The following is a 576,716-nucleotide window of genomic DNA, read 5'->3' on the forward strand; positions in this document are numbered from 1 at the left end:
TGCATTGATAAGGTGCTTGCCCACAATGTTTAAACATCTCGCATCTTCAAGAAGCAAGGAAGCACCTATCGTTGATCCATTTGAGATCTGACGATGGATAGAAACATGTAGTCCATTGACAACCCATGTCAGTACCTTGACCAATGAAGTTCCTTTCATATTCTAACTTGATTGACAACTCATCCACCTTGTCTATGGTGGCCCACTGAAGAAGTTGGACCCATGAATCCACATGGTGCAACAACGCTTGCCCACTCTGGTTAAAGTTTGAACATTTTCATGAAGTGGTGAATTGCACATCATTGATCTATAGAAGATTGACGATAAAAAAAATATCATAACTTTGTAATTATTTCTTTTAAAATTATGGGCCCACAAGTCCATATGTCACAATGATGCTTGCCTACTTTACGTAAAGGTCATTCACTTTGAGGAAGCGAGAAAGTGCCTACCATAGATCTGTGCAAGATTTGATGGTGCGGAAAATTGTAGTAGTGCCAAAAGAAACTTAAAGAAATATGGAAATATTATAGGGTTTTATATCATTTATTGCATATTTCAATGGTATTTAAATATTTGGGAAGTGATCATTTATCTTTTAAATTCAAATGTGGTGATTTTGGTAGGAAGGCAAATTTAGTCAACACATACCATTGCATACATTAGAGTGCCAACTGCTAATGAAAATGAGATGTTAGAAAATTTATCTACCTCTTCCTATGCCTTTGGGAACATTTAATTAGTCAATTTGAAATGATTAGCCAAAGGTGTAATGACTGCTTTTGCATCCTGCATATTAAATCTTTTCAACACCTTCTTTATATACTCACTTTGGGACAAATTCAAGGTTCTAATTTTCTCATCCTCCATAATCCTCATACGAAGAATTTTCTTAGAAGCACCCAAATTGTTCATAAAAAATGCTTTTGCTAATTTCTATTTAAGTTAATTTATATGTTGCAAATTTGACCTAGCAACAAGCATGTCATCAATATAAAATAATAGGATAATGTAACTCCCATTATCCAATCTCTTAAAATATACAAAGTGATTAGAATGACATCTATGGTACCCTTGTTTAGCCATGAAACTATCAAATTTTAAATACCATTATCGAGGTGCCTAGTTTAGTCCATACAAACTTTTCCTTAAGCTATACACCAAATTCTCCTTACCCTTGACCTCATATCCCTCTAGTTGTTGCATGTGAATTTCTTCCTCCAGATCTCCATGGAGAAAAGCTATCTTGACATCTAGTTGTTCAAGATGTAAATCATCTACAACTAAAAGACTTATTATAGTTCTAATTGAAGTATCTTTTTATAATAGGGGATGATATTTCATCAAAATCTATACCCTTTTTCCGTGCAAAACCCTTTACCACAAGTCTAGCATTATACCTTTTCTTTCCTCAATCTTCCTCCTTCAACCCATAAACCCATTTGTTAAGAAAGGCTCCTTTTAATTTAGGTAAAGGGACAAGGTCCAAAGTTTTATTCTTCGAAAAGGAGTCCATCTCCTCTTTCATGCCCAAATTCCATTGTTGTTTGGCATCTACTTGCATTGCTTCTTCATATTCTCCTGGCTCACCAGAATTAGTCAATAAAATGGAATTTACAGAAGCATAAAACCTTTTAGGATGTCTTCTTGACCTTGTAGAATATTTAATAGTTACACGAGTTTGTGCCTTAACCTATTCTTGCTGAGCATTAGGTACCAGTGGCCTTTTAGTGTTAAGAGTCTCATCCAACACCATATATTCTTTTTTGAGCCATTCATGCTTCTTTTCTTGCAACTATTCTTTATACATGACCTTCTCATTGAATATAACATCTCTAATTTTGATTATTTTTAGATTTTCAAAATCCCATAAGTGATAACCATATGCATCTACTTCATATCCAATGAAGATAAATTTTAGAGATTTAGCATCAAGCTTGGTTCTATTTTCTTTATCAACATGGACAAAAGCTTCACAACTAAAACTTTTTAGAAATGAATAATTTACCATTTTTCCAATCCATGCTTCCTCTGTAATACCACCATCCAAAGGGGCTAAAGCTTCTATTTTTATCAAATAAAAAACAATGTTTACAATATCTTCCTAGAAATGAAGAGGTAGGCCAACATGCAATCTCATGCTCCTTATATGTTCCATGATTGTCCTATTTATTCTTTCTGACACCCCCCTTTTCTTGTGGGGTTCCTGGAATTGTCTTCTATCTTTGAATTCCATTAATAGAATAATAATCTTTAGAGGTTGTTCTGCAATAGTCACCTCCATTATTAGATTTGAGACACTTCAACTTCTTTCCTATTTCGTTCTCCTCCAAAGCTTTCCATTTCTTAAATATTTCAAAAACATCAAATTTCTATTTCAAGAAATATACCCATGTTTACTTGGTTGAATCATCTATAAAAATAACATAATAATGAGAGCCAACAAGAGATGATTCTTGAGTTGGTCCCCATACATATGAATGCACTAGCTCTAACTTCTCACTCTTTTTTGTTTGCCATAAACACAATTTTCATAGAACTCTAAATGAATATTTTTTAGTCCTAGAATTATATTTTTAGAGTGAAGGATTTTCATCCCTTTCTCACTAATGTGCCCAAGCCTATGATGCCACATTTTTTAATCTATTCTTGCAACATCTATAGTAGATTTATTTGCATTAACATTACTAGTAGCAACAAAGGTAGAATAAGTGTTGACAATACATAGATATAGTTGATCTGCCTCACAATAGGTGTATTATAGTCATGCTTAGGAATAATATATTCAAACTAATGACTATTTTTCCTACTATGAGGTGCATTTAATCTTGTCAACCCAGGGACATATACTTGAAATGGTTGGCACAGTATGTGCACTAGGTCTCTTAATGAGTCACTAAGCTTATGTTGTAGGAAAGTAAAATGCAAGGAAAAGAACTTACACTATTTTTGTAGGAAACTAATACATTTAACTCTATGAATAGTAGAAATGAAAGGATAAAAAACATTCGAACTTGGTTAGTCCACTATAACTCTTCTCACATATGTTGTAGGAACATTCACAAAGTGCAATGCTACAGGAAGGAACTTACAACTTCTAATTATGAAACTAAGAATGCTTGGAAATAAATCTAGTATAGCTTAATCTAATCCACCTTCCAAGTGGGCCACCTTGGTTGGCTTTGTTAAACTACTAACACAAGATAGAAGCCAGAAATTGTTTCATTAGATTTCAAAAATTCATTACATAACATAGAATTGTAAAAACACAACTGTAAAAGTTAATAGTCTGTTCTCTTAAACTATTTCTTCTAACTGGTTCAAAAAATTAGCACACTTTGGTTGATTCTTGTATATATAGGAAATCAACATTTATTCCATAACAGAAAAGTAAATGACCTAGCTTTAAATTTGTAAGAGAGAAAATAGGAGGATAACAACTAAAGGCAGGAAGAGAGAATAATGGCTAAAGGTGGGAATAATAAAGCCTGAACATTTGCCCACCAAAGAATAAATGCAAAGAAGGTAATAAGTCTTCATAGCTTCTCCTTTCACATTGTCTTGTCTTCTAGAACCATTACAACTTCATCCACTGTGGCTACTCTTTAGTGTTCTCTTCTCCTTGAATGTTGTTGGCGCTTAACTTTTGAATTCCTCCAATCATCTTTCAGTCTTCATTAACAGGTTAGTTTCAATACAAAGACACATTTGCAAATAAAATTTTATCAAAGTAAATTCAAATATAAGAGCACACATTTTGATAACTATATGAAATACTACATACTATATATAATACTGGCAAAAGATGACATAGTTCCTATCCATAGATTTATCATAGGTTTGGTAAAAATAGGTCCAAAAATGTTTTGACAAAGATAAAACAGAGTATCAACAAAGTATCTTAAAACTATCATAAAATAAAGGCAAATTTTGGTCTCATCATCTGCCTCCTGCTAAACTAATGCTTGTCCTCAATCATTGGACATCCTTGTCAATGACATGAATTTTCCAATCTCTATCCTTTCTTTTCTGTTGCTCTTGAAAGTGTAGTAAAATCCTCTGGTTCTCTCCCACACTTCCCTTCTCTAATCTTCCTAAAGCTTGTCGAGTCTATTAACATTAATGTCATACAAAGGCCATAGGACCATTGGAGGTTGCATGGTTAAGGGATACCACAACTCTGGTCTGACCTGCTTCCCTAACTCTAAATAATTTGGAACCCTATTAAGTGCTGCTTCCAAGTTAATGGGACTATGTTGTTCTAAATTTTTAAGAGATTTAGGTACTATGGCCCATCCACTCCTTACACTAGTCATAGCTCTCTAAAAAGAAAAGTAGGGAAAATTTTCATAGTTAGCATAAACTTTAGCTCTGGTAGCAAAGATCGTATCCCTTACTTCTAGATTCTTCTTTCCATAGGTTAATAGGAACCAATCCTTAAGGACTTCATTTTGTTTTCTACTCTCTACTCTTAAAGGAAAAGGTTCTATCCTTTCCTCATCCCTGTAATTATTTAGCTACTTGTCATAATTCACTTCATTGGACATCTAGGACATGAGGGCTATTAAGTGTATATCTCCTATGTAAAGAAAGGGATTCCATTGAGTCTCTAAAGGAATAAAAAAATTATGAACATATAATTCACAAAGTAAATTCTATTGCCAAGGTGGCAGAGTTTGATATAGTCCATAAAATTATTGTGCTGATTTGAACTCTACATTAACATTCTTAAGAGTTAACATTAATTGAAACAAAAGAAATTCCTCTTTCGAATAGAGAGCATAAACACTTGGTGGTGGTCTAAAAGCAAGGGCCTAATCAACTAGCTTGAGGGCATGGTCCATTCATTTCTTTTGGCTTGCTAACTATTCCTTTAAATCTCCAATTTCTTGACCTTGAGATACTATAACCTTATTCATCTTTTTCTTGTTTTCTTTCCACAAGGCTTCAGCAAACATTTGTTGTCCATACAATTGAAAAAGGAGTTTCTACAGTGTGATAAAACCACTATCTTCTTCATGATCTCTTTTCCTTATCCTCTATTCCTACCATAAATGTTCTACAACACCTATAATCCATGTTGAATTATGGGGAATAGGAGCAGTGTTTGGATCAACATATTTAGGAACTGGCTCATCCCTATAGCTAGAAGTACCTAGTAGGTCTGCTAGGGTATCATCTAATTTTTCTTTGATTTCATCCCTACATTCCTTAGTAGGATTTTTAGGAATATTTGCAATCTCAGGATAGGGAGGAGAGTGATCAGAAATAATTTGCACAAGGGATTCCCTGGTGGATGTTTTAGACAATGTAGAATCTTTGGAAACTTTCCCACTCATCCTAGGGCTTCTTATTACATGGGTTTCCTTTTGTATCATGAAATTTTTCCTACTTTTCCCTTTAGGTGTCTCAGCTATAGGAGTAGTTTCTGCAAGACTTTTCTTTGTTCTCTTTTGTCTTACAATTGCAGGGTTTGACTCTTCCTTTTCCTAAACATAGATCTCTTCCTATGATTTTTGTTTCGTCTTAGCTTTGCTAGTAGTAGGTTTTAGAGTCTCTTGCATAGGTTTTAGAGTCTCTTTTTTCCTTTGCTTCTAAATTAGTTGAGTATGTTCCAAAGAAATTTTATGCATTTCATCCAAAAAGTTAAGATGCAAAAGACATTCTCTTTGTGCTATAGGAAGTTCAATATCCAATGCCAATTTTTTCCTTATAGTTTTATGTTCAAATTCAATTGGAAACATTGCTACCTTACCATATAGGAGTTCAAATGGTGTGAATCCTATAGTAGTCTTCTAGGTTGTTCTATAAGCCCAAACAACTTCTTGTAATCTGCAAGTCCAATCCCTACAGTGCAAATGGACTATTTTTTTTAAGATGTTTTCTAGTTCATGATTTGTGACCTCTGCTTGTCCATTAACTTGAGGGTAATAAGGATTGATTTTTGGTGCCAAATATTATATTATTTCATCAAATTTGAGATCAGATTAGGGGTGAATTATGCACCTTGGTTAGTGACTAGCTCCTTGGGTACACCATAGTAAGTAAAGATCTCTTCGTAAAGAAATTCAACAACTTTTTCATCACAAGCATGCTTCATACCTCAACTTCAACCCATTTTGTAAGGTAATCAGTGCACACAAGAATATAGGTTTTCCCATTAGATGGAGGATCAATTGGTCCAATGAAGTCCATTCCCCATTTATCAAATGGTGCTAATACCATTTGAGGATTAAGAGGCATTTCATCTATTATTGTTGGCCAGCCCATCCTTTGACACTTGTATCTCCTTGTATAGTTGACTATGTTGGTGTTTTTGAAAAACTACTAAGCAAAAAAGTGCTCAATACCAAAATGACATCACTGACACAATCTAAAGACTAGCCAATTCCTATTAACAATTGTATGTGCAAACCATTTGGACCCAACTTCAACAAAACTAGGGGTGACTTTCTACTCTTTAGGCTCTAAAAAACTAGGGTGGGTATACCCAGGGATGATTTTAGATTGGGAAATTCTATATGAGAATTATTTTAGTTTAATTCTGATTCTCATCTCAAATCCTCAAATACATGCATAATTCATGACAATTTGATAAACACATCCCATATAACAAATTTGGCCGAAATTCTTCTATAGGTCTACACGTGTTATGAGAAATAGTAGCTAATTAAAGCTAAAACATTCCATGTAGACAAGTACTAGCCAACTTTGAAGATTTGTAGGAAATAAAAGTAAAATTGATTATAATTCTACATTTGAAAACCATTTATGACATATTTCTCTTCCATCTAAATCAATTTGACCAATGCCTAATCCATTGGGGTTCAGAGTCTATAGCTAATCCGAAGATCTAATTTCTTGCCTTACAAAAGATTTATTAGCAATTCTTATAAAAATTCATCATTCAAAAAATCATTTCTACTAATGTAGCAACCTTATCAAATTCATCAAAGCTTTTACTTAATCCATTGAACTAATAGCACTGATGAATAGATATATAACCTAACTAGATTGCATTCAATTGCACAAGCTTTTACTCATACAATATCAAGATAACCAAGTAATCAAAAGGAGACAAAATTTAGAAAGAGTTGATATGGGAAAAGCTCATAATTTTTATTCCTTTTCCTTGAAAATTGTATACATTTGTAGTAAACTCAGAATGACCTTAAGAAGAAACATTAGAGATCATTCTATATTCATGTATTCTCAAGAACTAACAAAGAAAATACATCACAAACTTGATCAAATATTGGACCGAGAACAAACCAAGTATATCACCTAGAAACAATAGAAATCATACCTTTTCTCTAGCCCTAGAATCTCACTTATATAGTGTGATATGAAACAAGCTTTAGGAAAAGAGAAAATGATAGGTGTCCTTTACAAGAAATATATACATACACCTATCACAAAATGACAAAAATGTGGGTAATAAAAGACATCCAAATCAAAACATTCTTTTTGGTGGGTCAGCTTCTGTCACATCTTCTAATGTTTCTGAGTTGGCTATTATTCTAATCCCTCTTTGTATGCAACTGCCAAAATAGCCAATGATGAAGTTTGTTCTGATGATGGCACACTAACCTCTACCTATGGATTTTCCCCATCTTTATCCTGTATGGTGGGAGTAACTTCTACCTTTTTCTCTTCTTTAGTTGTATTAGCATCCTATGGTCTTGGGCCTGCAACTAAAAGTGATTGATTATTCTTGTCTTCTTCTTCCAGTTGGGCCTGAGTAGTGATGATGTCAATGATTTGGATCTCCTCACCCTACACCTCATCACTATCAGTTTCGTCTTCATCAAACTATTCACCAAGAGCTATTTCTGCCATCCACTTGTCAAACAATGTGTCATCTGGCCAATTGAATTGCAAAATATCTCTCTATCTTTTTAACACATACTCAACTTCATTATTAATAGAAACAATTTCTTGTTTTAAGAAATCAAAGAATATTTAGGCCTTCGCCATTTCTTCCATTGTGGTAGCCCACCATGCATGCCCTATTTCATTTATAATTCTATTCATCCTTAAACAAAAAAAGTCATCAAGTTCCTTCACCCATTCATCTTTGTTTTTCAAATTATTGCTTTTATCTAGGGCATGAGGAAACAAATTGAATTTTTGGCTCTTGTATTTGTTTAAGTAGCCTATTATTCTTCTCTATAAATGAATCCTTATATTATCAAAATCAGCAAGATCAAAAACAATGTCAAAGGTTTTTTTCAATTTGATCATAAGAACCCCTTATGATAGAGAAACACAAAAATGTTATTGCTTTCTCCCTTCTTACCCATTTATTCATAATAGGCTTTAGAGCTTCATCATTGGCTTTCAACTCCTCCTAGATATTGATCACCTTGGCCAACTGATCATGGATTAGTGGCCATTCAACTTTGTCCCCCAAATATGTGAGAGCTTTTCTTAGTTTATCTTCATATTTTGACTCTAGCTCTACATGTAAAGCCCACAGTTTACCCTTTTCTTCTTCAAAATCCTTAGCAGTGTGGCACTGTCGCCTTTGGGGTGTATCTGGTATTTCTATGAGGGGGGTGGATTTGAAGGGTTCAACTAGAGGGTGGGGGTATGTTATTCTTGGCTTAGTGGACAACCCTGTTAGCTTGTCTTCAAGCTCAATTCTCCTTTTTACCTCCTTATTATAGGCCTCAAGAATTGTTTCATATTTATTCTATAATTCAAACATAGCCTGCTCCTCCTTCTTAGTAGTGGCCAAAAGAAACTTGGAAGAATCCACATTCTAGTGTGTTGCCTGCAGATGTGAGGTATTAGCAACTCTTCTCGCAATTATGCTTCCCATCAATCTAGACTCATCTGGTTGTGATGATGGGGCTCTAGATCCTCTTCTCAATGACAAGATGACATAGGTAGCTTCTTCTCAATGACAAGCTAACATATGTAGCTTGATCTTCAATGAATGTAGTGCATTGAAAGTCCCCTGTATTTTGATCTTGCAAGGTCAGTTTATTTGAAATAGAACTAAAAACTAAGGCATTAGCAATATCCTAATTTGGTAACAATAAAATGGTAGATGCCTTCACCATTTTCCTTCCATCCTTAGGGCTTATATTCTAAAATTCTTTCATCATTTCTTCTTTTTTTTGGTTCTGGATGGCAGATTCATCCATTTTTGGATGCTCTATTTTAACCCTTTTACATTTCTCCTCAAAAATATTCATGTTTTCACTCCATGCAAACTACTAAAAAGCCCTAGATTTCACAAAATTCTCATCAACCAAAAATTGATGACTTTCCTATTCTAACACAAGGTTCAATTCCCTACCTCTATAGTTAGCTATTGTTAGTTCTAGACTTGGGAGGGGAGGTTCTAGAGGGTTACCTTCATCCAATTCTACTTAAGAAATAAAAATGACTCCCTATGATCCCATCTGCTCAATTTTCTCACCTATGAGTTGTTCTTTTCCAATCCTCAAAGGAGATTGAGTGGGAGAATATTCCTCAACTTGAGGCCTCTCTTCTCTCATTACCTTTTGCCTCTTGGGACTAGGCTCATCAGGTCTCTCCTCTAGGGTTGTACTGGTGGGTTCCATTATTTATTTTCCCTTATCTATAAGAGCCCTTTTATTTTGAATTATAGTGTAACCAAGCTTCTTCTATACAATTATTTGACTAGCTCCTATATTAGGAGTGAAAGCCAACCTCCTCATGATGTCTCTGGCCTTATCAGGATAAGAATCAATAAAAAATTGTTTCTTCTCATTCATATCTTCCATTACTTTAGGAAAGTTACTCTTGAGCTTATTTATTCTGTCAGCCTCTATATTAGCATTATCTAAAGGACTATATTTCTGATTAAAACAATGAATGAATTCTAGGACTCAGGAGTAAGCTCTCAATTTTTCTTTTTTAGTTTCTTGTTCATATAATGAGAATTTTTTTCTTATAATGTCCTCTGGATAATATGAATCATGTTTGACCTGTCCCAACTTAATCCTATGCCTCAAGGTCTGATTGAAAAATCCATCAAAATCACAAAAATGGGGATGGGAGACAACCATCACATACTGATCCAAAATTTTATGCAAAAAGAGCCAACCTCCTTTGGTAATCACAAACTGATGGGCCACTATGCAGGTAGGGAAAGTTGACCCTAGTTGCCTCTTCAACAAAAACATTTTTTCTACTCCTCCTAGCTGCCACAAAACTTCAGCCATTCCTATCTTGAAAGGTACTTGGTAAGACAAGACATGGGGACTCCTTTTAAAACCATAAATTTTGAAAATCGTAGAAACAAAGGGATGATATCTCCGAAATTATGTGAAACTTTCAAATTATGGGGGCTATCCATAGGCCTGATGAGACTCATTAGTACCTTGGAGATTTTGGGATTATCACTCAATATGAGACATCTCAATTTAGAAGCAAAATACCTATCAAATCTAACAAAACTAGCATTATTTGCATCTTAGGTGATATCTGTGCTCCATAACTAGACTAGCAGTACTTCCCCATTTTCCTCTTTTTTCAATTTCATCTCATTACAAAAATATGTCACCCCCTTGAACAAGAACATATGCACTAATAGAGAATAGTGGCCAAAAGTTTTCTCCACTTTGCCTTTCAATTTTCCAACTAAACCAATGTGAATTTCTTCAGCCAAAAAGGAGGAAAAATCAAAGATAAAATATACACTGAAAGAAGCAATTATAACCATCATATACATAAGGCCAATGGGCATGAAATCTTTCTCATCTTCACCAAAACACAACACAGGGTCCTATATATCTCTACAGCCCGAGAAGTGAAAAGACTCTTCTTGAAAGGTTTTTTAGAGGTTGTAGTAATTAGTGGTAGAGTTCCTATAGTACCAATATGTGCCCTTAGTGCACCTCCCCTAATTACATCTCTCTTTTCTTTGTATTCATTCTCTAATTCTGGCAAATTGATTGGCACATGGTAACTTGACAATGGTTGTAGGTGAAAAACCTCTCTAATTTTTTTAGTGCTAATTGAGACCAAAGGCACACCATCATTTCTTCTCATAACCCTAATAGCTTGGTCATAATTCTTGGCAATGGCTTCTAAAAAATCATAATCTATGAAAACACTTGGAACTACTAGCTTTCCCAAATCAAAATTTTAGATATTAGCATGTGGGGCAAACAACTTCCTTTCTAAAAATCACTTTTAAAAAATAACAAGGCCAATTTGAGTAGTTATTGCATCCCTAACTCAGTTCCCCTTGTCATATAAGCCATCAACAATTTTCAGCCTAAGGTTTAAGGAAATTAACCTTTTAACTTGTGCAGGCTCTGTAGTGGATTTTGGGAGTAATTCTAACAAATCATCGTGGACATTCCTATCCATATAATTAAATTGCCCAGAGAATTATTTCTTATGAGGCATCTTGATCATAATAATAGGAACTTGAATGTCACAGAGGTTATATATAAGTACTTACTTGACTTTCCAAAATTATTTATTTTTGAACTTCTATAGTTGCTCTCAAACAGATGAGGAATCGCTTCACGTCTTTACCAGGCTTAACACAATATGATCAATGGGTTCTTGTGCTAAAAAAACATGAAATCTTTATTTTTGTGGGATTGGAATTAATGAAAATCCCCTATATTATACTTTATTCTCCCATATATGAAGCTTTCATTCATCATAAATGTGTAGAATAGAAAAATAGAGTAGCATCAGACTTCCTTTTAAATTTGCACTATTGATCCTTGAAAAATCCTACGATCTAGGAATGAAAACTAGGCTGACTCAATGTTCTTCTTAGCACATTGGCAGTCAAACCTATAAATGGCCTCCATTTTTACCTTTCCTTCAATTTTGGCATTTCAAACTAGGCCCACGGATGACCAAGGACACATGTCATCAACTCGCTAACTCACTATACATAACTTTTGAGCACCTTTCCATAGCGAACTAACGATAACCACTAATTTTGCTTTGATCATGTGGCAGATATTTGAAACAACTTTTAAGAAAACAATAGTGGGTCCCTTGCTCGCTAACTCACTATACATAATCTTTGCAAATCTCTTCATAGCTAGTTAGCAAGTATCATTGATCCATGCTTGATCTGACAGTCAGAATTATTTGTATGTTTTATAAATGGGGAGTGGGTCTAGGTACTATTGTCGCTGAGCTGGCTCAACACTCTGGCACACATATGCATTTTTTAATCTCTTAATGAGATCACATGTTCTTGGCCTTTTTTGCATTCATGACTTTTAGGTGGGTTGCCACATCGCTACCAAAAAAAATACTAACTACCCAACCAGCAATATAGTGAGGTTTGATGAATCTAGATTTTTCAGCTTATAGATCCTTAGTAGGATGCCACCATGTAATTTGATCTGCACAATTCAGCTTTATCATGTCACTCATTCAGGGCCCACCTTCAAGGATTCTTTGTTACATCACCACTTTTTGACTAGTCACTACATTGCTACCAATGAAATTACCAACTATCCAAATAGTGATACAACGACCTCCTAGTAGACATCAAAACCAACACTGGAAAATAAAACTCTGAGTTACACAACTTGCATAGAAATAAAAGCAAAGCTTGCACAATATTTTCCTTGGGATCCTCAAAATCATTCCTTGTTATAAAAGAACACCATCTTTTGTCATGACCGGGCCTTCACTATGTTGCTACTGGAAAATTGATATTTTTTTGGTTACCAATATAGTGACCTTCGATAGATTCTCAATTTTGGTGATGAAGAACAGACACACATTGAATGCAAATTTACCAATTAATAATGGTGTTAGAAAAGGTAGTTGTGCATATTTATAAGTCTGCATGGAATTTTTTGCAGTCACATCAACCTTTAAAAGAGCACCACCTTTTGCAAAATCTAGACATTCACTATGTCACCACCGACAAGTTGTATGGATTTTCCAATAGCGACTTAGTGAATTGCCAGAGAGACTTGGACTCTGGTGACACCATTTTTGTTTTTTTTCCGTATGCATTTCTTTTGAAAATTGACAAGCCTGGGACATAACACGTGGTCATAATGTCACAATTCTCGGTGTCAAAATTCATTTTTTCAGTATCACAACATAGTTATATGATGGATAAAACCTCTTTCAAAAGGGTTGAACCACGACCTCAAAATGGGTGGGAAAATAATATTTTCTTATCCCTTTTTTTAAAAAACTTTCACACCAAGGAATTTTTAAATGGAATGAGACATAAGGTTTTAACGAAAATTTTTACAAGCTAAGAAAATGGAAGATTTAGCTAGAAACCCTATTCACCATTAATGGATTCCAATCTAGATTTTTATACCTGGACAAAGGAATTTTATCACACAAAAATTTAGACTAATAGTAGCTCTGTTCGGGGACATTGAAAACTTTGGATTCAAGTGAGGGCTCAAAATTTTTGGGGGAAGCAGACCAACCATTACTAAGAGAACCACACACAGAGGAAAGCTATGCACATGAAACTATAAAAAGATAAAAGGATTTAGACATATGTACAAGAAAGCCCTAAACTACTATTCATGGAGAAAATAAGCATTTTCGAGAAAAATAGCTCTTCAAGAACTGCCCATGAAATAACAATTCAAGAATGTTGCTTGATAGATCTTTGATAATATAAGAATCTTCTCCCCATGTGTTTTCAATCAGATAGGGACCTAACCATATGGGATTAAACTTACCATGTTTTCCTTTATCGTCTATCCTAGCATTCCACATAAAGACCAAATCTCCACTTTCAAATTTCTTATTCACTATCCTCTTATCATAGAGTGCTTTAACTTGTAGTTGTAACTTTTGGTTTCTGATTGATGCTTCTTTCCTGGTCTCAGTTAGCCCAACTAGTTCATCAAATCTTTCCTACATATCATCAATGATATCCTCATCATACATTTGAATATAGTTATACTATTAGAATTAATAATCTTTCCTTGGTTGTATTTATTTATTTATTGGGATAAACCAAGGTATCCCTTATGTATTATTTATTTGTCCTCTAGTCCACATGTAAAGGACATATCATTCTTGTCCTATTGTCCACTTGTGAGGACAACTCTTTTTTGTATTTCCTTTAATAAGAAAAATAGATATTCCTCCTTAATAGGAACTTGACACTTTGCACACATCTTTTATAAATGTGGCATTCATAGAAATGGGAGTTACACATGCAAAGACATGCAACTCCTTTCTCAACTCTTTAAAAGAGGTGCTTCTCTCTCTCATTTTCATCTAGTCTCCATTATTCACATCAAGTTTTTGATGCTATTATAAATGAGCTATTTTTCTGTATTTCTTCTCTCTCTCTCTCTTTCTTATTCTTAGGCTTTTGCCTCATTTATAATACTCACAAGGGGTTTTCTTTTCTTTCCCCTTATCAAATTCTTGTCTCTTGTGTTTCTTATCTTTGGTATTGCTCCATTGATCTTGTATCATTTGTATGGTAAAACTCTTCTTGATCTCTTGGATTAAATATATTATTTCATGCTATTTCATTTTATTATATTTTATCATTTCAATCACTTTTTTTAACATGGTATCAGAGCTTTCTAATCCTTGTTTTGAGCTTTTGTGAAGGTTACCATATTGGAGAACTTTGTTGAGAGGAGAAGTGAAGAAAAAAAATTCATTCCTATTTTTTTAAAGTTTTTTTTATTATATCTAACTCTATTTTTGTTGCAGGCTTTCTAAGTTTTTGAAATTCAAGTTTTTTTTCTATTTTTGTTTTAGAAAAGAAAATACAACAGTTCGTAATTTTCTTATATCTCATAATCTATGATCTGAGTTTGGTTGAAATTTTAACAGCATTTAGAAAACATAAAAATGAAAAAAAAAATTAAATTTCATTTGTATTAGAATAGTATTGTAAAAGTTATTGTACTATATGTGCAGTATTATTTGTTTTTCAATTTTTAAGATAGCAATTCATGTTTTTATGATATCTCTTAATCCGTGATCTGGATTTGGCTGAAATTTGAATAGCATTTAGAAAACATAAAAATGAAAAAACCATTTAAATTTGATTAAAAATAGAGTTAAATTAAAAAATTGATCGCTCTCTGTGTGTAACACATTTTTTCAATTTTTCAAATTTTTATTTTTCCTATTTCTTCAATCTGACCAATGGTTTTGTAGGGAACATTTTAATTTTTAATTTTGACTTTCTAAATCTCTTAATAATTATTTAACATTCTTGTGACTAATAAGTCTCACTTTTTTATTTCAAATCTATTATTTAAATTTTAAACGTAATTTTTAAATCATGTCGACTTTAATTTTAGAAATCAAGTTAAATAACTCAAACTATCATGCTTGGAAAACTCATCTTTCATTTATATTCCATTTTAAGCATATTTTAGATGTTGCTACTGACCCTTCTGTAGTTCCTAGTACCTCAGCTACACAAGATGAAAAAAATTCATGGAATACTAAAAAGAGGAAGCCCTTGGCCTCATTGGTATATCTCTTAACCCAGATTTATATGTTCTAATTTCTCATTGTACTAATGCCCATGAAGCTTGGCATATTTTAAAGCAAACGTATGACAGGCCATCTGAATCATGCAAGATTCAATTGCAAGACAATTTGGAAGACTTAAGGTATATTTATTTCAAATTCATGGATGAATTTTTACTTAAATTTGATTATATTAAAAGTCAACTAATTGGATTAGGTGTTACTCTCACTAATATTAAATTAATTACAATTATTTTAAAGAAATGTCTTCCTAGACAATTTCAACAATTTATTACTAATGTTCATTCTCAACTTGTTATTCCTACTTTGTTTACTCAATTAACTTATAGTATTTTTCAAAATTTTTTACGTCAAGAGGAAGCTAAGTTGTTACAATTTGGTACTCTTAGATCTAATGAACATGCTTTTGCATCTAAAAGTCAAAATCAGAATTTCAAATTTTCTAATATTGATTTTCCCAATACTTATAATAATAATAATCACAATAATCATCCAAACACTCATCGTAATAATACTCATCAATCTAATTAAAAACTCCACTATACTTATTATGGGAAAGATGGTCATGTAACTAATAATTGTTTTAAAAAACAAAAAGATAAGCAACTTATCAATAACAATAATCAAAACTCTCATCCATCTCGTCATGCTTTTATTGTTAGTTATAATGTTCTTAAAAATTTAGAATGGATTATTGATACTGGTGCATCTCAACATGTTACTTTTCATAAAGAAGTGTTTGATTATTTAAAACTTGATCCTTCTAATATTCCAATTCAATTAGCTGATAATCATAGTTGCAAAGTTGAAGGATTTGGTAATGTTAGTATTCCAAATCTAAAATTACATGATGTCCTTTATGTTCCTAAGTTGAAATACAATCTTCTTTCTGTTATAAAATTATGTCAAAATTACAATGTTGAGTTTCATAGGGACATGTGCTCTGTTATTGATCCTAACACTAATAAAGTTGTTGCTAATGCTAAGTTAGGCCATGATAACTTATTTAAATTTTTTGGGTTCACCTCCTCTAGACACTCTTTGCACAAAGATATTAATTTTAATATGGAGCATGAAAGGCTTGCTCATTTGAAAAATGAGCATATCTCATCTAATATGGTTGAAAATTTACCTCCTATTGCTTCATCTAAGATGACATGTACAAAGTGCATGAGTGAAAACATGCAAAATACCAAAGGTTATCAAGCTTATAATCCTATTACTAACAAAGTGCACATAGCACGAAATGTTTGTCTTACAAGAAATGGTGTTCATGATTCTTCTAATGCTCAAAATGAACAAGTTCATGGAAGCAAAATTGTGTTAGTGGAGGACCAACCTCCTTCTCTAAAACCTACTCCTCATATATCTACCTTTATTCCTCCTATTCTTTCTTACAATGGTAATGGTAATGATGCATTTATAGATCATGATAATAACGCTAATATTGATAATGGTAATAATGCTAATGTTGAAACAAATGATGCATTCATACATCATGACTCTTCCTTTAGTGATAAATTTGTTAACAGAAAAAATAAATGGTTTCAAAAAGTACTTAGTAAAAGAGATCAATTTTTAGAATGGGTGGACTTCAACCTAGGAGGATTAATTACTGCAAATATTGTTTGATGTTAATAATTCTCTTTCATCATCTTTAGCATTTCTCTTTAGTGTGTTGCCTAGAAATTATATTCTATATATGATCTTAATTCTATTTGCATGTTTCATAGCATGATAGTTTAGGTATATTTATTCATGTGTATATATGGGGGCTCACATATATATCTTGATAAATATACAAATTATTATGTCTCTTGTGACTTATCAAATATGAGTGCATTCTTTATTTCACATAAATAAATTTATTTTATTTATTTTTCTTATTCGTTGGGATTATGAGTTATTCTACACTATTGCCTTCAACATTTATTTTGTTCTATTTATTGGCACATTAGTGCAGTTTATGCTTTTTTAGCATCATTTTATTGGCATATTGGCACTTTATGGTTAATACCATTTATTATTGGAGTTTCCCTCCAATTTTAGTTAATTTGACTCATCTTGAAGGCATTTTACTCTTATTTGAAGGTAGTCAATTGTTAATACTCATACTCCTCCCCTTTGATATCTTTGAAAACATGCCATATAATGTTATGTATACTTCTTTGCTTAAATCATGAGTCATGCAGGTTATGGATTGATCACCCATTAACTTGCAGTACAATGACTTATAAGTGGATTGTCTATATCCACGTGATTGAAGCATTGTTGATGTTGGATTCATTAGCTAGCTTTTTCTATGGTCTTTTCTTGAAATTTTTGATAACATATTTGTTCTTTGCAAAATAAGATTTATCTTGATTTCTTTGTGGTGCCAAGTTACACTTATATTTACTCTATGAGAATTTACTTATACATAAAAAGATTCTAACTTGAATATAAGATGAAATTATCCTTGAGGATAGTTGCTTTTTTTCTTGTTTTTATATTTTAGGTAATCCATCAAGGCACATACAAGATATCATTATTTGTTGTACAGATCCTATGCCACATGTATCCACTTGAAGATGTAACACAATTGAAGAATCATCAACTTCTCTTGGCTCTCCAATGATGTACCCATGCTAATAAGAGACATCTTGCACAATGAAGATATTTCAAAAAATCAAATTACAATTTGATTTTGACAACATCTCTCCAAGTAAAGATTAAAGGGGGGTGTTAGAATTAATAATCTTTCCTTGGTTGTATTTATTTATTTATTGGGATAAACCAAGGTATCCCTTATGTATTATTTATTTGTCCTCTAGTCCACATGTAAAAGACATATCATTCTTGTCCTATTGTCCACTTGTGAGGACAACTCTTTTTTGTATTTTCTTTAATAAGGAAAATAGATATTCCTCCTTAAGAGGAACTTGACACTTTGCACACACCTTTTATAAATGTGGCATTCATAGAAATGGGAGTTACACATGCAAAGACATGCAACTCCTTTCTCATCTCTTTAAAAGAGGTGCTTCTCTCTCTCATTTTCATCTAGTCTCCATTATTCACATCAAGTTTTTGATGCTATTGTAAATGAGCTATTTTGTTGTATTTCTTCTCTCTCTCTCTTTCTCATTCTTAGGCTTTTGCCTCATTCATAATACTCACAAGGGGTTTTCTTTTCTTTCCCCTTATCAAATTCTTGTCTCTTGTGTTGCTTATCTTTGGTATTGCTCCATTGATCTTGTATCATTTATATGGTAAAACTCTTCTTGCTCTCTTGGATTAAATCTATTATTTCATGCTATTTCATTTTATTATATTTTATCATTTCAATCACTTTTTCTAACATATACAAACCTACTAGGTTGTTCTGAGGAATTCTTTCTTGAATTCCATACTCCATATCAAATGGAGCTACACCAATGGCTTTCTTCACAGTTACCCTATCAGCCCTTATTGCTAACTGTAACTTGGAATCCCATGCTTTCTTGTTATCACCCAAGGTTCTCTTTATAAAATTTAATAGGCTCTTATTTATGGAGTTAGCTTGTCAATTTCTTTGTGGATGATAAGGATAAGATGATGATCTTGTTATTCCATATTTATCAAACAATTTGATGAATTCTTCAGACCTAAAGCACATTGCATTGTCTGTTACAATTTTCTGAGGACAACCAAATTTGAAAATAATATTATTGAGTAGGAAATTGTTTACAACTTTACTTGTTGCATTTCTTATGGGGATAGCCTCTACCCACTTTTTAAAGTGGTTAGTAGCCACTAGAATCTAAGAATAGCTAGTGCTAGACTTGAGGGAAATCTCTCCTATGAAATCCATACCCTATTGTTGAAAGGGTGCTTGGACCTCCACTGGATTCAATGGAGTATTACCTGAGAACTTCAGTTTTCCAACAAACCTCTCACAAAGGTCACATTTCTTAATCATAATTTGAGCATCCTTGAAAAGAGAGGGCCACCAAAATCCAACCCTCATGACTTTATGTGTATTAGTCTTGGCCATATAGTGTCCTCCACACACTCTAGCATGCATTTCCTTTAAGACCTCTTTTTCCTTTTCTTGATCAATACACTTTAGCAAAACTCCCTCAAAATTTCTCCACCATAACTTGCCTTGGACAATTATGTATCTGATGGCTTGTAATTTAGTACTCCTCTTTTAATTTTTACACAAATGGGGAGGAGCTTCCATGTGTTGTAGGTAATCTATAACATTAGTGTATCAATCACAATGATCCATGTCACATAAGTTAAATCTGAGGTCATCAACTACCACATTTATCTAACTGGCATGAGTTTAGCCAAACCTTGACCTCTTACCAACTTAGTTATCTGTATTTTAATATTAAATTCTTGGACCCTATTGATCCATCTACACCTTCTGCCTGATACTTCCTATTAAAAAAATATATCCTTCACAACTGCACTGGGTACAAAGGCAATGAAAATAGCACCTACTAGGTAGCATCTAAAAGCATTTATAGCCTTTACTAAAGCATATTCCTTTTTTTCATTTATCTCATATTTTAGTTTAGCAGGCTGCAATGACTTAAAAAATTAATGGGTTGTTCATATCCTTCTTCATTTTTTTGCAACAAGACTATGGCTATAGTGTGAAAGGATGCAAAAGAAGAAATATGCATAGGCTTTGTATAATCTGAGGTTCTAAGTGTATATGAGCAATGTTAGTATGCTAATAGAAACCAAATTTAAATAAAGCTTCTACAAACTAAACAAAATTCATAAACTTCAAGATAGACTAAGATGAGCTCTCAATTGAGAATATGAGCCATTAATGGGCTCTCTCAATGAGAAGCTCTCTTGTTGAGTAGCTTTGTCTAAGTAGTTAGGATGTATACTCAAGATTTATGCTTCAAAAGGGGTTGCAAATGGAGTTGGAATTTGGGTGTGAGTGTATGGTTTTGATGTAAAATGACTTCTTAAAATGGCATTATGACTTTACTTCATGGATTACATTGTTTTTCAAAGGGGAAGGATCCAATTTATAGGCAAGAGGCTTGAGGGATTGAGGGCTAAGATGCAAGGATGGGGAAAAGCTCATGGAGGGCTCAGATTGCATGAGAGGATAGCACATGGATTGTGCTTCCTTACAACCAATCAGGGAGTGACACATGTCACAAGGTGAGAGGATGGATGAAAGGGGAAGGATGAGTCAACAAAGGAGGCTCAAGGGATAAAATCTTCATAAAGACCCTCATAATGGCTTGTAAGAGCAATGAAAGGGCTTTAGAAGAGTCATTTATGGCCTAGTGGGCTTCATAAAGTTTTATGGTTGGGATATTTTGAGGGAGATGAGAGGAATTTTGACTTGGGCTTGATTAGGAAGGTTTTAAGCTTGCTTAGGCTTGTGCAAATGATTAGAGGATGGATTAGGATGGTTTAGGATTAGCTTAGGGATAAGCAAGTGGATGGAATTTAATGAGGGTGGGTGAAGGAGGAGATATTTGTTAACTTTGGCTTAGGTTAGTAAGTTTTAACCCATGTTTAGGGAATGTGACAAGGTTAAGAGGGGATTAGGATTAGGTTTAAAGACATCTTTTAGAAGAGTCTAGACTTTGGATGAGGATAAAGACTTTCTAGAATAGTCTAGAACTTCCTAGGATGAGGATAAATTAGATTTTTAGGAAATAAATAAAGTTTTATTTATTTCAAGGGTTTGGGTTGAGGAGATATTTATTAAAACTTTTTTAATAAACATGAGGATTAATATTTAATCTTAATTAAATATTTTGAGTTGGGATTAGGAGTACGAAATGATGGGATTAACCTTTAATCAAAATTAAAGAAGGATTAGAAGATTTTGGAAGAGGTTAGTGGTCTTAAGAAAATTGGCCAAGCTTTGGGCAAAAAATAATTTTTTTATTTATTTTGGGTTTTTTGGTCAATTTAGTAATTAAATAATTAATAAATAAGAAAATAATGTTTAAATAAGATTTAAACATTTTTGAGAGGGATTCTTTAATTAAATATTTTTAATTAAGATAAAGGGATTTAATGGCATAAAAATAAATTAATTAATTAAATAATTAATTAATTAATAAATGATGATGTCATCAGGGACTCTTTTCAAAAAATAAAAATAGTTTATTTTTTAAAGAATTTTTAGGTGTCTACATTTTGCCCCTCTTTGATGTGATGCCACAAGTGGCATGGCATCAAAGATAAGAAAATAAGATGCCCAATGCTAGAGCAGAAGAGGAGAGAATGGACTGTGAGATGCCCCCGCAAGAAGGTGGTGGGGAGAGAAAGCGAGGCTTGACAACTTCTTGAAATGTACAAGAATCTTGGTAGGTGGGAGGATGAAGAGTGGCTTAAGAGAAGAGGTTTAGTTAGCTCAAACTCTCACTATGGGAGAATGATAAAGGAGAATCAGAGGCACAAGAGGAAGCAAGCTTAAGATCTCAAGGATTGTAGAGGATGAAGGAGCAGAGCACTATAAAAAGGAATCGAGGATAGGGAGATGGATGATGAGATGACAAAGCTGATGCAACAAGATATTAAAGAGTCAGATTGGTAGAAGATGGGTTTCGAAGATCCCTAAGACTAGGATTGTGGAGCTCGAAAGATGAGGCTTGGTGGATTGATTGGATTGGTGGATCTCTAAGACTAGGATTGTGGATCCCTAAAGCTAAAAGTACAGATTGATTCAAAGAGATACTGATGCATAAGCTAGGGTAGGAGAGATAGATGCTGGATATGGATGGGGGATGATGGAGATGAAGGGAAACCATTGAAGCTATTTTGAGTAGGGGGATACTTCAAAAAGAAGTACCACCATATAGTTGAGCACTAGATTTTCTATAGGACTGTTGGTTAATTGCCAAAGTTACCAAGAACATCAAGGCCATGTCACCAACCATCCAAAGGACTGACAGACTGACTCAAAACAAGCACACAAGGATTGCCCCAGCATCACACATGAAACCCAGAGGAAACAGTGTGGAACCGACACTAGGTAACCCACAAGCAAAAAAGAAACAAATGAAAGACTTGATCAAAACTGTACACTCAGAGTGCCCCATTCATAGCATACCATGATATGGAAGATCATAGAAACCTTGAGGAGGGAACAAAAATATTGCTTGGAAAAGATACTTCAAGACCCAAAAGGGAAGATTCCAAATCAAAAGAAAGTGAAAATCCAAAAGAGAACCATTTGCCAATGAGATGGGTAGGATGAGGTACTAACAGACCAAGATCAAACATGAGGAAAGCTATATCCTACAAGGATCTATTGGAGAGCACCTAAGCTGATGGATCTGGGTGAGTGATGCATCTGGTAAGCTAAACTAAGAAGGATAACACTTTGGTGACAAGAGATCTAGCTAAAGGATGTATTGGAATAGCTAACCAAGATGTGCGATGTGTGCAAGATTCTGATCAAGGAGGAACTGACACAAAAGCTGGATAGATACAATGGTACTAAGCTAAAGAGGATGTACAAGCTGACAAACCAAGATATGTTACAAATGTACAAGGTTGTTCATGTTTGGGTTTTTTGAGATGGAAATGTTGGTGAAGGGTGGGATGTCTACAATAGTTGATAAGTGGATAGGTAGATGGTTTGCGAAAAGCTTAAGTGAAAATGGGATTCTTTGTGTACATGTGATAGGATACAAACTAGGATATAAGCTTTGGACAAGATTTGGATATACAAGCTATGGTACAAGATTTACAATGTATAATAGAAGCTCCATTAGATTTTGGATATTTGGTTGGAACACCAAAGGAACAAGCAGGTGTGTTATGGGATGGTGGGTGGATGGATGAGGGATAGGATAGTGATAGATAATGGATTAGTCTTAGTACACAAGGTGCCTAAATTACCAAGTTTTCACCAAGGTACCTATCCAAGGTGCTTGAATTGCCAAGTTTTCACCGTTGGACACTTATTTCTCTTTACTATTTTTTTTTGTATTTTTCAAAAGCTGGGTATACCAAGGATCTTCAAGCATAGAACTTCTTGAGATGAATGATGTTAGTAGGATCATTCAAGAGTTCTCCTTCTGGTGTAGATAGCTGATAGGCTCCGGAGCCAAAGGATGCAGTGACAACATAAGGACCAAGACATGTAGGTTCAAACTTGCCTTTGTTTTCTCAATCTGCTTAGACTTTCATGTTTTCTTTGAGGACCATGTCGCCCTACTGAAAGTGTCATGGAAGCACCTTCTTGTTGAAATTCCTTTTGAGATGAGTTTGATAGACTGTGAGATGATCATAGGCTTGTTGTCGCTTCTCATCTAAGAGATCTAGCTGGGTGAGCCGAGCTACTCTGTATTCTTCATCTGATATTTGCCCTTGCAAAGATATGCGCAAGGAGGGAAGTTCAACCTCAATGGGTAGTATATCTTCAGCACCATAGACTAGGGAGTATGGAGTTGTGCCTGTGGATGTATAGAAGGAGGTTTGATAGGCCCATAGGGCTAGATTTTTTTGTAGGTACCAATCGCAGCCAGAATCATTGACAACTTTCTTTAGGATTTTAAGGAGGGTTTTGTTAGTTGCCTCCGCCTGGCCATTACCTTGTGGGAAATATGGGCTAGAAAAGCAATGATGGATGCAGAGGGAAGTGCATAATTCTTCCATGTTGAGATTTTCAAAGTTACCTCCGTGGTCGGTGAAGATGGTGGATGGGATGTCAAAGCGGAAAATAATGTGGTAACAGATAAACTTAGAGACCAGAACTCCTGTAGATGAGACTAGGGGGATTGCTTCCACCCATTTAGTGAAATATTTTTTAGCTATTATTATCCATTTATGTCCATCAAATGAGAGGGGTGTGATAGTTTCAACTAGATCAAGGCCCCAACAAGCGAAAGGCCAAGGTGGTGCAATAGGCTATAGATCCTATGTTGGAGCATGCATAAGATTTGTGTGCCACTGAAATGGGAGACACTTTCTAACAAAGTCACAAGAGTCTTCTTTAATGGTAGGCCAATAGTAGCCTAATCTAAGGATTTTTTATGCTAGGATAATACCACTCGTGTGGGCACCACAAAGTTCGGAGTGTACTTCTTTTAACACCATCATGACCTTGTTTTGGTCTAAACATCGAGAGAGAGTATCGTGATAACCTCGATGATATAGGGCATTGGCTATGATAACATAGAGGGATGATTTTTAGATTAGGTTCTAGCATTGGGTACGTGTGAGGTGAGGTGATATGATACCACTGTTAAGGTAAGCGTGAATCTCATGGTACCAAGGGGATTGGGGACCAACCAAGATACAAACACGATTTGAATCCTCATTCGCATAAGTGGGTGTGAGGAGCTGCTCGACTAAAAACTCATATTGTGTAGCTGTGTGGGGAATTTCCAAGAGTGAGCCGATAGTAGCTATAGCATCTACTACTTTGTTCTATACTCGAGGCACTTGTGTAAATTGAAGCTTTATAAAATGTTGGGTTAGTTGATCAACTAGCTCTTTGTAGGGTAATAGCTTTTCATCTTTGGTTTGATATTCATTTAGGGCTTGCTTGATGATGAGTTGAGAATTGCCAAAGATTTGTAACTTAGTGATGTTCCATTCTGTAGCCTTAACCCTAACAATAACCCTAAATCTAATCCTAATTGAAACCTTATCCCTCACCCTAATTTTAGTCCTAACTCTAACTCTAACTCTAACCCTAACCACATGGGGACTTGGTTTGGATTGAAGGGTTCCATGTTTTTTATGTGACCAAAAGGGAATAGAGTATACTCTAGCCTCTTCTCCTTACCCAAAAACAACAAACAAGATTCTTTGAAACACTAATTCGAAGTCACCTCACCTAATATTTAGTGATATTCATTCCGTCCATCATTAGTCCCATCATTGTTGTTGGGCTTGAAGGCAGTGAATCAAAACATCTTGTGGATCTATATTGATAGTATAGATCAAAGATCTTTGTCTAGCATTTAATAGATGATAGCCAGTGTTGTTGACAAGAACATTAGAGAGATACTCAAAACTATGAGGGAACTCTATGATGCATGCAAGGGAAATCTAGAAGTTTGGCTACTGGGATAGCAGATATTAATGGAGAAGCTAGTCAACGTGAAAGAAAGGTAAATAATTTGGTCATGGGTGTTTCTTGAATTTGGTAAACACTTTGTTTACTGAATAAGAAAAAGGAGAGAACATGGAATTTTTGATTATTGGTTGTATGAGTCAACATTATTATTGGGCACAATTTAGTTTAAAAATCAAGGTTAAGAAGGTTTGTATAAGGTAGGAGAGGGATGGTATAAAATTTGTATGAGAAGAAGAGTATTTTTCAATCCTATTCCATTATTGTTAGTTGTAATTAAAGAAGTCCCACTCAAGATGATCTAAACCTATTACAATGAGTTTAGATAAGAAATAATGAGTTTTAATTGTCAATGAGTTGTATAAATTCTGCTATGAGGGCCTCATATTCAGCTATATTGTTGGTGCTAGGGAATTGTAGCTTGAAGGCTTTTGGAATGTAATCTCCTTGAGGTGTGACCAAAAATATTCCTACCCCTGATCCATGAGATGTGTATGGGCCATCAAAATAAAGATTCCATGGGGGTTGTTCTTCAATTAGACTGATATGCTCATCTGAAAATTTTGTGATCAACGGATAAGCATCTATTAGAGGTGCATCAGCTAGGTGATCTGCTATAGCTTGCCCTGTGATTTCCTTTCTATCCACATACTGGATGTCAAATTCTCTAAGGAGCATAACCCATTTGGCCAAACGGCCTGTTAGTGCTATTTTGGAGAGCATATACTTGAGAGGGTCGATCTTGGAGACTAGTTGGATGGTATGACTTAGCATGTAGTGGCAAAGCTTTTGAGTTGAGAAAACAACTGCCATACAGGCTTTTTCCATAGAAGTGTAATTGAATTCATAACCAACTAGGGTTCTACTAACATAGTAGATGGATCTTTCTCTGCCATAGTCATCAAGATATGCTAGAAGTGCACCTAGAGTAGTAGGCATTGCTGATATGTACAAGATCAAGGGATGACTAGGAACTGGTGGAACCAACATAGGGGGATTGGTGAGATACTTCTTGAGTTGATCGAAGCTGCGCTAACATAAAGGATCCCACTTGAAGTTCTCATCCTTCTTTAGTAAATGTGAAAATGGTGTACACTTATTTGCAAGCTCAGAGATGAAGCGCCCGATGGATTGAAGCTTTCCCTGAAGAGAGCGAAGCTATCACAGTGTCTGAGGAGGAGGCATGTCTAAGATAGCCTTGACCTTCTTGGGGTCGATCTCTATACCTCATTTAGAAACTATAAAGCCTAGAAGCTTGCCAGATGTGACCCCAAAGACACATTTCTTGGGATTCAGCATGAGATGATATTTGGCTAACCTATCAAAGACTTTCTCCAGGTCAACAACATGATCCATGAAGGTATGAGACTTGATCAAGATATCATCCACATAATCCTCCAAAATTCTATGGATGAGATCATGAAAAATGGCTATCATAGCTCTTTGATAGGTAGCCCCAGCATTCTTTAGGCCAAAAGGCATCATGTTGTAGCAAAAGGTTCCCCAAGGGGTAGTGAATGATGTCTTATGCTGATCCTCTTCTGAAATCTTGATTTGATTATACCCAGAAAATCCATCCATGAGGGACAAAATTTCATGTCTAGCTATAAGATCTACAATCATATCTATGTTGGGCAAGGGAAAATCATCTTTTGGACAAGCTTTGTTAAGATCTCTAAAATCAGTGTAGATTCTGATGTCACCGAAAGGTTTAGTGATGGGGACCATGTTGGAGATCCACTCTGAGTAGTCAATAGGTCGAATAACTTTAGCAGCTAACATTCTTTCTAATTCATCTTTGACTAGTAATGCCACCTTGGGGTGCATTTTTTTAAGCTTTTGTCTGACGGGCTTGATCTTTGGATCAGCTGCAAGATGATGAACTACAAGCTTTGGATCAAGTCCTGGCATGTCTTGATATGACCATGCAAATCAACCAATGTTCTCTCTTAAGACCTCAAAGAGGAGGTCAACTTGGTCTTGTGATAGGGATGCAACAATGTGAACAATTCTAGGGATCTCTAAAGAACGAATGTTGACTTCTCTAGTATCCTCAATTAGAATAGAAGACACCTCTGGTCGATTAGCTTGAGGAGGAAATGCTAAATCCTCATGTTCTTCTTGTGGCTATGGATGTTCTTGCTGAGGGGTTCTCTTCACTGCCTTATCTAGTCTCGAATTTACCTCAGTTCCAGTTTTGGGTGTATCAGAACTAGGTTGGGGAATTTCTCCAAAATACCCCTTGGGATCTAGCTTGTAGATATAGGTAGAATCTAGCTTTGTTTTCTTATGAGGAGTTTAAGCTCCCATGAATCTCAGAAGTACTTCCTCTGATGTGAACTCATTAATGTGTATGATGTTTGGTTGATCCCAATCTATGAGTTGTGGATGGGTGAGTGGTAGGTCAATGAAATGGATGGATAGTTCTTGTAGAACAAAGTCTCCTAGGGAGATTTGGTCTAGGATATCGTCGTAGGCTCTCTTTTCAACTTCCTCAAGAATGTCTTCAATTTTGACAAGGTCACGATGAATGTTCGAAAAAGCATGACCGTCTGTATTGGTGCCCCCAGTTGTGGGTATGCCAAAGCCAAGACCTGACTTCAATTCCCACTTGTGTACGTCAATGGGGCACTGCATGCCTCTTTCTTCTGGTCCTAGACCACCACCTTGATAGTTCCATTTTTCAGTGATGAATTTATGTTCTTGGGGATACTTCTGGCTGAAGTGATCGAGGCATGCTTGATTTCTTTGAGGTGCATCCTTATGTAACCAATTGTTGATATCCGAAGTGAGTTCCTCATGAAGAGGGATTTTTGAGGATACAAAGGTTGTTCAGCCAAACTATTTGTATCAAGGAGGTGGAATCTCCTTAGCTTTGTGATATATCAGTCATCCATGGGCATGTGGATCAAGTGGGAGTGCCCCAACAAAAAATGCATCTGACAGATTATACTCTCCACAGCCTTTGTTATTGATCTTCACGGTCGACAGGGTGGAGGCGAGGATGGTTTCTGGGTCATTATAAGTGTGGAATGAGCTAGCGATCGATGTGCTGATATCAATTCTAGGGAAGTGGTTTGTATATGAAGCTTCAAGTGCATTGCAGTAAGAAAAGGGCTCTGGATCGGCATGGATGGTTACCTCAGTGCCTTGATGTGGAAATTTGATGCACTGATGGTAAGTGGATGGAACGGCTTTCATGGCATGAATCCATGGGTGACCAAGGAGGATGTTAAATGGTAGGTTTAGATCAATAACATGGTAGAGTGTCTCTTGGATGACTGGCCCAACCTTGATTGGTAGCAAAATAGTTCCTTCTATGGTTCTTTCCAAGTTGTCATAAGCTTTGATGGTGATAACCTCACAGATGATATCTGCCTTAGTATACCCATCTTGTTTTATGAATTTTAGGGTGCAAATATTCAAGGCTGATCCATTATCTATCATTACTCTTTTCACAGAAAAATTGGATACCATGATGGCTATGTGAAGCGGAAGGGTGTGATCTGGCTTGACCATGGGTATGTCGGTGGGTTTGAAAGATAGAGCACATGAGGAGGATAGGTGTCCAACAAGATTATGAAAATCAGTAGCATTGATATCTGAAGGGACACAAGATTCTATAAGAGCACTGTCAAAGATGTTCTTGTACATAGGACTAGTGTGAAGAAGGTCTAAAATGGAGATTTGGGCTAGCATGTTCCCAAGGTGTTCCAAGATATTGTACTGGCTTTTTGATGGAGCTAATGGTGCTGGTGAAACTAGTGGGTCTGTGATGTTAAATCATGCTCTTCGAGTGGTGACTACACACTCATTGTTTGTTCCTTTAATATTGATAACATTGACAGAAGGCTCTTTCTTAGATATACAACCTATGAGGCTACCATAGTCTATATAGGATGAAGTGTGGTCATTGTTCTTCCCATGCTGTTGGTTTGGCTGGCGATTGTTGGTGTTGTTGTTGTTGGCTTGGATAGGTGCTTTTCCAGGATTTTGGTTGTTGTGAGGAGGAAAAGCATTTTGATATATCTATAAGCCTGCATTGAGAGAGGTTTGGGTACCAATGGTGATTTCTTTGCAATCAATGAGGTCTTGCACATAATTTTTCAATTTCATGCATCTGAGGGTAGTGTGACCTTTTACCCTATGAAATTTGCAGTACTCATTGTCTTTGTACCATGCAGCTTTGGATTGGCTTGGGTCAATTTGCTGGGTAGGAGGAAATTTGATGAGGTTTTCCTTGACTAATTTCTCAAAAATGACATCCAAAGGTTCACCAAGTGGTGTATAGTTTCTAGGTGCAGGTTGGAATCTGGGATTTTGTCCTGCAACTACATTGATGGCATTAGCTTGATTGCTAGACCCTTGATAGTTAGGTCTTAGATTTTGGTTTTGATAGCTTTGGTTATTCTGCTATTGGTAGTTGATAGCTTGCTGATTGTTTGGTTGATATGGTGGGTTGGACTGGTTTTGAGAAGGACCAACAATATTCACATGTCTGGTGCCAGTGACGCCATCTGTTGCAACATGCTTGTTTTTGTTCCAATACCTAGACTTGTCATTGGAATGTGATTGATTTTGGTTGGCTTCCTTGTAAATCTTGACCACACCATCTTTAATGAGTCCTTGCTCAAGGATCATTCCTTTTTCTTTGATATCTTTGTAGGTCTGCAAACAGTTCATGGTCATGTGGTGAGCCAAGCTAGGATGGGCATTATCAAAAAACATTTTCACCAAATGGCACTCTGGCAAGGTGCAAGATATGTGGGTGGTAAGGGTTTGCCATCTCTATAGATATTCGAGAAGGCTTTCTCCACCTTTTTTCTTAGTGTGGACAAGATCAACTACTGATAGCTCTGTTTCAACAAGATGGGCATATTGGGCTACAAAGGCCTCAGACAATTCAGAAAAATTTTTAATTGTGCCATAGGGGATTCTATAAAACCATTGAAGACCTGGTCTAGCCAAGCTTTTGGGAAAGAGACGCAAGAGGAAGATGTCATCGTATGCAACTTCTTGGTAGTGCATGTAAATTTCTTTGATATGTGTGACAGGGTCTCCTTTTTCTCTGAATTTGTCAAACTTGGGTGTCTCAAAATGCTTGGGAAATGGTGTCATGGTAATGGCTCTGTCAAATGGGTAAGGAAACACATTCTCAAACTTGAAGTTTTTTGGATCATTTCCCTCTTGGATGTTCTTCAAAGCTGTCTTCATGGCTTCCCATTCTGAATTAATGGGTGATGGTTGGGGTGCCCCCAATGTAGGAGTGCCCTAAGGTAGGTATGTGGTTAATGGGGCAATGGAATATGGATGACTTTGAGGTATGGGCTGGTATGGATTGTACATGGCTTGGGAAACTGAATGGTGGATGATGGGTTGTTGAGGTGGAGGTGGCACATATTGTTGCATGTGTTGTGAGGCTTGCTATTGATATTGGATTTGAGGTTGGGATTGAGGAACATAAGCTGGATGTGGGACAAATAGATTTCTTTGTAGAGGTAAGGTATAAGATGGTTGTGAAGCTTAGGGAAAGGATCAGGGAGCTTGTGGAACTTGACTTTGGATTTGAGGAGTTTGACCAATATATGTGGGTTGTGCCCCTATTTGGGAAGGTTTCTGCATGGAAAAAGAGGCCAAGTAATTGGTAATTGGTGGTTGGTGGTGGTGGATTTCCTCCTAGAAGTGGCATAGAAAAATAGTTGGTAATAGGAGGTAATGAATTGGTTGGTGGTGGAGGTGGTGGGAATTGAAAGCTTGGGAATGGAATTGATGGGGTTTGATAGCTTGGTGGCTAGACTTGAAAGCTTGGTAAGGTGCTGGCAGGAGCTTGGGTCACTTGAGAGCTTGGCAGAACATTGGTAGTAGCTTGTGGGGTGTGATAGCTTTGTGGAGTGAAGGTAGTAGCTTGTAGATTTGTGGCTGATGGCACTGAGCTCCAAGGACCTAGTGGAAATGATGGAATTATGTTCTAAGTAGAGGTAAATAGGTTGGGGGTGATAAAAGGTTGATTACTTGGCCCCATGGGTGGCATCCCAGTTGTATATTGTTGCGGTTGGCCAAAGATGCTAGCACTGATTTAGGAGATGGGTGGATTTGGAAGGTTGGGTTGGGGGGCAACATCATCAATAGTGAAGGGAGTGAATGATGAGCTATTTTGGGTGAAGGGTGTTTGGGATGAAGTGGTATGGACCAATGGTGGAGTGGTGGTGGCTGGATTGGCTTGTGGAAGGGAGATTTCAACTTGAGTGGAGGCTGGTATGTTTGGGTCTGTTGGATCATATGGGGTGGGTTGAGGCTCTTCTTTTGGCACATATTGAGGATGATTCAAATCATATGAGCCTATGGGTGGTGGGAGTTGCTCAAACAAGGGGTGAGATAGATCTGATAAGGGGGGAGGTCTTCCAAATTCAAAGGCTCCAATGTTGTCCCTTCGAAAGTTAGCCATGATTGTTTCCTTATTTTTGTCTATAATGGTGTTCACCAATACTGCATTTCCTAGTTGGTTCATGAAAGCTTCAATGTTAGTAAGTGATGGTATGGTGTTCTCTGGGAGAAACAAGTCATGCAAGAAGATGTGGAGAAACAAGGGGGTCTAATCATAGAAGTCATGCCTAGTTGGTAAGGCATAAGCATTGTTAACTCCTGGATGTTGGTTAAGTTGGATGGTGAGATCTAACCAAGTGTCTTGAAGGGCTTCGTCAACAGCTTTGTCCTTTGCTTTGTGTAGTTTGGCAATTCAAGGGCTTGGTGTTAGTTCCTTTCTCTTGGCTGAAAGTTCTTGGTATGCCTGAGATGGCTTGAGTTTAACTTTGTGAAATTTTTGTTTGGGTTTGGGTTGTTCTGACATGAATTTTTGAATCTGCTTGGCTTTGAGAGATCTCGATTGTTTTTCTTCAACTTGCTCAACTTCTGGAATAGGCAGTGACTATGCTAAGTGTGCCCTAAGCTAGGATTGACCAAGTTTGGCAAACATTCATTCAAAAAAATAAAAAATCAAGCAATAGATAGGAACAACCAGATAGAAGTTTTGGATTCTCAGAATGTGATACTTGCACCAAGGAGTGTGTATGTTTACAAATGTTTCGATTAGTCACTTCAAACACATTAACATCCTAGATGGTTGTCTACAAGGCTGAAAGTTGGTTTAGCTAGGGAGTCCTTGATATATCCAAGGTACGTGAGGCCCAAATCTGTAGATGAAACCAAAAAAATGTCACACTGCTGAGAGGAGCGGTAACCCACTTCTCCTCTTTCACTTCTCAATGGTATAAAGTTCCTTGAGGCTTAGCTCGAGTGACAAAATCTTGATTCTAAGAGAAGTGTCTTTGGATTCACCTCCTGATCTTTATACTCCACTGGAATGCTAGAGTTGAGGTTGTCCCAAGGGGTGATGAAATCCCCAAGTAGGCCTCCTAAAATAAAAACAAGGTTTTGGATCCTAATCTTATGCACCCAAGATGGCCTCGAAAGATGACAAGGGGAGAGAAGACTTGGATGACCTTGGTCTAAAAAACACGCTTGTTCCTTTTCCAACTGACTCTTATTTGTGCTGATCTAGACTTTGCAAGCACTCATGTTTAAGATGCAAATGTTCAATTCCAACTTTGAAATGTGCTAACAAAGAAAAATCGATTGAATAATGTGAACAAGAAGAAGAGTTAGGGTCAACAAGAAAGTAAACCCGTGCGCTCGGAGGCCCTCCACGTCAAGTATTGATTAATTTCTTTTAAGGTATTCAAGAATTGGTGTGATTTTGTTTTAAGCCCAAAACAAAGATGTGTGAAATTTGATTTCAAGCACACGCCTGGAGGCCCCCCACATCAAGATTTGTTCAAATTTTAATGCCCAAATGAAGTGTTAGCAAGCCTAATGTGCATTCAAGGAATTTTCTATGTTAGAAAAACTAAGAAAAACACAAGTGAAGTTTGATCTTTGTGAAGCACTTAACACCCTCTTAGGTGGACCCATCCCCATGGATGGTGCTGAGATTGCAACCAATGGTTAAATTGATGGGTGATTAAAGAGGGTGAGTCCAACTACAAACTCACTTAAAGAATCTTTATTTGGTTTTTATAATTTAGAAAGTTCCTAGAATGTAGATTCTTTTTATGCCCCAAAAGATGAAGTGTGAGATATTGTAATGATTAATTGAACTTTTGCATTCCAGATTGGATTTTTTGTTTTAATCATGCATTCATAAAAAATTAAAAAAAACTTAATTTTAATCCATGGCACTCAAGAGTGATTTTAGCAACATGCATTCAAAGACAAGTGATTTAAACATTCAAGTTTTTTTTTCTTTGAGCATTCAAGATTGATATTTTGTGTGTTGTTTTAAGAACTTTGAAGAGCTTTGTTTTAACCTTAGATCATTCAAGATTGTTTTGGACTCAAAAGTGAAAATGACTCTTTGGACTTTGCTTTTCATTCAAGATTTTGTGTTCTAGTTTGCATGTTTTAAGCTCATAAATGATATTCCTAGATTTTTTTGATGCATGAAAAACCTAAGAAACATTCAAGATTTTGCAACAAGACATTTGTTTGGAATAAATAACAAAGCTTTTAGGACAATTTTGGAAACTATTTAGGACTCTTAGTTTTCATGAGATTTTTAAAAAAAATTTAAAATATTTGCAAATGAGGTTCATTTTATCCTTGATTGATGCTTTGAGTTTGATTTAGATTTTAGTGTGCACTTAGTGTTGGTTTTGAACCTTTTGAAATGGAAACTTGAAGTTCTTTTTAAATTTCCAAAAATGAAGTGTTCCTAACTTTGCATGAATGCATCTAAAACCTTGATGTTGCAAGGATGCAAATGATTGGATTGGTTTAGTTTCACTTGTTAAAAGATTTTTTCTTTTTTGCAAATTTTTAATTTTTTAATGGATTTAAGTATGATGTCATCAGGGACTTTTTTCAGAAAATAAAAATATTTTATTTTCTAAAAGATTTTTAGGTGTCTACACTAAGGACTGGGGCATTTTTATTGTAGTTTTAATATCCTAGAATGCTTGTGAAGGGTCACCATTCCAATCTATAGTAGCTCCCTTCTTGAGCATCTTTGAGATAGGTCTACTAATTTCAGCAAAATTGGTAACAAATCTTCTAAGAAAATTAACTTGGCCAAAGAAGGATTGAATTCCTTTTATATTCTTTGGCTTGGGGACTTTATCAATAGCTACTACTCTCCCAGGATCTATTTTCACTCCATCTTTAGACACTATGTGTCCTAGTAATTTTCCTTATGTCACCCCAAATGTACATTTCTTTGGGTTGAAGGATACTCCATATTCCAGAGCTTTGATAAAAAATTTCTCCAAATGCCTACAGTGATCCTCAGCCTTCTTGGAATAGGCTATAAGATCATCCTGGTATACAACCATAAATTTTTTGATATAATCATGAAATTCCACATCCATAGCTCTTTGGAAAGTATCTCATGCGTTAATCAAGCCAAATGGAATCCTTACATATACATAGGTTCCCCATGGGGTTGTGAAGGCTATATTAAATTGTTCATTCTCCTAAAATAGAACTTGATTGTACCTAGAAAAACCATCCATCATGGACATTAGCTCAAAAATGGTTACTTGCTGCAACATGGATTCCATATTTGGTAGTCCATAATTATCCTTCAAGGATGCAATGTTCAAATTCTCCAAGTAGAATGTCTAATTAGTTTGATTATCCCCCCATCCCTTAATTTCATCAATTCTTCTTGCATTTTGGGAGCTAGGGTAAGGTTTACTGGTCTTTGTTTCTATTTGAAAGGTTTTACATTATCCTTTAGTGGTATGACATGTTGGAAAAAATCTTCTCTATAAGCCCTAAGGTCATCATATGACCATGCAAAAATATGTCTATACTTCCTAAGCAAGTCAATTAATGGTTTTCTAATTTGAACAGGTAGATTTTGGCCAATATAAGCCTTTTTTGGAGCCTCATCAGTACCAAGGTTTATCTCTTCTAATTCTAGAGGCTTAGGATCCTTAACTCCTAGTTTGATTATATCCTGGTTATCAAAAATACTTTCCAAGACCACTAACCCCTTTGGCACCTTGTTAGTTTTCAATTGCATAATCTCCTGGCCAAAAATGGTTTCCATACCATCTATAGTTTCAATTAAATCACTACAATCCATTTCTTGACCCTGGTATCTATCTTCATTTAACAAAAAATTTATAATGTCCTTGTAATCTTTGAAGACTTGCCAATTTTCAATGTTATTAGGTATTGAAGGTCTATTTTATACCTCAATTTGAGAGATTCATGCAAATGATATCTCCTTAGGTTTGATTGCTACATTTGCCAATAAATCAACCATCTTATTTTGAGTCCTATCTCTCCATGAGATACCAAATGCATCAAAAGATTCTATCTAGTCCCAAACAACATTTCTATATTGCTTTAACTTCCTGTTCTTGGATGCATAGGTTTCTTTTATCTAGGAGATAACTAGTTTAGAATCCCCTATGACATCCAATTTCTTAATTCCATGATGTGTAGCAACTTTCAATCCTAGCAACAAGGCCTCATACTATGCTACGTTATTTGTGCAAGAAAAATTCAAAGTTAATGAGTATCTGAAAGTATTTTTCTCGGGGGAAACAAAACTACCCCTGCCCTAGCAACCTCTTTAGAACTAGCCCCATCAAAAAACATTGTCCATAATATTGGTGAGTTCATGCAACATTCAACTTCATGTTCAATTATAGTAGGAAAATTCTCAACTTCTTGAATAATCAATTCAGCTCTGAAGGCATTCACACTAGTATCTAAGAAAAGAGTGGCATCTTTGTCAATTTCTTCCCCTAAAATATAACTAACCCTTGGCTCTCTATTTACCTTGATAGCTTTATCCCCAATGTGGAAAGTAGCATAGGTTAAGTCACATTGTAGACTACCCCCCATAGCAACACTCCATTTTTGAGAAAGCAACATTCCATAGTGTGGAGGTATATCCACTACAAGGACTAATGTGGTTAACTCTACTTTGAGCTATGTAGCTGATTTAAATGGTAAAGCATTTATGGTACCTATGATTGGGACTTCCCTAGCATCCATTCCTCTACATCTACCATGCTTGGTGTCCACTTTCAACCCTAAGGCTTCCATTACTTTGAAAGGCATTATGGTGTTAGAAGCTCCTGAGCCTATCATGCAATTTTTTAGGGTCTTCCCTTTTATGATCAAACTGAGAAAAAATGGGTCAATATCTTCTATAAATGCCATTGAGGAATCATCTAAAAACATTTGGGGAATCTGGGATATGATACCACTATCCTCTACTACTAATGGGGTTTGTTGGACAACAATTTGTTCTACAATAGTATTATTGTTTCCTATCCCTCTCAACCATGATAAAGCCTTGCTTTTATGCTCTTCAATTCTAAGAAGTTCAAACAAAGGTACTTTTACAGTTATCTAAGACAACATGGATATCATATCAATAGGTTCAACAATAGTGGGTTTTACAAGACTACCTAGAGTTGAAGTCTTTTGAACAACAAGCACCACTATTTGCTTGATAGTATCAGGTCCTAATTTCTTTGGTTGCACAACTATTTTTTTCGTTTCATTTGTTTGAAACTAAACCTTCTTTGTTGGTTCCCACTTCTTAACCTTGTTTTCTTTGATCTTAGGTACATCTATATTGACTTTCTTATTTTCATCATTCATCTTATGGGTAATATCTTTGATGAATACACTGGATGGCTTTCCTACATTATTATTTACTATTCTATTTCTCAAATTGTAGTTACTATGGATGTGGGAAATCATTTCTACTGTGATTCTGTCAATCTCCTCTTTGGAGGGCATTCTTAAGCTTTTGTGACCTAAATCAGAAGATGTAACACATACCTTATCTACATCATAACCTTCATCATGTGAAAGCACTTGCCGATGATGTAAATGGTAAGCAATTCTATGACTAGTAATATCATTTTTAGGTTCTTTAGAATCAGAATTTGTGAAATCATCACACATGCTTACCATATTGAAACTTATATCATCATGGCTTTTCTCTTCATTTTCTTCTTCAGGTTGTGTGCCCTAATCTTAGGAAAATGATTGAACAACATCACAATAATTAGAAGAATGAGATGATTGACATACAATACACCATGGTACATCATCATTCATATTTACAGTGTTCCTTTGCAGGGGATCTAGGGTACCCTTATCCTTCACATTTTGTGTCTAGTTGGGAACTAGCTTACCATCTTTCCACTGGGTGGTGTAAGGGTAATTTTGCATTCAAGGTTGCCTATTGAAACTATTTTTATTCACATGGTTTTTCTTAACAACATTTAGCTTATTGAAACTAGTGAGACTCACCTTCTTTATTGATTCCAAAACTTGGCCTATAGTAGGTTCTTCTGGCTTCTTTCCTAAAGGAGTTTTATCACCCTCCCTTTTGTTATTGTTCTTGGGATTGAAAAGCTTTGGATCATCCCTCCTACCTAGTTTTCCAGATGCCTTCCTATTATTCTCTATATTTACTAAAACTTTATAAGCATCCCTTAAAGTTTTGGGATCCTTATCCCTCAATTGATAAGCCATTTTTCTATCAAAAGCATTGAAATATGTTGCGAGACAAACATCCTCATTCAACCTCATAACTTGAAACAGTCTGTACATACCTTTCTAGAATCTTACATTGAAGTCAAATGTGGACTCATTTGTGTTTTACTTGATGTTATAGAATTCATTCAACATGAACCCAACATTGGTATTATCTCCATACTATTCTTTAAATAATTTTTCCAAGTCACTCCATGAGGTGATACTGTCATCAGGTAGCCTTCCGAACCAATCCCTCACATCCTCAGTTAGTGAATGCACAAACAATTTCATTACCATATCTTCATGTTCAACTTCATAATCATTTAACATATTAATGAAAATTCCCAAATGTTCTTCACCAATAACAACATTATTCCAAGAAAACTTAACTACTTTGTCTCTTAAATCAAATGATATGGGATGTAGAGCACCAGGGATACCAGCAAATGATATTTTTCTATAATTTTATAGGTATACAGGTTTCTTTTGTCTTGGCTTAAAGGAACTACATTTTGAGTTTCTTGATGGTGGAAAAATGGGATTTGGCGCTAATTGTGGAAGATGAGGTAGGGGTAGATTGGGATATTCCCTAAGTTGAGATCTTTGGACCACTAGTCGGTGCAAGATTTGCAGATGGGATAGACAAATTTGGCCACGAAGCCAATGCTGAATTAAATTTTATGAATTGGATTTTTCTCCTAGTTTCCACAGCTTGAGCTTCATTCTCAACCTTCTCAAGTTCTTTTGCAAGATCTTCCTTCTCCTTTCTAGCCTTCTCTAGATCTAGATCTAATTTTGACATGGAGGGTTGTATGGGTTTTCTTGGTAGAGCTTGAGGTTAATTTATTTGGATTCCTATAGCTTTTCCTTTCCCTTTATCTATAGCTTTTGTAGTGGGTTCTATAGGGTCCACTTGAATAGGCTTATGGGCTTGGACTTGAGCAATAACTAGTTCTTGCCTTTGATTCAGGCATTTTTCATGTTCTTGAACTTTAGCTCTCAGATTGTCTAGATCTCCAAATACATCGGTATGGAGGGTTGTGGTATTTTCTTCTAACTTTTTATTCTACTCCTTCAAGGTAGCCATCCTTCTTAGTAGAGCATCCCTTTCTATTATGGCATCCAAGGTGGCTTGCTCCTTCTCCTTTTAAAGATGAATGTGTTTAGCTTCTTCTTTAGCAATCCATTTCTTTAGAACTCCTATCTTAGATTGCACTTCTTTAGAGTCTACAAAAGTAGCCTCTAAATCAGTAGGATCATCTAGATCTATAAGATTGGACTCCACATATGGGGCTACTCTAGGATTAAAAGGATCATTAAATGAACTTCTAAATCCTAGCCTATGGTTCATATCTACTATGAGATCTGGCTTTGATGAAGCAATTCCTACCATGGACACATCTTTGTCCTAAAAAAATCTCTCATCTGGTAATGGGGTACTAAAAATGTCTCCTAACAGTCTTGTAGTTTCAAATTTAGATATGAGTGAAGAAGACTCTCTCCCTAATACTAGTTGATACTGGGAATTGATAGATACACTACCTCTGGGTTTCCAGGTGGGATTTGGATCTATCCTTTTCTTATTTTGGTTCTTCCTACCACCTTGGGGTAAATCAATATACATTGTTACATCAGGATTGGCTCTCATATAAGCTCTTGTGTTCTTTCTCTTGTCAGCCATATTTTCCTTTTGTTAAAATAAGCACTAGCTTCAAAAATTTGACTGAGTCGCCACCCTATTCTTGGGAAAATACACAATGACAATTATTCCTAACTCCAAGGAAATAATACACAAATAGAAAAAAAAATATCTGACACAGATAGACCAATCACTGAGATCACAATACTGCAACTCTTTGCTCATTAGATAAGACATTTGGATAGGTTGGATACATTAGTGTGTCACTATGGTACTTGGGCTATTCTCTCTTTAAATTCTCAAGGTTTGTCGCTAAAATATCCTTTTATAACCATGGGAAATACTTAGATAACCTAACACACACATATACAATAGAACCAAAGAAATTATAGTACTTTTCACAGATGTGTTGGAAAACTCCCCAATAGAGTCACCATTTTGTTGGTGTTTTTGAAAAACTACTAAGCAACAAAATACTCAATACCAAAATGACATCACTCACACAATCTAAAGGCTAGCCAATTCCTATTAACAATTGTATGTGCAAACCATTTGGACCCAACTTCAACAAAACCAAGGGTGGTAATGTACTCTTTAGGCTCTACAAAACCAGGGTGGGTATACCCAGGGATCATTCTAGACTGGGAAACATTGTATGAGGATTATTTTAGTTTTATTTTGATTCTCATCTCAAATCCTCAAATACATGCATAATTCATGAAAATTTGATAAACACATCCCATATAAAAGATCTAGCCAAAATTCTTCTATAGGTCTACACGTGTTCTGAGCAATAGTGGCTAATTGAAGCTAAAACATTCCATGTAGACAAGTACTAGCCAACTTTAAAAATTTGTAGGAAATAAAAGTAAAATTTATTATAATTCTACATTTGAAAACCATTTATGACATATTTCTCTTCTAGCTAAGCCTAATCCATTGGGGTTCAGAGTTTATAGAGAATCCTTAGATCTTATTTGTTGCCTTACAAAAAATACTATTAGCAATTCTTATCAGAACTCATCATTCAAAAAATTATTTCTACTACTGTAGCAACCTTATCAAATTCATCAAAGCTTTTACTTAATCCATTGAACTAATAGTAGTGATGAAAAGATATACAACCTAACTGGATTGCATTCAATTGTACAAGCTTTTACTCATACAATATCAAGATAACCAAGTAATCAAAAGGAGACAAAATTCAAAAAGAACTGATATGGGGACAATCATAATTTGTATTCATTTTCCTTGAAAATTGTATACATTTGCAGTAAACACAGAATGACCTTAAGAAGAAACACAAAGATCATTCTATATTCATGTATTCTCAAGAGCTAAAAAAGAAAATACATCACAAATTTGATCAAAAATTGGTCTGAGAACAAACTAAGTATATCACCTAGAAACAACAGAAATCAAACCTTTTCTCTAGCCCTAGAATCTTACTTATATAGTGTGAGATGCAACAAGCTTCAGGCTATGAGAAAATGATAGATATCCTTTACAAGAAATGTTTACATACACCTATCACAAAATGACAAAAATGTGGGTAACAGAAGATATCCAAATAAAAACATTCTTTTTGGTGAGTCATCTTCTGTCACATCTTCTAATGATGCTAAGTTGGCTATTATTCTGATCCCTATTTATATGAAACTACCAAATTAGCCAATGATGAAGTTTGTTCATGTACATTAACCTCCACCTATGGGTTTTCACCGTGTTTATCTTGTATGGTGGGAGTAACTTCTACCTTTTTCTCTTCTTCAGTTGTATCAACATCCTATGGTCTCAAGCCTGCAACTAAAAGTGACTGATTATTCTTGTCTTCTTCTTCCAGTTGGGCTTGAGTAGTGATGGTGTCAATGATTTGGATCTCCTCACCCTACACCTAATCACTATAAGTTTCATCTTTATCAAACTATTCACCAGGAGCTATTTCTGCCATCCAACTGTCAAACAATGTGTCATCTAGCCAATTGAATTGCTAAATATCTATCTTTTCAACACATACTTAGCTTCATTATTAATAGCAAAAAATAATTTTTTTAAAGAATCAAAGAATATTTGGGCCTTCACCATTTCTTCCATTGTGGTAGCCCACCATACATGCCCTATTTAATTTATAATTCTATTCATCCTTAAACAAAAACAATCATCAAGTTCCTTCACCCATTCATCTTTGTTTTTCGAATTATTTCTTTTATCTAGGGCATGAGGAAACAAACTAAATTTTTGGCTCTTGTATTTGTTCAAGTAGCCTATTATTATTCTCTATAAATGAATCCTTTTATTGTCAAAATCAACAAGATTAGAAAAAATGTCAAAGGTTTTTTCAATTTGATCATAAGAACCCCTTATGACAGAGAAACACAAAAATGTCATTGCTTTCTACCTTCTTACCCATTTATTCATAATAGGCTTTAGAGCCTCATCATTGGCTTTCAACTCCTCCTAGATACTGATCACCCTAGCCAACTGATCATGGATTAGTGGCCATTCAATTTTTTCCCCCAAATATGTGAGAGCTTTTCTTAGTTTATCTTCATATTTTGACTCTAGCTCTACATGTAAGGCCCACAGTTTACCCTTTTCTTCTTCAAAATCCTTAGTAGTGTAGTACTATGGCCTTTGGGGTGTATCTAGTATTTCTATGAGGGGGGTGGATTTGAAGGGTTCAACTAGAGGATGGGGGTATGTTATTTTTGGCTTAGTGGACTTCCCCATTAGCTTGTCTTCAAGCTCAATTCTCCTTTTTACCTCCTTATTATAGGCCTCAAGAATTGTTTCATATTTATTCTATAATTCAAACATAGCCTATTCCTCCTTCTTAGTAGTGGCCAAAAGAAACTTAGAAGAATCCACATTCCAATGTGCTGCCTACACATGTGAGGTATCAACAACTATTCTCACAATTATTCTTCCCCTCAATCAAGACTCATTTGGTTGTGATGATGGGGCTCTAGATCCTCTTCTCAATGACCAGCTGATCAATGCAGCTTGATCTTCAATGAATGGAGTTCCTTGAAAGTCCCCTTGATTTTTATCCTGCAAGGTCAATTTATTTGAAATAGAACTAAAAACTAAGGCATTAGAAATATCCCAATTTGGTAACAATAAAATGTTAGATGCCTTCACCATTTGCCTTCCATCCTTAGGGCTTATATTTTGAAATTCTTTCATCATTTCTACTCTTGTTTGGTTTTGGATGGTAGCTTCATCCATTTTCTGGATGCTCTGTTTTCACCCTTTTACATTTCTCCTCAAAAATATTCATTTTTGCCCTCCATGCAGACTGATGAAAAGCCCTAGATTTCACAAAACTCTCATCAACCAAAAATTGATGACTTTCTTGTTCTAACACAAGGTCCAATTCTTTTCCTCTATAGTTAGCTAATGTTAGGTCTAGACTTGGGAGGGGAGGTTTTGGAGGGTTTCCTTCATCCAATTCCACTTGAGTAATAAAAATGCCTTCTTGTGATCCCATTTGCTCAATTTGCTCACCTGTGAGTTGTTCTTCTCCATTCCTCAACTTGAGGCATCTCTTCTCTCATTATCTTCTACCTTTAGGGACTAGGCTCATCAGGTCTCTCCTCTAGGGCTATACTAGTGGATCCCATTATTTGTTTGCCCTTATCTACAGGAGCCCTTTTATTTTGAATTATAGTTTAACCAGGCTTGTTCTATACAATCATTTGACCAGCTCCTATATTAGGAGTGAAAGCCAACCTCCTCATGACTTTTTTGGCCTTATCAGGATAAGAATCAATAAAAATTTATTTCTTCTCATTCATAGTTTCCATTATTTTAGGAAAGTTACTCATGAGCTTATTTATTCTGTCAACCTCTGTATTAGCATTATCTAAAGGACTATATTTCTGATCAAAACAATGAATGAATTCTAGGACCCAAGAGTAAACTCTCCATTTTTCTTTTTTAGTTTCTTGTTCCTGTAATGAGAATTCATTCCTTATAATTTCCTCTAGATAATATGACTCATGTTTGACCTATCCCAGCTTAATCCTATGCCTCAAGGTCTGATTGAAAAATCCCTCAGAATCACAAAAAAGGGGATGGGAGACAGCCATCACATACTGATCCAAAATTTTATGCAAAAAGAGCCAACCCCCTTTGGTAATCACAAATTGATGGGCCACTATGCAGTTAGCAAAAATTGAACCTAGTTTCCTCTTCAATAGAAACATTTCTTCTACTCCTTCTAGTTGCCACAAAACTTCAGCCATTCCTACCTTGAAAGGTACTTGGTAAGGCAAGACACAAGGACTCCCTTTAAAACCATAAATTCTGAAAATAGTAGAAACAAAGTAAGGGATGATATCTCCCCAATTATGTGAAACTTTCAAATTATGAGGGCTATCCATAGGCCTCATGAGACTCATTAGTATCTTGGGGATTTTGGGATTGTCACTCAATATGAGGGATCTCAATTTAGAAGCAAAATACCTATCAAATCTAACAAAACTGGCATTAGTTGCATCCCAAGTCATATCTGTGCTCCACAATTGGACTTGCAGTATTTCCCCATTTTCATCTCTATTCAATTCCATCTCATTGCCAAAATATGTCACCCCCTTGAACAAGAACATATACATTAATAGAGAATAGTGACCAAAAGTTTTCTCCACTTTTCCTTTTGCAATTCCAACTAAACCAATGTGAATTTCTTCAGCCAAAAAGGAGGCAAAATCAAAGATAACATCTACACAAAAAGAAGAAATTTCAACCATCATATACATAAGGCCAATGGGCATGAAATCATGCTCATCTTCACCAAAAACATGGCAAAGGGTCCTGTATATTTCTACAGCCCGAGAAGTGAAAAGACTCTTCTTGAAAGGTTCTCTAGAGGCTACAATAATTATTGGCAAAGTTCCTATAGTACCAATGTGTGCCCTTAGTGTACCTCCCCTAATTACATCTCTCTTTGCTTTTGTATTCATTCTCTAATTTTGGAAAATTGATTGGCACATGGTAATCTAACAATGGTTCTAGGTTAAAAAACTCTCTAATTTCTTCAGGGCTATTTGAGACCATAGGGACACCATCATTTCTTCTCATAACCCTAATAGCTTGATCATAATTCTTGGCAATGGCTTCTAGAAAATCATAATCCATGAAAACACTTAGAACTACTAGCTTTCCCAAATCAAAATTCTAGATATTAGCATGAGGGGCAAACAACTTCCTTTTGGAAAACCACTTGTTAAACAAAACAAGGCCAGTTTGAGTAGTTATTACATCCCTAACCCAGTTCCCCTTGTCATATAAGCCATCAAAAATTTTCAGCCTAGGGTTTAAGGAAATTAACCTTTTAACTTGTGTAGGCTCTGTAGTGGATTCTGGGAGTAATTCTAACAAATCATCATGGGCATTCCTATCCATATAATTAACTTGCTCAAAGAATGCTTTCTTAGGAGGCATCTTGATTGTAATAATAGGAACTAAAATTTCATAGATGTTATATATGAGTACTTACTTGACTTGCCAAACTTGTTCTTCTTTGAACTTTTTGCAGTTGCTCTCGAATAGATGAGGAATCACTTCACATCTTTAGTAGGCTTAACATAATATGATCAACAGGTTCTTCTGCTCAGAAAACATGAAATCTTTGTTTGTGTGGGACTAGAATTAATGAAAATCCCCTGTATTAGACTCTTTTTCTCCCACACATGAAGCTTTCATTCATCATAAATGTACATAATAGAAAAATAGAGTAGCATCACACTTCCTTTTAAATTTGCACCGTTGATCCTTGAAAAATCTTACGATCTAGGAATGAAAACTAGGCTGACTCAATGTTCTTCTTAGCATGTTGGCAGTCAAACCAATAAGCTGCCTCCATGTATACCTTTCCTTCAATGTTTATATTTCAAATTGGGCCCACAGATGACCAAGGACACATGTCATCAACTCACTAACTCGCTATACATAACTTTTGAGCACCTTTCCATAGCGAGCTAGTGATAACCATTGATTTTGGTTTGATCATGTGGTAGATATTTGAAACAACCTTTAAGAGAACAAGGTGCATCTCTCACTTGCTATCTCGCTATACATAATCTTTGGACATCTCTTCATAGTTAGTTAAAAAGTATCATTGATCCATGCTTGATCTAACAATTAGAATTCTTTGTATGTTTTATACATGGGGAGTGGGTCCAGGTACTATTGTTGCTAAGCTGGCTCAACACACTGGCACACATATGTAATTTTTTATCTCTTAATGACATCACATGTTCTTGGCCTTGCTGTGTTGGTGACTTTCAGGCAAGTTGCTACATCGGTACCAAAAAAAAATACTAACTAGCTTGCTAGCAATATAGAGAGTTTTAATGAATCCAAATTTTTTGGCTTATAGATGCTCAGTAGTATGCCATCATGTAATTTGATCTGCACAATTCAGCTTTATCATGTCACTTGTTCAGGTTCTACCTTTGAAGATATTTTGTTATATCACCACTTTCTAAACAGTCGCTACATCGCTACAGGCAAAATTACCAACTATCTAGCTAGCAATATAGTGACCTCCCAATAAACATCAAAATTGACACTGGGAAATAAAACTCCGAGTGACACAACTTGCATAGAAATAAAAGCAAATCTTGCACAATATTTTCCTCGATATCTTCAAAATCATTCCTTGTTATAAAAGAGTGTCATCTTTTGTCATGACCGGGCCTTTGCTATGTCACTACTAGAAAATTGGCAATTCTGGCTAGTGATATAGTGACTTTGATAGATTCTCAATTTTGGTGACGAAGAACAAACACACATTGATTGCAAATTTACCAATTAATACTGGTGTCAAAAAAGGTAGTTGTGCATATTTATAACCTTGCATGGAATTTTTCGTAGTCACATCAACCTTTAAAAGAGCATCGCCTTTTGCAAAATCTAAGCATTCGCTATGTCACCACCGACAAGTCTCATGGATTTTTTGATAGTGACTTAGCAAATTGTTGGAGAGACTTGGACTCTATTGATACCATTTTCAGGTTTATTTCACATGCATTTCTTCTAAAAACTGACAAGCCTGGGACATAACATGTGGTCATAATGTCACAATTCTTGGTGCCAGACTTCATTTTTTCAGTATCACAACATAGTTATACGATGGTCACTACCTTGCTAGGTGTAACATTTGAACATCTTGCTATAATGAGTATGTGACAACCATAGATTCGAATAAGATCTGTCGGTGGGATAAAACCTCTTTCAAAAGGGCTGAACCATGACCTCAAAAATGGGTAGGAAAAGAATATTCACTTATCCCTTTTTTTTTTAAACTTTCACACCAGGGAATTTTTTAATGGAATGAGACATAGGGTTTTAACAAAAATTTTTATAGGCTAACAAAATGGAAGATTTAGCTAGAAATCCTATTCACCATTAATGGGTTCCAATCTAGATTTTTATACCTGGACAAAGGAATTTTATCACATGAAAATTCAGACCAATAGACTACATCCTTGTGAAGTGTAGGCCAATAATAACCAGTTGTCAATATTTTGAAAGCTATTTTTTTTGTTGCAAAGTGTCCTCTGCATGGTTCATTATGAAATGCATGTAGAATGCCATATGTCTCATCTTCTCTCACACATGTTCTCATAACTTGATTAGGTCTAGTGTAAAACAAGAGGTTATCTATCTAGGAGAAACAAAAAAATTTCTCTACAAGCAGCATCTTTTCCTTGTAAGAAAAATGTGCTGGTATTTTATTGGTTGCAATGTAGTTAGCAATGTTTGCATACCATAGAGTTTGACTGGCAATATGAAACAAATATTCATCCAAAAATGTATCATCTACCAAAGTAGTGTCAGTATCATCATGATGGATTCTTGGTAAATAATTAGCTATAACATTGGCTTTTCAAGGCTTATCAATAATTGTTATATCAAATTCTTGCAACAATACTAACCATCTTGCTAACCTACCTATTACAACAAGTTTTTTTATGAGATATTTAATTGTTGCATGATTAGTATGAACAAATATGGAATAGCCAGTTATGTAATGCCAAAAATTTTTGAGGGCATAAACTACTACTAGCAATTCTTTTTCAGTCACAGTGTAGTTTAGCTCTGGGCCATGAAGGCTCTTACTGATTTAATAGATTGCATTTTCAAGATTTTGAGATTGTTGTGCTAAGATTGCACCTACGGCATAATCAGAGGCATCTATATATATATATATATATATATATATATATATATATATATATATGAAAAGGTAAATTCCAATTAGGGCCTTCTAAGACTAGGGCTATAGTGAAAAGTTTCTTAAGCTGTAGGAAGGCTTCATCACATTTGGATGCCCAACTAAATTCAAATTCTTTTGTGAGTAACTTATACAAAGGATTAGCTATTTTTCTGAAATCTTTTATGAAATGTTTGTAATATCTAGCATGACCTAGAAAAGATTGTACATATTTTCACTTTTTAGGTATGGGCAATGTTTGAATTACCTCTATCTTAGCTGGATCCACTTGTATTCCTCTAGTGGATATGAAATGATCAAGTACTACACCTTCCTACATAAGCATAAAACACTTTTCACTGTTAAGTGCCAAATTATGTTCTTGACATCTGACCAAAACTTTTTCAAGATTCACCATTGCTTCCTCAAAAGTGACTCCAAATGTTGTGAAGTCATACATCTAGATTTCCATAAAATCATGTGATATATTAACAAAGATGCTAATAACTACTCTTTGAAATATTGCAGGAGCATTACATAGACCAAATGGTAAAATAGAGTATGCAAAAGTACCCCATGGACACATAAATGTGGATTTGTCTTGATCTTTAGGAGCAATACTGATTTGATTATAACCACTATACTCATCTAGAAAAGAGAAATACTTCTTTCCAACTAGTGTGTCCAAAACTTGATCTATGAATGGTAAAGGAAAGTGATCCTTTTTGGTAGCTTTGTTCAACTCTCTGTAATCTACAAAAATTCTCAATTTTTCTCCCTTTTTATGCACTATAACCAGGGGTGACACCCATCTACTATCAGCTATAGGATAAATAAAACCAACATCAAGTAATTTTTGCAATTCAATTTTAACTATCTCTCTAAGGCTTGGATTTATCCTTCTTTGGGGTTGACGGAGTGGTAGATAGCCTTCATTGATGTATATCCTATGAGTGCACAATGTAGGACTCAACCCTTTCATATCACTATAATCTCATGCAAAGGCCTTTTCATGCCTTCGAAGCAATTATTTTAATTGTTCCATCTATGTGAGTGTTAAATTAGGATTAACATGGAGATTATGACCTTTAGTTAGTTCAACAGTAGTGGTGGACTCTATCATAGCAGCTTCAAAAATTGGGCTTGTTTCTAATTCACAAGGCAAAAATGGATAAAGAATTTTAGGTTCTTTAAGAAAAGTAAAATTCCTATCACACTCTATGTGATTAATTCTGACACAAAACTTTTAGATACATCTTTTTCTACCACACAACTGTTAGTGAGGATACTCTGAAGTACTGAATCTTCCTCTTGCAATTTTAGAAAAGACTATCTATGCAACATCATAAGTTGTACCATAGAGTTTAACTCTTCTTCTTCATCTCCTAAATCTGGCCAAATAGATGTGCTCAAATCTGGTAAAGGTTGGTTTGGAGGATATAAATCAAATTTCTTTGTTGCTTGGCCATTTGATATGGTCATATTCCCTGATCTGCAACTTATGTTTGCATCAACTATGGCTAACAATGGTCTACCTAAGATGATAGGGTAACTAGATAGATTAACTTTGGGGGATGAAATCATGAAGTTTGTAGGGTATTCCAAAGAGTATAAGGTTACAACTATGTTTTCAATCATCCCATCAGGGGTAACAATAGAATTATCTATAAGTTGTAGAATTGTTGGTGTAGCCCTTAGTCCTTCTATTTGTAACTCTTCTTCATGGTATCCTTGGTTGCAACATTTATAGCAGCTCCAAGATCTATTAAAGCATTTTTAACAAACTAACCATTTATACTAACATTCACTACAGGACTTCTTAAATTAGAATATTTTGGTGTAGTCAATTTTTCTAGCATGATGTCAGCCAATTGTCCCACAACATGGACTATGGTGGGGTCCTTTTTCTTCCTTCCAAGCTTCTTCAAGTAAGCTTCTCTAATAGCTTTTCCATAAAATAGAACATCCTTAATGGCTTGAAATAGAGGCATTTGGACATGCATGTTTTTCAACTGATCAACAATATTAAAAGGTTGTTCCTCTATTTGTTCATGTTTCTTTTGTATCACCTTTTTTGGAAAAGGAGGTTCTACTTCTGGTTGAGTTGGGGTTGACATAGTAACATTGGTTAGGTCAATAGTTTTACCAACTGAGGTTTCTGATGCTGCAAGAAAATCTAGTATTTTAGTTATAAGAGGTAGTTTAGGCATTGGTAAAGTTGTACTAGATCTTAGATGTATATTAGCAACATTTAGGGTGTAAGCAGGATGCTACTGAGCATCAACATTGTATATGGGTTGTTGTGGTTATTGGCTATTTTGATTTGGCTAAGGTTGTGCTTGTAATTTTTGATGATATCTTGTTTGAAATCTGACAATAGGTTAGATATCTCAAGCTTCGAAATGCCTTGAGTGATTCCTTTGGTGACTGTGGAATAAAATCCTTGACTTTTCTTCATAGTCGACCTTGAATAGTTCTGATAGATCTTCTTTAGATCATCCTAAGAAGCTTGATATACATCACCACTAGCCATTAGGTCCAATGCTTCTAAATAGTCATCATTCACACCTCTTAGAGAAACTAGCTTTTGTGAATCTTTGGACAATGTGTGCCAAGGGTTCTTCTACAGTGTAGATGAGAAATGTGAAACATAATCTTCCAGTGTTTCTTCCTCCTTCTATGTTATCCTAAATATATCATCCCCTCTTGAACTAGATGCTTTGCAATACTCTTTATATTTATCTAGAAATAGAGCTTGAATCTCATCCCAACTTCCTGTTGCATTGGTTCCTAAGCCCATGAACCAATGTAGAGTTGATTCTTTCAATGTTGCTAGAAACAATTTAAATTTATGGACATCAATGTTGTAGTCAAAACTATGAAAAAGGATATCAAATTCAAACAAGAAAGTATCAGGGTCTTCAGTTGCAAGGCAATAGAACTTTGGAAGAGCAGTGGGAGGTATGTTCTTAAGATTAGCATTGGTTAGAAGACTTGGAAGAGGAAATGTTAAAGTAGGTTGTGCCACGACTGGAGGTATCAAATTATGTGTTTGCTACTAAAAAGGGACATTGGGTACTAGATGATTAACAACTAATGGATTCAGAGCAGTGTTATCAAGAAAACTAGCCAATACTTCAGTGAAGGGTTGAAGACTGCTTATCTCTATTGGTTCAGCTCTTGATGGTGATGCTATGGTAAAATAGGGCTTGCATCTTCAAAATGTAACTCAACTTCTTCTTCTTCAATTTCTTCATTAAAATTAACAAACTCCTATGGAAGAAATATTCCATGTTTACCTCATCATCTTCCTCTCCAATGCATGCAATTAAACTTTTCACACTGGTAAAAAAGAAAAACTTTATCTAATAACTATGACTCAAAAATGCTCCTAGCTTGACACCATCCCTGGCAATGGTGCAAAAAATTATCCGCCTCACAATAGGTGTATTATACTCATGCTGTAGGTCATTCTTAGGAATAATATATTCAAACTAAGGAATATTTTTCATACTATGAGGTGCATTTAATCTTGTCAACCCAGGGGCATATACTTGAAATGGTCGGTACAGTATGTGCACTAGGTCTCTTAATGAGTCACTAAGCTTATGCTACAAGAAAGTAAAATGCAAGGAAAATAACTTACACTAATTTAGTAGGAAACTAATGCATTTAACTCTATGAATACTAGAAATGAAAGGATAACAAACATTCCAACTTGGTTCATCCACAATAACTATTCTCACATATGCTGCAGGAACATTCACAAAGTGCGATGCTACAGGAAGGAACTTAAAAATTTTAATTATGAAACTAAGAATGCTTGGAAATAAATCTATTATATCCTAGTCTAATCCACCTTCCAAGTGGGTCCCCTTGGTTGACTTCACTAAACTACTAACACAATATAGAAGCCAAAAACTATTTCATTAGATTTTAGAAATTTATTACATAACACAGAACTGTAAAAACACAATTGTAAAAGTTAATAGTCTATTCTCTTAAACTATTTCTTCTAATTGGTTCAAAAACTTAACACACTTGGGTTGATTCCTATATATATAGGAAATACACATTTATTCCATAACAAAAAATTAAATGTCCTAGCCTTAAATCTGCAAGAGAGAAAATAGGAGGATAACAACTGAAGGCAGGAAGAGAGAATAATGGCTAAAGGTGGGAATAATAAAGTCTGAACATTTACTCACCAAAGAATAGATGCAGAGAAGTTAATAAGTCTTCATAGCTTCTCCTTTCTCACTATTGTGTCTTCTAGAACTATTGCAACTTTCATCCGCCATGACTGCTCCTTAGCATTCTCTTCTCCTTGAATGCTATTGGCAATTAACTTTTGAATTCTTCCAATCATCTTTCAGTCTTCATTAATAGGTTAGTTTCAATAAAAAGACACATTTGCAAATAAAAATTTATCAAATTAAATTCAAATATAGGAATGCACATTTTGATAACTATATGAAATACTGCATACTATATATAATATTAGCAAAAGATGACATAGTTCCTACCCATAGGTTTATCATAGGTTTGGTAAATATAGGTCCACAAATGTTTTGACAAAGATAAAAAAGAGTATCAATAAAGTATCTTAAAACTATTATAAAATAAAGGCAAATTTTGGTCTCATCAATACTGTGCCTACCTTTTCACTTTTAGCTACTAGTAATGAACCTTTTATGACCTTCCAGATATTGTCTAAAAACATGACTACGCATCCTTTACTACCTAGTTTTCCAACAAAAATTTAATTTCTTATTAAATTATGGACACACCTTACCTTCTATAGTATCCATTCATTTCTATTTGGCAACTTGATCTTTATTTTTCCTTTCCCAGTAATGGGATAGGGCTCATCATCACTACCTCCCCAAAATCACCTTGAAGATAACCTTGAAAATAATTTCTATGGGTTGTAGCATGGAATGAAGCCCCATAGTCTATTACTCAAGAATCATTAACATTATCTAAACATAAGGTTAAAGCATCTTGTAAAGTATTACTTACAACATTAGTTTCCTTACTATCATCTTAATTTTTATCTCCTTGCTTGTTTTTTTGAGACTAACAATCTTTCTTTAGGGTACCAAGATTTCCATAGTACCAACAATCTTTCTTTCCTTTAGGTTGAGAATGTCCTTTCTTTGAATTCCCTTATGACTTGTCATGTGAAGGCCCTTTTCCTTTTTCCCTTCATCTTTCTCTACTCTCTACATTTAAAGTAGAACCTAATGAGATCAAAGTTTCACCTGTGTTTTTTCATCGCATTTCCTCACTTAGGATAACACCAACAACTTCATCAAATTTCAAAGTATTTGAACTAGATAAAGAGTTGCTTACAACCATAACCAAGATATTCCAGCTTTCTAGAAAATAATATAAGATTAAGAGAACCCTAACCTCTTCATCAAATGAATTTTTTATGGATGAGAAATGAATGGTAACTGTGTTAAATTCATTTAAATGATTCATTATAGATCCTCAGTCACCCATTTTCATATTAAATAAATGCGTCATAAGAAATACCTTATTCAAAGTTGAGGTTCTCTTGTATAATGTAGCCAATCTCTCCATCAACTCTACTATCATTTTTTCCTTTGATATGTTGAATGTCATAGATGGTGCAAGGCATAGTCGAATAGATCCCAATGCCTTCCTATCCAAGATCTCCCAATATTCATCTATGACGGTTCCCTATTTCTTGGCCTTTCCTTGTAATGGATTTTACAGATCCATTTGATATAGGTAATCTTCCATCTTCATTTTTCATAACTAGAAATTTAGGCCACTGAATTTTTCAATGTTGAATCTAGAATCCTCCATGGCTCCCACTCAGTTAAAAAAGTCTTGTCAATCTACAACAACAAACCTTGCTCAGATCCAATTGTTAGGGTTTGATTGGTCTAGAACAATATAAGAATGAACAATTATATGCAAAAATAATAGAAGAAAAAAAAAAGGACATAGATAACACACATATTTTACATGGTTCACCCAAAACCTAGGCTATGTCCACCTACACAACCTTCAACCTTTGTATTATCCAGAAAACATGTTCACCAGCATTACAATGCATTATGCATCTTAGCCACTTATAACATCAACCCCCACTACATGATTAGTTGCCAAAATATCAATAGAATTAGCTAAAAAGGTTGAGGAACAAGAAGCTATCAAAAAGAGAATAAAGAAGTGAAGGGGGTATTAGTAGAATTAGAAAATAAGTTAGAACACATGAAAAATGTGGTTGAGAAGAAAGAAATGAAAGAATAAGAAGAGGAAGAAAAAGTCTTAGGTGATGATGAGGATGAGTTATCTAAAATTGAGAAGCCATTCATTAAATATTTGAAGGATTTGGGAGGAAAATCCACTGAGTTACCTATATTTACAAGAAAGATGGCTATTGAAGCAATTTTGGAATGGATTGAATCTTTAGAGAATTACTTTGAATGTAGATAGTGAGTCAAGTTGGCTAAGTCTATGATGAAGGGATCAACCCTTACATGGTGGAATTTTCTACAAGAAGAAAGAGCATAGGATGACAAGAAGAAAAAATTTTCATTGAAGAAGATGGTGTCTATGGTAAAAGAGACTTATCTCGTAAAGATTATGAAGTACATTTACACCAGAAAAGGTAGAATCTTAGACAAAGAGATATGTATATCTACACTTATACAAAGGAATTCCAAAAACTAAGTTTAAGATCAAAATTGGAAAAACCTAAGAGTGTCAAGGTAGCAAGATACTTAAACGGTATGAGAATTAACATACAAGAGGAGTTGCAATTATTGAGTCCCAACACAATAGCTAAGTTTTACCAACTAGCTTTGAAATTAGAGGAGAAAATTAAGAGAAGATAAGAGAATAGAAATAGAAGTAGAGGAAGAAAATCATTCAGAGGAAGAGGTACATTTAGAGGAAGAAGTCCAAATTTTTAGCCACAACTAGAGACATAATGAAATGACCAGGTTTGATAATTTTAGACGAAGAATTAGAGGTAGAAGACCAAATTATAGAGGAAAATCACTAGGAAGAACAAATGGAACAATAATATGTTATAATTGTAACCAAGAAGGTCACATGATACACAAATGTCTAGCAGAGGTAACCTCTAGTACTCATGGAGAAAGGAGAATACACCATGCAAAAGAAGCTAATTCACAAAATGATTTAAACATTTATAGTTATCTAGAGAGAGGAGAAGCCCTTATGATGAGAAGAAAACTTTTAAAGATGCCTATAAAAGTAGAACCACCATAGAAGAAATCTATTTTTAGAACTACTTATAAGTTTGGAGGAAAATTTTCCAAGGTATTGGTTGACTCTGGTTCCACAAAAAATTTCATAGCTCTTGAAATAGTGGAGAAGTTAAAATTACCAAGAACACCTCATCCATATCTTTACAAAGTGTCTTGGCTGAATAAAGGACAACAAACTATAGTGAAAGAACAAGCATGGGTTGAATTTAGGATTAGAACATAAAAAGATAGATTGTTGTTTGACATTGTTAATATGGATGCATTCCACTTACTTTTTGGCATGCCATGGCAGTATGATCTCAAGGCACAACGTGCTAGAGTAAAGAGAACATACACCATTACAAAGAATGGAAAGGTGATTGAACTAATACCTCTAACTAAATTAAGCCAAGAAGAAATGAAATCTATAGAAGCTAAGGTCATGGTAATGGGTAAGAAAGAATTCCTAAAGGAAGTTAAGCGAAAGAAGTTTCCACTCTTTGCATTGATTCCTGTACTTAGAGATAAATTATAGAAGGATGCTGAAAATTAGATTGAGGAAGAAAAATCAGAAATGGAAATTCAAACTTGAAGGTGGAAGTGGTAGAAAGGAAGACATAAAATGTAGTGGAAGAAGTTAAACTAATTCTAGACAAGTATAAGGAAATCATAGCTAATGGAATACTGAGAAGTCTCCCACCTATGTGAGAAGTTAGTCATTGCATTGATCTCATACCATGTTCAACATTACCAACAAGGTCGCATACAAGATAACATCACAACATAATTAAGAAATGGAAAGGAAAATTGAAGAATTACTTGAAGTGGGTTTGATTGGAAAGAGTCTAAGTCCATGTGTAGTATCTACAAACCTACCACCTAAGAAAGAGGGAACATGGATGATTTACATAGATTCAAGAGCACTGAACAAAATCACCATAAGGTATAGATTTCCAATGTCTAGGATAGAAGATTTACTTGATTGTTTGGGTAAAGCAAGAAATTCTTAAAAAAATGATTTAAAAATGGATACCATCAAATAAGAATTAGGTCAAGAGATGAATGGAAAACAAAATTCAAAACAAATGAGGGATCATACGAATGGAATGTAATGCCATTTGGACTTTCTAACACTCCTAGTACATTTATGAGACTCAAGATTGAAGTTCTCAAAGATTTTGTAGGAAATTTGGTGATAGTATATGTAGATGACATTTTACTTTTTAGCAACACGAAAGAGGAGCATTTGAAACATGCGAAATTGGTGTTAAGGCATCTACAAGAAGAAAAGTTGATGATTAATTTGGAGAAATGAAGTTTCATGCAAGAAGAGTTGACATACCTTTGATTTGTAATCTCAAAAAAAACATTCCTAATGGTTCAAGATAAGGTAAGTGCAATTATTTTGTGGCTAATTCCTAAGACTATGGCAATAGTTAGAATTTTTCATGGTTTAGCCACTTTCCATAGAAAGTTTTTTAGAAATTTTAAAGGTGTATGAACCCCTTGAAGTAGATTTAGTTGAGTGATTTATTTCCTCCTAAGTTTTCCATGGTGAGGTTCTGCATCATCCTAGGCCTAGTTTGTCCCATTTTACTCTTTATAGTTAAACTCAAGCCATTTTGTCCTTTGATAAACACCATTTATAAGACCTATTTTGTTATCCAAAGGATCTATGTTGTCTAACCTAGGGTAAAAGGTATACTTATTGTAGTCACTACCTTAACCTATGGCTACAATAAACCTATTGAGAATACCTTATGTCAGACCAACCCTAAACTAAGCTCAAAAAGGTCAAACTTCCACAAACAATAGTTTATAGAGAGATAGAAGAAGAAAGAAAAATGTATACACCAAATCCTAGACTCACCAAGTTAGATCAGACTGAGAAGGAAGGTGTTAAAGTTTCTCTACAAATTGAGTGGGATAACAAAATTCATAACTTAACCCTACAACATGGAGTCAATCCAAGCCTTATCAACTATACTAGCTATACCCATTTTGATTAGGATCTTCTTCTTCCACATAGACTTCACACTTATCATATCATAAATTAGGTATCTATCATAGATTCAGGTCTCCATATATGTCTTTATCCTACTTAGGCATTTTATAGATCCATCATCTTTAGGTCATGTTTTAGGAATCTTACCCCATCCAAATCAAATATCATAGATCAAAATCCTACATCCTCTTCATCATAATTAAGCATTTGGTGTCACTTTGTTGAGAACTATCTATCCTCATCCTACATCCATCACACTATCTTAGTTATCCCTCAAACTAAGCATTGTTGAGGGTAAACTATATTTGTCTTGTGTTTCCCTCATCACGTTGAGAAAAAGGTTGGCCTCAACACTTGATCATCATCTGTCTTCCAAAAGGTCACAAGTCTACCTTAGAGTTGGTGTCACCATCATATATCAAGCATACACATAGGTAAAAATACCCTCTCTCTTATTTTTACATCACATCACTCATCCTTAGGCTTCCTACATATCATATCATTAGACATAAGGTCCTTCCTACACATCTACCTTACATTTTTGTGCATCCTAGAAAATCTTTATATCACAGTTATTTTTTCTCTAGATCATTTTCACAAAATTATTCACCCATCTATCATTGCATCCATATAATACCATCTCACACTTCATCCTTAGGAACATCATCATTTAATGCCACCTACCACATATCTTGCCAAGAACAAAAGGAAGAAGAAAGAAATGGATACTAAGATTAGTGGTAGTTCAGCTAGTGCACAATCATACATTATCCACCACCATAGAATACAAAGGAATCCAGCCCTTCACTAGACATGGAGGCCTTTATGAATCAACCTGGACACACAACTATTGTTAATGCAATCATAGATTAGAATAGGGAAACCATCATGGCGAAGTTCTTTAGAGATAACATTGGTATCTTCAACTTTGGAAGACCACCAACTTTCATCATAACTAATCCTAGAAATCCTTTGTTTAGAGAACTATCATCACTTATTAGTCCATTAGATCCTAATGACCCCTTTTTAATACCAAATACAGGATATCAGTCAATAGAACTAGAACCCATGATTCCAAATATGTCATCAACCCAACTTGGTGCTCTAATCCCACATATCAATAAAACCATCATAGCACAATCTTTAGTCCACACCATATCCTACCATACCACCACTACACCTTGTTAGAATTAAACCTTAGACATAAATAAAAATTACATGCAAATATAAATAATAATAGAAAATAATAGATCACATAGAAGAGAACACAAGACACCAAGATTTAACATGGTTCACCCAAACCCTGGGCTATGTCCACCAAATAACAAGTCCAATATTATTATGATCCAATGATTATAACCTAATTAAAATTTGTAATCCCTTATAGCTCAATACCACTGTAAGAAGCAATTTTTGGATCACACCTTATAAAAGATACCTAACCCTAACCCCTTTTATACAAGTATTTATGTCACCACAATATAAAAATATCTCACTTGGGGACTGATCAAGCTCTACAATAAACAAAAATATCCCACTTGAAGACTGTTCTTGTTGCTATGCCACTACTCCATGAGGTTCCCACTAGAACAAACCACCCTAGACTCAACTATTCTTTTATTTTGTTTATTCTAGAAGACCAACTAAAGCTAAAGAGGAATTCAACTTCTCCCTTATCACTACCTTGGTAAACATATCTATTGGATTATCATTTGTATGTATCTTGTCTAGCTTTAACTATCTATCATGCAAAATTGATTGAATAAAATGGTACCACAACTGTATGTGTTTTGTCTTTGAATGCAAAAAGAATTCTTGGCAAGATGAATGAAACTCTAGCTATTTGTAAACAAATAATTATCCCTCTAAGGGTGTCCCAATTATTCCATAAAAAATTGAAGTCATATCATCTCCTTGGCTACCTCTATAGTAGTAACATACTCTTCCTTTTAGTGGATAAAACATTACCCTTCAACAACCTAGAAACCTAGCTCACTATTGCCCCACCAACAGTAAATACATAACCTATAATACTCTTCCTACTATCAATATCCCTTGCCAAATAAGAGTTAAAATATCCCTATAAATCAATAGTAGAGCCCCAAAAATTTAGACACTTATTGGATGTTCCTCTCAAATATTTGAGAATTCATTTTACAACATTCCAATGCTCAAGCTCTAGATGAATCATATACCTAATAATGACTCCCACTAGATGTGCAATATCTGGCCTTATACATACCATAGGATACATCAAGCTTCCTAAAACTAAAACATAAGGTACCTTGGACATCTTATCCTCCTCTTCTTGTATCTATGGACAAATCTCCATAGTCAACTTCAAATGGCTAGGCAAAGGTTTGCTGACAACTTTAGAATTCTCCATAGAGAAATGTTGCAACATCTTTGCAATATAATCAGCCTGAGATAATCTCAATTTCCTATTCTTCCTATGTCTATAAATCTTCATACGAAGGATTTTTTTTGCTGTCCCAAAATCCTTCATAGAAAACACATGTGCTAATTGGCATTTCATCCCCTTAATGTGATCCATGTTAGACCTAGCTATAAGCATATTATTAATATGTAAACATAAAATAATGTAGCTATCATCATCCAACCTCTTAAAATAAAAAAAATGATCTAAATGATACCTACTATATCGATGCTCATGCATAAAGCTATCAAATTTTAGATACCATTGTCAAGGTGCTTGCTTCAAGCCATATAAACTTCTATTCAATCTGCACACTAAGTTCTCCTTACCTTTGACCTCAAAACCCTATAGCTATGCCACACATATCTCTTCATCCAAATCACCATGAGGAAAGGCCATTTTAACATCAAGCTGACCCAAATGGAAATCTTTAGTAGCCACAATACTTAAAAAAATATAGATAGAAGTCATTTTAACAATAGGAGAGAATATCTCATCAAAATCAATGCCCTTTTTTTGTGTAAATCCATTTACAACCAATTTGGCTTTAAATATTTTCTTATCTCCATCCTCTTCTTTCAACCTATAAACCCATTTATTTTTGTAATGCTCATTTACCTACATGAAACTTGCATAAATCTCAATTCTTATATTTCAACAAGGAGTCCATTTCGTCTACCATTACAAACTCCCATTGAACCTTAGTATCCACCTTCATAGCTTCATCATAACATTTTGGTTCACCAACATTAGTAAGTAAAATAGAATACAAAGAAGGAGAAAATATTTCTAAAGGTTTACTTAGCTTTTTTGACCATCAAACATTCACTGGTGTGTGTGGTATTTGTTGTTGTGACTTTTGCACATCATGAGGAATTTCTGGAACATCATCTTTTGGAGTATCATCGAGTACCACAAAATCATCTTCTTTCTTCTCATGTTGCTACAACAAATATTTTTACAATACTTTCTCATTGAATATGATATCACCACTTCTAAAAATTTTATGATTTACAAAATCCCAAAGCCTATAACCAAATTGTTCAATGTCATATCTAACAAATACACATTTCTTTGATTTAGCTTCTAGCTCGGTTCTTTTTTCAAAATCTATATGAGAAAATGCTTCATAGTTGAAGGTCTTGAGAAAAGAATAAATCACCTTCTTACCAGTCCATGCTTCCTTTGGAATACCACAAACCAATGGAGTAGAGGGACCTCTATTAATAAAATATATAGTAGTATTAACAACCTTTGCACACATTTTTAAGGGAAACCCAACACGTAACCTCATGCTAGTTGCATGCTCCATTATAGTCCTATTCATGCATTCAGCCACTCGATTTTCCTGTGGAGGCCCTGGAATAGTTTTCTATCTATGAATACCATTAGTGGAGCAATAATATTCAAATTCATTATGCAATACTCACTACCATTATAAAATTTGAGACATTTTAATTTCTTACTAGTCTCATTTTCAACCAACCATTTTTGTTTCTTAAAAGTTTGAAATACATTAGATTTCTATCTAAAGAAATAAATCCATAGATTTCTAGTTGCATCATCAATAAATGTAACATAATAATGAGATCCACCAAAGGAAGATACTTGAGCTGGTCCCCATACATATGTATGCACAAGCTCTAATTTCTCACTTTTATTTTCCTTCCTAGTCTTCACAAAACTTATTCTCTTTTATTTTCCACACACAAAAATTTCAAAAAAATCCATATTAACAAATTTTAGACCTCATAAAAATTCCTTTGAATGAAATAATTTTATACCTTTCTCACTCATGTGCCCAAGTCTATTGTGCCACAATGCTATATCAGAATCTATAGCAACTATTTGTTCTCCCTAGTCAACTACAACAACTATTCTTGAACATTCATTTTCCTCTGAAAAAATTAAAGTATAAAGAATAGTATGACCTATACAAAGATATAAGGTTCCTATTTTTGCACCTTTTCCTACTACAAGGGAACCTTTTGGAACCTTCCAATTCTTATCATTAAAAGTAACTACACAACCTTCATCTCTGAGTTTCCCTATTGAAATTAAATTTGTACTCAGCCTTGGAATATATCTTACCTCATGTAGTAGCCAATGATTCCCATTTTGAAACCTAATCTTAACTTTTCCCTTTCCAATAAACTAATAGGGTCCATTATCCCCCAAATAAACAAGCCCAAAATCCCCTTGGACATAATCAATGTAATAACCTCTATGAGGTGTAGCATGAAATAAAGCACCAGAATCTAAAACCCATATCAACACTTTCTAAAGATAGAAGCAAAGCATCCTCTTTAGATTTTTTACTTATCACATTTTCCTCCTTAATCCCTTCTATTTTATCTCATTCATTTCTCTTTCAAGTCCAACAAACTTTCTTCTTATTCCTTGGTTTCCCATAGTACCAACAATCTCTCACTTCTCTAGATTGAGACCTCTTCCCCATTGACTTTACCCTTGATTTCCAATGATTTCTAGAATTATTTCCTCTCTGAATTAGTTTTCCTCTAGTTTGTGGATTCAAAGCACTTCCTGACATAGATCCACATGAGGTTTTCCTATGAGTTTCCTCACTCAAAATAACACAGATCACATCATCATAGTTGAGGGTATTAGATCTAGAAATGGAATTACTCATAGCCATTACCAAGCAATTCCAGCTTTCAAGAAAAGAACACAAAATCAAGAGGGCCCTAATTTCTTCATCAAAATTAATACCCATAGAAGATAATTGACTAGTAACATTATTAAACTCATTTAAATGATCTTCAAAAAATTCACCTTCTACCATTTTCATATTAAATAAATGCTTCATGAGAAATACTTTATTTGAAGTGAAGGGCTTTTCATATAATTTTACAAGGACTTCCATTAGCTTCAACATCATCTTTTCTTTTGTAATGTTAAATGTCACTGATGGTCTTAGGAATATTCAAATTTTTCAAAGTACCTTTATATCTAAAAGATCCTAGTCCTCATTTGTCATAGTTCCTGAATTCTTGGTTTCTCCTTCCAACAACTTCCATAAATCCTTCAGATAAAGATAGTCCTCCATTTGCATTTTCTATAACTAAAAGTTATACCCATTAAACTTGTCAACCTTTATCTTAACCTCATCTACCATCGCTCCTACTCAACCATGAGACTCCAACTCAATCATAAGACTTTCTTGCAAAGGATAACTGAAAAAAAACTTCACTATGATACCACTTGTTAGGATTAAACCTCAAAGAAAATAACAATTACATGAAAAAATAAACAATATCAAAAAATAAAAGATCATATAGAAGAGAACACAATACACCAAGATTTAATGTGGCTCACCCAAACCTTGGGCTACATCCACCAAACAAAAAGTCTAATATTATTACAATCTTGATTATAATCCACAATCCCTTATAGCTCAATACTGCCGCAAGAAGCAATTTTTGCATCAAACCTTATAAAAAGCTACCTAATCCTAAGCCCTTTTATACAAGTATTCTTTCCACTTTAGGGTTACAACATGGTGGCCCAAAATTATTAATAAATTATTCACAATAAAATAGGCCTCAAGAAAATAAGGCCCAATTTTTTTTCGAGATGATGCCCTAAACCCCAAAGAATTATGAAGTATGTTTAATACTTCCTTGATCAATCACCACAATATAACACACCTTTCACATCTATAAACACCATCATCTTCACTAGTCCATCAACCTCTATCCCATTTAATATCACTACACGTCCACTTCTACTTCATATGCATCTACTAGCACTAGAGACTACCCCTCTCAACAACATAGCCAATCAACATCTCATAATACCATAAGAATCCCATCTTTAGGGTCTATAAGTCCACCTTTTATCCCATACACTACTACTAGTAACCCATTTTCTACTAGTCATAACACTACCACATATTTTCCACTAGGTCCTTGGAATTTCATGCAATCACAAGGTCTACCTACTAACCTTTTCACTAGAAATCTATTAATTCCTTATTTACAACCACTGCCACCATTTTCTATTAACCCTACACCCACCATCATGTATTATTTTTCTATGCCATCTTTAGGAAGAAACCAAACCATACCATGACAATTAGTACCAGTGCTAGGTGCACTTCCTTAAACTAACTATTTGGATCCATATAGCTCCTAGTGGCCACCTTGACTAAGCACCCAATCCCAAACTACAACACCACTCTATCCACCACTTCCACCCTTCCAAAAAATCTCACTATAGTCATCACACATTTAAACTTCCATAAAACATCCTCTAGCTAGACATTAGTCCCATACCTATCCTCTACTACAACAACCACCCTATCAAAACTACATCCAACAAGTACAACAATATGTCCAACCACCATTCCAACAACCCATCACTCATATCCAAGTAGTGGTGGAATCCATATTTAATCCACCACAATATATGAACCAAAGCCACCTACCTTCACCTGCATAATCAAATACATACCCTCCATTGGGGGCACTAGGATTGGGGGCACCAATCATAACTCCTACTAGCCCTAAATGGGAAGAGATTAAAAGTAGCTTAAAAGCACTCAAGGATGGAACATAGTGTAAGACCTTCAAGTTTGAAAATTACTATCCATATCCATTTGATAAGACTTTAACAATGACGCCTTTTCCAAAACACTATGAACATCCAAAATTTGATAAATTTAGGGGGAAAGGCAATATGGTCACCCATTTCAAAGAGTTTTATATGCATTGCCAAGAGGTGATTTATAATGATTTATTTCTCATGCACATTTTCCCAAAAAGTCTAGGAGGCGCTGCTCTTGATTGGTTCTATTGCATACCCCAGGGTACAATTAGTACCTTTGTTGATTTTTCTAAAGCCTTTTTAATCTAGTATGCTCATTTAGTTGAGACTAAGTTATCTATAGTTGATCTGGTTCATTGCAAACAAAAAGGATGGTAAAGCCTCGTAGATTACTTATAGTGATGAAAAACTCTCACAACTTGGATCTCATGCACCATACATGAATGCCACCTTGTCAAGATATTCATTAACAATGCACATCCTAGTCTTGCACACCACATGGTTATGAACTTCTTGTAAATATACAAAGACATCAAGAAAAATGGGATGTTCCTAGAGAAAGGGCTCATTAAGGATGGTGCCATCAAAATTTACAAAGACAATGCCCAAGACTGAGGGTAATACAATGACAAACTATGATACTAGAACAAAAATAAAAACATAATCACTAATGATGCCACTAATTTCATCATGTTAAAGGTTACCCCACCCTCAAGTGCATGCAACTCAAAGATTATGTGCAAGATCTAATTGATCAAAAGGAAATCACAGTGGGGGCACAAACTTCCCTAAATGAAATATTATTGATATATCAAAATGTATTTCCTCCACATAACATAAATTTAGGGAAATATTTTGCAAATGATACTACCACTAACAACACCAAAAAACCAAACAAGGTGATAACTATAAAAAAATCAGAAAACTATACCTTGGTCTACTTGGACTATGGAAATTTGATCGGTTGCATATCTCAGATAGAGTCTTCTATAAATGTCATCAATATCAAAGGCCCAAAAAATGAATATGCAATTACCACAAGAAGAGCTCAAATCAACATTGTTGGACCATCTTTAACTACCCCATCAAGACCACCTCCATTAGGACCGCTCCCATTATGTCCACAGTATAACATCTTGAAATACCTTGGAAATATGCTAGCTCAAATCTCTATTTTAGATCTCTTGTGCACAAGCCCACTTTACCAAGAGATCCTTGACAAAACTCTTCATGAGTCACACATTCCTACTGATATCAATGCCATATAATTTCATAACCTAGTAGGCCATCTATCCACATCATGCACTTTGTCCTTTAAAATTTTGGACATCCCCACTATTGAGCTAGATCATATACTTCCACTTCACATAACTATCATGGTTTCTAATTTTGTTTTCAAAAGGGTCATAATAGATAATGATTTTCCTTGAACCTCTGTACATTAAAATTCATCAAAAAAGTAGGATACACCAAGGCAAAGATCGTAAATGAAGTCATCACTATCAAGGTATATGATAATTTAGAGTGGACCAGTAAAAGAACTATCCTGCTACCTATCAAAGTTGGCCCTATCACTCAAGAAACAATCTATGATGTGGTTGATCTTAACCTGCCATATAAAATCCTTCTCAAATGACCATGGATTCATGCCATGAAGGCCATTTCCTCCACATATCATCAGTACATTAAATTTATACATAATGACACTAAGATAACCATCCACACTAATCCCAAACCCTTTTCATATTGCAAAATGGTAGATGCCTCATATAATAACCATTGCCTTAGAATCAAGATTGGCAACACCATGGTTAGCTCATCTAGTACATGCCACAATCTAGATACCATAATAGCTTCCACTCTTTCTGTGGTTAAGATGAACTACCAAGGTTGTGGAGAATACAGTCTTTTAGATGCCTTTGTTGTTGGTGCTCTACCATTTAATCCACATACTTGTAGGTTTTCAACTTATCAGGGGCTAAAGCTAGACATGAATCCTTAGATCAAACAACTTAGACCAATCACATTTGTTGCAAATGGGACCTTGAATGAAGAGGAAAGAAACCTTGATATTAGTACATGGATATATAGAGAACTACCTCAAAAAGGTAAAGAGCTCCTTGATTACTTCAAACAAAAATACCCACACTTGCATCACCTTGCTACTAAACAATGAGATTATCAAGGAGGTAAACTAGGCTATGAAGAGTCCGACATTAGACATTCTATAGAGGCATATAAAGAAGAGAAAAATAAATATCTTGGCTATGGACTCTCCATAACTAGGGGCACCACAAAAGATGGTCATGCATTTTTAAACATTCAAAAAAATCTTGTCAAGGTTGAAGACATCCCTAAGGAAGTTGAAAAGAAAGCCCATGAAAATATTTTCCTTGACAAACTTATCTTAGAACCCTTTGTGCTCTATGAACTTTCCATTATTCTCATAGAATTTCCGCTCACTCATCTCAATCTCATTGATTGGGATCAACCAAGTGTTATTTGTGTCGATGAATTCTGAATGGAGAATGCACTCCTAAGATTCATGGGAGCTAAAACACCACATAAGAAACAACCTCCACAGTTAGTTAATGTCTACAAGCTGGATCCAAAAGGTTAATTGAGGGAGGAGGAAATCTCTAATCACATAAATGATCAAAAGATAGACAACAAAAAGCAAAAAAGAAAAGCAAAAGTATCCCCTAGTGAAAACTCTTATGGAGCACCATTAGATCACTCAAAAAATGAAATAAAAATAAATGACATATTCAATGGTGAAAAAAATTATGAGGCACCTAAGGATGGAGATTTCATCCTTCCCCTGCAAGATCATAGGCTTGTAGTGTCATCAATCCTAACAAAAGAAACTAGACTAGTCAATATTAGTCTAACAGAGACACCAAAAATCACATACATTGCAGCATCTCTACCACTAGAACAAGTAGACCTTCTGATTGAGGTGCTTTGGAAAAATATAGGATGGTTCACATGGTCATATGAAGAAATTTTTCAGTTAGACACTAAGTTAGTGGTACACCACTTGGCTATAGATCCAAAAGCTACACCAGTCCAAGAAAAAACTCCATATGATACATCCCAAAGTTGTCCTACTAGTCAAAGTAGAGTTAGAAGAACTACTAGATGCAAAGATCATTCATCCAATTGACTAATTAGATTGGATCTATAACATGGTATCTATCACAAAGCCTTCTAGTGATATTAGGATTTGTACAGTCTTCAGAGACCTAAACAAGGCTTGTCCAAATGATGATTTCCATTAGCAAATATAGACATGAATGTTGATCTCATTGTAGGCCATGATGGTTTCTCAGGGTACAATCAGATAATAGTAGAAGTAGATCAGCATAAAACAACATTTACTACTCCTTAGGGAACATTTTGTTATAACATGATGCCATTTAGGTTGAAAATTATCAGGGTAACCTATCAGTGAGCCATGACGGTCATCTTTCATGACCTCATTCAAAAAATTCTTGAGGATTATGTGGATGATATTTTATTCAAATCTCTGAATACCCTTGATCACTTATCTCACCTAAGGGAAGTGTTTGATCGATTGGCCAAGTATTGTCTCGTGCTCAGCCCTAAGAGATGTGTCTTTGAAATCACATCTGGAAAGATTCTAGGGTTTATTGTATCAAGCCATGGTATTGAGATCAACCCTAAAAATGTTAGGGTCATCATGGATATGTCTCATCCCAAGACACTTGGACAACTTTGATCTCTTCAAGGGAAGCTATAATTAGTCAAAAGATTCATCTCACAATTAGCAAAAAAGTGTCAACCATTTACATACTTGGTCAAGAAAGATCAAAATTTTAGATGGGATCCTATTTTCCAATGTAGCTTTGAACTGATCAAGCAATACTTGGCTAATCTATCTATCCTAGTTTCACTAGTTACTGGAAAACCACTCATATTGCACATCACAACTACCCCAAAAAAACTAGGTACGCTTCACACATAGCTTGATGACAAAGGAAAAGAGAGGGCTATTTAATGCACTCTAGTTGGCTATGAGCTTAATTATATACCCATGGAAAATCCTTACATAGTTATGGTCGTTGCCACTTAGAATCTTTTTCACTACATGCTAAATCATATTGTGCAACTTATATCCAAGATTGGTCCTTTGAAATATATGTTATCATGCATAGTACTCACAAGACACCTAGCTAAATGGGTCATGCTTCTTAGTGAATTTGACATCCAATATGTTGACAAAAAAGCCATTAAAGGTCAAGTTACAATAGACCACCTGGCCAATGCACCCTTGGTTGCTAATCAACCACTCATTATAGAGTTCTTGGATGAACATCTCTACGTAATAGAGGAAAAACCAGCATGGAAGCTATACTTTAATGGATCTTACACATCCCGTGGTTTTAGAGTTGGCATACTATTGGTTTCTCCTCAAGGTGACTACATTCCTACTACATTCCTAAGTCTTTCAAACTCTACTTCATCTCAAAGTATGGAGCTCTTATTGCAAGGATCAAAATAGCAGTTGAGTGGAAAATTAGAGAGCTCTAGGTATTTGGAGGTTCATAGCTAATTATCAAGAAAGTCCTTGATGAGTATCAAACCAAGGATAATAAACTTCATCCTTACAAAAAATTAGTAGATTAGCTAAAGCAACACTTTACTCAGATCCAATTTTCACAAGTTCCCAAATTGTAAAACAAGGTTGTAGATGCCATGGATACTATTGGTTCACTTTTGGAGATCCTTTGGGAAGCTACACAATATGAATTCTTAGTCTAGTAGCTACCTAAGATGACATACGAGAATGATGAATCAACACAGATATGCATCTTGGTTGGTCCCCAATCCCCATGGTACCACAAAATTCACACTTACCTACTAAATGGTATCATATCTCTCCAAATCACAAGAGTCAAATGCCAAAACCTCATTCACAGAGCATCTTGCTACACTATTGTAACCAACACCATATATCATCATGGTTATCATGAAAATCTCTCTCAATGTTTAGACCAAAATAAGGTTGCAATGACTCTCAAATAGGTACATGCTAGACTTTGTAGTTCCCACATGAGCGATATAGTCCTAGCTAAGAAAATAATTAGAGATAGATATTATTGGCCTACTCTAAAGCATGATGCTTGGGACTTTATTAGATGGCATCTACCTTGTCAACAACATGCAAATTTGACACAAGCTCTAGCTCAATATCTTCAACCCATTGCACTGCCATGGCCACTTACATGCTAGGGGTTTGAACTTGTTGGTGTTATAGTACCTCTCTCTTTAGAAGGACACAAGTGGATAATCACAATGACTAAATATTTGACTAAGTGGGTAGAAGTAGTCCCACTTTTAACTACCATGGGAGTTCAAGTTTTCAAATTTGTCTCATATCATATTATATGTTACTTTGGCATACTAGCTACCATTTTCACCAACCATGGAGGTAACTTTCAAAACTTCAATATGGAAGAGTTGTGTACTTCCCTTCATATCCATCACCATTTTTCCTACCCCTACTTTCCATAAGGTAATGGTCAAGCTGAGGCAACTAATATAATATTACTCAAAATCCTAAAGAAAGTTGTCAATGATTTTGATCATGATTGCAAATCAACCCCACCCTATGGGCCTACCACACTTCATTTCGTACATCCACAAGCATAAACCGATACTCCCTAGTCTATGGTGTCAAAGTAGTACTTCCTATTAAAGTTGAAATTCCATCCTTGCACATTTATTTGTGAGGACAACTATCAAATGAGTATTAGCGAGTAGCTAGAATCACCCAACTAGATCTACTTGATGATAAAAGAAAATAAGCCTATGACCATCTAATAGTATATCATAATCTCCTCAAGAAAAAATTCAACAAAAAGGTTCATCCATGGTATTTTCAAGAGGGTGACATGGTTCTTAATGAAAATATGAAAGTTTAGGTTGAACAAGAAAAGAAGGATGAGTTTGAGCCCACATGACTTGGTTTGTATGTTGTGACAACATCTTTTGGCTCTAGAGCTTATCAACTATCAACACTTTAGGGTGAAACACTAAATGATCCCACAAAAATCATTCACCTCAAGAAATTCTATGACTAAGATCCTTAGTTTATCCTATTAATCCTATTGAAAAAACAAAAAAAGGTAAAAAAGGAAAAAAAAAATTTAAAAAGTGAAAGAAAAACAAGCATCCAATGGTGAAAACTTTGCAATTCAAGCACCTTGGATAGGTAACTTGGTGAAAACCTAGCAAATAGGTGCCATGTGTACTTAAAATTTTCATTATCTATTAGTGAACTACACCTCTCATACCATCCTCCATGTCTCATTACCCATCTTCCCATTTCCCCAAGGTATTCCACAAGTCCATTACCACACTATCGTTATCAAAGCATATTATCCCCATCCTTGAGCTTGGAAATCTAGTCAAAAAAATATGTTATTTCATGGTTAGAAAATATATCATACCCATGTATCTTACCACATGTATCATATTAGTTTTATTTTAACTTCTATACCATATTCATGTACCATAACACTTGTAACTCTAGCAATAGTGTAGTATATCAGATCATTCACACTACATCCTCATCCTGAGCTTTTTTCCATTGTCAATATATCACTAGCCTTTTACTCTAAACTTTTTTATAGAAATGCTTACACATATCTTTTCCTATTTGTTGTATATCCCTTATCCTAATCCTCCCTACTCTAGATCATTCTTTGAAGCCTACAACAAAATCCCTTGTCATTAAAGACTTTTTCTAAGAAAGGTTATAGTTTCCAAACTCATCATAAAGCTTTGTATAGTACCAAACAATCCTTGTAGGATGCATCCTTCCTCATGTCTAACCTTGGTTTGTTAGTATCCAGTCCTACCAATCTCTTTGGCAAAAGGTTAATTTTTCATTGATTTATTTGTTTTTCTTGATATTGGATTTCACTTTTTGGGTCTTGAAGTATCTTTTTCAAGAAATTTGGTTGTTCCCTCCTCAAGATTGTCATGATCTTTTATATCATAGTGCACTGCAAATGGGGAAATTAGAGAGAAATATTTTGGTCAAGTCTTTTTCTACTTTTGAGTCAGTTAGATGTGACCCTTGCATGTTCCAAACATGCGATCATTTTAGATCACATGATGCAATTGGTAAATTTTGTTTTCTTGTGGACTACTTAGTATCATTTCCACTCTGATTGCTTTGGGATTCATGTGTGATACTGGGGCAATCCTTGAGTGTTTGTTTGAGTTAGTCCTATGTAATATTGAGGTAAAGGCCTTGATGTTCTTAGTAACCTTGGCATATACCCAATATTCCTATATCATATTAAGTTCTTAAACTACATGGCGGTACTTATTTATAAAGCACCCCACCCTCAAGCTTTAAGCATCATTCCTTCATCCCATTACCTTGTTCCATCAAAAGAAAATCTCATTCATCTCCTTTTTATTACATATGTATTATCAAATCCTTCATTTTCTTACCACACATATCTATCCCACCTACCTAACTAATTTATATTCCTTAAAGCACCGTCGATCTTCTATCATCCTATCCACATTCCACTCCATCCCCTCGGATCCAATCTAACAACCTATCCCCTTTTCCCTTCTTTATGATCCTCTAAACCATCACATCTCCTAGATCTCCTATCCCACAAGTATTATGTTCAAAGTTGTGCACATTCCCCCCCCCCCACCAACCAAGGCTATGGTTGATCAGTGATATGCTACAAATCCTATCCACACATACGTTTCCCTATCATTCTACTTGCAATTCATCTCAAGTCCACTCATCTCTCACCACATTACCATGATCTTTTTCATTTTTTTAGTCATCCTTTGCATTGGTATAATTCTTTAAGTCCCTAGTTGCTTATCATTTCCATCATCATAATATTTTGTGGTCCATTTTAAGATCCATTTTCATTATCATAGTTTTAGATCCATTTTCATCATCATAGTTTTAGATCCATTTTTCTTTTCATAGTTTTGATCCATTTTTTTTTATCATAGATTTAGTTGTTCAATTCTATTATCATAGTTTTAGCTTCATTCTTATCCTTTTCCATGATCATACACTCTTAGGTTCATATTTATTCTTTCTCATTATCATAGTTTTAGATTCATTGTTATCCTTTTCCTTATCACAATTTTAGCTTCTTTTTTATCCTTTTCCATTATCATAGCTTTAGGTTCTTTTTTATCCTTTCCCATTATCATAATATTAGGTTTGTTTCCATTATCATAATTTTAGGTTCATTCCCATTATCATAGCTTTAGATTCATTTTTTATCCTTTTATTTTTATCATAATTTTAGACTCATGTTTTGTCCTTTTCCATTATCATAGTTTTAGGTTCATCAAAGTTTTAGGTTCATTTTTATCATTTTCCATTGTCATAGCTTTAGACTAATTTTTTATTCTTTACTCATTATCATAAATTTTGACTTATGTTTTATCCTTTTCCATTATCATAGTTTTAGGTTCATGTTTTATCCTTTTCCTATATCATAGTTTTAAGTTCATTTTTATCCTTTTCCATTATCATAGTTTTAGGTTCTTTTCTTCCATTATCATAATTTTAGGTTCATTTTTTTCCCTTTTCCATCATCATAGTTTGTCTATTCATTTTATGTCATCATTTGCATCATCATAGTCTAGGTTCATTTTTCTCATCCTTTTTCATCATTCTAGTATTGTAGGTTCATTTTAATTTTATCCATTTTACATCATCACAATCATTTCATTAGTTAGATTCATTTTATCATACATCTCATATAGAAAGAATCACATCCTGCATCACAAAATATCAATAGCATCATACATATAATTTTTAGAATATCTTGTTGGAAAGAATACTTCTGAGAGTGGGGGGGTGAATCAAAAGCATTGTGCTTTAACCTTTAAAATTTCTTAACTAAAAGTAAATTGCTTGCATATAAACTTTAAGCAATCATAAGAAACAAATATGCATCACCACATAACACTTAAGATTTGGTAACCCATAAACCCTCTAGAAATAAGAAGGTAAAACTAGGGTGGGGATGATACCCACAAAATCACTACAGCAATAATTTTTAACCACTTCTGATGGTCTGCCCTATTAAAGGCCTGCCTTGTGAAAGGCTCTACACTGTATCAATAGTGACCTATTTAAAGGATTTCAAACACTTTACATGAAGTGTTACCCTATTAAAGGATTTAATCACCTATTGAAAGGATTTACAAAATAGCTTCTAAGCTAACCTATCATCATAGGATTTACTTTCTAATACAATGGCTAAAGAGTATTAGGTATGATAAACTTGATGGCTTACAATCCTTCGATTGCTGAATACAAGCACTTGATCTGCTCTTTTGTGATCTTGATCCTTTTTGAGATTTGATACTTCTTTTTCTATGAAAATAGTTTTCTTTACTCACCTTTATCATTTTCCTCTCTCTCTCTATCCAATCTTGATCTATTTTCATCTTCCTTATAAAGACAACCGAAGACTTAGGGTTAGGTATGGATCTACGATCCATATTTAATCTTTGATATTTTCTTATTCCTTGCACATCGCTTATTTGTTGCATGCCTTCTCCATTTTTCTTATTGGTTGCATGTAGATTGCATAGGAAATGTAAATGATTTGATCTTATCACTTAGATCCTTTGAGATTTATCTTATGTCGGCTATGAAAATGTTTTACATCTGAGTTTGTGAAGTTTCAAACTAATATGTTGATTCTGTGTTACTTGGCACTTACTGCTTCCTAATTCTTGGCACCTTCTATAACTCAGCTTCTGTACATACTCCTATCTTGCTTGGCATCCTTTAAGATTTGGCACCTGAATGATGCTTGGTACTTGGATCATGCTCGGCACTTGTACTCACTCGACACCTGATCTTCACTCGACACTTGATCTTCACTCAACACCTAAAAGCTAGTCGGCACTTGAAGATCACTCAGCACCTGATGTCTTTTCTGACTCAACTCATGTTGTGGCTCATCATACATGATGTACTCGGCTCCAATGTAGAATGTGATTAAGTGTGTTGGCACTCAATTGTCAAAAACCATTATGAGGTTAACAATCTCCCCCTTTGACATGAGTGAAAAAAAACACTTAACTAACCTTATGATTACATGTACTAAACTTACTTGGTATATACAGAGTTTGAAAAAATAAAAAAACCTTACTCAAAATTGCAAAATGTAAAAAATTTGTGTAACTCCCCCTAAGTTGATTGTGCCAGTATCTGTGCTATCTTGTGTTGTGTATTATGCTCCTTCATTAACTCATTATTTCCCCCTGTGTATAATATCTATATCTCCCCTTTATATCTTTTCTCCCCCTTTTTAACGCTTATTTCAAAGGGTCCTAAATAGTAATGCCATGTTTGGCCAAAAATGTCTTGTTTACCTCAAGGAGTATTTGGAGAGCTACATCCCAATTATTTAAGGCAATATCCAATGACTTTTGTTTGATTGCAAGCTCTACTGTGAGATCAACAAGTCCTTCATGTGTAGAAATATTGGGATCCTTATTCAAGATTTTTTCTACATACAATTGCTCCTTGTGCAATACTTCTAAGTGAGGAGTTATGGAGGCTTGAATTTGCATCAGCTTTTCTTTGATAGTGGCATCTTCTACTGATAATATAGCTAATTCCCTCTGAGTGTGTAAGGTATGAGCAAATTTTGTTGCACTCTATGTAGGATCAGAGGGTAGTTGCATGCTAGAGAGTTTTAATTTACTCTCAAGATTCAAAATTTTCTGATTTATTTCATGTCTAAACCTGGAAAAATCACACAATTTACTATAAAGGGAAAATATGTTCCCTAATACACTTTTTACATTTTTTAATTTCTTGGCTAGGTCAACCTATCCCAAAATTATGTTATTAGATATTTTCTAGTTGACTTTTCCTAAAAACTTCTTTTCTGACCATTCCAATAGTTTTGCATTAGTATCATGGTCTTCATTATTTACTTGATCAACTATATTGGATAATTGCTCAAGTATTGGCCTGTTTGCATCTAGAGGTTAAAGACTAAAAGCACCCATGCATATATCTTTTATTTCATTCATTGCTTGCTTATACTTGTAGTCTCTTCTCATTGCCTCTTGTCTCCTCCTCTTATCCAATGCACTCTATATTTCATTCATCTTTTCCTCATTGAGAGCGCTTGAATCATAATAGGGTATTTTGATTTTTTCATCAAGCTCAGGAATACCATAATTGATGGTCCTGGCTACCCTTGTAGAACTTGAACTTGGAGTATTGATATGTAAAGTTATCTTTTCAGTACTCTGCTCATGACTGGATTTGGTGGGAGTTGCTATTTTTGGTAATGCTACCAAGGTTTGTATTGCAGACTCCTCTTTATTTTGGGTTTCTTCCTTCTCCTCTTCTTCTTGCTTGTCTTCTTGTTGTTGTGTTTCTACTACTGGGGGTGTACTCACTATCTGAGTTATTGTCCCTGTGATAACCTCTATTGTTTCACTTAGCTCCTGATGAGTTTGAGTGCCTAATCTTGGTCGTGATGGAGGTGGTAGAAATGTAAGTCCAGTAGTTTGAGTGATTTTAGATGGTTTTTGTGATGACACCTTGACCTCTTTAAGTTCATCTACTGACTTTTGAAGACTATCCACATTGACCAATATGGGATTTGTACATAATTGTTCTTGTAGATTTGTTTGGTCAAGGATCTTGGTAAGATCCACTATAGTTAGTGGATTGATGTTTTGACAAGCGATGTCAACAACATCCTTAATCTTTATGGTTTCTGCAGGTGTGGTAGGTGAGTAAGGTGAGCTAGGAGGTGAAGGATGTGTGTCTTGCACACTTTGATGTTCACCAATTCCTTTTTCTTCATCTTTCCTTTCCTCCTCTCTTTCTTTCTTATTTTTGTCTTCTTCAACCTTTTTCTCTTCTTTAGTTTTCTCTTCTCTCCTCTTCCTTCTTTCTTCCGATTTGGTAGCAGCTTCTTCTTTGTATATTTCTTTAAGAACATCTTCAAATGTTTTGTATAAGTTTTTCCATACTCTTCTTGTTCTCTGCACAACTTCTTCAATTTTGTTTTGCAGGATGGAGAATGCCCTATATTTGGGTGTAAACCTTTTATTATTCCTTTTGACTGCTTGAGTTACCTATTCTTTTGTTAAATTAGGTAGTAAGTTTGCTAGGGTTGATTCCCTCATTTCTTTCTCCATCATTAGGCAGAAATGTCATCTGTCTTCTACAATTTTAGACAATTCCTTTGGCAATTTTCCATCTAGTTAAAGAGGTGTATACTTGAACTATGTCATAAATGCATAAACTAATTCTTCTATGCTATTTTGTTCCTCTTTACTAAACTTATTGAAATCAAGCTTTTTAATTTCATTTAGGTCTCCATTCCTAATCTTCTTACATAATATATCAATTGAATATTTAGGAGGACTTACCTTTTCAGTTTGATCTTCTTCATTAGTATCAAGTCGAGCCACATATCTTTTCCTTTTTTTTGGCTCTTCTTGTGACTTTTTGTTTTTCTTCTTTGTGGCTTTTTCTTTAGCCTTTTCGGTAGAGTGTTAGGAACCTGTGTGTTCCTTCTGTTTATTTTGTTAGAGTAGAGTTGTTGGACGCATATGCTTTGTAAGTCGTCCCGTGAGTTTATTTTATTATCCCACATGCATAGGTAGTATTACTTTTCTAGATCGTACCCAGTATATAAGAATAGGTTGAGGCCCTTGATGGGTACGGACGAATTTATTGTATTGAGCTTGCTCAAAGGAGGTTACCCCCTCGAAGTGGCCTGCGATCAGTAGATTTATTCTGAGTTCTGCTATCACTTTGTATTCTGTTATTTCGAGCATTCTCACGATATTGCTATAAGGAGGTTCTTCTCATCTGGTATCAGAGCACTCTCTTGGGCTCGCTGGGTGGAAATTACATCAAATTTTTTTCTGTCGTGGCCTTCAGGTTCCTCTCACTTCTAATATCTCTTGTTATTGCAATAACTCTTTTCTGTTTTTTAGTCGTAGCTTCCTTGTTTGCTTTCTGTTTCTGCTCATACTTCCGCAGAACGTCTGCAATATCATTTTGCATACTTCCTTCCTTGGCGACCCAACCCCAAATTTTACATATCAAAGCCCTAAAACCCTCATTTATCTAATTTTAGGGTTTGCCCTATCTTTTTCACCTCTCATCCAATCGCCACCAAACTGAGCCACAAGATTCAATTCCTCATTTTGCTCCCTTATCCCTCTTGGACTGTTCGCCTCATTTCGCCTCCCTACCCTTGAAACCCTCATTTTTCTTTTTCCCTTGTCCCCAGATAGTCTCCCACCACCCGTCGAACACCCATTTCCTATATGAGTTTTACCCAAATCCAAGTTTGCCGTAACTAAAAAAGTTTTTGTTTCTCATCTTCTACCCATTTCAAAAAAAAAAAAAAAAAAAAAAAAAAAAAAAAAAAAAAAAAAAAAAACCTTGTTTTATGGTTGTTACGCGTACAGGAGCAAAAATCATGGAAGAGGAAATTGCATCCCTCAAAACCAAACTTCAAGATCTGGATGACAAAATTCTGGGTCTTAACTTTCAGCAGTCAGCCATGAGCCGAAACCATTCAGGAGATACTGGGTCCTCTTCTGGCAATTTCCGTGGACCAAAGCTTGATTTTCCACGCTTCGATGGTTCTGATCCGACTGGATGGATCTATAGGGCAGAGCAGTATTTCAGCTTGCATAATACTTTGGATAACCACAAAGTCTCCCTTGCATCTTTTCATTTGGAACATGAAGCTCTTCAATGGTTCCGTTGGTACATCAAGGCTAATGTAGGCCCAACGTGGAGCGAATTGTGCACCCTCATTTTGGAGCACTTTGGCCCTAGTTCCTTTGATGATTTCACAGGAGCACTCACTAAACTGCGTCAAACAGGCACTGTAAGAGAATACCAGACAGAGTTTGAAAAATTAGCTAATCACACAGAGGGCTTGTCTGATGAATTCTTCCGTAGTTGTTTTGTCAGTGGTCTGAAGGATGCACTTCGCTCAGAAGTCAAAATGTTTCGACCTACTACAATGATGGAAGCCCTTGGGTTGGCTAAGTTAGCGGAAGACAAGATTAGTGCTCTACAACGCTCTAGATCTAATTTTGTTCCATTCAGAAATACAGGTTCTCACAACCCTCCAGTCATACCAGCTCCCAGAACTACTCCGATCAAGCACTTGTCTGAAACAGAGATGCGAGTTAGGCGAGACAAAGGGCTTTGTTATAATTGTGATGAGAAATGGTCTCGGGGCCATAGATGTGTTCAGCAAAAGCTCTATCTCTTGGATGTGGATTCTCCACCGGAACTGGAAGAATATGTAGATGCTCAGGAAATAGTGGATGCTGAGGTTGAGCCTCACCAGCCTGAACCTCCTTCCCCAGAAGCTCCACCAGAGATATCTGTCCATGCTTTGGCAGGAGTCACTACTCCACAAACCATGTGGGTCCAGGGTTTCTTCAAGAAGATCCCTCTTACTATACTCATTGATTCTGGTAGCACTCATAACTTCATTGATCCACGCATAGCCAAACAGGCTGATTGCTTTATCCATCCCTGCTCTAGCTTTGAAGTCATGATTGCCAATGGGGGCATTTTACCTTGTAAAGGGAAATGTCGCAATGTGCGTCTCTCTATTGGAGATTATAACATGCGCTCTGACATGTTTGCCTTACCCTTAGGTGGCTGTGATGTGGTTTTGGGTGCCCAATGGTTACGCACTCTTGGCCCCATTCTCTGGGATTTTGCTGAACTTTGGATGCAGTTTTCAGCCGAGGGGCACCAACACACTTTGAAAGGCTTACAACCAGGGTCTCTCAGCATCATCAGTTCACACCATATGGAAAAACTTCTTAAGAAGAATTCACATGGTGTCATCGCTCAGCTCCATTCCATTCAGATGCAGCCATCAGCAGTCTCTAGCACTCCTGCCGATCTCCAACACATTTTGGACAAGTATTCTGGTATATTTGCTGAACCTGTGGGATTACCTCCTTCTCGTCCAGAGGACCACCGTATTCAGCTCCTTCCTGGCAGTGTTCCGCCCAACATCAGGCCCTACCGCTACCCATTTCATCAGAAGACCGAAATCGAGATACTTGTCCGTGACTTACTGAAGCAAGGTATTATTCGCCCTAGTACTAGTTCCTTTTCTTCTCCAGTTCTGCTTGTTCGCAAAAAAGATGGGTCATGGCGACTCTGCATTGATTTCCGAGCACTTAATCATCTCACTATAAAGGACAAGTTTCCCATTCCAGTTGTTGATGAACTTCTTGATGAACTTCATGGGGCTCATTTTTTCTCCAAGTTAGATCTTCGTTCTGGGTATCATCAAATTCGGGTTAATGAGGAGGATATACCTAAAACTGCCTTCCGCACACATGATGGTCACTATGAATTTTTAGTCATGCCCTTTGGCCTCACGAATGCTCCTTCAACATTTCAGGCAGTGATGAATAACATATTTCGACCATACCTCCAGAAATTCATTCTGGTCTTCTTTGATGATATCCTCATATATAGCAAAACTTGGGCTGAGCATCTCCATCATCTGGAGCTTGTCTTGCAACTTCTCTCTGATCATCAACTCTGTGCAAAACTATCTAAATGTGTGTTTGGCCAGGAGGAAGTGGAGTATCTCGGGCATATTGTTGCACACCATGGAGTGCGGGTGGATCCTACAAAAATAGATGCCATGAAAACTTGGCCACATCCTAAAACTCTCAAGAGCCTTCGGGGTTTTTTGGGGTTGACTGGCTACTACCGCAAGTTTGTCAAAGATTACGGGAAAATTGCAGCACCATTGACAGCTCTGTTAAAAAAGGATGCCTTCTCCTGGACCCCTGTTGCTGAGACTGCATTTGAACAACTGAAACAGGCTATGTGCAGTACACCTGTTCTCGCGATGCCAGATTTTTCCAAACCCTTCACTATTGAGAGTGATGCTTGCGGCAATGGATTGGGTGCTGTTCTCCTGCAAGATGACCATCCTATTGCGTTCACTAGCAAAGCCCTCTCTGGTAAGAATCTAGCCCTCTCTACTTATGAAAAAGAAATGATGGCTATTTTGCATGCTGTACAGAAGTGGCGGCCATACCTCTTAGGGAGTCATTTTTGCATCAGAACCGATCACCAAAGTCTGAAATACTTCCTGGAACAACGAGTATCCTCTCCTACACAACAGAAATGGGTCAGCAAACTCATGGGGTATGATTATGAGATCACCTACAAGAAGGGTAAGGAGAATATTGTGGCAGATGCTCTTTCTCGCACATTTGATAATCAAGCTTCCCTTTCCGCTATTTCTAAGCCCATTCCCAATTGGTTAGCATCTGTTCAGCAGGGCTATGATAGTGACTCTTCTTTATCTCAAATCATTCACCAGCTAGCCAATAATCCTTCTGCTATACCACATTACTCTTGGGATGGTGCTTCTCTTCGATACAAGGGTCGGCTAGTGCTTCCTCAGAACCCAGCTCTACATCAGGCTATTTTTTATGAACTCCATGCTTCTCCTTCAGCAGGGCACTCAGGCTTCCTCAAAACTTATGAGCGAGCAAGGAGAAACTTCTTTTGGAAAGGAATGAAATAGACGATTCAACAGATGGTGGCTGAATGTGATACTTGCCAACGCCACAAGGGTGAAACGACCCTCCTTCCTGGCTTGCTCAAACCATTGCCCATCCCTACACGGATTTGGACTGATATTTCTATGGATTTCATTGAAGGGCTTCCTAAATCTGGTGGCAAGACAGTGATCTTGGTTGTGGTTGATCGTCTCTCGAAATATAGTCATTTTTGTGCCCTCAGCCACCCCTATACTGCCTCCTCTGTTGCACAAATCTTCATGGACCAGATATTTCGTCTTCATGGACTCCCTTCTTCCATTGTCTCTGATCGTGATGCAACTTTTACCAGTCATTTTTGGACTGAATTGTTTTAGAAAACTGGCACCAAACTGAAGATGAGTTCGGGCTATCACCCACAAACTGATGGTCAAACAGAAATTGTCAATAAATGCTTGGAAACTTATCTTCGTTGCTTCACTTCCGAACAGCAACATCAGTGGGCCAAGTGGCTCCCTTTAGTTGAATGGTGGTACAATACCTCTTACCACACTGCCTCTAAAATGACTCCCTATGAAGCAGTCTATGGTCAGGCACCTCCAGTGCTCCTTCCCTACACTCCCAACAGCTCACCAGTCCAGGCAGTTGACATAGTTCTCCGCAGCAGGGATCAGATTCTTCGTACCTTACAGGATAATCTTCACATGGCCCGTAATCGGATGAAACAACAAGCAGATCAACACCATTCTGAGCGCTCATTTCAAGTTGGGGATATGGTTTTTCTTCGTCTACAGCCATACAAACAATCCTCCCTAAAGCTGAAAGGGCGTCATAAGCTGGCCCCAAAATTTTATGGGCCTTATCAGGTTCTGCAGAAGATTGGTTCAGTTGCTTATAAACTGGAACTTCCTCCATCTTCCCGCATTCATCCAGTTTTTCATGTTTCTTGTCTAAAGAAAGTTCTGGGTACCACTGTCAGAGCACAAACTACTCTCCCTGAAATGGATACGGAAGGATCCATTATCCTGGAGCTGGTAGCAATCATTGACCAGCGCACTCGCCAGCTTCTCTCTCGCTCCATCTCTGAGGTCTTGATTCAGTGGCATGGCATGCAACCAGAGGATGCTACCTGGGAACCCCTTCTTCAGATTCAACAACAATTTCCACACCTTAAGCTTTGAGGACAAAGCTTTTTTCTAAGGGAGAGGGGATGTTAGGAACCTGTGTGTTCCTTCTGTTTATTTTGTTAGAGTAGAGTTGTTGGACGCATATGCTTTGTAAGTCGTCCCGTGAGTTTATTTTATTATCCCACATGCATAGGTAGTATTACTTTTCTAGATCGTACCCAGTATATAAGAATAGGTTGAGGCCCTTGATGGGTACGGACGAATTTATTGTATTGAGCTTGCTCAAAGGAGGTTACCCCCTCGAAGTGGCCTGCGATCAGTAGATTTATTCTGAGTTCTGCTATCACTTTGTATTCTGTTATTTCGAGCATTCTCACGATATTGCTATAAGGAGGTTCTTCTCATAGAGGCCCTTTTTGTAGCTCTGGTTGTTGGCTTCTTTTGTGTTTGCACGATAGCTTTCTTTGGTGAGGGCTGAGAGGTGGGAGAGGTCTTTTTTTTCCTTTTAATGACTTTGCCTCTAATAGGTTCTTCCTTGGTTTTTGTTTCCTCGACACTCTCATCTTTCTCTTCACCTTGTTTTTGAGTCAATTTAGGTGGCTCTTCTTCTGGCTCACCTTCTTCTTCTCCTTCACTAATCTCTTCTTCTTCATCTGCTGCACTTGATTCTCCAACACCAAATTTCTTCTTTATTTTCTTTACTTGCTTGTCCTTTTTCTTTACTGCTAAGGCTGTCTTGAGTTCTATTACAACTCTTGATTTTACAGTGTCATATGTCCCAAATGCCTTGGTAGATTTGTCCATTTCTTTTGCAAGTAAAGCTGTGATGGCTGCAAAAGCTTGGTCAACATCAAGCTCATATCCTAATGGTCTTAGCCATCTTGTTCTAGGAAGGACTTCTTGTATGTAGGTGTAATCAATATCAACAAGAAAACATATATCATTTATATGCTTTTCTACCAGTGAGACTGGTATTCTCATTCTATTCTTCATTGCATTTTTGAAATCCTTAAAATAGATAGACATTTGATCATCAAAGCTATCTCCCATTTGTGCAATGAAATCATTAATTTGATCAACAATGGTCTTATTTTGGCTCCAATTGACTTTGCCAAATGAAGGGAATTCCTTCATTACATAGAAGAACATGCAAACCAACACTGAACCAAATTTGCACTGTGCTCCTTGGGATTTTCTAATAGCTCCAAGATTTTCATTAATCTATTGCAACAGGAGTTTTGCAAGATCATAAGTGTGGTCTTTCTTTACAATTTTGTATGCGACATCAACTGCTATGCAGGGTACACTATTTAACCTACTAGATTGGTAGAACTTATGTGATATGATCCTTACAACAAAATCTAAAAGAGGATCAGTAACAATATCTATGGTCATTCCTCTATTTTTCCACTTTGCACCTGTGTTTTCCTCAATTATTTCCTTCTTTTCGCTCCTCAATGTTTTTGGCCAATCTAGGGTTGGAAAACTAGTAACCCTATGAACCATTTTCTTAGTAATCTTAACTTGCCCCTATTCTAACCAGAATGATCCATCATTGATTTTGTTGAGTATAATGCGTATCCACTCATTTTTTAATACGACTGGGAAAACTAGGGTTTTGGTTAAACCCTTCTTTTCTATGATAGAAAACTCATCTTTCAAAATACCATTTTCGCAGAGTTTGTCATAGGCATTGAAGATTTCCAAATCTCCTATTGCTCCTATTTTACAGTTGTAACATTTTTGCACATCCTAAACCATAACGACTTTTTCAAGAATGACAGATAGGGCACCAGTGGGATCATTTTTGTATGCAACCTCTGGTGTAGTGCCTGCCCCTAGTTCACATTTTTTTATCGTTGCTGAACTCTTTTAGAACTAGTTTTATGTTGTTGGTTAGCAGCATTCTTTTGAGGTTATCAGATATTGTGCTATGGATTCAGTTTATTATGTGATGAGATTACTTAGACTCTACATTTCATGTATGTATGATGATTATTTTTAGTGTTCACAATTATTGATGATGATTATTACATTGCTTTCAATTATTAATGATGATTAGTAAGATGATTTATTATCATATGTTCTTTCTTATGGATACTTACCCCATACTTGCATGTGTATAGTGTGCGTGTTTGCCTTGCGTGTTTGCTTTTGTATGGTGTGTCTCATGTGGTTAAAGAAGGGAGTCGTAGTCACCTGCTAGTCGAGATCTACACTATGCACCACTTCCTACCATTGTCTGTTTAGTTTAGTATATATTGTGTATGTACATGCATGGTTTTTATGTAGGTTGCAGGTACCGGGTATCAACTTCCCTGAATTGTCAGGATGAGCGTACCCTATCACATTATCTCAATGATAAGAGAGGGGAGATAAATTCTCAAGTCCAAATCCCAACCCTTTGAGCCATTTGTCCTAATTGGAAAATTAGGACAAGTATCTGAGTTGAATACCCACCGAATGTGTCGGATGACATATTTCATGATTTTTAACCCTTTAGATTTATTTTTTATGATTTGTTCTATGATGAGTTTTCATATTTTATCTTGGAGGTCTATGGTGAATTTTTCATTAATTAAGTCTTAATAAATAGATTTAATTAATAAATTATTTATTTGAGAAAATTAATAAAATATCATGATTTTTGATATTTTGATTGTAATTAATTAAATGAGAATTATTTGGGGAAAAGGAATTAAATAAAAGAAAACTAGAAATTAAAATTAATAATAATTATAAAATAATAATAAAGTAATAAATAAAATAGTAATAATAAAAGTTATAAAACTTAAAATGGAAGTTATAAAATTTAAATAGAGATTATTCAAAAAGTAAATTGGAGTTATAAGCTTGCATGGGAATTAACATGTGTCAACAACATGGGGTTTAGTGCATCAATTAAGCACAAGGTGTCTACAACTCTATGACTCATCAAAAAGGTTGGAAAAGACCCATGCTTAGTTGGTGACACCTTTCAGCAGTTTCAAGAAGCATTCTAAAGGTTTCTTGAGAGCTTTTGATATTCAAGCATTCATAGAAGCTTAAATGAAAAGCTTAATGAAAGCTACAAGCTTAATAGAAGCCACGAGCTACAAGCTAAAATAGAAGCTTCAAAGCTTACATGCAGGAGAGAAGATTCATATGCTCATATATTTTCTACTTGCTTCTATGCTCCTTCTAGTAGTTCTAATCACTTGGAGGATTCAATCGGCTTGGATTCTTGGAAGAATTGCGAATGTTGGAGAAGGAAGGGATTTTTTATGGACTTCTGAGGCATGGCAAAGTAGCATCAGTGTCCAGGTGCACTAGTGATATTCTCATATTCCCTTTGCACTCTTTCTCTTCCTGTCTGAAATGTCCCTTTTCTGATTTTTTATGATATTTCCAACCTTTAATTAGATCTTTAAGATCAAACAACTAATATCACAAAGATCCTCCAAATTTCTCAAGAAACCCCAAATCGGGTATGCCAGAAATGGTGCCAAAAGCTTCACAGCTTCACCTATTATTAATAAATCTGAAAATGGAAATTTTTATAGAAATTTCAGCAGCATAACAGCCTAAAAAATGAAATTTCCAGATCTATATAGCCTTTACACAACAGCTCACAAATGTAGGATAAAAACTATGCTCATCGAGCTCCTGAAATTAACACAAAAATGCCCGAAAACACCACAAAAACACTAATAAACTATCTCAAAAGTTTAATCACATCCCAATACATATATTCAGCTCTATTTTAACAGCTCAAAGTTTGAAATACAGCAGCAACCAAAATTGAAATGAAATGCTCAACTGAAAACACCAAACTCATGCAAAAAACACACCCAAAAACCCACAAATCTACACTGTTTGGCACAAAGGCAAACTCTGTATGAGCATGCACATGGAATGGCTTCAAACTCCCATCCTTAGCCTTCTTGGAAACCCGCAAACTCTCATTCTTGGGTCTCCCTGGAAACCTGCAAACTCCCGTTCTTGGGTCTCCTTCTCCACTAGTTTGGCAGCCTCTGAAGAATAACAAAGAATGAGCCAAAAATCAAGTTCCAGAATCAGCCCAAAATGCCTCCAAACCCCTTAAAAGAGGGCATAAATGTAACTCACATCCAAGAGAGGTTAATGAAACATATTTTAATAATAATTTTCATTTATTAGTCCAACGGTTTCCAAAGATTAACCCCCTTTTTCTGAAACTTCACTTTCTTGGGCCTGCCTGCCTTAGCAAAGATTATTATTTTTTAATTATTTGAAAAGGGGACATGACAAGTCCTCCCCTCCCAAACATTGCTTTTCCTCAAGCAATGGCTGAACAATAAACCAATCAATCCACCTAGATCCCAAATGTAGTCATGAACTATACTACTACCAATTAACACAGGCTCCTGTAATATCCTCTGCAATATGACCAAGAGGAATCCATAATCAAACTGACAATTATAGCTCAACCAAACTCCAAAATCACAACTTCCATAGTCAGAAACCCATGAGACACAAACTCTTAGAACATCAAAATCCAAGTAAAGTGGACTACCAACACACTAAATACCATCAATGCATTCCACTAGCCTATACAAAATGTACAATCCAACTCTGCAACAATGATGAATGCTCCCAAATGAAACTGTACCAAGTATGGAGAATCCACACACTATACAACACCTATAGTCAACACAACTCTGTAGATCACCAAACACTATCTCATAACCATAACTACCATGCACCCCTGATGGTGAAAAGCCATCACAAGATAAATAGCAAGAATTGGAACCCAAACCAAATTTTCCTGCCATCAACTCCTCAACACAAGGATCAAATACTAACTGATGTACATACCTTGCAATATAAAGTTGATAAAAAACACCAACCTTAGTCAACAACTCACCATGAACAAGTGATACAACCCACTGTGACTGATCACCAGCTAAGTCAGGAGATGTCATAGCCAAAGGAGTAGAATCAATAACAACACCTGCTAAAGCATCACTCTGAAACTCCTGCTCTAAGTCATGTATTATCAATCTGTCAATTGTAGAACCTATCACCATGTCATGCCCATCAAAACTCTCATCCTGAGACATCAAACTATCCCATAACTGATGACAAGCACTAGGAACCAAAGTACATCTTTGTATCATCATCTCATCAACATGGTCATCAAAGGTAAATGGATGAGCGTACCTCATAGTGTAATGCCGATAGAATGCGCCAATCTCAGTTAGTGGCTGAGACTGTAATCCAAATGAAACTAACTGCAATTGATCATTAACCATGTCAGAACTCACTACTACCTCCGAAGATATCACCAAGGGAGTAGTATTACTAGCAGGAACCATGCCAATTGCCAACTCACCAACATCACACATGATCTTTGATACATCTCTAGTCTTCGTGCCATCAGTACTAGAGGCCACCACCATGTTAGGCACAAACAATCTGCTACAACACCCAACTCAACTGAACCTGACTCTAGTGGGAATGAACCTGATATGCCAATGTTAGTATCAAAGATGTATGCATCCCCATCTCCACTGTCTCTAAAAATCTTGGCCATGGACATCCTCGGATCACCAAACACCACAGCTTGTGACTGTATAGAATCAGGTAAAGAATGTAGTCGCTCTAACTCCATGGTCACCTTAGCCAAATGAAACTGTGACTCCTTGAAAGCCAACTGTGTACTCTCAAGAATCTCAGAAGTCACCTCAAGTTGCTCAGTAAGCTCACTCACCTCATCTTCCTTGGCCAACAATGCATCATATGCTGTACTACCCCACTCCATAAGATAATCTCTCTTAGCTACCAACTGCATATAATTCTATCTCAAAATCCGAATAGCCTCCCATAAAGAGTGGAACTTTGTCAAGGAAAGATAACTTCCTCCCTGCTCATCACTAGTAGGAGAACACCATCCATAAACTGCTAACAACTAACGAGCAGCATCGAAATGCTGGGAAGTGATAGCAATGTCTTAGTCACTAACTCTCAACTGATTAGACACATGATGGCACTGGCTTGACTGTCTCCTACAAACCTCCTCTGATGCACTGTCTAAAGGAGTATCCTCAAAGTTACTAATCTCTAGAGTATTACCATCCATATCCTGTGAATCAAATCTAAAGCTCATATCAACATACAGAGTATCAAAAACATTAGCATTGCTATCCAACTCCTCTATACCCAAGGAAACTAAGTCTTCAAAACTACCCACTGCATCCTCCTGGATGTCATCAATGCCAATATGATCCTGGGACTCATCTATACACACTACCAAATATGAAATATCATCAACACATTCTAGCAAGTATGGTTGACTAGATATATGAACAAAGCCCAACATTGGTGTATAAAAACTAATACCAACATCAGACAAGATACTGGCACAAGAAAAGACAACACCATGTAATCTGCTAATCAAATCCATGATAGCACCCAAACAAACACTGCTAACAAAAAGTGTTAAAGATCTCCAGTCAACTAAATCCCAAATGCCAATATAACAATCTCGAGTCCATATCCGTAAACTAGAATCAACTGGTAACTCAAGAAAACTCCTCACCTGAGTAATATGACCAATACCAACTAACTCCACATAACTGTCATGATGAGATAATGAAGTCACAATACTATCTTTGTTCACCTTTAGCTAGCTGGACAAATCATGTGAAGTACTACCAGCCTCAACCTCATGTGATGAAGCATCTAACTATGCCTGGTACTTTTTCTTAGCAAAGTCACGAATGCTCAATGTCTGCTCATCTCTACCAGGTATCTCACCATCCTGCACAACAACATCCTCATAATCATCATCTGAACCCACTACACTATAGTCACTACCTGTTGTAACTATACCATCCTAAATACCTGTGGCATCACCCTTTGATGACCTGTAAACAATTGTCTCAATTTGAGTATCAAGTTGATCGTTACTATCAATCTGTGTAATATCCTTTGCCACCACCTCCTATGGCAGAGTAGAATCTGAGACCTCTACCTAGCTATCAGCTAGTTTCTCAAACTCCTCATGCAAGTTCTTGGGAATTGTGTCATCTGTCCTGTGAGAAAATCTACCAAATAGAAATCCAGTCAACTTAGCCACCTTAGCTGGGTCATATAACGTGTCATTCATTATACGGTGGTGCTCAACCAACTGTTTAGACATGTCATGGCTTATTTTCATAAGTTTATCTCGAATGTCCAAATAACCATCCTTTCTACTGTTTTGACTCTGGCTATCAATTGTCCAAGATCGTTTCCTTTGAGACTTTGTACTATACCTGTCCATTCTGGATAAAGTAGAGTGTAACCCCAATAGGATATAACTTCTTCAAACACCAAGAACTAACATGCAAATCATTAGAAGTAGCATGCAAGCATATATTTGTACATTCAACTGATTAGAAGCAACATGCAACCACCAAATTATGACATGGAAGATCTAGGTAGTTGTCAAAACTGACATGCAAACTTCTACAACCACCAAATTCACCAAGAACTAACATGAAAATGATTAGAAGTAGCATGAAACCATATATTTTGACATGCAAATGATTAGAAGCAACATGCAACTACCAATTTATGACATGCAAGATCTGGGTAGTTGTCAAAACTGACATGCAAGATCTGGGTACTTGTCAAAACTGAAATGCAAACTTCTACAACCACCAAATTCACCAAGAACTAACATGAAAATGATTAGAAGTAGCATGAAACCATAAATTTTGACATGCAGCTGATTAGAAGCAACATTCAATCATAAATTATGACATGCAAGATCTGGGTAGTTGTCAAAACTAACATCCAAGATCTGGGTAGTTGTCAAAACTGACATGCAAGCTTCTACAAACCCTCAGGCTGGCAACATCATGGGTCTGATACCACTAAAATGTCCCTTTTCTGATTTTTTATGATATTTCTAACCTTTAATCAGATCTTTAAGATCAAACAACTAATATCACAAAGATCCTCCAAATTTCTCAAGAAACCCCAAATCGGGTATGCCAGAAATGGTGCCAAAAGCTTCACAGCTTCACCTATTATTAATAAATCTGAAAATGGACATTTTTATAGAAATTTCAGCAGCATAACAGCCTACAAAATGACATTTCCAGATCTATATGACCTTTACACAACAGCTCACAAATGTAGGACAAAAACTATGCTCATCGGGCTCCCAAAATTAACAAAAAAATGCCCGGAAACACCACAAAAATACTAATAAACTATCTCATAAGTTTAATCACATCCCAATACATATATTCAGCTCTATTTTAATAGCTTAAAATCTGAAATATAGCAGCAACCAAAACTGATATGAAATGCTCAACTGAAAACACCAAACTCATGCAAAAAACACACCCAAAAACCCACAAATCTACACTGTTCGGCACAAAGGCAAACTCTGTATGAGCATGCACATGGAATGGCTTCAAACTCCCATCCTTAGCCTTCCTGGAAACTTGCAAACTCCCATTCTTGGGTCTCCCTAGAAACCTGCAAACTCCCGTTCTTGGGTCTCCTTCTCCACAAGTTTGGTAGCCTCTAAAGAATAACAAAGAATGAGCCAAAAATCAAGTTCCAGAATCAGCCCAAAATGCCTCCAAACCCCTTAAAAGAGGGCATAACTGTAACTCATGTCCAAGAGAGGTTAATGAAACATATTTTGATAATAATTTTCATTTATTAGTCCAACGGTTTCCAAAGATTAACCCCCTTTTCTGAAACTTCACTTTCTTGGGCTTGCCTGCCTTAGCAAAGATTATTATTTTTTAATTATTTAAAAAGGGGACATGACACTGTCTTCATCATATTTGTTTTATGTGTCTGAATACTCTCTGTGATTGAATCTACTATTTGAAACTGGAATCTAGATATTTTATTTGGATGAGAAGAAAATAATAGAAAAACCCTAGTTCCAAATGAGAAAGAAATTAAATTTTAATCAGGTTTGGGTTCAAATTTATATTAAATTAGAAAGACAAGATTTGGAATTAAAATAGAAATTTTATGGTAAAAATTTGAATGATTAGATGTAATCTGTCTATCAATTATATTTTTAGATGCATATGAACAAACCCTTTTATGGTTAAATTTAGAGAACAATTATTTTAATAGGAAATTCTTAATTCATCACAAATTGTCCTGTCGCTGCCCCTTGGATAGACTCGAACTCAGTCATTCATAACTTTTTATCGGGATCGAATTTATTCGATCGCTCTAGTCAGAATTGGCGCAACTTGGCTCTCTCCAACATATTTAAATTTCAGCTTGATCTAAAGGTTCATTAGGGAGATATGACCGTCGTACTGGGACTATTTTATTTAGGGACAGATATTTCTCCATTTTCCATAACCAAGAGTTCTTTATGCTTGAACTTCACAAAAATAATATATATATCAAAGCATGAAATGAATTAAAGATATTATTGCAATCTTCCCTTATTAGAATCTTATTAATATGCATTAGTTTTATATGGTCTATTATCTAATCTAATTAAATCAAATTTAATTAAGATTAGTTAATAGTAGAAGAAGTGTAATTAATTATTAGTCAATCTAAGTAAATGGATTAAAAGAAAAGAGATTTTAATATGGTTTATATAGTGGACTTTTTATAATGTATATTGAATACTATTAAACAATTTTAGAGTTGTTTAATGAAGATGATAAAGCTAAGAATTTGAAAATTATTAATGTTAAAATCTACAATGAGTCTTATTGGTTTGTGATAGGGATCTCTTTCAAACAACATTTATATAGACAAAATATTATTAGAACAATTAGAAAATGAAGTCTAATGGTTGATTTTAATATTGATTAAATAATTGTAAGATGATAATTTATATTATGTTGATTTAAATTTAGAAACTCTAAATGATATTGGATTAAGATTGAATTATTACGTTATTGGTTAATACGTTTGAATACCTTAATGGTATTAAGAGTTAGCTAATGAAAATCTACGTAAAAGTTCTCTAGATTGATTATTTATAGTTGTGATAAGTTTATTATTTATTAATGTTTGTTGGGTCTAACAAACTATTAATAAATAATAGTATAAATAGTTTAAATAGTTATCAACTAATACGAATAGACTTACTCTAAAAGAGATTAGTTAATGGTTGAAGTACTGTAAAAGATATTAATCAAATTGAATTGGTTAATAATTTGGAAGATTATCAGTTAACTAAATCAACATGCATAGGGAAAACTTATTTGAGATAATAATACTTGGTATTGAAGATTTATTATAACTTGTTATTATTAAAATATAAATGAGAACATTGTTGCAGAATGATGTATGTGATCACTAAAGATTTATTAATAAGATTTCCAATATAGCTTGTTATTAAATATTAACAAATTATTATTGAACTATGAATATAAATATTTGTGTACTAAATTATAGATGACTTTTAACTTACAAAATTATAGTTAGTTATTAGTCAACTGATATTAATTAGAATGTTGCGTTGGATATGTAATTATTAATTAAATTAATTAGAGTTAATTAGATTTAATTAATAATAAAGTTATGTAATAGTGTTTTAATTGATATGCTAATATCGATTCTTCTAGCAAAGTTGTGAAGTATTTACATCAAAGTTGATAAGTCTTATCCTAATAACTTGAATAAGGACTTTAGTTATTTTAATGGTTATTAATGATGACTTTAATTTTACAACAATTGAATTAAGAGGCTTAAATTTTAATAATATTTAATTAAGTCTTAATTAAGATTATTAGATGTTAATAGGTCATGGATGGTGTACCTATGTTAATGGATTGAGATAAATAAAGTTATGATCTCTTATTCGAAAAATGATAATTGGCCCTCTTATAATATAACGAATAATGATCCTAAAAATGTTGAAAGGTTAATCAATTAGAATATGGATCATGGTTAAATATAAAAGACAATTTAATTAAGGTCAATGATGATCAGTTTAGTAAATAATTATCCTTAAGTTATTCTTAGAATGTAATTCTTAATAATGGAAGGGTAATGCTATCAGGGAACAAATGGGTTGATTTGTAGGTCAAATGATAACTTTATACACTTGAAGTATACTTGCAAACAGAAAATTGGAAACTCCTACAAATTATTCCACTATGTGAATTTAGTAAACCAAAATATGTGTTTGCATCGTGTATTCTATATGCTTCTTGTTTTGGGTTTTGGGTTGACTAGTGTTGACTAGTCTTAGGTTGTTACCAGAGGCTCAGGGGTTATGAGATATGATGGCATGTTGATCTTATTTAGTCTCGATCTTTATAAGCCCAACCATGGTAATGTGATCGTATGCTCTATGAAATGTTTGTATTTACTAATTGTTATTGTTCATCAGTCTTCATGTGTGAAGCTGAGAGGTATGTGTATGAGACACTTGAGCTAATCATTTTTTAGTCATCGATCAGTTATCCTTGGATTATTTTCTAGTCGCCATGATGGGACTGAAATATGGATTTATTTCTTGATGATGTCATGTTGTGACATGTTTTGACTCAACCATTTTGGAGTCTTCAATCAGTATGATTTTGAGGTATTCCTGGTTGCTTATTGAGAACCAATGGATATTGTGATTTATTTTGAGATATATTTTGGTTATTGAGAACCAATGGATACTTATGATTATCAGTGATGCTTTCTGTTGCCAATAGAGAACTGTTGTGGTCATGATTTTTTATGGATGCTTTTCGGATGCTCATGGAGATTTGATGATTCTTATCTTGGAGGTTTGATGATTTTTATTATGAATATTTGATGCTTTTATGCATATTTGATGATTTTATTATGGATTATCTTTTGTGATTTTGAAATTTATGATTCCATGAGCTTAGGGTAGGTAATCTACTTATAGTGTCAGCTAGTGGCTTACAATGGGGGCCAAGGCCCTAAGTGGCTGCTAGGGTAACTCATTGTAAGTTTGGTTAATAAGTGATAACATTTACACACTAAATGGGGATTAAATGAACCTAAAAAGATAATTTTTTTGGTTCTCGCCCATGCCTTGAGCGCTTGTACAGGCTAGGATGGGAGTAGTGAGAATGCATGGTTGTGACCTTGCATTCTGTAGTATGCCTTGTCAGTATGAGAGGATACTAGTGGCTGCATGAGATCAGTATGGACCCATGGAGTTTAGCTAACTACTAGGGTAACTTGTACGTGATAATTGCAATGACACTTTTCCGCTTGCATAGTAGGTTTCCTACATGTCATTGTGTGCCTCTAGGAATTAGATGTCGATTTTGTGTATGTTTGATGGAGACACAACCCAACAACAGAATAGACATAATAGAAAGGGGGAATTATATTAAATGAGAAAATAAGCTAGTACAAACAGTGCAGAGAAGAAAAACTTCAAAACATGCCCTACGGGCTTACAATAGCATAAATCTAGAGAATATTTCTCCTTTTAGCACCTCCTCTCAAGCTCCAATCCGAACTGCCTTTTACAATGCCAAAAATCTCCTTAAATAGACCCCAGAGGGTTAAGGACTAGGAGTACATTCTAGAAAGTGCTAGTAGGCATCCACCGACAAAATAGAAGGTTCTAGAAGCCGCGTTAGAAGTCAGTGCAAATCTAGAAGAATCCAAAAACGGTAGCCAAACTTCTGGGAGGCATAACTTTTGAACCGTAGCTCTGATTGACAAACCATTTACATTTTCAGAAAGCTCTCGAAGCACTCTATAGCCCTATGGACCAGCTTCACTCGTCCCCCATTTTTCAACCCTTTTTGAGGTCATTTAATGCCCCAAACCTGACTTTGGGGCCTTTTGACCTAATTCTTTTTCTGGAATGCTCTAAATCTCAATTACATTCATCTGGCCAAGTCGCACCTTCTAGGTCACCAAAATGATGGTCAAATTGCATGCTCCTATTTTTTCAAGATTTTCAAATGCACTGATAGTTGAACAATGAGAGTTGGAACCTTTATTTGAGCCAAATGGGTATCCAAAAATGTAAAGACATAAAATAGAAACTAAGTCTAAGTATATTTTTTTGGGTGACACAAGATTGCCCTTATACCTCTGGATGCTTTTGCATCAGACACCCAAGGTAGATTGAAAAGTGACCCTGTCACTTTATGGATGATAGAGGAAATTCCAAATGGGAAACCTCAGCTACTGAAATCCAAGTTGAGTCTTCGATTGGTCGTCCTTTCAATTTGACCAAATACTCTTCATACTACCTATTTTTGGTACTCCTACCCACACGATGATCTAGAATGTCTTCTATCTCCTCCTTCTTAGAAGCAGGAATTGGGCATGGCTCTAAAACCAGCTCCTCATCTGCACCATCATCATGATACTCTATTAAATCTGCAATGTTGAAAATGGGAGAAATGTGAATACCATCTGGCAGCTCCACCTCATATGCATTTCCTGAGTTATGTTTCTTCAAAACTTTGCAAGGGCCAAATTTCTTCATTTTCAGCTTGTTGTAAGTACCAACTGGAAATCTTTCTTTTCGTAAGTGCACCATGACAAGATCCCCTACTTGGAATTCCTTATGTCTTCTCCTTTGATCAGCCCTAGCTTTAAACTCTTGATTCATCTTGATAATGTGTGCTTGAACCTCCTCATGTAGACGCTTGATGTGTTCAGCAAATTCCTCAGCTTCAGCACTTGTTCTCTCCCCTTGTTCTATCTTCCTCAATTCTGGTGCAGTCCTTGGGCTATTTCCATATACAATTTGAAATGGTGATTTTCTAGTACTCCTATTTATAGAGTTATTATAAGCAAACTCTGCCTGTGGTAGAATCAAATCCCATCCCTTGGGCTTATCTCCAACTAAACATCTTAGTAAATTGCCCAGACTTCTATTTACCACTTCTGTTTGGCCATCAGTCTGTGGGTGATGCGTGGAACTGAATTTCAAGTCTATTCTTAACTTCTTCCACAATGTCCTCCAGAAATACCCCACAAATTTAGTAGCTCGGTCAGAAACTATACTCCTTGGAAGACCATGTAGTCTTACCACCTCTTTGAAAAACAAGTCTGCAATATGGATAGCATCATGAGTTTTGTGGCATGGAATGAAATGTGCCATTTTGGAGAACCTATCAACCACCACGAATACTGAGTCATTACCCCTTTGTGTCCTTGGCAATCCAAGAACAAAATCCATACTTATGTCCTTCCATGGCCTTGATGGAACAAGCAATGGCTGATATAGGCCAATATTTTGAATAAACCCCTTGCTAACTTGGCAAACTTGGCAACTCTGTACAAACTTCTTCACATCCTGTGTAATTTGAGGCCAAAAATAATGTTCTCTAAGAATGGCAATGGTCTTATCCTGACCAAAATGTCCTGCCATCCCTCCACTGTGTTTCTCCTTAATCAGATTTTCCCTCATGGAACTCCTTGGAATGCACAATTGACTACCTTTGAACAACATGCCATCCTGAATCAAATAGTCTAACCACTTGATTCTATCTACAGCAACAGGTTCTTTACAAGCTTTCCACGCTTCAGCAAAATCAGGATCCTCGGGGTACAAATTCTTGAGTTCATCAAACCCAACTACTTCAACCTGCATTATTGTAAGCAACAACTGTCTCCTACTAAATGCATCTGCAACCCTGTTAGATTTTCCACTTCTATACTTCAAAAAAAATGTATAACTTTGCAAGAATTCTACCCACTTCATATGCCTCTGATTCAATTTACCTTGGCTATTTAGGTACTGTAATGCCTGATGATCAGTATACAAAACAAATTCCTTTGGTAATAAATAATGCCTCCATTTTTTTAAGGCCTGAACTATTGCATAGAACTCTTGATCATAAACAGAATACTTCTTCTTTGCATCATTCAATTTTTCACTAAAATATGCAATAGGCTTACCTTGTTGGCTTAATACAGCCCCAATAGCGCTACCACTAGCATCAAAATCCACCTGGAATACTTTTCTAGAATCTGGAATTGCCAACACAGGCTGTTCAGTCACCTTCTTCTTCAGCAATTCAAAACTTCTCATAGCTGCAGCAGTCCATTTGAACTCTTTTCTATCCCCTCTTATTGTATCAGTTAGAGGTGCACATATGCCACTGAAATTCTTAATAAACTTCCTGTAAAAACTAACCAGACCATGAAATGATCTTACCTCAGTAGCAAACCTTGGAGTAGGCCATTCCAAGATGGCTTTTACCTTCTCTGGATCCATTTTGAGACCTTTAGGTGATATAACAAATCCCAACAAGACTAACTCCCTTTTTGCAAAGACACACTTCTTTAGATTAATTAACAGTTTCTCTTCCCTTAGCCTTTCAAGGACACTACGAATATGCAGTAAATGTTCTTCCAAAGTCTTGCTGAAAATTAAAATATCATCCAAATAGACAATAACAAATTTTCCCAAGAACTTCTTAAGTACCTCATTCATGAGCCGCATGAAGGTGCTTAGGGCGTTCGTTAATCCAAAGGGAATGACTAACCACTCATAAAGACCCTCCTTGGTCTTGAAGGTTGTTTTCCACTCATCTCCTTCTCGAATCCATATCTGATGATAGCCACTCTTCAGATCTATCTTTGTGAAGTACTGAGCTCCACTCAAGTAGTCCATAAGATCATCCATCCTTGGTAAAGGAAATCGGTACTTGATGGTTATCCTATTTATAGCTCAAGAATCTATACACATCCTCCACTCTCCATCCTTCTTTGGTGCAAGTACTGCAGGTACTGCACATGGACTCAGGCTCTCTCGAATCAAGCCCTTCCTCAATAGCTCTTGAACCTGCCTATTTAGCTCCTCTATTTTAGTAGGAGTCATCCTGTGAGCAGCCTTGTTAGGAAAACTAGCTCCTGGAATCAGATCTATTTGATGACTGATTTTCCTTACTGGTGGCAATCCATCTGGAACATTATCAGAGATAATATCTCCAAATTCTCCTAGTAAATCTAAAACTTCAAATGGTATTTCACTACTACCCTCTTTATCTTTCCTAGGAATCAAAGCATAGCACATACGCTGATGTTTCATGCCATCTAAAAACTTCCTTCCTTCAACAAGACAAATCCTAGCACTGCTACATACCTTTTCACCTTCCTTTTTCATGGGCTTCAATTTGTGGCAAACTCCATCCTTTGTCAGAGAGTATGTGTTTGCATGTCCATCATGTATTGCATGTCTATCAAACTGCCATGGTCTACCCAACAATAGAGGGCAAACATCCATCGAAATAACATCACAGAGAACTTCATCATGGTAACTCCCAATTTTGAATTTTACTAAACATTGTTCACTTACCAGGACCTTATGATCATCTTTAACCCAAGAAATTCGATAGGGCTGGGGATGTTTCTCCCTCTTGAGCTTCAGCTTAGAGACCATCTCTTCTGATACCAGGTTATCAGTGCTACCACCATCAATGATCACATCACAACATTTATCCTCACACTTGCATCTGGTACAGAAAAAACTCCTCTGTTGCCCTGGTTCATTCTCACCCACTTAGTAGGACTCTTTCATTTACCAAGGCCTCTCCTCTTTCTGCATCCTTTGAATGTGATGATTGTGCATCCTCATCCACATGAGCAACCCTAGCTTGGCCCTCGGCTCTCCTATCTGTCCTTCCTTGTCATTGAGGGCATTCAAAGGCATGATGACCTTCTTCATTGCAATGGAAACAGGTACCACGAAAGCCTCCTCTTCCTTTCCCACGTCCTCTACCTCTTCCTCTTTGATTTCTAAAGTCTTGATCACCGGAGTGGTTGAAACCCTCATTCCTCTGGTTCCTGCTAGTACCCTCATCTTCATTTTTCTTTTGAGTTTCATTGCGGCCTCCAGATGATCTACCACTTCTCCTTCCTCCTTGACCGCGCCCTCTTTGTCTTCCTTCAAACCTTTTACTCAGCTTCTCTTCATCTCGTAGGGCAAACTGGTATGCTTCTTCAATGCTGGTCATTCTTACCAGACTTAATTCCTCCTGGATGCTAGGTCGTAACCCACTGATATAACGAGCAACCTTCTCCTTATTTGCTTCTACATGCCCCGCTCTAATCAGGAGTCGGTAAAACTCCTCTGTATATTCTTGGACTGATCTTCCTGCTTGCTTTAACCCATGCATCTTCTTAAATAGATCAAGCTCGTAGTCCACAGGAATGAACTGCTTCTTCAATTTTTCCACCATGTGATCCCATCTTGTGATCTTCTCCTTTCCTCTTCTAAGTCTTTCCAGTTGAATCTCTTGCCACCAGATTTTGGCATGGCCTTTCAGTTTGGCCTTTGCAAACTTAACCCTATCTAGGTCCGTTATATCCTCATACTCAAAGTATTCTTCTAGTTCATTGATCCAATCGATCAACTCATCTGGTTTCAAATTTCCCAAAAATATACCCACTTCAATTGTAGGTCTTTTCCCAAACCTAGTAATGGCCCTAAAAATCCTTTCCTCTATAGGATTCAGAACTTCCCCGTCAACTTCCATTACTTCCTCTTCATTGTCATCCTCACTATTGTCATCTGCGGCAATATTTGCTCCTCTACGAAGCTCCTCTTGCAATGCTTGTACTTGTCTCTGGAGGGCTCTAACCTCCTTAGGATCAATAGCTCTGGCCCTTCCACCATGCTCTCTTCATGGAGGCATCTTCTAACTCAAACCCACAACCACACAATCCTGGTGTAAACTGCCTCACAGTCGGCGCTCTGTCTACACACTCAGGAAAACCCGCTCTGATACCACTTGATGGAGACACAACCCAACAACAGAATAGACACAATAGAAAGGGGGAATTATATTAAATGAGAAAATAAGCTAGTATAAATAGTTCAGAGAAAAAAAACTTCAAAACATGCCCTACGGGCTTACAATAGCATAAATCTGGAGAATATTTCTCCTTTTAGCACCTCCTCTCAAGCTCCAATCCGAACTGCCTTTTACAATGCCAAAAATCTCTTTAAATAGACCCCGAAGGGTTAAGGACTAGGAGTACATTCTAGAAAGTGCTAGAAGGCATCCACTGACAAAATAGAAGGTTCTAGAAGCCGCGTTAGAAGTCGGTGCAAATCTAGAAGAATCCAAAAATGGTAGCCGAACTTTCGGGAGGCATAACTTTTGAACCGTAGCTCTGATTGACAAACCGTTTACATTTTCAAAAAGCTCTTGAAGCACTCTATAGCCCTATGGACCAGCTTCACTCGTCCCCCATTTTTCAACCCTTTTTGAGGTCATTTAATGCCCCAAACCTGACTTTGAAGCATTCTTAGGAGGTCTCCAGAACCCAAAAAACTGCAATAACTTTCAAACCGTGGGGCCTTTTGACCTGATTCTTTTTTTGGAATGCTCTAAATCTCAATTACATTCATCTGGCCAAGTCGCACCTTCTAGGTCACCAAAATGATGGTCAAATTGCATGCTCCTATTTTTTCGGGATTTTCAAATGCACTGATACTTGAACTATGAGAGTTGGAACCTTTATTTGAGCCAAATGGGTATCCAAAAATGTAAAGACATAAAACAAAAACTAAGTCTAAGTACATTTTTTTGGGTGACACAAGATTGCCCTTATACCTCTGGATGCTCCTGCATCGGTGTTGGAACCTTTGAGTTAGTATACTTTTAGGATTCCTGAAATTTTTATGCTATGTGTATTGATATCCTATTTGGGAGTTGAGATTATGTCCTCAGCATGGTGGGAGTGGACCACTTAGGTTTCACGCTGTCAGGTGGTAGTGTATTTTCACTCTTATCATTTGAGATCCGTCTGAGACACCGTGACTGGAGTATCCTTGGTTGGTATTTATCCTTCATTATGTTCTTGGAGCATTATGATAGATAATATACCTTATGATGGATGTATTTAATAGTATGTTTCTTATATTGATGATTTTCTTTACTTTGCATATGTTAGTTGATGATTTATTATGCTTTACTTTGCATGTTAGTAGGATGTTTTAGGAGTGACATTCCTACTATGTTAATATCGATGATCTCTTTGGTGCTTTGAAATGTTATGCACGGAGGGATGGCTAGGATCCACCATAGTCTAATGATGCTATTTACAGTTGGGAGGAACCGTGCACTTAGTTATTTATGTTTGTGATATACGGTTATCTTTTGTGATGGATGTTTATATCTTTTGTGATGATGTATCATGTATGATATGTGGTTTCATTTATGTTATTGCATCATGGATTAATATTAGATGATGATGATGTACTTTATTTACTTGGATGTTTATTCTTTTAAGCTTTTCATACCCTGTGATATGTACAGTGGATGATTGAGCTAAACTAAAATATAATTACAAAAGGGCACTTGTATATTTTTTAAGTACATTGGATGTATCATTGTTATTTCATAAGGATGAGATGTTAGATGAATAGTTAATTTAGATGTGATACAATGTTAAGGGATCTTTAAATAATGTAGCCTATTATGTATATATGTTATGTTTATTTTTATTTGAATTGTTGCTATTGCTTCTGCAAATGTTATGAATGGTTTTATCTTTCATGTTTAAAAAAAAATTGTTTGGAAAACTTAATAAAATCTTTGGATCCTTTGGCAGGGCATTACATCTGGTACTGGTCTAAACTCAGGTTGCTTAACTTCGTTGTTGAGAAGTTGAATTTCATGACTTATTTTCTCTTGGGTGGATGTTGATTTGCTGTAAATCACTAGTTGAAAGCTTGAAAATTTCTCAGACGTGCTCAAAATAATCACTCTTCATTTGAATGACTCAGGAATGAATCGAATTTAAATTTTAAACAATAGAGGAAACTTTTGCATTTAATGCATTTTAGTACCTACACCTATCACTCGGCTTCCAAATGTTCTTCAAATTGGCATCCATTCGGTAGCTATACTTACTCAGCATCTACTTACTTTGTTGATAACTCAGCATCCAAAGCAGTTTCACTTGGCATCCAAAGATGACTCGGCATCATTGTTCGAGTTTAGTCTTAACATCTTATCTTATGCTTAATTTTTCTTTTCAATGCTTTTTTGTCTTGGGACTGATGTATGATATAACTCTGTATATTAGTCCCATACATCTCCCTTATGTTTAGTTTGATGAAGTGTGATCACTTGACCTATTAGGTGAAGTGATCCCTTTACTTGATATACTGCAATCATCTTTCTTCTTCCAAGTCTTGTTCATTTGTCCTCTTATGACATCAATCTTTTCCTTTCCTTTGTTGGCATCAGTATTTGGTGCTTTGGACCTTGTTGGATAGTTTTTGTTGGTATGACTAGTTTTCAAGCAATTGAAACATGTAGTTTGACTCAATCATCTTTTATAGTTTCCCTTAAAATGTGTTCTCATGAAATTTTGGGGTGTATGTCCATATTCCTAGAAATAGTGACAATTGTACCTGGTGTTATAATCCCAATAGTAGTAACTTTCATTCCCTTTTGCTAGTTGATATGATGTCCACATGGGCATTGATCTCCATTCAAATGCCCTATGTCCATATTTCTTGCAGTTATGACAATATCCATCAAATCTTTGTGTTCTTGGGATTTTGAATCTATAGTCTTGTGTCATATGTCCTTACATTTTGCACTTGTGACAGTAACTCTTGCTTTTATGTGTGTTATACTAATTGATTCTTCTACTCCTACAAATATTAGCAGTATGTCCCTTTTTATTACAGAAATGACAAGTGGGTTTAGTCTCCTTACCTTTGTCACTTCTTTTCTCAATACTCTTTGATGATTCTCCAACTTCAGTGCTATTGTATCCAAAGCTTGATGTATGATGTGTTGATCTTGGGAATTTTAGTAACTGTTCAAAGTTCTTTATGGCTTCGCTTGACTTGTTGAGATTTTTTTCTATCTTCTTTTCTTCGTTTAGTTCATTCTGTAATTGTTCATTCTACACCCTCAGAGTAGAGATCTCAATATCTTTCATATTAAGTTCATGATGAAGGTTCATTATTTGAGTAAGTGTATCCATCTGCATGTTTGAGATCCTTATTAATTCAGTACTCTTTTCTTCCAGTCTATTTGCAAGATTTCTTTTGTCATCTTCCATCATGACTTTGTCCTCAACTGCTCTTTTCTTTTGTTTAGTGATTTCACGTAATATTATGGCCTGTGATTCATGTTCCATCTTGAGAGATATTATCTCATTTTCTTGATCTTTTTTTTTCTCCATCAGTTCTGCTATTGCTGCATCAAATTCTTTAGTGTCTCCATTGGTAAACACTTGTTTGGTATCAATCTCCTTGTAGTGTATGTCATTTTCAGCTATGGCTATCTCCTTTCTTCTTTTTAAAGATTTTCTTAATTCCACTCTAGCTTCCTCTACCTTTTCTAGAGCAAGATGCACATCTATTACCTAGTTTTTAACGATCTTTCCAAGTTTGAAGACTTCCATCCTTATATCTTTTCCTCCAAGCTATTAGGCTTCTCTTTGAGAGAAACTATGGCTCTGATACCAATTGTTAGAATATCTTATTAGAAAGAATACTTCTGAGAGGGGGGGGGGGTGAATCAGAAGTATTGTGCTTTGACCTTTAAAACTTCTTAACTGAAAGTAAATTGCATGCATATAAACTTTAAGCAATCATAAGAAAAAAATATGCATCACCACATAACACTTAAGATTTGGTAACCTAGAAACCCTCTAGAAATAAGAAGGTAAAATTGGGGTGGGGATGATACCCAAAAAATCACTATAGTAATAATTTTTAACCACTTCTGATGGTCTTCCCTGTTAAAGGCCTTCCCTATCAAAGGCTCTACACTATATCAATAGTGACCTATTTAAAGGATTTCAAACACTTTACATGAAGTGTTACCATTTAAAGGATTTAATCACCTATTGAAAGGATTTACAAAATAACTACTAAGCTAAACTATCATCATAGGATTTACTTTCTAATACAATGGCTAAGGAGTATTAGGTATGATAAACCTAATGGTTTACAATCCTTCAATTGCTTAATACAAGAACTTGATCTACTCTTCTATGATCTTAATCCTTTTTGAGATCTAATACTTGTTTTCTGTGAAAATAGTTTTCTTTACACACCTTTATCATTCGCCTCTCTCTCTATCTGATCTTGATCTAATTTTTTCTTCCTTATAAATACAATTGAAGACTTAGGGTTAGGTATGGATCTATAATCCATATTTAATCTCTAATATTTGCTTATTCCTTGCACATCACTTATTTGTTGCATGCCTTCTCCATTTTTGTTATTGGCTGCATGTAGATTGCATAGGAAATATAAATGATTTGATCTTATCACTTAGATCCTTTGAGATTTGTCTTATGTTGACTATGAAAATGTTTTACTTCTGAGTTTGTGTAGTTTCAAACTCATATGTTGATTCTGTGTTACTCGACACTTATTGCTTCCTGATGCTCGACACCTTCTGTAACTCGGCTTCTGTACATACTCCTATCTTGCTCGGCATCATTTAAGATTTGGCACCTAAATGATGCTCGGTACTTGGATCATGCTTAACACTTGTACTCACTTGACACCTGATCTTCACCCAGCACTTGAAAGCTGCTTGGCACCTGAAGATCACTCAGCACCTGATGTCTTTTCTGACTCAGCTCATGTTGTGGCTTGGCATACATGATGTACTCAGCTCCAATGTAGAATGTGATTAAGTGTGTTGGCACTCAATTTTCAAAAACCATTATGAGGTTAACAATAATAGGTCATATATAAGACATCCCATTCTACATTGGAAAGTGTCAGTAACATCATGCATATCATACATCTTATATAGAAAGCATCACATCCTGCATCACAAATCATTGGTATAATCACTTGTATCATATATCTCACAAACCCACCATGACATTCTACATAACATATGCAAGTCCATCTCATACATCTATCCACATGCTTCCCATTAAAAAACTAAATAATATAGTAAAAAAATCATATGACACATGACTCAGTACATACATACTTGTAATGTACCATTTTGGACATTTATTTATTTGCTTCTTATTTCTATAGGTTTTCATAATAATCCACATGATATCTTCTCAAAAGTTGATATTCGATATATATAGATGGTATTTCATAGAGACATGCCCTTTCAATAATGTTAATTATATTATATTAATAATAATTATATTATAACATATATTATTTTAAATATATCAATTATATAAATTTTATTACTATATTATAATTCTTTATATTAATAGTGTTTCTATATTAAATCATATCTTAATCATTATAATATCATTATATTAGATTATAATTCCATATTGCTATTATAATGTGATGATATTATATAATATTACTTATAAAAGATTATTAATTTAATATTATTATTAATTTTATTATTTACATTACATGTCAGAATGGGGACATCATAGTCCTCCCCTCTCAAATTTGATTTCCCTCAAGCAAAACCTTTCACACGCAAGCTTTGACATAGACACAAAACATATTTGCATTCAAAAGACCAGAGAGATTTATGAAATATATATGAATGAAAAAACAAAGCATACATGATGGAGATAGATGAAAACACGAAGTAGACATTATGTAGATAGATGAAGACATGAAGCAAACACGATGTATACAGATGAAGACACACACTATGCAATTTCTTGATTTTGAACCTGCAACCACAAAACACCATTAGTACATGTTTATATATAAATTCTCCTTTTTAAGAATTCCTTATATCAATCCCCTAATAAGGTATTTATAATATCAATTTAGAGAAATTTGATCTTATAGTGATTTTTCAATCGAAGTATAGTTCATTATAATATTATCTCATCATTTTCTGAGTATGGAAGGAGAAACTATTATATAGTGCCTTGTTATCCAATCACAGGCCTCACTATTCTCCCTCATTATTGTTATCTCTCTCTGATCATCATTCCCAAGATGGTGCCCTTGTATGATGTACCCTAGGATATACACTCCACTGTAGGCCTTACCTAGTACTCGTAGGCTTTACCCAGTACCTCCAAGTGGTGTCACCTAGCCCATTCCACCATAGGACTTATCTCATCTTTGGAGAATTATGATCTTATGAAAGTTAATTTTTATTAATTATTATCCTGACCATCATTCTCAAGATGGTACCCTTGTATGATGTACCCTAATATATTTGCTCCACTGTAGGCCTTACCCATTACCTGTAGGCTTTAGCCAGTACCTCTGAGTGGTGTCACCCAACCCATTCCACTACAGGCCTTATCTCATCATTGGAGAATTATGATCTTGGATAATTTAATTGGTTTTACTTAACAATATTCTTTGATCATTATCTATCAACTTAAAAATCAATTCCATTTCATTATAACTATTTGATTAGTAGGTATTAGCATATTCAATATCCATCATAATAACAAAATTTGTCAATCATAAGAAGGACAATAAAAAATATTTCATAATAAAATATAGGAAGAAAATATATAACTTTCCTTATTACCTTTATGTTTTGAAGTCATTATTTAGGAGAATGAAGTAATCTTCATATCGGCTTAAGGGTCTTCCTCTAGTTTAAACTTGAAAATAATTTGATTCTTAGATAAGAATCCCAAAATAAAAGGATTTTAGTAATTTCATCTTAAAATTCAGAATAAATCAAAGATGAACTTATCTTGATTGAAATATGCAATATTTGGTAGACTCTTCAATTTTATTCCTTTTGAGTCTATATCTCTTAATGGAAAGACTAGCATCACCTTCCCTAGCCCATAGAAATAGAAATACTTCCAATATTGCTAAATCTTCAATGATTCTTCCCTAAGAATCTTAAGTAAACCTTTACACATGATCACTGTATGTACTCAATATATTTGACTAATAATTTAGATTGATCAAAGTATTTAGATTATGTTGCGGATATCTCCTTTCTTCAATAATTTATAAGTGCCATTTATACTTCTATCTAATAAGACATCCTTTTGAATAGATATGGCCATTTTCCTCCATTAGTCTCCAACTCTCATACACATGATCTTCATCACTCTTTTCATTTTTATTCCAATTTTTTATGAGTATACTTCCTTTGCTTAATTTTAATAATCATTTCTAATACTAATATAACTATAAGTGATTATCATTAACGTCCAAATCTATTGTCTTGGGTGGTGATCAAGTTGTAAATCAATTATAATATAGTGTGAATCAGCTCATATTCCATCTAATTAAACCATCAATGCATTATTGTTACATAATTATATTAAACTTATTCTTTGATGTCTTTCTTGCTGCTAGACCATAGCGGATGTAAGATTTGTATTTGCAAATAATAATTTTTTTCTTTTCTTCCTTCCATACACAAATAGCTGTCTTTCTATATATTAATAAGCATAGTAGATATGGAGATGGTTTGTAGATCCATCATGTAGAGGAGGGTTTATAATTTTTTATTCCATGTGTATGCTTTTTACCTTTCATACCTTCATTCACAGTGGTCTCATTCTCCTTATCAATTTGTAATGTTCAACACATTGAATCCTCTTATATGCTATTAGTAATAGAGTTTGAGTATGGTTAAACTTTATATATATATTGGTGGGTGGAGTCATTAAAGTGTTCAATTTATTCATTTGAAACTCCAATTCAAAGAGGGTCAAAATAAAAGCAACACTATTTTATTTTAATATCTTTTTATTCTTTATATCTCCCAGCCTTTGTCTTGATATTGTTGTAGTCTTTGATTGTATGTTGATTATAGTCAACTTTGACATTAAAAGATAAATGCAATCGATGTTATCTCCATTCTTTCTGAATGGACTTCTGTTGTGGTTGTTGTCCATTTGAGAGCTCAATAATGAATGAGCGACAAAGTCATTTTAGATTTTGATGGTAGTTTAGAGTCCATGTGGAATGTCTAATATCGAGAAAAAATGAGTTGGCATAATCCACCCTCTAAGGACATCACTATGCAGATTATGTGGGTGGTGAAAACTAACAAAAAGTGACATTATTATAATTACAGCTTGTTTGATGAATGTTTGAAGATGACTCCAATTTGGCCATCACATATGACATGTAATTGCAAATTTATTCTCCCATTTTCTTTGCCGCTAACTGGGTTTGGTTGTATTTTGTCACCCCTGGATGTATGGTTTAATTGCTGACTATATTTTCTCCATGTGAATTTATTGTTTATTATATCTTTCCCATGCTCGATCAAAAATTATCCTCCATGTGTCTATTGTTTTCCAATATAAATACTTTTATCATTATTACCTAGTATCTCGTGTGTTTTCCTCTGATTGCACTTAACCTTTTCTTTTTGATCTGCGTATGTGATTTGTGACTAGGCTACCTCTATGTTCTCATCATATTATTTTTGTTGTGTGTTATATCTATAATGAAGGATTTTGATTGATAAAATTTCAATCAATATTTTCAATCTTTTTTTTTCACATGCAAGTCCCTTAATCTTCAATGTGTGATCCATACTCTTTCCAATAGGCTATTATGTATTTGGTTTCTCTTTGTATATATGTTATTCTCTATTTTTTTTCCTATGTTGATTCTCCTCCATCTCTATTTTCCAAGTATTTCTCTCTTTGCTTGCTCATCACTCTAGTTGTTCTCTTTACTTATCTCATTCTAAATAGGGTTTCATTTTTCTTACCTTTCTTGAGCATTGAATACTGTAATGCCAAGAAATATCTCTCTCATATACGCTTTTTTTAGTATCAAGAAAGCTCTCTAATCCGGCTTGTAGATGTCATGTTTGACAAATGATATTGTTTCCACTTGTAACTCATGGGAATATTGATTTTAATAGCCTTATCAACCAATAGGTATATTTTCTCTAGGCATCATTTCAATGTTGTTCCTTCCATTTGCTATCTCAATTTCAAATTCCTACATATCAAAATTGTGAGACTTATGTCTGTAATATTAAGATCTCATACAAATGAATATCATTCTCTTATTATTTTCCTAAATTATCTAGACTCCCCAGATTGTTATTTTATTTGAATATGATTTCTTATCCTTCTTTTTATGTGTGAAACACTCTCCTAAATCTAGACTCTACATTCTTGAATCTTGATTATGAAGTCTCTTGTTTATTTTATATCCTTTGCTAATGTTGATTTGTATTTATATCAGGTGGGCCGTATTATGTAAAGAGCAATGAATCTCTATTTGAATGCATTAACTAATTTATTTCTCCAATATCTGGAATAATCTATCTCTGAAGTATTTGTATCCACTATCTTCTGCAATCATTCAACATAATACTTTTTCTTCTGACTCCCTTTGTACTTTATGGTTTTCCACTCTCATTTATGTTTTTCCCTATTCTCCACTATCATATGTTTGCATTCAATTTTTTTTTACAAGATGGCAAGGTCATGCTATGATACCACTTGTAGTGTCCCATTTTGGACATTTATTTATTCGCTTCTTATTTCTATAGATTTTCATAATAATCCATATGATATCTTCTCAGAAATTGATATTCAATATATATAGATGGTATTTCATAGAGACATGCCCTTTCAATAATGTTAATTATATTATATTAATAATAATAATATAATTATATTAATTATATATTTATATATTAATAAGCTTTGATTATATTAATTAATATCATAAGATATATTATATCAATAATAATTATATTATAACATTTATGATTTTAAATATATCAACAATATAAATTTTATTACTATATTATAATTTGTTATATTAATAGTATTTCTATATTAAATAATATCTTAATCATTATAATATCATTATATTAGATTATAATTCCATATTGTTATTATAATGTGATGATATTATATAATATTACTTATAAAATATTATTACTTTAATATTATTATTAATTTTATTATTTACATTACATGTCAAAATGGGGACATCACTATATATATATATATATATATATATATCATCCTCAAAGAATAAAGATTGCATTGTTAGAGTAATTAGATATTTCCTAATTAACTCAAGTTGCTTAAGCTAAACTTTAGATATGTAATAATTAATATCTTTATTAATTATTATGATACAACCTAGATTTATTTCTCTTCCTATAATTAATAATTAAATACCCTAAACAGTTTTATGTTACCTTTTTAGGTTTCAACCTCCTTTATAAGGATGATCTCTCATTATATTTTCAACATATATCTTTTCTTTATCTGAGAATACAATTTTTATGTTTTTAGACCAAACCCTTGCCTCTGGTCTTTTTCTTCTCTATGACAGGTTTTCTACATGTAGGTATTCAAGGGCTTGTGGATTTGATTTGCATAATTTCTCAAATCCTACATGGTATCAAAGCCAAATCTGTTGTAGCTTGTTTAGTATTTGGAGAAAGAGGAGGCAAGGGTTTCGTCTAAAAATATGAAAATTGTATTCTTGGATAAAGAAGAGATATATGTTGAAAATACAATGAGAGATCATCCTTATAAAGGAGATCAAAACCCAAAAAGGTAACATAAAACTCTTTAGGGTATTTAATAATTACAAGATAATTATTAAATATAGGAAGAGAAATAAATCAAGGTTGAATCATAATAATTAATAAAGATATTGATTATTAGATACCTAATGTTTAGCTTAAGCAACTAGAGTTAATTAAGAAATATCTAATTACTCTAACACCCCCTCTTAAGATAAACTTAGGGAGTAGCTAAAACCTAGAAACTACTACTAAAAGTAGATTTGGGTCCTAACAAACAAGACCTGATGAGGTACCCAAGCACAACCAAATCTCTATAAACCAGAGAAATAAAGAAAACCCAATGGGAAAAACCCTACTCCAAAAAGAGATAGAATAAACATGTTGAAAAAAAATGAAGGAAGGAAGGCCTCAACAAGATGCACCACCCATCCCTAAAAGAATAGAAAGTCCATTGGAGTAAACTGCAATGTCCATATAGTACAAATATCCATACAAATATGTTAGGTCTATGCACATAAACATACATCCAAAATACTGTACATCATCACAAAATATAACATATCACTACTCCTCCTCATCCTCATCCATGAGACTCATAAGAGTCCCTCTTTGCACCCTGCACCACTAGTGGTGGTGACCTAATCCACCCTCCTCCTACCTAACCACCCATCTTACCTCTGGCTATGCCTGGACCTATGACTTTGTCCTATATGCTAAGATCCACTAGTCCTTTCTGAGACCCCAATGCTCCATCCACTTTCCCTCCACCTTGCATGCATGTATGTATGCCAACTGCACTTGACTATGTCAATCACCTATAGTTCTCAATTTGATCTACTGGTATCACTATATGATACCTCCCTCTATAAAATCTCACTCTCTCTCAAAGGTCCTTCACATCCCCCTTAGCCATCTTAGCTCCTCAAAACCACCTCGCACCACTAGCTATGCTCTCAAAGTCACCATCTCCACCCTTAGCTATCCTAGCTCCTCTGACACCCCTCCCCCCACTACCATCTGTGTCTGCATGGTCACCACCTCCACCACCAACTGGTCTCTCTCCTCTTGTACCATGTCTAATCTCCCCTATAGCCTCTCCCTCTTCCTCTCTATCACATCTATTCTCCCCTCTAACCACCCTGCCTCCATTCGTAATGTCCCCATCTTGACCTCTACTCAGTCTACCTATCTTTGAGCCACATTATGCTCCTATCAAAATTGATCCCTCTCTATCCTAAGTTGGCCGCTTTCCTCTTGAGTATTCCTCAATAGCTAGCTAGTAGCCTCATGTACTTGTTGTAGGGATGCATATCTCTTTGCTGATCCATCATCTCTTGCCCCTGATGACGATCCTTCCCCTCCTCCACCCAATGGTCTTTTTCCCCCCTCTACTCTCTCTCCTTGTGGCCTCCTCACCTCCTCCTATTGGCCCTCTCCTCTCCTCCTCTGCCTTTGTGGTGCCTCCCCCTAGGCCATAGAATCTACTCACTATATCAAGCCCCTAACCTCATATCTCCCCCATCTTGCCTCTTAGGCAATCTCCCTTGCCACTATTGCTTCTCTCATCACCTATGCCCAACCTACTATCCTTGGGCACTAAAAACCATCCTTGTACTCCTTTGTGGAGTAAACATCTGCTACCCCACCAAACCAATTCCAATCCTATGGAACTAGGTCTCTCCATGCTTGCAAAAATCCTTCCCTCTATAAAGATGGCCCATATAGGGCAATAGACTCTCTTGTAACCCTCTGGTACCAAATGGGCTCTCTTAGTACAACTTGTGACCACCAAAACTACCATAGCACCCTATCTAGATAGTATTGTTCAACAATGTACTCTCATTGACCAAAAATGAAGAAACAAGAAATGGTATAAGACAGTTGTTGCCTCTACTCAACCCATAGCTTGAGACCCATATATGGCCTCCATATGACTGCCTGACTCTTGTCCAACTAGATTCACTAGTAGTCAAACTGCTCTATATGGTGATAGGTGAGAGGATCACCCCAGCTATAAACCACAAGCTCCTTTGGCTACTCGTCCCTCTTCTTGATCATCCTAAAAACCACAATGTGCTCTCAAGCCCACACCTGTAATAGAATGGAGAAACCCATGCTCCTCCCCTAGTAGCGCCTTTCACCCTAGTTTACTATCTGATAAAGATTCTTGTGCAGCTTCACCATCATCAATGAGCTCTATATTGTTGGGTCTCCATCATCCATGATCTACATGATTGTCAGCATCAATGCCAAAGTAACACTTATACTGCTTGTATTTGGGGCAATATACCTTGATATTAGCCCACATACATAGAAGTATATCCACCACTCCACAAATACCCAATTCAAATGATCATCTAATGTAAACGAACCCATCTAGATATGAAAATCAACTTTGGGCCCCACCAGTCATCGTACAGCCACCTCTCCTATGATCTTCCTAATTGCCATCACTAACATACCTCATAATGGTAAATGAAAGATCTTGTACACATCCTCCAAAGTCACCATCATCTTGCTTGTCAAAAAATGAAATGTTCTAGTCTCACTATGTCAGTGCTTGTATAATGTTGTCACCATAGCCATATACGTCCATTTATGTAATAATCTAGCCAGATATCCCAAGCCAATGGCATCAATCCTCACCTAGTCTATGGGTCTAAACTTCTTCCTAGTGTGAAGTACTGCAACACATCATTGCATCAAGCAAATAGATACCCATGTTAGTCCTCAATTCCTTTTACCAAAAATTTCTACCTATCTTTCATCACCATCCCTTTTCCCACCCACTTAGTTCCTTTCTTTTTCCTTGTATTCTCACAAGTGGTTTTGTGTTCCTATGAACCATCTTTGTCCTAGTCTTCCCACTGTTACATTTATTAGTGGGATCATTCCTTACATTTTCTAATCCTACCCAATCCTAATCTGTGTTCCCACTACCCAACCTATATCCTCAAATTACTTCAACTACAAATTACCATGAGACATGTCCTATCCTTTTCCTATGCTAGTCAATCTTTCCTTGTTCTCATTGATTCTTTCCTAAATCTCCCTATTCTATGAGACTATGATCCCACTATCAAGAACACATTCCTATGTTCTAGATCACCATCCCATAGAATATTCCAACCAAAATTGTGTTCTCATGATAATTGCTAGCCAAACTTGCATTCTCACAAAAGTAGCTTCTAATCCCCTTTTTTAACCCTTCCCTCTAGATTTTTTTGTGGGATCACGGTCTCATTGATCCTAATTGCAATCTTTCCAGACCCATTCTTGTAGGAACACACTTTCTAAAATTTAGGAACACTGTAAAAGAAAATGACAAAATGACAAGGGAAAATTTTAGTTCCTACCAAACACTCTGATATTTTTTGTGCCTGTACTTGCCATACCACATCTTCCTGATGCTCTATTTTTCCCTATGCAACCATCACATTACCCAAATTAGAGCTCAAAAAAGCTATATGTGACCATAGGTATGAGAGAAAATAATCCTTTCTAGCCCTCTTAGACCCCCTTATAACCCCCTTGTGGTTCCCTATTTCCCTCTATGACCCCTCCAATGACCCCCATTTCCTCCAACCTTGTTAGTTTTGTAATTTAATTGCCATTTTAACACTCTTTTAATCCTTCGACATCCTCTTTCTCACCTAGGCTTATCGTAACTTTTCAAGAATTTATCGAGCCTCATTTTCTCTCCCTGTCACCTCCTTGAGGAGCATTACATATTCCATTTTCTTCTCTTCTACTTAAGACTAGGGTGACAATGTTTCTTTAAAAGTCTTTTTTTCATCATTTATATTTGAACTCCTTTGAAATAGTGTTGTCCAAATAGTATGTCAAAGAGGGGCAAAATCTTGACACCTATATCTAATTACATCACTATGTAATCTAATTTACTAACCTTCTAGGACATTGTTGATTAAATATTTTATATTTAAATAATAAATTCTCATCCCCTAGTTAATTAATTAATTAAATTAACTATAATCCAATTGATAAAATCAAACAATAACCCAAAATCAGTTTATCAATCAAATCCCCACTCTTCTATTAAATTAAATAAATGAAAAAATATATTTAATTTAATCACACTTACCCCTTTTATTAAATAAATCTTTTAATAAATACAATCCAAATACCTAAGCATCCTAAAACCCTATTAGTACCCTAAGCTAACTCATTGACCCATACTAGCCTCACTTAGCCAACTAACTAACCTACCTCATTAAGCCTCAACTCACTTGCCTCTTAATCCCCTCCTAAGTCAAGCCTAATCCCCCTCCTAAATATGTGCACAACTTTAAGCAAGGGTTAAGACTTTTTAACCCAAGCCAAAGTTAAAAGTCTCCCTAATCCTCTCGCATTCCTATCCAAGAGCATTAATGACTCTTACATGTTATAAATGTTCTTAAATGCCTCTTGCATCCTTCTTCCACACAACCCTTCCCTCATAATTCTAGTTGACCCCCCAACTTTGAGCACCCAATCACCTTGTGACACTTGTCACAAGGCTAGAGATTTGAAGAAGCACAATCCATGGGCTCCCACTTTGTTGCATCCTAGCCCTTCCCCATCCTTTCTCCATTCTCACATCCTGACCATCTTTCTCATCATCACTTAGCCTAGAAATTGAGCCATGCCCCTCTCACAAATCATTCAACTTTTGTGCAAATGTATATTGCCCCATTAACTAGTACAACATAGCCATTTACACCTTTACCATGTTAAAATCCTTCCACACCTCCATTGTTGAAACCCTCATCCATCTCCATGCTTGATCACTTAGCACTTGAAGCTTGAGAACATGTGAACACACATCCTCAATCACTCAACATATCAATAAAATCAAGGTCACACTTGGGGAGCTTAAAATTATTGGTTTTCCTACCTCAATGACATTTCCTTCATCTTATCATAATTATAGCTAATTTACTTAGTTTGTGAATGTTAGTCTAATTAGTAATGTTCTTTGCACACTAATTTAATAGATCTAGAGGTACTATGGAAAACTGGGGAATAAGAAGAAAGATTGTTGGACTCAAAAGAACAATGAAGGAAACAAACAAGAAGAGATCAAGGAGACAAATGTGGTAAGTAAAAATATAAAGAGGATTCTTTGCTTCTTTCTTTAGAATGTGGTTTCAAAAGGTTCCCTTATAGTAGAAAAATGTGTGAAAGTAGGCTACTTATATCTTTGTATAGGTCATATTGTTCCTTCTACTTTAATTGTTTTAGAGAAAATGAATGTCTAGGAATAGTTATTGTAGTTGAGAAGTGATAACAAATAATTGGTGTAGATTCTAAAACAACACTATGACATAACAAACTTGGCCATATCAGTGATAAAGGTATGAAATTACTTCATTCAAAAAAAGTTTTACCAGGTCTAAAATGTGTGGATTTCTGTGAAAGTTGTGTGTATGGAAGAAAAGAGAGAGTTAGTTTTGTGAAGAGTGGGAATGGAAAAGAAAAATTATAAATTAGAGCTTGTGCATATAGATGTATAGGGACTAGCTTAGGTATCTTCCCATGGTGTCTCTCATTATTATGTTACATTTATTGATGATGTAACAAGAAAATTATGGGTTTATTTCATTAGACAAAAATATGATGTATTTATAACTTTTAAGAAATGGAAATTCTTGGTTAAGAATAGGACTAGTAAAAAGTTAAAATATCTCAGATCTGATAATGGTGGTGAGTATTGTACTAACAAATTTGAAGATCATTGTTCCACTAATGGTATTTGTAGACAAAAAACTATTCCAAGGACTCCATAGGAAAATGAAATGGTCGGATGGATGAACATGATAATAATGGAGCGTACAAGGAGCATGAGGTTGCATGCTGGACTACCCTTAAATATGTGGGCTAAGGCTATCAATATTGTTGTATATTTTATCAATAGAGGTCCCTCTACTCCTTTGGGTTGTGATATTCTAGAGGAAGCAAGATCGGTAAGAAAGTGAGTTATTATTTCTTAGAATGTTTAATTGTGAAGCTTTTGCACATATAGATTATGAAAATAGAACCAAGCTGGAAGATAAGACAAAGAAATGTATATTTGTTTGATATGGCATTGATTAATTTTGTTATAGGCTTTGGGATTTTCAAAATTTTAAAATTATAAGAAGCATGATGTCATATTCAATGAGAAAGCACTGTTTAAAGATCTATTGTAGTAGCATGAGAAGAAAGAAAATGATTATGTAGTTCTTGATGATACTCCAAAAGATGATGTTCTACTAGTCCCTCATGCTCTGCAACAACCACAACAGCAAATGCCACACACCACAATGAATGTTAGAGGTTCAACAAGGCCAAGTAGACCAACGAAAATATTTTCTCCCTCTTTGTAATATATTGTATTAATAGATTTTGGTGAACCTCAATGTTATGATGAAGATGTGCAGGTTGATACAAAGATTTAGTGGGAGTCTATAATGAAAGAAGAAATGGGCTCCTTGTTTAAAAATTAGACTCGGGATTTATGCAAATTATCTATAGGTAAAATGGCTTTACAGAATAAATGGGTTTATAGTTTGAAATAAGAGGATGGAGGTAAGAAGATATTTAAAGCCAATTTAGTTGTAAAGGGATTTTCATAGAAAAAGGGCATTAATTTTGATGAGATGTTTTCTCCAGTTGTTAAAATGACTTTTATTCACACTATTTTAAGTATTGTAGCTACTGAAGATTTGTATTTGCACCATATTGACATTAAAACAACTTTTGTTCATGGTGATTTAAATGACATAGCCACAGGGATTTGAGGTCAAAGATAAAGAGAATTTAGTGTGCAAATTGAAGAAAAGTTTATATGGCATTAAGAAAGGACCTTGACAATGGTATTTTAAATTTGATAGTTTTAGGAATCAACATGGTTATACTCATTGTCACTATGACCATTGTGTTTATTTTAAGAAGTTAGATGGTGACAACTATATTATTTTATGTTTATATGTTGATGATATGCTTGTAACTGGGTCCAACATAGATCACATTAAGGGTTTAAAAAAAATGTAGCACATTCATTTTCTATGAAGGATTCGGGGGTAGAAAATAAAATCCTTATTATGAAAATTTACAAAGATAGGCAGCACAAAAAAATGATATTATATCAAGCTGATGATATTGCGTAGGTGTTGCAACATTTCTCTATGGATAATGTTGAAGTTGTCAACACAGCTTTACCTAGTCATTTAAAATTGACTAAGGAGATGTGACCAAAGACATTAGCAAGAGAGGATAAAATTTTCAAGGTACCTTCTGCTTCAATTATAGGGAGCTTAATGTATGCCATGATATGTACTAGGCCTAATATTGGACATGCAGTGGGAGTTGTTAGCTGGTATATGTGTAATCTTGGAACTAAGCATTGACATACAATCAAATGGGTTCTTAGATATTTGAGATGCACATCCAATAAGTGTTTAAATTTTGGGGGCCCTACTACTGATTTACAAGTTTATGTTTAATCATATTTGGTAGGCGATATTTATAATAGGTAGAGTACTACAAGTTATGTTTTTACTATTGGTACGATAGCAGTCAGTTAGATTTCACAATTGTAGAAGGTTAATGCTTTATCCACTATAGAGGTAGAGTATGTTTCTACTACAAAGGAATCCAAGGAGATGATATGGATTTAACTATTCATGGAAGAATTGGGACAACTACCTAGGGATAGTTATTGGTTTTTAGATAGTCAGAGTGTTATTCATATCACAAAGAATCATGCTCTACATTCAAAGATAAAGCACATACAATTGCAACACCATTTCATTCAATCATTTTTGGATGATGGGCAGTTAAAGATAGAGATGATACATACATATGATAATCCAACATATATGTATACCTAGGTAGTGAGGAGGGAGAAGTTGAACTCTTCAATTTTATTTGGTCATCTAAATTGAACAAAATAAAAGAACACAACATAGTCTAGGGTGGTTTGATATTATAGTGGGAGCTATAGGTTTAAAAATCCTATGATTAGTCTCCAAGTGGGAGGTTTTTGTTGTGGAGTCAAATTAGTCTCCAAGTGGAAGATTGTTGTGATGTAGAGCCTAATCAAACTCAAAGGTTAATTTCTCTTACTCTATTTGTTATATTATTTACTAATATTGGGTATATTTGTATGTAATTGTTATTTCTATCCATGGTTTATCCTAATAGATTCTCATCATATGAATTTGAATCAGTGTGCTCGTCCGTAGTAATAGAACATGTCTTCTTTCCTTTGTTCTTGTAGTCATTATTCTTTTGGTATTTGTTCTCCTTCTTGTCATCCTTGTCACTCCTATTCTTGTTAGGACATTTAGCAATAATATGACCAACTTCATTGCATTTAAAATATATCAGAGATAGTTTACCTATGAATCTTCCTTTACCTCTCAATAGTCTATTTTCCAAAAATGCTTCAATATCATCCATCTCTTTATCATCTAGACCTAAATCACTCTCATCATTACTACTCTTCTCTTTCTTTGAACTTCCAATAGTTGGTGATGTCTTAAAAGAATTCTTAATCTTAGGTACACTATTATGAAAGTTAATTCAAATGAAATCAATCTACTGACCAAGGCATCAAGAGTAAGATCATTACCAATCATAGCTTTGAATTCCTAAATAGTAGATACTCTTATAGCATGAATAAGCAATAAAGTTATGAGAACTTTACTTATAACTTCTTTATTACTGATGACTCCTCCAGTAGCTTTGATGATACTCACAACTTCTTTGATTTTGTTACTATACTACATAATGTTTTCTCCTTCTTTCATCTCCATCTCATCATATTTACCTCTTTGAATTTCTAGTTTGGACCTCAATACATTTTAATCTACACCATACACATGTATCACCTTGTCCCACATCTCTTTAGTAGTAGCATAGTTCTTGATATACTCAAACTCAACATCATTCATCACATAAGAAATCTCAATCATTAGGATATTATGTTCATTCTTTTGGTTCATATCTTCCACTATTATAGGAGGGTTTGGAGGGGTTTACTAATTATGTAGATAATATAAGGCATTGTCTCCAATCCCTGAAAGGTGCAACTTCATTCTACTTGTCCATGAAGAGAGGTTATCCTTGTTCAACTTTAGTCCCTCTCTCTTATACATTTTTGGATCTTTAGCTTAAATCCATTCAAATATTTTCTTCAACCACTCAACTTTTGATACTAATTGTTAGATAATTGAGAAGGGGTAGGGTGAATCAATTAAAACTAGCTATCCTATAGCCCTTAAAACACTTTTTACTAACTCAAACACTTTACACTTCATATCATTAACTTGATAACTAGATCTAGCATCATAATATAAAATAATATAAACTTTTCATCAAACTGTCAATTTAATCTACTGCGTATCAAAGTAAAGTTCTAGCTTATACCGAGTTGCTACAATAAAAAGTAAATATGAAATAAAGATGCAACACAATAAGCATCCACACAATTTTGAAACAAGTATGTTTAGGGAAAAGCCACCTAAGAAATGAAAACCCAAAAATTTTACTCTTCTAAAATGAGCTCTATTAGGAGCCAACCTTGTTAAAGATTACATACACATTGTTAATGCGACCTTGTTAGAAGATTTTCACCAAAGATCATCTAGATCTTATCACTCCTTGAAACTTCTCAAGAGTGGACCTCTATAAAGGACATACAAAATATTCAATAGAATGTCACCATATAGGATTTCAATAATACTTTTAGGTCCACTTGATTAAGAGATCTTTCGTTACAATGATTAGAAATCATAATGAAATGATCTGTTAGGTTTTAGCACTGCCTTGCTTATTTAGAGCTTTGTGTCACTCAATCTCTTTCCTTTTTCAATCCTTTTGATCCCTTTATGGTTGATTCATACACTTCACACATCAACTTAGCAGTTCTCTTGCTTGATCTTCACAATGCTATTACGCTTGACTATCCTTTTGGCTATCACTTTCTTCTTCAACTTGATCAACAACAATAAACATTATGTTCATCCCTTAAGTAGAAATTATTCTTCTAGGTTTTTTCACTTAATTATAGTCATCAAATCTTCATGAAGTTTAGATTCATTGAATCTAGATGCTTAGGAAATATACTTCCTCCTTGAATTGTGTTCTCCAATTAAAATTGTTAAATCTCCTTCATAAGAACTTCTTTAAATTTGTCCCACTGTTGATCTCATAACTAACTTCATCCTTATCTTCAAAAATTCATGAAAAATATTTATTTTTATCAAATGTCAACCTCAGATTAAATATTTTCTAAATATTTTCCTCCTTTACATGCTCAGTTAACATTACATCTTTCTTGGTCAACACTAGACTTAGTTAACATTGTAATTACTTGTTTAACATTATACATTCTTCACTTGTTCATCAAGTCATCAGTGATAACTATAGTAGCTCAATCAATACTATGCTTCTTCATTCATGGACCAAATTATATTTCTTATACATGATCTCAAAACTTAATCAAATCATGTAAAATAATCAAACCAACATTATACTATTAGAGTCTAACCCATTCAAGTTCCCATTGTATACCATACACTTATCAACACTTATATATCATTATACTTTCCTTAAATCCTCTTCACCATTCAAACAATATGGTAGTCTACTAAATTAATGTAATATCTAACCAATTAAGGCTTGATACCAATGGCAACATAATAATTGATATGAATCTTTCACATACATTAACATCATTATCAGTTTAGGCTAAAAAAAATTTGGTGAGTGGATAGATCATTATGCTTAGATAAATTAATACCCTTGAATGATTTATTAGAACAATGAATACAAAAGGCTCTACCAAGGGCCTCTAAAATTAGAATGAAAATAGAGGGAGATAATGGATCCCCTTGCCTCAAGCCTTTAGAGGGGGAGAAGAAACCCTTTGGAGGGCCATTAATCATGACTAAGAATTTTGGTGTAGAGATTCATTCAAATATTAAATTAATCCAAGACTTGGAAAAATCGAAGGTTTGTAAGCATTTACATAACAACCTCAAATTAACCTTATCACACACTTTACTTATATCTTATTTAATTAACATTACTGACTTTCTATTCTCTTGAAGAGTGTGTATTGCTTCTTGTGTAATGATCATTCTACCATATATCAATCTCCCTAGAATAAATAATGTCTATTAATCACTTATTAAAAGTGGAAAAAGGTTTTATAGGTGATTTGTTAGAGTTTTAGTTAATAACTTATATATTGTGTTACAAAGAATAATTGGTCAACAAACCTTGAAGCTTTAAATGGAATATTTCTTAGGGATTAAAGATAGGAAGGTGTTATTAACCTCTTGAAAGAGACCCCCAAAAATCCTCACTCCCTCCAAGGGTTTGAGCTTTTATCCGCTAAAAATTAATAGCATTTTTGGAAGAAGCATGTCAAAAAGCCATCTGGTCTAGAAGATTTATCTGGATTCATTTGAAATAAATAAATAGTGATCTCTTCCTTAGAGAATTTACTTGAAAACATTTTATTTTGTTCTTCAGATAACAATATGGGGATGTTTTTGAGAAACTCAGTTTGATTAAAAAGTGATGATTCTTCATTAAGAGTGTATTCAAAGGAGGAATCTTCCTTTGTGGCAATATCAGGTAGGCTACCCACTAGGTTTTCTCCACTAATTTTTATTTTAGACTCCTTATTTATCGATCTTTTTAGTTTTGTGGTATTGTGCAAAAAAATGGTATTTTAGTCCCCTTTCTTAAACCAAATTTCCCCTAATTTTTGGAGCCAAGAGCTTTCCTCTCTTGCTAGGATATCTTCTAGTTTCAATTTAAGATATTTTTCCTATAGATAGAGTTTCTTATCCATCCCTCTTTGCATTACCTCCAAATTAACCTTAGCTAATTCTTCCCATGTTTCCAATTTAAGATTAAAAAAAAAAAATCCTAATTGATTTTTATTCCAATGAATTAGATTATTTTTAATAATTTTAAGTTTTTGAACAACTTTATACTTTTTTTAAAAATCTTGATACATCAATAGTAGCCCACCAATGTTATAGTAAAGGAAGTAATGATTCTTCTTTAAGACACATCTTCTCAAATTTAAAAGGGTTTCTACAAGGTGTCCCATATAGTTTCATCCTAAGAAGGAAAGGGTAATGACCAAATCCTAAGAACATGAGAGTTTCAACATCCATATGGGAGACTAGATTAGGGATGTTTCCAAAGGAACATAATATATCAATTTTTTTTGCAATTTGAATAAGGTCCTTCCTTCTATTATTCCAGGTAAAAGAATTGTCCTTGGAGACCACTTCTAACAAGGTAGAATGGGTGATCCAATTATTAAAGTCCAAAGGTTCTTGAGATATTTTGGATAGACGACCTCTTTTTGCTGAAATCAAAGAAATTGCATTGAAGTATCCTCTATAGAAAAAAAATGCCAATTTTGAAGATGGTAGTCAATATCCATCCCAAAATCTATTTTCTAAAAACTAGGCATAGGCCCATATAAATTGATGATATTGAATTGCAAGGATTAACACAAACTAGTTATATGGACCCCCATCCAATTCTTTTCCATGCATAAGGGTGGTATTTTAATATTTTAGGCTTCCAAATCTTAGCTAAACCTCTAGAAGTAGTCCTAGTTAAGCTTCCAATGATTTCTTTGAACCTTGGTTTTCTTTTGAAATTTGATAATTCTTCCCAACGTAGTCTAGTTTTCTTAATCATTACAATATCTAGCTTATAATTATTAGGACAACACTTTAGTAAGAAATGCTTGCTAGGGGTGTTGGGCCCCCTAACATTCTAGGTTACAAACTTTATACCTCCTTGGGAATGAACTTCTCCTTCCCTACATCAAAAAGATTAGTTGATTTGGTTTTCTCCTCTACCTCAACATCTTGGGATTTTAGCTCATTCAAGGATTTCCTTCCTCTCTTTTTGATTTTTTTGCTCAAGTTAGGGGAGGTTAATGATGCAGGACCATCTAGTAGTGTAAGGGTAATCCTTTATCACCCAAAAATATGCTTTGTTAGTTTCTATTTAAAGTGTTTATATTTCTAGATACCCATTTGGGTCAAATAGAGATTTTAACTCTCATAGTTCCACTATTGGTTTTTTGGGTTAGAGTTTTTTAGCACCTTGGGATACATGCCAATGTAGAAAATAGGTTTTTTTGTAATTAAGACATAATTATGATGAGTTAAATGGTGTAAGTAAAAATAAAAGCAACCACAATACCCAATGCAAAACTTAAGCAACTTTTTACAAATGCACCACATAGTCAAAATCTAGTTTCCAAAAAATAGTTCCCATCCACATTGACTAAATTCAAGTGGAGAGAATCCATAGCCTTTAGCCAACTATGTCACTACTTGGATTTCTAATGTTGCACTTAGTCCGTTCATATTCAAACAGATATAATAAGTGGAGTGAAAAAAAAATCTTCATTTTCACAACTCAATTATATATTTTAAATCATACATCGTAATATTTTTATTTATGTTATTTATTTTTTATCAAATGATTTATTAAATAATTAGTAGGTGTACATCATGACTTTTAAAAATGTCTATGGTCAATGCTAACTTAAATTGCATATTCCACTTTAAAATTTGATATACTTCAGAAAGTGTTGCTCTAATTTCTAAATGATGTGAATTGAGACCAATCAATACTTGAGCCTTTGCCAAATAAGTTTCACCTATGATTCATGCCTTCCTAACACATTGAATGCAAATATACATATTCTCCTTTTCAATACAACAAAAAAGGTTGAAAGATCAATGTATAATTAATAAATAAAATTTACCTTTCTAGGTATATAAATTTCCACAATCCACAATTTAAATGTTATGCTCCTGGGTAGATTGTGTATGAGTCTTTAAGTATCAAGAATTATAACACTACTTACCTAAGAAAAAATGAAAATGAAAGTGTCTTTAAACAATTCACTAAACTAAAAAAATGTCAGGGTGACCCATTTAGAGTAGTTGCTAAATCACTTCATTAGTGAAGCTTGACTCCCACCAAGATGCAAATCTTAGTAGCCCATTGTGCTATGTCACTACTCAAATTTTTAATATTTATTTTAATCCTTTCATATTTATAAAAGATATATTATGTGGTGTGAAAATAATTATCTTTATTTTTCTATTGATTTTCCTAGAGATGTAAATGTACTAACACTATTTGCATTTTTCTAGGTTTTTCCCAATTACATTCTCAAGGCATATATATATGATATTTAAGATTAATAATGTGATAATAACTCTTATATATATATATATATATATATATATATTCATATTCAATAAGTTTTATCCAAAAGAAGCTACAAAACATTGAACACTTCCTCTCAACTCTAGAGGATAAACAAGCATATTACCTCAAAGTAATATAAGGATATCTTGGATAAAAAGATATTCAAAATTTTGATATCACATTTTATATAATAAGTATTAGTCTTTGAGAATATCAACATATAATATTCACCAAGTACTCAATAAAGTTTGATATCACATCTAATATCAACAGTATTGGCCTCCTAAAATATCAACATTTGATATTCACCAAGCACTCAAATAAGGTGTGATATCATGAGTATTGGTCTCCCATAATATCATATCATATTCACTAATTAATCAAATAAGGTTTGATCATGAGTATTAGTCTTCTGGAGTATCAATAGTATTGGCCTCCTGGAGTATCAACAGTATTGACCTGCTAGAGTATCAATGATATTCACAAAGTATCCTTTGAGTAATGGCTTCCTAGAATATTGAGATGAAAGACATATACCATATACTCAATTTGTTTGATCTCATAATACAAGTTATTGTAAGATCATCACCTTTCAATAACTTCTACAAATACAAGTGACATCATTTGGAAGTCATCACTTCCTCATGATATACATAGGGGTAGGCCCATCAAAATCACATAGTCACAAGGTATATTCATGAATTATGGTCCTCTTGACTACTACAATTTACTAGAGAATCCATTTCAATAAGGCTTACCCCCTCTAAATCAATATGACTGAAATCACCAAAAATTGACTAAAACATATTCTCTATATGCTCCTCTTTCAAGGTTGCCTCTATTGAAATGCCAGTCACCCTCTAAATCTCATTCTCCCTTATTTTCCTACAATAGCAGTCTTAGAGGAAAAGATCAAGGTACATAATTCATATGGTAATATTGAAATAGAAAAAAGAATAATTATAAATAATAATAAATATTATTCTAATAAAATATAGAAATATAGAAATATATATATTTTTGAACACATGTACACATATTGAATCTTCAATATATATTTTGCTTTATATTTTCAACATATTATTTCCTTATTAATTTAACCTAAAATCATCATAAAAAATGGAAATAATATTGGGCATAACAAAAAAATACTTATCTCTCCTTTAAAATATATTATATGGATAGAGTCCCAATTATATTTTGATATTTTCTCAAACCTCACTAGATATGAGGGCCCACAACTACTACTCTTGGAAACTTTGTAAATTCCACCTTTGACCTCTCTCTTTCATGTCTCCATACAAAATTACTTTATTTGCATTAATAGGCACAAGGGGTACTAACCCTTTACACTCCACATGTATCAAAAGAATGATGGCTTTAATGCTTCAATTTCTTTATATTTAGTGTTTCCATAAGTGTGCCTCAAACATGCATGTAAAGAAGCCCCCAAACCCTATGCTATGATAGTTGTGCTTACTCATAATATCTTCCTTGTTGAGGTCACTATATATGTATATATATAAAGTATGTAATATTGGGGCCCTCTAAGTCTGATTATACTTCTTACATTGTAGAATACGTAAATGTACATTCCCTCATGGTGGTTTTTAATAGTTTGGAATGTATACAACATTTATTATTTGTTCCTTTATGATCCACCAATATCTCAAGAACCTGAACAAGATGGGGACTCTATTGTCACTTTTGTGTCAATTTTTTTCTACCCCTGAGTCTTTCTTCTTATCCTTTGTAATTGGTCTTGTTGAAATTTTATAAAATGAATACCATTATAAATTTCAGTCATCCTTCTATGTTGACCTTAATATGTATCATATTCTTCCCTATTATTTCTTTATACATTATCATTCCTTACTCAATCTATTATCCATTTATATTTTTTCAAACTTGTCACTAGAGTATGGTTAATCCTTAGTGGAGTACATAGGTCTCAATGTAATATCCTGTAATGACCATCCTTGTATATGTTTTTTTTACAATAGAAAAATTGATCCATGATATTCAATTATATTGGAAAAGGTATCTCGATAGCTAATTTTTTCATCTATATATTGATGAACATATATTTCTTTACAAACTAAGAGATTAAAATAAGTCTACTAATATCTCCATTGTATTCATATGGTAATATATGAAGGAGAGATTGCACATTGAATGTTATCTCATATGTATCACTCTCTGTCACCACACCAATAACATTGTAGTAAATAGTTTCCAATATTAATATAATGACTCCTAATAAAATTGATGATATAATATGGGTTCTCAAAGGATCTCCCTTTCACAACTTATTTGAACATGATTACTAAGGCCGAGAAAGTCCCTCTCTAGGATCTGATTGAGTAGTTTCACTTAAAAATCAAAAATTGAGAAGAATATGTTTTCATTCTTATTTTTACAATGAATTTGTATAGGTGCATATACATCTTCTAGATCCTATAGTCAAGCTATATGCCTTACGCATACAACTACATTATCTATAGGACAAGAAAGAATCATAAATTAGTTTGGGAAAGAATAAAAAATCAAGATAGGAAAAATCAATCCAATGATGCAACACTCCCCCTCAAGTTAGTGCATAGATGTCACCCATGCCCAAATTGCCCAAAAACATTGATAACACTTGAATTGAAACTACTTTTGTGAGAATATCAACTAACTGATTCTTTGATCAAATCATAGGCAACTCCAAAATATTCTCATCCAACTTTCCTTTAATGAAGAATCTGTCTACCTCCACATGCTTTGTATGGTCATGTTGAACCAGATTATGAGCAATATCACAAGCTAATTTATTGTCACAATATAGTTGAATTGGATGCCTAGGTGAACAACCCAAATCTCTTAGGAGAAGTCTTAGACACAATGTTTCACATACTCCAAGTGCTATACCTATAAATTCTACCTCTGTACTTGATCGTGAAACAACATTATATTTTTTGCTTCTCCATGTAATGATATTACCTCCTACAAAGATGAAGTAACCTGAAGTAGAATACCTATCATCTATTGCTCCAACCCATTCATCATCACTATATGCATCTACACTTTGATAATCCTCTTTTTTAGTTAATAAAATTCCTTATCTAGGAGAACACTTTAGATACCTCAAAATGTACATAACCGCATTCATTTGTTGCTCTCCAAGATTATATATAAACTAGCTAAGAATACTTAATGCATAGGCAAGGTCTAACCTTGTGTGTGCTAAGTAAATCAATCTTCCTATGAGTCTTTGGTATCTTCCTTTATCAACTTGTACCTGATTAGAATCAATACATAACTTCAATCCCTCTTCCACTGGTGTATCAGTTGGTTGACATACTGACATACCAGTTTCCTATAACAAGTCTAAGGTATACTTTCTTTGAGATAGAAAGATCCCTTTACTAGATCGAGATACTTTGAAAGGAAATATTTCAAGGGCCCAAGATCTTTCATTTTAAATTATTTGGACAAGTAACCCAATAGAGCCCTATGTTCTTTATGATCATTTCCTATAACCACCATGTCATCCACATACACAATAAGTGTAGTGATCTTACCCTACCATTTCTTTAGGAATAAAGTGTGGTCTGAATTGCTTTGATATGAACTTAAAAATCATAAATTGACAAGAATATTTTACAATGGCTTTTTCTAAGTTCACAAACTTCACACTGGAAACTAGAAACATCAAACTTTTCAAATAAACTAGGAAATAATTTCTTTAGGTAACCAAAGGAAGCATGCCCCAGATGTTGATGCGATAACTAGATTTTAGATTTTTACTTCTTACCCCTCAGAGCAATCCACTATTAGAGCTTGACACGGCTTGTCCAAACTCCTTTTTCCACCAGTCTTGCCTTAAAGAATTCAATTGTACCATCTAATTTGTACTTCATAGTATAAACCCACTAACATCCAACTAGTTTCTTTCCTGGTGGATGGTCAACAAGTTCCTAGGTTTTATTTTCTTGCAATAATTTCATCTCCTCATTCATAGCACCTTTCCACCTTGGGTCAGCTAAGGCTTCCTACACATTGTTAGGAATATATAAAGTAGATAATTGATTTAAAAATGATTGATTTGGTTCTAAAAAATGATAATTAGAAACGTAATGACTCATGGGATATTTAACTTTACTAGAAAGTTTAGGTTCATATGTGGGTTTAGGGATACCTCTATGAGATGTTGTGGTAGATATTTTCTAGATTGTTTAGGAACATCCTAAGTAAGTGATTGGTTTAGTGTATGAGTTACCCATGATGTGAGGGACTCAGAAGGAGGTGGATCCATAGCTTTAGTTTTTAAGTGTTCATCACTACTTTGATATAAAGATATACCGTACACATCAAACTCACCCACTTCTTGATTAATGAGTTCCCCTTCTTCAAAGATATCCAAGTTACCCACATCTTTAGAGATGTGAACATCCACATCTTTAGAGATTGATCATCATAGTCTAGAGTCTGAATTTCCTTTTGGTACTACCTCTAAAGTTCAAACTCAGAGGAAAAATACATCAAGTCATTAGGTTCGAGGATGATAACATTGGTACCCCTTTTGATTAGCAACATATCCTAGAAAGACATATCACAATTCTCAAGGAGATAACTTGTTGCACTGACTCTTATGGAGGTATATGAATGCTATACAACCAAAGATGCGAGGAGGTAAATTTGGGATAGCTAGAGCTACCTCAATAAGAGCCTGAGATGGTGTCTAGAAATCAATAATGTTGGAGGGTACCTAGTTGATCAAATATGTTGTAGAGGTAAGTGCTTTACCCCAATAGGACAATGACATATGGGCTTCTATAAATGAAGCACAAACAACCTCCAACAAGTGATGATTTTTCCTCTCAACTGTAGACACCTAAATCTGATTACATAAATAGGTAGTCATATTTAGTCTTCTCCTAGGACATTATTGATTAAGTATTTACTATTCAACTAATTAATCATCATCCCCTAATTAATTAATTAATTTAATTAACTAGAGTCTAATTGATAAAATCAAATGATCATCCAAAATCAATTTATCAATTAAATCCCTATTTCTCTATTAAATTAAATGAATTCTCAAATCTATTCAATTTAATTTCATACCCCCATTTTATTGAATAAATCATTTAATAAAATATCTAAACCTCTAAAACATCCCTAAACCCAACCTTTACCCCTAATCCAACCCATTCAACCATACTAACCTCACTTACCCCCTAAGCCCCCTTCTAAGCTAATCCTAATCCCCCTCCTAAACATGTGCACAACTTTAAACAAGGGTTAAGACTTGCTAACCCAAGCCAAAGTTAACATCCTCAAAATATCTCTCACATCCTCAAAATATCTCTTCCACCTCACTTGATGACTCTTACATCCCTCATACAAGTTTCACCTCCCTTTTGATGCTAAACAAGCACAATCCATGTGTGTTCTTTTGAATGCATCTTGACCCTCCTTCACCATCTTATCATCCTTGCATCTTGACCATCCATCTCTCTACCCCTTGGCCTATAAATGAAACCCTCTCCCTTCACAAATATCATCCACTATTCATGCAATGTTATAATGCTATTTTGAGAGCTTGAAAACTAACAAAATACCATTGTAATGCTAAAATCCCTCCATACCTCCATTGTTTGAAACCCTCATCCATATGCACATTTTGTAAAACCCCCCTTCCATTGGAAGCTTGAGCACAATGTGAGCATACATCTACTCTTATCAGGGAAAAATCCACTTCTTCAAGGGTTATGCCATGAGGAGCCTACAATTCTTGGTTTGCTTCCTTTCTTGGTGATAACCTTCATCTTATCATAAGTGTTGGCTAGTTTAGTATTGTTAATGCTTTCATTTAATAGTTAGTTTTCATGTTGCACTACTAAATTAGGTTATACATTTTGGCACACCTAGTGGGACCCCACATTTGGGTCAATCTAATCATGTTTTTGAGTTTTTTGTGATAAACTAACCAAAATAATGTTTTATGCTTGTGTGTGTGCACAAAAGGTTTGCTAATATTTTTGAAAGTACATAGGTATCTAATTGAAAATCATGCTTCAAGCCATATAATTGGTTTTCATTTTCAAACACTTGAAAAATCACTTTGTTCACGATCTCGCCACCATGAGAACGTTGTCCCATGATTGTAGGATTGCAGTCATAAACCAGTGGGAATGCAAACCTACGAGTATGGGATCACAACAAAAACCTGTGGGAACACTTGTCCAAAAATAGTTGAGCCCAAAAAACTAATTTTATCCTTTCACCTTCAATCTCGCTGACCCATTTGTCTACAAGAATGCTCTCCCAAGCACTCGTAGGATCACTATTTTGCGGGATTGCTCTGTAACTTTTTAACCTGTGGCCTAGTTTTCTTCTTTTTCACCAGTATTTGTACAACAATCTCATTGTTCTTGTGTTGTATGATCTCTGTTTAAACCTATGGGATCAATATTTAAACCTGCAAGATTGTTGGTTAAACCTATGGGATCATTATCCTACACTCGTGGGATTGCTGTTAAACCCATAGGATCAAATTTTGACTTTTGGTGGTTATGTAGGATAGGGGTAATTCTAAGCATTTTTACACCTGTAAAAATGAACAAAAAAAGTTAAAATTATTTTTCTCATAGTTAAGATTTGATTTTGGGAATTTTTGTGTGACTAATCAATTTGATTTTTTGTCACATTGCATATTAAAGCATCTTCAAAGACTAACCATGTGTTTAGTAGATTTTTCTTATAATGAACTTGCATGTTTAAACATATCTTTCATTTAATGAATATTTCTCAAATTACTCTTGAATGCCATGGACTAAAATCAACCTTTTATTGGAATGCATAATTAAAACAACAAACACAATCTTGAATGTTGAGGATCAAATAATCATTGATATACCTCAAACTTCAACTTTGGGGCTTAAAAAGAAATCACTCAATCTTGAATGCATAAATGAATTGACTCATTAACTTGTTCCTTATTAAATTTATCATGCTAATGACACTCAAATTTATTATGCTGATGAACTCTTGATTTCCATTATGCTGACAATGTTGTCAAGTTGGAATGAACATTGTATGCCATAATCACGAGTGTCTTCAATCATAGATTACAAAATTGAAATCATCAATTGGAAACAAATGAGTGTCTTTTAAACCCAAGATCACTTATATGGTCTTTTTTTACACTTTTTAGGAGGCATGCTTGGGGATTTCATCACCCCTTGGGATGACCTCAACTCTAGCATTCTAGTAGAGTACAAATATCAATAGGTGAATCGAAAGACACCTATCTTGGAAGCATAATCTTGTCACTCTTGGCTAAGCCCAAAAGAACTTTATACCTTTGGGAAGTGAAGGTGGAGATTTGGGTTACCATCTCCTCCTAGGTGAGTGGCATTATTTTCTTTCATCTATAGCTTTGGGCCTCAAGTACCTTGCATATATCGAGGACACCCCTAGCTAAGCTTGTATATCCTAGTAATACCTTACAGGTTTATTGATGTGTTTGATTTGCTTAAGTGTTCAAAATCCTCCCCATGTTTCAAAAATAATCAATACCTTTTGCTAAAGAGATCACTTATATGCCATTCGCAAGTTTTGTTAGCAAGTCCATTCACAAAAACCCTAAGTCCAGTTTGTTCCACTTTATCCCTTGGTAAATCATTCAACCCATATGAAATGCATACTTAGCATAGTCACAACCTCATCAAAGATTCATCCACAACTTCCAAGCATTGCCATCATAATCACATCCTTTCCTACATCATTCTAGTCTTCCATCAAGTCTTTGTTATCCTGAGATAGCTAAAGTCTTCCTAGTCATCTCCCCACCCTATTTCCATATGCTTTGGAGTCGATCTTTCCTTTCATCATGAGCTTAATCTAAATCCAAATCTGAGCTTCCCAACTTATCCTAAATCTCCATTTTCATATTCATCCATATACATCTGTCATCCCCATCCAACTCATTATTAAAACATAATGTCCCAATCCTATTATGATGAGTTTGGTCATCCCACATTTTCTCCCACTCCATCCTATTCCAATGAAGATGAAGATCTTGTTGATTATGATGGGTATATTGAAAGCCTTAGCGATATTACTCCCAACATCCTCCCAAATCCAAACATTCCTCCAAACTACTCTGTCATTCCTCCAAATATACCCACTAGTACTCCTTATGATACCTTTGATAAAGGAAATCCATTATTATCCTCATACTTGCCTCCTCCTTATATTGTACCCACATATTACTCTTATACATTCATTATATATCCATCTTCCTCCACCTTCCTTTATCATTCTCCACCATTCCAAAACAATTCTAGTAGCTACATCCCTTGTCCAAATCCACCATCCCAATCTCCTTCAAACCATTTTCCAAATCCTCCAACCAATCCTAGTTATACAACACATCACCCCAATTCCCTTACTCCCCCCAGTCCAACAAACACATCTCCAAGGAATTTTACAAGGAAACCCAAAGAAAATCCATCTCCTACACCCATCATTCCTCTTACATCATCCAATTGCTACCATCCCTATATAATCCACCCCACTTCTCAAAACCCTTACATCTCCTACCTCCCATCCATCAAATCCCTTCAAATCTCATCTACATCTTGTCCTCTCGGCACTACCCAAATCCCATGTAATAAACCTGCCAAGTCCATCCCCATCAACCCATCCCCATTGCAGAACCTCCTACCCATCCATCTACCTCACTTAAAGAAACCATCCATACTTCTCCTATCATACCATCCACTCCCATCTATTCCTATCAAAATCTTGTCCAAAATTATGTTGAAATATCCCACAACACAAAATATGATCCCACAATCCCACTTATTCCCCTACATGATCCACTTTTACCATCCCCTCCATATCTAAATCTTACCATCATACCTACCCCATTTCAAGATCCCTTTCCATCAACCCATCCCTATCAAGATCCCATCTTTCCATATCCTATACTTCATGATCATACATCTCTTATAATCCATGATGATATATCCATAGAATAAGAAGTGACTATCATATCCAAAGCTTCAACTCCTTTAGCTAGTAATGGACTCACATCTTGTGTTCCAAATAATGAACATCATATTGAAGAAGGAAATAAAAATCTATCTCTAGATGTTGGTATCCCTTCTACCCCCACATGGTTCCAAGTCATTCCATCTTCACCCCCAATTTCCCATCCATTTTGTTCTACATCTATTTTGGGCCCTTATCCTACTACTTATCTCCAACTCTCCATTTTGGGTCCTTATCTACCTAATATGAATCCTTTATCTTCTCCATCTATTTTGGGACCTAATCCTTCCCTATTTCCATTTTTTTTAGGCCCATATCCTTTATTCCCTCCATCCATTTTGGGCAATTATATGCATCCATATCCTATCTTCCAATCCATTATTCTATACCCTCAAATCTGCAAGCTAGATCATCAAAGGAACTCATCCTTGAATCTCTTCCAACTTTCAACCTCTATTACTCCATCCATAATCCCTCCATATCTCCCATGCTCTTGTTCCCATCCCATGGCTAATAGAAGCATATTGGATGCCAAAATAAAAAAGCATAAATCCACAAAAATCTAAGTTTTGACATGGCCATTCTAAAATACATGTTCCAAAAGAAAAAAATTTAATCTCAATCAAAGAAAAAGTCAAGAGACCACAAAGGTCCAAGCTGTAAAAGTCAAAAATCATATGGATACCCAAGATGCTCTTAAAAGAAATGCATCTCAAAGAAAAATATCAATTGGCATCCATTCATGCTACTCAAAAAGCCTCATCCATTCATCCTCAATCCAAATCTCCATACATACATCCTTCGTCCCACCAATCCCCTCTTAGTCCATATTCTTCTTCTCCTATATTCCCAATCTTCCATCTTCTAACTTTACTGTTAGTCCTTATATTTGTCTTTCTTCATTTTCTCCTTAACCTCATTCAATACCATATTTCTTGCTACTTTATCACCTTTCAATGTGTGTGCCAATGATGATCTTTCCAAATTCCTCATCCATTTATCCACGAGTCTTATGTCTTTCCATCCCTTATCTACCAACTCCCACCAACCATTCAACTCATTTAATCCAATCCTTTTCCATCCATTCTACCAACATCTATGAGTCAAAAAACCAAAAAATAAAAAATAAAATCAAAAATAAATAAATAAATAAATAAAATAATCATCCATTGGTGAAAACTTGGCAATTCAAGTGCCTTGGACAAGTACCATGATGAAAACTTGGCAAACAAGCATCATGTGTAATCCCTTTATCCAAATGCTCTACACACTTGGGGACACCTTCCATCACCCACCGTACCCATCTCATCCCACTATACCAAACACATATTATCCATTTTACCCACCATCCTCCTTCAAATCTTGATAAAAATAAAGTCCACCACTAGATATATGCTTTTGGTCATCCTTTTGACATCCATTTCCCATCAAACATTTGTATCCACCTATCCTTTATCCAACCATTCTTTCATCCATATAATCCCTTAATCAACCTCATCCACCCATCCTACTTACCCTCTACCTCATTCAACTTTCCTATCCTAGCTCCCATCTATCTCTCTTATCCTCTTATCCTCCAACCTCCCATCCTATCACATCCCTCATAAAAAATCCTCTTGAATAGCATATTATAATTGGGGGCACTATATTCCTTGGAGATCATGTTGTGTCCATCCTTCCATCCCCCTAATTCTAGCCATATCTTCATCTTTTCATCCCCAAACTTGTCATACCTTTTTCTCCTATCCTTGTACTCCTCCGCATCTCTCCATCTTTTCATCACTTGGTACATCCCTTGTCATTGGTGTCTAGCTCTAGGCTATCCCCTTATACTCTAGTGTCATCCATTCATATCCTAATGCTCCTTGAACTCTGAACCATTCCATTGCACATCCTTTTAGCTCATCCAATCATCATCTCAATCACTTACCCATCCTTGTTGCCAGCCTTGGTCACACCCCAATCATCATCATTGGGATATATCCTTCCCACTCCTTGAGCTTTTCATCCCTCTATCTCCTTATCCTAAACTTTCATCTACTATCACCACATCTTGCACTTTTTTATCCACTATCTTCCCATCCTATGCTTTTCATCCCTATTGTCTCCTTATCCTAAACTTTCCCTCTATCTCCTCATCGTAATCTTTTTATCTGCTATCTCTTCATATTTATATTTCTCGTCACTATCCTATCATGTTGAGATTTTATACAATAATCCCTTATAAATCCTTTGATATGTTAGTTATATATTCCTTATGCATTAGTCCTTAGCTTGGTACCATCGTGTATCTCTCATCTCTTCATGTTAGTTCATGCTTGATTGTACCTTGTAGGTGCTTTAGTGAATCCTCATATGAGATCCCTTGTCATCAAAATGTTGTCCTAAAAAGTTTTGATTGCCTCACTCATCCTAGTCCTTGATATTATTAATAGATCCTTGTAGGATGCATTTGTCCTCTCATTTAATCTTGGTCTATCAGTATCGAGTCCTACTGATCTCTTTGGTAAAAGGTTACTTTTTCATGGATTTACATTTTCTTTTGATTTATTTTCTTTCCGAGATTTCATGTTTGGTTCTTAAAGTATCTCTTCCAAGAAATTTGGGTCGTTCCCTCCTCAAGGTCACCATGATCTTTTATATCATGGTGTGTTGTGAATGGTGCAACTCAAGAGTAAGGTCTTGATTAAGTTTTTTTGTCTTCTTTTTTGCTTGTGATTTAGTCTGATATGACCCTTGCATAGTCCAAACATGTGATCACTTGTGGTTACGTGGTACACTTGGGAAATATCCTTTGCTTGTGGCTTACCTGGCATCATTTCCACTCTGATTCTTCTGGGATTCATGTGTGATGCTAGGGAAAACCTTACGTGTTTGCTTTGCATCAATCCTTTGTTAAAAGGCTTTGATGTTCATTGTAAACTTGGCATATCTCCAATATTCCTATATCAAAATAAGTTCTCAGCTATATGGTGGTGGTCCCCTTTGGAACATCCCCATGCCCAAGCTTCAATGGATTACTTCACATTCCCATCCTATCAAAACATCACATCCTATCCAAGAATCCCATCTCATCCTATCAAAAAAATCCCATCTTATCCAAGCATCCCATCCTATCAAAACATCTCATCCTATCCAGAAACATCCCATCCTATCCAAGCATCTCATCCTATCCAAGTATCCCATCCAATCAATCCTACCATCATGATCTAGCCAATCTATTAATCATATAGTAATGATAGCTCCTACATCAATCATAATCATAGCTTCTACATCAATCATAACCTTAGTCATCACCAATCCTAATCCTAGAATCATAATCTCCCCAACCTTACTATCTTCTAAATCTCTTCCCTAGGCTCAATTTCAAACAACCAATCACCCTCCCCCCTCCCCCTTAACCCATGTTCTTAACCATCACTTATCCTTGTGCACAAGGTTTTCCTTTGTATCATTCTCCCCTAGTGAGAGTATGCACTTCCTCAAACCCCTTCTCTTAGCCACTCTCAGTCCTCTTGCTCACCCTCATTTCTTGTACTTTTCAAGAAGTTGTTAGGCATCGCCTTCTCTCCTTGCCACCTTCTTGAGGGGGCATCATGTAGTCCATTCTCTCCTCTTCTATCCAAGATTAGGGCAACCATGTTGCTTGAAAAGTCTTCTGTGCATCATTTATATTTGAACTTCTTTGAAATAGTGTTGTTTCAACACTATGTCAAAGAAGGGCAAACTATAGACACCTAAATTTAATTACATAAATATGTAGTCATATTTAGTCTTCTCCTAGGACATTATTGATTAAGTATTTACTATTTAATTAATTAATTATCATACCCTAGTTAGTTAATTAATTTAATTATCTATAGTTCAATTGATAAAATCAATTGATCACCCAAAATCAATTTATCAATTAAATCCCTATTCCTTTATTAAATTAAATGAACTCTCAAATCTATTTAATTTAATTCCATACCCCCATTTTATTGAATAAATCATTTAATAAAATATCTAAACCCCTAAAACATCCCTAAATCCAACCTTTACCCCTAATCCAACCCATTTACCCATACTAACCTCACTTACCCCCTAACCCCCCTTCTAAGCTAATTCTAATCCCCCTCCTAAACATGTGCACAAATTTAAAAAAGGGTTAAGACTTGCTAACCCAAGCCAAAGTTAACATCCTCAAAATATCACTTCCACCTCACTTGATGACTCTTACATCCCTCATACAAGTGTCACCTCCCTTTTGATGTTAAACAAGCACAATCCATGTGCTTTCTTTTGAGTGCATCTTGACCCTCCTTCACCATCTTATCATCCTTGCATCCTAACCATCCATCTCTCTACCCCTTGGCCTATAAATGAAACCCTCTCCCTTCACAAATATCATCCACTATTCATGCGATATTATAATGCTATTTTGAGAGCTTGAAAACTACCAAAATACTATCATAATATTGAAATCCCTCCATACCTCTATTTTTTGAAACCCTCATCCATACACACATTTGGTAAAACCCCCCATCCTTTGGAAGCTTGAGCACAACATGAGCATACATCCCCTTTTATCAAGGACAAATCCACTTCATCAAGGGTTATGCCACGAGGAGCCTACAATTCTTGGTTTGCTTTCTTTCTTGGTGATAACCTTTGTCCTATCATAAGTGTTGGCTTCTTTATTATTTTTAATGCTTTGATTTAATAGTTAGTATTCATGTTGCACTACTAAATTAGGTGATACATCAGCCACCCTATTCTACTGAGGTGTATTGGAATAAGTAGTTTGATGAATAGTTTCATGTGCTTCTAGATACTACTAAAGTTTAGAACTCAAATATTTGCCTCTATGGTTATTATTGAGAACCTAAACTCGTGCACTATACTATGCACAAACCATGTTATAATTTTTTTGAAATAACAAGTTCACTTCACCTTTAGACTTCATTAAGCACACCCAAGCCATCCTAGTATAATCATCAATAAAAGTAACATACCAACATGATCCACCCAAGGTTGAAACCTTGGGTGGACCCCAAACATCAAAATGTATGAGCATAAAAGGATCTAGACTTTTATTCAAAGTTAATGGGAAAGAAAAATGATGGCTTTTTGCAAGTTCATAAACATCACAATAGAAACTAGAAACATTAAATTTTTCAAATAAATGAGGAAATACTTTCTTCAGGTAACCAAAGGAAGCATACCCAAGATGTCAATGCCATAACTAGATTTCAAATTTCTACTTCTCCCCCTTAGAGCCATCCACTATTAAAGCTTGATGTAGGTTGTCCAAATTCCTTAACACTAAGTCCAAGTAATACACTTCCCTCACCTAACACCACAACCAATCGTTTTCCTCATTTGGATGTCCTTAAACACACAAAAATTAGGCCAAAAAATTACAACACAAAGTAAAGTAGTCGTGATTTGGGAAGTTGCCAACAAATTATAATAGAAAGATGGAACAACTAAAATAGATTCTAGATTCAAAGTATTAGTGAGAGGTAAGGATCCTTATCTAATAACTAGGGCTAAAGAGCCATTGGTACTAGAAACAATTTTTTGTGAGGATGGTTTAATGGATGAGACCTATCTAGAATCAAACATCATATGATCCATAGCACTGGAATCAATTATCCATGCACTATTAGAAATAAGTATAGACATATCTAAAAACTTACCACCATTACCTGCCACTATTGCTAATTCCTAGATCTATCTAGCAACATCATCCTCTATCTTTGTTTCAACAAATGCAACATTGGAGGTCTTCTTAGAATTCTTCTTCAATGAATTGTGGCTATGATCCCACAATTTTGCATGACCCACAAGTTCAAAGTAGTGATTTTTGGTATGAACAACTTGATTGCAATGAGTACATTTGTAGGTGGATTTATTAGCACCATTAGTGATCTTAGGTAGGCTTTGAGAAGGCTAGTTCTAATTAGATCAATTTCAAGTCACCATGGATGAAGCTTCAGTCTTTTCTAGTTCTCCAATCATCGTTGTGTGTCGAATAGATTCACAAAAAACCAATACATAACATGCTTCTAATTCAAGGATATGATCCTTTCTAAAAATTTCACCACAAACTTGTTTGAAGTCACCATCTAATCCAACAAGAAAAATATTCACCTTTTATCACTGAACTGATTTTAGATAAGATTCAACATCATTCTCACTTTCCATGATCACCTTATCATGATGATCCAAATCACCAAAAACCTTGGTTAAGTCTCCATAATACATAGAGAGTATTCTACCATTTTTTTTGGTAGAGAAAGCCCTTTAGTTCAAGAAAAACACCTATAATTCATTTGCTCCATAATTAAAAGCCTTAGAAAGAGATTTCAAAATATCTTGAGCAGTGGTAAGTGAATGTATCGCTTCATAATTTTTGGGGATATAGATATCAATAGACATCTCTTGACCTTTTGATTGTCTACATACCATACATACCACTTCTCATATCCATCATCCTTCTCAGTAGGTGGCTTTGAGTTATCACGAATGAAAGAGAGTTTATCCTTCTCAAAAATATGCATCTCCAAGATTTGAGACCACAAATCATAGTTTATTTCATCCATTGCAATCCCTAAATTGAATGATGAACCTTCAAATTGAATAATAATGGGTGCAGATTTGGTCTAAAATACTTGTGAATTTGAATCAGTCATGGGTCAATAAAGGGGTACAAATGATTCAAGTTTTGGATCTCTACTACCAACTTAAAAATCAGAAATTGAGAAGAATATTTTTCATGAATATTTTTACAATGAATCTGTATAGGTACATATACATCTTCTAGATCCTACAATCAAGCTATGTGCCTTACTCATATAGTTACATTGTCTATAGGATAGGAAATAATTAGAAATTAGTTTAGGAAACAATCATAAATCAGTTTAGGAAAGAAACAAAAATGAAGATAGGAAAGAATCAATCTAATATCACAACAATTTCTAATCTCCACCATCATAAAGATTAAAAATCAAAATCTTGATTTTGTTAGAGGCTACTGAGAAATATCCATTAAATAATCCATTACCCAGAAGATCATAGATTGCAATAGCAATGACCTACACCTATATCATATCAAATGAGGGTAATAGAAAATGATGAGTAGTGATGATGTATGGATTATTACCAATGGATTTTCTAGTCTACTAGAATCTTTCGATGCTACTTCTTTTGTCAATTATGTAATTGAATGCATTTGCACTTGTCTAGGAAAATATGATTAAGATTCTTCACTGTTTAGTGGTCATGCAAAAAATGAAGTTCTTATGGTTAGGAAATAGAGATCAAATTTACACATTGCATCAATATCTTTTCCAAATCCACTCATTGATTCTAGGCTAATCTAAATACTCTCATGGCATGATCATCCATACTAGGTTGTCATTGTGCATGAAGATCATCCATCTTTGTAGATATCACTAGTCACTAAGAAATAATTTGGGGAGACTACGAGGGAATATCTGAAAAATTAAAATTACCCTCACTAGTGAAAATTTGATAATCATCCACATTGTATTTAATTCTTATATCTTTTCATCTTCAATGCACATGTAGATCTTCTACTCTGATACCATATTAATTTTCTTGGAGGATGTAAATGTGCTAACAATGTTTCTAATTTTTGGTGTTTTTCCAAATTACATTCTCAAGGCATATGTATATGACATTTAAGAGGCATATCTCCATAGATGCATGTCTCTTCAACTCTGAGTAGTTATCATATGTTTAGTTAGATTAAGAATGTGATAATAACTCATATATATATATACATATATATATATATATACATATATATGTATACATGTACATGTACATGTATACATATACATGTACATGTATATATATATATATATACATATACATGTATATACATACATATATATATACATACATATGTATATATATACATACATATATATATATATACATATATATGTATGTATATATATATATGTATGAATGTATATATGTATGTATAGATATATTTATGTATATATATGTATATATGTATATGTATGTATGTATATATATGTATGTATATATATATATATGTATATATGTATATGTATATGTATATGTATATATATATGTGTATATGTAGGTATGTGTATATATATATGTATATATACACATCTACATATACATATATATATACATATACATATACATATATGTACATATACATATATATATATGTACATATACATATATATATATGTACATATACATATATATATATGTACATATACATATATATATATATATATATATATATATATATATATATATATATATGTATATATATATGATGCAGGAGCATCTAGAGGTATAAGGGCAATCCCGTGTCATCCAAAAATTGTACTTAGATTTAATTTCTGTTTCATGTGTTTTCATTTTTGGATACCCATTTGGATCAAATAAAGGTTTCAACTCTTACAGTTCCACTATCAGTGTTCTAGGATAGAGTATTTGAACACCTTGGGATACGTGTAAATGCCAAAAAAATAGGAGTATGTAATTGAGCCATCATTTTGGTGAACTAGAAGGTGTAAATTGGTTAGATGAATGTAATTATAATTTAGATCATTCCAGAAAAAGAATAGGTGAAAAGGCCTCACGGTTTGAAAGTTATTGCAGTTTTTTAGTTTTTGGAGACCTCCTAAGAATGCTTCAAAGTCAATTTAGGGGCATTAAATGACCTCAAATATGGATAAAAAATGGGAGATGAGTGACACTTGTCCATAGGGCTATAGAGAAATTTGAGAGCTTTCCAAAAATGTAAACAGTTTGTCAATCAGAGCTACAATTCAAAAGTTATGCCTCCTGAAAGTTTGGTTACCGTTTCTGGATTCTTCCAATTTTGTGCCGACTTCTAATGTGACTTCTAGAGCCTTCTATTTGATCATTGGATGCCTACTAGCACTTTCTAGAATGTATTCCTAATCCTTAACCCTTTGGGGTCTATTTAAGGATATTTCTAGCATTGTAAAAGGTAATTCAGAGTGGAGTTTGAGAAGAGGTACTGGGAGAAGGATTTATCTCTACATTTATACTATTATAAGCCCTTAGGGCATGTTTTGGAGTCTATTTCTTTGCACTAAGTGTACTAGCATATTTTTTCAGTTAATGAAATTTTCCTTTTCATGTTGTGTCCATTTTGTACTTGGGTTGTGTCCCCATTAAGTGGTATCAGAGCCAAGTTTTCCTAAGTGTATAGACAAAGCGCTGACTTTGAGGTAGTTTGCACCAGGACTGTGTGGTTGTGGGTTTGAGTTAAGAAGATGCCTCCATGAAGAGAGTGTGGTGGGAGGGCTGGAGCTATTAATTTTGAGGAGGTTAGAGCCCTACAAAGGTAGGTACAAGCATTGCAGGCAGAGCTCCATAGAGGAACAAATGTTACTGTAGGTGACAAAAGTGAGGATGACAATGAAGAAGAAGAAATTGGACTAGAAGGGGAATTTTATGGGGAAGTTCTAAATCAGGTAGAGGAAAGGCTTTTTAGGGCCATTACTGAGTTTGGAAAAATACCTACAATTGATGTGGGTGCATTTTCAAGAAATCTGAAACCAGATGAGTTGATCGACTAGATCAATGAACTAGAAGAGTACTTTGAGTATGAGGATATCAGGGATCCAGATAGGGTTAAGTTTGCAAAGGCCAAACTAAAGGGCCATGCCAAAATTTGGTGGCAAGAGGTTCAATTGGAAAGAAAGAGAAGAGGAAAGGAGAAGATCACAAGGTGGAATCGTATGGTGGACAAATTGAAGAAGCAATTCATTCATGTTGATTATGAGCTTGATTTGTTTAAGAAGATGCATGGGTTAAAGCAAGCATGAAAATCTATCCAAGAATATACAGAGGAGTTTTACCAAATCTTGACTAGAGCAGGGCATGTAGAAGCAAATAAGGAGAAGGTTGCTCATTATATTAGTGAGTTGTGACCTAGCATCCAAGAGGAATTAAGTCTGGTAAGAATGACCAACATTGAAGAGGCATACCAATTTTCCCTACGAGTTGAAAAGAAGCTAAATAAGAGGTTTGAAGGGAGACAAAGAGGGCATGGTCAAGGAGAAAGGGGTAGTGGTAGGTCATTTGGAGGCCGAAATGAAACCCAAAAGAAAAATGAAGATGTGGGTACTAGCAAGAACTAGAGGAATGAGGGTTTCAATTGCTCCCGTGATCAAGACTTTGGAAATTAGAGAGGAAGAGGTAGAGGAAATGGACAAGGAAGAGGACCCTTTCATGGTACATATTTCCATTGTAATGAAGAAAGTCATCGTGCCTTTGAATGCCCTCAACGACAAGGAAGGACATATAGGAGAGTTGAGGATCAAGCTAGGGTTTCTCATGTGGATGAGGATGCACAATCATCACATTTAGAGGATGTAGAAAAAGGAGAGACTTTAGTAAATGAAAGGGTCCTACTAAGTGGTGAGATTAAACCAGGACAAAGGAGGAGTTTATTCCGTACCAGGTGCAAGTGTGAGGATAAATGTTGTGATGTGATCGTTGATGGTGGTAGCACTAATAACTTGGTATCAAAAGAGATGGTCTCTAAGCTGAAGCTCAAGACGGAGAAACACCCCCAACCCTATCAGATTGCTTGGGTGAAGGATGATCATAAGGTCCTGGTAAGTGAACAATGTTTAGTGAAGTTCAAAATTGGGAGTTACCATGATGAAGTTCTTTGTGATGTCATTCCAATGGATGTTTGCCATCTATTTTTGGGTAGACCATGGTAGTTTGATGGGCATGCAATACATGATGGTCATGCAAACACATACTTTGTAACAAAGGATGAGTTTTCCACAAACTGAAGCCCATGAAAAAGGAAGGCAAAAAGGTGTGTAGCAATGCTAGGATTTGTCTTGTTGATGGAAGAAAGTTTTTAGATGGCATGAAACATCAGTGTATGTGCTATGCTTTGATTCTTAGGAAAGATAAAGAAGGTAGTAGTGAAATACCACTTGAAGTTTTAGATTTGTTGGGTGATTTTAGAGATATCATCTTTGATAATGTTCCAGAAGGATTGCCACCGGTAAGGCAAATTAGTCATTAGATAGATTTAATCCCAGGAGCTAGTTTGCCTAACAAGGTTGCTCATACAATGACTCCTCCTGAAATTGAGGAGCTAAATAGACAGGTCCAGGAGTTATTGAGGAAGGGCTTAATTTTGGAGAGTTTGAGTCCATGTGTAGTACCTGCAGTACTGGCACCAATGAAGGATGGAGAGTGGAGGATGTGTATAGACTCTCGAGCTATAAATAGGATAACCATCAAGTATCGGTTTCCTTTGCCAAGAATGGATGATCTTATGGACTATTTGAGTGGAGCTCAGTACTTCACAAAGATAGATCTAAAGAGTGGCTATCATCAGATATAGCTATGAGAAGGAGATGAGTGGAAAATAGCCTTCAAGACCAAGGAGGGTCTTTATGAGTGGTTAGTCATGCCCTTTGGATTAACGAATGCACCAAGGACCTTCATGCAGCTTATGAATAAGGTACTTAAGAAGTTCTTGGGAAAATTTGTTATTGTCTATTTGGATGATATTTTAATTTTTAGCAAGACTTTGGAAGAACATTTATTTCATATTCATAGTGTCCTTGAAAGGTTAAGGGAAGGGAAACTATTAATTAATTTGAAGAAGTGTATCTTTGCAAAATGGGAATTAGTCTACTTGGGGTTTGTTATATCACTTGAAGATCTCAAAATGGATACAGAGAAGGTAAAAGCCATCTTGGAATGGCCTACTCCAAGGTCTACTACTGAGGTAAGATCATTTCATAGTCTGGTTAGTTTTTACATGAAGTTCATTAAGAATTCTAGTGGCATATGTGCACCCCTGACTAACACAATAAGAGGGGATGGAAAAGAGTTCAAATGGACTACGGTAGCTACGAGAAGTTTTGAATTGCTGAAGAAGAAGGTGACTGAACAACCTGTGTTGCACTTCCAAATTTTAGAAAGCTGTTCCAGGTGGATTGTGATGCTAGTGGTAATGCTATTGGGGCTGTATTGAGCAAAGAAGGTAAGCCTATTGCATATTTTAGTGTAAAATTGAATGATGCAAAAAATAAGTATTCTGTTTATGATCAAGAGATCTATGCAATAGTTCAGGCCTTAAAGAAATAGAGGCATTATTTATTGCCAAAGGAATTTGTTTTGTATACTAATCATCAGGCATTATAGTACCTAAATAGCCAAGGTAAATTGAATCAGAGGCATATAAAGTGGGTAGAGTTCTTACAGAGCTATACATTTGTGTTGAAACATAGAAGTGGAAAATCTAACAGGGTTGTAGATGCATTAAGTAGGAAGAAGTTGTTGCTTACAGTAATGCAAGTTAAAGTAGTTGGGTTTGATGAACTCAAGAATCTATAGCCTGAGGATCCTAATTTTTCTGAAGCTTGGAGAGCTTGTAAAGAGCCTGTTGCTGTAGACAAAACTAAGTGGTTAGACTATTTGATTCAGGATGGTATGTTATTCAAGGGCAGTCAATTATGCATTCCAAGGAGTTCCATGAGGGAAAATCTGATTAAAGAGAAACATAGTGGAGGGATGGAAGGACATTTTGGTCAAGATAAGACCATTTCCATTCTTAGAGAACATTATTTTTGGCCTCATATTTCACAGGATGTGAAGAAGTTTGTACAAATTTGTCAGATTTGTCAAGTTGCCAAGGGATTTAGTCACAATATTGGACTATATCAGCCATTGTCTTTTCCATCAAAGCCATGGGAGGACATAAGTATGGATTTTGTTCTTGGATTGCCAAAGACACAAAGGGGTAATGACTCAATATTTGTGGTGGTTGATAGGTTCTCCAAAATGACACATTTCATTCCATGCCACAAAATTCATAATGTTGTTCATATTGCAGACTTGTTTTTCAGAGAGGTGGTGAGACTACATGGTCTCCCAAGGAGTATAGTTTCTGACAAAGATACTAAATTTTTTGGTATTTTTGGAGAACATTATGGAAGAAGTTGAGAATAGACTTGAAATTCAGTTCCACACATCACCCGCAAACTGACGGCTAAACAAAAGTCTAGGCAATTTGCTAAGATGTTTAGTTGGGGATAAGCCCAAGGGGTGGGATTTGATTCTACCACAAGTAGAGTTTGCTTACAATAACTCTGTAAATAGGAGTACTAGAAAATAACCATTCCAAATTGTATATGGAAGTAGCCCAAGGACTACAATAGAATTGAGAAAGATAGAGAAAGGGGAGAAGACAAGTACTGAAGCTGAATTATTTGCTAAACATATCAAGTGTCTACATCAGGAGGTCTAGGCACACATTACCAAGATGAACCAATAGTATAAAGCTAAGGTTGATGAAAGGAGAAGACATAAAGAGTTCCAAGTAGGGGATCTAGTCATGGTACACTTAAGAAAAGAAAGATTTCTAGTTGGTACTTACAACAAGCTAAAAATGAAGAAATTTGGCCCCTGCAAAATTCTGAAGAAACGTGACTCAAGAAATGCATATGAGGTGGAGTTTCTAGATGGAATTCACATTTCTCCTATTTTCAACATTGCAGACTTGATAGAGTATCATGATGATGGTGTAGAAGAGGAGTTGTTAGAGCCATGTCTAATTCCTACTTCTAAGGAGGAGATAGAAGACATTCTAGATCATCGTGTGGACAAGGGTACCAAAAAAAGGCAGTATGAAGAGTATCTAGTCAAGTGGAAAGGACAGTCGATCGAGGACTCAACTTGGATATCAGCAGCTGAGGTTTCCCATTTGGGATTTCCTCTACCATTCATAAAGTGATAGGGTCACTTTTCAATCTACCCTGGGTGTCTGATGCAGGAGCATCCAGAGGTATAAGGGCAATCCTGTGTCATCCAAAAAATGTACTTAGACTTAGTTTCTATTTCTTGTGTTTTCATTTATGGATACCCATTTGGGTCAAATAAAGGTTCCAACTCTCATAGTTCCACTATCAGTGTTCTAGGATAGAGTATTTGAACACCTTGGGATATGTGTAAATGCCAAAAAAATAGGAGTATGTAATTGAGCCATCGTTTTGGTGAACTAGAAGGTGTAAACTGGTCAGATGAATGTAATTATAATTTAGAACATTCCAAAAAAAGAAGCAGGTCAAAAGGCCCCACGGTTTGAAAGTTATTGCAATTTTTTGATTTTTGGAGACCTCCTAAGAATGCTTCAAAGTTAGGTTTGTAGACACCTAAAAATCCTTTAGAAAATAAAGTATTTTTATATTTTGAAAAAAATTCTAATGACATCATCATTTATTAATTAATTAATTATTTTATTTATTTATTTATTTTAATGCCATTAAATCCTTTATCTTAACTAAAAATATTTAATTAAGAAATCCCTCCCAAAAATGTTTAAATCTTATTTAAACATTATTTCCTTATTTATTAATTATTTAATTAATAAATTGACCAAAAATCCCAAAATAAATAATTTATTTATTTTTTGCCCAAAACTTGGCCAATTTCCTTAAGACCACTAACCTCTTCCAAAATCTTCTAATCCTTCTTTAATTTTGATTAAAGGCTAATCCCATCATTTCCTAATCATAATCCCAACTCAAAATATTTAATTAAGATTAAATATTATTCCTCATGTTTATTAAAAATATTTTAATAAATATCTCCTTAACTCAAACCCTTGAAATAAATAAAACTTTATTTATTTCCTAAAAAACTTTATTTATCCTCATCCTAGAAGCCTAGACTATTCTAGAAGATGTCAATCCCTATCTTAATCCCCCCTCTAACCTTGTCACATTCCCTAAAAAAGGTTAGCCAACTCCTAAGCTAATCCTAATCCCTCTTCTAATCATGTGCACAACTTAAGCAAGGGTTAAGACTTGCTAACCCAAGCCAAAGTCAATAATCTTATCCTCCTCCCAACCACCTCTATTTGTAACCCAAGCCAAAGTCAAGAATCTCATCCTCCTCCCAACCATCTTTATTTATAACCCAACCATCTCTATTTGACCCAACCATTGCCATTTATGGCTCAACCTCCCTCATTACTCCTTTGACCAACCCATATCCTACCCTCTCACATCCAATCACCTTGTGACATGTGTCACCTCCTAATTGGTTTTAAATAAATGTGCTCCCCTTTGAGTGCATCCTATCCCTCCCTCACCATCTTGCCATCCTTGCATCCTGACCATTCATCCTTCCACCCCTTGGCCTATAAATAGAAGCCTCTCCCTTCACTAAAATTATTCACTTTTGAAGAAAACTTATAATGCTATTTTGAGAGACTAAAAACTACCAAAATACTATTATAATGCTAAAATCCCTCCATACCTTCATTGCTGAATCATTCATCCACACTCATATTTGATTATCACTCATCCATTAGGAGCTTGAGCATATCGTGAGCATACATCCACTATCCATCAGGGACATAGCTTCATCATCATGAGAAGCACTTGAGGAGTTTACCATCTTTGGTCTACTTTCCTCAATTTTGTCTTCTTTGGTCCTATCTTAAGTGTTTACTTGTTTTTAGTATTGAGAATGCTTTTTATAGGTTAGTGTTCATTTTACTCTACTAAAATAGGTGATACAAGGTTAGGGGCATTAAATGACCTCAAACAGGGCTGAAAAATGGAGACGAGTGATGCTAGTCCATAGGGCTATAGAGCACTTTGAGAGCTTTCCAAAAATGTAAAAGGTTTGTCAATTGGAGCTACGGTTCAAAAGTTATACCTCTCGAAAGTTCAGTTACCATTTCTAGATTCTTCTAATTTTGCGTCGACTTCTAATGCGACTTCTAGAGCCTTCTATTTGGTCGGTGGATGCCTACTAGCACTTTCTAGAATGTATTCCTAATCCTTAACCCTCTAGGGTCTATTTAAGGACATTTTTGGCATTGTAAAAGGGAGTTCAGAGTGGAGTTTGAGAAGAGGTACTGGGAGAAGGATTTATCTCCAGATTTATACTATTGTAAGCCCTTAAGGCATGTTTTGGAGTTTTTTTCTTTGCACTAAGTGTACTAGCATATTTTCATAGTTAATGAAATTTTCCCTTTCTTGTTGTGTCCATTCTGTACTTGGGTTGTGTCCCCATCAATATATCCAATAAGTTTTATCCAAAAGAATTTACAAATAATTAACATTTTCACAGTTAAATTATTGTGATAATTTTATTTTTTTATTTTTTATTTTTAAATCTAATTTTATTGGTTAGTAGGAAAAAAACTATTTAAAAAAAAATTACAATATACATGGTAATATATTTTCAACAATAAATATAACTTCACTATTTCTTAATTTCATTCTATTTTAAAAACATATTTATTAGTTAACTAAATATTTATATATTTTTTAGATTTCTTATATTACTTAAAATCATTTAAAATTAGTTGAATAAGAATATAAATCATATTACTTTAATGTAAAATCATTAGTAGGCATAGCTTTGTAAAATTTCTATGGTCAATGCTAACCTAGATTACATATTTCACTTCTAAATTTGATAGACTTTAGAAAGTGAAGCTCTATCGTCTAAAATTAGGGGAATTGAGACCCCTCAATACTTCACCCTTAGCCAAATATCTTCAACCTATGGCTCATGCCTTAGTAATATATTGGATGCAGTATACATATTCTCTTTCACAATACAAAAAATCTAGTTTAAAGATCAATCTATAATTAATTAATAAAATATGCCTTTCTAGGTATATATATATTGTTGGTCCCAACCATAGGTCAATATACTAAAAAGAGGGGCTGGGAGGAGGGGGGGGGGGGGGGGGGGGGCGGGCGGGGAGTGGTGGGTGGGGGCGGTGGGGGGTGAATCAATATACTCACTATTTTGAACTTTTTAACTTCAGATCATACTCCTCACTTATCTTATGTGCTAGTGCTAGCTAAAACTTAACCGATAAGGGTTAAGCAAAAACACATCACATGAAAATAAAAACTACATAACTTGGTGAAGGGTGCTCCCCTTAATACCATAGACACATAAATAAATAAATAAATAATAGTAATTAGAGATAACAAAATGTAGGCTTCTTATTATCTCCACAAATGTGGAACTATAGAAATTTTAAATACAATATGTAAACCCACATAGACACCTTCATTACAAATAATTTTGAACATAGAGCTACGAACTATCTCCTAGAGTTGTCCTAGAAAATGTTAAATAGACATCTTTACACCACCTGGGAAGTTTCTAGACATCAAACCCTAACCTTTAAGACTGACTAACTCTAAAATTACATATAGAGTCAGCCTGATGCACCTTTGACATTTATTTTGGAAATTTTGGTCAGGCTGATTTTGGAAGGCCATAACTTTTGTAGACATCAAACCCTAACTTTTGACGTACAAGTCTCAACTTGTGCAAGCTCCAATCAATTCAATTTTAGAGCCCATCTTGGGCCTCTAAGGTCTTCAATGGCGAGCTTAATTTTTTTATACCAATCTTGCACACCAAAAACATGCAAAAAATCCATGAATACTCATGATATGGTATTGATCCTCAATTAGTTGGATGATATATCCAAGACGAATAGCCACCTCTAAAATTAGGATATTCCACACTCATATGACCAACTTAATAAGTAGCAAGCCTTTATCAACAATTAATCTACACTGAGACAACCCTTATTCAATAAAAAAAGGGAAATATTTTTGTGTGATGTGAGGTTTCTCTTGCACCATGGATGCTCCTACATTGGACACCTAGGGTAATTTCAAAAGTGACCTTGTCACATCTCAAGTTTTTAGAGAAAAACCAAGGTGGTTAACCTCCCCTCTTGCTTGCCATGATGAATCTTCTACTAGCCTCCCTTTTCATTTTACCAAGTACTCTTCATAAGTTCTATTCCTTGTACTTTTTCTAACATGATTGTTCAATATCTCATCAATCTCCTTTTTAGATGAACTAGTTGCTAGAACAATCCATTGTGCTTTTGAAACTTCATCACCATTACCTTCTTCATAATACACTATCAAATATGAAATTTTAAATACTCATGAAATTTTTAGTTCAATAGGTAACCCCACTTCATACGCATTTCTAAAATCATTTTTTCACTATCTTGCATGATCAAAAATTCTTCATTTTCAACTTATTATATGTACCCACTAGAAAATGCCCATTTCTCAAATGAACCATGACTTCATCTCCAATTTGAAATTCCTTATACCTTCTTTTCACATCTACCTTATTTTTATACTATGTATTCATTTTTGAAATGTGCTTCCTCGCCTTCACATGGATATTCTTCAAATGTTCAACAAAATCTTTTGCTTCAACACTATTTATCTCTCATTTATCCAACCACCTCAATTCAGAATTTTTTTTGGGTTTTTTCCCATATATAATCTAGAATGGTGTTATTGATAATCCTATATATAGAATTATTGTATGAAAATTATATCTATGGTAAAATTAGATCCCATCCCTTTGTTTTATCTCCAATAAAGCATCTGAACAAATTCCCCAAACTCTAATTCACAACTTTGGTTTGTCCATCAGTCTGTGGATGATGTGATGAACTGAACTTCAAATCTATCTTCAATTTCTTCCACAAAATTTTCCAAATATATGTAACAAACTTGGTATCTCAATTTGAAACTATACTCTTTGGTAGAACTTATAGTGTCACCACTTCTTTGAAAAAAACTTCACCACATGAATGACATCATTGGTCTTCTTATATGGAATGAAATTTTCCATTATTGAAAATCTATCAACCATGACAAATCAAGAATCATTCCTTTGGTGTCCTTGGTAAACCAAGAAAAAAATCCATGTTGACACCCTGTAATAACTTCTCTATAATAGGTAATGGTTGATAGAACACAATATTCTACTTTACTCATTTTTCTATCTAACATACTCTACAACTCTACACAAACTTATTCCCATCTTGCTATAATTGTGGCCAATAATAATTCTTAGCAACCAAAGAAACAGTCTTATCTCTCCCAAAATGTCAAGCCAATCCTCCACCATGCTTCTCCTTGATGATATTATCTCTCTTAGAACTTTTAGGAATGCACAATTGACATCCTTTAAACAACATGCCATCTTGGATTATAAAATCTAACTACTTTGTCCTGTCAAGTATAATAGGTTTTGTACAAGCCTTCTAAGCTTCAGAAAAATCAAGATCCTTTGGATACAAATTTTTGAGATCCTTGAACCAACCACCTCAATCTACATCTATGTTAGTAAAAACTATCTTCTACTAAGAGCATCTACAACTCTGTTAGAATTCCCACTTCTCTATTTCAAAAAAAAATGTATAGCTCTACAAAAAATCAACCCACTTCAAATACCTTTGGTTGAAAACAAACTCCTTAGGAAGAAGATAGCATCTCCACTTCTTCAATGCCTAAACTATAGAATAGAATTCTTGATCATAAATAAAATATTTTCTTTTAACATCATTCAAAATTTCATTAATATAAGTAATACGTCTACCTTCCTAGCTCAAAAAAACTCCTATTGTAGTACCACTAGCATCACAATCTACTTGAAACACCTTGTTAAAATATAGAAGTGCTAAAATATGCTTCTCTATAACTTTATATTTGAATAGATTATAACCCTTATCTACTCCTATAGTCCACTTAAAGTATTTCTTATCTCCTCTCATTGTTTTAGTCAAAGGTCCTCAAAAACTACTAAAACATCTGATAGATTTTGCATAAAAACTAGCTATTCCATGAAAAGATTTTACCTCAGTCACACTCCTTGGATTAGGCCATTCAAGGATAACCTTAACTTTCTTATTGTCCATTTTTAGACCTTCTACTAAAACTAAAAATCCCAGCTACACCAACTCCTTCTTCATAAAACTATACTTCTTTAGATTTAATATAAACTTTTCTTCCCTCAACTATCTAACACCTTATGTATATGCATCACATGCTCCTCTAATGTATTTCTAATGATCAAAAGAACATCTATGTGAACAATGACAAACATACCTTGAAACTCCTTTAGTACCTCATTCATGAGCCTCATGAAAGTACTTGGTTCATTGGTTAACCCAAAATGCAAAAAATCATGAACCTATTTATTCAACTCTTCACTTTCTACTAGTGTCATTCTGTGTGTTGCCTAATTTGGAGAACTAGATCCTAGGATCAAGTTTGTCTAGTGATTGATATTCTTCACTAGGAGTAATCCATTAGCTACATTATTTGACACAGTATCAACAAGCTCTCCCAACAAATCTACAACTTCTATAGACACCTCCTCTATTTCTTCTTTACCACCTGTTGGGATTACAATGAAACACATATGCTCACACTTCATACCTTTGAGAAAATCCATTCCATCCACAAAACATATTTTGCCAGCACTACATACTAGGGTAAACTTTAAGAAATTCCCCTCTGGAAAAATATATAAATTATTGGCAAATCTTTCATTATTTTGAAAAACCAAATAATTTTTATCGGTGAATATTTCAATTTTCTATTGGAGATTATTTTGGAATCATATTTTTTGAGTAGAAAATATTAGAAAATCTCAATAATAATAGGAAGTTCACTAATCTTAATGGAATATTAAAAATCAAAATTGAACATATTTTATCTCATGGAAATTATTAGGATAATTACATTATATTTTAAATCAATAGTGAAAACTAAATATTGGAAATATATCCCTAAAGTAACTAATGATTATGATAATTATTGGTGAATTAATTTTAATTTTTTTGATAATATATAATATTAAGGTGAATTAAGTCTAATCATATATCAAATATTGTGGTGAATCTTTGAGTTTAATTTTTTTAATAAAATAAATCATTGAGAAATATTAAATATTTTACAACTAAATTTAATTAAAATGTGGCAATTTAGGTTGCATTAAATCTTAAATTATTAGCCAAATTACTACCAAAATTCTTCTAAAATTTGCAAAATTTTGATTATTCACCACTAAAAAATACCCTACTACATACATTTTCTTCTTTGTCCTTCAACAAATTCAACTTATGTTTCACTCCATCTTTTGTTAGAGTGTATGTATTTTCTCACCCATCATGTACAACATGCCTAACAAACTTCCATGGCCTACCCAACAACATATGTCATATTTCCATAGGTATGATACAAAAAATCACTTCATCCTAGTAGCTTCCAATCTTGAACTTCACTAGGCACTATTCATTGACCATGGCCTTATGGTCATCTTGCACGTAGATAATACAATATGGACATGGGTGTTTCTACCTCTTGAGATTTAACTTTGTGACCATATTTTAAATGCTTCCACCATCAATGATGACATCACAAAACTTATCTTCAAATTTGTACCTTGTGTGAAACAAACGCTTTCATTCTCTCCACTCACTAAGACTCTTTTATTAACTAGGACTTATCCTCTTTCAACATCTTCAAAATGGGATAATTTGACATCTTCTTCAATATGCACTAATTTTTCCTAGCCTTCTGTTCTTTGATCTATCCTTCTTTGGCATTGGGAACATTCAAATTCTCTACACTATTATTCTATGTAGTGAAAGCATTTTCCATAGAAGCCTCCTCTTCTGTATCCTTGCCCTCTTCCTATTCCTCTCTAATATTTATTATTTTGATCATGGAAATTATTGGAGTTGCTTCCCCTCTAATTCTTATTGCTACTTCTAGCCTCATCCTTGTTATTTGAACATAATTTTGGCCTTCATAAGATCGTCCACTGCTACCTCTTCCACTATTCTTGTTAATCAAACTTCTTGTTGAATTTTTCCTCCACTCTTAGGGAAAATAGTATGCCTTTTCAATACTATTCATTTAGACCAAAATCACCTCCTCCTAAATGCTTGGCCTCAACACATTAATATATTTGGTGACTTTATCCTTATTATCTTCTGTATGGTTAGTTCTAATGAGAACTCGATAGATCTCCTTAATATCCTCATAGGTAAATCTTCCTACTTGCTTCAACATTTCCATTTTCTTTAATAGGTCAAGCTCATAATCCACAAGAATGAGTTGTCACTTCAATTTATCTATCATTTGATACCATCTATTTCTTTTTCCCTTCCCTCTTCTATTTCACTCTAGTTGAATCTCTTACCATAAGATTTTAGCATGTCCCTCCAGTTTCACCTTTTCAAACTTGACCCTATTAGGATTCTCAATATCATTATGCTAAAAGTATTCCTCCAATTTATTGATCCAATTGATCAACTCCTCTAGGTTAATATTTCCTTAAAATGTAGGAACCTCAAACTTAGGTCTTTTTCCAATCTTGGAGATGCCCTTGAAAAGTCTTTCTTTTTTTTGGTTTGGAACCACCTCTTCTTCACCATTTTCTTCTTCTTTTCCTTCAGCCCACTTTCATATCTTATTGTAATATTAATCCCTTTGTGCATCTATTCTTCCAATGCTTTCATTTGTCTCTAGAGGGCTCTAAAACCCTCAACTATAACATCTACAATTCTCCAACCACACCATCTTCGTGGAGGAATTTTCAAACTTTCATTGAAACCCTAGTGCAAGCTGCCTCACAATTGATGATACTTCTACACACTCAACCAAAACCATGGTCTTGGTACAATTTCCTCATAGTTAATTTTTTTTATATGTTATAAATAGAAAATACTGAGGGGGGGGTGTGAATTAGTATTATACAAACTTTTTCCCACAACTGAATATTGTTAATTACTTTGTAACTTGTATATGAAAGTAAACCAACAATGTAGAATATTAAATATAACCATGAACATAGAGAACTCATAAAACCATTATTTTTTAACTAGAGAAATCGTATCCAAGGAAAAACCTCAGTGGGGATGATACCCACTAGATGATTCACTAAACAATAGGATCCTATTAGGAGTCGATGAAGTACATATAGTGTCTCAAGTTCTTGTTAGAGGAATAGGCCTTACTAGAAGCCTAAACCTTGTTAAGAGTTCTACAACCTTGTTAGGAGTTGGTAGAACAAATGCAATGTATGCAAGAAGAGCCCACTACCCTAACATGCAATTATACAATTCAATTCTTTACAAGAATAGGTATATACACAATACTTTCTATTTGATGTACTTCACACTTACTCTGATCAAATATCAGATGTAGTTCGCATATCGTCAATCAAAAATATCACATAGATCATCATATATTGCACATATCTTTCACTTGTATCTCACACTTATCTTTGTAAGATAAGATCTTTAATTATACCTCACATCTTCATAATTCTTTCTCAGTGGGCCTTCATGTCTTCATACACTTGAAATAATATAAAATAACTTATGGAATAATATCCACATAGTTGACTCATCATGACATAGTAATTATTTTATCACCAAAATAATTCCTCATTTCATATAGTCCAATTCTCTACTATGCTCTATTTTGCTCTATTAAATACTCATACTGATATTTTAACCATATCTCACCCTGTACTGTCTATATATACCTATGTACTAGTACGCATCATCATAACACTATCATAGAGATTTTATTACCTAGACATGAGCTAACTCTAAATGAGTCATACGCACACATCACATCTTCTCTGTACTATTCTAAACTTTCTAACACTTAGACAATTTTCTATCTCTAAATGCATAAATGAAATGTTGAATACATGTTGCCATAAATGAAATCCATCAATATATCTATCTGACCATATTGCCAATAATATCCCCATTTGGAATTGATGGCAACATTTTGGAAAATTGACTAAGTCCCAAAATGATTTCATACATAGTAAAAAAAAAAAAGAGTAACTACACAAAATTGCCTTCAAAACACACCAATGTTATTCATGTTTTGATGGATCATCACATTTCTTATATCTCGTTTACATTGATACATGAGTACATAAGTGTACTACTCCTTACACATACAATATACAACTATACAATTTTCCTACTATATAATACTCCCCATTTGACATCAATGGAAAATGGGTCAAAAAAAATTGTATCAACAAAAATTGGATGGTTAATTACTGATCAACTTGATATGTTGGAAAAGAAATCTGCATATACAAGTTTTAGTCTTTCCACTTCCCTCTTCTAGTTCTCCTTTACTAAACCTAAAATACTAATTAGTGCACATAGTGCATAAGATGCCACTTCAACTACACTAAAGTCAATATAGGAAAATTTATCATAGGAATTCTTGGCTACAAGACATTCCTCCAATTGCCTCTGCAGATTGCTAATCTTTGCCAACAAAATTTATCTAAGACTAGAGTATCTCTTAGGTTCCTTCTCCTGATCAAATTCCAAGATTCTAATCACATCATGTATCTTCTCAACTTCTACTTTATAGTCCTCAATACTGGTCTCTGAGAGATATAGCTTAATAGTGAGTGTTTCAAGTTCACTCGAGTTTCCATTTATTTGACTATCAAAATTAGTTAGGTACTTGTATGAGAATGCACATTGTCCATACAATCCCTTACCTTTATCATTGTGCTTTCTTAGTTCTTGATGCTTCTATCAAGTTCTTTCAAATCATTTCTCACATTAGTGCATATTGTATCAAACAATGATGCATCATGCTTTGTGCCTGTCGGCTGGTCAACTTAATACCTTAGTAACAAAGGATTGTGCATCCTTTCATAGTGATTCTATTGTCAGATAAAATAATATGTTTTACCTAAAATAGTATATTGAATTCATTTATTTTGTTAATCTAGGACTGTAAACTTGAGATGGTGATTGCAAAGTACATGCTCTAATTCTTCTTTAAGTCATTACAACTAAAGAAAAGACAATGCTGAAGGAAATCTATGCTAGAAACTAAAACAACAACTTAACTTAAAGATTAAGGTAATGCTACAAATGGTAAAATTATCTATGCACCTATGCTACAGTAACAAATCACCAATTCTTTTATTAAAGGTTGTAGGAGCAAAAAAATTCTTACTTAAAAATAGAATGAAAATGAAATCTATTCTAATAGAAGAGTTCGCTGACCAAGTGGCCCCCCTTGGATGAGTGAACAGAAAAGAAAATGAAGATAAGAGAAATAAATTTGAATGGTGCATTCTATTCATTCATGATAAAAAATTACACTTGATTAAAAAAAATAACACACTCTATTTCTATGAAAATCAACTTATTCTATTTTTCTTCTATAACTATGCTCAAAGCTACATCAATCATTATTTAAAGGAGACTACAACTACTTCCTAACACTATCATCACTCCATTAATGAGGATCAATTAAAGACTCATAAATTTTAAAACAAAAACATTATTAACCACAAATAAATCCTTTAGGAATATAGAAACTTTTGGAAGCTACATTCATGCATCATAACAACAGAAAGCAATAAATGTTTTACTCCACTTGCGAAGGTTTAGAAATCTGGTTGGCTTTGACTTTAGTGCTAAGGTTTTGATCTTTGAATATCCATGGCAAGTACCTATAAAGCAATCAATGCACACACAATTTCAACATAAATATATTTATTTTCATCATCACCATTAGAGAAAATATGTAAAGTTCAAACTACCACTCTTGCAGATCCTACGGCTACAAGAGGAAAACTACCCAAAACATAGCATAGATGGGAAAAAATTTATTAACATGTAATACTACTTCATTATATCATTTTTTCCCATATATTCAAGAAAATATAGCATATTTAGACTATCCATACTTCCACTTCATGTCTTAACATATATATAACATATACATAAAAACATAAGCTCATCTTCTTAAAACCATAAAGTCGTGACTATTTTTGCAAGAAAAATGTTTGAAAATAAGACAAAAATATCTTTAAATGATGGCCTTTTAGAGGCCTATCATTTCCCCCAACTGAGCCATTTTTGGTCCCCAACAATCATGAAGTTTTTGATTCTAGCCCGAACTCTCCAATCACTAGTTGTCCTCTCCCCTATTTCATTCTCAACATAGTCAAAGTATCCATAATTTATCTGGAGACTTCTCCATCACCAAAATTCTACTATCATGTCATGATCCTCTGTGTTTTCGTTTACTGCTAGTAGTGGCCACGGGAGAATGAGAGTTTGAGACCTTAATGGGAGCTAGTATTTGCACTGACTCATTCCCAAATTGATATGCCATGGAATTCTAATAGTAGAACGAGTTAAATTTTGATGAGATTGGGGTTCTCTTATCTTTAGGTCATGTGGCATCAGTGTCCACCTCTATCTTGAAGCAACAATTGTTTTCTCAACATCTTGAGATGAGTGCTACTCCCAATCTGCAAAGGCTTGTTCTCTAACCAAGCATACTTTATTAGCTCCACTAGGGTTACCTATAATAGAAATCTAATCTAAAAATGTTCGTCTAGATTTTTGAACTTCTAGTCTCATGAGAAGAGGAGTTGTCATTTCATTTTCCCTATAAGTTGCAACTTGATGTTCCTTACTTATCTCATTCTGCATCCAAGATATTACTTCTCTCAACTACACATCTCCTATATAAAGGAGTGAGTTCAACTCTATGTCATTAGGCACTACAAAATTATGTAGGTATAATTCACACAATAAATTCTTCAAAGGAATTGGAACAAACTAGAATGTGTCATAAAACTCATGTGGAGTTGCAATGGAGGCATTAAATCCTTCCATAATTATTGTCAATTTGAAATTTACAAGCTCTTCTTTGAGAAATAATGCATACACCAGTGTTGTGATCCACATTCCATCAGTTTAGGAATCAATCTTGTGACATGTTCAATCCTCCTTTTTTAAATTTCATTTTGGTCTAATCCCTACTTCAGCTGATAGCTTTGTTCATTAATAACATGTTTCAATTTTTCTCTTTCCACCTTCCATTGTGCTCTTTCCCATAAAAATTGTTGGAAAAAATTGATCCCTATAGACAAGGGTGATGAATTGGTGGTGACAATAGTTCTTCATTAAAAATGTCTATTCAATCAGATGTTGGATGAGCAATTTTTTTGGCACTTTTTGGTGTGAAGTATTCTCCTTTCCTTATAACAAGTGTTGTCACCACATTCTCTTCTTTACTGGATTCATCTGTTGCTTTAGCTAATGTATCTAGTCATCCCTAATTTTTTTTTTCTATTACTTTTGTAATAGTTTCTTGCTTAAATTCTAGGTAGTCCTCATAATTAAAGTCTTTTGAATTCTCACCAATATATTGCGTAATAGGACTTTTTAAAAACTCCTTAGATGATTCAGGTTCGTCAAACTCCTTATCACTATCAACAAGTACATAATTAATACTAAGGTCAACTTCAAGTTGTGGACCCTAGTTAATGCACTTATTATCACTGGCTATATTTTGTTCTAATTTTCCCTCTGAAGAGGAATCCTTCACAAACTCAAAACACTCTAGGTTAACCATTGGAACAAAGGTTTTGGTAACCCTGTTTCCTTCAGAAAGCCTTGTACTTTTTTAAGTAGAAGGTGTATATAGGCATGGAGGATTATTTATTTTCCTCTTACTTGTAGTCATTTCTACCAAAGGTGATTCAAAAGGTTTTTTTGAAGCTTCCTCCTCTTGTGAGTGCAGGGTTTCATTAATATTACTTTCATCATTAGGTTGTTGTTATAATTTTTCTTCTTCTGATTCCACAATTTTAACTTTGCCTTCCTTAATGGTAGACCTAGTTTTTATAGTCTATGGGGTCTTGCGGGTGTAGACACCTAAATTTGATTACACCACTTTAGTAATCCTATTTAGTTATCTCTAAAGGCATCATTAATTAAATTTTTATTTAATTAATCCTTTGCCATCCCTAGTTGATTAATTTAATTAATCATCTATAGTCCTAATTGATAAATGAAATAATCTATTATTCATCAATTAAATCCTATTCTTCTATCTAATTCCAAAAATTGCCATTTATTAAATAAATCTATTTGATAAATAAAATCCTCAAATCTAAAAACCCCTAACTTATCCCTAATCCTCCATTTAGCCTAATCCACCCCATCCACCCATGCTAACCAAGCTTAGCCACTAACTCACCCACCCTCATTAATGCCATCCACTTTCACATCTCTAACATCCTTAATCTAATCCTAAACCCAAGCCTAATCCACCCCCTAATGTTGTCACATTCCCTAAACAAGTTTATGACTTTCCTAAACCAAATCAAAGTCTCCCCTCAAAAAAACCAACCACCAAGTCATGAGTGCTCTTAAAAAACATAAAAGACTCTTACAAGCCCACTCATGACTCTTACATCCATCTTCCACACTCTTCCCTCTTCCACACTCATTCCTCTTACATCTCTCTTACATACTCATCCCCACTCATCATGCCTTTAACCAACCCTTTACCCTACCCTCTCACACTCATCCTCCTTGTGACAAGTGTCACCTTCCCATTGGTGCTAAACAAGCACAATCTATGTGCTCTCCTTTGAGTGCATCCTAGCCCTCCTTAAGCCTTCATCTCTCCTTGCATCTTATCCCTCCATCCCTCAAGCCCTTAGCCTATAAATTGGATCCCCTCCCAAGCCATTTCAACAACAATCTTTGAGCTAAAGTTACCATGCTACTTTGAGAACTAAAGTCATCAATCTTAACCTTATAATGCCAAATTGAGAGCTCACAAAGCTACCAATTTTCTATTATCCATCTCCACCATTGAAGAAACTTTGAGCAATTGAGCATACATCCACATCAAAGGACACATCTACAAAATCAAGGAAGCATGGAGTGTTTTCTCTTTTGAGGTTTGCATTCTTGGTTGCTTTCTTTGCCTAAGCTTATATGTGAATTTAGTTTTAGTTTGTGAATTTTTCTCTTATTGCTAATGTTCCTTGAAAACTAAAATCTTGTTCTACATGGGGCACTAACAACTTTTCAATTTTTGTTTTTCCTTTTTTTCTAGAAATAGAGATGTCAACTTTATAAATCCTCCTCCTAGTTAGTCTAGAATTAGAGGGAGAGGCTTTAGGAACATTTTCAATCCTACAAATAACCTTACAAAAACTATTGAATTTCCTTTCACTTATCTAATGCCCTAGCCCCTAGGGCCAACCAATCTAGGCTCTACCTCATTTAAGTACAAAAACTCTTCCCATGTCCCAATCGATTGTTTGTTTGATTCCCTTTCCACCACTAATTTTATCAAACAATTATGGGAAACAAATTGATCCTTTACTGATTATACTAAATAGGCTTGCTTCTTAACAATATTAAAAATGAAATTGGGAAGATTTACCTATCTATAGTCATGCAACAGATGATCCAAAATCTTGAAATGTAGGGTATGCAGGTATTTGTAACAACCCTCATAAGTGAAGTATTGAACGATAAATGATGGCTGGATAAACTCCAAGGGAAGAGATAATATGGAGGTTCCCTACTTGTTGTCAATGTCCAATGAAGGATCAAGATGCAACCCAAACTATGCCCTAGCCGTATGTAAATCAAAATCCTTTACCATATTTTCTCCTTCCTGGGGTAACCTAGTTACTTGGATCACCACATATTCTATAAATTCAATTCATAGCCCCTTAACCATTGTAAAGCCATCCTTCAAGGTGATCAATAATTGAAGAGCAACCTCTTCACCAAATCCCTTTAGACTGAGGCAGTAATCTAACCATCCTCTTCTCTTGAACATCTCACAACTAGCCGCATCATGCAATAAAACCCTGTGATCAACCAACTCATATATCTAAATACCTACAACCATTCTTATGCATAATAGAATTTTGGAAAAATTGGGGTATTCTTAGATATGAACAATGGAAAAGAAACAAAATTTGTAGTGTTGTGGCACCAGATGTTACATATAGAGAAAACAATGTACAATTACTACAAGCTTCTTAAAGATTTTTAATGCATGAAATCTCATGATATCCTTCCTTACATCAAGTCTCTTTTTTTTTTTTCTCATGTACAAGTCCACCATCCTAAACACATTGCTAATTTATCAATAAAATTTAAGCTTACCTTTTAATTTCCTTAATTTCCTTGATGACACAATCATGGAAGGATAGGTCATCAACATGTGATTAGGCCGTGGTTTTACTTGTCTTTTTTCCTGGCCTTTTCTCAGAACTCTACTATTTGGCTGGGCTTTATGCTTATTATCAGCCTCTAAACTTATACTTTTTTGGCCAGGCTTTCATGCTTATTATCAGCCCTATATGTTTTAACTTTTGGGTTTTAGGATCCCTATAAAACTTGTTTATCTAATCAGAAACATGTGATGAAAATCATCTCATAAGACAATAACTTTAAAGTTTACATGTGATTGGAAAATTTGAAAGATGAATATTCCCTCCCCCCACCTCCCTCCCCCCAACTAAGGGAATGGGTCCTACTAGGCCAAAATATGCAAGAGTAATAAATTCAAAAAATATAAATTTCTAATAAAGAATGAGTAAAATAAAATATATGCAAGGTTATGTGGCATGTACCTAGCAAGTGCTATAAGAAAAGTGTTCTGGAAAAGATCATCCGAAGTGATGGAGTGATTGGATGGAAAGATGATGAAGGGAAAGGGTGTGATGAAGTGTATGGTAGAGAAATTACTTTCGTCAAACTAGATGAAGGGAAAGGGTGTGATGACACAATCATGGAAGGATAGGTCATCAACATGTGATTAGGTCGTGGTTTTACTTGTCTTTTTTCCTAGCCTTTTCTCAGAACTCTACTTTTTGGCTGGGCTTTATGCTTATTATCAGCCTCTGAACTTATACTTTTTTGGATAGGCTTTCATGCTTATTATCAGCCCTATATGTTTTAACTTTTGGGTTTTAGGATCCCTATAAAACTTGTTTATTTAATCAAAAACATGTGATGAAAATCATCTCATAAGACAATAACTTTAAAGTTTACATGTGATTGGAAAATTTGAAAGATGAATATTCCCTCCCCCCACCTCCCTCCCCCCAACTAAGGGAATGGGTCCTACTAGGCCAAAATATGCAAGAGTAATAAATTCAAAAAATATAAATTTCTAATAATGAATGAGTAAAATAAAATATATGCAAGGTTATGTGGCATGTACCTAGCAAGTGCTATAAGAAAAGTGTTCTAGAAAAGATCATCTCAAGTGATGGAGTGATTGGATGGAAATATGATGAAGGGAAAGGGTGTGATGAAGTGTATGGTAGAGAAATTAATTTCAAGAAGAAAGTGTTTATTATCATTTTTTTGAATGGAAACAAGATTTAGTAGTAGTCAAGGTAGAAGACCCAGACTGCTTGGCTGTAGGAATGAGTATATCTTTGTTGTGCTGAAACTATTGCAGGAACTCCTCACAACTAACTAGTTTGTTTATAGCTTGAGGTGATGCCCATTGAAAAGTAACTTGAATTTAACATGGTTAAGGGAGGAATTATAAAATAGGGCCAAAGACACACCTATCTATCCAAACCACCATGCAAGAGTTAACACAACAAAAGCACAACTTCACTAATACTCACTATTTTGAACTTTTTAACTTCAGATCATACTCCTCACTTATCTTATGTGCTAGTGCTAGCTAAAATTTAATCGATAAGGGTTAAGCAAAAACACATCACATGAAAATAAAAACTACATAACTTGGTGAAGGGTGCTCCCCTTAATACCATAGACACATAAATAAATAAATAAATAATAGTAATTAGAGAGAAAAAAATGTAGGCTTCTTATTATCTCCTCGAATGTGGAACTATAGAAATTTTAAATACAATATGTAAACCCACACAGACACCTTCATTACAAATAATTTCCAACATAGAGCTATGAACTATCACCTAGAGTTGTCCTAGACAATGTACATGCATTCCTTAAATAGACATCTTAACACCACTTGGGAAGTTTCTAGACATCAAACCCTAACCATTGAGACTGACTAACTCTAAAATTACATATAGAGTCAGCCTGATGCACCTTTGACATTTATTTTGCAAATTTTGGTCAGGCTGATTTTGGAAGGCCATAACTTTTGTAGACATCAAACCCTAACTTTTGACGTACAAGTCTCAACTTGTGCAAGCTCCAATCAATGCCATTTTAGAGCCCATCTTGGGCCTCTAAGGTCTTCAATGGCGAGCTTAATTTTTTTATCTCAATCTTGCACACCAAAAACATGAAAAAAATCCATGAATACTCATGATATGGTATTGAGCCTCAATCAGTTGGATGATATATCCAAGACGAATAGCCACCTCTAAAATTAGGATATTCCACACTCATATGACCAACTTAATAAGTAGCAAGCCTTTATAAACAATTAATCTACACTGAGACAACCCTTATTCAAGAAAAAAAGGGAAATATTTTTGGGTGATGTGAGGTTTCTCTTACACCATGGATGCTCCTACATTGGACACCTAGGGTAATTTCAGAAGTGACCTCATCACATCTCAAGTTTTTAGAGAAAAACCAAGGTGGTTAACCTCCCCTCTTGCTTGCCATGATGAATCTTCTACTAGCCTCCCTTTTCATTTGACCAAGTACTCTTCATAACTTCTATTCCTTGTACTTTTTCTAACATGATTGTTGAATATCTCATCAATCTCCTTTTTAGATGAACTAGTTGCTAGAATAATCCATTGTGCTTTTGAAACTTCATCACCATTACCTTCTTCATAATACTCTATCAAATATGAAATTTTAAATACTCATGAAATATTTAGTTCAATAGGCAACCCCACTTCATACGCATTTCTAAAATCATTTTTTCACTATCTTGAATGATCCAAAATTCTTCATTTTCAACTTATTATATGTACCCACTAGAAAATGCCCATTTCTCAAATGAACCATGACTTCATCTCCAATTTGAAATTCCTTATACCTTCTTTTCACATCTACCTTATCATTATACTATGTATTCATTTTTGAAATGTGCTTCCTCGCCTTCACATGGATATTCTTCAAATGTTCAACAAAATCTTTTGCTTCAACACTATTTATCTCTCATTTATCCAACCACCTCAATTCAGAATTTTTTTTGGGTATTTTCCCATATATAATCTAGAATGGTGTTATTGATAATCCTATATATAGAATTATTGTATGAAAATTATATCTATGGTAAAATTAGATCCCATCCCTTTGTTTTATCTCCAATCAAGCATCTGAACAAATTCCCCAAACTCTGATTCACAACTTTGGTTTGTCTATCAGTCTGTGGATGATGTGATGAACTGAACTTCAAATCTATCTTCAATTTCTTCCACAAAATTTTCCAAATATATGCAACAAACTTGGTATCTCAATCTGAAACAAACTCTTTGGTATAACTTATAGTCTCACCACTTCTTTGAAAAAAACTTCACCACATGAATGACATCATTTGTCTTCTTATATGGAATGAAATTTTCCATTATTGAAAATCTATCAACCATGACAAATAAAGAATCATTCCTTTGGTGTCCTTGGTAAACCAAGAACAAAATCCATGTTGACACCCTCCCATAACTTCTCTATAATAGGTAATGGTTGATAGAACATAATATTATGCTTTACTCATTTTTCTATCTAACATACTCTACAACTCTACACTAACTTATTCCCATCTTGCTATAATTGTGGCCAATAATAATTCTTAGCAACCAAAGAAATAGTCTTATCTCTCCCAAAATGTCAAGCCAATCCTCCACCATGCTTCTCCTTGATGATATTATCTCTCTTAGAACTTCTAGGAATGCACAATTGACATCCTTTAAACAACATGCCATCTTGGATTATAAAATCTAACTACTTTGTCCTGTCAAGTATAATAGGTTTTGTACAAGCCTTCTAAGCTTCAGAAAAATCAAGATCCTTTGGATACAAATTTTTGAGATCCTTGAACCCAACCACCTCAATCTACATCTATGTTAGTAAAAATTATCTTCTACTAAGAGCATCTACAACTCTGTTAGAATTCCCACTTCTCTATTTCAAAAAAAAATGTATAACTCTACAAAAAATCAACCCACTTCAAATACCTTTGGTTCAAAAAAAACTCCTTAGGAAGAAGATAGCATCTCCACTTCTTCAATGCCTAAATGATAGAATAGAATTCTTGATCAGAAATAAAATATTTTCTTTTAACATCATTCAAAATTTCACTAATATAAGTACTACGTCTACCTTCCTAGCTCAAAAAAACTCCTATTGTAGTACCACTAGCATCGCAATCTACTTGAAATACCTTGTTAAAATATAGAAGTGCTAAAACATGCTTCTCTGTAACTTTATATTTGAATAGATTATAACCCTTATCTACTCCTATAGTCCACTTAAAGTATTTCTTATCTCCTCTCATTGTTTTAGTCAAAGGTCCTCAAAAACTACTAAAACATCTGATAGATTTTCAATAAAAACTAGCTATTCCATGAAAAGATTTTACCTCAGTCACACTCCTTGGAGTAGGCCATTCAAGGATAACCTTCACTTTCTTATTGTCCATTTTTAGACCTTCTACTAAAACTAAAAATCCTAGCTACACCAACTCCTTCTTCATAAAACTATACTTCTTTAGATTTAATATAAACTTTTCTTCCCTCAACTATCTAACACCTTATGTATATGCATCACATGCTCCTCTAATGTATTTCTAATGATCAAAAGAACATCTAGGTGAACAATGACAAACATACCTTGAAACTCCTTCATTAGCTCATTCATGAGCCTCATGAAAGTACTTGGTTCATTGGTTAACCCAAAATGCAAAAAATCATGAACCTATTTGTTCAACTCTTCACTTTCTGCTCGTGTCATTTTGTCTGTTGCCTTATTTGGAGAACTAGATCCTAGGATCAAGTTTTTCTAGTGATTGATCTTCTTCACTAGGAGTAATCCATTAGTTACATTATTTGACACAGTATCAAGAAACTCTCCCAACAAATCTACAACTTCTATAGACACCTCCTCTATTTCTTCTTTACCACCTGTTGGGATTACAATGAAACACATATGCTCAAACTTCATACCTTTGAGAAAATCCATTCCATCCACAAAACATATTCTGCCAGCACTACATACTAGGGTAAACTTTAAGAAATTCCCCTCTAGAAAAATATATAAATTATTGGCAAATCTTTCATTATTTTGAAAAACCAAATAATTTTTATCGGTGAATATTTCAATTTTCTATTAGAGATTATTTTGGAATCATAATTTTTGAGTAGAAAATATTGGCAAATCTCAATAATAATAGGAAGTTCACTAATCTTCATGGAATATTAAAAATCAAAATTGAACATATTTTATCTCATGGAAATTATTAGGATAATTACATTATATTTTAAATCAATAGTGAAAGGTAAATATTGGAAATATATCCCTCAAGTAACTAATGATTATGATAATTATTGGTGAATTAATTTCAATTTCTTTGATAATATATAATATTAAGGTGAATTAAGTCTAATCATATATAAAATATTGTGGTGAATCTTTGAGTTTAATTTTTTTAATAAAATAAATCAACGAGAAATTTTAAATATTTTACAACTAAATTTAATTAAAATGTGGCAATTTAGGTTGCATTAAATCTTAAATTATTAGCCAAATTACTACCAAAAATTTTCTAAAATTTGCAAAATTTTGATTATTCGCCACTAAAAAATACCATACTACATACATTTTCTTCTTTCTTCTTCATCAAATTCAACTTATGTTTCACTCCATCTATTGTTAGAGTGTATGTATTTCCTCTTCTGTATCCTTGCCCTCTTCCTATTCCTCTCTGATCTTTATTATTTTGATCATGGAAATTATTGGAGTTGCTTCCCCTCTAATTCTTATTGCTACTTCTAGCCTCATCCTTGTTATTTGAACATAATTTTTTCCTTCATAAGATCGTCCACTGCTACCTCTTCCACTATTCTTGTTAATCAAACTTCTTGTTGAATTTTTCCTCCACTCTTAGGGAAAATAGTATGCCTTTTCAATACTATTCATTTAGACCAAACTCACCTCCTCCTAAATGCTTGGCCTCAACACATTAATATATTAGGTGACTTTATCCTTACTATCTTCTGTATGGTTAGTTCTGATGAGAACTCGATATATCTCCTTAATATCCTCCTAGGTAAATCTTCCTACTTGCTTCAACCTTTCCATTTTCTTTAATAGGTCAAGCTCATAATCCACAAGAATGAGTTGTCACTTCAATTTATCTATCATTTGATACCATCTAGTGCTTTTTCCCTTCCCTCTTCTATTTCACTCTAGTTGAATCTCTTACCATAAGATTTTAGCATGTCCCTCCAGTTTCACCTTTTCAAAATTGACCCTGTTAGGATTCTCAATATCATTATGCTAAAAGTATTCCTCCAATTTATTGATCCAATTTATCAACTCCTCTAGGTTAATATTTCCTTAAAATGTAGGAACCTCAAACTTAGGTCTTTTTCCAATCTTGGAGATGCCCTTGAAAAGTCTTTCTTTTTTTTGGTTTGGAACCACCTCTTCTTCACCATTTTCTTCTTCTTTGCCTTCAACCCACGTTCATATCTTATTGTAATTTTAATCCCTTTGTGCATCTATTCTTCCAATGCTTTCATTTGTCTCTAGAGGGCTCTAAAACCATCAACTGTAACATCCACAATTCTCCAACCACACCATCTTCATGGAGGAATTTTCAAACTTTCATTGATACCCTAGTGCAAGCTGCCTCACAATTGATGATACTTCTACACACTCAACCAAAACCATGGTCTTGGTACAATTTCCTCATAGTTAATGTTTTATTTTATGTTATAAATAGAAAATACTAAGGGGGGGTGTGAATTAGTATTATACAAACTTTTTCCCACAACTGAATATTGTTAATTACTTTGTAACTTGTATATGAAAGTAAACCAACAATGTTGAATATTAAATATAACCATGAACATAGAGAACTCATAAAACCATTATTTTTTAACTAGAGAAATCGTATCCAAGGAAAAACCTCGGTGGGGATGATACCCACTAGATGATTCACTAAACAATAGGATCCAATTAGGAGTCGATGAAGTACATATAGTGTCTCGAGTTCTTGTTAGAGGAATAGGCCTTACTAGAAGCCTAAACCTTGTTAAGAGTTCTACAACCCTATTAGGAGTTGGTAGAACAAATGCAATGTATGCAAGAAGAGCCCACTACCCTAACATGCAATTATACAATTCAATTCATTACAAGAATAGGTATATACACAATACTTTCTATTTGATGTACTTCACACTTACTCTGATCAAATATTAGTTGTAGTTGGCATATCGTCAATCAAAAATATCACATAGATCATCATATATTGCACATATCTTTCACTTGTATCTCACACTTATCTTTGTAAGATAAGATCTTTAATTATACCTCACATCTTCATAATTCTTTCTCAGTCGGCCTTCATGTCTTCATACACTTGAAATAATATAAAATAACCTATGGAATAATATCCACATAGTTGACTCATCATGAATTAGTAATTATTTTATCACCAAAATAATTCCTCAAGTCATATAGTCCAATTCTCTACTATGCTCTGTTTTGCTCTATTAAATACTCATACTGATATTTTAACCATATCTCGCACCATACTGTCTGTATATACCTATGTACTAGTACACATCATCATAAAACTATCATAGACATTTTCTTACCTAGACATTTTCTTATCTATCTGACCATATTGCCAATAATATCCCCATTTGGAATTGATCACAACATTTTGGAAAATTGACTAAGTCCCAAAATGATTTCATACATAGTAAAAGAAAAAAAAGAGTAACTACACAAAATTGCCTTCAAAACACACCAATTTTATTCATGTTTTGATGGATCATCACATTTCTTATATCTCGTTTACATTGATACATGAGTACATAAGTGTACTCCCCCTTACACATACAATATAAAACTATACAATTTTCCTACTACATAATACTCCCCATTTGACATCAATGGAAAATGGGTCAAAAAAAAATTGTATCAACAAAAATTGCGTGGTTAATTACTGATCAACTTGATATGTTGGAAAAGAAATCTGCGTATACAAGTTTTAGTCTTTCCACTTCCCTCTTCTAGTTCTCCTTTACTAAATCTAAAATACTAATTAGTGCACATAGTGCATAAGATGCCACTTCAACTGCACTCAAGTCAATATAGGAAAATTTATCATAGGAATTCTTGGCTACAAGACATTCCTCCAATTGCCTCTGCAAATTGCTAATCTTTGCCAACAAAATTTATCTAAGACTAGAGTATCTTTTAGGTTCCTTCTCCTTATCAAATTCCAAGATTCTAATTACATAATTTATCTTCTCAACTTCTACTTTATAGTCCTCAATACTGGTCTCTGAGAGATATAGCTTAGTAGTGAGTGTTTCAAGTTCAGTCGAGTTTCCATTTATTTGACTATCAAAATTAGTTTGGTACTTGTATGAGAATGCACATTGTCCATAAAATCTCTTACCTTTATCATTGTGCTTTCTTAGTTCTTGATGCTTCTATCAAGTTCTTTCAAATGATTTCTCACATTAGTGCATACTGTATCAAACAATGATGCATCATGCTTTGCGCCTGTCAGCTGGTCAACTTAATACCTTAGTAACAAAGGATTGTGCATCCCTTCATAGTGATTCTATTGTCAGATAAAATCATATGTTTTACCTAAAATAGTAGATTGACTTCATTTATTTTGTTAATCTAGGAGTGTAAACTTGAGATGGTGACTACAAAGTATATGCTCTAATTCTTCTTTAAGTCATTACAACTAAAGCAAAGAAACTGCTGAAGGATATCTATGCTAGAAACTAAAACAACAACTTAACTTAAAGATTGAGGTAATGCTACAAATGGTAAACTTATCTATGCACCTATGCTACAGTAACAAATCACTAATTCTTTTATTAATGGTTGTAGGAGCAAAAAAATTCTTACTTAAAAATAAAAAGGAAATGAAATCTACTCTAATAGAAGAGTTCGCTCACCAAGTGGCCCCCCTTGGATGAGTGAACAGAAAAGAAAATGAAGATAAGAGAAATAAATTTGAATGGTGCATTCTATTCATTCATGATGAAAAATTACACTTGATTAAAAACAATAACACACTCTATTTCTATGAAAATCAACTTATTCTATTCTTCTTCTATAACTATGCTCAAAGCTACATCAATCATTATTTAAAGGAGACTACAACTACTTCCTAACTCTATGATCACTCCATTAATGAGGATCAGTTAAAACTTCATAAAGTTTAAAACAAAAACATTATTAACCACAAATAAATCCTTTAGGAATATAGAAACTTTTGGAAGCTACATTCATGCATCATAACAAAAGAAAGCAATAAATGTTTTACTCCACTTGCGAAGATTTAGAGATCTGGTTGGCTTTGACTTTAGTGCTAAGGTTTTGATCTTTGAATATCCATGGCAAGTACCTATAAAACAATCAATTCACACACAATTTCCACATAAATATATTTATTTTCATCATCACCACTAGAGAAAATATGTAAAGTTCAAACTACCACTCTTGCAGATCCTATGGCTACAAGAGGAAAACTACCCAAAACATAGCATAGATGGAAAAAAATTTATCAACATGTAATACTACTTCATTATATCATTTTTTCCCATAGATTCAAGAAAATATAGCATAGTTAGACTATCCATACTTCCACTTCATGTCTTAACATATATATAACATATACATAAAAACATAAGCTCATCTTCTTAAAACCATAAAGTCATGACTATTTTTGCAAGAAAAATGTTTGAAAATAAGACAAAAATATCTTTAAATGATGGCCTTTTAGAGGCCTATAATTTCCCCCAACTGAGCCATTTTTGGTCCCCAACAATCATGAAGTTTCTGATTCTAGCCTAAACTCTCCAATCACTAGTTGTCCTCTCCCCTATTTCATTCTCAACATAGTCAAAGTATCCATAATTTATCTTGAGACTTCTCCATCACCAAACTTTTACTATCATATCATGATCCTCTGTGTTGTCGTTTACTGCTAGTAGTGGCCACAGGAGAATGAGAGGTTGAGACCTTAATGGGAGCTAGTATTTGCACTGACTCCTTCCCAAATCAATATACCATGGAATTCTAATAGTAGAATGAGTTAAATTTTGATGGGATTGGGGTTCTCTTATCTTTAGGTCATGTGGCATCAGTGTCCACCTCTATCTTGAAGTAACAATTGTTTTCTCAACATCTTGAGATGAGTGCTACTCCCAATCTACAAAGGCTTGTTCTCTAACCAAGCATACTTTATTAGCTCCACTAGGGTTACCTATAATAGAAATCCAATCTAAAAATGTTCGTCTAGATTTTTGAACTTCTAGTCTCATGAGAAGAGGAGTTTTCGTTTCATTTTCCCTATAAGTTGCAACTTGATGTTCCTTACTTATCTCATTTTGCATCCAAGATATTAATTCTCTCAACTACACATCTCCTATATAAAGGAGTGAGTTCAACTCTATGTAATTAGGCACTACAAAATTATGTAGGTATAATTCACAGAATAAATTCTTCAAAGGAATTGGAACAAACTAGAATGTGTCATAAAACTCATTTGGAGTTGCAATAGAGGCATTAAATCCTTCCATAATTATTGTCAATTTGAAATTTACAAGCTCTTCTTTGAGAAATAATGCATACACCAGTGTTGTGATCTACATTCCATCATTTTAGGAATCAATCTTGTGACATGTTCAATCCTCCTTTTTTAAATTTCATTTTGGTCTGAGCTCTACTTCAGCTGATAGCTTTGTTCATTAATAACATGTTTCAATTTTTCTCTTTCCACCTTCCATTATGCTCTTTCCCATAAAAAATGTTGGAACAAATTGATCCCTATAGACAAGGGTGTAGACGAATTGGTGGTGACAATAGTTCTTCATTAAAAATGTCTATTCAATCAGATGTTGGATGAGGAATTTTTTTGGCACTTTTTGGTGTGGAGTATTCTCCTTTCCTTATAACAAGTGTTGTCACCACATTCTCTTCTTTACTGGATTCATCTATTGCTTTAGCTAATGTATCTAGTCCATCCTAATTTTTTTTTTCTATTACTTTTGTAATAGTTTCTTGCTTAAATTCTAGGTAGTCCTCAGAAGGAAAGTCTTTTGAATTCTCACCAATATATTGCGTAATAGGACTTTTTAAAAACTCCTTAGATGATTCAGGTTCGTCAAACTCCTTATCACTATCAACAAGTACATAATTAATACTAAGGTCAACTTCAAGTTGTGGACCCTAGTTAATGCACTTATTATCACTGGCTATATTTTGTTGTAATTTTCCCTCTGAAGAGGAATCCTTCACAAACTCAAAACACTCTAGGTTAACCATTGGAACAAAGGTTTTGGTAACCCTATTTCCTTCAGAAAGCCTTGTACTTTTTTAAGTAGAAGGTGTATATAGGCATAGAGGATTATTTCTTTTCCTCTTACTTGCAGTCATTTCTACCCAAGGTGCTTCAAAAGGTTTTTTTGAAGCTTCCTCCTCTTGTGAGTGTAGGGTTTCATTAATATTACTTTCATCATTAGGTTTTTGTTCTAATTTTTCTTCTTCTTATTCCACAATTTTAACTTTGCCTTCCTTAATGGTAGACCTAGTTTTTATAGTCTATGGGGTCTTGGGGGTGTAGACACCTAAATTTTATTACACCACTTTAGTAATCCTATTTAGTTATCTCTAAAGGCATCATTAATTAAATTTTTATTTAATTAATCCTTTGCCATCCCTAGTTGATTAATTTGATAAATCATCTATAGTCCTAATTGATAAATCAAATAACCTATTATTTATCAATTAAATCCTATTCTTCTATCTAATTCTAAAAATCCCCATTTATTAAATAAATCTATTTGATAAATAAAATCCTCAAATCTAAAAATCCCTAACTTATCCCTAATCCTCCATTTAGCCTAATCCACCCCATCCACCCATACTAACCAAGCTTAGCCACTAACTCACCCACCCTCATTAATGCCATCCACTTGCACATCTCTAACATCCTTAATCTAATCCTAAACCCAAGCCTAATCCACACCCTAATGTTGTCACATTCCCTAAACAAGTTTAAGACTTTCCTAAACCAAATCAAAGTCTCCCCTCAAAAAAACCAACCACCAAGTCATGAGTGCTCTTACAAAACATAAAAGACTCTTACAAGCCCACTCATGACTCTTACATCCATCGTCCATACTCTTCCCTCTTCCACACTCATTCCTCTTACATCTCTCTTACATACTCAACCCCACTCATCATGCCTTTAACCAACCCTTTACCCTACCCTCTCATACTCATCCTCCTTGTGAAAAGTGTCACCTTCCCATTGGTGCTAAACAAGCACAATCCATGTGCTCTCCTTTGAGTGCATCCTAGCCCTCCTTAAGCCTTCATCTCTCCTTCCATCTTAGCCCTCCATCCCTCAAGCCCTTAGCCTATAAATTGGATCCCCTCCCAAGCCATTTCAAAAGCAATCTTTGAGCTAAAGTTACCATGCTATTTTGATAACCAAAGTCATCAATCTTAACCTTATAATGCCAAATTGAGAGCTCACAAAGCTACCAATTTGCTATTATCCATCTCCACCATTGAAGAAACTTTGAGCAATTGAGCATACATCCACATCAAAGGAAACATCTACAAAATCAAGGAAGCATGGAGTGTTTTCTCTTTTGAGGTTTGCATTTCTTGTTTGCTTTCTTTGTCTAAGCTTATATGTGAATTTAGTTTTAGTTTGTGAATGTTTCTCTTATTGCTAATGTTCCTTGCACACTAAAATCTTGTTCTACAGGGGGCACTAACAACTTTTCTGTTTTTGTTTTTCCTTTTTTTCTAGAAATAGAGATGTCAACTTTATAAATCCTCCTCCTAGTTAGTCTAGAATTAGAGGGAGAGGCTTTAGGAAAATTTTCAATCCTAGGAATAACCTTACAAAAACTATTGAATTTCCTTTCACTTCATCTGATGCCCTAGCCCCTACGGCCAACCAATCTAGGCTCTACCTCATTTAACTGCAAAAACTCTTCCCATGTCCCAATTGATTGTTTGTTTGATTCCCTTTCCACAACTAATTTTATCAAATAATTATGGGAAACAAACTGATCATTTCCTGATTATACTAAATAAGCTTGCTTCTTAACAATATTAAAAATGAAATTGGGAAGATTTACCTATCTATAGTCATGCAACAGATGATCCAAAATCTTGAAATGTAGGGTATGCAGGTATTTGTAACAACCCTCATAAGTGAAGTATTGAATGATAAATGATGGCTGGATAAACTCCAAGGGAAAAGATAATATGGAGGTTCCCTACTTCTTGTCAATGTCCAATGAAGGATCAAGACACAACCCAAACTATGCCCTAGCTGTATGTAAATCAAAATCCTTTACCAGATTTTCTCCTTCTTGGGGTAACCTAGTTACTTGGATCACCACATCTTCTATAAATTCAATTCATAGCCCCTTAACCATTATAAAGCCATCCTTCAAGGTGATCAAAAATTGAAGAGAAACCTCTTCACCAAATCCCTTTAGACTGAGGCAGTAATCTAACCATCCTCTTCTCTTGAACATCTCACAACTAGTCGCATCACACAATAAAACCTTGTGCTCAACCAACTCATATATCTAAATACCTCCAACCATTCTTATGCATAATAGAATTTTGGAAGAATTGGGGTATTCTTAGATATCAACAATGGAAAAGCAACAAAATTTGTAGTGTTATGGCACCAGATGTTACATATAGAGAAAACAATGTAAAATTACTACAAGCTTCTTAAAGATTTTTAATGCATGAAATCTCATGATATCCTTCCTTACATCAAGTCTCTTTTTTTTTTCTCATGTACAAGTCCACCATCCTAAACACATTGCTAATTTATCAATAAAATTTAAGCTTAGCTTTTAATTTCCTTAATTTCCTTGATGACACAATCATGGAAGGATAAGTCATCAACATGTGATTAGGCCATAGTTTTACTTGTCTTTTACTCAGTACAAATAGGTTGACTCAACACATGAATGATGACTTGATCAACACTACTTTACTATAGTAACTTGGCATCCACTATAACTATAGTAACTCAAGATCCACTAGAGTACAATAACTTGACATCCACTAAAGCTATAGTAACTCAACATCCACTGGAGCCATAGTACCTCAACATCCACTGATCAACTCAGTAATAATAAAAAATTAGAAACTGCTAGAACTTGGATCCAACATGAAAATTGAACAAAGATGAGAAAGATAACAAGGGAACCTAGGATGCTCCTAAATCATTTAGATGTCACAACCTGAGCTAAATCCAACTATGATTGAGAAATCCATTGATGTAGGAGCATCCAATGGTGTAAGGGAAATCCTATATCACCAAAAAATATGCTTAGTTTTAGTTTATATTTAAAGTTTTTAAATTTTTGGATACCCATTTGGGTCAAATAAAGGTTCCAACTCTCATAGTTCCACTATAGGTTTTCTTGGTTAGAGTCTTTGAGCACCGTGGAATACTTGCCAATATAAAAAATGGGTTGTTTCTTAATTGAGCCATAATTATGATAAAATAAAAGGTGTAAGTGGGAGGTATGATTTTAATTTTAATTTAAATTACTCCAAAAAAAGAATGAGGTCAAAATGATTTATGGTTTGAAAGTTATTGTTGTTTAAAGTTGGTTGGAGATGTCTTAAGAGCACTTCAAAGTCAAATTTGAGGCACTAAATAGTCTTGTATGCACCTAAAAAATGGGGGATGATAAAATTTGGTCCATAGCCTATAGAGTGCTTGGAGAGCTTTCTAGAAATTTAAATGGTTTGTCACTTGGAGTCCCAAATCAAAAGTTATGCCTCTTGAAAGTTGGACTACCATTTCTGGATTCTTCTAATTTTACACTGAATTCTAACATGATTTCTAGAACCTTTTATTTTGGTGGTGGATGCCAAATGGTATATTCTAGAATGTATTCCTAACCCTAAACCTAATTGGGGTTTATTTAAGAACATTTCTAGCATTGTAAAAGTAGTTCTTGGTGGAGTTTGGGAGAAGGTATTGGAGGAGGATTTTCTCCAGATTTAGGCAACATTGTAAGCCCATAGGGCATATCTTAGAGTCTATTTTCAGTGTACTAAATGTAATAGGAAATCAATTCTAATAATAATATTTCACTTTTTCTGTTGTTAGAGCCATCTAGAGACAAGTCTAGGCATTATAGGAAGAGATCTATAGAGAGATGAATGTTGCTATAGGTTACAAAAGTGAGGAAGAAAATGAAGAAGAAAATATTTGGTAGGAAGGGGAAGGAGATAGAGAAATCCTAAACTAGGAAGGGGATAAATTTTTTAGGGCCATTTCCAAGCTTGGAAAAAGACCTAAAATTGATGTCAACATGTTTTCAAGAAATCAAAATCTAGATGAGTTGATCGATTAGATCAATGAGCTAGAGGAATATTTTGAGTATGAAGATATTGGGGACCCTAATAGGGTTAATTTTGTAAAGGAAAAAATGATAGGCCGTGCCAAAATCAAGTGGCAAGAGATTTAGCTAGAAAGAAATAGAAGAGGAAAGGAGAATATCACAAGATGGGATTGCATGGTAGACAAACTAAAGAAGCAGTTCATTCCTGTTGATTATGAAGTTGATTTGTTCAAGAAGATGCATAGTTTAAAGATGGCAGGAAAATATTTCTAAAAATACATAGAGGAGTTTTATCAATTCCTTATTAGGGTGGGGCATGTGAAAAAAAACAAGGAGAAGGTTTCTCATTACCATAGCGGGTTAAGACCTAGCATTCAAGAGGAGTTAAGTTTGTTTATAACTAGCATTAAAGAAGCATACCAATTTTTCTTGTGAGTTGAGGAGAAGCTAAAAAAAAAAATTTATGGAGGGAAAAGAGGGAATAATCAAGGAGGAAGGGTTAGTGGTAGGTCTTTTGGAGGCTAAAATGAGAACCAGAAGAAAAATGAAGATGTGGGTACTAGCCAAAACTAGAGAAATGAGGGTTCTAATCACTTCTATGATCAAATCTTTGGAGATCAAAGAGAAAGAGGTAGAGGACATGGACCAGGTTCAAGAAGAGAAGGCTTCCATGGTACCTATTTTCATTGTAATGAAGAAGGTCATCATGCCTTTGAATGTCCTCAATGTCAAGGAAGGATAGATAGGAGAGATGATGGTCAAGAAAGGGATGCACATGTGGATGATGATGCACAATTATCACAATCAGAGGATGTAGAAAGAGGAGAGGTTCTAGTTGTTGAAAGCATCTTAATGAGCTGTGAGAATAAACCTAGACAAAGGAGGAGTTTTTTTTGTCTAGGTGCAACTGTGAGGGTAAATGTTGTGATGTGATTATTAATGGTGGAAGTGCTGACAACTCAGTGTCAGAGGAGATGATCTCAAAGATAAAGCTCAAGAGGGAGAAACACCCTAGCCCTATCAAATTTCTTGGGTGTAGGATGATCATAAGGTCTTGGTTAGTGAGAAATATTTGGTAAAGTTCAAAATTAGGAGTTACCATGATGAGGCTCTCTATGGCATCATCCCAATGGATGCCTACCATTTATTATTGGGAAGGTTGTGGTAGTTTTATAGGCATGTTATACATGATGGTCATGCAAATACATACTCTCTGACAAAGGATGGAGTTTTCCACAAATTTAAGCCCATGATAAATGAGGTTGAAAAGGTATGTAGTAGAGCTAGGGTATGTCTTGTTGATGGAAGTAATTTCTGGATGGCATGAAACATCAATAGGTGTGTTATGCTTTAATTCCTAGGAAAGATAAGGAAGGTAGTAGTGAGATTCCACTTGAAGTTTTAGTTCTATAAAGTGAGTATGGATATGTCATCTCTGATAATGTTCTAGAAGGGTTGCCACCAGCAAGGCAAATTAGTCATCAAATAGATATAGTCCCTGGAGCTAGTTTTCCTAACAAGGCTTCTCATAGGATGACTCCTACTGAGACTGAGGAGCTAAATAGACAATTTTAGGAGAAATTGAGGAAAGGTTTGATTTGAGAGAGCCTAATTCCATGTGTAGTAAATACAGTGCTAGCAAAAAAGAAGGATGGAGATTGGAGAATGTGTACAAACTCCCAGGCTATAAATAGAATAACCATCAAGTATCAGTTTCCTTTCCCAAGAATGGATGATCTTATGGATTGTTTGAGTGGACCTTAGTACTTCACAAAGGTAGATCTCAATAGTGGCTATCACTAGATACAAATACAAGAGGGAGATGAGTGGAAGACTACATTCAAGACCAAGGAGGGTCTATATGAGTGGTTAGCCATGCAGCTCATGAATGAGGTACTAAATAAATTTTTGGGAAAATTTTTTATTGTCTATCTGGATGATATTTTGATTTTTAGTAAATCTTTTGATGAGAATTTATTACATATTCATAGTATCCTTGAAAGATTGAGGGACAATAAATTGTTGATTAATTTGAAGAAGTGTAGCTTTGTCAAAAAGGATTTAGTCTATTTGGGGTTTTTTGTATCAATCGAGGGTCTCAAAATGGAGCTAGAGAAGGTGAAGGTCATCTTGGAATGACCTACTCCAAGATTTGCCACTAAGGTGAGGTAATTCCATCATCTGGCTAGTTTTTATAGGAAGTTCATTAGGAATTTTAGTAGCATATGTGTATCCCCAACTGAAACAATGAGGGGGGATAGATAAGAGTTCAAGTAGACTACAAGAGCTGCAAGGAGTTTCAAATTGCTGAAGTAGAAGGTGATAGAGCAACTTGTGTTGGCACTTCCTGATTTCAACAACGTATTCCATGTGGATTGTGATGCTAGTGGCAATGTTATTAGGGCTATACTGAGCCAAGAAGGTAAATGTATTACATACTTTAGTGAAAAATTAAATGATGCAAAGAAGAAGTACTCTATTTATGATCAGGAGTTCTATGCAATAGCTTAGGCCTTAAAGAAATGGAGGAATTATTTGTTTTCAAAAGAATTTGTCTTGTATACTGATCACCATGCATTGCAATACATAAATAGACAAGGTAAATTTAATCAAAGACATTTGCAATTGGTAGAGTTCATACAAAGGTATAAATTTCTATTAAAACATAAAAGTGGAAGGTCTAATAGGGTTGTAGATGTCAGAATGAAAAAAGGGACCTAATGAAAGTAGTCAAAAGTTGGCATTGGAATGATGGTTTTTTCGATGTCTTGCTACCTCGCTATCAGAAAAAGTCTACATCTCACTGTTAGCGAAGTAGCGAGGTGCCACAAAATCAAAGGCACAGTGGCATCGAAATTTATCATTTTTCAGGTGACATGATCAGTAATAACAATTGTTGTCAGAAGTAGTTGGCAGGAGCAATAGAAATTTGATAGGTCTTGGTATTTTATGGTACTAAGATTTATTAAAATTGCCAGAGCTCACTACCTCGCTATAAAAAAATTCTAGCATCTCACCGTTAGCAAAGTAGTGAGGCACGTAAAATCAACTACTGGTGGGACTTCTAGTAATGTGGATGATGACTAGGACTGAAGTAAAGTCTTGTTGGGTACCAGCAATGCAAAATCTCCTATGTCATCAATACTCTAGACCCATGCCCCACTAATCAAGTGTACAAGAGATCCTGATCATCAGAGCAAAGAAAAATCAATAGTCCTTGCTATCTCACTTTGGAAAGTTGCAAGTTGTTTAAACTAAGTGACATAGCAAGTATGGGGCCAACCACCTTTCAAGAAACTTCATGTAGTTTCTCCACCTTTGATTTAGTCTCAGATCAATGGACATCATTGTCTCACCATGAAGAGTTGCTAGGGCAATACGTATAGCAAGGTAGTGAAGGAGGGCCCACCACTATCTTTCTAAGCAGTATAGTAACATATCATCTGCAAGATCAAGATCAGATCGATGGTTGTCATTGCTTTGTTATGGCAAGATGCTCATTCTTTATGTATAGCAAAGTAGCAACTTGCTGACACGTGTCCTTAGTCACTGATGGGTCTAGACATAAGCACCATCAAGGAAAAAGCTATCTATATGGGTAATTTTCATTAGATTGATTAACCAACTTGTCAAGTGCAACACCTAGTTGTCTTTCTCCATATCCCATGATCATAGGATTTTTAAAGATTGATGACATAGATTTAAATTCAAAATATGGTGCCACTCTATGTATTAATTAGACATGAAAGCTTTTCATGTGAGGAAAAATAGAGTATAATATAAATTATTTCATTAGTTTCACCTTATGTGTGCAAAGATTTTGAGATATTCCTGAGTAGAAGCAATTATTGAAGAAAATCGTTCTAAAGTTTGGCAAACTTGAGAAGTAGTTTGTTCACAAAAAAAATCTATAGGAATACAGAGGAAAAAAAGAATGAAATTCAAGTAAGTAAATATACTATAATATCTATAGGTGTTTCATTTCTACAAAGCATAATCAAAGATGCCTCCAAAGAAGGGATTTTCAGGTCCAGTAAATTATTTGGATAGAAATGTACATGATGACTTACTTGAGTTTCTGCCTAACTCTACTATAGAAATAGTGCATGTTAAAAGGTTGACCTCATTAAACCCTAGGTTGAGAATAGCTGATGGATTGTATGACAAGGGTAATTGGGTCTAAGATGCTCAAACCTCGCAAATTGGTTTAAATTTGTTCAAGAAGTGGTTTGCAGAAAGGAAATTGTATGCCCCACATGCCAATATATGGAATCTTGACCTGGGAAAGCTAGTTGTTCCTAGTGTGTTTATGGATTATGACCTCCTTGACACCATGGTGAAGAGTTATGATCAAGCCACTAGGGTAGTGATAAGAGTAGATGGTGAAATTTTAATCACCATCAGTCCAAAAGAGATTAGGGAAGTTTTCCATATGGGACCTCTCACTAGGTATCATGTGCCCATTGATTTGACAGAATTAGAAAAAGAATATATGTCAAAGAAGGATGTAGTTAGACAAGGTGCACTGAAGGCCCACATTGGCAGAATTGGAACCCTACCAGAAATAACATCCTCCTCTAAAGAACCTTTCAAGAAATCATGCTTTAATGCCAAGGCAATAGAAATATATAGGACCCTATGCAGAGTTTTTGGAGAGGATGAAGAAGACTTTATCCCTATGAGTTTTATGTATATGATCACTCAAATCTCCTCATTCTTTGTAGAAATAATTTTTAATTTTTCTTCCTACCTAGCTAATGAGATTCACAGTGGATTGGTGGGGATTGCAAAGGGCAAGGTGGAGAAGGTTTGGGGCCAATACTCCTTGTTAATGCATATGTTTTTATTTAAAGGTGTTACATACTTTGGTAAAGAAATCATTCTGAAGAGAGAACAAGAGGGAGAAGCACTGCTAGTTCAATTATGGAGTGTAGTTATGACTGGGCAGGTAGAAAATACTAATTTTGTTTGATTTTATAGGCACTTTGCCTCCAAACTAAGATGCCTCATATTGAGTGACAATCCCAAAATTCCTAAGGCACTAATGCATCTTATTAGGCCTATGGACAAACCCCATAGTCTAAAAGTTTCACATAATTGGGGAGATATCATCCCTTATTTAGTTTCAACTATCATTAGATTTTATGGATTCAAAGGGACACCCCATGTACTACCTTACCAAGTGCCCTTAAAGGTAGGAGTGGCTAAATTTTTGTGGCAGTTGGGAGGAGTGGAAGAAGCCTTTTTGCACAAAAGGGGAACAAGATCAATTTTTCCCACTTGCATAGTAGCCCACCGGTTTGCAATAACCAAGGAAGGGTGGGTCTTCCTCTACAAATTTTTGGATCAGTATAAAGTGGCAGTATCTCACTCTCATTTGTAGTGCTTGCCCCTAGGTCGCATTTTTGGTTATCATTGTCGAACTCTTTTAGTGCTAGTTTTATGTTGATGGTTAGTAGCATTGTGTTGAGACTATATAATATTGTGTTATGGATTTAGTTGATATGTGATGATATTACTTAGACTCTACATTTCATGTATGCATGATGATTATTAAATTATTTTTTAGTTATTGATTAGTTAGATGGTTTATTATCACATGTGTTTTATTATGGATACTTACCCCATACTTGCATGTGTATGGTGTGTGTGTTTGTTCTTGGATGACATTTCTGATGTGGTTAAGAAAGGGAGTTGTAGCCACCTCCACTTCTTGCCATTGTCTATTTAGCTTAGTATATATTATGCTTGTACATGTGTGGGTTTTATGTAGGTTGCAGGTACCGGGTATTGACTTCCCTGAATTGCCAGGATGAGTGTACCCTATCACATTATCTCAATGATAAGAGAGGGGAGATAAATTCTCAAGTCCAAATCTCAACCCTTTAAGCCATTTTTCCTAATTGGAAATTAAGACAAGTATTTGAGTTGAGTACCCTCTGAATGCGTTAGATGACATAATTCGTGATATTAACCCTTTTGGTTTGATTTTGTATGTGTTTTGTTGTAGTGGGTTTTTTGTATTTTATTTTATGACTCTTTAGTGTATTTTCTATTAATTAAGCCTAATTGAAAGATTTAATTAATGGTTTAATTTAATGGAAAATTAATATGGTATTTTAATATTTATTTTATTTAATTAATTAGGAAATTAATTAAATAAAATAATTAAATTTGAAAATAAAAGTTATAATTTTAAAAGTTGGAATGTGATAATATTTATTTAAATTAATAAATATTTTAGCAATTAAATTTCGCAAATAAATGTGAAAGTGAAAAGATTATAAGTTGCATGATGTGTGCATGTGATTAAAATATAAATATATTAAGATAAAACAAGTGGAGATATTAAAGTGAGTGCATAAGATTTAAAATTAATAAATTAAATTGAAAAGAGTAAAGTGAATATTAAATAAATTAATGTGCATTATTTTCATATTTAGGAGTTTGCAAATTCTCGAGAGTTGTCATGTAGACAACATAGAAGCTTGCACTCTAAGTATGCACATGTTGTCTACACTTAGCAGTTAGCATATTATTTGAGCACACGGTGTCTACAACCTTCTAGAGACCTCATCATGTCTATCTTCTTATCATGGAAGTTATGTGCTTAGTTGTCATGCTTATCTCCTAGTTCTTTCTAGACACATTCTAGATGCATCTTAGAGGCCTTTAAATAGAGGCTCTCCAAGTGTGTTTGGACAAGTGGAGATGCATTCGAAAAGCTCTTATGCTTCAACATGCTCATATGCTTCTACAAGCACTCTTAGTCATGTGGGGCAGTTGGTTTAGATCTTGGAGGAATTGCAAATGTTGGAGAAGGAAGGGATTCTCTATGGGCTTCTGAGAGATGGAAAATTAGCATCAGTGTCCAGGTGCACTCGTGATTTTTGCATATTTCATTTACACTCTTTCTCTTCTTGTCTTCATCATGTCTATTATATGTGTTTGAATATACTCCATGAATGAATCTTTAATCTTGAAATTGGAATCTAGATATGTATGTTAATTGGTTGAGAAGAAAACAATAGAAAACCCTAGTTCCAATTAGGAAAGAAATTAGTTTTAAATCGGGTTTGAGTTCGAATTGTAATAGAATCAAAGATTTGGCTAGACAAGAGTTTGTATTTTAAAAAAGAATTCTAAATTAAAATTTATAGTTAAACCTATTAGAAAAATTAATGGGTAAATTTAGAGAACAAAAGTGTTATAGAAAATTCTTAAAATTGGAAACCCTTTTTAAAAATTGTGTATTGATAGAAATGTACCTATTTATATCCACACACACACACACACACACACACACACATATGTATATAAATATATATGTATGTATGTATGTATGTATGTATGTATGTTAATATTAATAAAATTTTATTTAAGTATTGAAATAGTGGAGATCGAATTTAATGGAAAAGAACTTATAATGTGTTAAAAAAATTATCAAATTATAAATTTAAAGATATAAGTTATTCAAATGTGTACCTTAGTAGATTTTAGAAAAGAATCTTCTCGCTTGATAATATTCATTGAGCTAATAATCTAGTAATGAATAATTTAAATAATCACAAATTATTTGATAATTAAGTTATGCGATAGAATCTTAATTGAAATGATTATCAATAATACAAGGTTGTTAAGGAAATATTAGTATTCATTGAAAAGAGTGACGAATGTGGTCATTATAGATTTATTAATAAGATTTTCAATATAACTTGTTATTGAATATTAACAAGTCATTATTAAACTATTAATATTAGAGAATTGGATTATGGTTGGCCTTTAACTTGCAAATTATGGCTAGTTATTAATTGGGTCATTGATATGGATATGTAATTATTAATTAAATTAATTAATTAGAGTTGATTAAATTTAATTAATAATTAAGTTATGTAATAGAGTTTTAGTTGATATGATTCTTTTAAAGAATTTGTAAAGAAGTTGATAAGTCTTATTCTAATGACTTGAATAATGACTTTAGATATTGTAATGGTTATTAGTGATGATTTAATTATTATAACGATTAAATTAAGAGACCTAAATTTTAGTAATATTCAGTTTAATTTTAATTAAGGATTGTTAGAATGATAAAGAGTCATACCTATGTTCATTATTAATTGATTTAATTAAGATTAATTAATAAAGCAAATAATATTAATTAAGGGGCAATGAAGATTAGTTTAATGAGTAAATATTTATCCTTCAGTTATTCTCATAATGTAATTTTAAATTATGGAAGGATGATGTTATCGAGGGAACAAATGGGTTGACTTGTAGGTCAAATGATTAATCTTATATACTTGAAGTATACTTGCAAATAGAAAACTGAAACCCCCATACGCAATTCAACTATGCAAATTTTAGCAAACCAAAAACATGTGCTTGCGTTGTGTTTTCTCTATGCTTCTTGTTTGAGGTTTGGGTGGTCCTAGAGTGTTGACCAGTTAGGATGTCTACCAGAGGCTTTGGAGTTCATGAGATGTGATGGCATGTTGATCTTATTTGGTCTCGATTCTTTTTAAAACCCAACCATGGTAATGTGATGGTATGATCTATGGGATATTTGTATTTACTGATTGTTATTGCTCATCAGTCTTCTTGAGTGAAGTTGAGTTATATGTATCTGAGACACTTCACTTAACCAGTTTTGAGTCATCGATCAGTTATCCTTGGATTACTTTCCAGTCACCATGATGGGACTGAAATGTTGATTTATTTCTTGATGATGTCATGTTGTGACATGTTTTGACTCAACCATTTTGGAGTCTTCAATTAGTATTATTTTAAAATATATTTTGGTTATTGAGAACCAATGGATAATTTTGATTATAAGTGATACATTCAGTTGCAAATAGAGAACTATTGTGGTCATGATTATCTATGGGTTCTTTTCAGTTGCTCATGGAGATTTGATGCTTTTATTATGAATATTTGATGTTCTTATTATGGATTATCTTTTGGTATTTCTTTCCAATCACTTGTATAGGACTGGGGTGATTATGAGATTTATGATTCCATGAGCTTAGGGTAGGTTATCTGCTTGTAGTGTCAGGAAGTGGCTTACAATGGAGGTCGGGGCCTTAAGTGGCTACCAGGGTAACTCATTGTAAGTTATTTTAATAAGTGAAAACATTATCACCTAATACTAACTAAATGAACCTAATAAGATAATTGTTTTTTTCTCACCCATGCCTTGAGTGCTAGTACAGACTAGGATGGGAGTAGAGAGAACGCTTGGTTGTGACCTTGCATTCCATAGTATGCCTTGTCAGTATGAGAGGATACTAATGGCCGCATAAGGATCAAGAGGGACCCTAGAGTCCTAAGCTAACTACCAGCATAACTTCTACATGATTTATGCAATGACACTTGCCCACTTATAGAGTAGGTTTTCTACATGTCATTGTGTGCCTTTGGGATTAGATGTCAATTTTGTGATTGGAACCTTTGAGTTAGTATACTTTTAGGATTCCTGGACTTAGAGAGTATTTATGCTTTTTGATTGTTAACCTATTTGGGACTTGAGATTATCTCCTCAACACTGTGGGAGTGGACCACTTAGGTTCCACACGGTTGGGTGGTAGTGTTTTTTTGCTCTTATCATTTGAGATCCATTTGAGACATCGTAGCTGATGCATTCTTGGAGTATGCTGGTGGATATGTATCCTTTCATTGATGATTAGCATATGTTATCTTATGCTTTTATTTGCATGTTAGATTACTCTTTATATATGATGTAGTATGTTTAGGTGTGACATTCCTACTATGTTAATACCGATGATCTCTTCAGTAAATTTTGGAATGTTATGCATGGAGGGATGGCTAGACCCACGATGGTCTAATGATGCTATTTATGGTTGGGAGGAACTGTGCACTTAGTTTATTATATTTGATCTTTTATGATGGATTCCTATATCTTCTATGATGATGTATCATGTATGACATGTGATTATCTTTACTTTGTTGCATTATGGATTAAAATACGATGATGTACCTTATTTCACATATGTATATTCTTTTAAGCCTTTCATACCTTGTGACATGTATAGTGGATGATTGAGCGTTTAGAAATGTAATGTATAAACATTGGACTTATCATTATTATTTCATGTGGTTGTTGTATTAGATGGATTCAATAATGTTAATTGATTTACATGTAATTCAACGTTAAGGGATCCTTAAAGAATATAACCTGTTATGTTTGCTTTTAGATGGACATTGCTATTTCTTCCATTATTATGTATAAGTTGTAAATGGGTTTACTTTCATGTTTTAAAAAAAAAAAATGCTACCAAACTTAATGAAACTTTAGGTTAATTCTTTGGATCCCTTGACAGGGCATTATATCATTTTTGTGATGCAGAAGATTTCTTTAATTCTGCTCTTAGGCATAGAATCAAGCTTCATCTAGTTCAAGATGAATTTTATTTCCCTGAAGATGTAATAAGGAATGAATACTCTCTGCAAGAGCAAGAAACAAAGAAAGAAAAATGAAGAGTCTATTCAAAAGTTTTGGATTTCATTAACTATTTCAATAAAGATTACAAACCTCTTAGTAATGCTATGACTATAGCAGATAGAATAAATAAGCTTATGAGTACATTCCCCAAAATAATGGAGGTAACGGATGAGAAAAACCAACATTTCATTGATTATTTTCTAGATAAAGCCAGGGAAATGATGAGAAGATTGGGTTTCACTCCCAATATAGGGGCAGGGCCATTGGTTGTGCAAAGGAGGATAGGATATACCATCATTCAGGATTAAAGGCCTATTGTAAATAAAGGAAAGCATATAGTTGAATCTATTAGTGCTATTTTTTATGAAAGGCCACTTGAATCCTCTCCTAAGAGAAGAAAGATAATAAGGGAAGAGAAACCACATGATGAAAGTTACTCACCTTCCCAAACCCCTATGAGAATTGAGGAGGATCAACTCACTGATGAGCAAATTGAACAAATTGGATTAGAAGGGGGAGTCTTTGTTACCCAGGAAAAGATTGATGAAGAGAACCCCCAAGAGCCTCCCATGACAAGTTTTGAGTTAACTATAATAAATTTCAGGGGAAGGGAATTAGACCCTATTTTAGAACAAGCCAGTCATCAATTTTTGTCTAATGACAGTTTTGTAAAATCTAGGGCTTTCCATCAATTTTCTTGGAGGGAAAACATGCAAAATTTTGAGGAAAGATGTAAAAATATGAAATTAGAGCATCCAAAAATGGATGAAGCCTCCATTTAGGATCAAATAAAGGAACAAATGATACAAGAATTCCAGAATGTAACCCCTGAAGAGGGGAGATAGATGGTAAAGGCTGCAAATATTTTATTATTGCCCAATTGGGACATTGTTGATGCCTTGATTTTTAATTCTGTATCAAATAATTTGGGATTGAAAAATCTAGATAAAAGGGAATTCTTTGGAATTGCATTCAGTAATGACCAAGCTGCTCTTGTTATGTGCTCATTAAGAAGAGGATCTAGGGCTACTCCATCACAACCTGATGATCAGGACTAACAGGGAGTATCATTGTGAGGAGAGTTGCTAATACTTCACATGTAAGGGCAACCCACATGAATGTGGATTATTCTCAATTTTCCTTGGCTATTGTAGAAAGGGAAGAAAAGGAAATGACTAAGTTGCAGAGTAAGTATGAAATAGTGGTGGATGCCTACAATAAAGAGGTAAAAAAGAGAATTGAGCTTGAGAACAAGCTATTGGTGTATACACTAATCTAATATGCTAGAAATACTAATTCAATGAAAGCATTTACACATTAAACTAACATAACATATAAGAGAGATAAAGAGAAGACAAACTCAAATGAGAATGTGAGCCATGGATAGGCTCTCTCAATGACATTGTTCTCTTGTTTTTGGGATGTGTCTGTTTATGGATTGGGGATGTATACTCAAGTGCTCAAAATGGCTTCAATGTAGATGAGTAATGGCAAATTGGTAGCTTTGTGAGCTCTCAATTTGGCATTATAAGGGTATGGATATGGATTTTGGCTCTCAAAAGGGCATGATAACTTTACTCAAATGGTTGTGATTGAATGGCTTGGGATGGGATTCAATTTATAGGCTAAGGGTTTGAGGGATGGAGGGCTAAGATGCAAGGAGATATGAAGGCTTAAGGAGGGCTAGGATGCACTCAAAGGAGAGCACATGGATTGTGCTTGTTTAGCACCAATGGGAAGGTGACACTTGTCACAAGGGGGATGAGTGTGAGAGGGTAGGGTAAAGGGTTGGTTAAAGGCATGATGAGTGGGGTTGAGTATGTAAGAGAGATGTAAGAGGAATGAGTGTGGAAGAGGGAAGAGTGTGGAAGATGGATGTAAGAGTCATGAGTGGGCTTGTAAGAGTCTTTTATGGTTTGTAAGAGCACTCGTGACTTGGTGGTTGGAATTTTTGAGGGGATACTTTGGTTTGGTTTAGGAAAGTCTAAAACTTTCTTAGGGAATGTGACAACATTAGGGGGTGGATTAGGCTTGGGTTTAGGATTAGATTAGGGATGTTAGAGATGTGCAAGTGGATGCCATTAATGAGGGTGGGTGAGTTAGTGGCTAAGTTTAGTCAGTATGGGTGGATGGGGTGGATTACGCAAAAAAAGGGGTTAGGGATAAGTTGGGGGTTTTTAGATTTGAGGATTTTATTTATCAAATAAATTTATTTAATAAATGGTGATTTTTGGAATTAGATAGAAGAATAGGATTTAATTGATAAATAATAGGTTATTTGATTTATCAATTAGGACTATAGATGATTAATTAAATTAATTAGCTAGGGGATGGAAAAGGATTAATTAAAAAGGAATTTAATTAATGATGTCTTTAGAGATAACTAAATAGGATTACTAAAGCGATGTAATCAAATTTAGGTGTTTACAATTGGGAAGATCCACTAGGCCAAGAATAACATACCCTCGCCCCCCAGTTGAACCCTTCAAATCCACCCCCCCATAGAAATACCAGATACACCCCAAAAGCCAAAATACTACACTACTAAGGATTTTGAAGAAGAAAAAGGCAAACTATGGGATGTACATGTAGAATTGGAATCCAAATATGAAAATAAACTAAGAAAAGCTCTCGCATATTTGGTGGACAAAGTTGAATGGCCACTAATTTATGATCATTTGGCTAGGGTGATTAGTGTTTGGGAGGATTTGAAAGCTAATGATGAGGCTCTAATGCCTATTGTGAATAAATGGGTAAGAAGGGAAAAAGAAATAACATTTTTGTGTTTCTCTGTTATAGATGATTCTTTTGATCAAATTCAAAAAAATATTTGATATTGTTTCTGATCTTGCTGACTTTGATAATAAAAGGATTCATTTACAAAAAATAGTAGTAGACTACTTGAAAAACTACAAGAGCCAGAAATTCAGTTTATTTCCTCATGCCCTAGATAAAAAGAATAATTTGAAAACAAAAGAAGAAGGGGTAAAGGAACTTGATAATTTTTTCTATTTAAGAATGAATCAAGTCATTAATGAATCATGACATGCATGGTGGGCTACCACAACAAAAGAAATGGTGAAGGCCCAAATATTCTTTGATTCTTTAAAACCAGAATTCATTACTTTTATTGATGAAGCTAAATATGTGCTGAAAAGACAGAGGGATATTTTACAATTCAATTGGCTAGATGATACATTATTTGACAAATGGATGGCAGAAATGGCTCCTGATGAACAATTTAATGAAGATGAAACTGACAACGATGAGGTGCAAGGTGAAGAAATCAAAATCGTTGACATTATCACTACACAAGCCCAACTCTAGAAAAAGAAGACAAAAATAAACAATCACCTTCAGTTGCAGGCCTAGGCCCACATGATGTTGATATGACTAAAGAAGTGAAAAAGCTAGATATTGTTCCTACCATATAGGATAAAGGTGGTGAAGACCCACAAGTGGAGGTTGGCGTACCATCATCAGAACAAACTTCATTGTTCGTTAATTTGGTTGTTGCATACGAAGAAGGATCAGAATAGTAGCCAACTCAACAACATTAAAGCATGTGACAGAAGCTGACCCACCAAAAGAATGTTTTGACTTAGACATCTTCTGTTACCAACATTTTTTTGTCATTTTGTTATAGGTGTATGTAAATATTCCTTGTAACAGACACCTATCATTTTCTCTTAGCCTGAAGCTTGTTGCATCTCACACTATATAAGTGAGATTCCAGGGCTAGAGAAAGGGTCTAAATTCTATTTGTCTAAGTGATACTTAGTCTATTTTGGTCCATTATTTTAGCCAAAATTCTTGGTGTATTTTCTCTATCAGATCTTGAGAATACATGAATATAGAATGATCTGTGTTTCTTCTGAAGGTCATTCTGAGTCTATTGTAAATTGTATACAATTTTCAAGGAAAATGAATACAAATAATGAACTGCCCCCATATCAGTTCTTTCTGAATCTTGTCTCCTTTTAATTACTTGGTTATCTTGATATTGTATAAGTAAAGGCTTGTGCAATTGAATGCAATCCAGTTAGGTTGTATATCTATTTATACTATTGTTAATTCAATTGATTAAGTAAAAGCTTTGATGAATGTGATAAGGTTGTTGTAGTAATGGAAAGGGTTTTGTATGATTAATTCTGATAAGAATTGCTAATAAAAATTGTTGTAAGGCAAAAAATTAGATCTAAGAATTTTCTATAGACTCTGAACCCCAATGGATTAGGCACTAATCAAATTTGATCCAACTAAACAAGAAAAGTATCACAAATGGTTGTCAAAATATAGCATTAAATAAATTTTTACTTATATTTCTTAAAGATTTTCAAATTTGGCCTATACTTGTCTACTTGGAATGTTTTAGCTTTAGTTAGCCATTATTGTTGAGAACATCTACAGACCTATAGAAGATTTTTAGCCATAGCTGCTATATCGGATGTGTTTATCAAATTATCAAGAATTGTACATGTATTGGAGAATTCGAGATGAGAATCAGAATGAAACTAAAATCATTCTCCTACAGTTTTCCTAGTCTTTTATCATCCCTGGGTATACCCACCCTAATTTTGCAGAGCCAGAAGAGTAGAAAACCACCTGCGATTTTGTTGAGGTTGGGCCCAAATGGTGTTACACATACAATTGCTAACAAGATTTGGCTAGTCTTTAGATGGTGTGAGTATTGTCATCTTGGTATTAAGCATTTTATTGCTTAGTAGCTTTAAAACACCAACAAAATGGTGACTCTACTGGGGAGATAAGATGGCAATCCATTTTGTTGATAGGATAAGAGTCTCTACTATTCATTGAAAATTTCAATCCTATTTTTAGTTGGGTTTTTTCCATTTGAGTCACCAAAAAAATGGTGACTCTACTGGAGAGATAAGATGGCAATCCATTTTGTTGAAAGGACTAGAATCTCTAGTGTTCATTGAAAATTTCAGTCCTATTTTCAGTTGGGTTTTGCCCATCCAAGTCACCAACAAAATGCCGACTCTGCTAAGGAGTTGTCCAACACATCTAAGAAAAGTACTACAGTTTCTTTGGTCCTACTATGTACGTGTGTGTCAAGTTATCTAAGTTTTTCCCATGGTTATAAGGGACTATTTAGTGACAAACCTTGAGAATTTAAAGAAGGACTAGCCCAAGTACCACATCTACACACTGACGTATCTAGCTTATCCAAGTGTATTATCTAACAAGCAAGAGTTGTAGCCTGAGGATCCCAGTGATTGGTTTATTTACATCCAATTTTTCTAGTTCTATTTGTGTGTTTTTCCTTTGAGTCAAAAATAATTGTCATTATGTATTTTCCCAAGAATAGGGTGGCAACTCAGTCAAGGTTTTGAAGATAGTGCTTATTTTAGCAAAAGGTGAATATGGCTGACAAGAGAAACAACACAAGAGCTTATATGAGAGCCAATCCTGATGAACAAGTGTATACTAATTTACCTCAAGGTGGTAAGAAGAACCAAAATAAGAAAAGGATAGATCCAAATCCTACATAGAAGCCTAGAGGTAATGCATCTCTCAATTCCCAGTATCAACCAGTATTGGGGAGAGAGTCTTCTTCACTCAGTTCTGAATCTAAAACTACAAGACTTTTAGGAGGCATTTTTAGTACCCCATTACTAGACAAGAGAGTTTTTTAGGACAAAGATGTGTCCATGATAGGAATTGCTTCATCAAGGCAAGATCCCATAGCAGACATGAACTACAAGCTAGGATTTAGGAGTTCATTTCATGATCCTTTTAATCACAGGACAACCCCATATGTGAAGCCCAATCTTAAAGATCTAGATGATCCTATTGATTCAGCAGATACTTCTGCAGATCCTAAAGAAGTGTATTCTGAGATAGGAGTTCTGAAAAAATAGATTGCTGAAGAAGAAGCTAAACACATTCATCTTGAAAAGGAAAAGGAGCAAGCCACCTTGGATGCCATAATAGAAAGGGATACTCTGCTAAGAAGGATGGTTGCCTTAAAGGAGCTATATAAAAAGTTAGAAGAAAATACTACAACTCTCCATACTGATGTATTTGGAGATGTAGACAATTTGAGAGCTAAAGTTGAAGAACAAGAAAAATGCCTAAATCAAAGGCAAGAACCAGTTATTACTCAAGTCCAAGCCTATAAACCTATTCAAGTGGACCCTGTAGAACCCACTGCAAAAGCTCCAGATAAAGGGAAAGGAAAAGCTATAGGAATCCAAATAAATGAACCTCAAGCTCTTCCAAACAAACCCATACAACCCTTGATGTCAAAATTAGATCTAGATCTAGAGAAGGCTAGAAAGGAGAAGGAAGATCTTGCAAAAGAACTTGAAAATGTTGAGAATGAAGCTCAAGCCACAGAAACTAAGAGAAAAATCCAATTCATAAAATCGAATTCTGCATTGGCTTCATGGCCAAATTAGTCTATCCCATTTACAACTCCTGCACCAGCTAGTGGTCCAATAATCTCAACTCAGAGAATATCTCAATCTGCCCTTGCCTCATATTCCACCATTAGTACCCAAATCCCCTTTGTCCAACCTTAACAATCCCAAGTTGCTCCTCTAAGCCAAGCTAACATAGCAAGTACCTCAAATGTTCCTAGTTTCTAGAAGAAACTTGTATATCTAGAAAAGTATAGACAAATATCATTTGCTAGTATTCTTGGTGCTCCACATCCCATATCGTTTGATTTAAGAGACAAAGTGGTTAAGTTCTCTGAGAATAATGATGTTACTAGTGAAGAACATTTGAGAATTTTATTGATATTTTAAATGATTATGAAGTTGAACATGAAGATATGGTAATGAAATTGTTTGTTCATTCCCTAACTGAGGATGCGAGGGATCGGTTTAGGAGATTGCCTAACGATAGTATCACCTCGTGGAGTGACTTGGAGAAATTGTTCAAAGAGCAATATGGAGACAACATTAATGTAGGATTCATGTTGAATGAATTCAATAATATCAAGAAAAATACAAATGATTCCACATTTGACTTCAATGTAAGATTCCAAAAAGGTATGTATAGACTATTTCAAGTTATGAGGTTAAATGAGGATGTCTGTCTCACGACATATTTCAATGCTTTTGATAGAAAAATGGCTTATCAATTGAGGGATAAGGATCCCAAAACTTTAAGGGATGCCTATAAAATTGCAGCAAATATAGAGAATAATAGGAAGGCATCTAGCAAACTGGGTAGGAGGGATGATCAAATTTTTTTTAATCCCAAGAACAATAACAAAAGGGAGGGTGATAAAACTCCTATAGGAAAGAATCCAAAAGAACCTAATATAAGCTAGGTTTTGGAATTACTAAAGAAGATGAATCCCACTACTTTCAATAAGCCAACTGTTACTAAGATAACTCCTATGAATAATAGCAATTTCAATAGGCAACCTAGAATGCAAAATTACCCTTACACCACCTAGTGGAAAGATGGTAAGCTAGTCCCCAAACAGACACAAAATATGAAGGATAAGGGTACCCTAGATCCCCTACAAAGGAATACTGTAAATATGAATGATGATGTACCATGGTGCATTATATGTCAATTGCCTCATTCTATTGATTATTGTGTTGTTTCTCAGTCATTTGCCCAAGATCAAGGTGTGCAGCCTGAAGAAGGAAGTGAAGAGAAAAGCCATGATGATATAAGATTCAATATGGTGAGCATGTGTGATGACTGTATAGATTTTGATTATAAGGAACCTAAAAATGATGTTACCAGTGAGAATTGCTTATCATTTACATTATCAAAAAGTGCTTTCAGATGATGAAGGTTATGATACAGATAAGTTATGTGTTACATCTTCTAATGTAGGTCACACAAGCTTAAGAATGCCCTCCAAAGAGGAGATTTATAGAATCATAGTAGAAATGATTTCCCAGGTCCATAGTAACTACAATCTAAGAAATAGAATAGTAAACAATGATACAGGAAAGCTATCCAATGTATTCATCAAAGATATCACCCATAAGATGAATGATCAAAATAAGAAGGTCAATGTAGATGTTCCTAAGATCAATGACAACAAGGGTAAGAAGTGGGAGCCAAAAAAGAAGGTTCAATTTCAAATAAATGAAATAGAAAAAGTAGTTGTGCAACCAAAGAAATCAGAACTTGATACTATCAAGCAAACAGTGGTCACTGTTGTTCAAAAGACTTCAACTCCAGGTACTCTTGTAAAACCCACTATTATTGAACCTGTTGATATGATATCTATGTTGTCCCAAATAAGCATAAAAGAACCTTTGTCTAAACTTATTAGAATTGAAGAACATAAGAGCAAGGCTCTATCATGGTTGGGAGGGATAGGAAATAATAATATTGTTGTAGGAAAAATTGTTGCCCAATAAACCCCATTAGTAGTAGAGGAAAGTGATATCATATCCTAGATTCCCCATATGTTTTTAGATGATTCCTCAATGGCATTCATAGAAGATATTGACCCTTTTTTCCTTAGTTTAGGAACTGATATGCTAAAAATAAAATGCAACATAAACAGGCAGAGACAATAGTTCAAAAGGCGAAAATGTCAAAATTCGAAGATGTTGATCTACGGAGATGATAGAGAAAGAAGCAGAGACGACAGGTTAGTTTTGCGGTGTAGAAAATAGGATACAAGCGAAGATGCTAATTTGTAGAGACACCAATCTGTGAAGATGATAGTTTAGGTTGGCAGTGGCAGAGACAATAGTTTAGGTTGTAGAGATGACAGAATAACTTGCAGAGACGCTGATCTGCAGAGACGACAGTCTAGTGGCAGCGCCGATAGCAAAAAACTAGGTGGAGATGCTAAAACTCACAAACAATAGTTTGAGTTGGTGGAGACGATGGTTGAGCTTTCACAGATGATGTTCTACAGAGACGACAGGCGAAGACGCCAATCTGTAGAGATGAAAGGCAAAGATGCCAATCTGCGGAGATGACACTGCACACAGTGAACCGACGGGTGTGGGTTTGTTCCAAAAAATTTTGTTTTCTTGGTTATTTTTGGATTTTAAAGGGTATTTCATTCTCTCTAGTGTGTCCTTCAACCTGCAAAAACAAGAAAAAATACCTTGCACCCACTGAAACAACAACAAACCACTAGATTGTTAGTTTGTAAAAGCAAATTGAAGATTGAAATGGATGAAAAAAATGACCCATAGCAAGGTCCCACTGGGCGTGCCAAAATGTATACACTAATCTAATATGCTAGAAATACTAATTCAATGAAAACATTTACACATTAAACTAAAATAACATATAAGAGAGACAAAGAGAAGACAAACTCAAATGAGAATGTGAGCCATGAATAGGCTCTCTCAATGAGATTGTTCTCTTATTTTTGGGACGTGTCTATTTATGGATTGGGGATGTATGCTCAAGTGCTCAAAATGGCTTCAATGGAGATGAGTAATGGAAAATTGGTAGCTTTGTGAGCTCTCAATTTGGCATTATAAGGGTATGGATATGGATTTTGGGTCTCAAAAAGGCATGATAACTTTACTCAAATGGTTGTGATTGAATGGCTTGGGATGGGATTCAATTTAAAGGCTAAGGGTTTGAGGGATGGAGGGCTAAGATGCAAGGAGAGATGAAGGCTTAAGGAGGGCTAGGATGCACTCAAAGGAGACCACATAGAGTGTGCTTGTTTAGCACCAATGAGAAGGTGACACCTATCACAAGGAGGATGAGTGTGAGAGGGTAGGGTAAAGGATGTGTTAAAGGCATGATGAGTGGGGTTGAGTATGTAAGAGAGATGTAAGAGGAATGAGTGTGGAAGAGGGAAGAGTGTGGAAGATGGATGTAAGAGTCATGAGTGGGCTTGTAAGAGGCTTTCATGGTTTGTAAGAGCACTCATGACTTGGTGGTTGGGATTTTTGAGGGGAGACTTTGGTTTGGTTTAGGAAAGTCTTAAACTTGCTTAGGGAATGTGACAATATTAGGGGGTGGATTAGGCTTGGATTTAAGATTAGATTAGGGATGTTAGAGATGTGCAAGTGGATGGCATTAATGGGGTGGGTGAGTTAGTGGCTAAGTTTAGTTAGTATGAGTGGATGGTGTGGATTAGGCAAAAAAAGGGGTTAGGGATAAGTTAGGGGTTTTTAGATTTGAGGATTTTATTTATCAAATAGATTTATTTAATAAATGAGGATTTTTGGAAATAGATAGAAGAATAGGATTTAATTGATAAATAATAGGTTATTTGATTTATCAATTAGGACTATAGATGATTAATTAAATTAATTAGTTAGGGGATGGAAAAATATTAATTAAATAAGAATTTAATTAATGATGCCTTTAGAGATAACTAAATAGGATTACTAAAGTGGTGTAATCAAATTTAGGTGTCTACAATTGGGAAGATCCACTAGGCCAAGAATAACATACCCTCGCCCCCCAATTGAACCCTTCAAATCCATCGCCTTCAAAGAAATACTAGATACACCCCAAAAGCCACAATACTACACTGCTAAGGATTTTGAAGAAGATAAAGGAAAACTATGGGATTTACATGTAGAATTGGAATCCAAATATGAAAATAAACTAAGAAAAGCTCTCACATATTTGGTGGACAAAGGTGAATGGCCACTAATTTATGATCAAATGGCCAGGCTGATCAGTGTCTGGGAGGATTTGAAAGCTAATGATGAGCCTCTAATGCCTATTGTGAATAAATGGGTAAGAAGGGAGAAAGAAATAACATTTTTGTGTTTCTCTATTATAGATGATTCTTTTGATAAAATTAAAAAAAACATTTGATATTGTTTTTGATCTTGCTGACTTTGATAATAAAAGGATTCATTTACAAAAAATAGTAGTAGGCTACTTGAAAAATTACAAGAGCCAGAAATTCAGTTTGTTTCCTCATGCCCTAGATAAAAAGAATAATTTGAAAAGCAAAGAAGAATGGGCAAAGGAACTTGATAATTTTTTCTATTTAAGAATGAATCATGTCATTAATGAATTAGGGCATGCATGGTGGGCTACCACAACAAAAGAAATGGTGAAGGCCCAAATATTCTTTGGTTCTTTAAAACAAGAATTCATTACCTTTAATAATGAAGCTGAATATGTGCTGAAAAGACAAAGGAATATTTTACAATTCAATTGGCCAGATGATACATTATTTGACAAGTGGATAGTAGAAATGACTCCTGATGAACAATTTAATGAAGATGAAACTGATAGTGATGAGGTGCAAGGTGAAGAAATCAAAATCATTGACACTATCACTACACAAGCCCAACTCTAGAACAAGAAGAAAAAAATAAACAATCACCTTCAGTTCCAAGCCTAGGCCCACATGATGTTGATATGATTGAAGAAGTGAAAAAGCTAGATATTGTTCCTACGATATAGGATAAAGGTGGTAAAGATCCACAAGTGGAGGTTGGCATACCATCATCAGAACAAACTTCATCGTTGGTTAATTTGGTTGTTGCATATGAAGAAGGATCAGAATAGTAGCCAACTCAGCAACATTAAAGCACGTGACAGAAGCTGACCCACCAAAAGAATGTTTTGACTTAGACATCTTCTGTTACCAATATTTTTTTGTCATTTTGTTATAGGTGTATGTAAATATTCCTTGTAAGAGACACCTATCATTTTTTCTTAGCCTGAAGCTTGTTGCATCTTACACTATATAAGTGAGATTCCAGGGCTAGAGAAAGGGTCTAAATTCTATTTGTCTAAGTGATACTTAGTCTATTTTTGGTCCATTATTTTGAGCAAAATTTGTGGTGTATTTTCTCTATCAGATCTTGAGAATACATGAATATAGAACGATCTGTGTTTCTTCTAAAGCTCATTCTGAGTCTATTGTAAATTGTATACAATTTTAAAGGAAAATGACTACAAATTATGAACTGTCCCCATATCAGTTCTTTCTAAATCTTGTCTCCTTTTAATTACTTGGTTATCTTGATATTGTATAAGTAAAGGCTTGGGCAATTGAATGCAATCCAATTAGGTTGTATATATGTTTATCACTGTTGTTAATTCAATGGATTAAGTAAAAGCTTTGATGAATGTGATAAGGTTGTTGTAGTAATGGAAAGGGTTTTGAATGATGAATTCTGATAAGAATTGCTAATAAAATTTGTTGTAAGGCAACAAATTAGATCTAAAAATTTTCTATAGACTCTGAACCTCAATGGATTAAGCACTAATCAAATTTGATCCAGCTGAAAGAGAAAAGTATCACAAATGGTTGTCAAAATGCAACATTAAATCAATTTTTGCTTTTATTTCTTAAAGATTTTCAAAGTTTTCCTGTACTTGTCTACTTGGAATGTTTTAACTTTAGTTAGCCATCACTGTTGAGAAAATCTATAGACCTATAGAAGATTTTTTTCCATAGCTGTTATATGGGATGTGTTTATCAAATTATCAAGAATTGTACATGCATTGGAGAATTTGAGATGAGAATCAAAATGAAACTAAAATATTTCTCATACAGTTTTCCCAATCTTTTATTATCCCTGGGTATACCCACCCTAATTTTGCAGAACCAGATTAGTAGAAAACCACTTATGGTTTTGTTGAGGTTGGGCCCAAATGGTGTTACACATACAATTGCTAGCAAGATTTGGCTAGTCTTTAGATGGTGTGAGTATTGTCATCTTGGTATTAAGCATTTTGTTGCTTAGTAGCTTTAAAACACCAACAAAATGGTGACTCTACTGGGGAGATAATGTGGCAATCTATTTTGTTGAAAGGATAAGAGTCTCTAGTGCTCATTGAAAATTTCAATCCTATTTTCAGTTGGGTTTTTCTCATCTGAGTCACCAACAAAATGGTGACTCTACTGGAGAGATAAGATGGCAATCCATTTTGTTGAAAGGAATAGAATCTCTAGTGTTCAGTGAAAATTTCAGTCCTATTTTCAGTTCGGTTTTGCCCATCCGAATCACCAACAAAATGTTGATTCTGCTAAGGAGTTGACCAACACATCTAAGAAAAGTACTACAGTTTCTTTGGTCCTACTATGTATGTGTGTGTGTCAGGTTATCTAAGTTTTTCCCATGGTTATAAGGGACTATTTAGTGACAAACCTTGAGAATTTAAAGAAAGACAAGCCCAAGTACCACAACTACACACTGACGTATCCAGCTTATCCAAGTGTCTTATCTAACAAGCAAGAGTTTTAGCCTAAGGATCCCACTGATTGGTTTATTTACATCCAATTTTTCTAGTTCTATTTGTGTGTTTCTCCTTTGAGTCAAAAATAATTTTCATTATGTATTTTCCCAAGAATAGGGTGGCGACTCAGTCAAGGTTTTGAAGCTAGTGCTTATTTTAGCAAAAGGTGAATATGGCTGACAAGAGAAACAACACAAGAGCTTATATGAGAGACAATCCTGATGTACCAATGTATACTGATTTACCTTTAGGTGGTAAGAAGAACCAAAATAAGAAAAGGACAGATCCAAATCCTACCTAGAAGCCTAGAGGTAATGCATCTCTCAATTCCCAGTATCAACTAGTATTGGGGAGAGAGTCTTCTTCACTTAGTTTTGAATCTAAAACTACAAGACTCTTAGGAGGAATTTTTAGTACCCCATTACTAAGCAAGAGAGTTTTTTAGGACAAAGATGTGTCCACAATAGGAATTGCTTCATCAAGGCCAGATCCCATAGCAAACATGAACTACAAGCTAGGATTTAGGGGTTCATTTGATGATCCTTTTAATCACAGGACAGCCCCATATGTGGAGCCCAATCTTATAGATCTAGGTGATCTTACTGATTCAGAGGATACTTTTGCAGATCCTAAAGAAGTGTATTCTGAGATAGGAGTTCTAAAAAAATAGATTGCTGAAGAAGAAGCTAAACACATTCATCTTGAAAAGGAAAAGGAGCAAGCCACCTTGGATGCCATAATAGAAAGGGATACTCTGCTGAGAAGGATGGCTGCCTTAAAGGAGCTATATAAAAAATTAGAAGAAAATACCACAACTCTCCATACTGATGTATTTGGAGATGTAGACAATTTGAGAGCTAAAGTTCAAGAACAAGAAAAATGCCTAAATCAAAGGTAGGAACCAGTTATTACTCAAGTCCAGGCCTATAAACCTATTCAAGTGGACCCCATAGAACCCATTGCAAAAGCTCCAGATAAAGGGAAAGGAAAAGCTATAGGAATCCAAATAAATGAACCTTAAGCTCTTCCAAACAAACTCATACAACCCTCCATGTCAAAATTAGATCTAGATCTTGTGAAGGCTAGAAAAGAGAAGGAAGATCTTGCAAAAGAACTTGAAAAGGTTGAGAATGAAGCTCAAGCCATAGAAACTAAGAGAAAAATCCAATTCATAAAATCTGATTCTGCATTGGTTTCATGGCCAAATTTTTCTATCCCATCTGCAACTCCTGCACTAGCTAGTGGTCCAATAATCTCAACTCAGGGAATATCCCAATCTGCCCCTACCTCATCTTCCACCATTAGTACCCAAGTCCCCTTTGTCCAACCTCAACAATCCCAAGTTACTCCTCTAAGCCAAGCTAACATAGAAAGTACCTCAAATGTTCCTAGTTTCTAGAAGAAACCTATATATCTAGAAAAGTATAGACAAATGTCATTTGCTAGTATTCCTGGTGCTCGACATACCATATCATTTGATTTAAGAGACAAAGTGGTTAAGTTCTCTGAGAATAATGATGTTACTAGTGAAGAACATTTGAGAATTTTTATTGATATTTTAAATGATTATGAAGTTGAACATGAAGATATGGTAATGAAATTGTTTGTTCATTCCCTAACTGAGGATGCGAGGGATCAGTTTAGGAGATTGCCTGATGATAGTATCACTTCATGGACTGACTTGGAGAAATTTTTCAAAGAGAAATATGGAGACAACATTAATGTAGGATTCATGTTGAATGAATTCAATAATATCAAGAAAAATACAAATGATTCCACATTTGACATCAATGTAAGTTTCCAAAATGGTATATAGACTATTTCAAGTTATGAGGTTAAATGAGGATGTCTGTCTCACAACATATTTCAATGCTTTTGATATAAAAATGGCTTATCAATTGAGGGATAAGGATCCCAAAAGTTTAAGGGATACCTATAAATTGCAGAAAATATAGAGAATAATAGGAAGGCATCTAGCAAACTGGGTAGGAGGGATGATCAAAAGCTTTTTAACCCCAAGAACAATAACAAAAGGGAGGGTGATAAAACTCATATAGGAAAGAATCCAGAAGAACCTAATATAGGCTAGGTTTTGGAATTACTAAACAAGATGAATCCCACTACTTTCAATAAGCCAAATGTTACTGAGAGAACTCCTATGAATAATAGAAATTTCAATAGGCAACCTAGAATGCAAAATTACCCTTACACCACCTAGTGGAAAGATGGTAAGCCAATCCCCAAACAAACACAAAATATGAAGGATAAGGGTATCCCAGATCCCCTACAAAGGAATACTGTAAATATGAATGATGATGTACCATGGTGCATTGTATGTCAATCACCTCATTCTACTAATTATTGTGTTGTTGCTCAGTCATTTGCCCAAGATCAAGGTGTGTAGCCTGAAGAAGGAAGTAAAGAGAAAAGCCATGATGATATAAGTTGCAATATGGTGAGCATGTGTGATGACTGTATAGATTTTGATTTTGTGGAACCTGAAAATGATGTTACCAGTTACAGAATTGCTTATCATTTACATCATCAATAAGTGCTTTCAGATGATGAAGGTTATGATACAGATAAGGTATGTGTTACATCTTCTAATGTAGGTCACACAAGCTTAAGAATGCCCTCCAAAGAGGAGATTTATAGAATCATAGTAGAAATGATTTCCCATGTCCATAGTAACTACAATCTAAGAAATAGAATAGTAAATAATGATACAGGAAAGCGATCCATTCTATTCATCAAAGATATCACCCATAAGATGAATGATCAAAATAAGAAGGTCAATGTAGATGTTCCTAAGATCAATGAAAACAAGGGTAAGAAGTGGGAACCAAAAAAGAAGGTTCAATTTCAAATAAATGAAATAGCAAAAGTAGTTGTGCAACCAAAGAAATTAGAACCTAATACTATCAAGCAAATAGTGGTGACTGCTGTTCAAAAGACTTCAACTCCAGGTACTCTTGTAAAACCCACTATTGTTGAACCTTTTGATATGATATCTATGTTGTCCCAAATAACTGTAAAAGTAACTTTGTCTAAACTTCTTAGAATTGAAGAACATAAGAGCAAGGCTCTATCATGGTTCGGAGGGATAGGAAATAATAATATTGTTGTAGAAAAAACTATTGCCCAATAAACCCCATTAGTAGTAGAGATAAGTGATATCATATCCTAGATTCCCCATATGTTTTTAGATGATTCCTCAATGGCATTCATAGAAGATATTGACCCTTTTTTCCTTAGTCTGATCATACAAGTGAAAACCCTAAAAAAATTTATGATAGAGTCAGGGGCTTCTAACACCATAATGCCTTTCAAAGTAATGGAAGCTTTAGGGTTAAAAGTGGACATCAAGCATGGAAGATGCAGAGGACTGGATGCTAGGGAAGTCCCAGTCATAGGCACCATAAATGCTTTACCATTCAAGTTAGCTACATATCTTAAAGTTGAGTTAACCATATATGTCCTTGTAGTGGATATACCTCCATATTATGGAATGTTACTCTCCAAAAAAAAGAGTGTTGCTATGAGGGGAAGCTTGTAGTGTGACTTGACCTATGCTACTTTCCACATAGGGGATAAATTGATCAAGGTAAATAGAGAGCCTAGGGTTAGTCACATTTTAGGGAAAAAAATTGATAGAGACTCCACTTGTTTCTTAGATACTGGTGTAAATGCCTTCATAGCTGAATTGATTATTCAAGAAGTTGAAAATTTGCCTGCTATCATTGAACATGAAGTTGAATGTTGCAAAAATTCACAAGTATTATGGATAATTTTTTTTGATGGGGTAAGTTCAAAAGAAGGTTCTGGGGTAGGGGTAGTTTTTGTCTCCCCTGAAAAAAATACTTTCAGATATTCATTCAATTTGAAGTTTTCTTGCACAAATAATATTGCAGAATATGAAGCCTTGTTGCTAGGATTGAAAGTTGCCTCACATCATGGGATTAATAAATTACATGTCATAGGGGATTCTAAATTAGTTTATCTCCCAAATAAAAGAAACGTATGCATCCAAGAATAGGAGATTAAAGTAGTATAGAAATGCAGTTTGGGATTAGATAGAATCTTTTGATGCATTTGGTATCTCATAGAGAGATAGGACTCAAAATAAGATGGCTAATTTTTTAGTGAATGTAGCAATCAGGCCTAAGGAGATATCATTTAGAGGGATATCTCAAATTGAGGTACAAAATAGACCTTCTATACCTGATAACATTAAAAATTGGCAAGTCTTTGAAGATGACAAAGACATTATAAACTTTTTGTTAAATGAAGACAAGTACCATTGTTAGGAAATGGATTGCAATGATTTAATTGAAACCATAGATAGTAAGGAAACCATTTTTGGCTAGGAGATTATGCAATTGAAAACCAATAAGGTGCCTAAGGGCTTAATGGTTTTGGAAAGTGTTTCTGATAACCAGGATAGAGTGAAACTAGGAGTTAAGGACCCTAAGCCTTAGGAATTAGAAGAGATAAACTTGGGTACTGGTGAAGCTCCCAAAAAAGTTTATATTGGCCAAAACTTGCATGCTAAAATTAGAAAAACATTGATTGACTTGCTTAGGAAGTATAGACATGCTTTTGCATGGTCATGTGATGACCTTAAGGCTTACAAGGAAGATTTATTCCAGCATGTCATACCATTAAAAGATGATGTAAAACCTTTCAGACAAAAGAAAAGACTAGTAAACCCTACCCTAGCTCCCAAATGCAAGAAGAGTTGATGAAACTAAGGGATGGGGGAATAATCAAACCAATTAGGCATTCCACCTGGGTTTCAAATTTGGTACCTGTTAGAAAGAAGAATGGAGATATAAGATTATGCATGGATTTTAGGAATTTGAACATTGCATCTTTGAAGGACAATTATGGATTACCCAATATGGAATCCATGTTGCAGCAAGTGGCTAGGTCTGAGCTAATATCAATGATGGATAGTTTCTCTAGGTACAATAAAGTTTTGGTAAAGGAAAGTGAACAATTCAAGATAGCCTTCACAACCCCATGGGGAACACATGTATATGTAAGGATGCCATTTGGCCTGATTAATGCAGGAGCTACTTTCCAAAGAGCCATGGATGTGGCATTTCATGATTATATTGAAAAATTTATGATTGTATACTAGGATGATCTTACAACATATTCTAAGAAGGCTAAGGATCACTGTAGGCATTTGGAGAAAATCTTTATCAAAGCTCTGGACTATGGAGTATTCTTGAACCCAAAGAAATGCACATTTGGGGTGACAGAAGGAAAATTACTTGGACATATAGTGTCCAAGGATGGGGTGAAAATAGACCCTGAGAGATTAGTAGCTATTGATAAAGTCCCCAAGCCAAAGAATGTAAAAGGAATTCAATCCTTCTTTGGCCAAGTTAATTTTCTTAGAAGGTTTGTTACCAATTTTGTTGAAATCAGTAGACCTATCTCAAAGATTCTCAAGAAGAGAGCTGCTATAGATTGGAATGGTGAGCCTTCACAAGCATTCTAGGATATTAAAATTGCAATAAAAAATGCTCCAGTACTGAGAACTCTAGATTATTCAAAACCCATGCATATTTTTTATTTTGCATCCTTCCACACTATAGCTACAGTCTTGTTGCAGAAAAATGAAGAAGGATATGAACAACCCATTGCCTTTCTTAGTAAGTCACTACAGCCTGCTGAATTGAAATATGAGATAAATGAAAAATAGGCATATGCTTTAGTAAAGGCTATAAAGGCTTTTAGATGCTACCTAGTAGGTGCTGCTATCTTTGCTTTTGTAACTAGTGCTACAGTGAAAGATATATTTTCTCAACAAGAAGTATCAGGCAGAAGGTGTAGATGGATCAACAGGATTCAAGAATTTAATATTGAAATGTAGATAACTAAGTTGGTAAGAGTTCAAGGTTTGGCTAAACTCATGGTTGAATCTAATTTAGATGCCAGTCAGATAAATTTGGTAGTTGATGACCTCAGACCTGACTTATGTGATATGGATCATTGTGATTGGTACACCAATGTCATTTATTACTTACAACACTTGGAAGCTCCTCCCCATTTTCCATAAAATGAAAAGAGGAGTACTAAATTACAAGCCATTAGATACATAATTTTCCAAGGTAGTTTGTGGTGGAGAAATTTTGAGGGAGTGCTACTAAAGTGTATTGATCAAGAAAAGGCAAGAGAAGTCTTGAATGAAATGCATATTGGAGTGTGTGGAGGACACTATATGGCCAAGACCACTGCACATAAAGTGATGAGGGTTGGATTTTGGCGGCCTTCCCCTTTCAAGGATGCTCAGAATATGATTAGGAAATGTGACCCTTGTCAGAGGTTTGCAAAAAAATTGAGGTTCTCAGGTAATACTCCATTGAAGCTAGTAGAGGTTCAAGCACCCTTTCAATAGTGTGGAATGGATTTCATAGGAGATATTTCTCCCAAGTCTATCACTAGCTACTGACTACTTTACAAAGTGGGTAGAGGTTATTCTTGTACATATTTGTAAATCCTTTTGTCTGTGTGTAGTTTCCTGTGCATAGTTTTCCTGTGTGCGTTGTTCTCTTAGTAAGTGGTTGATCTGTTGGGAGTATGTGTGTGGTCTACTTCTCTCAAAAATTTTGATCCCTCTTTTGAATCCAGAGAATTCAATGTCTTCAGATAGAGCCACTATTGGTTTGAATTTTTGTATGGTAGAAATCCTTTGCCTAGATATAGAAATTTCAGATTGTCTCCATAAATTGATAAATGGGTTTCTAGCTAAGTCATTCTTTTGTTAGCCTTTGAAAATTTTTTGAGAACCCTATGTTTCAGCCCATTCATAATTTTTTGAGCACAAAATGTTTGAATTTTCAAATAAGATGAATATTCTATGGTCTTTTATCCTCCATGCCCCCGAGCTACTTTTCCTCTCAGATTCCCCTACCGTCCAATCTAATTAGATCAACCATTGTCATTTCCTCACTATGAAAATATGGGCACTCTTTATGTATAATGAGGTAGCAAGTGCCAAAAAGTTGTAAAATGGGACCATGAAATGAAACACAACAATCAAAGATTTATTTTCTTGCCAATCATTCAGTCATAGACACCTGGCAAGTTTTGTCAGAATGTAAAAAGGGACCCAATGGAAGTAGTTAGAAGTTAGCACTAGAATGATGGTTTTTCTGATGTCTCAATACCTCGCTATTAGAAAAAGTCTACATCTCACCATTATTAAAGTAGTGAGGTGCTACAAAATCAAAGGCACGGTGGCATAAAAATTTATCAATAACCATGATTTGTCTAGGTGACATGATTAGTAATAACTGTTGTTGTTAGAAGCAGTTGGTAGGAGCAATAACAATTTGATGGGTCCTAGTATTTTATGATGCCAAGATTTATTAAAATTGCCAAAGCTCACTACCTTGCTATCAAAAAATTCTAGCATCTTGCTATTAGCGAAGTAGTGAGGCGTTGTAAAATCAACCACCGGTGGGACTTCTAGTAACATGGATGATGACTAGGACTAAAGTAAAGTCTTGTTGGGTCCTAGCAGTGTAGAATCTCCTATGTCATCAATACTCTGGACACATGCCCCACTGATCAAGTGTACAAGAGATCCTGATCATCAGAGCAAAGAAAAATCAACAATCCTTGCTATCTTTCTTTCGAAAGTTACAAGTTGTTTAAGCTAAGTGACATAGTGAGTATGGGGTCCACCACCTTTCAGGAAACTTCATGTAATTTCTCCACCTTTGATTTAATCTTAGATCAATGGCCATTGTTGTCTCGACATGAAGAATTGCTAGGGCAATACATATAGCGAGGTAGCGAAGGAGGGCACACCACTATCTTTCTAAGCAGTACAGTAACATATCATCTGCAAGATCAAGATAGATCGATGGTTGTCACTGCTTTTCTATGGAAAGATGCTTGTTCTTTATGTATAATGAAGTAGTGACCTATTGACACATGTCCTTAGTCACTAGTGGGTCCAGACAGAAGTGCCATCAAGGAAAAAGCTATGTACGTGGGTAATTTTCATTGGATCGATTGACTAACTTGTCAAGTGCAACACCTAGTTTTCTTTCTCCATATCCCATGATCGTAGGATTTTTAAAGATCGACGATGTAGATTTAAATGCAGAATATGTTGCCACTCTATGTATTAATTAGACATGAAAGCTTCTCATGTGAGGGAAAAAAGTATAATATAGAAGATTTCATTAGTTTCACCTTATGTGAGCAAAGATTTTGAGCTATTCCTGAGTAGAAGCAATTACTAAAGAAAATCATGTTGAAGTTTGGCAAACTTGTGAAGTAGTTTGTTCATAGAAAAAATCTGCAGGAATATAGAGGAAAATGAGGATGGAATTCAAGTAAGTAAATTTGTTGTAATCTCTGTAGGTGTTTCATTTCTACAAAGTATAATCAAAGATGCCTCCAAAGAAGGGATTTTTAGGTCAAGTAAATTATTTGGATAGAAATGTACATGATGACTTGCTTGAGTTGCTACCTTAGTCTACTATAGAAATAGTGCAAGTTAAAAGGTTGACCTCATTAAACCCTAGGTCAAGAATAGCTGATGGATTGTATGACAAGGGTAATTGGGTCCAGGATGTTCAAACCTCACAATCTAGTTTAATTTTTTTCAAGAAGTGGTTTGCAAAAAGGAAATTGTATGCCCCACATGCCAATATATGGAACTTTGACCTGGGAAAGTTAGTTGTTCCCATTGTGTTTATGGATTATGACCTCGTTGAGGCCATGGTGAAGAGTTATGATCAAGCCACTAGGGTAATGAGAAGAGTAGATTATGAAATTTTAATCACTATCAGTCCAGAAGAGATTAGGGAAGTTTTCCGTTTGTGACCTCTCACTAGGTATCATGTGCCCATTGATTTGACAGAATTAGAAAAAGAATATATGTCAAAGAAGGATGTAGTTAGACAAGGTGCACTAAAGGCACACATTGGTAGAATTGGACACCTACCAGCAATAACATCCTCCTCTAAAGAACCTTTCAAAAAATCATGCTTCAATGCCAGGGCAGTAGAAATATATAAGACCCTGTGTAGAGTTTTTGGAGAGGATGAAGAAGACTCTTTCCCTGTGAGTTTTATGGATATGATCACTCAAATCTCCTCATTCAGTGTAGAAATAATTTTTTATTTTGCTTCCTACTTGGCTTATGAGATTCATAGTGGATTGGTGGGGATTGCAAAGGGCAAGGTGGAGAAGGTTTGGGGCCAATACTCCTTGTTAATGCATATGTTTTTGTTTAAAGGTGTTACATACTTTGGTAAAGAAATGGTTCTGAATAGAGAACAAGAGGGAGAAGCATTACCAGTTAAATTATGGAGTGCAGATATGACTGGGAAGGAAGAAAATGCTAGTTTTGTTAGATTTGATAGGCACTTTGCCTCCAAACTGAGATGCCTCATATTGAGGGACAATCTCAGAATTCCCAAGACACTAATGCATCTTGTTAGGCCTATGGAAAAACTCCATAGTCTGAAAGTTTCACATAATTGGGGAGATATCATCCCTTATTCAGTTTCAACTGTCATCAAAGTTTATGGATTCAAAGGGACACCCCATGTACTACCTTACCAAGTGCCCTTAAAGGTAGGAGTGACTGAATTTTTGTGACAGTTGGGAGGAGTGGAAGAAGCCTTTTTGCACAAAAGGGGAACAAGATCATTTTTTCCCACTTGCACAGTAGCCCACCAGTTTGTAATAACCAAGGATGGGTGGGTCTTCCTCTACAAATTTTTGGATTAGTATAAAATGGCAGTATCTCACTCTCATTTTTGTGATGCAAAAGATTTCTTTAATTCTATTCTTAGGCATAGAATCAAGCTTCGTCCAGTTCAACATGAATTTTATTTCCCTAAAGGTGTAATAAGGAATGAATACTCTTTGTAGGAGCAAGAAACAAAGAAAGAAAAATGGAGATTCTATTCAAAAGTTTTATATTACATTAACTATTTTGATAAAGATTATAGCCCTCTTAGTAATGCTATGACTTCTGCAAATAGAATAAATAAGATTATGAGTATATTCCCCAAAATAATGGAGGTAATGAATGAGAAAAAGAAACATTTGATTGATTCTTTTCCAGATAAAGCCAGGGAAATGATGAGGAGATTGGGTTTCAATCCCAATATAGGGGCAGACCCACTAGTTGTGCAAAGGAGGATAGGATATACTGTCATTCAAGATTAAAGGACTATTGTGAATAAAAAAATAGATAGTTGAATCTATTAGTGCTATTTTTGAAGAAAGGCCACCTGAATCCTCTCCTAAGAGAAAAAAGATAATAAGGGAAGAGAAACCACATGATGAGAGTTACTCACCTTCCAAAACCCCTATGAGAATTGAGGAGGAGCAACTCACTAATGAGAAAATTGAACAAATTGGATCACAAGGGGTAGTCTTTGTTACCTAGGCAAAGATTGATGAAGGGAACCCCCAGGAGCCTCTCGTGCAAAGTTTTGAGTTAACTATAGCAGATTTCAAGGGAAGGGAATTAGACCTTGTTTTAGAAAAAACCAGTCATCAATTTTTTTCTGATGATAGTTTTGTAAAATCTAGGGCTTTCCATCAGTTTGCTTGGAGGGTAAACATGCACAATTTTGAGGAAAGATGTAAAAATATGAAAGTAGAGCATCCAGAAATGGATGAAGGCTCCATTTAGGATCAAATAAAGGAAAAAATGATACAAGAATTCTAGAATGTAACCATTGAAGAGGGGAGATGGATGGTAAAGGTTGCAAATATTTTATTATTACCCAATTGGGACATTGCTGATGCCCTGATTTTTAATTCTATGTCAAATAATTTGGGATTGCAAGATCCAGATAAAAGGGAATTCTTGGGAATTGCATTTAGTAATGACCAAGCTACTCTTGTTATGTGGTCATTAAGAAGAGGATCTAGGGCTACTCCATCACAACCTAATGATCAGGACTAACAGGGAGTATCATTGTGAGGAGAGTTGTTGATACTTCACATGTACAGGCAACCCACATGAATGTGGATTATTCTCAATTTTCCTTGGCTTCTATAGAAAGGGAAGACAAGGAAATGATTGAGTTGTAGAGCAAGTATGAAATAGTGGTGGATGCCTACAATAAAGAGGTAAAAAAGAGAATTGAGCTTGAGAACAAGCTATTGGGAAGATCCACTAGACCAATAATAACATACTCTCGCCCTCACATTGATCCCTTCAAATCCAACCCCCTCATAGAAATACCAGATACACCCCAAAAGCCACAATACTACATTTCTGAGGATTTTGAAGAAGGAAAAGGAAAACTGTGGGCTTTACATGTAGAATTGGAATCCAAATATGAAAATAAACTAAGAAAAGCTCTCACATATTTAGGGGCCAAAGTTGAATGGCTGCTAATTTATGATTAGTTGGCCAAGGTGATTAGTGTCTAGGAGGATTTGAAAGCTAATGATGAGGCTCTAATGCCTATTGTGAATAAATGGGTGAGAAGGGAGAAAGAAATAAATTTTTTGTGTTTCTCTATTATAGATGATTCTTTTGATCAAATTGAATAAACATTTGATATTGTTTCTGATCTTGCTGACTTTGATAATAAAAGGATTCATTTACAAAAAAATAGTAGTAGGCTAGTTGAAAAACTACAAGAGCTAGAAATTTAGATTGTTTCCTTCATGCCCTAGATAAAAAGAATAATTTGAAAAGCAAAGATGAATGGGAAAAGGGACTTGATGATTTATTCTATTTAAGAATTAATCAAGTCATTAATGAATCAGGGCATACATGGTGGGCTACCATAATAGAAGAAATGGTGAAGGCCCAAATATTCTTTGATTCTTTAAAACAAGAATTCATTACCATTAATAATGAAGCTGAATATGTGATAAAAAGATAGAGGGATATTTTGCAATTCAATTGGCCATATGATACATTATTTGACAAGTGGATGGCATAAATGGCTCCTGGTGAACAATTTAATGAAGATGAAACTAACAATGATGAGGTGCAAGGTGAAGAAATCCAAATCATTAACACTGTCACTACACAAGCCCAACTCGAACAAGAAGAAAAAAATAAACAATCACCTTCAATTGCAGGCTTGGGTCCACATGATGTTGATACGAGTAAAGTAGTGAAAAAGGTAGATGTTGTTCCTACCATATTAGATAAAGGTAGTGAAGATCCATAGGTGGAGGTTGGTGTGCCATCATTAGAAAAAACTTCATCATTGGTTAATTTGGCTGTTGCATACAAAGAAGGATCAGAATAGTAGTCAACTTAGCAACATTAAAGCATGTGATAGAAGCTGAACCACCAAAAGAATGTTTCTACTTTGACATCTTTTGTTACCAACATTTTTTTGTCATTTTTTGATAGGTGTATGTAAATATTCCTTCTAAGAGACAACTGTCATTTTCTCTTAGCCTAAAGCTTGTTGCATCTCACACTAAATAAGTGAGATTCTAGGGCTAGAGAAAGGGTCCAAATTCTAATTGTCTAAGTGATACTTAGTCTATTTTTGGTCCATTATTTTGTGCAAAACTAGTGGTCTATTTTCTCTATTAGATCTTGAGAATATATGAATATAGAATGATCTGTGTTTCTTCTGAAGGTCATTCTGAGTCTACTGTAAATTGTATACAATTTTCAAGGAAAATGAATACAAATTATGAACTGTCCCCATATCAATTCTTTCTAAATCTTGTCTCCTTTTAATTACTTGGTTATCTTGATATTGTATAAGTAAAGGCTTGTGCAATTGAATGCAATCTAGTTAGGTTCTATATCTATTTATCACTGCTGTTAATTCAATGGATTAAGTAAAAGCTTTGATGAATGTGATAAGGTTGTTGTAGTAATGGAAAGGGTTTTGAATGATGAATTCTGATAAGAATTGTTGATAAAATTTGTTGTAAGGCAACAAATTAGATCTAAGAATTTTCTATAGACTCTGAACCCTAATGGATTAGGCACTGGTCAAATTTGATCCAGTTGAAAGAGAAAAGTATCACAAATGGTTGTCAAAATGCAGCATCAAATCAATTTTTACTTATATTTCTTAAAGATTTTCAAAGTTGGTCTGTACTTGTCTGCATGGAATGTTTTAGCTTTAGTGAGCCATTATTGTTGAGAACATCTACAAACCTATAGAATATTTTTGGCCATATCTATTATATGGGATGTGTTTATCAAATTATCAAGAATTGTACATGTATTGGAGAATTTGAAATGAGAATCAGAATGAAACTAAAATAATTCTCATATAGTTTTCCCAATCTTGTATCATCCCTGGGTATACCCACCTTGGTTTTACAGAGCTAGAAGAGTAGAAAATCACCCGTGGTTTTGTTGAAGTTGGGCCCAAATGGTGTTACACATATAATTTCTAATAAGATTTGGCTAGTCTTTATATGGTGTGAGTATTTTTATCTTGGTATTAATCATTTTGTTGCTTAGTAGTTTTAAAACACCAAAACAATAGATGGGATTTGATTCAACCACAAGCATAATTTTCTTACAATAATTCTAAAAATAGGAGTATTGGTAGATCACCATTCCAAATTGTGTATGCAAGTAGTCCAAGGACTGCACTAGAGCTAAGGATGATGGAGCTAGGGGAGAGGACAAGTGTTGAGGTAGAAGAATTTGTTGAACATATCAAGAACTTACATGAGGAGGTACATGCACATATTACCAAAATGAACCAATGGTATAAGACTAGGGTAGATCAAAAGAGGAGACATAAGGAGTTCTAATTTGGGGACTTGGTTATGGTATACTTGAGGAAAAAATCATTTCTAGTGGATACCTACAACAAGTTGAAGATGAAGAAATTTGGCCCTTGCAAAATTTTGAAGAAACATGATTTATAAAATGCATATGAGGTGGAGTTTCCAGATGGGATTCAAATTTCTCCTATTTTCAATATTGTAGACTTAAAAGAATACCATGATGGTGGTGCATATGAGGAGTTGATGCTGGAGCCATGTCCAATTCCTACTTCTATGAAGGAAGAGATTGTGAAAATTCTATATATTCATGTGGGGGAGTACTAGAAATAGGTAGTATGAAGAATACTTGATGAAGTGGAAAGGATTACCAATAGAAGTTTCAACTTGGATATCCACAATGAAGGCTACCCATTTGGGTTTTCCTCTACAACTATAAAGTGACAGGGTCATTTTTCAAACTACCTTGGGTGTCTAATGCAAGAGCATCCAGTGGTGTAAAGGAAATCCTCTATCACCCAAAAATATTCTTATTTTTTTTATTGCTACATACCCATTTGCGTCAAATAAAGGTTCCAACTCTCATAATTCCATTATTGGTTTTCTAGGTTAGAGTTTTTGAGCACCTTGGGATATGTCAATGTAAAAAATGGGTTATTTTGTCATTGAGACATAATTATGATGGGTTAGATGGTGTACATTGGTGATATGATTATAATTTTAATTTAAAGCACTTTTGAAAAAGAATCAGGTCAAAAGGCTTTACGGTTTGAAAGTTATTGCAGTTTTAAGTTGCTTGTAGACCTCCTAAGAGTGCTTCAAAGTCATATTTGAGGCAATAAATGGTCTTTTATAGGCCCAAAAAATGGTGGATGAGAAAATATGGTCCATAGGCCTTTAGGGAACTTAGAGACCTTTCCAAAAATGTAAATGGTTCATCAATCAGAGCCTCGGATCAAAAGTTATGCCTCCTAGAAGTTGGACTACCATTTATAGATTCTTCTAATTTTACACTGACTTCTAATGTGATTTCTAGAACTTTCTTCTTTGGTGTTGGATACCAAATGGTATATTCTAGAATGTGTTCCTAAATCTAAACCTAATTGGGGTTTATTAAAGAACATTTCTAGCATTGTAAAGGCAATTCTTGGTGGAGTTTGGGAGAAGGTAGTGGAGGAGGATTTTCTCTAGATTTAGGCAACATTGTAAGCCCATAGGGCATGCCTTAGAGTCTATTTTTAGTGTACTAAACATAATAGAAGGTCACTTCTTATAATAATATTTCCCTTTTCTTGTCATGTTCATTTTGGTCTTGGATTGTGCCATCATCATCCATGAAGCATCTTCAATAGGAATTTTCTCCCACATCATCAAATATTCATAGTAATATTTTCCTCTTGTGCTCTTGAAAACTCTTTGATCTAATATCTATTCAACCTCTTCAATATGCTTCTTAAGATAATCTTTTGATACAAAAACTTCATCATCTGACTTATGATTCTTATACAAATTAGCAACATTGAATATAGGAGATATATCCATGTCATCGGGTAACTCAACTTCATAAGCATTACCATTGTCAAAATTCTTCATCTTCAACTTATTGTATGTTCCAATAGGAAATCTTTCTTTCTTCAAATGAACCATCAACTCATCATGAACTCCAAAATTATGACATCTTCTAGACTTATCAACATTCTCCTTATACTTTTGATTACTTTGGTCCAACCTCAACTTCACTTCCTTATGCAAAGACTCCATAAAATTAGAAAATTCTTCCCCTTCATCACTTCTCTTTACTTCACCAACAATATCTCTCAAATTTGATATACTTCTAGGCTGCACTCTAGTAGAAATCTCAAAAGGTGTTTTCCCTATACTCCTATTCATAGAATTATTATATGAAAATTTATCTTGTGCCAACATTACTTCCCAATTACTTGGCTTATCTCCAACTAAACATCTCAAAAAATTACCCAAGCTTCTATTCACAACATCAGTCTATCCACCTATTTGTGGATGGAATGTAGAACTAAACTTCAACTCAGTACATCTTCTTCCACAAAGTCTTCCAAAAATAACCAAAAAACTTATTGTCTTTGTCAAAAATAATAATTCTTGGTAATCTGTGCAACTCATAATTTCTTTAAAGAAAAGCTCAACAACATACTTAGCATCTGATGCCTTCTTACATGGTATAAAATGACCCATCTTAGAAAATCTCTCCATTAAAAAAAATATCTAGAATCATACCCCTTTACTATCTTAGGTAATCTAAGACCAAAATCCATACTAATGTGACTTCAAGGCTTCTTAGGAATAGTAATAGGTGTATACAAACCAATATTTCAACTTACTCCTTTTGCAACTTGACAATCTCCACAACTCTTCACAAATTCTAAACATCTTTATACATTTGTGGCCAATAATATTTATCCTTCAGAAAACTCAATGTCTTATCAATTCCAAAATGTCTAGCCAATCCACCACTATGATTTTCCTTAGTCAAAATCAAGCTTATAAAACTTCTAGGAATATACAAGTAAATACCTTTGAACAACATACTTTCTTGAATAAAATTTTGAACATATTTACTTATGTAATCTATTAGATTTGGTGCTCTAAACTCTCTCCACCCTTCAAAAAAATTAGGGCCAGTATCATGTAACTCTTTCACGTCATAAAAACCAAGAACTTAAACCTTCATCTCAGTCAATAAAGAATATCATCTACTCAATGAATCAACAACTGTGTTAGTAACTCCACTCTTATTCTTAATGATAAATGTAAAACTTTGCAAGTACTCAACCCACTTCATATATCTCAAATTCAATTTGTGTTGACTTCCTAAGTATTGTAAAAATTTATGATTAGTATACAACACAAACTCCTTAGGAATCAAATAATGTCTCCACTTCTTCAATGCTTGAAAAATAGAATTAAACTCTTGATCATACACATAATACTTCCTTTTAGCATCACTCAACTTTTCACTAAAAAAATAATCAAATTTATCTTCTTGACTTAATATAGCTCCTATTGCGCTACCACTTGCATCATATTCAACTTGAAACACCTTATTGAATTCAGGTAAAGCCAATATAGGTAACTCAACAACCTTTTTTTCAAAGTCTCAAAACACTTATCAGCTCCATGTGTCCACTTAAATGCCTTTTTATCTACTCTCATTGTCTCAATCAAAACATTACAAATAGAACTGAAATTCCTTATAAAAATTTTGCAAAAACTATCCAAACCATCAAATGATCTTACCTTACCCACATTCTTAGGTGTTGGACATTCCAAAATTTCCTTAACCTTCTTAGGATCCATTCACAAAAAATCAGCTAAAATCACAAATCTGAAATACACAATCTCCTCTTGCATAAAAGAACACTTTTTCAAATCAATCACCAGCTTCTCCTCCTTCAATCTTTGTAATACTTATCTGACATGCTCAAGATGGTATTCCTTAGTCTTACTAAATATTAGAATATCATCCAAATAAATAATTACAAACTTAACCAAAAACCTTTTCAAAACATCATTCATCAACCTAATGAAAGTACTAGGTGCATTAGTCAAACCAAAAGGCATAACCAACCATTCATACAAACCATCTTTTGTAGAGTGTTTTTCAGTGGTGAATATTCATAATTTTGTGAATTTTTAAAATTATTTGTTAGTAATTTGGCTAATAATTTAAGGTTTAAGGTTTAATGCAACCTAAATCACCACATTTTTATTAGATTTAGTTATAAAATATTTAAAATCGCTCAATAATTTAATTTATTAAAAATTTAAACTCAAAGATTCACCACAATATTTGATACATGATTAGATTTGATTCAACTAAATATTATGTATTATCAAAGAAATTAAAATTAATTCACCAATAATTATCATAATTATTAGTTACCTTAGGGATATATTACCAATATTTATTTTTCACTATTGATTTAAAATATAATATAATTATCCTCATAATTTCCATGAGATAAAACATGTTCAATTTTGATTTGTAATATTACATGATGATTAGCAAACTTCTTATTATTATTGAGATTCACCAATATTTTCTACTAAAAAATTATGCCTCCAAAATAATTGCCAATGTTAATAATATTTAAAATTGAAAAAATGAGAGATTCACTAATAAAAATAATTTGATTTTTCAAAATAATGAAAGATTCACCAATAAGTTATATCTTTTTCTTCAGGGGGTTTTCTTAAAGTTTACCCTGATTTTTTGTCTTGAAAGCAGTCTTCCATTCATCACCTTCTCTGATTCTGATTTGGTGATAACCACTCTTCAAATCAATCTTGGTAAAATAATTTTCCCCACTCAAACAAATTCATTATATCATCAATCCTTGGCATAGGAAACCTATATTTCACTATGATCTTGTTAATAGCTCTGGAATTAGTACACATTCTCCATTCTCCATTCTTTTTAGATGCTAATAAAATAGGTACAACATGTGGACTCAAACTTTCTTTGCTCAAATGTTCATGCAACAATTCATGCACTTTTCTATTATGCTTTTCATTCTCTATAGGGATTGATCTATATGGTGCTTTGTTCAAAAAAATAGCTCCATGAATCAAATCCATATCATGACTTATACTTCTCATTGGAGACAAACCATCAGGTATGTCTTCTACAACAATATCCTTGTATTTATTTATCAAATTTTCAATTTCTATTGGTACTCAACTTCTATCAGTTTTTCCTACTCGGTCATCCCTATTTTCTATCACTTGGCTACTATTGGTACAACTCAACTTCCTAGGAATTATAGAAAAACAGACTTGATTCTTCTTCATTTCCTTTTCAAATTACTTTCCATTAACCTTACATATTCTTATAGTAGTACAATTAACCTCATTTGGAATTTCAATGAATGGAAACAATATTTTCTTTCTCCCATTCACCCAAAGAGTATATTGATTCAATTTTTCATCATGTACAACATATCTATCATATTTACAAAGTCTACCCAAGAAAATATGACAATAATCCATAGGCATAATATCACACAAAAATTCATCAAAGTAATTTCCAATCTTGAACATCACAAGGCATTGCTCACTTACCAATATCTTATGCTCATCTTTGATCCATGAAACATGATAAGGTTTAGGATGCTTCTGTGTTGCATAAAAATGTAATCAAAAAAATAAACATTAAGCAATTAATGCATCTTCCTACATTATCATGCAAAACCTCAAAATATGAAAGAAGACATGGACATAAACTGTCAGGCCTCACCCCAGACTGTCATGGCATAGATGATACATCTGTATTGTGATACTTCTAGTTCAAAATTATGGTACACTTTTGAGACTATAAGGTTTATCATGCTAATATATGCATTTCAATGGCCCACACTTTAGGACCTAATTTATGAGATTAATGATTTCCATTTCATGTTCTAAATCATTTCAATTAGAAAATTTAAATTTTGAAGAAATGGTAAGGCTACTTTCTTTGTAGATATTCGAAATTTGGATATTTAAAAAAACTTAGAAGGAACATGTCTTATTTCAGTAGTGTTTATAATTATAAAATATACTAAGGACCCAATTTTACATGTATGTAATGATCAAACATATTTTGAAACTATATTCTCCACTTAGGTTTATGTGTGTGTGTGTCTTATGAAGAGTTATCCTAGTTGATTTATCTCCGAATAAATGTTTTGGGAAATGGCAATTGAACCCATACTATGATGATGAGATGCCATAATTTAAATGATATTTTAGGTACTCTACAGTTATTTCTGGAAACATATGAGTTCATGAGGGAGTTTCCTTAGAAAGGTGTTGATTTATACCATTATGGAAGCTATGAATTAATAATATAAAGATGGTAACCAAATGCTAAAATTTTCCTAGATAGTGTTTACTTGGATGAATATGCATATGGTTTCTTGGGAAAAAAAAATAGAATCACTACAAATTGCATATGGAAATTTCATTAGACGAAGAAGTGTTTGCAAGATAAGAATATTGGATGGTAATAAAATGCTAATGTTTATTATTCAAAGTATATTGGAAACATAGGATGTAGTTCTTTCACTTGATGATGGAATTTGAACATATGTTGACATCATTATGTTACATCCTAGCTAGTTGAGTGTTTCTATGAGTTATACTCCTAACTCTATTATGCTTACCTCTCTATGATGATTGAATATTTTAAGTAATTTTGTGAGGGATAATTGATCTAAGAGGATAACATGTGGTGCAAGGCCCCACTTTGATTCCATAATAGCACTTTACACACTTTTATATCAGGCTCTATTATTTGATAAATCATATTGATGACTAATGAATTTGACTACTATGATAGGAATGGATATTGTAGGATGTAATATTTTTACATGTTGATTTATGATTTAAATGCAGACAAATAATAATTTGTTAATTATGACTTAATGTAATATGAAGATAAATTTTAATCTGATCATGATGATTTAATGTGATATGTAGATAGATGTTAATTTGATGGCTTATGTTATGCAGATTTGTTATTCTAACATCTTGGATGATTTAAATGGGAATAAACAGGAAAATTTACTTGAATTATGGTTATCACTATATGCATATACGTTATACATGTTATATGACTCCTTGGATTACTGATGCTTGAGTTTATTGTGCAGGAAGTGGAACCATGGAAATTCTTGGGGGAAACAAGTTCCAAACCCTGTGAACACAGTTAACCAAGGCGAACCTTTGGAAGGTTCAAAAGCCTCATTGTGAAAGTAATTTTCTTCGTAATTGTATGGTTTCTTTCTTGCTTGTGAATATGTTTAATCATAACCTGAGTGCAATAAGGGCATGGCAAGGAAAATGTAATGTATTTTTATGTGTGTCACTTGACACTTGTACAGTCTATGTGTTGATGACATGTCACCTATAGTGTTGATCTCAAGGTTACTCAATCTTGGTCCTCTCCCTTCTTTTCAAATTAATGCTTAAGTACACCCATTTGGGAGAGAGTGTTAGGATGGGTCATGATCATAGAAAATTCGAATTTGGATTTGCCTAGGGCTTCAAAGGGTCATTAGGTGGTCCCAAAGTGCCTTTTATGTTGAAATAAGCTAACCCTATGATAGTATATCAAGTTAGGGACCTAATTTTGATCATGTGAGTGCCTAGACAACCTAGGGGGCCCCTTTACCCATGCATTCTTCCACCATTTCGAAAATGGACTTGTCACATGTGTTTCCTTCCATGTTCCCACTAAGTCAAAAATAGAAAAGTTAGAGGAGACAAGTTTGTAAGAAGTAGTGGTTTAGTGTTTTTGCTAAAATAAGTTAGTGGGGAGGCTTTATTAGAGGGTTTTGGCCAAACTAGTGGGGTGTTCACCCACTCTCTAATTTTAGAGACAACTAAGTTTTGGGGGGGAATCAAGGGAACTCTACTACAACTATCCTTACCCTAGCTTGGACCAAGGTTGGTGGCTCAAACATGTTCTTTTATTCCTTTTCTTTAGTATGGATAAGAAAATCTGCAAGTGTGAAAAGTTATCAATGGAGTATGCATTGCATTGTTAATCTTTTGTTATGAGCTTGTCATTGTGTTTGGAAGAAGTGAATGTGTTTTGTGCTTTTGGAGATCCTTTCTTGGTTTTGTTTTGTTGTTCTTCATTTGTTTTGTTGTTTTTTTTCTAGTTGAATGTGAGTGTTGATTGTGATTATGGGTGTGAAGGCTTCACTCACCCTTGGGAGGGCAGAGAAGCCTTGGGTGAAGGGCACAAGTTGGGCTTGACATTATAGGTGAGAAAGAAATCTTTTTGCTTTTACCTCATGATGAGGTTTGTTATTGTCATGGAGCATGGGCTCCATCATGGCCATGAATCTTTTTGTTGGGAGGTATAAGGAGGTTTGGTGGATGAGGAGAAGATGGTTGTCTTGAAGGCCTTGAGAGGCGATGCAGTGGAAATATGTTGTTTATGTTGTGGTGGACTTGAGAGGAAAAATGCGTTGGCAATATGATATTTATGTTGTTCGAATTTCTCCTCCTTGAAGAGCTCACCTTCACCCAACTTTTTATGATTCCAATGGTGAATCATTGTGCCAGCCATGGAAGGGTGTTGATTGTGTTTGGTGTTGTGTATTCATGCAAAAAATTTTGATGTATGTGTGTAACCTATTTGGTCATTGTTTCCCTTGCTCGGTGGGTGGTCTCCTTGAGGCCTAGGTTGGGAGGTGAGCCTCCATGGTTCCTATTTGTGTGTGTTATGTGTAGGTCTTGTGAAGATACATGCCACAAAGTATTAGGTTTCTCCCTTGTCAAGAGGAGAAGATCCCAACAGTGTAAAGAAGGTTCAATGTTCAAGATTTCTCAATGTGCTCAATGTTCATGTTTCAAGATGTTCAAGTTTTCAATGTGATGTAAAGAAATTGTATCACTGTTACCATGTGAATATGTAGAGGGAAGAATTGGAGAAGTTCAACATATATGTTACTTGTAGAGGAATAATCATTTAAGTTTTTTTAATGTGTTATGAAAGCAATGGTATGAATTGTAGAATATATTGGTATTATTGTTACCATTAGGAATTGTGGAAGGAAGGGTTGATAGGTGGTATACATCTGATTTTTAGTAATGAAAACTTTCATGTCAAATTTGATGTATTATGAAAGAAAAATATGCATGTTATTGTTTCTCCTTGGAATACTCGTAAATGATTGGTAGATACATGTAAATTTCATCAATATTATGAGAAAGGATACATTGAGAAGAGATGGTTATTTTCATATAAAGATTTATATGTTGTATTGAAAGAATCTTAAACTGTGCATCCACAAGTAGAAAGGAAATCACCATATTTGATAGTTCCTTGCATAGGTATCATCATTTAGTCATTCGGGTTTCAAATACCAACTAGTTGTTAGGAGAAATTTCTACTCTATCGAACTAATGTGTTCATTTGCAAATTCATGAATAGAATTCAAGTATCACAACAAACAGTGGTGTGAGAAAAATAAATATTCTGACCAAGACTTGAAAAGGCTTGCTGTAGATGTCAATTTTCCTCTCTGGAAATTATATGGGAAAGGTAAATAAAATCTTCCCCCTAATACAGAGATTAAAATAATCAAGAAATATTCCCTAAAATCAAGTGCATCAATATTAGAGGACCCAACTACCTAAATGACATGTTTTATTATAACAAATACTTGATCTTATTAATTGCAATAGGGGCTCATGTAGGTCACATGACTCAAGTCACTATCACTCCAAAACAATAAAACTTTAATAAAATATTAACAGTTACTTATCAACTTGCTATACCTAGGCAACCCTACTTCATGATCAAACATAATAAAGTCTCCATGCACAAACAAAATGTGGTAGAGGGCCCCACTAGGTGGCTATGTGTGGGGAAGAGGAAAGATACTCTTGTCTGCCTTGGGGATCATGATTTATATTTTCCCTTAGGTGCTAGCAATTGTCAAATAAATTTAATCCAAACAAAAAAAAAATCTGAATTTCCACACTCACGCCTAGGAAGGAGAGAGAGAGCTAAGCGTTGGAGGGAAAAGTGGGGAAGAATTAAGTAAAAAAAGGGTATGAATATGTCTGTTCAAGTCAGAATTACCTAGGGTAGGCATCCATTCCTTGGGAGAGTAAAAAGGTAGTCTTAAAATATTTTTAAATCTCCCCACTCATCCTCTTAATCTAGCTCACGCATTGTGAAGGCAAGTGGCTGCTTGGAGTATGGGCCAAGTCAATTTTGCACATGCCATAAAAGTAGAGATATGCTACTCTCCATGGCACCTAGGAAAAAGGTAAGCCAAGTAATGGGAAGCATGGTTAGGCTATGAGTTAGAAATCAGCGCTAGGGATAGGAGTTTAGTGTAGGAATATTGTTGAGTGAAAAAAAAAAAAGATTTAGTAATAAGTTAGTTCTCACACATAGGCTAGTCATTATTAGTTTGGGAATATTGCATATTGAGGTAGAAAGTAGTTATGTTGGTTAAGGGGATAGTGTTTGATAATGATTAAGTAGATAGTGTGTTTTCTTTTTAAAGGAAATAAAAAGATTGTTAATGATTAATGAAATAAAATTTAAAAGTAAAATAAGTAAGGAGTATTTTTTTAACTTGTTAGTAATTCAAGTGATCTAGATAGTAGATTGGGTTTTGTGTTTTGGTTAATGGAAAGTATGGTTAACTATAGTAACACGTGATATATGGAAATATATTACTATTTATATATTTAAACTAAATAAAATTTTAGTTAAAGTCATTCAGATATAAAGATATTGAAAATTATTGTACACATGTATATTCGTGATGAAACACATGTTGCAATCAATTTACCCCACATGCTACAATCAATGATCTCGATAAATTATAGCTAATGTTTAATGGGGAACCTATGTATCAGTTTAACTTAGACCTGATGTGGCCAACAAGTGGTGATCTCAATCCTTACTAGAGTACGTAGGGACTGGTCAAGAAGGTAACCCTAAGTTTGTCAGTGCTAGCATTACCTTGTTAGTTAAGGCATGAGAAGAAATAATTCTCGTTATACTTCTTTAAGGGTTATATCTAGATTGGGTATTAGAATTAATGCACTGAGTCATACCAAAATTTAGGAGGGAGATCCATACGGATAATCAATTTGGCCCTTAGGTTACTCGAACCTATTAATAAGATGGTTAGAATTCCTAGTGGTCAAGGGTTGTAAGGGTTATTTGAACAATTATTTTATTTAAGGATAAGTATGTATACATATACAATGGTAATAATTAAAGTGGTTGGTAGCTTGGTGAAGCCCTCCTAGAAATATTATCAAATTATTAAATAAGCATATAACTAAACATTTTAATTAAGTATAATGGCTATAGTGGATAATAGAATTGAAATTTTCTTGCATGGACTTGCATTCAATTTTGTGTGCCTTTCATTAAATCATGATGGCATGATCTCTAAATATTATTAAAACTTTGGTAAATAGTATTTCAGTTCAGTATTTGAGTGGTGAATAATGATCAACAATTTAAATACAAAAAAATAAAAAATTAGTTGTATTTTTGCCCTATAAACTAGGCATGACATAAACATAACATGAAACAAAAAAAGAGTATAAACTATCAAAATAACACTATGAAAACCTCATGAAACCATCAAGTGGAGATGATTTCATCACTCATGGGATGTGGTTTCTCACAAATCCAGCAGCATAACAATGAGGTAGATGGTGCTTGTGAAAATGAGGAGAGGACTCTCCTTTTATAGGAAAATGGATGCAACGGATGGCTAAGATTGAATGCAAGATTGATGGCTAGGATCTCTTAGGATCAATGAGGTGTCCATGAGGTGGAGGCCAAGTAGACTCCATGTGGATTAGGGTTTTGACCATTCAAAGGGGGAAAGATGCTCACACATGTGTAAGCAACCTTTGATGTGACATGTCAATGACAGTTGTAAGAGGTGTGTAAGATCATGTTTCCTCACACATGTGTGAGACACCTTTGAAAGTGATGGGTCAATGACATGTGTAAGAGGGTTGGAGGCTCAAAGTTTCTCACACATGTGTGAGACACTTTGGTTCACATGTGAAGGGGGACAAGGTTGTAAGAGATGTAAGAGTCACATTTGATTAGGATTGTGCAAATGATTAGTGATGTGATTAGATGGGAAACTAGGTTTAATTAGTGGATAAGTAGATTGACCTAGGTTAGAAGGATAGGTTAGGTTACGAAAGTGAGGTTAGGTGAGGGTTAAAGTTAGGAGCCATGTGCTCAAATAGGATTAAATTTAATATTTAATTCCAAGTGGGATTAGGCAAGGATTAGTTAAGTAAACAAAGTACTTAATTAAAGGGGATGGGTTAGGATTTAAATAAACCTTAGTTTTTTTAAATCAAGAAAATGTGAACATAATTAAATAAATGTAAAATTTATTTAATTAAAGGCAAGGGAATTAAATAAATAATGAATATTTATTTAATTGGCTAGGAATAGGTTTTGGAAAAATTTTGGTGTCTACATTTTGCCCCTCTTTGATATAGCATTTGTAATGTTATATCAAAGAAGAATAAAATATAGTGGCTGAAAGGATAAGACTGGTAGCATGATGCCCCAATCCTAAAAGGATGAGGAAGGATGACAAATATGGAAAGGTATGCCCCCTCAAGAGGAAATTTGGGTTAGGAGAACATGGATGTTCTCTCAAAATGGAAAGGAAGAGAGAAAAAGTTATGCTGCAATGGTGTGAACAACCTAAGTTTGATATTGTACTTAACACTATGCACCAAGGTATGAGGAACCAAGATGAAAATGTGTCTAGTACATGATAAAAAGGGGTCTAATACAACCATATGCCTTATGAAACCATGATATGGAAGACCATGATTCCTGGGACAATAGGATGCAAAGACCATGATACATGCAAAAAATGCTAATGCATACAAGTAATCAAGCAATCATGCATGAAAAACCAAAAGAAAAGCAAAAATTTGCCCCTAGTCAAGCTGAAAATCCATTAATGGATTGATTGATGATGACTGATTAAGGATGGAAAAGCTAATGCTAAGCGTAATGCACATCCAAGGATTGGGAAGGATTCATCCCATGATAATGATGTTTAAATATGGTCAATGGATTAGCAGTTGATTGGGTCAAATTGATGAATTGATTAAGGATTGATGGACAAGATTACAAGATTAGATTGATTGAATTAGTATTGATTGGATAGTTGATATTTTTTTTGATTTTTTGATTTTATGGCGGATAGAAGAATGAACATGGATGAGAGTGGAAAAATAATGTTGATAGGATGAAAAATGATGAGAGTAGAATTGATTTGATGTGAAAGAATGAGAAGAATTGAAAATTGATTGAAGTATGAATTTGATTGAATTGAGTGGAAGAACTAGATCTGAATGTGATATGAATGAATAGAATGGATAGAAATGAATTGATTAGACAAATGTGTGAGAGAATGGATAAAATGAATGGACTGAAGGAATGTGAGATAAAATGAATAGAATTGAACCAATGACAAGGGAGGGTCAAGGTATGGCAAATAGAGGAAAAACAATGTAATGTTGGTGGAAGGAATGGTGAAAGGGTATGAGGGGCCAAATGATATAGTGGTGAAAAAAAATGTGGGGCAAGGATCATGTTTTGAAGGAGTCCAAATGCTCGATACCAAGGATAGGAAAATGGAAGGAAATGTGGTGGGAAAGGATGCATGAAAATGGAAAGATGGTGCGAAAGCTAGCGTATGGAGGAAGAGGAGGCATGTCTTCTGCCAAAGCATGTATTAACCTTATGGTATTGTGCATCTAGCATGGATCACGAGCATGGGTATGAAAGTGGAATGAAGAAGGGATATGCGAGGGAGGGTATGAAAAAGGGATAATGATATGAAGGGTATGGATGAAATGTTGGGATATGAAATGGATGAAAGGTATGGGATAACCAATATCAAGGACATATGAAAGAGGGATGGAAAGTATGTAGGAGTATGGATGGAAAATGGATGAAATGAACATGATAGGGCCTATGGGATACAAGATATGGATAACATGTCAAGATCAAAGATGTGAAAGTGGATGGAAATATGTAGGATAATGGATGGACATGGAAAGTGCATATGGATGGAGGAAAGGAAAGTGAAAGGCAAGATCAAAGATGGAAAAGGATGATGAATGGTAGATGGAAGTATGGAAGATATGTATGGAAGTTTGGTATGGATGGAGCTTGCCCCCAGTGTAGAGTGCAAGTGGACGAGGAAAAGTGGATAGATGGAAGGATAAGTGGAAGTGGAAGGAAATGGATACATGATAGGAAAATGAAGGGAGGATTCAAGCATCTATTATATATGGATGGTATCCCTTGATTTCTTTTTCTTTTTTATTTTTTATTTTCAAGGAATTTGTATTATGTTCTCATAGATGTTGATAGGGTAGTGAAAAGAAAGATGAAGTGGATTGGGGAATGGAGGACAATGACTTATGAATGGGTGGGAGGAAGACATGGTTGATGAATGCTAGGTTGGAAGACTTGTGAAGGAAGTGAAAATATCATAATTGGCACACACCTTGAAGGGTGATAGAAACGAGGAAATTGTGGGGGATAGGTAGGAGAAAGTTTGAATTTTGGGATATAGGGACCCAAAATAGGTGAAGGAGACGATGGGTTTGGGATGGTGGATTTGGGTATCTCAAGACCCAAAATGGATGTTGAAGCCTTTGGATTAGCATAATTAGATGCCATTTTGAATCTTTCTTTGAGATTCATTGCTACATGAAGTAGCTTTGGTATCCACAAAATTTTTGCATTTTTGATTTTCAGCCTTTATGGCTTTTTGATTGTGCTTTGGATCAGGATTTTCTTTTCTTGAACATGTTGTTTAGAGGGGACATGTTGATCCTTGGGCTTTTGTGGATTTTTGCCATTACTTTCTTTTTCTTTGGCATCCAATTTGCTGCCATTGGCTATGGTATGGGTGCATGAAGGTAAATGAGATGGAGAGCTTATGGATTGTGAATGTTGGAAGGAAGTCAAGGATGTGTGCCTTTGTTGATCTTTATGAGGAACATGAGGGGATGATGTGGCAGACATGGATATGGTGGATGGGTGTATGTAAGGACCTAAAATGGAAGGAAGGGATTAAGGGTTTGGTGGTGGAATATATGGACCTAGAATGGATGGAAGGGAGTAAGGAAGGGGAATATGGATATAAGGTCCCAAAATGGACTTGGAAGATGAATGATGGAAAGCTTTAGGTTTGGATGGAGGAATTGTGGGGTTGGAAGAAGTGGAAGATGTACCAACATCTTGAGATATTATTCCTTTAATGGGATACTTATTATTTTTAATATAAGATGCAAGTCCAGGTATATGGGGTTCATGTGTGGATGAGGTAGGTGTGATAGGATCATGTGGAGGATTATGATTATGAAGGGGATTATGAGGCCTAATAGGATCATGAGATGTAGTGGGAGCATGAAAGGCAAATGCAAGGGTGCTTTGATCTTGACTTAGAAGAGGATCATGAAGTGGAATGCATGGATGATGAGATGGAATGATTTGATCTTGACATGGAGGAATATTAGTGGATGGAGTGGAAGGAGAATCTGCATGAAGTGGAGGATTGACGGAGGCTAACTCGTGAGATGGAGTAGAATCGGTAATGTGCGCGGTACATGGAATGTCTTGACCTTGGTTAGGAAAGGAATCATGAGATGGACTAGGGGGGATAAATGGATAATGAGGAATAAGGGAACAATGAGATGGAAAAATGCTCAGATCTAGAGGAGAAGAAACATCTATAATGTCATGCTTTGGAGGAAGGTCATGAGATGGAATTGGGTGTATGACTATGGGTGATTGGCTTTCTTCATTTTGTATTTTACACTTAGCAAAGAATGATGAGAAATACCCCTTATGAGGTGGGGATGATGTGGATTTTGGAGGATGAGGAGCATGTGAAGGTTGAACTATGGTTAAGGGATTACATGGAGGGTTGGGGTTGGATGGGACATGAGGACTAGGATCTTCAAAACATGGGGCAAGAGGACACATGGCATGGAAGGTGGCCTCTTGCTGTTGGCTTGCCAAGAGATAATTCTTTAGTTGCTCCATATTCATGGCAAGGGTATTTGTGTTTGAGGAAGTGTGTGGGCTAGGAATGGAATTGTATGGAGTTGAAGGATAATGAGGTGGATTTCACTTGTCAAAGGTAGAAGAATAATGAACATGAGATGGATGAGAGTTGGATATGAAATGTTGAGGATGAATTTGATATGTAGGTTGAATGGGAGGTACAACTCCATATTGTTGTTGAAGATTGTCGACCATATGATTAAGCAAATTTGGATCCATAGATGTTAGAAGAAGAGAGATGGATGATGAAGGAAATATGAACTTAGGACTAGGAGCAAGTTTGGACTTTGCGTTGACTTGATTTGATTTGAATTGAACTGGACTTGATATGGATTTGATTTTATTTGAATTGGATTGGATGAGGGTTTGATTTGATTTGGTAAAAACCCTATTAGATTGTGAACAAGTGAATGTGAAATTTGAATTAAAGTCCAATGTTCATGACAACACTCCTATGTCCAAAGTAGAATGATTTTATGAAGATTAAATTAGAAGAATGTTTGAATAGATGGAGAAAGATTGATTGATTTTGAATTGAAGATGTAAATGGATTAAATTAGAAATTGATTAGAAAGGATTGAATTTGACTAGGGATTGGATTAGAAGAATGATGACGTGAAGGATTGAATTATGAATGCATTATGAGATTGGTAGAGGAAATTGAAGCTAGATGATGATGAATCGTTACTAGGATGAAGATTAGGAAGTAGATTGACTGATTAGGAAGACAAAGAAATGATGTGGACAAAGAGCGATGATCAAGGAATGGTTTGAATGATGAAGACAAGAGATGTATAATGGTGAATACTTGGATGGAAAGAAGATGTGACATGGAAGTGATGTGGACAACTTGACTAAGAAGACCTAGACCAAGACATGTTTTTTTTTTGTTTTGTTTTTTTTTTTTTTTTTTGAAATTTGTTTTGAATTTTTTTGGATTTTTGAAGTTTTATGACTTTTTTGGGTTTTTATGTTTTATGATGTTTTTGGATTTTTAGGTTTAAGATGAAAAATATATACAATGAAATATGTACAAGGCAAGTGTGTTTCAAACACTCAAGAACGTCAAACACACCAACAAATCTATAAAGTTTTGACTAGGATGTACAAGGATCAAGTAGAGGGCATCCTCGATATATGCAAGGTACGTGAGGCCCAAATCTATAGATGAAAGAAAATACTGCCACACAGTTGGGGGGAGACAGTAACCCAAATCTCCTCCTTCACTTCCCAAAGGTATAAAGTTCTTTGGGGCTTAGCCAAGAGTGACAATATTTTACTTCCAAGAGAGGTGTCTTTCGATTCACCTCCCAATTTTTATACTCTGCCAGAACACTAGAGTTGAGGTCATCCCAAGGGGTGATGAAATCGCCAAGAAAGCCTCCTAAAAATGAAAAACAAGACCACTTATTTCTTGTGCACCCAAGATCACCCGAAGGTGTGAGGGGATAGAATACGTAAGTGGCCTTGAGGTTCAAAAAGACACGCATTCGTTCCCAATGAAACTTTAGGTTTTGTAATCTACTTGAAGACACTTGTGATTATATCATACAATGTTCTTTCCAACTTGAAATCATGGTCAACATAAATGAAAAATGTGGATTCATCAAAAAGAAAGTAAATCGGGCATGTGCATAAGCAAAATGTTGAAAATGAAATTAATTTCCCTTAAGGCATTCAAGATTGTGTGAGTTCATTTTAAGCACCAATTCCAAATTTTTGCTAGCCTAAGCATACATGTCCATTCCCTTAAGGCATTCAAGATTGAATTTGATTGTTTGGGCATGTAACCATGCATTCAAAGACGAGTGTTTAAGCATACAAGTTCATTCCCAAAACAAAACTAAAGCAAAAATCTGCAAGAAATATGATTAGTGATAAGATATCCTTGCAAAAACATAAGTTAGTGCATCAAAAATATAGAGCAAACATGAAACAACCCTGCAATGAAAAGGTTAGTACAAAGTTTGGTCTTTGACAAGAAAAATAGAGATATAAAAAGAATAAAAAACTCATGAAACTAACATCAATGTGACGGGCTCGGAATCAGCTTTCTGACAATATTTTTTTTTTTGAAAATGGAGTTCGTATGCTCAAGTTATGAGCAAAAAAGTGAAGGTTGCTCTTTATGGTCTAAAAGGGCATGTGGACTGTTGATGCAGTGCTGACATCAGTGACCTGCGAGCAAAAAATTGATGGTCAGGGACATGTCAAGCAAATTTTTTTTTATTTTTGAACGTTTTTATAAAAAATAAAATAAAAAAAATGAAACTTTCTTCTTTTTTTTAAAATGTGTTTTTCCCTTTTGAGTTTTTAAAATGAAAAAGAATATCAAAAATTTAAATCAAGGAGAAGTGTGGAGGGTGTATGGTGAAGGAGGGTGGGGTTATGGCCACAAGTGGTGCGATTGATAGTGAGTGGAGGGAGGAGGGTTGCAGGCTAGCGGAGGCAGCCGAAGGAGGTGGAGCGGTGGCGGAGATTGCAGGGGTTTGAGGGTAGCTAGCTAGGGAACAAAGGCGATAGTGGGGCAGCGGAGATTGCAGGGGTAGCGACACCCACGGCAGATAGGTGCAGGGAGTGGCAGATGCCAGTAGAGGATAGGGGTAGCATGGGTGGAAGATGAGTGTTAGCGTGGGAAGAGAGGAGAGGAGGTTGCAGCCATGTGAAGGAGTTGCTTAGCCACGGAGGTGCAAGTAGTGGCTGACGGACGGCACAGGGGTTTGTAGAAGAAGGTATGCTGGAAGAGGCAGTGATGCCATGAGTAGTGAGGGTGTTAGGAGGTTAGAGGAGAAAGGGCCGTGGGTGGAAGGGAGGCCGCAGGAATGTCAGGTGTACAGGCTAAGCGGTGGTCGACGTCGAGTGGGGTGGAGAAGTGACACTGAGCGGGGCCGATGCCAAGCAGTGGGCAAGTTAGGGTTGTAAGAAGAGGTGGCAATGGATTACAGGTTGCAGAGAAGTGGTGGTGGAAGTGGTCGTAGCCCTATCGTGGGTGGCGAGAAGGGGGGGTGGCCGCCACAGCAGTTGCGTCGCTCACGGGTGCTGCCTGTGGGTGGCGCGGCAGTTGGCCTGCGGCCAAACCAAAAAAGAACAGTTAGACCATTTTTTTATTTTTATTTTTAAAAGTCTTCCCTCCTATCAATATGTAAATAAAAATGATTTTTTTTTAAATTTTATTTTGATTTTTGAATATGTATAAAAATGATAACAAAACCCCCTCACCTCTTTTTAAATTTTAATTAATTTTTTTGTTTTAAATTTGATTTTTGATTTTTAATTAAAATAACCTCCTATTTTATTTTTATTTTTTCTTTTAATTTAATAAATACAAATGATTTTAAATATTTTTGAAAAATAAAAACGCGCAACTACAATAAAATAAAATAACCCCTACTTTTTTTTTTCTTTTTCTTTTCTTTTTTCAAATAATTTATGTATTAACAAAAAGGGGAGTATTTCTTTTTTCTTTTTAAATTTTCCCAATAACAAAGAGGATATTCAATGCATATGTACCCTAAAACTTGAAAACAAAATAATAAGCAAGATATAAAGTGTTTTATGTCAAAAAATTCCCTTACATCCTCCAAATGCAATGATGGGTTGCTTGACTTGATTAGATGCTCCTTATGAAACTTGACCTCCAAATGCAAGTCTTCAACCTATAAGCTTGAACACTCACAAAACACTAAAAAATGGATTAGATGGTTAGTTTGAACCCATGAAGTGGGTTCCACTGGGCATGCCAAAATGTGTTTCATAAAAATGTAATCAAAGGAATAAACACTAAGTAATTAATGCATCTTCCTACATTATCATGCAAAACCTCAAAATATGAAAGAAGACATGGACATAAACATAACATGAAACTGAAAAAGAGTATAAACTATCAAAATACCACTATGCAAACCTCATGTAACCATCAAGTGGAGATGATTTCATCACTCATGGGATGTGGTTGCTCACAAATCCAATAGCATAAAAATGAGGTAGATGGTGCTTGTGCAAATGAGGAGAGGGCTCTCCTTTTATAGGAAAATGGATGCAACGGATTGCTAAGATTGAATGCAAGATGGATGGCTAGGATCTCTCAGGACCAATGAGGTGTCCATGAGGTGGAGGCCAAGTAGACTCCATGTGGATTAGGGTTTTGACCATTCAAAGGGGGAAAGATGCTCACACATGTGTGAGAAACCTTTGATGTGACATGTCAATGACAGGTGTAAGAGGTGTGTAAGATCATGTTTCCTCACACATGTGTGAGACACCTTTTAAAGTGATGGGTCAATGACATGTGTAAGAGGGTTGGATGTTCAAGGTTTCTCACAGATGTGTGAGACACCTTGGTTCACATGTGAAGGGGGACAAGGTTGTAAGAGATGTAAGAGTCACATGTCACATATGACTAGGGTTTGCTAATCCTTTGATTAGGATTGTGCAAATTATTAGTGATGTGATTAGATGGGAAACTAGGTTTAATTAGTGGATAAGTAGATTGACCTAAGTTAGAAGGATAGGTTAGGTTAGGAAAGTGAAGTTAGGTGAGGGTTAAAGTTAGGAGCCATGTGCACAAATAGGATTAAATTTAATATTTAATTCCAAGTGGGATTAGGTAAGGATTAATTAAGTAAACAAAGTACTTAATTAAAGGGGATGGGTTAGGATTTAAATAAACCTTAATTTTTTTAAATCAAGAAAATGTGAACATAATTAAATAAATGTAAAATTTATTTAATTAAAGGTAAGGGAATTAAATAAATAATGAATATTTATTTAATTGGCTAGGAACAAGTTTTGGACAAATTTTGGTGTCTATAGCTTCTGCCTCTACAAGTGCAGCTTTATAACGAACTCTTTTGATGAAAAATTTGTAGAACTTCTATTGTCAATGACCCCCTTGCAACATTTTCTAGCCATCTTACATCCAGTCTTGAAAAGACTTCTCCTTAAAATAGGTTCCTCATCACTTCCCTTATTACATAAGGTTCTTCTCACCATTAGATATTATCTAGCCTTAGGTACACTTGGTGAACCCTCACCATCTCATTGAATCACAATATGTTGGTTATCTTGCTCACTTTTAGAGGATCTACATTCAAAAGATCTATGTCCCTCTTTACCACATCTAAAACAATTACCATGAAAACCACCTCTAGAATAAGTATTACCTCTTCCTTGGTAAGAATTAGTACCTCCTCAATAAGAAATACCTCCTTTCATTAAGTCTTGCCTTTGTCATCATTCTTCCATTCATATTTTCACTTATCTTGTATAGAATTATCAAATCTACCACCTTCACCATAAGATTTTCCTCTACCTCTCTGGACCTCTACCTCTTTGTTTGTGTTCATGCTTCTTTGTCAAGATCTCCTCAACTTTCAACGCATATTGATATGCTTCCTTTACACTTTCCAATTTCAAATAACTTATCTCATCTTGAATTCCTAATCTTAATCCATTTAGATACCTTGCAATTTTCTCAACATCATCATTCACATGTCCAGATCTAATGTCCAACCTATAGAATTTCTCCATATACTCCTTTACACTCATCTCTCTTTACCTCAAATTTTTCATATTTCTCAACAAGCTATCTTGGTGATTTTTGAAATTCTTTAGAATAACTAGTGGGGGGGGAGGGTGTGAATTAGTTATCTAAGGTCCAAATGTATAAATAAAACTTTTCACAGATTAATGATCCCATCAAACATTTATCATCATGCATGCATCCATAAGATTATTCAATCACTTAAAACTTGTAGGTTATAGTAAAATCAATTTGCAAAAATGTAAACGTGAAACATCATAGATTCAACAACACACTTGACACAATGATTTAGGTGGGAACTTAATTTGGGAAAAACCACCAATAACATGCTACTCTTTTTCACTCTTATGAAATGATTCCTTGTGAAAGGCCAACCCTATTAAAGGTTATAATATACACTATTAAATGTGACCCTATTAAAGAATTTCAATCATCCTATTAGGAGTGAGCCTTGTTAAAGGAATTTAGACCATTCACTTGGAATGTAATCTAGTTAAAATATTTTAAAATGACTCTTAGGTCAACCTTAATCCAAAGAATTTACCATAGAATGATATAATTGTTAGAGACTAATAGTAAGGTTTGATCTAATAACAACTTACAACTACATTTACAAATTATAGATCTTGGTTTTCACACATTTGATCTCTGATAGCTTTTTCACCCTTCAATCATTCATATCCTTAAGCCTTCTTGTTTAACATGTCAATGCAGACTCTTCACTTAGGTTACTTGATGAAGTAATACCCTTCACTCCTTGTCCTCCTTAGGTTCTCATAGATGACAACCCTTGCTTCTATCCAACCATCCCTATAAATAGAGAATTAAGATCTTTTTCATTCATTCTCATCATCCAATTTAGGGTTAGGATAGATTAGGTAAGATTTAATGAATCTACCCCTCATTCCATATCACTACTAGAAACTTCTCCTTCAATCCTATTTGAATTCACCTAAAAAATGGTATACCATGAATTCTATGCCACCAACTCATCAATCTTATCTTCCACCTGATTCACATAATCCAACAAAAAAAACTTGTCAACTCAAATCCATTGAATTCAAAATCTTTCTAATAATAATGGCATTCAACATTAACTTGCTTCTGATGCTTGGCACATATTGCATTGCTTAAAACCCTCTATAAAATCACTTAGCATGAACTTAAGTTTACTAATGATCAACATCAACTAAACTTTACTCAACATCAATTCTTTTGCTTGACATACACTAAAATGAGTTTTCTGTTGGCTCCAATTGATTTTATGCTCAGCTTGCACTAACTTTTCTTGGCACCTACTATCCATTTGGTCAAGCTTGGAAGAAAAACTTTATTTAACTTGTTCGTCTAAACTTGCTTAGTGTAACAAACCTTTGTAACCTTAAGTAGATTATCAATGTACTATAATATCATTGTCTTAGCTAATTCTTGTACTCCTTTGTATATCATAACTCAACCTTTCCCTTAGGTGCTATTCTTACATCTTTTTGATCAAATACTCTTATTAATCAAATATTTAATAGTACTTAAATCATATAAGTAGTTGTCTTACTAGAAAAATAGCAAGTCTGATGTCAATGAAAAAAATATATTGAAACACATTTTTCATACTTGTACCAATCTATTTTCAACAATCTCCTCCTTCAATAGTAATTTGCATGAAGGAATTTTTTCTTCATTTTGTTTACCATCTTTGGCCAAGTCTTGGTCTTCTTCTTTCCTCTCCTTTGTCTATAAATTTGAAAATGCTTCCACCATAGTGAGGCATAACCTTTAACCTAGTAACTAAAATTTTCACCATCCTATTATCAGGAGTATTTTCATACTCAAAGAGCTTCTCCATATCAAAGATCCAATCTAGCACAACATCAATATCAAATTTTTCATCATAAGGAACAACTTCTACAATAGCTTTGAATTTTAACCTTGCTTCATCTTAGTCTTATTCAAGTTTTAGATTAGGGTTTGGTGCTACTACTTCATCATCACTTACATCATCAAGATGTGCTCTCTCCTCTGAGCTATCTCTACAAAATCTAATTTGACTACAATTTGTCTCAATGTATCTAATATTACATTATCAACATTTCCTCTACCTCAAACCATCTTTACAAATTAGGTTCTTACAAGATCATAACCCTCTACAAGCTATAGGTCAAATCTATAGATTTTCAACCCTATAACAAAATTTATTTAGGGTTCTACATGATCCAAACTTCACAAGGATGAACCATTTTTTTTCTACCACCTAGTGCAGGGAGAAATGATGAACTAGGGCCAAATGTACACCTAGCTATCCAACCCACCATGCAAGAGTTAACACAACAGAAACACAATACAAAGAACAAAACCAAAGAGGAAGAAGAGAAATCACTTTTATTGATTTATCAAATAATCAGCATACATGCCCAAATATAAGGCCTTCTAGGTTATGACCAGACACAAAATATATTCAAATCCATGATCTAAATTCAAATTTGGATTTCTAGACACATATGCTTCCAACTTTTGAAATCCTTTAAGTTTTTCCTAAAACTCAATCCTAGACCTCCTTGAATACTTGTGTAGCCATAGGTTGGCATTAAACCTTACAATAAATATATGAATAACCACAAGTCAGATCACATCAAATATTAACTACCAATATCCAAAATAAATATGCACAAGGTTGGCCCAAACTGGAACCAAGCACAAAAAACTTGGTCAAAGAAGGACCAAGAAAAATGCTAACACTTGGCATTTCTTAGAACATATAGGAACACTTAGTGTCAATAGGTCACTCAAGGATCACTTGGTCAACACTAAACTTCTATAGTAACTTGGCATCCCTTAGAGCTATAGTAAATTGACATCCAATAGAGCTACAGTAACTTGGCATCCACTAGAGCTATAGTAACTCGACATCCATTAGAGCTATAGTAACTCGATATCCACTAGAGCTATAGTAACTCAATATCCACTAATAAGCCCAACAAAAATAGAAAATTGTAAACCACTAGCACGCAATTCCAAAATGTAGAATGAAAAAAGATAAAATAGGATAAAAAGGTCCAACCTATGATGCTTTTGGATCAAAATAGGATCAATAGCAAACAACTGGACCACTCCATTTAGAAATACAATGAAAATTTCATATGGTCCTAACCAACGAGTTTGTACTTTATTAGATTGTGTTGATACTTGGAATAAAATAGAAAGGCCCAGTCTCCTACAAATAATATTTTATCTTTGATAAACTTATCATACCACTATTTCTATTGGTGCTAGATGAGTTCTGTGTTATTCAATATACATTTGCGCCATTCATCAAGGCTATTTAAACTCAAATTTTAGTCTTGTTGTGAAATAGTATGTTCCATACCAAGCTCCAGAGGAGTCCTTAATTTCTTATATTCAAACTCCACAAGAATTATAGATGACCTACCATAGACGAGCTCAAAAGGAGTGAAACCTATTGAAGATTTCTAGGTGGTTCTATAAGCCCAAAGATCTTCAAGAAGGTGTGTAGCCCAATCCTTCCTATGAAGTGCAACTATTTTGGTGAGAATGGTTTCCAACTCCATCTTGGTAACTTCTATTTGGACATTAGCTTGTGGATAGTAAGGTGATGATTTACCATGTCATATAGTATATTCCTCCATGAGAACAACTATCAAATTAGATGTAAACTGAGCTCCTTGATCAAATTTCAACTCCCTAGGGACTTCAAACAACATAAAGATGGATTTATACAAGAACTTGGAAATATTGTTATCCCTTGGGTGTTTCATGGGTTTGGCCTCTACCCAATTAGTTACATAATCAGTGCATACTAGAATATAAGATTTTCCTTGTGAAGAGGGTTCAATGGATCTAAAAAATTCAATCCCATATTCATCAAAGGGTGCAACAACTACTTGAGGTTTGAAGGGAATTTAATTTAATTTAGTGAGTCTTCCCATACATTGACACTTATCACATTTCTTTTTGTATCTAGTTGAATCCTTGTGTAAACTTGGTCAAAGTACCTAATTGTCAATATTTAAAAGTCTATCTATTTGGCTACAAAATGACCTCCATAGGGCTCATCATGGCATGCCCTCAAGATATCATGTGTTTCATCTTCCCTTATGCACTAATACATTACTTGATCAAGACCAACATAAAATATAAATCTAGTAATCTAAGAATAGTTAAAGCTCTTTTCAACTAGCAACTTTATCTCTTTGGAAGAGAAGTGAACTGACATATTTTCTCTTAGTTAGGTAGTTTTCAATATCTACATACCATAGATTTTGTGCTAAAAATAGGAAATAGTGTTCATCTATAAAATCATCATCAATGGGTACAAGACCATTCGAGACATGCAATCGAGAGAGAGAGTCAGCTACCACATTGGCCTTGTCACATTTATCTACTATGGTGATGTCAAAATCCTACATAAATAATAACCAATGAGCCAATCTTCCTAATATTGTAGGCTTATTCATTAAATACTTTATAGAAGAGTGGGCAGTATGAACAAATATTTTATATCTAGTAATATGGTGCCTAAATTTATTCAGTGCATAGATTATTTTAAGTCGCTTCTTTTCAATGACTATGTAGTTAAAATCTATGCCTTGCAAATTTTTATTGATGAAATAAATAACATGTTCAACTGAGTCTACCTTTTTTCCTAGCACTATACCTATAGCATATTATGAGGCATCTATATGGATTTGGAAAGGTAGTTCCCAATTGGCCCTTTCAAAACTAGTGTTGTGGCGAGAACTTCTTTAAGCTATAGCAAAGATGTAGCACATGTAGAGTCTCAAGCAAATATGTAATTATTTTTTAACAAGTTATAAGGGGTTATTGCAAGTTGACTAAAATTCTTGATAAATATTCTATAATATCCAATGTGTCCTAGGAAACTTCATATGTCCTTCTGCTTCTTTGGTGTAGGCAAGGTACTAATGACCTCAATCTTTTCTAGATATACTTGGATGCCTTTTTATAAAATGAAATGACCTAGTACTGCTCCTTCCTCCATCATCATAAAACATTTTTCACTATTTAGGGAAAGGTTATAGTCTTGGCATCTCTTGAGTACCTTCACTAAGTTGGCTTTTGCCTCCTCAAAAGTAGTCCCATTTATAGTAAAATCATCCATGTAGATCTCTATACAGTTAGCATATATATCAGCAAAGATACTTATGACAACTCATTATAATATGGTTGGGGCATTGAACAAGCCAAAGGGTAAAATTGAGTAGGCAAACATTCTTCATGGGCAAGTGAATTTTTTTTTTCTTGATCCTCTACAATTATTTGTATCTAGTTGTAACAAATAAAACCATCGAAAAAAGAAAAATATTTCTTGCCAGCTAGGTTACCAAAAACTTGATCTATAAATGGTAAGAGGAAGTGGTCTTTCTTAGTGGTTGAATTTAGCTTCCTATAATCTAGAAAAACTCTCCATTTTCCTCCCTTCTTTGGTACTATAGCTAGGAGTGAGACCCATTGGCTATTAGATATGGGATAGATAAAACTAGGAGTTAATAGCTTTTGGAGCTCATTTTTTACTATATCCCTCAAAATAGGGTTAACTCTCCTCTAAGGTTGTTGAAAAGGTTTGAAGTCAAGAATGATGTAGTTCTTGTGGGTGCAAAGCATAGGATCTAATCCTTTCATGTCCATGTAGTCCCAAGAAAATTCTTTTTGATTTTTCTATAGTAACTCCAACATAATTTTCTAATGGGGAGGTGATAAAGCATTGTTTACATTCAAATCTCTTTCTAGACCAACTTCCATCTTAATAATCTTATCTATCATGAATAACTAGAGAATAGAGAAGAATCTAAGGTAATAATGAGTGAAGGAATTGGGAATCTTTTGAATACTGGGTTGTGTTCAAAGCTGGCAATATGATTTGTAATATGTAATTAGCTTGAGGACACACTTGAGACTCTAGTGCATATTCATTCATGATAATGGATGAAATTATCTCATCTTCTTCTCGAGAGGCTACAAATGACTCTCCACCTATCATCATTAACTGATTGATGAAATTGACCTTTGGATCATCATCACCTAGGTCTAGCCAAATTATTTGGTCATCTAGCAACATTTGTTGAGTATGGGAGTATAAAGTCAAGTCACCCTAAAATTAATGGATATCTACCCATGTTATCCTTTAGAGAGAGGACAAAAAAGTCTACTAGATAATCCCAAGAGTTTAAGGTGACTATGACATCTTCTATTATCCCATCTAACTTGATAGTAGAACTATCAACAAGTTGAAGTATGATTGGTATTTCTCTAAGCCAATGATATGAAATTGAGTCAAAAACTCCTTTTTCATGACATTTATAGATGCTCCTAATTCAACTAAAGAATTTTGAACTTGCATGATCCCATGAATGGTGACAATAACCATAGGACTCCCAAGGTCATAATATTTAGGTACAAGTAATTTCTCTAACATTAAATAAGACAATTATCCTAAGACATGACTAGTTTTTATATCCTTCTTCTTTCTTCCTAGCTCTTTGGTACATGCTTCCTTGATAGCATCAAGTAATGGTATTTTTATTGTCATTTGCTTCACCTAATTAAGAAAATCAATTACTACATGGTTTTTAGTAGGTTGGCCTTGTTCCATTAACCTATGAGGAAACATAGGTTCTTTGGCTATAGGGGAGGTATGTTGATTTGACACATTTGCTTGTTCATTTGGGGAATCTTCAACTTTAGTTATTATAAGATTTTGGGGTGAAGGAAGAATAGTGCCTAACCTTAAGTGGATATCTTTCAAGGAAAATCATAGCTTTGTTGTTGTGCTGGCTATTTGGTATTGTTGAGGTTAGGATTAGGCTAAACTAGCAGTTAAGTTTGCTTGGGAGGAGTATTAGTAGCTGCAAGAGGCATTAGAGCCTACTACAAAGGTGGTGGTATTAAAGCTTGGTGACTAGATTGGGTATTCCAATTTTGGGTTTGCTACCAACCCTACTGAGGTTTTTGCTAATTATTGTTTCCACTAAAACTAGTATTTTGAGAATTTTGCCATTGATTGTTACTATTATAATTTTTTAAGAGGATCTTGTGGCATACCTTGTCTTTGGTCCATGACCTTCATTGAGAAATGTAGAGAACCTCTCCATTTTCATCAATAAATTTAAACTTAGTAGGCATTGGTTGTGTCTCCAAGCTTGCAACAAACTTGTATCTATAATTCATTTTCTTTTGCTTATAATGTGGACAATATTCGGCTAACATGGCATCAACTTCATCTTTCTTCCTTCTTTCCTGAATGGTATCTAGTTGAGTGGATACATTATTAATGATGTCTTGTTTGAAGTCTAACAACAAATTGGATAGTTCCATCTTTGATACTCCTGAACTACCGTTAGACTTATTTGGTAGGTCTCTAAGTCCCCTACCTTTCTTCATAGTGAACCTAGAATAATTTAGACATATACTTTGTATATCAGTTTAGTTTTTTTGAGTGATATCTACTCCTACCATAAGATCTAGAGCTTTAATACTTCCATCATTTACACCTCTTAGAAAAAGATGTTTATTTGATTCATTGTTCAATTGATGTTGTGTGTTATGCCGTAGTTTGAACATGAACTGTGAAACTTTGTCTTCCAAGGTTTCATCCTCCTAAAAATATTGTCCCCTTTCAAATCTTATTCCCTCTAGTATTCTTTATACTTTGTAATAAATAAGTTGTTCATTGTAGGCCAATCTGCTATAGCATTGGCATCCAATCTCATGAATAAGGTTTAGCAATCCGGTTGGCTTTGAATTTAGTAGTGAGGTGTTGATGTTTGAATATCCCTAACAAGTACCTATAAAAAAATCAATGTGCACAAAACTTCCACATAAATATATTTATTTTCATCATCAATATTGAAGAAAAAGTGTATATTTCAAATTATCACTCTTACAAATCCTATGGATACACGAGGAAAACTAACCAAAATATAACATAGATGGGGAAACATTTATTAGCATGTAATACTACTTCATTATATCATTTCAATCCATAGATACAAGAAAACATAGCATATTTAGACTATCCATACTTCTACTTCATGTCTTAACATATATATAACATATACACAAAAACATAAGTTCATCTACTTAAAACCATAAAGTCATGATTTTTTTTGCAAGATAACTATTTGAAAACAAGATAAAAAGATATTAAAATGATTGCATTTAGGAATCCCATCACCTATTCTTGCGCTTAAGCTACTTTTGCTAGAGTTGTGAATACATCATCAAAGGTTTTCACCAACTACAAGTCTTGATTTTCTATAGTTGAGGTAACTATCTTCTACATTCCATCCAAGAATTTAGTTAATTTCTTCTCCAAATAATTTATTGATTTTCTCTTTTCAAACAACTTTCTTAGTGAGCTCATCAATCCTTGCTAATCTTCATCATCAGATGGCACTAATACCATTTTCACTTCTGTTGCTAGTACTAGAGTGATTGTAAGAGTAACTACTTTATGTTCTTCCTTCTTCTTCTCTTCCTCATCTCTCTTCTTCTCTTGTTCGAAACTTTTTTCTTTTTTCTTTGCATCTTCTTCAACTTTCTCCGTTTCTTCTTTTATTCTCTTTTCTTATTCTTCCTTTTTCTTTTATTTCTATATCCTCTTTTCCTCTACTAACCTTTTTGTTTCTTTCTTCTTCTCTACTCGATCATCATTTGAACTAGATTAAGTTGTAATATTGCCAACAATAGTTTGGTCATAAACTGCAAATGAGTTTTATTTTGCATCTACAGTTATGTACAAACTATCCACTTGCATGGATTCAGTACCCATAACAATACGTGGTGGTGAAAGTACCTATTGTGTCTCCACTTCTTCCTTTTCACTAGAAGGTTTACTTTCTTGTATGTAGTCTAGGCTATCAAGATTTGACTGTGCACTCACCTTTGGCACTATGATCATGTACTTTACAATTACTTCCTCTTTTTCTTTCCTTACATCCTCATAATTGCCTCCCAACAGAAGAATTGCTCTTGTTTTATTCCTTAGCAAGGGCTCAATACCCTTCAATATTCTTTCTGTGTCCTCCTTAGAGTCAACCTCACACAATTTATTTATCATAGAGATCCTCATATTTAGATGTTCTTCCAATACTGTCTTTTTCCTATTTATAATCCTATTATACAAATCTTTTGGTATCCAATTTTGAACGTTATCAATCTTCTTATACCTCAAAATCATATTTTTACTATGACATTTCCTAACTTCCTTCTATCCATATTTTTGTACAAGTTATAATACTTATTCAATTGTACAAAATTGGCATCATTAATAATTTGCATATTCAAGTTTTCTACCTTTGGTTCCAATGCTCTTTTTCTAATTGTAGTTCTGCCTTCTTATGCATCTTGCACTACTGGCCTATCTCCACCTCCATCCTCATAACTCTCTAGATCACTTACATCATTTTCCTTCTCTTTCTTGGCCCACTGGTGGTCTTCTTGACCCTTTTCTTTGGTGAAGGTGCAAGTTCTTGCTTCACCTTGATTAATCTCTCAGATTTTCTCTACTCTATAGGTGCTTCCACCTCTAGTTGCTTCCTTTGTTGTTTTCTTCTTTTCTTTATAGGTTGCACTTGCACAGCTACCACATAAGGTGCAATGAGGCCTTACACACATGGTTGTGCCACTATCACACCTTTTGAAGGTCCTACTTTAACAATAGGAGTTGCTGTAATCACTTCAAATTGTCTTCTTTCTCTCATCTCCATCACAATGCCTTTTACCTCATTGAACTCTTATCTTGTCATTCCTAATTCCTTAAGGATAGAGTGAATACATTTCTCTACTTTCTTTTTTCTCTCCTTGCTATGTAGTTCTAACTAAACTACTCTCATTTCCTTCTCATAAGTTCCCCATCTAGGGAACTTTGTGTCCTTTTCTAACTAGAGTATGATCTATGCATACCTTTCTATGAGCTTTGCACACATATCATATCCCATAGGTTCAATAAACTTTACCCTTGGTACCACAACTTCCATATAAGTGTTATTTGTTTCTACCATGAAGCATATTTCATCCTTATAATTCTCCACCATGGAGGGAGGTATCCTATACCTTTGTTTCATTTTTTTTTTGAAATTTCTTCATCATCCTATCAATTATATTACCTCTAACATTTCCCAACTTTGATCTATAGCATTGAGTCACCATCTTCATTACAGACTCGTTGCTATCCCAATTTTTCATACCAAGAAACTTCTTTGTAGCATAAAAAAAAAATGAGTTAGTAGGGAATCAAATCTAAAAATTGCACTCCTTGATTTCTTCACCTTTTCAATTTTATCCAATAATTTCAATCTAATAATCTCACAAAGATAAACTCTACCTTGTATTACCATTACATAAGATGCATGTAAAAATCTAGCTAGTACTGAGTTAACCCTTGATCCATGACTGAATTTGTACCTTAATATCTTACTTAGTATCTTTACTCCTTTGTATTGAATGGAATCTACCTTCATGTTTATTCTATCAAAAATTGTGTTTAGATTTTTCTCCACCATATTCTTGACATTCTTCTCATTAATAGGATTGCAACCTTCATTACTCAAACCTATGACTTTATGAATTAGGTAATTGTCAATAACAATCTTTGCATCACCTGACCACAACATATCATCATGTACCCTACTCAAAATAATTTGGGTCTAGTCATGATTGTCAAATTCCATATAAAATATATACTTCACTAGATTTAATCCATCTAGGTGCAAATACTCAAAATTCAAGGACAAGTCATTGTTACATATTTTACCTAAATCATTATGAATATCATCATCACCAATACTTTCTATCTTTTAGTGGATATAACTTTTGATATCCTCAACATGTAACACATTTTATGGGACTTGTAAAAATGCACCCATTGGGTCATCTAATAGTGACACAAATAGATGTTTCTTGAAAACATACCATAGTCTATCACTCACACCATACACATTCTAACTAGCCATTGAATTACAACTATAATGATTGAATAACTAGATTCAAAATTTGTAAAATACCTTAAAAATGTGATTTAGGGATTCTACAACATTTTGCTTCAATACCTTCACCTCACACTTAAATTTTCTATCAAATTGCTCTTCAATTCACTTGAGAAACTTCACAAGAACAAATGGTACATATAATATTTCTTGCAATCCTTAAATCATTTCAAATTGCACTACACATTAAATGCATATCTACTATAGATTCAAATAATTTCTCTATTTACCAATAAGCTTGATTTATCAATTTCTTCTCACTGCTATCATTTCAAGACTTGTGGACTTGACCATAGCCTTCTATCTATGTCCTTAACCTTCTATTAATTGTGCAAGTTCCAACTCTCTTTTTAACATCAGTTCTAACCAACTAATGCACTACCTTTGCAAAAACTACTTAATTCTAGTAAGATGAGTCACAAACAATTTGCAACTTTAATGTCTTATCAGATGGATCTAAATATTGTTCATCCAAAACTATATAAGAGCTTTCTAGATCTTTAGCTATCACAAATGCTTCTTTGAATTCATCAACATGTTCCTTAAATTTCTTCCTTCTGACTATTGTCACTACCATTATCATTCCTTCTATCATTTCAGTTGTTTTTCCTCTTGTCCATTCTACAATATCTCACTATGTTTGAAGTTATTACAAAACTAACATATAGTTTCATTTATTCTTTGATTAGTTCCATTTTGATTCTCAAGTGCTTTGCAATTCCTTGTGATGTTTCTAGGATTATTACACTTGTAACACACAAACTGGTTCTTCTCTCATTAGATTTCTCTCCATCATTGGATCTATTGTGTGATCTTCCTCTTCAATTATCTATAGGGTTAGTATTCCTAAACATTCTACTATTTTCATTGTTACCATCAAACTTAGGTTTCCTACATTCTACTACTTATGTCCATAACCATGACAATTATAGCAATAGAAATTAGTAATAGGTTTAAAAGACTTACCTATGCAATCTCTTTTCATGTGTCCAAATTCATTACATATGAAGCATCTACCTCTGAACTTATGTCTTGCTTCCTTGGTTGGTTCATCTTGCTTAGTTTTATCAAATTTCCCTATTTTCTTAGGCTCATTATGTTTTTCTAACAAACAAATTAATTTTATGTCCTTTGATATTTTGGTAGATGTGCTTGATTCTACCTTACTTAGATTAGATTCCTTATGGGATTCAATAACTAGATCTTGTTCTCTTCTAATTTTAGCTTTCTTTGTTGATTTCTCTCTAATCAGATATCCAAGTCCTGTCTTGTCATAAGATCTCTGGTGAAATATCTGTTGATCTATCTTATCACTACTAGAGTAAATTTTCTCTAACTGTTGCTTAGCTTGTCTCAATTCTCCTTTCACAATCACATTGTACTTTTTAAATTCTACATTCTCAATCTTGATAGTGTATAGTTCAAATGTTACTTGAATTAACTAGGATCTAAGATTTGCATTCTTAGTTTTTAGTTTAGGTTCATTCTTGCAACCATTTTTCTTAAGACTCAACTTAAGTTCAACAATTTTCAAATCATGTTTGAAAATCTTATTTTCTTTCTAGAGGTTTTCTACTTCATCATTGTCACTAATCTGCACAAATGATTCCTTGATAGATTTCAAATCATCAATCTTATCTTCTAATTTTCCAATAAACACTTTCACATCTTCATACCTATCCTTCAAGTAATCTCTTTCTTTAGTAAGAAGGTCAATCTTCTCAAAAGCTTCTTGAAGGCTTTTCTTCAACTACTCCATGTCTATAGGGATCTTAATCAAGTTGTTAAACTTCTTCTGAGTAACTGAGCTCTGATACTAATTTTTCTTCAACTATTCCATATCTACAAGGATCTTACTCAAGATATTAAACTTCTTCTAAGTAACTAGCCTCTGATAACAATATTATAAATAGATAATACTGGGGGGGTGAATCAGTATTATACCAACTTTTTCCCATAACTGAATATTGTTAATTACTTTATAATGTGTATATGAAAGTAAACCAACAATGTTGAATAGTAAATATAACCATGCACATAGAGAACTCATAGAACCATTATTTGTTAACTAGGGAAACCTTGGCTAAGAAAAAATCCTTGTGGGGATGAGACCCACATTAGGATTCACTAAACAATAGGATCTTGTTAAGGATATTGACCCTTTTAGGGGTTTGTGAAGCACCTATACCATCTCAAGTCCTTGTTAGAAGCCTCAACCCTATTAGGAGTTTCTACAACCCTTTTACGAGTTGGTAGAACAAATACAACGTATACAAGAAGATCCCACTACCATTACATGCAATTATAACTTTCACTTCTTCACAAGAATAGATATACATGTTTGTACAAGAGTCATGGGTGTCATGTATTCTCATTGACTTTCTCTAGTTAGAAGTAATTTGAATTCTTTTGAGTGTTCCTTGATCCTTTCTTCTATCACCATTAAATACAATTTTGAGTGAGTTCTTACCCTCTACATGACTAGGAAATCTTGGGTTGCTTGCTTCATGCTTAGCATAATGACATGATTGAATCAACTCACTATTCTATCTGTTGATCCTTTCACTTTACTTCCTTTTTCTTATGCAAACTTCATTTAACAAGCTTTGTGTAAGTGGATCACCCTTGTCATTACCTCTAATAAAATTTCACATCTTCTCTTTGACTACCCTTGTAATTTAGAGTTGCACATTAGTGTACCTTATTGGTTGTGCCTCCCTATTAGTCATGATTCATTTGTCTATGTTTCCAACAATGACATCACCTTTGATGACTATGTCTACCAGTCAATATTTAAGATGCTTAGGAAAAAAATCTCCCCCTTTGATATTGGTGGTAACACTTAGTCATTTTTGGAACTCTCTTCTTTGTGTGTGCATGCTTTTCTTTCCTACTTTCATTGTCTCCCCTTAAGATAGTGCAATATCATGATTTCATCAACTGCAACTCCTTTTCTTCTTCTCTTAACTTCTCCCCCTTTGAAATCAATGCAAAAGGAAACCATTTTTTCATGCCTATTACATTCATGACCACTCCCCTTATGGAGTAGTCCCTTTTTCTCATCAATCCACCTTTAGTTTTATTTATTTCTTGATCATGTATTGATGTCTTCTTGACTGAGCTTAGTTCAGGCTGGAAAGGGGTAAGACTCCTAACCTTTCTTTTAGATACTAAAAAATATCCTTCTAGAGAGACTTTGTGAAGATATCAACCAATTTCTCCTTGGTTGGTACATATTGCACATTTTCTCTCAAAAAATGGTAGTTGATGGATATGTTCTTAGTCATTAAGTGCATAACCAATTTTTTGGATATATTGATAACACTAGTGTTATCGCAGTTGACTACAACCACTTCCTCTATTTTCTCTTGAATTCCTTCAATTAGTTGTTTGATCAAAACAAGTTGAGAACAATTTATTGTTTCAGCAACATATTCTACTTCATAAGTTGATTACAATGTGTAATTCTATTTCTTGCTAGTCTAGGTAACTAGTCTTCCTCCAAGAAAGAATGCACCTCCAGTTGTGCTCTTCCTATTATTATGTTTCCCACCAAATCAAAATTTATAAAGATACTAAGTTCAAATTTACTTTTTCAAGGATACCATTGACCAAATTTCATAGAACCCTTTAGATAACTGAGGACTCAATTCACTGCTATCAGGTGTAATACTTTTAGGTTGGCTGAGATTTAGCCACTAAACCAACTTCTTATGCTATGTTTGGTTTTCTATACACCAAATATTGTAATTTACCAATCATAGACCAATAAAATTTCTTGTTTACATAATGACATTCATCTTCCTTTGATATCTTACAACTATTTTCCATTGGAGTGTTGACTAGTCTTGCTTCCTCCATAGTGAATATTTTTAGTATTTTCACTTACATACTTAGTCAACCCTATGAAGACTCCTCCCTTTAGCTAAGATACTTCCTCCTCCAAAACTCCTTTCAAGATTGTAGACTTTATGTTAATATGATATACCTTGAAGTTCTTGCAAGATGCAAATGCTAGGAGTATCCTAACTCCATATATTCTGACCACTAGTGTAAAGGTTTCTCCATAGTCCATGCCTTCTTCTTATGCATACTCCTTGCAAAAAAACTCTAACCTTGTTTTTGACCAATTCTCCATATTTTTTCATTTTTTTTTGGAACACCCACTTTGTGCCAATGATGTTCTTGTCATCAAGTAAGGTGACCAAGGTCTATGTATCATTTTTTACTATCTAATCAATTTCTTCCTCCATGGATTTTCTCAAGTCTTGATCCTTTAGAGGCTCTTTTTTGTCCTTAGTCTCCATGTGTGAGAGTATATAAACTATCTCTCTCACCTTTCTCATAGTCATCACTCCAACATCCTTATCCCTAATGAACTAGTCTTCTAAGTAGTATCTTCTCAATTACTTGGAAAGAACTAGTTCTCCTTTGGATGTTTCTTCTCTCTTCTCTTCAGGTCTAGCTTCTTCTTCTTCTTGAGATGGTATAATTTCTTTTACAAGTTTCACCTCAATTGGTGCTCTCTCTACTATATCACTTAGTAGAATTTACTCAAATTGTTTATAATTTTTTGGCTTCTTTCTTTTGTCTTACTCATTCTTCTCTGAGAACTCATCCACCTTCACATTGGAATATTCTACATTATTTTTTGGCTGCAAGATTCAAGCACTGGTATGCTTTTCTATTTACAGAGTACCTCAAAAAGGTAACCTCATCACTTCTAGGCTCAAAATTATCTTGGGATTCATCCCTCTTAGTATAACACTTACTTTTGAATACCTTGAAGTAATTGACTGATGGTGTATGAAAAAGCCATAGTTCAGAGGGAGTCTTCTTTGTCACCTTCTTTATGTGTACCCTATTTGAGGTGTATTGAGTTGTGCTTACAAATTCACCATCATAGATCTATGCCACATCATTTTGGATCATCAATGTTCTAGTAGAGTATGATAGTTTTTTTTCTTCTTTTAGTGGCATTGCTTTCCTAAGGTGTCCTGGGAGATGAAATTGGCCTTCTAATTCCATGTTCCTCATAGTAGCTTTAAAATTATTGTGAGGTGAACTCACCTCCCCAGTCTAATCTCAAGCACTTAATTTCTCTACTAGTCTCTCTTTCCACCTTTAGTTTGTACACTTTGAACATGTGGAAGGCTTCTGACTTATATTTCAAATAAATAGTCCACATCATTCCAGAAATATCATCAATAAAAAACATAAAGTATCTATCACTAGATACACTATTTTTCCTCATAGGACCACACATGTTATGATGTGATAGACTTACTAGAGAAACTTGGACTTTCCAACTTTCCTAGTTGATAATATTTACACATCACATTATTAGGTTTAGTAATAGGGGGTAGACCTCTTACATAGTTATTCCTTCCTAATTTGATAATACTTTAAAAATTTACACGACACAACCTCCTATACTATAAAAAACTTTTTAGATTTCTATCTACCATACAAGTATCACCAAAAATATTGAGGTAAAAGAGATTACCTCTTCTTTTCTCTCCTACAACCAATAACTTTTCTATAGCCCTTGTCCATTAGTTGAGTCTCACTCAACAAGTTATCCTATCACTTTATCCTATCACCTGACATGTAGTGTGAGCAACTACTATATATTATCTAGTTCTTGTGGATATTGGTATTGGTTATCAGGGATCTTTCTATCTATTCTTTTGTAATCTCAATAAAAGACACTTCATCATCATCATCTTCCTCATCATTGTTTGATTTTTCATCACTTACACCTCTTCAGTGATGTAGCACCACTACTCATTTTCTTTTGACCACTTCTTGCTGGTACCCTTCCAGTCATTATTTTCTCTCAAGTTTCTGGTCTCTTTTTTGACATGTTTTGGAAATCTAACAACATAATGTCCTACCTTTTTGCAGTTAAAGATTTTTTAGGGAAGCTTACCCTTCTATTTCCTTTTTCCCTTGATCATTATTTTGCAAACAAAGTCTCCAACTCTTCTTGTTAGAATTATTTAGAATATATGATCTCCAATTTGTTCTTGTATTTGGATGTACTTGGTTCTCCTCTTTCTCTTAGTACTACAACTGGTGAAACTAATGCTTTGAATGTAGGTTCAACCTTTGGTGGTTGATTTTTGTCAAAGTTTCTAGTTCAAATTTAGTGAAATTTCCTATCAAGGCATCTAGTGATATGTCTATTTTTCTATGGTTCTCATCTCTTAAATGGATGAAACCCTTATGTTGTAATTAGGCAGTAGGGTTCTTAGCACCTTTCTCACACACTCATAATATGATATTACTCTATGACATGCTATGATGTCTACCATAATGTCCTTTACTCACCTTCCATAGGCTTTGATCCCTTCACCTTACTTCATTCTCATGTCATCAAACTTTCCTCTTAGGCTCTCAACTTTAGCCATTATGACATGCTTGTCTCCACCATGGGCTACTTTTAGCTTCTCCCATATTTCCTATGTTATCTCTAGTTTCTCTACATATTTATATTCAAGAGAAGGATAGGGTGCTTGTTGGAGCATCCATTGTGGTTTTGTGTATCTCCTTATCCTTCAACTAATCTATGTTGAGCTGACCAACCGGTTCAATATATTTGATGTCTACATGGGTCTAGTAAGAATATCCAAGAGTCTTAAAATGCAAACACATATTTCTATGCTATGAGCTATAATTCTCCCTAAAGAACTTTAGAGCATCCATTTTGAACATCTTGATATTTTTGTCAAGATATTAAACTCTTCTCTCCTAAGAACCTAGACTTTAAAACCAATTATTGGTCCCAACCATAGGTCAATATACTAGTGGTGGGGGGAATCAATATACTCACTTATCTCAACTTTTTACTTTAGATCACACTCCTCAGTTATCTATAGGTTATTGCTAGCCACAACTCAATTGGTGAGTGTTAAGAAATAGAAATCACATGAAAGTACAAATTACATAACATAGTATTTATCTCATGGAGACACAAATAGGGTAAAGACCATGGTGTATGAGTCAATCCTCACAAGTTTGCAGTCTTCTGAAGTGTGCCTGATCAAGAGGTTATTCATATTAAAAGATTATAATGAAACTATAAGGTGCCACCATGTTAGGGGATTTTGGTGAGACCTATTAAAGTATTTCTCTATTAGGATTATCTTGTTTAGAGAAATTTAGAATTCAAGTTAATGTCTCACCCTATTAAGGGATCTATATATGAAGAACTATGATCTACCATCTCTCGGCTCTGCAACTTTAATCTTTGATCACTTGTGTGCTTCCCTTTCTTTTCTCTTGCACATGATACTCTTTGCACTATTACTCTCCTCTTCTCAATTTTGGATAAAATTTTTTAATTGTGTGTTGTCCTTGATGTTACAAAAATATCATATCAATTGATAGTTAGTGCTTACCGAGCTCACTTGGTTAGCAAGATAGTTTTTCTTGTCTATCGAGCATTCTTGAGTTTATTCGGCAAACATAGTGTCTACTAAGCTCACTCAGGCATTGAAGGAAATTTAGTTAGAAAATAGTGTTAATCGAGCTCACTTGGTTAACTAAGGAAATTTGGATAGAGTTAGTGCTAATTGAGTTTTCTCGGTTACCAAAGGATTTTTGCAAGTTCATAGTGTTAACTGAGTTTCTATTCGTTAGCACAAGAAATCATCACAAAACCAATGTTTACCAAGTAGGGTTGGCTAATGAAGGTTTTTGTTCTTTTGGCATATGAAGATTAATTATTTAAAGTATTGGTTCTAGCCAACTATGGCAATGAATATTGATCACTCTAATTTTTATTGAGTCGACTTGACAATTTGGATGATATAAATTAAATGTCAAGTTGTGATTTTCAGATGTGTGTAAGTGTGTTGATTGAATTGAAAGAAAAAGAGTGGAAGTAAACTTGAAGGATAAGCAGATATCCTTGTTGAGAAAAAAAGTAATATTTGATTAGGAAGGATCAAATTTAAGCAGGACAAAGATCTAGATTCAGCAATTCAGTTGCATCACAATCAGGTCATTTCATTGTTACTCTCTAACCATTGTAGTAGTGATTTAAAATCTCTTAACCGAGTTGGTTTAACAACCAATTGTAAATCCTCTAACAAGGTGAAAATTCCATTGAATTGTTTTAAGACCTCTTACAAGGACACTCCTAATAGGGTGATTAAATCCTCTAACAAGGTCACACATAATAGTTTGTTTTATAACCTTTAACTAGGTTGGATCCTAACAGAGCTCACTCCAGAAGAGTCAAAAACAGTAACTAGTTACATTGGTGGTTTTTCCCATATTGGGTTTCCATGTTAAATTCTTGTGTCTCATGTGTTTATTTTGTTTCTCTTATGTTTGCAAGATAATATTTTATAGTATTATAAGATCTGCTAAAGTAACACACACTCTACATTTATCAAGTTACAAAAATTTATGTTTGTTTATCGAGCATCAACAACAATTAGCTTTATTAGTCTAAATTTTATTGTTGACATCTAAGGGATCTGGGATTTATTTTAGTTACTCCTATATTTCTAATAATTAGTATCAGAGCTTTTGGTGCTTGCAGGAAGGTTTCCAAGACCTAAGCAAAACATTAGGATGTCTTACAAGAGAGAAATCCCTAAGCTAAATAGAGACAACTATTTAGCATGGCAGGGACTTATGAGACTTCATCTGACTACCATCAGTGATTCAGGCTGCAAATACCTTCATGAAGAATAGAAAACTCTTGTTGGTACATTATCTATTGGAGATCTTTCTAAGAAAAAGAACCATAACATCATGATGATTGACGTTGCATCTACTCTTAGCTATGAAGAATTTGATGAGGTCAAAGACTATTAAACTACTTTTGATATGTGGAACAAGCTCAAGGACATCTATGGTGGTGATGAAAATGTAAGGAGAGCCAAAGAAAAAATCCTTAGAGGACAATTTGATCAAATGAGGATGAGAGAAGATGAAAATGTTCCCAAATATGTGGAAAGGATCAAAGCCAATGTTAGTACAATTAGAGCATCCAAAGGAGAGATTAAAGAAGAAAATATTGTAAGTAAAATTCTTAGAACTTTTCTTCTCATCTATGCAATCAGAGTATCCACCATTCAAGAAGTGAGATGTGATTCAAATGGAAAGTTAGGTTTGGACACCCTAGTAGGAATATTGACAACTTTTGAGCTAGACAACTTTGATAATAATGTTCCAACTTCCAAAAATATTGAGTCTACATTTGAGGCCATTCACTCAAAGAAAAAGGCAAGAAGATAAAGGACAATTAGTCAGATAGTAAAGAAGAAGCTAAGGAAAGCTTAGATAGTGATCTTGAAGTTGTTGAAGCTTTACTTGCAAAGAAATATTCTAGAAGTAGAGGAAAATACAAAGGTAAAGTTCCTCTAATCTATTTTTCATGTGAAGAAATTAGTCATATTATTGCCAGGTGCCCAAACAAAGATAGCAAGGATACAAAGAAGAGATACAAGTAAAAAGGAAAAAAGGAATTCAAAATTCACAATTCATACAAAGACAAAGGTTAGAAAACTTATTTTATGGCTAAGGATTCTGATAACAATAAGGATGAAATAGTATACATTGCTGTAAAAGTTGAATCTGATGATGAAGGAGATAAGATGACACTTATCTCTCATGTTAGTAAAAATTATAAATGGATCGTAGATAGTGGATGTTGACACCATATGACTGGAGGAAAAACAAGTTTCAACATTTTGAACACTGTGATGGAGGTAGTGTAAGATTTGGAAATAAAGAATCTTGTTGCATTAAAGGAAAATGCCACATCTCATCAACTAATGAACTTGTATGTGACAATGCATATTGGGTTGAAGGACTAAAATATAATTTGCTAAGTGTTTCATAGCTAATCAACATTGGATTCAAGGTAGAATTCATGCATGGCAAGGCAATATTGGTAGATGAGAAAGGGAATCTAATTGGATCAAGAAAAAAAACAAAAGGTAACCTATTTTATCTTGATCTTGATGATTTCTCATGTCTTATTGTTCAAGTAGAAGAAAGTTGGTTATGACATAGAAGGCTATGTCATGTGAACTTTGATAATATGGTCAAAATAAGAAAATTCAAAAAAGTAAGAGGTATCCCTAGTTTGAAGAAATTGGATGTTGGTTTATGCAAGAATTGTCAAATTGGCAAAATGGGGAAGACTAGTTTTAAGAGCAAAAACTATCAATCTAAAGATGTTTTGAAGATTGTTCATATTGACCTATGTGGATAAATTGGTGTACAAAGTTATAGTAGAGAAAAATTCTTTATTCTTTTTTGTTGATGATTACTCTATGATGATGATTGTTATGTATCTAAGAGAAAAATTAGAAGGATTTGAGAATTTCAAATGGTATTTGGCAAGAATAGAGAAGGAAAAAAGAAAAAAATTGAAATGCTTAAGATTAGACAAAGGTGGTGAATTCATCTCCAATGAATTCAATAATTTTTGCAATGAAAGAGGAATCAAAAGACAAGTATCAACCCCTAGTACACCTAAGAAGAATGTGATAGCTAAAAGAAGAAATGGATCCATCATGGATTGTACAAGGACTCTAATGATTGAAATGAATGTTGCAATCAAATACTGGAAGGAAGCTATCAACACTATAGTTCATAATTTGACCCAAGTTTAGTTGAAGAAGGATTTAGACAAAACTCCCTATGAACTATGGTATGGCTACAAATCCAATGTAAGTTACCTAAAAGTATTTGGTAGTAAATGTTATATCTTGAAAGAATCTAGAGAAGGCAAGTTTGATGTAAAAGGTGATGAAGGTATTTTTTAGGATATTATTATAGAAGTAAAGCATATAAATGTTTGAATTTTTCTACTCACAAAATCATAGAAACAACACATGTGAGAATTAATGAGATTGCATAAAGTGCTGAAGAAGAAAGTAAGAAAGAACTAGAAGACTATAGAATATTAGTCTACTTTGAATTTGATACATTGCCTAGCATATCTAATAATAAGGAGACTTCATCTCCCAATCCCTCTATAGTTACCAAGTTGCAAGAAGTGCAAACCAAGTCATAGGGACCCGAGCCAATTTTTGAAGCTACCGCATTAACACCTATCGAGTCTAAAGGACCTAAGCCACATACTGAACAACTTCAGTCTCAAGTTGAAATTCAAAAGGAAGATAATTCAATGCATTCAAAAAGTAAAGAACCTATATTGGCCAAGTATGTCAGAAGGCATCATACACTAGATCAGATTATTAGAGATGAATCAAAGGTACTATGACAAGAAGTAAGCTAAAAGGTACATGTCTACTCGCTGAATTTGAACCTAGAAGTGTTAAAGATGCATTGGAAAATGAAATTTGGATTGAGGCTATTAATGAAGAAATATAAAAAATAAAAAAGAACAAAACTTGGACCCTCGTACCAAGGCCTAAGGATAAAAATGTGATTGAAACAAAATGCATATTCAGGAATAAGTTGAATTAAGATGGTAAAGTATCAAGAAACAAAGAAAGACTAGTATGTAAAGGCTACTCTCAAGAAGAAGGTATTTATTATGGTGAGACTTTCACCCCTGTTGCAAGATTGGAAGATGTTAGGACTTTACTTGAATATGCATCACATAAAGGATTCAAAGTATATCAGATGGATGTTAAATCTACATTCTTGAATAGAATTCTTGATGACGAAGTCTACATTGAACAACTAGAAGGTTTTGTTGATCTAGACAAAAGGGACATGGTCTGCAAATTACACAAAGCTCTGTATGGTCTCAAATAATCTCCTAGAGCATGGTATGAAAGATTACATAACTACCTAATATATATTGGTTTTCAAAGAACAAATGATAGCAGTAGTTTGTACATCAAGGAAGGACCAAATAAGAAGATTGTGTTGGCAAAGATATTTGTGGATGATACTCTATTTATAGGGAATGATGACCTATGGAAAGCATTTTTAGAAAAAATGAACAAAGTGTTTAAAATGTCCATGTCTAGTGAGATAAAATTCTTTGTTGGATTGCAGATATAACAGAACAAAAATGGTATGTATATTACTCAATCTAAGTAGATCAAAGAGATACTCAAGAAGTTTGGAATTGAAGATTCAAAACTAGTTGGAACCCTCATGTGTACTAGACTAAAGCTTACCAAAGATGATGATTCCAAAGAGGTAGATCAGACCTTATATGGATCAATGATTGGAAAATTATAGTATATAGTTCACACAAGACCTGACATTGCCCTAGCAGTTGGAATAGTGCCAAGATTCTCAGCAAAACCTAGAGCAAACTACATGATGGCAATCAAAAGAATCTTGAGATATTTGAAAGGTACTGAAGACTATGGGTTATGGTACAAAATTGGAGGAAATATAGACCTAAAAGTGTTTTGTTTATGTTGATTAGGTAGGAAATCTTGATGATAGAAAAATCACTAGTGGTGGAGCTTTCTTTCTTGGTAAAAGGTTGGTATCTTGGACAAGTAAGAAGAAAAATTGCACATCCCAATCCATAGTAGAAGTAGAATATGTTGTAGCAGTAGTGAATTGTTCTGACATTTTTTGGTTTAAACAATTGCTAGAAGGTATGAAGATTGAAATAAAAGAGCCAGTTGTCATGTATTGTGATAACACCAGTGCAACCAACATATCAAAGAACCTAGTGAAGCATTCCAAAACAAAGCACATTTCTATAAAATATCACTTTGTCAGAGAATTGGTGTAGGAAAAAGAAATTAGATTAGAATATGTTCATACAAAAGAAAATTTTTTAGACATATTCACCAAGCCATTACCTAAGGATGCATTCTTGTATCTAAGAGGAAAGTTAGGGGTCATTCCCCTATCTGAAGCTCACTAAATGAAGTTTAGTGATGCATCAATATGAACCAAGTTGAAGATCAATCAGTTGATGGAACATAGTCAAGAGAATATTGCATATGAATTAGAATATTGCATTGAATATGGCATGTGTTGTTAAAGAGGGAGAAGTATACTATCATATCTTTTTGAATTTTTTTTTTTTGTCATTTCAAGAGGGAGAAGTTATGTAATTCCTTCACAGAGGGAGATTAATGCATAAAGGAAAATTATTTTCGTATAAAATCTAAGAAGGAGAATTTATCTATTAGAGAAAGTCTTGTTCTCAAATTTAATCTAAGAGGGAGAAACTTTCTATCAAAGAAAGTCTTGTTCTCAAATTTCATTGTTCTATGACATGTTATGTTGCCATCAATGCCAAAGAGGGAGATTGTTGGATATAATTGTTTAATTGTATTTTGTCTTTGATGTTACACAAATGTCATATCAATTGATAGTTAGTGCTTATCAAGCTCACTTGGTCAACAAGAGAGTTTTTCTTTTCTATCAAGTGTTCCTAATTTTATTCTGCAAACACAGTGTCTACCAAACTCACTTGGGCATTGAAGGAAATTTATGTAGAAAATAGTGTTAACCGAGCTCACTTGGTTAATGAAGTAAAGTTGGACAGAGTTAGTGCTAATCGAGTTCACTCAAATACCAAAGGATTTTTGCAAGTTTACACTGTTAATGGAGCTTCTATTGGCTAACATAGGAAATCATCTTAGAACCAATGTTTATTGAGTAGGGTCAGCTAATGAAGGATTTCATTGTTTTGGCATATGAAGGTTAATTATTTCAAGTATTGGTTCTAGCCGACTATGGTAATGAATATTGATCACTCTAATTTTTATTGAGCTAACTTGACAATTTGGATGATATAAATAAAAGGTCAAGTTGTGATTTTCAAATGTGTACAAGTGTGTTGGTTGAATTGAAAGAAAATGAGTGGAAGTAAACTTTAAGGATAAGCAGATATCGTTGTGGACTAGAAAAGTGATATTCACTTAAGAAGGATCAAGTTTAAGCAAAATAGAGATCTAAATTTAGCAATTTAGTTGCATCACAATCAGGTCATTTCATTGTTACTCTCTAACCATTATAGAAGTGATCTAAAATCTCTTAACTGAGTTGGTTTAACAGCGAGTTGTAAATCCTCTAACAAGGTGGAAATTCCATTGAATTTTTTTAAGACCTCTTACAAGGCCACTCCTAATAGGGTGATTAAATCCTCTAACAAGGTCACACGTAAAATTGTGTTTTGTAACCTTTAACTAGGTTGGCTCCTAATAGGGCTCACTTTAGAAGAGTAAAAAATGGTAACTAGTTACATTGGTGGTTTTTCCCATATTGGGTTTCCATGTTAAATTCTTGTGTCTCATGTGTTCATGTTGTTTCTCTTTATGTTTTCAAGATAACTATTGATAGTATTATAAGATCTGCTAAAGTAACACACACTTGGCATTTATTGAGTTATAGCAATTTATGTTTGTTTATTGAGCATCAACGACAATTAGCTTTATTAGTCTAAATTTTATTATTGACATCTAAGGGATCTAGGATTTATTTTAGTGGTAACTGATTCACACCCCCGTGCCTGCCCCCACTCAATTACTCCTTTTTTTCCAAAACTCAACACAATTACTCCTTGAGGATGATCTCTCTATCATCACTCTGCTTTACTTTATGAGATCCCTCTTTATCTTGGTTTTTCAATCTCTTCGGCTATTCGCTTGGAAATCTAAACTTTACCCTTTCAACTTTTTTTTCTTTTGTTTTCTTCTCTTTCTTTGCTAGGAATATTCGATATGAGAATTAAAATTTTGAATTCCCAACCTACTCACTAGCTCAGCCTCTCATTGCAATAGTGTGCTTCTCTTATTAGGTTGTGGCATGTTCATACAAGACTCATAGGTGCCATGTATTCTCAATGACTTTCTTTGGTTGGAAAGATGAAAAATTTGAATTATTTTGATTGGTGTTGATCCTTTATCCCATCACCATTAAATATGACATTGAGTATGACCTTACCCTCTACATGACTAGGTAGTCATGAGTTTCTTTCTTCATGCTCATCATGTTGACCTGATTGAATTAACTCATTTTTCTATCTACTGTTCCTTTTACTTTGCTTCCTTCTACTTACATAGACCTCACATAACATTATTTTTCTAAGTGGATCACCCTTTTCATCATCTCTATTAAAATTTCACAGTTTCTCTACTATGATTACCCTTGTGAGTAAGAGTCAAATATAAGTGCACCTTGTTGGTTGTGCCTCTCTATCAATCATGATTCCTTTATATGTCTTGCCAGTAATGAAAAAACCTTTGATTCTTAAGTCTTTTGGTATATCTACTAGTAATTCTTTAAGATGCTTAAGATTTTTAGGCCAACATAGATTCCCACAATATATGATTTAAATTATATGCTTTTGGATAGGTTGTGTGTGAGTCTATAAGAATCAGGATTGATACAACTAGTTACTCAAGAAACCCTTATTTTAGAGATGGTTTGAAGAAAATGAGTAGATCTCCATGAATACTCCATTTTAGGAAATGAAATCAATTTAGATCTCACATACAAATCCATAATGGGTCCATATAGTACAAAATAATAAGGATTTTGCCCCAAAAACCATAGTTTCTATTGATCTCATATTATTTTTGATAAGTGAGTGTCAATAAAATTAAGTTACTTACTTAGTTCATGCCAAACTAGTAGAACATGTCAAGCACGATAGGTAAATATTAGACCAAGCCAAGTCATAATGAGTGCCAATTCACTCAAGTGCCAAGCAAAGAGACTATGCCAAGTGACATAAGAGCTAAGTAAATAGTGGATGCTGAGCAATACATCTTCCGAGTCAAAGTATAAAGATTAGTGTATGCTAAGCATCAGAGACTTCAGATGCTAAGTGAAATAGTTTTGACATATTTTTTCATAACATCACAAACAACTATGTAAATTTTTTTTGAGCCAACTTAAGATTAGATTTTGACATTTTCGAGATAAGGATGAATCTATATTTGGATTGCCTATGCAATTACATGCAGCCAATCAAAAAATGGGAAGATTTAAGCAGCAAAATGAATGAATATAGCCATATATTCATACATAATGTTAAGTCACAAAGTCTTCTTAAGGAGGACTAAACTCTAAACTCTTAGTGTGAGTATGTAAGGAATTGAAGGAGTGAAGAGGATAGTTTGCAAGCACAAACAAAGCATTCATGGTTACTTAGAATTTATGAAGAGAGAGTGAATTGAAAAATTAGTTAAAAAAGAACAGAGGATAGAGAAAAGGATACAATATTGAGACATTTGATTGAAAAGGATCAAGAAGACATTTTTTAGAGGTGATCTATTATCAAGCTAGCAAGTGCCAACCATAGGATCTATGATGAGACATTTTAACAGGTGATTTTAGTTAAATCTCTTTATAGATTAGTCCTAACAAGTTGAATGAAATCCTTTAACAGGGTGCTTACTTAGTTGTAAGTTAAAGTCCTCTAACCAAACATACTTCTAAAATGGTGTTGAAATCCTCTAACAAGGTGAGACCTATCAATCTTTGTAAGCCTTTAATAGGAAAAACCTTTCATAGGGTAGATCATGTTTCATGATAAAAATATTGTAACCTTCATTGGATACACTTTACTACTATAGTAGTGAACATTTCTAGGTGTCATCCCCACCCCAATTTTATCTTCTCACTTGGAGGGTTTTTGGGTAATTATATTTGGTGTTATGTGTGTGAATTCTTGCATGCTTACATGATTTAGATACATATGCTTTACATGTTATTTCAATTTATCTATTGAATGTATGAGATGGATGTATGGTGAAAGTTTAATGGGTCCAAGATTGAACTACTAATTCACCCCCTCCAGAAGTTTACCTTTCCTATTATAAATCTAACAATTGGTATCAGAGCCTAGTTCTTTAAAGGAGAAGCTTTGTAGCTTTAATGAAAGATCTTGAAATGGAAGTCTACAAACTGGGAAAGATTATTGAGAATCAAGGAATTGAGATACAACTCATTCTACATCAATTAGATGAAGCAAGAGAAGAATTAAAGAAGTCTTTGAAGAGAAGGAAAGAAATTGCTATTCCAAAAAATGACACATAATACAAAGAGATTAACACTACCAAGCTATTTTCTGATGGTGACTTCAATGAATTTGATTTATCAATTGTAGATCTGATGGAAAAGAATAGAGTACAAGCTAAGGAGATTAGAAATCTCAAGTTAGAGTAAGAATCACAAGCCATACTACTATGTAAGGTAACTAAAAAGAAGAAGAAAGCTATGGAAGACAAAGCCATGATTGAAGAAGAAAAAAGAATCTTGAACAATGGAATGGAAGAGAAGTCAGTAGAGCCAACAAAGATCTCCAATATGCAAATGGATACTCTAAGGAAAATGATGAATGTCAACTATGAGTTAAATGCCAAAGACATTGAGATAACTACATTGAAGTTGTAGAATGAACAACTTCAAAGTGATCTAAAGAGAGAAAAGGAATCTGCTAAAATTTTCAACAAGCCAAATGAAGCCATCAAATACTTTGAGAAGTTATTGAGATCCCCTAGATCCAATAATGACACATATGGACCGAGATATACAAGTACTAAAGAAGAAGAGTCATTCAAAAGTGCTAAAGAAAGGAATAAAAAAGGTAAGAACTATAAACCTACTTGTCATAATTTTGGTAAGAAAGGACATACTACTAATGTGTGTAGGAGCAAGACTACAAATCAAAATGTTAAGCCCAAAAACATGACTCATTTTCATAAGTGTGACAAGAAAGGTCATCAAGCACATGAATGCAGAACCAAGACCATGCATACACAAAGATTTGAAGGATATTGCTACAACTGTCAAAAGTATAGACACAAAGCTTTTTAATGTAGATCCAAATCCATGTGGTCATCAAAAAGACAAGCAAAGGTAAGAAACAATGGAAACTATTATAATTGAGGTTATAATACAAAATATAGCTATCATTACTGTCAAGAATATGGAAATGTTCCTAAAAATTGCATTAGGACACACTTCAGAGGCAACCACCAAAGGTGGTTAAGTCAAATCACATGTTTCTACTATTTGAAAATTGGTCATATTAGTAGGTATTGTCCAAGAAAGTTAAAGGAACCAAGTTGTGAATTTGATAAAGGGAAAGGCAAGGTGGACATTGAACACATCAAAAATGAGATGAATAAGACATGGAAAAAGAAATATGATTATAGTACATCAAATGGAGAAGGGGTGACTTCACTCAATGGGTCAGGTGATCACACCTTATCAAATTAGGCAATCAAAATATGTGTTGGACTAATATCTAAAAGTTATATCATACATTAGTTCCAAAAGGGTTCTAGAATTGAAAGGACTATATTAGCATAAAAAAAAGATGCAATATGTTGTTAGGAATTCAAGATAAATCTTTGAGCTTTTCATGTTTTTTCCAAGAATGATAAGTTTCCTATATGTGTTGAGTGGAATGTTAGTTGATGTTGAGCTTGCAATGGTTGCCTAGCGATGGAAACATCAATGGATGTTGAGTGAGCCTCAAATTGGTTGATGTCAAGCTTATAGTTGTGTAAGAACTCAACATTTATTGCAAGGATTTCAAAGGGTATTTGATCAATTTTATCCCATTCCTCATCATTTCAAATTTGAAGAAGAGTGAACATAGCAGAAGGAAATTTGGAAATCTGTCCAAAGAAATTGCAAGAGATTTTAGTAGTGATCTCATACTAGTTCATTAGATTTCACAAGGTATTTATCAAGAGCCAAGCTACGCAATTAAAAAATTCATAAACTCTAGTTTGACATAATGGCATTGAGTTTGAAAAATATTGAAGGGAATAAAGTTTTAAACATTTAGTTAGTGAGTAATGAAGTTAAGTAGCCCATGTTTAAAGACATTCTTGACATTGCATATAAGAAAGACTCTTCTGGTACATTATTTATGATCTCTCCAAATGTAATAATTGTACAAGATGTGAGAAAATGTTATAACTATAAGATAGGAAGCATTGGTGACATGTAAATCATAGGTCCATACAATAGGTTATGTGAAAATGGTGCTTTTAAAGAAGAGTACAAATTTGTTGAGAAAAAGGGTTTAACAAGAGCCCTAGATTTTCCAAATGTGTTGAAGACAAAATGGATAAGAATTGTACTTATCTGAATTCATGATGATTCCTTATGGCTGGAGAGTGGACCTATCAAAATTACTAAGAGAATAATTCATAGGGTTACTTGCTATCCAACCCTAGATCAACCTAAGACACTAAGAAGTGATTCCAAGAAAATGATTGAAAAGAATACTAGAGCTATCTGGAACAAAAGAGGTACGACAATATATATAATCATTAATCCTCTTATTGACTTTTATTATAAGGGTAATATCACACAAATTCTATCAATCCAGTAGATTGAATAATGTACCCTGTATAGTTGTGGATGTTGATGATAAGATTGTCAAGAAAGATCATACGTATGATCTAGCAGAGCTATAGTTGCAACAATTGATGGAAAACCTTGGAGCAATCAGGAAAGCTAAGAGTGCATAGTGCAAATTTGGTTCAATTTTTATTTTCATATTATTTTATGTGCAAAACACATTCCCCTCATTTGCTACTGTGGAATGGAAAATAAATAGATCAATAGTTGTTCAAATTGGTGAATTTATTGAGCATTTAGGAGAAAACTTTGAATCAATCATGACTAGCTAATTTGAAGATTTCAAGTAGTAAATGAAAAAGAAGCTAAGAATACCAATATCCTTAGTTGAGAAAACTACGATGACATTTGTTTTCTTATGGATGTTGATTATACATTTGTACAAGCTACCACCCCAAGGGTAAGATGGTTAAGACCCTTAGGCCATGAGAAAAATGTAGGTGAAACCTTAGTAGCTATAAAAACTTTACTTGTAGAAGAGGTTGATAAAAGTACAACTTTTTTTTGGAAATTATGAAGTGGAAAAGTCCAAGATCACCATGGAAATAAAAATTGCTTTAATTATCAAGAAGAAGGACAAGCTGGTAAAGAAACTGAAAGCCAAATTTGGAGAGGGTGTCAAGGAGGAGGAAGAAGAAGAAGAAGAGGATGAAGAGGAAGAAGGAATTGAAGCATAAGAATCTCTAAAATTAACTCAAGGAATGGGAGAAGATAAAGAGGAGGAGGAGACAAAAGGTTCTAAGGGAGAAGAAGCCAAGGAAGAACCTACTCCTACCGAGTAAAAGAAGAGGAAGGCCAAGGCACAACCTATGGAAAGGATCATGAAAACTTCCAAACCAAGTCAGCCAAATCTCACTACACCTACAACAAGAGCCAACACACATGCTACAACACAAAAGGCCAAATAAAAGATCAAGAAAATAGAACAAGGAAGTCAAAAGAAGAGGAGACCAAGAAGAAAGTATGTTGCACAATTAGGTTCCTATGAAGAAAAAATAGAGTCAGATGACAACAACCAATTTAAGGTGATAAGTCACAATCCTCTCTTAGATCCTGAGAATTTATGTGAAAATGTTAAGAACAATGCATATCTATCAAGTTTTAGTCATGTTGATTTTGACAAATTGGGTAAAGTGGAGAAAAACCAAGTGGAAGAGGCCCTATATGCCATGATGTCAAAATTTAAGATAGCACCACTAGAATTTTCCAACTCTATACCTAAGAGCCTATATGACATAGTTGAGAAAAAATGACATTATTTTCTACATTTAGAAAAACAAATTAGGGAGACCACACTAGCCCAAGTAATGTCTGAGTTAACCAAGGGACAAATTTCTAAGGCTATAAAGAAATATGTAGTTAGGTTCACACCTAAATATAGAACCTTTAGAATTTTACAAAATAATATTTGAAGATGTTGTCAAGAAGTCAACACAAATATGGAAACTCATTTATGGTTTAACCACAATAAAGAAAGGAGAAGTTGAACCCTTAGAGGTTAAAGATGATGACAAAGATAACATAGTTGGAGGAGAAATAGAAATGAAAGAAGATGACAAGGCAACAACTGAGCCTGAGCAGCAAGAAGAACAGGGTGTGCAAGAAACACAATTATCAAGTGTCAGTCCTCCACATGTCATAAGTGTGACTACTAAAAATATAACTACCAAGGATGTTTCTAATTCATCAACTAAGAACATCAATCCACTTACTGAAGATGACTTGAAGAAAATTTTAGATTAGTCTAAATTACAGGCTAAACTTTGTGGTAATCTAGTTTTGGTGAGTGTAGATGAGCTACAAAATGTAGTGACTAATGTTACAAGGGAAAAGGTGAATCCACAAGAACCACCTTCTATCACCCCTTTAGTCACTAATTTACAAGCTTTGTGCCAAATTTCAGAAGCTACATTTACCAAGGTTGATACAATTGAGAAGAAAATAGCAAAAGAGAGAGACATCACTATAGGATAGAAGGAAATAGGTTAGATAGACTTATTTAAACCTATAGCAAAAGGACAAGATGTAATTCAAGTCACTATGGGAGAATTGAGAAATTTTGAAGAGACACAACTAACACCTAAGGTGAAGGAACAAGTTTCCATTCAAGCCCTTGTAACCTTACCAGCATCTGGCACTTCTTCCACACTAACTCTTCATAATTTGAGCACATATGCTATTCCATTGTAGATCTCAGTGTCGAGCCCAATTTCATCAAAGGCTAAAAAGGTAATACATCATGGAGATGTAAGCCTTGATGAAGAAATTGTTATACCAAAATATGATTATGATACAATGCTATTCGAACAAATAGGCATATTACAATAGGCTCTAGGAAGTAAAAAGAATCAAGAAATGCTTAGGAGGTAGCACATGTAGAATCAGGCTCTACATGACATCAAAGACATTTTTTTAGATGCATTTAGTCTACTAACTCTAGATGAGACCAAGCTACTAATGGAGAAACTGATAGATATAGTGGATAAGGTTAGCAATGAATACCTTGATACCAATGCAAAATTACTTGAATAGTTAGAAAAAAAATTCAAGAACAAGTTAAATGAGAAAATATCTAGTAGCATAGCACTAACTTAAGTTGCATTGGAAACTAAGCTTGAGAATGTGAAGAAGGTATTTGAGAACATATTCTCATTATACACTAAATTGTGTAACCCATCACTCTTCATACAAGAAACTAGAAGTCACATTTTGAGTCTGGAGAGCCAAATTTCTACATCAGGTGCAAGACTACCAAAAAATATAGCTCAAAGTGAGAAGCATTTCAGGAAATTACTTTAGACATAGAGTCAATTAGCTACATTGATAGCAGATGAGGCCAACACAAGGGCCAAACTGATTGGCATTCAAGCAACCCTCACTCCCCATATAGAAATATTGCACAAGGAACTAGGCTATGTCAAGACCTTAATGAAGAAAGACTCCAATCTTTCTACTTTAGATGATCTAGTTCACCTTGCTACCGAGCTTGCCATCCAAATCAAGTCATTGGATGTTGCATGTGATAACTGGGATGCAACTCTCAAAATAATATTGGATGTTCATAAATCTTTTCTAGACAAACACACAATAAGTGTATAGCCCATAGACATAAGTGTCAAAAAAGGGGAGAAAATATAAATAGGGGGAGAATAATAAGAATGGGGAAAATAAGACAAAAAAGGAGAGATATAATTTAAAGAGAAAGAATAAAGGGGGAGACATAAAGAAAGTAAGAGAAATGGGGGAGATTCATCACAATACAAGAAGAATCAGATGAAAGAGTATAAGAATGAAGTCAAAGTGTATCAAAAAACACACATTTAATCAAAGGGAGTAAAGAATTTTGGTTACAAAATAGACATATTAACTCAAGGAGAGTTACCAAGTTTTGAGGTATCTAAGTTATTACAAAATTTTAAAATTTTTAAGTTTTGTATATAAGCTGAGTTATGGATATGTTAAGCTCAAGATAAGATGAATGTTAATGTATATTTAAGTGTTTTTGACACTCATGTCAAAGGGGGAGATTGTTGATCTCAGATTGGTTTTGACAAGTGAGTGTCAACACACTTAAGTTACTTAATTCATGCCAAACTAGTAGTACATGCCAAGCACAACATGTAAATATTAGACCAAACTAAGTCATAATGAGTTTCGAGCCACTCATAGCCGAGTCACTCAAATTCTAAGCAAAAAGACTATGTTGAGTAATATAGGAGTGAAGTAAATAGTGGATGCCAAGAAATATAGGTGCCAAGTCACAGTATAAAGATTAGCATATGTCAAGAATTAGGGACTTCAGATGCCAAGTGAAATATTTTTGACATATTTTTTTGTAATGGCACAAACAACTATGTAAACCATTTTTGAGCCGACTTAAGATTATATTTTGATATTTTGGAGATATGGATGAATCTATATTTGGATTCCCTATGAAATTACATGTAGCTAATTGAAAAATGGGAAGGTTTAAGTGGAAAAATGAATGAATCATAGCTATAGATTCATACCCAACCCTAACTCACCAAGTCTTCTTAAGGAGGATGAAACTCTAAACTTTTAGTGTGAGTGTGTAAGGAATTGAAGGAGTGAAGAGGATAGTTTGCATGCACAAACAAAGCATTCATGGTGACTTAGAAGTTATGAAGAGAGAGTGAATTGAAAAATTAGTTAGAGAAGAGCAGAGGATAGGGAAAAGGATACATTATTGAGACATTTAATCAAGAAGGATCAAGAAGACATTGTTTAGAAGTGACCTGTTATTAGGCAGGCAAGTGCCAACTGGAGGATCTATGCTAAGACATTTTAACAAGTGATTTTAGTTAAATCTCTTTATAGAGTAGTCCTAACAGGTTGTATAAAATCCTTTAATAGGGTGTTTACTTAGTTGTAAGTTAGAGTCCTCTAACCAAGAACAATTCTAATAGGGTGTTGAAATCATCTAACAAGGTGAGACCTAGCAGTCTTTGTAAGCCTTTAACAGGCCATACCTTTCACAAAGTAGATCATATTTCATGATTAAAAAATTTTAACCTTCATTGGATACACTTTATTACTGTAGTAGTGAAGTTTTTGGGTGTCATCCCCACCCCAATTTTACTTTCTCACTTGAAGGATTTCTAGGTAATCATATCTGGTGTTATTTGTGTGAATGATTTCATGTTTAAATGATTTAGATGCATATTCTTTACATGTTATTTCATTTTATCTATTGAATGTATGAGATGGATGTATGGTGAAAGCTTTATAGGTCCAAGTTTTATAAACTAATTCAACCCCACCCCACTTAGAAGTTCACCTTTCCTATTGTAATTCCAATAGTTTCTTTATTAAAAACTTCTCCAAAATGTTCACAAAGCATCATTCTTATTTCATTTGAATATTAATAGTATTTTTATACCTATCCAAAAGGGCCACTAAGTAGGTCTCAACATTGATAAAATTTATAACTTTCACATTTTTGAAAGAAAATTTTGCATATGACCTTTATAGGGATCCAAAATGACCCATTTCTATCCAAAAAATCCCAAGACATCCAAAATTTATCAAAATAATCAAAGTGAACCATTTGACCAACCTTTGATCTAAGGTTTATAAGGTCACCTTGAGCCAAAGGTCTTACAATTGGGTCAATAAATTAAATCAAATGAATCCTATGATCTTATTACATGTTAATCCTTAACCAACCTAGTCTACTAAATTTTGGTTTGGGGGGGGTGGTGGGGGGAAGGGGAGGGGAGGTGGGGGAATTCCCTTGTACCAATTGGCATCTTCAAAAATAGAAAAAAATTATATTGGCTGGTGGGGGGGGGGGGTGGGGAAGGGGAGGGGAGGGGGGGGAAGTCCCCTATACCAATTGGCATCTTGAAAAATAGAAAAACTTTTCTATTTCACAATTTTGCTAGAATTTTTATTGCATAGCCCAAGTTTAACACTTTTGTCATGATTTAACAACTTCTTTAACAAGGATTCCAATTGTCCTAGCTAGAAGGTAGTCAAGACATAAGAAGGAATTTCTAAAGATACATTAATTATGTCTATAATACCAAAGAAATTATCAAAAAATAATTTGTAGCTATATTATTTCTTATAACCTAATCTTGGTTTGAACTTGTGTTTTCCTCAATTCTTTTCCCATCCCTAAACCGAGAAGCTAGTGTTTCTTTAACCATATGTGGAGAAGAACTCATATCCTCTTCCAAGGATGCCTCTTTAGTCTCTCACACCCTAGATAATAAATCAGTCTACTTATAAATAGATCATAAACTACATATTCAATCAAATCTCCCCCCTCCTATTAATAATTATTTCATGTTTGAACTAAGGGGTACAGCTAAACTGAGGCCTCCTAAGCTCTATTTCCTCTTTAGTGATACTTATAATTTTTTATATTTCTAAAAAATTCCCTTCATCTTCGTATATTTTCTTAGAAAAATTATCAATATTGACCATTTATATCTCCAAACTTTTCTTTCATTTACCTTTGCTTGAACCCAATACAAGAAATTTTGGGATCTTATGAAATTCTTGAACCTTGACTAAAATATTAGGAAATATAACATAATCACTTAGGTCTACTAATTCCTCTAAAGATATAAAGGATCCCAAACTATCTCCTATAAGCTTGAGGGTTTTATAGTCCCTATATTCAAAAGGCATATTACACAACTTAATCCAAACTATAACCTCTTTTAATTTTTCTACTTATGGATTAAAGTTCACTCAATCCCTAAGATAAATACCTTTACTTTCAATCATGTAGGGTTAACTTTTCAGAATCCACCTTTTTTCTTCTTTTAGGAATCAATCACCATTAATAAGCCACATGCCATTGTTTTAAACAATATATTTCCACCCCATTATTCCTTACACCATTTCTATATTTTTCTTAGAGAATTTCATGGTCCATAAAAAATCCCCAACCTCTAGAAAAGATAGAAATTCTACTTGTTGTTGATTATTTATAAGAAAGGATGAGGCCCTAATAGTTAGAATATTCTCCTTGACCTCTTTAGGTTTCTCTTCAATATGTTCTTCAACTTTAGATCTCCAAAATTTATTTGTGATCTTCTTAAACAATAAATCATTCTTGACTATGAATCAATTCATCTATAGGTTAGAAACCAATCATCCATTCTCCCTATCCCTATCATTCTTGTTAAAACTATCCTACTATGCTACTTTAAAATATTCCATGTTCCTAGTTAGACTAGTACTATTCTTTGTGCTTGTGTCAAACCTCTAAATGCCACTTCTGCTAAGGGCCACCAATCTCTTCTATAAGGATTTCTTTGACATTTTGTTATCGATTATGTAATCTGCCCTTAATAGGAATTTCATTTCAATATAAGTACTTTATGGAATCATTGGCTCCATAAATACATCATTTGATAAGTGCAAGTCCTAGTCAACCTACGCATGACCTCATTCCAAATCTTCTAAGGCCTTCAAATTTGAGCTCAAAGGTTTCATATTGAAAAACTTCAATAACTTCTATAATATGTATGTGATGTAATAGGATGGCTTCCACTAGCCCTTACCTTCACTAAGGACCTCCTAGGATTCACTCCTACCTTACTAGGCTACCCCTTTATCACCTTAATTTGAAAGGATTGCTAGTTCATCCTCTACACCTTCCCATTCAAATACATCAATGAGTTTTCCACTTGCATTCACCATTTAGTCACTTCAACAAGCCATTCAAACTCCCATTTTCACCAAACTTGATCCTTCCACCTTATACAAGGAGTGAAGCATTAATCTTAGGGATTTTGGACCTCACTTATGCTCCAGTCTCAAAATCCATAATCTTTTTTACCGATTTCACCAATCTAGACCAAACTGGCCTAATGAGGCCTAGTTGAATTAGGCCTCTAAACTAGGTTGTTGGGTTATACTACCAAATTTACCTTAACAATATGGAAATATAATTCACTATCTAGATACCCTTTTGTGATAGCTTAAATATTTTTTAGGTTTCAAGTTCCCAAATCATCTGTGCAACTCCTTCCTACATAGGTGCCTAAAAATAAGGGTTTTAGGCCTTCTTGTCATCATTCACTGGGGTCTTTTGGAAACCTTAGCAAAATTCATCATGGAAGCTTGAAATTTCACATTGGACTTCCTTATAAATCCCTTCTCCTTATACAATGAATAGATTGAACCATTTGATGCATTTAATCTACTCAAGTCCACTTTCTAGCTCTATGACCACCTAGCCATACAACAAAGGCTCACATAGGGCATCACATTAAAAATAGTTTTCTTGCTTCCTCGGGCCTTTTATTGACTATTTACATTGTATAAAGGCTCTATTTACATATACCCAAGAACCATGATGATCCCACAATGAGGTTTTATGGGGGAGCCATTCTTCCAAAACTTGGCTAGCTCTGTGACCACCTAGCCATGCATCAAAGGCTCACCTAGGGAATCAAATTAAAAATATTTTTCTTTATCTATTGGGCTTATTCTTGAATATTTACACTATAAAAATGAATCACTTCTATATCACCAAGAACCACGATAATCCCACTGTGAGGCTGTATGGGGATCCATTCTTCCAAAACTTGTCAAAAATGAACCAACTACAAAGGATTTTAAAACTATGAACAAATTAAATCTAAAAAACTTGAAGTATAAAATATAAAGCACTATAATCAAATAATTTTTGATAATCCAAAGAAAAACTTAACCTTTCAATCCATTATTTGATTCTAGCAATCAGGAAGCACAAAACTATAACTAACAACTATATTCTACAGTCTTTCTTGCAAAAATTTAACTTCTTACAACTAACAACCCTTGGAATGGGTTTATTTCATGGTTTTATATTTTTTCAAAGAGGTTTTAGGTATTTGGAGTAACTACCAACCTTTAATCCATGACATGTCTAAATCTTGCACAAATGTTTTCATGCAACTTTTCAAAGTTGCTGACAACTTTTCCAGTTTTGTAATTTTTGAACCTTGAACATTTGGAACTCTTCTAGTAGGTCCAATATGACCTAATTATTATGTCTAGGCATGATTTATTCTCTAGACCATCAAGTTGCAATGTTTGACCATATAGACCCAAGTTGACATCTTTTGCAAGAAATTGTCAACTTTTGCACTAGTTAGCCAAATGATGAACCATGACCTCCAATCTACACAAAATGATGGAAGAACATCCAAGAGGACATAGTAACCTCAAACTCAAATTCTCAACCATTTATAGGTTACAAGACTCATTACCCTACCTTTCCATCTAAACCACTAAAGACAAGAAGAAAACCTAAGCCAAAATACCTAGATTGGATTGAGCTTAGTCAAATCCACAACTCACTTGAACTTCTAAGGTCTAAACCAAACTCAACTAACTTGGCTAGGGTTGTTACAAGAAAAAAAAAATCCAAAAATCTAAGGTTTTAGCATAGGTGATGCTGCACCATACTCCCTAAAAACCAAAAAAATAATCCATCCTTGGATTGATCAATTTGGGATCTATTCCAAGCTTCTTGAACTCTACCTCCTTGATTCAAATTGCCTCTTCATCTTTCTTGCCAATTGAAAAAAATTTCCAAGTAGTCTTTTTCCTAGTCTTCTTGTAAGGTATTGAGTCAAGTACCTATTTTTTCCCCTTAGGTGGTGGAGGAGTCAAACTCAATTCTTCAACTGCTTGGGTGACTTCCTTAAACCTCTCATCAACATTTGAAATTGGAGCTTTATACATAATCAAGTCTGCCACATTGAAGATGGGTGACAAACCAAAATCCTCAGGAAGCTCTACCTTTTTGGAATTGTTGCCATATTTGGCCAATATCTTGCATGGTCCCAACCTTCTCATCAAAAGCTTATGAGGGACTCCCTTCTATAACCTTGATTTCTTTAAATGGACCATCACAAGGTCCCCAACTTTGAACTATACTTCCCTCTTACTTTCATCTACTTTGTGTTTAATTTTTTCATTATTTTTAGTCAATTTTCCTCACTACTTAATTGGCCTTCATCATGGAATGTTCAAATTATTTAGCATAACTACTACCTTGTCTACCAACCTTCAAATCTCTTAACTCAAACACTCCTATAGGGTGTATTCCATAAATTATTTCAATATGGATTTTCCTAGTTGACTTATTGATTGTGTCATTGTATGAATACTCTTCCTTCCCAATGAGTTGGTCCCAACATTGTACATACTCTTTTCTAAGACACCTGATCAAGTTTCCAAGACTCCTATTCATCACCTTAGTTTGGCCATCTATCTGAGGGTGATAGGAAGATCCAAAAGATAGATTGGTGCCCAACTTTTTCCACAAGGTTTTCCAAAAATGGCTCATGAACTTGGTGTCTCTATCTAAGACAATACTAAAGATAAAACCATGGATTCTCACCACTTTAGTAAAGAATAAATATGCAATTTGGTAAGCATCATGGATGGACTTGCAAGGGATAAAGTGTGACATTCTAGTAAACCTCTTCACCACTACATAGATGCTATCAAATCCCTTTTTAGGCCTTGGTAAACCTATAATAAATTCAATGCTTAATCATTCCCATGGTATAGTAGGAATTGGTACGTGTCGATAAAGGCCTATATTGGAAGATGCTCCTTTTTATTTTTGACACACCATACAACTCTAAACATATTGTCTAATGCCCCTATTCATCCTAGGCCAAAAATAGAACCTAGTGACTAACTCTTGAGTCTTATTTACTCCAAAGTAACCACTAAGTGCCCCATTCTACTTTTATTGGATCAAATTTTCCCTTATGGACCCTTGAGGAACACAAAGTTGACTCCCTTTAAACAACAAATCATTCTGTAATGTATAATCAGAAAAATCACCATGAAAATTGTTTTTAAACTCCTTCCATACCTTGAAGATTTGGGAAATGTTATCATCATTAAAATATAGGTCTCTGAATATTTTAATGCCTATAATTTTTAGTTTAGCCTCTTGGAATGTGAGGAATCTTCTACTCAATGCATTAACTACCTTATTTTGCACCCCCTTCTTATGCCCGATGGTAAAAGTGTAGGCTTGTAGGTATTCCACCCATTTCATATGCTTGCTCTTGAGCTTATCTTGGGAGTTAAGGAAATCAATGGCTTGGTTGTCTAGGTTCACCACAAATTATTTTGGGAGAAATAGTGCCTCCACTTTCTTAGAGCTTGAACTAGAGAATACAACTATAAGTCATACAAAGAGTACTTCCTCTTCGCATCATTGAGCTTATCACTATGAAAAATAATTGGCCTTCCTTCTTGGATTAGAAAAGCCCCAATAGCCACATTACTAGCATCACACTCCACTTGGAAAAGTTTCTAAAACCTAGGAAGCACTAGAGTAGGTAGTTATTATATCTTCTTTTTGAGTGTTTTAAAATTGTGATAAGCTTGTGGGGTCTAGTGAAACTTTTTCTTCACTCCACCTTTGATTGTATCCAACATATGAGCACACATTCCATTAAAATTCTTAATAAAATTCCTATAATATTGGGTTAGACCATGGAAACTTATGACATTTATGAAAGTCTTGGGAGTAGGTGAACTTAGAATGGCATCCACCTTGTCTTGATACATTTTGAGGTTCCCCTAAGACAAAACAAACCCAAGGTACACTAGCTCCTACTTCATGAAGTCACACTTCTCAAAACTTATCATTATATTTTCTTCATGAAATTTATTGAAAACAATTTTCAAATGATTTATATTCTCCTCTTTATTTTTAGTAAAATCAAAAATTTCATCTAAATAAACAACAACAAACTTACCAATGTAATCCTTTAGTAACTCATTCATCGGCCTCATAAAGGTAGATGGAGCATTTGATAAGCCAAATTGCATTAAAAGCCATTCATACATACCTTTTTTAATTTTTGAATGTTATTTTCCATTCATCCACTTCATTGATCCTAATTTGGTGACAGACACTTTTTAGGTCTACCTTGGTAAAGTACTTTGCTTCCCCTAAATAGTCCATTGGATCTTTAATCCTAGGTAGTGGGAACCTCTACCTAATGGTGATTCTATTAATAGTTCTAGATTAAATAAAAATTTTCCAAGCTCCCCCTTTTTAGGTGCTAAAATAGTAAAGAAGAAACAAGGGCTTATGCTCTTCCTAATTAGGCCTTAGTCTAGGGGTTCTTGGATTTTCTTTTCAATTTCCTCATTTCGCTAAGGGGTCATTTTATAGGAAGCTTTGTTGGGAAGGATGGTTGTAGGAATGAAATCAATTTGATGACTAATAGGTCTTTTGGGAGGTAGTTTGGTAGGTTTCCCATCACTAACAATGTCCTTGTATTCATTAAGAAACTCTTGCACTTCTTTAGGTAGTTCTAATTTATTCTCCATCTTATTAGAAACTTCTTGTTTAGGCTTTAACACTAGGGTAAAACCTACCCCTTCTTCTTCCTACAAGGTGTTCAAGAAATCTTTTCCACCATCCATAAGGATATTAAGGCTTGGAGACTTCACTTCTCCTTCTCCTATCAAAGATTGGATCTTGAATATTACACCATCTTTTTGGATGGAGTATGCATTCTTGTGTCCATCATGCATTGCTTTCCTATCAAATTCCCATGGCCTTCCTAGTAGAAGGTGAGATGCATCTATATGTAGAATTTCAAACAACACCTTGTCCTTATATCTTCCTATTGAAAACTCTACCCATGCTTGTTAACTCACAAGAATGTGTTACCCCTTATTTAACCATGTGACCTTGTAAGGGTTGTCATGCAGAATCCTCATTAGTTCAATTTGTTAGTTTCTTCCTCTAACACAATATTGCATGTGGAGCCTGAGCCTATGATGATCTTTCCAACTTTTCACATTATCTTGCACTTCACCTTAAACAATTATCTTCTTTGGCTTGGCTCTTCTCTTATATGCTCTTTTATCATTGTCCTTGTGATCATCAAGTTTTCCCCTTCTTCTAACTCTAAGGGCACCTTTGATGGTTTGTTGTTGTTACTAGAATCTTGTTGTATGTAGTTGACCATCTTCCTTGGGAATCAGGTCCCTTCTCTAGACACTTATATACAGGATTGGTCACAATGATAGCAATTCATGATAGAAAAGTAATATCCTCTACCTTGACTATTGCTTCTTCCTCTTCCACCACTATTAGTGCTCCTTCCCCTATTGTATCCATCTCTGTTGGAATTTCCTTCTTGTTTCTCAATCAGCTTGGTTTCACTTTGGTTCCTTGAATTTGAATCTCTACAACCATAACTGATGCAGGCAAGAAGATGAATAACTAGGACCAAAGGCTCACCCAGCTATCCAAACAACCCTGCAAGAGTTAACACAATGGAAATGAACACAAAGAACAACAACCAAAGGAGGGAGAAGAGTGAATTACTTTTATTGCTTCATCAAAATATCTTCATACATGCCGAACTATAAGGCCTTCTGGGTTACAGCCAATTACAAATACATTCACATTCAAAGATCCAATTGCAAATTCGCACTCTTAGTTCTACTCCCTAATCTTCTTCCAAAAACTTATTCTCTCGAAAAAATTACTTAACTCTAAGCCTAAACACTCTATTTATACTTGCCAAAATGGCTTACAAAATATTCTAGAATATTACATAATAGAAAGGTCGACACTAGATCCTATCATTAAATTCATGATTGAAATTAATACGCAAGTTGGCTCCCACTAAGAACCAAAAAGAGACAACTCGGCACCCACTAGATAACTCAACGCCCACTAGGAAACTGACACTCAGCATCAACTAGAAATTGGCTCTCAACATCAATTGGAAACTAGCACTTAGCATCAGTTGGCATCCACTAGAAATCGACACTCGACATCAACTAAAAATTGGCACTCAACATCACTTAGCAGCAACTAGAAACTAGCACTCGGCATCAATTGGAAACTGGCATCAACTAGGTAACTTGACACATGAAGAGTGCTACAGTAACTCAGCACATGAAGAGTGCTATAGTGACTTGACACCAACTAAGTAACTTGGCACCAACTGAAGAATGAACAAAAATGAGCAAGATAACAAGGCAACCTAGGATGCTCCTACGTTAGACAACTGGGGTTGAAAGAAATGATTCTCTTGAATCATTGAGATGTCCCAACCTGAGCTGAATCCAACTCAAATTGATAAATCCATGAAGCATATCCAATAGGTCTATTCTTCCATTTAAAAAAATATTCATAGTAATATTTTCCTCTTGTACTCTTGCCAACTCTCTAATCCAATATCTGTTCAATTTCCTCAATCTATTTATTAGGATAATCATATGGTATAACAACTTCATCCTCTAACTCATGATACTTATACAAATCAGTAATATTAAATATAGGAGATGTGTCCATGTCATCAGGTAACTCAACTTCATAAGCATTACCACTGTCAAACTTCTTCAAGATCTTACAAGGTCCAAATTTCTTCATCTTCAGCTTGCTATATGTTTCAACTAGGAATCTTCCTTTCTTTCGATGAACCATCACCTCATCACCAACTTGAAAATCATGGTGTCTTCTAGACTAATTAGCATTCTCCTTATACTTCCAATTGCTTTGTTCCAACCTCAACTTCACTTGCTTATGCAAAGACTCCATAAAATCAACAAATTCTTCTCTTGCAACACTTTTCTTTTCTTCACCAGCAACATCTCTCAAATCTGAAATACCTCTAGGATGCATTCCAGTAACAATCTCAAAATGTTTCTTCCCTATAATCCTTTTAGCATCATTCAACTTTTCACTAAAGAAAGCAACATGGTTACCTTCTTGACTTAATACAGCTCCTATTGCATTACCACTTGCATCACATTCAACTTGAAATACTTTGTTGAAATCAAGTAAAGCCAATATAGGTAATTCAGCAACCTTTTGTTTCAAAGTCTCAAAACTCTTATCAGCTCCATGTGTCCACTTGAATTCCTTTTTATCTCCCCTCATTGTTTTAGTCATAGCATTACAAATATCACTAAAATTCTTTATAAACTTTATGTAAAAACTAGCCAAACCATGAAATGATCTTACCTCACTCACATTCTTAGGTGTAGGCCATTCCAAAATTGCTTTAACCTTCTCAGGATCCATCCTCAATCCATTAGCTGAAATCACAAATCCCAAATACACAATCTCCTCTTGCATAAAAGAACACTTTTTTAGATTAATCAACAACTTTTCCTTTTTCAACCTTTGCAATACCTGTCTAATATGCTCAAAATGTTCTTCCTTAGTCTTTCTGAATATGTGAATATCATCCAAATAAACAATCAAAAATATACTCAAGAATCTTTTCATAACTTCATTCATCAAGCTCAGGAAAGTACTAGGTGCATTAGTCAAACCAAAAGGCATAACCAACCATTCATACAAACCATCTTTTGTCTTGAAGGCAGTCTTCCATTCATCACCTTCTCTAATTCTGATCTGATGATAGCCACTCTTCAAATCAATCTTGGTAAAATACTTTTCTCCACTGAAACAATCCATTATGTCATCCATCCTCAACATAGGAAACCTATATTTGACTATTATCTTGTTAATGGCTCTGGAATCAGTACACATTCTCCATTCTCCATTCTTTTTAGGTGCTAATACAATAGGTACATCACATGGATTCAAGATTTCTCTGATCAAACCTTTCTACAACAACTCATGCACTTTTCTATTAAGTTCTTCATTCTCTACAAGTGTCAATCTATATGGTGCTTTGTTTGGAAAACTAGCTCCAGGGATCAAATCCATACAATCACTTATACTTCTTACTTGAGGTAAACCATCAGCAATATCATCAGCAATAATTTCTATATACTCACTCAAAAACTCTGCAATTTCTTTTGGCACTTGGTCAATATTACCATCTGTCACTCAGTCACCACTGACTGGCACTCGATTAACATTTTTTTTGGCACTTGGGCTCCATTGACAAAACTCATTTTTCTTGGATTTATAGACAAATAGACTTAATTCTTTTTCATTTCCTTTTCAAATTGTTTACCATTAACCATGCAAATTTTTATAGTAGTACAATTAACATCATTTGGACTTTCTATCAAAGGAAACAATTCTTGTTTATTCCCATTTACTAAAAGAGTATATTGATTCAATCTTCCATCATGTATAGCATATCTATCATATTGGCAAGGTCTACCCAACAAAATATGACAACAATCCATGGGCATAATATCACACAAAAATTCATCAAAGTAATGTCCAATTTTGTACTTCACAAGGCATTGCTCACTTACCAATATCTTATGCTCATCTTTGATCCATGAAACATGATAAGGTTTGGGTTGTTTCAGCCTCTACAACTGCAACTTTGTAACTAGCTCTTTTGATTGCAGATTTGTAGAACTTCCACTATCAATGATCACTTTACAGCATTTTCCAACCATCTTACATCTTTTCTTGAAAAGACTTCTCCTTAAAATAGGTTCCTCATCACCTCCCTTATTACATAAGGTTCTTCTCACCATAAAATTTTCTCCAACCTTAGGTCCACTTGGTGAACTCTTAATGTCTTCTTGAATCATAACATTTATATTATTCTACCCAACTTTAAAAGATCTTCATTCAAAGGATATGTGCCCTTCTTTGCCACATCTAAAACAATTACCATGAAATCCACCTCTAGAATAAGAATTACATCTTCCTCGGTAAGAATTAGTGCTTCCTCAGTAAGAATTACCACTTTTCCATTCAGTCTTGCTTTTGTCATCATTCTTCCATTCAGATTTTCCTTTATCTTGCATAGAACTGTCAAATCTGCCACTTTCTCCATAAGATCTACCTCTACCTCTCTAGAGTATACCACCTCTACCTCTTTGCCTTTTTTCATGCTTCTTTTTCAAGATCTCCTCAACTTTCAAGGCATATTGATATTCTTCTTCTACACTTTTCAGCTTCACAAAACTTATTTCATCTTGTATTCTAGATCTCAATCCATTAATGTACTTTCTAATTTTCTCAACATCATCATCCACATGTCCAGATCTGATGTCTAATCAATAGAATTCCTCAGTATATTCTTTTATAGTCATGTCCTTTTGTTTCAAATTTTGTATCTTTCTCAACAAGCTAACTTGGTAATTAGTGGGAAGGAATTTGTTCTTTACCTTGTTCACCACCTTTGGCCAAGTTTTGATCTTCTCCTTTCCTCTCCTTTATCTATTAGTTTGCAAGTGCTCCCACCATAGTGATTCATGACCTTTCAACCTAGTGACTGCAATCTTCACCTTTCTATTATCAGGCGTGTTTTCATACTCAAAGAACTTCTCCATATTAGAGATCCAATCCAACACAACATTGGTGTCTAATTTTTCATCATAAGGAACAACTTCTATAGCAGGTTTCAAATTCGCTCTAGCCAATACTCAATAATATTTCCTCATCTTGGTCTTCTTCAGGTTCTAGATTATGGTTTGGTGTTGCTGCTTCATCATCACTTACATCATCAAGATGTGCTCCTCTCCTCTGGGTTGACTCCATAGCATCTAATCTGGCTGCAATTTGTCTCAACTAATCCAATAAAGCATTATCAACATTATTTCCTCTACCATGAACTATCTTTACAAATTAGGTTCCTACAAGTTATAGGTCAAATACACAGATCTACCACCCTACAACCAAATCCAAATTAGGGTTCTACATGATCCAATCTCCACAAGGACAAACCTCAAGCTCTGATACCAACTGACGCAAGCAAGAGGATGAATAACTAGGGCCAAAGGCTCACCGAGCTATGCAAACCACCCTCCAAGAGTTAACACAACAAAAATGAACACAAAGAACAACAACCAAAGGAGGAAGAAGAGTGAATTAATTTTATTGCTTCATCAAAATATCTTTATACATGCCCAGCTGTAAGGCCTTCTATGTTATGACCAATTACAAATACATTCACATTCAAAGATCCAACTGCAAATTTTCACTCTTGGTTTTTCTTCCTAATCTTCTTCCAAAAACTTACCAACTGACGCAGGCAAGAGAATGAATAACTAGGGCCAAAGGCTCACCTAGCTATCCAAACCACCCTGCAAGAGTTAACACAATGGAAAAAAACATGAAGAACATCAACCAAAGGAGGAAGAAGAGTGAATTACTTTTCTTGCTTCATCAAAATATCTTCATACATGCCCAACTGTAAAGCCTTCTAGGTTACAACCAATTACAAATACATTCACATTCAAAGATCTAACTGCAAATTTGCACTCTTAGTTCTGCTCCATAATCTTCTTCCAAAAACTTCTTCTCTCCAAACACTTACTTAACTCTAAGCCTAAACACTCTATTTATACTTGCCAAAATGGCTTACAAAAGATTCTAGAACATTACAAAATAGAAAGGCCAACACTAGATCCTATCATTAAATTCATGATTGAAATTAATACGCAAGTCAACTCCCACTAAGTATAAAAAAATAGACAACTTGGCACCCACTGGATAACTTGGCACCCACTAGGAAACTGGCACTTGACATCAACTGGAAACTGGCACTCGGCATCAACTAGAAACGGGCACTGGATATCAATTGAAATTGGCACTTAGCATCACTCAACAACAACTAGAAACTAGCACTCGACATCAGCTAGAAACTGGCAACTTGTCAACACTTGGCATCAACTGGGTAACTTGACACATGAAGAGTGCTATAGTAACTTGGCACATGAAGAGTGCTTTAGTGACTCAGCACCAACTAAGTAACTTGGCACCAACTGAAGAATGAACAAAAATGAGTAGGATAACAAGGCAATCTAGGATGCTCTTGCATCAGTAACTTTTTTGATGCCTACCATCTCTACCTCTACCCCTATTCTTGGAGTTGGAATCTGACTTCTTCATATTCCTCTCTTCCACCTTTTTGGATAATTAGAAACATTTGTGGACTATTTTCGGTGTCCATAAAATAATTTCCTCTTAGATTCTCCACTTCAAACCACCTAGGTACCTAGCCACCTTAAGAGGCTCTTCCACTTGAATCCATAACATCAAATAAAACTTATGAAACTCCTCAATGTTAGTTGCCACATACATCTCTTTTTTATTTCAACTTTTCCTTTCTTGTGTAGTAGTATCTCATGGTCCTCAAGTAGGTATTGGTCCTTCACCTTGGTCACCATGGATTCCAATTTACAATGGGTTTCTTACAAATATTTTTCTTCTCTTCTTGGAGGTACTTCCACTAGGATAGGGCTGATCCCCTTATCATAGACTTGGTTACCTTAACCTTATGTGCTTCAGTCACACCTTCACATTCAAAATGATTTTCCATCCCCTTAATCCATTTCATCACAAGTTTAGTGTCCATATTGTCACTAAACAAGGGAATCCCTTCTAGGGATATTCCACCCAATGCCTTGATGGATTTTAGGAATGGTTCTTCATTCAATGGAGGGTCTAGTTAAGGGATGAGGTCTTCCTCATCAATATTCTCCTTACATTTTCCACTACTTTCACCTTCTTGGTCCTTCTTCTTAGCTACCTCAACAACTAACACTAATTTTGTTTTCATTTCCTCTAGGGCTTCTTCAAGGATTCTACTTCTCTCTGTTTGTTCACCCACTTCTTTAGCCAACTCTGCATTAGTCACCATTGCTATTTCCCCTACTAATTCTTTAGTTTGAAACATTTATCCATAAGCCCAATCTCAACTTTATCTAATAGCAATATGATGTAATAGGATGGATTCCACTAGCCCTTACCTTCACTAAGGAACTCCTAGGCTTCACTCCTAGCCTAGTAGGGTACCCTTTTGTCACCCTAATCTTAGAGGATTTTTTAATTTATCCTCTACAACTTCCCATCCAAATACACCATTGATTTTTTCACTTGCATTCGCCATTGAGTCACTTCAACAAGCCATTTGAACTCCCATTTTCACCAAACTTGATCCTTTCACCTTCTACAAGGAGTAAGGGATTCATCCTAGGGTTTTTGGAGCTCACCTATTTTCCTAGTCCCAAAATCCATAATCTTTCTCACCAATTTAGATGAAACTAGCCTAATTTGGCCTAGTTGAATTAGGCTTCTAAACTAGGTTTTTGGCTTATACTGCCAAATTTATCTTAACAACCTAGAAGTATGATTTGTTATTTGGATACCCTTTTGAGAGACCTTACATATTTTTTTGGTTTCAAGTTCTCAACTCATCCATACACCTATTTCCTACATAGGTGCCTAAAAATAAGGGTTTTAGGCATTTTTGTTAGCATTCACTAGGGTCTATCGGAAACCTTAGTGAAATTGATCACGGAAGATTTGCCTTTCACATGTGGCTTCCTTACACATCTCTCATCCTTATACAACTCATAGATTGAATCAGCTATTGCATTTAGTCTACTCAAATCCACTTTCTATCTTTGTGACCACCTAGCTATGCATGAAAGACTCACCTAGGGAATCACATTAAAAATGGTTTTCTTTCTTTTTCGAGGCTCTTCTTGACAATGTGCACTATGAAAAGGCTCTACTTTTGTATCCCTAAGAACCATGATGATCCCATGGTGAGGTTTTATGGGGGAGCCATTCATCCAAACCTTCTCAAAACTAAACCAACAAACGGACAAACTATAAAAGATTTTAAAACTATTGAACAAATGCACTCTAAAAAAATTAAGTATAATTTTTTTTATTGTAATCACATAACTTATAAGAATTCAAAGCAAAACTTGATCTTTCAATCTATTATTTGATTTTAGCAACTAGGAAGCACAAAATGGTAACTGACAATTGTATTTTGCAGTCTTTCTTGCAAAAAATTTACTTCTTACAAATCCCAACCCTTGGAATGGGTTTATTCATGGTTTTATATATTTTCAAAGAGGTTTTAGGAATTTGGAGTAACCACCAACCTCTAATCCATGACATGTCTAAATCTTGCACAAATGTTGTCGTGCACCAACTTTTCCACTTTTGCAATTTTTGAACCTTGAACATTTAGAACTCTTCAAGTAGGTCCTGTATGACCTAATTATGATGTCTAGGCATGATTTAGCCTCTATACTATCAAGTTTCAACTTTTGACCATATAGACCCAAGTTGATAGATCTTTTGCAAGAAATTGACAACTTTTGCACTAGTTAGCCAAATGATGAACCATAACCTCCAATTTATTCAAAATTATAGAAGAACATCCTAGAGGACATAGTTACCTCAAATCTAACTTCTCAATCATTTCTATGGTGTAAGAATCGTTACCCTACCTTTCCACCTAAACCATTAAACACAAGCTACAAAACTAAGCCAGAACAACTAGAGTGGTTTGAACTTAGTCAAATCCACCTAGTAACAACTCACTTGACCTTCTAACATCCAAACCATACTTAAATAACTTGGCTAGGGTGATTAAAAGCCAAAACAAACAAAAAATTCAAAGAGTTAGCCTAGGTGTTCCTACACTAATATGGTATGACAATGCAACTCCACTCATAGGCATATATGACTAAGATGAACCTCCACCTATGAAGTCAGAGCATTCTAATATCATATGAACCACTTACTAAAAATAGTAAGTTTATATTAATAGTAAATTTTTACTAAAATAGACCTTATTACAAATGACAAAATAAAATTATTTTTCGGTGATGCAAGATTTCTCCTACACCCAAGATGCTCCTGGATTAGACACCTAGGGTAATTTGAGAAGTGACCCTATCACATCTCACATGTTTAGAAGAAAACCAAGGAGGATAACCTTCTCCATTGTTAGCCATGATGAATCCTCAACATGTCATCCTTTCGACTTGATCATATATTCTTCATATTCCATATTTCTTGTACTTCTACCAACTCAATTATCTAGTATGTCCCTAATGTCCTTTGTAGTTGAAGTAGTTATTGGAATAATCCACTATGTTTTTGTAACTATATCACCATAACCTTGTTCATGATAATCTATTAGATCTAAAATGTTAAATACTTGTGAAATATTCAATTCAATAAGCAACTCTACTTCATAGGCATTTATAGAATCATGTCTTTGTTAGAAATAATAGTTCACCAATATAACTAATGGTGGGGGGGCATGAATTAGTTATATAAGTATATAAAAAAATTATTAAGAAATTTCAATAATTTATTCAAAGTAAACAACAAACAAAATATGTGCACACACAAATACACTAGATATGTTGACTAGGGAAACCCTTGATTAGAGGGAAAACCCTGGTGGGAATAATACCCACAAAATGTACTAATATGAATATTTCTTGTTAGAGGATGGACCCATTTAGGATTCTATTACAACACTTAGTACAAAGAGTCCCTATTAGGAGACTTTGAATCCCTATTAGGAGATTCCAACCCTATTAGGAGTTGTAGAAGGTAGTTGAACCCACTGTCCAAACAACTTCAGGATTAGATCAATGAACCCACTATCTAATTGATCTCGGTGCTATTCATTTTAGAATAATAGATATGTGACAAAAAAAATATTCTTTCTTTATCTAGTTCATTAGACTTCTTCACATTCAAATCATGCAATCAGATCTAGAACTCTGAACTCATCAAAAGTAACCCTTAAGGTCACTTACACACATTCTCCTCTATTGCTTCATAATTCACAACTTCACCTATGCTCATTGATCTCATTCATGATGATTAAAACTTGGAAAACATATTTCCTTTATACCACACTCAATATTAGTTCCTTGAGTTGGCTTCACATTTTACCATAAATTAATTAAATAAAGTACATATTTAATTAATGTTGTCAGTTCATAGATATATCCAAACTTTCATACATGTGACTTCCATACCTACGCACTTGTTGATGTCATCAATGGTCAATGTACTACCTCTAGTTAATTTCACAACCCTTCATTCCAAATACAATGCTCTATATTGATCATACAATAGAAATGTTTTCCTAATGCTCTTTTTCTATGTGGTTCTTTGTAAATCATCAATATATTCTATACGCCATCAATTCAAGTTTTGCGGACATGTTGATATGAAAAATACATAATGTATTATGTGCTAGTAACTACACATAAGCAAATACACAATGTATTTCACTTAATACAAAAAACATAGTCTATTTCTCTATTAGTCTTTTACAAACTCATTACTATGTTGTCATTAATGATAAACATAGTTATAGATACATCATAACAATGTTCTTCAATACTCCTCCATAGCATCAGCAAACATGGTAACAATCTCCCTCTTTGGAATTGATGACAAAATCAATGAAAAACATCTTGTTCCAGAATACGAACAACTCTCTTTATTAATTAGATCTTGCTAAATCCTCAATTGCAACACTTCTCCCCCATAGTACAAGGTCTCTCTAATGTGAGCTCTCACTATTTTTTTTCATGTCACTCTCTTCCTCATTGACATCAATGTCAAAGATAGTACATAAATGTTTCAATTGCTTGAATATACAATAATCTATTAGCATGACTACAATTTGGTCTATTACTTTACAACTTTTCATATTACTCTATAAACAACACAAGTGTCTAAAGAGACTATTGTATGCCAATTACCAATTACCAAGAAACCTTGATGACTATGTTTATCATAGATACTCCCCCATAGAGGAAGCATCTACATATAGTCCAATCTAACAATTCTACTAAGTACCCTGGACTAATGCACCTTTGCATCTTCTACTCTGAGCTAGGTAGGGGCATAACCCCAAGCATGCCTCTCATTTAATCAAATGTATCCTTTGGAAAGGCCTTTGTGAAAATTTCTACAATCTATTCCTTAGTGTTGATGTACTCTTGTCTGATTTCTTTCTCTGTAACTTTCTCTCTCAACACATGATACTTTATGACTATGTGCTTGGTTTTAGAATGAAAAAAAAGATTCTTAGACATGTTAATACTACTTATGTTATCACAATAAATGATAATAGGTTCTTTGAATGTGATTCCAATATCCTTCATCATCTACTTCATCCATATGACTTGATTATAGTCGTTTACTATTGCAACATACTCTGCCTCTGTAGTTCTTTGTGAGGTGCAATCTTGCCTCTTGGTGAGCCAAGAAACCAACCTTCCACCAAGAAAGAATGCTCCACCACTAGTGCTTTTTATATCATCACTATCTCTAACCCAATCAACATCTATATAAGTGCATAGAGTGAAATAATTGCTTCTTTCATACCAAATTCCATAATCAAATGTCCCTTTCAGATATCTGAATATCCTTTTTACTACTATGTAGTGATATTCTCTGGGATCAGCCTGAGATCTTGTCACAATTCCAATTATATTAACTATATCAGGTCTACTATGAGTCAGATACTACAATCCTCCAATCATAGATCTATGCTTCTTCTTTTCAATAGTAGGCATTTTATTCTTGCTTGATAACTTGTGACTATTTACCATAGGAGTTCCAACAAGTTTACAATTTTCCAGATTGAATCTTTTCACAAAATCTTTCAAATACTTGGTCAGAGAAATAAAGATACTTTCTTTGTTCTAAACAATTTGCAATCCTAAGAAAAATTTCATTTCTCCTATCATGCTCATCTCAATCTCATTCTTCATATCTTTTGAGAATTTTTTACTGGCTTCATCATTTCCTCCAAAAATGATGTCATTAACAAATACAATAATTATTAACAAACTATCTTTTATTTCTTTCAAGTACAAGTTACTATCTATTGTTCCTTTAGTGAATCCAAGATTTGCTAAGTATTTATCCAACATTGCATACTAGGTTCTAGGTGCTTGCTTTAATCCATACAAAGATTTCTTTAATTTGCAAACCATATCCTTCTCTTCTATCAAAGGAAAACCCTTTGGGTGCTCAATGTAAACTTCTTCGTCAAGTTCTCCATTCAAGAATGCTGACTTAACATCCATCTAATATACCTTAAAATTCTTATTTTCTACATATGCTAGGAACGTTATAAATATTTTCATTCTTTCTATAGGTTCATATGTCTCCTCATAGTCAATTCCTTCTTGCTGAGAGTAACCTTTAGATACAAGTCTTGCCTTGTTTCTTATTACTTCTTCGTATTCATTCATTTTATTTCTAAATACCCATTTTGAGCCAATAAAATTTTTTCCCTTTGGTCTAGGAACTAATTCCCATGTTTCATTTTTAATAATCTTCTAAAGTTCTTCTTCCATTTCTCTTATCCAATGATAATCTTTGATTGCTTCATCTGTACTCTTTGGTTCTACTTGAGATATTAGACATAGTCCTTCATTAATTTTTCTCCTTGTCATTACTCCCTTTTATTTACTTCCTATTATCTAATTAGTGGGATTATTTCTTATCAAATTCATATTAGGGGTAGGAGTTGCCACTTCAACTCTTATTTCAAGTATTGTGCTCTATTCTTCTCTTGCTACTTTAGTTTGCACATTTTTTTGCAAGTCATTGTTAGTTTTGAGAAATAATTCATTGCATCTGTTGGTCATCCTAGAATAATCATCTCCATCAAAGTTATAATCCATCATCTTTTCCTTAGTGCCAAAATTTTCATCAACTTTAACATTTGTGCACTCTACTATAGCTTTTGTTCTATAGTTGTAACATCTGTAAGCTTTACTTTTTAATGAATAGCCAAGAAACATACCTTCATAACTCCTTGGATCAAACTTACCAATATCATCATCTCTTTTGATGGAACATTTTCTTCCAAATATCTTGAATTACTTGACTAATGTGAGTGAGAAAACCATAACTCATAGGGAGTCTTGTCCATACCTCTTCTAATGTGTACTCTATTCAGTGTGTATATTGTTGTATTAAGTGCTTCTCTCCAAAAGGTTTTTGGTACATCATTCTCAAATAACATAGCTCTTGCTACTTCAACAATTGTCTTGCTTCTTTTTTCAGCAATCCCATTCTACTCAAGTGTATGGGGTGAAGATAGTTGTCTCTTGATATCATGCTCTTCACAATAGATATTAAGCTCTCTAGAAGTGAATTCTCCTCCTCTATCAGATCTTAGGCTCTTGATTTTAGTTCTAGATTCATTCTCAACTTTGTTCTCAAATATCTTGAATTTCTCAAATGTCTCTAATTTTTCTTTAAGAAAATCTACCCACATCATTCTAGTAAAATCATCAATAAAGATCATTAAATACCTTTTTCCATAGAATCCTCTTGTTCTACTTGGATCTGTATGAACTGATTCCAACTTTTTTGTTGTACAAAACTACTTGCTAGGAAATGAGACTCTGTTCTACTTAGCCAAGATATATTCCTTACAAATAGTGTTCGTGGACTTAGTGATCTTAGGTAAATCTCTCACAAAAAGTGTATTGCTAGCTTTCACAATGTTATCAAAGTTAATGTGACAAAATCTTATGTGCCATAACCAATTGTTGTCAATCTTATCTACCAAGCATGTTATTTTAGTGGGATTTAATTGAAATACATTACCTATGGTTCTTGTGCCAGTACCAAGTAGTTTTCCTTCCTTATTCTTGATAATACATGTTTCATTACCAAACTTTAGTTGGTAACCTTTGTCCATAAGTTGTCCAAAACTTAACAAGTTATGTTTTAGTCCATCAACAAAATAAACACCATTAGTATATGTTTTACCATCAAGTGTGATCAATCCAATTCCTATAATGTGATAGGATGCAATGTTCGCTACTCTGACAATTCCCCCATCATGGCTTTTGAATTTGACAAATTTTCTCACATCACCGGTCATGTGATGTAAACATCCACTATCAATGATCCAATCTTTCTTTTCAACTTGTGAGATCAATGCATTTTCTTCTCTGATTTCTCTATCAAGATCATCCTCCTTTATAGCTACAAACCCTAATTCATCTTCACTCATATTTTGATCAAATTCTTCTTCCTCTTCTTCTTCATTAGCATATAAACAATTTTTAGATCTTCTAGACTTGAACCTTCCCTAATACTTTCTTTCTTTTAGGATACTTAGATGCATAATGACTATATTCATTACATGTCCAACATTTAAAGATATTCTTACCATCTTTTTCTCTTTCCACAAGAAGAGCCACTCTCTCTTAGATCTTTTCCTCAATAGACTTGTTGTTGCTAGCAATGTCTCCCTACACTTTAGTGTTCCTTGCTAAACCAGGTTTGATGTTTAGTGCACTAAATGTTATCTTAACTTTTGCTAGTTCTCCAGATTATTTCAGATCAAATTCTGCAGTTTCAAATCTACCAAGCAATGTTTCTTTGGTGAAATTGTTAGTACAAGGTATCATCAAATGAATCATTTGTGCTACTGCCTTGAAAGGTGGTGTCAAACTTTCAATATCTTCCATATCACTTCATCATCACATTTATTTCCATCAAGAGATGTGATTCCTGCAACAATCTTAGATATTCTGCCAACATAGCTTCTTACAGATTCATCTTCCATCATTCGAGCATCTTGGAATGCACAATACAAATTTTGCAATCTAATCCTTTTTGCATGTGTATCACCCTCATAATTAGCCTCTAAATTTTTCTAAATTTCATAAGATGTTTTGAGTTTTTTTACCCAATAGTACTCACATTTAGGTAGTGCTAACAGTATTGCTCCTCTTGCCCTTATGTTGCACATAAATACTTCTATCTATTCCTCAATACAAGTTTCAAGATGGTCTTCTTCTACAATGTTTTTAAATGCCTTGGTTAGAAGGCAATATCCTAGACCAATTCATAAGAGATGAGTCTTCATTTTATCCTTCCAGTTGTCATAGTTGGTGCCATCAAATCTAGGACTTTCCTTCTTGAACAAATTCACATGGATCTCCCAAAGTTGTTAAACTTCCCTTCAAGGACTTGAGGCTCTGATACCAATTGTTGGAAATAATAGTTCACCAATATAACTGAGGAGGGGGGGTGAATCATTTAGATAAGTATCTAAAACATTTATTAAGAAATTTCAACCATTCAGTCAAAGCAATCAACAACCAAAATATGTGCACACATAAATACACTAGATATGTTGACTAGGAAAACTCTTGATTGGAGGGAAAGCTCTAGTGGGAATGATGCCCACAAAATGATGTACTAATATGAATATTCCTTGTTAGAGGATGGACCTTGTTAGGAGTCTATTATAACACTTAGTACAAAGAGTCCTTGTTAGGAGACTTTGAATCCTTGTTAGGAGATTCCAACCCTGTTAGGAGTTGTAGAAGGTAGTTGAACCCACTGTCCAAACAAGTTCAAGATTAGATCAAGGAACCCACTATCCAATTGATCTCGGTACTATTCCTTTCAAAATAATAGATGTGTGAAAATATTTTTCTTCTTCCTCTGTCTAGTATGTTAGACTTCTTCACCTTCAGATCATGCAATTACATCTAGAACTGTGAACTCATCAACAGTAACCCTTAAGATCACTTGCATGCATTATGCTCTATTGTTTCACAATTTGTAACTTCACCTCTACTCATCAATCTCATTCATGATGATTAAAACTCAAAAATCATCTTTCCTTTATACCACACTCAATGTCAAGTCCTTGAGTCAGATTCACATTTTACCATAAATTAATTAAATAAAGTACATATTTAATTAATGTTGTTGGCTCACAGATATACCCAAAATTTCTCACATGTGACTACCATATCTATGCACTCATTGACATCATCAGTGGTCAATGTACTACCTCCAATTAACTATGTAGCCCTTCATTCCAAATACAATTCTTTGTATCAATCATATAATAGAAACTATTTTTCCAATGCTTTGTTTCTATGAAATTCTCTATAAATCATCAATATCTTATGTATACCATCAATTCAAGTTCTACACACTTTCCCATGTAACAAGTACATATAGTAGTATGTGCTAGTAACTTCACATAAGTAGATACGCAATTTATTTCCCTTATACAAAAATCACAATATGTTGCTCTGTTAGTCTTTCATAAACTCATTACTATGTTGTCATTAATGACAAACAAAGTTATAGATACATCATAACAATGTTCTACAATACTCCCCCATAGCATTAACATACATGCTAATAGACTTCTCACCATCTTGCATGGCCCAAAATTCTTCATTTTCAACTTATTCTATGTACCCACTAGAAATCTCTCTTTCCTAAAATGTAGCATGACTTTATTTCGAATCTAAAATTCCTTATACCTCCTTTTCTCATCTTCCTTAGTCATGTATCTTTTATTATCCTTGTAATGTTCTTCCTCACCTCCTTATGGATGTTCTTCCTCACATCCTTATGGATGTTCTCCAAATGTTCACCAAAAATCTATGCTTTACCACTACTTATCTCTCCTATATCTAATTTCCTCAATTTAGAAACATTTATGAGATTGTTTCCATATAAAATATGGAATGGTGATTTACCAATACTCCTATTGACATAATTATTGTATGCAAATTATACATGTGGTAAAATTAGATCTCTCATTTTGGCTTATATCCAATCAAACATCTCAGCGAGTTTCCCAAACTCCTATTCACAACCTCCATCTATCCACCAATCTATGAATGATGTGATGAACTAAATAGCAAATCTATCTTTAATTTCTTCCACAATGTATTCCAAAAATACCCAACAAACTTGGTGTCTTGATCAAAATATATGCTCTTTAGCAGGCATGTAGTCTCACCATTTTTGTGAAAAACAACTATGCCACATGAACAACATCACTAGTCTTCTTGTAGGGAATGAAATGTGACCTCTTTGAAAGCCAATCAACCACCACAAATATAGAATCATGCCCACACTGAATCCTTAGAAAACCAAGCATGAAATCCATACTAACATCCTCCCACAACTTCTCTAGTATAGGTAATGGCTAATATAACCTTATATTATGCTTTACTCCTTTTGAAATCAAACATATTTGGTAGCTTTGTACAAACTTCTTTACATCTTACTAAAACTTAGGCTAGTAGTAATTCTTAGAAACCAAAGCAATGACTTAATCTCCATCAAAATATCTAGCCAGTCATCCACTATGCTTCTCATTAATGAGATTACTTCTCATATAACCTCATGGGATGCATATCTAACTTCCATTGAACAACATTCCATCATTGATAATGAAATCCAACCACTTTGTCCATCAAGTGTAATAGGTTATGTACAAGCCATCTACACTTCACCAAAATTAGGATTGTCCAAATACAAATTCTTGAGTTCCTTGAACCCAACCACCTTAATCTACATCTCTATTAGAATTTTTTTCTCCTACTAAGAGCATCTACAACATTTTTAGACTTCCCACTCTTGTATTTCAAAACACATGTATAAATATGTGAAAAATTAACCCACTTCAAGTGCCTTTGGTTCAATTTTCCTTGACTATTCAAATATTACAAATATTGATGACCAATATACAAAACAAAATCCTGAGGAAGAATATGTGTCTCCAATTCTTCAATGCTTGAACTATACCATACAATTCTTGACCATAAACCAAATATTTTCTTTTGGTATCATTCAACTTCTCACTAAAATAAGCAACAATTTTAGCTTCTTGGCTCAAAATAACTCCTATTTTAGTACCACTAGCATCATAGTTTACTTGAAAAACCTTGTTAAAATATGGGGTTGCTATGTAACTTTATGTTTCAACATATTAAAACTCTTATCTTCTCATATAGTCCACTTAAATTCAGTCTTGTCTCCTCTCATTATTTTAGTCAAGGGTCCACAAATATTGCTAAAACCTTTGATAAAATTTCTATAGAAACTAGTTAGTCCATGAAAATATCTTACCTTAATCACACTCCTTTCATTAGGCCATACAAAGATAGCCTTCACTTTCTTAGGGTCAATTTTTAGACCTTTTTTTGAAATTACAAATCCTGGGTACACAAATTGCTTCTTCACAAAACTACACTTTTTAGATTTATGAAAAAAAATATTTCCCTCAACTTCTCAAACACCTTATGAATATGCATCATATGCTCCTCCAATATGTTACTAAATATCAAAATATCATTTAGGTAGACAAAGAAACAGTTACCAAAAAATTCCTTTGCTACCTCATTCACAAGCCACACGAGAGTGCTTGGTGAATTGGTTAGCCCAAAAGGTGTGAAGAACCATTTTTAAAATCCTTTCATTTTCTTAAAGATAGTCTTCCACTCATCTCCTTCTATGATGTGAATCTGATGTTATCCACTCTTTAAATCTATCTTTGTGAAATACACAACTCCACTCAAAACTTCCATAATATCATCCATCCTTGGCAATGGAAATTTATACTTGACTATGATCTTGTTGATAGCTCAAAAATTTGTATACATCCTCCATAAACCATTCTTCTTTTGGTTCTAATACTAATATTACAACACATGGATTCATAGTTTCTCGAATCAACCCCTTCTGCAACAATTCAAGGACATTCCTATTCAACTCTTCACCTTCTACCACTATCTATCTGTATGCTGCCTTGTTCGACAAACTAGATCCTAGAATCAACTTCATCTAGTGATTGATCTTCCTTACTAATGGTATTCCATCTAGTATGTTATCATATCCAATATCTAGAAATTCTTCCAACAATTTTGTAGTTTCTTCAAGTACCTATTCTACTTCTTCTCTACCATCTTTTGGAATTACAAAAAAACACATATGCGCATGCATCATATCCTTTAGGAACCACTTTCCATCAAAAAAATATACTCTAGCAGCACTAAATACCTTTTCATATGTGTTCTTCAAAGACTTCATCTTATATTATACTTCATCATTTGTCAGAGTGTAGGTATTTCCATATCCATCAGGTACAACATTCCTGTCAAATTGCCATGACCTACTCAAAAATATATGACATATGTCTATAGGTATGATATCAATAAGATCCTCATCATGGTATCTTTCAATCTTGAACTTCACTAGGCACTACTCATTGACCATGAACTTGTGGTCATCCTGCACCCAAGAAATATGGTAAGGATGTGGGTGTTTCTACCTCTTGAGTTTTAACTTTGTGGCCATCTTTTATGACACTAGATTGTCACTATTGCCACCATCAATGATCACATCACAAGAATTATCTTCACATTTACACCTTCTATGAAACAATCTCATCATTTGATCAAGGTTATTGACACCAATAAGAAAAAATCTTCTATTAACTAGGACTTTTCCTCTTTTAACATCTTTAGATTATGAGGATTCAACATCTTTTTCAATATGGGCAACTCTAGCTTAGCCTTTAGTTCTCCTATCAGTGCTTCCTTGGTGATGGGGACATTTAAATACCTTATATCCTTCTTATCTATAGTGAAAATATGCTCTAAAAGAGCCTCTAGTACAAGGTCATCTTCCTCTTCCTCTTCCTCTCTAATCTCTATTATTATGATCATGAAAATTATTGAAATTATTTTCCCTTTGGTTTTGATTTCTACTCTTGGCCTCATATTTCCTATTTTGATCATCATTTGAGCCTCTATAAGACTATCTACTAAACCTGATGTAAGGAGAAATAAAAAAACTAGGGCCAAAGGTACACCCAACTACCCAAACCACCCTACAAGAGTTAACACAGTGGAAAACACAACACAAGAATAATGCCAAGGAGAGAGAGAACAAGATGTTTATATATTCATTAGCTAATCAACATACATGCCCAACTATAAGGCCTTTTGAGTTATGACCAATTACAAAAATACAACTTTTAGATTCATGATCAAACTTCTAGTTCACACTTCTAGACACATATCACTTTTTTCCAATCCTCCCCTATCCTCTAAACTTAATCGTAGAACTCCTTAAATACTTGTGTGGCCACAAGTTAGCCTATCAAAAAATTAAAGATTACATGACATGCATGCATAGTGACAAGTCAACTTACATCAAATATTAACTACCTATAATGGAATTAAATAGAAGTAAGGTCGGCCCAAACTGGAACCAGACACAAACCACTCAGAAAATGAAGACTTCACAAAATACTGGCACTCGACAATCACACAAGCTCAACATCCTCCAACACTCAACAACCATAGAGTACTCAACAACCAAAGGGTCACTTGGAAAAAAAAATAAATCTCTTGACAACCAAAGGGATCACTCAATAGAAACTAAGAACTTGAAAATAACTAAATGCTCGAAACCTACTAAGAACTCAATAACAACTAAAAACTGGTGCTCAACAATAATTAGAACTTGGTAGCAACTGACAGAATGAACAAAAGTGTAGGATTACAAGGAAACCTATGATGCTCTTGCATAAAAAAACTAGGGTTGGAAGAAATGATTCTCTTGAATCATTGAGATGTTACAACTTGAGCTGATTCCAACTCAGATTGAGAAATCCATGAAGCATATTCAATAGCTTTGTTTATCCACTTCACAAAATATTCATAGTAATATTTTCCTCTTGTGCTCTTTCCAACTCTCTAATCCAATATATGTTCAACTTCTTCAATCTATTTCTTAGGATAATCTTCTAATACAACAACTTCATCATATGACTCGTGATACTTATACAAATCAACAAAATTGAATATAGGGAATATATCCATGTCATTAGGCAACTCAACTTCATAAGCATTACCACTGTCAAACTTCCTCATCTTTAGCTTAAGTATGTTCCAAAAGGAAATCTTTCTTTCTTCAAATGAACTATCACCTCATCACCAAATTGAAAAATATTATGTCTTCTAGACTTATCAGCATTCTCTTTATACTTCTGATTACTTTGTTCCAGCTTCAACTTCACCTCCTTATGCAAAGACTCCATAAAATTAACAAATGCTTCCCCTACAACACTTCTCTTTTATTAACTAGCAACATCCTTAAAATATGATACTCCTATAGGCTACATTCTAATAACAATCTCAAAAGGTGTCTTCCCTATACTCCTATTCATAGAATTATTATATGCAAATTCAACTTGTGCCAATACCATCTCCCAATTACTTGGCTTATTCCCAACTAAACATCTCAAAAAATTACCGAAGCTTCTATTCGCAACCTCTATCTTTCCATCTATTTGTAGATGGAATATAGACCTAAAATTCAGTTTAGCACTCATCTTCTTCCACAAAGTCTTCCAAAAATAATCAACAAACTTATTGTCTCTGTCAGAAATAATACTTCTTGGTAGTCCATGCAATCTCACAATCTCTTCAAAGAAAATTTTAGTAACATTCTCAGCATCAAATATCTTCCTACATGGTATGAAATGAGCCATTATAGAAAATATAATCCACCACAACAAATATAGAATCATACCCCTTCACTATTTTAGGCAATCCAAGAACAAAATCCATATTGATGTCACTCCAAGGTTTCTTAGGAACAACAATAGGTGTATACAAACTAGTATTCTAACTTACTCCTTTTACAACTTTACAAACTCCACAACTCTTCACAAATTTCTAAACATATTTATGCATTTGGTGTGAATAATACTTCTCCTTTAGAAAACTCAATATTTTATCAATTCCAAAATGTCTAGCCAATCCACCACTATGCTTTTCCTTAATTAAATTAACTCTTATAGAAATTTTAGGAATACACAATTGAATACCTTTAAACAACATACCTTCTTGAATGAAATATTCATCATACTTACTTATGTGATCTATTAGATTTGGTGCTCTACACTCTCTCCATGTCTTAGAAAAATTAGGTTCAGTATCATACAACTCTTTTACTTTATCAAAACCAAGAACTTCAACCTTCATCTTAGTCAATAAAGAACATCTTCTGCTCAATGCATTAGAAACTCTATTAGTAACTCCACTCTTATTCTTAATAACAAATATGAAACTCTACAAGTACTCAACCCATTTCATGTGTCTCTAAATCAATTTATGTAGACTTCCCATGTACTATAAAACTTTATGATCACTATACAACATAAAATCCTTAGGAATCAAATAATGTCTCCACTTCTTCAAGGCTTGAACAATAGCATAAAATCTTGATCATACACAAAATACTCCCTTTTAGCATCATTCAAATTTTCACTAAAGAAAGAAATAGCTTTACCTTCTTGGCTTAATACAACACCTATTGCACTACCACTAGCATCAAATTCAACTTGAAATACTTTATTGAAATCAGGAAAAGCCAATATTGGTAACTCAACAACCTTTTGTTTTAAAGTCTCAAAAATGTTATTAGCTCCTTATGTCCACTTGAATTCCTTTTTATCTCCTCTTATTGTCTCAGTCATGGAATTATGAATAGAATTGAAATTTGTTATAAACCTCCTATAAAAATTAGCCAAACTATGAAATTATCTTACCTCACCCACATTCTCAGGTGTAGGCCACTCCAAAACTACTTTAACCTTCTTAGGAACCATCTTCAAACCATCAGTTAAAATCAAAAATGCCAAATACATAATCTCCTCTTCCATAAAAGAATAATTGTTCAAATTAATCAACAACTTCTCCTCTTTCAACCTCAACATTACTTGTCTAACATTATCAAGATTTTCTTCCTTGGTCTTACTAAATATCAAAATATCATCTAGAAAAATCACAAACTTAACCAAGAATCATTGTAGAACTTCATTCATCAACCTCATCAAAGTACTAGGTGCATTAGTCAAACCAAAAGACATAACTGACCATTCATACAAACCATCTTTTGTCTTGAAAGTAGTTTTCCACTCATCACCTTCTTTGATTTTGATCTACTGATAGCCACTCTTCAAATCAATCTTGGTAAAATACTTTTCTCCACTGAAAAAATCCATTATTTCATCCATCCGCGATATAGGAAACTTATATTTCACTATGATCTCGTTATAGAATTAGTAGACATTCTCCATTCTCGATTCTTCTTAGGTGCCAGTACAAAAAGTACAACACATGGACTCAAACTTTCTCTAATCAAACCTTTCTACAACAATTCATGTACTTGTCTATTAAGTTCTTCTTTCTCTGTATGTGTTAATCTATATGTGATTTGTTTGGAAAACTAGCTCCAGGAATCAGATCCATACAATGAATTTTACTTCTTATTGGAGGTAAACCATCAGGAATATCCTCTGTAAGAATATCCTTATATTCATTTAGAAAATTTTCAATTTCTACTAGTACTCAATCATTACCAGAATATCTCGGTCCTCTATCAGTTATAGCAAAACAAACTTGGTTCCTTTTCATTTATTTTTCAAATTATTTCCCATTAACCATGCAAACTTTTATTGTAGTATAATTAACCTCATTTGGACTTTCAACCAAAGGAAAAAATATTTGCTTCTTCCCATTCACCCAGAGAGTATATTGATTCAATCTTCCATCATTTATAGCATATCTATCATATTGCCAAGGTCTACCCAACAAAATATGACAACAATCCATGGGCATAATATCACACAAAACTTCATCAATGTAATGTCCAATCTTGAAATTCACAATACATTATTCACTTACCAATATCTTATGCTCATCTTTGATCCATGAAACATGATAGGATTTAGGATGCTTTGGTCTTTGCAACTACAACTTGGTAAACCAGTTCTTCTGATGTCAAATTTGTAGAAATTCCACTGTCACTGATCACTTTGCAACATTTTCTAGCCATCTTACATCTGGTCTTGAAAAGACTTCTTCTAAGAATAGGTTCCTCTTCACTTCCCTTATTACATAGGGTTTGTTTCACCATCAAATTTTCACCAGCCTCAAATCCACTTGGTGAACCCTCATCATCTCCTTGAGTTACAACATTTCTATTACCATGTCTAGTTTTAGAAGATCTACATTCAAAAGATCTATGTCCCTCTTTACTAAATCTGAAATAATTACCATGAAAACCACCTCTAGAATAAGAATTACCTCTTCCTTGGTAAGAACCAGTACCTCCTTTGTAGGGATCACCATTGTTCCACTCAGTCTTGCCTTTGTCATCATTCTTCCATTCAGATTTCCACCTTTACCATAAGATCTACCTCTACCTCTTTGGAGTCTACCACCTCTACCTCTTTGTCTTTGTTCATGCTTCTTTGTCAAGATCTCCTCAGCCTTCAAGGTTCATAAAACTTATTTCATATTGAATTCCAAATATTAATCCATTTATGTACCTTGCAATCTTCTTAACATCATCATTATGTCTAGATTTGATGTCCAATCTATAGAATTCTTCAATATACTCCTTCATACTCATGTATCTTTGCCTCAATTTTTGCATCTTTCTCAACAAGATAACTTGATAATCAGTAGGAAGAAATTTTTTCTTCATTTTATTCACCATCTTCACCCAAGTTTTGATCTTCTCCTTTTCTCTCCTTTTTCTATCAATTCACAAATGCTCCAACCATAGTGAGGCATGACCTTTCAACCTTGTAATTTCAATCTTCACCTTCCTATTATCAGGAGTTTTTTCATACTCAAAGAACTTCTCTATTTTAGAGATCCAATCAAACACAACATTGGTGTCCAATTTCCCATCATAAGGAATAACTTCTACAATAGGCTTTTAATTTTCCCTAGATAATACTCTCAACAACCTCACTTCATCTTGGTCTTCTTCAAGTTTTGAATTAGGGTATGGTGCTACTACTTTAGCATCACTTACATCATCAAGATGTGCTTCTCTCCTTTAGGTTGTTTCTATAACATCTAACCTGGCTGCAATTTCTTTGAATGTACCCAATATTGCATTATCAACATTTCTTCTACCTTGAACCATCTTTAGAAATTAGGTTCTTGCAAGACCGTAACCCTCTGCAAGTTATAGATGAAATCTACAAACTTGCAACCCTACAACCTAATTCACTTAGTGTTCTACATGACCCAATCACCACAAGTACAAACATCAAGCTCTAATACCACCTGATGCAGGGAGAAACAAAATAACTAGGTCCAAAGGCACATCCAGCTATCCAACTTACGTTGCAAGAGTTAACAAAATGAAAAACACAATGCAAGAATAATGCCAAGGAGAGAGAGAACAACATGTTTATATATTCATCAGATAATCAACATATATGCCCAGTTGTAAGGCCTCCTAGGTTATGGCCAATTACAAAAATACAACTTCTAGATTCATGATCCAACTTCTAGTTTGCACTTCCAGACACATCACTTTTTTTCCAATCCTCCCTTCTCCTCTAAACTCAATCCTAGACCTCCTTAAATACGTGTGTTGCCATAGATTAGCCTATCACAAAATTAAATCTTACATTAAATGCATGCATAGCCACAAGTTAGATTACATCAAATATTAACTACCTATAATGGAATTAAATATGAGAAAGGTTGGCCCAAATTGGAACTAGACATGAACCACTTGACAAATGAAGACTTCACAAAACACTAGCACTTGACAATTACACAAGCTTGGCATCCTCTAATGCTCATAAACCATAGAAGAATTGGTAACCAAAGGGTCACTTGGCAACCAAAGGAATCTCTCAAAAACCAAAGGGATTAGTTGAAAACAACTAAGAACTTGGCAACAATTAAATGCTTGACACCTACTAAGAACTCAGAAACAACTAAAAACTAGCACTCAACAATAATTGGAACTCAGTAGTAACTGAAAAAATAAAAAAAAGTATAGGATTAAAAGGCAACCCAGGATGCTCCTACATCATAACCTTCCAACATGACCCCCATAATTATTCTTGATCAAACTTCTTGTTCAACTTCCCCTCAGCTCATAGGGTAAACTAGTATGCCTCTTCAATACTATTCATGCAAACCAAATTCAATTCATCCTAGATGCTTAGCCTCAACCCATTAAGATAATGAGTAACTTTCTCCTTGTTATCTTTTGCTTGGCTAGTTCTAATGAGAAATCAATAGAAATATTCTATATACTCTCAAATAGATCTTCTCACTTGCTTCAACCCTTGCATTTTCTTCAACAGATCAAGCTCATAATCCATGGGAATAAATTATCACTCTAGCTTAGCTATCATCTGATCCCAGATTATGATTTTATCCTTCCCTCTTCTATTTCTCTCCTATTGGATCTCATGCCGTCAGATATTCAGATGACCCTTTGGTTTGACCTTCACAAATTTGACTGTATTTGGATCTTCAATATCTTCATACTCAAAGTATTCTTCTAATTCATTGATATAATCAATCAATTTCTTTGAACTTTAAGATTTCTTGAAGATGTGGGAACTTGAAACTTAGGTCTTTTTCCAATCTTGGAAATGACCCTAAAAAGCCTCTCTTCTTCTAGGTTTAGAATTTCCTCTTCTTCGACATTTTTTTTCTTCTCCTTCATCCTCACTTTCATCTCTTACAACAAGATTTATTCCTCTACATGTTTGTTCTTTCGATGCTTGCATTTGTCTCTAGAGGGCTCTAAATCCATTAGGTGTAACACCTATAGCTCTTCCACCATACTCTCTTCATGGAGGCATTTTTGCACTTTTGCTAAATCTCTAGTGCAAAATGCCTCACAATCGAGGATCTGCCTACATGCTTAGGCCAAAGCATGATCCTAGTCTCATAGTTGGTGATCCATTTACACACTTATGAACTCCTACTTTGGTACTACTTAATGAAGGGTGTCTTGATAAAGGGTGCTCCCTTTAATACCACAAATAGACAAAGAAATAGTGAACAACATAATTTTTGTAGAACATAAAATAGGCTTCTTATTATCTCCAAAAAAAAAGGAATTATAAATATTTAGAAATACAATATGAAAATTCACATGGGTGATCTCTTTGTACTACTCTTTAACACATAGCCACAAACTACCACCTAGAATTGCCTAAACATCACTTTGGACCTTCTTTATTTAGGAAACTTTTTACCACCTGAGAAGGTTCTAGAAATTAAGCCTAGAACCCTTGAGGATGAAAAAATTATAATTAAAAATTATTTCCAAATTTATTATAGGTTGGCCGTAATTATGTTTTTAGGTACCCTAACTTGTGGAGGCCATGACTTTCAAACTGTATGTCTAATTTTCAACTATATATACTCTTTTAGAATTGTTAGCTCCTAAACTACATCTATTGATAGACACAAGCACTAGTCAACCCAAGCATGAACTCATTTTGGAGCTTCTAAGGCCTTTAAATATGATCTCAAAGGTTTTGTACTAAGAAACCTAAATAACTTTTGCAATACATATGGTATGACAATGCAACTACACTAGTAGGCTTATATGACTAAGATGAAGCCCCACCTATGAAATCAGTACATTATGAGATCATTTGAGCCATTCTTAAAAATATTAAGTTCTATAAATAGTAAATTTGTACTGAAATAACCCTTATTGAAAATGAAAAAATTGGAATATTTTTGGGTGATGCAAGATTGTCCTTGCACCTAGGATGCTCTTGCATCACCTTTAGATTTTTAATATTTATGTTTGACCTTCTTAAACAATAAACCATTCTTAACTATGAACTAGTTCAACTAATAGTTAGAAACCAATCAACCATTCTCCCAATCTCTACCATTATTGCTAAATCTATCCCACTATGCCACTCTGAAATAGTCCTTGTTCCTAGGCAGACTAGTATTAAGCTTTGTGCTAGTGTCAAACCTCTGAAGGTTCATTCTACTAAGGGCCACCAATCACTTCCATAGGGATTTCTTTGAAATTTAATTATCAATTATGTATTCTTTTTCCATTGAGAATTTCATATATTATATTACTTGGTCCACCAAACCCAACCACACCTTGGTCGCTATTTTTAACAAAAGACTTGTCTTGAAACACTCCATTCATAGGTCATTGTAGAGGCACCATTGTTCTATTCTATTATGTTAAGTTTCAATTCAAATTATTTTTTATTATGCTTATTTTGAAGATAGTTAATTTATTTCTTAGCTTTAGTCATTTCTAATTATAGTCTTGTTCCATTGAGTTTATGGGTTTTCCTTGCAATTCCTTTTCACTAAAATATGTTACAACCAAAATGATAACATGATGTATTTAATATGCTAGCCCATTTAAAGAATATTTTCCCCAAGTTAATAATGGATTGTATCTAAATATCCATGAGAGGTTTCTTAGTTAGATAAACAATCTCTAAATTTAAGCGTTGCATAGCTCGGATCATAAGTAGATATAGGAAACTATATAATGGTGAGTATTCTCACCTATCATGTGGCTGATCCATGTTTAATTTCTAACAATAACACCACATATGGACAATTTTCTATAAATTGGGACTTGGAAGGGCATGGACCTATTTTACATTTGATGGAAAAATTTAGAGATGTGGTATGTAAAGATCTCGTTGGAGAGTGACATGGCTAACAAGGTATCACAAGAGGCAAAAGAGAAAAATAGTTTTACTAATACCATGACACAATCAAGTTGTCTAGATGTTCTATTAGATCCATCCCAAAAGTTACTCCAAATATGAAAAAAATGTTAAGAGTGATCCAATGATGCCAATTAGGGTTGTGAAACCTCAATTAATTGTGCATATTGAAAACCATTCTATCAATCAAGAGAAAAAATCCATAATAATAGGTTACAAACTTGGTACATTTTTTTTGTACTAGAAACCAATTGTTTTTAGACAATATAATTTGATTGAAGCCTTGAGATCTCTCATTTAAAATAATTAATTGAAAAGGGTTAAGATCAAACCCTCTAGATAAAACTCCTCTAGTATTAAATCATATTTGTAATGGTGTTTCCTTTGCACATATCAAAATATTGACAAAAACCACTTTTAATTTACATTTTCAAATGTAAAATGAATACACTTAGAAGTTATGTTTTGGAATTATCTAGACTTGATTATAATTTTTTCAAAAAACATAATTTAAAAAGTATTTAATTTCATCAACATATACTTTTTCAAATTTCTTGTGAATGTAGGTTTTTCATCAGACATTAAGGTTTTTGCTTCAAACATGTGGAAGAATAGGAAAATATGTTAATTTGTTTACTCCCCTAGGTATTGATATCATCAATTAAAAAAACTAAAAGAAAATTAATTCAAATACATGGAAAAAGGTGGGGGATCACCTTCTCGTGTAATTGTATCTTGGTTGCATTGTTAATGGTGAAACCAAGGTTAAAATCTCTACTTGGCCCGTAAAAATGTTAATTTTGGTTGGTCCCACCTTGTTTGTTGTGCATGGTGGTGGATAGGTGCACATATATGGTGTACTCATGATGGAGATCACGATGTTGAGGCCACTCACCAATGGAGGAGGAGAGAACAATAGTCAACTCTCAACATCATCACTCTACTAGGAGTGTTCATGGACCCTATGCCAATATAACACCCCACCAGGGAACCCAAGAGATACTAACCTATAATGTGACCAAGCTTGCTAATCATTTTTATTTTGAAAGATTAAAGCAATCAAGAGATAACAAAGCAAAAGAAATAACTCACATACATACATAAGCAATACAATATCAGTTACATCTCTCAAGGGTTCTTTAATGTTGAATCACATATATATGTTTCATTAAGTTTAAGTTTCATAATTAAACAAAGTCCATGTCATAAAATAATCCACATGTACAAAATCACATGAAAGAATATACAAGTACATAAGGTGCCACACGACATAACCAAAATGCATACTCATCCTCTATACATGTCATAGGGTATGAAATGCTAGCATAATATACATCATGATTGAAGGATTTGAGAAAATACACAAATCAAATCCATGAAGCCCTTAAATACCTGCATGTAGAAAACTTGTCACAAAGAAGAAAAAGGCAAGAGGAGGCAAGGGTTTTCTTTGAAAATATGAAAATTGTATTCTTAGGTAAAGAAAAGACATATATAATTACAAAAGATCAATCCTCATAAAAGGAGATCAAAACCCAAAAGGGTAACCTAAAAGGTAAAAGCTATTTAATAACTACTAATCAATTGTTAAATAGAGAATGCAAAACATACATAAAGCAGAATCCTAAGAAGAGAGAAAAAGGTAATTTAATTAATAAAATTAAATTAACCTTTTTCTCTAACACCCCCCTTAAGATGAGCAACATTGCACTTATAGACAATGCAGAAAGAGAAAGGAAACTTCAATACAATGCTAAAAGAAAACATGGGTCCTAGCAACAAGGCCTAATTAGGTATCCAATCACAACCAAATCTCTATGAAATAGAGAAATAGAGGAAACCCAGTGGGAAAAACTCTACTCCAAAAAGGGATTGTAGAAACCTAGTGAAGGACTATAGAAGCCTCAAACTAGATGAATGTTCTAGAAAATAGGAACAAAGAGAAATCATGAATAAACATCAATGAAGCATGAAGAATTCACAAACTCTATCAAAAATATTTTTGATCTATAGAACCTCCTCTGAAATAGAACCTAGATGAATGTTCTAGAAAATAGGAACAAAGAGAAATCATGAATAAACATTAATAAAGCATGAAGAATTCACAAACTCTATCAAAAATATTTTTAATCTATAGAACCTCCTCTAAAATAGAACCTAACTAGGTAGAGAAGACTATAATCTGCATCAAATTAGGAGGTAAACAAAGGCAAACAACCAAACTCAAAGCTATAGATGACATGAAACACCAAAGCCTAAATATCTAATCAATCAAACCAAGGAAGCATGAGAAATAACAGAAGAACCTCCCTAATGCAGACAAGGTTGAGGTGATAGGCGACTGAGAAAGTGGGCCAATAACTTCTACAAAATAGAAAGAACCAAGAAAATTGAGAGTGAGGAAGAGGTAGAGACACCTATAAAGGCACATGTCATTGATGCATCATGGGGCTAATTTCATGGAAGGGACACCCACTTGAAAAAGGAATAGGGCACTAAAAGGCAAACAACTATCCCCCCATAGCACTTTATAATGTAGTGTGAGTACAATAAGATTAGAAAGATCCCAAAACTGGAAGGAGTGAGTTTATTTTAGTGCATTTACATAACCATGCTTACAAATGATATCAAAAATGATAAAAAGGGGCAAAGAGTTGTTACAACAAATAGTACAATCCAAAAGAAGAGATTCTATGCCATGAAAAATGATCCCTAGACCTGAAACACTCGAGATATCCACCATAAAGAAATAAAGAAAAAACCATAATAGAAAGAGCTTGGAGTAGAATCTGGAAGAAAAACTAGCATTTTTGGAAGAAGTATTGAACCAGCTTTCCAAAAATATAATATTTTCAAAAAATAGAGATGGGATGCTCAAGATATGCCCTCTAGAATGAAAAACTAAACACCTAGATTTGACTCCCGAAATAGGTAGCCAAACTGCATCAAAATAAGAAAACTCTTATGCCATTGTCTTCATCTTGGAACCATCTTTTTGGTGCTTCTTTCGGAATGAAAAAAATCTATGTATGGTCAAGATATGACAAAAAAAAAAAAAAAATGTAAAAAGAGGAACTAAAGGGAAAGTAGGAGGGATGATGTGGTATTTTAGTACTTTAAAATTTACGGCCTATCAGCCATCACAACAAAAAAAGACTACCACATGGCATCGATGTGGTAGTGGGCCCAAAAAATGCTGACATGGCACCTAACCCATGGATGGTGCTAATGTGACACCTGATACATGGTGGGTGTTGGTGATGCCACATGGGTAGATGAGAAAGAGGGGGAAAAAGTTGGATGGTGGGTTGTGGAGGAGCAGTGGTGGTGATAGGCAATTGTAGTGGTAGAAAAAAATATATAGAGCATTAATTTCTAGAAAACAACCCTAACAACTAGAAAATGTCCCAGGGGCTTGAAAAGCCTACACATGCCAAAAAATGTGGCCAGGAGCCAAGAAAGCCTTGTTGGAATTTACAAGTGGGAATATTTACTTATGAGAGGGGGGATGAATCAGAAGTAACAATATTTAATCCTCTAAAACACTTAACTAAGGCTATTCACATGCATCTACCATATCAAATTAACATAAAAGTAAAGACATGCATGAAAATAGAAAAAACAAGATTTGGTCACTTAGAAACCCTCCAAAATGAGAAGGTAAAACTGGGGTGGGGATGACATCCACAAATTATCACTCCAACAATATGTAACTATTTAAGGTTACAAAGTTTGACCACTTGCAATGGTCTACCCTGTGAAAGGCCTACCCTTTTAAAGGCTTTACACAAACACTCACTTGGAATGCTGCCCTGTTAAATGATTTAGTACCTTGTTGAAAGGCTTACAACATGGTTATTAAACCAACCTATCTCCATAGGATTTTAATTCCTAATACAATGGCTAGAAAGTATTAAAATGTGTTGACCTGATAACTTACAATCTTCAATTGATGATTCCAGATCCTTGTTTTGCTCAATCTAATCTGATCCTTCTTGATCTAATATGTCTCTACTTGAAGTGCTAATGCTCTATTCTAGCCAACTGAATTCTATAATGCTAATCTTCATTCTCTAAGTCCTTATACCCCTCTAAATTTTGCTAGCATTTTCCCATTCAACTCTCACTCTTGTTTTTGAATTAAGGGGTATCAACCTCCTTATAAAGGCTTCACAGAGTTAGGGTTAGGTATGAATCTATGATCAATATTCATCCTTCTTTTTCACTCAAATCTTTACACTTTTCTTATTGGTTTCATGACTTCTCCATTTTTTTGATTGGTGCATGATGATTACATAGGAAATGTAATAGATTTGATCTTATCTTTTAGATCCTTTGAGATTCATCCTGAGTTGGCTAAAAAATGGTTTACATATGAGTTTGTGAAGGCACAAACTCATATGCTAATTATGTGTTACTCGACACTTCCTAATTGCTGATGTTCGACACATATAGGGATTATGTCTTGCTCGACATCTATACTTTGCTCAGTACCTATAGTGACTTGGCACTTGAAACTTGCTCAGCACCTAAAGTTCACTCAACACCTATTGAATTTCTAGTTCAGCATATAGTATAGCTCAACATCTATATCATACTCAGCATCAACTTAGAAATTGGTTAAGTATGTTGACACTCAATTGTCAAAACCAATCTAAAACCAAAAATCTCCCCCTTTGACATGAGTGTCAAAAACACTTAACTAAGCATTATGAATCTGATTTCTATGAGTATAATACACATCTTGTTTGGCATATGTACAAAACTTCAAAAACTTGTTCAAAACTTTGTAGAAGACTATATACCTCAAAAACTTGTAACCCCACCTGAGTTGATGTGTCATTTCTATATCCAAAATTCATTAAGTTGGATTTGTCTCATGTTGTTTCCATTATCTACCTTATCATTCCTTTGCCTCTATTTTTGTTTGTTGTTTCTATCTATATCTGCTCCCCCTTTCACACACCTTCCTTGCAGTTTTTTGTATCTTTGTAGCTATATCTCCTTATTTCTCTTCAAAACAAAAAAATTGAATATCTCCCTTTTTGCATATTCTTTCTCCTTTGGGTATCATTTATTATCTCCCCCAAATTATTATATTTCCCCCATTCTTATTATCTCCTATCTTTATTATATCTCCCCCCTTTTGACACTTATGTCAAAGGGTCCTAAGAATGAATGGAATACTTAGCCAAAAAAAATTTATTTACATCCATGCTAATCTTTAGAGAAGCATCCCAATTGTCCAATGCTATTTCTAGTCATTTGAGATGGATGGTTGTCTCTGCTACAAGGTGTACCAAACCTTCTAATGTAGAAAGATTTGGATCTTTCTTCAAAACATTTTCTGCATAGGCCATTTCTTTATGCAATACTTGCATGTGTGAGGTGATTGTAGATTGTATCCATATTAATTTGGCCTTAATATTGGCCACATCTACTATTAATATAGCTAACTCCTTTTGAGTGTGAAGCATTGTGGCCAAATGCTTCTCACTTTGAGTTGGATCCTTTGGTAGCTATGTGCTTGATACCTCAAGGTTCCTCTCCAAGCTCAATATTCTCTAGCTAGTCTCTTGTGTGAAATATGAGTAATCATACAACTTGGAGTACAATGAGAATATGTTCAAGTAAAAGTACAGATCTATGTCACCATTTATGATACCAAAACCTATTTTGGTCAAATTTTATTTCTCTATCAAAACTCATTTTTTTCCAAAAACTAAAAATACCCTTTTATAGATCTCAGATTCAATATCATCATTATATAAATTTTTGAGTGTTTTGATTAGTTATAATATGTTATAATCTCAAAATATTATAATTCGATATTTCAACATTTCAAAAGATGCTCCCTCAAAAAAGGAAAAAAATAGTAGGTCATATCAAAAAAATTAAAAAATTATATTTATCTCTAGAGGAGAGAATCCTCTTCACAAATATGTATTTCTTTTTCAAATAGGTATAGATTTGATAGGGAAGTTTTGATGGGAGGAAAAAATTGTTGGATTCTGATAAGGTCGAACTTGAGTACTTATAATAAAGAAAATATATATCAAAAATAATTATTTCTTTTTTTGTTCACTAGTTATACATGTCATCTATAAGATATTTTCAAATCAGAACAAGAAAAATGATTTTCATATACTTGTTTGATAGGAACTACACCCTATATTTTTTATAGTTAAAAAATGGACTTCAAAATAAAATAAAATGAATAATTTCTTACTCAAAAAAATTATAAATATTATAGGCATAAAATTCATCTAGTTCTACACATTTCATCAGTTTACATTATCTTCATATTTTAAACAAAAATACCATTTTTTTTGTCATTAATGTTGAATTGTCACATTTTGATATCCCACTTCTTTATAAAAGGTGACACGAGTTTGTACTTTTACCTGTTCTCAAGTACTGCTTTCACCTTCTCTATCTTCTTAGCTAGTTTCACTTGCGATAGTGCTATTTCACTAGATATTTTCTCATTGATCTTCATCTAGAATCTCTTTTCAAACCATTCTAGTAGTTTGACATTAGTATCAAGGTCTTCATTTTTTACTTGGTCCACTATGTTGGATAGTTTCTCCATGATGGGCTTTGTCTCATTAGGTATTGGCTAGTTGAAAGGATCAAGAAAGATGTCTTTGATTTCTATCAATGCTTGCTTCTGTCTATACTCATTCCTGAGTATTTCTTGCTTCTTCTTCTTCTCCAGTGCCTCTTGCACTTCATTAATTTTTGCTAATCTCATTTTTTTATAGTTATAGCTAGGTATGACTATCTCTTCATCAAGTGTAGGGTCTCCATAATGAAGCACCCTTGCTACCTTGGTAGAGCTTGAGCCTAGTGCTGAAATTTATAGTGGTACTACATCAGTTCTTGGCTACTTAGTAGGAGTTCCTGTAGTAGGCAAATTGACTAATGTTTGTATTGCCTCTTACTCTCTCTCCTTAGGGATTTTCTCATCTTCCTTGTCTTCTTTAGTTATACCTTGATTAATTATAGTGATCAAAGCAAGTGCACCTTGGCTTTGTGTTGTAGGATTAGTGGTATCTTTCTATCTTGTTTTAACCTTTGTTTTCTCCTCGGTAGTTACTATAATTATAGTGTCATCCTTAGCAAATGCATCTTGTGGTTGTTGCTCTTGTAGTTGATCACTTGTAGCTATTGAAGTTTTTGAAGGTGGATCTTGTGTATTCACCTTCTCATTGATTATTTCAACAATGGCCTTTTGAAGTTCCTCTACACTCACTAGAACTAGATTAGTGCACAACTATGATTGCAAAGTTGTTTGGTGAAGGATCTTTCTGAGATCCTTTGTAGTCAATGGATTAATGTTCTGACTTAAGGTATCAAGAACATCTTGCACAATTATTATCTTTGCAGATGTAGGTGTAGTATGTGGAGGACTAGGTGGTGGCAGTTGTGTGTCTTGGACACTCTATTCCTGTTGTTGCTCCTTAGCGATTGCCTCATCACCTTTTTGTGTTTCCTTTTCCACTACAGCTTCTTCCTTCTCTTTCTCTTCTTCTTCCTCCTTTTCATTTTTCTCTTCTTCTTCATTGTCATTTCTTCCCTCCAAGGGATCTTCTTGTCCATCATTTACTATTTGAAGGCCATAAATGACTTTCCACATGAGAGTGGACTTCTTTACAACATCCCAAATCTTGTTTTGTAGTATGGTGAAGGCTCTATATTTGGGTGCAAATTTGCTCCCATGTTTCTTGCTAGCCTTTCTTATTTGACTTTTTCGTAAGGTTAGGAGTTACACGAGCCAAAGTTGACTCTCTTATTTCTCTCTCCATGTTTAGGCAATAATTCAATTTATTTTCAACAATTGAACTTAGCTCCTTAGGCATAGAATTATCTAGTTCAAGTGGAGTAGTCTTGAACTTGGCCATTATAGTGTAGATAGATTCTTCCACTACATTTTACTCTTCTCTACTTAACTTATTAAAATAAAAATCTTTTAATCCTAAAAAGTCTGCATTATCCCTAATATTATCACAAATATTTTTCAAGTTAGATTTGGTGGAGTGTCTTACCACTTTGAATTGCTTATTGTCAGATTTTGTCCTCTCTTCATCTGACTCTAGGGGTGCCACATATTTTCTTCTTTCCTTCTCTGTTGGCCCTCCTTGCTCTATGGCTTTCTTCTTTTCCTATTTTCTTACAACTTTTTTTGTTGCCTTTGTATTTGCCCTTGTGGTAGGCTTGGGTAGGCTCATCTTAACTACTTTCTTCTTCCCTTTGGGTTGTGCGGTAGGTTGTTTCTGTGCCTTCCTCTTCTTGGGCTCTACCTTTGGTGCTTCCTACTCAAAACCTTCTTCTTCCTTTGCATCCTCACCCATGCCTTGGGTCAGTGCTAATGGCTCTTGCCCTTGTTCATCTTCATCATCATCTACTTCTTCATCTTCTTCTTCCTCCTTTGCCTTTGTTGTGCCTTCTCCAAATTTGGCCTTTAGCTTTTTCACCAATTTATCCTTTTTCTTTAATGTGGAGGTAGTTTTTAATTCCATATCTACTTTTGATCTTACCACACCATAAGTACCAAAATGCGGTGCACTCGTATCCACTTCTTCTACTAATAATGTTGTTATTGCTACAAATGCCTCATCAATGTTGATTTCATAACCAAGATGTCTTAGCCATCTAACCCTTTGTATGGCTACTTGAATATAGGTATAATCAATATCCACAAGAAAACATGCATCATTTATATGTTTCTCAACCAATGAAACAGGTATCCTTAGTCTTGGTTTCATAGATTTCATTAAATCTTCAAAATAGCTAGTCATAAGTGTCTCAAAATTAGCTCTCATTTGTTCAATGTATTCATTTACTTGAGCTACAATGGACCTGTTTGATTTCTAGCTAACTTTTCCAAAGGATGGAAATTCATTTTGTACCTAGAAAAATATACAAATCAAAATTGCACCAAATTTACATTGTGCTCCCTTAGTTCTCCTTATAGCTCCTAAATTCTCATTGATTTTTTGTAATTGCAATTCTATAAGATCATAAGTATGATCATTTTTGACTAATTTGTAGCCAACATCTACTACAATGCATGGAACACTGTTGAGTCTACTAGATTGATAAAATTTGTGTGAAATGACTCTAACAGCAAAGTCAAGTAGAGGATCCTTAACAGTATCTACAGTCATGCCTCTCTTGTTCCATTTGGCTCTTGTATTCTTCTCAATTACTTCGTTGGAGTCACTTTTGAGAGTTTTGGGCTGATCTAGGGTTGGATACCCTATTACTCTATGAAAAATGCTTTTTGATATCTTGATTGAGCCATCTTCCAACCATAAACTTCCATCATGAATCCTACTAAGCACAATTCTAATCCATTCAGTTTTGAGGACAGTGGGGAACTCTAAAGCATGAGTTAAACCCTTCCTTTCAACAATTTGATATTCTTCCTTCAAAACTCCATTTTCACACAACCTATCATAAGATTCTCTCATCTCCATGTCTCCAATAGCACCAATCTTATTATTATAACATCTTCTAACATCCTAGACCATAACTACCTTCGGAGAAGTTATGGATAGGGCTCCAACTGGGTCATTTTTGTATGCAACTTCAAGGATTGGCTAGAAATCAGGTTGCTTAACTTTGTTTGACACTAATTGGACCTCAAATGACTCTTTCTCCTAATATTTCCTAGAACTAGAGGCCATTTTTGTAATCTAGGGTTTAAATATGAAGAAATTTAAAATTGCATAACTCGACACTAGTGTAAATACCTTGAAATTGATGAAATTAAGCTAAATCTCTGTTAAAATCTGCTCAAATGCTAGATTCACTTCTTAGAAATTGTTTTGCACTCTTCTTTCATCTTTTCTATTTGTTCACGATGAGGAAAAAATGGTTCAAAATATGATCATATACCCTTATTTTGCAGCATTTAATGCTTAGTGCATTTATAGCTATCCACTCAGCTTCTCAAGCTTTTTTGTATTACTCAGCATCCATTGCCTTTCCACCACTCACCATACTCTAGAGTTTCCCTCACTCAGCTTCAACTAAAATTTTCCTTCACTTAGCTTCTACTACCAACTCGGCAACACTTATGAAATTTTAACTTTGCATCTCTATTTATGTTGATCTCTCCTTTTTAGTGCTTACTTGTCTTGGAACTGATGTATGATAAAGCTTTGCATATCAGTCCCACATGCCTTCTTTTTCTTTGTTGGATGAAGTGTGACCACTTGACCTTTTAGGTGAAGTGATCCCTTCATTGGTTATCAAAATTGGTTGTTCCAACCAATAAGGATAAACTTATCCATTTTACTTGGAAATCTTGTGGCATGTGAGGAATATGAGTTAAACCTTTTGTCTTGAGATGTGGATGTTCATATTTCAACACACCATCAACACATACCTCCTTCAAACATTCATCCATCTCTAGTGTACCAATATCTTCTATAACACATTTGAAATGCAAATAGATATCATTAACTAATAGTACCCTGGGAGAGATTTGAGACTATGCTCCACTTGGATCTAGGTTTCTACAACTGCAAGAGTCCACTTAAAATTTGGTGCCTTCCATTCCACTCCACAAACCAACATATCTGAACCTCTTTTTGATTTGCTACTTCTAGATGCCATCTTCATTCAGTAGGGTTTGAGAGAATATGAAAAATTTTGGTAATAATTTGTTCAAATTTCTTGAATGCTCTGAAGATCGCTTCACACAAATAGCTCTAAAAAATTTATGGTGAGAAATGACTTCAATTTCACCCTTTTTATCAAAATTTTCCATAAATGCTTGGTAAAAATGTTGTTTGAGTTGACAAACTATCATCCACTTCCTTTGTTGAATGCTCAACAAAGTCTTTGTGACTCGGTAACCACACATACTTCAGTTACTCCTAACCTTGCTCAATAGAGTCTACAACCTGACCTTGCTCAATAAGACAGTAACCCGATCTTACTTGGTGATATCTTCTATCTTCTACTTGGTGATGCCTTTTACATCTTAAATACTAATTTGGATCTTTCATCCTACTAAGTTAAATTGATATTTGATGTCTTCTTTAGTATCCCAATTGCAATTATCCTTTGAGAGATCAAGTGGAAAAGGTGGACTCATCCAATTCTTGAGTGACTTGTTAATCACATCTCAAACATGCATTCTTGGTAGATTTTGGAAACCACTGTTGTCTCATTTATTTTCTAATGTTATCAACTTTTTTTCTTCTTTCATCTGCAATTCTTTTAGTATTCATGTAGTTCTTGGCAAGGTGACCAAGTTCAATACAAATAAAACATCTTCTAGTAGTATTTATTTTACTCATATGATGCTTTACATAATTCATTCTAATGTGTCCAAATTCTCCATACTAATGACATCTACACTAGGTGTTGTAGTCCCAACCAAATATAGCTTTCATAATCTATTTTGTTGGACTCAGTGTCTTTGTTTTGCATTTTGATGACTTGTGTCCATGCTTGTTACATTTGTGACATATACCTTCAAACTTAGGTTTCTCTTTGCATTCACTAGCTCTATGACCATGTTTATTGAAATTGCAGAACTTTCCATTGAATTTTGCTTTCTCATTGCTCCAACATTTGTTTGATGTATGGCCTATTTTGTACCATGGTGATTGCAAGTAGGTCTTTGATTCTTCTAGTCTACTTTTTTGGATGATTCACCTTCTTCTATATATCCAATTCATGTTTTTCCTTTCCATCTATAAAGAATTTGCTTGAATTCAATTGATTCGTGTCTTCTTGAGATTTCATCATTCTTTCATTGATTTTTTTTTTAGTGTTTAGATCATTCTGCAATCTTTCATTTTTTAATCTTAGGTTCATGATTTCTTCATATGCATTAGTGAGTTGATTAATGAATTCATCTTTTTGTAGGGATATATTTTGAATCTCATTATCTTTTCCTTCTATTTCTTCTTTTATCTTGTTTCTATCTTCCATGACTTCACATAGCCTTACTGACTAAATTTCTTGTTCTCTTCTTAGTTTTCTTACTTCTACTTGCAGTGAACCATTATTTTCTAATAGTTCTTTGATTAATTCATTGCCTTCATCTAGGTTGCTTGCTAAATGAAGATCTTCAATTCTTTCTTTAGTGTAGAGATGATCATTCATGGGTATATACAGGATCATGGTGTATCAAACTATGGCCTTAAGTGGCAGTGAAAAATCAGCAAATCAGGTTTATGTCAACTTGACGCATAATTTTGAAGTGGTTATGGACTTTATATCAAAAAGTTGTAAGAAAATAATCTATAAGAAATTGAATTTAGTTTCTAAACTACTAGGCCTTATCAAGAGAAAAAAATAATTAATTGGTCAAAAGTTTAAATTTTAATGCAGTACTAAGAAAATTTCAGGGTGAAAATAAAAAGTAGGTGTATGTTTGACCACCTTAATAAAAATCAAATCATAATATTTTTTAAATATAATTATAGATATGAAAAGTATACTCATGCCCGGAAGTGACGCATATTTTTTGGTATTTTTATTCCAAATAAATAATTAAATATGAATTTTCTACCAAAACTTTTTTTTAAAAAAAGTCTCGTGTCTAACTAACCTAACTAATAGAAAATTTTATCAAATTTAATTTAATTTTTTTTTTCTTATACTAGGCGAAGTATAGAATGTGATGCAACTTTTATATTTAAAAAATTTTATACCGTTTGAAAGTTATAGCTATTTTTCAATCAGTATGTCAATCAGCACTTTACAATAATCTTCAGTGATAATTAACTAATAAATAGTTATCAAACTCAGAATTTGACAGAAATTATATTAATGGAATCTAGAGAGAGATATTAAAAAACCCTTTTCATTTCATTCAATTTCGATCAAAATAACATTGTCAGACAGCTACCCGAAGTCTGAGTATCACTAAAAGCCTCTTTAAACACGTCTTTTGGGTTGATCGGGTAGGCTTGGTAAATACCAAGCCTAATCGGATATCCGATCCAAAATCAGATATCTGATCTCAAATCGGATATCCGATTTAAAATTGGATATCCGATATGCTCCGGGTGAAAAATTTCAAATCCTAACCCATTTTGGAGGGAAAAATAGATTTAAACATTATAACTTATGATTTATAAATTATTTCACTTAAATTACTATGTAAAGACATATATATATATATATATATATAACGTAATGTAAAGATATAAGATATAATCTAGTAATATATAATAATATATTATGTTAATCTTATTACAATCTATAAATATAATTTATATTATTATTATTTTTACTAAATATAATAATGTTATTTATATATATATATATAATACTTATTATATATTATTATATAAATATGTATGTTAATAATATATATATATAATAACGTAATATATATATATATATGTATGTTATTAATATATATGTATATTATTAATATATATGAGTCAAGGGGGGTCATAGGTCAACCATTGACCCCCTTTGATGCATTAAACGATGACATATGTCTCTAGGGGTCCTAGGACCCCTAGGGACATATTACAATGGTTAATATGGGTCAAAGGGGGTCATAGGGTGACCTATGACCCCTTTTGACTCATTAAATGAGAACATATGTCCCTACAAGTCCTACGACCCCAAGGGACATATTTGAATTGTTCATATGGGTCAAAGGGGGTCGTAGGGTGACCTATGACCACCTTTGACCCATTAAATGACGACATATGTCTCTAGGGGTTCTAGGACCCCTAAGGACATATTCGAATGGGTAATATGGGTCAAAGGGGGTCATGGGTCCCTTTGACCCATTAAATGATGGCATATGTCCCTAGGGGTCCTACGACCCCTAGGGACATATTCGAATGGGTAGTATAGGTCAAAGGGGGTCACAGGGTGACCTATCACCGTCTTTGACCTATTAAACGATGACATATGTCTCTAGGGGTCCTAGAACCCCTAAGGAACTATTCGAATGGGTAATATGGGTGAAAGGGGGTCATAAGGTGACCTATGACCCCCTTTGACCCATTAAACGATGAAATATGTCCCTAGGAGTCCTAAGACCCCTAAAGACATATTCGAATCATTCATATGGGTCAAAGGGGGCCGTAGGGTGACCTATGACCCCCTTTGACCCATTAAAGGATGACATATTACCCTAGGGGTCCTAAGACCCCTAGGGACATATTTGAATCGTTCATATGGAACAAAGGAGGTCATAGGTCAAATCTATGACCCCGTTTGGCCCATTAAATTATGACATATGTCCCTAAAGGTTTTAGGACCCCTACAGACATATTCAAATGGGTAATATGGGTCAAAGGGGGTCATAGGGTGACCTATGACCCTCTTTGACCCATTAAATGATGACATATGTCCCTACGGGTCCTATGACCACTAGGGACATCTTTGAATGGGTCATATAGGTCAAAGGGGGTCATAGGGTGACCTATGACCCCCTTTGACCCATTAAACGATGAGATATGTCTCTAGGGGTCCTAGGACCCCTAGGGACATATTCGAATCATTCATATGGGTCAAAGGGGGTCATAGGACCCCCTTTGACACATATGAACGATTGGAATATATCCCTAGGGGTTCCTAAGACCCCCTTTGACCCATTAAATGATGAGATATGTCTCTAGGGGTCCTAGGACCCCTAGGGATATATTCGAATCATTCATATGGGTCAAAGGGGGTCTTATGAACCCCTTTGACCCATATGAATGATTCGAATATGTCCCTAAGGGTTTCTAAGACCCCCTTTGACTCATTAAACAATGACATATGTCGCTAGGGGTCCTAAAACCCCTAAGGACATATTCGAATCGTTCATATGGGTCAAAGAAGGTCATAGGATGACCTATGACCCCCTTTGACCCATTAAACGATGACATATGTTGCTAGTAGTCCTAGGACCCCTAGGGACATATTCAAATCGTTCATATGGATCAAAGGGGGTCATAGGGTGACCTATGACCCTCTTTGACCCATTAAATGATAACATATGTCTCTAGCGGTCCTTGGACCCCTAGAGACATATTCGAATAGGTAATATGAGTCAAAAGGGGTCATAGGTCTATTTGACCCATTAAATAATGACATGTCCCTAGGGGTCCTATGACCCTTAGGGACATATTCGAATGGGTACTATGGCTCAAAGGGAGTCATAGGGTGACCTATTACCCTCTTTGACCCATTAAACGACGATATATGTCTTTAGGGGTCCTAGAACCCCTAAAGACATATTCGAATGGGTAATATAAGTCAAAGGGGGTGATAGGGTGACCTATGACCCCCTTTGACCCATTAAACGATGACATATGTTCCTAAGAGTCTTAGGACCCCTAAGGACATATTCAAATCGTTCATATGGGTCCAAGGGGGCCATAGGGTGACCTATGACCCCTTTGACCCATGAAAGGATGACATATGTTCCTGGAGGTCCTAAGACCCCTAGGGACATATTCGAATTGTTCATATGGGTCGAAGCGGGTCATAGGTCACCCTATGACCCTTTTTTACCTATTAAATAATTACATATGTCCCTAGAGGTCCTAGGACCCCTACAAACATATTCAAATGGGTAATACGGGTTAAAGGGGGTCATAGGGTGACCTATGACCATCTTTGACCCATTAAACGATGACATATGTTCATAGGGGTCCTTGGACCCATAGGGACATATTTGAATGGGTCATATGGCTCAAAGGGGGTCATAGGGTGACCTATGACCCCCTTTGACTCATTAAATGATGACATATGTCTCTAGGGGTCCTAAGACCCCTAGGGACATATTCAAATCGTTCATATGGGTCAAAGGGGGCCATAGGTGACCTATGACCCCCTTTGACCCATTAAATGATGACATATGTCTCTAGGGGTCCTAGAACCCCTAGGGACATATTTGAATCATTCATATGGCTCAAAGGGGGTCATAGGTGACCTATGACCCCCTTTGACCCATCAAATGATGACATATGTCACTAGGCATCCTAAAAACCCTAGGGACATATTCAAATCGTTCATATGGGTGAAAGGGGGTCATAGGGGTGATAGGGTGACCTATGACCCCCTTTGACCCATTGAATGATGACATATGTCTCTAACGGTCGTAGGACCCCTAGGGAAATATTCAAATCATTCATATGGGTTAAAGGGGATCATAAATGACATATATCTCTAGGGTCCTCATACCCTTAGGGACATATTCCAATGGGTAATATGGGTCAAAAGAGGTCATAGGGTGACCTATGACCCCATTTGACCCATAAAACTATTCGAATGGGTAATATTGGTCAAAAGGGGTCACAGGGTGACCTATGACTCCCTTTGACCGATTAAACGATGACATATGTCTCTAGGGGTCCTAGAACCCCTAGGGATATATTCGATTCGTTCATATAGGTCAAAGGGGGTCATACGGCGACCTATGACCCTCTTTGACCCATTAAACGATGACATATGTTTCTAGGGGTCCTAGGACCCCTAGGGACATTCAAATTGTTTATATGGGTCAAAGGAGGTCATAGGGTGACCTATGACCCTCTTTGACCCATTAAACAATGACATGTGTCTCTAGGGGTCCTCAAACCCCTAGAGACAAATTTGAATGGCTAATATGGGTCCAAGGGGGTCACAGGGTGACCTATGATCCCTAGGGACATATTCAAATGGGTAATATGGGTCAAAGGGCGTCACAGAGTGACCTATGACCCCCTTTGACCCATTAAACAATTACATATGTCCCTAGGGGTCCTAGGACCTCTAGGGACATATTTGAATCATTCATATGGGTCAAAGGGGGTCATAGGTCATCCTATGACCCCTTTTGACCCATTAAATGATGACATATGTCCCTTGGGGTCCTAGGACCCCTAAGGACATATTTGAATCATTTATATGAGTCAAAAGGGGTCATAGGGTGACTTATGACCCCCTTTGACCCATTAAATGATGAGATATGTCCCTTGAGGTCCTAAGACCCCTAGGGACATATTCGAATTGTTCATATGGTCAAAGGGGGTTATAGGGTGAGCTATGACCCCCTTTGACCCATTCAACGATGACATATGTCTCTAGGGGTCTTAGGACCCCTAGGGAAATATTTAAATGGGTAATATGGGTCAAAGGTGGTCATAGGTCACCCTATGACCTCCTTTGACCCATTAAACGATGACATATGAGCTACCCCTAGGGACATATTTGAATCGTTCATATGGTTCAAAGGGGGTCATAGGGTGACTTATGACACCCTTTGACCCATTAGACGATGACATATGATATTTGAATGGGTAATATGGGTCAAAGCGGGTCATAGGGTGAGGTCACCCTATGACCCCCTTTGACTCATTAAATAATGACATATGTCCCTAGGGGTCCTAGGACCCTTAAGAACATATTCAAATTGTTCATATGGATTAAAAGGGGTCATAGGGTGACCTATGACCCCCTTTGACCCATTAAATGAGGACATATGTCCCTATGGGTCCTTGGACCGTTAGAGACATATTTGAATGGGTCATATGGGTCAAAGGGGGTCATAGGCTGACCTATGACCCCCTTTGACCTATGTAAAGATGACATATGTCTCTAGGGGTCCTAGGACCCCTAGGGACATATTCAAATCGTTCATATGGGTCAAAGGGGGTCATAGGGTGACCTATGACCGCCTTTGACCCATTGAACGATGATATATGTCTCTAGGGGTCCTAGGACCCCTAGGGACATTATCGAATCATTCATATGGGTCAAAGGGGGTCATAGGTCCTTTGACCCATTAAACGATGACATATGTCTCTAGGGGTCCTAGAACCCCTAGAGACATATTTGAATCATTCATATGAGTCAAAGGGGGTTATAGGGTGACCTATGACCCCTTTTGACCCATTAAACAATGACATATGTCTCTAGGGGTCCTATGACACCTAGGGACATATTCGAATCGTTCATATAGGTCAAAGGGGGTTGACCTATTAAACGACAACATATGTCTCTAGGGGTTCTAGGAACCCTAGGGACATATTCAAATTGTTCATATGGGTGAAAGGGGTTCATAGGGTGACCTATGACCCTTTTTGACCCATTAAACGATGACATATGTCTCTAGGGGTCCTCGAACCCCTAGGGACATATTCAAATGGGTAATATGGATCAATGGGAGTCATAGGTCGCTTTGACCCATTAAATGATGACATATGTCCCTAGGGGTCCTACGACCCCTAGGGACATATTTGAATGGGTACTATGGGTCAAAGGGGGTCATAGGGTGACCTATCACCCTCTTTGACCCATTAAAGGATGACATATGTCCCTAGGGGTCCTAGGACCCCTAGGGACATATTCGAATCGTTAAAATTATATATTAATAACATATATTAATAATAGAGCTCATAATAATAATAATAATATATTATGTTATTACATTTAATAACAATATAGAAAAAATAATAATAATATAAATTATATTTTTAGATTATAATAAGAATAACATAAATTATTATTATATATTAATAGATAATATGTTATATCTTTACCTTTAAACGCTATTATATATATATGTTATATCCTATTATATATCACTATATACTAAGGAATATACTATTAACATAGTATATATATAATATATTAAAAAGAGCATATAAAAATTATAAACAATGTCAAAAGTGTGCATATATATATATATCCACAAATATATAAATATAAAAAATAAGTATATAAATATATATTGATATATTTCTTAATATAAATATAAATTTAAAAATAAATACATATATGTATTTATATAAAGCAAATATAAATACATAAACATATGTATTTATATTAATAAATACATATATACAAATATTTAATTACTATCACAAACTGTTTTTCCCTCTAAAATTTCGTTGGGGGCATATCGGATATCCGATTTTACTGGCATCAAATTCCAACTTATTTGTTGTCCCTGTAGACCCGACAACATCACTTTTTGACTTTTTTTCATGGGTTTTATAAAAAGTCACATTTTGGGGCCCAACCAATAAAAAAAAATTCAAAAATACAACCTTAAGTGTCCGATATTGTCATCTGAATGGGGAGCAGCAATCATCAAAAGGCTAAACGCAAAAGGAAGTTATCTGATGAAGACATTGTGACATATAAGGAAAAGGACAAAATGGGACACCAAAGAAAAAGACAAGGTATGATAAATATTAGTCAAGTTGATGATGAATTTGTCGAAGGTGAAATCATAAAGTCAGATAATGAATATGTACAGTTGGAGAATGAAAATGTACCTATTGAAAACAATAATGCCGAAATTGACAATTTAGAGAATGAAAATTTTGAGGATGAAATGCTACCAAGTCATAATCCAAATTGCATAATTGACCATGTCGAACATGACAATGCACAGGAATCTAATGCACAAAAACCTTACATATCTCCTAATTATAATCGAAATGAAGGTTCTAGAACACCAAAATGGATAACTGAAATTGATGAAATGATTATTACCAATTTGGAAGGGAAAAAATCAGAAAGAACCATTCGGTTATGGGCTAGAAGACTATATAACATGTTCTTCGGCAACAAGACAGTGGTGGAGCAATGTCAGCTTTTCATGAATTTATTAAAGATACAAATGATGAGACCTATGCTTTCCAAATTGAAGATTCATGTCAATAAAAATTTAGAAAGAAATGCCATTATTGTGAAGAATCTTTGCAGTGCTCTCAATAGCATTGGAAAAAATATCAGAGAGAAGGATAACCGAGCTGCTCGAAGGGTTATTACAACCTCTTTGGTAAGTCATCATTTGAGAAAGGGTAGATATATGAGACATACTTGTATTGATTTGAATCTAAGTCATAATACTTTGAGAAGAGCACTTAATTGATGAGAGAAAATTGATGATCCTCTTCAAAATGAAACATGGGCATTTGGTGGGAGACTTCCACGTATTGATAAGAAGCTATCTGATGATGTGAAGGAAGAAATTACACAATTTTGGCACTCTAACTCACGGGTATCACCCAATGCTAAAGACATCTTAAAGTTGAGAATTGGCATTAGAGACCACACGCCACATCCTAAATATTATTTGGAGGTAAGTCAAACTATGTTGTTCAAACAATTTAGAGAGAGTCATCCAAGTCTTCATATATCAAAAAGGGCTTTTGAATATTTGAAGTCATTTCATTGTGTGCCACTCAAAATTCGAAATACATGTTGTTGCAAATATCATGTTGAGTTTTCTATGCACCATGAACTATTATGCTCCATCTATTCTACTTTGCATACTAAAGAAATGTTGGAGGATTGTGGGGCTAGTGGGCTTCCAAAATCATCAAGAGACTTGCTAGATCAACTTTTATGTCGTAGAGTTGATGGTTGTTTCTTTTATAGAAATATTTTCTTAAATGAGAAGTGTTTAGAATGTGGTTATTTATCCGAGTTTGACACAAGTTTCCATGAGGGGTGCAATCAAGATCTTGGAAGGACAATAGTGAAAAAAAAGGTACATGAAACGGTGAAATACACATTGAAGAGTGGGGGTGAGAGCTCTAGATGTGAATTGGTTGGAAAAGGTATCAGTGTGGCTAGTTTTATTTCAAATTTCAAAGAAAATCTTTTCTACAAGTATGCAAGACATAGTCATAGGTCTCAGTGGTTGGATCAACAATTTAGAATGTGTAAGGATACTTTTTCCATTGGCACTATTGCATCAGTTGTTGATTTTGCTGAGAACTACACATTGCAACCTCAAAATGAGACACAATCTCAGTATTACAACTCCATTCAGATTGCTATTTTCGTTCACATAACATATAGACATGCCCCTGACAGTGCGGAAGATAATCAAAAGATTATTAGAGAGTATCCTTTTTATATAAGTGATGATAGATCTCACTCTCACGATTTTGTGCAACATTGTTTTGAGAATTATTTTGATTTCTTACATGAGCATGCAATTGCTATGGATGGACATATCATTTGGTCAGATAATTGTACAGGTCAATTCAAGAATGCTCGCATGTTTTATTGGTTGTGTAGGATGCACGTAGAGAGAGGGGTGCCTCATATTTGGAGTTTTTTTGAGTTTTGCCATGGAAAACGGCAACATGATGGAGCAGGGGCATGTGTGAAGAGAGCTCTCGTTAAGGAGCAACTGAAGGTTTCAACAGCAAAGCTTCTTGATGATCGTAGCATTGTTGATTGGTGTAGTTTAGCATTATCACAGGGGGGGACTCTTGATTCAGTGGTATGTAGGTTCTTTTGGTTGGTTGAGGAAGGGTCCATAGCTAATAGATCAGATTGTGCTATAGTTAGAGATTCATCAAAAATGCATTCATTTTGGAGCTCTAATTCTAGTACATGGACCATTTGGACACGACAGCTAGCTTGCTTTTGTCATAGTTGTTTTCAGTGTGATTGGGATCACTATGAGTCAAGTGAGTGGGTGGAAACATGGGCTCCACATTATCTTACTCTATTGTCTATCATACCCTCTATTAGAAATGATGACATGGAAAGTTCACTTGAGCATAACCATCTATCAAATCTACTTCAGCAAGGACATGTCTTTGCATTGGTTGCACCACAGGGGGATGATGAGAAATATGATTATTGGTTAGCATGTTGTGTAGGAGTTAAACAAAAACTTGCACAATCGATCACAGATGATGATGGATTCACATATCCTACTGGTTCAGTGGTTGTCACTGGAACATGGTTACGGACATACATGCTTAGAAAGAATGGAATTCCTGCATTCAAAGACTATTAGAAGCACAAAATAATTCTCATATATTCTCATCTTTTTATAGCAACAAATGTAAAGTTGTTGAAGCATCAAGGAAGACCAAAAGTAAAAGAACTTTTTACTATTGCTAATGCTAACCATGAAGCCCTATTGGAGACCCTAAAATAGAGAGGGGACCCTACTGGAACACTTGACTAGGTATATTTACTTCTTATGTTATTTTCTTCATAATGATTCAATGAATTGATGATTATCTTGTTTAATACAATAATTTACTAAATTTTTTTATGATATTGGAATGTAGGTACACCATGAAGAGTTGGGGAGGGCGGGGGGGTGGTGTTTGGGAGAATTCATAAGATTTATGATGTATTATGATGTAAAACGTGAACTATTTTTGTATATGATTTTTGTAATAACTAAAAAGATAGGTTAAATTAGTTGCACATTGTAATTTGTATTTTGGTAGGTTCTTTGTAAGGAATTATAAGAGGAAGATATTGAACAAGTTCTTGCAAACCATATTTGCATGTGATACAAGTCTATAAGGACAATTTTAAGAGCATTTATAACTATATGAAAGATAATTGCTTGCGGATATCTTATTACAAGTTTTACTTTTTTCTTATTTGACATTAAGGTGACATTATGATTATTAAAACTATTTTTATCAAACTAATCAAATAAGAAAAATCTAGGAAACGGATGAACAATTAGAATACTTGATTTCTTAAAAAATAATTTGGGGAATGTGTTAATAAGTTTGAATACTCATTCGCAATGAGGCATTGAAAGAAAAAGTGATTTTATGATTACAAGTACATGTAAGCCTTTTACTACAAGTCTTATCAATGCATTTCATTATTTTTTATAGTGTGAGGTTTCCATTGTATATTTTACTTATTATTTTTACTTTTTTAATGGATACAAGACCCCATGGTCCAACTATAAGCCTATTTTTTAGGTGGTCTAGGTGTTTATAAAAATAGTAGGGTCCCTAGGCATTTGTAGAATCCATTTACAAACAAATTTATAGTAAAAATTGTAACTCCTAATAGAAAAATCCTCATTATGCCCATTTTGAGGGAGGTTGTCATATTTGCATTGAATTGGGTGCATGTGGTTTTGGGTCATACTTGTTGAAGGTAAGTCTAGAAACCTTTTGTAGTGTTTTGGGTCCTATGAGAATGAAATTTGAGCTTTGACTCTATCTTAAATTAGAAATTATGTTATGATGGGTGTTATATACTCATCTTATAGGTAAATTATGTGGAATTTATTTTTTGAAAATGAACTATGGGTCATGTGTTGATGAAACATGGAAGTTTGTGAAGGTATTTAATCCAAATGTTTATGCTAAAATGTTATTAGACATTGATACTCAATAGTCACTTACATGTACATGTAAGTTCAGGTGGGAGTTCCTTAGAAAGGTGTTAATTTATTCTACTAGGTGAGTTATGAATTGATAAAATAGAGGTGGTGAGAAAATGCTAAGATCTGCTAGTTGATGTTTACCATCATATATATAAATGCTCTATGTATATGATTTCTAGGACATGAAAGAAGCATTAATAAAATAGTAGATGCAAATTGTATTAGGTCAAGAAGTGGTTCCATGGTTGAAATTATGTATGATTTTTAATTTTTCAAGTGAACCATTATGTTAGCCGTGATATGATAAAATTAGTTGTTGATTGTTAAATTACAATGTTTTACTATTTTATGAATTCGACTATCTTGACAGAGATGCATAGCAAAGGATATGAGGATTTTACTGGATAATTGACTTTTACAAGTTTATGTTCACCTTACTTTGTATTCAACCTAAATAGTTACTAGATACTAAAATCCATTGGGCTCATGATTAGCACTAAAAAAGAGGCATATCATATTCTATACTAAAATTCAAAGGAATAAACAATCTTGAAATCATAAAGTAGGGTATTTAGATGGAGAAAAAGAAAAGGAGAGAAAACCCAGATGAAAGAGTGACCATAATTTTCACTCCTACTAGAAAAACTTATCAAAATTCTCACCCAAAAACCGTATTCATGTCCTTCATAAATAGGGAAACCTTGAAATTGTTTACATGCTACACGCACTCCCTAAATCCTCTCCTTGAGTTCTTAAAATTTTCATCTATTTATTCACATGACTCTCCCATTTTGGTATGAGCAAGGTAAGGGTCAATTTTAACAATAGGACAACCCTTAGTTGACTTGAGAGGCCTCCCTAAAGTTGGTTTTCCAAGATGGATGAAAATCAACTTTTGGAAGCATGACCTTGGTTAGACAACCTTTCATTTTTGTGTAAAGACTTTTTCACTTTATAAAGCCATTTTTATAGTTTCTAAACTTAGAAGTTGTAAGGGTTTGGGAAGAGTGACCAATGAGATCTCACACTTTCACCAAGAGGATTATAGGAAATGTGTGGATCTCTTTTAGGGGTTTTCTCCATGGTTGGAAAAATCATTGCCCACTCTCCAACTTTGGGAGACAAGCTTAGGAGTTAAAGAATTTTGAAGAATTGGAAGGGAGCTCTTCATCAACCATCTTTCCATAACTTGGACCAAGGTTGGTTCTCTTCTCATGTTGTGTAACTGATGTTCTTACTGCAAAATTGGTATTGTAAATGTTGTTGCTTTCCTATAATGGGTAGTTTGGATGACATTTGTTTGTCATTATTTTTCCTTATGTGTTGTTGTGGTTTTTTTTTCCCTTGTCGATTGTTATGGGTGTTGTTTTCTTCTTTATGTGTTTTTATGGGTGTTGAAGGCATCGCTCACCCTTCAGAGGGAAGTAGTGGCCTTATGAGTGAAGGCGCTAGTCGGGCCATCCCATAAGTTTAGAGTCTCTTCGCTTGGAGGGAAGAGGGAAAAAGAACGAAGTATGGTCTCCATGTGCCACAACTTATTTTACACTTGGGGTGATAAGGGGAGAATTTTTGAAAATAATCATATGTGCATCTTGAAGCCTTGTGAAGGCATGGCATTGTTTTTTTGGAATTTGAAGCCTTGTGAAGGCATGATACTTGGTGATTTTTTGGCTTCTCCACTTGGGTTTGGCACACCTTCACTCTATTTATTGGGCCCTTAGAGTGGTCTATTGTGCAAGCTTGATAAAATGGTTTTTATTGTTGTTTTGTTGAAGTAGTCCATTATTGACAATTGTAGGTCATTGTGAGGCTTGGGAATGAAAATGGAATTTCTTGGTTTGTGTATATTCTTGTGTGTGTCTTATTTTTTTTTGTGTGTGGTGTGTGTGTACCCTAGTTTGGTGTCTAGTTCTCCTATCTCCTTGAAGGTTGTGTAGGAGTTGGCTTGATCCTTTCTTCCATTGTGCTATCTTTGCATCATCCATGGTCAAGGAGTCTGATGTAGAGCCAAGGAGGTAACAACAATAACTTCACAAAGTTGAATGATTTCATAGGTTTTCTAGGCTTCTTCAAGGCACCTAATGGCTTCACATGCACACTTTTGGAATATACCTCCAGAGGTGTTGAAACTTGAAGATGATGTTTGGAACATGTTAGATAGGCTAGAACAAAACTATTAAAGCCTAAAAACACCCTACAATTGACTGTTTGTGGGATTTTCCTATCAGGACCTAAAAGGGTCACTAGGAACACAACCATAATCTTGCTCATTTTGGGTGGTTACTTGGGTCCATCACCCTATCCTCTACACCAGAAAGCTTGTTAATTGATCACATACCAACCACATCTCATCAAAAATAAATAAATCAAGTAACACATACATGAGGTGTGCACAATCACTAACCATTCTATGCACTTTTTTATCACATCAATACATGGAACACTAGTTCTGGCCATAGAGACCATCCATCGTCTGTGGACACCCCGTACCGAGGAGTCTCCAAGGTTCTCTAAGTGCATTTTGAGTTCGATCTTCTGAGGGTCATAACTTGGAGCTCGTGAGGGATACGATGAACTGTCGAATGCTACAAGATGGTGATGCTGAGGCCTAAAATAATCTATCTCATTTTTGAGAGATCACATTCCATTTGGATTCGGCACAGTGATCTCACTCGATGCCAAAACTTGCAATGTGCCTCAGTTCATAGGTGCACCACAGCGTAACTTTGAAATCACTGATCTTGGCATCGAATCGTTAGTGCCATTAGCTCCGGGTGGGCGGGTGAACCCTAGTGACACCCTTGTTCTAGCCAGGGAGACCATCCATCATCCGTGGGCACCCTGTACTGAGAAGTCTCCAAGGTGCTCTAAGTGTGTTTCGAGGTCGATCTTTCGAGGGTCATAACTCGAAGCTCATGAGGTCTATTGATGAACCCTTGAATGCTACAAGATGGTGATATTGAGGCCTAAAATAACTTAGAGCTTGTGAGGGCTATCGATGAACCATCCAATCAAGTCTCTTAAGTTGATATATTTTGAGGTTTTGTTGAAATTGAAAAGTTGTAGTATGAGGATAGTAACAAAGTGAAGTGCTAGTTATCAAAGATTATGAATCTATGAATGACTTGGTGGTTGAGAATAGAATCCATGGTTGAGGAGTGGAGTCGTTAACTATGTTGAGATTAGATTTGAAGCCAAGAGTTAGTTTCAAGGTTGAAGGTGGAGTTTAAAATTAGATTTGGGGTTACCTGAACCTTGTGTAGGATGTTAACAAGTGTGTTTATGTTATGATAGCACTTCAAATTATACATTGCATCCAAATTTGATAATAAAGGTTGTTAAAATGCTATTCAAAAATTATTGCATTTGAATCAAATATAACAAAGATAATCAAAATTAATGATATTCCATAAATATGAATAATACACACGATCCATGATAAATTGAACATTACTAGACACTAAATTAATATGTATATCATTGTGCACATAAATGAAAAAAATATATATCAAAATACATGTATCCATAGACAAAATTTTACACAAATATATATCAAAGATCATGTATCCATAGACAAAGTACTCAAATATATATCAAAATACATAAATCCATATACAAAATGTGGTTGATCATGTCATCAGAATGTGTATAATATCAATGTTTCTATATACAATGTGGCATATGCCATCTCAAAATGTCTCATGATGCATCCTATGACAACTATACTATCCTAGGGTGTTGGTGGATGATCAAAATGCAGTCTCTTCGCTGTACTAGGTGGATCGGATGCCTCCTACATAAACAAAAAAGGAAAACCAAAAGTTAGACTACTAAATTTATATGATTCTTTATATCTAACATTGAATTACTCAAATGAATAATGATCTTTTTTGTAATGAAGATTTATACTACCAAAATCTTATAATAAATACCTCTCTCATCGTCCTCCTGTGCCGATCAGGAGTCCTCTTGTATGCCATTGGCAATGATGGTACCTCACTGATTGTGGGCTATATATGTTCAAATACATTTTTTAGATCAATCTACAATTTAAACGATAACATTATAACTCATCAATGCTAAATTTATAACATATTTAATCATGAATTCAAACTACAACTTACTATTGTAAGCTCTGCCTGAGGAGAGAGTGGCCGCATCATCAAATCTACATAACTCTCCCATCGGACCTCATGTGCACTAGGAGTCTCCTATGAGATACAAAATAGTAGTTGTTAATATCACATAAATTAGTTTTGAATTTATTTATGAAGATAAGTGATGCAGGAGCATCCCATGCTCATCAGAGAAACATTGAAGATCCAAGGCATTACAGAGGTCATGGAGCATCTCTTGAAGTCAATTGGGCAATCCTTGCACCAATTATGGCTCATGGAAGCATAAAAAGTTATAATGTTGGACTCATATGTGGAAAAAATTTGTAATTGGGCATGAGATAGGATTTTAGGATTTCATATGGTAGATGAGTCATTTGATAGGTTCATGTAGGTTGTCATGATCATATCTTGTCATTAGACAAGTCAAAACATTCAATAAGCCCATTAAAAGCATAGTTTAATAGTTAGAAATTTGAATAGTAACAGTTATGTGTTTTTTGGAGGGAAACTCCATAATTTAAATTTTAGGAAGAGTTAAAAAATGAAACTAATTGGAGGAGGGGGTTACTAACCATCCCTTGAAACTTATAAATTGTGATTGTATGGCCTAGAGGGTCAGATTTGTATGGACTGTCTCAAAAAATTGAATGAAAGTGCTTGGTTTTCAAGAGCAACTTGAAGAATCCTTTGTTTTATAAGTGATTTCTGATATTGGAATGAGTTTTAATATCATCTTAGATATGTAAATTCATGGTGAATGCTGAAGGAGAAGTTCTAGAATTGAGTTTTGGGGTTTGAACAAGCAAGCCCTGGTTTTTAAGTCATTTTAAGGAGGGTTTTGAAGTTTGGGTGTTTAGGAGTGTGACCAAGACCTATAATCTTGAAAATACTTTAATTTAGATCATTAATAGAGACTATGAAAAAGGATTAAATCAGATTACAAGTTTGAAGGGTACTTTCTTTGTAAAAGTGGTCTAATTAGGCCTAATTCTAAGACAAACTACCCTGTTCCGTACAATATTTCCAAAGGAGTGATATCTAATTTTTGGCTATGTTATAAAACTCAAAAAAGGTATCTAAAAAGCTAGTTTATTTTCTTGGTGTTTCGGAAAGTTTGGAAGAAAAATCAAGAAAATAGGGTCTGCTGATCCAAAGAAGAGAATAGCCTAGTAATGGGCAAAACTGGTCTCTTTTGTATCTACTAAAGATTTGTGGGTTTGAAAACCTTAGAAACATGTTGGTTGAAGTTTTTTAAGGTGTGTAGAGGTGGAGGGAACACTTGGTGAATGCAAATCCAAGTTTGAGTCTTTGGTGGCATTGTGTGCATTTGGGAACAACATTAAAACATAGGGGTTGGGTCCATATTGTGCTTGAATTTGCAAGTTTTTGGTTAGATCCTCCATCCTCTACATCAAATGGTATCAGAGCATCAACAAGGTCTTTTGGGAGTAGATAAGTTATAGGTTTCATCATCATAAGAGTCTTTGTCATCCTTAGTGTGCTGGTCCCTTTGTTGAAGCCTTGGAGTGTCTAATTCCTCCTTGCGTGTCCTAGAGTTGAAAGGTAAATAAGTGGTGTCCAAAGATTTCTTGGTGAGGAAAGATAACAAATTGATGAGTTAGCCCTTGAGAAGGAAGAAAACTTGTTGTGAAAATGCCTCCTAAAAATCAAATGGCTAGAGAACTTGAATAATTGAGAGAAGAGTTGGCAAGAGAGAAAAGAGAGAGGAGAGAACTTAAAGCATCTAGAGTGAGGGAAGAAAGATAGATGAGAAGAGAGAGGCTGCAGCTTATTGTAAGGATAGAATCCTTAGAAAAGGAAAGGCAAGAACCAAGAGGAGAAGAGGTTAGAAGAAGAAATCATGGAGAGAACTATGAAGAAGAAGAGGTTGGTAATGCAAGGCAAGAGCATGAGACAACATATGTTCCTGAAGAAAGGAGATTTATGAGAATCATTAAGGCAATACAAGGTAATGGTGGGAAGACCCATATTGATTTTCCAATATACCAGGGTAAAATGGATAGTGAAGTGCTAGGGTGGATAGAGGCCCTTGAAAACTACTTTGATCTTGAAGACATAGACGCAGATAAGAAGGTAAAAGTAGCAAAAGCAAGACTGAGAGGAACAACACTCACTTGGTGGACTAGTGTTCAGAATGAGAGAGAGGAAAGGTGGTGTAGGGCACCTAACCTATGTGGCAGGGGGAAACAAGCACCTATGTTGTCGGACACCTTGCCACTCCATGAATTCGAGGATTCAAATAGATTAGGAAGTTGGAATAAAGGTTTGGTCTATGTTTCGTAATAAAGGCACATGTAAGGCCCATAAGCATTCTGGTGTGGTTATATACCAAGTGACTCCATGGGACCAAAAGGCCTTAGAATAGGGTATTTAGAGTCTAAATAGTATTAGCAAAAAGTGGTTGTTTGTTTTTTTTATGGTTGGGAATGCCTATATGTTTGTTCCAATGGTCATGTAGACCTTTATATATTCCATATGTGATCTCAGTTGAAAGGGGGAGATCAAAGTGTATGATGGTTTGGAGAAAAAATAATAAAAACTTCAATTTTTTGAAAATTTATTGGTAATCGCTCAGTTGTTATGCTTGTACAGATCTGTATGGAAATTTTATGATTGCTAAGTGTATGAAATATTTTTAGGGGTGAGTTAGGAAACTGTTGGTTTTGGTTTGACTCAAAAATGAGTTGGGGTTTAAAAGTTATCTGCATTTTAGTAGAAGGTGGTCTGAAAAGCCTTGTTTCCTAGACCCTTCCACAAATGCATCCCTAACTTGCATTCCCACTAGTGGAACCCTCTAAAACTGAGGGATATGCAAGTTAGGAGACTAGGAAACATAATGCTAGAGGTTGGAGGCTTGGAGAGAAGGGCAACTATTTTTCCGAGTCGGCCCTAGGTCAAGCAAGCCCATGTGCTTGATTGGTTTTTGCAAGGTAATTGGTGACAGTCATGGTTGCAGGCACTTCTGATCAGTTTGAGTGCTGGATTTGGATGCATTGAGTGTGTTGGATATTTCCTTAAGTGTTTTGGGTCTTGGGAACCCCCCTTGCCCATTCTTCCTCGAAGCCCTAGCCTAACTTGACCAACTAGGCCTAGGTACCAAGAAGCAGTTTGGAGGTTGTTGGAGCAAGATCAGCCCAAAAGCTTTTGGATTCTTAGTAGGTGCCAAGAAGGGTGTTTGGACATATGGAGAAGTCCCTATGCTGTTAAGGGATACTGGGAGAAAAGTGCAAAGAAGCTAATTGGAAGGCTACAAGGTTTGTAGGCCTAGAAGTGCAAAGGTGTGTTGAGAGTTTGGTGGAACCAAACAAATTGATGGTTTTGGGTTGGAACAATATGTCCATGATTGTCTCCATTTCTGGTGACAGTTGGCGAGGCTTTTGAAGTGGGATTTCCTTGTTTGGCTTGGAGGTTGAGTATACCTGGAGTGGGTAAGAGGACTTGTGAGAAGTCCTAGAATCCTAAGTTGGATTGTGACAACCATTTATTGGCTTGTGGAAGGTAGTTTCTATAGACTCTGCATCAAAAGGGGATTGAATAAGATTTCAGATTGGGAGAGAATGAAGACCATGGTGAGAAATCAATTCTTGCCATCTAATTTAGCAATCCAAATAAAGATAAGAGGGAATAATTTGAAATAGAGGGATATGGATGTCATGTCCTATACTGAGCAATTCCATACCCTGAGTATTAGGGGAGGACTGGAAGATAAAGGTGAGAAGGTGGCTAGATACATTAATAGCCTCAAGTACAATATTCAAGATGAAATAGGATTGAATGTACCAAGGACACTTGGAGAATGTTTTCAATTGGCAATCCAGGCAGAGGAGAAGTTGAAAAGAAAGAATTAGAGGTAAGAAAATTAGAGAGGAGGTGGAACAATGAGAGGAAGAGGTGTAAGAAGTCAGTTTGACACTTCAAACAATCAAGACAAAGATAAAGGAAAAGAGATTACATCTAAGACAAGAGGAAGTTTCAGGGGAGTAAGATTTGGAAGTGGAAGAGGTAATAGTGTTTTCATAGGTAAGTGCTTCACATGTGGAGGAGTAGGCGATCAATCCTACAAGTGCCCTAAGAAAGGTGTGGATTTTAGGAAGGAGGAGAGGAGAGTAACCTTGACCCAAGGAGAAGAGGAAGAAAAGAAGTACGATAATGCAGACCCTGAACTTGAAGGAGAATCTTTGATGGTGAGAAGAGGACCACAAATGCAACAACAAAATGAGACTAGACCATCCATTTTCAGGACAAATTGCATGAGCTATGGTAAGATTTGTAAGATGATAATAGACTCTGGTTCCTTTGATAATTTAGTGTCTTATGAAATGGTAAATAAACTAGGATTGAAGAAGTATCCTATTGATAGACCATATAGGGCATCTTGGGCCAGTGATGCACAAAATATTGTTGTAAGGGAGCAAGCAATAGAGGATTTCTCTATAGGAGAATATAAAGATCAAGTTATATGCGATGTCATTCTAATGACATGCTGCCATGTAATCCTTGGAAGGCCTTGGCAAACCTCAAGGAACACTATTCATTTTGGCTCATCAATTGTTTATATAGTACACAAAGATGGTGTGAAGTTTAAGCTAAAGCCTTTGACTGGTCATGATGAGTAAAGAGTTATTTATTTTGGCAAGAAAGAGTTTGTGGACTTACAGGAGCAGAGGGAGAGTAAACATGATATGACATATCTTCCACTGAAGCCATCTCTTTTGGTTATGAAGGATGAGATTGTTCAAGACAAAACTCAAAATTTTGCTTACAAGTAGATAGTGACAACAAAAGGAGTGATGATAGGAATAGTATGGTGTCCTTTGGTGATGAGAGTGAACAAAGAAGTGAACATATCCATGAAGGATAAGAGACAGGGTCAGCATGACCTCAGACAACAAGTTATTCAGCCTTTGTCAAGGATAAAACATGACTATTAACAATCAATAGGCAGTAAGGTTACCATGATTGGTAACAAGGATCCAATGTTTTTTGTTTCTAATGATTTGTATGTAGGTGTGTAGGGTAATACATTGTAGGTGCAAAGTTGCAAACATCCCTCTAGAAGGATGGGAGGAAATAAGATATTACCCCGTAACTCTTGGGACAAGATTTGCTTTGAAGGTGGGGTGTTTGGTGCAGTGGCACCTATTAAATCATCTAAGAGAGCCTTGGTACCAGATGAAGATAGAGGATCAAAGACATCATTGATTGTTAATTGAGATATATTAAAACCAATAATGGAATTATGTAATAAACAATGTACTTTGAAAGACAATAGTCATAAAAGTCCTAGTAAGGACCTAAGGGCAACATGATGTAAAATGGCCAAAAGAGCCATATGGGGTAGTCTTAGGATAATTTCATACTTAGTTGCATTTAATAAATCCATATGACCAATTTTGAGTCAATGGAATAGTTTAGAAAGTTAGGGAATGCATAAAAACTATAGTTTGAAATTTGAATTTCAAATTCAAACGGTCATATTAGTTTTGGAGGGAAAGTAGTAATTTGGTATTTGTTTGATTAAATAAACCTTTGTAACCAACTTGGTCGGTTGGACAGGTGCATATAAGCCTATTTAAGTTGTAATTAACATATGCAAGACATGAATCATTATTGGTATGAAAAAAAGCACAGAAATTATACAGAACAACAATCATACTTTCCTCTGCATCAATAAGAAAAATAAAAAATAAATGATACTTATACATACAATGGGGCTCTTTGTGCGAATGGAAATCCCTAATGATCTAGGACGCCGAATCTGTATAGGCTCATTGCCAGTAGCCACACCCTATATACAATAAAGAATGTAATTAAATGGGATTACCACAAACATTTTACAAGAATGCATCGATATTTAATCAAATAGAAAACATCTAACTACCTTTCCTTTCTCAGTGCATGCTGGCTCACCCCCCGCACTTTGTCCCCCCGGGGCAGGTGGTATATGCAAGATAAAAGAAAGATTAGCAACCATATATGCTACAATATCAAATAGAAAAAAAAAATGTGAACACAACATAATGTACCATAGATGTCTCAAGTCCAAATGAAATGGCCGAGAGTGTAGCATTGTCTATCTATCTGAGCTCCTCCTCGGTCATCAACTAAACATGAATGAAGATCACATACATGTAAAAGTCAGTATGGCTTAAAAATTAAAATTACTCTATTATAAAAATTAGCTTTAAATTGCACATGTCATAACAAAAAAATGTATACACATACCGACACCGAAGGAGTCCATGCCTTTGCATTCCCCTCCTATCTCGCATCAAGGTCTGTAGCTTCTGTACGTGCATCTGGTGTATCCTCGTCTAATACAAAATGATACTCAGGAAGATCACCTATGGGCCCCAGGAAAATATTCTTTCATGTAATACAAGTCTGAGGCACACAAACGTGTGATGAGCTAGCCGATGATGAACTGGCACCAACATCATCAACATGAGGAGACAGGACTGACCTAGCCTGAGATATCATTAGGCTACTCAGCCTATGAATGGCTCTAATCATCTAAGAGCTAGCCTCTGCCATAATATCTAGATGCTACACTCAAGGAGGGGGGGAGATGTCAGTGGGGGGGACAAAAGTGCCAAGTTTCTTCCGCTGGGCTCCTAGTCCTAAACCCATGTTGGGCTTCATGCTCCAATAGTTCACTTTAAGTTACAACACAAATTTTGCATATAATTTTCTAAGGAAATAAAATGGTATGTCTAAATTGCCATGTGGAGGGATATCAAAGACCATCCACCAACGATCCCAAAAATTTGCACTTATGGTGTCATTTGTGCACCATTTAATCAATAGTTTGGTTTTTTTTGGGTTAATTGGTATACCCATTTTCGGGTTAGAAAAAAGGCTAGCCAAATCTTCTTTGGTTATGTTGAGGGCTACAATGTCATCATAATCCAAACCATCATCAAACATCTAGTGCATTTCATCACACAAACGAAGAGCAGCATTTTTTTGGTTCGTAAGGGTTTCAATGTTACCCACTATGGTGTTTAACGTGGATAACATAGGAGCTAGTGCAAGTACATTATTATATGTTCTATGCAAACCTCTCAACTCAGTGACATTTTCATTTATCAAATCCTCGATTCGAGGAGGGTTTTGAGGAGGTAGAGGATCATTTGGTGGATGGTTTTGTGGGGATACTGGATCATTTGGTGGTGGGTTACGAGGAATATTATTCCCTGCCTCAGTGTCATCATTCTGATCAGCCATTCCTATTGAATTGCAAAACATAATATATATTAAACAAAAATCTAAATTCTAACCATTTTTGTCAAAAAAACCCTAGATTCAACTAAAACAAACAAAATCATCCTAAAATCTATTAAATTTAGGTTAAAAATGAGTTGGGGAAAAAAAAAACATACCTAAATATCTGATATCCGATCTTTTATCTGATATCCAATGGATAATGGTAATATTGGCCCCAAATTCATGTGAAACGAGGGCCCGCGGGTCTGTGATTTTATTTTATCCAATGCCTAGGTATCAGATATCCGATATTATATCGAATATCCGATATAACATCGGATATCCGATATGGCCGCAATAACATATAATGAATATAATATATATAATATAACATATAACATATAATATATATTACATTATATTACATTTTATATATTTTTATACTATATTTTATATATATTATATTAATTTACTATATATTATAATATAAAATATTATATTATATAATAATATTATTATTATAATTTATAATATATTATACTTTTTTATTATATATTATATTACGTTAATATATATTATAATATATTAAATATTATATTATATTATTATAATATAATATATTATTATAATATTATTATTATAGTATAATATTATATAATTATAACATAATAATAATAGTATTAAATAATAATAATAATATTATTATTAATATTATTTAATATAATAATATTATTATTAATAATAATATTAATAATATCAAGTTTCCACAATTCATTGCTAATGATGATGTTGCTTCTGGATTCGATTGTGTAAGATTTTTTATCATCAACGTTTCGGATCACACTCTGTGATCCATCATCAGGATGAGAGAAGGAAGTAAAAAAGTATGATGATGGATCATAGAGTGTGATCCAAAACGTTGATGATAAAAAATCTTATGCAATCGAATCCAGAAGCAACATCATCATTAATAATAATATTATTTAATATAATAATAATAATATTAAATAATAATAATATCATGTAGTAAATATTAATATTAAATAATATATCATATTAAATAATAATATTAAATAATATATCATACTATTATATTATAATAATAATAATAATAATAATATTAAATAATAGTAATAGCGGTATAATATTATTACTCTAATTATCAGATATCCAGTCACATGTCGGATATTCGATTTTAAATCAGATATCTGATATCATATCGGATATTCGATGTCAAATTGGATATCCGATAAGGCTCGGCCTTACCTTCCAGGTTTGGTTCCTAGATAAGTGAAAAAAAGTCAGAGCAGATTTTGAAGCGCTTTTAGGCGTCTTCAAACTCTTTTTTTTTCACATCACCACTTTTTGGCACACCATGATCCTGCACATACCCTCATTTGAATTGCAAGATCTTTTCTTCTTTTTAGGGATTGAAAGAGTTGCTCCATTGCTTTCTTGAGTTGGGCAATAACCATTTCCAAATCTAGCTTCTCATTGTCAATAGCCTTGTCAAGTCTAAATATATCTATAGCCTTTGATCTTTGCTTAAGCTGTTAAATTTTTCTCTAGGAACCAAAAAGCTATGATACCAATTGTTGGAAATATTATGAAAGGCTAAGCTATTGAAAGGGGAGGGGTGAATCAATAATAGATAAAACTTTGAACTTCAATTACTAATTAATCATTCACATATATTCTGATCCAATTGCATGCATAAAACTGAAAAACATGAAAGCATACACAACACTTTAACACACAAGATTTGGTGACCTAGAAACCTTCCAAATAGAAAGTAAAATTGGGGTGGGGATGATACCCACAAGCTTTAGTACTGCAGTATAAAGTTGGCTAGTGAAGGCCTACATTAATCACTTTTGATGATTTGTCCTGTTAGGAGCAATAAGGACTGCTAGGTCCACCTTGTTAAAGGATTTAGAAACATACAATGAAGTATGCACTCAGTAAAGAGATTTACCCAAGACTGTTAGGTCTGCCTTGTTAAAGGATTTCATTGATCCACCTATTAGGATGAAGCAATAGCTGATTTCTAATCTGCAACTAGGTTTGCTAAATGAGATTCTACTGTCTACACAAATCACCTTACTATGATAGATGAATCTTTGCTACTCCTTATATTGTTGTAGCCTTTATAATTCACTCCTCTACTTTTCTGATTACATTCACATTATTCACATATATTCACATTTTTAATTCATACTTTGGATGTGATACAATACATTACATATATATCAATCCAGTTAAAAAATTACAAAGTTAGCCATAATACAAGTTTACACAAATATTACAAAGTCAACTGAAATGTAGACACTCAGGTTCTAAAGATTGATTGGGTGAGGTTTTGATACTTGACATCCACTATCAAAGCTCAACATCATCATGCACTCGATAGATGTAGAAGCTTGGCCCATATTGATCACTTCCAAGTAGTCTTGAACTTGGTCTGCACTAGTGACTCGATGAATATTGTGAAACTTGGCATATAAACTAAATCACTTGATTCACACTACATAACTCGGTCAATTCTTTCACTACGAGATCAGTATAAACTAAATCACTTGGTTAACATTGGGTGGCTTGGTTAACACTAGATTCACATCACATCAATTGTGAACTCGGTAAACACTGCACAATTTGGTTTACACTGGTAAACTCGGCATACACTGAGATGCTCAATTTACATTGCTAGTCTTTATCATAGTGGTAACTGCTCGAGACAAACTAAAATCTATCAAAAGGACTTGGTAGCAACTATAGAACTCAATAGCAACTTAAATTCTTGTGTAACACTGTTAATTGTACAATAAGCTCATTAGATACTTACAATTTGAAAAAGTGTATGTTACTAATAACAAACTTGACTGTTATGTCAATAGAAATCAAACTCAAAGGTCAAGATCTTGAATTCATGTCACCTCGATGAATCCAAAAAGCTAAAGAAATTAGATACTTGTCTTTTATCTTAAGATAATTAGGCTAGGATTTAGGATTTGGCCTTGAAAGCTATCTCCCCTCTTCTACCATTGAGATACTGTGATAGGGCACACTCATCTTGGCAATTCAAGGAACTTGATTCTGGTATCTAAAATCTGCATAAAAGCTGAACATGTACATATGCATGTGTACTTAAACTAAATAGGCAATGGTGGGGAGTGGTACATCATGTAGATCCTAACTAGAAAGTGACCACGACTCCCTCCCTCAACCACATCAGATACATCAAACATAAAGTAAAACATACGTGTACACCATACATATGCAACTATGGGGTAAGTAACCATAAAGCCACAAACAAATCAACCATCTAAATATCATCATGAAAACAACTAAAATCAATATATGAAGTATACAAATCATCATCATCAAATGAATAATTTTGACCACATAATATATCTGAGTATGAAGTAGCTCATTAGATATATAATCCAAACATGTAAATAGTATCAACCAAATTAGGTAACCAAGTACCACTAAAACAAATCACACAATCATGAAAGCTAGCCTAAAAGAATTCGATAGTAGAACATAAAAAGAAACCAGGGGTAGGCACTACAATAGGACCCACATTGAGTGTGCTAGTTGTGCCCCTCGAGCTTGGTGTCCCACTCCCTGTTGGGCTTCTATGCTCATAAATCTTGATGGTTGTATTTGGACATGAAGTCCCTTAGATTTTTGGCCTCACTGGTTCATAGCTCTAGTCAAAAGCAAAATGTTATTGATAAAAAAAATACATAGAAAAAAGTTATGCCTCATGACATAAACATGACCTTAAATAATGATTATTACTAAAAAAATAGTTATTAATAGGTACATCAAAGTATACACAATTCATTTCTAATAAATAAATCTACACAAATACCTCATAGGTAAGTGATTGTTTCATCTTGAAATTCTCATGGTTTAGTTGCTATAAATATTAGAAAGTGATTAGCTACTTTAAAATGTTTATTTCAATGTTGACCAAAAAGTGTAACCCATTACTATGCAAACACCCACCAACTGTCAAACAAAATGGTGGAGTCACGCATTTATCATATGCCACCTCAAACACATTGAAATCATTACACAAATCCAAGTGGTAGGGGGTATTGAAACCATAATCCAACCCACATACCAAAATTTTCCAAAACATCATTAAAAACATAAATACTAATGATTCTAAAATAGTGATTGTTGATATTGATAAGAATCAAAACCACATGATTTAGGCTAGACCTAGGATCCACCATATGTACGAATGCCACAATAGCATAAGAAAAGTAACATCTCCTCTATAAAGTTAGCTTCATGATTGTTGGCAAACAAACATCATTTGGCCAAACAAAGTGCATGAATAATGTAATCTTAACTTCTTGAAGAGATATAAGATCAATACCAAAATGTTTTAAATGAGTATCCCACTCAAAAACTTCTTAGAGAGGTTAATGAGACCTTAGACATTCCAAGAAAGGAAATTCATGGAAGATAGTCTTGAATATCATTACCCTCTAACACCACCTCAGAGTAAAAGTGATTCTAAAAATTGAATGTTCAGGGTGAACCCAATTTAAGAATGGGCATCACATAAACATTTGTTTCTTTGAATCAAACTCTCCATCCTCCAAGTACCAAGTTGGGTTGTGAGAATTCATAATGCAAGAGGATGAGATGGCGGTTCTCATTGGAACAATAGTTTGTTGAAGTTGGTTTTTGTCAAAATTCTTATCATCAACAATAACTCAACAATATGACTACAAAGTTCTTCATTACTCATTTTAACTTGTGGGTGTAAGCTTGTTAATATTTAAGATTGAAGTTAATATCTAAGCTCTAATATGCACTGTATTAAGATTTTAAAATTATAAATTCTTACTTTGTTTCTTTAAATATAAATTATAAGATATTAATATTTTTGTAATTAAAAATAAAATAAAAATATTCCATGCTTGCTACATGAAAACTAAATACTTTTACATTATAAACAAAATTTATAACATATTGTAGTTTCACATTCATTAATTAAATTCTGTACCATTCTTTTAAAGAAATGTTTTAATAGAGGATCTCTCAAATATTTTTATTTTGATATTTAATGTTGATTTATTACTCTTTTTTACTTGCTGAAGGTCCAAACAGAACAACACTTTGTGTTAGAATGTGATGCGTACAAGGACATCAGATTCAAATTCTGATTCAGTCGAAAGGCTGTTCCTTGCTCCTAGATGTTAAAAATCTACCTATCTATCTATCTAGATAGCAAATTCTCAAGCTGGCAGTAAAATTAGAAAGGTTTCCTTTTGCTTACAGAGTAGACTACTTGACGTTGAATCATATAACTTCACTACCTAGTGGTGTAAAACGTAAACTTTCTATGTTAATTTCCGTCTTCGTGTTTGTTATTAGTTTTGTTTATGGGCATTATAAGCAGCCATAAATGATGGGCACATTCATGCGCCAGCAAAAATCAATGGAAATATAATTGAAAAGCAAAGGCGAATTCCGATTCTCTCGCATGCAAGGCTGAAACCCCACGCCCTCTGATGAATCAAGAATCGGGTTAAAGGTAACGGGCGCTCAATTGTATCAGAGTATTGTCCATTTAAAATCTTTGTGATATCTGAATGTAGTGATATCTGAATTGTCCATTTAGTGGATTTATTGTTACTTTTGTTGTCTTGTTTTTAGAGTACTGTCCAGTGATTCTGAAGACCTTATACCCTCCTATGTAAATACAATTGCAATGCTTAGATCCACATGCATATAATCCCTTCTCTGCAAGTTTTGATTTGCCCATGCTTCTCTTAGTATTGTCAAGCTAAAACCAAACCCTAACTTGGGAGAAAACATTTAGCTTCAAAAGTAATAAAAGAGCAGTAAAGATACTAGAAATTATGCACCTTTAATTGTAATTCACTCTAGTCTAACCTTCTAGTATAATAATAATTGAAATGCTTATTACTGTATCTATGTAGTAGAATTTCACGCTGCCACTCCTTTGTACTCTTACATTTACATCCTGATAATAGATCACTTAGTATGATTAGAAACATTAATATAAAAAATATTATCATGTACCCATTAATTAAGCTTGCCATAGAGTAGGGCTTTTAACATAATGACTATTCCTTAATGTTCCTTTTGTTTGCCAATCACAAAATTCTTCTACAAATAATTTGTTTTAAGACCGACTCTTTGCTTGTAGTTTTTCATCTTTGATGTGCTCTGCAAAAAATTCTTTGAACTCTACTTTGATTAGTACAGCTATTCCAACAATAAGAAGTTAGATCCAGCGTCACTTATATTTTTTTTTATTCTGAATTTGTTTTAATTTATTTTAATTGATGGTATTATGTAATGATAAAGTCATTTCAAGATGAATTAACGTAAGGTTCTATACAATGGGGTTTCTTAATTTTTTTTGAAAGATTTTGTAGACATTTTAGGAACATTTTTAAGTTGATGCTCTCATTAATTTAGTAGTGCCTCTCAGCTTAAAAGTTCAAGCTTCTTAATTTAAGAAGACTAGAAGTCTTATGAAGAAAACTGTGAATAGAAGTTTATTAAATAAATATAATTTTTCTTGAATCTAAAATATTATAGAATTGACAAGTAGCACTAAAAATTCCTAGACATGTTGAACAATTTCTAATCCCACCCCAGTTTTATTCACTGCAATAAGCTGCAATAAGCAGTCCCAAAAAAATAAACTATTATTTTATAAGAAAAGATTCAAAACAATCTCATCAGATAATTTTCTTTTGTTTTATAAGACACCCTGCTCTATGAGAATAGAACCTTACCCTTAGTCAACTTTAATGCAAACTAAAAATTTATTTTAAATTCTCTTTAAAATCTCTTTCATTCTTTTCAAGCATCATTAGAGTTAGGGAGCATTATAACAAATTAAAAGCTATGTAAATATTTGTTGTTGCAAATAATATGCCTTAGTCCTTGTTATTGGTATTTGACTATGGAATTGGACATTTCCATCTAAAATTTGTAGAAATTTACATAATTCTATAGATTTAAAAAAAAATTCAAATCCTCCTCACATCATTTTTTTCCCAATGTCAAGCTGAAATAAACATTACATCTCATAAATACTCTGAAAATGTCCAACAACATTTCACCCAAATATAATTCTTTAGCTAAGGAGAAAACTTAGAATGCAAATATTTGAACTCTAAGCATCCTGCTAAGTCCAGAAGTCTAGAGAACTGTATCATTCCTTTTACAAGGATAAGCTCTATAAATTTTATGTTTTCACAGTCTATTTTCAGTATTTCTGTAAGCTGCGTTTTAGATAAGTTTTCTGAGGACCTTGTTTGAAGTTGTGTAAATTATTTGTCTTGATTTTAGTTCTTCAAATCTTCTCAACTAAGAAAATATATTCAGTTTTCTTATCTAGTAAATTTAATCTTCCTAGTTAAAAAAACTATAACCACTAGAAGACTAGGAGCATCTCACTTAGAAACCAGTAAATTTGAAAACAAAAGGTACCAACCAGAAAATCAAGCATGCAGTTCATTATTGCTGGCTCTTGAGGATAAATCCATCCGATTTAGTATAATTTTAGCTGTATAAAGTATGAACATTCAAACTTTGGATTGTTTAGACAATAGCTTACTATTGTATTAACTAGATTTTGTACAAGAGCTATTTTTTTAGTTGTAGAACTGAAGTTTTTTCAATGATCTTTTATATGTATATGCCATTTTATAGTAATTTAAATTCTTTTTGGAATTGTAGATGGTGATGGTGATTGATATGGGAGACATTTATTGTGAGCTATCTGCAGAGAATGTCTCTGATGAAAGTGGTGGTATCCAGGTAAGGATGCATTTGATTCAACACAACTATTTTATGCATTGTCATATTTTGTTGTTTTATGGTTTTAAAATGACTTTATCTTGTTTAAGTGTTAGAAATGAATCTTGATGTAATGACAGCGAGATCAAGATTATATTTATCCTTGTTCTAAAGATGAAGTAATTAATTTCCTGAAATAAAGTCCATTTGCAATCTGGCTTATTATACCATTAATATATTGTTCCATATAGCGTTCCCTTTTCTAAAGATGATGTAATATATTGTTTCTTTTTTTAATATATGATGTTTAAGCCATCCAATTTTATACCAAATATTTTTTTATTTCCACCCACTTCTCAACTTTCTCTTGATCTCATCTCTTCTTCCTATTTCTTCAAGTTTCTGTTACCCATCAGTTTGACTTTCAAATGCAAATCTCTAATTTTCTTCCTGTACATTTTTCAAAGATGGATACTTGCCATACAATACTTCATGTTGGATGCCAATGAAGATATTGGTTTACCTTTTCTCGAATTTCCCCATTAGTAATCATTGTATCATCTATTGCAACCATGCTAGAAGATGCCCATATTTTGTCTGAAGAATGAGATTCATGTATAGGAAATTTGAAATCCATACTGATACTCCATTATTGGCTACAATGACAAGTTACACTGGCATCATCTTCAAGAAATAGGTAGAACAAATGAGGTTTTGAGGAGAAGAAGATTGCTTCTTTAAGAATGTGAAAATAAAATGACATTTAACTCCAAAGATGTGCTACCAAATGGAGTTTGGATATCTGGACCAAGATAACATGATATCCAAGAAAGAGGAAGAAAAAAATGGGAGTTCTACATGAAGGTAGTATTAATATCATAAATTACATTTATTTTGTTTGAACAATGTTAAACAATTGGTTTGGAGATTTAAGCAAGTTAGACTTTGATCTTCCTAGTAGCAGCATGATAATCAAGAACAAGGATACCTATACAATCTAGCTCATTCGACTAGCAAACCATGCTACAGGAAATTTTGCATCTCTAGAAAGATTTATAAAATGTTAGATTTATTTTGAATCACACTTGAAAAATATTTATGTTGGCATAGGTATACCATCGAGGGCACTCATACAATGTGGCAGACATTCCAACTGGCAATCTATCTCATGCATTTTTTTCTAATATATCTAATAAGATGAATGGGCAAAAAATTATTTAAAAGGAATATGATTCTTTTCTTTCAAAAAGATGGAAAAGACAAAGAAGGCATACTTTATGGTTGTCAAAGTGAACTTCTCTCATGTATGCAAATTGCTCTTACATAGTACACCCAAAAAATTTAAGTATCAGCTATAATTTAAAACATTAGATTCAAGGCATAATTTCTATTTAGTGTACTTAGCTGTGGAAAACATGTGGGTATGTGGGGAGTGGGGAGTGGGGAGTGGTGATTTATATATTAAAAAAGGTGTGTAGGGTATTGTGTGTGTATTGGAGGGGGTGATAAAAAATGATCTTGGGTATAAATTTTTTAAAAATAGGAGTTTCTTTAATATGCTACAAACACATGTGTTGCAATTATTTTGTGGTTAAGTGAACTTGAGCTCTTAACAAAAAGAAGAAATAATAAAGGGTGGGACATATCTCATAAAGGGCTTAGTATTTTTATTGAATGATTCCAAAAGCCTAATTTTAACCTAGTCAACTATAATTTGAGTAAGGCTATATATGATTAAGGCTTTATAATTATTTCAATAGAATACTGGGATCCAAAAAGCCTAGCAAAATTGGAAATGGATTGAGATCCTTTTTGATGTGGAGGGAAAATAAAAGACAATGTTTGTCATTGATATCAACATATTGTTATTCTATAAAGACTAGTAGAGTTACAGAGGAAGAAGTGTTCGGCATGGCTTGAGGATTGAAGATAAGATTGTGCGCACTTGAGGTAATGTTCTACAGTATGTCTAGATGCTATAGTTAAGAGCATGTGCATAAATATGAAGAATGGTTAGAGTTATGGGGATTTTACTGAAGGTAGCTTTAAGAGAACATTTCTAGAAAGTGAGTACTATTGTTTTGAATCTATCTCCTTACACAAATGTAATTGGCTTAATTGGACTAAGACATGAGAGAGATGCCTTGGTTAAGAGGGTATAATCAAAAGATCATTGTGTGGAAAGTTATGAAGAATATGAGCTAATAGTATGCTTATAATCTTGAAAAGATGTAAAAATATAACGTAATGTGTATTGTAATTTCTTAAGATTGTACTATATTATTATTGTAAATTGGGAAAGCCTCCAATATGACTCAATACTTAATATTTAGGATTTTATATAAAGGAAAGATGTTTTCCTTGGATGAAAAGTGTGAGATATGAAGTCATATCTATGTAATGTGTAATGTGTGAACCTAAATTCGATTATTTTTTGACCATAGCCAAGATTGATGAGGATTGATGTATTGTTAACTTCAAAGGAACAATATTGGAAAAGAAGTTTTTGGTTAGTTAGTTAAGCGATCTTAAATATGCTTATCTAAGAGATTGTCTAGTGAAGACTATTTCTGATGCTATTTGGACAATGGGTTCATTTGTCCTCCATTTTAAACCTCTAATAGGGTTGACATGCACAACTCCTAATAGGGTTGGAATCTCCTAATATAGTTGGAATCTCCTAATAGATATTTAATGTCTCCTAACAAGGACTCATACATGTATTAATTGTATTTGATTGGCTCTTAACAGGGTCTACCCTTTCACAAGAAACTTTTATATTAATAAATTATCTTGTGGGCATCACTCCCACTTGGGTTTCCCCTCCAATCAATGGTTTCCCCAGTTAACATATCTGGTGTTCTTGTGCATGGTTATCTTTCTATGGTTATTGCATTTATTGTTTACATATTTTAGAATTATTAAAAATATTTATTTTTTTCTTAAAATGCATACCATATTCAACCCCCATCCCCCCTCTCCGTTATCATGGTGTACTTTAATATCTAACACTTTACTTTATGCCATCTTGAAATAACTAATTAGGTTAGCCTATTAAAGCTTCCCCAATGTACAATTGATTACCTAGGACCTCATCAAGGCATGCATGCCTCCTAAAGCTTCATTACAAATACTACAATAATGTTCTCACATGTCACAATATAATCAATATAATTTCTAATAAGAATCAATACATTTCACCAGCACAATTAACTGCCAATAAAATATATTGCATGTTTTGAACTTCTATGACCTCCCTAGAATTATCTCCGAGATATGCTAACATGAATATAGAAACACAAACATGTCTTCAACTATGATCCGAACTCATTTACCTTAATTCCACTTTGCCAATAAGATACAACCAATTTACTAGCAATTATCTCTGCCAATATTTCCTGTGTATTGATCTGCTATTAGTCTTCACCAAATAAACTGTAACTCATCCAATACTCAACAAAAATATACAGAAACATAGGTGTAGCATTTGTACTCATTTATGAACATAATCCTAATATTGCATAGCTTATCCTATCTAGTGTTAACTTTGATGACCTCATAATCCTCTATGATGTACACAATAGTTGTCTGTCATGAACTCACAGACATATGTTGTCATCATGACAACTCTACCATCAATAAAACACATAACTAGCATATCCAAGTGGACAATAGACTTGTATTCCTATCAATCCACATCTTTGGCATTGATGGAAACATATGATGAGAAATCATAAATGACAAACAATTTAATGAATATCTTGAATATATATATATTCCCTAACAATTTCCCCTCCGAGTACAACTTTCTAAATATCCACGACATATACAACTTGCACATGATCTTAAAATGCTTAACATCAATTGATTCTTCTTAAGGTTTTTCATTGTAACTTCCCCCTTTGACATGAATGGAAAAGGTGTTAATATGCCAAATATCAATATGAAGTGCTCCTCCTTTGATAACCATCCTCATCAAAGTAGTGGCATTGGGTCAAGACAATCTAAAACACCAATAAAATATTACCATGTGCTCATGAAAACTATTATAGAAAAAATTTCCTAGGAATTTGGTTCTTCAACTATTAAGAATTCTTCTTATTGCAACCACTCCCACATAGGAGTGACACCAAGCATCACATCTAGGTGTATAAATAATGCTATATTTATGTTGGACTGATGCATTGTTGCATTACTTACTTTGTATTAGGTAGGGACCTTACCACAAGCATGTCTTTTAGATACTCAAAGGTGTCCTTAGCCGATAGTTTAGTAAAGATATCTTCTATATCTTCCTTTGCACTCACATATTCCAATATACTTTCTTTTTCTGTTACTTTCTCTCTCAAAAAATGATACTTAAGCAATATGTTTATTCTTTGAATGTAAACATGGATTCTTGACATCTTCACAATACTTATTGTATGCTCTTGAATGATGTACCTGTGCGGAACAAGCTTAAACAATGTAAATGGTTAATGAAAGTATATGTATATCAAAGTACAAGCATATTCAAGAAACATTAACTTGATCTATTCAATTTTAATCTAACATGCTATTCTAAATCAAATTGAAAGCTCAAAACCATCTCATGTCTCCCTACCTATGATGGCTCAATTTCTCTTAGATCAAGCATCTTAGTGACATCTTAGGATGGGATATTGTAAATACTAGATGAAATAATGTAAACCTATCTAAAATGATGAATGAAACTATGATTTTGCATGCAAATATGGTGATAATGATACAATAAAAATTCTATGAACTTATATGTAAATGACTAAATCTCAAGATCCTAAAAATGGCTATAACAACAATATGTCAATCTTGAATTATCTCTACAAATGCCTATATAAATGATGCATAAAACTTGGATGGCTTTTCTCTTGAAATGTCTTGTATTTATAGATATTTCAAGGGGTTTGGGTAAGGTTTATTTTTTACCATAGTTCCAAGAGGATAAGGTTTAAATGAATAAAATAATAAATATACATGTTTGAATATCAACCAGCTTCTTTGAATATAAATCCCCATTTTTGACTATAAGTCTTCATGTTTGAATAGAATACTCCATTTTTTTGAATATAAAATGATTTCTAGATTTTTATGAGGATAAAGCTCATTTTATTTTCTTTAAATTTGATTTTCATGTCCAATATTTCAAATGGGTTCAAATAGTTGATTTATTTGAATTTTTATTTAATTCAAATTTTTATTTATTTTCGATTTGTTTTGATTTTTTATGCCAAATTTTGGGTGTCTACAAATGCCCCTCTTTGAAGTGATATGCATAGTATGTTGGTTCAAAGAATTCTCTTGAATTGTTTGATTTCAATCCAAGTAGAAAAACCTAATTGGTTGATGGTCTAAAAATAATATTAAAAACTTGGATGCCCCAGTTTGATTGGCTAATTGGCTAGAGTAGAGTGGATTGAATGGTTGAAGAACTTGGATGAGAAACTTAGCTAGATGATGGTTGTTGTTGATATGTTGCCCCATTAGAAATGAAATTGGAAAAAAATCCAATTGTATTTCTAAAAAATGGAGAAGAAAAGATTGTGGATTGTGATAAGAGCGGTTGTGTTGAAAAGTTGGATTACACAAAAATTTGAAATAACATAACAATGTAATTTCCAAGTGAGAGGTAAGATCAATCAAAATATGTCAAATAGATGAAACCATCCTATCTTAGGATGTAGAGTTGGGAAAACTAACCTGTCCAAACTCAAGATATAGAGTTGGACAAATAACTAGTCTAGGATAGAACCATTAGCTAGATAGCTAGATGTGGTTGACTTAGATTGATGTAGGATAATCACTTGCCATGAAAAAATGATGCAATTTGTTGGAATTTATCACGGAGAAAAACAAAGATGCTCTAGTGCAGATATTGCATGTAGCATAGATTAAATATGATGTGGCTGATCTAGATGAATCTGGTTCAAACAATGGTGTCATCAATGAAATGAGAGAGAAGACAATGCTTAATCATTCATCTCTACAATGGTTTAGAGACTGGTGTAGTAGAAATAGGAGAGAGTTCTAATGAGTTAGGTGGCACCAATCATATGATGTATATGACAAAAAGGTGAAGGCGTGGGTGCCTTTAACAAGAAATAATTTGCAAATCAAACAAAGATTTTTTTGGGTGCCCCTAGTGATAGGATCCAATGATGATAGTGGATATATGGCATTGATTGAGCATGAATGCATTGTAGGGTGTGTTGATGAATCAAGGATATGGGGCTTTAATTGGACACATTGATAGATTGATGATGTTACTATTGATCAAGATCGTTGAGGTGGTATAAGTTTCCTTAGGCTTATGAATAAAGGGTAAGCCAAAAGCATTATGTTGGGACAAAAAATTGCATGGTCAATTTTGAGAACCATTGAAAAAATCAAGCCCTTAAATGCTTTTAAATGAGATTGTACTTGGTTGTCAGTCTGAGGCCTAAGAGGTGTTTAATGTTTCTAATACCTTTCATTTAGTGCATCTATGTGTTCTATGAAGTTAAACTGACATTTCAAACCATTCTGTGAAGTCCCATTTTGAGCTAGTGTCAAAATTTGCAATTCTACCCGAGTGTCAAATAGCGATTAGAGGCCTAGTTTGAATTTGAATATCTTTTACCCAGGAATGTGTCATGGCTCACCACTTTGGGGATGTCTAATATGCATATCAAAAAACCTATGTTTCAATTTTCAACTCATTTTGAATCTTTTTGACTAGGCTTTGCACCCCTCAAATTTGGTCATTTACTGTTTTGTGCATTTGACTAGTTGTTCACAATTCTAGGAAGCCTTGTTCGACCAATCATATCTTTGACCCAGTTGACCCAAATGAAAAAATTCTTTTTGAATTATGTTCCAAGGGTCAGACACTTCATATTTTCCAATTTTGAGATCATGATGAATCCATTTGATCAATTTGGTAACATGATTAAAAACCTAGTTTATATTATTTTGTTACGGCTAAGGTATCCTGATTGATCTGTACCCCTGTTCGGCACGTTATAACTTTGATCTTGTTATAGGTAAGCCTAAGTGAATTGTACCATTGTGTTGTGTCCTAAAAATCCTTGAAGTATGCCAGTTCTTAAGTCATGACGAATCGTTCTACATACTTTCACATGTCCGTACATTTGCTAAAAATTACTTTTTGACACATTTCTCAGTTAAAATTTCCAAGTGCCTGTTTTCGAAATTTCACCAAATGTGCCTTGTGATTCATCATGAGCACAAAACATGGAATTATATTCTCTCCATGGCAAAGAATTTATATCCTAGTTTTCAAAACCCCAAGTGATCAATAACCCAGTTTATAGTGCCGAACTTGAACCCAGTTTATGTTTTTTAACATTGTTTGCCTAAAGGGTAATTGAAGTATGGATGTTCGGAAATTAAACTCTCTTGACTAGAAATCCATCATGGGTTGAAAATTTGCAGTGTGATAGAGTATGCAGGATTGAACACTCATGCCGATTTTCGTGGCCTAGTTACTCGATTGAGTCAGTTTTTAAGGCCAGCTGATAGGCCTCTAGGCACAAATTTCACACTAGTGCGGAAATGGTTAAAGTGGAATTTTAAAGTGATGTTTCGGTGATTGTTTTTAATTCCAATCATTACAGTGGGCTCATGTGATAAATATGAGGTTGCTCACGTTGTAATTGATGAAAACAAGGGATTCCTATTCTCATGATTATAATTGTGGATATTACTTGCTTTACTTCTTCCTCAATAAAGAAAAACAAGTCTATTATTTTAAACAAAACTAATCTCCAAAGAGATCATCCAAGCCACAGGTATTTGGGCATCTATGCAAAAAGGAGAGAAAGTGTAAAGAATTGTGAAGCAGAATCAGTTATTACAGCAAGTCCAATGCTAGGTGCACCCCAATTTGGGCATTGCAATAATTTTTAGAGGTAGATTTTCAATAAGCACACCCATCCATGTTTAAACCATTGTCTTAAACATTCTCATTTTGAATGGGAATGAACATCTTCTTCTTTTTTAATATCTCCCATGGGCTGCACAACAATAACATAGAAAAATGAGCACATTGTTTCAAACGTTTTTCATAGGGAAATCCACAGAGCCAAGCAAGTATGAAGGTAGCAGTTTATGTATGAAGTAGCAGCAATGTAATATGGAAGAATGAAACCCACAAGCATAGAGGAAGGTGTCCGCGGCTGCTCCAAAAGTGTCATGTGTAAAACAAAAGAATAAAATGGGGGCAGATCACATTTTTAACAAGAGGCATGTAATGTACAGCCCAAGAAGTAGTTCAAAAGAGAAACCAACACATTAAAAGAAGGGCCAAAGCATCCAGCCAAGGAGGAATGTGAAGATGGCATCAAACGCATGTGCCTTGCAAGCAAAAAACTGCAGTAAAAGGAAAAACTTAAAGCCATTAAATCCCACATTGGCTGGGCAAATAAGTTTTTAATAGTTCAAATAGAAATGAACACAATAGACATTGTGAATTGAAGGTAGAGGCTTTTGAGAAGCCACGGGTCAGAGGGTGGGGCCTGTGGTCGGATTAATGATGTCAAATTTGAAGCCCTTGCAAAATTTTAAATTGGAATACAAGCACGCTGATGTGGCGCCATTGAACCAGATGTTGCCACATGGCAGATTGAGCATCCCTCGCTATTTCGCCAAGCGAAAGTTGTAGGGAAGATAATATAGTGAGTTAGCAAAAAATTGACATGTGTCGCCAATACAGTGCAAGGTGGACAAATTAGCACATGACACGTGGCGATATGGTCAAACCAAGTTTCACCCGAGTGAAACATATGGGGGAATTTTCAAAGGTTTTAAAATTTTAATTTTTAATTCTTTTCTCAAAGTTCACAAAGTTCACATCAGGTAGATTTAAAAAAAAAAAAAAATTTCACTTATCATATAGTTTGAAGCTATATAAAATTTAAATTTTATGCAAAACTACATGGAAGTCATGAACAGGACTGCGATTTTCAAAAGGCCATATCTAGAGCAATTTTTATCAAAAATATGCACTCCAATATACCATCAAAATCAGGAAGAGTTGAATTTCTCGAATCTGAAGTTAGTTCTTGCATAGGTATTAACCAGTTCATGGTATAAGTCAATTTGTAAAATTTGGGGCATTGGCAATAAAACAAACATATTTGATGATTGAGCATTAGAGTTTGTTAGAGGGCAGATTAGCAAGCCTTTTGAAGCTTGACTATGGAGAAAAATGATCTGAAAAAGTTATATGGGCTTCTTGAAGTCACTTTGTAACTAGTTTTTCACCTTTTACCGCGAACTCCTCTTTAACATCAAAAATCAGTTACGATGGTGAATCAAATATCTCAGATATTTTTGCCTTGTAGAGCCATAATGAGGAGATTTTGATTTGCAGTTGAAGAAAGAAGGTAGAGAGAGGCTTTGGCCTTCTTGGGAAGGAATTCTAAAGGTACAAATGTCCAATGCAGATTCAATCCAAAATTTCCTTTCTCCTATATATCTCTCATTCTTTCTCATTTAGGAGGTTCCAGTTTTTGGGAAGAAAAAGTTCATTGCTATGATACCATTTGGAATTCTGGTTTTTGCACTATGAGACCATTGGTTCAGTATTTTGACATGTTTCCATGACTGTGACACCATTTTCTTCAGTATAACTCTCATGTGAACAACAGTTGTAGAGATAATATAGATAGTTCTAAGATATTAGGTTGTTTCATTTTTTAATTTTATGCATCTGAATGTATAGTTTCAAGGAAATGAATACATATGAGGAACAATTTCACTAGTTTTGTTCTAGTTCTTGTCTCCTATCTCAGCAATCTGTACGTCTTATGTGGTTTTGGAACAAAGGTTTGAGACCCATTTACATCCCTTTTAGGTTGTATGTTTGATGTATTTTGCTGTTGGACCAAAGGGCCAAGTAAATGCTCGATATGTTTAAACAAGGTTACTGGCTATTTGAGAAGGATATTTTGTGAGAATGAGACCTAAATGAACACTGATGTCTAAATCACAAGGTGGTTGGATAGATCTGATGTCTGGGTATACAGAATATCTCCTGATGTCACAGATGTATGTTTTCAATTCATGGAATTGCCCAATGGATTAGGCACTGATCAAAGATAGGATCATTAGGTTTTGCTGCATGTTTGAGGATTTGTTGAACATCAACATCAATAATCAATGCTTTTCCTTTTCATGTTGAAGAGATATAATAGAATGCCCTCACTCAGCTTCTGAGATTCCTAGATCTGTATTTAGCTATTGTAGATTGATGTTATTTCATGAGTTATCAGGAGAAATAAGGGTTTTATCTGCTTCATAATAGATTCAGTGTATGCTTTGACAACTGGTACCAGATAAAGAATCTATAGGTCCACCCACCTAGGTTTTGAAGAGCCTAAAGTGCAGAAGGAGTATAGCCTTATAGTTGGCCTGGTGTCTGAATGGATCTGTTGATAATGGGAGTTAGCTGCCCCTAGATGCATTTTGTTCTCATCAGGGTAATTGGAAACAGGTAACGTTTTCAAACACCAACACATTATACCAACCCATTGAAAATAACTTTTGGATGAGGAAAAAAGGAGAACTGAATGAATGAAATGAAAATCTAATGCAACATGAAATGCAAACCTAATACAACATGAAATGCTATGCAAACCTAAGAGGCAACTTATAAACACCCAAAAATTGGCAAAGACTTGAATTATGCAATTTTGATCAATCAATGCAAATTAAGGAGGAAATCAAAGAAAGAAAAATAAATTTCTAATTAAGGATTAAATCAGGTCATTAATCAATTAAATCATCTATCAAATTAATAAGACCTAAATCAACTTCAAAAGAGAAGAAAAAAAATTCAAAATCATAAAATGAAATTCAAAAGGGAGAGGGAAAAAGACAAACTTTTGAAAATAAATGGAACTTTTATTAAATCAATAAATTCATTTATCCTCAAAAAATGAAAATCCTCCTTTTATATTATAAACAATTGAGAAAAATCCAGATTTAGCCTCAAATCAAGACTTTTGGGCTCCTCCTCTTGTCTCTTATGAGATATTTTAGTTGGAAATAAATACACATTTAGCCTCAAATCAAGACTTTTGGGCTCTCATCTTATCTCTTATGAGACATTTTAGTTGAAATAAAACCCATATTTATCCTCAAATCAAGAATTTGGGCTCCTCCTTTTGTCTTTTATGAGATATTTTCAATTTCACTTCTATCCACTAGTTAAAGGTACTTTTTAAGTTTGATTGCATATGATGAAGAAGTAGCCACAAAATTCATAAGGACGTTTGATGAAGGGGAAGTTTCTATATGGGGCTTAACAATGGTTGCTATAGAGGAACATATAGCAGAAGTTATAGGGTTATCGTTGATGAGAGAACATTATACCAACACTCATGATACAAGGTTAGCTAGAGCTCAATTTTTCATACCAACTAACCCTCAAATGAACATTACCAAGAAAATATGTAAGAGAATGTCTCTTCTGCCACCATACAATGAATTAGCCATACATATTATTAGGTACATTACATGCGAAGGTAGATTTTCATATTTACATGCACATCATTTTTAAATTTATGAATTGTATAAGGCATAATCATCCAATTAATGTCCCCAATTTCTTGTATAATATGTTGTGTATTAGTGTGGAAGAAACACAAAAAGGAAAAGACAATTCAATTACCCATCATGCCCTAATTAAGTTACTTATAGCAAGGTCACTTAGGGATGTTTCTCCCCTGTCATGGGTGGAATTTTTCCAAACCAAAACTTTTAAACCCTAGGCTACCCTTCATGAATAGCCTCGTGAAAAAAATGTAGCTCTCACTAATGAACCTGCTAAATAGAGCACCCAAGAGGTTGAAACCGAAACTGTGCAACGAAATGTACAAGAAAACATACAAGAAAATGTTCAAGAAAATGTGCAAGAGACTGTGCCTTCACCTATTCAAGAAACCAAAAAACTTACCTCTAGCTGAATAAAATGAAAATGAAAAGAAATCTCTATCCTAGTAAAAGAAGAGTCAAACCCTATAGTTGTGAGGCAAAAGAGAACTAAGAAGAAGTCCTAGAATGAGAGGACAAATTTTGAAAGAATCCCCCTCATCCAAGCCATCTACTAAAGAATCCTTGGTACAAATTGTTCCTAACCACTCTCCTCCTCACCCTAAAATAGAAATTATTCTTCAAAACCTTAATGATGAATGTAGGGTTGAGGTTAATGAAAATTTGAATAATACCCTAGCAGACCAACCAGGTACTTTGAGTTGTAAGGATGAAATAGTTCTTGAGAAAGTTGATCCAAACACTACCCTAATTACCTATAAATACATGGTTTATTGATGTTGTACAACAATTATGGAGGGAACAAAGGAAGAGAAAAAGAAATTGTGAGGAAGACAATAGTTCCATTACTCTACAACAACTCCTTTTTTAGTTATTTAGACAACATATGTTTGTTAAGGCCTTATGGGAAGAGGAGAGGTAAATAATGAAGAAAGATATAATGTCTTTGAATGCAAAAATTACAGATTTAAAGGAGTAGTTGGCAAATAAAATACAAAGGATGGATCATGCCCTCAAATTGGCTGATCAAGCACTTACCTGTAGACCGCCACCACAAGTTTATGCTCTCTGTTTAAAAGAACAATTTCTCTTGTTCCAATTCATGTTAACTAACTTAAGAATATCAATGTAGAGTTTAAATTAGCCTAGGAATTTTATGGTTTATATTAGACTCTGCCATCCTGGCAGCAGAATTTTCTTTGTGAATTATGACAAAGAAAACTATGAAGCAAACTATGATAGGCAGCTAAATAATTATAGAGATGAGGAAAGGATAGAACCCCTCCCATTAAGAATTGAAAGTAGCAAACCAAAAGAAGTTCTTAGCATATAGTTTAGGTTAACCTATGGGGATAAGAACGAGGGAGTGAGGGATAGGATCTTTTCTGCTAGAGCTAAGGATTATGCTGATTATGAGAATTTTCCCTACTTTTTTTTCTAGAGAGCTACGAGTGGTGCTAGGAGTAGATGGGCTAGATTACCTGAGGCACTTAAAAAGTTAAAGCCACATAGTCCCATCAACTTGGAAGTTTCCCTTCATTGAGCTCCAAAGTATCTAGAGCTAGGAAAACAAGCTAAACCTGCATTATTGTACCCACTTACTATGCAACCTCCAATGCTCATGTGGCCCTTATATGACATTAATGCTAACAAACTTGACAAGTTGTAGGAGGAAAATAGAAGGGAGGTTTACGAAAGAACATGAGGATTTTATTACACCTTCAAGAGTACCAAGAAAGGAAGGGTAGAAGTGGGGGAATTCAGATCACTAACTAGGAAATGGCATGCTTGAGGACAAGCATCAGTTTACCAGGGGGTAGATGATGAGGCTAAATATTGCCTCTATTTCATGATAGTTTTTAAACACTTTTTTAATACTCTATTTCATTTTCATCAAGACATTTGTGGATCTATGTTTACCTAAACCAATGATTAACCTATGGGTAGATAGTATGTCATCTTTTGCCAATATCATATACATGATACAATATTTCATATAATTATCAAAATGTGTGTTCTTATATTTGAATTTAATTTGAAAATACTTATTTGCAATTATCTCTATATTATAACTAAACTGTTAGCAATGAAGCTGAAAGATGATTTGAAGAATTCAAAGATTAGTGCCAATAGCATTCAAGGAGAAAAGAATGTTGAGGTGTAGCCATGGTGGAGGAAAGTGATAACGGTTCCAAAGGACATGACAGTGAGTATGGAGGAGCTATCAAGACCTACTACATTCTCTGCATTTATTCCTATGGTGAGTGGATTTTTAGATATTATTATTCCCACCTTAAGCTGTTATCTCTTCTTCCCACCTTGAGTTGTTATTTTCCTTCTTTCTCTCCTTGTTAGTTTAGTTAGAAGAAAAGAGTTTATGAGAACAAACTATTAACTTTTACAGTGAGTTGTGTTTTTACAGTTCTATGTGTTATGTAATGAATTTTTAAAATATAATGAAATAGTTTTTGGCTTCTATCCTGTGTTAGTAGTTTAGTTGAAGCCAACCAAAGGGGCCCATTTGAAAGGTGGATTAGATTAGGATAGTATAGATTTATTTCCAAGCATTTTTAGTATTGTAAGTAGAAGTTGTAAGTTCCTTCTTGTAGCATCACACTTCGTGAATGTTCCTACAACATATGTGATAATAGTTATAGGGGATGAACTGAGTTGGAATGTTTGTTAGACTTTCATTGTTTTTCCAATATTCATAGAGGTAAGTGTGTTAGTTTCCTATAGCAATAGTCTAAGTTTTTTTCCTTACATTTTACTTTCCTATAGCATAAGCTCAGTGACTCATTAAGAGACCTAGTCCACATATTGTGCCGACCATTTCAAGTATACATCCCTGGGTTGACAAGATTAAATACACCTCATAGTGGAAAAAATAGTCCTTAGTTTGAATATATTATTCCTAAGCATGGTCCAGAGCATGACTATGATACCCCTATTGTGGGGTAGACTAGGATGTTCATAGAATTTGCATTTTGACAATAATTTCTAGGTTTAGTCTAGTTCATTGTCATTTTATCTGCACTCTACATTAAGGTTTCATGAATACACAAATATTCTATGTACAAAATAGAACCCACCATGGGCCTTCGTATTAAAACCTCTCTATTCTTCAAGTTTTCTTGCTAATTTGTTATTTTTCCTTTAGATCTTTTATTCTTTTTCTTTTAGATCTACTTTTCTTCTCTGGTTTGTGGTGCAAATCTAATCTTCTACAGGTTTTATAGTAGGTGAGAGGCTTCATAACAAGATTAGAAAACTTTCAAAGACATTTCCAAGCTCACAAAGATTGGATCTACCATTCCCCTGATGCAATAGTGCTTTTATACACCATTTTAATGCTTCCACCCTATCTTTTAACATATTTGAATCATTCTACTATGCATTCAATCATTCTTATAGTGTATTTGATCATTCTTAAAGTGCATTTGATTATTTTTATAGCACATTTGTTCATTATTCTAGTGCATTTTCTCATTTTTATGGTGCATTTGAATATTCTTACAGTGCATATACCATTTTCTATGACACATATGTTGTTTTCTATCATGCATCTGATCCAAGCTATTAACCTTCACATCTAATGTTTACACCTAATTTTTGATTGTGATGCAGGAGCATCTTGCAATAGAAAATTTATTTATTAAAAATAAATAAATAAATAAATAAATTATGGAGGAGAGAAAAAGTGACGAAAATTAGAGGAGAAATAATAAAAAAATAAAAAAAGGGAAAAAGGAGAAAAGAAAAGAGAAGGGGATTTCTATTTTCGAGGTGCATAGGTGGCATAATAGAAAAAAATTAAAAAATAAATGGTTGTCATTCCATTTATCAAGGTGTGTGGGTAGAATTCTAGAAAGTTATGAATATTGTAGAAGGTTGGTGATAAGTTATGCATTGGGTGGTAAGTGCCTATTTAAGCAAGGCATATGAGCATTTCTAATCAAGCTTGAGAAGGAGAAGCTCGAGAAGGGAAAGCTTGAGAAGGAGAAGCTTGAGAAGGAGTAGCTTGGGAAGTCGAAGCTGTGGAAGGTGAAGCTTCGAAAGGTGAAAGCTTTGGAAGGAAAAGCTTCAAGGTGAGAAAGTTAGAAGGTGTGAAAGAGAAAGAGGAAGTGAAGAGTGAGTTTTCTTAAGTCTGTGGATAGAGTGCCAAATGTGAGGCAATTTACAATAGGATTTTGATGGAGTTGTGAGTGTGTAGACAGAGTGTCAAATTTGAGGCAGTTTACACTTGGATCTTGGATAAAGTTGGGGAAGAGCTAGTAGCTATGGTTTATAAACAAGGAGGTTTCTTGGTGGCTTGCGAGCAATAGTTGAGATTTTGGAGGTTTCTACAATAGTGTGGATCTGGACTATCTTGGGTTTGGATTGGATCTTGAGAGATCTTGTAGAAATGTTATTGTAATTGCTAAGGATTTTCAAGTTTAATAAAATTTCTTGGGAAGCATTTTATCTCTCTTTGTCTTCATATTGTTGCATTCTTGGTTGTGATTTCGTAAGGGTGGGGTGACCCTTTGTCAGTGGTATCAAAGTGTACCTTCATCGAGTGGTATTAGAGTGGGAGTTGCTCAATGTACAAGTAGATTATCAAAGTGTGAGGCAGTTTGTAGTAGGACCTTCGTTGGGTGAAGTTTATCAGAGTGGGAGTTCCTGAGCATGCAGACAGATCACCGAAGTTGAGGCAGTTTGCACAAGGACCTTGGGAGGACATGCAGATTGATTAATGGATGTGAAGATGGAAGATTGAACTTGTTGAGCCATGATCATAGAGAGCTTGTGGATTATAGATCCGTTGTCCTAGACTTGTGATGTGGTTCTTGATTGTTCGTGTGAGGTGGCAGGTTGTGATCTGACTTGCAAACAACTCAAGGTTGTCACAAGGAGGCTGGGAAGGATTTTTTGCAGAGGGTTTATGAAGATCTTGGAAGATGGATCCGAGAGGATTGGACCCTAAGATGATTGCAAAAATCCATGATATAGTGGAGATGAATATTTCTAAGATGTTTGCTCGGTTGGATGCTAGATTGGCTGATCAAGCTAAAAAGGTCAAGTTGGAAGAGGTTGGTTTTTTTGATCAGTTTGTGGAGCCTAATGCAAAACCTATAGAGAAACTAGAGGTTGTTGCTAAAGATATTCCTAACCTTGTGGATGTTGGGAAAGAGGTTGGTTTTCATGATCAATTGGTTGAGTTTGACATGGAGACTGCAGAGCATTTGGTCATGGATGATCTAGTTGATGTTGGTGATGACTTGTATGTTGCAAAGCACTTGGTCGTGGATGATTTGATTGTTGTTGGAGATGAGTTATGTATTGCAAAGTATCTTATTGTGAGCAATGAGATTGTTGGTTTGGCATATATTGATGGAGATCTACATGTTGGTGCTGATATGAAGTTTGTTGTTGCTGATGCAGGGTTTGTTGCTGCAGGTATGAATTCACTAGTTGCTGATGTGGATGAGGGTTTTCTAATGAAGCATTATGTTCAATTTGTTCTTAGGAATGAGCAAGTTGATTGGATGGTTGAGATGCTGGTGTTTGACATATGGATGCAGATGTGGAATATTTGCACGTTGGTTTTCATGTCCCCATTGACGTGGAAACCTTTGGTGAAGATGAAGATGGTTGTAGATGTTTCTTTTTGGTGTCAAAGTGTGCGACACACTTTTCTATCTAACAGGGGAGTCTGATGTAGGAGCATCTTGCAATAGAAAAATTATTTATTAAAAAAAAAAAAATTGTTGAGGAGAGAGAAAGTGATAAAAATTAGAGGAGAAATAATAAAAAATAAAAAAAGGGAAAAAGGAGAAAAGAAAGGAAAAGGGGATTTCTATTTTCAAGGTGCATAGGTGGCATAATAGAAAAAAAAAAAATAATAAATGGTTGTCATTCCATTTATCGAGGTGTGTGGGTAGAATTCTAGAAAGTTATGAATATTGTCGAAGGTTGTGGATAAGTTATGCATTGGGTGGTAAGTGCCTATTTAACCAAGGTATATGAGCATTTCTAATCAAGCTTGAGAAGGAGAAGCTCGAGAAGGGAAAGCTCGAGAAAGAGAAGCTCGAGAAGGAGTAGCTTGGGATGTAGAAGCTGTGGAAGGTGATGTTTTGAAAGGTGAAAGCTTTGGAAGGAAAAGCTTCAAGGTGAGAAAGTTAGAAGGTGTGAAACAGAAAGAGGAAGTAAAGAGTGAGTTTTCCTAAGTCTGTGGACAGAGCACCGAATGTGAGGTAGTTTACAATAGGATTGTGATGGAGTTGTGAGTGTGTAGATAGAGTTCTGAATGTGAGGCAGTTTACACTTGGATCTTGGATAAAGTTGGAGAAGATCTAGTAGCTATGGTTTAGAAACAAGGAGGTTTCTTGGTGGCTTGCGAGCACAAGTTGAGATCTTGGAGGTTTCTACAAGAGTGTTGATCTAGACTAGTTTGAGTTTGGATTGGATCTTGAGAGATCTTGTAGAAATGTTATTGTAATTGCTAAAGATTTTCAAGTTTAATAAAATTTCTTTGGAAGCATTTTATCTCTCTTTGTCTTCATATTGTTGCATTCTCAGTTGTGATTTGGTAAGGGTGGTGTAACCCTTCGTTAATGGTATCAGAGCATACCTTTATCAAACTTTTTACAAACCTCATCTAAGTTGATAAGAACTCTCAGGTTCCTAGAAATGTGCAACAGGAATAAAGACCCTCAAAAATGTGCCTAGCCTTTGCTAGCTCCGAAATAGGTAAGTAGATCAGAACCCTCATGAGTTAGATTGTGACATTTCCTTTTATGTGCATAACCTACTCTAAGTAGTATGCTTGACCTCATTGATCTAATCAAAAGTAGGCCTATGTTCTCAACTCATGAGAGTTTATTAGAATGACAAACCTTTTGTGAGGATTAGTAATAGTCAACTAGGGAAAGAACAAACACATAGTTTAGCTAGGTGCCCCTTTATCTATTGTAGTTAAGGGCTTGAAATTGAACAAAAATTGTTTGTTGTGTTTAGGAGGTCAGAACAATAGGGATATGCACTTACTCTCCTAAAGTGATCAAATTCCTAGACCTGTTTATGATTTGCATTTTCTTGCTTTCTACTAGGTAGGATTACTCAGTCATAGAAAGGCTACCTCCTGAGTTGCCTTAGCAGGACCAATTAGAGGGAATGCCTCCCAATCTTGCATTCCCAATCGAATGTAAGTCACCTATGTTCTGAACATAGCCTTCCTCTAGTAGTCCCATAAAGGATTGTGGAAAATCTCCTTAGAATTGGTAGGAAGCTCTCTATTACAAGAGAGGTAAATTTAAACATTGATGGTTAAAAACTAAAACCCACTACCCACTACCCACTAGTCACTAGCTCTAGAAGACCTTGTTAGGAAGCCCATTTCTTCCATTTTCTAGGTGCATGTTGTTATATATTTTATTGTGGCCTCTACTATGGTGATTGGACATGTATTAAAAATTTACTAACAAACTCCACTTTGAATCATAGTCCTTCCAAAAGATGTGACTATAAACTAATAACGAGAAACCAAGTAAAAAACTAGAACATTAGTAAAAGACTCTAAAATAGTGCATCTACCACTTCAAACAATGCATCTAGATGATCCTATGACACTTTTAAACTCTATTATAACACATGTAACTATGAAACAACAAATCTAAATCCTTAAATAACACATTTTCCCTGCAAAATGATACATATGATAGATAAAATAACACATTTGAAAATTTAAATAGTGTGTGTGTTTATTGAAATAGCACATATGATCAATGAAACATTGCATTTAATCAATCCTATGATGCATCAAAGAAAGAACCTAAAATAGAGGCTATTAGCATACTCGACATTTACAAATGAACAACAGATTTGGATACCCTTTTTCCATGGATATTCTCTAGACTAAGAGATCCTTAAATTGACCAAAACCATTTTTGAAACAAGTAAAGCTACCGTCGGTGTGATTTTTCACAGTATAGAAAACTTTTGATATTTGGTTGAAAAATTAGTTAAATCTTTGATTCCTTCAGATTAGGGTTTTATCCTATGAAATCCTAAATTCTTTTTAATCACCCTAATCGTGCCCTATTCCATGTGTTGTATTATCCTTTTAAATTCATAGGTTTTGTCTCTCAAATTATCCATAAAAAAGCCCCAAGTGTGTAAAGAACCCTTATACCGTTGTTTTGTATTGCCCTAGTTTTCATTTTTTTCACAAGGTATTGTTTCAAAAATTTTGTAGGGCATTTTATCCTAATGTTTTGTTTGCATCAGAATACCTTTTAAGTCCTTGTGATAAACCTTTCATGTGCTTTAACTAATATTCTATTTTAAAGGGACGACAAAGTTGAAATGTTTTTCAGCACTATTGATCTTGATTAGATCAATGGCTCCTACTTTCCCATAATTTGCAGATGCCAGTTGTTTAAATAATATGGGGAAGCGAAAAGAGGGCACGTAGCACAAGGAATGCCTTTTTTTTCCATAATAAAGTAGATGCCTTGGGCCAGGTGGCATTTTCCTATTTGTCGGCAAAATTTATGAGGTACTAAAGTAGATGTAGGGAGGTCTACCATCGATCTGAGGTAGGTCGACGGATATTATTTTCCCACAATATGGAATTGCTCAAGATTTAAATTATGCGGGCAAGTGGAAGCTCGACAAGTGGTGAGGTGGGACAAGACATGGAAGTTATGCCTTAAGTCCTATGCCAGGCTGTAAAGAAAATGATGATGTGTAACAAAATTGGGCCATTCGAAAGGATTCACCAGATGAGAAGGTTGATAATTGTGTGATTGTCAATCTGTATCAAGGTCAGAGGTAGACGCTTCCACGCAATTTTAAGCTACATAAACAAAGTGGGAATGCACCCTGTAGACACGTGTTCATGGTGATGTCTAAATCTTTTACTTAGATCCCTTGCAGGGTAAAATCAATATCACTGTTGATCTATCAAAGATCAAAGGCCAGCGCATGCCCGTAATTTTAAGATGCTTGTTAGATAAGGAAAACATGAATGCACCAGCATGACACATGGACAGAATGATGCCAAGTACTTGCTGGCTCTAAAAAAGATATGGGATCTACTGGCGTGGAATGTTGTCAGATGACATGAGCTCATACGGAAATTTCTTATTGGTCAGTATAGTTGACTGGTTTTTATTAAAAAGTGGATTAATCTGATCATCAATCTTGTCTTGATCAACGAACGACACTTCCCCATAATTCTAAGATGAAAGGAATTTAAATAGTGCAGGGAAGTGAAATTGTGACACATAGCATTGTTTTGAAAGCCATAATGCATGTTACCTCTTAAATCAGGAGTGTTCAATTCGATGAAGATCTATGGATGGGATTCAAACTTGGATGCAAATTGTGGGTAACGGTTACTAAGAGTAAATATGATTCAGACCTTATGCGTAAGATTTTATTGTATGATAAGAGCCCAAGATTTCACCATTAATGAACCACTAAAGCATAGAGAGAATATCAGGGAATACAAAATTTTTAGAGCTAGGGCACACAAATTCTTAGTTAACACTCCAGTAGAATTGTAGAAGATATCAAATAGTGCAGAAGCGCGAATTCTGGCAGGTAAGTACTCAATGACTTTCTAAGAAATTTTAAAGTGTCTACTATTTTGAAATTCCTAGGGTTTTATTCAAAATGTCTCCCCGAAAAGAGTTTATTGAGTAAACAGATTTTTTGAAACGTTTTGTGCATGATGACTTTCTTGAAAAATTCTTCTTATCAATGCATGAAATAACTAAGGGGAGGGAACTCATTCTGAAAAATCCCAGAATAGTTGTAGCTGAGGGTTTTTATGACAAAGCTAATTGGGTAAGAGATGCCTAGGTTCCCATGGGGGGTCTAGAGTTGTTTAAGAAATGGTTTTTAGAATGGAAACTACACACTCCTATGAGCAATGTTTGGGAGTTTGATATTCGTAAATTAATAGTCCCCACAATTTTCTTTGATAGTGATTTATTGATGGATCTAGCAAAGAAATATGATCCTATTATGAGATGGGTAAAAAATCATTTTGGAGTCAATCTTTTTAGGGTTTTCCCTGAGCTATTCAGTGAGGTTTTCAACCTTAACCCTAACCACGTTGTGCATGAAATCATTGATATGGATCATTTACAAGCTAGATATGATGCACAATGAATTTACTTAAAAATAGGGCCACTATAGGAGCATGTTGCCAAGGTTGGTAATTTTCCTGTGATTATAGCTAGTAGCCTAGAGCCTTTGTTGAGAAGACATTTCAACTTGAGAGCTCAAGCACTGTATTTTTCTCTTTGCAAGATTTTTTGGGATAGATGAATGTGATCAAATTCTTGGGTCTATTGTCCTTATAATGGCTCAAACCCTCCAATTTGGAATGAGTGCCATTTTGGATTTTCCCACTCTGATATGAAAAGAGTTTCACAATGGTTTGGTGGGGATAGCAAGGGGAAAAGTAAACAAACCATTCTGTTGGTATTCATTGCTTATGCATGTATGCTTATACAAGGGATTCACCTTTTTCTCCAAGGATATGGAGCTAGAAACAACCAAAAATGGGGAGAGGACTCTAGTGTAGATGTGGAGTGTAGATATGACTTCAAAAGCCACATATGCTAGTTATGTAAGATTGGATATATATTTCGCATCTAGGTTGAGATTGCTCTTGAGTGGCGATAACCCTAGAATTCCACAAGCATTATTGGAATTGGTTAGACCTAAAGACCATGCAAAGGGATTACTGGTAAGTCATAATTGGGTGGACATCATTCCCTATAATGTTTCAACAGTGATAAGGGTATATGGCTTCCTAGGATAGGTAGATAGGTACTATAGATGAGAGGGAGTTGTCTAAGAAGGACACATTTTTTTCCAATTGTTACTAAGGCCCATGATTTTTTTCTTGTAAGAAAAGGGTGGAAACACCTTCATATGTTCCTAGATAAATATAAAATGGTAGAATCTCATGCTAGGTTTAATGACCTTGAAGGATTCTATGACCTTTTGAGAGAAAGAATAAAAGCTGCCCCTATGATACACCAAGTATATTACCCAGATGATGTGATTACAAATGTCTTTACTCTGCAAGAGCAGGAATTGAGAAAGGAGAAATGGGTAACATATAGCAAAACCCTAGAATTCATAATGCATTTGACTCCCATTATTATCCATTGAAAGAAAAGAAATACTAGGGAGACAAGATACAAGCATTAATGAATAATTTTTCCATAATAATTCAAACCATGAATGAAAATAAAGCTATGTATGTTGAGACACATCCAGACAAGGCTGCAAAAGTACAAAGAAGAATAAGCTAGTAGAAATGTGGTAGCTCCAGGGAAATGCACCTTGCAGAAAAGAGCAGGGTATGTAATGATTTAGAATGTACAACAGGCTCTCCCTCAGCATAAGCCAAGACTAGAGAGTCCACTTGTAGAGAGTGCTCAAAAGAGACAAAAGTTAGAATAGGGGTCCTCTTCCTCTCAAGTAGAGCAATACTCCCCAAGTTAGTCTCCAATCAGAATTGATAATGAAGAATCTTTAAAAGAACATCTTAGACAGATTGGTGGAGAGAGAGATATGGTTGTTACTTCCACAGATTTGGAAATTGGTGAGCCACAAGAACCACCTACACCTTCCTTGGAGCTTACTGTTGTTGACTATCGAGGTAAGGAAATTGACCCTATAGTTGCCCAAACCTTCGAGAGGTTTGTAAATGATGAGGATTTTGTGAAATCTAGAGCATTTGCACAATTTTTGTGGAGGTTGAATATAGGAAATTTTGAAAAAGCTTGTGAAAAAATAAAGGCAGAACAACCAAATAAACTAGAATTTTTCATTAAAGAAGAGGTAAAATCTAAATTCTTGAGTGATTTTTCCCAATTCACACCTGAGGTCAAGAGGCAATTAGTTAAACAATTAGGAGTCCTGCTTCTGCTAGAATAGGATATAGCAAATGCTATTTTTTTTTATTCAGTAAGGAAATAGAAAGATGTTCAATTAACAACTGCTAAAGAAATATTATAGGCTCATATAGGAGTGAAATTTAGTGATGACCACCAAGCCCTTGTTATATGGTCCATGGAAAAGAGGGAAAATACTAGGATGCATGAGTTTCCCAGTATAGAGCATACTGGTATATTGACAATATACATGGCTGGTGAAGTAAGTAGTAAGAAAATAATGGGAATGGCCTCAGAAGTGCTGAAATTTGGTGATGTTGTATCTGGCCAGGAACACGATAGATTTACCCAACTCAATGCTAGGTTTGAAGAAGTTCTAAACACTTATGAGGAAAGGGGTATACAGATACAGTCACTGGAAAACAAAGTGTCTCAAATGGAAAAGATACTTGGGAAGAGAAAGGTGGGAGAATCCAGTGCACCTAGAATAATATACCCTTCAAAATCATTTCTTGGAGAAACTGCTATTGTTGAAATACCAGACACCCCTAGAAGGCCCCAATTCTATACTGCAGAGGATTTTGAAGAAGAAAAAGTCAAATTACATGAGTTGCAGGTAGAATTAAAAAATCAATATGAAGGAAAATTAAGCCACGGTGTGATGTATTTAAGGGATAAAATACAATGGTCAACCTTCTTTGATCAGTTGACAAGAATTACAACCCTTATGGATGAGTTGAATAGAGATAAGGATAAATTGACTCCCCTTGCACACAAGTGGAGGGAGAGGAATAATGATATCACAATTATGTGTATAACTACCATCCAAATGCCTTATCATCAAGTAGAGAAATTTTTTGATTTGTTAAATAAACTAGAAGATTTTGATGATAAAAGAGATTCTTTGCAGAGAAGATTAACACATTGTTCTTTCCATTATATTGCTGAAAAAATCATTTTATTTCCTTATGCTTTAAAATCTATTGATACAATAAAGGAAAAGGAAAAGTGGAAAAAAGAGTTGGATAAAATATTTTGTGAAAGGATCAAGAACATCATGAGTGCAGCTAGCCACTAGTTTTGGGCAAGGAAAAATGAAGAGTTGATAAAGATACAGTTATTTTATAATGCCAAGAGAAAAGAATTTGATGATTTAGAGAAATTTGCAAATTCTTTAGTGATTATACAAAGAGATGCTTTAAATTTTGATTGGCCAGATGATGTTGCTTATAATGAATGGAAAAATTAGTTCATAGAACAGATGTCAAACGATGATGAGGAGGAAGATCCAAAAGTAAAAGTTACCCTCATAGTTAGTAATGAAGACATGGAAAATCCTCAGATTAAAGTAAGTTTGCAGGTAGATGAAGATGATACATCACTTTTTAACCTGATGGCCACTTACTCTGAGGATGAAGAATAAATGAAGAATCAGATCATATTTTCTTGTCTCAACAATTGAGAAGCATAACAGAAAGGGACCCACCAAGGAATGTTCGATGTAATAGCCTTTTTTTGTTATTTACTTTTGTCTTTTATGATAGATGTATGTCAGTATCTTTTAGAAGACACCTGTCACTTTCTTTTAGCCTAAAGCTTGTTGCATCTCACACTATTTAAGTGAGATTCCAAGGCTAAAGAAAGGTCCGAATTCTATTTTCTAAGTGATATGCTTAGTCTATTTTTGGTCCAAAATTTTGAAAGCAAGTTTATGATGTATTTTCTCTATCAATTCTCTGAGAATACATGAATGTAGAATGAGCTGTGTTTCTTTCTGAAGGTCATTCTGAGTCTATTTTAAATGGTATACAATTTTCAAAAAAAAATGAATACAAATTATGAAGCATTTGGGCCCAACTTCTAGAAAACCAAGGGTGGTTTTCTACTCTTTCAGCTCTGCAAAACTAGGATGGCTATACCCAAGGATGATACAAGACTGGGAAAAACTATATGAGAATTATTTTAGTTTCATTCTGATTCTCATCTCAAATTCTCCAATACATGTACAAATCTTGATACTTTAATAAACACATCTCATATAACAAATATGGCGAAAAAATCTTCTATAGATCTGCAGATGTTCTCAACAATAGTGGCTAACTAAAGCTAAAAAATTCCATGCAGACAAGTATGGGCCAATCTTTAAAGATCTACAGGAAATAAAAATAAAATTTGATTTGATGCTGCATTTTGATAACCATTTGTGAGATACTTCTCCTTCAGTTGAGTCAATTTGATCACTGCCTAATCCATTAGGGTTCAAAGTCTATAGCAACTTTTTAGATCCGACTTGTTGCCTTACAACAAATTCTATCAACAATTTTTATCAGAATTTATCATTCAAAACCCTTTCCACTACTAGGAGAACCTTATCACATTCACCAAAGCTTTTACTTAATCCATTGAATTAATAGCAGTGATAAACAGATATACAACTTAACTAGATTCCATTCAATTGCACAAGCTTTTAATTATACAATATCAAGATAATCAAGTAATTAGAGGGAGACAAGATTTAGAAAGAACTGATATGGGGATAGTTCATTATTTGTATTCATTTTTTTTTGAAAACTATATACCATTTACAATAGACTCAGAATGACCTTCAGAAAGAAACACAACTCATTCTATATTCATGTATTCTCAGAGAATTGATAGAGAAAATACATCATAAACTTTCTTTCAAAATTTTGGACCAAAAATAGACTAGGCATACCACTTAGAAAATAGAATTTAGACCCTTCTTTAGCCTTGGAATCTCACTTAAATAGTGTGAGATGCAACAAGCATTAGGCTAAAAGAAAGTGACAGGTGTCTTCTAAAAGATACTGTCATACATCTGTCATAAAAGACAAAAGCAAATAACAGAAAAGGCTATTACATCAAACATTCCTTGGTGGGTCCCTTTTGGTTATGCTTCTCAATTGTTGAGACAAGAAAATATGATCTAATTCTTCATTTATTCTTCATCCTTGGAGTAAGTGGCCATGAGGTTAAAAATTGATGTATCATCTCCAACTACCTACAAACTTACTTTAATCTAGGGATTTTCCATGTCTTCATTACTAACTATGAGGGTAACTTTTACTTTTGCATCTTCCACCTCATCATCTTCTGATATCTATTTTATGAACTGATTTTTCCATTCATTATATACAACATCATCTGGCCAATCAAAATTTAAAGCATCTCTTTGTATAATCACTAAAGAATTTGCAAATTCCTCTAAATCATCAATTTCTTTTCTCTTGGCATTATAAAATAACTGTATCTTTACCAACTCTTCATTTTTTCTTGCCCAGAACTAGAGGCTAGTTTCACTCATGATGTTCTTGATCCTTTCACAAAATATTTCATCCAACTCTTTTTTCCACTTTTCCTTTTCCTTTATTGTATCAACAGATTTTAAAGTGCAAGGAAATAAAATGAAATTTTCAGCAATATACTGGGAAAAAAAATGTGTTAATCTTCTCTGCAAAGAATCCCTTTTACCATCAAAATCTTCTAGTTTATTTAACAAATCAAAAATTTTCTCTACTTGATGATAAGGCATTTGGATAGTAGTTATACACATAATTGTGATATCATTATTCCTCTCCCTCCACTTGTGTGCAAGGGGAGTAAATTTATCCTTATCTCTATTCAACTCATCCATAAGGGTTGCGATTCTTATCAACCGATCAAAGAAGGCTGACCATTGTATTTTATCCCTTAAATACATCACACCTTGATTTAATTTTCCTTCATATTGATTTTTTAATTATACGTGCAACTCATGTAATTTGTCTTTTTCTTCTTCAAAATCCTCTACAATATAGAATTGGGGCCTTTTAGGGGTGTTTGGTATTTCAACAATAGGGGTTGCTCCAACAAATGACTATGAAGGGTATGCAATTCTAGGTGCACTGGATTCTCCCACCTTTCTCTTCCCAAGTATCTTCTCCATTTGAGACACTTTGTTTTCTAGTGACTGTATCTCTATACCCCTTTCCTCATATGCTTTTAAAACTTCTTCAGACCTAGCATTGAGTTGGGTAAATCAATCTTCTTCCTAGCCAGATACAACACCACCAAATTTTAGCACTTCTAAGGCCATTCCCATTATTTGCTTACTACTTATTTCACCAGCCCTGTATACTGTCAATGTACCAGTATGCTCTGCAGTGGGAAACTAATGCATCCTAGTATTTTCCTTCTTTTCCATGGACCATATAACAAGAGCTTGGTGGTCATCACTAAATTTGACTCCTTTATGAGCCTGTAATATTTCTTCAACAGTTGTTAATTGAACATCTTTTTATTTCCTTACTGAATAAAAAACAATAGCATTTGCAATATCCCATTTCGACAGAAGTAGGACTCCTGATCGTTTAACTAATTGCCTCTCGGCCTCAAGTGTGAATTGGGCAAAATCACTCAAGAATTTAGATTTTACCTCTTCTTTAATGACAGAGTCTGGTTTATCTAGTTGTTCTACCTTTATTTTTTCACAAGCCTTTTCAAAATTTCCTATATTCAACCTCCACAAAAATTGTGCAAATTCTCTAGATTTCACAAAATCCTCATCATTTACAAACCTCTCGAAGGCTTGGGCAACTATAAGGTCAATTTCCTTACCTTGATAGTCAGTAACAGTAAGCTCCAAGGAAGGTGTAGGTGGTTCTTGTGGCTCACCAATTTCCAAATCTATGGAAGTAACAACCATATCTCCCTCTCCACCAATCTATCTAAGCTATTCTCTTAAAGATTCTTCATTATCAATTCTGATTGGAGACTAACTTGGGGAGTATTGCTCTACTTGAGAGGAAGAGGACCCCTATTATAACTTTTTTTCTCTTTGGAGCACTCTCTGCAGGTGGACTCTCAGGTCTTGCCTTTTGCTGAGGGAGAGCCTATTTTACATTCTGAATCATTACATACATTGCTCTTTTCCGCAAGGTGTATTTCCTTGGAGCTACCACATTTCTATTGCTTATTCTTCTTTGTACTTCTGCAGCCTTGTCTGGATGTGTCTCAACATACATAGCTTTATTTTCATTCATGGTTTGAATTATTATGGAAAAATTATTCATTAATGCTTGTATCTTGGCTCGCCAGTATTTCTTTTCTTTCAATGGATCATAATGGGAGTCAAATGCATTAATAAATTCTAGGGTTTTTCTATATGCTACCCATTTCGCCTTTCTCAATTCTTGCTCTTGCAGAGTAAAGAAATTTCTAATCACATCCTCTGGATAATATACTTGGTGCATCATATGGGCATATTTTATTCTTTCTCTTAAAAGGTCATAGAATCCTTCAGGGTCATTAAACCTAGCATGAGATTTTGCCATGTTATATTTATCTAGGAACATATTTGTCATTTTTTTCAAAAGGTATTGTTTCAAAATTTTGGCAGGACATTTTATCCTAATGTTTTGTTCACATTAGAATACCTTTTAAGTCCTTGTGATAAACCTTTCATGTGCTTTAACAGATATTCTATTTTAAAGGGACGACCAAGTTGAAATGTTTTTCAGTACTGTTGATCTTGATTAGATCAATGTCTTCTACTTTACAAAAATCTCCAGATGCCAGTTGTTTAAATAATATGGGGAAGCGAAAAGAGGGCATGTAGCATAAGGAATGACTCTATTTTCCATGATGAAGTAGACGCCTTGGGCCAAGAGGCATTTTCCTATTCACCAAAAGAACTGATGAGGTACTAAAGTAGATGCAGGGTGGTCTACCGTCGATCTGAGGCAGATCGACGAATATTATTTTCCCGCAATATGGAATTTCTCAAGATTTAAATTATGTGGGCAAGCGGTAGCTCGACAAGTTGCGAGGTGGGACCAAACATGGAATTTATGCATTAAGTCACATGCCAAGCTATAAAGAAAATAATGATGTGTAACAAAATTGGGCCATTCGAAAGGATTCATCAGATGAGAAGGTTGATAATTGTGTGATCATCAATCTATATCAAGATTAGAGGTAGATGCTTCCCCACAATTTGAAGCTGCACAAGATTTAAAAAAAGTGGGAATGTGTCCTACAGACACGTGTCCATGGTGATGTCTAAAGCTTTTACTCAAATCCCTTGCAGGGTAAAATCAGTATTGTCATTGATCTATCAAAGATCAAAGGCCAGCGCATGCCCATAATTTTAAGATGCTCGTTAGATAAGGAAACCAGGAATGTGCCAGAATGACACGTGGACTAAATGATGCCAAGTACTTTCTTTCTCTAAAAAATATATTGGATCTACTGACATGGAATGTTTACAAAAAGCATGAGCTCATACGGCAGTTTCTTATTGGTCAGTACAGCTGACTAGTTTTTATTAAAAAGTGGATTAATCTGATCGTCGATCTTGTCTTGATCAATGAATGGCGCTTCCCTAAAATTCTAAGATGCAAGGAATTTAAATAGTGCAAGGAAGTAGAATTGTGACACATACCATTTTTTTAAAAACCGTAATACTTGTTACCTTTCTAAATCAGGACCGTCTGATCTGGTGAAGATCTATGGATGGGATTCAAACTTGGATGCAAATTTTGGGTAACGATTACTAAGAGTAAATATGATTCAGACCTTATTCATGCAATTTTATTGTATGATAAGAGCCCATAATTTCACCATTAATGAACCACTAAAGCATAGAGAGAATATCAGGGCATACAAAATTTTTAGAGCCAGGGCACACAAATTCTTAGTTAACACTCTAGTAAAATTGTAGAAGATATCAAATAGTGCAGAAGGGCGAATTCTGGCCGGTAAGTACTCTGTGACTTTCTAAGAAATTTTAAAGTGTCTACTATTGTGAAATTCCTGGGGTTTTATTCAAAATGCCTCCCTGAAAAGAGTTTACTGGGCAAACAGATTATTTGAAATGTTCTGTGCATGATGACTTTCTTGAACAATTCCCCTTATCAGTGCATGAAATAACTAAGGGGAGGGAACTCATTCCAAAATATCCCAGAATAGTTGTAGCTGAGGGTTTTTATGACAAAACTAATTGGGTAAGAGATGCCTAGGTTCCCATGGGGGGTCTGGAGTTGTTTAAGAAATTGTTTTCAGAACAGAAACTGGATACTCCTATGAGCAATGTTTGGGAGTTTGATATTGGTAAATTAATAGTCCCCACAGTTTTCTTTGATAGTGATTCATTGATGGATCTAGGAAAGAAATATGATCCTATTGCGAGATGGGTAAAAAACCATTTTGGAGTCAATCTTTTTAGGGTTTTCCCTGAGTTGTTCAGTGAGGTTTTCAACCATAACCCTAACCACACTATGCATGAAATCATTGCTATGGATGATGCACAATGAATTTACTTAAAAATAGGGCCACTATAGGAGCATACTACCAAGGTTGGTAATTTTCCTATGATTACAGCCAGTACCCTAGAGCCATTGTTGAGAAGACATTTCAACTTGAGAGCTCAAGCACTGTATTTTTCTCTTTGCAAGATTTTTGGGATAGATGAAGGTGATCAGATTCTTGGTTTTATTGTCCTTATAATGGCTCAAACCCTCTAATTTGGAATGAGTACCATTCTGGATTTTGCCACTTTTCTATCAAAAGAGTTTCACAATGGTTTGGTGGGGATAGCAAGGGGAAAAGTAAACAAACCATTCTGTTGGTATTCATTTCTTATGCATGTATGCTTATACAAGGGATTCACCTTTTTCTCCAAGGATATGGAGTTGGAAATGACCAAAAATGGGGAGAGGAATCCAGTGTAGCTGTGGAGTGTAGATATGACTTCAAAAGCCACAGATGCTAGTTATGTAAGATTTGACAGATATTTTGCATCTAGGTTGAGATTGCTCTTGAGAGGTGATAGCCCCAAGATTCCACAAGAATTATTGGAATTGGTTAGACCTAAAGACCATGCAAAGGGATTACTGGTAAGTAATAATTGGGGGGACATCATTCCCTATAATGTTTCAACAATGATAAGGGTATATGGCTTCCTAGGAAAGCCTCATGTTCTGCCATTTCATGTGCCTTTGAAGATAGGGATAGCTGAACTCCTATGGCAGATAGGTACTATAGATGAGAAGGAGTTGTCTAAGAAGGGCACGTTTTTTTCAATTGGTACTGTGGCCCATGATTTTTTTTTTCTCAGAAAAGGGTGGAAACACCTTCATATGTTCTTAGATTATTATAACATGGCAGAATCTCATGCCAAGTTTCATGACCCTAAAGGATTCTATTACCTTTTAAGAGAAACAATAAAAGCTGCCCGTATGATGCACCAAGTATATTACTTAGAGGATGTGATTATAAATGTCTTTACTCTGCAAGAGCAGGAATTGAGAAAGGAGAAATGGGTAGCATATAGCAAAACCCTAGAATTCATTAATGCATTTGACTCGCATTATGATCCATTGAAAGAAAAGAAATATTGGGGAGCCAAGAGACAAGCATTAATGAATAATTTTGCCATAATAATTCAAACCACAAATGAAAATAAAGCTATTTATGTTAAGACACATCCAGACAAGGCTACAGAAGTAAAAAGAAGAATAAGTAGTGGAAATGTCGTAGCTCTAGGGCAATACACCTTGTAGAAAAGAGTAGGGTATGTAATGATTCCGAATGTACAATAGGCTCTCCTTCAGCAGAAGCTAAGACTAGAGAATCCACCTCCTGAGAGTGATCCAAAGAGACAAAAGTTAGAATAGGGGTCCTCTTCCTCTCAAGTAGAGAAATACTCCCCAAGTCGGTCTCTAATTAGAATTGATAATGAAGAATCTTTAAGAGAATAGCTTAGATAAATTGGTGGAGAGGGAGATATGGTTGTTACTTCCACAGATTTGGAAATTGGTGTGCCATAAGAATGATCTACACCTGCAATGGAGCTTATTGTTGTTGACTATCAAGGTAAGGAAATTGACCCTATAGTTTCCCAAGCCTCCGAGAGATTTGTAAATGATGAGGATTTTGTTAAATCTAGAGAATTTGCACAATTTTTGTGGAAGTTGAATATAGGCAATTTTGAAAAGGCTTGTGAAAGAATAAAGGTAGAAAAACTAGATAAACCAGACTCTGTCATGAAAGAAGAGGTAAAATCTAAATTCTTGAGTGATTTTTCCCAATTCACACTTGAGGCCGGGAGGCAATTAGTTAAACAATCAGGAGTCCTGCTTCTGCCAGAATAAGATATAGCAAATGCTATTGTTTTTGATTTAGTAAGGAAACAGAAAGATGTTCAATTAACAACTGCTGAAGAAATATTATAGGTTCATAAAGGAGTCAAATTTAGTGATGACCACCAAGCCCTTGTTATATGGTCCATGGAAAAGAGGGAAAATACTAGGATGCATGAGTTTCCCACTGCAGAGCATACTGGTACATTGACAGTATACATGGCTGGTGAAGTAAGTAGTAAGAAAATAATGGGAATGGCCTTAGAAGTGCTAAAATTGTGTGATGTTGTATCTGGCCAGGAAGAAGATAGATTTACCCAACTCAATGCTAGGTTTGAAGAAGTTTTAAAAGCATATGAGGAAAGGGGTATACAGATACAGTCACTGCAAAATGAAGTGTCTCAAATGGAGAAGATACTTGGGAAGAGAAAGTTAGGAGAATCTAGTGCACCTAGAATTACATACCCTTCACAATAATTTGTTGGAGCAACTCCTAGTGTTGAAATACCAGACACCCCTAAAAGGCCCCAATTCTATACTACAGAGGATCTTGAAGAAGAAAAAGCTAAATTACATGAGTTGTAGGTAGAATTAAAAAATCAATATAAAGGAAAATTAAATAAGGGTGTGATGTATTTAAGGGATAAAATAAAATGGTCAACCTTCTTTGATTAGTTGACATGAATTGCAACCCTTATGGATGAGTTGAATAGAGATAAGGATAAATTGACTCCCCTTGCACACAAGTGGAGGGAGAGGAATAATGATATCACAATTATGTGTATAACTGCCATCCAAATGCCTTATCATCAAGAAGGGAAATTTTTTGATTTGTTAAATAAACTAGAAGATTTTGATGATAAAAGGGATTCTTTGCAGAGAAGATTAACACATTGTTTTTCTTAGTATATTGCTGAAACATTCATTTTATTTCCTTTTCCTTTAAAATATGTTGATACAATAAAGAAAAAGGAAAAGTGGAAAAAAGAGTTGGATGAAATATTTTGTGAAAAGATCAAGAACATCATGAGTGAAACTAGGCACTAGTTCTAGGCAAGGACAAACAAAGAGTTGGTGAAGATATAGTTATTTTATAATGCCAAGAGAAAAGAATTTGATGATTTAGAGGAATTGGCAAATTTTTTATTGATTATACAAAGAGATTCTTTAAATTTTGATATGCCAGATGATGCTTCTTATAATGAATGGAAAAATAAGTTCATAGAACAGATGTCAGAAGATGATGAGGAGGAAGATGCAAAAGTAAAAGTTACCCTCATAGTTAGTAATAAAGACATGGAAAATCCGCAGATTAAAGTAAGTTTGCTAGTAGTTGAATATTATACATCACTTTTTAACCTCATGGCCACTTACTCCGAGGATGAAGAATAAATGAAGAATCAGATCATATTTTCTTGTCGCAAAAATTGAGAAGCATAACAGAAAGGGACCCACCAAGGAATGTTCGATGTAATAGCCTTTTCTGTTATTTGCTTTTTTGTCTTTTATGATAGATGTATGTCAGTATCTTTTAGAAGACACCTGTTACTTTCTTTTAGCCTGAAGCTTGTTGCATCTCACACTATTTAAGTGAGATTACAAGGCTAAAGAAAGGTCTGAATTCTATTTTCTAAGTGATATGCTTAGTCTATTTTTGGTCCAAAATTTTGAAAGCAAGTTTATGATGTATTTTCTCTATCAATTCTCTGAGAATACATGAATATAGAATGAGCTGTGTTTCTTTCTGAAAGTCATTCTGAGTCTATTGTAAATGGTATACAATTTTCAAAAAAAAATGAATACAAATTATGAACTGTCCCCATTCAGTTCTTTCTAAATCTTGTCTCCCTCTAATTACTTGGTTATCTTGATATTGTATAAGTAAAAGCTTGTGCAATTGAATGTAATCTAGTTAGGTTGTATATCTATTTATCACTATTGTTAATTCAATGGATTAAGTAAAAGCTTTGGTGAATGTGATAAGGTTGCCCTAGTAGTGGAAAGGGTGTTGAATGATAAATTCTGATAAGAATTGCTGATAGAATTTGTTGTAAGGTGACAAGTTAGATCTAAGAAGTTGCTATAGACTCTGAACCCCAATGAATTAGGCACTGATCAAATTGATTCAGCTGAAGGAGAAGTATGTCACAAATGGTTATCAAAATGTAGCATCAAATCAAGTTTTATTTTTATTTCCTGTAGATCTTCAAAAATTGGCCGATACTTGTCTGCATGGAATGTTTTAGCTTCAGTTAGCCACTATTGTTGAGAACATCTGCAGATCTATACAAGATTTTTTGGCCATATCTGTTATACGGGATGTGTTTATTAACTTATCAAAAATTTTACATGTATTGGAGAATTTGAGATGAGAATCAGAATGAAACTAAAATAATTCTCATACAGTTTTTCATAGTCTTGTATCATCCTTGGGTGTACCCACCCTGGTTTTGCAGAGCCAAAAGAGTAGAAAACCACCCTTGGTTTTATAGAAGTTTCGCCCAAATGCTTTGCACATACGGTTGTTAATAAGAATTGGCTGGTCTTTAGATTTGTGACATACTTTTCCTTTAGCTAAATCAATTTGATTAGTGCCTAATGCATTAGGGTTCAGAGTCTATAGCAACTTCTTAGATCTAACTTGTTTCCTTACAACAAATTCTATTAGCAATTCTTATCAAAATTTATCATTCAAAACCCTTTCCACTACTAGGGCAACCTTATCACATTCACCAAAGCTTTTACTTAATCCATTGAATTAACAGTAGTGATAAATAGATATACAACTTACCTAGATTACATTCAATTGCACAATCTTTTAATTATACAATATCAAGATAACCAAGTAATTAGAGGGAGACAAGATTTAGAAAAAAACTGATATGGGGACAATTCATAATTTGTATTCATTTTTTTTGTAAAATTATATACCATTTACAATAGACTCAGAATGACCTTTAGAAAGAAACACAGGTCATTCTATATTCACGTATTCTTAGAGAATTGAGAGAGAAAATATATCATAAACTTTCTTTCAAAATTTTGGACCAAAAACAGACTAAGCATATCACTTAGAAAATAGAATTCAAACCTTTCTTTAGCCTTGGAATCTCACTTAAATAGTGTGAGATGCAACAAGCTTTGGGCTAAAAGAAAGTGATAGGTTTCATCTAAAAGATACTGACATACATCTGTCATAAAAGATAAAAGAAAATAACAGAAAAGGCTATTACATAAAACATTCCTTGCTGGGTCCCTTTTTGTTATGCTTCTCAATTGTTGAGACAAGAAAATATGATCTGATTCTTCATTTATTCTTCATCCTCGGAGTAAGTGGCCATGAGGTTAAAAAGTGTTGTCTCATCTTAAACTACCTGCAAACTTACTTTAATTTGGGGATTTTCTATGTCTTCATTACTAACTATGAGGGTAAATTTTACTTTTGCATCTTCCTCCTCATCATCTTTTGACATCTATTCTATGAACTAATTTCTCCATTCATTATAAGTAGCATGATCTGGCCAATCAAAATTTAAAGCATCTCTTTCTATAATCACTAAAGAATTTGCAAATTCCTTTAAATCATCAAATTCTTTTCTCTTGGAATTATAAAATAATTGTATGTTTACCAACTCTTCGTTTGTCCTTGCCCAAAACCAGTGGCCAGTTTCACTCATGATGTTCTTGATCCTTTCACAAAATATTTCATCCAACTCTTTTTTCCACTTTTCGTTTTCCTTTATTTTATCAACAGATTTTAAAGCACAAGGAAATAATATGAATTTTTCAGCAATATACTGGGAAAAACAATGTGTTAATCTTCTTTGCAAAGAATCCCTTTTATCATCAAAATCTTCTAGTTTATTTAATAAATCAATAATTTTCTCTACTTGATGATAAGGCATTTGGATGGCAGTTATACACATAATTGTGATATCATTATTCCTGTCCCTCCACTTGTGTGCAAGGGGAGTCAATTTATCCTTATCTCTGTTCAACTCATCCGTAAGGGTTGCAATTCTTGTCAACTGATCAAAGAAAGTTGACCATTGTATTTTATCCCTTAAATACATCACACCCTAGTTTAATTTTCCTTCATATTGATTTTTTAATTCTACGTGCAACTCATGTAATTTGGCTTTTTCTTCTTCAAAATCCTCTACAATATAGAATTGGGGCCTTTCAGGGGTGTTTGGTATTTCAATAATAGGGGTTGCTCCAACAAATGACTTTGAAGGGTATGCAATTCTAGATGCATTGGATTCTCCCACCTTTCTCTTCCCAAGTATCTTCTCCATTTGAGACACTTTGTTTTCCAGTGAATGTATCTGTATACCCCTTTCCTCATATGCTTTTAAAACTTCTTCAAACCTAGTATTGAGTTGGGTAAATCTATCTTCTTCCTGGCTAGATACAACACCACCAAATTTCAGCACTTCTGAGGCCATTCTCATTATTTGCTTACTACTTACTTCACCAGCCCTATATACTATCAATGAATCAGTATGCTCTACAGTGGGAAACTCATGCATCCTAGTATTTTCCCTCTTTTCCATGGACCATATAACAAGGGCTTGGTGGTCATCACTAAATTTCACTCCTTTATGAGCTTGTAATATTTCTTTAGCAGTTGTTAATTGAACATCTTTCTGTTTCCTTACTGAATAAAAAACAATAACATTTGCTATATTCTATTCTGGTAGAAGCAGGACTCTTGATTGTTTAACTAATTGCCTCCCAGCCTTAGGTGTGAATTGGAAAAAATCACTCAAGAATTTAGATTTTACATCTTCTTTAATGACAGAGTCTGGTTTATCTAGTTGTTCTGCCTTTATTTTTTCACAAGTCTTTTGAAAATTGCTTATATTCAACCTCCAAAAAAACTATGCAAAAATGCTCTAGATTTCACAAAATCTTCATCATTTACAGACCTCTCGAAGGCTTGGGGAACTATAGGGTCAATTTCATTACCTTGATAGTCAGCAACAGTAAGCTCCAAGGAAGGTGTAGGTGGTTCTTGTTTCTCACCAATTTCCAAATCTTTTGAAGTAACAACCATATCTCCCTCTCCACCAATCTGTCTAAGTTGTTCTCTTAAAGATTCTTCATTATCAATTTTTATTGGAGACCGACTTGGGGAGTATTTCTCTACTTAAGAGGAAGAGGACCCCTGTTCTAAGTTTTTTCTCTTTGGAGCACTCTCTGCAGGTGGACTCTTTGGTCTTGGCTTCTGCTGAGGGAGAGACTGTTGTACATTATGAATGATTACATACCCTGCTCTTTTCTACAAGGTGTATTGCCCTGGAGCTACCACTTTTCTACTACTTATTCTTCTTTGTACTTCTACAGCCCTATCTAGATGTGTCTCAACATACATAGCTTTAGTTTCATTCATGGTTTGAATTATTATGGAAAAATTATTCATTAATGCTTGTATCTTGGCTCCCAAGTATTTCTTTTCTTTCAATGGATCATAATGGGAGTCAAATGCATTAATGAATTCTAGGGTTTTTCTATATGCTACCTATTTCTCCTTTCTCAATTCCTGCTCTTGTAGAGTAAAGACATTTCTAATCAAATCCTCTGGGTAATATACTTGGTGTATCATACGGGCAGCTTTTATTCTTTCTCTTAAATGGTCATAGAATCCTTCAAGTTCATTAGACCTGGCATGAGATTCTGCCATGTTATGTTTATCTAGGAACATATGAAGGTGTTTCTACCCTTTTTTGACAAAAACAAAATCATGGGCCATAGTAACAATTGGAAAAAATGTACCCTTCTTAGACAACTCCCTCTCATCTATAGTACCCATTTGCCATAGGAGTTCAACTATCCCTATCTTCAAAGGCACATGAATTCGTAGAACATGAGGCTTTCCTAGGAAGCCATATACCCTTATCACTATTGAAACATTATAGGGAATGATGTCCCCCCAATTATGACTTACTAGTAATCCCTTTGCATGGTCTTTAGGTCTAACTAATTCCAATAATGTTTGTGGAATTTTGGGGCTATCACCTCTCAAGAGCAATCTCAACCTAGATGTGAAATATTTGTCAAATCTTACATAACTAGCATCTGTGGCTTGTGAAGTCATATCTACACTCCATAGTTGTACTCGATTCCTCCTCCCATTTTTGGTTGTTTCTAGCTCCATATACTTGGAGAAAAAGGTGAATCTCTTTTATAAGCATACATGCATAAGCAATGAATACCAACAGAATGGTTTGTTTACTTTTCCCCTTACTATCCCCACCAAACCATTGTGAAACTCTTTTGATAAGAAAGTGGAAAAATCCAAAATGGAACTCAATCCAAATTGGAGGTTTGAGCCATTATAAGGACAATAGAACCAAGAATTTGATCACCTTCATCTATCCCAAAAATCTTGCAAAGAGAAAAATACAGTGCTTGAGCTCTCAAGTTGAAATGTCTTCTCAACAATGGCTCTGGGGTACTAGCCGTAATCATAGGCAAACTACCAACCTTGGCAACATGCTCTTGTAGTGACCCTATTTTTAAGTAAATTCATTGTGCATCATATTTGGCTTGTAAATCATCCATATCAATGATTTCATGCACAATGTGGTTAGGGTTAAGGTTGAAAACCTCACTGAAAAGCTCAAGGAAAACCCTAAAAAGATTGACTCTAGAATGATATTTTACCCATCCCATAATAGGATCATATTTCTTTGCTAGATCCATCAATAAATCACTATCAAAGAAAACTGTGGGGACTATTAATTTACCAATATCAAACTCCCAAACATTTCTCATAGGAGTGTCCAGTTTTTGTTCTAAAAATCATTTCTTAAACAACTCCAGAGCCCCCATGGGAACCTAGGCATCTCTTACCCAATTAGCTTTGTCATAAAAACCCTCAACTTCAACTATTCTGGGATTTTTCAGAATGAGTTCCCTGCCCTTAGTTATTTCATGCACTAATAAGGGGAATTTTTCAAGAAAGTCATCATGCACAGAACGTTTCAAATAATTTATTTGCCCAGTAAACTCTTTTCGAGGAGGAATTTTGAATAAAACCCTAGAAATTTCACAACAACAGACACTTTAAAATTTCTTAGAAAGTCATAGAGTACTTATCCACCATAATTTGCACTTCTGCACTATTTGAGACCAACCAGGTACTTTGAATTGTAAGGATGAAATATTTCTTGAGAAAGTTGATCCAAACACTACCCTAATTACCTATATATACATGGTTTATTGATGTTGTAGAACAATTATGGAGGGAAAAAAGGAAGAGAAAAAAAAATTGTGAGGAAGACAACAGTTCCATTACTCTACAACAACTCCTTTTTTAGTTATTTAGACAACATATGTTTGTTAATGCCTTATGGGAAGAGGAGAGGTAAATAATGAAGAAATATATAATGTCTTTGAATGCAAAAATTATAGATTTAAAGGAGTAGTGGACAAATAAAAAAGAAAGGATGGATCATGCCCTCAAATTGGCTGATCAAGCACTTACTTGTAGACCTCCACCACAAGTTTATGCTCTCTGTTTAAAAGAACAATTTCTCTTGTTCCAATTCATGTTAACTGACTTAAGAATATCAATCCAGAGTATAAATTAGCCTAGGAATTTTATGGTTTATATCAAACTCTACCATCTTGGTAGCAAAATTTTCTTCGTAAATTGTGACAAAGAAAACTATGAAGCAAACTATGACAGGTAGCTAAATAATTACAGAGATGAGGAAAGGACAGAACCCCTACCATTAAGAATTAAAAGTAGTAAACCAAAAGAAGTTCTTAGCATATAGTTTAGGTTAACCTATGGGAATAAGAACAAGGGAGTAAGGGATAGGATCTTTGCTGCCAGAGCTAAGGATTATGCTGATTATGAGAATTTTCCCTACTTTTCTTTCTAGAGAGCTACGAGTGGTGCTAGGAGTAGATGGGCTAGATTACTTGAGGCACTTAAAAAGTTAAAGCCACATAGTCCCATCAACTTGGAATTTTCCCTTCACCAAGCTCCAAAGTATCTAGAGCTAGTAAAACAAGCTAAACCTAAACTATTGTACCCACTTACTATGCAACCTCCAATGCTCATGTGGCCCTTATATGACATTAATGCTGAAAAACTTGACAAGTTGTAGGAGGACAATACAAGGGAGGTTTAGGAAAGAACACAAGGATTTTATTACACCTTCAAGAGTACCGAGAAAGGAAGTGTAGAAGTGGGGGAATTCAAATCATTAACTAGGAAACTCCATGCTTGAGGACAAGCATCAGTTTACCAGGGGGTAGATGACGAGGCTAAATATTGCCTCTATTTCATGATAGTTTTTAAACACTTTTTTAATACTCTATTTTATTTTGATCAAGACATTTGTGGATCTATGTTTACCTAAACCAATGATTAACCTATGGGTAGATAGTATGTCATCTTTTTCCAATATCATATACATGATACAATATTTCATATAATTATCAAAATGTGTGTTCTTATATTTGAAATTAATTTGAAAATACTTATTTGCAATTATCTCTATATTATAACTAACCTGTTAGAAATGAAGCTGAAAGATGATTGGAAGAATTCAAAGATTAGTGGCAATAGCATTGAAGGAGAAAAGAATGCTGAGGTGTAGCCATGGTGGAGGAAAGTCATAATGGTTCCAAAGGACATGACAGTGAGTATGGAGGATCTATCAAGACTTACTACATTCTCTGCATTTATTCCTATGGTGAGTGGATTTTTAGACTTTATTATTCCCACCTTAAGCTGTTATCTCTTCTTCCCACCTTGAATTTTTATTTTCCTTCTTTCTCTCCTATGCATTTATAGCTAGGTTGTTTACTTTTTTGTTATGGGAATAAGTGTTGATCTCCTATATATAGGAATTGGACCATGTGTGTTAGTTTAGTTAGAAGAAAAGAGTTTATGAGAACAAACTATTAACTTTTACAGTGAGTTGTGTTTTTACAGTTCTATCTGTTATGTAATGAATTTCTAAAATATAATGAAATAGTTTTTCGCTTCTATCCTATGTTAGTAGTTTAGTTGAAGCCAACCAAGGGGGCCCACTTGAAAGGTGGATTAGATTAGAATAGTATAGATTTATTTCCAAAAAAATTTAGTATTGTAAGTAGAAGTTGTAAGTTCCTTCTTGTAGCATCACACTTCGTGAATGTTCCTGCAGCATATGTGATAATAGTTATAGGGGATGAACTAAGTTGAAATGTTTGTTAGCCTTTCATTGTATTTCCAATATTCATAGAGTTAAGTGTGTTAGTTTCCTGTAGCAATAGTGTAAGTTTTTTTCCTTGCATTTTACTTTCCTACAGCATAAGCTCAATGACTCATTAAGAGACCTAGTCCACATATTCTGCCAACCATTTCAAGTATACATCCCTGGGTTGACAAGATTAAATACACCTCATAGTGGAAAAAATAGTCCTTAGTTTGAATATATTATTCCTAAGCATGGCCCAGAGCATGACTATGATACACCTATTGTGGGGCGGACTAGGATGTTCATAGAATTTGCATTTTGACAATAATTTCCTTGGTTTAGTCTAGTTCATTGTCATTTTATCTGTACTCTAAATTAAGGTTTCATAAATACAAAAATATTCTATGTACAAAATGGCACCCACCATGGGGCTTCGTATTAAAACCTCTCTATTCTCCAAGTTTTCTTCCTAATTTGTTATTTTTCCTTTAGCTCTTTTATTTTTTTTCTTTTAGATCTACTTTTCTTCTTTGGTTTTTGGTACAAATCTAATCTTATATAGGTTTTATAGTAGGTGAGAGGCTTCATAAAAAGATCAGAAAACTTTTAAAGACATTTCCAAGCTCACAAAGATCAGATCTACCATTCCCCTGATGCAACAATGCTTTTATACACCATTTTAATGCTTCCACCCTATCTTTTAACACATTTGAATCATTCTATGCATTTGATCATTCTTATAGTGTATTTGATCATTCTTTAAGTGCATTTGATTATTTTTATAAAACATTTGTTCATTATTCTAGTGCATTTGCTCATTTTTATGGTGAATTTGAAGATTTTTATAGTGCATATACCATTTTCTGTGACACATATGTCATTTTCTATCGTGCATCTAATTCAATCTATTAACCTTCACATCTAATGTTTAGACCTAATTTTAGATTGTGATGCAGGAGCATCTTGCAATAGAAAATTTAGTTATTAAAAAAAATAAAACATAAAAAATATTTTAAAAAATTGTGGAGGAGAGAAAAAGTGATGAAAATTAGAGGAGAAATAATAAAAAAGTAAAAAAAGGGAAAAAGGAGAAACGAAAGGAAAAGGGGATTTCTATTTTCGAGGTGCATAGGTGGCATAATAGAAAAAAATAAAAAAATAAATGGTTGTCATTCCATTTATCGAGGTGTGTGGGTAGAATTCTAGAAAATTATGAATATTGTCAAAGGTTGTGGATAAGTTATCCATTGGGTGGTAAGTGCCTATTTAAGCAAGGCATATGAGCATTTCTAATAAAGCTTGAGAAGGAGAAGCTCGAGAAGGGAAAGCTCGAGAAGGAGAAGCTTGAGAAGGAGTAGCTTGGGAAGTAGAAGTTGTGGAAGGTGAAGCTTGGAAAGGTGAAAGATTTGGAAGGAAAAGCTTCAAGGTGAGAAAGTTAGAAGGTGTGAAAGAGAAAGAGGAAGTGAAGAGTGAGTTTTCCTAAGTTTGTGGATAGAGCACCAAATGTGAGGCAATTTACAACAAGATTGTGACGGAGTTGTGAGTGTGTAGATAGAGTGCCGAATGTGAGGCAGTTTACACTTGGATCTTGGATAAAGTTGGAGAAGAGCTAGTAGCTATGGTTCAGAAACAAGGAGGTTTCTTGGTGGCTTGTGAGCACAAGTTGAGATCTTGAAGGTTTCTACAAGAGTGTGGATCTAGACTAGCTTGGGTTTGTATTGGATCTTGAGAGATCTTGTAGAAATTTTATTGTAATTGCTAAGGATTTTCAAGTTTAATAAAATTTCTTGGGAAGCATTTTATCTCTCTTTGTCCTCATATTGTTGCATTCTTGGTTGTGATTTGGTAAGGGTGATGTGACCCTTTGTTAGTGGTATCAGAGTGTACCTTCATCAAGTGGTATTAGAGCAGGAGTTCCTAAGTGTAAAAGGAGATCGCTGAAGTGTGAGGTAGTTTGTAGTAGGACCTTCGTTGGGTGAATTTTATCAGAGTGGGAGTTCCTGAGCATGCAGAAAGATTACCAAAGTTAAGGAAATTTGCACTAGCACCTTGGGAGGACATGTAGATTCATTAATGGATCTGAAGATGGAAGATTGAACTTGTTGAGCCATGATCATAGAGAGCTTGTGGATTACAGATCCGTTGTCCTAGACTAGTGATGTGGTTCTTGATTGTTCATGCAAGGTGACAAGATGTGATATTACTTGCAAACAAATCAAGGTTGTCACAAGGAGCATGTGAAGGATTTTTTGCAGAGGGTTTACAAAGATCTTGGAAGATGGATCAGAGAGGATTGGACCCTAAGATGATTGCAAAAATTCATGATATAGTGGAGAGAAAATTTTCTAAGATGTTTGCTCAGTTGGATGCTAGATTGGCTAATCAAGCTAAGAAGGTCAAGCGGGAAAAGGTTGGTTTTTTTCATTAGTTTGTGGAGCCTAATGCAGAACCTATAGAGAAACTAGAGGTTGTTGCTAAAGATATTCCTAACCTTGTTGATGTTGGGAAAGAGGTTGGTTTTCATGATCAATTGGCTGAGTTTGACATGGAGACTGTAGAGAATTTGTTCATGGATGATCTAGTTGATGTTGGTGATGACTTGTATGTTGCAAAGCACTTGGTCATGGATGATCTAATTATTGTTGGAGGTGAGTTATGTATTGTAGAGCATCTTGTTGTCAGCAATGAGATTGTTGGTTTGGAATTTATTGATGGAGATCTACATTTTGGTGCTGATATGGAGTTTATTGTTGCTAATGTAGGGTTTTTTGCTACAGGTATGAATTCACTAGTTGCTGATGTGGGTGATGGTTTTCTGATGAAGGATTATGTTCAATTTGTTCCTAGGAATGAGCATGTTGATTGGATGGTTGAGATTATGGTGTTTGACATATGGATGCAGATGTGGAAGATTTGCACGTTGGTTTTCATGTCCCCATTGAGGTGGAAACCTTTGGTGAAGATGAAGATGGTTGTAGACCTTTCTTTTTGGTGTCAAAGTGTGGGACACACTTTTCTATCTACCAGGGGAGTTTGATGCAGGAGCATCTTACAATAGAAAAATTATTTATTAAAAAAAAATAAGAAATTATGGAGGAGAGAGAAAGTGATGAAAATTAGAGGAGAAATAATAAAAAATAAAAAAAGGGAAAAAGGAGAAAAGATAGGAAAATGGGATTTCTATTTTCGAGGTGCATAGGTGGCATAATAGAAAAAAATAAAAAAATAAATGGTTGTCATTCCATTTATCGAGGTGTGTGGGTAGAATTCTAGAAAGTTATGAATATTGTAGAAGGTTGTGGATAAATTATTCATTGGGTGGTAATTTCCTATGTAAGCAAGGTATATGAGCATTTCTAAAGAAGCTTGAGAAGGAGAAGCTCGAGAAGGAGAAGCTCAAGAAGGGAAAGCTCAAGAAAGAGAAGCTCGAGAAGGAGTAGCTTGGGATGTAGAAGTTGTGGAAGGTGAAGCTTGGAAAGGTGAAAGATTTGGAAGGAAAATCTTCAAGGTGAGAAAGTTAGAAGGTGTGAAAGAGAAAGAGGAAGTAAACAGTGAGTTTTCCTGAGTCTGTGGATAGAGCACCGAATGTGTGGTAGTTCATAATAGGATTGTGATGGATTTTTGAGTGTGTAGATAGAGTGCCGAATGTGAGGCAGTTTACACTTGGATCTTGGATAAAGTTGGAGAAGAGCTAGTAGCTATGGTTTAGAAACAAGGAGGTTGCTTGGTGGCTTGCGAGCATAAGTTGAGATTTTGGAGGTTTCTACAAGAGTGTTGATCTAGACTAGCTTGGGTTTGGATTGGATCTTGAGAGATCTTGTAGAAATGTTATTGTAATTGCTAAGGATATTCAAGTTTAATAAAATTTATTTGGAAGCATTTTATCTCTCTTTGTCTTCATATTGTTGCATTCTTGGTTGTAATTTGGTAAGGGTGGTGTGACCCTTCATCAATGGTATCAGAGCGTACCTTTATCAGATTGTTTACAAACCTCATCTAAGTTGATAAGAACTCTCAGGTTCCTAGAAATGTGTGACAGTAATGAAGACCCTCAAAAATGTGCCTAGCCTTTCCTAGCTCCAAAATAGGTAAGCAGATCAGAACCCTCGTGAGTTAGATTGTGACATTTCCTTTTAAGTCCATAACCTACTCTAAGTAGTACGCTTGACCTCATTGATCTAATCAAAAGTAGGCCTATGTTCTCAACTCATGATATTTTATTAGAATGACAAACCTTCTGTTAGGGTTAGTAATAGTCAACTAGGGAAAGAACAAACACATAGTTTAACTAGGTGCCCCTTTATCTATTGTAGTTAAGGGCTTGGAATTGACCAAAACTTGTTTGTTGTGTTTGGTAGGTCAGAACAATAGGGATATGCACTTACTCTCCTAAAGTGATCAAATTCCTAGACCTTTTTATGATTTGCATTTTCTTGCTTTCTACTAGGTAGGATTACTCAGTCGTAGAAAGGCTACCTCCTAAGTGACTTAGCATGATCAATTAGAGGGAATGCCTCCCAATCTTGCATTCCCAATCGAATGTAAGTCACCTATGTTCTGAACATAGCCTTCCTCTAGTAGTCCCATAAGGGATTGTGCCAAACCTCCTTAGAATTGGTGGGAAGCTCTCTACTATAGGAGAGGTAAATTTAAACATTGATGGTTAAAAACTAAAACCCACTACCCACTAGTCACTAGCTCTAGAAAACCTTTTTAGGAAGCCCATTTCTTCCATTTTCTAGGTTCATGTTGTTTTATATTTTATTGTGGCCTCTACTATTGTGATTGGACATGTATTAAAAATTTACTAACAAACTCCAGTTTGAATCACAGTCCTTCCAAAAGATGTGACTATAAACTAATAACGAGAAACCAAGTTCAAAACTAGAACATTAGTAAACGACTTTGAAATAGTGCATCTACCACTTCAAACAGTGCATCTAGATAATCCTATGACACTTTTAAACTTTATTATAACACATGTAACTACGAAACAACAAATGTAAATCCTTAAATAACACATTTTCCTTGCAAAATGACACATATGATAGATAAAATAACACATTAAAAAATTTAAATAGTGTGTGTGTTTAGTGAAATAACACATATGATCAATGAAACATTGCATTTAATCAATCCTATGATGCATCAAAGAAATAACCTAAAATAGAGGCTATTCGCATACTCAACATTTACAAATGAACAACAGATTTGTATTCCCTTTTTTGCATTGATATTCTCTACACTAAGAGATCCTTAAATTGACCAAAACCATTTTTGAAATGAGCAAAGCTACTATTGGTGTGATTTTTCACAATATAGAAAACTTTTGATATTTGGTTGAAAAATCATTTAAATCTTTGATTCTTGTAGATAAGGGTTTTATCCTATGCAATCCTAAATTCTTTTTAATTACCCTGATCGTGCCCTATTCCATGTGTTGTATTATCCTTTTAAATTCATAGGGCTTGTCTCTCAAATTATCCATAAAAAGCCCCAAGTGTGTAAAGAACCCTTATACCTTTGTTTTGTGTTGGCCTAGTTTTCATTTTTTTCAAAAGGTATTGTTTCAAAATTTTGGCAGGGCATTTTATCCTAATGTTTTTTTTGCATCAGAATACCTTTTAAATCCTTGTGATAAACCTTTCATGTGCTTTAACTGATATTCTATTTTAAAGGGATGAACAAGTTGAAATGTTTTTCAACACCGTTGATCTTGATTAGATCAATGGCTCCTACTTTCCCACAATCTCTAGATGCTAGTTGTTTAAATAATATGAGGAAGAAAAAAGAGGGCACGTAGCACAAGGAATGACTCTTTTTTCCACAATAAAGTAGATGCCCTAGGCCAAGTGGCATTTTCCTATTCATCGGTAGAACTGATGAGGTACTAAAGCATATGCAGGTTGGTCTACCATCAATTTTAGGCAGATCGATGGATATTGTTTTCCCACAATATGGAATTGCTCAAGATTTAAATTATGCAGGCAAGCAGTAGCTTGGAAAGTGGCGAGGTGGGACTAGACATGGAAGTTATGCATTAAGTCCTATGCCAGGCTATAAAGAAAATGATGATGTGTAACAAAATTTGGCCATTCGAAAGGATTCATCAAATGAGAAGGTTGATAATTGTGTGATCATTGATCTGTATCAAGATTAGAGGTAGATGCTTCCACACAATTTTAAGTTGCACATGATTTAAACAAAGTGAGAATGTACCCTGCAGACACGTGTCCATGGTGATGTCTAAAGCTTTTACCCAAATCCCTTGTAGGGTAAAATCAGTAGCGTCGTTGATCTATCAAAGATCAAAGCCCAGTGCATGCCCGTAATTTTAAGATGCTCATTAGATAAGGAAACCAAGAATGCACCAGCATGACACGTGGACTAAATGATGCCAAGTACTTGCTTACTCTGAAAAATATATGGGATCTATTGACATGGAATGTTGTTAGATGGCATGAGCTCATACGAAAATTTCTTATTGGTCACTATAGCTGACTAGTTTTTATTAAAAAGTGGATTAATCTAATCGTCAATCTTGTCTTGACCAACGAATGATGCTTCCCTAAAATTCTAAGATGCAAGGAATTTAAATACAGCAAGGAAGCAGAATTGTGACACATAGAATTGTTTTAAAAGCCGTAATGCTTGTTACCTTTTAAATCAGGACCATCCGATCCGGTGAAGAACTATGGATGGGATTCAAACTTGGATGTAAATTGCGGGTAACAGTTACTAAGAGTAAATATGATTCAGACCTTATGCGTGCAATTTTATTATATGATAAGATCCCACAATTTCACCATTAATGAACCACTAAAGCGTAGAGAGAATATCAGGGCATACAAAATTTATAGAGCTAGGACACGCAAATTCTTAGTTAACACTCTAGTAAAATTTTAGAAGATATCAAATAGTGCAGAAGTGCAAATTTTGGCGGGTAAGTACTATGTGACTTTCTAAGAAATTTTTACGTGTTTTCTATTGTGAAATTCCTAGGGTTTTATTCAAAATGCCCCCCCAAAAAGAGTTTACTGGGAAAATAGATTATTTGAAACGTTCTGTCCATGATGACTTTCTTGAACAATTCCCCTTATTAGTGCATGAAATAACTAAGGGGAGGGAACTTATTTCAAAAAATCTGAGAATAGTTGTAGCTGAGGGTTTTTATGATAAAGTTAATTAGGTAAGAGATTCCTAGGTTCCCATGGGGGGTATGGAGTTGTTTAAGAAATGGTTTTCAGAACAGAAATTGAACACTCCTATGAGCAATGTTTGGGAGTTTGATATTGGGAAATTAATAGTCCCGACAATTTTCTTTGATAGTGATTCATTGATGGACCTAGCAAAGAAATATGATCCTATTACGAGATGGGTAAAAAATCATTCTGGAGTCAATCTTTTTAGGGTTTTCCCTGAGCTATTCAGTGAGGTTTTCAACCTTAACCCTAACCACACTGTGCATGAAATGATTGATATGGATGATTTACAAACTAGATATGATGCACAAAAAATTTACTTAAAAATAGGGCCACTACAGGAGCATCCTACCGAGGTTGGTATTTTTCCTATGATTACAGCCAGTACCATAGAGCCATTGTTGAGAAGACATTTCAACTTGAGAGCTCAACACTGTATTTTTCTCTTTGCAAGATTTTTGGGATAGATGAAGGTGATCAAATTCTTGGTTATATTGTCCTTATAATGGATCAAACCATCCAATTTGGAATGATTACCATTCTGGATTTTTCCACTTTTCTATCAAAATATTTTCACAATGGTTTGGTGGGGATAGCAAGGGGAAAAGTAAACAAAACATTCTGTTCGTATTCATTTCTTATGCATGTATGCTTATACAAAGGATTCACCTTTTTCTCCAAGGATATGGAGCTGGAAACAACCAAAAATGGGGAGAGGAATCCAGTGCAACTGTAGAGTGTAGATATGACTTCAAAAGCCACAGATGCTAGTTATGTAAGATTTGACAGATATTTCACATCTAAGTTGAGATTGCTCTTGAGAGGTGACAGGCCCATGATTCCATAAGAATTATTGGAATTGGTTAGACCTAAAGACCATGCAAAGGGATTACTGGTAAGTCATAATTGGGGGGACATCATTCCCTATAATGTTTCAACGGTGATAAGGGTATATGGCTTCTTAGGAAAGCCTCGTGTTCTGCCATTTCATGTGCCTTTGAAGATAGGGATAGCTAAAGTCCTATGGCAGATAGGTACTATAGATGAGAAGGAGTTGTATAAGAAGGGCACATTTTTTCCAATTGTTACTGTGGCCCATGATTTTGTTTTTGTTAGAAAAGGGTGGAAACACCTTCATATGTTCCTAGATAAATATACCATGGCAGAATCTCATGCCAGGTTTAACAACCTTGAAGGATTCTATGACCTTTTAAGAGAAAGAATAAAAGCTTCCCATATGATATACCAAGTATATTACCCAGAGGATGTGATTAGAAATGTCTTTACTTTGCAAGAGCAGGAATTGAGAAAGGAGAAATGGGTAGCATATAGAAAAACCCTAGAATTCATTAATGCATTTGACTCCCATTATGATCCATTGAAAGAAAAGAAATACTAGGGAGCCAAGATACAAGCATTAAAGAATAATTTTTCCATAATAGTTCAAATCATTAATGAAAATAAAGCTATATATGTTGAGACAGATCCAGACAAGGCTGTAGAAGTACAAAGAAGAATAGGCAGTAGAAATGTGGTAGCTCCAGGGCAATACACCTTGTAGAAAAGAGCAGGGTATGTAATGATTCAGAATGTACAATAGGCTTTCCCTCAGCAGAAGCCAAGACCAGAGAGTCCACCTACTAAGAGTGCTCCAAAGAGACAAAAGTTAGAATAGGGGTCCTCTTACTCTTAAGTATAGCAATACTCCTAAAGTCGGTCTCCAATTAAAATTGATAATGAAGAATCTTTAAGAGAACAACTTAGACAGATTGGTAGAGAGGGAGATATGGTTGTTACTTCCACAGATTTGGAAATTGGTGAGCCACAAGAACCACCTACACCTTCCTTGGAGCTTACTATTATTGATTATCAAGGTAAGGAAATTGACCCTATAGTTTCCCAAGCCTCCAAGAGATTTGTAAATGATGAGGATTTTGTGAAATCTAGAGCATTTGCACAATTTTTGTGGAGGTTGAAAATGGGTAATTTTGAAAAGGCTTGTGAAAAAATAAAGGTAGAATAGCTAGATAAACCAAACCCTGTCATTAAAGAAGAGGTAAAATCTAAATTCTTGATTGATTTTGCCCAATTCACACCTTAGGCTAGGAGGCAATTATTTAAACAATCAGGAGTCCTACTTCAGCCAGAATAGGATATAGCAAATGCTATAGTTTTTTAATTCAGTAAGCAAATAGAAAGATGTTCGATTAACAATTGTTGAAGAAATATTATAGGCTTATAGAGGAGTCAAATTTATTGAGGACCACCAAGCCCTTGTTATATGGTCCATGGAAAGAGGGAAAATACTAGGATGCATGAGTTTCCCACTACAAAGCACACTGGTACATTGACAGTATACATGGCTGGTGAAGTAAGTAGTAAACAAATAATGGGAATGGCCTCAGAAGTGCTAAAATTTGGTGATGTTGTATCTGGCCAGGAAGAAGATAGATTTACCCAACTCAATGCTAGGTTTGAAGAAGTTTTAAAAGCATATGAGGAAAGGGGTATACAGATATAGCCACTGGAAAACAAAGTGTCTCAAATGGAGAAGATACTTGGGAAGTGAAAGGTGGGAGAATCTAGTGCACCTAGAATTACATACCCTTCACAATCATTTGTTGGAGCAACCCCTATTGTTGAAATACTAGACACCCCTAAAATGCCCCTATTCTATACTGCAGAGGATTTTGAAGAAGAAAAAGCTAAATTACATGAGTTGCAAGTAGAATTAAAAAATCAATATGAAGGAAAATTAAACTAGGGTGTGATGTATTTAAGGAATAAAATACAATGGTCAACCTTCTTTGATTAGTTGACAAGAATTGCAACCCTTATGGATGATTTGAATAGAGATAAGTATAAATTGACTCCCCTTGCACACAAGTGGAGGGAGAGGAATAATGATATCACAATTATGTGTATAACTGCCATCCAAATGCCTTATCATCAAGTAGAGAAAATTATTGATTTGCTAAATAAACTAGAAGATTTTGATGATAAAAGGGATTCTTTGCAGAGAAGATTAACACATTGTTTTTCCTAGTATATTGTTGAAACATTCAGTTTATTTCCTTGTGCTTTAAAATCTGTTGATACAATAAAAGAAAATGAAAAGTGGAAAAAAGAGTTGGATGAAATATTTTGTGAAAGGATCAAGAACATGATAAGTGAAACTAGGCACTAGTTATGGGCAAGGACAAATGACGAGTTGGTAAAGATATAGTTATTTTATAATGCCAAGAGAAAAGAATTTGATGATTTAGAGGAATTTGCAAATTCTTTAGTGATTATACAAAGAGATGCTTTAAATTTTGATTGGCCAGATGATGCTACTTATAATGAATGGAAAAATTAGTTCATAGAACAGATGTCAAAAGATGAGGAGGAGGAAGATGCAAAAGTAAAAGTTACCCTCATAGTTAGTAATGAAGATATGGAAAATCCCTAGATTAAAGTAAGTTTGCAGGTAGTTGAAGATGATACATCACTTTTTAACCTAATGGCCAGTTACTCTGAGGATGAAGAATAAATGAAGAACTAGATCATATTTTATTGTCTCAACAATTGAGAAGCATAACAGAAAGGGACCCACCAAGGAATGTTCGATGTAATAGCCTTTTCTGTTATTTGCTTTTGTCTTTCATGATAGATATATGTCAATATCTTTTAGAAGACACCTGTTACTTTCTTTTAGCCTGAAGCTTGTTGCATCTCACACTATTTAAGTGAGATTCCAAGGTCAAAGAAAGCTCCAAATTCTATTTCCTAAGTGATATGCTTAGTCTATTTTTGGTCCAAAATTTTGAAAGCAAGTTTATGATGTATTTTATCTATCAATTCTTTGAGAATACATGAATATAGAATGAGCTGTGTTTCTTTTTGAAGGTCATTCTGAGTCTATTGTAAATGGTGTACAATTTTCAAAAAAAAAATGAATAAAAATTATGAGTTGTCCCCATATCAGTTCTTTCTGAATCTTGTCACCCTCTAATTCCTTGGTTATCTTGATATTGTATAAGTAAAAGCTTGTGAAATTGAATGCAATCTAGTTAGGTTGCATATCTATTTATCACTATTAATGATTCAATGGATTAAGTAAAAGATTTGGTGAATGTAATAAGGTTTCCCTAGTAGTGGAAAGGGTTTTGAATGATAAATTCTTATAAGAATTGCTGATAGAATTTATTGTAAGGCAACAAGTTAGATCTAAGAAGTTTCTATATACTTTGAACCCCAATGGATTAGGCACTGATCAAATTGATTCAGCTGAAGGAGAAGTATGTCACAAATGGTTATCAAAATGTAGCATCAAATCAAGTTTTATTTTTATTTCCTGTAGATATTCAAAGATTGGCCCATACTTGTCTGCATGGAATGTTTTAGCTTCAGTTAACCACTATTGTTGAGAACATCTATAGATCTATAGAAGATTTTTTTGCCATATCTGTTATATGGGATATGTTTATTAACTTATCAAGAATTGTACATGTATTAGAGAATTTGAGATGAGAATAAGAATGAAACTAAAATAATTCTCATACAGTTTTTCCCAGTCTTGTATCATCCCTGGGTGTACCCACCCTAGTTTTGTAGAGCCAAAAGAGAAAATCACCCTTGGGTTTGTAGAAGTTTGGCCCAAATGCTTTGCACATACAGTTGTTAATAAGAATTGGTTGGTCTTTAGATTGTGTGAGTAATGTCAACTTGGTATTAAGCATTTTTTTGCTTAGTAGTTTTAAGATCAATTTTAAAACTCCAAAAAAATGATACCATAGTAGAGTTGCCATTTTATTGGAGTTTCAAAATTGATCTTAAAACTATAAGCAACAAAATGCTTAATACCAAGTTGACATTACTCACACAATCTAAAGACCAGCCAATTCTTATTAACAACTGTATGTGCAAAGCATTTGCGCCCAACTTCTACAAAACCAAGGGTGGTTTTCTACTCTTTTGGCTTTGCAAAACCAGGGTGGGTATACCCAAGGATGATACAAGACAAGAAAAAATTATATGAGAATTATTTTAATTTCATTCTGATTCTCATCTAAAATTCTCCAATACATGTACAATTCTTGATACTTTAATAAACACATCTCATATAACAGATATGGCAAAAAAATCTTCTATAGATCTACAAATTTTCTCAACAATAGTGGCTAACTAAAGCTAAAAAATTCCATGCAGACAAGTATGGGCCAATATTTGAAGATCTACAGGAAATAAAAATAAAACTTGATTTGATGCTGCATTTTGATAACCATTTGTGACATACTTCTCCTTCAGCTCAATCAATTTGATCAGTGCCTAATCCATTGGGGTTCAGAGTCTATAGAAAATTCTTAGATCTAACTTGTTTCCTTAGAACAAGTTCTATTAGCAATTCTTATCAGAATTTATCATTCAAAACCCTTTCCACTACTAGGGAAACCTTATCACATTCACCAAAGCTTTTACTTAATCCATTGAATTAACAGTAGTGATAAACAGATATACAACTTAACTAGATTGCATTCAATTGCAAAAGCTTTTAATTATACAATATCAAGATAACCAAGTAATTAGAGGTAGACAAAATTCAAAAAGAACTAATATGGGGACAGTTCATAATTTGTATTCATTTTTTTTTGAAAAGTGTATACCATTTACAGTAGACTCAGAATGACCTTAAAAAAGAAACACAACTCATTCTATATTCATGTATTCTTAGAGAATTGATAGAGAAAATACATCATAAACTTGCTTTCAAAATTTTGGACCAAAAATAGACTAAGCATATCACTTAGAAAATAGAATTTGGACCTTTCTTTGGCCTTGGAATCTCACTTAAATAGTGTGAGATGCAACAAGCTTCAGGCTAAAAGAAAGTGACAGGTGTCTTCTAAAAGATACTGTCATACATCTATCATAAAAGACAAAAGAAAATAACAGAAAAGGCTATTACATCGAACATTCCTTGGTGGGTCCCTTTCTGTTATGCTTCTCAATTGTTGAGACAAGAAAATATGATCTAATTCTTCATTTATTCTTCATCCTTGGAGTGTGTTGCCATGAGGTTAAAAAGTGATGTATCATCTTCAACTACCTGCAAACTTACTTTAATCTGGGGATTTTCCATGTCTTCATTACTAACTATGAGGGTAACTTTTAGTTTTGCATCTTCCTCCTCATCATCTTTTGACATCTGTTTTATGAACTAATTTTTCTATTCATTATAAGTAGCATCATCTGGTGAATCAAAATTTAAAGCATCTCTTTGTATAATCACTAAAGAATTTGCAAATTCCTCTAAATCATCAAATTCTTTTATCTTAGAATTATAAAATAACTATATCTTTACCAACTCTTCATTTGTCCTTGCCCAGAACCGGTGGCCACTTTCACTCATGATGTTCTTGATCCTTTCACAAAATATTTCATCCAATTCTTTTTTCCACTTTTCGTTTTCCTTTATTTTATCAACAGATTTTAAATCACAAGGAAATAAAATGAATTCTTCAGCAATATACTGGGAAAAACAATGTGTTAATCTTCTCTGCAAAGAATCCCTTTTATCATCAAAATCTTATAGTTTTTTTAATAAATCAATAATTTTCTCTACTTGATGATAAGGCATTTGGATGGCAGTTATACACACAATTGTGATATCATTATTCCTCTCCCTCCACCTGTGTGCAAGGGGAGTCAATTTATCCTTATCTCTATTCAACTCATCCATAAGGGTTGTAATTCTTGTCAACTAATCAAAGAAGGTTCACCATTTTATTTTATCCCTTAAATACATCACACCCTGGTTTAATTTTCCATCATATTGATTTTTTAATTCTACTTACAACTCATGTAATTTAGCTTTTTCTTCTTCAAAATCCTCTGCAGTATAGAATTGGGGCCTTTTAGGGGTGTCTGGTATTTCAACAATAGGGTTTGCTCCAAAAAATGATTGTGAAGGGTATGGAATTCTAGGTGCACTAGATTCTCAAAATTTGAGCACTTTTGAGGCCATTCCCATTATTTACTTACTACTTACTTCACCAACCCTGTATACTGTTAATGAACCAGTATGCGCTACAGTGGGAAACTCATGCATCCTAGTATTTTCCCTCTTTTCCATGGACCATATAATAAGGGCTTGGTGGTCATCACTAAATTTGACTCCTTTATGAGCCTGTAATATTTCTTTAGCAGTTGTTAATTGAACATATTTTTGTTTCCTTACTAAATAAAAAACAATAGCATTTGCTATATTCCATTCTGGCAGGAGCAGGACACCTGATTGTTTAACTAATTGCCTCTCGGCATTAGGTGTGAATTGGGCAAAATCACTCAAGAATTTAGATTTTACATCTTCTTTAATGATAGAGTTTGGTTTATCTGGTTGTTCTGCCTTTATATTTTCACAAGCCTTTTCAAAATTGCTTATATTCAACCTCCACAAAAATTGTGCAAATGCTCTAGATTTCACAAAATCCTCATCATTTACAAACCTCTCGAAGGCTTGGGCAACTATAGGGTCAATTTAATTACCTTGATAGTTAGCAACAGTAAGCTCCAAGGAAGGTGTAGGTGGTTCTTGTGGCTCACCAATTTCCAAATCTGTGGAAATAACAACCATATCTCCCTGTCCACCAATCTGTCTAAGTTGTTCTCTTAAATATTATTCATTATCAATTCTGATTGGAGACTGACTTGGGGAGTATTGCTCTACTTGAGAGGAAGAGGACCCCTATTCTAACTATTGTCTCTTTGGAGCACTCTCTATAGGTGGACTCTCTGGTCTTGGCTTCTGCTAAGGGAGAGCCTATTATACATTTTGAATAATTACGTACCCTGCTCTTTTCTACAAATTGTATTGCCCTAGAGCTACCACATTTCTACTGCTTATTCTTCTTTGTACTTCTACAGTCCTGTCTAGATGTGTCTCAACATACCTAGCTTTATTTTCATTCATGGTTTGAATTATTATGGAAAAATTATTCATTAATTCTTGTATCTTGGCTCCCAAGTATTTCTTTTCTTTCAATGGATCATAATGGGAGTCAAATTCATTAATGAATTCTAGGGTTTTGCTATATGCTACCCATTTCTCCTTTCTCAATTCCTACTCTTGCAAAGTAAAGACATTTCTAATCAAATCCTCTGGGTAATATCCTTGGTGCATCATACGGGCAGCTTTTATTCTTTCTCTTAAAAGGTCATAGAATCCTTTAGGTTCATTAAACCTAGCATGAGATTCTGCCATGTTATATTTATCTAGGAACATATGAAGGTGTTTCCACCCTTTTTTGACAAAAAAAAAATCATGGGTCACAGTAACAATTGGAAAAAATGTGCCCTTCTTAGACAACTCCATCTCATCTATAGTACCTATCTTCCATACGAGTTTAGCTATCCCTATCTTCATAGGCACATGAAATGGCAGAACATGAGGCTTTCCTAGGAAGCCATATACCCTTATCACTATTGAAACATTATAGGGAATGATGTCTCCCCAATTATGAATTACTAGTAATCCGTTTGCATGGTCTTTAGGTCTAACCAATTCCAATAATGCTTGTGGAATTTTTGGGCTCTCACCTCTCAAGAGAAATCTCAACCTAGATGTGAAATATCTGTCAAATCTTACATAACTAGAATCTGTGGCTTGTGAAGTCATATCTACAGTCCACAACTGCCCTAGATTCCTCTCCCCATTTTTTGTTGTTTCTAGCTCCATATCCTTGGAGAAAAAGGTGAATCCCTTGTATAAGCATACATGCATAAGCAATGAATACCAACAGAATGGTTTGTTTACTTTTCCCCTTACTATCCACACCAAACGATTGTGAAACTCTTTTGATAGGAAAGTGGCAAAATCCAGAATGGTACCCATTCCAAATTAGAGAGTTTAAGCCATTATAAGGACAATAGAACCAAGAATTTTATCACCTTCATCTATCCCAGAAATCTTGCAAAGAGAAAAATACAGTGCTTGAGCTCTCATGTTGAAATGTCTTCTCAACAATGGTTCTGAGGTACTAGCTTTAATCAAAGGAAAATTACCAATCTGGGTTGTAATAATCCATATCAATGATTTCATGCACAACATGGTTAGGGTTAAGGTTGAAAACGTCACTAAACAGCTCATGGAAAACAATAAAAAGATTGACTCCAGAATGATTTTTTACCAATCTCTTAATAGGATCATATTTCTTTGCTAGATCCATCAATAAATCACTATCATAGAAAACTGTGGGGACTATTAATTTACCAATATCAAACCCCCAAACATTGCTCATAGGAGTGTCCAGTTTTCATTCTGGAAACCATTTTTTAAACAACTCTAGACCCCCCATGGGAACCTAGCCATCTCTTACCCAATTAGCTTTGTCATAAAAACCCTCAGCTACAACTATTCTAGGATTTTTCAGAATGAGTTCCCTCCCCTTATTTATTTCAGGCACTGATAAGGGGAATTGTTCAAGAAAGTCATCATGAACAGAACATTTCAAATAATTTGTTTGCCTAGTAAACTCTTTTTGGGGAAGAATTTTGAATAAAACCCTATGATTTTCACAATAGTGGACACTTTAAAATTTCTTAGAAAGTCACAGAGTACTTACCCACCAAAATTTGCGCTTCTGCACTATTTGAGATGAACTAGGTACTTTGAGTTGTAAGGATGAAACAATTCCTGAGCAAGTTGATTCAAACACTACCCTAATTACCTATAAATAAATGGTTTATTGATGTTCTAGAACAATTATGGAGGGAACAAAGGAAGAGAAAAAAAATTGTGAGGAAGACAACAGTTCCATTACTCTACAACAACTCCTTTTTAAGTTATTTAGACAACATATGTTTGTTAAGGCCTTATGGGAAGAGGAGAGGTAAAGAATGAAGAAAGATATAATGTCTTTGAATGCAGAAATTATAGATTTAAAGGAGTAGTTGGCAAATAAAAAAAAAAGAATGGATCAGGCCCTCAAATTTGCTGATCAAGCACTTACCTATAGACCTCCACCACAAGTTTATGCTCTTTGTTTAAAAGAACAATTTATCTTGTTCATTTTCATGTTAACTGACTTAAAAATATCAATGTAGTGTTTAAATTAGCCTAGGAATTTTATGGTTTATATCAGACTCTTCCATCCTGGTAGCAAAATTTTCTTTGTGAAATATGACAAAGAAAACTATGAAGCACACTATGACAGGCAGCTAAATAATTACAGAGATGAGGAAAGGACAAAACCCCTGCCATTTAGAATTGAAAGTAGCAAACCAAAGGAAGTTCTTAGGATATAGTTTAGGTTAATCTATGGGGATAAGAACAAGGGAGTAAGGGATAGGATCTTTGTTGCCTGAGCTAAGGATTATGCTAATTATGAGAATTTTCCCTACTTTTCTTTCTAGAGAGCTACGAGTGGTGCTAGGAGTAGATGGGCTAGATTACCAGAGGTACTTAAAAATTATCTCGAGCTAGGAAAACAAGCTAAACCTGAATTGTTGTACCCACTTACTATGCAACCTCCAATGCTCATGTGGCCCTTATATGACATTAATGCTAACAAACTTGACAAGTTGTAGGAGGACAATAGGAGGGAGGTTTAGGAAAGAACACGAGGATTTTATTACACCTTCAAGAGTACCAAGAAAGGAAGTATAGAAGTGGGGGAATTGAGATCACTAACTAGGAAATGCCATGCTTGAGGACAAGCATCAGTTTACTAGGGGGTAGATGATGAGGCTAAATATTGCCTCTATTTCATGATAGTTTTTAAACAATTTTTTAATACTCTATTTCATATTCATTAAGACATTTGTGGATCTATGTTTACCTAAACCAATGATTAACCTATGGGTAGATAGTATGTCATCTTTTGCCAATATCATATACATGATACAATATTTCATATAATTATCAAAATGTGTGTTCTTATATTTGAATTTATTTGGAAAATACTTATTTTCAATTATCTCTGTATTATAACTAACCTGTTAGCAATGAAGCTGAAAGATGATTAGAGCCAATAACATTCAAGGAGAAAAGAATGTTGAGGTTTAGCCATGGTGGAGGAAATTCATAATAGTTCCAAAGGACATGACAATGAGTATGGAGGAGCTATCAAGACTTACTACATTCTCTGCATTTATTCCTATGGTGAGTGGATTTTTAGACTTTATTATTCCCACCTTAAGCTGTTATCTCTTCTTCCCACCTTGAGTTGTTATTTTCCTTCTTTATCTCCTATGGATTTATAGCTAGGTTATTTACTTTTTTGTTATGGGAATAAGTGTTGATCTCCTATAAATGAGAATTGGACCATGTGTGTTAGTTTAGTTAGAAGAAAAGAGTTTATGAGAACAAACTATTAACTTTTACAATGAGTTGTGTTTTTACAGTTCTATGTGTTATGTAATGAATTTCTAAAATATAATTAAATAGTTTTTGGCTTCTATCCTATGTTAGTAGTTTAGTTGAAGCCAACCAAGGGGATGAACTGAGTTGGAATGTTTGTTAGCCTTTCAATGTATTTCCAATATTAATAGAGTTAAGTGTGTTAGTTTCCTATAGCAATAGTGTAAGTTATTTTCCTTGCATTTTACTTTCCTATAGCATAAGCTCAGTGACTCATTAAGAGACCTAGTCCACATATTGTACCAACCATTTCAAGTATACATCCCTGGGTTGACAAGATTAAATACACCTCATAGTGGCAAAAATAGTCCTTAGTTTGAATATATTATTCCTAAGCATGGCCTAGAGCATGACTATGATACACCTATTGTTGGGCGGACCAAGATGTTCATAGAATTTGCATTTTGACAATAATTTCTTGGGTTTAGTCTAGTTCATTATCATTTTATCTGTACTCTACATTAAGGTTTCATGAATACACAAATATTCTATGTACAAAATGGCACCCACCATGGGGCTTCGTATTAAAACCTCTCTATTGTTCAAGTTTTCTTGCTAATTTGTTATTTTTCCTTTAGATCTTTTATTCTCTTTCTTTTAGATCTACTTTTCTTCTCTGGTTTGTGGTGCAAATCTAATATTCTATAGGTTTTATAGTAGGTGAGAGGCTTCATAACAAGATCAAAAAACTTTCAAAGACATTTCCAAGCTCACAAAGATCGGATCTACCATTCCCCTGATGCAACGATGCTTTTATACACCATTTTAATGCTTCCACCCTATCTTTTAACACATTTGAATCATTCTACTATGAATTTGGTCATTCTTATAGTGTATTTGATCATTCTTAAAGTGTATTTGATTATTTTTATAGCGCATTTGTTCATTATTCTAGTGCATTTGCTCATTTTTATGGTGCATTTGAAGATTCTTATAGTGCATATGCTATTTTCTATGGCACATATGTTGTTTTCTATCATGCATCTGATTCAAGCTATTAACCTTCACATCTAATGTTTAGACCTAATTTTAGATTATGTTGTAGGAGCATCTTGCAATAGAAAATTTATTTATTAAAAAAAATAAAAATTAAAAAAAAAATTAAAAAATTGTGGAGGAGAGAAAAAGTGACGAAAATTAGAGGAGAAATAATAATAAAATAAAATAAAAAGGGAAAAAGGAGAAAAGAAAGGAAAAGGGGATTTCTATTTTCGAGGTGCATAGGTGGCATAATACAAAAAAATTAAAAAAATAAATGGTTGTCATTCCATTTATTGAGGTGTGTGGGTAGAATTCTAGAAAGTTATGAATATTGTAGAAGGTTGTGGATAAGTTATCCATTGGGTGCTAAGTGCCTATTTAAGCAAGGCATATGAGCATTTCTAATCAAGCTTGAGAAGGAGAAGCTCGAGAAGGGAAAGCTCAAGAAGGAGAAGCTCGAGAAGGAGTAGCTTGGGAAGTAGAAGTTGTAGAAGGTGAAGTTTTGAAAGGTGAAATCTTTGGAAGGAAAAGCTTCAAGGTGAGAAAGTTAGAAGGTGTGAAAGAGAAAGAGGAAGTGAAGAGTGAGTTTTCCTAAGTCTGTGGATAGAGCACCGAATGTGAGGCAATTTACAATAGGATTGTGATGGAGTTGTGATTGTGTAGACAGAGTGCTAAATGTGAGGCAGTTTACACTTGGATCTTGGATAAAGTTGGAGAAGAGCTAGTAGCTATGGTTTAAAAAAAGTAGGTTGCTTGGTGGCTGGCGAGCACAAGTTGAGATCTTGGAGGTTTCTACAAGAGTGTGGATCTGGACTAGCTTGAGTTTGGATTGGATCTTGAGAGATCTTGTAGAAATGTTATTGTAATTGCTTAGGATTTTCAAGTTTAATAAATTTTTTTGGGAAGCATTTTACCTCGCTTTGTCTTTATATTGTTGCATTCTTGGTTGTGATTTGGTAAGGGTGGTATGACCCTTTGTCAATGGTATCAGAGTGTACCTTTATCAAGTGGTATTAGAGCAGGAGTTCCTGAGTGTACAAAGAGACCACCAAAGTGTGAGGCAGTTTGTAGTATGACCTTCATTGGGTGAAGTTTATTAGAGTGGGAGTTCTTGAGCATGCAGACAGATCACCGAAGTTGAGGCAATTTGCACCAGGACCTTTCGAGGACATGCAGATTGATTAATGGATGTGAAGATGGAAGATTGAACTTGTTGAGCCATGATCATAGAGAGCTTGTGGATTACAGATCCGTTGTCCTAGACTTGTGATGTGGTTCTTGATTGTTCATGCGAGGTGGCAGGATGTGATTTGACTTGCAAACAACTCAAGGTTGTCACAAGGAGCATGGGAAGGATTTGTTGTAGAGGGTTTATGAAGATCTTGGAAGATGGATCCGAGAAGATTGGACCCTAAGATGATTGCAAAAATCCATGATATAGTGGAGAGGAATATTTCTAAGATGTTTGCTCGGTTGGATGCTAGATTGGTTGATGAAGCTAAGAAGGTCAAGGTGGAAGAGGTTGGTTTTTTTGATCAGTTTGTGGAGCCTAATGCAGAACCTATAGAGAAACTAGAGGTTTTTTTTGAAGATATTCCTAACCTTGTTGATGTTGGGATAGAGGTTGGTTTTCATCATCAATTGGTTGAGTTTGACATGGAAACTATAGAACATTTGGTCCTGGATGATCTAGTTGATGTTGGTGATAACTTGTATGTTGCAAAGCACTTGGTTGTGGATGATCCAATTGTTGTTGGAGGTGAGTTATGTATTGTAGAGCATATTGTTGTGAGCAATGAGATTGTTGGTTTGGCATATATTGATGGAGATCTACATGTTGGTGCTGATATGGAGTTTTTTGTTGCTGAAGTTATGAATTCACTAGTTGCTGATGTAGATGAGGGTTTTTTGATGAAGCATTATGTTCAATTTGTTCCTAGGAATGAGCTTGTTGATTGGATGGTTGAGATGTTGGTGTTTGACATATGGATCTAGATGTGGAAGATTTGCATGTTGGTTTTCATGTCCACATTGAGGTGGAAACCTTTGGTGAAGATGAAGATGGTTGTAGACCTTTCTTTTTGGCATCAAAGTGTGGGACACACTTTTCTATCTATCGGGGGAGTTTGATGCAAGAGCACCTTGCAATAGAAAAATTATTTATTTAAAAAAAAAATTGTGGAGGAGAGAGAAAGTGACAAAAATTAGAGGAGAAATAATAAAAAAATAAAAAAGGGAAAAAGGAGAAAAGAAAGGAAAAGGGGATTTCTATTTTCAAGGTGCATAGGTGGCATAATAGAAAAAAATAAAAAAATAAATTGTTGTCATTCCATTTATCAAGGTGTGTGGGTAGAATTCTAGAAAGTTATGAATATTGTAGAAGGTTGTGGATAAGTTATGCATTGGGTGGTAAGTACCTATTTAAGCAAGGCATATGAGCATTTCTAATCAAGCTTGAGAAGGAGAAGCTCGAGAAGGAGAAGCTTGAGAAGGCAAAGCTCGAGAAGGAGAAGCTCGAGAAGGAGTAGCTTGGGAAGTAGAAGCTGTGGAAGGTGAAGCTTGGAAAGGTGAAAGCTTTTTAAGGAAACACTACAAGGTGAGAAAGTTAGAAGGTGTGAAAGAGAAAGAGGAAGTAAAGAGTGATTTTTCTTGAGTTTGTGGATAGAGCACCGAATGTGAGTCAGTTTACAATAGGATTGTGATGGAGTTGTGAGTGTGTAGACAAAGTGGCGAATGTGAGGCAGTTTACACTTGGATCTTGGATAAAGTTGGAGAAGAGCTAGCAGCTGTGGCTTAGAAACAAGGAGGTTGCTTGGTGGCTTGTGAGCAAAAGTTGAGATCTTGGAGGTTTCTACAAGAGTGTTGATCTAGACTAGCTTGGATTTGGATTGGATCTTGAGAGATCTTGTAGAAATGTTATTGTAATTGCTAAGGATTTTCAAGTTTAATAAAATTTCTTAGGAAGCATTTTATCTCTCTTTGTCTTCATATTGTTGCATTCTTGGTTGTAATTTGGTAAGGGTGGTGTGACCCTTCATCAATGGTATCAGAGCATACCTTTATCAGATTGTTTACAAACCTCATCTAAGTTGATAAGAACTCTCAGGTTCCTAGAAATGTGCAATAGGAATGAAGACCCTAAAAAATGTGCCTAGCCTTTGCTAGCTCCAAAATAGGTAAGTAGATCAAAACCCTCATGAGTTAGATTGTGACATTTCCTTTTAAGTCCATAACCTACTCTAAGTAGTACGCTTCACCTCATTGATCTAATAAAAAGTAGGCCTATGTTCTCAACTCATGAGAGTTTATTAGAATGATAAACCTTCTATGAAGGTTAGTAATAGTCAACTAGGGAAAGAACAAACACATAGTTTGTCTAGGTTCCCCTTTATCTATTGTACTCAAGGGCTTGGAATTGAACAAAACTTGTTTGTTGTGTTTGGGAGGTCAGAACAATAGGGATATGCACTTTTTCTCCTAAAGTGATCAAATTCCTAGACCTATTTATGATTTGCATTTTCTTGCTTTCTACTAGGTAGGATTACTCAGTTGTAAAAAGGCGACCTCCTGAGTTGCCTTAGCAGGACCAATTAGAGAGAATGCCTCCCAATCTTGCATTCCCAATCGAATGTAAGTCACCTATGTTCTGAACATAGCCTTCCTCTAGTAGTCCCATAGGGGATTGTGCCAAACCTCCTTAGAATTGGTGGGAATCTCTCTATTATAGGAGAGGTAAATTTAAACATTGATGGTTAAAAACTAAAACCCACTACCCACTAGTCACTAGCTCTAGAAAACCTTGCTAGGAAGCCCATTTCTTCCATTTCCTAGGTGCATGTTGTTTTATATTTTATTGTGGCCTCTACTATTGTGATTGGACATGTATTAAAAATTTACTAACAAACTCCAGTTTGAATCACAGTCCTTCCAAAAGATGTGACTATAAACTAATAACAAGAAAGCAAGTTCAAAACTAGAACATTAGTAAAAGAATCTAAAATAGTGCATCTACCACTTCAAACAATGCATCTAGATAATCCTATGACACTTTTAAACTCTATTATAACACATGTAACTATGAAACAACAAATCTAAATCCTTAAATAACTTATTTTCCCTGCAAAATGACACATGATAGATAAAATAACACATTTGAAAATTTAAATAGTGTGTGTGTTTATTGAAATAGCACATATGATCAATGAAACATTGAATTTAATCAATCCTATGATGGATGAAAGAAATAATCTAAAATAGAGGCTATTAGCATACTCGACATTTACAAATGAACAATAGATTTGGATACCCTTTTTTCCATTGATATTCTCTAGACTAAGAGATCCTTAAATTGACCAAAACCATTTTTGAAACAAGAAAAGCTATTGTTGGTGTGATTTTTCACAGTATAGAAAAATTTTGATATTTGGTTGAAAAATCAGTTAAATCTTTGATTCTTGCAGATTAGGGTTTAATCCTATAAAATCATAAATTCTTTTTAATTACCCTGATCATGCCTTGTTCCATGTGTTGTATTATCCTTTTAAATTCATAGGGTTTGTCTCTCAAATTATCCATAAAAAAGTCCCATGTGTGTAAAGAACCCTTATACCTTTGTTTTGTGTTGGCCTAGTTTTCATTTTTTTCAAAAGGTATTGTTTCAAAATTTTGGCGAGGCATTTTATCCTAATGTTTTGTTCACATAAGAATACCTTTTAAATCCTTGTGATAAACCTTTCATGTGCTTTAACTGATATTCTATTTTAAAGGGAGGACCAAGTTGAAATGTTTTTTAGCACTGTTGATCTTGATTAGATCAATGGCTCCTACTTTCCCACAATCTCCAAATGCTAGTTGTTTAAATAACACGGGGAAGCAAAAAGAGGGAACATAGCATAAGGAATGAATCTATTTTCCACGATAAAGCAGATTCCTTTGGCCAAGTGGCATTTTCCTATTTGCCGACAGAACTGATGAGGTACTAAAGTAGATGCAGGGTGGTCTACCATCGGTCTGAGGTAGATCGACGGATATTGTTTTCCCACAATATGGAATTGCTCAAGATTTAAATTATGCAGGCAAGTGTAGCTCGACAAGTGGTGAGGTGGGACCAGACATGGAAGTTATGCGTTATGTCCTATGCCAGGCTATAAAGAAAATGATGATGTGCATTAAAATTGGGCCATTCGAAAGGATTCATTATATGAGAAGGTTGATAATTGTGTGATCATCGATCTATATCAAGATCAAAGGTAGACGCTTCCTCGCAATTTGAAGCTGCACAGGATTTAAACAAAGTGAGAATGCACCCTACAGACATGTGTCCATGGTGATGTCTAAAGCTTTTACTCAGATCCCTTGCAGGGTAAAATCTGAATCAACGTTGATCTATCAAAGATCAAAGGCCAGCACATGCCTGTAATTTTAAGATGCTCGTTAGATAAGGAAACCAAGAATGTGCCAGCACGATATGTGGACTGAATGATGCCAATTAATTGCTTGCTCTAAAAAATATATGGGATCTACTGATGTGGAATTTTTTCAGATGGCATGAGCTCATACGACAGTTTCTTAATGGTCAGTACAGCTGACTGGTTTTTATTAAAAAGTGGATTAATTTGATCGTCAATCTTGTCTTGATCAACGAATGACGCTTCCTTGCAATTCTAAGATACAAGGAATTTAAATAGTGCAAGGAAGCAAAATTGTGACACATAGCATTATTTTAAAATCCATAATGCTTGTTACCTTTTAAATTAGGACCATCCAATCCAGTGAAGATCTATGGATGGGATTCAAACTTGGATGCAAATTGTGGGTAATGGTTACTAAGAGTAAATATGATTCAAACCTTATGCGTGTGATTTTATTGTATGATAAGAGCCCACAATTTCACCATTAATGAACCACTAAAGCGCAGAGAGAATATTAGGGCATACAAAATTTTCAGAGCCAGGACACGCCAATTCTTAGTTAACACTCCAGTAAAATTGCAAAAGATGGAATGTTGTTAGATGGCATGAGCTCATACGAAAATTTCTTATTGGTCAGTATAGCTGACTGGTTTTTATTAAAAAGTGGATTAATCTAATCGTCAATCTTGTCTTGACCAACGAATGATGCTTCCCTAGAATTCTAAGATGCAAGGAATTTAAGTACAGCAAGGAAGCAGAATTGTGACACATAGAATTGTTTTAAAAGCCGTAATGCTTGTTACCTTTTAAATCAGGACCATCTGATCCGGTGAAGAACTATGGATGGGATTCAAACTTGGATGTAAATTGCGGGTAATAGTTACTAAGAGTAAATATGATTCAGACCTTATGCGTGCAATTTTATTATATGATAAGATCCCACAATTTCACCATTAATGAACCACTAAAGCATAGAGAGAATATCAGGGCATACAAAATTTATAGAGCTAGGACACGCAAATTCTTAGTTAACACTCTAGTAAAATTGTAGAAGATATCAAATAGTGCAGAAGTGCAAATTTTGGCGGGTAAGTACTCTGTGACTTTCTAAGAAATTTTTAAGTGTTTTCTATTATGAAATTCCTAGGGTTTTATTCAAAATGCCCCCACAAAAAGAGTTTACTGGGCAAACAGATTATTTGAAACGTTCTGTGCATGATGACTTTCTTGAAAAATTCCCCTTATTAGTGCATGAAATAACTAAGGGGAGGGAACTCATTCCGAAAAAATCCCAAAATAGTTGTAGCTGAGGGTTTTTTAAGAGATGCCTAGGTTTCATGGGGGGTCTGGAGTTGTTCAAAAAATGGTTTTTAGAATGGAAACTGGACACTCCTATGAGCAATGTTTTGGAATTTGATATTGGTAAATTAATAGTCCCCATAGTTTTCTTTGATAGTGATTTATTGATGGATCTAGCAAAGAAATATGATCCTATTACGGGATGGATAAAAAATCATTCTGGAGTCAATCTTTTTAGGGTTTTCCCTAAGCTGTTCAGGGAGGTTTTCAACTTTAACCCTAACCACATTGTGCGTAAAATCATTGATATGGATGATTTACAAGCTAGATATGATGCACAACAAATTTACTTAAAAATAGGGCCACTATAGGAGCATGCTACCAAGGTTGGTAATTTGCCTGTGATTATAGCCAGTAGCCTAGAGCTAGTACCCTAGAGCCATTGTTGAGAAGACATTTCAACTTGAGAGCTCAAGCACTGTATTTTTCTCTTTGCAAGATTTTTTGGATAGATGAAGGTGGTCAAATTCTTGGTTCTATTATCCTTATAATGGCTCAAACCCTCCAATTTGGAATGAGTACCATTCTGGATTTTGCCACTTTTCTATCGAAAGAGTTTCACAATGGTTTGGTGGGGATAGCAAGGGGAAAAGTAAACAAACCATTCTGTTGGTATTCATTGCTTATGCATGTATGCTTATACAAAGGATTCACCTTTTTCTCCAAGGATATGGAGCTGGAAACAACAAAAAATAGGGAGAGGAATCCAGTGTAGCTATGGAGTGTAGATATGACTTCAAAAGCCACAGATGCTAGTTATGTAAGATTTGACAGATATTTTGTATCTAGGTTGAGATTGCTCTTGAGAGGTGACAGCTCCAGAATTCCACAAGCATTATTGGAATTGGTTAGACCTAAAGACCATGCAAAGGGATTACTGGTAAGTCATAATTGGGGGGACATCATTCCCTATAATGTTTCAACAATGATAAGGGTATATGGCTTCCTAGGAAAGCCTCATGTTCTGCCATTTCATGTGCCTTTGAAGATAATGATAGCTAAACTTCTATGGCAGATAGGTACTATAGATGAGAAGGAGTTTTCTAAGAAGAGAACATTTTTTCCAATTGTTACTGTGGCCCATGATTTTGCTTCTATCAGAAAAGTGTGGAAACACCTTCATATGTTCCTAGATAAATATAACATGACAGAATCTCATGCCAGGTTTAATGACACTGAAGGATTCTATGACCTTTAAAGAGAAATAATTAAAGCTTACTATATGATGCACCAAGTATATTACGTAGAGGATGTGATTAGAAATGTCTTTACTCTGCAAGAGTAGGAATTGAGAAAGGAGAAATGGGTAGCATATAGCAAAACCCTAGAATTCATTAATGCATTTGACTCCCATTATGATCCATTGAAAGAAAAGAAATACTAGGGAGCCAAGATACAAGCATTAATGAATAATTTTTCCATAATAATTCAAAGCATGAATGAAAATAAAGCTATGTATGTTGAGACACATCTAGACAAGGCTGTAGAAGTATAAAGAAGAATAAGTGGTAGAAATGTGGTAGCTCCAAGGAAATACACCTTGCAGAAAAGAGCAGGGTATATAATGATTCAGAATGTACAATAGGCTCTCCCTCAGCAGAAGCCAAGACCAAAGAGTCCACATACAGAGAGTGCTCCAAAGAGACAAAAGTTAGAACAAGGCTCCTCTTCCTCTCAAATAAAGAAATACTCCCCAAGTCAGTCTCCAATCAAAATTGATAATGGAGAATCTTTAAGAGAACAACTTAGACAAATTGGTGGAGAGGGAGATATGGTTGTTACTTCCATAGATTTGAAAATTGGTGAGCCAGAAGAACCACCTACACCTTCCTTGGAGCTTACTGTTGCTGAGTATCAAGGTAAGGAAATTGACCCTATAGTTGCCCAAGCCTCCAAGAGGTTTGTAAATGATGAGGATTTTGTGAAATCTAGAGCATTTGCACAATTTTTGTGGAGGCTAAATATAGGCAATTTTGAAAAGGCTTGTGAAAAAAAAAAGGTAGAACAACTAGATAAACTAGACTCTATCATTAAAGAAGAGGTAAAATCTAAATTCTTTAGTGATTTTTCCCAATTCACACCTAATGTTGGGAGGAAATTAGTTAAACAATCAGGAGTCTTGCTTCTGCTAGAATAGGATATAGCAAATGCTATTGTTTTTTATTTAGTAAGGAAACAAAAAGATGTTCAATTAATAACTGCTAAAGAAATATTATAGGCTCATAGAGTAGTCAAATTTAGTGATGACCACCAAGCCCTTGTTATATGGTCCACGGAAAAGAGGGAAAATACTAGGATGCATGAGTTTCCCATTGATTAGCATACTGGTACATTGACAGTATACAGGGCTGGTGAAGTAAGTAGTAAGAAAATAATGGGAATGGCCTCTGAAGTGCTGTAATTTGGTGATGTTGTATCTAGCCAGGAAGAAGATAGATTTACCCAACTCAATGCTAGGTTTGAAGAAGTTTTAAAAGCATATGAGGAAAGGGGTATATAGATACAGTCACTAGAAAACAAAGTGTCTCAAATGGAGAAGATACTTGGGAAGCGAAAGGTGGGAGAATCTAGTGCACCTAGAATTGCATACCCTTCACAATCATTTGTTGGACCAACCCCTATTGTTGAAATACCAGACACCCCTAAAATGCCCCAATTCTATACTGCAAAGGATTTTCAAGAAGAAAAAGCCAAATTACATGATTTGCAGGTACAATTAAAAAATCAATATGAAAGAAAATTAAACCAAGGTGTGATGTATTTAAAGGATACAATACAATGGTCAACCTTCTTTGATCAATTGACAAGAATTGCAACCCTTATGGATGAGTTGAATAGAGATAAGGATAAATTGACTCCCCTTGCACACAAGTGGAGGGAGAGGAATAATGATATCATAATTATGTGTATAACTGCCATCCAAATGCCTTATCATCAAGTAGAGAAAATTATTGATTTGTTAAATAAACTAGAAGATTTTGATGATAAAAGGGATTCTTTGCAGAGAAGATTAACACATTGTTTTTCCCAGTATATTGCTTAAACATTCATTTTATTTCCTTGTGCTTTAAAATCTGTTGATGCAATAAAGGAAAAGGAAAAGTGAAAAAAAGAGTTGGATGAAATATTTTGTGAAAGGATCAAGAACATCATGAGTGAAACTGGCCACTGGTTCTGGGCAAGGATAAATGAAGAGTTGGTAAAGATACAGTTATTTTATAATGCCAAGAGAAAAGAATTTGATGATTTAGAGGAATTTGCAATTTTTTTAGCGATTATACAAAGAGATGCTTTAAATTTTGATTGGCCAGATGATGCTACTTATAATGAATGGAAAAATTAGTTCATAGAATAGATGTCAAAAGATGATGAGTAGGAAGATGCAAAAGGAAAAGTTACCCTCATAGTTAGTAATGAAGACATGGAAAATCCCTAGATTAAAGTAAGTTTGCCAGTAGTTGAAGGTGATACATCACTTTTTAACCTCATGGCCACTGACTCTGAGGATGATGAATAAATGAAGAATCAAATCATATTTTATTGTCTCAACAATTAAGAAGCATAACAGAAAGGGACCCACCAAGGAATGTTCAATGTAATAACCTTTTTTGTTATTTTCTTTTGTCTTTTACGATAGATGTATGTCAGTATCTTTTAGAAGACACCTGTCACTTTCTTTTAGCCTGAAGCTTGTTGCATCTCACACTATTTAAGTGAGGTTACAAGGATAAAGAAAGGTTCAAATTCTATTTTCTAAGTGATATGCTTAGTCTGTTTTTGGACCAAAATTTCGAAAGAAAGTTTATGATGTATTTTCTCTATCAATTCTTTGAGAATACATTAATATAGAATGAGTTGTGTTTCTTTCTGAAGGTTATTCCTCTCCCTCCACTTGTGTGCAAGGGGAGTCAATTTATCCTTATCTCTGTTCAACCCATCCATAAGGGTTGCAATTCTTGTCAACTGATCAAAGAAGGTTAACCATTGTATTTTATCTCTTAAATACATCACACCCTAGTTTAATTTTCCTTCATATTGATTTTTTAATTCTACCTACAACTCATGTAATTTGGCTTTTTCTTCTTCAAAATTCTCTACAATATAGAATTTTAGGGGTTTCTGGTATTTCAGCAATAGCGGTTGCTCCAACAAATAAATGTGAAAGGTATGCAATTCTAGGTGCACTGGATTCTCCCAGCTTTCTCTTCCCAAGTATCTTCTCCATTTAAGACACTTTTTTTTCTAGTGACTATATCTGTATACCCCTTTCCTCATATTCTTTTAAAACTTCTTAAAACCTAGCATTGAGTTGGGTAAATCTATCTTCTTCCTGGCTAGATACAACACAACCAAATTTCAGCACTTCTGAGTCCATTCCCATTATTTGCTTACTACTTACTTCACTAGCCCTATATACTGTCAATGTATCAGTATGCTCTATAGTGGGAAACTCATGCATCCTAGTATTTTCTCTCTTTTCCATGGACCATATAACAAGGGCTTGGTAGTCATCACTAAATTTGACTCCTTTATGAGTCTATAATATTTCTTCAGCGATTGTTAATTGAACATCTTTCTATTTCCTTACTAAATAAAAAACAATAGCATTTGCTATATCCCATTCTAGAAGAAGGAAGACTCCTAATTGTTTAACTAATAGCCTTCCAGACTCAGGTGTGAATTGGGCAAAATCACTCAAGATTTTAGATTTTACCTCTTCTTTAATGACAGAGTCTGGTTTATCGGGTTGTTCTACCTTTATTTTTTCACAAGCCTTTTCAAAATTGCCTATATTCAACCTTCACAAAAATTGTGCAAATGCTCTAAAATTCACAAAATCCTCATCATTTACAAACCTCTCGGAGGCTTGGGCAGCTATAGGGTCAATTTTCTTACCTTGATAGTCAGCAACAGTAAGCTCCAAGGAAGGTGTAGGTGGTTCTTGTGGCTCGCCAATTTCCAAATCTATGCAAGTAACAACCATATCTCCCTCTCCACCAATCTTTCTAAGTTGTTCTCTTACAGATTCTTCATTATCAATTCTGTTTGGAGACCGACTTGGGGAGTATTGCTCTACCTGAGCGGAAGAGGACCCCTGTTCTAACTTTTATCTCTTTGGAGCACTCTCTGCAGATGGACTCTCTAGTCTTGGCTTCTACTGAGGGAGAGCCTGTTGTACATTCTAAATCATTACATACCAACCTCTTTTTACCAAGGTGTATTGCCTTGGAGCTACCACATTTCTACTGCTTATTCTTCTTTCTACTTCTACAGCCTTGTCTGGATGTGTCTCAACATACATAGCTTTCTTTTCATTCATGGTTTGAATTATTATGGAAAAATTATTCATTAATTCTTGGCTCCCCAGTATTTCTTTTCTTTCAATGGATCATAATGGGAGTCAAATGCATTAATGAATTCTAGGGTTTTGCTATATACTACCCATTTCTCCTTTCTCAATTCCTACTCTTGCAGAGTAAAGACATTTCTAATCACATCCTCTGGGTAATAGACTTGGTGCATCATATAGTAAGCTTTTATTCTTTCTCTTAAAAGGTCATAGAATCCTTCAACATCATTAAACCTGGCATGAGATTCTACCATGTTATATTTATCTAAGAACATATGAAGGTGTTTCCACCCTTTTGTGACAAAAAAAAAATCATGGGCCATAGTAACAATTGGAAAAAATGTGCCCTTCTTAGACAACTCCTTCTCATCTATAGTACCTATCTTCCATAGGAGTTTAGCTATCCCTATCTTCAAAGGCACATGAAATGGCAGAACACGAGGCTTTCCTAAGAAGCCATATACCCTTATCACTGTTGAAACATTATAGGGAATGATGTCCCCCAAATTATGACTTACCAGTAATCCCTTTGTGTGGTCTTTAGGTCTAACCAATTCCAATAATGCTTGTGGAATTCTGGGGTTGTCACCTCTCAAGAGCAATCTCAACCTAGATGCAAAATATCTATCAAATCTTACATAACTAGCATCTATGGCTTTAGAAGTCATATCTACACTCCATAGCTGCACTGGATTCCTCTCCCCATTTTTGGTTGTTTCCAGCTCCGTATCATTGGAGAAAAAGGTGAATCCCTTTTATAAGCATACATGCATAAGTAATGAATACCAATAGAATGGTTTATTTACTTTTTCCCTTGCTATCCCCACCAAACCATTGTGAAACTCTTTTGATAGAAAAGTGGAAAAATCCAGAATGGTACTCATTCCAAATCAGAGGTTTTGAGCCATTATAAGGACAATAGAACCAAGAATTTGATCACCTTCATCTATCCCAAAAATCTTGCAAAGAGAAAAATATAGTGCTTGAGCTCTCAAGTTGAAATGTCTTCTCAACAATGGCTCTGGGGTACTAGGTGTAATCACAGGCAAATTACCAACCTTGGCAGCATGCTCCTATAGTGGCCCTATTTTTAAGTAAATTCATTGTGCATTATATCCGGCTTGTAAATCATCCATATCAATGATTTCATGCATAGCGTTGTTAGGGTTAAGGTTGAAAACCTCACTAAATAGCTCAGGGAAAACCCTAAAAAGATTTACTCCAAAATGATTTTTTACCCATCTCATAATAGGATCATATTTCTTTGCTAGATCCATCAATAAATCACTATTAAAGAAAACTGTGGGGACTATTAATTTACCAATATCAAACTCCCATACATTGCTCATAGGAGTGTCCAATTTTCGTTTTGAAAACCATTTCTTAAAAAACTCCAGACCCCCCATTGGAACTTGGGCATCTCTTACCCAAGTAGCTTTGTCATAAAAACCCTCAGCTACAACTATTCTTGGATTTTTTGGAATGAGTTCCGTCCCCTTAGTTATTTCATGCACTGATAAGGGGAATTGCTCAAAAAATTCATAATGCACAGAATGTTTCATATAATCCATTTTCCCAGTAAACTCTTTTCGGGGAGGCATTTTGAATAAAACCCTAGGAATTTCACAAAAACATACACTTTAAAATTTCTTAGAAAGTCACAGAGTACTTACCTGCCAGAATTTGTGCTTCTGTACTATTTGATATCTTCTACAATTTTACTAGAGTGTTATCTAAGAATTTTTGGTTCCTAGCTTTGAACATTTTGTATGCCCTGATATTCTCTTTGTGCTTTAGTGGTTCATTAATGGTGAAATCATGGGCTCTTATCATACAATAAAATCGCATGCATAAGGTCTGAATCATATTTACTCTCAGTAATAATTACCTGCAATTTGCATCCAAGTTTGAATCCCATCCAGAGATCTTCACCGAATCAGATGGTCTTGATTTAAAAGGTAATGAGCAGTACGACTTTTAAAATAATGCTACATGTCACAATTCTGCTTCCCCACACTATTTAAATTTTTGCATCTTAGAATTGTAGGGAAGCATAGTTCGTTGATCAAGACAAGATCGACGATTAGATTAATCCACTTTTTAATAAAAACCAGTCAGCTGTACTGACCATTAAGAAACTATTGTATGAGCTCATGCTATCTGACAACATTCCATGTCAGTAGATCCCATATCTTTTTCAGAGAAAGCAAGTACTTGGCATCATTCAGTCCACGTGTCGTGCTGGCACATTCCTGCATTCCTTATCTAAGGAGCATCTTAAAATTGCGGGCATGCACTGGCTTTTGATCTTTGATAGATCAACGGCGATACTAATTTTACCTTGCAAGGGATCTGAGCAAAAACTTTAGACATAACGATGGACAAGTGTCTGCAGTGTGCATTCTTGCTTTGTTTAAATCCTGTCTAGTTTCAAATTGCAAGGAAGCCTCTACCTCTAATCTTGATATAGATCGACAATCACACAATTATCAACCTTCTCATCTGACAAATCCTTTCGAATGGCCCAATTTTGTTACACATCATCATTTTCTTTACAACCTATCATAGGACTTAATGCATAAGTTCCATGTCTGGTCCCACCTTGCCACTTGTTGAGCTACTGCTTGCCTGCATAATTTAAATCTTGAGCAAATCCATATTGCAAGAAAGCAATATCTGTTGATCTACCTTAGATCAATGGTAGACCACCCTACATCCACTTTAGTACCTCATAAGTTCTATCGGTGAATAGGAAAATGCCACCTGGCCTAGGGCGTCTACTTTATCATGGAAAAAAAGGCATTCCTTGTGCTACATGCCCTCTTTTTGCTTCACTGTATTATTTAAACAACTGACATCTAGAGATTACGGGAAAGGAGAAGCCATTGATCTAATCAATATCAATGGTGCTAGAAAACATTTCAACTTTTTCATCCCTTTAAAATAGAATATCAATTAAAGCACATGAAAGGTTTATCACAAGGATTTTAAAGGTATTCTGATGTGAACAAAACATTAGGATAAAATGCCCTGCCAAAATTTTGAAACAATATCTTTTGAAAAAAATGAAAACTAGGGTAACACAAAACAAAGGTATAAGGGTTCTTTACACACTTGGGGCTTTTTTATGGATAATTTGAGAGGCAAACCCTATTAATTTAAAAGGATAATACAGCACATGAAATAGGGCATGATCAGGGTAATTAAAAGGAATTTAGGATATCATAGGATAAAACCCTAATCTGCAAGAATCAAAGATTTAACTAATTTTTCAACCAAATATCAAAATTTTTCTATACTATGAAAAATCACACCAAAAGCTATGAATGATATTATTAATCCAACAACCCTCATTGCTTCATTTCACATATCAAGTCAGAAACATCTAGAGAAACACATCTATTCCCTACCTAACTTTGCTAGAGTGAACTTATCCTATCAATATTTCCAAAACACCTTGTCTATCCTAGCTTGTTACTCTTAATGAATCATGGTCAAAAAAAATCCTCACATTGTAAAAATACATAAGAGTTAGAGGAATCATATTCACTTCTCATGCCACTATGCAAAACTAGTGTTACCATGAAACCAAAATGATCACCTATATGAGTGAGTGCTAGAATAGCCAATAGAACCATCAAACACACAAAACCTTTGGATCTCATTGAACCTGTTACCCCAAAAAATTGTTTGCCAAATTTAGTTACTCACAAGTCATCCCTATTTAACAAAAGTTCAGAATCCTTTACCAAAATGGGTTCATCTAATATATGGGATGAAAAGAGCATTGAAACTAAAATTGAAGACTTTCAACAAAATCCTAAATTTTTCGATATTATGGACAAGATACTTGAGAAATACAAAGAATGCTACATACTAGCATTAGCACAACAAGGTATGAAATTGCCATCTGACTTTGACATGACCAATCTGAAACAAGACAAAGAAAATTCATCGTTAGATATTGTCACAAAAAAATTACAAGACTTACAATTGGAAATGGAAAGGATGAAGTGAGGGAAAATACAACCTGTAGAATTCAACCTTGAAAAGGTATGCCCTCTTCCATTTGATAAAAACATTACCTTTACACCTTTCCCTTAGAATGTACAGATACCAAAATATGATAAATATTTTGGTACATTAGATCTACAAGATCACCTTAGGCAATTCTATACCCTAAGTATGGAGTTTATCTATGACACAACTTACCTAGTGCATCTATTTCTTAGGAGTCTTGGAGGGCAAGCTATGGGGTGGTTCTCCAAGCTACCCTCCAACATTAAAACCTTTGATCAATTGGCTTCCATTTTTATCACCCAATATTCCTATAACGTCGAAAGGGAAGTTACGATGATTGATTTGTGTAATGCAAAACAACTTCCTAGAGAATAATTAAAGGTCTTCTTACAATAGTGGAGACACACATTTTCCAAGTATCATCGAGACATACCAGACAAAGATAAGATAGACATCTTCATTAATAGTCTCTCAAAACCCATGAATTATTGGCTACAACTCCAAGGCTCTAAAGATTTTATGACTACCTTAGAGAAAATGTTGCTAAGGTAGAAGAAACCTTGATAAACAATGACATTATTAAATTATCTAAAGATGGTAAGGGTTTCTACAATAGTTCTACACAAAATCATAACTCCTATAATTAGACCACATATAAATAAAAGTTGTGGTGGAAAAACAATAATAGGAACATCGCCAATGATGGGTGGTTGAAGCTAACCATGTTAAACCTCAAACTTAGGTGTACTTGGTACTAGGATGTTAGAGACAAGTGACAAGTGTACCTAGTATTGGTGCGGCAGGACATATAGAGTTGACATGTGGTAAGAGTGTGTAAGTGGGAGGTAGGGTGAGTGAAAACCATAAATAAGTGTGAAACATAGATGAAATAAAGCATGATGAAGGAGAGAGCATAGCTATTTAGCTTATTCAAAATTCCAAGTAAGTGCATGAGTGAAAGCATGTCAAGCTTGCTAGATCAGTCACAATAAGAAGATGATATTAGCCAGGGGGATGGGCCAACGATGATAGAGAAAGCCTATTGGATGTAAAGCTACTAAGGAGACAAAGGAGGAGAGGCAAGCATAGTTGACAAGAAGAGAGTGAAGCATCCTCTCATCGAACTATGTGTCAATGTGGGTTGGAAGTGGAAGAGGAAAACCAAGGTGATTTGGTTGAGGAGTTTGTAGAAGAAAAAGAGGAGGATCCTACCTTATGAGAACTGTTAGTAGAAGGTGTGATGCAAATAATAGAATAGAGAGATAGCAAAGGAGATGAAACCTCTAGGGGTGAGAGTATTAACAAAAGAAGCAGATGTAGAAGATTAGCCACCTATGGAAGAGAATTTACCAGAAGTGGAACATAGATCTATTGTGAGGCTAGTAGCAAAACTATGGAGGAAGGAAAAGAACATCTTGGGGGACATGAAAAATATCCTCGAAGAACAAATAGATTATCTAGTGTTATCTAGATTTTGACCTTTTCAAGTAGTGCAACTTGATGTTGTGGTACAAGCAGTGCATGATGCATCAATGGTGATGGAAGAAGAGTTGAAGAAAGCACTGGTGGTTGAAAAAGAGCAAGCTGACAAGGTAGGAAAAGATGCTAAGCTCTTTCAAGGTCTAATTGAAAGGGCTTGAGAGGATGGTGCATGAATGGAAGCTAATCACCAAGAAATAGTGTTGTTAGTTGAGTGAGCAAGAGTAGCGACTGCAGAGGTAGTTGTGGCTACTAAGAGAGCTATTTTTGAGAGGATCCACAATGAACTAGCTTTGTTGCAGTCTCAAGTTAAAGAATTCAAGGAGACAATGGTGAAGACCAATGAGATAATGTATAAGTCTTAGAAGTAGTTAAATGTGAATAATGCATAGATTACTTGGTACCAGAATTAGTTGAATATGGTGAAACATGAGAGGGAGTTGATGAAAATGCTAGTGAATAAGTATGAAAGGGAACATGATATTGCACAAAGGACAATAATATTTCCTAAGGTGGAAAGAATGTGAGCAAAGATGAAGGATGTTATGGAGTAGTCTATCAAGGTTGCACAAGAGGTGACACATTATATAGAGCTATATGATCAAGCCGTCCCTTTGGAATAAACAAGAGGAGTCATCTACTTAGAGAAGCAATTCATGGAGAAGATGAACATTCTGTTAAGGTGTGGCAACATCCCAATTATGAAGGACATGATCTGGGAAGGTTCAAGGATGATACTTAGGGCATCATCATCTAGGACTAGGCAATTGAGGATGCCCTCAGCGAGAAACCCAAATGCTCTACCTCTACGAGGAGGTCATTCATGAGAAATGTATTCATATTTTGGATTAGCATGTTTGTAACCAACACTCTTTATTTAGTAAATAAAATTACAGTTGAATTTATTTTTGAAACATTTATTTTGTATGGTGTATGATGTATTAAAAATATGGATTTTTTGTAATAAAGTATTTCACAAAAATTAATGTGGGACTACCTCGATATTTTTGAAATTGTTTGGAATCTTGATTTATTTATTTTTTGGGATATTTGGATTTTTATGGAAATTTTGCAAATATTTGGAAGGTGGTCAATATCCATAAAAGTGCAAATGATGGGATATTTAGAGGAAGATTGACCTTCACTTATGTGGGGTAATTGAATAGAAAAAAGGTGTTTTGGCCCATAAGAGGCGTTGATGGCCAAAAAAGGTGCTAGATGGGCCCTTAAAAAGGCATGTGGGTTTGAAAAAGGTGAAACTGAGCCTCGAAAAAGCTGTTTGGGGCCTATAAAGGCAAAATTGAGCCTTGAAAAAGGCATCTGGGGATTGAAAAGGTGAAATCGAGCCTTGAAAATGGCATTTGGGCCTAAAAAGGCAAAATCAAGCCTTGAAAAAGGTGTTTGGGCCTAAAAAGGCAAAAGAGAGCCTTGAAAAAGGTGCTTGATAGACCTAAAAAGGTGAAACTAAGCCTTGAAAAAGGTGTTTTGGCCTAAAAAGGTGTCATAGGAGCCAAAAAGGAAAGAAGATTATGACAATCTCTCAAACTTATGCTTACTTATTCTATGCCCCCTATTAGGTGATGATGAAAGAGTCTGACAAATATCTGGGACTTTCAGGATATGATTGATATATTTGTTGAAGGAGTCTAGATCAATCATGGCCATTGCAACATAAATAAGACTAATAATATGTCAGGACTTGTTGTTCTTGATAGGAGAAGAGAAATGGGGACTCTACTAGCACCTCTTACGCTATTTGCATTGTGCAAGATTTTCCAAAGCCTAGGAAGATGTTTCAAGACATATTTATGCCCCTTCTTAATCAAGTGAGGCACTTGTTTTTTTTCTTTCCAGAGGTAATAAGGCTATAAAATATGCCATAAAATATTTAAATAATTTTCAATGAAGTGGGCCTCACTATTGATTCCATATAAAATTGGTCGAGGTACATAAACTTGTCTTGAAGGAGCAACAATTATAGATGAACATCAACTTGACATGAGATCAATGGATCATTAGTTTGAAAAATACAAAATAATTTATGCAAAATTAAACTAGCCCATTTGAGATGAGTTTGGCAATAATTGACTTGAGTTTTAGGCTATTTTTTATATTCTTGGGATTGTTTGATTGTTTCTAACAATTTGTAACAAATTTTGAATGTTTTTGAGAATTTATAACAATAGTTGAATGTTTTTGAGAATTTATAACAAAAAATTGAATATTTTTGGCAATTTTAAACATTTTTCGATTGTTTTTGACAATTTTTGACAATTTGTGAATGTTTTTTACTATTTTTGACAATTTTCAACATTTTTTTGAATGTTTTTGATAATTTTTGACATTTTTCAACTATTTTTGACAATTTTTGAATGTTTTTGATAATTTTTAACATTTTTTGAGTGATTTTGATAATTTTCAACATTTTTTAATGTTTTTGACATTTTTAAATAATTTTTGAATAGTTTTGATAATTCTTAACATTTTTGACTATTTTTGACACCTTTCAACATTTTTGAACGTTTTTGACGATGTTTGAATCTGGTAATTTGTGAGAGAGGATGTGAGTGAGATTTGTTGGAATATGGAGATAGTTGGGGCTTGTTGGAATACATAAAGTGTGAAGGAGACCAAAAGTGGGCTGGGAAGGCTAAAAAGAAACTTAGAGGGCTATAATGGGGACCATGGAGACAAAAAATAAATTTTGTGACTTCAAATGGGGTGGATGAAGGCTAAGATGGATGTTGGGGACTATTGGATGTAGCATATTTTTTTTAGATGTGCATTGATTTTCCTACAATTCATGTCTAGGATATCTTATAACATAATCAGACTCCATGTTTCCTCTGAGTGTCCTATCTACCTCTTTGTTGTTGTTTTGTTGGCTATATCTATTGTGAGCTATTTCTAATGCCAAGAAACCACTAAACTATAACCCACAAGTGTTTCTCAATTGGGTATCTATGAAATTAACTTGATTGTGCTAGGTAGTATGTCAATATAGAGTGAAAAGGCCACAAACAAGAAAAAAATTATCTTAAAGAGAGTTGTTTGAGCCATGGCTTGTTGTATTTTCACATTAAAGGACTTGTGTTGTTTATGGAAGTCCAAAGGTGTTATCTCTCTTTCCTTCTAAACAAAAGTCTCAATGCTTTTTGGACCTTTTTTTTTATAGATCCATTTCTATTATACAAGCGATAGGATTGTTATAGGTTCTAAATGAAAAATTGTTTTAGATGAATGCTATTGAGGGGTTCCTCACCATCACAATTGGCCAACTTATAAGTTCTAATCCTACATGACTCAACAATAATATAGGGACCTATCCAATTAGGCTCCCACTTTCCTTTCCTCTCTTTCAACTTGATTTTTTGGATTCTCTTTCAGAACTAGATCACCAACTTGAAAGACACTTCTTTGACCCTCTTGTTATAGTGTCTAGACAACCTATTTTTATACACTTTAAGATGTTCATATGCCATGTTTTGGTATTCTTATAGAAGTTCCAACTACTCCAAGCAAGCCACCCTATAGTCTTCATCAGTCATTACATCATGTAAAGTGACTTTAAGGGAGTGAATTTCAACCTCTAGTAGTAGAATTGCCTCACTTCCATAGACCAAGGAAAATGTTATTGTTCCTATAGGAGTCCTCACACTTGTGTGATATGCACAAAGTTAAGGATTTAGTTAGAGGTGCCAATCTTAGCTAGAATTATCAAGAGTCATCTTTAGAATGTTGATGATGTTTTTATTTATAGCTTCAACTTGACCATTTCCTTGGGGGTAATAAATGGAAGATGAATGGTGAATGATATGGAATTTATCACATAATTCATCAAGAAGTTGATTTTTGAAATGTAGGATGTTATCTACCAAGATTGAATGGGGTGTACTAAACCTATTGATAATATGATTCAATATGAATGAAGAAATTTTTTTTGTTTTAGCATTCATGAGTGGCACTGCTTCTACCCATTTGGTGAATTATTTTGTTGCTATAATGACCCATTTATGTCCATTAGAATAGGGATATATATTATAATAATCAAATTAACAATCCATTGATAAAAGGGTCAGGGTGTTGTCAAAGGATGAATACCTTGAGCTAGTGCATGAACAAGGTTACCATGGATTTGGAATTTTTTATAGGCTCTAACAAAATCAATAGAATCCTTTTCCATAGTTGGCCAAAAATAATCTATTCTAAGAATCTTTTTGGCCAAAGTAAAGCCACTATAATGTGACCCACAAATTCCCTCATGTACTTATTACATAAATTTTTTAGACTCCTCACTCTCTAGACACCTAACCAAAGTCCTGTCAAGACCCCTATGATACAATGTTTCAGTTATGAGAGTGTAATGAGAGGCTTGTCTTACAAAGTTTCTCTTTTAGTTTCAGGAGTGGTGGTTGGGAAAAATATTATCTTTGAGGTAGGTATAAATAGGTTCATACCAAGATGCCAATAGTGGCATGTTGTGATGGTTAAGTTGTTGAGTTGTTATCCTTCCCATCAAGGTTCAAATCTAATGGGGATGAGGTCCCCCATTTGTGACCTCACTGGTTCATAGCTCCAGGTCAAAGAATTTACCCCTCTTTAAAAAAAAAAAGGTTCATACCAAGATGATTCTGGGATATCAAGAATGCAAAAAATGTGGGATTGGGGTAGGAAAAATATAGGTTGAACCTGTTGGAATTTACAATTGGGAAGATTTAATTCTAAGAGGGTAGTGTGAATCAAAAGTAACTAACTTTAACCTCTTTAAAATGTTTTAACTAAAAAAATTCACATGCATCTAATTCATCTAATAAACATAAAACTAAAGTCATGCATGAAAAAAGATAACACAAAATTTGGTAATCCAGAAACCCTCCAAAATGAAAAGGTAAAATTGGGGTGGGGATGGCACCCAAAATGTATCACTACAACAATATGTAACTATTCAAGGTTACAAAGTTTGACCACTTCCAATGGTTTTCCATATGAAAGGCATGTCTTGTTAAAGAATTTTCACCCTATTAAAAGTGACCTGGTTAAAGGATTTACAAATATTCACTTAGAATGTTACCCTATTAAAAGATTTACAATCCTATTAAGGATCTATAATATGGTTGCTAAACCAATATAGCTATTAAGCCAACCTATCAGCATAGGGTTTCCATTCTCACAATACAATTATTAAAAATTATGCTAGAATATCTCAACCTAATGGCTTGCAATCCTTAATTGCTAATTCTAGATCTTCATTCTACTTTGTCTATTCTAATCCTTGCTTGATCCAATATGTCACTCTTCACAACTCTGATACTCTATTCTTGATCAACTGGATTCTATAATGTTGTTCTACTCTTCTCTAAGTCTTTATACCCTTCTTCAATTTGCTTTAGTTCAACCATACAATGGGGTTTCATCCTCCTTTTAAAGATTTCAAAGACCTAGGGTTAGGTATGAATCTACAATCAATATTCACTCTTCATTTCCTGCTCAATTCTTGCACTTTTCCTATTAGTTGCATGCCTTCTCCAGTTTTCTTATTGGTTGCATGCTAATTACATAGGTAATACAAAAGATTCGATCTTATCTTCAAGATCCTTCGAGATTCATCCTATGTTAGCTCAAAAATGGTTTACATTTAAGTTTCTGAAGGTACAAACTCATATCTTGATTCTATGTTACTCGACACTTACTAGTTGTTGATGCTCAGCACATATAAGAATTTTGTCTCACTTGGATCCTATAGCAATCCTATTTCACTCAAAATCTATACTTTTCTTGGCACCTATAGTGACTCGGCATCACTCGACACCTATTGAATTCTTTGGCTCGGCACACACTGTAGCTCAGCTTCTGTATTATACTCAAGATCATCTTGAGAATTGGTTAACTGTATTAAAAATCAATTGTCAAAACCAATCTAAGACTAACAATCTCCCCCTTTGACATGAGTGGCAAAAACACTTAACTAAACATTATGAATCTTATCTTTATGAGTATACTACACATTCTATTTGGCATATGTACAAAACTTCAAAAATTTGTTCAAAAATTGTGTGTACCTCAAAATCTTGTAACTCCCCCAAACTGATGTGCCATTTCTACGACCAAAAATATTGTGCTGAATTTGTCTCATGTTGATGTATCTAATACTCCTTTCCTTGTCTACCTTATCATTTTTTTGCCTTTGTTTCTATGTGCCCTATTTCTACTTTGTTTGTACTCTGTATCTATTCCCTCTTTTTTGCATCTCTCTTACAATTTTTGCATCCTTTTGGATTTATTCCTTATTACTTCCTCAAAATGTGAATTTGAATATCTCCCCCTTTAGATATTCTTTATTACTTCCATCAAAGGATTTATTATCTGCCTCTTTTATTTACTATCTCCCCCATGCAATGAATATCTCCCCCTTTTTGACACTTATGTCAAAGGGTCCTAAGAATGAATATAATATTTAACCAAAAAAAGTTTTATTTACCTCCATGATCATCTTCAGAGAAGCATACCAATTATCTAAGGCAATTTTCAATTATTTGTATTGGATGGCTATCTTTTTTGCAAGATGTACTAGGCCTTCTAAGGTAGAAAGATGAGGATATTTCTTTAGAACATTTTCTACATGGGCCATTTCCTTGTGTAGAACTTCTAAATGTGGGGTAATGGAAGATTGAATCTATATCAATTTGGCCTTAACATTGGTCTCTTTTGTTGTCAATATAGCTAACTCTTTCTATGTGTGAAGTGTAGTTGTAAAATGCTTCTCACTTTGAGCTAGATCTTTGGGTAGTTATGTGCTAGAAATATTGAGATTTTGTTCCAAGCTCAAAATCCTTTGGCTAGTTTCTTGTGTGAAGAATGATGAGTCACACAATTTAGAGTACAATGAGAATATATTCTCAAGTATTGTTTTCACTTTCTCAACCTTCTTAGCTAATTCAACTTGTGAAAGTGCTATCTCACTAGATATCTTTTCATTGACTTTCATTTGAAACTTCTTTTCATGTCAACCATTCTAATAATTTAACATTTGTATCAAGGTATTCATTTTGTACCTGGTCCACTATGTTGGGAAATTGCTCCATGATGGGCTATGTTTCATCAAGGAATATGTCTTTGATTTCCACAAGTGCTTGCTTCTGTCTATACTCATTTATGAGTATCTCTTGTTTCTTCCTTCTCTCTAGTGCCTCTTGCACTTCATTTATCTATGCTAGGTTCATAGTCTTGGAGTCATAATTAGGTATGACTATTTTTTCATCAAGTGCAGTGTCTCCATAGTGAAGTGCCCTTGTAAACTTGGTGGAGCTTGAGCTTGGTGCTGAAATTTGCAGTGGTACTACATCAGTGCTTGTATTTTTGGTAGAAGTCCCTGAGGTAGGAAAGTTCACCAATGTTTGTATTTCCTCCTACTCTTTTTCTTTAGGGGTTTTCCACTCTTCCTTCTATTTATCTCTATTTCCTTGATAAATAATAATGATTTGAGGAGGTTCACCTTGGATTTGTATAGTAGGAATATCTTGTCCTATTTGTTCCTTTGTTGGCTCCTTGGTAGTTGCTATTGTTGTGACTGGATGATCAATCCTAATAGTTGTGTCATGTGTTGCTTTCTCTTTAGGTTGATCTAATATAGCTATGGGAGGTTGTGAAGTTGGTTCTTGTGTGTTCACCTTCTCCATAGTGATCTCTACTATAGCCTTTTGTAATTCTTCCACACTCACCAAAACATAATTTGTGTATAGTTGTGATTGTAATGTAGTTCGGTAAAGGATCTTTTTGGGATCCTCTGTAGTCAATGGATTGATGTTCTAACCTAGGATGTTAGGAAAATCCTTCACAATTATTATTTTTGTAGGTGTTGTGTGTGGAGGACTTGGTGGTGGCAGTTGGGTGTCTTGGACACTCTATTTTGGTTGCTACTCCTTAGTTGTTGCCTCTTCACCTTGTGTCTTCTCCACTATTTCCTCTTCTTTTTCTTTCTCTACCTCCTCCTCTTTCTCATTTTCTTCTTCTTCTTCATCATTTCTTCCCTCAAAGGGGTCTTCTTGACCTTTCCTTATAGTTATTAGTCATAAATTAATTTTCATATCTGTGTGGACTTTTGTATAACATCTTCAATCTGATTTTGCAAAATTCTGAAGGCTCTGTATTCGGGTGCAAATTTTCTCCCATGTTTCTTACTAGCCTTAGTTATTTTACCTTTAGTTAGGTCTAGAATTACACAAGTCAATGTTGAATCCCTTATTTCCTTCTCCATTTTAGAGCAATAATGCCATTTATTTTCTACAATGGAGCTTAGCTCCTTAGGCATTGAATTGTCTAGTTCAAGTGGGGTGGTCTTGAACTTAGACATCATAGTGTAGATGGATTCTTCCACTATGTTTTGTTGTTCCCTTGAAAACTTATTGAAATCAATGGTCTTTAAACTGGTTAAATCTACATTATCTCTAATGTTATTACAAATATTTTCCAATTTAGACTTGGTAGAACGTCTTACTAATCTGAAATGCTCATTATCAGACTCTATCCTTTCTTTGTCTGATTCAGGAGGTACAACATACTTTCTTCTCTTCTTTGATTTTGCAAGCCCTCCTTGCTCTATTTATTTTTGTTTCTCCTATTCTTTTTCCACTTGGGTTGTTGCCTTGTTATCTACCCTTGTAGTTGGCTTGGCTAGGCTTGGCTTTTTTGCTTTCTTCTTCCCCTTTGGCTATGCAACTAGCTATTTTTGTGCTTTTATTTTCTTTGGCTTAGCCTTGGGTGCTTCTTGCTAAACACCTTCCTCCTCTTCTAGATCTTCCCCCATTCCTTACGTTAAAGAAAACATTTCCTAACCTTGTTCCTCTTCATCATCTTCTGGTTCTTCACCTCCTTCTTCTGCCATGCCTTCACCAAATTTGGCCTTTAACCTCTTAACATGTTTGTATTTCTTTTTTAGTGTGGAGGTAGTCTTTAACTCCATATCCAATTTTGATCTAACCATGTCATAGATTCTAAAATGTAATGCACTTTTGTCCACTTCCTCAACTAATAGTACAGTTATAGCTGCTAATGCCTCATCTATATTTATTTCATAGCCAAGAGGTCTTAACCATCTCATTATTTTTATGGTATCTTGTATGTATGTGTAGTCAAAATCTACAAGAAAGCATACATTATTTATATGTTTCTCTACCCAAAAAAACGGAATTCTTAGCCTTTGCTTCATAGTCTTCTTGAAGTCTTCAAAATAGCTAGTCATTAGGGTCTCAAAATTAGCTCCCATCTACTCTATGTATTCATTAACTTGAGCTATTATTGACCTATTTGCTTTCCACACTACTTTACCAAAAGAAGGAAACTCATTCTATACATAAAAGAATATACAAATCAAAATAACACCAAACTTGCATTGGGCTCCCTCAATTCTCCTTATAGCTACTAAATTTTTATTAATCTGTTGCAGTTGCAATTCTGCAAGATCATAAGTATGATCCTTTTTCACTAATTTGTAGCCTACATCCACTGCAATGCAAGGCACATTGTTAAGTCTGCTAGATTGGTAGAATTTGTGTGTAATGACTTTGACAAGAAAATCAAGGTCTTGAATAGTATCTATCATCATCCCTCTCTTGTTCCACTTAGCACTATTGTTCTTCTCAATTGCCTCCTTAGAATCACTCCTAAGGGTCTTTGGCTGATCTAGGGTTGGGTACCCTGTCACTCTATGTACAACCCTTTTTGTAATTTTCATTGGACCATCTTCCAACCAAAAGCTTCCATCATGTATTTTTCTAAGCACTAGCCTAATACATTCAGTTTGAATACTGTGGGGAATTCTAGGGCTCACATCAAACCCTTCTTCTCAACAATATGATATTCTTCCTTCAAAACTCCATTATCACATAGTCTCTCATAAGCTTCCCTCATCTCCATGTCTCCTATGGCTCCAATCTTATAGTTGTAACATCTTTTTACATCCTAAACCATAACTAGCTTAGGGGGTATGATCGATAGGGCTCGAGTTGGGTCATTTTTATATGCCACTTTAGGGATTGGGTGGAAGTCAGGTTTTTTCAATTCATCGGACACTAGCTGGACCTCAAATGGTTCCTTCTCCTGTGTTTTCTTAGAGATAGAAGCCATTTGTGCAATCTAGGGTTTGAACACAAAGAAAATATGAAATTTCGTAGCTCAACACAAATGTAAATACCTAAAAATTAATGAAATCATGCTAAAATGCTATTGAAATTTGTTTAAACACTAGATTCTCTGCTATGAAGTCACTCTATGCTCTTTCTCATCTTTCCTCTTCATTCGTGATGAAGAAAAATGATTGAAAATGTGATAATATACCCTATTTTCATTTCATTTAATGCTTAGTGCATTTACAATTGTCCACTCGACTTCTAAAGGATTTCTGCATTACTTGAATTTCAATGGCTTTTCATCATTCGACATCCATAGAAGTACTACCCACTCAGCTTAAATTGATTTTTTCTCTTTACTCAGCTACTACTACCAACTTGGCTTCAACTAATCATTCAGCTTCTACTATCTCTAACAGTTAACTCGACATGCACTGAGATTTTACTTAGCATCTGAGGGCAACTCATCAACACTTGTAAAATTTTGAAATTTTAACTTTGTATCTTTTTTCATGCTGAACTCTTCCTTTCACTACTTTCTTATTTAGGAATTGATGTATGATAAATCTTTGTAAATTAGTTCCTCATGCCTTCCTTTTGCTTAGTTTGATGATGTGTGACCACTTGACCTTTTAGGTGAAGTGATCCCTTCCTTTGATGTGCTCAACATCTAACTTCTCTTTGCCTTTGTTGTTCTTTGAGTTAGGTGCCTTTGACCTTGTTGGGAAATTCCTACTAATATGACCTGTCTTCAAATAACTAAAACATGTGGTTTGGCTCAACCATCTACTATAGTTCCTTCTAAATGTGTTCTTATGCAATTTTCAAGAATGTGTCCATATTCATGATAGTAATGATAGCTATACCTGGTGTTGTAGTCCCAATTGTAGTGATGTCCATGCTTATTTCCCCTTGCTGGCTGATTTCGTGTCCACATAGGCTTTGATCTGTACTCAAAAGCTCTATGTCCATACTTCTTGCAATTGTAGTAGTGACTTTCAAATCTTGGTGTCCTGATGGTCTTATTCTTGTAGTTATGTGCTTGATGTCCTTGCTTATTGTACTTATGACAATGACTCGCATTCTTGGGTTTGTCATGTTGATGGGCATTCTTGCTCCTGTGCATACATTAGAGATATGTCCTTTTTTACCATAGAAATGACAAGTAGGTTTAGTGTTCTTATTGTTGTTACTCCTTTCTTCTATAGTCTTGGATGACTCTAGTTGTTCAATGATGATGTATCCTAGTCTTGAAGTATCATTGCTAGCCCTTGGTGATCTTAGTAGCTACTCAAAGTATTTGGTGGCCTCATTAGGTTTGTTGAAGCTCTCTAAAATCTCCTTCTCTCTTTTTAGTTCATTTTGTAGTTGTTCAATTTGCATCTATAGTGTAGAGATCTCAATATCCTTGACATTCAGTTCATGATGTGAATTCATCATCCAACTTAGGGTGTCTAGCTGCATGTTTGAAATTCTTGCAAGCTCAATTGACTTTTCTTCTACTCAGTTGGTAAGGTTTCTCTTGTTTATAGCCTTGTCTTTAATGGCTTTTTTATTCTATTCAGTCACCTCACAAAGCATCATGGCTTGTGATTCTTGTTCAAGCTTGAATGTTCTAATTTCTTCTGCTTGAGCTCTATTCTTCTCCATCTGGTCTACTATTGCTACATCAAACTCTTTGAAATCTCCATTTGCAAGAAATTTTGAGGTGTCAATCTCCTTGTATTGTGTATCATTCTTAGCTATGGAAATCTCTCTTCTTCTCTTTAAGGATTTTCTCAGTTATTCTTTGGCTTCTTCCAAAGCATATAAAGAAAGTTGTATATCTATTGACTAATTCTCTATGAACTTCCTAAGTTTGTAGAATTTAATTTCTAGATCTTTTCTCCAAGTTTTAAGGCTCCTCCTTGTGAGAACTTGGCTTTGATACCAATTTTTGGAATTTACAATTGGGAAGATTTACTTGAGGGGGAGGGGAGGGGGGGGGGGGGGGGGGGTGAATCAAAAGTAACTAACTTTAACCTCTTAAAAACCTTTTAACTGAAAACATTCACATGCATCTAATTCATCTAATAAACATAAAAGTAAAGTTGTGCATGAAAATAGATAACACAAGATTTGGTAACCTAGAAACCCTCCAAAATGAGAATGTAAAACTAGGGTGGGGATGACACCCACAAAGTATCACTACAACAATATGTAACTATCCAAGGTTACAAAGTTTGACCACTTCTAATGGTCTACCCTATAAAAGGCCTATCCTGTTAAAGAATTTTCACCCTATTAAAAGTGACTTGGTTAAAGGATTTACAAGCATTCACTTAGAATGTTACTGTATTAAAGGATTTACAATCTTGTTAAGGATCTACAATATGGTTGCTAAACCAATATAGCTACTAAGCCAACCTATCAACATAGGATTTCCATTTTCACAATACAATGGTTAGAAAGTATGGTAGAATGTCTTAACTTGATGACTTGCAATCCTTAATTGTTGATTCCAGATCCTCATTCTGATGTATCTATTTTGATCCTTGCTTGATCTGATATGTCACTCTTCACAACTCTGATACTCTATTCTTGATCAACTAGAATTTGCAATGATACTCTACCCTTCTAGAAGTCTTTACACCCTTTTTCACTTTGCTACATTTCACCCATACACTTCTCTCATCTATGCATACAATGGGGTTTCATCCTCCTTTTAAGGATTTTGAAGACCTAAGGTTAGGCACGAATCTATGATCAATATGCACTCTTCATTTCCTGCTCAAGTCTTGCACTTTTCCTATTGGTTGTGTGCCTTCTCCATTTTTCTTATTGGCTACATGTTGATTACATAGGTAATGCAAAATATTATATTATCTTCAAGATCCTTCAATATTATCCTATGTTGGCTCAAAAATGGTTTACACTTGAGTTTTTGAAAGCACAAACTCATATGTTGATTTTGTGTTACTTGGCACTTACTAGTTGCTAATGCTCAACACATATAAGAATTTTGTCTCACTCAGCTCCTATAGAAATTTTATTTCACTCAGCATCTATACTTTTCTTGGCACCTATAGTGACTTAGAATCACTTATCACTCGACACTTGAACTTCTCTCAGCAGCTAAAGTTCACTCATCACCTATTGAATTTTCTAGCTCAGCACACATTGTAGCTTAGCTTCTGTATTATAATCGACATCATCTTTAGAATTGGTTAAGTGTGTTGACACTCAATTGTCAAAACCAATCTGAGACTAATAGAACCACCTCCTCTACCAAGAATTCAAAAAATTTATTTTTATTTGGTGACTAGAGTAAAGAATTCAAGGTAGCCATAGAATCTTCCACTTTTTTTTTCTCTCTTGGAATCTACTCAAACGTAATGATAACAAAGCATTCATTTAGTGCATCCACCATTTGTTTATATGGAAGAAGTTTATCTTCTTTCATTTGATAAACATCATTGACTTGGTTTATAACCAACTAAGAGTCCCCATATACTTCTACTATTTTTAGCTTCCATTCTAATGCTAACTTGATGCCAAGTACTAGAGCCTCATATTTGGTCATGTTGTTGGTACAAGGAAATAAGAGCTTGTATGTTTTAGGTATAGTGATTCCTTGAGGAGTAATGAACAAAATTTTGGCTCCTGATCCATGATGTGTATGAGAACTGTCAAAATGTAACTTCCATGTTATTGGTTCCAAATGAAGGATGTGTTCATCTAGGAAGTCTACCTCAATGGGGTAAAATCCCTCCAAGGGTGATTTGGCCAACTGATTAGTGATAACCTACCCTATATCAAATTCACTCAAAATCATTACCCATTTATCTAACCTCCCAATCAATGTTGTTTTACTTAGAATATATTTTAGTGGATATATTTTGGCAATAAGTTTGACCTTGCATGCTAGGTGGTAATGACATAAATTTTGGGAAGAAAAAACCACTACAAGGCATGCTTTCTCTATGCAAGTTTAATTAAGCTTGTAGCTCACTATAGTTCTACTAATGTAGTAGATTGCCTTTTCATTGCCTCAGTCATTTTTTTGTGCCAAAAGTGCTAGAATGACCTATTAGTTACTAAAATATATAGCAATAGGGTTTTTCTTGGAATGAGTGGCATCAAAATGGGTAGGTTGATCAAGTACTATTTCAAAAAATTGAAGGATGCTTCACACTATTCATTCCATTGAAATACTTTTTTTAATGGAGAAGATGAGTAAAAGGACTACATTTTTTGGCCAACTGAGAGATAAATCTTCATACTAACTGAAGTCTTCCTTGTAGGGTTCTTAACTTGTTTAGGTTTTTAGGTGCTTTCATTTTCATGATTTCTTGTAGCTTTTTGGGGTCACCTTCAATTCCTTTTCCAAAAACAATGTAACCTAATAGTTTTCTAGACTTCACTCCAAAGACACACTTCTTTGGATTTAGCCTAACATTGAATGCTTCTAGCCTTATAAAAATTTGAGCTAAAAGATCAAGGTGTTCTTCTCTTGTATGTGACTTAACTAGAATGTCATCCATATAGTCTTCCATTACCTTATGGATCATATCATGAAAAATGGTGTTTGTGGCTATTTGGTATGTGGCCCTTATATTTTTTAGGCCAAAGGGCATAATATTCCAAAAAAATTTCCCCAAGCACAAGTAAATGTGGTCTTTTCTTGGTCTTCTAGAGCTATTTTTATCTTATTGTAACCTAAAAATCTATACATTAAAGAAAACATGGCATGGTCAACTGCGAGATCTACTCTGGTATCAATATTGGGTAGTGGAAAATCATCCTTAGGGTAGGAAATTCTCTAAAATTAATACAAATCTAGATACTACCATCATTCTTTGATATTGGAACAATACATGATATCCAAGAAGCATAGGCCAATAGTCTTATGAATCTTGTTTGAAGAAGTTCTTCCAATTCTGCCTTGAATAGTAATGCAATGTGAGGATGCATTTTTCTAAGTTTCTACTTCATGATTTTTTCTCTAGGTGCAATGTTGAGATGATGTAGATTCAAGTTTAGATCTAACCCCAACATGTCAGCATATGACCAAGCAAAGTTTATTTTCATTTCTTTAAAGAATTTTATGAAATCCTCTCTTTTAGAAGATGTTAGAGACACTGCCAAATGAATAATTCAGGTGTCTTTTACCAGTCCAATGTTAACTTTTTCTGTTGGCTCAACTATGATCAAAGATGTTTCTTCAAAATGGTAATGTATCAATGGTCTCATTGTCAGGTGCCACAATTAGGTTTTTGCCTTTAGATACATCATCTTTTATTCTATTTGTTTTTGCATCTAACCCAAACACATGGTGACTTTGGTTGCTAGATCTTTTTATTATTTATATCATGGTCTACATCGAAGGTAAGAAGGTCATGAGGTGTTGTATCCTAATTAATAAACTTAGGATAGATTAGGGTCAATGGTTCAAGATTATAGGCCAAATCAACTAGGTTCAAAGACATAACTTCATTTGATGCATGATGCATTGTATCACTTAAGTCAATAATGTGTGCTTTTCCAAGGTGATCTAGATAACTAGGGTCATGAAACCACTCACTATACTCATTTGTAAATTCTTATGGGAAAAAGTGTGGAAATACAGCCTAAAAAGGGAACTCGCTATCATCATTTCTTCTCTTAGATGGTTCAAACCATCAAGTCATTGGTTATTTGGGTGATATGTTTGGTCTAGCTACATAGGATCAAATCTCTATCCTAAAACGTCATTGGACATTTCTAGAAATAAAGTGGTTTCTGGACTTGAGTGTGCTCGCATGGGCTCAACAACCTATTCCAAATTTTTTTTTGAATACCCCTAATATGAAGTGAGTTCTAGAGTTGGGTTGAAGTTCATGTAAAATGTAGATTCTTTTCCACTTGTGGTTTGTGGATAACAAAGGTGAATGAAAATGTATTCTTTGTCTTGGGTAGACTCCTTAGATAAAGATTCAAAGTCCCATAGAGTAAAATCATCAGTTGTTGAAGTTTTGTCATCATTCTCACCATCATTAGTACCCAAAAGAGGTTCCTCAATGGTATGGATGTTTGAAAGAGATGATTTCATGGCTCTCAAGCATGTAACAAAGTTCTTAATGCCTACTTTTTTGTTAGGGACCCAAGCTTTTTTAGAAGAAGACATTTTGTACAAGTGTTGCTGGTTAGGAAAATGTTGTAGTTTGGAATAAAATGGTAATTTTTCAAGGAGGTATTTTAGGTAACCAACACCTATCTTAATTTTATAGGATCTAAAGTTTGCTTCTAATGGTTCTACCAAACTATTACTACGTCTAAGTGGGCCTGTACCAATATATCCCATTTTCTTCATTATATCCAAACCTTTACTAAAGAGATGGGGTGAAATGTCAACATGTTGAACTCTTTGTTCTTCACCTTCTAATGATATAAGTGATGAACTATCTATAGGTGTAGTGATCAATGAAGCTTTGCCTCTAAACAATGTTGATTATACATTAGAGGGAGTATAGTTGAAGATGGTTTACCATGTGATTTAGGAGATATGGGTAAGTCAAATAGAGAAACAAAATATTCTTTTACTCCTTTATGTTGAATTTGGAAATTACGTTCAAAGGTTTTCATTTCTTTTTTCATCTTTTTACAATGTATTTGTTTCCCCTCTAATTTTGAAAGTGATAGAAGAGCTAAAGAAGTAGAACAATCAACCTTCTCTTTATCCTTAAGTAGTGTTTTTTGGTGATTGTTTTCTTGATCATGAGAACTAGAAGTTGTTGAAGTCATAGGTCCTATTCTTTGATCCATATTGTTAGAGATACTATGAATAGGAGATAAACTTGGAACTGGAGTTAATTTAGAGTCTTTATGTTGATTCATTTTGGCAGACATGTCTTTCCTATTGTGACAAACAAAAGAGTTACAATACTAAGTGTAGTTTTGATCCCCTACTATGGTAATTTCTTGCCCCATGTATGGAAATTTTAGGCATTGGTGATATGTAGATGGAATAGCTTCCATGTCATGTATCCATGATCTATCCAAGAAAATATTATAGGTCAACTTAAGGTCAAGAACTTGGAAAATAGTTTCTTTGATCACAAGACCAACTCTTATAGATAGAATAACCATCCCTTTAGAAGATTTTTCATGTTCATCATACACCTTGATCAATATTTTCTTCAATGGATCAATAGTATCCTCCAAATATCCTAATTGTTTTATGAGACTTAAACTGTACATGTTTAAGCGTATACCCCCATCAATAATTGCTTTTTTAACTTGATGTCTACAGATGAAGACCTCTATGTGCAAGGGGGAATTTTGAGGTTAAGCAAAAGACATGTCATCTTGGGCCAAGAAATATTGGAATTATGATATATTTGTCATTAATGCAAACACTTATTCTACCCTGAATGCTTATCTTGCTCATCATTTAGTCTCAAGTATATACCGAGAATTCAGTGGTTACCTTATAAGTTCAACAGGTAAACAGTTCTCACTGAGCATTCCAGAAGATATCGAGTGAAAAAGGTAAAAGAAGTTTAGCAGTGTTTACCGAGTGATAAAGGTAATCAAAGATCAGCATTATTTATCAAGTGAAAAAGGTAATCAAAGATTAGTAGAGTTTACCAAGTGAAAAAGGTAAACAAAGGATTCAGTGTTTACCGAGCTAAGCAAGGTAAACAAAGAAGATAGTTTTTACCAAGTAACACTACATCTACTGAGTCACCAATGGCTACCGAGTTCCAAGCAATGTTCTGTGACTAGTATGAACTGAGTCTCTACTTCTACCGAGTGCATGGCGATGCCTAGTAACATAGTGGATGCCGAGTATCAGAAGGTCACCGAGTTAGTTCAGTGAACCCGAGTTTACTAATGGGCCAACTCAGTAATGTTTTGTTCACTTGTGTTTTGGCCAACCTTGTAACTGTAAAATAGTAGAATGGTATATATATAATGTATGATATTATTTTTGATATATGAATAGGGATGTGAATATATTTTGGTATAAAAAGAAGAAAGTATTGTTCACATGTGAGGAAGGTATTGCTATCAGTAGCAGAGCAAAAGGAATACAGCAAGGTCAGCATAAGGAGCAAAAAAGTTATATCTATCGCATCAGGTGATCAATGCAAAAGGATCTTATCAGTAAAAAAGTTGTAAGTAGATCCACTATTTCATCCTAATAGGTGACTCGATTTTTTTTTTAAAATCCTTTAACAAGGTAGACTTAACAGTCTTTTGTAAATCTCCTAACAGAGTGCATACTTCACTATATGTTTGTAAAACCCTCTAACAAGGTGGATCTAGCAGTCCTACTTGCTCATAACAGGGTAGATCACTAGAAGTGATCATTGTAAGCCTTAACTGGCCAACTTCATACTGCAGTAATGAATTTTTGTGGGCATCATCCCCACCCCAGTTTTACTTTCTAATTGGAAGGTTTCTAGGTTACCAATTCACTGTATTCATGTGTTATGAATGATTGATCTTTCATTTATGTAGTAGATTAGATGAATGAATAATGAATGGTTAAAATGCATAAGATTTTATATGTTACTGATTCACCCCTCCCCTCTCAGTAACACATTTCATCCTGAATATTTCCAACAAGAAAGAGACACAATGAGGTGCAATGAGAGTGTTGACCATATTCTAAAACCTTGCAACATCCAAATTATCAAATACTAAGTGTTCTAATTATAATAGAAAAGATAAAATTTTGAGATTGGGGGGGTGGGGGGGAGGGTGAATCAATAGTTTAAACTTTGACCCATAAAACATTCACCAAACATCCATCTCATACATTCAATAAGTAAACTAAAATAACATGTAAAACATGTACATCTAAATCATGTAAACAAATAAACATTCACACATATATGAGACTAGATATGATTACCCAGAATCCCTCCAATGAGAAGGTAAAATTGGGGTGGGGATGACACCTACAAATCTTCACTACTATAGTAATAAAGTGTATCCAATGAAGGTTAAAATGTTTGATCATGAGACATAATCTACCTTGTGAAAGGTGTGCCCTATTAAAGGCTTAGAAAGACCATTAGGTCTCACCCTATTAAAGGATTTTAACACCATGTTAAAAGTGTGCCTTGTTAAAGGACTTTAGCTCACAATTAAGTAAGCACCTTGTTAGAGGATTTCAATATAGCCTATTAGGACTACTCTGTTAATAAATTTAATTGATTCACCTATTAAAATTAATGTGATGTGGAGCCTAATTAGACTCAGAAGTTTATTTGGCACAATTTCCCTTTAGATTATTTCTATGGAGGTTTGGGGGCAACACCTCCAAGATGAGTTCAAGGGGTAGTGCCCCTATGGGGTCTTGGGGTAGCAACCCAAGTGCACTCCTTATCATAGTATAGGATGGGATCGAGAGGCAACACCCTTGCGAGGGTTTTGGGCGCAGTGTCCCTAAAGCCAAAAATGACCTCATATTGTAAAAGGTATCGACTACTATTTTCTATTATTCTAGCCCTAATTTTGCAAGTGGCACAAAGCTTGTATAAAAAGGCTTAGGGTTAGGGATTTTCATAATGTGTGATGTGAAAAATGGTTCTTATAGTGGTATTGAACTATAAGGGAGTACAAATTGTAATTAGGTTGTAATCACTAGATCATAATGATATTGGACTTGCTATTGGTGGACGTAGCCTAAGGATTGGGTGAACCATGTTAAATCTTGGTGTCTTGTGTTCTTTTATGTGTGATCTACTATTTTTTGATATTGGTTATATTTGTATGTAATTTTTATTTCTATCTGAGATTATTCCTAACAAAAATGACTCATCATTGATTTTGCAGTTGTCACTTTTTTTCTTGATGACATATCACCTCTAAATTGATGTATTCTTGATCCTTCTTGATCGATGTCTCTCTATTGCATACTATTTATTTCCTCTATTCTCCTTTAAATGATTATGTAATGCAATTTCATTTCACAATTCCTTAATCACCATGAATGCTCTATTTGCACATGAAAGCTTCTCACTTTCCTCCTTCTAGATGCATATGAAGTTTTAGGGTTTATCCTCCTTAAGAAGATCTAGGTGACTTAGGGTTAGGTATGAATCAACAACTATGATTCATCCATTTTGCCACTTACCTTCTCTTTTCCTGATTAGATGCATGTAATTCATAGGGATTCCAACTTAAGATTCATCCTTATCATCAAAATATTGTAATTCAATCTATAAGTTAGCTCAAAAATGGTTTACATAGTAGTTTATTCCATTACAAACAACTATGAAAAACTATGTTACTTGACATCTATAGTCTTTGATGGTCAGCATATACTGATTTCTATATTGTGACTCAACATCTGAATGACTCAACATGCACTACTTACTCAATGTCTATATCACTTAGCATACACTATCTACTAGGAACTTGAGTGACTCAACACATGAGTGCCTCGGCACTCACTATGAACTCAGTATGCTCTATCTTATGAATGTTGTGCTTGGCATGTACTACTTGTTCAAGATGAACTAAGTAAATTACTTAAGTGTGTAGAGACTCACTTTTCAAAACCAATCTAAGATCAACAATCTCCTCCTTTGACATGAGTGTCAAAAACCTTTGGTCATGCATTGATATCCTTGTTCTTGTTGGAGTTGATGAAATCCAACTCTGAAGACACCCAAGATCACCTACATGCGAAAACCTATCAAAGGGAAGCCAAGTGATGGGGAGGATCTTGAACAAGGTTCTAGCCTCAACTACTAGAACTCACTTTAGGCTTTCTCCTAGCCTCTTAGGGTATTTATCCTATACCCTACTCCATGGGAATCTTCTCTCTATTCCCTTATTACACTAATCTTCACCAATCAACTCAAAACTCTATTTCACCATGGGGTCTCCCTAGTGCTCTCATTGCACCGTTCTTGACAACTGGCTTCTAGGAGTGCATTCTTGGCTATATTGAATTCCAAGGCTTGTATTAGGTCTCATTCAATAGTTTTTAGGATCACTAAGTGAATTGGAGTATTGCTTTTCCAATCAATTTGAAGATTGCATAGTTAAGAGGGCTACCAAGACTAATAACAAAATTAGGCCTCCAAAACTGATTTTTGGCTTATATCTCCTCAAACCCTTAAGAAGTACTCAAAAAAATTTATGATTTGGATACCCTTTTGGCTCCCCTTGAAGATTTTTTAGGTCTGCAACACCCAGGTCATCCGTATAAGGGATTTCCAAAAATATGTCTATTTACAAGGGTTTCTTGTTTGTATGAACAAGAATATAGAGAGTTCTTCCTTCCACCACTCAAATGGACTCTAAATGACTGAACTCCTAGAATTAACTTCCTTCACTCACCACTCTTGCCTTTCATGAATTTTTATTGCACCCAACACCCCATTCTATGCCCCTTTCAAACACTTATTTGCTGATTTCATTGCCTAGCCGGGTATGCAAACTCGCCTAGGGCCTCTTGAAAAAAACAACAAACCTCTGCAAAACAAGACAAAAATACATATTTACATTTTTTATACAGTCTATTACTTGATTCCAAAAGGCCATCATGGTTCCACCATTGGAATTCAAGTTATAGAGATTTCTTTGCTGATTGCTGTGTACAGACTAGCGAACTGGCAACTTTAAAAAGATTTTTCAAACTAGTAATGAAACTAATAAAAAAAACTCCTAATCTTTACCAAAGCATATACATTCCATACACTATAAAATCACATGAAAACAGCAACCCTATCAATCCATTAAAGGTGTGGATGAAGGGTGAAATCAGAAAACTGTCATCAAAATGCTCAGTTTGCTCTTCATTCCAATGCCAAAATTCGTACAAAGGCATATGCCAACCCTCAAAATAACTTGGATTGGTCTTAAATACCTCTTACCCACGTGAATAAACAGATCCCATAGGTTTCCAACTGATTCTTGAAGCCCTTATAAATTTTTAGCACTTTTTGTCAATGTTGTCAAGCAACTTTGCAAAGTTGCAAAGTTGCCAAATGCAACTTTTGCACTATTGTGCATTTAATGGCTCCATGACCTCAAACATGGTTAAATGAACCTATTTCCATGTAATTACAACTTTTAACATATTTTCCATGTTTCCCATCCTCCTGGGGTCTTGGTCAGTGTTTGACCATTCTAGGCTCTAACAAGCAATTTAAGCAATTTTGCCAACATAGAAGCAACTTGGAAACTCAAACACAACAAAAACCTATTTACAAACACAACTCACACACTTGGTGCTTTATCACATAGCCCTTATTCATGTGGTCTAGCCAAGACCACTACAATCCAAAAATGATTTAGGAAACTTGGCATATTTCCTAGGTGCTCCTGCACCATTCTCCCCCTATGACAAAAAAAAACTTAAGGTGGGTCAGTATTCAAGAGATCTTGACTGATACCTCTCTTTTTGAATTCATGTTCAGCTACCCATGTAGCTTCAGATTCAGGCTGGTTCTTCCATTTTACTAAATGCTCCATATAAATTCCATGCCTAGTCTTCTTCTTTACTCTTGAATCTAGAACTTTTTCAGCTTGAGGCTTGGTTTGGAGAGGAATACTGATTTCTGGAATATTCTTATCTACCTCTATGATGTGTTCCTCTTCCATGACATTAGGACCCTTGTATTTAACCAAATCTTGAATGTTGAAGATGGGAGAGATGGCTAGATTATTTGGCAACTCAATCTTGTAGGCATTTGGGCCATACTTAGCTAGAACCTTACAAGGCCCTATCCTCCTCATTTGAAGCTTGCTTGGAACACCTTTTTGAAGTCTAGCCTTGTTCAAGTGTACCATCACCAAATCTCCTACTTCAAATTGTAAATCTCTCCTCCTTTCATCTACTGTAGTCTTTAACCTTTGAGTAGCCTCTATCAAGGACTTCTTGACCTGCTCATGTACCTCTCTCATGGACTGGGAAAAATCATCTTCATGTCCACTAATCTCTTCTTGATTCTTTAATTCTCGTAGCTCACAAACTCCTCTTGGGTGATAACCATAAACAACTTGAAAAGGGCTCTTACCAGTAGTTCTATTTGTGCTATCATTGTAGGCAAACTTAGCTTGTGGTAGGACTTGATCCCACACTTGGCCATACTCCTTTGTTAAACACCTTAAAAGGTTTCCAAGCACCCTATTAATTACCTCAGTTTGACCATCATTTTGGGGATGGTAAGCTGAACTATGTGCCAAGTTAGTACCTAGCCTTCTCCACAAGGTCTTCCAAAAGTGCCCCATGAATTTAACATCTCTATCTGAAACTATACTGATTGGTAAGCCATGAATCCTTACAACTTCTTTGAAAAATAAGTGAGCAATATAGCTAGCATCATGAGTAGTCTTACAAGGAATAAAGTGACTCATTTTGCTAAATCTGTCCACAACTACAAACACACTATCCAAACCTGATGTTGTTCTTGGTAAGCACACTATGAAGTCCATGCTGATGCATTCCCATGGCCTATTTGGAATGGGTAAGGGCTGGTACAATCCTGCATTTGTAGAAGTTCCCTTGGCCTTTTGACAAATCATGCATTGTTCAACATACTTCCGGATATCTCTTTGCATCCTAGGCCAATAGTAGAATCTTTCCACCAACTCCAATGTTTTGTTCAAACCAAAGTGTCCACTAAGGCTTCCATTATTCTTCTCTTGGATCAGATTTTCTCTCATTGATCCTCTAGGCACACATAATTGATTTCCCCTAAACAATAACCCATTTTGCAAAGTGTAATCAGAAAACTTGCTATGAAAATGATTGTTAAACTCTACACATACCTTGTAGGCCTCTGAGAAGTCTTCATCATCAGCATATAGGTCTTTGAAACCTTCAACTCCAATACTCTCTAACTATATTTCTTGGATAGTAAGCAGCCTTCTACTTAATGCATCAGCTACTTTATTTATCTGCCCTTTCTTGTGCTTGATGGTGAATGTGTAGGATTGTAGGAACTCCATCCATTTGATGTGTCTTAGGCTCAACTTCTCTTGAGTGTTGATGTAACTCAATGCTTGGTTATCAGTGTATACAACAAACTCTTTAGGTAAAAGATAGTGCCTCCACTTCCTAAGTGCTTGCACCAATGCATACAATTCTAAGTCATAGGATGAGTACCTAGATTTGGATTCATTTAACCTTTCACCAAAGAATGCTATTGGCCTTCCTTCTTGGCTTAATACAGCCCCAACAACAATATTACTTGCATCACATTCTACAATAAACAACTTGTCAAAACTAGGTAAAACCAAAATGGGTTTAGTAGCTACCTCTTTCTTCAACCTTTCAAACCCTTCATTGGCTTCTTTGGTCCACAAGAACTTAGTTTTTAGTCCTCCCTTGATGGTGTCTAATACTGGTGCACATATCTCACTAAAACCCCTTATAAACTTCCTGTAGAATTGTGCCAAACCATGGAAACTTCTTACTGCAGCCCCTGTTTTAGGTGTAGGCCAGTTTAGAATGGTTTCTATTTTACTTTCATCCATCTTCAAGTTACCTTGTGAAACTACAAAACTAAGGTAAACCAACTCTTGTTTCAAGAACTCACTTTTCTCAAGATTAATGGTCAATTTTTCTTCTTGTAACTTCTTTAAAACAATTGCCAAATGCTTCATGTGTTCTTCTTTAGTCTTGCTGAAAATGAGAATATCATCAAGATAAACCACTACAAAAATGCCTATGTAGTCCTTCAACACTTCATTCATTAGCCTCATGAATGTACTAGGTGCATTAGAGAGGCCAAATGGCATTACTAGCCATTCATAAAGTCCTTCTGTAGTTTTGAAGGTTGTTTTCCATTCATCACCCTCCTTCATTCTGATTTGATGGTAGCCACTCTTGAGATCTATCTTGGAGAAATACTTAGCACCCCCCAAACAATCCATTAGATCTTCTATTCTAGGAATAGGAAACCTATATCTAATTGCTATCCTATTTATGGCTCTAGAATCAGTGCACATTCTCCACTTACCTCCTTTCTTTGGTGCCAAAACAACCGGTACAACACATGGGCTAATACTCTTTCGAATGAGACCTTGGTCAAGTAGCTCTTGTACTTTTTTTGCAATTTCTTTATTCTGATCTAGAGTCATCTTGTAAGAAGCCTCTTTGGGCAATGAGGATCCAGGAACAAAGTCTATTTGATGACTAATAGATCTTTGTGGAGGGAGTGTGGCAAGTTCTCCATCACTTATGATGTCTTTGAACTGATCCAATAGTTCTTTTACCTCTCTTGGCAATGGTGTTTGTTTGACAGCATCTTTCTCCTTTGGTTTCACAATTATGGCAAACCCAACTTCGTTGTTCTCCTTGAAATCATGTAAGAATTCTTTTCCACTCATGAGTAGAACACGCTGATCTGTTGCTGCATCTATGCCTTCCTCAACAAGTGATTGGATTTTGTATGTCACTCCTCCTTTCTTGAATGTATACAAGTTCTTCTTCCCATGATAGACAACATCCCTATCATATTGCCATGGTCTACCCAAAAGTAGATGACAAGCATCCATGGGCAACACATCAAAAAGAATTTTGTCTTGATATCCTCCAATTGAAAAATCCACCCAAACTTGTTCATTTACCAACACATTCTGCCCTTTATTCAGCCATGTGACTCTATATGGATGATCATGAGGAATCTTTGTTAGCTTGAGCTTTTGGACAGCCTCTTCAGAGATGATATTATCAGTTGATCCTGAATCAACAATAACTTTGCAAACCTTACCAAGTATCTTGCATTTTATTCTAAAAAGTGCCCTTCTTTGTTTAGGCTCTTCTTTGCTAGGCTCCTTGATCAAAACTCTTCTAAACATCAGATTTTCTCCCTTCTCAGAATCAAGATTCACTTCTGAAGTTATATTGTTGTTGCATTCTTCTTGAACATATGTTATCTTCTTATCCCCTTGGGAAGATGATGCCTTCTTAGGACATCTATAGGCTGGATGACCAAGTTGTCCACAATGGTAACATTTCATGTTTGCAAAATGTGAACCCCTGCTGAAATTGTTTGATCTGCCTCTAGCTCCACCACCAAATCCTCTTCCTCTAGTGAAATTACCTCTTCCACTTGTTTCCCCACTTTGCTCAATCAACTTGGAGTCTCCTGTGGCCTTGGGTTCATTGCTTCTTCCCCCATAACCACCTCTATGTCCTCTAGAGTCTCTCCCTCTTCCTCTACCCCTAGAGTTAGAGTCTTGTTTCCTTCTATTCTTATCTTCCACTTTGAGTGCCAATTGAAAACACTTATGAATAGTAGTAGGAGTCCAAAGGCTGATCTCCTCTTGAATACTCCATTTCAAACCACCTAAATATCTAGCTACCTTGATGCTCTCCTCCTCTTGGACCTTGGATCTCAAGCAAAGTTTTTGAAACTCTTCAGTATAGGAGGCCACATCCAAATCTTTTTGCTTCAAGCTTTGTCTCTTCTTCTGTAGCTGGATTTCATAGTCTTCAGGAAAATAGTTATCTCTGATTTTTGCCACCATAGCTTTCCAATTAGAGATAGGTTTCTTGCCTTCTCTTTCCCTCTCTTCTTGAATGAACTTCCACCATGTTAGGGCTGGTCCCCTTAATCTTGCTTTGGCAACCTTCACCTTTTGTGCCTCTGATACGCCTTCACATTCAAAATGGTTCTCCATCCCTTCAATCCATTCCATGACCAACTCTGAATTCATCTTACCAGTAAATAGGGGTATCCCCTCAAGAGATTTTCCACCCAATGCCTTGATGGCTTTAAGGAAAGGTTCCTCTTGTAATGGAGGATCAGGTTTAGGTACATAGTCCTCTTCATTCTCTTCCTTTCCCTTTTCTTCATTAATTTCCAACTTCTCTTTCATTTTTCCAGCTGTCTCTACCACTTCATCAAGCTTATCTTTCATAGCTTCTAAGGCTTCCTCAAGGAGCCTATTTTTCTCCCTTTGTTCTGTCACTTCCTTTGCCAACTCAGCATTTGTTACCATGGTGGTTTCTCCCACTGACTCACTTCCAAAATAAGACATACACAATGTCTTGTCCCAAACCTTTCAAGGCTCTGATACCAATTTGATGGGGAGGATCTTGAACAAGGTTCTAGCCTCAACTACTAGAACTCACTTTAGGCTTTCTCCTAGCCTCTTAGGGTATTTATCCTATACCCTACTCCATGGGAATCTTCTCTCTATTCCCTTATTACACTAATCCTCACCAATCAACTCAAAACTCTATTTCACCATGGGGTCTCCCTAGTGCTCTCATTGCACCGTTCTTGACAACTGGCTTCCAGGAGTGCATTCTTGGCTATATTTAATTCCAAGGCTTGTATTAGGTCTCATTCAATATTTTTTAGGATCACTAAGTGAATTGGAGTATTGGGTTTCCAATTGATTTGAAGATTGCATAGTTAAGAGGGCTACCAAGACTAATAACAAAATTAGGCCTCCAAAACTGATTTTTGGCTTATATGTCCTCAAAACCTTAAGAAGTACTCAAAAAAATTTATGATTTGGATACCCTTTTGGCTCCCCTTGAAGATTTTTCAGGTTTGCAACACCCAGGTCATCCATACAAGGGATTTCCAAAAATATGTCTATTTACAAGGGTTTCTTGTTTGTATGAACAGGAATATAGAGAGTTCTTCCTTCCACCACTCAAATGGACTCTAAATGACTGAAATCCTGGAATTAACTTCCGTCACTCACCACTCTTGCCTTCCATGAATTTGTATTGCACCCAACACCCCATTCTATGCCCCTTTCAAACACTTATTTGCTGATTTCATTGCCTAGCCGGGTATGCAAACTTGCCTAGGGCCTCTTGAAAAAAACAACAAACCTCTGCAAAACAAGACAAAAATACATATTTACATTTTTTATACAGTCTATTACTTGATTTCAAAAGTCCATCATGGTTCCACCATTGGAATTCAAGTTATAGAGATTTCTTTGCTGATTGTTGTGTACAGACCAGCGAACTGGCAACTTTAAAAAGATTTTTCAAACTAGTAATGAAACTGATAAAAAAAACTCCTAATCTTTACCAAAGCATCTACATTCCATACACTATAAAATCACATGAAAACAGCAACCCTATCAATCCATTAAAGGTGTGGATGAAGGGTGAAATCAGAAAACTGTCATCAAAATGCTCAGTTTGCTCTTCATTCCAATGCCAAAATTCGTACAAAAGCATATGCCAACCCTCAAACTAACTTGGATTGGTCTTAAATACCTCTTACCCACATGAATCAACAGATCCCATAGGTTTCCAACTGATTCTTGAAGCCCTTATAAAGTTTTAGCACTTTTTGTCAATGTTGTCAAGCAACTTTGCAAAGTTGCAAAGTTGCAAAGTTGCCAAGTGCAACTTTTGCACTATTGTGCATTTAATGGCTCCATGACCTCAAACATGGTTAAATGAACCTATTTCCATGTAATTAAAACTTTTAACATATTTTCCATGTTTCCCATCCTCCTGGGGTCTTGGTCAGTGTTTGACCATTCTAGGCTCTAACAAGCAATTTAAGCAATTTTGCCAACATAGAAGCAACTTGGAAACTCAAACACAAAAAAAACCTATTTACAAACACAAATCACACACTTGGGGCTTTATCACATAGCCATTATTCATGTGGTCTAGCCAAGACCACTACAAGCCAAAAACGATTTAGGAAACTTGGCATATTTCCTAGGTGCTCTTGCACCACCAAGGAGAGAAGAGCGTGGAGCAAGGGAAAAACCTTAAATAGACATGAGAGAGAGAGAATATGAAAACACAAGATAATATGTATTTACAATAGAATTCAACTTGTTATGATATGAAAATACAATGAAGGAGCTCAAATATAAAGAGCTCTAGGAATCTTCCAGAACAAGCTAGAAGATGCTAGGAGATAAGTGTGACAACTAAGCATACATCCACATGAGGTGGAAAGTCCTTGAACAATGTGAGAGGATAAGTATGACTTAGGAGAGAAAAAACTCCCGTATTGTCAACAACTTATAACTAAATCCTAGACTACAACTAATAAATAAATGCATTTACCTAAGTAAGCTTAAGTAAATAGAATAAATAATTAATAAATTAATTATTTACTCTAACACCCCCCTTAAGTGCAACTTAGGGAAATGCCTTAAGCTCACAAAATTAATATGAATGCAGAATGGGTCCTAGCAATGAGGCCATTTTAGGTACCCATAAACAATGAAAAAAGAATGCAACCTCTGTAAATGGGGAAAGAGAGAAAACCACGTGGGAAAAACCCTCCCCCAAAAAGAGGTAAGAACCTAGTGAAGAACTGAAGAAGCTTCCAACTAGGGGAATGTCCCCTAAAATAGGAACAAGGACTGATCATGAAGAGCATCACTAAAGCATGTAGAAGTCACAAAAACTCTGCCATCAAAAAGAAAATTACTGATCTGAAGAACCTCCATGGAAGACAAAGGCATGAAATGAGCATGTCTATATGGTAGATGATCCATCTCACCGATATGTATAGGTAGCCAGCCACTGCAATCACCTTGTATATAGGATCAACCACTAAATACATAGCTCACACTAATGAAACATTTAACCAAGGATGCATTATAACAACAACATAACCCCCCCTTAATGCAGATAGGGTGAGATTACAGGCAACTAAAAAGGTGGGCCAAGAATATCCTACAAATGAACCAAGAATGACGAGAGAGGGAAAGAGGTACAAACACCTATAAAGACATGGTCTCACTAACACTGCATGCAACTAATATAATGGAAGGGACACTCACTTGACAAAGGGAGAATGCCTAAAATAGCCAAAAGCTATTCCCCCATGGTGCTTTATGAAAAGAGTGCATGTACAACTGACTCAAAAACAACATTCATGACCCTTGGAATGTAAGAGTGACACTTTATCTTAGTGTGATACATAAAAGTGCTCCAAAATGATAGCTACAATGATCAAAACTTAAAACAAGCTACAAAAAATAAAGTACAACCTAAAACAAAGGAAACCATGCCAAGAAAATGATCCTCGGGCCTAAAACACTCAAGATATCGATCATATAGAAAAAATGCCAAAAATTTGATAGAAAGAGCATGGGCCAAAAACTAAGAAAAAGGACCACATTTCTGAAAAGTACACAGAACCAGCTTTCCAGAAATATAAAGTTTTCAAAAAATTGATATGGGACGCAAAAGATATGCTTGTCGGAGTCAAAAATAGAACTTTGGACTTCACTAGAAAAAAAGGGGAATAAAAATGATTCAAAACCTAAAAATACCTACACCAATGTCTTTGTCTCAAAACCATCTTTCTGGCACTTCTTTTGGATTTTTAAAAATACCTCCATATGCTCAAGTTATGGCCAAAAAAATTGAGAGTAGGTCAAAAAGGACCAAGAAGGAGAGTGCAAGAAGGTGTGCTAACATCATGTTAACATCAACATTTTACGCCATTAAATTTGACAGGTAAACTACCATCATAGAAAAAAAGAATGACATGTGGTAGCCACATGGTAATGCCACATGGATGACATGTGGTAGGCACTAATGGGGTAGGTGTGACGTATCAGGTGGAGCAGACTGGTGGTGTTGCCTCAGCTGAGCGAAGATCTGGAGGGAGTGCAAACTGGTGGTGTGCTGGTTGAAAATATCAGCGTAGCTCTGCAAGTGATTAGTGTAGAGGAGGTGGTGCCTAAGATAGCACTATGCACTATGACCACTGTGAGCCACATGCAGGTGGCATGGTGGTGGTCCCACGGTAGCATGGTAGTGGTACTACAAATTTTGAAATAAAATCACAATTAATGACTTGAAAATTTTCTGTATGGCCTCCTGAGCTAAATTTTTTTTGCCTCTTGGATCCCTATCTCCAAAATTGATATGGATCCTAGCTGAAAAGCACCTTTTAGATCCAATGGCAACATCTATTTGGGTTGAAAGTGCTCCAAAAAATTGATGTTCCCCCGATTTGAAGAAAAAATGCACAAACAAACCAGGGTTTGTGACTCCAAATCATGGCTTCAAAAATTATTCAACAAAGCAATAGTAGGGAGGCTCTGATACCATGTTGGAGTTGATGAAATCTAACTTTGAATATGCTCAAGATCACTTGCATGCAAAAACTTGTCAAAGGGAAGCAAAGGAGAGAAGAGCGTAGAGCAAGGGAAAAACCCTAAATAGACATGAGAGAGAGATAATATGCAAACATAAGATAATATGTATTTACAATAGAATGCAACTTGTTATGATATGAAAATAAAATGAGGGACCTTGAATATAAAGAGCTCTAGGAATCTTCCTGAACAAGCTAGAAGATGATAAAAGATAAGTGTGACAACTAAGCATACATCCACATGAGGTGGAAAGTCTTCAAACAATGTGAGAGGATAAGTATGACTTAGGAGAGAACAAACTCCCGTATTGTCAATAACTTATAACTAACTCTTAGACTACAACTAATAAATAAATGCATTTACCTAAGTATGCTTAAGTAAATAGAATAAATTAATTATTTACTCTAACAGTTCTTACAAGCATAACATATCTCTTATTCAACTACTATACAAAATATCAAAATATCAAAATTTTGCAACAACTTATACCTCAAAATGTTATACTCCCCCTGAATTATTTGATCTAGTCCTATACTCAAAATGTTACTACTACTGAGTAGATATGCCTCAAATGATACTATTTTACTTCATACTTTCTCCCCCATCCTCTTACATTGTCTTAGCTTAGCTCTCTTTCTCTCCTTTCTTAAGCTTTTAATTTCTCCTCCTTTGGTTCCCCCTTTTTCTTTGGTTACTCCTTCTCTCCTTTTTTACTTTCTCCCCCTTTTTGACATTGATGTCAATGGGCTATATATTGATAGTGTGTTTGTCCAAGAAAAATTTATGGACCTTGAGGATAATTTTAAGAGCTACATCCCAATTGTCACAAGCTACATCCAAAGACTTAATTTGGATAGCCAGCTTGGCAACAAGGTGAACCAAGCCATCTAATATAGAAAGATTGGGGTCTTTTGTCATAACAGTTTCTGCATAGCCTAACTCCTTCTACAAAATCTCCATGTGAGGAGTCAATGTTGTTTGGATGCTTATCAATTTGGCCCTTATGTTGGCTTCTTTAGTAGATAATGCTACTAACTAACTCCAAGTCTACAATAAAGCTTTGAAATGATTTTCACTTTGAGCTAGAGTCATGGGAAATTTAGTTCTTGATGATTGTATGTTACTTTCCAAGCTCAGGATGTGATTCCTTGTCTCTTGAGTGAAGAGTGTGGGATTGCACAATTTGGTGTACGGTGAGAAAATGTTCTCAAGTACCTTCTTCACACTCTCTACCTTAGTTGCCAATGTAGCTTGTATAAGTGCTATATCACTAGATATTTTCCCATTTACTTTACTTTGGAATTTCTTTTCAGACCATTCTAATAATCTTGCATTAGTATCAAGGTCTAAATCACTTACCTTTTCCACTATATTTGTCAATTGCTCAAATAGTGGCTTGGTTTCATCTAGAGTAGGTAGATTCAATGCATCTAGGAAGATGTCCTTAATATAAAGCAAAGCTTGCTTCTATCTATGTTCCCTATTGAATAGTTCTTGATGCTTCTTTTTGGCCAAGGCTTCTTGTAGTATACCCATATGCTCTATTGTCATTGTATCATAATCCTATTTTGGTAAAACAATCTCTTCATCCAAGCTTACATTTCCATATGTTATGACCTCTTCTACCTTTGATGAACTTGGACTTGACACTAAAAATTGCAAAGGTAATGCATCTATGCTTGACCTCTAAAGAGTGTTACTGGAAGGTATGCCAAATTCTGGTAAAGTTACCAAGGCTTGAATGGTTGCTTGCTCCTTTAGCTTTGGTGTCAACTCAGTCTCTTTAGGCTTGTACTTTTCTATCATAATGCTTTGGATTACACATTGAACTTGTGCTAGAGGTGCAAATAAGTCTATTTGACCTATTTGACTCTATGTTTTAGTAGTGGCTTGAGTTTCCACTTTATATTCTCCAACTATATCAACCTTTACTGGTGTAATTTATGGTATTTTAACTAAAATTTTTACACTAGTGACTTGAGGGGTTATGGTAGGTGGTTCTTGTGTATTCACCTCTTCCCTTGTAGTGTCATTCACTGATTTTTGAATTTCATCTACACTCACTAATACAGGGTTGCCACACAATTTAGCTTGTAGTGTAGTTTGATCAAATATCCTTTTCAAGTCTTCTTCTATAAGGGGGTTGATGTTCTGAGTAGTGATCTTTTACTGTAACTGTTTCATTATTTAGACTTTTTATTTGTTAAGGGTTGATATTTGGCAATTGTGTACCTTGTACACTCTATTCTTCTAGCTACCCTATCTCAACTATTGCCTCATCATCTATATTCATTTCTGTACCTCCCTCACCTATGCCTTCATTTTTGTCATCTTCTTCATCATCTCTAACCTCAATAGGCTCCTATTCTCCTTATTTGGCTATAACTAACCCATATGTGACTTTCCACATTTGTGTGGCCTTCTTTACAACATCTTCAATATTGTTCTACAATATGCTGAAGCCTCTATATTTGGGTGCAAATCTAATAGCATATTTTTTAATAGGTTTAGCAATTTTTACCTTATTGAGTTCAAGCATAACTTGAGCAAGAAATGTCTCCCTAATTTGCCTTTCTACATTCAAACAATAATGCCATTTTTGCTGCTCTCTTTCATATAAATTTCTAGGCATTGAGTTAGCAATCTCTAGTGGGGCTTTCTTAAAAAATTTCATCATGGCATATACTACCTCCTCCACTTGATTCTTTTCAAATTTTCCAAGATTATCAAAATCAATGTGAGAAACTACTGATAAATCTGCATTATTTTTAACATTCTCACATAGGTTGTCTAAATCTCAAGATGGATTGTGACTCAACACTTTGAATTGGTTGTTGTCATCATATTATGTTCTTTCTTCACTAGATGTAGCTTGAGCAATATACTTTCTCCTTGGTCTTTTATTTTCTCCTCATTCCTACTCTATAGGTTTGGCTTTCTCATTAGCCTTTTGTGTTTTGACATGTGCACTAGCCCTTGTGGTAAGTGTTGTAGGTTTGTCTTTGCTTGGTTTGACAATCTTTTTGGGTCTTCTCCCTACTTGTGCCTTAGCCTTTCTCTTCTTCTTATCAATAGGAGTAGGTGCTTCTTGACACAAGGAGGGGTGAATAACTAGTGCCAAAGGAAAACCTAGCTATCCAAACCACCTTGCAAGAGTTAACATAGCAGAAATACAACACACAAAAAAACAACCAAAGGAAGAAGAAGAGAAAAAAACTTATTGATTCATCAAATAATCAGCATGCATGTCCAGCTGTAGAACTTCTAGGTTATGGCTAGATACAAAATATTGAAGATCAAAGGTCCCACATCAAATTTGTAGCTCTAGATAAGCTCTAGAATCCCTCCTAATTTCCCTAACTCTAAGCCTAAACACTGTATATATACTTGCCCAAAATAGTTTATAAATCATTCTAGAACATTATATAAGAGGAAGTCTGACCCAACAATAGTTTGGACACATCCCAAAAAAGATCTTAACATAAATGTCATGATTGAAATAAATCCTACAAGTCAGCTCACAAAAATCATGTCCAAATGCTAACACTTAGCATAAATAGGAAACTTGGCACATGAAGGGTCACTCGACATACACTCAGTAGCTTGGCACATGAACAGTCACTTGGCATACATTGGGTATCTCAACACATGAAGGAACACTCAATCAACACTAGATTGCTACAATAACTTGGCATCCACTAGAGCTATAGTAACTCAACATCTATTAGAGCTATAATAACTTGACATCCGCTATAGTTGTAGTAACTCAATATCCATTAGAGCTATAGTAACTTGACATCCACTAGAGCTATAGTAACTTGATATCCATTAGAGCTTCTCTTTTCTTCCCCAACAACATCTCTCAAATTTGATATACCTCTAGGCTAGATTCTAGTAACAATCTATAAAGGTGTTTTCCTTGTACTCCTATTCATAGAATTGTTATATGAAAACTCAGCTTGTGCCAACACTACTTCCCAATTACTTGGCTTATCTCCATCTAAACATCTCAATAAATTACCAAAGATTCTATTCACAACATTTTTTTGTCTATCTATCTATGGATGGAATGTAGAACTAGACTTCAACTCAGTACCCATCTTTTTCCACAATGTCTTCCAAAAATAACCAACAAACTTACTATCTCTTTTAGAAAAGATACTTCTTGATAATCCATATAATCTCACAATATCTTTAAAGAAAAGTTTAGCAACATGCTCAGCATTTAATGTCTTCTTACATGGTATGAAATGAGCCATTTAAAAAAATCTATCCATCACAACAAATATAGAATCATACCCCTTCACTATCTTAGGTAATCCAAGAATAAAATCCATACTGATGTCACTGCAAGGTTTCTCAGGAATAGTAATAGGTGTATACAAACTAGTATTTTGACTCATTCCTTTTGCAACTTGACAAACTCCATAACTCTTTACAAATTTTTGAACATCCTTATATATTTGTGGCCAATAATACTTCTCTTTCAGCAAACTCAATGTCTTATCAATTCCAAAATGTCCAGCCAATCCACCACTATGTTTTTCCTTAATTAGATTCAACCTCATAGAACTTTTAGGAATACACAACTGAATACCTTTGAACATCATACCTTCTTGAATGAAATACTCATCATACTTACTCATGTGATCTATTAGATTTGGTTGTCTAAACTCTCTCCACACCTCAGAAAAATCAGGATTAACATCATACAACTCTTTCATTTCATCAAAATCAAGAACTTCAACCTTCATTTTAGTCAACAAAGAATGTCTTCTACTCAATGCATCAACTACTCTTTTAGTAACTCCACTCTTATGCTTGATAAAAAAATGTGAAACTCTACAAGTACTCAACCCACTTCATATGTCTCTGATTCAATTTATGTTGACTTTCCAAGTATTGTAAATCTTTATGATTAGTATAGTGTAAAAGTACAAATTTGTGTCAACTTTTAGGCTAACTTATCAGAACAAGTGAATTTGAGTATTTCTATCTAAAAAGCAATTTTTTTTCAAAAATATGATCTTGATAAAATTATTCTAGCTAAGTTATAAATGTCTATTAAATGCATTTTTTATACTAGTTAGTATCCAATTACTAAAAAATACAATTATTTTAGAAAACTAACATTTCAATAACTCTTACTATCAATTATGATATTTTTTTAATAACATATAAACACCATTTTATAGAGCTCAAAGTCAAGAATATTCTCATATAGAGTTCACATTGTTTTATTTGATATAGTATATTGTAATTAAAAAATTCTACAAGTATGTATTATAATACTCGACAAGATGTTGATTTTAAGAAAGAAAAAATATTAAATAATACAAAAAAATAAAAAATTATATGAAGTTCTAGAGGAGAGAGTCCTCTTTCAGAATCTATAATTTTTCTTTTGGTTGAAGCATATTTATTTTGAAAAATATGGTGGGAGATGAAAACTATTGATTTGAATAAGTTGAAATTTGAATCGTTATAAAAGAGAAAATATAGGTCTAGAGCACATTTTTATTTTTGATTTTTCTAGTTGCATATATTGTCAATAAAATAATCTAAGATCAATGGAAATAATTTTATTTCCATATAGTTTTGGGGTGGGAACTAGACCCCTAATTTCCAACATTTTTCAGCAACTAAAATTTATCTTTAAAAAATAAGAAAATATATAATTTTTTATTAAAAATAAATATTAAAAATTATAATCCTAAAATTCATCCATTTATACACATTTTATTAGTTTACTTCATTTTAAAATTCTAAATAATAATACCTTTTTATGTCATTGAATGTGAGCAACTAAACTTTTGTTGGCCTTTTCTTCTATAAAATGGTAACACAGGTTTGTGCTTTTACCCTACACAACACAAACTCCTTAGGAATCAATTAATGTCTCCACTTCTTCAAGGCTTGAAAAATAGTATAAAACTCTTGATTACATAGAATATTTCCTTTTAGCATCATTCAACTTCTCACTAAAGAAAGCAATAGGTTTACCTCTTGACTCAATATAGCTCCTATTGCACTACCACTTGCATCACATTCAACTTGAAATACCTTATTGAAATCAAGAAAAGAAAATACAAGTAACTCAACAACCTTTTGTTTCAAAGTCTCAAAACTCTTATTAGCTCCATGTGTCCATTTAAATTCCTTGTTATCTCCTCTTATTGTCTCAGTCATAACATTACACACAGGATTAAATTTCTTATGAACTTTCTGTAGAAACTAGCCAAACCATGAAATGATCTTACCTCACCCACATTCCTAGGTGTAAGCCATTCCAAAGTTTCTTTAACCTTCTTAGGATCCATCTTCAATCCATTAGCTAAAATAACAAATCCAATATACACAATCCCTTCTTGCATAAAAGAACACATTTTTGGATTAGTCAAAAAATTTTCCTCTTTCAACCTTTGCAATACTTTCCTAATATGATAAAGATGTTCTTCCTTAGTCTTACTAAATATCAGAATATCATCCAAATAAACAATCACAAACTTACCCAAGCATCTTTTCAGAACTTCATTTATCAACCTCATGAAGTTACTAGGTGCATTAGTCAAACCAAAAGAGATAACCAACCATTCATACAAACCATCTTTTGTCTTGAAAGTAGTCTTCCATTCATCACCTTCTCCAATTCTAATCTAATGATAGCCACTCTTCAAATCAATCTTTGCAAATTACTTTGCTCCACTCAAACAATCCATTATGTCATTCATCCTTGGCATAGGAATAGAACTAGTACACATTCTCTATTCTCCATTCTTTTTAGGTGCTAATATAGCAAGTACAACACATGGACTCAAGCTTTCTCTTATCAAAACTTTTTGCAACAACTCATGCACTTGCCTATTAAGTTCTTCATTCTCTGTAGGTGTCAATCTATATGGTGCTTTGTTCAAAAAACTAGCTGTAGGAATTAGATCCATAAAATGACTTACACTTCTCATTGGAGGTAAACCATCAAGTATATCCTTTGCAACAATCTCTTTATACTCATTTAGCGAATTTGCAATTTCTTATATTACTCGGTCAATACTACTAGCTATCACTCAATCACCACTAATTGGCACTTGGTTAACACTATCTTCTAGCACTTGGTTACTATTGACACAACTCAATTTATTTGGAATTATAGCAAAAAAAACTTGATTCTTTTTCATTTCCTTTTCCAATTGTTCCCATTGACTATGCAAATTTTTACAGCAGTACAATTAACCTCATCTGGACTTTCAATTAAAGGCAACAATATTTTTTTTTCTCATTCACCCAAAGAGTATATTCATTCAATCTTCCATCATGGATAGCATATATATCATGTTTCCAAGGTCTACCCAATAGAATATGACAACAATCCATAGGCATAATATCACACAAAATTTTATCAAAGTAATATCCAATCTTGAACTTCACAAGGCATTTCTCATTTACCAATATCTTATGCTCATCTTTGATCCATGAAACATGATAGGGTTTAGGATTCTTCAGCCTTTGCAATTTCAACTTTGTAACTAGCTCTTCTAATTCCAAATTTTTAGAATTCCCACTGTCAATGATCACTTTGTAGGATTTTCCAGCCATCTTACATCTTGTCGTGAAAAGACTTCTCCTTAAAATGGGTTCCTCATCACTTCCCTTATTACATAAGGTCCTTCTCACCATTATATTTTCTCTAGCCTTAGGTCCACTTGGTGAACCGTCATCATTTCCTTGAATTGCATCATTTTTGTTACCTTGCCCACTTTTAGAGGATCTACATTCAAAAGATCTATGTCCCCCTTTACCATATATATAAAAATTACTATGAAATCCACCTCTAGAATAAGAATTAACTCTTCCTTGGTAAGAATTGGTACCTCCTTGGTAAAAATTACCACTTTTTCATTCAGTCTTGCCTTTGTCATCATTTTTAAACTCAAATTTGCCTTTATCTTGTACAACATTGTTAGATCTACCACCTTTACCATAAGATCTACCTCTACCTCTTTGTCTTTGTTCATTTTTCTTTGTCAAGATCTCCTTAGCCTTCAAGGCATATTGGAATGCTTCTTCCTCACTTTCCAAATTCAAAAAACATATTTCATCTTGTATTCTAGACCTCAATTTATTTATGTACATTGCACATTTTCTCGACATTATCATCCACATGTCCAAATCGGATGTCTAATATATAGAATTTCTTTGTATACTCTTTCATAGTCATGTCCTTTTTTTCTCAAATTTTGCATCTTTCTCAACAAGCTAACTTGGTAATTAGTAGGAAGGAATTTTTTCTTTACCTTGTTCACCATCTTTGGCCAAGTTCTGATCTTCTCCTTTTCTCCCCTTTGTCTATCAGTTTGCAAATGCTCCTACCATAATGAGGCATTACCTTTTAACCTAGTAACTACAATCTTCACCTTCCTATTATCAAGAGTGTTTACATACTCAATGAACTTATGTATATCTGAGATCTAATCCAACACAACATTGGTATCCAATTTTTCATCATAAGGAACAACTTCCACATCAGGCTTTGAATTTTCTCAAGATAAAACTCTTAATAATCTTACTTCATCTTGGTCTTCTTTAGGTTCTAGATTAGGGTTTGGTGCTATTTCTTCATCATCACTTACCTCATCAAGATGTGCTCCTCTCCTATGGGTTGTCTCTATAGTATCTAATCTGGCTACAATTTGTCTCAATGTATTTAATATTGCATTATCAAAATTTCCTCTACCTCAAACCATCTTTACAAATTAGGTTCTTGCAAGATCGTAACAATCTACAAGTTATAGGTCAAATCTGTAGATATGTAACCCTACAACCCAATTCACTCATGGTTCTACATGATCCAATCACCACAAGGATGAACCTTAGGCTTTGATACCACCTAACACGGAGTGGTGAATAACTAGGGCCAAACGTATAGCCAGCTATCCAAACCACCTTGCAAGAGTTAACAAAATGGAAACACAACACATAGAACAACAACCAATGGAGGAAGAAGAGAAAAAGTTTTATTGATTCATCAAATGATTAGCATACATGCCTAGCTATAGACCTTCTAGGTTATGGCCAGATACAAAATATTCAAGATCAAAGATCCCACATCAAATTTGCAGCTCCAAAAAAGCTCCAGAATCCCTCCCAACTACCCTAAATCTAAGCCTAAACACTCTATATATACCTCCCCAAAATGACTTATAAATCATTATAGAATATTACATCAGAGAAAGGCCAACCCAAAAATGGTTTGGACACATCCCAAGAAAATATCTTCACATAAATGTCACAATCAAAATAAATCCCACAAGTTAGCTCATAGAAATCACGTCCAAATGCTGACACTCAGCATAAATAGGAAAACTCGACACATAAAGGGTCACTCGATATACACTAAGTAACTCAACACATGAATAGTCACTCGATATACACTAGGTAACTTAGCACATGAAGGAACACTTGATCAACACTAGATTGCTACATCAATGCAACATCCACTAGAGCTATTGTAACTTAGCATCCATTAGAGCTACAATAAATCAGCTTCCACTAGAGTTATAGTAACTTGGAATTCATTAGATCTATAGTAAATTGACATCCATTAGAGTTATAGTAACTCAACATCAACATGTAGAATGACCAAAAATGAGAAGGATAACAAGGCAACCTAGGATGCTCTTGCACCACTTCCTTGGCTTCTTCTTCCTCAACACCTTCCACAATTTTTGTCTCTTCTTCTTGCTAATCTTCACCCGGTCCTTGTTTTAATGAAAGTGGTGCTTGAATCTAAGTGTCTTGTTCCTCTTCCTGATCGACACTTTTTCCAAATTTAGCTTTCAATTTCTTTACCAACTTATCCTTTTTCTTGATGATAGAGGTAGTCTTTAATTTCATGGTAATCTTTGATTTGGCCATCTCATAATTACCAAATGCTTTGGCATTTTAATCTATTTCTTCTAAAAGTAATGTTGTTATTACTATAGAGGCCTCATCTACATTAATTTCATAGCCTAATGACCTTACCCATCTTACTCTTAGAGTTGCTACTTGAACAAATGTATAATTAGCATCAACTAGGAAACAAACATCATCATAATGTTTTTCCACTAATGATACTAAAATTCTTAATCTTTTCTTTATTGATTGCTTGAAGTCCTCAAAGTAACTAGTCATTATTGACTTAAAATTATTAATTAACTATTTAATAATCTCACCTATTTGAACTACTATAGACCTATTTTTATTCCATGCCACAGTGCCAAATGTAGGAAATGTGTTTTGAACATAAAAGAAGATACATATCAAAATAGATCCAAATTTTTACTAAACAATCTTTGTCTTCCTTATTGCTCCTAGGTTTTCAATCAATTGTTATAGTTGTTGCTTGGCAAGATCATATGTATGATCCTTCTTCACAATCTTATAACCCAAATCTAATGAAATACATGGAACATTTTTCAATCTACTTGATTGGTAAAACTTATGTGCAATTACTCTTACTACAAAATCTATTAGAGGATCTATGATGGTGTCAATTGTCATTCCCCTCTTATTTCACATAGCCCTTGTGTTCTTCTCAATAACTTCTTTAGATTCACTCATCATAGTCTTAGGCCAATCTAGGGTTTGATACCCTATTAACCTATGGGTTATTCTTTTGGTGATTTTGATAAGCCCATTATCTAACCATAGTGAACTATCATGAATCCTACTCAATACAATTCTAAATTATTCAGTTTTGAAAACATTAGGGAAATCTAGGGCATGAGTTAACCTTTTTTTTCTATAAAATATTGTATTCTTCCCTCAACACTCCATTTTCAAAAAAAATTCAATATGCTTCTCTTATTTCCATGTCACCAATACTTCCAATTTTATAGCTGTAACACTTTCTGACATCTTGAATCATTTAAACTTTTGGTGGTATAATAGATATTGCAACAAAGGGATCTTTCTTATATGCAATGTCCAACATGGCTTTGAAAATAGGTTGTTTAACTTTGTTAGTAAGAAAATAAACATTCAAAACCTCATTAAACTCTACACCCTTTGAACTAGATGCCATTTTATGAAACTAGGGTTTATGAAATAAGAAACAACATAGCATAGTACACATTAAATACCTTGCAAAATCTAATGAAATAGTGTCAAATTATTGTTCAAATCTTTTGCAAATACTTTAGATGGAATTTCCAGATCTCCTATACCTCTTCTTTCTCTTTCTTGATTTCAAATGATGTAAAAATGAGCTAAAATCAATCAAATACCCCTTTGAAGTACTACAATTAATTCTGAGTGCTTACATAGCTATAAGTTTGACATTAACTAACTTCTAGATCACTCCACATCCATTAGTCTTTTCATTCATTTGGAAACATTACAAGGTCAATAACATCTATCCATTCTATTGGCTCGATATCCTCTAGCATTTCACTCAGTAATCATAGGAAACTTTTCATGCTTGGCAATAGCATGAAAAACTTAAAAATTTTTCTTTGATTCTTGATATAGTCTTGCATCTTTTTTCATGCTTATGTAAACTTTTCAATACTAAATTATTTGAAATTGATGTATAGTATAATTTTTTTTTTGAATATCAATCCCACATACCTCTTGATTGCTTAGTTTGATGAGGTGTGATCACCTAACCCATTGGGTGAATTGATCCCTTCTCCACTTGATGTGTTGCAATCTTCCTTTATCTTCTATGTCTTGTTCATATCATTTCTCACATTTTCAACATCTACGTTGCCTTTTCCTTTATTTAACTAACAACTTGGTGCCTTTGACCTTGTTGGACAATATCAACTGATGTGACCAATCTTCAAATAGGTAAAACACGTGGTTTGACTCAACCACATTTTGTAGTCATTTTTGAAGTTTGTTCTAATACAATTCTTAGGAACATGTCCATACTCTTGATAATAATGATAGTTATATCTTGTATTATAATCCTAGTTATAAGATTTTCCATTGCTCTTTACCTTTGTTTACCAGTCTAATGACCACATGAGTTTGGATCTGCACTCAAAAGCTTTATGTCCATACTTTTGATAGTTACAACAACATCCTAAAAAATCTTTGTGCATACATGGTGTTATTTTTTCATTCATGTGCTTGATGACCTTATTTTTTGCACTTATGGTAATGAACCATGCTCTTATACTTGACATTTTGATTTACAGTCTTACTCCTACACACATTAGCAGTATGTCTTTCTTACCACAATTATGACAAGTAGGTTTGGAATTTTTACCTTGGTTGCTCCTTTCTTCAACACTTTTGAATAAATCTCCTTTAGTAATTGTGTATCCTAGTCCAGGTGTATCATTATTGGATCTAGGGGATCTCAATATTTTCTCTAAAGTATTTAATGGCTTCACTTGGTTTATTGAAACTTTTAGCAAATTCCTTTTCCCTTTTAGGTCATTGTACAATTTCTCATTCTGCAACTTTAATGTTGTTATGTTGATGTCCTTGACATTCAATTCATACTTGGTATTCATCATTTGACTCAAAGAGTCTAATTGCATGTTAGAAATCTTAGTTAGCTCTACTAATTTCTATTGGTCTCAAATTGGTTTTGAGAATTGAGTGTCAACACACTTAAGAAAATTATAAGGTTGATGCTAAGTATAATATAGATGCCAAGTTATAGTATGTTCCAAGACAAAAATTCAACAAGTGCCAAGTTATTCAAATGTTGAGCAAGTTTCAAATGTTGAGTGACAATTGATGCTAAGCAAAGTATAGGAGCTAAGTAAAGCATAGGTGCCAAGCAAGATAGAGTTGCTATAGGAGATAAGCAAGATAGAATCCTATATGTGTTGAGCATCAGTAATAAATAAGTGTCGAGTAATGCAAAACCAACATATAAATTTGTGCCTTCAAAAACTCAGATGTAAATCATTTTTGAGCCAACTCAAGATGAATCTCATAGGATCTAAAAGATAAGATCGAATCTATTACATTTCCTATGTAATTAGCATGCAACCAATCAAAAAAATGGAGAAAGCATGCAACCAATCAGGAAATATGGAAAGAATTTAGCAGGAAGGATAAATGAATCGCAATTGTAGGTTCATACCTAACCCTAAGTCTCAAAGCTTTTAAAAAGAAGTCAAAACCCCATAATTTAGTGTTGAATGAAAGAGTAAGAAGTCATGTGGGAATGCATGAAAGAATGCTAGAAAAGTTTTGAAGGAAGAAAAAGGGGTGTAAGGACTTAGAGGAAGAACAACACTATAGAATCAACTTGATTAGAATAGAGCATCAGTACTATGATCAAAGATATATCTGATCAAGAAGGATTAAATTAGATTGGACAAAACAAGGATCTAGAATCAACAATTGAAGATTATAATTTATCAAGTTAAGATATTCTACTATACTTTCTAACCATTATATTAGGAGATTGAAAATCCTATGATGATAGGTTGGCTTAGAAGCCATATTGTAAATCCTTAATAGGGTTGTAAATCTTTTGACAGGGTAACATTCAAAGTGAGTGTTTTTAAATCCTTTAACCAGGTCACTTTTAATAGGGTGTAAAGCCTTTAACAAGTAGGCCTTTCATAGTGCAAACCATTGATGGTGGTCAAACTTTATAACCTTAACCAGTTGCATATTGTTGCAGTGATAATTTGTGGGTGTCATCCCCACCCTAGTTTTACCTTCTCATTTTGGAGGGTTTCTAGGTGACCAAATCTTGTGTTATCTATTTTCATGCATGTCTTTACTTTCATTAGATATGTTAGATGCATGCAACTAATCTTAGTTAAAATTTTTAGAGGTTAAATTTTGTTACTTTTTATTCACCCAATCTTCCCACTTATAAATTCCAACAATTGGTATCAGAGCCAATTTTTCACTAAGGAGAAGCCTTACTACTTGGAGAAAAAGATCTACAAATGGAAGTCTACAAACTTGGGAAGATCATAGACAATCAATAGATTTAGATAAATCTCATTCTACATTCTTTGGAAGAAGCTAGGGAAGAATTGAGAAAATTCGTAAAGAGAAGAAGAGAGATTGTCATAGTTGAGAATGATACACATTACAAGGAGATTGACACCTCAAAAGTATTTGCAAATGGAAATTAAAAAGAGTTTTATGCAATAATAGTAGACTTGATGGAAAAGAATAGAGCTCAAGTAGAAGAGATTAGAACTCTCAAGATTGAACAATAATCTCAAGCCATGATGTTTTGTGAAGTGACTAAATAGAAGATGCATTAAAGATAAGGCTATGATAGAAGAAGATAAGATAAATCTTACCAAAAAATTGGAGGAAAAGTCAATTGAGCTTGCAAGAATTTCTAACATGCAGCTAGACACCCTAAGACAAATGATGAATGCACATCATGAACTGAATGTCAAGGAAATTGAGATCTCCACATTGAAAATGCAAAATGAACAACTATAAAATGACCTGAAAAGAGAGAATGAGATTGTAGAGAGCTTCAAAAAACCCAATGAAGCCATCAATTGCTTTGAATAGCTACTAAAATCACCAAGAGCTAGTAATGATACTTTAGGACTAGGATATACCAACACTGAAAAAGGAGAGCCATCCAAGACTACTGAACAAAGATGTGACAAAGGTAAGAACACTAAACTTACTTCTCATTTTTGTGGTAAAAAAGGGCATACCTCTAATGTGTGTAGGAGCATGAAGGCCCATCAACATAATAAACATAAGAACATGGGTCATTGTCACAAGTGCAACAAGCAAGGACATCAAGCACATAACTACACGACTAGAACCATCATAACACAAAGATTTGAAGGTCACTGCTACAATTGCAAGAAGTATGGACATAGAGCTCTTGTGTGTAGATCAAAGCCTATGTGGACACCTAATCAACTAGAAAAGGGAAATAATCATGGATATCACTAAAATTGGGACTACAACACCAAGCATAGCTATCACTATTATCAACAATATGGACACATCTTAGAAAATTGCATAAGAACACATTTTAGTGGAAACTATAGCAGATGGTTGAGCCAAACTACATGCTTTAGTTGTTTAAAGACTAGACACATCAATTGAAATTGCCCAACAAGGTCAAAGGCACCCAACTCAAAGTTCAACAAAGGAAAAGAGAAGGTAGATGTTGAACACATCAGAAAAGAAATGAACAAAACATGGAAGAAGAAAGATGGAAGTAGCACATCCAATTAAGGGATCACTTCACCCAAAAGGTCAAGTGGTCAAACTTCATCCAACTAAGAAAAAGAAGGTATGTGGGACTGATATTCAATTTTTTATCATACATTAGTTCCAAGACAAGTACTAAAAAGGATAAATCATCTTGAATTAAGAAGCAAAGTTAAAACTTCAAATTTTCACAAGTGTTGCCGAGTTGCCTTCAAATGCTAAGTAAAATCCTAGTGTATGGTGAGTTGTTAGTTGTAGATGATTTAGTAGTGGATGTCAAATGGTAGAAAGACAATGGAAGCTAAGTAAGTAGAATTTCTTAAGGAGCTAAGTGGACAACTGTAAATGCACTAAGCATTAAATGCTATGAAATAAGGGTATATGATCACATCTTGAATCATTTTTCACCATCACGAAAAAAATAAAAAAGATGAGAAAGACATAGAATGATTTACAAGCATTGTTGCAAGAATTTGAGTATATTTCAACAAAGATTTAGCATAGTTTCATTGATTTCAAGGTATTTATACTTGTGCTGACCTATGCAGTTTTGAAATTTCTTTGTGTTGAAACCCTAGATTGCACAATGGCCTCTAGTTCTAGGAAACCTCAAGAGAAAGAGTCATTTGAAGTTTAATTAGTGTCAAATGAAGTTAAGCAACCTATTTTCTGACCTATCCCTAAAGTTTCCTACAAGAATGACCCAGTCGAAGCTCTATCCGTAATTCCTCCTAAGGTAGTAATGGTACAAGATGTTAATAGATGTTATAACTACAAAATAGGTGCTATTGAAGACATGGAAATTAGGGAAGCATATGATTAGTTGTGTGAAAATGGAGTTTTGAAGGAAGAATATCAAATCATTGAGAGGAAGGGCTTAACCCATGCCCTAGAGTTCCCTACTATCTTTAAGACCAAATGGATCAGAATTGTGTTGAGTAGGATTCATGATGGTAGTTTTTGGTTAGAAGATGGCCCATTTAAGATATCAAAAATGATTGTTCATAGGGTAATAGGGTGTCCAACCCTAGATCTTCCTAAGACCATAAGGAGTGACTCCAAGGAAGCTATTAAGAAGAATATAGGAGCCAAGTGGAACAAGAGAGGCATGACCATAGATACCATTAAGGATCCTCTTCTTGATTTTTCTATTAGAGTCATTTCCCACAAATTCTACCAATCTAGTAGACTCAACAGTGTTCCATGCATTGCAGTAGATGTTGGCTACAAACTTATTAAAAAGGATCATACCTATGATCTAGCTGAACTACAACTGCAACAAATCAATAAAAATTTGGGAGCTATAAGAAGAACAAAGGGAGCCCAATGTAAATTTGGTACAAGTTTGATATGTATATTCTTCTATGTATAGAATTAATTCCCTTCTTTTGGAAAAGTTAGCTAGAAGACAAATGGGGGAAAATTTTGAGACATTAATGACTAGCTATTTTCAAGATTTCAAGAACTCAATGAAATAGAGACTTAGGATTCAAGTCTCACTTGTGGAGAAGCACACAAATGATATTTGTTTTCTTGTTGACATTGATTACACTTACATTCAAGCAGCCATACCAAGGGTAAGATGGCTCATTCCTCTTGGATATGAGATAAATATTGATGAGGCATCTACAACAATAACACCTCTATTAGTAGAAGTAGACAAGAGTGCCCCTCATTTTGGCACATATGATGTGGTGAGATCCAAAGTAGATATGGAGTTAAAGACAACTTATACACTTAAGAAAAAGGATAAATTAGTAAAGAAGCTCAAGGCCAAATTTGGAGAAGGCATAGCAAAGGAAGAATAAGAAGAAGAAGAAGATGAAGATGAAGAGGAATAGGGGCAAGGGCCATTAGCACTGACCCAAGACATGGGTGAAGATGCTGAAGAAGAAGAAGGTGCCAAGAAAGAAGGAGAAGCACCTAAGGTAGAGCGCAAAAAGAGGAAAGAACAAAAGCAGCTTACTACATAGCCTAAAGGCAAGAAGAAGACAACCAAGCTAAGTCCAACAAAGCCTACCACAAGGGTAAATACAAGAGCTACAACTAAGGTGGGCAAGGAACAAGAAAATAAGAAAGCTATAGAACAAGGAGGGCTAGTAAAGAAAAATAGGAGAAAACATATGGCACCTCTAGAGTCAGATGAGGAGAGGATAGAGTATTATGATAATGAACAATTTAGAGTGGTAAGTCACACCACAAAATAAGATTTGGAAAATGTCTATGACAATATAAGAGATAATGCATAATTTTTAGGACTTAAAGGCATTAATTTTAATAAGCTAACAAGAGAAGAGAAAAACATAGTGGAAGAGTCAATTTATACTATAATGGCCAAGTTCAAGAATACTCCACTTGAAATAGATAATACGATGCCTAGGGAGCTATATTCAATTGTAGAAAATAAATGGCATTGCTTCCTAAATATGGAAAAGGAAATAAGAGAGTCAACATTAGCTCGTGTAATGCCTAACCTTAAAAAAGGTCAAATAAGCAAGGAAAGTAAGAAACATGGGAAAAAATTTGCACCCAAATATAGAGCCTTTAGCATATTATAAAACAAAATAGAAGATATTGTGAAAAAGTCCAGACAAATGTGGAAATTGATTTATGGGCTGACTAAAATGAAAGAAGGACAAAAAGATCCCTTTAAGGGAAGGAATAATTATGAGAAAGAAGAGGAAAATGAAAATGAGGAAGAAGGACAGAAAGAAAAGGAAGAAGTTACAGTGGAGAAGGAAACACAGAAAGGTGATATAGCAACAACTGAGGAGCAGCAATAGGAACATCATGTGCAAGACATACAATTGCCACCACCTAGTCCTCCACATGAAATAACTACATCTATAGAGATAATAATTGTGAAATATGTTCCTAATACCTCTACTCAAAACATCAACCCATTGATTGCAGAGGATCTCAAAAAGATCCTTCACCATACTACTTTGCAAGCACAATTGTATACCAATCTAGTCTTGGTGAGTGTAGAAGAACTTTAGAGGGTAGTAATTGAGATAACCAAGGAGAAGGTGAATCCATAAGAACCACCTTTACAAACTCCAATAGCTACAAGTGAACAACCACAAGAGTAAACAACACAAGATGTATCTGCTAAGCTTGATTCCATAGTCACAGTAACTTCAACTATTGAGGAGCAAGCTAAGTAGAAGACAAGATAGAAGGATAACTCTACACCTCTTCTGATCACTATAATTGATCAAGGAAAAATTGAAGAATACAAGGAGGAGAGCCCTAAGGAGAAGGAACAAGAGGCAATCCAAACAATAGTCAATTTTCCTACTATAGGGACCCCTACTGGAACTACAGAGTAGTCGAGCAATGATGTAGTACCACTATAAACATTAGCACTAGGTGCAAATTCTACCAAGGTAGCAAGGGTACTTCACTATGGAGACCCTACACTTGATGAGGAGATAGTCATACCAAGCGATGACTATAAAAAAATGAACATAGAGAAAATCAATGAAGTGCAAGAGGCACTGGAAAAGAAGAAAAAGCAAGAGATACTCAAGAATGAGTATAGGCAAGCGAAAGCATTGATAGAAATCAAAGATATCTTTCCAAATGCTTTCAGCTTGCAAGTACCTGATGAGACAAAGCCCATCATGGAACAACTAATCAACATATTGGACTAGGTAGGAAATGAAGACCTAGATACCTATGCTAAATTGCTTGAACAGTCTGAGAAGAAATTCTAGATGAAAGTAAATGAGAAAATATCTAGTGAAATAGCACTATCTCAAGTAGAACTAGCTAAAAAAGTTGAAAAGGTGAAAGCAGTACTTGAGAATATATTCTCATTGTACTCCAAATTATGTTATTACTCATACTTCACACAAGAAACAAGCCAAAGGATATTGAGGTTGGAAAGGAACCTGAAAGTATCTAGCACACAGCTACCAAAGAATCCAGCTCAAAGTGAGAAGCATTTTGCTACAACACTTCACACCCAAAAGGAATTAGCTATACTCATAGTAAATGAGGCTAACACCAAGGCGTAGTTGATATAGATACAGTCTGCCATAACTCCTCACATGGAAGTTTTGCACAATGAGATGGCCTATGCAGAAAATATCTTGAAAAAAGATCCCAATCTTTCTACATTGGAAGGCCTAGTACACCTTGTAGCAGACAACCATCTAGCTTAAAGCATTGGAAATTACATTAGACAATTGGGATGTTGCTCTGAAGATCATTATGGAGGTAAATAATTTTTTTGGCTAAATATTCAATTCATTCATAGAACCCTTTGACATAAGTCATAGAACCCTTTGACATAAGTGTCAAAAAGGGGGAGATTTAATAAATTGGGGGAGATAATAACCCAAAGGGGAGATACCCAAAAGGTAGAGATAATAAATATTCAAAAGGGGAGATAATAAAATTTTGAGGAGAAATAAGGAGATAAAGCCAAAAGGATACAAAAACTACAAGGGAAGATGTGTGAAAGAGGGAGCAGAAATAGAGTAGATAGAAACAAAGCAGATAAGGGAAATAATGACAAGGCAAAGATAAAGAGTATCAAAATAATCAGCATGAGACAAATCCAGCATAAGGACTTTTGGATACAAAAATGACACATTTAGCTCAGGGGGAGTTACAAGTTTTATACATATGCCAAACAAGATGTGTATTATACTCATAGAGATTAGATTCATAATGTTTAGTTTAATGTTTTTGACACTCATATCAAAGGGGGAGATTGTTGGTCTCAGATTGATTTTGAAAATTGAGTGTCATAAAACTTAAGAAAATTCTAAGGTTGATGCCGAGTATAATATAGATGCTGAGCCACAGTATGTACCAAGCTAGAAGTTCAATAGGTGTCAAGTTATTCAAGTGCCAAGTAAGCTTCAAGTGTCAAGTGATAGTTGATGCCAAGAAAAGTATAGGATCTGAGTAAATCATAGGTGCCAAGAAAGATGGAGTTACTATAGGAGCTAAGCAAGATAGAATCCTATATGTGTTGAGCATTAGTAATCAGTAAGTGTTGAGTAACACAGAATCAATATATGAATTTTTGCCTTCACAAACTTAGACATAAACCATTTTTTAGCAGACTCAAGATGAATCTCAAAGGATCTAAAAGATAAGATTGAATCTATTACATTTCCTATGCAATCCACATGCAACCAATCAAAAAAATGGAGAAAGCATGCAAGCAATCAGAAATATGGAAAGAATTGAGCATGATGGATGAATCTCGATCATAGATTGATACCTAACTCTAAATCTTGAAGCCTTTAAAAAGAGGATGAAACTCTATAATTTTGTGTTGAATGAGAGAGTAAGAAGTTGTGTGGGAATGCATGAAAGGATGCTCACAAAGTTTTGAAGGAAGTAAAAGGGGTGTAAGGACTTAGAGGAAGAGCAACACTATAGAATCAAGTTGATCATAATAGAGCATAAGTACTATGAATAGAGATATATTAGATCAAGAAGAATCAGATCAGATTGGATAGAACAAGGATTTGGAATTAGCAATTGAAGATTGTAATTCATTAGGTCAAGACATTCTATTATACTTTCTAACCATTGTATTAGGAGAATGAAAATCCTATGATGATAGGTTGGCTTAGCAGCCATATTGTAGATCCTTAATAAGGTTGTAAGTCCTTTAATAGGGTAACATTCAAATTGAGTGTTTGTAAATCCTTTAACTAGGTCACTTTTAACAGGGTGTAATAGCTTTAATAGGATAGGCCTTTCATAGGTTAGACCATTGATGGTGGTCAAAATTTATAACCTTAACTAGTTACATATTATTGCAGTGATAATTTGTGGGTGTCATCCCCACCATAGTTTTATCTTATCATTTTGGAGGGTTTCTGGGTTACCAAATCTTGTGTTATCTATTTTCTTGCATGTCTTTACTTTCATTAGATATGTTAGATGCATGCGATTAATCTCAGTTAAAAGTTTTAGAGGTTAAAGTTTGTTGCTTCTGATTCACTCCTTCACCTTCTTAGAAGTAAATCTTCCCACTTGTAAATTCCAATAGATTTCTCTTCCATTCTATTGGTCAAAACTCTTTTGTCCTCTTCAATCATGTTTTTTTGTTCCATAGTTTTTTTTTTTTTTTGGTCACCTAACATAGTAGTATCGCTTGTGATTCTTGCTCTAACTTGAGATTTCTGATTTCGTCAAATTGGACTCTATTTTTTTCCATTTGATCTACAACTGTTGCATCAAATTCATTGGAGTCTCTATTAGCAAATAGCTTAGTAGTGTCCATCTCTCTATATTGTGTGTCATTCTCCTCAATGGAAATTTCCTTGATTATCTTTAAAGATTTCTTTAGGTCTTCTTTTTCTTCATTTAGTTGATGTAGAATGTGTTGTGTTTCAATTCTTTGATTCTCAATGATCTTTCCCAACTTGTAGACTTCCATTGTCAAGATCTTTTCTCAAAGTTTCAAAGATTGTCTTTTAGAGAACTAGGCTCTAATAACAATTGTTAGAATTACAATAGGAAAGGTAAAATAATTGGGGGGGGGCTGGGGGTGAATCAATAGTTTAAACAATGACCCATAAAACATTCACCACACATCCATCTCATACATTCAATAAGTAAACTGAAATCCCATGTAAAGCATGTTCATTTAAATCATGTAAATAAATAAACATTCACACATATATGCCATGAAATATGATTACCTAGAAACCCTCCAATGAGAAGGTAAAACTGGGGTGGGGATGACACCCACAAATCTTCACTACTATAGTAACAAGGTGTGTCCAATGAAGGTTACAATTTTTGATCATGAGGCATGATATACCCTATAAAAGGTCTTCCTTGTTAAAGGCTTGCAATGACTATTAAGTCTCACCCTATTAAAGGATTTCAAAACCCTATTAAAAGTGTGCCTTTTTAAAGGACTTTAACTCATAATTTAGTAATCACCTTGTTAGAGGATTTTAATATAGCCTGTTAGGACTACTCTTCTAAGAGATTTAATTGATTCACCTATTAAAATGACTCAACATTGATCCTATGATTAGCACTTTGTTGCTTGATGATGGATCACCTCTAAATTGATGTATTCTTGATCCTTCTTGATTAGATGTCTCTCTATTGCATACTATTTCCTTCCTTAGTTCTCCTTTAACTGATTATGCAATTTTACTTCACAATTCCTTAGTCACCATGAATGCTTAGTTTGTGCATGCAAACTTCTCACTTTGCTCCTTCCACATGCATATGAAGTTTTAGGGTTTGTCCTCCTTAAGAAGATCTAGGTGACTTAGGGTTAGGTATGAATCAATAGTTGTGATTCATCTATTTAGACACTTAAACCTTCCCTTTTCCTAATTGGATGCATGTAACTCATAGGGATTCCAACTTAAGATTCATCCTTATCACCAAAATATCATAATTCAATTTTTAAGTCAGCTCAAAAATGGTTTACATAGTAGTTTGTGTCATTACAAACAACTATGAGAAAACTATGTTACCTGGTATTTGTAGTCTCTGATGCTTGGTATATATTGATTTCTATATTGTGACTCAACATCTGAATGACTCGACATGCACTACTTACTTGGCTTCTATATCACTCAACATACACTATCTGCTTGGTACTTGAGTGACTCGACACATGAGTGACTCAACACTCTTTGTGAACTCAGCATGCTCTATTTTATGCATGTTGTGCTTGACATGTGCTAATTGTTTGGCATGAACTAAGTAAATGACTTAAGTGTGTAGACGCTCACTTATCAAAACCAATCTGACATCAACAACCTTGATCAAGATATCTTTATGTGTAGGGGATATCTATAATAACTCAAGAATGGAGATATACGTAGGATTTTTTAGCAATTGATTCACCAAGTTATATTTGGTAGGGTTGTAAATTATGGCAAGTTGTTTTAGGTTTGTTGTTATTCCTAACAATACTACCCTAGTAGCTTGTTGTCTAGTGGTGACATTTACTAGTTGTTTCTTGTATTGGTCTTTTACTATTATACCATTCACAAATTCCTCAAACTTGAATAACATCTTGGTGGTATGGTCATAGTTTTGGGTATAGTTGTCCTTTTCATTGGTAGCTTTACTTTACTAGCTCTTGAAGATTCCACTTTCTCATGACTCATGAAGGGATTTTTAAATGTGGTATTTTTTTCATTGGTTTGGAGGTTATTCGCATCAATGAGTTTATCATTGATCAATTTTTGGATGGCATCCTTAAGGGTGAAGCAATTATTTGTAAGATTCCCCTAGTTTTGATGATAGGTGTAGTAATTTTTATCACTCCACCATTTTGGCTTAAGTAGGGGTTCATATGATTTAGCCTTGGGAAAAATAATAAGTTCATTAGCCAAAAGTGTCTTCAAAACATTCTCATAAGTATCACCTATTGGGGTATATACTCAAGGTGGTTTTTTGGTATACCTTATTGGTGGGGGGACCTGATTATATATCACTTATTGGTTTGACATGTTTCTTATGGGTGATTAAGTATTCCCACAAAAATAGTTGAGGATTGTTTGTTTGGGAAGAAATTGTACTAAAATTATTATTTCTAGGAGATGAATGTTGCCTCATACTGTTAGCATCTATAACCCCATCATTCACCACATTCTTGTTGTTGTTTTGCCAAGAGGTTTTTTTTTTTTATCAGTGGAATTATTGGTAGAGTCATTGGAGGAGGAAGAGTTGTTAGGAAACCCTTTTCCATATTTATAAATTTTAAGGCTATCATTATTAAGAAAATATGCCTCTGCTTTTGTAGCATTTTCAAGTATTGTTTCAAATTTCTATGGGCATTGGCATTGTAACCAATAATTCATTGGCTTAGTATTCACAAAAATGTCAATATTCTCTTTCTTGGAGATGTCTCAATTATATTTGGTGATTATACATCACCACCTTTGGAGGAAGTGTTGAAAACATTCTCCTGAGAGTTTTTTGGTATCATAGAGATCTATCATTGTGACCTCTTTCTCGATGTTATAAGCATATTGCGTGACAAACAAAGAAGCTAGTTGGTCAAAAGTTTTGATATAAGTTTTGAAAACTAATCCATGGCTTTCCCCCCTAAGGTCCATGGAAACAAGAGCTTTAGGTAAGTAGTCTCATGTATGAATTTTATACTTAACATATAGAATTGTCTAAAATGATCTTGGGGATCGGATGTACCATGATATTTATCATACTTAAGGATTTGCACATTTTGTGGTAAGGGAACTAATATGACTCTCTTGTTAAATGGGATAGGGCATATCTTTTCTAGACTAAATTGTGTCAGTTGGGTCTTTTCTTGTCATAGGGTATGAACTTCCAACTCCATAGCCTGCAGTCATTGAGTAACAACCTCAAATGGTGTATCATCATGGTATTTATTTATATGAAAAATGTCAAAATCTAAAGGAAATTTAGCACCTCATTATAAAAGCAGCAACAAGGATCATTCTTTATTTCATTCCATCATTTTATACATTAAATCAAGTAAATAAGGGTCTTGTTGAAGTTCATTAATTTTTGCATTGTAATACTTATCACTCCTTAGTGGGAATAGGGAAGACATCTTAGTTGATGATTATTTTTCCTAATCTAATTGTTCAATTAGGTCTAATTATTCAACTTGGTCCAGTTTGGGTGTTTGATTGAGGTATATTTGGTTAATGAATATGGATGAGGATTCAAGTTCAATCTCTAGATCAAATGCATTTGGTGATTATGAGGAATCTACAACTGCAACCTTTCTGGATAGTCTTGCACTCATTCATATGGGAACTATTCTTATTTCTCCTATTCTCAAAGTAGTCAATCTATTTGCTCTTATTCTTGGGGTACTAACAAATTTTCTAGGTGACATGAGCAATAGGTATACCTTTATTCAAATTTTTTCATTCTAACAAATGAGTAAAATCTTTGGACTAAATATGAGAATAAAGTTTTAAAAAAAAATCAACAAGGTACTCAAACAAGACAAATCACAATAAGCTCTTTAAAGTTGGGATGAGAGGATGCAAATATCTTGATGTTTAACTATAAAGAAACTTAGTGATGTTGTTTGATGGACCTGAACTTGGTTGTTTATAATCAACAACATAGTGTTAAACCTTTTTCTTAAATTAGACATTATGGTCTTTCTGATTCCTTCAAGTAGTAGAATGTAGATTAGGAAAAATGGTATCCAATTGATTTTTGCTATGTGGAGTGAAAGTAGCCTTTTTTGGCACTTTTTTTTCTTTCAATTTCAAATATGCTATTCCAAGTGATGGATTGTATTGTGAATGGTTTTAAATGGGCTAGCAACTACAAAGTTTTATTGACAGTGCTTTTCTAAAATCGTCCAAATTTTTACCTCTCTTAGAAAGAGAGCTTCCCACCTAATAGCTCCTATTTTCACTGAGCTTAATTTTATATTTTATGGTGAAAATACTGAATTGATTATTAGGGTTACATATACCTTGTTTCCATTTGTAGAGAAAACCATAGAAATATTTTCCTCTGATCCAATTATTTTTATCAATTGTCCCAAGTATGTGATTTAATGCCCTTGGATTATAATTTCATGTCACGTTGCATAAATATTCATAAAATTGATCTAGGCCCTAACCCTAGGTTTTTGAAACTAAGCAAGTTTTTATTTTTATTTTTGACATCTTCCTTTAGGATGTTATGATGAAGGGGTTAGTGAAGCATCGTAAACAAGTTTTTAATTTGTTATAATCTTGAAATAAATATGTTGTCAATATATCATGAAAGGTTTAATTTGTCTTCTAGATCATACAACTTCCTTTGTATCATAAGATCATTTCATAGTTTTAAATGGGTTAGTGAGTGGTCATCCCTGACATTATGAAAACAAAAATCATCATGGAATCATGACCAGTGGCAAAGGATGCTATGAGGTACCAACAATCATAATATCGTAGAGGTTTTAAAGGTAAGTAATGGTGATAGTATGCTTGCAAATAGGTGTCCAATTTTTCATTGGTCAAAATATAGGTATGGATACCAGGTGTGTGCCTAGCTAGAAAAAAATAGGACCAAAGGAAATAATATATTATTTTGAATGGTTCATCGTAAGATCTTATAACAAAACAAAGTGTGGTCTGATGATACAATAGACCGGTGATTGTAAGATCGTGCATGAAAATTATATTGACTATGATGCTACAATGAAAAGGGTTAAACATTATCAAAGGATCAAAGAGGTCCCAAACATAACTAGCAATGTTATGAAATAGCAAATGAGACTATGATCATAAGATCGTATAGTGGGAAAGGTCAAGCTTCGATGCTATGAAGCGTTTTGTTGTGAGATCATGGAAGGAGAAAAGTTTAGGGCCAATGCCACAAAAATGAAGGGATTGTAAGATCATAGAAGGGATTTGCCATGGGTTTTGACTGATCAACAAAGGTCTTTAAGGGTTTTCATAACATCAGAAAACTAGTTTTGCAACAATAAGATGCTATGAAAGGTCTATTCATTAGTTATTGTCATAATATCATAGGCCATATTTTGAAATTAAAATAAAAGCCATTTCTCTAAGCTGAAAACAATAGTACAGTTCTTGACCAATAGGAATTAAGTGTAGTACAAAAAGTGCATTGTTGGATAGTAATGAAAATGCTCCACTAAGTTGACAAAATGGATTGAAATTGTATTTCAAGCATGCTAAAATCAATGCAAAGTGAACGTTTATTTACATGCATTAATTTGTAAAGATTTTCCCACCTCACAATCACAATTTGCCAATTGAAAAGAGAAGATAATTTGAGCAGTATCAAAAAAATTTAGTGCACTCCAAATTATTATTTCTAGAGTTTTTGAGATAAATTTAGTTTCCATGTTTGGTGTTTAATTACATAGTATCAAAATTTCTGACGAAGAAGAAGAAGAGATTTGAATCTCAGACATGGTAGTTTTAGAACCTTCAACTTCTAAAGGAGGCAAAACCAAACAAAAGAAACCACATAGATTTTTTGAAGAATGGATAAAGCTTTTTTGTGGTTCTTCTAATGAAAATTTTGTACATGATTAAGCATTCATTAACCCATATGCTTTATGTAGAGATGCTATATGCCCTAAAGTTACGAGTTTAGATCTTTTTAGACACTTCTATCATAATAGGGAGGAGAAAATTCTTACATGCAACCCTTGGAAGAAGAATCTCAACAAATTGATATTTCTGGGGGTCATTGTAGATGTAGACATGATGAAGGCCTTGTTTTGGTGCTATAATCTAGCCACAAAATCATTCTATAGGAGGGATGGAACTATCCTCTATACCCTAGATAGATAATTATTCATGGAAGCCTTTGGATTAGATGGAGCTATAGGTCAGCCTATAGATTTAAAGGATTTACAAAGGGAATTTGAAGAAAACACTAAGGCATATGTCAGTACATCAATGCTACAACATATTCCCATGGATTTGAAGAAAGTGGGTGATTACCCTAAGAAGGATGAGAAAATGATGCCACTAGACAAATTTAAGAATTATTTTGTTAAAATTGTATATGGTGTCCATAAAGTGATGGGTAAGGATGGGTTTGATATGGTCTATGGAGTAGACTTCATAATTACAACAGACGTAAAAGATGCCTACCATGTTAGGGAGCATGATTATGTAAATCATATTCTAGAAGTGATGAAAGAAAATATTGCCATGACTTAGACCAAAAATTTAAAAGACTTCACTTTCTATCATTATTCATTATTGATGCTTGATACTCTACAAGGACATAGGATACATCAATTCTGATTTCATTGGTTAGACTTTTGATGTAAATGGACATCTACCAGTGCAACTATGGACATGGGTATGGGACAACACTTACCATTTCTCTAACTCTCTCTCATTTTTCAATAATTTTAGTGCTATAATTATGAGAATGTTAGATCCAAGATACTTTAGGGCTCCTAATATTTTGTAAGGCCTTTTGAGACTAGCCCTGCTTCCTAAGGGAAAGAGACTCAACTACAATTGGGGAGATATTTTCTTATTTCCCACATTTTGTTTAATGAGATTTTATGGTTGTCCTCAACCACCCCAGATATTACCTAAGTTTATCCCTCCTAGATTAGGAATAACTGAATTCATTTGGAAATTATTTATGGTCAACATGGAATACTTGGGACCTAAAGTTGATAGAGGTACATTTTTTCATAGATGCTTTAGAATTGAAGATTTTACAATTAGCAAAGAGGCCCTAGATGAGATTCATTCCTTTCACCATCACTACAATATGTCTAATGGCCCTTATAAAATGTATGATGTTGATTTTTGAATGAGGGTCACCCTTAAAGAAATTAGAAACTATGTATTGCCAAGAACCAAGGAATTACCCCATGAGGATGTCATTCCAAAGATAATAGTGCAGGGTGAGATAGCTGACAAAATATCTTGAATACCATTATTGAGAGGGATAATTTATTGAGGAGAATGGCTTCTTTGCAAAAACAAAACAAGAAATTGAAGGAAAGATCTTCTAATATACATTCTAACATCTTTGGAGACATGGATGTTTTAAAGTCTAATATTCAAAAGTAGGAATAACTTCTCAAATAGAAGGAGGCCCATGTTGTTATAGAGGTTCAATCTTACAAACCATTAGAGACTAGAGTGGAAGAGGTCAATAAGAAAAATTTAGATAAGGGAAAGAAAAAGGTTGTTGGGATACAGATCAATGAACCCAATCCTCCTAATAAACTCACTTCTTTTGCTATGTCAAGACTTGACCTAGATTTGTAAAAAGCTAAAAAGGAAAAAGAAGACCTAGCAAAGGAACTGGAGAACATAGAAAATGAAGCTCAAGAAGCTGAGACTACAAGAAAGATCTAGCTCATTAAGTCAAACTCTACCATAGCTATTCATCTTGGCCAAACTTCACAAGTTGTTCCTACTATATCTAGTTTTGGTTCTCTAACAATAGGCCAAAGCTCCTCACAACTAGCCCCCTTTTCAACTTCTACCACAACTAGAAAAATTCTTGTTGCTCAACAAACCTAACAAACTCAAATTCCAATTTGAAGTTAGCCTACTCAAGCAAGTACTTCAAGTATCCCAGTTTCCCAAAGGATACCAGTTTATATGGAAAAGTATAGACAGATGTCTTTCCTAGGTACCCCTAGTTTTCCTCATCCTATCTCAAATGACCTTATGGATAAAGTCACAAATTTTGCTGGAAATAATTCTATTACTAGTGAAGACCACCTCAAAAAGTTCATTGATATGTTGAATGACTATGAGGTGGAACATGAGGATATAGTGATGAAACTTTTTGTTCATTCACTCATTGAGGATGTTATAGATTGGTTCAGAAGATTGCTAGATGATAGTATCAAATCATGGAAGGATCTTGAAACAATTTTCAAAGGACAATATGGTGATAAGACTATTTCTTGTTTCATGCTAAATGACTTCAACAACATCAAGAAGAATCCAAATGAGTCAGCTTTTGACTTCAATGTCAAATTTCAAAAAGGTATTTATAAGTTATTCCAAGTGATGAGATTAAATGAACATCTTTGTCTTACTACTTATTCAATTCTTTTGATAGCAATATGGCTTATGTTCTTAGAGAAAAAGATCCAAAAATATTAAGGGATTCTTACACAATGGCTGTAAATATTAAAAATAATAGAAGAGCTACTGGTAAACTTGGGAAAAAGGATGACCCTAAATTGTTTAATCCTAGGGGTAAGAAAGACAATAAAAAGCCTATTATAGCAAAGAAACCCGAGGAGGATACAATGGGTCAAGTTTTAAGTTTACTAAAGAAGTTAAATTCTTCAGGTTACCAAGAAAAAAAACCAAATATTGTAGAAAAGGTTCATTTTAATAATAATTTTAATTGGCAACCTAGGATGTAAAACTACCCTTATACAACTCAGTGGAAGGATGGTAAGCTAGTCCCAAATGCCACTCAAGGAAAAAATGACAGAGGAACACTAGATCCTTCGTGAAGAAAATCTATGAATATGATCGAAGATGTGCCTTGGTTTATTACTTGTCGACCTCCCCATTCCCCTGATTTTTGTGCTATGGCTCAATCTTTTGCTACAAATCAGTAAGTACAAAATGATGAAGAAGTAGAAGGAAATCAAGAGGATGTCACATATAATATGATTCATCTTTGTGATAGTGATGGAGAATCTAATATTAAAAAATATAAACATGATATTGCGAACCAAAGAGATTTGTGTAATACATATCATCAACAAGTGTTCTCTGATAACACAGATTAGGATGAGAATGTTATATATAACACTTTGACTGCAAGTAATCATATAAATTTGAGAAAACCTTCCAAATAGGAAATTCATAAGATTACTTCAAAAATGGTTGCACAAGTCCAAAGTACTTATAACTTGAGAAATAGAACTATAAATGGGGCCCTTGTGAAGTGAGCAGGTATTTTTATCAAAAATACTAATACAAAGGTTGCTATTGAGATTAAGAAAGATATTCCTTAGACTTCTCAGATCAAAGAAATTAAAAATAAGAAGTGGGAACCAAAAAGGAGGGTACATTTTCAAGAAGTTGAAGCTACCAAGCCAATTGTATCAACAAAAGCATCAAAACCTGTGATTGTCAAGCAGAAGGAATCATCTATTGTTCAAACTCCTATACACACAAGTATTAATGCTAAACTTTCCAACTATGATCCAGTTGATATAATTTGTATGTTGTCACAAATTACTATCAAGGTTCATTTATCAAAAATGTTTAGGACAAAAGAACACAAGGATAAGGCTATCTCATGGCTAGGAGGGATAAATAATTATAATGTTGTTACACGAGAACCAACAATTACACAACAACTCCCATTCCTAACAAAAGAAAAGGAGGATAATGGTGTCATGTCCCAAATACCCCCAAATTTATCTAGATAATTCATTAGTCGCATATTTGTAGGACATTGACCCTTTTTTTCTTAGCCTAGTCATAAAGTGTAGAATTTTAAAGAACTGTATGATTGATTCTAGTGCCTCAAATAATATAATGCCTTTGAAGGTTATGGAGGCCCTTGGTCTAGAAGTTGACACTAGGCAAGGTAGGTGCAAGGCAATGGATGTTAGAGAAGTACCTATCATAGGTACTATTAATGCTTTAACTTTCAAACTTGATGCATATCTTGATGAAGAACTAACTATGTCAGTCCTAGTGGTAGATATTCCCTCTCATTATGGGATTTTCCTTTCTAGGAGGTGGAGTGTTACAATGTGATTTGTCATATGTTACTTTTCAAGTAGGGGAAAAGGCTATCAAGGTCAATAGAGATCCAAGAGTAACTTACATTTTTGAAGAAAATGTGACAAAGATACAACTTGTTTTAGAGACACAAATGTGAATGCATATAGAGCTGAAATGATCATCCAAGAAGTTGAAAAATTGCTTTCACTAATTAGATAAGAGGTCACATGCTGTAAAGATTCTCCAAAGTTATGGAGCATGTATTTTGATGGTGCAAGCTCAAAGGAAGGATCAGGAGCAGGAATTTTTTTTGCAAGCTCAATTCTGCATGTACCAATAATGTTGCAAAATATAAGGCTTTATTGTTAGGAGTAAAATTTGTAGCAAGCCATGGAATCAAGAAAATACATGTCATAGGTGATTCTAAGTTGATTATCTCTTAGGTTATAGGAGTCTATGTTTCAAAAAATAAAAGATTGAGACAATATAGGAATATTGTCTAGGATATGATTAAGTCATTTGATGCCTTTTGAATAATGTGCAAAGACACAAGTAATAATAAAATGGTTGATTTATTGGAAAATATGGCGATAAAACCTAATGACATCATTTGATGGTGTATCTACTATAGAAGTGCAAAACAAACCTTCAATCCTAGATAATGTAAAAAGTTGGCAAGTTTTTTAAGATGACAACGACATCTTGAATTTTATCTTTAATGAGATTAAATGTCATGGACATAAACTTAATTGCAGCACTTGGGTAGAAGCAATAGATGGAAAAGAGAAGATTTTTGGCCAAGAAATCTTATAGCTAAAGACCAATAAGGTATCCAAGGGATTTTTTGTATTGGAGAGTGCTTTTGATAATCAAGACCAAGTTCATTCAAATGCAAAAGATAAGAAACCATAGGAGTTAGAAGAAATCAATCTGGGCATAGCTAGTTCCCCAAAGAAGGTATACATTGGTAAAATATTATCCATTGAGATTAGGAAATCCTTGATAAATTTGTTGAGAAAATTTAGACATGGTTTGGCATGGTCTTATGATGATCTCAAAGCCTAAAGGCAAGATTTGTTCTAACATGTTATACCTCTTAAGGAAGATGTAAAACCTTTTAGACATAAACAAAGACCTATAAATCCTACTCTAGCTCCTAAGATGTAGGAAAAATTATTGAAGCTTAGTGGTAGAGGGATAATTAAGCCAATTAGACATTCTTCATGGGTCTCTAACTTGGTATCTGTCAGAAAGAAGAATGGTAACATTAGGGTTTGTGTTGATTTTGGAAATTTAAACATTACATGTTTAAAAGATAATTATGGATTGCCTAACATGGAGGCTATGTTACAACAAGTGACTAGTTTAGACTTAATGTCCATGATGGATGGTTTTTCAGGATATAACGAAGTTCTTGTTGATGAAAAATAATAGTTCAAGATATCTTTTACAATTCCATGGGGAACTTATGTGTATGTGAGAATGCCTTTGGTCTTATAAATGAAGAAGCAACTTTTTAGAGGGCTATGGATGTAGCTTTCAAAGAATATATTGACAAATTCATGGTGGTATATCAAGATGACTAGAATACTTATTCTAAGAGAGCTGAAGATCACTATAGACATATTAAAAATATTTTTATGAAGGTTTTGGAATATGGTGTGTCTTTGAACCCTAGAAAATGTACTTTTCGGATCATAGAAGGGAAGCTTTTAGAAAATATAATTTCAAAGGATGGAGTAAAGATTGACCTTGAAAGGGTAGCAACAATTGATAAAGTGTTAAAGCCAAAAAGTGTTAAAGGTATACAATCTTTCTTTGGACAAGTTAATTTCTTGAGGATATTTGTGACTAACTTTGTTGAAGTTAGTAGGCCAATTTCAAAAATGCTCAAAAAAGAAGCTACAATCAATTGGGAAGGTGAGCCTATTGTTGCATTCCATGAAATAAAAAATGTTATTAAGAATGTTGGAGTCCTTAAAACCCGTAATTATGAAAATCCTGTGCATATTTTCTCTTTTGTATCTTTTCATACTATTGTAGCTATTTTACTTCAAAAAAATGAAGATGGATATGAGAAACCCATAGTATTCTTTAGTAAATCTTTGCAACCCATAGAACTCAAATATGACATAAATGAGAAGCAATCATATGCCCTAGACAAATTTGTTAGAGCCTTTAGGTGTTGCCTAGTAGGTGTTATTGTTTTTTTTTTTGTGCCTAATGTAGTAGTAAAAAACATTTTCTCTCAAAAAGAAGTATCTGGCAAAAGATGTAGATGGATTAATAGAATCCAAGAATTTAACATAGACATACAAATTACCAAATTGGTAAGGGATCAATGATTAGCTAAGCTCATGGCACAAACTAATTTACATGCTAATCAGATAAATGTTGAAAATCAGAATCTTAGTTTTGGTACATGTGATATGGATCAGTGTGATTGTTACAAAGATGTGATATATTATTTGCAACATATGCAATCTCCACCTCATCTAATAGATAATGAAAAAAGAAATGTAAAATTGCATGCAATTAGATATATTCTAGTAAATGGAGAGTTATGGTGGAGGAATTTTGAGGGTGTGTTGTTGAAGTGTATTGATCAATAGGAATCAGAAAAGATATTTAATGACATGCATTCAATTGTATGTGGTGGCATTATATGGCAAAGACTACTACCCATAAGATTATGAGAGCATGCTTTTGGTGGCCTAGCTTACTTAAAGATGCTCAAATCCTAGTCAGGAAAAGTGACTCTTGCTAGAGGGTTGCAGGAAAATTAATTTTTTTTTTTGGAATACACCTCTAAAGTCATTGAAGTCAGTTGAAGTCCAGGTACCTTTTTAGTAATGGGGAATGGATTTTATAGGTAAAATTTCACCTAGTTCTAGTATTATTTTTTCTTGGATATTAGTTGAAACAGATTATTTTACAAAGTGGGTGGAAGTAATCCCTACTAGGAATTCTACTAGCAAGGTGGTAAAAAATTTGCTACTAAATAATATCATTACAAGGTTTGTGTGTCCTAAAATAATAGTAACTAATAATGCTATGTACTTCAGCACTAAGGAATTCATCAATTTTTGTGAAAAATATGGTATCACTAGATTAGTTTCATCACCTTATCATCCACAAGGGAATTGAAAATAAGAATGTATAAATAATATTTTTTGAAGGTCATAAAGAGGACCTTGGATGAACACAAAAGGGCTTGGGATTCAAAGTTAAAGTTAGCTATTTGGGCTGATAGAGTAATAGTTAAAAAGGCAATAGGTGTGTCACCTTTTGAACTTGTATATGGTATTCAAGCCAGAATGCCTCAAAATAATCTGATGGGTTTGTATAAGTATATTTAGATGTATGATGATAATATTGTTGGTGATATGCATGAGAGGATCAATGAATTAGTTGGATTAGCTAAGACAAGGAAAGCAACTTCTACCAAAAACATGAAACTACAATTATAGATAAAACATTTATATGACAAAAAGACAGTGGTTAGAAAATTTGAATCTGATGACCTTGTCTTAATGTGGAATACAAGATTAGATGATAAAGGTAAACATGGGAAATTTGACCCCATTTGGCTTGGTCCTTATTTGGTTGATTTAGCTTGGGCTGAAGATTCATATTCATCAAGGAATTATTAAGAGATTTTCTAGAATTGCTAGTTCATGGACAATTCTTGATGAAATACTTCTGTTGAAGGTATTTATTTTCCATGAATAGTAGTTAAATTCTATACTTAGGTACATTTTTTGTAAACCCCTATATATATATATATATATATATATATATATGGATATTTTTGTTATATAGTTTCAAAAAGTTGTTACTTTGAGTTAACAAGTGTGTGGTCTGCTTAAACCAAAAATTCTAAATTCTTGCATGGATATAAATTATCCATCATCCCCAAATAGAGCCACTAATAGATCCTATTTTCACTTATCTTAATTTTATATTTTACAGCAAAAATACTGAATTGATTGTTAGGGTTACATTTACCTTGTTTCCATGTACAGAGAAAACCCTAGAAATATTTTGCCCTGATCTAATTATTTTTATCAATTTTCCCAAGTATGTGATTTAATGCCCTTGGATTAGAATTTCATGTTACATTGCAAAAATCTTCATGCAATTGACCTAATTCCTAACCCTAGGTTTTTGAAATTAAGCAGGTTTGCATTTTTTCTTTTGGCATGTTCCTTTACGATGTTATAATGAAGGGGTTAGTGGAGCATCGTAAACAAGTTTTTACTTTGTTACAATCTTGAGATAAATATGTTGTCACTATATCATGAAAGGTTTAATCTGTCTTCCTAATCTTACAACTTCCTTTATGTTGTAAGATTGTGTCATAGCTTTGAATCATTTAGTGAGCAACTATCCCTGACATTACGACAAGGGAGATCATTGTGGCATCGTGAGCAGTGATAAAGGATGTTATGATACTATGAAACAATGTATATTGTAGTATCATGGAAGACATAATGGAGTGTTGTGATGATACAAGGTACCAATGGTCATAAGATCATAGAGTTCTTAAAGGTAAGCAATGGTGATAGTGCATTGGTAGATGAGTGTTCAATTTTTCATTGGTTAAAACAAAGGTATGGATACCAGGTGTGTGCCTAGTCAGAAAAAGTGAGAAAAAAGGAAATGTTATATTATTTTGAAGTGTCACGTGATGATCTTTGATGCTGCGATGAATGGTTCATCGTAATATCTTATAACAAAACAAAGTAAGGTTCGATGATAAGATAGAGCCATGATCATAAGATCACACATGAAAATTATAGTGACCATGATGCTACAGTGAAAAGGGTTAAACATTATTGGAGGATGGAAGAAGTCCCAAACGTAATTGGCGATGTTATGAAATAATAAATGAGACTGTGATTGTAAGATTGTATAGTGGGAAAGGTCAAGCTGTAATGCTATGAAGCTAGTTGTAGTGAGATAATGGAAGGAGAAAAGGTTAGGGTTGATACCGTGACAATGAAGGGATCGTAAGATCGTAGAAGTTATTTTCCATGTGTCCCAACTGATTGACAAGGGGCTTTCCTAACATTGAAAAACCATTTTTGCAACAATAAGATGCTACGAAAGATCTTTCCATCAGTTATTGTCATAATCTCATAGGTCCTACTTTGACATTAAAATAAAAGTCATTTCTCTAAGCTGAAAACAATAGTAAAACTCTCGACCAATAGGAATTAAGTGTAGTACAAAAAGTGCATTGCTAGATAGTAATGTCAATGCTCCACTGAGTTGATAGAATTGATTGATATCATATTTCAATCATGCTAAAATCAATGCAAAGTGAATTTTTATTTGCATGCATTAATTTGTAAAGATTTTCCTACCTCACAATCATAGTTTTCCAATCATAGAGAGAAGATAATTTGAGCAGTTTTAGAGTTTTTTAGTGCACTCCAAGTTATTATTTCTAGAGCTTTCAAGAATAGAGTAGTTTCCATATCCAGTGTTTACTTGCATAGTATCAAAATGTCTAACCAAGAAGTAAAATAGATTGAAAGCTTCGACATGGAAGTTTCAAAACCTTGAACATCTAAAGGAGGCAAAACAAAATAGAAGAAACCACATAGATTTGTTGAAGAATGGATAAAGCTTTTTCTTGCTTCTTCTAATGAAAATTCTATAGATGATCAAGCTTTTATTGACCCATATTCTTTTTGTAGAGATGCTATATGCCTTGGAGTTACAACTTCAAAGCTTTTCAAATACTTCTATCATAACAAGGAGAAGAAAATTCTTGTACGCAACCCTTGGAAGAAGAATCTCGCCCAATTGATATTTCTAGAGGTCTTTGTAGATGTAGACCTGATGAAGGCCCTATTTTAGTGCTATAATCTGGCCACAAAATCTTTTCATAGAAGGGATGGAACTATTCTCTATACCGTAGACCAAGAATGATTCGTGGAAGCCTTTGAATTAGATTGAGCTATGGGTTAGCCTATAGATTTAAAGGATTTACATAAGAAATTTAAAGAAAACACTAAGGCATATGTTGGTACATCAATGCTACAACATATTCCCATGGATTTGAAGAAAGTGGGTGATTACCCTAAGAAGGTTGAGAAAATGATGCCACTAGAAAAATTTAAGAATTATTTTGTTAAAACTATATATGGTGTCCATAAGGTGGTGGGTAAGGATGGGTTTGATATGATCTATGGAGTAGAATTCATAATTACAAGAGATGTGTAGGACTCCTAGCATGCTAGGAAGTATGATTATGTAAATCATTTTCTAGAAGTGGTGAAAGAAAATATTGTCATGGCTTAGATCAAAAAATTTGAAAGACTTCACTTTCCATCATTATTCACTACTGATGCACTTGATACTCTATAAGAATGTGGGATACATCAGCTCTAATTTCTTTGATCAAGTTTTTGATGTAAATGGAAATCTACCAATGCAGCTATGGACATGGGTATGGGACAATACTTACCATTTCTCTGACTCTATCTCATTTTTCAATAATTTTAGTTCTATAATTATGAGAATTAGATCCAAGATACTTTAGGGCTCTTGATATTTTTTAAGGCCTTTTGAGACCAACCTTGCTTCTTGAGGGAAAGAGACTTGACCACAAGAGATATTTTCTTATTTCCCACATTTTCTTTAATGAGATTTTATGGTTGTCCTCGACCATCCCATATATTGCCTAAGTTTATCCCTCCTAGTTTAGGAATGACTGAATTCATCTAGCAATTGTTTATCATCAACAGGGAATACTTGGCACCTAAAGTGCATAGAGGTACATTTTTGTATAGATTTTTTTAGAATTGGTGATTTTACAATTGGAAAATAGGCCCTAGATTAGATTCATTCCTTCCTCCATCACTACAAAATGTCTACTGGCCCTTATAGAATGTATGACCCTGATGATTGGATGAGGGTCACCCTTAAAGAAATGAGAAACTATGTACTACCAAGCACCAAGGAATTACCCCATGAGGATTTCATTCCAAACATAGTAGCAGAGGGTGAGGTAGCTAACAAGCTAGGAAAGCTTGATTTTTTAAGGGTAGAGAAAGAATTGAAAAGAGTTGATCCCCAATTTATGGGATTTTACATGGATATCCACTATCCTTAGAGGATTAGGAAGATGGTCATTAACCATGTAGAGATCATGGCTAAGATGCTAGAGGTCCCAATATGAGAAGAAGATAGAGTTTTCCCTGATAGCCCTAAGTCAAATGTAACCCTTGAAGTAGAGAAAGATGATGTTCCTCAAACATCATGGATAGCAAGGGGAAAAAAAGATAGAAGATTGTCCACATCCCTACTAAGGTGAAATAGAGGAGATTAAAGATTTTGTTAGGGAATAGTCAATACTTTGCTAACTTGAGACAAAACTATCTTCAAAACATAACAATGGCAGTTAAGAATACCCTCACATATTTGCAATTAGTAGTAGCTAGGCTAGATGATAGGATGATCCAAGCCCAACAATTCCTTGAGGATGATGAATTCATCAAGTCCACTGAATTCAAAATCTTCCTAGACAAGATCAAACAAAGTGAATTGGTATTGAAGATTAAGCCACGAGAGTCTAATGAGTAGAAGATGGAACTTGTTGAGAAGTTGCAAACCTATGATCCTAAGAGTGAAGTTATGACTCTAGAAGAGGTTAGGGATTTAGTATAGAGGAGTGGTATGCTATTAGTGCCTAGATGGGATTTAGAACAAGCATTTATGCTTGAAAAAATAAGAAGACAAGAGAATGCCATTTCATATGAGGCATTTGGTGCAAACGGATTACAAAGAGGACTTGGTTTTAACATAAATACTAAGTCTCTTTCTATCTGAAGTATGGATCCTACCTCCAATAAGCCAAAATTCATGGATGTATAGAGAACTAAATAAGGTAACATGATTGTATGGACACCATAGGGAACCTCTAGCATAGAGATTTCAAAGGCATTAAAACATTTTTCATTCATGAATGAAGCCAAGGTAGAGGAGATGGAGACAAGATTGGAAAAATCCATACATGATTACATTATTGTTAGGAAGCTCTTAGAGATCAACTTACATAGGTGGAATAGATGGTTGTTCCAGAATAAACATGAAGGACAACAATAGCTAGCTAAAGATATAGCTGAGGTTTTGGTACAAACAAAGGATGTGGAAGAAGAAGAGGCATTAGAACCTAGAAGAATGAGCATTGATGCTCCATCTAACTTAGCAAGGAGTTGATGTAAGGAAAATTGGCCATAAAAATATGATGAGTCACAAGATTGAAGTGTTGAAAAACATCTCTTAGAAAGCTCATAATATTTGTGTTGCTTTATAAAGTGTTGAGCAATTTTGCAATGAGGCACTATCATGGCTATCACCCACTTTTAATCTTTGGGGGCCATATATTCAATTTCTAGAGAGGCTAATTGTATTAATGGATAAAAATCTAGATCTACCTGATAAAATAATTATAGTGAAGGAAGGCCTAGAAATAGTGAGAGAATTGATGGGTTTCTTCCTTGGAAAGTTGCAAATTATACAAGGGAAATTGAATGTTTTATCCCAGGGAATACAACCCTATATACCACCAATTTTGGATGAAGCTAGCATAGTGAAAGACTAGAAGGACTGGTCAACTTGTTTTGATAATATTTTGACCCAAGAGGCTAGAGTGTAAATTTTTGAAGACTTTTTAGATATCCCATTTAGTAAATTGATTAATTCCCTATTTAAGGTAGAAGTAGATTTAAATAAGTTCATAGTTGAATCCAAAGCAGTCATGGATGCTAGGTGGACCAAGGCCACTCAAGACCTGCAAGAAGTAAAAACTATAGAGTGGCCCACCAATAGGGAAATATATGTATGGGAGGCATTAGGAGAAATTAAAGCTCTACTGGTAGAAGGCAGCGGAGATATTTTGTAAAAAGAACAAGGAAAAGATCAGATGCCCAATGTAAATGTTCCTTTACTTTCTTAGCTACTTATCTTTTTTCGATCAATATTTTGAATGGATGTATATGTCCCTTTTTGTTCTCTTCTTCCAAAAATTTATGTACAATAATTTTTTGACATATGTCCTCCTCTCATCTATAGCTTGTTGCAATCTTATGTATGGATTTCCAAGATGAGAAGTGAAGGTTGGTTATCTATAGAATTTTCTCATATGTCACGTATTATTTTGTAGTTTGTCCATTTTTCCTATGATTTTTTGAATGAGTTCAGTTATTTGCATACTTGAATACAAAAATTGAATATTTTGGGCCTGTTGTTTTGTCTCTATGCCATATGATGAGTTTTCTATTAGCAATATTAAGATCTAAATGAGAAGGATTTATTCTTAATTATCATTATCTTTGAAGTTTTGTCTCTTTTCTCACATATTCATAATTTTAGAACTGAATGAACAAGTTTCAATTTAGTTTAATGCAATTTAAATAGTTGCATATCTCTTATTGACTACTGCTAATTTAATGAATTAGGTAGTTTCTTTCTATAATCAATAAGGTTTAGGGTTTGTGAAAAGGATGAGAATCAAAATGAAACTTAGAGTTTAATGTTGACACTTTTAATCACAAGTTGACTAAAAAGGTCCAACTTTCCTAATCTTGTATTCTATATCCCAATGGATAAGGCACTAGTCCATTTAGAAGTTCAAGAATATATTGATAGTTTATGTAATTGCAAAACATTCATAAGAACAAATAAAATGTACCATCTAATGTATTAAGAACCTAAGTGTTGGTCATCACTTATTTTAATTTATTCTATGGTTATGGTTAGGTACTATTCTCAGAGAGTTTATCTACAAATAGAAGAAGAATATTGACCATTTCTATTGTAGGGAATAATCTTGAAAGAGTAAGTATCCAATTAACTAGGTTATTTCTTTAGGTTTACCCATGTTGGCCTTGCAGAGCTTGAAGTGAAGTGAGTCTTGATGACTCTATTGATGTTGGCCTAGAACTAAGTTTTAACCTTATTGAATATAGGATTTAGCTACTCCTTAGGCTTGTTCTTGACTTTGTTTCCTGGTATAAGGTTTAAATCCACCTGATATGTTCCTTACTAGAATGGACTCCAACAAAATGGAAACTCTATTGGGGATTACTCTACATTATTTTATCTAGTAGGGTTCTCATTGGATTTTGGTTCAAGGTGATTGTTATCAAAACCTTTGTGTTATTCTTCATTTTATATTTTCCCATCATAGTGTGGTGACTCAAGTCAACATTTTGTGGCTAGTGCTATAAAGTTTAAGAAAATCCCAAAAAAATGGCTAAAAAGAAGAAGAATACATGTGCCTTTACAAAGGATCACCCTAAAATACCATTATTAACAGAGTTACTTATTTGTGGAAGGAAAAATCAAAACAAGAAGTCTAAGTTTAATCCTACATGGGTTCATAGAGGTAATATGTCAGCCCAATCATTATATCGTCCTGTTATAGAAAAGAAGTCATCTTCCAAGATTACTAAGTTAGAAGAAGTTACACTATTGGGGGCAACATTCTCTACTCTATTAAGGGAGCAAAGGGTTTTTCATGATAAACATATGTCTCTTGTCAGGGGTATCCCTTATAGACCAAACATGGCAAATGAAATGAACCACAATTGGGGTTTTAGGGAAAACTTGGATACGGGTTTTAGTCCTAAACAAGAACCATATGAAGAAAATCTTATGGATTTTGAAGCTACTACTATAGATCATGAGGAGCTATATCTAGAACTTTTCCTTCTTAGGAAGAGAGTTGCAAAGGAGGAAGCTAGACATACACGTTTGGAAAAGGGAAAAGAAAAAATATCTTGAATACCATTATTAAGAGGGATAATTTACTGAGGAGAATTGCTTTTTTGCAAGAAAAAAACAAGAAATTGGAGGAAAGAGCTTGTAATCTACATTTTGACATCTTTGGAGACATAGATGTTTTAAAGTCTAATAATCAAAAGTAGGAACAAGTTCTTAAACAGAAGGAGGCCCCTATTGTTATAGAGGTTTAGCCTTAGAAAGCATTAGAAACTAGAGTGGAAGAGGTCAATAAGAAAGATTTAGATAAGGGAAAGCAAAAGGTTGTTGGGATACAAATCAATGAACCCCATCCTCATAATAAACCCACTTCATTTTCTATGTCAAGACTTGACCTAGATTTGGAAAAAGCTAAAAAGGAAAGAGAAGACCTAGCAAAGGAACTGGAGAAGGTAGAAAATGAAGCTCAAGTAGATAAGACTACAAGAAAGATCTAGTTCATTACGCCAAACTCTACCCTAGCTATTCATCAAGGCCAACCTTCACAAGTTGTTCCTACTATATCTAGTGTTGGTCCTCTAACAATATGTTGAAGCTCCTCACAACTAGCCCCTTTTTCAACTTCTGCCACAACTAGCCAAATTCCCATTGCTCAACAAACCCAATAGACTCATATTCTAGTCCAAAGTCAGCCTAATAGAGCATCCTAGTTTCCCAAAGGAGATCAATTTATATGGAAAAGTATAAACAGATGTCTTTCCTAGGCATCCTTGGTTTTCCTCATCCTATCTCAAATGACCTTAGGAATAAGGTCACCCTGGAAATAATGCTATTATTGGTGAAGACCACCTTAGAAAGTTCATTGATATGTTGAATTACTATGAGGTGGAACATGAGGATGTAGTAATGAAACTTTTTGTTCATTCACTCATTGAGGATGCTAGAGATTGGTTTAGAAGATTGCCAAATGATATATCAAATCATGGAATGATCTTGAGACATTATTCAAAGGACAATATAGTGATAAGACTAATGCTTGTTTTGTGCTAAATGACTTCAACATTATCAAGAAGAATCCAAAAGAGTCAACTTTTGACTTCAATATCAAATTTCAAAAAGGTATCTATAAGTTATTCCAAGTGATGAGATTAAATGAAGATGTTTTCTTACTACTTACCTCAATGCTTTTGATAGCAACATGGCTTATGTTCTTAGAGATGAAGATCCAAAACTATTAAGGGATGCTTACACAATGGCTGTAAATATTGAAAACAATAGAAGAGCTACTCATAAACTTGGGAAAAGGGATGACCCTAAATTATTTAATCCTAGGGATAAGAAAGACAATGAAAAGCCTATTATAGGAAAGAAACCTAGGGTAGATATGATGGGGAAAGTTTTAAGTTTACTAAAGAAGTTAAATCCTCCATCTTACCAAGCAAACAAACCAAATGTTGTAGAAAAGGGTCCTTTTAATAATAATTTTTATCGACAACCTAGGATGAAAAACTACCCTTATACTACTTAGTAGAAGGATGGTAAGCTAGTCCCAAATGCGACTCAAGGAAACAAGGATAGAGGAACACTAGATCCTTCACAAAGAAACTCTATGAATATGATTCAGGATGCGTCTTGGTGTATTACTTGTCAATCTCCCCATTCCCTTTATTTTTTTGTTATGGCTCAATCTTTTTCTACAAATTAGAAAGTACAAAATGATGAAGAAGTAGAAGGAAATCAAGAGGATGTCACCTGTAATATGATTCATCTTTGTGATAGTGATGGAGAATATGATGTTAAGGAATCTAAACATGATATTTCTGACCAAGGATATTTGTGTAATACATATCATCAACAATTTTTCTTTGATAACAAAGATTAGGATGAGAATGTTATATGTAACACTTTGACTACAACTAATCATATAAATTTGAGAAAACCTTCCAAAGAGGAAATTCATAAGATTACTTCAAAATTTTTTGCAAATTCCAAAGTATTTATAACTTGAGAAATAGAACTATAAATGGTGCCCTTGTGAAGCCAACAGGTATTTTTATCAAGGATACTTCTGCAAAGGTTACTAATGAGATTAAGAAAGATATTCTTGAGACTTCTAAGATCAAAGAATATAAAAATAAGAAGTGGAAACCAAAAAGGAGGGTACATTTGCAAGAAGTTGAAGCTACCAAGCCAATTGTATCAAAAAAAGCATCAAAACCTGCAATTGTCAAGAAAAAGGAATCATCTATTGTACAAACTCTTGTACCCACAGGTATTAATGCTAAACCTTCCAATTATGATCTAGTTGATATGATTTCTATGTTGCCACAATTTAGTATCTAGGTTCCTTTATCAAAAATTTATAGGAGAAAAGAACAAAAGGATAAGGCTATCTCTTGGCTAGGAGAGTTTAAAGAATAATTCAAATTTGAGATGGCACTAATGAAGAGTGATATGATCACTGAGATCATAAGTTCTATAGGTGATGTACCTTAGGATATGGGTACTGAAGATGGTTATGAGGAAGTTTCTAAAGATGTTGTGGTTGCTAGATCAAGTGGTGAGGGCATAACTGATCATTTTGAGAGACCTATGGGAGATATGGCTAGTCATTTTTCTAGACGTGGATCTCAATTAAAGATGAAGCATAAGATGGAGGTTTCTATTTTTTTCAGGTAGTTTGAACCTTGAAGACCTAATTTATTGGATTGGTGAATTGGAAGACTACTTTGAGTTAGAGGATATTGGAGATTCACTCAAAGTGATGTTGGCATAGACTAAGATGAAGGGACATGCTACACTTTGGTGGAAGGAATCATAGTGAGATATAGAAGAGGAAAGTGAAATAAAGATCACTAGATGGAGGTTGATGGTGACTAAATTTAAGGCTAAGTTCATTCCCATTGCTAATGAACTTGAGTTTTTTAAGTGATTGCATAATCTAAAGTAGAAAGATATGACTGTGAAATATTATACAAAGGAGTTTTAAAGTTGACTATTCGGTCTGGACATAGATAACTATATCAGGAGAAGGTGATATTTTAATGGCTTGAGATTCAATATTCAAGATGCTTATTAGTATCCATTGAATGTAGAAGACATGTTGAAGAGGAAGAATCTATTGGAGTTCATTCTAGTAAGGAACATATCAAGTGGATTTAAACCTAATACTAGGAAACAAAGTGAGGGACAAGCCTAAGGAGTAGCTAAATCCTATATTCAGCAAGGTTAAAACTCATTTCTGGGCCAACATTAATAGATTCATCAAGACTCACTTCACTTTTGGCTCTGCAAGGCCAAGGTGGGAAAACCTAAAGAAATAACCTAGTTAATAGGATACTTTCTCTTTCAAGATTATTCCCTATAGCAGAAATAGTCAATATTCTTCTTTTATTTTTTGATAAACTCTCTAAAATTAGTAGCTAATCATAATCATATAGTAGATGCAAATAAGTGATGACCAATACTTAAGTTATTAATAAATTAAATGGTAAATTGACTTGTTATTATGAATGTTCTATAATTACATGAATCATCAGTATATTCTTAAACTTTTAAATGGACTAGTGCCTTATCCATTCAAATATAGAGTCAAAGATTAGCAGATTTGAACCTTTTTCAATCAACTTGTGACTAAAAGTGGCAACATTAAACTCCAAGTTTCATTTTGATTCTCATCCTTTTTATAGAAAGCAATTAATTAATTCTTTAAATTAGCAGCAATCAATAAGAGATATACAACTATTTGAATTGCATCAAACAAATGAAACTTGTTCATTAAAGCCCAAAGTTATGGATAGGTGAGAAAAGAGACAAAACTTCAAAGATAATGATAACTAAGGATAAATCCTTCTCATTTTGATCTTAATACTACTAATAGAAAACTCATGATATGACAAAGAGACAAAGCATAGGCGCTAAATATTCACTTTTTGTATTCAAGTATGCAAATAACTGAACTCATTAAAATAACTATAGAACAAATGGATGGACTGCAAAATAATACATGACATATGAGAAAATTCTACATATTATTGGCCTCTACTCTTCATCTTAGGAATCCATATATTGGATTACAACAAGCTACAGATGAGAAGAGGATACCTGTTAATATATTAATGGATACAAAACTTTGGAAGAAGGCAAAAAAAAGGTATACAAAATGTTCTTCCAAAATATTGATCAAAAGAAGATAAGTAGCTAAGGAAATAAAGGAACATTTATATCAAGCATTTGATCTTCTTTCTCCTTGTCCTTTACTTATAATGTGGGAAAAATATCTCAACTACTTCCCATTAGTAGAGCTTTAATTTCTCCTAATGCTTCCTAGACATAAATTTACCTTTTGGTGGGCCACTCTATAGTTTTTACTTCTTGTATGTCCTAAGTGGCTTTGGTCCATTTGGCATCTATGACCACTTTGGATTCAATAATAAACTTATTTAAATCTATTTGTGCCTTAAAGATGGAATCAATTAACTTATTGTAGGGAATATTAGAAATGTCTTCAAAAATTGACACTATAGCCTCTTGAGTCAAAATGTTGTCAAAGGAGGTAGACCACTCCTTCAAGTCTTTCACTATACTAGAAACATCCAAAATTGGTTGAATGTAGGGTTGTATCCCCTAGGATAAAAAATTCAACTTTCCTTGTGTAATTTGCAATTTTCTCGTGAAGAAATCCATCAATTATTTCACTATTTCTAGGCTTTCCTTCACTAAAATTATTTTGTCATGCAGATCTAGCTTTTCAACCATTAATACAATTAGCCTTTCTAGAAATTGAATATATGACACCCAAAGATTAAATGTGGGTGATAGCCATGATAGTGCCTCATTGAAAATTTTCTCAGCACTTTGTAAAGCAACATAAAAATTATGAGCTTGCTAAGACATGTTTTTCAACACTTCAATCCTATGACTCATCATGTTTTTAAGGACAACTTTCCTTATATCAACTCCTTGCTAAGTAAATCGAGCATCAATGCTCATTCTTCTTGGTTCTGATGCCTCCTCTTCCACATCCTCAAAGCCTCAACTATATCATTTGTTGGTTGTTGTTGACTTTCAATTTCCTCTCTCAAATCTGCAATAACTATCTAATCTACCTGTGTAAGTTTCTCTCTAAGAGATGCAACTTCATTTTCTAATGCTTGAACTTTGGCCTCAAGCTCTAGAATTCTTTCTTTGTATACATGGCTATTTCTAATCTTATTTTCATAGAGCTTCCTAACATCAATTTAATCATGTATGGATTTTTCCAATCTTGTTTCCATCTCCTCTACCTTGACTTCATTCATAAAAGAAAAATATTTTAATGCCTTCAAAATCTTTGTATTAGAGGTGCCTTGTAGAGTCCATAAAATCATTTTACTTTGATTATTACTCTATACATCCATCAATTTTGGCTTATTTGAGGTAGGAGCCATACTCTAGACTTCTAGGGATTTCGTATCAATGTTGAAACCAATCCCTCTCTTCAATCCATCTACACCAATTTCCTCATAAGAAATAGCATTCTCCTACCTTCTTATTTGATCAATCATAAATGCTTGTTCCAAGTCCCATCTAGGCACTAATAACATGGCACTCCTATGTACTATATATCTAGCCTCCTCTAGAGTCATTACTACACTCTTAGGATCAATGGCCTATAGCTTCTCAACAAGTTCCATCTTATACTTATCAAACTCTCCTAGTTTCATCTTCAGTACAACTTCACTCTACTTTATCTTGTATAGGAAACTCTTGAATTCAGTGGACTTGATGAATTCATCATCCTCTAGGAACTATTAGGCTTTGATGACCCTATCATCTAACCTTTCTACTACTATTTCCAAGTCTATGATAGTATTTTCTACTACATTTATTCTATTTTCTAAATAATTTTGTCTTAAGTCAACAAAGTGCTGACTATTCCCTAGCGAAATTTTTAATGTCCCTTGTTTTATTTTAGGAGGGATATGGAAAATATTTTGTCTTTTGTTTCCTTTCACCATCCATGATGCCTAAGGGACATCATCTTCTTCTATTTCAAAGGTTACATCAGGTTCAGGGCTGTCAGGGAAAACCCTATCTTCTTCTTCTAGTGGGCCCTTAGGCAATTTAGCCATGATCTAAGCATAGTTTGCTACCATCTTCCTAACCCTCTAAGAATAGGGGATATCCATGTAAAATCCCATGAATTGGGGATCTATTCTTTTCAATTCTTTTTCTACCCTTAAAACATCATCAAGCTTTGCTAGCTTGTCAACTGCCTCACCCTCTGCTACTATGTTTGAAATAATATCCTCATTAGGAAATTCCTTGGTGTTTGGTAGTACATAATTTCTCATTTCTTCAAGGGTGACCCTCATCCAACCATCAGGATCATACATCTTGTAAGGGCTAGTAGACAATTTGTAGTGATGGAAGAAAGAATGAATCTGGTCTAGGGCCTCTTTGCCAATTGTAAAATCACCAATCCTAAAACACCTACATAAAAAGGTTTCTCTATGCACTTTGGGTCCCAAGTATTCCCTGTTGACCATGAATTGTTGCCAAATAAATTTAATTATTCCTAACCTAGGAAGGATAAACTTAGACAATATATGGGTTGGTTGAGGACAACCATAGACTCTCATTAAAGATAAATTGGGAAATTAGAAAATGTCTCCCCAATTATGGTCAAGTATCTTTGCTTCAAAAAGAAAATTTGGTCTCAAAAGAAATGGTGATTACTATCCCATACACGTATCCATAGTTGTACTAGTAGAGCTCCATTTGCATCAAAAATGTGGTTAATAAAGTGAAAGCTGATGTATCGTATATTTTTATAGAGAATCAGGTGCATCAGTAGTGAATAATGATGGAAAGAAAAGTCTTTTACATCTCTATTTTATCTAAAAAATATTTTCCTTCATCACCTCCAAAATATGATTGACATAATCATACTCTCCACCATGGTAGGAATCTTGTATATCTCTTGTAATTATGAATTCCACTCCATAAACCATATTAGTCCCATCCTTTCAAACCACCTTATGGAGACCATATATAGTTTTAACAAAATAACTCTTAAATTTTTCCAATGGCATCATTTTCTCAACCTTCTTAGGGTAATTATCCACTTCCTACAAGTCGATGGGAATATACTGCAACATAGATTTTCTAGTGTATACTATGGTGTTTGCTTCAAATTTCTTCTACAAATATTTTAGATCAATAGGTTGACCCATAACTCCATCCAATCCAAAGGCCTCAATAAATGATTCTTAGTCTAGGGTATAGAGGATAGTTCCATCTCTCCTATAGAAGGATTTAGTGGCTAGATTGTAGCACTAAAATAGGGCCTTCATCAAGTCTATGTCTACAAAGACCTCTAGAAATATTAATTTGGAAATATTCTTCTTCCATGTGTTGCACATGAGAATTTTCTTCTCCCTATTATAATAGAAGTATTTGAAAAGCTATGAACCTATAACACTAGGGCATATGAAACCTCTGTATAGGGCATATGGGTCAATGAAAGCTTGATCATCTATAGAAATAGCATTGGAAGAACCAAGAAAAAACTTAATCCATTCTTCAATCAATCTATTCAATTTTCTTTGTCTAGTTTTTCCTCCTTTAGAGGCTGAAGGTTCTAAACCTGCCATGTCTGAGGCTTGAATCTCTTCTACTTCTTTGTCATACAATTTTGATATTATGAAAGTAAGCATTGGTTATAGAATCTACTCTATTCTCAAATGCTATGGAAATAAAAATCTAGAATGTACTGAAAACATTGAAACTACTCAAATTCTCTCTCTCTCTCTCTCTCTCTCTCTCTCTCTCTCTCTCTCTCTCTCTCTCTCTCTCTCTCTCTCTCTCTCTCTCTCTCTCTCTCTCTCTCTCTCTACATACGGTAAACTATGATTGTGAAGTGGAAAAATCTTTACAAATTAATATATGCAAATCAATGTTCACTTTGAATTGATTTTAAAATGCTTGAAATACGATATCAACCCATTCTATCAACTCAATGGAGTGTTACCATTACTACCTAGTAATACACTTTTTGTATTGCACATAATTCCCATTGGTTCAGAATTTTATTATTGTTTCTAGCTCAAAAAAGTGATTTTTCATTTTGATGTCAACCTAGGGCATATGATACTATGACAATGACTAATAAAAAGACCTTTTGTAGCATGTTATTGTTGCAAAAATGGTTTTTTGATGTTACAAAAAACCTTAAAAAACCCTTGTTGATCAGTTAGGACCCATGGAAAAGCCCTTCTACGATCTTACAATCCCTTGATTTTCATGGCATCAACCCTAACCTTTTCTCCTTCCACAATTTCACAACAAATAGCTTTTTAGCATTGTGGTATAGCATTGTGGTCATTATAATTTTTATGTGCGATCTTACGATCATGACTCCATCATATCATTAGACCATACTTTGTTTTGTCATAAGATCTTACAATAAACCATTCATCATAGCATCAAAGATCATCATATACTACTTCAAAATAATATAATATTTCCTTTAGTCCCACTATTTCCTAACTAGGCACACAACTAGTTCAGTACCTCAATTTTGACCAATGAAAAACTGGACAATTGTCTGCCAGTGCACCATCACCATTGCTTACATTGACATCCTTATGATCTTTCAATTGCATATTCCTCATAATATCACAACACTCCATTATTTCTTTCATGATCCTACAATATAAATTGATTTGTAATATCGTAGCACCCCATTTTATCTCTCCCGATGCTACGATGACCTCCCTTGTCATAATGCTGGGGATGGCCAAACACTAAACCATATAAAACTGTTACATGATCTTATGATACAAAGGAAGTCATAAGGTCAGCAAGACAAATTATACCATTTACAATATTATGATGACACATTTATCTTAAGATTGTAACAAAGAAAATACTTTCCTATGATAATTTGCTAACCCCTTCATCATAACATCGTAAAGGAAGATGTTAAAGGAAAAATGAAAACTCTCTTAATTTTTAAAACCTAGGGTTAGGGCATAGACAGATTTCATGCATAATTTTGTGGTATGAGATGAAATTCAAATCCTAGGGTACTAAACCTCATGCTTTGGACAATCAATAAAAAATAATTGAATCAAGGAAAAATATTCTAAGGTTTCTTCTACAGATAGAAACAAGATAAATGCAACCTGAACAATTAATTCAGTATTTTCACCATAAATTTGAAAATTAAGCTCAATGAAAATAGGAGCTATCAGAATCAAGGCATCTCCCAAGGGAAGGAGAAGCAAGACTACTTCACAAAGGCTAAATCAAGTGTAGAAGATGAACCAAAACCTATGGATCAAAAGAGAAGGATGGGTAGAGGTGAGTTTAAGGGTGCCTTTTTTAGATGTCATATAGAAGGATATAGATCTTATGAATGTACTAAGGTTGGTGATAGAAGAGATTCTATTGTAAATGAGGCTAAAAACCATATCAGCGAATTAGATAAAGGAGAGAATTTACTAGCTCGATGTGTATTGGTCAATTCATAGACATTGGAATCCTGTCAAAGGAGTAATTTTTTCAAGAATCATTGTAAGTCTAGTGGTAAAATTTGTAATGTGATTATGGATAGTGGTAGTACTAACAACCTTGTTACTAAGGAGCTAGTTCAAAAACTTGGTTTGAGAAGAGTGAGGCATCCTTGTCCTTATAGGATTGGTTGGTTGCAAAATGAACATGCTTTAGAAGTAAGGGAGAAATGTCTTTTTGATTTTTAGATTGGGCTTGTTATCAAATCTTGTATTGTGTGTTGTGTTTTTGTTATGTGGTTATTTGCTAGGGGCTAGGACATCTCCTTTGGTGATTCTCCTATGTTTCATTACATCATCAATATTAGGAACAAAATAACTTATCTCTTTAGGATTCCATTGAAACACTTTGCCTCTATTTCTTGTACATATACCAATTAGTTTCCCATGTTTATCTATGATTGTACATGTCTTCTCAATGAATTAAAAATGATAGCCCTTATCAACAATTTATCCAAAACTTAACAAGTTATGTTTTAATCCATCAAAAAAATATACATCCTCAATGATATTTTTACCATAAAGTGTAATAGATCCCTTTCCCTTAATATAACATGGAGCATTATTTCCAACTCTCACTACACCAACATCATAATTGTTAAACAAAAAAATTATCTTTATGACCTACCATGTGATGTGAGAATCCACTATCTATTATCCAATCATATTTATTCTTCTCAATCTATGATACATGTTATTTTTCTTATCTAATAGGACTTTCTTCCTTAATAGTAAGAAAACTTATCTCATCTTGGTTAGTAACTTTTTGTTATTATGAAAACTATCTTTTCTAGGCACATTATTTAAATTACTCTACTAGATTTAAATGCTTGCGATTTTCCAATCAATGTCTATCTATTAAAGCTAGGCATAAGTGGAATAACTTCTTCTATTGCAACCATCTTAATGTCATAAGGAGTTAAATATTGTAATCACCAAAAAATGGTTATCTACACTATGACCCCCTATCTAGCATTTTTTCTTAATTTATCCATCGCATATCTTTGATCAAATCATCACTTTTCTATTTATTTCATTGTAACCTATGGTTTGACTAGTTTGTCCTAAGTCTTTTATTTAATTAAAATATTTTTCTCTTCTTTAATTAAATAAGTCCCACTTATCCTAAGTGTGAACATGGAAATCATTATTCATATTTTAAAAATAAAAGAAAAGACATTTTTGTCTCACATGAGGGGAATACTTTTCTATGTGAGAGGAATTTTTATATTTAAAAATAGCTTTAATTATCCTCCACACATATTTTACTCTTAATATCAACTATTGATGTTTCTTAGGTGATCTCTCTGTGCACATGAGTCACCCAAGGCTCATTCTCCACCCATTTTCCTCTTAATCTATATTGTCCATTTCTTTTTAAAAGGAGGCTCTCTCACCTCTTGTTCACTTATGCTAATTTTATTCTGCAAGTTTTTTGAATGATTTTGAAGCATTTGGAGCACTCATCTTGCATTCATTTTGTGCCCACCTTGCATTCATTTGGTTTACTTGCATTGTAGATTCATGGCACTCTTAGCTTGGTTTCCTTTTATTCTCTAGCATAGATCACATAACTTAACTAGAAGGATTTTCAATACTTTCATTCTTCTTATCTTAGCTAGCAGTTACATCTTTCATTTAGCTTGCATCTTTATTTCACTTCATCTTTGATTCTTGGATATAAGCATACTTTTTTCTTTGAACCTCTTGTTCTATGGTGTAGTTTGCAAGGGTTTCTTAAGCTAGGTTAATTTGAGATACACCATCTCATAGCTCTTGCACATCATAGATAGAGAGGTCCAAGTTAGCAAACAAGTTTCCTAATCCCTTGGGATTCTGGATCTAAAAAATTAATTCTAACTTCTTTACACATTTATGTTGTCTCACCAAGAAGCTTCATCTTTTGGGTTTCAAAATTTTCTCCATTAGACTTAAGACTATCCTTTCTGAAAAGATTCACCACCAATCTCCCAGAATTATTAAGCTTATCCTTTACGAGCTTGATGCTTTGAAACTAATTTTTATAATATAGAGTCCACCAATATAACTAAGAGGGGGGAGGAGTGAATCAATTATCCAACTATTATCATAATTATTAACTTTAAACAAACCTAACCATATGAGAAATATCATCAAAAACCACAACAAGATACTCATGCACAATAACACCAGACATGTTAACTAGGGAAACACTTGATCAGAGGGAAAACCTCAGTTGGGATAGTACCCACAAGATGATGTACTAATATAAATATTCTTTGTTAGAGGATGGACCCTATTAGGAGTCTATAACAGAATTCACTATATATCAATCCCTGTTAGGAGATTCCAACCCTGTTAGGAGTTGTGCCAACCTAGTTAGGATTTTTGGAAGATAGCTAGATGCACTATCCAAGTAGCTTCAAGGGAAAGACCAATGAACCCACTATCTAAATGATCTCTATATTATTCCTTGTAGAATAATAGAAATGAATAGCACTTTCTTCCTCTATTATGTCAATCATACCTCTGCTCCTTTCGATCTTGTAACCAAATCACAAAAATCACATCCAATAATCCTTTGGATTGCTTACTCGCATTTAGTAAAAAATCTCCCCTATTTTGCACTTCACACTTGAAAATGATCACAACACATTACAAACAAGGAAAAGCTCTTTCCTTTATAACATATCTTCAAAATAATTCCTTGAGTTGGCCTTGAGGCTTTTCCAATTAATTATAATAAGATAATTAATTAATTACAATTAGAATAGAAATTTTGTCTCATTGTCTACACAACTTCTTACATGTATAATACTAAGGCTTATGCATCTGCTAATGTTATTATCAGACTATCTTTTATCACTAATTGATCACACATCTTCTTATCACATCTTAGATGAAAGATATAATACAAACATTAGAAACTTTTTTCCAAGCATTCTATCTCTGTACTACTCTCGATAAATCAATTATAATTTCCATATGTCTTCAACTTACATGTTGTGGATTAAACCTCGTCATTAGAACATAGTCTAGAAAACGTCCATGCTGGTACATCACCAAACAAGAAAAACCTTTCCTGTACAACTAAGATCTCTCTACTACTATGCTAGTCTTCATAGACTTACTACTATGTTGACATCAATGAAAAACATAGTCATCAATGCAACATGTCAATACTCTCTAATGCTAAGGATACTCCCCCAATGTAGTATCATCAGTATTCATGATAACAAGTATATCACAATAAGTTCATTAATCTCTTCCTTCATAACTTTCAATAAATTCTTGATCCACACAATGTTTGAACAATTCAATGTTACAACAACATACTCAACCTCTATTGTAGATTGAGAAATATAGGTTTTCTTCTTTTTTATCCATGAAATTAGTCTTCTTCTTAAAAAGAAAGAACCTCCACTTGTACTCTTTCTAGCCCAATCAACATCTACATAAACTTTTAGCTCAAACTTATCACACTTTTTATACCATAATCCATAGTCTTATGTTCCTTTTAGATATTTCAATATTCTTTTCACAACCATCATGTGATTTTCTCTAGGATTAGATTAAAATCTAACATCAATACCAACTACTAATACAATATCAGGTCTTCTATGTATGACATATTATAAGTTTTCAATTATTGACCTATATAGTTTTTTATTCACTTCAACATAATCATCACTCTTTGAAAATCTATAACCAATAACCATAGGTGTTGCAACTCATCTTGAGTCCTCCATTTCAAAAGTCTTCAATATCTCCTTGATAAGCTTTGATTGAGTAATATAAATACCATTCTTTATTTGATAAACTTGTAATCCAACAAACAACTTAATCTATTGAACCATTGACATCTCAAATTATTTCTTTATCTCATTAGAAAACGGTTTACACACTACTAAATTTGGACCTAATTTTCAATGAGGGTTGGTCAATTTTTTAAAACTAAATGGTCAAAACATTTCATTATTAAAAATTTGTCAAAAATTTAATGCAAGACTGGGCTATCTATTTATCAATGAAGGATGCCATCGAAAATGAGCCCAATCTCTGGTAGTAGGCAACATCGAACATGATTTGATTCCACCTCACAATTGTTGAAACATGTACCAAAGGACATAGAAACGTTGATGATTTCCAGTGGTTTTCAATGAATTTTCCATGCCATTAATGAAATGCCTTGTCAAAACCTCTATGTAATTCCATCAAGACTTAAACAAAATTCTAGGAGATTCTAATGGTGTTTCCATGTTATTGATGACAAATGCCACTGAAAGATCAACAAAAGGCCATTGAAACGTCAATTAGAGCCCTATATTAGAAAAAATAAAAGATTTGATAATGGATCACAATATTGTTAGTATGGGCAGGCCCATGGTTATTAGAGGCACATGAAAATCTACATGGAGTTCTACAAAGCATCTTCTATCTAAATGAATGCTAAGTTCTTACTAATGGAGCATGATTCCTTTAAGGGATTGCCATCAAAGTAAGCAAAGGATTTGATCAATGTATATAAGTAGAAATCAAAAATAGCACCAAGACAAAATGTAGAATAGAAAATCTGACCAAAGATTATCTAAATTTAAGAAGTGGGCAGAAAACACAATATTTGGTGAATCAAAATACCTATGATACCAATGTTCAAGATCTAGAAAATCTTGCAAAACTTGAAAGAGTTGTATGCAAACCAAAACCCATCTTATTAATTGAAATTGAAAGAATATATACAAAGATGGAATATCAAAAACCACCTTAGCCATGAATTTGAAATGTTTATGTGGCTATAATAAAAACAACAAAATTAAACCAAAACTATTGAAAACTAGGTGTTTAATTACCCCAACTTGTCAGGGTCATAAATTTAGACCTAGAGCTCAAATTTTGAAATTGCTTAAACTATTGGAAAGAACTAAAAATGTAATTTCAATCCCTAAAATAGTGAGCCTATGACTACCAAATTTTAAGGATCAATGAAAGTTTTTGCGAAAAGGCCAAATAAAAAGACATAGAAAAACTTTTTTTAAATATGGAAAACATACTTTTAAACATTTGTTCTTCTATATAATATGGATCAAAAGAATAACCCAGTCTATATATGTTAAAGTTATTATCCAAGTAGTAAAAGGTTTTCTAAACCTTTATGTTGAGGCTAATATTTTAACAAGTTTCTTAATGTCTATTGGAAGAAATGGCATTGAGTTATATTGGAAATTGATGATATGTGAGATCTTATTATATTGAAGCTAGGATAATCTAGTGATGTTAATCTATGGAAGAGAAAAATTAATACATCTATGATTTCTATTTTTTGTTTTACATCACTTGTGTTGATGACTTCAGTTTGGGCTCCTTTGATGCACTCACTAATGCAAGATCATTTCTAGCACTTTTGGCTATAACTTAGTTTTTAAATCATAACTTCATTGATACACTTACCGAACTTCATGTTATCATGGTTTTTATTTTCATCCCAAATTTTCAAATTTTACATTATCTACAATCACATCTTTCCTAGATATGGTTCTTATTTGTTAGTGTGCATGTTGTTAGAAAGAAAAATGGGGAACACAGATTGAAGTTTGTGAGTTCAAGTATTTTCTATCTTTTCTATTTATACCCAATTATACAAAGTGAGTAAGAAGTTAATCTGGACACTTTACAAAATATGGAAGTATGAAACATTCAATAGACATAACTTAATTAATAGAATTCTTATATGTCAATATTATCAAGATCAAGTGTATACATCTATCTTGCCCTTATTATCTCCAATTACATCAGTATATATCATTGTCTACCTTTGTCTTTCTTGGATTCTATACATCTTATAGGCACATACATTATACTCCTATGGAAAAAGCTTGTTTGACAGTTGTTTTCTCAACTCAAAAGCTTTGCCACTACATGCTAAGTCATACCATCCAACTAGTCTCCAAGATAGACCCTCTCAAGTATATGCTCTCCAGAACATCACTTACAGGCTGTTTGGCCAAATGGGTTATGCTCCTTAGCGAATTTGACATCCAGTATGTGGATAGAAAGGTAATCAAAGGGCAAGCTATAGCAGATCACCTCACTGATGCACCTCTAATAGATGCATATCCTTTGATAACAGAATTTTCAGATGAGCATATCTGTCTAATTAAAGAACAACCCCCATGGAAACTTTATTTTGATGGCTCATACACATGTCATGGATCAAGGGTAGGAAGATTGTTGGTCACACCTTGAGGAGATTACATTCCAAAAGATTTCAAGCTACAATTCGCTAGCACCAACAATATAGCTAAATATGAGGCTCTCATAGCAGGATTAAAGATAGCTGCAGAATGGAACATCACTGAGTTACAAATCTTTGGCCATTCTCTTCTCATCATCAAGAAAGCCCTAAATAAATATCAAACCAAGGATGAAAAGCTATTACCCTACAAAGAGCTAGTTGATCAGCTAACCTAGCATTTCACAAAGCTTCAGTTTACAGAAGTGCCTCGAATGCAAAACAAAGCAGCAGATGCTATGGCTACTATCGGCTCACTCTTGGAAATTTCCCAAGCAACTACATAGTATGAGTGTTTAGTCGAGTAGCTCCTCACACCTACCTATGCAAATGATGACTCAAACTGTGTTTGTATCTTGGTTGGTCCCCAATCCCCTTGGTACCATGAGATTCATGCTTACCTTAACAATGGTGTCATATCCTGTCACCTCACACGTACCCAATGCTAGAACCTTATCCAAAAATCATCCCACTATGTTATCATAGCCAATACCCTATATCGTCGTAGTTATCATGATACTCTCTCTCAATTTTTAGATGAAAATGAGGCCGCGATGGCGTTAAAGAAGTACACTCCAAAATTTGTGATGCCCACATGAGTGGTATTTTCCTAGTGTGACATATCCTTAGAGCAAGCTACTATTGGACTACCATTGAAGAAGACTCTTCTGACTTTGTCAGAAAGTGTCTCCCATGTTAGCAGCATGCAAATCTCATGCACGCTCCAACAGAAGATCTACAGCCTATTGCACCACCTTGGCCTTTCGCTTGTTGGGGCCTTGATCTAGTTGAAACTATCACACCTCTCTCATCTGATGGACATAAATGGATAATAACAGCTACAAACTATTTCACTAAGTGGGTGGAAGCAGTCCCCCTAGTCTCAGCCATAGGAGTTCAGGTCTCCAAGTTCATCTTGTACCACATTGTTTGTCGCTTTGGCATCCCATCCACCATCTTCACTGACCATGGAGGTAACTTTGAAAATCTCAACATGGAAGAATTATGCACTTCCCTCTGCATCCATCACCACTTTTCTAGCCCATTTTTTCCACAAGATAATGGCTAGGTAGAGGCAACTAATAAAACCCTCCTCAAAATCCTAAAGAAATTTGTCAATGATTCTAGCCGTGATTAGCACCTACAGGTTAATCCTGCCCTATGCGCTTATCGAACTTCCTTTTGTACATCCATACACACAACTCCATACTCCTTAGTCTATGGTGCTGAAGCAGTACTAACCATAAAGGTTGAACTTCCCTCCTTGCACATATCATTGCAAGGGAAAATATCAGAACAAGAATACAGAGTAGCTCGACTCACCCAGCTAGATCTCTTAGAAAAGAAGTGACAACAAGCCTATGATCATCTCACAGTCTATCAAACTTTTCTTAGAAGGAATTTCAACAAGAAAGTGCTTCCACAACACTTTCAGCTGGGTGACATGGTCCTCAAAGAAAACATGAAAGTCCAAGTAGATCGAGAAAAGAAAGGCAAGTTTGAACCTACTTGGCTTGGTCCTTATGTTGTCACTGCATCCTTTGGCTCCGAAGACTATCAGCTATTTACACCAAAAGAAGAACTCTTGAATGATCCTACTAACATCATTCATCTCAAGAAGTTCTATGCTTGAAGATCCTTGGTATACCTAGCTTTTGAAAAATACAAAAAATAAAAAATAAAAAAATAGTAAAGAGAAATAAGCATCCAATGGTGAAAACTTGGCAATTCAATCACCTTGGATAGGTATCTTGGTGAAAACCTGGTAATTCAAGTGCCTTTTGTACTAAGACTAATCCATTATCTATCACTATCCTATCCCTCATCTATCCACCCACCATCCCATAAAACACCTGCTTGTTCCCTTGGTGTTCCAACCAAATATCCAAAATCTAATGAATCTTGTAAATACCCCCTGTATAGCTTGTAAATCTTGTACCTTAGCTTGTAATTCTTGTATCATCCCTTGTATCATAGCTTGTATATTCAAATCTTGTCCAAATCTTGTAGCATATTCCATCTTGTAAATAAACTTGTATCCTAGTTTGTATCTTATCATATGCACACAAAGAATCCCATTTTCACTTAAGCTTTTCACAAACCATCTACCTATCTACCTATCAACTATTGCAAACATCCCACCCTTTACGAACATTTCCATCTCACAAAAACCAAAATATGAACAACCTTGTACATTTGTAACATATCTTGGTCCATCAACTTGTACATCCTCTTTAACTTAGTACCATTGTATTTATCCAGCTTTTGTGTCAGTTGCTCCTTGATCAACATCATGCACACATCACACAACCCTTGGTTAGCTATTCCAATGCATCCTTTAGCTAGATCTCTTGTCACCAAAGTGTTATCCTTCTTAGTTCAGCTTGATGGATGCATCAGTCATCCAGATCCGTCAATTTAGGTACTCTTCGATAGATCCTTGTAGGATATAGTTTTCCTCATGTCTGATCTTGGTTTGTTAATACCTCATCCAACCCATCTCGTTGGCAAATGGTTCTCTTTTGTATTTTCTCTTTCTTTTGATTTGGAATCTTCCCTTTTGGGTCTTGAAATATCTTTTCCAAGCAATCCTTTTGTTCCCTCCTCAAGGTTGTCACGATCTTCCATATCATGGTATATTGCGAATGGGGCATTCTGAGTGTAAGGTCTTGATCAGGTCTTTCATTTGTTTTTCTATTCTGCTTGTGGGTTACCTAGTGTTGGTTCCACACTACTTCCTCTGGGATTCATGTGTGATGTTGGGGCAATCCTTGCATGTTTATTTTGAGTTAGTCTGTCAATCCTTTGGACAATTGGTGAAAAGGCCTTGATGTTCTTGGTAACCTTGACAATTAACCAACAGTCCTATAGCAAATCTAGTGCTCAACTAAATGGTGGTACTTCTCTTTGAAGTATCCCTTGCTCAATAAGCTTCAATGGATTTCCTTCATCTCCATTATCCCCCATACATATCCAACATCTATCTCTCCTTACCTAGCTTGTGCATCAGTATCTCTCAGAATCAATCATCACTCTGATCTTTAGGGATCCAAAATTCTTGTCTTACGGATCCACCAATCAAATCAATCCACAAGGCCTCATCTTTCAAGATCCACAATCCTAGTCCTAGGGATCTCCGAAACCCATCTTCTGCCAATCTAACTCTTTGAAATCCTGTTGCATCAGCTTTATCATCCCATCATCCATCTCCCTATCCTAGATTCCTTTTTATAGCACTTTGCTCCTTCATCCTCTGCAATCCCTGAGATCTTAAGCTTGCCTCCTCTTGTGCCTCTTATTCTCCCTTTATCATTCTCCCATAGTGAGAGTTTGAGCTAACTAAACCTCTTTTCTTAAGCCAATCTGAGTCTCCTTGCTCATCTTGGATTCTTGTACTTTTGAAGAAGCTGTCGAGCCTCGCTTTCTCTCCCTGCCGCCTTCTTGAGGGGGCATCTCGCAGTCCATTCTCTCCTCTTCTGCTCTAGCCTTGGGCATCTTATTTTCTTATCTTTGATGCCATGCCACTTGCGGCATCACATCAAAGAGGGGAAAAATGTAGACTCCTAAAATCCTTTAGAAAATAGAGTATTTTTATTTTCTAAAAAATCCTTGATGACATCATCATTTATTAATTAATTAATTATTTTATTTATTTATTTATTTTTATGCCATTAAATCCCTTTATCTTAATTAAAAATATTTAATTAAGGAATCCCTCCCAAAAATGTTTAAATCTTATTTAAACATTATTTCCTTATTTATTAATTAATTAATTAATAAATTGACAAAAAATCATTTATTTATTTTTTGCCCAAAACTTGGCCAATTTCCTTAAGACCACTAACGTCTTCCAAAATCTTCTAATCCTTCTTTAATTTTGATTAAAGGCTAATCCCATCATTTCCTACCCCTAATCCCAACTCAACATATTTAATTAAGATTAACTATTAATCCTTATTTTTATTAAAAAAGTTTTAATAAATATCTCCTCAACCCAAACCCTTGAAATAAATAAAACTTTATTTGTTTCCTAAAAATCTAATGTATCCTCATCCTAAGAAGTTCTAGACTCTTCTAGAAAGTCTTCATCCTCTTAAGAGAATCAGTACATGATAAAGAAGTAAGATTGGAATATGTTAATACAAAATAATAGATTACAGACATATTCACCAACCCATTACCTAAGGATTCATTTTTGTATCTAAGAAGTAAGCTAGGGGTCATTCCCCTATTTGAAGCTCACTAAATAAAATTTAGTGATGCATCAACCAAAGTAAGTTGACGATCAACGATTGATGCAAAATTGATAAGGGCATATTGCAAATGAATTAGTACTTAAGGTATATTGATATAAATAGAATTGTTGTCTTTGTCATGTGTTGTCAAAGAGGGAGAAGCTTACTGTAATATCTTTGAGAATTTTTTGTCATTCCAAAGAAGGAGAAATTTTTGTAAGAGGGAGAAAGTTCTATGAATTAAATTGGTAGACGTTGTTGTAGATAGTGAAAGGAAGAGCTCATATTGATAGAGGGAGTGTATCCAAAAATTTCATTGTGACATGACATGTTGTGTTGCCATAATTGCCAGAGAGGGAGATTGTTACATACAATTGATTAATTGTGTATTGTATTTGATGTTACAAAAATGTCATATCATTATTAGTCAGTATATGTCAAGCTCACTTAGGTAGTGAAGATAGCTTTCTGTGTCTACTAAGAATTCCTATGGTTGCCTAGTTTAGAAGAGAGTATCCATCGAGTTCAATTAGGCATTAAAGAAAATCATGTAGAAGATGAGTGTTAATCGAGCTCACTCGGTTAATGAAGAGAAGTTGGATGGAACTAGTGCTAACAGATTTCACTTAGTTACCAAAGGATTTTCAAAAGTTTGTAGTGTTAATCGAGCTTCTATTGGTTAACACAATAAATTTCTTTTGAGTTAGTTTCTATTGAGTTGAGTTGGCTAATGAAGAATTTTCTTATTTTGGCATATTAAGCTTAATTTATTTATGTATTGGTTCTACCTGACTATGGTGATGAATATTAATTATTGTAACTTGTATTTGAGCCCACTTGACAATATGAAAGATATAAGTATAAGGTCAAGTTGTGGTTTCAAAGTGTGCAAGCTATTATAAATGAATTGAAATGATGAAGAGAGGAAGTGAATTTGAAGGATAATTAGAATATACTTGTGGAGTAGAAAAACTATATTTGATCAGGACGGATCAAGTACAAGCCAAAATAGAGATATGTAATTAGTAATTTAGTTTCATCTAAATTAGGTTATCTCATTATTACTCTCTAACCATTATAGCACTGATTTAAACTCTTAATAGAGTTGGCTTAATAGCTATTTGTAAATCGTCTAACAAGGCGACAGTTCTATTGAATTTTCTCAAGACCTCTAACAAGACCACTCCTAACAAGGTGATTAAATCCTTGAATAGGATCACACCTAACAATGTGTTATGTAACCTTTAACAGGGTTGGCTTCTAACAAGGCTCACTTTAGAAGAGTGAAAAATAGTAACTAGTTACAATTGGTGGTTTTCCCAAATTGGGTTTCCACATTAAATCTTGGTGTCATATGTGTTCTTGCTATTTCTTTCATGCTTGCAATTAAGATTAAGTAATGATAATAATTGACAACATCTTAAGATCTAAAAATTTAATTAGTTACCAAGTACATTCAGTATTTACCAAGTTACGACATTAATTATGTGCATGTTGAGTACCAATATTATAGTTTTCAAAGTTTGCTTTTGCTGACATCTAAAGGAGATCTAGAATTATTTTAGTAGTAACTAATTTACCCCTCCCCTCTTAGTTACTCCTTTATATTTCCAACAAATGACACTTAATACACAAAAGTTGATACAGAAGGGCTGCTACATAATGGAAAAAATGGTAATAAAGATGGAGCAATGAAAAAATTGCTAGAGAAGAATAGTGCCCTAATAAAGGAAGAAAAAGATCTCAAGATAGAACAAGAAATTAAATTAGTTACACTTTGTGAAGCTATTGAACAAAAGACAAAAGAAATGGAAGATAAGAACATGGATGAAGAAGACAAGAGGAAGATAGCTATTACACTTGAAGAAGCATCATTGAAATTTAGAATCTTACAAACAATTAGCTTGATATGATAAATGAAAAGGTAATTATGAATTACAAAGCAAATAGAAAATATGTGGAGATAAAAAAATAATATTACATAATGAGAAATTAAAAAATGAGTTAAGACATGAAAAGGAACTCATGGAGAGGACGAACAAACCAAATGAAGGAATTATGCACTTTGAAGACATGATGAAATCACCTTGAGAAAAATACATCTTTCAATATGGATACAACAAACAATCCTAAACTACTGAAGAAGGAGAATTATCTAAAAGTGGAGAATAATGGAATGTAAAATCTAAAGGAAAACCTACATGTAATCACTATAGGAAAATTGGACACACAACCAATATTTGCAGAAGTGGTAAGAAAATCCCTAAACGTAAATTAAGTGGTAATTGTTTTGATTGCAAGAAGACAAGACATCAAACACATGAATGTAAATCAAAGAAAAATGACTCAAATATTATACAAAGGAGTTTTAAAGTTGACTATTCGGTCTGGACATAGAGAACTATATAAGGAGAAGGTGATATTTTAATGGCTTGAGATTCAATATTTAGGATGCTTATCAATATGCATTGAATGTAGAAGAAATGTTGAAGAGGAAGAATCTATTGGAGTTCATTCTAGTAAGGAACATATCAAGTGGATTTAAACCTAATACTAGGAAACAAAGTGAGGGACAAGCCTAAGGAGTAGCTAAATCCTATATTCAGCAAGGTTAAAACTCAGTTCTGGGCCAACATTAATAGATTCATCAAGACTCACTTCACTTTTGGCTCTACAAGGCCAAGGTGGGAAAACCTAAAGAAATAACCTAGTTAATAGGATACTTTCTCTTTCAAGATTATTCCCTATAGTAGAAATAGTCAATATTCTTCTTTTATTTGTTGATAAACTCTCTAAAATTAGTAGCTAATCATAATCATATAGTAGATGCAAATAAGTGATGACCAACACTTAAGTTCTTAATACATTAAATGGTAAATTGACTAGTTATTATGAATGTTCTACAATTACATGAATCATCAGTATATTCTTAAACTTTTAAATGGACTAGTGCCTTATCCATTCAAATATAGAGTCAAAGATTAGCAGATTTGAACCTTTTTAAATCAACTTGTGACTAAAAGTGTCAACATTAAACTCCAAGTTTGATTTTGATTCTCATCCTTTTTATAGAAAGAAATTACTTAATTCTTTAAATTAGCAGCAATCAATAAGAGATATACAACTATTTGAATTGCATCAAACAAATGAAACTTGTTCATTCAGTCCCAAAGTTATGGATATGTGAGAAAAGAGACAAAACTTCAAAGATAATGATAACTAAGGATAAATCCTTCTCATTTTGATCTTAATAATACTAATAGAAAACACATGATATGATAGAGAGATAAAGCATAGGCCCTAAATATTCACTTTTTGTATTCAAGTATGCAAATAACTGAACTCATTCAAATAACTATAGAACAAATGGATGGACTACAAAATAATACATGACATATGAGAAAATTCTACATATTACTGGCCTCTACTCTTCATCTTAGGAATCCATATATTTGATTACAACAAGCTACATATGAGAAGAGGACACCTATCAATATATTAATGGATACAAAACTTTGGGAGAAGGGAACAAAAAGGTATACAAAATGTTCTTCCAAAATATAGATCAAAAGAAGATAAGTAGCTAAGGAAATAAAGGAACATTTATATCAAGCATTTGATCTTCTTTCTCCTTGTCCTTTACTTATAATGTGGGAAAAATATCTCAACTACTTCCCATTAGTAGAGCTTTAATTTCTTCTAATGCTTCCCAGACATAAATTTCCCTTTTGGTGGGCCACTCTATAGTTTTTACTTCTTGTAAGTCCTGAGTGGCTTTGGTCCATCTAGCATCTATGACCACTTTGGATTCAATAATAAACTTATTTAAATCTATTTTTGCCTTAAATATGGAATTAATTAACTTATTGTAGGGAATATTAGAAATGTCTTCAAAAATTGACACTATAGCCTCTTGAGTCAAAATGTTGTCAAAGGAGGTAGACCACTCCTTCAAGTCTTTCACTGTACTAGCAACATCCAAAATTGGTTGAATGTAGGGTTGTATCCCCTAGGATAAAACATACAACTTGCCTTGTGTAATTTTCAATTTTCTCGTGAAGAAATCCATCAATTATTTCACTATTTCTAGGCTTTCCTTCACTAAAATTATTTTGTCACGCAGATCTAGCTTTTCAACCATTAATACAATTAGCCTTTCTAAAAATTGAATATATGACCCCCAAAGATTAAATCTGGGTGATAGCCATGATCATGCCTCATTGAAAAATTTCTCAGCACTTTGTAAAGCAACATAAAAATTATGAGCTTGCTAAGACATGTTTTTCAACACTTCAATCCTATGACTCATCATGTTTTTAGGGATAACTGTCCTTATATCAACTCCTTGCTAAGTAAATCGAGCATCAATGCTCATTCTTCTTGGTTCTGATGCCTCCTCTTCCACATCCTCAAAGCCTCAACTATATCGTTAGTTGGTTGTTGTTGACTTTCAATTTCCTCTCTCAAATCTACAGTAACTATCTGATCTACCTGTGTAAGTTTCTCTCTAAGAGATGCAACTTCATTTTCTAATGCTTGAACTTTGGCCTCAAGCTCTAGAATTCTTTCTTTGTATACATGGCTATTTCTAATCTTATTTCCATAGAGCTTCCTAACATCAATGTAATCATGTATGGATTTTTCCAATCTTGTTTCCATCTCCTCTACCTTGACTTCATTCAGAAAAGAAAAATATTTTAATGCCTTCAAAATCTTTGTATTAGAGGTGCCTTGTAGAGTCCATAAAATCATTTACTTTGATTATTACTCTATACATCCATCAATTTTGGCTTTTTTGAGGTAGGATCCATACTCTAGACTTCTAGGGATTTCGTATCAATGTTGAAACCAATCCCTCTCTTCAATCCATCTACACCAATTGCCTCATAAGAAATAGCATTCTCCTACCTTCTTATTTGATCAAGCATAAATGTTTGTTCCAAGTCCCATCTAGGCACTAATAACATGGCACTCCTATGTACTAGATATCTAGCCTCCTCTAGAGTCATTACTACACTCTCAGGATCATAGGCCTATAGCTTCTCAACAAGTTCCATCTTATACTTATCAAACTCTCCTAGTTTCATCTTCAGTACAACTTCACTCTACTTTATCTTGTATAGGAAACTCTTGAATTCAGTGGACTTGATGAATTCATCATCCTCTAGGAACTATTAGGCTTTGATGACCCTATCATCTAACCTTTCTACTACTATTTCCAAGTCTATGAGAGTATTTTCTACTACATTTATTCTATTTTCTAAATAATTTTGTCTTAAGTCAACAAAGTGCTGACTATTCCCTAGCGAAATTTGTAATGTCCCTTGTTTTATTTTAGGAGGGATATGGAAAATATTTTGTCTTTTTTTTCCTTTCACCATCCATGATGCCTAAGGGACATCATCTTCTTCTATTTCAAAGGTTACATCAGGTTCAGGGCTGTCAGGGCAAACCCTATCTTCTTCTTCTAGTGGGCCCTTAGGCAATTTAGCCATGATCTAAACATAGTCTGCTACCATCTTCCTAACCCTCTAAGAATAGGGGATATCCATGTAAAATCCCATGAATTGGGGATCTATTCTTTTCAATTCTTTTTCTACCCTTAAAACATCATCAAGCTTTGCTAGCTTGTCAAATGCCTCACCCTCTGCTACTATGTTTGAAATAATATCCTCATTAGGAAATTCCTTGGTGTTTGGTAGTACATAATTTCTCATTTCTTCAAGGGTGACCCTCATCCAACCATCAGGATCATACATCTTGTAAGGGCTAGTAGACAATTTGTAGTGATGGAAGAAAGAATGAATCTGGTCTAGGGCCTCTTTGCCAATTGTAAAATCACCAATCCTAAAACACCTACATAAAAAGGTTTCTCTATGCACTTTGGGTCCCAAGTATTCCCTGTTGACCATGAATTGTTGCCAAATAAATTTAATTATTCCTAACCTAGGAAGGATAAACTTAGACAATATATGGGTTGGTTGAGGACAACCATAGACTCTCATTAAATGTAAAGTGGGAAATTAGAAACTGTCTCTCTAATTATGGTCAAGTCTCTTTGCTTCAAAAAGCAAAGTTGGTCTCAAAAGACCTTTTAGAATATCTAGTTCCCTAAAGTATCCTAGATCTAACATTTTCATGATTGCAACACTAAAATTATTAAATAATGAAATAGAATCAAAAGAAATGGTGATTACTATCCCATACACGTATCCACAGTTGTACTAGTAGAACTCCATTTGTATCAAAAATGTGGTTAATAAAGTGAAAGCTGATGTATCCTATATTTTTATAGAGAATCAGGTGCATTAGTAGTGAATAATGATAGAAAGAAAAGCCTTTTACATCTCTAGTTTATCTAAAAAATATTTTCCTTCATCATCTCCAAAATATGATTGACATAATCATACTCTCCACCATGGTAGGAATCTTGTATATCTCTTGTAATTATGAATTCTGCTCCATAAACCATATTAGTCCCATCCTTCCAAACCAACTTATGGACACCATATATAGTTTTAACAAAATAACTCTTAAATTTTTCCAATGGCATCATTTTCTCAACCTTCTTAGGGTAATTATCCACTTCCTACAAGTCGATGGGAATATACTGCAACATATATTTTCTAGTGTATACTATGGTGTTCGCTTCAAATTTCTTCTACAAATATTTTAGATCAATAGGTTGACCCATAACTCCATCCAATCCAAAGGCCTCAATAAATGATTCTTAGTCTAGGGTATAGAGAATAGTTCCATCTCTCCTATGGAAGGATTTAGTGGCTAGATTGTAGCACCGAAATAGGGCCTTCATCAAGTCTATGTCTACAAAGACCTCTAGAAATATTAATTTGGAAATATTATTCCTCCATGGGTTGCACACGAGAATTTTCTTCTCCCTATTATAATAGAACTATTTGAAAAGCTATGAACCTATAACACTAGGGCATATGAAACATCTATATAGGGCATATGGGTCAATGAAAGCTTGATCATCTATAGCAATAGCATTGGAAGAACCAAGAAAAAACTTAATCCATTCTTCAATCAATCTATCCAATTTTCTTTGTCTAGTTTTTCCTCCTTTAGAGGCTGAAGGTTCTAAAGCTGCCATGTCTGAGGCTTGAATCTCTTCTACTTCTTTGCCATACAATTTTGATATTGTGAAAGTAAGCATTGGTTATAGAAACTACTCTGTTCTATCAACTCAACGGAGTGTTACCATTACTACCTAGTAATACACTTTTTGTATTGCACATAATTCCCATTGTTTCAGAACTTTATTATTGTTTCTAGCTCAAAAAAGTGATTTTTCATTTTGATGTCAACCTAGGGCGTATGATACTATGACAATGACTAATAAAAAGACCTTTTGTAGCATGTTATTGTTGCAAAAATGGTTTTTTGATGTTACAAAAAACCTTAAAAAACCCTTGTTGATCAGTTAGGACCCATGGAAAAGCCCTTCTACGATCTTACAATCCCTTGATTGTCATGGCATCAACCCTAACCTTTTCTCCTTCCACAATTTCACAACAAATAGCTTTTTAGCATTGTGGTATAGCATTGTGGTCATTATAATTTTTATGTGCGATCTTACGATCATGACTCCATCATATCATTAGACCATACTTTGTTTTGTCATAAGATCTTACAATAAACCATTCATCATAGCATCAAAGATCATCATATACTACTTCAAAATAATATAATATTTCCTTTAGTCCCACTTTTTCCTAACTAGGCACACAACTAGTTCAGTACCTCAATTTTGACCAATGAAAAACTGGACAATTGTCTGCCAGTGCACCATCACCATTGCTTACATTGACATCCTTATGATCTTTCAATTGCATATTCCTCATAATATCACAACACTCCATTATTTCTTTCATGATCCTACACTATAAATTGATTTTTAATATCGTAGCACCCCTTTTTATCTCTCCCGATGCTACGATGACCTCCCTTGTCATAATGTTGGGAATGGCCAAACACTAAACCATATAAAATTGTTACATGATCTTATGATACAAAGGAAGTCATAAGGTCAGCAAGACAAATTATACCATTTACAATATTATGATTGCACATTTATCTTAAGATTGTAACAAAGAAAATACTTTCCTATGATAATTTGCTAACCCCTTCATCATAACATCGTAAAGGAAGATGTTAAAGGAAAAATAAAAACTCTCTTAATTTTTAAAACCTAGGGTTAGGGCTTAGATAGATTTCATGCAGAATTTTGTGGTATGAGATGAAATTCAAATCCTAGGGTACTAAACCTCATGCTTTGGACAATCAATAAAAAATAATTGAATCAAGGCAAAATATTCTAAGGTTTCTTCTATAGATAGAAACAAGATAAATGCAACCTGAACAATTAATTCAGTATTTTCACCATAAATTTGAAAATTAAGCTCAATGAAAATAGGAGCTATCAGAATCAAGGCATCTCCCAAGGGAAGGAGAAGCAAGACTACTTCACAAATGCTAAATCAAGTGTAGAAGATGAACCAAAACCTATGGATCAAAAGAGAAGGATGGGTAGAGGTGAGTTTAAGGGTGCCTTTTTTAGATGTCATATAGAAGGATATAGATCTTATGAATGTCCTAAGGTTTGTGATAGAAGAGATTCTATTGTGAATGAGGCTAAAAACCATATCAGTGAATTAGATAAAGGAGAGAATTTACTAGCTCGATGAGTATTGGTCAATTCATAGACATTGGAATCCTATCAAAGGAGTAATTTTTTCAAGAATCATTGTAAGTCTAGTGGTAAAATTTGTAATGTGATTATGGATAGTGGTAGTACTAACAACCTTGTTACTAAGGAGCTAGTTCAAAAACTTTGTTTGAGAAGAGTGAGGCATCCTTGTCCTTATAGGATTGGTTGGTTGCAAAATGAACATGCTTTAGAAGTAAGGGAGAAATGTCTTTTTGATTTTTAGATTGGGCTTGTTATCAAATCTTGTATTGTGTGTTGTGTTTTTGCTATGTGGTTATTTGCTAGGGGCTAGGACATCTCCTTTGGTGATTCTCCTATGTTTCATTACATCATCAATATTAGGAACAAAATAACTTATCTCTTTAGGATTCCATTGAAACACTTTGCCTCTATTTCTTGTACATATACCAATTAGTTTCCCATGTTTATCTATGATTGTACATGTCTTCTCAATGAATTAAAAATGATAGCCCTTATCAACAATTTATCCAAAACTTAACAAGTTATGTTTTAATCCATCAAAAAAATATACATCCTCAATGTTATTTTTACCATAAAGTGTAATAGATCCCTTTCCCTTAATATAACATGGAGCATTATTTCCAACTCTCACTACACCAACATCATAATTGTTAAACAAAAAAATTATCTTTATGACCTACCATGTGATGTGAGAATCCACTGTCTATTATCCAATCATATTTATTCTTCTCAATCTATGATACAAGTTATTTTTCTTATCTAATAGGACTTTCTTCCTTAATAGTAAGCAAACTTATCTCATCTTGGTTAGTAACTTTTTGTTATTATGAAAACTATCTTTTCTAGGCACATTATTTAAATTACTCTACTAGATTTAAATGCTTGCAATTTTCTAATCAATGTCTATCTATTAAAGCTAGGAAAAAGTGGAATAACTTCTTCTATTGCAACCATCTTAATGTCATAAGGAGTTAAATATTGTAATCACCAAAAAATGGTTATCTACACTATGACCCCCTATCTAGCATTTTTTCTTAATTTATCCATCACTTATCTTTGATCAAATCATCACTTTTCTATTTATTTCATTGTAACCTATGGTTTGACTAGTTTGTCCTAAGTCTTTTATTTAATTAAAATATTTTTTATCTTCTTTAATTAAATAAGTCCCACTTATCCTAAGTGTGCACATGGAAATCATTATTCATATTTTAAAAATAAAAGAAAAGACATTTTTGTCTCACATGAGGGGAATACTTTTCTATGTGAGAGGAATTTTTATATTAAAAAATAGCTTTAATTATCCTCCACACATCTTTTACTCTTAATATCAACTATTGATGTTTCTTAGGTGATCTCTCTGTGCACATGGGTCACCCAAGGCTCATTCTCCACCCATTTTCCTCTTAATCTATATTGTCCATTTCTTTTTAAAAGGAGGCTCTCTCACCTCTTGTTCACTTATGCTAATTTTATTCTGCAAGTTTTTTGAATGATTTTGAAGCATTTGGAGCACTCATCCTACATTCATTTTTAGCCCACCTTGCATTCATTTGGTTTACTTGCATTGTAGATTCATGGCACTCTTAGCTTGGTTTCCTTTTATGCTCTAGCATAGATCACATAACTTAACTAGAAGGATTTTCAATACTTTCATTCTTCTTATCTTAGCTTGCAGTTGCATCTTTCATTTAGCTTGTATCTTTATTTCATTTCATCTTTGATTCTTGGATATAAGCATACTTTTTTCTTTGAACCTCTTGTTCTATGGTGTAGTTTGCAAGGGTTTCTTAAGCTAGGTTAATTTGAGATGCACCATCTCATTGCTCTTTCACATCATAGATAGAGAGGTCCAAGTTAGCAAACAAGGTTCCTAATCCCTTGGGATTCTGGATCTAAAAAATTAATTCTCACTTCTTTACACATTTATGTTGTCTCACCAAGAAGCTTCATCTTTTGGGTGTCAAAATTTCCTCCATTAGACTTAAGACTATCCTTTCTGAAAAGATTCAACAACAATCTCCCAAACTTATTAAGCTTATCCTTTACGAGCTTGATGCTTTGAAACTAATTTTTATAATATAGAGTCCACCAATATAACTAAGAGCGGGGAGGAGTGAATCAATTATCAACCTATTATCATAATTATTAACTTTAAACAAACCTAACCATATGAAAAATATCATCAAAAACCACAACAAGATACTCATGCACAATAACACCAAACATGTTAACTAGGGAAACACTTGATCAGAGGGAAAACCTCAGTTGGGATAGCACCCACAAGATGATGTACTAATATAAATATTTTTGTTAGAGGATGGACCCTATTATGAGTCTATAACAAAATTCACTATATATCAATCCCTGTTAGGAGTTGTGCCAACCTAGTTAGGATTTTTGGAAGATAGCTAGACCCACTATCCAAGTAGCTTCAAGGGAAAGACCAATGGACCCACTATCTAAATGATCTCTATATTATTCCTTGTAGAATAATAGAAATGAACAGTACTTTCTTCCTCTATCATGTTAATCATACCTCTGCTCCTTTCGATCTTGTAACCAAATCACAAAACTCACATCCAATAATCCTTTGGATTGCTTACTCGCATTTAGTAAAAAAGCTCCCCTATTTTGCACTTCACACTTGAAAATGATCACAACACATTACAAACAAGGAAAAGCTCTTTCCTATATACGATATCTTCAAAATAATTCCTTGAGTTGGCCTTGAGGCTTTTCCAATTAATTATAATAAGATAATTAATTAATTACAATTAGAATAGAAATTTTGGCTCATTGTCTACACAACTTCTTACATGTATAATACTAAGGCTTATGCATCTACTAATGTTATTATCAGACTATCTTTTATCACTAATTGATCACACATCTTCTTATCACATCTTAGATGAAAGATATAATACAAACATTAGAAACTTTTTTCCAAGCATTCTATCTCTGTACTACTCTTGATAAATCAATTATAATTTCCATATGTCTTCAACTTACATGTTGTGGATTAAACCTCATCATTAGAACATAGTCTAGAAAATGCCCATGCTGGTACATCACCAAACAAGAAAAACCTTTCCTGTACAACTAAGATCTCTCTACTACTATGCTAATCTTCATAGACTTACTACTATGTTGACATCAATGAAAAATATAGTCATCAATGCAACATGTCAATACTCTCTAATGCTAAGGATACTCCCCCAATGTAGTATCATCAATATTCATGATAACAAGTATATCACAATAAGTTCATTAATCTCTTCCTTCATAACTTTCAATAAATTCTTGATCCACACAATGTTTGAACAATTCAATGTTACAACAACATACTCAACCTCTATTGTAGATTGAGAAATATAGGTTTTCTTCTTTTTTCTCCATGAAATTAGTCTTCTTCTTAAAAAGAAAGAACCTCCACTTGTACTCTTTCTAGCCCAATCAACATCTACATAAACTTTTAGCTCAAACTTATCACACTTTTTATACCATAATCCATAGTCTTATGTTCCTTTTAGATATTTCAATATTCTTTTCACAACCATCATGTGATTTTCTCTAGGATTAGATTAAAATATAACAACAATACCAACTACTAATACAATATCAGGTCTTCTATGTATGACATATTATAAGTTTTCAATTATTGACCTATATAGTTTTTTATTCACTTCAACATAATCATCACTCTTTGAAAATCTATAACCAATAACCATAGGTGTTGCAACTCATCTTGAGTCCTCCATTTCAAAAGTCTTCAATATCTCCTTGATAAGCTTTGATTGAGTAATATAAATACCATTCTTTATTTGATAAACTTGTAATCCAACAAACAACTTAATCTATTGAACCATTGACATCTCAAATTATTTCTTTATCTCATTAGAAAATGGTTTACACACTACTAAATTTGGACCTAATTTTCAATGAGGGTTGGTCAATTTTTTAAAACTAAATGGTCAAAACATTTCATTATTAAAAATTTGTCAAAAATTTAATGCAAGACTGGGCTATCTATTTATCAATGAAGGATGCCATAAAAAATGAGCCCAATCTCTAGTAGTAGGCAACATCGAACATGATTTGATTCCACCTCACAATTGTTGAAACATGTACCAAAGGACATAGAAATGTTGATGATTTCCAGTGGTTTTCAATGAATTTTCCATGCCATTAATGAAATGCCTTGTCAAAACCTCTATTTAATGCCATCAAAACTTCAATAAAATTCCAGGAGATTCTAATGGTGTTTCCATGTTATTGATGACAAATGCCACTGAAAGATCAACAAAAGGCCATTGAAACGTCAATTAGAGCCCTATATTGGAAAAAATAAAAGATTTGATAATGGATCACAATATTGTTAGTATGGGCAGGCCCATGGTTATTAGAGGCACATGAAAATCTACATGGAGTTCTACAAAGCATCTTCAGGAAGTTGAAATGACAAAAGAATGCACATATATGAGAAATTGAGTCACTACATTCATTGATCAACAAAATAATTCTGAAACTATAAATATTAAACATATACACTAGAATGGGAAGTGTATAATGAATAAGAAAGCTAGATTTAGGTCTTAGGTGAAGATTGATTTTTAGTTAAAGAGTCCTTCAAATGAGACACATATCCAGATGGTTGTATATGCTTAGGGAAGCCTCAAGTCAAAAGGAAGAGTTGAGTGTGAATTGGGGGGTGTTGATCAATGATAAAACATCATGATTTAGATCCATTCTCATTGCAATGTATGATGTTTTATTGGATATATAGTCTATAGAAATCCACTGGGTAAATTGGAAAACTAACATAGAAAACATTAAGAGGAGAAGACTATAACATGCCACAAAGTTCTCAATGTCTAGCCTTTGAAAATAAAATCTAAAATCTTTCCCAAGAAATCATGTGTCATGATCTCTTGACCATTAGGATGGAGGCTCAATTTGAAATGCAGTTGTATGCCATTCCTATCATGCTTCTAACACAAAAGAAAGGATGTCATAATTGAATCTTTACTCCTATCTGCATACAAATATTATAAAAGAAATGGAATTATTTGATCATCTCCATTCTACCATTTTACAAACTTTGATATATGGGTTGCAAAGATCATGCGGAGAGACATAGATGCAGAGATAAGTATGGAGGATTTTATTACTAGTCATTGATAATGAAAAATTTGAAATAGGAAAACTTAGTAGCCCAAGTCTTGTGTTTTATTTGTATCATGATCTATGCTAATTTAAGAACCAACACCCAAATTGATGAAGGCAATTGGGGTGTATTTTCTATATAAATGAATGCTAAGCTCTTACTAATGGAGCATGATTCCTTTAAGGGATTGCCATCAAAGTAAGGAAAGGATTTGATCAATGTATATAAGTAGAAATAAAAAATAGCACCAAGACAAAATGTAGAATAGAAAATCTGACCAAAGATTATCTAAATTTAGGAAGTGGGAAGAAAACACGATATTTGGTGAATCAAAATACCTATGATACCAATGTTCAAGTTCTAGAAAATCTTGCAAAACTTGAAAGAGTTGTATGCAAACCAAAACCCATCTTATTAATTGAAATTGAAAGAATATATACAAAGATGGAATATCAACAACCACCTTAGCCATGAATTTGAAATGTTTATGTGGCTATAATAAAAACAACAAAATTAAACCAAAACTATTCAAAACTAGGTGTTTAATTACCCCAACTTGTCAGGGTCATAAATTTAGACCTAGAGTTTAGATTTTGAAACTGCTTAAACTGTTGGAAAGAAGAACTAAAAATGTAATTTCAATCCCTAAAATAGTGAGCCTATGACTACCAAATTTTAGGGATCAATTAAAGTTTTGGCGAAAAGGCCAAATAAAAAGACATAGAAAAACTTTTTTTAAATATGGAAAAAATACTTTTAAACATTTGTTCTTCTATATAATATGGATCAAAAGAATAACCCAGTCTATATATGTTAAAGTTATTATCCAAGTAGTAAAAGGTTTTCTAAACTTTTATGTTGAGGGTAATATTTTAACAAGTTTCTTAATGTCTATTGGAAGAAATGGCATTGAGTTATATTGGAAATTGATGATATGTGAGATCTTATTATATTGAAGCTAGGATAATCTAGTGATGTTAATCTATAGAAGAGAAAAATTAATACATCTATGATTTCTGTTTTTTGTTTTACATCACTTATGTTGATGACTTCAGTTTGGGCTCCTTTGATGCACTCACTAATTTAAGATCATTTCTAGCACTTTTGGCTATAAATTAGTTTTTAAATCATAACTTCATTGATACACTTACCAAACTTCATGTTATCATGGTTTTTATTTTCATCCCAATTTTTCAAATTTTACATTATCTACATTCACATCTTTCCTAGATATGGTTCTTATTTGTTAGTGTGCATGTTGTTAGAAAGAAAAATGGGGAACACAGATTGAAGTTTGTGAGTTCAAGTATTTTCTATCTTTTCTATTTATACCCAATTATACAAAGTGAGTAAGAAGTTAATCTGGACACTTTACAAAATATGGAAGTATGAAACATTCAATAGACATAACTTAATTAATAGAATTCTTATATATTAATATTATCAAGATCAAGTGTATACATTTATCTTGCTCTTATGATCTCCAATTACATCAGTATATATCATTGTCTACCTTTTTCTTTCTTGGATTCTATACATCTTATAGGTACATACATTATACTCATATGGAAAAAGCTTGTTTGGCAGTTGTTTTCTCAACTCAAATGTTTTTCCACTACATGCTAAGTCATACCATCCAACTAGTCTCCAAGATAGACCCTCTCAAGTATATGCTCTCCAGAACAGCACTTACAGGTTGTTTGGCCAAATGGGTTATGCTCCTTAGCAAATTTGACATCCAGTATGTGGACAAAAAGGTAATCAAAGGGAAAGATATAGTAGATCACCTCACTGATGCACCTCTAATAGACGCATATCTTTTGATCACAGAATTTCCAGATGAGCATATCTGTCTAATTAAAGAACAACCCCCATGGAAACTTTATTTTGATGCCTCATACACATCTCATGGATCAAGGGTAGGAATATTGTTGGTCACACCTCAAGGAGATTACATTCCAAAAGATTTCAAGCTACAATTCCCTACCACCAATAATATAGCTGAATATGAGGCTCTCATAGCAGGATTAAAGATAGCTGGAGAATGGAACATCATTGAGTTACAAATCTTTGGCGATTCTCAGCTCATCATCAAGCAAGCCCTAAATAAATATCAAACCAAGGTAAAAAAGCTATTACCCTACAAAGAGCTAGTTGATCAGCTAACCTAGCATTTTACAAAGCTTCAGTTTACACAAGTGCCTCGAATGCAGAACAAAGCAAAAGACACTATGGCTACTATCGGCTCGCTCTTGGAAATTTCCCAAGCAGCTACATAGTATGAGTGTTTAGTCGAGCAGCTCCTCACACCTACCTATGTGAATGATGACTCAAACCATGTTTGGATCTTGGTTGGTCCCCAATCCCCTTGGTACCATGAGATTCACGCTTACCTTAACAATGGTGTCATATCCCCTCACCTCACACATACCCAATGCCAGAACCTTATCCAAAAATCAGCCCACTATGTTATCATAGCCAATACCCTATATCGTCGTAGTTATCACGATACTCTATCTTGATTTTTAGATGAAAATGAGGCCGTGATGGCGTTAAAATAAGTACACTCTAGAATTTGCGATGCCCACATGAGTGGTATTTTCCTAGTGCGACATATCCTTAGAGAAGGCTACTATTGGCCTACCATTGAAGAAGACTCTTGTGACTTTGTCAGAAAGTGTCTCCCATGTCAGTAGCATTCAAATCTCATGCACACTCCAACACAAGATCTACAACCTATTGCACCACCTTGGCCTTTCGCTTGTTGGGGCCTTGATCTAGTTGGAACTATCACACCTCTCTCATCTAATGGACATAAATGGATAATAATAGCTACAGACTATTTCACTAAGTGGGTGGAAGCAGTCCCCCTAGTCTCAGCTATAGGAGTTCAGGTCTCCAAGTTCATCTTGTACCACATTGTTTGTCGCTTTGGCATCCCATCCACCATCTTCACCGACCATGGAGGTAACTTTGAAAATCTCAACATGGAAGAATTATGCACTTCCCTCTGCATCCATCACCACCTTTCTAGCCCATTTTTTCCACAAGGTAATGGCCAGGTAGAGGCAACTAATAAAACCCTCCTCAAAATCCTAAAGAAATTTGTCAATGATTCTAGCCACGATTAGCACCTACAGGTTAATCCTGCCCTATAGGCTTATTGAACTTCCTTTTGTACATCCACAGGCACAACTCCATACTCCTTAGTCTATGGTGTTGAAGCAGTACTACCCATAGAGGTTGAAGTTCCCTCCTTACGCATATCTTTGCAAGGGCAAATATCAGATCAAGAATACAGAGTAGCTCGACTCACCCAGCTAGATCTCTTAGACGAGAAGTGACAACAAGCCTATGATCATCTCACAGTCTATCAAACTTGTCTCAGAAGGAATTTCAACAAGAAAGTGCTTCCACAACAATTTCAGCCGGGTGACATGGTCCTCAAAGAAAACATAAAAGTCCAAGTAGATCGAGAAAAGAAAGGCAAGTTTGAACCTACCTGGCTTGGTCCTTATGTTTTCACTGCATCCTTTGGCTCCGAAGACTATCAGCTATTTACACCAAAAGGATAACTCTTGAATGATCCTACTAACATCATTCATCTCAAGAAATTCCATGCTTGAAGATCCTTGGTATACCCAGCTTTTGAAAAATACAAAAAAAAAAAAAAAACTAGTAAAGAGAAATAAGCATCCAATGGTGAAAACTTGGCAATTCAATCACCTTGGATAGGTATCTTGGTGAAAACTTGGTAATTTAGGTGCCTTGTGTACTAAGACTAATCCATTATCTATCACTATCCTATCTCTCATCTATCCACCCACCATCCCATAAAACACCTACTTGTTCCATTGGTGTTCCAACCAAATATCCAAAATCTAATGAATCTTGTAAATACCCACTATATAGCTTGTAAATCTTATACCTCAGCTTGTAAATCTTGTATCATCCCTTGTATCATAGCTTGTATATTCAAATCTTGTCCAAAGCTTGTAGCATATTCCATCTTGTAAATAAACTTGTATCCTAGTTTGTATCCTATCATATGCACACAAAGAATCCCATTTTCACTTAAGCTTTTCGCAAACCATCTACCTATCTACCTATCAACTATTGCAAACATCCCACCCTTCACGAACATTTCCATCTCACAAAAACCAAAACATGAACAACCTTGTACATTTGTAACATATCTTGGTCCATCAACTTGTATATCCTCTTTAACTTAGTACCATTGTATTTATCCAGCTTTTGTGTCAGTTCCTCCTTGATCATCATCATGCACACATCACACAACCCTTGGTTAGCTATTCCAATGCATCCTTTAGCTAGATCTCTTGTCACCAAAGTGTTATCCTTCTTAGTTTAGCTTGATGGATGCATCAGTCATCCAGATCCATCAATTTAGGTACTCTTTGATAGATCCTTGTAGGATATAGTTTTCCTCATGTCTGATCTTGGTTCGTTAATACCTCGTCCTACCCATCTCGTTGGCAAATGGTTCTCTTTTGTATTTTCGCTTTCTTTTGATTTGGAATCTTCCCTTTTGGGTCTTGAAATATCTTTTCCAAGAAATCCTTTTGTTCCCTCCTTAAGGTTACCATGATCTTCCATATCATGGTATATTGCAAATGGGGCAATCTGAGTGTAAGGTCTTGATCAGGTCTTTCATTTGTTTTTCTATTCTGCTTGTGGGTTACCTAGTGTTGGTTGCATACTGCTTCCTCTGGGATTCATGTGTGATGCTGGGGCAATCCTTGCATGTTTGTTTTGAGTTAGTCCATCAATCCTCTGGACAATTGGTGAAAAGGCCTATATTCTTGGTAACCTTGGCAATTAACCAATAGTCCTATAACAAATCTAGTGCTCAACTAAATGGTGGTACTTCTCTTTGAAGTATCCCCCGCTCAATAAGCTTCAATGGATTTCCTTCATCTCCATTATCCACCATACATATCCAACATCTATCTCTCCTTACCTAGCTTGTGCATCAGTATCTCTCAGAATCAATCATCACTCTTAGCTTTAGGGATCCACAATTCTAGTCTTAGGGATCCACCAATCAAATCAATCCACCAAGCCTCATCTTTGGAGATCCACAATCCTAGTCCTAGGGATCTCTGAAACCCATCTTCTACCAATCTAACTCTTTGAAATCCTGTTGCATCAGCTTTATCATCCCATAATCCATCTCCCTATCCTAGATTACTTTTTATAGCGCTTTGCTCCTTCATCCTCTGCAATCCCTGAGATCTTAAGCTTGCCTCCTCTTGTGCCTCTAATTATCCCTTTATCTTTCTCCCGTAGTGAGAGTTTGAGCTAACTAAACCTCTTCTCTTAAGCCAATCTGAGTCTCCTTGCTCATCTTGGATTCTTGTACTTTTCAAGGAGCCGTCGAGCCTCGCTTTCTCTCCCCATCGCCTTCTTGAGGGGGCATCTCGCAGTCCATTCTCTCCTCTTCTGCTCTAGCCTTAGGCATCTTATTTTCTTATCTTTGATGCCATGCCACTTGCGGCATCACATCAAAGAGGGGCAAAATGTAGACACCTAAAATCCTTTAGAAAATAGAGTATTTTTATTTTCTAAAAAATCCTTGATGACATCATCATTTATTAATTATTTTATTTATTTATTTATTTTTATGCCATTAAATCCCTTTATCTTAATTAAAAATATTTAATTAAGGAATCGCTCCCAAAAATGTTTAAATTTTATTTAAACATTATTTCCTTATTTATTAATTATTTAATTAATAAATTGACCAAAAATCCCAAAAAAAATAATTTATTTATTTTTTGCCCAAAACTTGGCCAATTTCCTTAAGACCACTAACGTCTTGCAAAATCTTCTACTCCTTCTTTAATTTTGATTAAAGGCTAATCCCATCATTTCCTACCCCTAATCCCAACTCAAAATATTTAATTAAGATTAACTATTAATCCTCATTTTTATTAAAAAAGTTTTATTAAATATCTCCTCAACCCAAACCCTTGAAATAAATAAAACTTTATTTATTTCCTAAAAATCTAATGTATCCTCATCCTAAGAAGTTCTAGACTCTTCTAGAAAGTCTTCATCCTCTTAAGAGAATTAGTACATGATAAAGAAGTAAGATTGGAATATGTTAATACAAAATAATAGATTACAGACATATTCACCAACCCATTACCTAAGGATTCATTTTTGTATCTAAGAAGTAAGCTAGGGGTCATTCCCCTATTTGAAGCTCACTAAATAAAATTTAGTGATGCATCAACCAAAGTAAGTTGACGATCAACGATTGATGCAAAATTGATAAGGGCATATTGCAAATGAATTAGTACTTAAGGTACATTGATATAAATAGAATTGTTGTCTTTGGCATGTGTTGTCAAAGAGGGAGAAGCTTACTATAATATCATTGAGAATTTTTTGTCATTCCAAAGAAGGAGAAATTTTTGTAAGAGGGAGAAAGTTCTATGAATGAAATTGGTAGAAGTTGTTGTAGATAGTGAAAGGAAGAGCTCATATTGATAGAGGGAGTGTATCCAAAAATTTCATTGTGACATGACATGTTGTGTTGCCATAATTGCCAGAGAGGGAGATTGTTACATACAATTGATTAATTGTGTATTGTATTTGATGTTACAAAAATGTCATATCATTATTAGTCAGTATATGTCAAGCTCACTTAGGTAGTGAAGATAGCTTTCTGTGTCTACTAAGAATTCCTATGGTTGCCTAGTTTAGAAGAGAGTATCTATTGAGTTCAATTAGGCATTAAAGAAAATCATGTAGAAGATGAGTGTTAATCGAGCTCACTCAGTTAATGAAGAGAAGTTGGATGGAACTAGTGCTAACAGAGCTCACTTAGTTACCAAAGGATTTTCACAAGTTTGTAGTGTTAATCGAGCTTCTATTGGTTAACACAATAAATTTCTTTTGAGTTAGTTTCTACTGAGTTGAGTTGGCTAATGAAGAATTATCCTATTTTGGCATATTAAGCTCAATTGATTTATGTATTGGTTCTACCTGACTATGGTGATGAATATTAATTATTGTAACTTGTATTTGAGCCCACTTGACAATATGAAAGATATAAGTATAAGGTCAAGTTGTGGTTTCAAAGTGTGCAAGCTATTATAAATGAATTGAAATGATGAAGAGAGGAAGTGAATTTGAAGGATAATTAGAATATACTTGTGGAGTAGAAAAACTATATTTTCTTCAAGAAGGATCAAGTACAAGCCAAAATAGAGATATGTAATTAGTAATTTAATTTCATCTAAATCAGGTTATCTCATTATTACTCTCTAACCATTATAGCACTAATTTAATCTCTTAATAGAGTTGGCTTAATAGCTATTTGTAAATCCTCGAACAAGGCAACAGTTCTATTGAATTTTCTCAAGACCTCTAACAAGACCACTCCTAACAAGGTGATTAAATCCTTGAATAGGGTCACACCTAACAATGTGTTATGTAACCTTTAATAGGGTTGGCTTCTAACAAGGCTCACTTCAGAAGAGTGAAAAATAGTAACTAGTTACAATTGGTGGTTTTCCCAAATTGGGTTTCCACATTAAATCTTGGTGTCATATGTGTTCTTGCTATTTCTTTCATGCTTGAAATTAAGATTAAGTAATGATAATAATTGACAACATCTTAAGATCTAAAAATTTAATTAGTTACCAAGTACATTCAGTATTTACCAAGTTACGACATTAATTATGTGCATGTTGAGTACCAATATTATAGTTTTCAAAGTTTTCTTTTGCTGACATCTAAAGGAGATCTGGAATTATTTTAGTAGTAACTAATTTACCCCTCCCCTCTTAGTTACTCCTTTATATTTCCAAAAAATGACACTTAATACACAAAAGTTGATACAGAAGGGCTGCTACACAATGGAAAAAATGGTAATAAAGATGGAGCAATGAAAAAATTGCTAGAGAAGAATAGTGCCCTAATAAAGGAAGAAAAAGATCTCAAGATAGAACAAGAAATTAAATTAGTTACACTTTGTGAAGCTATTGAACAAAAGATGAAAGAAATGGAAGATAAGAACATGGATGAAGAATACAAGAGGAAGATAGCTATTATACTTGAAGAAGCATCATTGAAATTTAGAATCTTACAAACAATTAGCTTGATATGATAAATGAAAAGGTAATTATGAATTAGAAAGAAAATAGAAAATATGTGGAGATAAAAAAATAAGATTACATAATGAGAAATTAAAAAATGAGTTAAGACATGAAAAGGAACTCATGGAGAGGATAAACAAACCAAATGAAGGAATTATGCACTTTGAAGACATGATGAAATCACCTTGAGAAAAATACATCTTTCAATGTGGATACAACAAACAATCCTAAACTACTGAAGAAGGAGAATCATCTAAAAGTGGAGAATAATGGAATGTAAAATCTAAAGGAAAACCTACATGTAATCACTATAGGAAAATTGGACACACAACCAATATTTGCAGAAGTGGTAAGAAAATCCCTAAACCTAAATTAAGTGGTAATTGTTTTGATTGCAAAAAGACAAGACATCAAACACATGAATGTAAATCAAAGAACAATGACTCAAATAGAAACATATCTAGATCCCAAGATCATTTTTTTAGTTGTCAAAAGTGCGGACATAGAGCTTATGAGTACAAACTTAAGAAAAAGTCAAATTGGACACCTAAAAAACAAAATTATACAACAAAGAAAGGAAACCCCTACAATTGGGATTAAAACACATCTTATCGTTGTCGCTATTTGTGGAGAGTATGGACACATTCTAGAGAATTACATCAAGACAAATTTCAGAGGAAATTACAAGAAATGGCTAAAAGAAGAGATAATATGTCTTAGTTATCTCAAAGTTAGTCACATCAATAAGAACTGCAAAACCAAAACACCAACACCAACACCAAGCAATGAAAATGACAAACCAAAAGGAAAGAAGATATGGATAGAGATAGTAAGAGATGGAATCAACATAGTAGAAGACACTGTGATCATTCAATCTGATGGAGAAGATGATCACACCAAATCTCACTAAAGAAAGAAGGTATGTAGGAATTGTATACTCAAAGCTATATTTTACATTAGTTCCTAGCATAAAAGAGATGAAGAGTTATATCTACATAAATAAAGATGCATTAAGAATTGTTAAAATTAGAAATTCAAATAGTATCAAGCATCAGTGGTACATTCTATATTGACTGAACCTTGTGGTATATATTGAGTGATCAAGGAAGATTGCATACTGACTAAGTGAATAACCTTGGCCAAACTAAGGTGTAGACTGAGTTAGTTTTCATACACTAGTTGAGTATGAAGACATAATTATAGACCTAAAAATGAAGATCAAAGGTATTTATCAAAATTCAACATTCATTTTTACTCACCAAGTGATTAGAGAGTTCACGAGAAGATTTAATGGTGATAGAAGTGATTTCAACAACCAGAGAAAACAATCTCAATGAGTTATCAATGAATTTTTAAAGTAAAGTAATTATTACTCTCATAATCAAGTAAACTATTTAGTGAAGGTTTTTTTTTAATAGTTTTTGTTCAAAACCCTAATTAACAATGGCTTCAAGAATTGAACTAATAAAGGATAATAGTACACAAATCATTAGGAATGATCAGAGGCCTCCATCCAATTTTAGAAATTTGGTTAGCACTAAAACCCCTATTGATGATATTGGAGCATTATCATCAATTCCATCTAGAGTCTTGACTATGCAAGACATCATATCATGCTTCCAACGTAAGATTAGAGAGGTTAGAGATTTTGAAATTAGAGAAACATATGACAAGACATGAATAGATGAAATTATGAAAGATGAATTCAAGATCATTACTGACAAAAGGCTTACCCATACCCTAGGTTTTCCAAAATTTTCAAGATCGAATAGATCAAGATTGTGCTCAGCCGAGTTCATGACATGAAAATTTGGTTGGAAGGGGTCCAATAAAATCAACAAGGAAATCATTTGAAGGGTAATTGGGTACCCCAAATTGGATTTGCCAAAGAGCATAACAGGTGGAGCCAAGAATGATATTGAGAACCTAACCAAGGTGAAGTGGAATGGTCATGGAATGTCAATAGACAACTTTGATGATCCACTAATTGAATTTGTTGTTTGTGTGATTGCACACAAGTACTACCAATCAAGAAAATTGAACCTCATACTTTGCATAGTAGTTTATTTGGGCTATAAATTGTGAAGGAAGATCTTTCCAAGCTAAAGTTGCATCAATTTACAAAGAACCGAGAAGTAGAGAGAAAAGAAAAGAACACATCTTGCAAGTTTGGTTGCTTGTTACTTTACATATTTTTCTATGTACAAAATTATTTTCATACCATTGGAAGGATTGGATGGGTTAGGAATAGGAATACTATGGAATAGTTAAATGAACTAATAGATAGCTTGGGAGAGAATTTTGAGGTAGTAATTGGATAGCTATTTTGAAGAGTTCAAAGTTAAAATGAGGAACAAAATGAGGATTGCAAAGTTTGTTGTAGAAAAATATTATAGTGAAATATGTTTCACGGTGGACATAAATTTTGTGTATGCACATGCAATATTACCGAGGGTATCATGGCTGAGCCAATTACCTATGAGGTAAATAAAGATGATGTTATGATAGTAGTTACTATACTATTGGCATAAGATATTGGTGCTAGTGCCAAGCAGTTTGGCACATATGAGACTATTATTTCCAAGTTAACTACAAATTTTGGCACATCCAAGGCAAGAAAGAAAAGGAAAATAAAATTTGTCGAGGCTAGTAAGATGGAACAAGGAGAAGGGTCTAGACAATCCTTAGAGGACAAGGAAGGAAAAGAGCTTATAGTTGTGAAGCCAAAGGCCACTAGATAGAGAAAGGTTGTAATAATTGAACCTAAAGTGAAGGAAGAACTCCAAAAAAAGTGCAAGAAATAGTGACATCATAGAGGCCAAAGGGCAAGGTGATCTTCACAAGAAGGAGGTCAGCACAACCTCTTGCTAAGCTATTATCAGGAAGCCCATCAAAGAAAAGGAAGCATGCAGATAAGAAAGCAAAACCAAAAAGGAAATTGATCGTTGCACAAGAGGAGTAGGAAGATGAAGAAAAGTCATACTCCCTCCAATGGCTCCCTCTTTATAGAAAACTAAAAGTAGCTAATAGACTCCTTCCAATGATTCCCTCTTCCTAACAAACTACAAGTAGTTAACATACTCCCTCTAATGACTGTAGATTAGGCATGTGCAAAACTGATAGAGTCAAAGAGTATTTTGGCACTCAAAGATTTACAATATGATTCTTTGGACAATAATGATCAAGTTAAACTTGAAGGCACAATGATATACATGATGATCAAATCTAGGCACACATCCATATAATTAGGAACTGGAGTTCCTATAGGAGTGTACAATAGAGTGGATGTTAAATGGAAATGGGCACTGCCCACTAAAAAGAAGATAAGAGAAATAACGTTGACAAAAGTTATGCCAAATTTGGAGAGGACACATATGCCTATAGCCCTTAAATATTATATTAAGAATTTTATGGTGAGAGACATGGCATATAAATTTTTTAAGAATAAAGCTGCTAAAGTTGAGCAAGATAGTTCAAGATTTTGGAAATAAGTGTTTGAAGTGCTTACACCAATAGTAGAGCAGAGGGAAGGCTGAGATGCTATAGAATTTGAGGATGATTATAAGCAAGAAGTGTCCAAGCTGACAACAAAAATTAAAGAACTTGTTAGTGGTTATAAACAAAAGGATCCTATCATAATTGAGGATGATACTAACACTCCTCCACCTAATCCTAATGTACTAACTAAAAAGGAAATTCAAGGTTTGATGAAGGAATCAAGAAAACTCTATATTAATCCTATTTTTTTATAGATAGTTGAATATCCAAAGCTTGAAGTCAAGAAGACTAATGAAGTTATAGTCACACTAGTTATAGAGGCTAAAACTATCGAGAAACTTGGTAAGACAGTAATTATATATATGCCACCAATTTTTATGAAATTTTTGAATAAGGAAGTAAAATTTGAGAAATATTCATGCATGTAAATGATAGACAACAAAGTCACATAGAAAGAACAAGAGGCCACTCAAGCTCTTATTTAATTTCCTAGTGCAAAGATTGCAAAACAAACACATGTGACACCTATGCAATAGGTGATATCTACAACAGTGCAAAAGCCTAACAAGATATAAAATAAAAAGGGGAATAAATTGCAACTATCAATACCAAGTGATACACTCTCTAGATCTTAAGATGTGACTCATGTAGTGAAGGTTGATGATGAGTCAGTGAATCTTGATGATGTAATTACATTATCTAAATATGATTTGAATAATCTTACACTAGAGAGAATTCAAGAATTGCAAATCTTTTTAAGTCATAAGGAATAAAAAGAACAACTTGAAATAGAAAAAAAGAGAAGACAAGTATTACATACTATCAAGGATATTTTCACAAATGCATTTGGAATTATCGATGTAAATAATCAATATGTAATTTTAGACCAGCTAGTATATGTAGTTGATCAAATTCAAATAGATGATATATAGAAAAATCAGAAGCTATCACAATGTTCTAAAAGGAGAATGGAGTATAAAGTGTTACAAAATGTCTTGCATGAACTTGTATAGAGACAAGCCGAGCTTTCGGTATCTATTACATAGTTGGAAACAATTTTGAAAACCATCAATTATTTACATGTAAAATTGTGTGACATAGATTTCTTTACATTAGATACTACATGCTCATTAGAGATATTACATGTAGGAATGAGAAATAATGTTCTCACAATGGGCAAGAATGCAATTTTAGGCTCATTTTCTTACAAGGAACTAACATTTAGTTAAGAGAGGCTAGCCAACCTCACAGATAAAGATGCAGTGGTACAGTACAAGTTGGCATTGATTCAACTTCAATTATTGCCTCTTATAGAGATAATTCAAACTATAATCTCTATTGCTAGAGAAATTTTGAAGAAAGAGACAAGTTTTTCAAAAAAATTAGGATTTATTGACCTAGCTACTGAGCTAGAGATTCAATTTCATATTTTGGATTAGGTAAATGAAAGATGTAAAACTAGCTATGCCAATATTATGGAAAGTCATAAATATTTTTTGCGAAGTATCAACTAAAAACTAAGGGGGAATGATGACCAAAGAATGAAATAAAAAATGGGGAGATATCAAATAATGTGAAAGGAGGAGATAAGAATCAAATATCAGATATATGAGATTGGACATAATAAAAATCAAATTTTTGGTCTCAAAGGGAGAATACATTTTTTGAACAAAATGATTTCATGACAAAGTGTTTTTGCCACTAATGTCAAAGGGGGATATTGTTGATCTCTAAGCCTGTGTTGCCAATTAGTGTCCAAACACTCAGTCATTTACAAGTCACTTATTAGGAAAGATTACAAGGTCATCACTATGACCAAGTTATCTAGTAAAGGTTGAGCATACAACACTTATACTGAGTGAGATGGTGATTGCTAAGCATTCAATAGAGACCAAGCAAATATGCAACTTGAGGAATATAGGATGAGCTGAGAAATCTAGTGAAGACCAAGTATTTGAAAAGTTATCAAGATATAAGAAAATAATTATATAGAAGGTGAGTAACAACTTGAAGGTTTATGTATGACTGAGTGTCAAAGAGTTCAAGTGCTGAGTAATTCAGTTTTGATATGAGAGATTATAATGAAACAAACTCATATGTAAACCATTTTGGCTAACATACTATGACATTTAATATTTATAGAGCCATCTTAGATGTTGATTACACATCATTGTAGAAGGTAATGATCCCTAGGTGTACAATTCAACCAATTAGAAAAGGAATTTAAATGGAAAAAAATGATGAAGTTTAAGACATCAATGAAGATCTAGAAACTTCATAGAACATCTATTTAAAGAGGATTACAACCCTAGAATCATAAGTAAGAGAGAGTGTGAAGAGATGTTATCAAAAAGAGAAGATGCATAAAAGTGAGTGTGCATGTGAAGGAGTTAAAATAAGTTTCAAAGATAGATCTAACAAAGAACAATTAGAGTAGTGAAGAACTAAGTAGAGATATCATATTAGGAGAATCAGATCAAAGATACAAGAAAGAGGAGACCCAAAATCAGCTTGTAGAGAAAACTAAGGGTCAGGTACTAAATTAGTTATTTTTTAATTGAGATAGGGTAAATATCTTAACCAAGTGTTCCTAACATACCTATGTTAATCTCTTAATAGATTCTATACTTTATTTTGAGTGTAAAGTCCTTTAACAAGGTGAAACCTAATAGTCTCTTAATAATTTAACATGACATACCCTTCACTGGGTAGATCATATTTTATGATTAAACATTATAACCTTAGCATGTTAACTTTATTGTTGCAACAATGAAGATTTGTGGTTTTCATCCCCACCCTAGTTTTTCCTTCATCTTGAACTGTTTCTAGGTAACCAAATCATTGTGTTATGTGTTGAACTTCCATGGATGTGATTTATGCCATTTATGTTTTAGCATTATAGTTTTATTGATAAATTTGTTATATGAATTAGGTATGAATTAATGGAAATGGTTTTGAAGTCAAAAGTTTAAGATCCTAATTCACCCCCCTCTTAGTATCTTATTTTCCATATACTTATTCTAGCAACTAGTATTGTAGACACCTAAATTTGATTACATCACTAGGTAATCTAATTTAGTCATCTTCTAGGATATTATTGATTAAGTATTTAATATTTAATTAATTAATAGTCATCCCCTAGTTAATTAATTAATTAATTTAACTATAGATCAATTGATAAAATCAAATGATAACCCAAAATCAATTTTTTCAATTAAATACCAATTCCTCAATTAAATTAAATAAATGCAAAAATATATTTAATTTAATCACACACCCCTCTTTTATTAAATAAATAGTCTAATAACTCAACTCCAAATCCCTAACTATCCTAAAACCCTATTATTACCCTAAGACAACCCATTCACCCATCCAAACCTCACTTAGCCAACTGACTAGCCCACCTCATTAAGCCCCAATTCACTTGCCTCCCAATCCCCTCACAAGTCAAGCCTAATCCCCCTTGTAAACATATGTACACCTTTAAGAAAGGGTTAAGACTTTCTAACCCAAGCCAAAGTTAAAAGTCTTCCCCATCCTCTCAAATTCCTATCCAAGAGCATTAATGACTCTTACATGCCATAAATTTCTTTAAATGCCTCTTATTTCCTTCTTCCATACTCCTCTTCCTTCATAATTCCCTCTGACCCCTAACTTTGACCACCCAATCCCCTTATGACACTTGTCATAAGGCTAGTGCTTTTAAGAAGCACAATCCATGTGCTCCCTCTTCCTTGTATCCTAGCCCTTCCTCACCCTTTCTCCATCCTCACATCCTGACCCTCCATCTCATCACCCATTATCCAATAAATTGAGCCCTTCCCCTCTCACAAATCATTCAACTTCCATGCAAACTTATAATGCCTCATTAACCACTACAACATAACCATTTACACCTTTACCATGTTAATATCCTTCCACACCTCCATTGTTGAAACCCTCATCCATCTCCACGCTTGATCACTTACAACTTGAAGCTTTAGCACACATGAGCACACATCCTCCATTGCTTAACATATTGATAAAATCAAGGTCACACTTGGGGAGCTTACCATTCATGGTTTTCCTACCTCAACAATGTTTCCTTTGTCTTATCAGTGTAGTTAATTTACTTAGTTTGTGAATATTAATCTAATTAGTAATAATCTTTGCACACTAGTTTAGTAACTCTACATTTTGGCACACCTGGTTGGATCCTACATTTGGGTCATTTTGACCATAATTTTTTTTTATCTATTTTGCTAATTAACCAAATTACCATTATGTGTTTTCTCTTGTATGTGTAAATTTTTTAAGAATTTTTATATATTCATAAATCTCAATCTAGGAAGCATGCTCCCAACCATATAACCAACTTTCCACCAACTTAAACAAATTTAAATTTTTGCAAACCCACGATTGCAAGTTTGAGGAAAATAAACATGCAGAATCATGAAACCAGGAATGCAAGAATGTGTTCAACATGAAACCTAACTACCATGTGGTAGTTAAAACCTCCCCCATCATTCTCACCTTTCTATATTCCCATGAGAAAAAAAAAAAATTTCTATTGGTTTCACTGGAAAAACCTATGAGAACACTTTGCCAAAGTAACCAACCAAAAAATTCAATTTATAAATTTTACCTTCAAACCTATCAATAGACTAGTTAGTGGGAACACCTTCCAAACCTATGGGGTTGTACTATTGTGAGATTTCTCTGTAAGTAAATTTCCTATGCAACACTTTTCTCTATTTTTCACCATTTTTAGTACCATGATCCCACATTATTTGATTACATTCCTATGCTACATGATCACATGTTGACTTTTTCAGGTTCCCTGGTTTTATTATCCAGTTCATTTCCCTATCTTTTTATAGGAGAATAGGTTGTAGGTACCTTGCCAAGATTCTAACTATTGACTATATTTGTAGAATTAATTAGTTTAGTTGTCTAAAATCAATCTTGAATGTCTAAGGACAAAAATTACATATTTTAATGGAACACATGGTTGAGTAATTTAATAAGCTTTTCATTGGAATTAACGATTAGCTAATTAGAAAACCAAATCTTAAATGCCAACCACTAAAAAAATGAATGTGATGAACTTCCATTTTAAGTACTATTAATGAACATTATGGGGAAAAAACTTCAAATTTTGGTCATAAAATGAACATCACATAATCTTGAATGCCTTAAGGAAAACTTGTCCTTATTTTCATCTCTTTCAAAGTTTTCACTTGCTCGATTTCTTTTGTTGACGTGATTTATTATGTTGACCATCATTGTAAGTTGGAAATGAACCTTGTATGATAAAATTATGAGTATTTTCAAAGAAGTCACTAGGATACACTAAAAGATTTTAAAATAGAAGGAATCAAGTGTCTTGTGTGTCTTGAGATTGTTCCTTTTAGCACATCTTTAAATTCTTTTTTTTTTTAAGTTAGGACCATTTTAATACATGATGCATGTACCAAAATTTGTTAGCAAGATCATTCTCAATAACTTAGGAGTGGTTATAGCAAGTTCATCCTCCTTTGGGAAGCACATCCCCTTTGGAGAGAAGCTAAAACTATTAAATAATTTGGTTGGAATATAAATGAGAGGAAGGGTAAACCTTCTTGCTCCATCAGGAAAGTTTGGGTAGTGTTCTTCTGGGGGTAGCCTGAGGTGGGAAAAATTTCCTATGGTTTCAACATGTCCATAATAGATTCTTAAGTGGATCACATACATAAAATCTGAGTGGTTGACTCTACAAACCTAATTATGAACCAATTTAGTAGCTACCCTTTTATCCTTGGTGTATTACACATGGTGTAAGAGAATATAAGGCTTCTCTAAAGTTACTTGACATATGTGTTTTCCCTAGTAGAGGCATAAAGCTACTTTGGTTTCATCTCCAAGAGTCATTATCCCCGCAAAAGGGGGGGCTTCTATTTGTCATACCTTGAAGGATCATTGATGTGTAAGTTTGTCAATCGACTCTTGTATCAACTCACCTCTTCAATTGGAGGGAAATATCACACTAGATTTAGAAATCATCAAGATGGGCACCTCCCAACAGGCCTAATGAGTGTATTAAAACCAAAGTGACCTCCGGGATAATAGGTGTGCTTGAATTATCTTATTTTTGTAAAAGAAATGTGAAAAAAAATTGTATAACATACACAATTTTATGGTTACTATCAAAACCCTTTTACTAAAGAGATTGCATGCCTATCTCTCTCAAATTTTCTTTGTGCTTTAAGAGGTTGTTTGCTCACAAAATACCATATCTAGTTTTCAAAAAGAGTCTTATCCTTGGTATTTCAAAAATGAGTTTTTAGCAAGTCTATTCACAACAACTTTAGTCTAGTTGATATTACGTTACCTTTTCCAAAAAAAGAACATTTCTTCTTGTCTTAAAATAGTTTTTAGCAAGTTTATTCACAACAACTTTAGTCTAGTTGGTCTTACCTCACCTATTCCAAAAAAAAATCATTACACCATCTATTGATAAAGATTATTACATATCCAATCAAAGTCATCCCTTTATTAGATAAAATTTACCCTCACCATCTCAAGAAGATTGTTAGCAAGTCTATTCACAATAATCTTATGTTGCAGGAGCAGACTAGATAGATTATGCTACAGGAACTCACATGATTAAAGATTCTATAGAAACAAACAAAGATGAAACAATACTTTAGAGTTTTACAACAGGAAGAAATAATAAGATGATGCTATAGGAAGTGCAAAAATTATGAAGAAATTTGATCTCACATTTTAAGTATGTTTTAAAATTTGATGTTTAAGTCATTTAGTACAATGTTAGTTTTCTTTAGTGTGTTTGTATGTGATTGAAATAACAAGCCAACTAGGAAATCAATGGCTACATGAAACTTCAAACATCTTGAAAAGGTTGGTGGAAGATTCTAACTTCTAACCGATCCTTCATGATTCAAAAATGGTTTTCTTTTCTTTCTTTTGTGTTGGCATTTCATCTACCCAATTGTAGAGATGTGAAAGTACTAAAAAGGAAGATTATGTAATTGAATGGGGATCAAATACAACAAAAAGAATAGAAAGAGTTTTGAGTTTTTCTAATTTTGTGGTTTCTGAATTGGATGTGTTATTTCTTACTTTCTTTCCAGAATTTAAAAGTTTGTACTCTGAGAAGATGTCCATAATCTAGTTGCTGCATAACAAAACATTACTCTAATTTTTGAATCTAAACTAAGCTTTTGGGTTTTGTAGTTTCTTACATAAAATTATATTTCTATATTGTCAAATGAAAAGACCTACTATTTTGAGGCTCGTGTTCATAGATAGGAGTCTTCTAGACTCTTTGCAATCTATTTCCTAGGATTGTAGGGGGGTTATGTATTATATTTCCATGTTTTCTTTTGTGTTTACCTGTTGGTTTGTTTCTATCTATACCATGTAGAAGGAATCTCTCAAACATGGTGAATATCTTCATGTATTCACTGATGTATTGAAATCACATAGTTGATATGTGATAGAGGAAAAAGTTGGTTTATATATAGGATTTTCAGATGTTATAAATGACCAAGAATTTGATGGGTGGTGGTCAATTTTTTATCAAGCTCTAAACCTATGCATGTAGAAAGGTGGTGTATATTCAAACATGAATTAATGTTGCTTGGTAGTGAATTTGTATTTAGTTTGGTTCCTAGTTTTAGATCTAAAGTTGATTTATGTTATCAATGTATTTCAATTGTAACAAGGAAGAGTTCGGTTAGTTTACATTAAGACTACATAGGAAATTCTAATGTTGCTATAGGAGGTCAAAGAAGTTCCTATCACATGTCAGTCCATTAGTTGGTACTACGAGAGTCAATTGGATATCAATCTAAGTTAAGTGGAATAATTGATCCTGAAGGTGTATGAAACCCTTGATGTAGACTTAGTTGAGTAATTTATTTCCTCCTAATTTTTCCAAGGTGAGGCTCTACATCATTTTTGGCCACTTAGGAAAAAGTTAGTTTTCATTTTAATTTAAGTCAATTTTCTTTTAGTGTGTTTGTGTGTGTTTAAAATTATTGAGCTAACTAGGAAATTGATGGCTATAGGAAACTTCAAATGGCTTGAAAAGGTTGGCAGAAGATTTTGACTTCTGATTGATCCTTCATGATTCAAAATGGTTTTTTTTTCTTGCTTTTGTGTTGACATTGCATCTTCCCAATCATAGAGATGGGAATGTATTGAAATGATAGATTATATAATTGAATGGGGATCAAATACACCAGAAAGAATATTAAGAGTTTTGAGTTTTTCTAATTTTGTGGTTTTCAAATTGGATGTGTGATTTCTTACTTTCTTTCCAAATTTTGAAAGTTTAAACTCTAAGAAGATGTCGATAATGTAGTTGACACATAAAAAAACATTACTTGAATTTTTGAATCTAAACTAAGCTTTTGGGTTTTGCAGTTTGTTACATAAAATTAGATTTTTGTGTCATTGATTGTTAAGACCTACTATTTTGAGGGTCATGTTCATAGGTGGAAGTCTTCTAAACTCTTTGTGATCTATTTCCTCAGATTGTAGGGGGTTATGTATTATATTTCTATGTTTTTTTTTGTGTTTACCTATTGGTTTTTTTTTGTCTGTACCCATGAGGAAGGAATATCTTGATGTATTCATTGATGTGTTGAAATGACATAGTTGATATGTGATAGAGGAAAAAGTTGGTTTGTATATGGGATTTTTAGATGTTTTAAGTGATTGAGAATTTCATGGGTGGTGGTTAGTCTATTATCAAGCTCTAAACCCATGCATGCAGAAAGGTGGTGTAGATTCAAAAATGATTAATGTTGCATGGTAGTGAATTTGTATTTAGTTTGGCTCATAGTTTTAGATCCAAAGTTGATTTATGTTATCAATTTATTTCAATTGTAATAAGGAAGAGTCTGATAAGTTTACATTAAGACTACATAGGAAAATCTAATGTTGCTAGAGGAGGTCAAAGAAGTTCCTATGGAATGTCAGTCCATCAGTTGGTACTAGGAGAATCAATTGGATATCAATCTGAGTTAAGTGGAATAGTTAATCCTAATGGTGTATGAACCCCTTGATGTAGACTTCAGTCATTTATTTCCTCCTAATTTTTTCCAATGTGACGCTCTGCATCATTTTTGGTATAAGAGAAAACATTCCTCAGATCGCGTGAAGTTACAAGTTGTATATACATAAAACTCCCACTAGATAAAAGAATTTGTTGTGTATTACCTCCATGATCATCGGTCAAGAAGCCCAATAGAAGTTGAGCATGAAACTAAATTCTCCTTAGGGACTAACTTCATGAACATATATGTAGGATTTTCAATTGTGTGAATCTTTTCAAGTAGTAATTGGCCATCCTCCAAAATAGACCTTATAAAATGGTATCTAAGCTATATGTTCTTTGTTTCTGAATGAAAAGCAAAATTCTTGGTAAGATGAATGGCACTCTAGCTATTGTTGTACAATGGGTGATCTTCCTGCTTTTGACCCAATTCCTTAGAAAACATTGTAACCAAATTATCTCCTTGCTAGCTTGCATAGCAGCCACATACTCAGCTCTAGTGGTTGAAATTACATTAACCTTCTGCAATCTAGAAATCCAACTAACTATAGTAGCCCCTACAGTGAAAAAATACCCTGTAGTACTCCTCCTTGTATCAATAACTCCTACCAAATCAGAGTCAACAAATCAACTCAGAGTATAAATAGATCTTGTGAAACATAATGGCTTTGTAGTAGTACCTTTCAAATATCAAAGAATCCATTTGACAATATTCCAATGTTCCATACCTAGATTACTCATATACCTACTAACAAATCTCACTACATGAGCAATATTTGGCCATGTGAATATTGTTGTCATAAAGGTTTGCACCCTTTTCTAAACTTTTTACCTAAGGACAACCTTGTGAAACATGGAAACAACCTCCAAGCTATGGGACATGAACTGTGAGGTCGAGTATTTGAAGAAGGCTAGCTTCCTTTGCTATCAGGATGCACCTAACTACTCTTGAAGAGGAAAACAAAGAAGGAATACATGAAAGAAAATCTACCTATTCTAACCTGAGGAGGTGTGCACCGAAATAGAGTGTTCAAGCCAATCTCCACCTGTACATGCACACTTGAACCATCATGACACCGAAATATATACACATACATAATTTTTTTAACCTAACGATTACAGGTAGATCAAGAAACCCAGGTAAATGACACAAGGAAGATGAAGATTCACTTATATATCATTCATAGGTCAAAGAGATAAAATATTGCAAAATTGTAGATATTCACAATAAACCAATTAGAGGCAAATAGGTCTTGCACAATACATCAATGGTTGGAAGAGATAAGGTAGAATGTTATATAGGATTAGAGGCAAAGGGAATTTATAGTGAACTTGCAAAGAAATATCAGAGAAAGTATAGAAGAGTCGACCATTACAAAGATTACAAAATATGCCTTTATAGCTCATGCATAACTCAAATATTTTCAAACTGGAGTTACTCCACAATCACAATCCTAAACCAAACTCAACCACTTCCATGTAGATCTAGAGAAAATATGATCTTGACACAAATTCAAATACAATGAAATTTGAACAAAGCCTTGAGAATGGCACCATTAAGTCACTCTGAACAAAGTAGATGGATAAAACTAGAGACGGTGGAGTGTTTTCCATCATTCATTGGTAATGGCATTCATTAGGGAGTGGTTGGAAATGATCATGAAGATTAGATCATGCAAGAAAAATCTCTTCCCCCTATTTTTATCTCATGAATCAATGAGGTCAATGGGTCAACTAAATCCTACAACCAAGAAAGGCCACATGGGCCAATAATCTTATTTCATTTTGCCACCTTGTAAAGTCTCCATGCAGTTGACCATCAAAACCTACTAACTAAGCCAACCTTCTAATTTAACCATGATGTCACATAACTATTAGCCTTTCCTTCAAACTGGGTCCACAAGGACATGTGGTGATTAGGTGCATTCCCACATTGTTTAAAATCCTTGTAGCTTCAAAATGTGGGAAAGTGCTAATTGTCAATCACCACAAGATTAATGGTCAATGAAAACCCTTCTCGATGTCAACTATAGTGTTATCTCCTTAAACCTAGAAGGAAATGTGTCCTTTTGGTGCTTCCCTACATCACTTAAAGTCCTTACAATTCCATGATGCAAGAATGCACTAATCATCGATCTACAAAGATAAGAAATCATTGAAACCTTTATCATTACTACACCTATCCTGATATCTTTCAGGCCCACAAAAACTTAGCATCCACCCCAGCACAACATGGCATCCAACTAGAATTAGTTTTAAACCCTAGTGGCCCCACTTGGAAATAAGTACCACATGCCATGCATTGATAGGGAACTTTTTTGCAATGTTTAAACATCTCACATCTTTAGGAAGTGGGGAAGCACATATCGTTGATCCATTTGAGATTTGACATTGGATAGAAACATGTAGTCCATTGATAACTCATGTCAATACCTTGGTCACTGAAGTGCCTTCCATATGCCAACTTGAATTACAACTCATCCACCTTGTTTGTGATGACCCATTGAAGAAGATAGAACCACAAATCCACCTGCCATAATGATGCTTGCCTACTATGGTTAACATTTCAACATTTTCATTAAGTAGTAAAGCACAAATTATTGATCTATGAAAGATTGATGATCACAAAAAAATCTTATAACTTTATAATTCTTACTTCTAAAATTATGGGCCCACCAGCCCATATGTCACAACAATGCTTGCTGACTTTACGTAAGGGTCATTCACTTTGAGGAAGTGGTAAAGCACCTATCATAGACCCATGTAAGATGTGACAGTGTAGAAAATTGTGGGAGTGCCAAAAGAAACTTAAGGAAATATGGAAATATTATAGGGTTTTAATTTCATTTATTTTGCATTTCCATGGTATTTAAATATTTGGGAAGTGCCATGTTATCTACTAAATTCAAATGCAGTGATTTTGGTAGGAAGGGAAATTTGGCCAACAATTCTGGCAACTCAAAGGGGATGCAAGCTAGCTATGCATAAGACCAGTGGCCTAAAGCATCCATAGGGATAAAAAGTCATAAAAAATGTGGATCCTATGCATTAAAAAACCCTAACCCTACCTCTATGACAACAAAACACTAAAAATCCTACCTTTGACTACAAAACAAGAACTCTGTAGCTGAAACCAGGAACCAAAAATATTCCTCAAAACTTCAAAATTTCAAAAGAAACGTAACCATACCACATAGAGACAACCTATGCTCATGCATTTCTTGAAAAACAAAGAAAAAATTGAAAACAAAAAACTACTCTACTATGTACAACTGTTTACATATATGCAAGTTTAAACAAACCCATTGACTAGTTTATGAAGTAGCTCCCTTTCCTCACTAGTTGATTTCTTCTTTCATAAAAAAGGGCAACTAAAAATAATAGCAAGCATGAAAAACATGTTGCTGCATGGAACATGTCCTTTCCAATGCTAAAAATGATGAAGCTTTCCACCACTAGGGTGTTTCCTTGTGGAGCAAAACATACTTTCTCTTCTTTGTGATCTTCCCCCTCATGCTCAGGTATAAGCATGACTAGGGGAAACTTGCTAATTTTTTGCAAAGCTAAGTGCCTTATGGGGTATCCTCTTGATGGTATAGGGGCAAAGGAATCCTCCTTGACCATTTGATTGTGCTCTACAATAGTAGTATCTTGTTGGTTTGGAAGTGGCTCCTCCTTCTATTAAGAGAGAACCTCCACATCTTGCTCATGATGCTCATGAACCACCACCTTGGGAGCTACCAATATGGTGTGAATTTTTCTTGTTGCTATTATGGAACATGCTCCTCATGGATAGGAGATGATGACTTAATATCTAGAAGAGTAGATAGCATCCTACTCATCCAAAAGATCATCCTCATCATTGATCTCCTCTATTACAATTTCAAAGAAATGCATAGGTTTAGGGGAAACCTCATGTAGGTTAGCATATTCCTCCTCATGGATAGAGCTATCATCGAGGCTCTATTTTTCATAATTCACATCATAGAGGGATGTTTGCTACAATAAATGGTTCTCTTCTTGCTCAGCTTAGAGCAGATCCTCATTCTTTGGCAAGGGCTTGTTGTGGTGTCCACAACACACACCCCATTCCTCACTGGGAATGGGGACCCCCTATTCTTTTTTTGACTCCCAAACTCATAGTTTGGGAGTTGGGAGAAGAAGAGTTTTATTCAACCTTAAGATTTTAGAGTCAAATATTTGAAAAAATCACAAAAATTTGAAAATTTGAAAAAATAACAAAAAAGAAAAAAATTAAAATTAAAAAAAAAATATTATTAAAGATTTTGCACTGCGCGAGGCTCCCATGGAGGTGCATGCATGTGCATCCTCTATGGAGGCACTGCACAAGGCTCCCATGGAGGTGCATGCATGTGCATCCTTGATTCCAAGACAAAAGAGTTTTTAAGAACTAGCAAAGGTCTCCTTGTGAACACTCACATTTATCTTCTACTGAGTGGATTTTGGTATGTCATAAGACAAACACTGAATGTTGGAGTGGATCCTTAAAAAGATTTGTTTTCAAGAGAGGAATTACACTATGGATTCCTGTCATTGACCTCGTGCAAAATGAACGCCCAACGGGGCTCAAAAGCCATGATTTGTTTCTTAAAAGAAGGAACAAACTTTTCTCCTTCTTCTTCTTCCTCAACAAAGGATGGGGGCTCTTTAGATAGGAGGATTGGCTCCTCTTCCTTTGGCTCAATAGCTACCTCCTTTTTCTCCTTAGCAGACTACAACTCCTCCCTTTGTAGCCTTGTGGGTTTGGATTCACTCTCCCAAAACTCCTTATTTCGACCATTAGGAGTCCATGTAACAACTCCATCCCAAAATAGGGAAATTGTGATAGATCCATGGGGTTCATGACCAATCCAGCTCTCTTTTATAGGGGGCGGAGGGGTTACAATAGTAGGCTCTTATGAGGGAGGAGGCTTCCTAAAGCTTGGGATGATATATTTGGGAGAAGGGGGGCATTTGATTCCTTGTTTTAAAAATGAGCTAACTAGAGCCTCATTTCCTCCTCTCACTGTAGCAACTTTCCTTACAAGATTCTCCTCAAAAAATCTCTATCTCTCCCTCCGTTCCTCTTGTTCTTGTTGGAGATAGGCCTAGTAGGCTATATCCTCCTATTTTCTCTCTATCTCTTGCTGCCTCACAATCTCATCAAGCTACCCATTAATCTCCTCATGCTGTCTATCCCAAGCTAATAAATACTCATCTTGTTTATGAAGTTTGAACTCCACCCTATTTTTGAATTCCAAAACCATATCCTTAAAATCTTTATATGGGGATGTTGAGATTGGTGGAGTAGAGGTAGGAAAAGAGTAATAGTTTTGAGCAACTTGGCTATAAGCAACTTGGGGTTGAGATTGAAATTGGCAATATGAGGGCTGAGGAATAAAATTTTCATGATATAGGGGGAATAGTAACTATTTCTATGAAATGTGTCCATGATTAAAGCTTCATAAAACTATAAACTCATAGAAAACCTAAAAATCACAATGATCAAGGGTGACCATTTACATACTAGCACTTTGTCTATATAAAACTAGAAGATGTGCACTAGGGTAGGCATGGTGTTTTATTAAATTCCTCCAAAGGCTGATGAAACTAAGAATAACACCCAAATTCTTAGTGTATCCATATCAATTGGCTAACCAATAGACTTATATAGTTGAATCTTCTATGTCCCACTGGGCATGCCAAAAACTATTTTCACAAAATTTTGCACCCTTGTCCAAAGTTTTTACCTAAGGAAAACCTTGTGAAACATGGAAATAAACTCCAAGCTATGGGACTTGAACTGTGAGGTTGAGCCTCTAGAGAAGGCTGACTTCCTTTTCTATCAAGATGCACCTAGCTACACTTGGAGAGGAAAAGGGAGAAGGAATGTATGAAAGAAAATATTCCTATTCTAACCTAAGGAGGTGATGCACCAAAATAGAGTGTTCAAACCAATCTTTGCCCATACATGCACACTTGAACCATCATAACACCAAAATATATACACATCTAGACTTTCTTTAACCTAAAAATCACATGCAAATTAGGAAACCCAAGTAAATGACACAAGGAAGATGAAGATTCACTTATATATCATTGATAGGTCAAAGAGATATAGTCATGCAAAATTGCAGATATTCACAATAAACTAATGAGGGGAAAATAAGTCTTGCACAATACATCAATGGCTAGAAGAGATAAGGTAGAATTCCATATAGGTTTAGAGGCAAAAGGAAATTTACAATGAACTTGCAAAGCAATATTAGAGAGAACAGAGAAGAGTCGACCATTAAAAAGATTACAAAATTTGTCTTTATAGCTCAGGCATAACTGAGATATTTTCAAACTGGAGTTACTCCACAACCACTATCCTAAACCAAAATCAACCACTACCATATAGATCTAGAGAAAATATGATCTCGACATAGATTCAAATACAATGAAGTCCAAACAAAACTTGGAGAATAGTGTCATTAAGTTGCACTGACCAAGTAGATGGATAAAACTAGAGATCGTGGAGTGTTTTATGTCATTCACTGGGCATGGAATTCATTGGGGAGTGGTTGGAAATGATCATGAAGATTAGATCATGCAAGAAAACATCTCTTCCCCCTATTTTTAGCTCATGAATTAGTGAGGTTAGCAGGTCAACTGAATCTTGCAACCAAGATAGGCCACATGGGCCAATAATCTTATTTCATGTTGCCACCCTATAAAGTCTCCACGTGGTTGACCATCAAAACCTACTAACTAAGCCAACCTTTGAACTTAACCATGATGTCACAGAACTATCAACCTTAACTATGACTACCTTTCCTTCAAACTAGGTCTACAAGGAGACATGGAAATTAGGTGCATTCTTGCATTGTCTAAAATCCTTGCAACTTCAAAATGTGGGAAAGTGCTGATTGTCAATCTCCACAAGATCAACAGTCAATGAAAACCCTTGTCAGTGTTAACTATAGTTTTATCTCCTTAGACCCACAAGGAAACATCTCCTTTGAGCACTTCCCCTAGTTTCTTAAAGTCCTCACAATTCCATGATGTGGGAACGTGTGGATCATCAATCTACGAAAGATTTATCATTACTCCACCTATCCTTATATCTTTTGAGTGCACAAAAAACTAAACATCCACCCTAACATGACATGGCATCAAACTAGCATTACTTTTTCACCCTGGTGGACCCACTTGGAAATAGGTTGCACATGCCATGCATTGATAAGGTGCTTGCCCACAATGTTTAAACATCTCGCATCTTCAAGAAGTAAGGAAGTACCTATCATTGATCCATTTGAGATCTGACGATGGATAGAAACATGTAGTCCATTGACAACCCATGTCAGTACCTTGACCAATGAAGTTCCTTTCATATTCTAACTTGATTGACAACTCATCCACCTTGTCTATGGTGGCCCACTGAAGAAGTTGGACCCATGAATCTACATGGTGCAACAACGCTTGCCCACTTTGGTTAAAGTTTGAACATTTTCATGAAGTGGTGAATTGCACATCATTGATCTATAGAAGATTGACGATCACAAAAAATATCATAACTTTGTAATTCTTTCTTTTAAAATTATGGGCCCACTAGTGCATATGTCACAATGATGCTTTCCTACTTTACGTAAAGGTCATTCACTTTGAAGAAGTGAGAAAGCGCCTACCATAGATCTGTGCAATATTTGATGGTGTGGAAAATTGTAGTAGTGCCAAAAGAAACTTAAGGAAATATGGAAATATTATAGGGTTTTATATCATTTATTGCATATTTCAATGGTATTTAAATATTTGGGAAGTGATCATTTATATTTTAAATTCAAATGTGGTGATTTTGGTAGGAAGGCAAATTTAGTCAACACATACCATTGCATACATACGAGTGCCAACTGCTAATGAAAATGAGATGTTAGAAAATTTATCTACCTCTTCCTATGCCTTTGGGAACATTTACTTAGTCAATTTGAAATGATTAGCCAAAGGTCTAATGACTACTTTTGCATCCTACATATTAAATATTTTCAACAGCTTCTTTATATACTCACTTTGGGACAAATTCAAGGTTCTATTTTTCTCATCCTCCGTAATCCTCATACGAAGAATTTTCTTAGAAGCACCCAAATTGTTCATAAAAAATGATTTTGCTAATTTCTATTTAAGTTAATTTATATGTTGCAAATTTGACCTAGCAACAAGCATGTCATCAACATAAAGTAATAGGATAATGTAACTCCCATTATCCAATCTCTTAAAATATACACAGTGATTAGAATGACATCTATGGTACCCTTGTTTAGCCATGAAACTATCAAATTTTAAATACCATTGTCAAGGTGCCTAGTTTAGTCCATACAAACTTTTCCTTAACCTATACACCAAATTCTCCTTACCGTTGACCTCATATCCCTCTAGTTGCTGCATGTGAATTTCTTCCTCCAAATCTCCATGGAGAAAAGCTATCTTGACATCTAGTTGTTCAAGATGTAAATCATCTACAACTAAAAGACTTATTATAGTTCTAATTGAAGTATATTTTTATAATAGGGGTGATATTTCATCAAAATCTATACCTTTTTTCTATGCAAAACCCTTTACCACAAGTCTAGCATTATACCTTTTCTTTCCTCCATCTTCCTCCTTCAACCCATAAACCCATTTGGTAAGAAAGTCTCCTTTTACTTTAGGTAAAGGGACAAGGTCCCAAGTTTTATTCTTCAAAAAGGAGTCCATCTCCTCTTTCATGCCCAACTTCCATTTTTGTTTGGCATCTACTTGCATTGCTTCTTCATATTCTCCTGGCTCACCAGAATTAGTCAATAAAATGGAATACACAGAAGCATAAAACCTTTTAGGATGTCTTCTTGACCTTGTAGAATATTTAATAGTTACACGAGTTTGTTCCTTAACCTATTCTTGCTGAGCATTAGGTACCAGTGGCCTTTTAGTGTTAAGAGTCTCATCCAACACCATATTTTTTTTTTTGAGCCATTCATGCTTCTTTTCTTGCAACTGTTCTTTATACATGACCTTCTCATTAAATATAACATCTCTAATTTTGATTATTTTTAGATTTTCAAAATCCCATAAGTGATAACCATATGCATCTACTTCATATCCAATGAAGATACATTTCAGAGATTTAGCATCAAGCTTGGTTCTATTTTCTTTATCAACATGGACAAAAGCTTCACAGCTAAAACTTTTTAGAAATGAATAATTTACCATTTTTCCAATCCATGCTTCCTCTAGAATACCACCATCCAAAGGGGCTAAAGCTTCTATTTTTATCAAATAAAAAACAATGTTTACAATATCTTCCTAGAAATGAAGAGGTAGGCCAACATGCAATCTCATGCTCCTTATATGTTCCATGATTGTCCTATTTATTCTTTCTGACACCCCAATTTTCTTGTGGGGTTCCTGGAACTATCTTCTATCTTTGAATTCCATTAATAAAATAGTAACCTTTAGAGGTTGTTCTACAATAGTCACCTCCATTATTAGATTTGAGACACTTCAACTTCTTTCCTATTTCATTCTCCTCCAAAGCTTTCCATTTCTTAAATATTTCAAAAACATCAGATTTCTATTTCAAGAAATATACCCATGTTTTCTTGGTTGAATCATCTATAAAAATAGCATAATAATGAGAGCCAACAAGAGATGATTCTTGAGCTGGTCCCCATACATATGAATGCACTAGCTCTAACTTCTCACTCTTTTTTGTTTGCCATAAACACAATTTTCATAGAACTCTAAATGAATATTTTTTAGTAATAGAATTATATTTTTAGAGTGAAGGATTTTCATCCCTTTCTCACTAATGTGCCCAAGCCTATGATGCCACATTTTTTAGTCTATTCTTGCAACATCTATAGTAGATTTCCTTGCATTAACATTACCAGTAGCAACAAAGGTAGAATAAGTGTTGACAGTACATAGATATAGTTGATCTGCCTCACAATCGGTGTATTATAGTCATGCTTAGGAATAATATATTCAAACTAATGACTATTTTTCCTACTATGAGGTGCATTTAATCTTGTCAACCCAGGGACATATACTTGAAATGGTTGGCACAATATGTGCACTAGGTCTCTTAATGAGTCACTAAGCTTATGTTGTAGGAAAGTAAAATGCAAGGAAAAGAACTTACACTATTTTTGTAGGAAACGAATACATTTAACTCTATGAATACTAGAAATGATAGGATAACAAACATTCAAACTTGGTTAGTCCACTATAACTATTCTCAAATATGTTGTAGGAACATTCACAAAGTGCAATTCTACAGGAAGGAACTTACAACTTCTAATTATGAAACTAAGAATGCTTGGAAATAAATCTAGGATAGCCTAATCTAATCCACCTTCCAAGTGGGCCACCTTGGTTGGCTTTGTTAAACTACTAACACAAGATAGAAGACAAAAATTATTTCATTAGATTTCAAAAATTCATTACATAACACAAAATTGTAAAAACACAACTGTAAAAGTTAATAGTTTGTTCTCTTAAACTATTTCTTCTAACTGGTTCAAAAAATTAGCACACTTGGGTTGATTCTTGTATATATAGGAAATCAACTTTTATTCCATAACAGAAAAGTAAATGACCTAGCTTTAAATTTGTAAGAGAGAAAATAGGAGGATAACAACTGAAGGCGGGAAGAGAGAATAATGGCTAAAGGTGGGAATAATAAAGCCTGAACATCTGCCCACCAAAGAATAAATGCAAAGAAGGTAATAAGTCTTCATAGATTCTCCTTTCACATTGTCCTATCTTCTAGAACCATTACAACTTCATCCACTATGGCTGCTCTTTAGTGTTCTCTTCTCCTTGAATGTTGTTGGCGCTTAACTTTTGAATTCCTCCAATCATCTTTCAGTCTTCATTAACAGGTTAGTTTCAATACAAAGACACATTCGCAAATAAAAATTTATCAAAGTAAATTCAAATATTAGAGCACACATTTTGATAACTATATGAAATACTACATACTATATATAATATTGGCAAAAGATGGCATAGTTCCTATCCATAGATTTATCATAGGTTTGGTAAAAATAGGTCCAAAAATGTTTTGACAAAGATAAAACAGAGTATCAACAAAGTATCTTAAAACTATCATAAAATAAAGGCAAATTTTGGTTTCATCATTTGCCTCCTGCTAAACTAATGCTTGTCCTCAAGCATTGGACTTCCTTGTCAATGACATGAATTTTCCAATCTCTGTCCTTTCTTTTCTATTGTTCTTGAAAGTGTAGTAAAATCCTCTAGTTCTCTCCCACACTTCCCTTCTCTAATCTTCCTAAAGCTTTTTGAGTCTATCAACATTAATGTTTTACAAAGGCCATAGGACCATTGGAGGCTACATGGTTAGGGGATACCACAACTCTGGTCTGACCTACTTCCCTAACTCTAAATATTTTGGAACCCTATTAAGTGCTACTTCCAAGTTAATGGGACTGCGTTGTTCTGACTTTTTAAGAGATTTAGGTAGTCTAGCCCATCCACTCCTTATACTAGTCATAGCTCTCTAAAAATAAAAGTAGGGCAAATTTTCATAGTTAGCATAAACTTTAGCTCTGGTAGCAAAGATCATATCCCTGTAATTATTTAGCTACTTGTCATAATTCACTTCATTGGACATCTAGGACATGAGGGCTATTAAGTGTATATCTCCTATGTAAAGAAAGGGATTCCATTGAGTCTCTAAAGGAATAAAAAAATTATGAACATATAATTCACAAAGTAAATTCTATTGCCAAGGTGGCAGAGTTTGATATAGTCCATAAAATTATTGTGCTGATTTGAACTCTACATTAACATTCTTAAGAGTTAACATTAATTGAAACAAAAGAAATTCCTCTTTCAAATAGAGAGCATAAACACTTGGTGGTGGTCTAAAATCAAGGGCCTAATCAACTAGCTTGAGGGCATGGTCCATTCATTTCTTTTGGCTTGCTAACTATTCCTTTAAATCTCCAATTTCTTGACCTTGAGATACTATAACCTTATTCATCTTCTTCTTGTTTTCTTTCCACAAGGCTTCAACAAACATTTGTTGTCCATACAATTGAAAAAGGAGTTTCTACAGTGTGATAGAACCACTATCTTCTTCATGATCTCTTTTCCTTATCCTCTATTCCTACCATAAATGTTCTACAACACCTATAATCCATGTTGAATTATGGGGAATAGGAGCAGTGTTTGGATCAACATATTTAGGAACTGGTTCATCCCTATAGCTGGAAGTACCTGGTAGGTATGCTAGGGTATCATCTAATTTTTCTTTGATTTCATCCCTACATTCCTTAGTAGGATTTTTAGGAATATTTGCAATCTCAGGATAGGGAGGAGAGTGATCAGAAATAATTTGCACAAGGGATTCCCTGGTGGATGTTTTAGACAATGTAGAATCTTTGGAAACTTGCCCACTCATCCTAGGGCTTCTTATTACATGGGTTTCCTTTTGTATCATGAAATTTTTCCTACTTTTCCCTTTAGGTGTCTCAGCTATAGGAGTAGTTTCTGCAAGACTTTTCTTTGTTCTCTTTTGTCTTACAATTGTAGGGTTTGACTCTTCCTTTTTCTAAACATAGATTTCTTCCTATGATTTTTGTTTCGTCTTAGCTTTGCTAGTAGTAGGTTTTAGAGTCTCTTGCATAGGTTTTAGAGTCTCTTGTTTCCTTTGTTTCTAAATTAGTTGAGTATGTTCCAAAGAAACTTTGTGCATTTCATCCAAAAATTTAAGATGCAAAAGACATTCTCTTTGTGCTATAGGAAGTTCAATATCCAATGCCAATTTTTTCCTTATAGATTTATGTTCAAATTCAAATAGAAACATTGCTACCTTACCATATAGGAGTTCAAATGGTGTGAATCCTATAGTAGTCTTCTAGGTTGTTCTATAAGCCCAAACAACTTCTTGTAATCTGCAAGTCCAATCCCTACGGTGCAAATGGACTATTTTTCTTAAGATGTTTTCTAGTTCATGATTTGTGACCTCTGCTTGTCCATTAACTTGAGGGCGATAAGGATTGATTTTTGGTGCCAAATATTATACTATTTTATCAAATTTGAGATCAGATTAGGGGTGAATTGTGCACCTTGGTTAGTGACTAGCTCCTTGGGTACACCATAGAAAGTAAAGATCTCTTCATAAAGAAATTCAACAACTTTTTCATCACAAGCATGCTTCATACCTTAACTTCAACCCATTTTGTAAGGTAATCAATGCACATAAGAATATAGGTTTTCCCATTATATGGAGGATCAATTGGTCCAATGAAGTCCATTCCCCATTTATCAAATAGTGCTAATACCATTTGAGGATTAAGAGGCATTTCATCTATTATTGTTGGCCAGCCCATCCTTTGACACTTGTATCTCCTTGTATAGTTGACTATGTTGGTGTTTTTGAAAAACTACTAAGCAATAAAATGCTCAATACCAAAATGACATCACTGACACAATCTAAAGACTAGCCAATTCCTATTAACAATTGTATGTGCAAACCATTTGGACCCAACTTCAACAAAACTAGAGGTGATTTTCTACTCTTTAGGCTCTAAAAAACTAGGGTGGGTATACCCAGGGATGATTCTAGATTGGGGAATTCTGTATGAGAATTATTTTAGTTTAATTCTAATTCTAATCTCAAATCCTCAAATACATGCATAATTCATGACAATTTGATAAACACATCCCATATAACAAATTTGGCCGAAATTCTTCTATAGGTCTACACGTGTTATGAGCAATAGTAGCTAATTAAAGCTAAAACATTCCATGTAGACAAGTACTAGCCAAATTTGAAGATTTGTAAGAAATAAAAGTAAAATTGATTATAATTCTACAATTGAAAACCATTTATGACATATTTCTCTTCCATCTAAATCAATTTGACCAATGCCTAATCCATTGGGGTTCAGAGTCTATAACTAATCTAAAGATCTAATTTGCTGCCTTACAAAAAATTTATTAGCAATTCTTATAAAAATTCATCATTCAAAAAATCCTTTCTACTAATGTAGCAACCTTATCAAATTCATCAAAGCTTTTACTTAATCCATTGAACTAATAGCACTGATGAATAGATATACAACCTAACTAGATTGCATTCAATTGCACAAGCTTTTACTCATACAATATCAAGATAACCAAGTAATCAAAAGGAGACAAAATTTAGAAAGAACTGATATGGGAAAAGCTCATAATTTTTATTCATTTTCCTTGAAAATTGTATACATTTGTAGTAAACTCAGAATGACCTTAAGAAGAAACATAGAGATCATTCTATATTCATGTATTCTCAAGAACTAACAAAGAAAATACATCACAAACTTGATCAAATATTGGACCGAGAACAAACCAAGTATATCACCTAGAAACAATAGAAATCATACCTTTTCTCTAGCCCTAGAATCTCACTTATATAGTGTGATATGAAACAAGCTTTAGGAAAAGAGAAAATGATAGGTGTCCTTTACAAGAAATATTTACATACACCTATCACAAAATGACAAAAATGTGGGTAATAGAAGACATCCAAATCAAAACATTCTTTTTGGTGGGTCAACTTCTGTCACATCTTCTAATGTTGCTGAGTTGGCTATTATTCTAATCCCTCTTTGTATGCAACTGCCAAAATAGCCAACGATGAAGTCTGTTCTGATGATGGCACATTAACCTCTACCTATGGATTTTCCCCATCTTTATCCTGTATGGTGGGAGTAACTTCTACCTTTTTCTCTTCTTTAGTTGTATCAGCATCCTATGGTCTTGGGCCTGCAACTAAAAGTGATTGATTATTCTTGTCTTCTTCTTCTAGTTGGGCCTAAGTAGTGATTATGTCAATGATTTGGATCTCCTCACCCTACACATCATCACTATCAGTTTCATCTTCATCAAACTATTCACCAAGAGCTATTTCTGCCATCCACTTGTCAAACAATGTGTGATCTGGCCAATTGAATTGCAAAATATCTCTCTGTCTTTTTAAGACATACTCAACTTCATTATTAATAGCAACAAATTCTTGTTTTAAGAAATCAAAGAATATTTGGGCCTTCACCATTTCTTCCATTGTGGTAGCCCACCATGCATGCCCTATTTCATTTATAATTATATTCATCCTTAACCAAAAAAAATCATCAAGTTCCTTCGCCCATTCATCTTTGCTTTTCAAATTATTGCTTTTATCTAGGGCATGAGGAAACAAATTGAATTTTTGGCTCTTGTATTTGTTTAAGTAGCCTATTATTCTTCTCTATAAATGAATCCTTATATTATCAAAATTAGCAAGATCAAAAACAATGTCAAAGGTTTTTTTCAATTTGATCATAAGAACCCCTTATGATAGAGAAACACAAAAATGTCATTGCTTTCTCCCTTCTTACCCATTTATTCATAATAGGTTTTAGAGCTTCATCATTGGCTTTCAACTCCTCCTAGATATTGATCACCTTGGCCAACTGATCATGGATTAGTGGCCATTCAAATTTGTCCCCCAAATATGTGAGAGCTTTTCTTAGTTTATCTTCATATTTTGACTCTAGCTCGACATGTAAAGCCCATAGTTTACCCTTTTCTTCTTCAAAATCCTTAGCAGTGTGGCACTGTGGCCTTTGGGGTGTATCTGGTATTTCTATGAGGGGGGTGGATTTGAAGGGTTCAACTAGAGGGTGGGGGTATATTATTGTTGGCTTAGTGGACAACCCCATTAGCTTGTCTTCAAGCTCAATTCTCCTTTTTACCTCCTTATTATAGGCCTCAAGAATTGTTTCATATTTATTCTATAATTCAAACATAACCTGCTCCTCCTTCTTAGTAGTGGCCAAAAGAAACTTGGAAGAATCCCAATTCTAGTGTGTTGCCTACAGATGTGAGGTATTAGCAACTCTTCTCGCAATTATGCTTCCCATCAATCTAGACTCATCTGGTTGTGATGATGGGGCTCTAGATCCTCTTCTCAATGACAAGCTGACATATGTAGCTTCTTCTCAATGACAAGCTAACATATGTAGCTTGATCTTCAATGAATGTAGTGCATTGAAAGTCCCCTATATTTTGATCTTGCAAGGTTAGTTTATTTGAAATAGAACTAAAAACTAAGGCATTAGCAATATCCTAGTTTGGTAACAATAAAATGTTAGATGCCTTGACCATTTTCCTTCCATCCTTAGGGCTTATATTCTAAAATTCTTTCATCATTTCTTCTTTTGTTTGGTTCTGGATGGCAGATTAATCCATTTTTGGATGCTTTATTTTAACCCTTTTACATTTCTCCTCAAAAATATTCATGTTTTCCCTCCATGCAAACTACTAAAAAGCCCTAGATTTCACAAAATTCTCATCAACCAAAAATTGATGACTTGCCTATTCTAGCACATGGTTCAATTCCCTGCCTCTATAGTTAGCTATTGTTAGTTCTAGACTTGGGAGGGGAGGTTCTAGAGGGTTACCTTCATCCAATTCTACTTAAGAAATAAAAATGCCTCCCTATGATCCCATCTGCTCAATTTTCTCACCTATGAGTTTTTCTTTTCCAATCCTCAAAGGGGATTAAGTGGGAGAATATTCCTCAACTTGAGGCCTCTCCTCTCTCATTACCTTCTACTTCTTGGGACTAGGCTCATTAGGTCTCTCCTCTAGGGTTGTACTGGTGGGTTCCATTATTTGTTTTCCCTTATCTATAGGAGCCCTTTTATTTTGAATTATAGTGTAACCAAGCTTCTTCTATACAATTATTTGACTAGCTCCTATATTAGTAGTGAAAGCCAACCTCATCATGATGTCTCTAGCCTTATCAGGATAAGAATCAATAAAAAATTGTTTCTTCTCATTCATAGCTTCCATTATTTTAGGAAAGTTACTCTTGAGCTTATTTATTCTGTCAGCCTCTATATTAGCATTATCTAAAGGACTATATTTCTAATCAAAACAATGAATGAATTCTAGGACTCGGGAGTAAGCTCTCCATTTTTCTTTTTTAGTTTCTTGTTCCTATGATGAGAATTTTTTTCTTATAATTTCCTCTAGATAATATGAATCATGTTTGACCTGTTCCAGCTTAATCCTATGCCTCAAGGTCTGATTGAAAAATCTCTCAAAATTACAAAAAAGGGGATGGGAGATAGCCATCACATACTGATCCAAAATTTTATGCAAAAAGAGCCAACCCCCTTTGGTAATCACAAACTGATGGGCCACTATACAGGTAGGGAAAGTTGACCCTAGTTGCCTCTTCAACAAAAACATTTCTTCTACTCCTCCTAGCTACCACAAAACTTCAGCCATTCCTACCTTGAAAGGTACTTGGTAAGACAAGACATGAGGACTCCTTTTAAAACCATAAATTTTGAGAATCGTAGAAACAAAGGGATGATATCTCCCAAATTATGTGAAACTTTTAAATTATGGGGGCTATCCATAGGCCTGATGAGACTCATTAGTACCTTGGAGATTTTGGGATTATCACTCAATATGAGACATCTCAATTTAGAAGCAAAATACCTATCAAATCTGACAAAACTAGCATTGTTTGCATCTTAGGTGATATCTGTGCTCCATAACTGGACTAGCATTACTTCCCCATTTTCCTCTTTTTTCAATTCCATCTCATTACAAAAATATGCCACCCCCTTGAACAAGAACATATGCACTAATAGAGAATAGTGGCCAAAAGTTTTCTCCACTTTGCCTTTCAATTTTCCAACTAAACCAATGTGAATTTCTTTAGCCAAAAATGAGGAAAAATCAAAGATAAAATCTACACTGAAAGAAGCAATTTGAACCATCATATACATAAGGCCAATGGGCATGAAATCTTTCTCATCTTCACCAAAACACAACACAGGGTCCTATATATCTCTACAGCTCGAGAAGTGAAAAGACTCTTCTTGAAAGGTTTTTTAGAAGTTGTAGTAATTAGTGGTAGAGTTCCTATAGTACCAATGTGTGCCCTTAGTGCACCTCCCCTAATTACATCTCTCTTTTCTTTGTATTCATTCCCTAATTCTGGAAAATTGATTGGCACATGGTAACTTGACAATGGTTGTAGGTGAAAAACCTCTCTAATTTCCTTAGGGCTAATTGAGACCAGAGGCACACCATCATTTCTTCTCATAACCCTAATAGCTTGGTCATAATTCTTGGTAATGGCTTCTAGAAAATCATAATCTATGAAAGCACTTGGAACTACTAGCTTTCCCAAATCAAAATTTTAGATATTAGCATGTGGGGCAAACAACTTCCTTTCTAAAAATCACTTTTTAAACAAAACAAGGCCAATCTGAGTAGTTATTGCATCCCTAACTCAGTTCCCCTTGTCATATAAGCCATCAACAATTTTCAGCCTAAGGTTTAAGGAAATAACCTTTTAACTTGTGCAGGCTCTATAGTGGATTTTGGGAGTAATTCTAACAAATCATCGTGGACATTCCTATCCATATAATTAACTTGCCCAGAGAATTCTTTCTTATGATCATAATAATAGGAACTTGAATGTCACAGAGGTTATATATAAGTACTTACTTGACTTTCCAAACTTATTCTTTTTTGAACTTCTACAGTTGCTCTCGAACAGATGAGGAATCGCTTCACGTCTTTACCAGGCTTAACACAATATGATCAATGGGTTCTTGTGCTAAAAAAAATGAAATCTTTGTTTTTGTGGGATTGGAATTAATGAAAATCCCCTATATTATACTTTATTCTCCCACATACAAAGCTTTCATTCATCATAAATGTGTAGAATAGAAAAATAGAGTAGCATCAGACTTCCTTTTAAATTTGTACTATTGATCCTTGAAAAATCCTACGATCTAGGAATGAAAACTAGGCTGACTCAATGTTCTTCTTAGCACATTGGCAGTCAAACCTATAAATTGCCTCCATTTGTACCTTTCCTTTAATGTTTGCATTTCAAACTAGGCCCACAGATGACCAAGGACACATGTCATCAACTCGCTAACTCACTATACATAACTTTTGAGCACCTTTCCATAGTGAGCTAGCGATAACCACTAATTTTGCTTTGATCATGTGGCAGATATTTGAAACAACTTTTAAGAAAACAATGGTGGGTCCCTTTCTCGCTAACTCACTATACATAATCTTTGCACATCTCTTCATAGCTAGTTAGCAAGTATCATTGATCCATGCTTGATCTAACAATCAGAATTCTTTGTATGTTTTATAAATGGGGAGTGGGTCTAGGTACTATTGTCGCTGAGCTGGCTCAACACTCTAGCACACATATGCATTTTTTAATCTCTTAATGAGATCACATGTTCTTGGCCTTTTTGCATTCATGACTTTTAGGTGGGTCGC

Source organism: Cupressus sempervirens, chromosome 11 (assembly GCF_028749045.1).
Source record: "Cupressus sempervirens isolate cs-2001-9-10 chromosome 11, ASM2874904v1, whole genome shotgun sequence".
NCBI lineage: Eukaryota > Viridiplantae > Streptophyta > Pinopsida > Cupressales > Cupressaceae > Cupressus > Cupressus sempervirens.